Source organism: Dipodomys merriami, unplaced genomic scaffold (genome assembly GCF_024711535.1).
Source record: "Dipodomys merriami isolate MVZ:Mamm:240054 unplaced genomic scaffold, mDipMer1.0.p SCAF_19, whole genome shotgun sequence".
In the NCBI taxonomy this organism is placed as follows: domain Eukaryota; kingdom Metazoa; phylum Chordata; class Mammalia; order Rodentia; family Heteromyidae; genus Dipodomys; species Dipodomys merriami.
This window is the reverse complement of record NW_027203270.1, coordinates 22,289,752-22,860,451: the sequence shown is the minus strand read 5'-3', so window position 1 is coordinate 22,860,451 and position 570,700 is coordinate 22,289,752. Positions and strand designations below refer to the sequence as shown.

General features: G+C 40.5%; 8 protein-coding genes, 1 non-coding gene and 2 pseudogenes across 19 annotated transcripts; 3 read left to right on the top strand and 8 right to left on the bottom strand.

The window, feature by feature from the left end:
- Positions 1-10,266: 10,266 nt before the first annotated feature.
- On the bottom strand, positions 10,267-17,366 carry Taco1 (translational activator of cytochrome c oxidase I). Its single transcript, XM_070027732.1, has 5 exons — positions 16,897-17,366; positions 15,537-15,643; positions 14,208-14,335; positions 13,149-13,326; positions 10,267-12,532 (listed from the first exon to the last, which is right to left on the bottom strand). The coding sequence occupies exons 1-5, from the start codon at positions 17,165-17,167 to the stop codon at positions 12,332-12,334; spliced, it is 885 nt and encodes a 294-aa protein (XP_069883833.1). The 5' UTR covers positions 17,168-17,366; the 3' UTR covers positions 10,267-12,331.
- A 3,877-nt stretch (positions 17,367-21,243) lies between these two features.
- Dcaf7 (DDB1 and CUL4 associated factor 7) lies at positions 21,244-50,164 on the bottom strand. The gene is made up of 7 exons (XM_070027731.1): positions 49,773-50,164; positions 36,406-36,564; positions 35,473-35,584; positions 34,982-35,100; positions 30,146-30,355; positions 27,793-27,910; positions 21,244-25,874 (listed from the first exon to the last, which is right to left on the bottom strand). Exons 1-7 carry the CDS (start codon positions 49,908-49,910, stop codon positions 25,702-25,704), a joined length of 1,029 nt encoding a protein of 342 aa, XP_069883832.1. The 5' UTR covers positions 49,911-50,164; the 3' UTR covers positions 21,244-25,701.
- A 3,391-nt stretch (positions 50,165-53,555) lies between these two features.
- Positions 53,556-75,729, bottom strand: Kcnh6 (potassium voltage-gated channel subfamily H member 6). Its single transcript, XM_070026791.1, has 13 exons — positions 75,626-75,729; positions 74,801-75,031; positions 69,569-69,730; positions 69,257-69,462; positions 65,515-65,940; positions 63,933-64,332; positions 62,581-62,780; positions 62,194-62,446; positions 57,874-58,067; positions 56,285-56,369; positions 55,606-55,762; positions 54,660-54,846; positions 53,556-54,297 (listed from the first exon to the last, which is right to left on the bottom strand). The coding sequence occupies exons 1-13, from the start codon at positions 75,699-75,701 to the stop codon at positions 54,013-54,015; spliced, it is 2,862 nt and encodes a 953-aa protein (XP_069882892.1). The 5' UTR covers positions 75,702-75,729; the 3' UTR covers positions 53,556-54,012.
- Positions 75,730-76,510: 781 nt separating this feature from the next.
- On the bottom strand, positions 76,511-89,537 carry LOC138830531 (angiotensin-converting enzyme-like protein Ace3). Its single transcript, XM_070026909.1, has 15 exons — positions 89,381-89,537; positions 89,151-89,287; positions 88,593-88,751; positions 88,321-88,408; positions 88,040-88,183; positions 87,150-87,341; positions 86,961-87,058; positions 86,702-86,874; positions 86,140-86,363; positions 85,841-85,985; positions 84,787-84,885; positions 84,269-84,391; positions 79,554-79,738; positions 78,788-79,143; positions 76,511-77,095 (listed from the first exon to the last, which is right to left on the bottom strand). The coding sequence occupies exons 1-14, from the start codon at positions 89,535-89,537 to the stop codon at positions 78,803-78,805; spliced, it is 2,265 nt and encodes a 754-aa protein (XP_069883010.1). The 3' UTR covers positions 76,511-77,095; positions 78,788-78,802.
- Positions 89,538-96,926: 7,389 nt separating this feature from the next.
- On the bottom strand, positions 96,927-119,517 carry Ace (angiotensin I converting enzyme). Of its 2 annotated transcripts, XM_070027728.1 has the most exons (25): positions 119,186-119,517; positions 118,396-118,563; positions 117,373-117,466; positions 116,709-116,852; positions 116,279-116,470; positions 115,802-115,899; positions 115,287-115,459; positions 114,577-114,800; positions 114,142-114,286; positions 113,773-113,871; positions 113,389-113,511; positions 112,859-113,070; positions 112,046-112,182; positions 110,769-110,927; positions 110,435-110,522; positions 107,693-107,836; positions 107,339-107,530; positions 104,856-104,953; positions 104,489-104,661; positions 102,063-102,286; positions 101,651-101,795; positions 101,247-101,345; positions 98,868-98,990; positions 98,314-98,501; positions 96,927-98,128 (listed from the first exon to the last, which is right to left on the bottom strand). In XM_070027728.1, exons 1-25 carry the CDS (start codon positions 119,435-119,437, stop codon positions 97,899-97,901), a joined length of 3,924 nt encoding a protein of 1,307 aa, XP_069883829.1. In that variant the 5' UTR covers positions 119,438-119,517; the 3' UTR covers positions 96,927-97,898. The 2 variants fall into 2 exon arrangements, with proteins under 2 accessions (XP_069883829.1, XP_069883830.1); XM_070027729.1 differs by lacking the exons at positions 112,859-113,070; positions 113,389-113,511; positions 113,773-113,871; ... (7 more) ...; positions 118,396-118,563; positions 119,186-119,517 and adding an exon at positions 112,334-112,745.
- A 20,064-nt stretch (positions 119,518-139,581) lies between these two features.
- Cyb561 (cytochrome b561) lies at positions 139,582-151,965 on the top strand. 3 transcript variants are annotated; one of them, XM_070027725.1, is made up of 7 exons: positions 139,582-139,669; positions 141,602-141,672; positions 147,620-147,837; positions 148,918-149,016; positions 149,319-149,422; positions 149,802-149,959; positions 150,196-151,965. In XM_070027725.1, exons 3-7 carry the CDS (start codon positions 147,633-147,635, stop codon positions 150,386-150,388), a joined length of 759 nt encoding a protein of 252 aa, XP_069883826.1. In that variant the 5' UTR covers positions 139,582-139,669; positions 141,602-141,672; positions 147,620-147,632; the 3' UTR covers positions 150,389-151,965. The 3 variants fall into 3 exon arrangements, with proteins under 3 accessions (XP_069883826.1, XP_069883827.1, XP_069883828.1); XM_070027726.1 differs by lacking the exon at positions 139,582-139,669 and adding an exon at positions 140,237-140,310; XM_070027727.1 differs by lacking the exons at positions 139,582-139,669; positions 141,602-141,672 and adding an exon at positions 145,243-145,426.
- Positions 151,966-157,548: 5,583 nt separating this feature from the next.
- Positions 157,549-439,942, bottom strand: Tanc2 (tetratricopeptide repeat, ankyrin repeat and coiled-coil containing 2). 8 transcript variants are annotated; one of them, XM_070027717.1, is made up of 28 exons: positions 439,859-439,942; positions 401,636-401,725; positions 368,582-368,653; positions 351,931-352,113; positions 322,284-322,394; positions 306,162-306,310; positions 300,684-300,870; positions 286,772-287,035; positions 274,742-274,867; positions 253,401-253,682; positions 249,038-249,171; positions 239,527-239,758; positions 232,948-233,114; positions 227,884-228,491; positions 209,308-209,416; positions 198,186-198,308; positions 196,986-197,222; positions 190,141-190,326; positions 188,180-188,273; positions 181,647-181,780; positions 177,951-178,074; positions 171,850-172,025; positions 171,397-171,529; positions 170,817-170,846; positions 169,907-169,998; positions 167,081-167,227; positions 163,953-164,053; positions 157,549-162,273 (listed from the first exon to the last, which is right to left on the bottom strand). In XM_070027717.1, the coding sequence occupies exons 2-28, from the start codon at positions 401,700-401,702 to the stop codon at positions 160,311-160,313; spliced, it is 6,231 nt and encodes a 2,076-aa protein (XP_069883818.1). In that variant the 5' UTR covers positions 401,703-401,725; positions 439,859-439,942; the 3' UTR covers positions 157,549-160,310. The 8 variants fall into 8 exon arrangements, with proteins under 8 accessions (XP_069883818.1, XP_069883821.1, XP_069883819.1 ...); XM_070027720.1 differs by having other exon boundaries at positions 352,042-352,113; XM_070027718.1 differs by lacking the exon at positions 170,817-170,846.
- On the bottom strand, positions 179,632-181,610 carry LOC138830496 (low molecular weight phosphotyrosine protein phosphatase pseudogene; annotated as a pseudogene).
- On the top strand, positions 205,409-205,912 carry LOC138830416 (calmodulin-1-like). Its single transcript, XM_070026790.1, has one exon. It carries the CDS (start codon positions 205,409-205,411, stop codon positions 205,856-205,858), a length of 450 nt encoding a protein of 149 aa, XP_069882891.1. The 3' UTR covers positions 205,859-205,912.
- On the top strand, positions 334,838-335,025 carry LOC138831247 (small nucleolar RNA SNORA73 family; annotated as a pseudogene).
- Positions 376,309-376,414, bottom strand: LOC138831239 (U6 spliceosomal RNA). The gene has a single exon (XR_011373185.1). It is a non-coding gene; the product is annotated as a U6 spliceosomal RNA (small nuclear RNA).
- Positions 439,943-570,700: the final 130,758 nt, after the last annotated feature.

The window sequence follows — 570,700 nt, the reverse complement described above, 5'->3', positions numbered from 1 at the left end:
AAGGCGGTTTCGGAGGGCTGTCTGATGTCTGCCAATCATCGATACAGCGCCCGGTTCCTCAATCTGCTAGCCAATCACAGAGGACTCTGAGCATCCGCCTGTGCGCATCCCTCGCTGGCGCTCTCAGCCTCTCTCCCCGGGAGGTGTCAGTTCCTCCAATCATAGCTCCTACTTGAGGCTCCGCCCACATTCCCACCTCCTGTCAGTCACGGTAGGCTCCCGGCGCGCGGGCTGGCGCAGTTCTTCGCGGGCTACTCTGGAGCTGGGGTTAAGTGGAGGCGGCTGTGGAGGCTCTCGGCCCTTGAAGCCCTCTGGTTTCTCGGCGGCCCCTGCATTCTGGGCGGTTCCGGAAGCTGGTGTCTAGTTCCTCTCGGTGCCCAGGGCTGGGCGCGTAATGAGCGGGGACGCTTGCCGGGTGGAGGGCGTCCTCGCCCCAACTCCCCTTTCCCTGGGTCTCGAGATCTCCGCCCCAGACAGCGGCTGGGGTAGTTCAGGAATTGTGGGACCCCATGTTTTGTGAGTTATGCCAGCGGATTTTCGAAAATACCTCTCAGCCAGTCGCTGATGGCTCACGCCTGTAATCCTAGCTATTCAGGAGACGGGAGATCTGAGGATCCCGGTTCGAAGCCAGCCTGGGCAGAAATATCTGTGCGATTTATCTCCAATTAACCACCAAAAAGCTGGAAGTGAAGCTGTGACTCAAGTGGTAGAGTGCTTGAGTACAAAAGCTCAGGGTCAGTGCCCAGGCCCTGAGTTCAAGCCCCAGCACTGTCACCAAAAAAAAAAAAAAGCAACACTAGCTTTATATTTTTGTTTTTCTTAAGTGGAAAGTGTAGAAAAACATAAATTTAGAAGAAAAACCCCACCACCCTAGAGATTATCTGTGTCCTACCTAGATATGCAACATTTGACAGAAATAGCTTCATATTGTTTCCTGGTGTGCTTACATTTTATTCTATTTTCCATGCCACTAAAGATTGTTCCAAGACAATTGTACTGGCCACATGAGGTTTCAAAATGGTAAATATATTTGCCCCAACCCCATATTGTTCAACATTCAATACACCCACATCCAATTCCAAGTACACTACATTAATATGGGCTCCCCTGGTCACCAGTTCAGTGAAATATGTCACTCCAGCTAGTCTTCAAATGCCAGTTTATTGGTGGCTTCATCTTCAGTATCAAATGCCTTAACATGTATCTGTGGCTTGTCCTGTATTTCCATATCTACCCCTTAATCAGCCCCTTTGAACCGTTTTCCTCCTACCAGTGTTCATGTCTCATATTCCCACCTGATTAAGTCCCTACCTTTATTGGAGTTCCTGAACTGTAATAGTCTCTTCTAGGTAGCGGAAATAAAGGGGAGTGGAGTACTCACTAATCCTTTGTGACATTTCAGGCATATTATCTCATTTAATCCTTCCAAAATGATATTAGTGGAATTACTCCAATAATAAAAGCATTGAATATAATAATAATATAATAAAATTTTTGTTTTGTTTGAGTCAGCATCTTGCTAGGTAGACCAGACTGGCCTCAAACTCCCAATACACTTTGTCTCAGCCTCCTATGTACTAGGATTACAGACCTGTACCACCATGCAAAGACTTATTATTGGCACTCAGATGATGAAAGTGAAACCCAGAGGTTAACTTCCATTTCCAAAGGTAGAGGAGACAGGTGTGCCTAATTTCCAAAGACTGTTTTCTTGCACTAGGCCATTATCCATTACCTATTCCTGCCCAGAGAATCATTTAATTAATTTAACTAATTTTAATTTAGTTAATATAATAATTTACTTTTTGTTGTGCTGAAGATGGCATACATGGTTTCATCCATGCTGAGCAAGCACTCTACAACTGAGATATTACGCCCCCCCATATTTAATCTAAATTACTTAATTAAAGTTAAGTTCTGGCTGGGTACAGAGGTGCAGGCCTTTAATCCTTGCACTTGGGAGGCTGAAAAGGAAGGAAGACTGAGAGTTCCAAACAAGCCTGGGTTTGCTGAGTTTATGGTCAGTCTGGGCAAGACTCTGTCTCAGAAAAATAAAACAACAAAATTGAAGGCCACATGCCATTTTAGGCGTTTGGTGTTTTTTTGTGTTTTTTTTTTTCACCCCTTAAGAATTAATTTTGGGGGGCTGGGAAGGTGGCTCAGTGGTAGAGCGCTTGCCTTGCATGCATGAAGCCCTGGGTTTGATTCCTTAGCACCACGTAAGCAAAAAGTAAAAAGCCGGAAGTGGCGAGTGTGGCTCAAGTGGTAGAGCGCTAGCCTTGAGCTGAAGAGCTGAGGGACAGCTCCCAGGCCCAGAGTTCAGGCCCCACGACCGGACCCCCCCCCCCCAAAAAAGACTTAATTTTGGGGCTGGGAATGTGGCTTAGTGGTAGCATGATTGCCTAGCATTCATGAAGCTCTGGGTTTGATTCCTCTTTACCACATAAGAGAGAGAGAGAGAGAAAAAGCTAGAAATGGAGGAGTGGCTCAAGTGGTAGAATGCTAGCTAGCCTTGAGTAAAAGAAGCTCAGGGCCAGTGCCCAGGCCTTGAGTTCAAGCCCCAGAACTGGCACAAAAAAAAATAATAATAATTTTGCTGGTAGAAAGAGAAGGGGTAACATTGTCCAAAAATAAATATACCCATTACCTGACTTATGAAACAGTAATCCTTCAGTCAATTACTTTTATAACAATAAAAATATTTAATAAAAAACAGGACTTACAGCAATTGTTATTAAAATTATTTACATTCTAGTACAGTATTTCAATTTATTTATTTCATGTCATGTTAAATTACAAGTGTGATATTTGATAATAGTATTTTTCTTTCACCAAAAAAACCCTCTACCTATTATTCTTTTACTTCATTTTTTTTTTGGGGGGGTGGGTCGTGGGGCTTGAACTCTGGGCCTGGGTGCTGTCCCTCAGCTCTTCAGCTCAAGGCGAGCGCTCTACCACTTGAGCTACAGCGCCACATCCGGTTTTCTGGTGGTTTATTGGAGATATGAGTCTCACAGTCTCTCCTGCCCGGGCTGGCTTTGAACCGCGATCCTCAGATCTCAGCCTCCTGAGTAGCTAGGATTACAGGCGTGAGCCACCAGCGCCCAGCTTACTTCATATTTTTTATTAGCATGAGCTAGTTGCATAAAGGAGGTTATTTATGGCATGTCTATATATTATAATGTACCTTGATCAGACTCACCCACTCTTATCACTCACTGCCTTCCCTATCTCCCTTCCCAAACCAATCTCAACAACCTTCATCGTTCACATTTTCACACATGTACATCAATTATTTTGATGTTGGGCACCAGTGGCTCACGCCTATAATCTTAGCTACTCAGGAGGCTGAGATCTAAGGATCACAGTTCAAAGCCAGCCTGAGCAGAAAAGTATGTGAGATTCTCCTCATCTCCAATAAACTACACAGAAAAGGCCAGAAATGGTGCCGTGGCACACCACTTGGTAGAGCACTAGCCTTGATAGAGGCTAAGGAACAGAGCCTAGACCCTAAGTTCAAACCCTAAGACTGGCAAAAAAATACAAATTAAATAAAATAAGTATTTTAACCATATTCACTGTGTATTGACAATTTCTCCCTTTCCTTTTACTCTCTTCTCCTAGTCTAACCACATCCTGGACAGAACATTTTACATTTTTGCTATTCACTTTCTGTATCTAAAGATACATCTCTCAGATTCCCTCTTTTGTAACCAAATAGGAGAGGAATTGACTCTTTTTGGGGAAATATATTAAATGTCTGTTGGTCTAGTTTGAAGATTACAGCTCCAATCCATTATCATTACAGCTAGATATCTGTATGTATGGAAATTTCACAATAAACCCCTCATGTTGTACAATTAATATGCAGTAATAAATAATCATTCAAAAAATTTAAGTAATTTTGTCTCACTGAAGACAATTACCCCATTATGAATGGGTATAATAAACCAATACTAGGGGTCACCATCTGCCAACTTGAGACCTAGATCTCACTCTTATTTTTATTGGCCATAAGATCAATGTTTAAAGTTACACATTTATGTCAATAAAAATTGAGTATGCACTCTATGGCCTGTGTCTGAGGGTATGATTAATAGCTTAGAATTTCTACCACCTACCTCCAATAGGACATGTCTATCTAAACCTTTTTAAAAAAAATTTGTTTTAGGGTGCTGGAATTACAGATATGCACTACAACACCTGCTTTATACAAGAACTCCTAATTCTTCTCCCCTCCCCCCAAACCCTGCTCTCCATTTTCCCAAATACAAATGTTCACAGAAGGCTTTCTCGACTCTTTCTCTTAACAAGTATATAGCCAAACATTCAACCATGTTCTAAAACGATATCAGAATGCATTCAGTGTCACCACAACCATCCTGATCCTTAGATTACCCCTTTTTTTTTTCTTATTACTGGATTGTCTTAAGTTTCATGTCTGGTTTCCCCATTTCCTCTGGGCAACCCAATAGGTGATTCTCCAACAATGAACAGAGTCATATCATTTTCCTGCTGTGAACCTTCCTATCATACTCAGAGTTAAATCCCACCTACAAGGCCCAACAGGAGCTGGCTCCAGCCTTCTCTTCTACCTGCCCCTCTATCATTGTCCTCCAGCCACACTGGCTCTGCTTACCATTCTTTGAATTTACCAATCTTCTTTTTTTAAATTGTTATTGTAAAGGTGATGTACAGAGGGATTATGCTTATATAACCTACCAAGCCTTTTACTTTTTGCACTGCCATTTGTTCTGCTTGGAACATTCTTCTCTAAGATATTCCCACTTCTGAACTTCATTCAAGTCTCTACTGCAAAGTCACTTTATTTATTTTTTGCCAGTCCTGGGGCTTAACTCTGGGCCTGGGTCCTGCCCTTGAGCTCCTTTTGCTCATGGCTAACACTCTACCACTTGAGCCACAATGCTTTTTCTGTGATTAATTGGAGTTAAAGAGTCTCAGAGACTTTCCTGCCTGGAATGGCTTCAAACCCTGTTCCTCAGATATTAGCTTGCTGAGTAGTTAGGATTTCAGGTGTGAGCTACCAGCACTTGGCTCAATTGTCAATTCTTTTTTGTGTGTGGGGGGGTCATGGGGCTTGAACTCTGGGCCTGAGCGCTGTCCCTCAGCAATTCAGCTCAAGGCGAGTGCTCTACCACTTGAGCTACAGCATTACTTCCAGTTTTCTGGTGGCTTTTTGGAGATAAGAGTTTCACAGACTTTCCTGCCCTGGCTGGCTTTGAACCGTGATCCTCAGATCTCAGCCTCTTGAGTAGCTAGGATTAGAGGTGTGAGCCACTGGTGCCAGCCAAATGTCAATTCTTTTTTTTTTTTGGGGGGGGGTCCAGTTGTGGGGCCTGAACTCTGGGCCTGGGCACTGGCCCTCAGCTCTTCAGCTCAAGGCTAGTGCTCTACCACTTGAGCCACAGCGCCACTTCTGGCTTTTTTCTTTTTGCTTATGTGGTGCTGAGGAATGGAACCCAGGGCCTCATACATTCAAGGCAAGCACTCTACCACTGAGCCACCTTCCCAGCCCCTCAAATGTCAATTCTTAAGAGTAGTTACTCATAGTCACCCCATCCAAAATAGCTTGGCTCCTCTCATTTTATACTCCCATATTTTGCCATGTTTGTCTTTCTAGTGCCTAAAATTATAAATCCATTTGCTTGCCTCCAAGCACTCTCATAAGCTGTACCAGAGCAAGGACTTTTTCTGCTCACTGTTCTACCATCAGAACTTGGAATGGTAACTTGTACATAAATAACTACTTCACAACTATTTCTTTAACCAAAGAGCCTTCTCATTTCTACCTTTCTTTCATCTGCTTTCTTCGTGGGCTTTATTTCCATTGTCTGTTCCTCAACTAGTCTCATCAAACATTTTTTTTTTTGGCAGGGGTGGGGGTGCGTGGGGAGGGGTGGGGGGATGGGAGTGTGGGGGTGGGGGTTAGGGTGGGAGTTTGGGTGTCAGTCATGGGGCTTGAACTCTGGGCCTGGTGCTGTCCCTCAGCTCTTCAGCTCAGGGCTAGCACTCTACCACTTGAGCCACACAGCACCACTTCCAGTTTTCTGAGTGGTTTGTTAGAAATAAAGAGTCTCACGGACTTTCCTGCCCAAGCTGGCTTTGATACATGATCCTCAGATCTAGCCTCCTGAGCAGCTAGGATTACAGGCATGAGCCACCATGCCCCGGCTTCATCAAACATTCTTACACTGCTAAATGGACTTGGTTGACAAAAGGAAAAAAAGCCCCAATAAACCTATCACCTGATTTGATGAAAGTTTTTTTAATTCAGAGATAAAGTAGAACTTATTTTGATTACCAGTTCAGTCAGTTAGCTTGTTGTATAAAGAAAATGTAGCTGTGGGCCTGTGGCTCATGCCTGTAATCCTAGCTACTCAGGAGGCTGAGATCTGATCTTGGTTCAAAGCCAGCCTGGGCAGAAAAGTATGTGAGACTCTTATCTCCAATTAACCACCAGAAAACTGGAAGTGGCACTGTGGCTCAAGTGGTAGAACACTCACCTTGAGCTAAAGAACTGAGGGACAGCTCCCAGGCCCAGAATTCAAGCCCCACAACTGACAAAAAAAAAGAAAAAGAAAATGTACACCTCACAGAAGATTTTTATAGACAGGATTGGAGTTTTCTTCTAAATAAAAACATCCTTTTCATTTTGAAAGTCTACTCCTATAAATTTATAATAAAGCATACTTTGCAAGTGACACAAGTAAAGAAAACTCATGGCAGCATCTTTTGTGGTAGACACCAAATATTCATTGATTTGGAGTCTGGTGAAATAAATTGTGGCACATTAATACAATAAAGTATTATGTAGCTCCTAACAAGAATAAAGAGATTTCTTCACATTAGTACCAACAGGTATCTAAGACACCTTGTGAAGTAGGGAAAAAGGGAGGGGAAATGCCAGGTTATAAAATATATGGGGTGGTCACACTTTGGTTTTAGAAAATAATCATTCATATTTGGTAGACAAAAGACCAACATTTTACCAGGCACTATGTTACATGCTTAACATACATTAAATAGCTCTGTGAAGCAGGTGCTCCTAGACCCCCATTTTACATGTGAAGAATCAAGTACAGAGGTTTTCTTGTCCAGAATTTGTTCCTAGAAGACTGGTGCTAAAGAGTGGAGTGATATGGGTTGGTAATGGTGGTTACACCTTCGGAGGTACATTAGATAGTTTTTACAAATATTTCTGTAAGGTTTGACTTAAAAGAAAAACTCAATAAATTTAGCCCTTTTTTTGCATAAACAAAAAAGTAACAATTGTTCTCTTAGTGTGGCTGGGCATAGAATAAAGTCAGGACTAGTATAGTGTTTTGTTTTTTTTTTTTTGGGGTCCGGTCGTGGGCTTAATTAACTCTGGGCCTGGGCGCTGTCCCTCAGCTCTTCAGCTCAAGGCTAGCGCTCTACCACTTGAGCCACAGCACCACTTCCGGCTTTTTTCTTTTTGCTTATGTGGTGCTGAGGAATCGAACCCAGGGCCTCATGCATGCAAGGCAAGCACTCTACCACTGAGCCACCTTCCCAGCCCCTAGTATAGTGTTTATTATAGCATTCACTTTTGCCAGACCCACTGGATTTTTTTTTTTTAATTTTATTTTATTTTGTCAGTCGTGGGGCTTGAACTCTGGGCCTGGGCGCTGTCCCTCAGCTCTTCAGCTCAAGGCGAGCACTCTACCACTTGAGCTACAGCGCCACTTCCGGTTTTCTGGTGGTTTATTGGAGATAGGAGTCTCACGGTCTCTCCTGCCCGGGCTGGCTTTGAACCGCAATCCTCAGATCTCAGCCTCCTGAGTAGCTAGGATTACAGGCGTGAGCCACCGGCGCCCGGCCCCCCTGATTTTTTTTTTTCCCAGCTCAAGGCTGGTGCTCTACCACTTGAAACATACCTCCATTTTTGCTGGTTAATTGGAGATGAGCATCTCACCAGCTTTTCTTCCTAGGCTGGCTTCAAACTAATCCTCAGATCTCAGCCTCCAGAGTAGCTAGCATAATAGGCAAGAGCTACCAGCGCCCAATTCATTTTTACTCATAGGAGTCTCCAGAAGAGCCCATGGAAGATTCAAATAAAACTCTGGGAGTTGGGGCCTCTTAAAGTTTTAGGCTTCAACTTTCAGAGGGCAAAACAAAGTAACTCAATCATATGGTTGAAGTTCCACAGTTGATTGGAGGCAGAGCCTTCAAGCTTCAGGCTCTTCTTTGATTCATTCCAGACCTCTGGCAGAAGGGAGGTAGCTACACACATGAGCACTTCTTTTGTGTGTATGTGTTTCCGTGTGCTGGTACTAGGGCTTGAACCCAGAGCTTCATGTTCACTTGGCTTTCTTGGTAAGGGCTAGTAATACCACTTGAGCTACACCTCCAGTCTAGCATTTTGTTAGCTAATTGGAGATGTAGACTTGCTAACTTTTCTTCCTGGGATAGCTATAAACTGTGATCCTCCAGGTCTCAGCCCCTAACTAGCTAGGATTATAGGCATGAGCCACCAGTACCTGACTTGAGTACTTAATAAGAGTCAAGTCTGTGAATAGCCTGTCCACTTCGATCACATCAAGAGTCTTGAAAGTAAGTCTAAGATAGCTTGAAGACCTTGAGTGACTGTGCTATTAAGATGATATCCAAAGGTAAGGCAATGCAAGCCAAACACCATTTCTCTGACTTTAAGACATACCAAACTCCCAGACTGCCAATACTGTCTCTTAATTGGACAGTAATAGTTAAAAAGAAAATTTCCCTTGATAAAAATCAATACATAATATAGAATTAAACTTCAGTAATAACATCACTACCCTGAGATAATTAGTCTTTCTTTCAAACTTCCCATACATAACATGTTCTAGAATATGGGGCTAGGCAGGTGGCTCAGTGGTAGAGTGCTTGCCTAGCATGCATGAAGCCCTGGGTTCAATTCCTTAGTACCACATAAACAGAAAAAGCCAAAAGTGGTGCTGTGGCTCAAGTGGTAGAGTCCTAGTCTTGAGCAAAAGAAGGAAGCTCAGGGACAGTGCCCAGGCCCTGAGTTCAAGCCCCATAACTGGGGGAAAAAAATTGAACTGTATTGTGTTTCTTTTTTTTTTCCTTTTGAGGCTGGTTCAAACCCAGGACCTCATGCATGCTAATCATGTGGTCTGTGATTTGGTTTTGTGTGTGTGCCTACGCTGAGAACTGAATTTAGGACTGAACACCAGCCTTGAGCTTTTTTGCTCACTTCCACCTTTTTGGTGGTTAATTGGAGAGAGAGTCTCACAAACTTGCCTGTCTAGGTTAGCTTTAAGCTGCAAGTCTCAGATTTCAGTCTCCTAAATAGCTGGGATTATAGGTATCAATCATTTGAGTATCTTTTTAAATTTTAACTTTTTTTTTTCTTTGTTATGTGGGTAATATGGTTTGAACTCAGGGCCTGGGTGCTGTCCTTGAGTTTTTGTGCTCAAGGCTAGGTCTCTACCACTTGAGCCACAGCTCCACTTCCAATTTTCTGGTAGTTAATTGGAGATAAGAGTCTGAGGGCTGGGAAAGTGGCTCAATGGTAGAGTGCTTGGCTTGCATGCATGAGGCCCTGGGTTCGATTCCTCAGCACCACATAAACAGAAAAAAGCTGGAAGTGGAGCTATGGCTCAAGTGATAGAGTGTTAGCCTTGAGCTGAAGAGCTGAGGGACAGCGCCTAGGCCCAGAGTTCTGACAAAAAAAAAAAAGTGTCTGATAAGAGTCTCACAGACTTTCCTGCCCAGGCTGGCTTTGAACCAGGTCCCTCAGATCTCACCTTCCTGAATAGCTGGGATTACAGGCATGAGCCACCAGTACCTGGCTAAATTTTAGTATTATATTGTATTTTCTGAAGAAATATTTTTTGAAAAATAATTCCTAACACCTCATCATATAGATATGACAATCACATGGATGTGGTCACCTTTATTTAATTAGTTCAAGGTCTCTACCAGATCTATCAGAAAAAGATCAAGGAAGGGTTCATTTTTGCCATTCTGTTAACTGAAGGACATTTCAGAGCACCACAAGGGGTCAGTGCAGAGCCGTCTTTACAGGAGCTATTATTGTGCAATAGTGCAAGCAGGCCTTGATGTAAGAAAACCGCCTACGCAACAATCCTTATCAGGGAATTCTACTAGCTTAGAAGGGGCCTATTCACATGTGTAGCCAAGTTCCCTTTCAGAGCAGACTCCCTCAGTACAGATTTCTCAGAGTAAGAAATAAATGATGCGATTTCTCCAACGTAATTCATATTCAACAGTCCCCATACACAGAGCGTGTGTGTGTGTGTGTGTGTGTGTGTGTGTGTGTGTGTGTGTGTGTGTGTGTGTGTGTGTGTGTGTGTGTGTGTGTGTGTGTGTGTGTGTGTGTGTGTGTGTGTGTGTGTGTGTGTGTGTGTGTGTGTGTGTGTGCGCGCGTGCCGATCCCTGAGCTTTTTTTATTTTTTGCTCTAGGTTAGCAGTCTACCATTTGCGCCACACCTCCATTTCCAGCTTTTTTTTGGGGGGGGGGGGGGGGCGGTCCGGTCGTGGAGCCTGAACTCTGGGCCTGGGCGCTGTCCCTCAGCTCTTCAGCTTAAGGCTAGCACTCTACCACTTGAGCCACAGCGCCACTTCCGGCTTTTTTCTTATGTGGTGCTGAGGAATGGAACCCAGGGCCTTGAGCATGCCTGAGCCACCTTCCCAGCCCCTCCAGCTTTTTGGTGGCTAATTGGATATACAAGTTTCACAAACTTTCCTGCCTGAGCTGGCTTTGAATCAAGATTCATATCTCAGGCTCCTGAGTAGCTAGGATTACAGGTATGAGCCTCCAGTTCCATTATTTTATAAACAAGGTATATCAGTGGAAGATACAGTGTTAGGTTTTTCTCAACTGGTTGGTATGAGATCATTTAAGTATAAAATACATGGTTCATTTCATATGTTTGCTGATAAAAAAATTACATATTTTATGAAATTATAAATTACAGAGCAGCATACAACATTATCTCATTTTCATGATGTGTCATTCAGATTTTAGATAGCACTTCATACAAAATTAATAAATCCCAGGTAGATTATGATTATGATATGAAATATGAAGGCATACACTTTGCCATCATCTTGGTTCATTTTACTAATCCACTTTAATCATTTCCCCCAGCTCTTCCCACTGAAGTCATTGTAGAATTACTCATCTGAGTTTCCTAGACGCTTTTTTCATTCTTATTTACCTGAAGCAATATAGAAAACTTAATCTTGAGCTCAGAACTGACTTAACCAATTTATGAGTAGGTGGATGACAGGGATACAAACGTCACTCCAGGCCCAAGGTCTTTGACAAGTGATTGAGGTTCCTGGACTTTCTTAGGAGCAGAAAGTACGAAGGGGTAGGCTTCTGACTCAACCCTACTTCTTCCTCTGTCCTCATTTTCTCTCTAGTTCCCAGAGCCCCATCATTTGGCAGAAGTGATAAAAAGGGGCTAGAGATGGGTCTTGTGAGGACCTCCGCTTTCAAACCTAGCTGACAGGTCCCGTCTAATCAATCCCAGGTCACAGAAGGGCTCAGGCAAAGCATGGGCCATCATTGGTACCTGATTTCCTATAGAGCTACGGCCTTAAGCTCTCTGGTGAAAAATGGCACAGAGGCCACACAAAGAGAATAAAGCTAATTCACTGCAACTTCCCTCTGCAGTCCTCTGTCTTAGAGCAGGATCTAATTGAGGGCACCAGATGAACAGCCTTGTGCTTTAGGTAACTATGGTTCATGATATGTTCTAGATGTCTGAGAAAACTACATGACTGAATGACAAGGTTAAGGCCATAAATGAACATTAGACAACAGAGTAGTCTGGACAGGGCCACATTTCTATGGCCAACCAAAAAGAAATAAGTCAACTACAATCTTGGAACTGGAGTAGAGATCTAAGCATGTGGAACTAAACTGAAAATTAATCCAGCGGTACTAACAGCTGGACCCAACTTGAGGGGAACTCAAAAGCCATACAACAGCAATGAAACAGCCAAGATCAATTTAAAAACACTTCCTGTACACAGATGGGGCAGTTCCCCACAGGGGTGAACTACTTGAGATGAGAGTCATATAGCTGGCTGGTCCCAGTCTGCATTCTAGAGGGCTCTGAGAGTCCAGCAGAACTGACTAAGCAGCCCTATAGTGGTTTGGTAGTTCCTTGGCCTTAAGGCCACAAGCCATCAACACAGGCCTCCAAATTGGTAGGCCTCTCACCTGCATCTGTCTCAGAGATCACTGCAGAAGCCTGGGCTCCAGGGTGCACTGCCACTTGCATAGGAAGAAGCCTGGGGATCTGCATGGCCCCAATTACTCAATGTTGTCATATACTTGAATCACATCCTCATGTTTTCCAAGAGCTTGGATAAGGCGAGCAGCCTGCTCTAGGTCAGGATCAGCCAGCTGCACCTTTGAGTGTGCAATGAACTCCAGTGAACAGGACACAGAACACAAGCCAAGGGAGTCAAGCTTCTTCCTCACTTGGTGCAATGAAGAGGTATCACAAATAAACTGGGGATAAAGCAAAGTTAGAAGGTAAGGGGCCAGGAGGTAATAAGACAAAGCCATATAACTTTGCTAAGTCCTGACTAGAACTCTTGCACTATAATGTATCACTAAGTTTAAGCTCAGTTTTCTTTTCTTTCTATTCTTTTCTATTCCTTTCTTTTTCCTTCCTTCCTTCCTTCTTCTTTCTTCCTTCCTCTCTGTCTGTCTCTGTCTGTCTTTGTCCCTGTCCCCCCAACCCCTACTTCTCTAACTTGTAATGGTACTGGGGTTTGAACTCAGGACCTCACACTCTCACTCTGCTTTTTTGGTCACAGCTGGTACTCTACTGATTGAGCCATGACTCTAGTTCCAGTTTTTTTGCTGGTTAACTGGAGATGAGAGTCTCTCAGACTTGTCTGCCCAGGTTGGTTTCAAACATCAATCCTCAGATCTCAGCTTCCTGAGTAGCTAAGATTTCAGGTGAAGCTCCTAGTTTTCAATATTCTGGATCCTTCTCACTATGCTCTTTGCCTCACCAGTATTCTGAGGGGCTGGAAAGAAGAAAGCAAGAGAGGCATACTTTAAAGTACCTATAAGGGGCCTCTTGGAAGCCCACCACGCACAAAGTCTGTGTACCCACTTGAAAAAGGTTATTTTCTTCTTCATCTTCAGCCTCCTTGACATCCTCAGCTCCTGCTTCGATTGCCAGCTCCAGAGCTCTCTCTAAGTTTACAACTTTCTTCTCTTTGTCCTCCACTCCAACCATGACCACTCCCTTTCGGTCAAAGAAGTGACGTGCTCCTTCAGCCATCATTCCCCTGACAGGAAAAGAAATGCGCTGGCGTATGTGAATGCCTTCGAATGCTCAGCCTCCACAAAGCACAGAGTTCTAACTTGATCTCTTCCCCACTCTGCCTATGGAGAGTACACTGACATACAGAGAACAGCTCACAGCTCTCTCTCTCTCTCTCTCTCTCTCTCTCTCTTGCTCTCTCTCTTTCTCTTTCCTCCTCCTCCTCCTCCTCTTCTTCTTCTCCTTCTTCTTGTTTTTGTGCCAGTACTGGGGCTTCAACTCAGGACCTTGCACTGAGCTTCTTCTCTCAAGGCTGGCACCTTGCTACTTAAGCCATATCTCCATTTCTAGCTTTTTGCTTGTTAATTGGAGATAACAGTTTCATGGATTTCACTGCTCAGGCTGGCTTTGAATTTTGATCCTCAGATTTCAGCCTCCTGAGTAGCTAGGATTACAGGTGTGAGCCAACAGCACCTAACAGGAGCAGCCTTCTTAAAAGAGAAACATGCAGCTCAAGCTGGGGAAAGAAGCTGTCCAAAAACATTACCATCTTCTATTTTCTGCCCTTATTAAAGGATGTAAAGACTTGCCTCATCATTTTGCATCCTTGTGGCACATTTTAAAACCTGGGTTTTCTACAAAATTAGATGTGATCATGTGATAAAAGAGCCCATCTATGCCCATTAAATACATATTTGGAACCCTACCTAGCACAGAACACATTGAGGGGAAATATATTATCTGATTGGAGGATCGTGCTTGGAGAAAGTGTGCTTCGAACCTGAAATACCACCATGGATCACTAGTACTTGCTTTGTATGGGACTGGAACTTAAAGGTTCTGCACCTCTGTCACCATCCCCCTCCACCCCCCCATACCTTGCCCCAACCCCAGACACACACCTACCCATTCTTGTTCAGGATATGTCTTATGTCCGATTGGCACCTGGAGCTACTGTTTGACAATGCCTCAATGAGCAGAGAAGAGCCACCAGGGCCTCGACACCCGAACAGCAAATAAATGCCCTTTGTTTTCTGCAACAAACAACATGAACACATCTTTGTTTTCCAATGGCTTCTCACAGGCCAACCCCAAACCACCAGCACCAAAAAGTTGACCCCATGAGATGGGCTCTTAAGGCAAGCTTGGGCTTTCAAGTCTTTATTTACCCATCCTCTGAGAGGAGGCCAATGGGAACAACTTTTGAGGTAACCATTTTGGAAGGGACTCTGTTTCCCTGACCCATGAACAATTAGCTATCTCTAGCTCTGCTCCCCTTCCCCAGCCAAATCTCATGTTTGCTTGAGTTCAAAATTAGCCTGGCCTACATAGTGTTTGAGGCCAGCTGGGTTAAATAGTTAAGACTCTAACACACACACACACACACACACACACACACACACACACACACACACACACACACACACACACACACACACACACACACACACACACACACACACACACACACACACACACACACACACACACACACAAAAGCAAGCAAACAAATTTGATCCTTGCTGGGCATGGTGGCACACAACTGTAAGCCCAACACTCAGGAGACTAAGGCAGAAAGATAGCATGTTTGTGGTCAGGCTAGGCTATAAAGAAAGACCTATCTCAAAACAACAACAAAAACAAAACAAACAAAAAAGATTATTAACCTTTTCAGATTCTCTTATTTCTCCTAGAGGAAAAGGTATCCCCTCCCTGGAGCTCAACAACCTCGTTCTTCCCACCAGCGCTGTAACCTCCAACCCTGCTTCCTACCGGCTCTTAGACACAAGCATCTGAAAAACCTAACATCAGGCTTTTCCTCACACTGTGCCTGTTCTTTCTAGGCCATCTCCTGGTATATGGTTCTACATATTATCCTACCTACCCTCTTCCCAATTGTGCTCCTCTAACCAATGGCCAAGAACAAAGAACCCCCAGGAGTCTCTGGGTTGAAGGTTTCAACCACATTTCTGTTCGTCTGTCAGTTTAGAGTGTATAAGGAGTATATGGTGAGTTTAGAGTGTATAGCACTGGTGGCTCATGCCTGTTGGCTACTCAGGAGGCTGAGATCTGAGAATCACAGTTCAAAGCTAGCCTGAGCAGGAAAGTCCGTGAGACTCTTATCTCCAATTAACCACCAGAAAACCAGAAGTGGAGCTGTGGCATGGTAGCCTTTCAAGCTTGGACCCCATGGGTACTATGAGCAATAACAAGAGTATCAAACTGAAGACACACCTCCATTTTCAGTGCTGCCTCAATCGTTGACTTAGGCATTTGCTTGCTGCGACACACCTCTAAGACGTTGGCCAGGTGGCTGTTGAGCTCAGGGTTAGGGCCTCCATCTGAGACAAAGAGAAAATAGTAAGCAAAGATGTCTCATTATAGGGTGAGAAAAACTAAGAACTTCCAGTACCCAAAATCACACATATAAAGCAAATGATCCTTCATTTTGTTTATTGATTGATTGAATTCAGGGCCTCATGCTTCCTAGGCAGATGTTCTATCATTTGAGCCACACCTACAGCTTCTTTTGCATTAAAAAAAATAACCTTTATTTAACATGTGCATTACAGAAAACATAGTGGGTTTTTTTTAGGGTCTAGCTTTATATTCAGGCAATGATCCTCTTACTTGTGCTTTTCCATATTTCAGGGATGACAGGCATGCAGCAGCACTGCATTCAACCATTGTGCTTTCCCTATAGCTGAGATAACCAAGCCATTGGTTGAAATGGAAGAGTCTCTCGAACTGCTTTTTGCCTGGGCTGCCCTAGAACAACAATCTCCGAATCTCCACCTCCTAAATAACTAAAATGCCAGGAGCTGGTGGCTCATGCCTATAATCCTAGCTACTAGGAAGACTGAGATCTGAGAATCTCACTTCAAAGCCAGCTCAGGCATAAAAGTTCTTAAGACTTAATCTCCAATTAACCACCAAAAGGTTGGAAATGGAGGTAGCTTAAGTGGTAAGCACTAACTTTTGGTGGAAAAAACTAAGCAAGAATGCAAGTTCCTGAGTCTAAGCCCCAGTATTAGCATACACATACACACACAAAGTAGAATTACAGGCTTGAGTTACAACACTCAGCTTATGTTACTCTTTATTAGAACACTTTATCTAGTGGTGAGTGTGTGTCTGTTCTGGGGTTTGAACTCAGGACCTGGGTGCTATCCCTTAGCTCTTTTGCTCAAGACAAACACTCTGACACTTGAGTCACAGCTCCACTTCTGTTTTTTTGTTGGTTAATTGGAGATAAGAGTCTCACAGACTTTCTTGACAGGGGTTGGATTTAAAAACTTGATTATCAGACTGAGTAGCTAGGATTACAGGCGTGGGCCACTGGCACTTGGCTAGGTGCTTTGACAAAAAACTTGATTCTCAGACTGAGTAGCTAGGATTACAGGCGTGGGCCACCGGCACTTGGCTAGGTGCTTTGACAGTGTATGAGGAAGCAATGATGGAATTTGAAGAAGGACAAAAAAAATCACGAACCAGGACTGAAAGAGAACGTCAAACGCAGCTCAAAGAGGTCACCGAGGCCTTAGACAAAGAGTGGACATCTGCAGTCAGCATCAAATGACCATCAGGCTCTCACCTTTAACAGCCAGGCGGATACTGAGACAGAGTTTAGAGAAGATTCGGCTCCTTTCCATGTCCTTGGGACCCTTGATGTGCCGGACTTTGGACCATTTATTGTGGCCGGCGAGGACAGCCATGGAGACGTGCAGCGTCCTGCTTGGGGCTGGGCCGAAGCATCGGGGCTCAGGCGAGGAAGTGCCCGGGGGAACCGCGCGGACCCCCGGACCTGGCACCCAGAAGAGTCGGGTGGCTGCTCTGCTCAGGCTGGCGGCAGCCCAAGATGCCATCGGCCCGACCCTAGGCTGCAAGCTGCAAAAACCAACCAACCAACCAACCAGGGGTGCCCAGGGTCAGCTTATCTTGTCTGCTGCCAGAACAAACTGGATCTGAAGCGGAGCCACTTGTTTTAAGAAATCCAAAGGCTCCAGCCCATGGCGGGGAGTACCCTAGCCATAAATGACCCTGTGCTGTCCTCGCCGCAGCCGGGTGCGGGGACCCATGATGGTGTAGCACACTTCCTTTCCCAGGTCCGTCCCTCAAACCTGTCCCTCCGGCTCGCAAAGTCCGTTCCGCAGCCGCAAGGTTCTCCGTGCTGCCTTGCCTTTGGGAAATACCCTTAAGGTTGTTTTGAGACTGGATTTTGTTCCCAAAACGATCTAGTAGTGGTTCATGTGAATTGTGAAACTAGTTTTGCTTCCCAATTCCTTCCTCGCTCATAGCAAGCTCAGGATGTTGGCCCTGATGCCTCCTCCCTCATGGTTTATCATGCGCTTTCCCTAGGCAACACTAGGCCCATATAAGAAGGCTGTGAGATCCCCCAAATCCCACAGGTTATAAAAGGTCACCTGAGACAATAGCCCGCACTTCTCACTTCCAGTTACCTGGTGAAAAGGGGTCTTGCCCGTCCCCTTACTGGCAATAAGCCTTTTGAAAACTTATTAGACTTTACCATAGAACCACGCAGACATCCAGGTACAGAGAACAAAGAAAGGTTTATTGCCAGGAAAGGGGGCCTACAAGACTCCTTCTCACAAGTGAGAAGTGAGAAGCGCCGGCTATTGTCTGAGGTGACCTAAATAACCTAGGAGGCTTAGGAGGAGCTAGAAGTGGCTAGGAGGCGGAGACCCCGGTGTGGACATATGGGCCAGGGGCTTCATCATGGCGGACTAGGATTTATGGCTGTTATCCAAATAGTAGATAAAGGGTCCTGCAGCTGCCCAGACCTGAAGGTCACTCTAAGGGGCCCTTGTTGCCTTATTTGATGGTAGCTACCCCAGAAAAGTGCCATCCCAAGGTAAAGTGTTTGTGGGGGAGGAGGGGGGAAGAGGCGAGTATTCACTGTTTTTACTAAGTGGGACTACTGTTGCCTAGGAAGAAAGGATTCCTAGCTATGGAGAAGGGAAGGAGTGTGCTAAGCAATGAGGAAGGGATATCATTTTGCTAACACCTTTCCTTTGTTCTTCCCCATACTGGCAATTACTTTCCTTTGTTCTTCCTACCTGGAAGTCAGTGTATAGGTGTTTTTTGTCTTGTTTTGCTCACTTAGTTTCTCTGATCAAGTCTTTTTCTATCTAAAAACAAGGACGCTACTACCTACCTGCTATAACTAACAAAGGTTGAAAACACAGCCTTTGGACTTTAATGTAATAACTTTTTTCTGCCTAGTTGTGGGGCTTGAACTCAGGGCCTGGGTGCTGTCTCTGAGCTTTTTTGCACAAGGCTAGTGCGCTATCTGGCTTTTTTGGTGATTATAGTTGGAAATGAGAATTTCATGGACTTTCCTGCCCAGGCTGGCTTTCAAACCAGGATCCTCAGATCTCAGCCTCCTGAGCAGCTAGGATTACAGATGTAAGCTATCAGCACCTGGCCTAGTAGTATTACTTTTTGTAATTTAAAAAGTTCATTGTTAGATGTTACTTTTTTTTTTTTTTTTTTTTTTTTGTAGTGGGGCCTGAACTCTGGGCCTGGGTGCTGTCCCTCAGCTCTTCAGCTCAAAGCTAGAGCTCTACCACTTGAGCCACAGCACCCCTTCCGGCTTTTTCTGCTTATATGATGCTGAGGAATTGAACCCAGGGCTTCATGCATGCAAGGCAAGCACTCTACCACTGAGCCACCTTCCCGGCCCCTAGATGTTACATTTGAAGCAAAAAGCAAATGAATGGAACTTATTATCACAAGTTGCCCTAGTCCAATCACCCATCTTTCCAGGCACAAACCTGTAACCAATAAAGTCAGACTTGTTGAGTTAATGTCACAGAGACCATGCCCCAGGGGAATAATGAGGTGTCTCATCAAACAAATGGAAAGATGGCTCTTGTAGAATGATGGGAAAGGATGGAGATACAATGAAATTTAAATGAAACAGGCTCAAAAGAACACAGAGCTATATGGAAAGCATCAACATCAGTCCTGTACCACAAAGAAGACCCAGAAGATTCTTGGGAAGTACAGATTAAGGTAAATATGAAATGTGTTCAGGAGCCCATTTGGAAATGCTGTACCTGGTGGCTAACACAGGACTCATGTTAGTGACAGCTCCTCCAAGCAAGGCTCTAAGTCTTCATTCTTATGGATGAAATTTCAAACAACGAATTGTGATAGTATATGAAGTTAGAGAATAAAGTTTCTCACTAAGTAAAAAATACAGTAGCTGGAAAAAGAAAAGGTAGTGTATGCTTGGGAGAAAAACTTTTCTGTTCACTTAATAGCTATCTCTACTCTCTTCTTTCCTCTTCCTTTTTCTCCTTACTTCCCTCTCCTTGCACATGCGAGGCAGTGGTTCTGTTACTAAGCCACTTCAGCTTATCTATGTGTTTATGATGAATGGTAGGACAGAATTTTACTTCCTCAATCTGAGTCAGTATTTACTGTCTCAGGCTGGGAATCTGGCTTAGTGGTAGAGTGCTTGCCTAGTATGCATGAAGCCCTGGGTTCGATTCCTATGAACCACAGAAGCAGAAAAAGCCAGAAATGGTGCTGTGGCTCAAATGGTAAAGTTCTAGCCTTGAGCAAAAGAAGTTCAGGGACAGTGTCCAGACCGTGAGGTTTGAACCCCAAGACGTGCGTGCACGCGCATGCGCACACACAATTACTGTCTCAAGATAAATTTACAGGTAGCTGAACCATCTCTAGAAATCTAGTTGCCTGGGCTGGGAAGGTGGCTCAGTAGTAGAGCGCTTACCTTGCATGCCTGAGGCCCTGGGTTCGATTCCTCAGCACCACATAAGCAAAAAGAAAAAAGCCGGAAGTGGCGCTATGGTTCAAGTGGTAGAGCACTAGCCTTGAGCTGAAGAGCTGAGGGACAGCGCCCAGGCCCAGAGTTCTGGCCCCACAAACAAACAAACAAAAATCTAGTTGCCTGAATCATCAAAATCACTTAACAGTGAGCTTGGAGGCAAATGACGGTAAAAGGTACCATTCTATTAAGACTCAAAATGTGCTGTCCAGTACTAGAAATTGGAAAATTAATCACTTTACTCTCTCTTCCACGGTATATAGGAAGACTACATTTTTTTATTTTCATTGAACTTATGTTGGAACTATGTGATGTTTGACAGTTATCAGCAAAAGTAAGCCATTTCTGGGCCTATCCTGAAAAACAAAGTGATCTATCTGGAGGCAATGTTTTCTAGATGAGGTAGCTACAAGGTGGAGGGTTGGTTGATCACAAAAATACATGTAAATAAAAAGACAAACTTTTAGCCGGGCACCAGTGGATGCTTGTAATCCTAGCTACTCAGGAGGCTGAGATTTGAGGATCACAGTTCAAAGCCAGCCCGGACAAGAAAGCCCATGAGACTCTTATCTCCAATAAACCACTAGAAAAACCCAAAGTGGCACTGTTGCTCAAGTGGTAGAGTGCTCACCTTGAGCTGAAGAGCTGAAGGACAGCACCCAGGCCCAGAGTTCAAGTCCCACAACTGGCAAAAATAAAAATAATTCTTTTAAAAAGATATTCTCTATATAGGACCATGCTCTTTTTTTTGTCTACAGATTTGCATATGAATCCTTTCTCTGACTTAAATGGCATTCTATATTCCTAGAAGACTTCTACTCAGCTTTCAAAACCCAGTAGACATCTATCTGTAATTTTCATGACCTTCCTTGAATCCCATCTCCGCGGTGTGCTTGAACACAGTTCTGTTACTGCAGAACACTCCCAAGCATTTATGTGGTGTGTACAGTGCAGGTAACTACATAGTAGGTACTTCATATTTGTGCTGACTGAAAAATGAATGTGATCAAACAGAAGTGATGAGTTGGGCTGTCGCATGGGCTGTGGCACAGTCTAAACCCCTTGCCAGTCTCTGAAACATGATCCCAGAGGCAAATTGGAAAGAAATGAATTCATCACAAGAGGAAATTCAATCTATACATGTTCAAGTTTTATTACAAAGTATAATGGGCAGAAAATACGGTACTTCTTATACAGGAGGCTGAAACAGAATAAAAGGGTGATCATTAGATTTAATATACTAAGGAAAGAAGAAGCAAAGTCACAGAAAGAACGCTCCACTTTCAGTGCCCTTGAAATAGCTTTCAGTGGAGAGTCCTCAGCATGGTTTCACAGCACAGTGTTAAAAGTTTTATTACAAGCCCTGTGTACAATCAATCTTGTGAAAATGGTATTTATAAAAGAAAAATGGTTACAGTACAGTTCTGTAAGGGGCAGTTTCCTCTCCACCTGACCAGAGGGTGCCACAAAACCTATAGGATAGAGTCAAAGTTTAAATATATAACAAGAAAGTAAGTTCAGACATACTAGGCTAAAGGGTACAGAAATGGATTGGTTAGAGCTTAACATTTTAGAGAATGAGAAATCTCCATTTCCTACAGAGAAGTTTATACAGTCATGCTACAAATTCTCACTCAAGAAAGGGAGGTGAGGGAAAGTCACAACAGAGGGATCATAAAATACACAGGAATCAACACAAGTGATTCATACTCGACTAAAGTGATTCAAAGCTTTAGCTCAACGATTTTTATAACACATTGTATGCCACAACAACCCAAGGTAAGACCATGCTTTTAAATAGTAGCTATCACAAGTTCATCTTCCCTGGGTTGTCCCAAAGGTAGGCACCCAGCCATTTTCCAGCTGTCACACATACTGTCAACATTTTTCTTCTGGATTCAAACTTCCTTTAGCTTTTTGTTTCTGGTTTGACATTCAAGTTTAAGCCTCTTTGGGAAGGCACCTTCATGTTTCCATATTTAAAAAATGACATCCAGAAAGTAACTGGGCCCTGGCCCATCCCCTATGACCATACATTTGACTTTGACCATTAGCAGCAATAACAATGTGGGAGGAGGAGAGGGAGCAGGAGGGGAGATGAACAAGGCTCTGCAACACAAGACATTCTCAGCAGCTGCCCAGCCAGGGCAGAGATGACCTGCAGAAAACCTGGCCTAGAGCTCATAGTGACTTTTCTCAGTTCAGCTTTCTTCCCAGAAAACCCAATCTAAGTACCAAGGATGACCCTCGTTCCTTGTCCTGGAGTGCATACAGTAAAGGGTAAAGTGTGCTTGGAGGTGTCTACTTCAACAGTTCCCTGCCCCAAGCCAGCAGTCAAAGGAGCTTCTATATGCTCAAAATGAAGACAGTGGAGGAGTGGTTCTGGACTGCCCTCACATGGCTGGTACATGTTGGGGGCTTCCACAAGTCCTTATAACCTAGAAATTTGGGGCCTAGGCTATAGAGGGAGAAAGTTCTACAGAAAAAAAGGTAAAGGAAAGAGACAAAGGAGGGGAACAAGGTCTGCATGATTGTCTGCCACCATTAAACACACCTTCAATCAAGAAGAACCGTGGTTGGGAAGTCACAGGACAACCAACACAACAGAATTTTATCACATTATCACATATGGCTGTCTTGCTGGGGCAAAGAGCTCCTTCTGCTGGGCTCTCATTGTATCCATTATTCAGTGCCAACCACAGATGCCTGATTAGTGGTCCAGGAAGGTGGACACAGGCTGAGGACACAGTGTTACTCCACAGCCATGTAACAGTCCCAATGTTTTCTTCCCTAAGACCCTCAATGCATCTCCTCTTTTGATCCAAGGAAACAACAATGACTCTCCCACAACTTTAAATCTCCTCCTATATATTTAGCCATAAGTAAAACCTGGTGGGATTCTGAATTTTTTTCTCTTCCTAAATCTAAGTCAGTTCTCCAGTAGTTGATCTGGCTTATTAAGAGTTCTCACCCACTTATCAGATCTTGTCTATCTTTAATTCCTAACCTTGTGGGCTAGTTCCTCCCTGGAAAGAGAGGGCTCCAACACCGTGAGTGGGGTCCTCAAGTCTGTCAACGCCTCAAATTCAATCACCTGCTTAACCTTCTGCTGGTAGAGACCCAAGACAGCACAGGCAATAGGTCTGTAGCTCAGCATACTGACAGCAAGTCAAAGCACCAGCAAAGCTGTCCTAGAGCCACAGGTTCTTTCATGTGGCCCTGTGGGCAGCAACAGGAGGGGAGCAGAAGACCAGGAGACCCTGGATAGTCTCACTAGCTGTCTAGAGAAATGGATCAACCTTAGGAGAAATCTTAAAATGCCAGTGTGCCAGCAACTGCAGAAATATGTGCCTAGGGAGCAGGAGAATCTTACTTGAGTCCAGTGGGGTACAGAGGAGGAGGAGTATATTGCAGGGCCTAAGGAAGGATGTCTACGAGCCCACAAGACAAGGCAAAGAGCGACAAAGGGGTTGGTTTCCAAAGTAAGTAATTACCTCATCTATATCTATTCTATAATCATTGATTGAAAAATTATTATTTGAGTTCTAGCTGAGACCATGTTAAAGTCCACTAGGAACTCAGTGATGGCAGGACCTCACCAGCAGGATTAACCCTGCTAGTCTTCTGACTTGTACTGCAGACCCTCTTCCCAGGAGGAACTGAGGACCTCCAAGGCAGCAAATACCAGTCATACTTGCTATTCTTGACAAGAGAATATTCACTAGCATAGTTAAAGTAGAGGACAGGTGAAACCAAGAACTGCACAGTGTTTCCAGATGATGTACTGGAAACTGGGTGGGAAATGCAATTAAGTCAACCTCAAGGAAGACAGCCAGCCAGAGTCCAAATCAGAACGATGAAGTAAGAAGATCAAAGAGGAAATATCTGACTAAAAAAAGCCTTTCCTTTGAGACAAATGCTTGTGTAAGCTATAATTTTTGGCATAGAACTACATCACTACAGAAAGGGAAGATTCAAGCAGAAAGTTTAAGGGCGTAGAAGGAAGTGAACCTTATTTCTTGAGGAGGTGAGAGCCTAAGTGGACAAAACCCATCAGCCTTCAGGGCCCGCTGCTCTCCTCATTTCCGATGAGCAACTTGAAGGGTCTGAAAAGCTTTTAGGCACTTGGCAAAACATGATGAGCCAGACAAACTCTCCCCACAACATGTTCCAAACTCTGTCAGCCCCAGGAATGCATAAACTCAGAATCACACATAAGCCCCTCTGTGGAACCCATTCATCTAACGGAAACAGATACCAGCAGCCTGTAAGTAAACACAGTCAACTGCAGCTTTCAAGTCCAATACTGCTCAGAAACCCAAAAACTAAACTAGGGTGGGGGCAAGTTTCACAGGTGTGGGTAGAGGCTTGGCTGGCTGATCCCAAGGCCTATGATTCTTTTGTAGATATTTAAGTGGTCTGAGATCATCTCAGCGAATTAGTTCAGCCCTTACAAGAACTGCTTCTCTCTTATTCATAGCCAGAAGCACAGGCTGTACCTCTGACTTCTTCACTCAACACTCAATCCCATCAGGCACAGGAAACTCAATTAACAGAAGTATAGAAGCTCAGCTCAGCTAAGAGATCGTTCTTGCCTATCATTCAAATCCTGAAATGGAGTAGCCTGTAGCTTATAACGAGAAGATAAAAACACTCTGATACAAGGTACTAGAAACATGCTGTAAGTTCTGCTTTTCTGAAATGATTCTCCTCCAGCCCAAGCCCAAGTCAGCAGCCTGTTCTAGCTCTACCACATGCCTGACAGGTATCAGTGTGGCTGGACAGAACTCCAGGATGTAACAGAAGGCTTCCTGTGAGTGTCCTAGAGCCCAGAATGACCTTGAGAAGAACCAGGTTGGTGGCTCAATGGACTGCAGAGCACCAGGGAAGTTCAGGACTCCCAGTCAGGTATATGTCACTCAGGTAGTGACTTGGGAAAGTAAACTGCTCTTGGGGTCAAGGGCCCATATCTGCTCTAGGCACTAAGGGAAGAGAAGAAGGTGCAAAGAAGGAGGACTAGAAAACAAAGAAAAGAAACCAGAAAAAATTCTTTTCATTTAAAAAAAAAATAGCCTGATAAAAAACAGACAAATGTTGAGATTTGTTAAAGACACTGATACCAGAGGAAAGACAACTTCAAATTATTATTTGTTCCCACTTAAGTGCTAACATGGACGTGGACAGGGACAATACATGAATGGCTGCCTTGGGCAGCAGAGAGATAAAGAGACATTGGGGCAGATGGCTAGAAACAGAGGCAGTGCTTGTACTGCTCATGAACACAACGGCTGACAAACAAATATATAGAAATGTTTAATTACAGAAGCAAGGGAGAAAAGGAAAGGAGAGAAAAATCTTAAAAAACTCAGTCCTGGGCTGAGAGGTGCCACATAGCACTGAATCCAGCATAGACATCGAGTGCTAACTGGCCAGGAACTCCTAAAGCAGCTTCTGGAAACAGTGGGTGCAAAGCAATGACAGACATACTGGCCACTGGAAACATGTTCTTCTTACTTGGGGGAGAGGGGGGAAGGCAGAGGTGGAAAGCACACACGCCCCTGCCTGGTGGGTTAGATACCACCAACACTACACTCGGAGTATCTCCAAGCAGTTGTTGTAGCAGATGGCGATCCAGTCGGGCTGAGTCGATGCCCACTGCACGTTGTTTATCTCTCCTTCAGCTGTGTAGGCCAGGATAGGGTCCTCAATGGCCCGGGGCATTTGCTGGATGTCCCAGATAAGAGCCTGATGGTCATCCGCTAGGGACAAAGAAAGCCAACAAGGAAGGTTATAACTCAATAGGGATAGCAGCACCTAAATTTGGAGAATGAGTCACAGTTTGCAAAGCATTTGCTCACCAAAACTCCATGAGGGAGATTTTTATGTTTATGTGGTACTGAGGAATCAAACCCAAGACCTCATGCATGCTAGGCAAGCACTCTACCAGTAAGCCACCTTCCCAGCCACGAGGGAGATTTTTTAGTAAGTTTTTTAAAGACAAGGTCTTGTTATGAGGGCCAGGTTGGTCTCAACACAATACTCTTTCCTCAACCTGCAAAGAGCCAGGATTATAGGCATCGAATACCACATCCAGCTAAGGCTTCATTTCACAGATGAGGAAACAGAGATCAGAAATGTTGTAGTACTTGCTCCAAGCCATATAGCTATGCAGCCAGTGAATAGTAAGGTCACCTATGGCCAGGTGCTGGTGCCTGTAATCCTAGCTGGTCAGGTAGCTAAGATCTGAGGATCCTAGATAAAGCCAGCCAGGGCAGGAAAATCCATGGGACTCTTTATCTTCAATTAACCAAAAGCTGAATATAGAGCTGTGGGTCAAGTGGTAGAGCACTAGCTTTGAGTAAAAAAGCTTAAGGACAGCACCCAAGCCCCATGTTCAAGCTCCAGGACTGGCACACAATAAATAAAGGTTGCCTAGGAGGTGGGGGTAGAGGTGAAAATGATACAGCAAGGAGAAAACATAGCTTCCCTTACTACTCTTTATCATACCTCTGTATTACTTTCTTTTTATATACTATTTCTAGATTAAAGCACTATGATGACCAACATGTTAAAGGATAGTCTTTTTGGTCTGAAAAATGATGAAATGAGAACTACAAGTCATATACTACTGACCTATAAGGCTACGTGTCCTTCAATAAACACAGAGCTCCCTGCAGATTTGTTATAGTGAAGCCTGAAAGACCCTGGAAAATGTCAGTCTTGGCAATCCTAAAGATTTCTGTCATCTCCCAAGAGGGATGCCTCTTCCCAGATCTGGGTTCCTTCTGTAAATCTAGATGCCTGGGAAGATAGTATGAGGCGCAGGCCTGTATCTAATACAAATTGTCATTAGTACAGAAAGAATGCTCTGATATAAACTGAGGGTAAAAGATCATCTGGAAATGTGGACTGCTTTAAGGTCACAAGTGTGGAGAGGCTCTTGATTGAGTTGAAAGATTAAAAATTGACCATTACCATTACTAACTTGCTAACTGCTGATTCTGCTTCTGTAAACTTGCTTACGCTGGCACTGACCCTTCCCTTCCCAAAAATGAGTTAAGAAGTTTCAGGGACCAGATGCCGGCCCCAGGACAAGGTCAGTGGTAGTAGATAAAGAACAGACAGTACGTGTTCCTCAGTTCCCATTTAGAAATTCCCCAGACAGGGCCTTGAGATAACGACCACCTGGCAAGACCACAAGCTAAGCCAAATGTCAACCAATCATAGGCCTGTAACCATGTAAACCCCCCCTTAAACCAACCATGGGCCAGTCATTTTACAAAGAGTGTTACAAAATTTCCCGCGTGGCAAAGTGATTGTTGGTGTATATGGTGACCTTTAAATGGACCAATCATGGGATGCTTTGTGTTATGCGTTAATCTTGTGGTTTTTGCCTTTAAAAAGGGCTTGAAACCGCTGCTCGGGGCTCCCTGTCTGCTCGGGACAGAGAGTCCGTTTGTGCAAACGTCAAATAAACTCCTCTTGCTTATTGCATCTCCCGGCCTGGAGTCTGAGTTTTCTGGGGTGCCCTCCTGTTGACGAAAGTATCCTAGGGGACTAGGGTCTTTCAGAGTAACTTGGTATGAAACTGTTCTTTAAAGTAGTAAAGATCACATATCTCAGGAGCCAGGACAGCATTTCATCACTACGCCATTACTCACTCTTCACAATGGTTACCTGCAGTACAGATGTGGCAGGATGAATGTGGAGCCCATGCAATGCCATTGACACAAGCTCGGTGGTTGTTTAACCTGGCCACAGGTGTGCAGGGAACTCTGACATCCAGAATCACCACCTGAAGAAATACAAGTGAAAGACTCAGGCATTTCAGGGTATGATAGAATTAATAAACAAAAAGTATTACACACAAAAATACTTTTAAAGTCTAACTTTTTCACTTATGGATTAAAAAAATCCACAGCAGTTTATTGTCTCTGTCTTAAGCAGCAGCTTTTAGGTAAGAATTTCTGCTGGGTGTCCAGGGCCCATGTCTAGAATCCTACTCAGGAGGCTGAGATATGAGGATCTCAGCTGAGAGTCGGCTGGGGCAGGAAAATCTGTAAGACTCTTTTTTGTTGTTGTTGTTGGTCGTGGGGCTTGAACTCTGGGCCTGCGTGCTGTCCCTGGGTTCTTCAGCTCAAGGCGAGCATTCTACCGCTTGAGCCACAGTGCCACTACCAGTTTTCAAGTGGTTTATTAGAGATTAGTTTATTAGAGATTCCTGCCTGAGCTGGCCTTGTACCAAAATCCTCAGATCTCAGACTCCTGAGTAGCTAGGATTACAGGATGAGCCACCAGCACCTGGCTTCGGCTTCCTAAGACTCTTATCTACAATTAACCTCCAGAAAATAGGAAGTGGTAATGTGGCTTAAAGTGATAGAGTGCTAACCTTGAGTGAAAAAGCTCAAGGACAGTGCCCAGGCCTTGAGTTCAAGTCCCACAACTGACAAAAAAAAAAAAAAAAAGAAAAAAGAAAAGAAAATTCTTTAAGATTCTCTGTGTCTTAGCTAAGCAGAATGAGAGCCTTACCAAAGCAGAAATTGGAATAGCTGAGGAATTTAGAATATCTGAGTTGCTAATTTCACCAAAGCAAGCTTAATCAATGTACCTTCTCTACCCACAATTCCCCCTTTATTAATTAAAACTCTAGAGAGACTGTTATTTCTACATCTATTTGCTAAAGGGTGATAAATCTATACAGAAAACATAATTGGAAAGAATTGTTTTTTTACTCAGCCCATAAGCATGAATTATTTGGTTTACTTTTTTACCTTCCCTCCTTCCCTCAATCCCTCCTACATTGCAGATCAATTCCATGGGCTGAACTATATCCTAGCCCCTGCCACTAGTTTTTTTTTTTGGTCCAGTCATGGGGCCTGAACTCTGGGCCTGGGCGCTGTCCCTCAGCTCTTCAGCTCAAGGCTAGCACTCTACCACTTGAGCCAACAGCGCCACTTCCAGCTTTTTATTTTTTGCTTATGTGGTGCTGAGGAATCGAACCCAGGGCCTCATGCATGCAAGGCAAGCACTCTACCACTGAGCCACCTTCCCAGCCCCTATCTTTTTTTTTTTTAAGTGGTACTAATATTTGAACTTAAGGCTTTGTACTTATTAGGTAAGGACTCAACACGAGCCATACTCCAGCCATTTTTTTTTTTTTTTTTTGCTTTAGTTGTTTTTCAAATAGGGTTTCCCTTTTTTGTTTGGACCATCCTGGACAAAAGTCCTCCTATTTAGGCCTCCTATACAGATGGGATAAGAGTGTGTGGCTTATTGGTTAAGATGGGGTCCCACTAACTTTATGCCCAGACTGGCCTTGATCCACAATCCTCCTAATTCTCCACTTCTCAAGTACCTGGATTTACAGGTATGAGTCATTGTGTCCATTTAGTCTATTCTTTAGATACTGCTTATCTTGGCTTCAACTCCAAAGTTCTTTTTTTTAAGGTCCAAGATGGGGACAGAACTCAATTACCTGATGCTTTTGCTCACTGCTAACACTCTACTTGTGTTGGAGTTCTTTTTTTTTTTTTTTTCCTTCAGTCCTGGTGCTTTAACTCAAGAGCCAAGGCACTATCCCTGAGCTTCTTTTGTTCAAGGCAGCAATCTACCACTTGAGCCACAGTGCCACTTCTGGATTTTTCTGTGTATGTGGTACTGAGGAACTGAACCCAGGGCTTCATGCATGCTAGGCAAGCACTCTACCACTAAGCTATATTCCCAGCCCTGTTGGAGTGCTTAACACACAGCCTTACAATCTTGGCACTACTGACATTTTAGTTAGGATAATACTTCACTGGAAGCAAGCCATCCTATACACTGTAGCATTAATAGCACCTTCCCTGGTCTCTCTCTACCCACAAGGTACCAGGGGCACCAACTGCCTCCCCCTGAATTGTGACAGCAGAAATGTCTCCAGACACTTCCAAAGATCCTCTAGGTACAAAACTGTTACCAACAGAGAGCCCATTCTTCTATGGAGTGTGAAGTTAGATGGCAGAGTCTATGTAAGCCTGAGTGGGCTGCTCACCTCCATTCCATCCATGGCCATAGTGGCCAGGTAGTTAGGATCCTGCTTGTTCCAGCAGAGTCGAAGCAGTGGGTGATGCTGTGGGTCTTCATAAATGATAGTGCTGTGTTCCAGGTGTCGGAGGTCAAACATCCGCACTGAGCCGTCAGCACCCACAGAGGCAAACATGTCCCTGCCACCTCCAGCTCGGCTAAATGCAATATCATAGACCTGTAAGTGAATAAAATGCTTCAGTGAGATTCAGATCTGGCAACTCCTTTCCCTATAGCCATTTCCAGTTCATTTGAACCCAGCTCATGACACTGAAGCAAGTAAGAAAAGCCCAAATGGTAACTAAATACTGGAATTCCAGAACTTTAACACCAATGGCTTCCCAAAAAGTGAAGATCAAGCCAGGCACTGGTGGCTCACACCTGTAATCCTAGCTACTCAGGAGGCTCAGATCTGAGGACCATGGTTCAAAGCCAGCACGGGCAGGAAAGTCCATGAGACTCTTATCTCCAAAAAACCACCAGAAAACCAGAAGTGGTGCTGTGGCTCAAGTAGTAGAGTGCTAGCCTTGAGCCAAAGAGCTCAGCAGCTAGGCCCAAAGTTCAAGCCCCCCCCCCAAAAAAAACAAGTGAAGATAATTATTACAGACACCTGGCTTCTTGCCATGTTTTGCCTAACAAGTCTTCTTCCTCCAACTTCTATAACAGAACAAAAGGCATATGCTCTGTTGACCAGACAGTACAGATAAGTCTGAACAAGGATTCCACACACACACATAGCTTCAGAGCTGCCAGAGCCAGTGACTGCCTGTTGTTGTATTCCAACTCCAAGACTGAGACACTTATTTTCTGCCCTTTGATGGTTTTCACTTTATGTAATCAGGCAGGTCCATGACTACATTATGCTTGAGATCACCAATTAAGGAATGAAATCAGCTCCTGTATGGCCATTAATAATAGCCAAGCTGGTTCTGCTATAAAACCTGGACCTTAGACATTTATAAGAAAAAGGGAAGCCGGGCGCTGGTGGCTCACGCCTGTAATCCTAGCTACACAGGAGGCTGAGATCTGAGGATCGCGGTTCAAAGCCAGCCCGGGCAGGAGAGACCGTGAGACTCCTATCTCCAATAAACCACCAGAAAACCGGAAGTGGCGCTGTAGCTCAAGTGGTAGAGCGCTCGCCTTGAGCTGAAGAGCTGAGGGACAGCGCCCAGGCCCAGAGTTCAAGCCCCACGACCGACAAAAAAAAAAAAAAAAAAAAGAAAAAGGGAATATGATTCAGTTTTGAATTACAAGAGGTTAAGGTGTTTCTCCATATTCACAAACAGGTTTATTTAGAGCCCTCTCTTGTCCTAGAGTACACTCTGTTTGTAAGTGAATCAGGTAAAAACTTCAGGTAAAAACAGGGACTAGGGGAAACAGACAAAGCCAGATATGTTGAGTGAGACACAGACAAATGTGGGAGAAAAAAGCCAAACAAAACCTCCCTTGTATAGTCAAGGATAATAATGACAGCTGACTTGGGGAGACAACAGTTTATCACTAGATGATAGAGCTCCTGAAGGACACAGCCAAATGAGCATCTATTTATATTCAACTTTCTAAATTCATTTTTCTTTTTTTTTTTTTTTTGGTCAGTCATGGGCCTGAACTCTGGACCTGGACACTGTCTCTCAGCTCTTCAGCTCAAGGCTAACACTCTACCACTTGAGCCACAGCACCACTTCTGGCTCTTTTGTGCTTACGTGGTACTAAGGAATGGAACCCAGGGCCTCATGCATCCAAGGCAAGCACTCTACCACTGAGCCACCTTCCCAGCCCCTCATTTTTGTCTTGTTGACCATGAAGCAATTTATGCTCTCACTCAACTTTCATGCTTAGTTACAGCTCTACCACTTAATCTATACTTCAGCTCTGCTTTTCACTAGTTTTTTTTTTTTGGTCAAGGTGATATACATAAGGTAATAAGTACATCTCTTCATTTCTTGTCAAACTTATCTCCTCCCTCATTTTTCTCCTTTCCTTTCCACCCTCAATTCCCCCACCCACCTCCACCCCCACTCCTGCCAAGTTGTACAGCTCATTTCCAACATATTGTCTTGTGAGTTTGCTAGTTTTGTTTTGTTTTGTTTTTTGGTCAGTAGTGCGGCTTGAACTCGGGGCCTGGGCACTGTCCCTCAGCTCTTCAGCTCAAGGCAAGTGCTCTACCACTTGGGCCACAGCGCCACTTCTGGTTTTCTGGTAAGTAATTGGGGAGAAGAGTCTTGAGGGGACTGGGAAGGTGGCTCAGTGGTAGAGCGCTTGCCTTGCATGCCTGAGGCCCTGGGTTCGATTCCTCAGCACCACATAAGCAAAAAGGAAAAAAGCCGGAAGTGGCGCTGTGGCTCAAGTGGTAGAGTGCTAGCCTTGAGCTGAAGAGCTGAGGGACAGCGCCCAGGCCCAGAGTTCAGGCCCCACAACCAGACCCTCCAAAAAAAAGAGTCTTGCGGATTTTCCTGCCAGAGCTGGCTTTGAACCATGATCCATCCTCAGATCTCAGCCTCCCCAGCAGCTAGGATTACAGGCATGAGCCACCAGCGGAGTGGCTAGATGTTTTGAAGATGGAATCTCTTAAGACTTTTCTGCCTGGGCTACTCTAGGACTTTAATCCTCCAGAGCTTAGCCTCCTGAGTGGCTAGGATTACAGGTGTGAGCCACTGGTACCTGGCTTCTAAGATTATTATGTATTTTTTATTAAGCTTACTGTCATTATATAGGAGATAATTTCATTGCTACATCTTCACACGTTTATACTGTATTCCAATCAATCTCACCTCAATATTCTTGCCTTCCAAATCAAGACACGTGTGTGCGCGCACGCGCACACACCCTTTTTAGTACTGAGGCTTGAACTCAAGGGGTCTGGGCACTGTCTCTGAGCTTTGCTCAAAGCTAGTATTCTACCACTTGAGCCACAGTCTACTTCTGGCCTTTTGGTGATTAGCTGGAGAAAAATCTCACAGACTTTCCTGCCCTGGCTGGCTTTAAACTGTGATCATTAGATCTCAACTTCCTGAGTAGGTAGGATTATAGGCATATACTACCAGTTCCTAGCTTGGTCAGCTTCTCTGCTCAAGGCTGGTGTTCCTCCACACCTCTACTTAGCTTACTGGTTAATTGGAGATAGAGTTCTCATGGATTTTTATGTCCAGGCTAGCTTCAAACCATGCTCTTCACATGAGTAGTTAGGATTACAGGTATGAGCTGCCAGGACCTGGCTTGAAATCACTTTTTTTTTTTTTTGGGTCCGGTCATGGGGCCTGAACTCTGGGCCTGAGCACTGTTCCTCAACTCTTCAGCTCAAGGCTAGCACTTGAGCCACAGTGCCACTTCCGGCTTTTTAAAAAAAATTTTTTCTGAAAAAAAAATTTTTTTTCTGCTTATGTGGTGCTGAGGAATTGAACCCAGGGCCTCATGCATGCAAGGCAAGTGCTTCTACCACTGAGCCACCTTCCCAGCCCACTATTTTTTAATACTATCGGTATGTTTATAGAAGACTTCATTACTAAAAATCATCAAACTTCTGGCACAAAAAGAAATGTGATAGACTGTAGAATAAGTAATTTATTTCAGTCAAGAAATGCATTAGTTGCCACATGTCAGGATATCAAAAATATTGCAGTTCCAGGCTAGCTTGGGCAGAAAAGTCCATGAAAATCCATCTCAGTGGAAGCTGTACATGGTGATGCACACCAGTCATCCCAGCTCCAAAGCAAGCCTAAAACAAGCAGATAGTGGTCCAAGCACACGCCCTGGCAGGAAGACTCTTTCTCAAAAACAAACAAACAAAAAACCCAACAGAGGAAAACAGGGCACCATTGGCCCATGCCTATAATCCTAGCTACTTAGGAAGCTGAGATCTGAGGATCTTAGTTCAAAGCCAACCTAGGCAGCGAAGTCCTTGACATTCTTATCTCTAATTAAGCACCAAAAGGCTGGAAATGGAGCTGTGGCTCAAGTGGTAGAGCACCAGCCTTGAGCAAAAAAGCTTAAGGACAGCACTCAGGCCCTGAGTTCAAGCTCCAGGATGGACACTCTCTCTCTCTCTCTCTCTCTCTCTCTCTCTCTCTCTCTCTCTCTCTCTCTCTCTCTCTCTCTTCTCTTATTGTAAACTGCATGCTGGTGACTCAATCATGCCCGTAATCACAGCTAACTCAGGAGATTGAGATATGAGGATTATGGTTCAAAGCCAGCCAGGCAGGAAAGTCCATGAGACTCTTATCTCCAATTAACCACCAAAAAGCCAGAAGTGGAGTGGTAACTCAAGTGGCAGAAAACTAACCTTGAGTGAGAAAGTTCAGGTACAGTGCCCAGGCCCTGAGTTCAAGCCCCAGGCAACAGGTATGCGGGCCAGTGGCTCATGCTTGAAACTAGCTACTCAGGAGGCTGAGATCTAGGGATTGAGGATCCAAGACAGCCAGGCAGAAAAGTCCTCAAGATTCAATCTCCAAAAATAACCAGAAAAGGCCAGGATGGAGACATGACTCAAGTGTTAGAATGTCAAGGAAGCAACAAAAACTAGGCACTGAATTCCAACTCTGGGATTATCAAAAGATAAATAGAGAAAGGCAGGACTGGAGGCATGGCTCAGCAGTAGAGTACCTATCTATCAAGTATGAGGCCCTGAGTTCAAAAACCAGGGGGGAGCACTGACAGTGTTATTTTCTGCTGTCTGACACATTATTATTATTTTAAACTTACACACATTATATTCTATGCAACCTGCAAAACAATAACAGAACATCCTAATCTCTCACTCAACAGGCAAAGAAAACACTTGTGGAAAGAAAAGGAAAAGCATCTTTACCTCCTTATCATGAGCGATGAGCTGGGTCTTCACATGGCCAGATACAAGATTCACTCGCCCCAACACCTGCCCTGTCTCCAGCCCCCAGATGGTGCAAGTTGTGTCAATGCTTGAGGTACCTACAAAAATCAACGCAAGACAGCAGCTGATAGGAGCAAAGTTCTCATGAAGACTTCCTTCCTATGCCTACATCTCTCTTTGCCAAGGGCACAACAGGCCACAAATATTTCCTGAGTGCAGGGAAGGAAGATCAAATATTACGGTCCATACCTCAGGACCCTAGTTTTTAATGGGAGAGATAAGATATCTACGCACACATGAAAACACTATATGTGGAATTAACAACCACATTCCATATTTAGCCTATTTCCTACTTGGCCTGTTCTAGGATGGTATGTCTACCTTAGATGCCTGGATAAAAACAGGCCCAATCATATGAAAAAATTTATTTGCTTCTTCAAACAGGAATATACACTCCTTAATCCCCTTACCTAAAAGATAAGGGTCCACTTCATTCCAGTCAAAGGAGGTCAGGGGGGCACAGAAATCTGAGTTCTTGTTATTATTTAGCAAACATTCCAGCCTGGTTTCTGTTTCACCAACCTAAAGGAACAATAATTTTTTTTTAAATTCAGCCAGTCTTAGTCTTATCCTCACAAAAAGTCTTAAATGCCCCTGATTACTATGATTATTATCATAGTAATCTAAGACATGTGTGAGCTAGTCTTGGGACCTGAACTCAGGAAGTGTCCTTGAGTGTTCAAGGCTAGCATTCTACCACTTGAATCACACCTCCATTTCTGGGTTTTGACTGGTTAATTGGAGATAAGAGTCTCATAGACTTTCCTACCTAGGCTGGCCTCAAAGCTTGATCCTCAGAGCTCAGACTCCTGATTATGATAGGTATGAGCCACTGGCATATATTCTTATCACAAAGACTTATAAAACCCAGCCCAACTTCCCAGGTGAGATTTCTTTCAAATTTTTGTCCTTATTCCAGCTTTGCTTTCTAAGTTTCCATTTTCTGCATCTTTCTACTGGGGAGGTCTTCTCACCTTATTATCCATAGAAAGTCAGCAGCTTTCTACTAGGCCTATACCCCAACCCCTGCCTACAGTTGAGAGAGGGGATCCCAAGATCCATTTACAATGACCTGACTTCTTAAAATAAGAGGTCTCAAGTGTTTAAAGCTCCACCAAGAGCTGTTTGTGTCATGGTTTCCAGGGCTATCTCCTCCTAGCAGCAAGACTTCATGACATCTTGGCTAGAAAATCTGCTGAACCAAACAAAATCAGACCACATAGCTTCACTTGTTTCTCTCCTGCTGCCACTGGTTGCTGCTAATCATCTGCTCTATGTAAGTACACTAACAGCTGACCCCGAGAAAGCCCAGTTCTCTAGCTGCTAATGAAGCACCTGCTTACCCTCCACACACGAAGATAATCACCACTTGTCGCCAGTAGGTCTGGATAGACACCTTTTGTGTCAGGGATCCACATAAGCTTTGTGGTGGGGTATGGATGATCAAAAGTGTTTCGGCAAATAAACTCCGAACTCTCCTCATCTAATCCAACAAGTTGAACCTGCAACATAGCAAAGTTGAGTCACATAAGCATTTGATTTTCTTTTTTTCTATTTTGCCGGTCCTGGGGCTTGAATTTTGTGTTTGGAAGCTATCCCTGGGCTCCTTTTATTCAAGGCTAGCACTCTACCACTTGAGCCACAATGCCACTTACCGCTTTTCCCGTTATTAATTGGAGATAAGAGTCCCCTAAGGATCTGGGAAGGTGGTTCAGTGGTAGAGTGCTTGCTTTGCATGCATGAGGCCCTGGGTTTGATTCCTCAGCACCACATAAGCAGAAAAAGCCTGAAGTGGCACTGTAGCTCAAGTGGTAGAGCGCTAGCCTTGAGTTGAAGAGCTGAGGGACAGCGCCCAGGTGCAGAGTTCAGGCCCATGACAAAAAAAAAAAAAAAAAAGGTGTCCTGAGCCAGGTGCTGGTGACTCACACCTGTAATCCTAGCTACTCAGGAAGCTGAGATCTGATGACTGCAGTTCAAAGTCAGCCTGGGCAGGAAAGTCCACGAGACTCTTATCTCCAAATAAGCACCAGAAAACCGGAAGTGGTATTGTGGCTCAAGTGGTAGAGCACTTGCCTTGAGCTCAAGAGATGAGGAACAGTGCCCAGGACCAAAAAGAAATTCCAAAACAAGTCTCTTCGACTTTCCTGCCTGGGCTGGCTTCAAACTGCAATCCTCATTTCTCAGCCTCTTGAGTAGCTAGGATTATAGGTGTGAGCCACCAACACCTGGCCAAGCATCTAATTGCTTAAGTAGCAAAAAAAAATAGACGATTCCAGTCAGTGATGGAAGTAGAAGTCCTGATGCCATTTTACACTTAACTAGAGTCAAAACTATTCAGTTTTCCTGGTCTAGTAATCTTTCAGTACTTACTGATATTATTTGATAGATGAGAAGTATGAGAAGAGTCATGTTTTTTCACTCAATTCATGTCTTAAAAGATTGGACCTGCCAGGTGCTGCTAGCTCACGCCTGTAGTCCTAGCTACTCAAGAGCCTGAAATCTGAGGATCACGGTTCAAAGCCAGCTCAGGCAGGAAAGTCTGTGAGACTCTTACCTCCAATTACCAGAAGCTGCAAGTGGTGCTGTGGCTCAAAGTGGTAAAGCACTAGCCTTGAGCAAAAGAGCTCAGGGACAGCACCCAGACCATGAGTTCAAGTCCCATTGACAAAAAAAAAAAAAAAAAAAGACTGGACCTGTTGGACCTGTGTCTTACTTCTAGTATAGTATAATCTACAGTAATGGCTCTAAATTTGGCCTTTCTTCCTTCCTTTCTCTCTCTCTTTCTCTCTTTCTTTCCTTTCTTTCTTTCTTTCTTTCTTTCTTTCTTTCTTTCTTTCTTTCTTTCTTTTCTTTTTCTTTCTTTCTTTTCTTTTTCTTTCTTTCTGTCATCATGGGGCTTGAACTCAGAGCCTGGGTGCTGTCCCTAGGCTGTTTTTTGCTCAAGATTAATGATCTACCACTGTGAGCTACAGTTCTACTTCCAGTTTTTTAGTGGTTAATTGGAGACAAAAGTTTTATGACTTTCCTGCTAGAGCTGACTTCAAACCTCGATTGTCAGATCTCAGTTTCCTGAGTAGCTAGAATTACAGATGTGAGCCACCAGCAGCCCACTTGCCTCTACTTCCTATAGGCCCTTGCACTACATGTTAAGAGATTGTCTTTTTTGTTTTTGTTGATTTTTGGTGGTTAAAGTCCCAAGAATGGGGGTCTCTGTACTAAAAGGTATGTATGTCTTAGTTTGTTTCTGTGGTGCTGGGATTTGAACCTAGCCACAAGCATGCTATGCTATATATACCTCCAGACCTAAATTTTATTGATTCTAACATAGTTCATATATATAAAAAGAACTAAGAAGAGGCCAAAAAAATGGGACATCTTTGGGAAAAACTTTCTAGCCCTAAGCCCTAGTTTGAGTACTTCATGTCTATGAGATGATCCATTCTCTTCTTAACATCTTCTTGAGATCTTTTTTGTCGGTCGTGGGGCTTGAACTCTGGGCTTGGGCACTGTCCCTCAGCTCTTCAGCTCAAGGCAAGCGCTCTACCACTTGAGCTACAGCGCCACTTCCGGTTTTCTGGTGGTTTATTGGAGATAGGAGTCTCACAGTCTCTCTTGCCTGGGCTGGCTTTGAACCGCGATCCTCAGATCTCAGCCTCCTGAGTAGCTAGGATTACAGGCGTGAGCCACCAGCGCCCGGCCTTCTTGAGATCTTTAAGCCAGGCAGCAGTGGCTCACTTCTGTAATTCTAGCTGCTCAGGAATCTGAGATCTCAGGATTGTGGTTCAAAGACAACCTGGGCAGGACAATCCATGGGATTCTTTTTTTTGGGTCCAGTCATGGGCCTGAAATCTGGGCTTGGGCGCTGTCCCTCAGCTCTTCAGCTCAAGGCTGGCGCTCTACCACTTGAGCCACAGCACCACTTCTGGCTTTTTTTTTCTGCTTATGTGGTGCTGAGGAATCGAACCCAGGGCCTCATGCATGCAAGGCAGGCACTCTACCACCGAGCCACCTTCCCAGCCCTCCATGGGATTCTTATCTTCAAATGACCACCAAAAAGCTCTGGCTCAAGTGGTAGAACATTAACCTTGAGCAAAAAAGCTCAAGGATAGTGCCAAACCCTGAATTCAAGTCCTAGTACAAAAGAGAGAGGAGAGAGAAGGGGGGAGGGAGAGAGAGAGAGAATCTTGAAAAAAGGTCCCAATGCCCACGCAACATCCTAGCAGTAAAATAAAAATTTCTCGTAATCACTTTTGTTAAAGCTCCCAGGGGTATCTAAATGTGGCTATGGTTCAGATAAATATTATGCTAGACTTGATGCATCAGTTAACCAGATTCATTTCTAAGAATGTAGAACTGGGACCCAAATATTATTGGGTCTCAGTTCTTAAGTCTGGAAGGGAAAAAGGAGGTAAGGCTTCAGATCCACTAGGCATGGAGATGCAGGGCAAGCTGGTACACATAGAGAGAGAGTGAGATGAATGAAGGGAAGGATGTGCAGGATATGAGGCAGAACATAACTTGCAGTGTGGAAATGTGAAGGAACAGTTCTCCACTGCCTGATTCCAGTCTCCCAGGAGGCTTGAAGGTCATCCCCTCCTTCACACAGCCAACTCCTATGAATTTCTCCCTTCCCTTAAACAACCTGAGAAGGACATTTCTATTGCTTGTTTCCAAAGAAACTGAATTATCAGACACATAAAATTGGGGGGCGGGCGGGAGGGAAGGTCTCTGCTAAATCAGAGTAAAGCCAACTAGCTTTCAGTGATTTCAATGTAAAATTCAAAGCACCAAAACAAACACTGTAACAACTTACTAAGACCACATAGTAGCCTAAAGAAATTGCAAAGTATCCTGGAATTCCTAAAAGTATGCATAATTCTATTCTGTATCATTTTTTTTTTTTTTGGTTGAACTCTGCTCTGGGCCTGGGCGCTGTCCCTCAGCTCTTGAGCTCAAGGCAAGCGCCACTTCCCATTTTCTGAGTGGTTTATTGAAGATAAGCGTCTCATGGGCTTAACTGCCCAGGCTGGCTTAGAACCATGATCCTCAGATTGTTAGGATTACAGGTGTGAGCTACTGGGCCCAGCTCTCTATATCATTTTTCTACATCCAAAACAAGCAAAAGACTTCAGGAGGTGACTTCAGGACACATGGCATATGAGAAGGATGCCAGATAAAAACTCATGTATTTAAAAAAATAAATGTTTCTTACGCAGGAGATCACCAGACTCTGTATACTTCTAACCTGAAATTAATTTCTTCCCAAAGTTGGTTTGTATTTTTTTCAACATCTCAACCTTATGTTACTTAGGTGAGACAGATGTTCTATGTGAACTTGTGTTGTACCACCCACTAAACATGCCAGCCTTTTGGGTCCCAACTGCCAACCAAATATTGAAAGGAGTAACAATTGCAGACTGTAGCTCAATCTTTAGTTCAGATACTCTAGACACTTACGTTTCATGATTAAAAAGAACGTAAGTTTTCTGGATACTCATGTAAAATGGAATAAAATGACATAGTAAAGCCTACCATTAATTCCACCCTCTATTCTACTTACTGACTCTGAAAGATTCTACTTGATGATAAAGTTCTACCCTAACAAACTAATTCTTGTAGGTGCATGCCTCTGTGTGTGTGTGTGTGTGTGTGTGTGTGTGTGTGTGTGTGTGTGTGTGTGTGTGTGTGTGTGTGTATTTGGGTATGATGGATTTAAAAAATAATTTATTATTAGTATAAAGGTGATATAGAGAGGGATTACAATTATACAAGTCAGGTAATGAGTACATTTCCTTTTATACAGTGTCTTCTGTTTTTCTCACTCACTCCCAGTCCCTCCCTCCCATCTCCACCCACGGACACTTTCATCTGTAAGCTCTACTGCTGCACTTTTTCACCCTGGTATGGAGGATTAAAAAAAAACAAAACAAAAAGTTTCAGTCCATAAAATTTATTCCGCAACTTGCTTTTAACCATGTTATCTTAGAACACTTTTTCCTATGTCTACCAATATCTGTTCCTTATTCTTCTGTAGATGATTGATTATATAACTACTCATAGTTATTTTGGTTATTTCCCATCGCTCTACTACCAAATAGCAGTACAGTGAATATCCTTATTCATTTATCCTGGTACATATGTGCCAAAGATTTTATTGGATAGATTCCTAGAAGTGTAATTGTTGTAACACATTTTGTAAAAGGTTGCTATTCATATTATAAAGAATATGAGCCTGCCAATTTATTTCCCCATACTTTTGAAACACTAAAAATAATCTGTTGTTTACATTTTTGCGAATCTGTTAAATATAGGCATTTTACCATCATTTTACTATTGGGGCTGAACATTTTACTACTGTTTTTGAGTGACAGTAACTGCTAATATCTGAGTGCAGATGATGGGAACAACTACAAGCACTAGAAAAGCTTTCAGTGTGTCCAGTCATGTCATTTAGTGTTTTCAACACCAGCTTGAGGTAGGTACTACTCTCCTCCCACTTTCAGAAGATCATGCAGAAAAAGAAAAGGTAATATCTAATTTAGAATATCTGCTCAGATTTCTACTGGATTGTGTATCTTTTTCTCACTCAATTGTAGAAACTCATAGATGGCTACTATGCCTTTAATTTGTCACATTTCCTTTGGGAAATTAGCCCATAAAACTGAGAATTAGCTGGGCACCAGTGGCTCACCCCTGTAATCCTAGCTAGTTAGGAGGCTGAGATCTGAGGATAGTTGTTTAAAGCTAGCCTGGGCAGGAAAGTCCTTGAGACTCTTATCTCCACTTAACCTTCAGAAAACCAGAAGTGGTGCTGTGGCTCAAGTGGTAGAGCACAGGGACAGTCCCGGGTTGAGTTTAAGCCCTATGACCAACACACACACACACACACACACACACACACACGCACACGCACACGCACCTGAGAATTAGTGCCTATTTGGTAGTAGATCTCTGATTACATTTTCAATTTTTCCTACCATTTAAAAATGACTAAGGGGAAGTGGCGCTGTAGCTCAAGTGGTAGAGCGCTAGTCTTGAGCTGAAGAGCTGAGGGACAACGCCCAGGCCCAGAGTTCAAGCCCCACGACCGACAAAAAAAAAAAAATGACTAAGGTTCCTTGGGGCTGGGAAGGTGGCTCAGTGGTAGAGCGCTTGCCTTGTATGCCTGAGGCCCTGGGTTCAATTCCTCAGCACCACATAAGCAAAAAAGAAAAAAGCCGGAAGTGGCGCTGTGGCTTAAGTGGTAGAGCACTAGTCTTGAGCTGAAGAGCTGAGGGACAGCGCCCAGGCCCAGAGTTCAGGCCCCACAACTGGACCCCCCCCCAAAAAAAAAAAAAAGACTAAGGTTCCTACCTAAGAAAAGTTTGGTTGGCCTTTGCTTTTCCTTAATATTGTTCCACCTAGATTTCCAACTGTTCTATTAGTATCTCATTCTTCTCCCAACCCCACTCTGTATTTCCACCAAGGATATGTTCTGTTTCCTCCATCGGGGGGACACACTGAGGGTGAGGAGTCCTGCTCTTCAACCCCCATGTTTCACTAACTCCACTCATGGGGAAGATCTGCTCAAGTGCTGGCCAAAGCCTGAGTGGAGCTTGTGGGCAAAGCCTCATTAGTGGGCCTGCCCACTCTCCCATAGACATGTCCAGAAACTTCCTTACATTTACTGTGCTCTTATGTGGACCAGCAAATCAGTCTTCTCAGATTGTATGTGCTAACCCTCCACTCCAGTCTCTCTGAACCTACCACTGGGTGGGGAAGGTCTGGTTGGATATGTTTTTGAATTAAAGGTAAAAATATATAATAAAAAGTCTCAATTAGGCTTCAAGACCAAGGTGCATTTTTCCCAACTTAGTTTAGTAGGAAGCAGTACCATATTATAGATGCTTGATTAGTTACTGATAGAGTGATGCTAGGTTCTCCTTTGACTATTATTTTAAAATTTTTATTACCATCAATTAGTTGTGTAATGTCTATTATTTTCCTTGATTAAAGCTCCCAATGGAAAAGGGAATTCAGCAGGCACCGAATCTGTGCTGAGCCCCTTATCATTATATTCTTTATCATTTTCTTGCTTACACAGTCATATTAGAAGAGTGCTCCAAAACTCTTTTATAAACATGTGTAAAGTTTCCCCTTAATTTTTAGAAAAATGGTATATTATAGCCAAATCTATTGATCTTATGAATTTAAGAAAATAATGGGCATCCCTCAGAGGTCAGTAGAGAGCCAGCTTAGTATACCTTGCCTCTATTACTCATCACTTCTCCAGGGATATAAACTGTTGTCCTGTTCCACACTCCCCCATAGTATGAGATTAAAACTAGGATTTGTGTCTTTTGAGTAATACTTTTGTTTCTAAGGTATTTTGCAGATAGGAGTAGCCATTGTGCTTGGGAGAGTCTTGAGCAATCCTCCCAGGGCCTCCTACACAGCTGGGGCCACAAAGCTGAGATTATAACCTTACACCACCAATTCTAGCTATTTGGTAACTTTTTGCTTAGGTTGGCCTTAAATCTTGATCACACTTTTGAAGTATCTAGGATTACAGACACTGGGACATCACTCCTGACTATATTTCATTTTACTCATTCTTTTTTGTGTGCTGTTCCTGGACCTTGTACTTAGGGATGGATACTGTCCTTGAGCTTTTGTGTTCAAGGCTAGAGCTCTACCACTTGAGCCACAGCACCACTCTGGCTCTTTCAGTGGTTAATTGGAGATAAGAATCTTATGGATTTTCCTAACCGGGCTGGCTTCATACAGTAATCCTGAACTCTCAGGTTCCTGAGTAGCTAGAATTATTGGCAGGAGCTCACTGGCACCTGCCTTAGTTTTTTGTTGTTGTTGTTGTTTTATTTTGTTTTGGCAGTCATGGAGCTTGAACTCTAGGCCTGTGTGCTGTCCCTGAGCTCTTCAGCTCAAGGCTAGCACCCTACCACTTGAGCCACAGCACCACTTCCGGTTTTCTGGTAGTTAATAGGAGATAAGAGTCTCATGGACTTTCCTGCCAGGGCTGGCTCTGAATAGCAATCCACAGATCTCAGCCATCTCAGCCACCTCAGTAGTTAGGATTACAGCCCCAGCTCAGTTTTTGTTTCTTAACATCAGTATACAATGTTCTTAAAACTATGGAGACACATGTGACCAACAGCACATCTAGGCTTCAGTTTCTGTATCTTCCCATATATTTTGCTTGTAATTATTTCCCAGTCAGCTGATTTCTTCTTAACTTTCAATTGGGTTGTTTTACTTATTTTTTATTTTATTCAGTACCAGGGCCCTGAATACTCAGGGCATTCATGCTCTTGGCTCTGTTTTCTTGCTCAAGACTGATGCTATACACCCTAAGCCACATCTCCAGTCTAGTATTTTAATTAATTGGAGATGGAGTCTTTAGAACCATTCTTACCTGGGGTTGGCTTTGAACTTCAATCCTCCAGGTTTCAATAAAGTAGCTAGAATTACAAGCATGAGTCACTGGTACCCAGCTGGGTTATCTTTTAAACCTGTATTTTCTATTGGACACAAGTTCTATTTACTTACCAAGACAAATTATTAAATTTATGTGTTTTAAAATGAGATCTTGCTGTGTTGCAGACTGATGGAGATCCTCCTTGTCTTGCATTTTTTAGCATTACTTCTCTTCCACATGAACCTTTACAGATGCTTAAGTACACTGCCAACCACTTGTAATACAATCTATAATAATTGTAAAGTTGTGAACATTATTCCATTGCCTTCTTTCATCAAATCTGGCTAATTTCTTTTTCCCTCTTAAGGGGACTTGATCCTTTTGCCTACATGTTCAAAGTACTCTTTCTACATCAAGATGTAGAAACTTTTCTTTTTTTTTTTCTTTTTTGCTAATCCTAGAGCTTGAACTCAGGGCTTGGGCACTGTAGCACCACTGGTTTTTTGGGTTTTGTTTTTGTTTTTGTTTTTTTGTCTTTTGGTTTCGGTCATGGGGCCTGAACTCTGGACCTGGGCGCTGTCCCTCAGTTCTTCAGCTCAAGGCTAGCGATCTACCACTTGAGCCACAGCGCCACTTCCGGCTTCTTTTTTTGCTTATGTGGTGCTGAGGAATGGAACCCAGGGCCTCATGCATGCAATGCAAGCGCTCTACCACTGAGCCACCTTCCCAGCCCCCTTTTTCTGTTTTTATGTGGTACTGAGGAATTGAACCCAGGGCTTCACGCATGTGAGGCAAGCACTCTAGCACTATGCCACATTCCTAGCCCCAAGATGTAGAACATTTTCTAGGAAATGTTTCAGAGCCAATGGTTTTGTAGCAATTTTTCTTGGGATACATTATAAATTTCATCACTTCAAACTTTTACTTCTAAATTCTTTCCTTTTTTCCCTTTTTCTTTTTTTTGGGGGGGGGGGTGTCTGGTCGTGGGGCCTGAACTCTGGGCCTGGGCGCTGTCCCTCAGCTCTTCAGCTCAAGGCTAGTGCTCTACCACTTGAGCCACAGAGACACTTCCGGCTTTTTTCTTTTTTGCTTATGTGGTGCTGAGGAATTGAACCCAGGGCCTCAGGCATGCAAGGCCAGCGCTCTACCACTGAGCCACCTTCCCAGCCTCTACTTCTAAATTCTTTATATATTTGAGTTTTTTGGGGAAGGGGTCCGGTCGTGGGGCCTGAACTGTGGGCCTGGTCACTGTCCCTCTGCTCTTCATTCAGCTCAAGGCTAGACCACTTGAGCCATAGCACCACTTCTGGCTTTTTTTTTTCCTGCTTATGTGGTGCTGAGGAATCAAACCCAGGGCCTCATGCATGCAAGGCAAGTGCTCTACCACTGAGCCACCTTCCCAGCCCCTATATATTTGAGTTTTGAGTTTCATTTCGTTGGTTCTCTTTTTCAGGGACACCAACTATGCCTGAGTAGGATTTCCTTTTCTGTATTTATTACATTCTTTCTAATTATTCATTTCTATTTCTTTCTTGTTTGTCCTCCCCCTCTATTCCTATCACCCTTTTTGGTGTTTTTAACATTTTGAACTCATCTTTATTCTGTCTTAATATATCTTTAATTCTGTGCTAATTTTAGTCTTCTATATTTTCCTGGGCTCTACCAATTCTATTTTCTCATCATTATGCCTTATTGTACCCAATCTCCTGAATGCATGCTTGGAATACTTATTTCCCCAGTATCTTTGGATTCACTGTGGCATAACTGGCTGTTATTTTCCAGCTGTGTTTTGTAAAACTGCTTTTCTAGTGTGCATATTCCACTTGCTACTTGTTTCCACTTTCTCCCTCCTGTTTTATAGTATCTTTTTTTTTTTTTTTTAATTGCTACAGTACTGGTCCTGCTGAATGAGGGAGGCTCCTTCTAGATATCTGTTCCTGTGGGAAAGAGGTTCCTGTGGGAAGAGGCTAGGGCCTTTGTCCATTTTTCAAGTTAAAAAACACACGAAGCCTTTGCATCTCCTCTGCCAAAAGGTAAGGTACCACGAATGATGCTCACAATCTCTATCCACCTAATCTTCTAGAAGAGGTGGTACATTTTTTTCGGAGGTTGTGGGGCTTGAACTCTGGGCCTGGGCGCTTGTCCCTCAGCTCTTCAGCTCAAGGCGAGCGCTCTACCACTTGAGCTACAGCACCACTTCCAATCTATGTTTTCTTATACAGCTAAGTTCTCTTCTTACATGAAGTGTCAATCACAGTTTGAGTAAGCTTCTGTTCCCACTTGTGCATCCTCTTCTTACTGTCCCAAAGGATTGTTTTGTCCATCAAACTCCTATTTTGGAGAATTGTAGTTCTTTTGAGTTTGCAGTCAGAAGCCACAGCTTCATGCTAAAGTAACTATACTGCCATTGTTCATTACATAGTATGGGAGTATAAGGGAAAATTAAATCTAACTTTTGTCATTGTTAACGTTTTGGCCTTTTTCCTCCACAGTAGTCCCTGTTCTTCTAAGCCTCTCCTATCTCCTATCTCTGCCCTTCTACAACCATTAGTCCACAACACTTTCCCAACACTTTTTTTTTTTTTTTAAAGCAAAAGCCTTAAAAGAGGAAAGGCTATGAAACAGACCTTTTTTTTTTTTTGCCAGTCATGGTGCCTGAACCCTGGGCCTGGGCACTGTCCCTCAGCTCTTCAGCTCAAGGCTAGTGCTCTACCACTTGAGCCACAGCACCACTTCCAGCTTTTTCTGCTTATGTGGTGCTGAGGAATCGAACCCAGGGCCTCATGCATGCAGGGCAAGCACTCTACCACTGAGCCATTTTCCCAGCCCCAACAGGACCATTTTTACATGTATTATTCATTCACTGATTTTCTTTTCTTTGTCTTTCTGAGGTCCAGGATGGCTTCAAAATTGTGATTTTCCTGATTAAAGCTTCCTCTCCTGCATGCCTATAAGCATGTACCATTAATTTTCTTAGAACTGGAAAATTACATTCCTATTTTTACCAACCTTGAGCTGAAACTTAGCATTTCCTTAATTACAAATGAAGGCAACTACACACATCAGTATGAGTATCTATAACTTTTTCATCAAGAAAATCTTTTTCTTCTACATCACATAGGTGTTAAACATCTTGAAATGCTGTTTATTCCCATCACTACTTCAAAACTAACATAATGAAATTGGATGGTGTTAATGAGTCAAAGCTACATTTTCATGGAATGCATACAAAGAAGGTTCTTAACTCCAACTTACAGATAATTAGAGGCACAAAACTACTTTTAAGATCGATGTCCTGGCAAACCAAACTTAGTTAGTTTAACACTGATTATTCCACTGATTACACCAACAGCCTGTGGGTGTTTCTTCTCTCTTAGAACTGGGACTACTGCCAACCTAGTGGCCATGAAAGAACTTAAAAACATCCATTTATCTGGAAAGATTCCAACTCCTCTACATTTTACTTTTTTCCCCCTTCACATGTATCTCTAAATGATAGTTCTCCAGGGTCTTAATCTTACTAACACAGTGTCCACCACAGCAGGACCTTGAACTCTATTTCTAGTTTGGCTATGGGAGAAACAAGCACCAGCGAAAAGAAATAAAGTTATGTCTTACTTAAAGAAGGGTGGATCAGCTGGCATGGGATTTGTCTGTAAACTGTTTGTATATGTGAAATGTCTGGGCAATGAAAGTTCATCCTCTTCATCCATCTCTCAAAGGGACACAAAGAAGTCAGAAGCAGATATGTTCCTGAAACATTACTAATTTAAAATGTTCAAGTATTTTTTGTTTTTGTTTTTGGTCTTTTTCCTGCCAGTCCGGGGCTTGAACTCAGGGCCTGGGCACTGTCCCTGAGCTTTTTTTTGCTCAAGGTTAGCGCTCTATCACTTGAACCACAGCGCCACTTCTGGCCTTTTCAGTGTACGTGGTACTGAGGAGTGGAACCCAGGGCCTCATGCATGCGAAGCGAGCACTCTACCACTGAGCCACCTTCCCAGCCCCTCGTTTTTTTTTTGTTTTTTTTTTTAATTGGAACTTCGTATGTAAAACAGAACCCCTTTCCTATAGCAAACTGTGAGTCAGATACAGGTTAACTGGCCCATCCAACATCCCACAGTTAGGTTAGTCAAAGACCAAAACCAGAGCCCACCCTAGATCCACCTGTTTTGTTTTTTAATCTCAGGACCGCACTTGTCACCATCTACAGATTTCTTCTTAAATCTGATGCTCAGATAGCAAGCAGGAGTACTGTTTTTTTTTTTTTTTGGGGGGGGTCCGGTCATGGGGCCTGAACCTTGTCCCTCAGCTCTTCAGCTCAAGGCTAGTGCTCTACCACTTGAGCCACAGTGCCACTTCTGGCTTTTTTCATTTGTTTATGTGGTGCTGAGGAATCGAACCCAGGGCCTCAGGCATGCAAGGCAAGCGCTCTACCACTGAGCCACCTTCCTAGCCCCCAAGGAGTACTGGTTTTAAAAGCCAAAGCTTTTAATTGCTCTGATCACAATCACTCACAACTTTTCCTCTAAAAGGACAAAAGGAAGATGCTAAGAGAGAAATGAAAGAAAATTCTTCCCAACAACTTTCAAAACTACATTTAATCCACACTACCAGCTAAAAGGCTTTCCCCTTTCTACCAGTGCTTAGATGACTCTCAAGTTGATAATATACCCAGCAAGATTTGCTCCTCAAAGTTGCAAATCCACATGAAAGCAACCAGGAAAAGACTAGGCCCAAAGTCATCTTTCTCTATTTAGAAACAATGGCAGGATCGTGCCATAGACCAAGATCTCCACGAACAAATTGCTTTGGAGAGGATGGACGTCAGAGAGCAACAGCAATGACCAATCCTGGTAGCAGGGCTTAGTATCTACCGCCTTACGTGGGGGTGGGGAGTGGTGGGGAGGAGTGGACAACGAAACCCGTACAATAAACAGCACTAACCTCTTAATGACCAAGAGTGCACGATCACCAACCCTCTCACCAATCGTAGAGAACCTGAATTCTCCTTCACAGCACCCATCCCCACCCCAAAGCACTGCGACAAGACTTGGAGAAGGGAGGGAAGGGGAACAGGCAAGATAGACGGCCTAAGCTTTGGGACCCGTTACCACTACGAAATACCTGTCTGCCTCAGGCAAATCACAACTCCGTGCCTCGGTTTCCCCACAACACAGAAACGCTGTCAGGACTAAAGGAGGCAGCGAATGGAGCCACATAGAGAGACGGAGGGTTCCGGATGTTCCCCGGGACTCGCTCCCGGCCAGCTCCGTTCGGAGCCCCCGTCCGGCCCACCTTGTTGTTGTACTCCTCCACGAAGCTGCCCAGCGCCAGGCGAAAGCGTTTGTCGGGCCGCACGCTCCAGTTCATGGCGTAGACGGTCCAGGGCGCTTCATACTTGTAAATCTCCTTCCGTTTGCCGTGCAGAGACATGGTGGCAGCTGGGCCGCAGAGCTGGCGAGAGCTGCAGCAGGCTGGGCGCGAATCAGGCGGGGAGCCGGGCCTAAGACCAAGGAGTCCGCAGGGAGGAGGAGTCGGGGGGCGGGCAAGAACGGCCTAGCCCACAAGTGGAGCCTCAGCAACAAACGACGTCCTCGGAGCCCGACCCCCAGTTTCAAACCAGCTTGGGCACCGACAACAACCACCTTCCGTTTGGAATGCCGCCCCGCCCTCCTGGAACGGAAGCCACGAGACCCCTGCAGCAACGCCGGCCGTTGGCTGCTTGATACGTCCTTTGGAAATTATTCCTTTCCCTCATTGGTTAATGAGGCCATAGCAACCCAAATCTCTTCATTATTGGTCTACATGTTTGTCATTCCACCTATTCGTCCCGCCTAACTCTTGGAGGCAGGTGCTTTCGAAGTCTGAAAGGTCATTGGCTAGCTAAGATGTCAATCAGACATAACGGCGCAGTGCGGGTGAATGGGGGCGTGGGTGGCTGAGTGACGAGCGTGGCGGGCAGCTAGCCGCCAAGTTCTAGGCCAAGTCTCTCTTCTGAGTCAAGTGTCTTGGGTGACCTGTACTTTCATCCTTTGGCTACTGCTATTTTTGATCGGCCTCTCCAAGCTGCTGAGTAGAATTAAAAATATATATTCTACCTTGATAGCGAGTCCCAACCTAGCCCAGGCTGTAGCCCAGCAAGACTGTCTCAAAATAACAAAAAAGCCAAAACAACAGCAGCAAGATCTGCCTTGTTGGAGGATTTATTGCCGCCCTAAGCCCAGCGGCCCGGAAAATCCCTCCTCCCACATCCATCCTCAAGGCCACTTGTCACCAGGATTAGCTGCTCTGCCAGGCCCTCAAAGAAAAACAGGCCCCAGAAGGCGCCCATGTTCTCCTGGCTGGGATAGATGGATTTGGCCTCCCAGTACTGTCCTGCAGATTCTAGAAAATGCTCCACAGTTCTAGGGTTGATAGCTTGTAGATAGCAACAAGAGCAGCTTTGGCTTTTGGTCAATTCTTATCCTGTTTCTCCCTGCCACGGGGAATCTCTAAACAAATGTGAAGCCAACTGAATGTCTCTGTGCTGGAAGTTTGAAGATGGAGAAAAGTCTTGAGTTTAGGTAACATCGTTATAAATTTGATGCTGATTCTTTGCTTTCAATAAAATAGAGGGTTTACATTAAATTATTAAATGATATTTTTGAATAAAAATGTTAATGATATGATTTTAACAAAAATGTTTCCTCTGCACTGGTTTTTAAAAATGGAAAGAAAATAGGTTCAAAACTTACTATCTTAGTACAATAAAAATAATATTTATCCACAGACATAACAATTAATTTGGGGGGAAATCCTTTTTAATTTTAGCAAGGATTTAATGTAGCAGGGTTAAAGAGAAATAGAAAGGGAAGGAAAAAGAGAAACATTTTACTCCTCATATAGGAAGTAAAACTGTAAATCTTATCTCCTTTTTTTTTTTTTTGGTCGGTATGGGGCTTGAACTCTGGGCTTAGGCACTGTCCCTGCGCTCTTCAGCTCAAGGCGAATGCTCTACCACTTGAGCCACAGCACCACTTTTGGTTTTCTGGTGGTTTATTGGAGTTAAGAGTCTCATGGACTTTCCTGCCTGGGCTGGCTTTTTTTTTTTTTTTTTTTTTTTGCCGGTCGTGGGGCCTAAACTCTAGGTTTGGGCAATGTCCCTCAGCTCTTCAGCTCAAGGCTAGCGCTCTACCACTGGAGCCACAGCGCCACTTCCGGCTTTTTCTGTTTATGTGGTGCTGAGGAATCGAACCCAGGGCCTCATGCTTGCAAGGCATGCACTCTACCGCTGAACTACCTTCCCAGCCCCCCTGGGCTGGCTTTGAACCACTATCCTCAGATCTCAGCCTTAGTAGCTAGGATTGCAGGTGTGAGCCACGGGTGCCCTGCTCATCTCCTTTTAAGAGAGGTCTTTCCAAGAAAATTTTAGCTTTATAAGTGTGTGTGTGTGTGTGTGTGTGTGTGTGTGTTTTGCCAATCCTGGGGCTTAAATTTAGAGCTGGTCACTGTCCCTGATCCTCTCTGTGCTCAAGGCTAGCACTCTACCACTTGAGCCACTTCTGGCTTCTGTTTATGTGGTACTGAGAATCGAACCCAGGGCTTCATGCATGCTAGGCAAGCACTCTACCCCTAAGCCACATTCTTAACCCTTTCATGTTTTTAAAATGGATGAAAGTACCTTTCAAATTACTATGTTATTTGGATAGAAATAAATCAGTATGAGGGTTATGTACGTGTTGAATCTGTGTCAATATTATAACATATTGAAAACATATAACATATAACAAACTTTGCAACTTTTTTTTTTTTGGTCCGGTCGTGGGGCCTGAACTCTGGGCCTGGGCACTGTCCCTCAGCTCTTCAGCTCAAGGCTAGTGCTCTACCGCTTGAGCCATAGCGCCACTTCCGGCTTTTTTCTTTTTGCTTATGTGGTGCTGAGGAATCGAACCCAGGGCCTCAGGCATGCAAGGCAAGCGTTCTACCACTGAGCCACCTTCCCAGCCCCTCTTTGCAACTTTTTTTAAGCTTGATAAGTAGGTAGTCTTCCATTTGTGCCATACTACCCTCTTTTTTGGTTTATTTCTCCTGTTTTTGTTCTGATCTACCTCAGACTGCAATCCTCCTATTTACGGCATCTTGCATGGCTGGCATGGCAGACACACATCTCCATGCTTGGCTTATTGATTGAGAGAGGATCTCACTAACTTCCTCCAATCTCCATCCTTCTCCCAAGTAGCTGGAACTTGACAACTATTTAAAGTTATGAAGGAAATATTTAAAATGTCACCTTAAAAATGTGAGAGGGATAGATGCATGTTTCCAAAAAATTATTTTAGGAAATTTTGGAGCAAAAAAATAAAAAGAAGATCTGTGACAGGGTACTTTTGGGCAAACAGCCTTTTCTAGTCGACTGATTAACTGTGTACATGTTTTCTAGTTACACAGTCTAGGTTGAACTTATGTTCTTTTCCCATTGTGTGCGTGTGTGTGTGTGTGTGTGTGTGTGTGTGTGTGTTTTAATTGAAGTATAATTTTCACATGGAAGTCCACATTTTCACAAACTGAACACACACATACCCAAGATAACAGAACACCAGAATCCCTACAAGACCCTTCATGCTCTGGAAAGTTTTTTTTTTTTGGTCAGTCGTGGGGCTTGAACTCTGGGCTTGGGCGCTGTCCCTCAGCTTTTCAGTTCAAGGCAAGCACTCTACCGCTTGAGCTACAGCACCACTTGGAAAGTTCTTTTTCTGATACTGATCCCCCATCTCTAACAAGTGGATAATAATGCTGAACCCCTTGGAATCACTGCAAAGCAGTCAGGATGGTGCCTCACAGGATCCTGTGTAATTGTCAACTTTTGTCACAATTCCTTGTGGCCACCAAGCCATCATCTCTGCTTTCCTTTACCCTAGCCTGCCTAGTATCCCAAGGGAGCTCCCAACAGGCTGTGTATGGTAAAGGGGACAGCCATACCCAGCTTTTAGCAAGAGGTGCTTGTAGACGGCTACAGCATACTCATGGATCCAACAACCATCAGAAAAGTCTCACAGCCAGCCCAATGTGAAATATCCAGACTTTATTAGCTGTGTCACTGCCCTCAAGATACCCAGAAATTGTCATGGAACTACCAGGGGTGGAGGGGCTAAGGACTGAAGCTGCGTCCTCCCTTGTCCACCATGGACACCTACCATCAAGTTGTGTTGGTGGAGAAAGATCTAGCCAACCCTGGGACTTCACATTGGGTATTGAGGCAGTGGCTGGTTCAGAGCTAGGAGTCCCCTGCCCTGAACAACTCTCATAAGGAAGACAGAAAGCCTCTTCTTTCTTCATTCGCCTCTCCATCCTCAGCTCTCTGACTCTTAGCCAGGCTTGTTGTCTACAAGGAACCCAGAAAAGGCTGGGCAAGGTCCTGTGCTTCTTCACCTGAGCTATTCTGGGTCACCTGGCTCTGTAATTACTCTAGGAAAAATGTGTTTTGGAAACCCATTTTGGGAGCTGCCTCTCTCAAGATCATTACTTCTAATAGCTTTTATCTTGGGGTCCAGTAGCCCTAACTCCTAGTTAAGCCCGGATCTGAGCCATGTCTCTGGAACTCCAACTGTTTGGGAACAGAGCCAAGATGTTCAGGGAGGGAAGGAAAGCGGGGACCATAGATGAATCCTTGTACTTCTGGGGTACACAGGGGTGGGGCCAGGGGTGACAAAATCTCCTCAGGCAGCTCCTGATCTGAGGATGAGGTCAGAGTTTTGTCCTTTGCCACAGCCAGATGAGGTGTACCAGGGGAGGAATTTCTGTGCTTCAGCCTCCATTTGTCCAAATCACCATAGCTTCCGGTCTGGGAGAGGTAAGAAGAAGGAGGCACCATTGTGTGAAGAGTCCCCAGGCCAGGTTAGGAGTTAAACTACCCCAACCACAGGGAGGAAACAGCGAAGAGCTCTGCTTACTCTTCCCACACCTCAAGGCCTGTTGCCCTTCATCCAGCTGTGAGATCTGTCATGCAAATCAGAGCACTGCCGCTAGGCTACCCTAATATCCTGACTCAGACCATAAAGGAGAACAGCAGAAGCAAAATAGCCACAGAGGCTCTGAGCCTGATGCCACATTGAGACGAAATTACAGCAGTGGGGATGGGAGCTGGGAGAAGGGAATGAAGCAGCTGCTCCTAGGGAAGGCCCTGAGCACCCTCTCACCTCTCACCTGTACAAGAGGCAGATGGTCTGAAGGCCACCCAGGCCCTGGACTCTGAGTTGCAGAAGCTTTAGGAAACAAGACCATGTCACTGGAGGCAGGGGCTCTCAGGACATAGCTGGTATGGCCCTTTGACATGGGCTGCTGAAGCAGCTGCAGGATGCGGCTGAGATCTGAGGACATGCGGGACTCCAGCCTGCCAGACAGAAGCCCCCCAGTCCCCCGCCATGGTCAGCATTAGGGTTCTAAAAGCAGCTCAGGTTTTGAGGGCAGCTCTCAACTTGGTAACCTGTCCAAATTCCCCCCTTAGCACATTCCTAACTCTGATGACAGTGACCAGGCTAACTAACTGTGCCCATTTCATGAAATAGCAAACCGAAGCTCAGAGCTGTTAAGTAGCTTGCCCATGTCCTAGCTGTCCTAGGACTGTCCTGCTCACCACCCCTCACTCTGCCTCCACAGTCCGGGCACACCCCCTTTCCAAAGCTCCATGAATTTTGTTTCTACATATGGATGTGTCTCTTCCCCAAGAAGCTTCCTTGGTCCTAGCTACTCAGGAGGTTAAGATTTGAGAATCACAAATTGAAGCTAGCTCAGGCAGGAAAGTCTGTGAAACTCTTCTTTCCAATTAACCACAAGAAGCTGAAGTGAAGCTGTAGCTTAAGTGGTAGAGCGCTAGCCTTGAGCACAAAAGCTCAGGGACAGTGCCCAGAGTTCAAGGATTGCGGGGGAGGGAGACTTCCTTGGCACCTTTTAGACCTTTCTGGGGGAAGCCATCCAAGGAATTACCTTTATTGACATACATAAGGGAAACACATGCTAAATGGTCCTTCCCCTCAAATACCCATTCAGCACCCAGGGGTGCCCCTGAACTATCAAGAGGGGCACCCACATCAAGCCTGCTGCTAGGTTGATCCTTTGCAGCTTGCTCCAAGGGGACAGGGGAGTTACCCACCTGTTCATCTGGGCCTGGAGCTGCTCTATCCTGGAGCCTAGTTCCCGAGGCCAGCAGTCTGGGTCCCGCTGCAAGTTTGGAGGGCTTGGGGGTATTTGTTGCAGCAATTCAGGCCAGAGGCCAGATGCATCTGAAATACTCAAGGAAGGAGCTGCACCTGCAGAGGGAAGGGTACACCTCTGCTCCATCTAGCTAGGTCTACAGCCTGTGTTCTCTCTCCCTTCCTGCCTTAGGAACACAATGTGAAGAAATGGCTTTCCTTATCTGGGTCCCCTGGAGCAAAAGTTCCTGCCCCTGTGATGGTCTGGCTTTTCAGGAATCAGAAAAATGGTAGCCCTGTTTCAGAATTTGGGGCTGTATCTTTCAAGGGAAGTTTTGGGGGCTAGAAAGTTCTAAGCATGGATTTATTGCCCAGAGATCTGAAACCTGAGGGGTCTCCAGGTGCCTTGCTTTGGAACCTCATGGGTCTGGCCAGTTCCCACCCCTAGGAGTAGTACCTGAGAACCAGCAAATCATCTCTTTGTGGCTCAGAGGACACAGATCATTAGGTCACAGAAGGGGGACAATAGACTGGATTCTCCCTGGCCACGGAAGGGCTGGAAAGGTCTCTCGGAATGGGAGGCAACATGGAGAGAACTCAGAGGGACAGGAGTTCTGGGCAGGGGCTAGTTGTGCTCACCTGATTGGGTGTCATTGAGGAAGAAGCCTTGATGGTCTTGATTCCCTGGGACCTGTCGGGGTGATGACTGGAGACCCCCATCTGCCTTGTGGGGAACAAGATCAGTAACAAGGACCAAAGCTGGGACAGGGCCTCTTTGTTCCTCCTTGTCCCCACTCCTGCCCTGTGGCCCTTGTGGCAACAAGTAATAATAGGTAGCTGGCCACACCAATGAAATTCTGGACAGCTTCCTACAGGTTGTCCCCTAAGAGGGGGTCTGGCAATGGAAGAGGTTTAGAAACAAAAGTCTTGCACTGTGTGACTGTGTGGAGACTTCTACCAAGGTATTCGGAGAGGTGCTGTGAGCAGTAAGATTTGTGGGTAAAATGACAGAAGAGCTGCTCTTCCAGCACCTTCTTTTGCAAATGTTTTAGTGCTGGGCCAGAGGGAAGTCTCCTCTGGGGATACTGGGTCTGAAATCTCCAATCCACTCCTATGATGCTCTCAGCTGTATCCTTGGCTGTTTTCCCTTCCCCCTGGTCCCCACAGGGCACCATGAGATTTGAAGGGCACCTTAGGTTACAGTTAACCCAGGCCATGGAAACCACATCCTTCCTGCCCTGATGTCCAACCACTGAGCTCTTGGGCCATCTGATAGCTCCCAGTAGCTAAGCCAACAAAGCAGAGTGCTTATTGGATGTCTTCTGTGAAGTTGGGTGGGGAAGGAAGAGCAGAAGAGGGGACAATGTGGAAAGGGTCATCACAGCAAGGAAATCTACTCTCCAGAAACTGGTCACTAGTCTGGGCCACCAGAATCCTCCTTCTGAGGCTGAAGAGAAGAGGCAACAGGGAAAGGCAGGGCCAAGGCTCAGTGCCTGGCCTTAGCCACTCTACTCCTGATAGGCAATCTTCTTCCTTCTCTCCATTAGCTGACTGTAGACTCTTACAATCCCTCTGGACATCCTTGGAGCCCCTGCCCAAGCTAGAGCTACTCAGAAATTGGGTCTCTCTTGTATACTCTTGTGAGTCCTTTGTATATTTAAGTGAGTGGCTTTTTATTTCTCCTGAGGTGCTATGATTCTCTCCACTGAGTGATAAGCTTGAGAGGAGAGTGCATTTTGTCTCTTCTTCACCCTCCAATGCCAGACTCCAGGAGTCTTTATTATGCAGACATCTTCCTTTTCAGTTTGGTGCAAAGTGATAAGAAAGTTTAAGCTTTGGAATTGGATGGGTTTGAACTCATATTTTGGCTCTGACATTTACTAGCTGTATGACTTTGGCCAAAATTTATTTGTCCACTGTAACCCTCAGTTTCCTCATCTTATACATAGAGATAGTAATACTATATGCAAGGACAAAACTAAAGAAGATAATGTAAAAATGCTTGGTAGGCAGCACATAGTGACTGCTCAATAAATGGCAGCCATTGTTGTAGCAGTGTTATGTTGGCCATGGTAGGCACAGAAATCCTGACAAAGGATGTGGGATAGGTAGTAGTCAAATGAGTCCTTAGGCTAAGCAGGCCAAGCCCTTAGCTGGCTGTCTGGGTATCATCCATCACTAGCTGTCTAGAGCCTTCCCCCCACCTCAGTCCATAGGCCCAGACTCACGTCCCGCAGGTTGAAGGTGACCTCTAGCTTACTCCAGAAGCTGTCTGCAAAGGCAGGATACATGTCCAATACCTCCAGCAGGTCTGTCCGCTGGATCTTGTGTAGGTCACAGTAGGTCAGGGCTCTCACATCAGCACTGGACTTGCCTGGCCGGGCGTGGAGGCTAACGGGTTCTCCAAAGATGTCATTCTTACCTGCCAATCAGAGAAGAGGCGGTCCTACCAAGCTCCCTTATAGGGAGCCATTGCCTTTCCCCTATATCACTGATCCTGCTGGGTCAGGGGTTAGGTTTAGGGTCTGGAGACAGAGCTGGATGTTTTGGCTGTCCAGGGGAGGACAACAAGGAGGTGTATTTCCCCTGTCCATTGAGCTCCACAGGCATCTCCACAGAGCCACTTCTGTCCTGAATATGTGGGTTCTCTTGCTGCCTCCACATTTCTTAGAGCTCCATCCCCCTGAATCTCCCTCTTCTGTCAATGCTCTCACTCCTGCCCAGGAAGCAGTGGGCAGTGAGGAATACTACAGGCACTTGCTCAATCTCGTCCTGCTTTTCTTGACCTGCTGGTGATATGGAGGAGGGTATAAGGAACCAAGGCCAGGCCCCACATTTCTGTTTTCCTGCTCCCTATTAAAGCCCCTAGAAGTCACTGCCTATGTTTAGCCCCAGCACCTTCATCTCTAAAATGGGTGCAACCATGTCTCCTTGCTTGCCCTATTGGGCCATAGATTGATGCTCAAGAAAGTACATGAGTCACCAGGTGCTGGTGGCTCATGCTTGTAATCCTAACTACTCAGGAGGCTGAGATCTGAGAATCACAGTTCAAAGCCAGCCCAAGCAGGAAAGTCTATGAGACTCTTATCTCCAATTAACCACCAGAAAACTGGAAGTGGTGCTGTGGCTCAAGTGGTAGAGTGCTTGCCTTGAGCTGAATTGCTCAGGAACAGCACCCAAGCCCAGAGTTCAAGCCCCACAACCACCACCACCACCAACAAAAGTGCACGAGGCATTGGGTTCAACCCCCAGTGTGGCAAAAGAAAAGGGAGGAAATAAAGAGGAAAGTACTCTGAAAAGCCAGAGATGTTAGAACCAGATAATACAAGGTACTGGGAGGGATGGAGGCCATCAAGTGGACATGGGGTGAACATTCAGGGTAGCTGGCAAGGGTGTTGAGCCTCCTTGGTGCCAGGTACCACACCGGTCACATGAACATACAAACATGAACAAGAGGCTGTCTCTTCTACAAGGAGCCCCTCAATTGAGCCTGTCCCACAAGACAGGCACATAAGTGGCCAAGAAATTTATAGAATGATCCATGAGGCCTCAGAACAAGGGAAGCCCATGGAGGAGGGAGGGGCTCCTTCTACCAGTGGAGGTTAGCATAGAGAGGTGTTTACAGAGGAAGTGAACTTCTGAGAGAACCAAAGAGAACTGGGCCCCCAGAAGAAAGATGATCAGGGCAGAAGAACCAGCATGTGGTCAGAACTACATAGTCCAGTGTAGAGCAGGGAGGGCAGCTCAGGAGTGAGGTAGACTCCCAGAAAGTCTGACCCACCCAACCTGACAACATCACGCATAGTGCTAATAGTTTAGCACACAACATAAGGATGGATGGAGACCAAAAGAAGAGGATCTTAGGGCACCTGCAGAGGATGGGACTGAAGGTTAGAGAGAGGACTGGCCAGAGCCATACATGAAATGCTAAAGCTTGAAATCTGGGCATTGTGATAATGTGCTAGTCTTCAAGAAGGTGGATGAAAGGTTAAGATCTAAATGTCTATTTCCACCCAGGCCATAATGAAAAGATTTCATGTCTCTAACTGAAAGTTAAATTAGACTAGCTTCTTAATTATTAATAATGATTATCCCTTCCATGTTGGTGGCATTAGTAAGACAGGCTAGGAGTAAGGGAAGGCCTCAGAGAGAAATCCACAAGATCTTTGAGCTTAGCTTGGAGAAATGACTGGAGTCTCTCAGACAGGTGCAGGGAGGGCACTGGAAACAGACTGGTAGTATGTTCAAGGCAAGGAGAAGGTGGGACATAGTGGATTTAGAAATTGAGTAGTTGTATGGCTGGAGCACAAAGCTCCTGGGAGAGGGTTCCAGGACTCAGGGTAGCTGTATTAGCTAGAATGGACATGCCATACACAAGTGTTTACATTTGTCCCACTGCCTATAAGGAGCATCAAAAGATTTTGAGCAGGACAGGAGTGTATGCAGCTAGGTAATGTGTATCTCAGGTAACTGGTAAGAAGTATTACAATGGGCCGGGCGCTGGTGGCTCACGCCTGTAATCCTAGCTACTCAGGAGGCTGAGATCTGAGGATCGCAGTTCAAAGCCAGCCCGGGCAAGAAAGACCATGAGACTCCTATCTCCAATAAACCACCAGAAAACCGGAAGTGGCGCTGTAGCTCAAGTGGTAGAGCGCTCGCCTTGAGCTGAAGAGCTGAGGGACAGCGCCCAGGCCCAGAGTTCAAGCCCCACGACCGACAAAAAAAAAAAAAAAAAGAAGTATTACAATGGGGTAGAAGAGATAAAAGGCCTTGGGAAAAATACTCCTGACACCTGCCCAGGAAGAAAGAATGAGGATCAGATCCAGGGAAGGGTAAAGAGACTGATATGAGAGAAGTGTTAACAAGGACTTAAAGTGATCTTGGCTCCCTGGATGGTGGGTAGAAGACAGGAAGGGAGGAAAGTCTCCTGGTTGATTTTAGGCCAGGTGATGGGTAAATGGTTCACAGTTTTTAAGGGCAAGCAATGGTTTCAAGTTGGGAGAGGTTGAGTTTAGTCTGCTTCTGTAATATTAAGGTGGATATCAGACAAGGAAAGAATGGAATGCTTTTCTTTTCTTTTCTTTTTCTTTTTCTTTTGTTTGTCGGTCGTGGGGCTTGAACTCTGGGCTTGAGCGCTGTCCCTGAATGGTTCACAGTTTTTAAGGGCAAGCAATGGTTTCAAGTTGGGAGAGGTTGAGTTTAGTCTGCTTCTGTAATATTAAGGTGGATATCAGACAAGGAAAGAATGGAATGCTTTTCTTTTCTTTTCTTTTTCTTTTTGTTTGTCGGTCGTGGGGCTTGAACTCTGGGCTTGAGCGCTGTCCCTGAGCTCTTCAGCTCAAGGTGAGCGCTCTATCACTTGAGCCATAATGCCACTTCCCATTTTCTGGTGGTTTATTGGAGATAAGAGTCTCAGGGACTTTTCTGCCCAGGCTGCTTTGAACCACGATCCTCAGATCTCAGCCTCTTGAGTAGCTAGGATTACAGGCTTGAGCCACGGATACCGGACTGCTTTTCTTTTTTATTCTGTTCCTTTCTCTTTCCTTCCTTTCCCTTCACTCCTTTTTTTCTCTTTTCTTCTCTTTTTTATCCCTTTATTTTTATTTTTATTGTAGTACTGAAGTTTGAACTCAGGATGTTCCTCTTGAGCCATGCCCATAGCCTTGGAATGAGATTTCAGACTAAGGAGTGATTAAAGCTGGAACAGGAATCTATCCTGTGGCACAGGTGGAAACTGAGGACCTGGGAACAAGGAGCTGGTGGGTGACTGGCACTAGGTGACCACCAACTGAGAGTAGGCTGGAGGGGTTGGAGGAGAACTAGGTCATTAGATGGGAGACTGGAGGTCAAGGCAAAGCCACAGGAAAAGAAGAATGAGGGAAAATGTGGGTAGGGGAGGGATGGGTTAGCTTGTTGAAAGGAGTGACAGTGACCAACATATATTGTGTTCAAAAACTGCTCTGTTTAGTAGCAACTCCTTTGCACAACTACTTCTAGATAATAGTACAAAATAAAACATTAAAAAAATAAAGTCACAGGGAGATGAGGCTGGAGGAGAGGATCCTGTGATACTCGGGTAGAGTGACTCGCCCAAGGTCACACCACAGGTAACTGGCAGAGGATGTTCAAGATGAAAAGTGTGTCCTCTGTGCAGTTCTTATAGCCTTCCCTCAAAGCATCCAGCTGTGCCTGCAGCTGCACAGGATGAGGCTCTCTAACCAAGGTAGACCTTTGGCTTGTTACCCTGAATTCTCCAAGGGCAGAAGAAGGTAGGAAGACATATGCTTGGGTTCCTGAGTCTGATCCTGGAAATCCATTTTTGACCACTAACTAGCATGACTTCAACTTCCCTATCAGGAAACAAGATCATGTTAAGGATTCGGTGAGCTGGGTATAAAGCTCTCCAAAACACATACTCCTCTATCTCAGCACATGGCTGGTCAATAACAGGTGCCACCATCCTCACTAGGAAGAAGATGGCCTTGGAAAGGCATCTCTAGCCTTAAATCCCCCAGAACCAAGCCTGGTCCATCCCAACCCCTACCTACCTAGAATGGCCACGACCACGTCGTCTCGCAGGATCTCGATGGAGCCACGGGAGATAAAATAGAGGGTGGAAAGCACATCGCCCAGGTGCACCAGTGTGTCCCCGGGCGGAGCATGCGCGGTCTTGAACTTGACCGCAAGTGCACGCAAACAACCCTTGCTGGCGCCGCGGAAGGCTGGACAGTGCTGCAGCAGCGCACGGTGCAGGTGCAGGCAGATGTCGGCCTGAAGACACTCGGGGAAGCCCTTCAGCACCTGTGGAGAGCGGGAGACACCATGAATCTAGCCAGATGTGACCTAGGCAGGGGCTGGGGATGCCCAATACCTGCAGGACATCATTGCTCCCTCCTGGATTGCCTACCTCACCCCTGTACGCAATCTGGGCTCACCGCATTCATGTCGATGCCATTAGTGTAAGACCAGGCGTGCTGGAAATATTCTTCGAGGCGCTGGCGAAGCGGGTTAGGGATCTGGTGGAAGCGGATGAATTCCTTGACGCGCAGCATCTGCGTGTGGTAGCGAGCGGTGCCAGAGTACAGGCGCTGGATGATGGCGGACACATTGCCGAAGATGCTGGCATACATGAGGGCTGGGGGCGGGGCATGCGGGCTGTGAGCAGCCACACTACTCCTCCAGGCCCCCCCTTTTCCTTAGCAGCCCCCTGGGAAGGGTCCCCTCTGTCCAGGGCAAATCAGAAAGGCCCAGCTCAATGCCTCTCTGCCCCATCTATGCCTTCTGGCATCTGCCCAGGCCTAGACTCCAAACTCCTTCTAGGAAAGAACTAGGACATTTTAGTTTTTAAGTTCAGATTTATTATTGCTTTCAAGGTGTAAAAATATAATGCAAGGGAAAACTTTTGGTTTCTTGTTTTCACCCAATTTTTCTTTTTCTTTTTTTTTTTTTTTTAGTTTTGTTTTTGTTTTTCTGGGCTTTCACATCTTTAAATACTCTGAACATGACAACTTCTATGTAAAATTCCACACAGTCTCTGAGCTTCTTAAGCCTGGTGTCAATGGGGAGCAGGCAGCTCTCTGCAGGGGCTGAGAGCAACACAGCCTGGGAGTCAGCAGCTGGGATTGGAGACTTCCTAACTGTGAGTCCCTTGGCAAGGTAGCACCTTTGGTTCCTGCTCTGGAAACTGGGCTCCTACCAGAATGAACTGTAGGCTTTTGTAAAATGCTGAAGCTTCAAGCCTGTGCTAAGAGCCTAGGTTTAATTCTCTGCTTGTCACCATTTCAAAATTCTTCTTGGTGTGTGTGCGTGCGTGCGTGCGTGCGTGCGTGCGTGTGTGTTTGTGTGTGTGTGTGTGTGTGTGTCCTGGGGCCTAAACTCAGAGCCTGGGTGCGATCCCTGAGCTTTTTTGGTCAAGGCTAGTGCTCTAACATTTGAGTCACAGCTCCACTTCTGGCTTTTTGGTGATTAATTAGAGATAGTAGTCTGAAGGATTTTACTGCTGGCCTTGAACCATGATCTTCAGGTCTCAGCCCCCTGAGTAGCTGGATTACAGGTGTAAACCATAGCACCTGACAAAATTCTTAAATTTTTTTTTATCAAGAACTTTATATTTCCAATTTGTTTTGGGCCCTGCCAATGATAGTCCTGGTGCTTGACCTAGAGTAAGGACTATAAGGACTATAACGGGTATACACATATACTCTGCATGCACCGTTATATGTCTATGTCCAAATTAAAACCAGAATTCCATGGCTAAGACCCATAGCACACATGAGGTTGCACTCACAGCCAATGAGCATGACGCAGATGGAGAAGACCTTTTCAGAGTTGGTGTTGGGTGACACATTGCCAAAGCCCACACTGGTAAGACTGCTGAAGGTGAAGTAGAGGGCGGTGACATACTTGTCCTGTACCGAGGGGCCTGAGGCTGGGTCACTGCCATTATAATGCTTGCCAAGTTGTGCTCCCAGACTATCCAGCCAGCCAATCTTGGGCTCCAGGTAGGGCCTCTCCACATTGCCAATGGCATACCAGATGCAGGCCAGCCAGTGAGCGATAAGTGCAAAGGTGCACATAAGCAGGAAGAGCACAGCTGCCCCGTACTCAGAGTAGCGGTCCAGCTTCCGGGCCACCCGTACCAGCCGCAGCAGCCTCGCTGTCTTCAGTAACCCAATCAATGTGGTGGTCTGAGAGAACAAGGAAAGATCCATAGGGCTAAGGGTCAGCTCTCTAGGGGTATACTAAGGTCCACCCATATTTGTTCACTTCCAGATGGAATCACAGAATCATTCCACAGACATTTATAGGAAGTGCCAGGCACTTGGCTATGGAACATAGTGGGAGCCTAAAGCACAGAGCTGTGTTCTGGTTGTTAAAAGGCAAGCAAAGGGCTGGGAATATGGCTTAGTGGTAGAGTGCTTGCCTGGAATGCATGAAACCCTGGGTATGATTCATCAGTACCATATAAACAGAAAAAGCTGGAAGTGGCACTGTGGCTCAAGTGGTAGAGTGCTAGCCTTGAGCTAAAGAGCTGCGGGACAGCACCCAGGCCCAGAGTTCAAGCCCCAAGACAAAAGAAAGAAAGAAAGAAGGCAAGCAAGCAAGCAAGCAAGAAAGAAAGAAGAAAAAGAAAAGGCAAGTAAGAGGAAAGAAGAGGTTAGTTAAATGTGTGGGAAGTCAAGGGAGGTGACACTTCCTAGAGGAGGTGACACTTGAGTAAATTTTTGAGGATGAGGGTAAGTCTTTGGGCAGAGAAGAGGGGAAAGGGCACTTTCCTGGCACAGAGCAGCATGGGCAGAGGCACAGAGAGGTGCCAAGTGTCAGGATGGTGCAGCACTGAGAAATGCTTAGCCTGGGGCATGGCTCAAGTGGTGAAACTCCATCTGGCTGCTCTGATTGCTGAAGGACACTGCCGGAGGGCACAGAGGTTGGAACATTCATTGTAACAGTGGCAGCAGGTATTGAGAGGACTTCCTCCTTCTAACCCCAGGGTGAGTGGTTTAGAAGGCATGAGGGTACAGCTTGTAGGAAGCAGGGACTATAGGAATGCCCATCTCAGAGAGGGTAGGATTCTGAGGTAGAGAAGGACCTGCTAGCAGGCTACTCTTCTCACTGGGGCTTGCTCAGAGAGATGGGCGGGGGGGGGGGGGGGGCCTGGAGACACAGCCTTAGCTAGTTTCTTTCCAAGGCTGGAAGATGAAAGACATCTGAGCTTCCTCACCCCCACTTCTTCTTTTTTTAACCTCTACCTGCTTCAGAAGAGGTACCCAGTGCCAAGATCTCTCTGTACCAGGGCTATAAGACAGGGAGACCTTGGGGCTGGGACACAGGGACAGCTTGTACCGCAGGCATGAATGGGATTTGCTTACCTCATCAGAGCCAGTGCGGAAGATAAGCAGGTCAAAGGGGATGGCAGCCACCATGTCAATAAGGAACCAGCCCTTAAAGTAGTGGACGGCGATGCGGCGAGGGTGGCTGACCACCTCATCGTTGGTGTTGACATAGGTGGTGCGGAAGTTGATGACAATGTCTACGACAAACATGATGTCCACGATGAGATCTACCACAGTGAGTGGACTGCAGGTGTAGCCACATGCACCGCGCTGTGACTCATCCTGATCACTGAGTAGGAAGGCAGCTGAGTAGGGGGTGAAGACAGCTGTGTAGATGACCAGTAGAAGGATGAGCCAGTCCCACACGGCCTTGAAGGGGCTATAGTGCAAGATGGTCCCACGGTGGATACGTGGTGCCTGTAGTTTATACTCTGGCAGCACATCTGCACCCAGAGACAGGACCTAGGATGGGGATCATGGGCAATCAATGGTGATGGATACTGCTGGTGAGTCAGGTCTGGGAAGGGGGAGGCCTAGGAAGGGAGCCATGGGAGAGGATAGTGACAAAGGATGTAAAGGGCAGAAGGGACAATGGAAAGGCATATGAGGAGATAAGTTCCTAGAGAGACAAATATGTTGGAAGAAAATCAGACAGTGGTTATACATAGAAGGCAGCTCTGTCCCATAGTGACCCCAAGTCTGAAGTTTACCAGCTCCCTCAGAAACAGATCATCCAGGGGTGGGTAGGGCTGGGCCCAGGGTCACCTGTGGAGCATGAAGAGCTTGGATGGAGGAAGTGAGTTTGCTCAGCCATTCCTCTCTGGTGGACTTGAGAGGCTCCCACAGTTTGGAGTTCTTGATAGGAGCAGGTCAAACGCAGGATAGATTTTTTCATGCTGAGGGCCTAGAGCCCTAGACAAGAGAAGGGCCACCTCTCAGAGCGTCCCAGGGCAAGAGCCAAATTTGGGGTATGAGTAACCAACTGGGCCCTTGATAGGTCTTACCACCAGCCCCCCCCCGCCCCAACTGTGTTATACAAGAATTTTTACTTTTGACAGTGCACTGGTGGCTCATAATCCTACCTACTCAAGAGGCTGAGATTGAAGGATCGTGGTTCAAAGTCAGCCCAGGCAGTAAAATCCTTGAGTCTTAGCTCCAATTAACCACCAAAAAGCCAGGAGTGGAGCTATGGTTCAAGTGCCAGTAGAGTGCCAGCTTTGAATGAAAAAGCTAAGGGATAGTGCCTAGGCCCTGAGTTCAAACCTTGGTACTGGCACATACACCTTATTACTTTGGGCAGAGCCCTTCCCTTTTGCCCTAGAACCCAGCCCGATAACTGCCCAGATGTCTAACATGAGAAATCAAAGAGCTGGGGCATCAAGACAGACATAGTTTTAAAGCTAGACCTCCTTGGTTGACTCCCAAGTACAACATTTGCTATTTGTGCCCTCAGGCAGTTTTGTAACCTCCAGTGCCTCACTCCTCCCATCTGCAATATGGGATAACAAAGGACAAAAAACTTGCATGGGATTGCTGTGATTAAATAAGATGCATCTATTTGCTTCTAGACAGGACATGCTGTTTCACACAGTCATTCCTTCTCATCCTCTTGTTCCCTTCATCCTACTTCAGACCCTCCAGCAAGGATGGAGCCTGAGAGACTGACAATCTCTTGATGCCTTGTCCCCAACAGATGACATTGGTTTAAGCAAATCTGTAAAGTTAGGGTTTGACTTTGCAGATCAGATCAGTTATCAGATGAGGTCATAGCAGGGAAGGAGGGAGGGAGGGAAGGAAGGAAGGAAGGAAGGAAGGAAGGAAGGAAGGAAGGAAGGAGGAAAGAAGGGAAGGAGGGAAGAAGGGAAGGAAGGAAGAGAGGGAGAGAGGAAGGGAGGGAGGTAGGGAGGGAGGGAGAGAGATCACCAGAGGAGTCCTGATCTGACACCTAAAACCCCACGTGGGAGACATCTTCCTGCTCAACTTTCAGGCCTCATTCATACTTCATTTCTCCAGGAAGCTCCCTCTCATCTCCAGGATAACAGGTTTTCATCTTGCCTCTGCATAGCAACCCTGACCAAGTGGCTATTCTCCAGTAGGCAGTTAACTCTGAGTCTGCAATCCCTCACCCTGCACAGTCATGTGGGCATCCAAGTTGGGGTTGTTGAACAAGCCCTGGCAGCTTGGTCACTATGCAAAGTGGCAACTTCCACTGCCACCCCCAGGGCATCTGAATCTCTCCCATTCTGCCAGGCTATTCCCTAATTCTGTCTGTGTGGGAGTGTGTGTGTGTGGGGGGGATGTCAGGAAAGGGGGAAGGACTAAGTCTGTTGAGAGAAGAATGTGAAACTCTTCAGGACCCCAGAATGGGAGCCCTCTCCTCACCACACTGAATTCCTTAGTCAGCCACTGCCTCTGAGACAAGATGGCGGTCCTTCTGTGGCAAAGCTTGCCCTACCCAAGGTCACCTGGAGTTCCAGGGTGAGACAGATGATAACCCTCTAGGCCCATCAAGTTCTGTTGAGGTCACATGACTTCTCTGTTATAACAGTCCACCCACACACAAACCTCAGGCACCTCTCTCTACTTAGAGTGGATACAGGCTGGCCAAGAGAGGTTAGGGGGTGAGCATGAAAAGGATCAGGCACCGTGGCATTATCCACACTTATCTATCTTCCAATCTGTAGTTCCCCTATCATGGCACTGCCACCAGCAGCACCAATATTAGAATCCCCTATGTGAACCTGCATTAGGTCACTGGGCCAGGCTGCCTGACTTCAGAGGGCCCAGCCCTGCAGCCTGGACTCCTTTCTTCCCTAAGGTCCTTATGCTCAGTGAGGAACTGAAATGGTCTCCCCTGTACTCAGTTCCAACACTGACTGTGCTTCACATAAAAAGAGGCAGGAGGAAGGGACAGCCCTGGAGAGGCTTCCCATCCCCTTGCTCAGCCTTGCCCTTGGTTCCTCTCCATGACCTGGAGCTTTGTCTCCCTCTTAGACTAGCACTACTTTATGCTGAATGGGTCTTCAGAAAACAGTCAAACTCTTCTGTCCTGAGGCCCAGCAAAGATACAAGGGGAAAATGGGGGAGGGCTTGCCTAAGATCACAAGGTTGAGTCTGTGCCAGGACTCTGATCGCTAGAGTCTCAAGCAGAACACTGCATTTTCCTCTGGACTAATTGGGCCATCTAGTCCCATGAAAAGGTACAGCTGAGACAGAGGACTCAGCCAAGGAGGGGCTGCAGGGGTGAGGTACTCAAGGATGAGTTCCCAGGAAGATGCTTATTAATGCCAACCTTGCCATACCTGTGCTGGGCATGGGGGAGAATCCTATGTCCATCTCAAAGACAAAGGGCAGGAGCAAGGCTGGAGTTTCTCATCTTCTCTCCTGCATCTCCTCCTCTCTGTCTGGTCCTTATCCAGTCTGTACCACTCCTGCCCTGTAATTGGCAGAGCCTTGGGCAGGCCTCCATGATGGCATGCCTGCCTACCTCCCAGCCTACCTCTTAGCATTTCCAGGTCTAGTAGGTGGCATTATTCACAGGCTCTGCTGACCCCAGCCTCGCCTGGCTCCAGGAGCTGAGTCTCAGGGTAAGCCTTCAGATCTAAAGAATTAGACTCCAGCAGGAAGGAGGCCTAAGGCTCAGACCAGACACTAGGGGGCTGGAGCTAACCTTATCTCTCTACTAGCCAAGGCCTTAAGAGTTGCTGAGGACCAGCATCTGGGAGGGGACCCTGGATGCCTAGCACAACCCCATCCCCCCTGCCCTTCAGGCCCTCACCTGGGTGACCTTCTCAGTGACGTTCTGTGTCCGTTCCACCACCTTGTGTGGAGCGATGATCTCAATCTCTGTAGTGGAACCTGAGCGATGTTTCTCCAAGTTGAACTCTACGAAGTTGAGCGTGAACTGTGGGATCTGGCTGACTGTCTTGTATTTTCCCCTTCCAGTGCCAGGTGCCTGTCCACCTGACCTGCCATGAGAGCCCTCTGAAACCAAGGTGCCAGGGTCAGAGCAGCCAGAGCCAGGGCAATGACTGTTCCACTGAATATCCTCAAGTTGCCCCTGCCACCACCCACAGCCTGTCTTGCTCACCGGAGCCCAGGAAGCTGTGGGACAGCAGGCGCTGGGTTAGGCTACGGCTGCTGCTTTTGGCCAGGAGCTGGGCCAGGTCCTCAAAGTTGAGAATGAACATAATAACAGCCCCATCCTCATTCTTCACAGGCACCACATCCACCAGGCAGCGGAAGCTGGAGGCTGAAATCACAGTTAGCAGGGTGGTCACTGAAGTGGTCCCCTCCTGTAGAAGGGTCCCCCTTCTTGGCTAGGAAGCAACTGCATGAAGGTGAAGTCAAGGGCATCCACTCCTGGACAGTGACCAGAGCTATTGGGCAGAGGGTGGATGAGGCTGCCAGCAGGTGCCCCACCCACAGGGCAGAGGTGGAGAGAGGAGCTAAGCTGCTCATTAGGAAATAATGTAGCATCAGGTCCAAGTCCACACTGGGCTCTCAGCTCAGAGCTTAGCTTCGAGGTTTGCTTCTGCTGTAATTAAAGCTGAGCAGATGGGGTAGATTAAGCGGGGGAGGTCAGGTGGAGCATTCCACCCCTGTGTCACTCTGGCTAGCCATGGGCTCAGCTCCCACATTGCCATTCCATAAAGATGCCTACTTCCCTGTTGCTGGAAGGAACTTGTTGGGAGTGTACTAAGTGCTGGGCATGGAGCCAGTTGGCACATTAGGCTTCAGGAGGTCCTTGGAGAACAGACCTCCCCTCCCCCATTCTACAGATGAGAACTGAAGATTCTGAGAAACTCTCACCTGACAGGGGCTTGGGAAAAAGGGAAGGGCCTTGTCTGGGAGGCAGGCATTGGGGTGAGGTCCCAAGATAGAGTCTGGGATGAGAAAGCAGGCAGAATAATGTCCTGGGGGGCCAAAAAGGAAGGAAAAGACCTAGTGGAAGCAACACAGGCCTTTAGTGCCACCCTCTCTGTCCTCCTGGATGGAGATCCAGCTATTGGTCCCTCTGTACCTTTGGCCACTGTCTTGGTCCTCTCCTTGCTCCAGAGTCTCACCACCAGGCCCCACTGGTAGATGGAACGATTCCAGCTCAAATGCTGTACCCCATCAGGGCTCAGTTTGTGGGCAGACACCACTTGTGTGTTGAATATCCCTCAACTCAAACTAGTGGCCAGGTGTCAAGTCAGGTCCATGGGGCAGGATCCTCAGGAATAGTGGCCTTAGGGACCATGCAAATCAGAAGGAGCTGCACTCCCAGAGGGCATGTCTCACCTGTCCCAGGTGTTGTTGACTGAGTAAAGAAAGCATGGGTGTGTAAAAGTGAGGGGATGGAGGTCAGCTGGCAGGAGTATGACAACATTAGGAACCACTAGAATCATGCTTCTCCAGACTTTCTGCTGGTCATTTCCCCTGCCCTTCCTCATGGAATCAGAGCTCGGGTGCAGCTGTGCCTCCCCCGTCCTCCCTCTCACTTTTCTCTGGGGAGCAGGAATATCCCAGATCAGATTCCTGGACTCCCAGGCACCAGGCAGCCATCTGCCAGCTGCTGTCTGGGCCCAGGGGAGACATCTACACCGAGAGGCTGCTTGCCTAGCCTGGGCCACTTCCAGGCTCACAGTGCTACATAGTGACGCTTGTCAGCCTGGGGTAAGGCTGGGCTCCAGCCCCTATGGCTGCCAAAGCTTGGTTTCAAGTGCCTGCACTGAACCATTGATGATATTGTTGGAGAGCTGAGACTAGGAATGGACCAAAGGTCAGCCCATCATAGCAGTAAGGGCTGAGAAGTATGTGTGTATGGGGGGTGGTGCTCATGCATGGCACCCCATGCCCAATCCCATGTTAGCTACCAGACAGGAGGCTATGAGAACTTGGAAGGGTCAAGAGCATCCCTATACACCAGGCTGGCTGTCCTAAGCCATGGATAACATGGCTTTGAGCCCATAGTAAGTAACTGTCTGGCTGAGCAGAAGTTGATGAGTATATTACCCTAGGTTGTGTCTAGGAATGACAGTGTTTCAGTGGCTTTGCCCTGTCCCTGGAGGAAAAGACAGCTTCTGCCTGTTTCTCCTCTATAGGGGCTCCTCCAAGCACCTACCTCTCTGATTAAGAGTAGCAGCATTGTCTGATCCCTGGGGAATGTTCTCTTTCCTGCATGGCTCACATCCAGTCTCCACTCAGTCTCTCCCTTTCATGGCTTTACACATGCTAAGCAAGTACTCAGCCAATTGAGCCACCCCCAAATCTTTATACACACCTCACTTAGCACGGAGCCTTCAGGGAGGAGTAGTACTACAAGTCGCCCCCCAGCTGGCCCTCCTGTCTTTCATAGGTGAACACTTGTGGGGACAGACAGTGGTACCTGACCTCATCTTTGCCCTGTTCTCCTCACCCAATGCTGGGGCTAGAGGCCACTTGTAGTCTATACTGAGGGGTAGGGGACTCTGGTTTGGGCTCATGGAAATAGAGGATCTGACAAAGCTAGGCAGGGCTGAGCATTCTGGCAATGCCCAGTGGGGCAGTGGGTGCTCTCCCTACCTCCCTCTAGACACTCATCAGTTCTAGTCCTGGGACAGAGTCCTTTCCTTCTCTTTTAGGCTCTTGCTTTTCCTAGCAAACACAGGGCTTTAGCTTCTCACAGGTGTCTGAGATCAGTCTCATGGGGGTAATTCTTACTAAGAACTCTGACCTTCAGTATCACCTTATGTAGCTATATAATATGGATATATATGATTATATATATATATATATATATATATATATATATATTAACACAGACCCTCCATTTTGAGTTGGAGCATTTTCACGGATTACCCTTTTAGAGGAAAAGAGGATTATATATTAATCGGATTACAAATTTTTGATGTGTGTTCAGGACCCCTTTCCATCTCCCTGGAGTCAGGGAATGGGGTAAAGTAGAAGCTATTGACCTGAGAAGGGAAGAAATCACCAGAACTGCATGAAGTATGTGGATAGACTTTTTAAAAAGGATAATGTGGTTAATGTGGACCATAAGATGAACAAAAGTCATCAGATCCTTTCTTACCATATCCTTCCCTTTGGGTACTACATGCCAGGAAGCCCCTTTTTTTCCTGAGTTTGAAGCTAATTTCAGGATGGTACAGGTGGTCAAACATTTGGGAAACAGGACAAGGAAGGACTAAAGGTGGGATGGGGGACATTGGAACTCAGGAATCCTTAAACATGTGAATAGCTTTTCATTTTTGCCCGTGTCTAGCCTCCAAGACTAGACTTGCAGTGTACCTTTTAATGACCAGAGGACCTTGGCAGGGTTCTGATAACCCGAATGCTGATCTCAGGGACCAAGGTCTGGATTTAAACTCTGTTTCTTTCCTAAACACTAGTAGGATGCTGAGGGGACCTGGCCCAATCTCTCCAGGAATCTAGGATCAGACCTTCCTTGCTGGGGCTCAGGAGAGCTCCAGGGTCAGAGAGAAGAGCAGAAAGGAAATGCTTTCCCCTCCATTTCCTGCTGTCCCACTCCTGTTCCCCTGAGACCCTTCTCACTCCCCTGACTGTCACCTCCTCCTTGCAATGATACAAAGAGGTGAAGTCACAGCTTTTAAAAATATTCTGACTTCCTTAACCCTGTGAGTACTGCCAAACTAAGACAGATTCTTCCCAGTCCTTTGATTGCTGCCTCTGCTTGTAACACTTCTTACCTGCTATTCCTGGGGGGTGGGCAGGGGAAGTGGGCAGCCAACGGGATAGTCAGGACCTGACCCTGGAAGCCCCTATACACACACACACAAACACATACCACATGCACTTATGTCTCACACACATATACACAGGTCCTTGGAATTTGGTATTTCAGTATCCTTCTGTCTCAACTCAAAGTTACCTGCCCTTTTTCTGTACTTTTGATAGCCATTATGCTGTTTTTGCAGGGGCCTTCTCTTTTCTGGGGATTTCGTCCCCCCAAAGTCTTACTTCTAGGCACAGAGAGATGTGTGGTCCTTTTCTTTCTTTCTTTCTTTCTTTCTTTCTTTCTTTCTTTCTTTCTTTCTTTCTTTCTTTCTTTCTTTCTTTCTTTCCTTTCTTTCTTTCTTTCTTTTTTGGTTGGTCGTGGGGCTTGAACTCTGGGCTTGGGCGCTGTCCCTGTGCTCTTCAGGTCAAGGCAAGCACTCTATCACTTGAGCCACAGTGCCACTTCTTGTTTTCTAGTGGTTTTTATTGGCGATAAGAGCCTCATGGACTTTCTTGCCTGGGCTGGCTTTGAACCTCGATCCTCAGATCTCAGCCTCCTGAGTAGCTAGGATTATGGCATGAGCCACTGGCACCCAGTGTGTGGTCCTATTCTTTAGGGGTAACTTAGAACACACATCTCCAAAAGAAGAGCTCTAGACTTGGGTTTCAGCCCTCAGTTCAAGCAGGGTTCTAGCAGAGAGATTCTGGAAAGTACCTTCAGCATTCATGAAACTAAGGGATTTATCTAAGCTAGTGTTTCCTAAATTTGGCAGGAAATCAGAAATGCTGGAGAGATTTTTTCCAAATACGCCTGATTGGGCTTGTTTCATACCTTCTGAGTCAGAATTTCCCTCTCTAGGGAAGGTGTTTTTGTTTGTTGTTTTTCTTTTTAAATGTGCCCCTGATGCAGAATCAGATTGGGGGCCATTGACTCTGGTGATTTTCAAGGATCTTCAGATTCTGATGCTAGTTCTCCTTCCTTAGATCTGTTGGAGACTTTATGATCCTAGAGGTACAGTACCACAGAGATCTTAAGGGCTGGCATGCTCTTGGCTCTCAGCCTGTGACCTATGCTTACGTTCTGCTTGCCATACATATAGGTGGCAGTAAGAACCATCTGGATGAACCTCTGGTCCCAGAAAACTCCAGAGCTCAATCTTCCCAAAGAACTAGAACTAGTTACCCCTCTTCCCCAGCTAGCAGTCTCTGAGCATTGCCTGATCACAGAGGCCTTGAGGGAGTGACTCCTCCCCTAATCCTCAGAGCAGACGGAGATGAGGGAACGTTAATTTCCGTCTCAGCTGCCTGACAGCTGGGGCTGACAGTGACAGAGTGGATAGCCAGGAGACCAGGGACACAGAAGAAGGATAGTGAAACAGGAGATTCTGCCTCAGGATAGGACCAGTTGTTGGCTCAGCCTGGCTCCCAAACCCTCACAAGGCAAGAACATCCAATCCTCATTGCTTTCCCCTTACTTATGAGGAAACAGGCCAAGAGAGGGGATGGAATTTGTCCAGGCCCTTTGATCCCTACCTCAGCTACCTCCCCAAGGCCACCCTGGCAAAGCCTGCCCTGTAGAACCCCAGGTCTGACTGTGTCTCACCATCTTTGCGGTAGTAGAGGATATCCACCTTACACTCCTCAGCTCCCAGGAGGGCTTGGGCCAGGCGGGATACAGCACTGCTTGGGGTATTGGGGCCTGTGAGGAAGTCGCAGGTGCAAGGCCTCTGCATCACCTCCACTCGGGAGTAGCCAAAGAGTTCGCAGAAGCCGTCATTGCAGTAAATGATGGCGCAGTTCTCCATCTGAGCATTGGCGATCAGGAACTTACGACCTGGGTGGGAAGCAAGAAGTAGAAGATCCTGGCAGCCAGGAATGGGTAGCTGAGAGAGAAAGATGATAGGAACTAATGACAGCAGGGAGGGGGATTTAGATGCAGGAGCAAGGGACCAGAATGAGGGAGGAGGAGGTCAGCTTGGGGGAAGGTGAGGGAAAGTGAGTGGAATTGTGAGAAGTGGGAGAGTCAGGTGTGGGGGTTATTGGAAAAGCAGGGCAGGAAGAGCCGCTGAAGTGGGAATAAGGTCTAAGTCCTCCAGGAAACAGTGAAGAGGGTCAGAACAAAGGACCTCGCCAGGTAAAATCCAGGAAGCTTCTGGAGTCAGAGGGGAATGGTTAGGAAGCGAAAGCTTGGGTTTGGGGCACCAAGAAAACCGTTCTCTGTAGAGGGGTAGGACCCTCATTTCCCGGAGAGAAGAAAGCTTAGAGTAGAAAGTTAGGTGCTCCGGATGTTAGAGAAAAAAAGGGCTTTTGCTTCCAGAATCAGCACCCACCTCCCTTTGCCCCATGAAAAGTTAGTCCTAGGCCCTTGGCCCTCCTACCACCGAACCCGGACTCCAGATCACCCCCTCCCCTACACCCACACACTCACTCTGGCCCTCGAACTTGCGGATGATGGTGTCCAGGTAAGTATTTTGGGGCGCAACGTGGCCCCTGCGAACAGGCATCTTTTGGTGGAGCCCCGTGCCCCTGGCTCTCTGCGTCTGGGTCTGTCCAGGATTCTCGGATGCTTCTGGCTTTGGGGTGGGCGCCGCCCCCGAGGAGGGCCGCGGGCTCCGAGCCCCGCCCGCCCGTCTGCCCGCCTCTGTTCTACCCGGCCGGTGGCTCCCCTCCTCCCCTCCCCGCCCACAGCTCCAGCCGCCTCCTCCCCCTCCGCTCCAGCCCGGGAGCTGTCCGCGCTGCGGTGCTGAAAGAAGAGGCGGGGCGGGGTCCTGGTGCAGGAACCAATGTGGGAGTGGAGGGGCACTGAATTTTAGCAGGCAGCGGGAGGGGGGATCCGAGGTCTAGAATGGAGCTGGGCTTCTTGAGGAGCTTTGGCTTATGTCTTAATAGTGGCCTTAGAACCTTCCTTGGAATCCCTCCTGATACTGAAGGGGAGTTTATCATCCCAGGCGGAAGGAGTTATGAGTGTTTACTGAAGATTTTCCCCAGGGTTTTACTTCTGTGCCTGGCTCTAGCCAGGCTACAGCGCTAGCCCTTTGGACAAGAACCCTCCAGCAGAGCCGTAGGGCTCCTGTGAATTCCAGGTGGTAAGCAAGTCCAGGCTGGTACTGGGAGAATGAGGTAGGGTAGCTAATTGTGTGTACAAGAAATACACAATAAGGCATCTCCTTCAGAAGCATCAGAGCTTTTAGCATACAGGCACAACTTGAAAGAACACATGTAATACCATCTATTAGGCAAGTGACCACTGGTAAGTGTCTGCGTTCTGACTGCAAATGAGCACACTAAAAGAGGCAGGTGAGGGTGGGGTGAGGTTTATTGAAAGAAGGCTTTTGGAGAAGAAGGAGAAGGGGACCACTGTTCACTAGGCATCTTGGTAAGCTTGGAGTTTTGCAGATGGTCCCAAGACCTGGAGCCAGGCCTCAGGGCAAGCTTTCAAAATGGAGCATGAACTTTCGGCAAAGGCCAAGGATGACGTCATTGTAGAGAGGCTACACTGAGTGATCGGAGAAGTGGAAAAATGTAGAAAAAGACCCTCCGATGCCATTTTGAACATCTAGATTTAATGGATGGTCAACCAAGTTCTTAAGAAGTTAGGCGTTTGGAAGAAACTTTGAAAACACTTGAAGGAAATATTCAATATTCTGGCAAAAAATAAAATTTACAATGGTGGGGGAGGGGGAAAGGAGATGGCCAAGGAGGCTCAGTGAGGCTTTTGCTGGAGTCCAGGTGAGAGGCTTGGAGTCCTGGGCTGGATGTGCCTTTGCCATGTGGAGCCACAATGTCTGGTGGGGGGCCTCATTGCCCACTGTGGCTGGGAGATGAGAAGGCTGCAAGTGTGACCTCCTGGAGGGGCAGGGATATCCTGGCTGCCCCCTTGTCTAGAAGGGCAGGCTGGCTGTGGAGGAAAGATAGAATGATTTTTCTCACATGCTCGGTGCATGAAGGGCTGAGTTCTGATCAAGGACTTGGGCATTGAGTCATTCATTCATTTCACTTGCTCATTTCAAACATTATCCAAGTCTTCAGAGCCTGTACTGACTAGAGATCGTACACAAGGCCATAATTTGTGGTATGTGTTCAAGCCCTTACAGAGCTTAGAGTTCATAATGGATATCACAACATTGAAAAATAGAAGTGACAGAGACTCAAACTATAGAGTCTGGGAATGAAGTAGGAAGTGCTTGGGCTCAGCCAGATATAAGACATTTGGTAGAAATTGGGGTAGACTAAGGAAGTAGACCTCTGTCCCTTGAGCCCTTACTTCTGGGCTCAGATTTTTTTTTTTTTTTTTGGTCATGGAGCTTGAACTCTAGGCCTGGGCACTCTCCTTCAGCTCTTCAGGCTCTACCACTTGAGCTGCAATGCCACTTCCAGTTTTCTGGTGGTTTATTGGAGATAAGAGTCTCACAGACTTTCCTGCCTGGGCTGGCTTTGAACTGTGATTCTTAGATCTCAGCCTCTGGCACCTGGCTTGGGCTCAGATTCTTAATCTAGGGAATGCTGGCTTTGGCCACTTTACTAACCAACTTAACTGGTACTTCATGATTTCTAGCTTCCCCTGAGTTTCTATTCTTTGACAGGTACAGACTCCCCAGAAACCTCTGGAATCTCCATCCAGACTTGGTGAGTCTGAAAATATTAGCTGTAGCATCTGTGGCCAGAAGGCTGGCAAAAAAAAGGGGTTACAAAGGTTAGGGACAGAAAACCTTCTTTCTTCCCTAGGCTTAGTCTTAGATCACTAATATCCTAAATATTCCCTCACTTTCCTCTCTGTGTTCCCCTCCTCCACAGAGTTTGGAAAGGCACTGTTTGCCCTGTCCTCACTCCCCAGGGCAACAAGCCAGGCAGCAGGTGTGTGTGTTGAACAAGGCCATCTCTAGAAGCTGAGTGGCTGGAGATGAGCTTTGTTTAAATATTAAAGAAGTCAATCATTAATCATGCCTGGCTCAGGGCCCAGCTACCCACTGTCTCCATTCAGAAGGGCCTGGGCTAGGGTAGGGAGAGTTATGGGCAGTTTTTGAGGTTACTTGCATTTCAGGTGGCCAACAAAGAGCTTTTGGGGATTGAATTGTGAAGCTTTACACAGGGCAGACCAGAATATCAGTAGAGAAAGTCGGGGTAGAATGAGATACTAGCTTGTATACAGAGCACAATGCTCATGAACTGGACGCCAGTTCTACTTGAGGATATTTTATAAGGAGTCTGAAGCGGGGTCTTTTTTTCTAACCGGACCAGAAGCTCCTTGGTTCCTGTAGCCAAACCACATAGCTAGATTCTTGGATACACCAAAGCTATGTGGAGAATTAGTTGTGGGCATGGCTTGTATTGGTTTGAAGGGACATAAGTCATTATAACCACGGTTGCTAAGCCTCTACTGGGACAGGGGACTGGCCTGGAACCCAGATCATCCTAAGAATTACATAGAGTTGGCCATTTGTGATTCTCACAAGTTCTCACACAAGTTTGCAAACATACAGTCAATATGTACCCAGATCTGCAGCACCTGAGCCCAGTCATAGCTGGGCCCTATTCCTAAAGACAATCTACTCTCTGTCGCTGTTACTCTCCTCCACCTTCTCCAGCTCACCAGTCTCAATAGTGACTAGTCCATTTCCCATAGAAGGTTGCTGTTTTGCTGTGTGATGATCCAAACGATCAGGCAGATGGAGCATATCAGCAGGATGAAGCAGAGGCCTAGTAGGATCCACTGTCCTCGGGCAACCATGCTGGGCTCCATGGGTCTACCCAGGAAGTAAGCCTGGTTGGCAGGTGCCTTGGAATCCTGGTTTGGTGACTCTTTTTCCAGGAAGTACAGCCTGGCAGCCAGCCCCAGGACTATCAGGAACAAGAGGCAGCTCAGAACCAACAGCAACCACTGCCCGAAGTTGGCTCTGTCAGGCTTCAGCCTTGTAGCCAAGAAATCCACTTTGTTTATGTTTCTTCCTGTGGAAAACAGGAGAGCTTTACAGGGCAGCCAGGCCTGGGGATGAGGGCGGGGATGTATTCTGAGGTCTCCTGTGGCTCTCAGAAAGAATTTGACTGGCATTACCTTAAAATGAGGAGAAAGTAGAGGAGAGTAGGTGAAAGATAGCCAGGTGCTTGCCCTCTACTGAGATGCAGCTTGGCAAGTCTAGCCGGACCGTACAAGAAAGTGAGCAGGGGCTGGGCATGGACTGTGGTACTGGCTGAAGCTGTACCAGGCTTTGGTACAGACATGCAGTTGCTATGCTGTGCTGTCTTAGGTCAGGCCGGAAGTTAGGGCTAGACTGGGGCAGGGGCTGATTCAGGGCAAGGCAGGCAAGAGTGGGACCTGAGGCTACATCAGAGGTGGGATTAGGGACACATTATCCAACCTTCAAAAGAACAGGTGAAGTCTGGCCAGCCCAAGACCTCCCCCTGCTGCACGTTCTCATTCACTAGCCAGTTCAGCAGTGGCTTGAAATAGGTCATGAGGGCCTTCGAAGACACCTTAGACTTCCCGGTCAGCTTTTTTAGAACCTCTGGCCAAGGCCTGCTGGAACCCAGTTTCAAGACATTCCTGAGGGAGTAGAGGCAGTTGTAAGGTTGTGTAGGGGCCAGGGCAGGAGCAGCTGCTGGACCCCTTACTATACCTAACCTTGGCCCTAGGGCTTGGCCAGCCAGGATCTTCCCACAGAGCTCAATATACTGGATATAATCACCATCTTTAAAATTTTTCTTTTATTTTGGTGCAGATACAGGGGCTTGAACTTAGTCTGGGTACTGTCCCTTACCTTTTTTTTTTCTCTCAGAGCTAGACCTCTACCACTTGAGCCACAACTCCACTTTAGGCTTTTTGTTGGTTAATTGGAGAGAGGAGTTTCATGGGCTTTCCTGGCCCTGATGGCTTGGAATCATGATCCTCAGGTCTCAGCCTCCTAAATACCTAGGATTACAGGGTATGAGCCACTGGGCAGTCAGCCCAATCACTACCTTTGAAATAACAAGTCTCACTTCACTTTGACTCTCAGCTTTGTCTTTTAGAAGTTGTGGTACCTGGGCAAATAACCTGTTTGAGCCTCAGTTTCCATCTCCATAAAATGCAGATATCAGTGCGTTCCACATAGAGTGGCTATAACACTAACTGTGGCTGATGATTATCAGCACTACTGGAATTATTATTCACTTAGGCTCAAATAAATACCTCATCTGAACTACTGTGTCCTCTATGCTCAGTGCTTGTAGGTAGGTAGGTAGGTAGGTAGAGGAAGTCATTTGGCCTGTCCTGGCCTCCCAAGGGAGTATTTGGAAAGATTCAAGGGTATAGGAGGAACTCTGTGTACCACCTGTAGTACTGCATAAATGTCAGCTGTCTCCAGTCACCCCTAGTGCTCAGTGGCAATAGCCTACTGTACTCATACTGAGGATACAAGGTGAGCCAAAGCTAGATCCCCAGGCTCCACCCTGCCAGCCTCCCTACCACGCAGCAGTGTGCAGGTATTGATTTCTCTCAATCAGTCATTTCCTTGATCTGACCAGGAGAGAATTGATGCCTATAAGTATAGAGTTCACTACGGGGCTGGTGGGGAGAGGGGGTGGGAGGAGGGAAGGGAGGGGTAGGGCGGGGGAGGAGGTGGTCTGGACTAACAGGGCCTAAGTTCTAAAGCTGGCAATGCTACTTATGGACTTATAACCTCAGGTACATCAGTCTGTTTCTTTGTTGGTAAAAACCTGACTTCTTGGTGAGTATCTGTTCATCAAGGGTGAGGGTTAGATCATATAATGACCACTTTGTATCTTGTCAAGATCTATACACATCTCTTGATAAACAACTGGAGCCAGGTATCATGGTATACACTGGTAATCCCAGCTACTTAGAAGCATGAGGTAGAAGGATTGAAAAATATGAGACCAGGGCTGGGAAGGTGGCTCAGTGGTAGAGCGCTTGCCTTGCATGCCTGAGGCCCTGGGTTCGATTCCTCAGCACCACATAATCAAAAAGAAAAAAGCCGGAAGTGGCGCTGTGGCTCAAGTGGTAGAGCACTAGCCTTAAGCTGAAGAGCTGAGGGACAGCGCCCAGGCCCAGAGTTCAGGCCCCACGACCGGACCCCCCCCCAAAAAAAAAAAAAAAGAAAAAGAAAAAGAAAAATATGAGGCCAGTCTGGCTACCTAGTGAGTTTGAGACTAGCCTGGGTTATATAGTGATACCTACCTTAAAACAAAAACAAAAGAAATAAACTGGCAATGAATGAGGTAGGAGAAATGAAAGGTCAGCAGATCCTTGGTAGAAACTACTGGACAAGAATTTCTCGGAGAAATTAAGGCAAAGAATCATCAAAATTGAAAGAAAAGGGCCATGGCATGTCTTCAGTAGTAGAGCTCTTGCCTGGCATGCTTGAGGCCCTGGCTCAATCCCCAGTACTGCACCAAAATAAATATTATTACTACTATTATTTGTGCTTGTTCAGGGCCTGGGTGCTGTCTCTGAGCTCTTTTGCTCAGAGCTAGTGCTTGCTCTTCCACTTGAGCCACAGCTACTTCTGGCTTTTTGGAGATAAGCACCTCATAGACTTTCTGGTCTGGACTGGCTTCAAACCTCAATCCTCAGAGCTAGGATTATAGATGTAAGCTACCAGCTCCTGCCCCCTAAAATATTAGTTTTGAACATAGCAAAACCAAAACTTGAGGTACAAGATCCAATGCTGGTTCCTGAGTAACAACAGTAAGAAACCTTGCTATGTAACTCAGGAACTGAAGATGCTTCTGCTTTGGCTTCTCAAATACTGGGATTACAGGTATGTGCCACCACACCTGGCTGGACAGTTTTAACTACTGAATCTCTATCTCCTAGAAATGGTACTACAGCTGATACTCAGCTGCTGATACACAGGAGGCCAAGATCTGAGGATCTTGGATTGAAGTCAATGTGAGAGATTTTCAATTAAACAGCAAAAAGCCAAAAGTAGAGGTATGGCTCAAGTGGTAGAGCACCAGCCTTGAAAAACCCAAGTGAGAACACAAGGCCCTGAGTTTTAAAGCCCCCCAAAATTAAAAAAAATTAAATATACTTTAAAAAATTGCTGGGCCCTGGTAGCTCAAATGTATAATCTGAGCTACTCAAAAGGCCGAGATGTAAGGATTGCAATTTGAGGCCGGCTTAGACAGAAAAATTTGTGAGGTTCCTATCTCCAGTTAACCATCAAAGAGCTGCAAGTGGAGTGGTAGAGTGGTAGAATGTTGGCCTTGAGCAAAAAAAGGTAAGGGAAATCACTCAGGCCGTAAATTTAAGCCCCAGTACCTGCACACAAAAACAAACAAATAAATAAAATTAAAATTAAGTTGGTGTGAAGAAAACAAGAAGTCTATTGCTTATATGTCTGACTCTGATCTGGGGCTACAGTTCTCTTTTTGGTATGGTGTTCCACTGCCTCACTTCCACCTTGTCTGCTGGACCTCATAACCCTCTTTGCATATGCACTAAAGTCCTTCCCTACAGTTGCAGCTCCTGTCCAAGTAACATATAATTTATTTCATGGTTCACTGCCCCCTGCTGGACCCAAAGAAGCTGGTCAGCACTGGTACAAGTAAACAGTTGTTGAATGGCAGTCAGCTGAAACATGAAGAGAGTAGAGAGTGCCTTTGTGTTCAATACATTAAAAAATAGCCCAAAGCTAAGCAGTCAGTTATCTCATATGCAGAAGCTAGACCTAAAATACCTGGGGATGTGATCAATTATATGGGACTTTAGGTATTCACACATAGTGAGACCAAAAGAAGGTTACTCTTACGGGAAGAGCACAAAGGTGCAATGCCTATGTGTCTCTGATCATATCAAATAATATTGATCAAAATAAAAAAAAAAACTAGACAGGATAAAAGATAGTCATTTCAAGAGCTAAGCCCCAGGGGACCTAACTTCATCTTGCCTGGTGATTGTTGACAAACTGCATAAAAGGATCATATACACTTATTAAGTATATAAGGGAAGTAAATGTGGTGAAGGCCTATAAGCCCAGCATTCAGGAGCTTCAGGCTATATAGAAACTATCTAGAAAAAATAAAATAAACTGCAAGCCAGACACTAGTGGCTCATATCTGTAGTCCCAGCTACTCAGGAGACTGCTATATGAGGACAGAGAAAAGTTATTTGCCATTAATCAGCAAAAAAGCTGGGCAGGAGGTATAGGCTTAAGTGGTAGAGTGCCAGCTATAAACAAAAATGCTAAAAAATAAAAAAGAGCACTAGGCTCTGAGTTTAAGCCTTGGCGCCAACCAGCACAAAAATAGATGCAAAGGCCAGGTGCTGGTGGCCTATACCTATAATTTTAGCTCTGCAGGAGGCTGAGATCTGAGTATCATAGTTTGAAGTCAGCCCAGGCAGGAAAGTCCATGAGACTCTTATCTCTAATAAACTACCATACATACCCAAAAATGCTAGAAGTGGAGATGTGGCTCAAATGGAAGAGCACTAGCCTTGAGCATAAGAGCCAGGTGCTGGTGGCTCATACCTGAAATCCTTACTCAGGAAGCTGAGACCTAAGGATCACAGTTCAAAGCCAACCTGGGGAAAGAAAGTCCATGAGACTCTTTTCTCCAATTAACCACCAGAAAACCAGAAGTGGAGCTGTGGCTCAAATTGGCAGAGCACTGGCCTTGAGCAAAAGAGCTTAGGGACAGCACCCAGGCCCTGAGTTCAAGCCTCAGAACCAGCACCAAAATAAAAATAAACAAACAAGCAAATAAATGCAAAGGATAGTAAATTATGTGACACTGCTATTCTTCTGTGATACAGAAATAAAACTCAAGGTAACTTTGATCAATTAGGAGAATGGACATACTGAAGTTAGTAGAAGTCAAGGGGTGGGGAGAAAATAACTGAAAGGATTCTACATCTCAATCATTGATCCAGTAGGTGTAGGTCTGACCTTACCCAGCTCTATATCCTTCCACTGATAGACACAATGGTGTGAAAGAAAATGTGCTTTGAATTCAAAAGTTCTAGGTCCTGAGTATGACTTTGCTCCTTGCTTCATCAATAACACTCAATCACATAATCTCTCTAGCCTTCAGTTTCATCATTTGTGACAACATGACAAATGAGGACACTTACTCCAGGATATCCCCAGCTATCTTGGAGTTATAGATGTTACAGTGGTGCAGTGGGCCCGAATGGCCTGAAGCCTTGCACAGTGCTTCATGGAACTGGAACTGGAGCAACAGGCTGAGGAAGTACCTGGGTAGAGGAATGTGAGAGCAGGCTGGGCGGTAGGGACTGGGAGTGGGAAGTTTGGGGCCAGGTAGCTCCCACATGCAGTGGCCACAGGAGCCCATGTGAGCAGCCACCATTTGTGTGGTTTTTTGGGCAAGCTTCCACCTTAAACTGGCTGGCTCTAGAATCTTCCTCTTTCTGAAACAACAGCAACCCAGGGGCAGTAGAGATGTTATAAAATTTTTCCACCAGCTCTGCCCACTGCACAGGCTATGATGGTAAAGCTCAAAGGATTCTAAGACATGCCTTTCTGAAGGTTCTGTAACCCATGGGAAGAGGTGGGCAGGGGTACAGGAAGTCCCCACATTTCCCAAGTTTAACTCCCAGAGCTGGCTCTTCTGATAGGGCCAGACCTTTACCGTATGTAGGGCACATTGGCAGAAACATGGAACTTGGCACCAGGGTCAAAGTCCTCCTCTGACCGAGGAATGGGGGGGCACAGGCCCTGGTACTTCAACCTAGTGGGAGAGAGATAGGGGCTTGACTGTGGACCCTGGTGATCAGCATTCTGTTCTTGGAGAAGCTCAATTACAATCATGGCAGGAAATTCCTAGCCACCTGGGGAAGCAGGTGTAGGCCCTCCCAGGGATCATTCTTCACAGATGACAGTGAAGCCTAGAGAAGTTAAGAGCCCTGCTCAGTGCTGGTGCCAGGTTCATAATAAAGTTTCATGGTTGGCTCCTGCTGGCTCTATATACTACATTATGGACATTTTTTTTCTTTTTCTTTTACTCAGTCTTAGGGCTTGAACTCAGGGCCTGGGTGCTGTCCCTGAGCTCTATTGTTCAAGGCTGGTTCTCTACCACTTTGAGCCACAGCTCTACTTCTAGTCTTCTGGAGATAAGAGTCTCAAAGACTTTTTTGCTCAGCTGACTTTGAACCACAATCCTCAGATCTCAGCCTCCTGAGTAGTTAGAGTTAGAGGCATGAGCCACCAGTGTCTGGCTCTCAGGTGCTTTTTTGTTTTTTTTTTTTTGGTCGGTCGTGGAGCTTGAACTCTGGGCCTGGGCGCTGTCCCTCAGCTCTTCAGCTCAAGGCAAGCGCTCTACCACTTGAGCTACAGCGCCACTTCCGGTTTTCTGGTGGTTTATTGGAGATAGGAGTCTCATGGTCTCTCCTGCCGGGGCTGGCTTTGAACCACGATCCTCAGATCTCAGCCTCCTGAGTAGCTAGGATTACAGGCGTGAGCCACCAGCGCCCGGCTGCTTTTTTGTTTTGTGCTTGTTTTCAGAATGTGGCTATAGTCTTGGTTTGAATAAAATTTGTATTGTTTTAAGTGATGGCAAATAGCCGACAGTGCTCAGAGCATCCCCAGGCCTCTAGGTCACCAACATTACAACCCTGCTGACACAAGTCCCGCCCCCAGCAGGGATGGGGTTGAGGAGAAGAATCCAAGCCAGCTTCCTTCCCCACCTGAGGTTCCACCACTCTTGGTTGTAGGCGTCCTTCTGGATGGTGCCATCAAAAACTCTCCAGCGAAACAGGTCAATCAGGTAGCTGAAGGGGATGAAGGCAATCTTCTCCAGAGCAATACCCATCATGAAGTTGATCTCCTCCTCTGGGGATGGAGTCAGAGCAATCAGAAGATGGCTTCTGGATTTTCCCTTCCTTCAGCCTTCCATAAGGAGCTCTGGTTGCCCCCCGTCCCCCAGGTCCTAGCTTCAGCTCCAGGCTTGGGCTGCCCTTCTGGTGTCCCCTTAATCCTTCATCACCTGGATCCTGGTGCTGGTGACTGAGAAGGCCTCTGTTGAGTAGGTACTTGTGGGAGGAGGCTGAAAGGGAGATCACCAACCCAACGGCCTCTTGAAAGGCTGGGTTGGCGCCTGCACGGAAGAGTATAGAGCGGTTCTGGTACTGCAAGAAGTACTGGATATGGCCCATCTGGTGGAAGATGGAGAGCAGGTCTTCTATGGTCACCTCAGTGCACTTCTTTATCCTAAGGTTAAAGGGCAGGGGTCAAGGAGCATGGGGATGCCCTGTAGGGGAAAGAGTGGTTTCTCTATTCAGGCTCCTTTAAGGAATTGGGGTGGATGGGCTGGAGACCAGAAAGGCCTTAGCTACTGTCCTTTCCCACATGTAGGCCCCCTAATCAAACAGTGACCATGCCCACTGCTTCCACTCCCACCTTCCCTTTTATTCTCTTGGCTCTCATTCCCCTGGCCTTGCTCTCTCACTGCCCACTCTTTGCCTACATGGCCTACAGTCAGGCAGACAGCGAGGAACTAGAGGGGCCCCAGTGTGGTGCTAGCTGTAGACCATGCTGGCAGTGGGCACCTGAAATCATTGTCCTTGAAGAAGTTCCAGGCAGAGGCGTGGCACTCCACCTCCCGCCCATCTGTTGGTTTCTCCAGCATTGAGTTTTTCCAGAACTCATTTGGGATGGAGATCAGCCCCAAGGAGGTAAAGAACGTGTCAGCCTCTTGAAACATCTTATCAGGCTTCCAGTGCTGTGATGAAGAAAGAGGTGGGTGCATGGGCACTGTGTGCCCAGGGATACTGAGTGGGTGGGGGCACCCCAAAGTGGAACACTGACCTGGCCTTTCATGATCTTTGTGATATCTTCTGGAGGCTTCTTGGGGTAGGGGAGGACCAGGTCTAGGATCTTGACCCAGGACTGAGCCCACATGTTCCCTGGAAGGGGAACGGGAAGGCTATAGGAGAAGGCGAGAACAGCTTCTTTTCTGACTGAGACTCCATCTCTGTTGCCAGCCTGGGCACTTACCAAGAAGGTGGGCAGGGATGGGCCCCCGCAAGTCGATGATATCAGGCCCATAGTGGCGGTAGAGGGAGCGGCGCACATAGGCATGCAGGTTCAGGTAGAGAGGCTTCAGCTCCTCAAAGAGGTCCTCTAGGTCATCCTCCAGGGTTTCAGACTCATACACGGCGCGCCACATATCCCCCATGTCATCATAGCCTGGGACAGGAGAGGGGCCTCAAAAGGTGCTCACCCTGCAACCTTTCAGCCACAACCCAGGTACCTTCTTAGTGAAATTCCTCAATCTCCCTGGTCTTTGAGGAAGGGATGGTAGCAAAATAAGACAGGTGGCAAAATGGGACAGCTACCTCCTAAGGCTGGAGATTCCAGGCTGGAGCAGATTAATTAGTGCCAGCCCCCATCTAGGCCTACAAGACTCTGTCTTCTCTCACTCTGACCCAAACTCTGTCTCATCCATAAGCCCTACAGCCACCATAGGTTTCTTTTGGGTCCTTCAAAATCCCAGCTTCTTCCTGTTTCAGAGCTTCTCCACAGAGATGTTCTGTCACTTGGTTTCTGCTTGCTTGGCCCTTGCTCATCTTGGCATGGGTGTCAATGAGAGAGGCCTTCCCAGACCACATACCCAAAATGGCTTGCTCCACATTTCCTCCTTCAGTGGCTGCTGTGACATCATCCCCATTGGCATTAGAGATTATTATAGACATCACTGTAGGTAAGCAAATCCTTCTACTTCCATCTCCTCAGAAACTTCCCCAGAAGACAGCACACAGCAGCTATTCTGTCAGTACATAGCCTAGCTCATGCTTTCCGGGGAACTACCTCTGCCCGAGTTCTCTGCAAACTTAACTTTGCCCCTTTCCTTGGGCATTGCCAAGGAACATGTCCAGGCTACTCACCATTGAGACTTGCAGCCTTGTTGCTGAGATAAACGTAGCGCCCAAAGATAGGGCGGAGCTGGCGACCCACAGCATCGTGCCAGCCCTGCCAGGCCCACAGCAGCTCCTTCTCATCCCTAGAGGTCGCCATGATTTCTTCTAGGTCTGTGCCCAGAACAGAAGCCACATGGGACCCCCATGCCTACCTGCCTTTGCCCTCACCCACCCTGGGTTTCCCCCAGTGAGTGGAAAGGTTGGGAGGCCCATGAAGGGGGACAGGACTGGGGGCTGGGGGGACTCACCAGACTCTAGAGTCACGCAGGGCCCCTCACTCATGCACACCTGGCCCATACTGTATGCCGTCTCCATGTAGGCCAGAAGCTTGTTGTACTGGGGGAGTAGGTGTCACCCAGGGCAGGCCCGTGCCCTTGGCCCACCCCCAGTACTAGCCCCGCCCAGCCAGGTGGACCTGAAGGAAGTCTCCCCCGCCTCCCCTACAGGAAATTCTAGTTCTGCCCCACCAACCTCCCTCTGCCCCACACACTCTGGCTCCCCCGCCAGGCCTGTCCATCACCTCAAGGAGCTCGTCCTTGGGCAAGGCCGCCTTGCCTATGTTCTGCAGCTTACTCAACATGCGCTTCACGACCGGGTCTTGGAAGTGGTGAATGTTAAATAGGCGGGCCCGAGTGCCAAAGTATAACATGAACTGGGACCTCTCCATCTCCTTGTTCAGCTGCAAAGAGGGTCACTGTATTTGTTTTAGCAAGTTGGGGAAGTAGGTAAAGGCCCCACATTGAACTCTATAGGGCCATGCTGCTTCAAAACCAAAACCAACACCCCCCCCCCAAGCCCACTTTAAGGGTCAAGTATCAGTGAAGATTTGCTAGAGGAAGCCTGAGTCTGTGAAAACCAGAAGAGAAGATTTACAAAGAAAAAGAAGCAAGAGATTCTTGTGCAAAGAAAAGCTTGAGGCATCATAATGCTGGAGCTTGCTGCTCTCTTTGATTTGTGCCTTGGGGGCTTTACTCCTTTCTGTAGCTCTGGATGGGAGGAAGGAGGTGCAATCCCCAGCCTTCAAGCCTCTTAAGAAGAGCAAGGGGAGGAGGGATGGAAGGGGGAAGTGGTAACACACCATCTCCTCCCGATTCGGCTTGGTGATGTTGGTGACATAGTTCCAACTGGCTTCCATGAACTGGTTGAACACAACCTGGGCTGTTTGCTCATAAAACTGCAGGAACAGCTTTGCCTCAGTCTCACTGTAGAACTGATCTGCAGAGAAAGGGATCATATGGTCCTAGGGGGTGACCTGCCCCTGTCCCATCCCCTTAGTTGGTCCTATGGCCTTTGGGATCCCTGCCATACCAAATTTTCTATCATCCGCAGTCCTGATCCATGATAAGAGCTGCCCATAACAGAGGAGCACAAGTAGGAAAGGTCCAGGGCGAGTCCATCTTGTTCCCATGACCAAGAGAACAGCAGAGCTGGGGAAGGCTATGGGCCAATCACGAGCCAGCTCCATATTGTGACATCAGGGGCCAAAGGATTGGCCATGGAATATTAGAACTAGAAAGTAACCACCCACCTTCTGGTATAAATGTCCCCATTTTACAGGTGAGGTTTACATGGTTTACATGGCTGGTTTACATGGCTAGCTAATGGCAGAGCTAAGAAGAGAACCCAGAGCTTTGGAATTTTAGGGCGGAATTTGTTCTATTCTACTTTGTTCCTTCTCCCTAGAGTTGGAACCACCCTTGGATGAGTGGGTAGGTGGAAAGAAGGATGGATAAATGAATAAATGGATGAATGGGTAGGTAGGTGGGGAGAGAGATCGAGGGATGGATGCATAGATGGACAGACAGATGATGGATAGATAAATGTATGCATACACAGAACTGACATTTCTAGTCTTCAGACTCAGGAAACCCAGTCGTCTCCCCATGATTTTCTGCCTTGATCTCTTATGTTCAGATTTTTTTGCCTGCCCCCCCTCTCTGCCACTCTTGGGGCTTGAACTGAGGGCCTGGGCACTCTTCCTGAGCTGCTTTTTTGCTCAAGGCTAGCAAGCTACCACAGTGCCACTTCCAGCCTTTTCTGTTTCTGTGGTACTGAGGAATCAAACCCAGGATTTTATGCATGTAGGCAAACACTCTACCACTAAGCCATAGTCTCAGCCCCCTTTTTCTCTCTTGTGGGTCATGTGACCATCCCAGTGTTATGAACTGCCCATAGTTTCAGGTCTCTCCTTCCTTTCTCCTCCCTCACACCTGCTGCTTCAGGGTGTGTACAGTTAGGGCAAGCACAAAAGGTTGAGGGCTGGGTTGGGTGTGGAGAGGTATGGATGGGCATTCAGGCCATCCTGAGCGTGGTTTTAACACCAATCATAAGACTCAGCTCCATGTTTGGTGACTTCCCAGAACTCTGACACATATCTTCTGGGGAGCCCGGCCCCCATCTGCCATGGCCAGAGAGAGATAAACCAAATAACCCCCAAAACATGATCCTTGTAATGCTAGGCTTTCACACACAGAGCAAAGGAGGATATTCTTAGGAGAGGAAAGCAAAGGCACCATATCTATGTGCATCTGATTATATAATATTCATTGAAATGAACTCCAGGAACTGGAAGCAAGAATTTCTTCCTCATTGCTGTTTTTGTTTTCATCTTGCTTATTATCTGTCTTTGGGAGGGTAATGGAGAGCACAGAAATGGAAGGACAAAGGATGAACAAATGTAATAGTGGTACTCACTAGACACTATGTTGAAAATGAACTATACAACTTGTGGTGATGCGGGGGGGCGGGGAACTGGGAGAGAGTAAGGGAAGGGGTGGCATTGTCCAAAAATAAATATACTTGTTATCTGACTTACATCACCATAACCCTTTTCTATCTTTATAATAGCATCTTTATAATAACAATTTAAAAATTAATAAAAACATGATCCATGCAGTCAAATTAATTAATTACTATTGAGAATTGAATCCAGGGCCTCATGCTTACTAAGCAAACACTCCATAATTTGAAGTATGCTTCCAGCCATCAAAAATATATTTTAAAATTTAAGGGAGAAAAAAAGTCACTGATTCTGGTTGGTCTGATTGGCTGAGATCTCCTTGAAATCCTCCTCTTGCTTTCAACATATAGACATGTTTTATAAAATACAGGATTTTGAATGCCAGGCACAGTGCCTACTGTGCCTCTAATGCTAGGGAGATTGTGAGTTCAAGATCAGTCTAGTCAACATAGTGAAGGGGGAAAAAGCGTAGGACATTTTTGTATATATGTGCTGGTCCTGGGGCTTGAACTCAGGGTCTAAGTGCTGTCCCTGAGCTTTTTTTTATTCAAGGCTAGCACTCTAACATTTGAGCTACAGCTCCATTTCCAGCATTTTGATGGCTAATTGGAGATGAGAGTCCTACAAACTTTCCTGGTGAGACTGATTTCAAATTGTGATCCTCAGATCTCAGCTTCCTAAGTAGTTAGGATTATAGGAATGAGTCACCAGTGCCTGGCCAAAATCTCTCTAGGTACTTCAAGCTAGCCTTCAGCTTGTTATGCAGCCCAGGCTGGCCTAGTCATCCTGCCTTGGCTTCTGGAGTACAGGGAATACAGATGTATGCCCACTGTCCCTGTGAAATATAGGATTTTGAAAATACAAAAAGCATGTGGGTGCTACAGGCTCACACCTGTAATCCTAGCTACTCAGGAGGCTGCAATCTGAGGATTGTGATTTGAAGCCAACCTGGGCAGGAAAGTCCTTGAGACTCTTATCTCTAATAAACTACCAGAAGCGGTGCTGTGGCTCAAGTCCTCAGGACTGGGGAAAAAAAGGAGAGAGAAAGAGAGAGAGAGAGAGAGAGAGAGAGAGAGAGAGAGAGAGAGAGAGAGAGAGAGAGAGAGAGAGAGAGAGAGAGAGGCAGAGGCAGAGCTGAGGTATAAAAGGAACTTTTCAGATGCTAGAGATGAACAGGCGGTGAGTGGAAGCACTGAGTGAGGCTGAAGCTTGGTGGCTTCCATCACACAAGCTGTTACAATGCCTGCAACCACAGAGCTGCAGCCTTGGTACCTGTGTGGAGCAGCTGGTCACTTCCTATAAGTGGAAGTAATGCCTCCATCACGCTGGGAGCCAGGAGATGCTTTGTTTTCCCCTGTGGAAATTTGTTTGTTTATTTATTTATTTTTGGGTCCGGTCCTGGGCCTGAACTCTGGGCCTGGGCACTGTCCCTCAGCTCTTCAGCTCAAGGCTAGCGCTCTACCACTTGAGCCACAGTGCCACTTCCGGCTTTTTTCTTTTTGCTTATGTGGTGCTGAGGAATTGAACCCAGGGCCTCAGGCATGCAAGGCAAGCACTCTACCACTGAGCCACCTTCCCAGCCCTCCCCTGTGGAAATTTGAAAGAAAAAAAAAGCAGATGTGTTGAGAACCCTGCAAGAGTCTGTTACAACTGAGGATGGTTCATTAAGTCAAGCTTATTAAGTAGGAAAAAAGATAGTGTCAGGAGAGATAATGGCCATAACCAATTCCCTACTAAGCACTTTGTAGGTGTTAGGTAGCATTAGGTGTCATTCAGCAACAGAATCTTGATAAATCCATCAAGTAGGTACTTCAATCAGATAAAGAGAGACTGAATTTTCTTACAGACAGCTACCAAATACTGAAGGTGGGATTTAAATCCACATGATCTGGCCCTTGAGCCACAGCGCCACTTCCAGCTTTTTTGGTCGTTTATTGTAGTCTCACAGACTTTCCTGCCTAGGCTGACTTCAAACCTGATCCTTAGATCTCAACCTACTGAGTAGCGAGGATTATAGGCCTGAGCTACCAGCACTTGGTTCAAATTAGACATATTGATGGGAACAGACAACACTGAGGAAAGACAGGTCTCATCAATAGAAAGGGACTTTATGTGAAACACAAAAATTAACTGGCTACTGGCTCACGCCTGTAATCCTAGCTACTTTGGAGGCTGAGATCTGATGACTTTGATTCAAAGCTGGTTCAATCAGGACAGTCCATGAGTTATCTCCAATTGACCAGCAAAAAACAGAAGTAAAGCTGGTGATAGAGCACCAGCTTTGAGTAAAAAGGCTAAGGGACAGTGCCTAGGCCCTGAGGTCAAGTCCCAGGACTTGCACAAAAGGTAGAAGTGGGGGTTGGGAGGTGTAGAATAAAAGGCTGAAGGAAAAAGCAAAATTTATTTTTAAAAATTTTAGAAGAATCCAGGCACTGGCCAGGCGCTGGTGGCTCACTGTAATCCTAGCTACTCAGGAGGCTGAGATCTGAGAATCGCTGTTCAAAGCCAGCCCGGGCAGGAAAGACCATGAGACTCCTATCTCCAATAAACCACCAGAAAACCGGAAGTGGCGCTGTAGCTCAAGTGGTAGAATGCTAGCCTTGAGCTGAAGAGCTGAGGGACAACGCCCAGGCCCAGAGTTCAAGCCCCACGACCGACAAAAAAAAAGAATCCAGGCACTGGTGGCATCCCAGTTACTCAGGAAGCAGAGATCTGAGCAGGAAAGTCCATGAGACTCTCATCTCCAATTAAGCACCAAAACGCTGGAAGTGGAGCTGTGGCTCAAGTGGTAGAGTGCTAGCCTTAAGAGAAAAAACTAAGGGATAATTCCCAGATGCTGAGTTCAAGACCCAGTATCAGCACACACACACACACACACACACACACACACACACACACACACACACACACACACACACACACACACACACACACGAGTTAAAATGGAACTGAAGCATTAGTATTTGAAAGGCCCTGGGTTCAATCCTTAATACTAGAAAGAAATTATATATCAAAAATACAACTCTATTTTAAATGTAAATCTATTTTAAAACCAGGGTGTATCTCAGTGCAAAGCACTTGCCTACCAAGTTCAATGCTCTGGGTTCAGTCAGTCTTCAATACCAAAAATGACAAAAACAAAAAAGCAGTTTAAAAAAAAGGTTATGATGCAACTGATATATTTTACTATAATCAAACAAACAAAATACCCTATAGAAACAGGTTCAATGGGTCATGCCTATATTCCCAGGTACCTGAGCTGAGGGGCTGAGGTAAGTGAGATCACAAGTCTCAGGCCATCCTGGAAACTGAATGAGATCTTGTCACAAAATAAAATAAAATAGGGCTGGGAATGTTACTCAGTGGTAGAGTGCTTGCCTAGCATGTATGAAACCCTGGGTTCGATTCCTCAGTACCACAGAAACAGAAAAAGCCAGAAGTGTGCTGTGGCTCAAATGATGGAGTGCTAGCCTTGAGCAAAAGGAGCTGAGGGATAGTGTCCAGGCCCTGAGTTCAAGCCCCAGGACTAGAAAAACAAACAAACAAATAAATAAAATAAAATAAATTGAAACATATCTTTGAAATGACAGGATCAGAATCTGTGAAGAGACAGACTTCCATGAAAACACAGCAGATTTGAAAGAAACATGCTTTACATGGAAAACATGGCTAATTTTGAAAATTGAAAAAAAGAATGCACAAACCTATCAAAATAAAAATTCTTAGAAAGAAAGGAAAATTTGAAGAATCAAAACTTCAGTGGACAAGGGTTAAGCCATAGGCCGAAAAGCAGAAGACACAGCTGGGGGAAAAAAGTCTTGGTAAGAAACATGAGCAAGAATTAGGGGGCAGAGGAGAAAACAGCTCCAAGCAGAGTCTGACTTAGCTGTGGGGCTCTGGGAAGAAATCAGTCCACAGGAAGTTCAGTGAGAAACTTACTGCTTGAGAAAAGTCCTCTGTTGGTTTGGGGAGGACACAGACTCCAGTTTTTCGTCCAGTGTAGCCACCCAATTGCTCTGTCCCTACTCTCCTCCCTTCCCCCATCCTCCACTCCCTCTCTCTCTAGAGAAGGGTTGATCTTGGCCTGACTTTGCATCTCTTCAGTCTTTGACTTGGGGAATGTAGCATATGGAACATCTTGACAAGGGTGACAAGAATGCACTCATGGTGATCTACCACTTGAGCCATACCTCCACTTCTGGTCTTTTGCTACAGATAAGGGTCTCAAACTTTTCTGCCCCAGCTGGGGCTTTGAATCATGATCCTCAGATCTCACCTTCCTGAATAAGGATTACAGGTATGAGCTATCAGCACCTGGCTTATAATACGCACTTCATAGATGTAAAAACCACGGCCTCAGGAAATGGAAGTAAACAATGTATGGTTACAAACCCAGTAAGTGTTGAGGTAGAATTGGCCTCCAGTTAGTTAAAGGCTGCTTTATTCATGTGAAATCCAGGGCTAGTGGGAGTGGGGAGCTGGAGGAAGAATAGGAGGTTGGGAAGGGATAGAGAAACAGAGATCTAGCATCTATAACACCTTTGCCTAGCATAGGGTCACTGAAAAGCTGCCTTGAGGGTGAAGCATCAGGAAGAGCTCCAACTTCAGGGGCAGCAGAGAAACAGTGCTGGAGGTCCTCTTCCATTACTATGTCTTCCCGTAACCATCTCCAGATGGCCCTGGCCTCTCCCAACTCACCAAAGAAAGCATAAACAGGCATTTGAATAATTGTATTTCAAAACGTTGAATGGAGAACTGGTAGCTCACATAAGAGGCTGAAACCAAGGCAAATTATCTCCAATTAGCTTCCAAAAGCCGGAAGTGGAGGTATGGCCCAAGTAGCAGAGCATCTGTTGTGATTGAAAAAGCCAAGAAAGATCAGAAACCTGAGTCTGACCCTTGGTGCAAAAGGAAAAAAAAGAAAAATGAAAAAGCAACACCCCCTTCCCACAAAAACCCAAGAAACAAACACACACACAAAACCCAGAAAACAAATTGAGGTCTCAGGCTGTGGCTCAAGTGGTAGTGCACCTTTCTGAAAAATGTGAGAGCCTGAAATCAAACTCTAATACTGCCAACAAAAAAGTTGAGTGGAGCCAGGCACCTATCAGTGGCTCATTCGTGTAATCCTCGCTATTCAGGAGACTGAGATCTGAAGATCAAGGTTCAAAGCCAGCCTGGGCAGAAGAGTTTGTGAGACTATTACCAATTAACCAGCAAAAAGCTAGAAATTGAGTTGTGGCTCAGTAGAACCTCAGCCTTGAGCAGAAAAAGTTAAGGGACAGCACCCAAGCCTGAAGTTCAAGCTCTGGTATTGGCTCGCATGCGTGTGCATGTGCGCGCGCGCGCGCACACACACACACACACACACACACACACACAGTTGACTGGATATAGCTGGTCAGTCTAATCACCAAGCTCCTTCTAAAGTAGCTCTGACTATGAATGTAGAAAGTTGGTGCCCACAAGCTGCCCAAAAATTCTGACAGGCAGCATGAACCTCTATGGCTCATAATAATAGGAAAGGGGGTTCCATGTGACAATGACCTTTGTCTGGTAGACAAACAGCTCGCAAAACACTGGCTGGGAAGGGGCGTGGACAACTAAAACAGTCTGTGGATGTGGACGGCTGGGATAGATTCAGAGTATGTGTTTATGTGTTCCATTGTCCTACTGAATTGTAAACTTCCAGCGCCTTGTAAATGCAAGATTCCTTAACACCACATCCTGTACCATGGGAAAAGCCTGTGTAAAACACTCACACACATACCACACTCACACTGTGCTTGGAGATTGGGGAGCCATAACTGTGGACTTGAGGATATTAGAATTGGAGGTTGAAACTTGCTGGAATTAAGATATTAACACTGACCAGAAGAAGCTAGGCCAAAAAAAAAAAGTCCAGAAAAATGACCAGTTTCCTTTTAGCCAAGTTCTAGGTTTGCTGAATAAATATCTGAAAAAGGTATAGTTATGTTACCTGAGAAAAAAAATACCAGTGTAAAAACAGTATGATCCCATTTAAAATATGTGCATAGGGGAGGGAGGGAGAGAGAGAGAGAATAAAAAAGGTCGGGGAAGATAATATGTCAAAATATCCACAGTGCTCATCTCGATGTTGCTATAAACTGCTTTTATTTATAGTATTTTAAATTTTCTACATAAACACAGAGAGAAAAGTTATAAAAATGTCCCTCAAAATGACATTCTCTGAAATCTAAGCAGGCCTTCCCAGGGACAGCTCCTAGTGAGAATGTGTGTGCTGGGAAGAGCAAGCAGGCAGCCTCTGGCAGTTAACCCTGTATCATCCCTGTCCAGGGAACTCCCTTCCAGGGCCTTCTCTCCTAGGTAATATCTGAATAGCTCTGTCTGAAAACTAAGGCTGTCCATTCACACAAGTGGACACAGAGCTGGTATAGGCAGGAGCTCAAGGTGCCTCATTGAGTCAGGCCCTTCCAGGGTACTTGCCCTGCAGACGAAGCCAGGGGCAGCTAGGGGCTTCCTGGGGAACCTGACCATGCATGGGCAGAAAGTTGCATCAACATGTGAGAATCCTATGATCCCAGAATCCTCCTGAGGATTCTGAGAGGGCAGGAACTACCCACCACAGCAGGACACGGTGAGCAGGTGGGCACCTGAGCTGGTGGGCAGGCAGGTGGGAAGCCAGAGTTGGGAGATTCACCAAGGCTTTTCTTGAAAGGGAATGGAGGAAGCAATGAGGAAAGGGCACCACTGAACTGCCAGGAGAAAGAGAGAGAGCAAGAGAGCACGCTGTCCCTCTTCCTGGCTTCCAACTGTGAGGGACACAGACTCAGATGGGGAGGCAGGACTTTTAATTGCATTCACAGAGAGACTAGGGGAGAAGCCCTATGTTTGATGGCTGGGTGCCTGAAGAATGGAGGCTGGGACTTGGGTGATTCTGGTGGTCTGAGGAGCAGAGGGGAGGGAGGCAGAATGAGAGGAAGAGGAGGGGGAAGAAGGAAAGGAGGAGGGAGGGAGATGGAGCTGCCTTCTCCTTGGGCATCCTGTTCCCGTTCTGGTTTCTCATGGGACAGCCCTTGGCAAGCCCCAGCCATCTTGGTCATCTCAAGAGTGTCTCAGCTCCACCTCAGAGCCAAACTGGGGCCCATGGTGGGGCTGGTGGAAGGTGTGACTGCGGATGCTGCAGACCCTCTGGGCCAGGCCCAAGGTGACTACCAGCAGGGCGACCCCCAAGAAGAGCAGCACCCATTGACCCACTCGGGCCTGCTGTGGCTCCAGATTCATGCCCAGGAAGTTGACGAGGCCGGAGTCTGGGAAGGAGTCTTCCGAGCGAGCTGGGCGGGGAAGCAAGGAGACAGGGCAGTGGGCAGGGCGATGGGCTGCCTAGGGCCATGTGTTCTGGCATCCCTGACCTTGCTGTGAAGTCAGACTGGAGCCTGCCTGGACTGGGGAGAGGGCTCAGCCCTGGGTGAGCTGTGGGGGCTGGGCCTAGGGCTGGAGGTGGGGTGGGTGGTGGTACCGGAGTTTGGTGTCCAGTTGTACTGCGGCCAACCCAGTTTCTCCCCATGTCGCCCGTTCTCAGTGATGAGCCATTCCATCAATGGCTTGAAGTAGTTCAACATGGCTGAGGCTGACATGTTAGGCTGGCCTGTGATCAGTTTCATGGCCTCTGGCCATGGCTTACTGAAGCCCAGCTTCATGGTGTCCCTGGGGAAGGCGCCAGAGAGAGAAAAACTGAGTCAGAAAGAACCTGATCTCCCTAGCTCAACCATGGTATCCTTTCTTTATACCCCTCTCCCACCCTCAACTTCTCTTCAGGATTGAGAGGGCCTGAGGTGGGGATGGGGCAAAGATAGGGAAGGAAGGACTGGGTCTTGTGGGGGGAGGGGATGGCGCTCACATTTTCTATGTAAGTACAACAGAAGCTTCAGCTGGGAGTGGGGCGTGGGTGGGATGGTTCCCACTCAAGAGCCCAAATGGCAGGTGTTTCCAGAAAAAAAGAGGGGAGGGGTTTCCTCAAGAGCTTCAGGCTAGAGGATGGAAACAATCACAGGAGGGCTGGAGGACACTCACGCCAACAGCTTCCCTGCCTCCTTGGACTGGTAGATGTCACACTTATGCAGGGGGCCTTTGTGGCCAGCCGCCTGGCACAGGGCTTCGTGGAACTGGAACTGAATGATGAAGCTGATAAAGTACCTGGAGTGGGATGAAGGCATGACATAGGGTGGGTGGAGGGGCATGTGTCGTGGAGACCCAGCCCCTTCTGTCTGTGACACACAGGGGACACTCAGCAGAGCAAGATGCATTCAGGATGTCAAGGTGAGTCCATTCTGGCCTTTGGAGCTGTCCAAATCTCTTTCCAGCAATGCCTGTATAGATAGATGCCACCCAACCATGAATCTGCCTTTGCCTCTGGGGCTGAAGGAGAAGCCCGCAGGAGCAGGTTTGGAGTAGAGCCCTGCAAAGGCATGGTAAGCTGTTTTGAGGCCGTGAGGTCTCTGTGTTTGGGACGTATGCAAGTAGGGGCTAGCAGCTGCCACACGGTTCATGTGGATCTGGCAAGACTGCGTGGATAGGGAGAAAAGCCCACACAGTTTTAGCCCGAGCAGCAGAAAATCTCTGGTAGAAATCTGTTGGTCAAAGCCAGAGCAACCTTGCCAAGTCTGGAGAGGATTTAAATGTCCCAACCAACAGCACAGGCTTCTCCCTTTGAACGCTGGGCATAAGCCATGTGCCACTTGTTCCCCTGGCATTTCCCCAAAGCTCTTTGCTCAGGCTGCTGGCCAGGATTCAGGATATCTCTTTCTAGGGCAGTCGAGTCTCCTTTGCTCACCCCTGACTAGTTAATTGTCCATGTTCAACTGGGCTGTTAAGTGTCACATGGCTGACTTCAGGGCGATAGTGAGTGCTGTCCTGGAACCCTAGAAACAGTTCCAGTAGGTAGCTGGAAACCCCCTAAGAGTCATTCCTGAGGCAATATCTGGGCCAAGCCTGTCTGATGTGCCTTGGTCCTCAGCCTCCTGCTCCTCATTCTGACCTCTGAGCAGGTGATGCACTCTTCCCTTCCCTTGGGGTTCGTGGGGGTAGGAGAGCAGGCTTTACTCATCCTCCATGCATAGCATTGTTTCAGGTGCCAGGATGGAAAGTGAGGCAATAAGACTGGCCTCAATGGGCTTTTAGAGACCATCAGAAGCACAGATCAGCCAGGTGCTGGTGGCTCACACCTGTAAATCCTAGCTACTCAAGAGGCTGAGATCTGAGGGTTGAGGTTTGAAGCTAGCCTAGTCAGAAGAGTCTGTGAGAAGACTCTTATTTCAATGAACTCCTGAAGTGGAGGTGTGGCTCAAATAGTAGAGTGCCAGGCTTGAGTGAAAAAGCTAAGAGCACTTGAGGCCCAGTACTAGCACAAAAATAAAACCAAGGATTAGAGGTTCTCCTTGATTCTTGGGTAGCCTGCACTCCCTGTGGCCCAGAGACACCTGGCACTCCTCCCTGAGGTCTCCCCAGCCCATGATCATCTAGGAGGACTCTGGGTCCTCGCCTTCAGCAAGTGTCGGCCTGGAGATCAGGGAAGGAGAGGGGCTACACCGGGCACTTCCACTCTGTGAGCATATGATTTACAGGCTAGTGCAGGAGAGTATTTAACAATGGTAGACCAGGGCCACCTGACCCTCAGCCTTCTAGGGACATAGGAGCCCTCATGGCCACTCTGTGAAATGAGATCAAGGAGAGGAAACAGATGCTCACAGAGGTGGAGGACATTGCTGAAGGAAACTGTCATGGACCTGAGCTTTGACTCCAAGTCTTCCCCTAGTAACCCTGCTTTCCAGCTGAGCTCGGTCTCCAGTTCCAGGTTTTAGGCTATAGAAGGATCTTTGAGGTGCAACTCAAAGTATATCACACCCAATTTTGTTAAATTGTAGCAAAGAAACCACATACTTGTTTTAAAAACAAAACCACCAGAGGGTGAAGGGTGAATGTGGTCAAAATATTTTTCTGTTTTGTGTGAAAATGGAATGATAAAGCTTGCAGAGACTGGTCTTGGAAGGGAGTGTGGAGAGGAAGGAAAATGATCATGATGCATTATATACATAGACACATTAACACAAACATCCCTGTATAACTGGTACGAATGACAACAACAACAACAATATGAACAACTGGTAGCATTCAGTTACCATTCAGACATGTACCATAGCTAATGTTAACTACTCAGAGCGAGGTTCTGGAAACGTAGGTTAAGTTTCTATTTTTCAACAGTTTAGATGACACAGGCTGTCACCCAAAAAATATTTAAAGGAACCATCTTCAGGTTTAGCAGCAGGCATTGGGCCCAGGCACCATGTGTCATGTCCCCATTTCCACAGCTTTGGGATGGGGCAGCAGATTGCAGTTTAAACATTAAGACTTGGGCAGTACCCTCCTCCCCATGCACCTCCCTTTCCCCATTACCTGATATAAGGCACACTTGAAGGAACATGGAACTTGGCCCCTGGGTCAAAGTCATCTTGAGTTCTGGGCACTGGGGGGCAGAGACCCTGGTACTTCAGCCTGTCAAGGGAAGACATATTGGAGGGAGCATTTAGGGAGAACTAAGCTGGAGAAGGTTGGAAATTTTACTGGAAGGATGGTACTTGCATTTAGGATTACACTGAGCATCCTGTAATCCTGTAAACAGATCCCTTGAGATCCCTCCAATCACTTACACACACACACACACACACACACACACACACACACACACACACACACACACACACACACACACAGTGGCCCATCTGCAGCCATGAAAGCACACACAAACATCCTTTAGATGACATCTCTAACCCACAACCTTAGGTGGAATGTTCTAGAACCTGAGGCTCCACCACTCCTGGTTGTAGTTTTCCTTGGTGATGGTTCCATCAAAGACCCTCCAGCGCCACTGGTCGATGAGGTAGCTGAATGGGATAAAGGCGATCTTGTCCAGGGCCATCTTCATCAGAAAGTTGATGTCATACTCTGTTAAGGGAAGAGAGCTCAGCCTCCTGCCAGGGCTTAGAATCTCAGTCCCAATGGGCAAAGGGGAGCAGGGTGCTGTACCTCTTTAGACTCTGAAACCTGTCCCTTGGAATGGTCTGTGTGTTCCAACCTCTCAGGCTTACCCTATTGGGGTCCTCTTCTCCCACCATTGCTCTGTCCCAGACCTCCCTGCAAAGGGGCCACCTCCCAATTCCCTGCCCCTTCCGGGGCCCTCAGTCCACCAAGATCTCCTTGTCCCTCTCGCACCGTAGCCACCGCCCTCATGCTCCAGCAGGTTGATGCTGTGTAGGTGCTTGGGAGTAGACACAGAGAGGGCCAGCACATCCCCAATGGCCTCATGAAAGCCAGGGTTGGCGCCCTCCCGGAAGGCCACAGGCAAGTCCTTGTACTGCATGAAATACTGGATGTGACCCATTTCGTGGTGGGCCACCACCAGCTCTTCCATGTTGACAGTGGTGCACTGCTTGATCCTGGGGACACGGGGATGGGGAGAGAGGGTGTCAGAAGAGGGACACTGCTGTGTGCAGGGAATATACATGAGAAGGAAAGTAAAAGGGAGAGATCAAGTGAGCCTGAGAAAGAGGAAATCGGGACACGAGAAGTCCCTAGTCATTCCAGCCATTCTTCAGCCTCAACTGTCCGTTGCTTTCTCATTTTCTCTAGAGATAGTTCCTCAGGGAAATGATGTCTGGCTATTCTCCATCTGATGCAGTCCAACCCTAGTGAGTGTATATGAAGAATTCTTAGGCCTAAGATTGACTGACAGCTGCAGAATTGTCCAAATCAGGTTTCACCCTCGTTTTCTTCCAATTGCAGGAAGTTCTCCTTGGATGTAACCAAGCACCTGCCTTGTAGTTCAAGTCCAGCATGAGGTTGGGTCTGACTAGTTCCTCCTCTGACATGCTTTTACCCTCTTTGATTCTGCCTACTTTATAACCTGACAACTACAGTCTCCCCCCCACCCTTTTTTTAGGTCGGTCGTGGGGCCTGAACTCTGGGTCTGGGTGCTGTCCCTGAGCTCATCAGCTCAAGTCTAGCACTCTACCTCTTGAGCCACAGTGCCAGTTCTGGCCTTTTCTGCTTATGTGGTACTAAGGAATCAAACCCAGGGTCTCATGCATGCAAGGCAAACACTCTACTACTGAGCCACCTTCCCAGACCCAGACTCCATGTTTTTGAAGGGCTCAAAGCCAGGCAGCCCAGTGAACTGTGTCTGGTTTTTGTTTGTGTTTTAGGCTTCTCAAGAAGTGATTATCTGAGCTACTTCCCCACTAGATGTAGCATCTTTTGTCCCTTCTTTTGGATCTAGGTTGTCCATGAGTCTAGCTTTAAAACATAGACAATAGAATATGACAAGCTGGGCACTGGTGGTTCACACCTTATAATCCTAACTACACAGGAGGCTGAGATCTGAGGACTGTGGTTCAAAGCCAGCCCAGGCAAGAAAGTGCATAAGACTCTTATCTCTAATAATTAGTGAAAAGTAGCTCAAGTGGTAGAATGCTAGCCTTGAGTAGACAAGCTGGCCCTGATTTCAAGTCCCAGCACTAACAAAAAATAAAATATAATAATGTAACGTGACTCTCAAAGGCTTTGCCTTTAGCAGCTTCTTTGGCTCTGAGGGTTGCCAGCTGTCAGGTAATGAATCTGTCTGCCTGAGAATGACACACTGTGAGGGATCACAAGGCAGCTCTTAGCTGGTCATCCAGTCAGCACCCTGTGTGTGAGCAGAGAGGTCAACTTGAACATCCCACCCTAGACAAGGGACATGGAGGAACACCAAGGATTCTCAGTCAATAGCAAAATAGGGAAGGAAGAACAGCCAAGCTTTGGGAAGATGGCCCCAGAACAGTTACTTCAGCTACTAAAACTACCCCAGCTGGGGCTGGAGATGTAGCTCAATGGTACTTTCCTACCATATATGAGACTCTATGCACGTGTGCGTGCACGTGCATGTGCGCGCACACACACACACACACGCACACGCACACACACACCAACTAAGGTCCCCATTATGGTGGAGTAAGGAATAAGCCATTTCCACTGTGCATTGATTGCCTAAATTCCAGGCCCACATAATCATAGTCATAATCCAATGGCTGTTTTTGTTTTGCTTTTGAGACAGGGTCTCATTATATAGCCCAGGCTAACTACAGATTTCCAAGTGCTGGGATTATAGGCATGTACCACTACACCTGACCATATGGTTTTTTTGGTACTACTAATTTCTTAAATAGTTTATTATGAATGTGGCATGGGTAACTAAACTCTATTCTGATGAAGGCAGCTTTGATCTGCCAGTGATGGGAATGGGTTCCTGTGAAGTTCCAACAACCTCATGTGCAACCCAGTACAGTGCCCAGGGAAAGAGCTAGGTACATTTGGGGGAGGCTAGGAGTCTGTACAATGTCACTCCTAGGACCAGGTTCTTGAGCATTCTCCAACTGACTGCACTGACAGGCTGGCCAGCACTTGAGGAGACCTTCATTTGTGTTTCTCTGTTAGAATCTTAAGGCTGGAACTAACCTTTTTGCCTCTGGATCCCAAACTTGGTTCTAAACTGCCCTGATCATTCTTGATCTTAGCATTGAGAATGGGGACAGAACCTTGACTTTGCTGATCTCCTTGCCCTTGAGCTGAGGATAAGACCCTCTCATTCCACACAGACAGACCTGAAATCCTTGCCATTGTAGAAGTCCCAGGCTGAGGCATGGCACACCACCTCCCGCCCATCAGTCGGTTTCTCCAGCATCGACTTGTTCCAGAACTCAGGGGGTACAGGCAGCAGCCCCAGGGAGGTGAAGAAATTGTCGGCTTCCTTAAACATCCTTCTGGGTGTCCAGCCCTACAAGCAAGAGAGAGTTCTGCCCAAACTGGGGGCTCTGAAGACAGGCTGTGTGGCAGGATGGCAGTAGGGACTGGGAGAGTGCCAGGATGGAGGGCCTGGCTCAATCAGAGGGACTCTCCCATCCCAGCAAGGACTTCCCATTGGAAGTTCCAGGGTGACCCACGGAGGAAGAGGAGCTTAGCCATACAGACCTGCTTTACCATGGCCTCTGTGGCATCAATCTTAGGAGCTGAAGGGAAGGGCACCACCAAGTCATAGATGTTGGACCAAGTCTGACTCCACATGTTCCCTGGAGGCAGGTGAGAAAGAGGTGGAAGAGAGGAGACAGGTGTGTTGTGTGTGTGTGTGTGTGTGTGTGTGTGTGTGTGTGTGTGAGCACCAGTACTGGAGTTTGAACTCAGGGCCTGCGGGCTATCTCTTAGCATTTTTGCTCAAGACTGATGCTGTTCCATTTGAGCCACAGCTCTACTTCCAGCTATTTGGTGGTTAACTGGAGATAAGGGTCTCATAAACTTTCCTGCTGTGGCTGGCTTCAATCTGTGATCCTCTGATCTCTGCCTCTTGTATAGGTAGAATTACAGGCCTGAGCCACTGGCACCTGATTCAGATGTGGCCTTTTTAGGTTTAATGCTCTCGTGCAGGACAAGGAGCCAGATCCCAGGACTGCCAATCATAGTGGTATCTCTTGAGCTCTTACTGTTTGAAAACTGTGCTAGACACTTTTTTTGGGGGGGAGGGGTCCGTTCGTGGGGCCTGAACTCTAGGCCTGGGCGCTCTCCCTCAGCTCTTCAGCTCAAGGCTAGCGCTCTACCACTTGAGCCACAGCGCCACTCCGGCTTTTTTCTTTTTGCTTATGTGATGCTGAGGAATCGAACCCAGGGCCTCAGGCATGAAAGGCAAGCACTCTACCACTGAGCCACCTTCCCAGCCCCTGCTAGACACTTTTAAGTCAAGGTCTTGCTACGTGGACCGCACAATCCTCTTGCTTCAGCCTCCCATGTACTAAGATTACAGGTATGTGCCACCATGCTTGGATGTGCTGCACCTTTAGCTTACAAGGTCATTACTATGTTGGTTACAGGTAAGGATCTTGCTGGTCATCAGGAATCAAAAGTGGAGGAATCTTTCATCTGAGAACATTTTGCATCATCTGTGTCCTTCTCCACATGGCCACCACTTCCTGATTACCCTGCCAAGCACACTGTGTCGGGTTATAACCCCATTTGTACCCACTACATAGCAGAGGAAATTGGCTGAGGAGTTAGCAACCCTGCGCAGTTCCTGTGCATAGTTCCTGCACAGTGAGTCTGGATTTAAAGGCTGGTAGGCTCTTGTCCATGCACCCTGCTCAGTTCCCTCCCTACCCCCTGAGATTGGCTTATGTACAGCAGCTGTTGGCAACTCTGGCAAGAACTAATTGTCTCCTTTGGGAGAGGTGAATGCCTAGGAAGCTGTGTTAATAAAAGAGCCCAATTCTCCAAGACTGGAGAAAGAACAGGAAGTGAACTGAAACAAACCTAAATCTAAAATAGGTGGGAGATTCCAAAATAGATGCATAGTTAGGAACCTTTCATAGCCAAGGCAGAGTGCTTGAGTGGACACAGATGAGGTCTGTGACAGTCAGAGCAACTGCAGGGTGACAAGTATCTCTTGAGTGACTGCAGTGCCTGCCTGGTGGCTCCTCCTCTGCTGGTTGCCAGGAGCTGAATTCTAAGGCCCGGTTCTGCCCTGCTCTCAGGCTACCCTGGGCATGCTGACCCCTCTCCTGGGTAGGGTCTATGTTTCTTAACTGCTAAGCTGATGATGTCCACTCAGATGTTCCTTTTTGAACCCAGTTTGTCTCACATGCCAGGCAAGTACTGGCATATATTCCCAGCCCCTCAGGAGCCATCTGGTCTCTCTAGAGAGAGATCAAGGAGGGCTGGTGGGTGAGACCTAAGAGCCATAGCTGGACAACATTGTGGAATTTCCCTTGTAACTTCTAAGTGGTGTGTGGCCCTGTCTGGCCTCTCTGCTCATAATAACATGGCCCTCAGGAAACTGTTTGCCCACCAGGGGCAAAAACTGGCAGCATCAATTTTTCTCTAGCTCCTACCATCCTAATGTGTTTTTTGCACATCCAGCGAAAATTGAGGGTCGAAACCCTAGGAAACTAAGGGTCTGGAGAGTAAGGTATATTCTTCTTTGGTTGAGTTCCATCGGCCCAGACTCTGTCCTCTTCCCTATCACCGTTTTCCATTTCACCTTTCAAGATGCTGCTCATGTGGAACCTTTTCAACCCCTACTCCTCTGCTTCTGGAGCTCACTGTCTTGAGGAATGATGGGTAATGTGTTCCTCCCCCTAACAAGATCGTGAACTTTTTTCCCCCATCCATCTGTGGCAACTTGCACAACATAGCTCTGTAGCAAATATTGTCCATACAGGGAGGTGGATTGTGGCACACTAATAGAACCCCTGCCTGGCATGGCCAAGGTCCAACACCGCCAAAAGAAACATATCAAATGAGAGCAGGGTGCTTCTCCCGGCACCCTATTCCACTAGCCTTGGCCACATTCCCTTCAGTGCTTGAATTCTACCACTATCCCAGCCTGCTCTCTTGCCCTTTGGAAAGCCCTGCCTAGACCCTCGCTACTGCCCACCTTTCCCCTCCTCAAGCCACATGCATGCCCTTACCCAGCAGGTGGGCAGGAATGGGGCCCTCGAGGCTGATGCTCTGGGCCCCGTAATGCCGGTGCAGGGCGCGGCGCACGTAGGCATGCAGGTTCAGGTAGAGCGGCTGCAGCTCCTGGAAGAGCTTCTCCAGGTCTTGTTCCAGGGATGGTGTCTCATACATAGATCTCCAGGAGTCCCCTGCATCAGTGTAGCCTGCACAGGGGACACAGTCAGGCTCTCCCAATACTGCCTCTTTCTCCTCCTGGTAGTTCCATGCTATTTCCAGGGACCTACTTTTCCCCAGGATTGAGGAGCCTGATGGTGGCAGGGACAAAGGGACCAGAAAGCCAATGGTAACTGACAGGGGAAACTCACCATTGAGTCGAGCAGCCTTGTTGGCAAGTTCCACATATTTGGGGAAAAAAGGGAGGATTGTTTTCCCCACCTGGTCTCTCCAGCTTTTCCAGACCCATAGCAGTTGTTCGTAGTTTCGAGATGTGGCCATAATATTTGTTAGATCTGGGAAGGAGTGGTTAAATGGTTTAATACCCAGCTCCCCTCCCATCTGCTTATAAAGGGACCTTGACCATTTCAGAACTAGAATAAAACTGGTATAATCGCTGGGTGTCTGTGGCTCATGCCTGCAATCCTAGCTACTCAGAAGGCTGAGATCTGAAGAATGTGGTTCAAAGCCAGCCCACAGAAGAAAGTTAATGAAATTCTGATCTCCAATTAACCTCCAGAAAGCCAGAAGTAGAGCTGTGGCTCATATGGTAGAGCAGCAGCCTTGAGCAAAATAGCTAAGGGACAGTGCCCAGGCCCTGAGTTCAAGCCCCAATTACTCCCTCCCCCCAAAACACATACAAACTAGCACAATGACAAGAAAGTGGCAATCTAGGCAACAAGTCTAGTGACAAGAGAGACATGGAGAGCCAATTATGCCAATTATCTGTCAGGAGCTCCCAGAGTACCGTGCTTAGAACAACACACCACATATTCACCATCTCAGACATTTGCAGTGTGTCAGCAACCCACATGCAAGGGATGTAATTTGTTGCTCCTTCCCTATAAGCAGCTTGTTGACATGCTCAGGTACCTCAGCCGGGAAGGAGCTGGTTCTAGAGCACCAGGTCCCAGAGCAGCTTCTCCTCATTCATCCCCACTCTTACTTGGCTCTCAAATTACCTTGGGCAGGTCTGCTTCTCCATTTGTCAAAAGGAGATGGTACCAGCTCTCCCAGGGGAGTTAAAAAAATTCCTGAGCAGGGACTGTATTGTTCTTATCCTCAGGACCCAGGAAACTCTTCACAGATTCTCATGCCTGTCATCCTAGCTACTCAGGAGGCTGAGATCTGAGGATCACGGTTCAAAACCAGCCTGGGCAGGAAAGTCCGTGACATTCTTATCTCCCATAAACTACCAGAAAACTGGAAGTGGGTGCTGTGGTTCAAGTGGTAGGGTGCTCGCCTTCAGCTGAAGAGCTGAGGGAAAGCGCCCAAGCCCAGAGTTCAAGTCCCACAACCGACAAAAAAAAGAATGAAAGAAAGAAAGAAAAAGAATAGCTATGAACATAGTAGAAATGCAAAGAATTGTCTGAGCACCACCAGAGAGCTAGAAACCATATATGTATATATATATACATATATATATATATATATATATATATATGTATATATATATATTGTGCCTGCCAATACTGGGGCTTCCTCTCAAGGACTTTTCTGTCTGAGTTGGCTTCCAATCATGATTCTTAGATCTCAGCCTCCTGAATATCTAGGGTTATAGGCATGACCCATCAGCACCTACCAACCCAGGATTTATGCCCTCTCACAGTTGCTAAGTGTTGTAACCTCCTCAGTTACAACATGGAGCTGATGTTTCCCTTCTCAGTCTGTGGTACATGACAACTTAGGTATTCAGCTCAAAGCTCCTGGCCTGACCTGTGCCTGAGACAGAATAGGCCATAGCCATTCACTGTTCCTCAAACCCACACTGTTGGATTTGTGCTTAGTCTCCCTGCTTTGGAACATGCCAGTGATATCCATTTTTCAAAAAAGTAAACTCAATTAATTTTGCTTGAAAAGGGTATATTTTGAGAAGTCCCTGTCAATCTTCCAGTGATGTGAGTCTTCTTATTTTAGGGGGTGGGGGGATTCTTATTTTTGTGATGTCAGCTATCTGATAGCTCAGCCTCCATCAAGGAGCTGTCTGATGGGGGGGGCTGGAGTGTCACACCCCTTTCACGTTCTTCTCCAGAAACATTTGTACCTAGATGTGCGCCCAGGCACGTACAGAAACACATGTGCATCTAGATGTGTGCCCAGGCACGTACATACCCCTGTCTCTCCACTTTGTGTGCAAACCCACATCCACCACCTGTAGGCCAAACCCTGCCCCGGAAAATCTTTTTCTTAACCCTGTTTATTTTCCATTTCCCCATCTATTTGTCATTCTTCTAAAGTGGGAGCCAGGCTGGGGGCCAAGAAAAAAAAATTTCTGGGTGGAGATTCCTTATGAAGAATGTTTATATTCCCCAGGCCTGGAAGGGGGTAGGTTAAGAGTATCTCTGTGGTACCTGGGGGTCCAGACTGATCCCTTTCAAAGGAGACAGGCAAAGGAAAGAGGGAGCTATGAGCTGGCTCATGCCTATCCAGCAGGAAGTGAAGGTGAAAGGAAGGGTGATGTTGGAAAGATACCAGCTAGGCCAACTTCTACTCTGGTGCTTCCCAGGGTCCTGTCTGGCCTCAGTTTCCTTTTCAGCCATGTGCTGAGGGTGGGGGAGGGACCCCAAAAAGGCAGAGAGAGTTGAGATGATATGAGTAGAATCACAAAGAGAAGAAGGAGGTGTTGGGGTTCCATGGTTCTATCTGTTGGAAGATGAACTTCAGACCCTGCTGCTCTGTGTGATAGAAAGGGAGAGCCGGGGGAGTCCTATGCCTGCCTAGCGACAGCATATTGAAGCAAAGGCTGAAGTAGGGGTTGATTCTGAGTGGGGGGTACAAAGAGCTCTACTGGTAGAAAGCCAGAAGGGGCATCCATTTCCCCTGACCTGGCAACAATCCCACCCATGCCAACCCAGACCCCACCTCTCTCTCCTCCCCCACCAGGGTCTTCTCACCAGGCTCCAGCTGTAGACAAGTGCCATTTATGTGGCACACAGAAGCCACGCTGTAAGTGGTCTCCATGTCCAGCAGGATCTGGTTGTACTGCAGGGAGACAAACAGGCACAATGAGAGAGGAGAAGGTTCTTTGGCCCCAGGGACTATGGTTGGGGCTTTGGAGAACATGTTCCCAAAGATACTATCTTCTCAGAAATTCTGGGGACATCTATGGACATGGTCCCTGCCACCACTAGACAGATCAAGGAAGAAGCAAGCAGGGGACCAGACCCCCAAAAGCTGGGCTCGCTCCCCTCCAATGGCTTTGATTTCCTGCTTCCCCAACGAACACACCTCCTCCAGCTCCTTAACAGGCAGGGCTGCCCGGTCCAGGTCTTGAACTTTCTTTATGATCCGCTTGTTGGTAGCATTCTGGAAATGGCTCACATCAAACCGCTTGGCCCAGGTGCCGTACTTCAGGGTGTGGTTGGCCACTTGCATGTTACTCTGCATCTGAGGGCACAGGGGTTGGTGTCATGGGATCTTTGGAGCAGCCTCCTGGCAGGAGATGCCAAGGGGGTTGGAGATGAGGATGGTGTGGGGGGGGATAAGGGGGCGAAGTTTGATTAAGCTACTGCTTTTGCCTATACAGATCTACAAACTGGGCCATCTGATGAAGTCCTGGGTACAGTATATGCCCCTGGAGAGATGCCTGCACTCCAGATAGATATTCTGACATAGTAAGAAAGAGATGTCTTAAAAGACTATCAGGTTGGATGGACATCCGTATCTCATGCTTGTAATCCTTGCTACTTAGGAGGCGGAGATCTGAATATCATGGTTCAAAGCCAGCCCAGGCAGGAAAGTCTGTGAGACTCTTATCTCCAATTAGTTAGCAAAAAGCTGTGGCTCAAAAAGCTGTGGCACCAGCCTTAAGCTGAAAAGCTAAGGGCCAGTGTCCAGGCCCTGGATTCAAGCCCCAGTATGGACACACACACACACACACACACACACACACACACACACACACACACACACACACACACACACACACACACACACACACACACACACACACACACACACACACACACACACACACACACACACACACACACACACACACACACACCATCAGGATGAAGGCAGCTTTTTATCTCGGTAGTCTCCCTGAGGCTTGGGGTCCCATCTGTAAAGTGGGAAGAATATAAATTGTGTGCTAGTGGCTTATGCCTATGATCCTAGTTACTCAGGAGGCTGAGATCTGGAGATTAAGGTTCAAAGCCAGCCTGGGTGGGAAAGTCCATGACACTTATCTACAATTTACCACCAAAACACTGGAAGTGGTAGAACACTGTCTTCGAGCAAAAGAGCTTAGGGACAACATCCAGGTCCTGAGTTCAAGTCCCAGGACTGGCACACAAAAAAATGTAAAAAAATCAGCTTGGTTAATAATAACTTATGTATAGAGAACTACAGTGTGATAGTAGAGACTGGATTTTAGTGAAAGAAATTGTCTTCTATACTCCCTATGGATTTCTCACAAATTCCAGTGATACGTGTGCCCCTGAATATCTGTGTGTCTGTGCGAGCGTCATGCTGTGGGGGCAGCGGCAGGGGATGGCTCCTACCAGGATCTTGCTATTCTCTGTGGTGATGTTAGTATTGTAGTTCCAGTTGGCCTCGGCATATTTGTTCCACACCACCTGGGATGTCCGGTCATACTCCTGCACGAACTTGTTAGCCTCAGCTTCATCGGTTACTAAGTCTGTGGGACACAGCAGAAGGAAAGAGACAAGTCTCCCCTTCTCCTCTCCAGGGTGCAACCTCATCAGAATCCCCACCTGCCATTCCCTTCACTCCCCACACCCTCTTGTCACCCTGCCCCTGCCCTGGGGTAGCGGGGGTGGGGGTCCCACTTGGGCTCTGCCTGCTTGTTGCCCGGTGAATTGTTGTCTGGATTCTGGTTGTTTCCCAGCCGGATGTCCTCTGGTTGTTTGTCACCTGGTGTGTGGTTACATGGCTGGAGACTAGTAGTGAGTGCCCACAGCAGAGCAGCAGGAAGAGGAGGCTGGGCAGCCCGGGGGCAGCCCAACCTTGGCCCATGGCCACAGGAGGAGCAGAGTCCTGAAGCCTCCTCCCCTGGCCAATAAGAGTGGAGCCTTCAATGTGACCTCATAGAGCAGTATACCAGGCCAGCCTGCCCCCTGGGGACCCTCAGGCCTGGGCACACATTCTCTAGGATGACAGGGGAAAGATGCCCCTGTCTACTTCAGGACTCCGCTCAGGGGGCTCCTGGCACTCAGAGGTGATCCAGCATTCTATGGGTGGCAAGGGGCCAGGACACAGCTGGGAGGAAGTCCACCAGGAACCAGGGACATGGGCCCGGAGCCCAGAGTTGAGGACTCGCCTCAGTCCCAGGTCACCCTCACTCAGGGATTTACCGATGCCCTCTGGGTAGTTGTTGGGCAATGGTGGACGCCACTGATACTCTGGCCAGCCCAGGACCTCATTGTTCTTCTGGTTCTGCTCCTGCAGCCATTGGCTAAGTGGCTGGAAGTAGTTTAGCAGCGCCTGGGCATCCAGGGCATCTGAACCCACCAGGTCCTTCAGTATCTCCTGCCAGGGCCTGGAGCAGCCTGCCTGCAGCACCTCCCTGTCAGGCAAAATAAGTACTCAGGGCACAAGGGCCACAATGTTGCCCTTGCCTGTATCTGCCCTCCCTCACCCACCCCCCTCCCCGTCCCGGCTACAAGGGCAGTGGCATGAAGACCCTATGGCCTAAGATCTTTGGGAGGGAGTGGCCTCACCCCATGGCATCTGATACTCATCTCAATAAATGTTTGATGAGAAAGAGACAAGTTCAGTTGTACAGTGTCCCAATCCAACTAGCCAGTTGTACCCTTTACCTGTCTCTCCCTCTCACTATTCTGCCTACCTACCCTCTCACCTGCCATCCCTCCCCTCCACACACCTGAGCTTGGCTCCTGCCTGGTTGGACTGGTAGATGTCACACTGGTGCAGTGGGCCCTGGTGGCCTGCCTCCTTGCACAAGGCTTGGTGGAACTGGAACTGCAGGACAAAGCTCACAAAGTACCTGCAGGCATAGGGTGGGCATTAGAGGGAATGTGGAGGGGAGGGTAGCAGAAGCAGGGGTCCCTTGCCCTGGCACCATCCAGCACCCTGCATGAATTGCTGCAGTGGCTGAATGGGGGCTATGGACAGAAACACGTGCAGCTCAGGAGAGAGGAAAATGTTAATTCTGAGCCCTTGAGGGACTGGCTTTGTGGGCAGGGAGGCTAGGATCCTAAGAGGAGGGGACTAACAGAAATGGAGAGGGGCTGGGGCATGTCAGTACCTGATATATGGTGTCACATTTGGGATATGAAACTTAGCTCCGGCATCAAAGTGGGTTTCGTTACGAACAACTGGAGGACAGATCCCCTGATACTTGGTTCTGGAAGAAGATGGTTAAGCTGCCTTGAAGGCTCAGGGGCTGCCCACAGGCTGCCTGAGCTTTACGGAAAAGATATTCGCCCAACCCATCCCTTCCTCATCCTGAGAAGTTGGGAAGGTTTCAGGGGGAGGGAGTTTCAGGTGGGAAAGGAGGAAGGGGAGTAGGGAAGAGAGAAGGGAATGAGGGCTGAGAGAGGGAGGCTGGAGGTTCCTGGCTGCCCAGGAGTGGAGAAGGCACTGAGGTGAGGTCCTTCCTGATGCTTCTACTCACCGGAGATACCACCAGTCAAAGTTGTAGCGGGAGGTGGGGGTCTGCCCACTGAAAACCCTCCAGCGCCACTGGTCTATCAAGTAGCCAAAGGGCAGGAAGGCAACTTTCTCTAGAGCCATCTTTAGCAAGAAGTTGATGTCACTTTCTGTCAGGAGATGAGACCAGAAGAGTAGGTCAGTAGGAGAAGAGAGGCTAGCCAGGGCAAGGTGGTAAGGGAGGCTGGATGGCCTTAGAAAAGATGAGTCTAGAGACCCAGAATCCTGCCACCTGGAGAGTACTGAGCTCTATGTGGTTGTTTCTGGGTCTGGGAGACAGAAATGATAGGCAGAGCTGAGTGGGCACCACTGGCTCTTATCTCCAATTAAAAAAAAAAAAAGCAGAAGGGTGGAGGGGATTTACATGGAATTAACTGATTCCTTCTCAGTTTTCTCATACCTGTGTCATTAGTGATGTGGTCCAGGAGACCGATTTTGTGCAGATGTACGGGAGTGGAGACCGAGAGGGCCAGCACGTCTCCAATGGCCTCATGGAAGCCAGGGTTGGCACCTCTGCGCAGGGAAACAGGCAGGTCCTTGTACTGGAGGAAGTATTGCACGTGGCCCATCTCGTGGTGCACAGTGGATAGCTGGTCCATTGTGACTCGTGTGCACTGCTTGATCCTGGGGCATGAAGAAGGTGATGGTAAAGGATAAGACATGGCCGGGGTCATGGCAGGGAAGGCTGGCACAAGAGTCAGGACCAAGAAGGGTACTCCATGGGGTGGGAAGAAGTGGCTTGAGACTGGAAAACCCTTGACCCTGACCTGGTTCATTACCACCCAGACCCTTTTCCTCCATTCTGAAGCATATAGCAAAATCAACCGGGATGGCACATGCTTCTAATACCATTACTCAGGAGGCTGAAGCAGGAGGATCATAAGTTCAAGGCTAGCTTGAGCTGCTTAGTGAGATACTATTCAAGCAAAAATAAAAAGCAAGGCACAGATCTGACTGCTGGTCAGAGTTGCCAGGGAAGGGGCTTAGTGGGCTTGTATACCTGAGGGCCATGGATTAGACCAGCCCCAGGCAGTGTAGGAGCAGTGGAGGTGAGTCTGTGCCCCGGATGTCCCCTTCTTAGAGCTCTACCATGCCCTCTCATGTCTAGACCTGAAGTCCTTCCTGTTGTAGAAGTCCCAGGCAGAGGCATGGCACACCACTTCCCGCCCATCACTGGGTTTCTCTAGCATCGACTCGGCCCAGAACTCAGGAGGCATGGGTAAGAGACCCAGGGAGGTGAAGAACTCCTCCGCCACTCGGAACATGTGGGTAGCGTTCCAGCCCTGAGGGAGAGGAAGATGAAAGGTCAGGGGTTAGCTGCCTGCAGATGCTGGGGTTGCTGTGGGGAGAAGGGCGGGTCCTCTATACCCTTCATCCAGGGCAGCACCCTGCCTGTGAAGGCATCTCTGCTTACTTGCCAACCAACCTTCTCAGACGCAGGGCCCTATTGACCACAGACAGCATATGGGTAAAAGTAGACTGTTGCTGGCTCTCTGTCACTGGGATCCAGAGCCCAGTTCATGGTTGGCTAGTACAGGAAAGGGAGGATCCTCACCTGCTCCTTCTGGTCTACCATCTCTGACTCCCTCTCATTACTCCACCTGGAGCCTGCCTCCAGTACTTACCTTCTGCACCATAGTACTAGTGACATCTAGGTTGGGCTTGTCTGGAAAGGGCACCACCATATCATAGATATTTTCCCAGCTCTGGGCCCACATGTCTCCTAGATGGAGGAGGGAGAGATGGAACAGCCTGGTTACTGTCGTTCTGAGCATTGATGCCTGCATCCTGGGAGCTCAGAGCAGCTCCACTGGCTTGAGGCCCAGCATCTTGCATATCTGCCTTGTACACATTCCCACCCCTCTCCCCCCCCACACTCTGTATGATCTGCCCTCCCAGGCTGCTGCAAGTATAAGCCCAGGCCATACTGCTGTCCATGCCAGGGTCCTACCTCCCACTTCTAGGGTGGTGACCCAGGGCTGGCTTCCTTGGGCACAAACTAAGACTAGAATGTTTCTTCCCCTGGACCCGAAGCCAAAGCCTCTGGTTTGGATCTTGGCTCTGCCCTGTACCAGCTCTCTAACCACAGTGCCACTTCTTACCCAGAAGATGAGCCGGGATGGGTCCCTGGAGATTGATGTATCTGTCACCGTAGCGGCGGTGCAGTGCCCGGCGGACATAGGCATGAAGGTTCAGGTATAGAGGCTCTAATTGGTGGTAGAGGTGCTCCAGGTCCTTCTCAAAGGTAAGTGAGTCATACGAGGACCGCCAGTAGGCTCCTGTGTCTGTGAAGCCTAGCAGAGTGGAGAAGGTACAGCTCAGGCCTGAGACTCAGGGCCCCTGTCTTCCAGCTTTAGCTTTGCCATTCTCCCAGCTGGAGAGCCTGTATCTGCCAGCTTGCTACCAGCTGAGAAACCAGGGGCTAGCTCTGCAGTCATGGTACCAGCCAGTCTGTCTGCCTCGGGAGTGGGGGCTCAGTGGGGGTAAATTAGCTCAGAATGCCTGGTAAGGTGGAAAGGCAGGCAGGCTCACCATCTTGTCTGTAGGCCTCGTTGCTGAGGGCAGTGAAGTCCTTATATAGGGGTTTCAGCGGGATGCCTACAGTGTCATGCCAGCCTTCCCATGCGAACAGTAGCATGGCGTAGCTTCTTGAGGTAGCCAGGATGTTGGTGAGCTCTGAGACATAGGTGAACAGGGTCAGTTAGAGACCTGTGTGTCTCCCATGACAACTTTCACCAGAGTGGCACACTGGTCCTTGGTTCAGGATCACCATATTCCCCCCCAAGGCCAAGGGCAGTCTACAGGCTTGGTGGGTGGGATGAAACTAAGAACTATACAAAGCAGCACACGGACGGAAACCTGTCTGTCCCTGGGAAAGTAACATAATCCAGGACCTGCCCACTCTCTCCCCCTCCCCCAATGGGGTCCAAGGCCTATGGCAGACTCTTAGCGGAAGTGACTCATGAAAGGGGAGGCCGGAAGGCCAGGAAGTAGGCTTAATGGTGAAAGCTCATTTGGAGGGGTGGGACTGGAGGTTCCCAAAGTGTTTGTTATGAAAAACAGCGGTGTGACACATTCAGGCCCAATGGGAGGTCAGCACTTGTGGCTTTGGTGATAAATATGCCACCTGCCTGGGTGCAGCAGGGTGATGGGGAGCTCCAGAAAACCCCAGTGACAGGAAGTGATAGGGCCGTACCTGGGTCCAGGGACCAGCAGGTGGCAGTCTTGTTGGGGAAGCAGACCTTGCTGGTGGAGTAGATCCTGCTCATGTTGCTTAGCAGGGAGTTGTACTGGGAATCAGAGAAGTGAATACATTAGTGATGAACAATCCTCACACCCTCTCTTCACTTCCTTTTTTCTTTCTTTTTTCCTTCCTTCCTTCCTTTCTTTCCATCTGTTGTCTGTCTTTCCTTCTTTATTTCTTTCTTTCATTGGTTATGGGGCTTGAATCAGGGTCTGGTTACTGTCCTGGAGCTCCTTTGCTCAAGGCTAGTGCTTTACCACTTTAAGACGCAGCTCCACTTCTGGTTTTTGAGTGGTTAATTGGAAGTAAGAGTCTCATGGGGACTTTTTCTGCTAGCTTTGAACCAGGATCCTCAGATCTCATCCTCCTGAGTAGCTAGGATTACAGGCATGAGCCACCCTTTCCAGGTGGCCTGGAAAGGGGATGTGGCTTGGACAGAGACACTCAGTGGCACAAGTACAAGGTTACCCCTTCCAATGGAGGCAAACCCATGCAGGTAGAACAAGTGTCCTGAGAGCCTGAGAACTGGATGAAGTGCTAGCTCAGTACTACCTCGCCATGAGATGAATTCCCTTCATCCTCTGGCTCTGGTGCTTTCTTCGTCCTTACTTCGTCTAGTGAAGTACATAAAACCAAGCTGGCCTAGGGAGCAATTTATTTTTTACTTGGCTGCCTCTGTATATGCCAGGGTTGAAATCCAGGGCCTCACACATGCTAAGCAAGTAATCTATCACTGAGCTATACTCCAGCCCTTGAATTTAGCTTTCCACTCCACAATACTTCAAAATAAAGAACTTGCTACTCATCCCAGTGAAAACGGATGCTTCTAGCAGCCCTCTAACCATTCCATCACCCCTCTCTACAGGCAGAGCCCATGCCGATCTCTGGTGCCCTCCCTGCCAAACTGTTCCCCCAACCACCACAATAGGGTACTTGAGGCAGGCCCCTCAGTTCCTCCTCCACCTGCAGACCCACCTGCTGCCGCTTTACCAGGGGCAGGTTGGCAGGCCCCAGGGTGCGTACAGCTTTGATGATCCTTTGCAGCTTTGGGTCAGTGAAGTTCTGCCACATGGACTCATAGAGCTCCTTGGCTTTCTGGCCCCAGGCTTCTTCAAACTCCTGGCTGAGCAGGGCTGCTTCCTCCTGCAGGCACACCAGGAGGGCAGGAAGGGGGAGCCAGCTCAGGTAGAGGCCATGTAGAAGCTATGGTGCTGGGAGAAGGAGGATGGCTAAGGGCCTTCAAATCTGTGGCCCTGCTGAGATCCCAGGCCCAGATCTTGCCTGAGCAGTGGCTCCCAGGTGGGAAATTCGGAAGATCTGCCTGCCTCTGAGAGCCATGGAGCAGAAGAGAGGCAGGAGGAGGGGATGGAGGGAGACTAGACCGTGACGGGTACAGAGTCCAGACAGAGATGGGTGGACAAGCTTCCCAATGACCGGGGCTCCGGGGCAGAGTGGGGGCTTGCCGCTGCCCCAGCCTCCATGTCTGGAGGAGGGGGGGTGCCCGGTCACGGAGGGGGCAGTCTCATCCAGTCCATCTCGGTGTTGGCACGGATCACATGCCCGGCGGTGCTAGAGCATGGAGCCTGTGTGATGGGTGGGACCGATAGGACGAAGGCGGCCATAGGGCTGGGGCTAAGGGCTAGGAAGGGCTGCCCTCTCCCTCTCCCCGCTCCCCGTCCCCCTCCGGGGCACCTTGCTGCTCGTGCCCGCGCCCGTGATTGGTCCCCACGGCCCCGCCCCGCCCCCGCCGGGCCCGGGCGCCCACCTGGCGCCGAGCATTCTCGGCGGTGATGTTGGTGTCGTGCGCCCAGCTGGCGGCCATGCTCTGGAACAGCACCTGCTCGGCGCTCGAGTTGTAGCTCTCGGCGAAGAGCTGCGCCCCGGCCTCGTCCGCAGAAAAGTTTCCGGGCTGCAGCCCGGAGTCCAGCGCCGCCCGGGTCGGCGGCAGCAGCTGTAGCAGCAGCGGCAGCAGCGTCGCCAGCAGACGCGGCCCCCGCGGGCGCCCGGCGGCCCCCATGGCGCGGCACCGGCGTTCCGATCGCTCGCTCGCTCCGATCGTTTGCTCCGCTCGCTCGGGGATGGCCCTTCTCCCGCGCCAAGACCGCCCTGCGGATTATAAAACCCAGCACCGCCGCCCCCCGACACACCCCCACCTCCCCGCCCGCCCGCCGCGCTTCCTCCCCGCTCCAAAGTCCCCCACGGCGCGGCCCGGCGGGGCGAACGCGCGGGGCGGGGACGAGGTACCAGGCGGGCGCTGGGGTGCTGGGCTGGGGCGCCGGCGGGGAGGGGCCGGGCGCAGCCGAGGGTGGCGGACAGGGGGTCCCCCACCTCCAATCGCTTTGGTGGGTCGCCGAGGCTCGGCCTCCCGTGCCCTCTGCCAGCCTCGCCCCGGGGCGCCTGGTGACCCGAGTGTGTCTCGTTTAACCTTCCCAGGCCTTTCCGGGCTCCTGGTGTCCAGGGGGAGGGGCGGTCGTCTGGTGCCGCCGCGAAGGGGTTAACCGTGCCAGGGCTCTTCTTCGCCAGGCCGTGGGGTCGGGGTCACCTGCACGGATCCGAGGACCTTAAGTGTCCTGGAAGGCGACTCGGGTAGAGGCTGCAGCTGCCAGCAGCCCTGTCAAGCTGGGGCTTGGAGAGGAGAGGAGGAATGCAGGGGCTGGGGGGGGGGGGCGTGGAGGTGCCGGAGCGCTCGGACACCTGCCCCCCACACGCTTGGGGTTCGAGAGCTGGGCGGGAGGGATCTCGCAGGCTGTGAGCTGCAAAACGCCTGGCTTTGTGATGGAGATTCCAAACTCAGATTGAGCGGCTGGCTGCAAGTCACCTGAGGTCTTCACACTCCCTAGTCTTTTCCCATCTCAAAGTGACAAGCGCACAGGGGTGGAGGTGGTTGTGGAGGTGAATTCCTCAGCCCCAGGGCCTGTCCCTAGAAGGGGCGGGGGGGGGGAGGAGCTCCGCCCCCCAGCTCGCTGTGTAGCAGGTGTGTGCGGGCTGCGTGGCCCCGCGTGGAGAGATGGCGCTGAGCTGCCTAAGACAAGGGACCTGAAGAGAGGGCACCAGAGGAGAGGGAGAGGGAGAGAGAAGATGTTCTCCCTAAGGAGGTGGAGGTGAGAGTTGTCATTCCTGGTGGGGATAGGGCAAAAGGACATTTGAGGATCCAACCTGACTCTGCTTTATCCTAGTCTCTCCTACTCTCAGGTGGACTTACCTCTATCCCACCCCACCCCACCCCGTCCCACCTCATACTGCTTGGCTCAGAGAGCCAGTGGACAGGAGCTTTGGGGGCTCTTCCGGGCTGGCTAAGTGGGTATGGATGCTCCTGATCAGAGGGCCAGGGACTGAGTGAAGGCAACACCTGTGGTGGCCTGGGTTCTGAGGGTCACCTGGTGTGAGATCTCTTGGGGTCCCAGTAGTGTGAGCTTCCAGGCTTAGAGGGCCATGGGTCACATGTGTCCGGACATGAAAGCTTCTGATACCTGAGAGGGAGCTGGCTTGGGAGGAGGATTTAAGAGTGGTTCCCTGTAGGTGGGTAGGCTTAGCCTAAATTGGGAAGCTCTTCTGCATGATCAGCAAAGAAACTGTGTTGAAAGCAAGAGAGGAGAGCCTGTAAGGCTGGGTGGAGGCAGGTTTAGCTGGAGGCCAGCCTCATCTCTTAAAAGCTCCTAATTACCTCATACAAGAGGAAAGAGGAGCTGGCAGTACATTCTGCTGGCCCACTGTCATTGTGCTGGCCTTGCTATGTGGCATAGTCCATAGTCTCTGGGTTAGGGACTCTGTTCAACTTGCTAGGAAAGTAAGTTCTAGGAACTAATTAGTTTATGTTCTGCCTTACTGAAGAACCATAAAACCAAAGGTGCTGCAAGGCAGTCTCATTCTGCTTGCAGAGCAAAGTGTTATCAGCTGGAGACTTGTCCTTTGCCTCCTCCAGGGGTCTCCTTTGATCAGGCTGTTGAATCCTGAAGTGTTCCCACTGGGCCGCGGGTCCCAGGCTGCCTTCTACTCCACGGGTTTTCTCAGTGCTTATAGCACAATGTCTGCCACACAGGTGACCTCACTGAAAGAAGCGAGGGTGTGGGAGGAGGGATGACAACACTCATATTTACACTCCTTGTAGTAGGTTCGCAGCATCCTGCAAGAATTACATATAAAAAGCCAAACTTCACTAATTTGTATATGTGCTGCCAAAGTGAGCCCTAAACCTCACTAATGTGTATTGTAACTGGATTGCAACAGACATGGCAACCTTCATCTCAATGAAAAAAAATCGTTTCTCCCTATTTTTAGAATCTTACTCACTAGATAAAGGGAAATAATAAGAATATATTATATATACATTATGTTTGTATAGCACTTTAGACTTTCCTCATATCTCCTAATGTGAATGGTATAATTTACTATTTATAATAAACTGAAAAGGTAGGAAAGAAATATAGTTCTCGGCTCAGTCAGCTATCTCCTGATCTGCCATAATGATTACAGAGGTTTTGAATCCTTCCGGAAGAGCCCAGCGCAGATAGCCATAAAGAGAAAACACTGACTGCTTGGGAGGTCTCTCCTTTCCAGCTCTCTTTTAAGAACTCAAGAATTATTATTATTATTATAATTTTTGTCAGTTGTGGGTCTTGAACTCTGGGCCTGGGTGCTGGCCCTCAGCTCTTCAGCTCAAGGCTAGTGCTCTATCACTTGAGCCACATCGCCACTTCTGGTTTTCTGGTGGTTTATTGGAGATAAGAGTCTCTCAGACTTTACTGCCCAGCCTGGCTTTGAACCATGATCCTCAGCTCTCAGTCTCCTGAGTAGCTAGGATTACAAGTGTGAGCTACCGGCACCCAGCTTAAGAATCATTTATTTATTTATTTATTTATTTTTGTCAGTCATGGGGCTTGAACTCTAGACTTGGGTGCTATCCCTCAGCTCTTCAGCTCAAGGCCAGTGCTCTACTGCTTGCCGGGCACTGCTGGCTCACGCCTGTAATCCTAGCTATTCAGGAGGCTGAGATCTGAGGATCATGGTTCAAAGCCAGCCCGGGCAGGAAAGTCCATGAGACTCTTATCTCCAATAAACCACTAGAAAAACTGGAAGAATTTTTTTTTAAATATGACCTTAAAAATATGACCAAGCCGTGGCTCATGCATATAATCTGAGCTACTCAAGAGGCTGAGATCTGAAGATGGAGCTTCAAAGCAAACTGGGAAGATACATCTGAGAGACTCTTATCTCTAATTAACTAGTAAAAAAGGCAGAGGTGGAGGTGTGGCTCAAGTGGTAGAGTACCAGTCTTGAGCAAAAAAGCAAAGCAAGAGCACAAGGCCCTGAGTTCAAGCCCCAGTAGAAGCCAAAAATGTTATAGACAGACAGATAGACAGATATATATATAAATATATATATAGATATAGATATAGATAGATAGATAGATAGATAGATAGGATGAGTAGGGCTAGGTGTGGTAATGCACACCTGTAATCTTAGCTACTTGGGAAGTGAAGATGGGAGGCTCTTGAGATTTAAGCCCAGTCAAAAAAAGTCAGTGATACCCTATATAAAAAAAGCTGGGCCTACAGCTTAATAACAAGAATATATATGTATATTATATACATATACATATATACACATATATTATATATGTACATATATATATATTATATATGTACACACACACACACACACACATATATATAGAACTCTGGGCCTGGGTGCTGGCCCTCAGCTCTTCAGCTCAAGGCTAGCGCTATACCACTTGAGCCACAGTACCCACTTCCAGTTTTTCTGATAGTTTATTGGAGAGATAAGGATCTCACTGATGTTGCTGACTGGGCTGGCTTTGAATCATGATACTCAGATCTCAGCCTCCTGAGTAGCTAGGATAATAGGCGTAAGCCACTGGCGCCCGGCAATAAAAATCTTTTTTTTTAAAAAAGCAAACAAAGAATTTAAATAGACCTTACCCAAAGAAAAATATAAATAGCCAACAAGCACCTAGAAGGATGCCCAGCTTCATTAGTCACCAGGAAATACAAATCAAACCACAATGAGGTACCACTCCATAGTTCATACCTATAACCCCAGCTGCTCAGGAGGCTGAGGCAACAGGATCAAAAGCTGAAGTCCAGCCTGGGCAACTTGGAGATATCCTGTCTCAAACAAAGAAAACAAAACCAAACCACAGACAATAGCAAATGTTGGCAAAAGCCGGAAGAATTGGGATCCTTATACACTGCTGATGAGATTATAAAATGATATACCCACTTTGGAAAAGACTCACAGTTCAGAAGATTACCACGTGGCCCTATAATTCTACTCTTAGGTGTGTGTGTGTGTGTGTGTGTGTGTGTGTATGTGTGTGTGTTGAGACCAAGAGAACTGAAAACAAGTCCAGAAACAAGTCCAGAAATGTTCATGGCACATATTACTCATAATAACCCCACATTGGAAACAATGCCAATGTTTATCTTTAAGCCTAACCTAGCCCAGCTGCTTTTTCCTAGGATCCCAGATTTTTAAGGAGTCTTTGAAAGTATGCTCATGAGAGTCTGGTAACTATTTTGTTTATTAGCATAGAGTGTACAAATTGGCTTCCTTATGATATTCTCATACATACATGCAATACACTATGAGTAATTCACTCCCTCTATTAAATATCCCTCTCCCCCAACTATCTCAATGTCTTGAAAAGATCATGTGATCTGACAATCTGGCCAGTGTCACAGTCTATGCTTCTTGTGCACACAGGGCCAGCTCATTCCGACACTCAGCGCTCGGTGCAGTCACTCACACACGCCAAGCAAGCTCTCTACCACTGAGTTGAGCTTTGCCATTTCTTTTATATTTTATTTTTAAAATTTTATTGTAAAGGTGTGGAACAGGGGGGTTACAGTCACATAACTAAGGTAATGAGTACATTTCTTTTTGAACAGTGTTACCCCTCCCTCATTTTCTCCCACTTTCCTCTCCCTACTCTTCCCCGCCCCCCATCCTCCAAGTTGTAAAGTTTATTTCCAACATAGTGTCTAGTGAGTATCATTGTTGCATTAGTTCATCCTTTGTCCTTCTGTTTCTAGGATTCCCTTTCCCTTTCAAATAAACATATACAAGACAAAGGGTACAGAAAACTAAAACAAAAAAATTAGAAATAGCTGCAAACAGAACATAATAAGAACCTCTTGTTTCTAATTCTTGGAGTTCATTTTGATACACTTCATTATATATGGTCCTATGCACTTAGTGATTGAGCTATTGTGATCTCCTGCTAAGAATATCATAGACACATTCTACTTGGAACCCATGCAACCTACATTTCTTTGATCCTGGCTTGCTTTGCTTAATATAATTTTTTTCCAGGACTTTTCATTTCCTTACAAATGGGGTGATGTCATTCTTTCTGGTGGAAGCACAGAACTCCATTGTGTATATATGCCACATTTTCTTAATCCATTCATCTACTGAGGGACATCTGGGTTGGTTCTATATCTTAGCTATGCTAAGTAATACTGCAATGAACATGACATTTCTTTAATTGGGTTATCTGTTTTGATGCTTTTGAAATGAATCCTTTATGTGTTTTTGGATATGAATCATTTGGATGAATAAATTGCACGTATTTTCTCCCATTCTGAAGGTTTTATCTTGTTCTTGTTTCCTCTGTTGTGTAGACACTTCTTTGATTTGTTAGTTTGTTTGCTTTTGTCAATAATAGGATTTCAACCCAGGGCCTCCTGTTTGCTCAGCTCAGTTACCTTGATGGCACTCTACCACTTGGGACATTCTGCAGGTTAGTTTTTACTGGTTAATTGGAGATAGATTCTCATTGACTTTCCCATCCAGCCTGCCCTCAAATCACAGACCTCCAGATCTCAATATTGTGAGCCACCAGTGTCAGACCAGAAGCTTCTTAATTTGATATAATCTCATTTGTCTAAACTTTACTTTTTTGATCATATTTTATTTTGTGCTTGAATTCAAGGCCTGGGTATTGTCCCTGAGCTTTTTTGCTCAAAGCTAATGCTCTACTTCTTGAGCCACAGCTCCCCTTCTGGCTTTTTGATGGTTAATTGGAGATAAGAGCGTCACAGACTTTCCTGCCAAGGCTGGCTTTGAGCTATAGTCCTCAGATCTCAGCCTCCTGAGTATCTAGGATTACAAGCACGAGTGCCTGGCATACTTTTTTTTCTTTTTTAAATATTAACCCTTATGACAAGACTCAGCAGGGTCTGAAACTTGCTATGTAGTCTAGACTGATCTCAAGCTTATGATCTTCCCTCAGCCTTGTGGGATTACAGTCTGATTCTTACCCAGAGCGTATTGTCACTTTCTGTTGCCTGTGGTTTTAGGGTCTTTTCTAAAAATAAAAATAAAAAAACAGGGGCTGGGAAGGTGGCTCAGTGGTAGAGTGCTTGCCTTGCATGCCTGAGGCCCTGGGTTCGATTCCTCAGCACCACATAAGCAAAAAGAAAAAAGCCGGAAGTGGTGCTGTGGCTCAAGTGGTAGAGCGCTAGCCTTGAGCTGAAGAGCTGAGGGACAGTGCCCAGGCCCAGAGTCCAGGCCCCACGACCGGAACCAAAAAAAAAAAACAAACAACAGCAAAACACCCCAAAACCAAAAGCAAACCCTTGCCCATACACTGAAGGTGCATGACTGTAATCCTAGCTACATAGGAGACTGAGATCTGAGAATCAGGGTTCAAAGCCAGCCTGGACAGGAAAGTCCATGAGACTCTTAACTCCAATTTAAAAAAAAAGCAGAAGACACCCCCCCAAAAAAAGCCAGAAGTGGAGGTGTAGCTCAAATGGTAGAGGGCCAACCTTGAGCACAAAAGCACAGATACAGCACTTAGGCCCTGAGTTCAAAGTTCCAGGATCAACACCAAAAACAAAACAAAACAAAACAAAACAGAAAAAACAAAAATCACTTTGCCTGCACCAATGTCTTAATTATTTTCTCATGTTTTCTTCTAGTAGTTTCATAATTTCCAGTCTTACATGTAGGTGTTTGATCCATTTGGGATTGGTTTTTGTACATACTGAGAAAATAGGATCCAGTTTCATCCTCTGGCAGGTGGATATCTAGTTTTTCCACTCCATTCACCACGGAGATGGTCCCTTCTCCATTGGTGTCCTAGGGGCCTCTGTGTGAGAGCAGATAGGGGTATGGGCATACAGGAGTTAGTGTCTGAGCTCTCTATTGCTTCACTTCATTGCTTTTAGCAATTCATTTTTATTGTAGCTTATGAAAGCATTACTCTCCCAACAGGTTGAAAGTCAAACAAAAACAAAACTGGGTCTTCAGCACAGTTCAAGAAGTATTGCTCCAGGGAATGTAGTAGAAGTTACATTGCACATGTTCAAAGGTATGCAAAAGTTCCCAGGCATCTAAATATTATTTTGCTTTCTAAAACATTTGCACTGATTAGAAAGCTGGGGGTGGAGCTCATGGGTACAGACTCATGAGTAGAATGTGCAAGGCCCTAGGTCTGATCCTTTGCACCAAAAATAAAAAGTTCCTTTGCAGAGGTGTGTGTGTGTGTGTGTGTGTGTGTGTGTGTGTGTGTGTGTGTGTGTGTGTGTGTGTAGTTGTGTGCACACATGCCAGTACTGGGCTTGAACTCAGGGTCTGGGTGCTGCTGCCCCTTACCTTTTTCACTCAAGGCTAGCATTCTACCACTTGAGCCACAGCTTCACTTTTGGCTTTTTGCTGGTTAATTGGAAATAAGAGTCTCACTGACTTTTCCTGCCCAGGCTGGCTTTGAACTGTGATCCTCAGATTTCAGCCTCCTGAGTGGCCAGGATTACTGATGTAAACCACTGGTGCCTGGCTAGAAATTTTCTTTTTGTCTTCTCCCTTGTTCTTTGCACCCCTTTCTAGACTTTTTGCTAAAGGGGAGCTCTCTTTTTTAGGGAGACTGCTGGGGATGGGGAACAGAATCTCCCCCATGTAGCTCAGGTTGGTTTCAAACTTTTGCTCTTCCATGCTCAGCTTCCCGGGATTTCCAGATGAGAACCACCACACTGACTCAATCTTTAGACTCACTACACAAAGAGCATCAGATGACTTTTGTAATACTCAGCCCCTTTAGTCTTCAGTTCTATAGTACCTAGCATTTATTGTGTCATTAATTAACACAAATCATGTGGCTTAACTTGAAGAAAAGTAATGTGTCTATCTGTAAAGAAGGTGCAAGAAATAGCCGCAGGAGGTGGAGGTCCACGCCCTGCCTCATCTGGGAGACAGGCCTCAGATGATGGAGACTTTCCTGCTCTTTATTTACCCTGTTTCCATATAAAAAGCCTTCTGCATCCCCGAACTCCAGGGGAGGAGCTTTGTGGCAAGAATCTCTCTTTCTTCTGCTTGACCTGGGTTTTTTTGGGTGGGTGATGGGGTCTCACTATGTAGCCTAAGGCTGGTCTCTCAAACTTCCAATCCTTCTGCCTCAGTGCTGGGATTACAGACCTGTACCACCATGCTGGTGTCTGCCTGCCTGTCTTCCCCACTTTCTCCCTCCCTCCCTCCCTCCCTTCCTCCCTCCCTCCCTCCCTCCCTCCCTCCCTCCCTCCCTCCTTCCTTCCTTCCCTTCCTTCCTTCCTTCCTTCCTTCCTTCCTTCCTTCCTTCCTTCCTTCCTTCCTTCCTTCCTTCCTTCCTTCCTTCTACATCTTATTATATAGCCCAAGCTCTCAAGCCTTCACTTCATCCTCCTGAGTGTTGGGATTAGAGGAATGTGGCACCATACCTATCCAAAATTTTGTTAGACACTTCTTTCATGTCTCATTTAAGTTCTTTCCTCCAGCTTTAAGTCAAGCATAAACTTTGTAAGTAAGTTATTGTTTTAAAAATTGCTGGCATACCTGAGCAGTAGAGGATGAGTTGACATTTAATGGGAAGAGTTTCTGCTTTTACAAGAAGAAAGACTTTGTACCACTGCAGTACAGCTTCAAAGTGGTGATGATGGGAAATGTTATATTGTATGTATTTTACTACAGTTGAAAAAAAGTTTAAAAATGTTAGTAGTTGTTGTTGGTGGTGATTATTTTTGCTTTTGGATTTTTTGGGTCTTCTTTGGGGAGGGGGAATAGAAGGGGCTCCAAAGAGGAGGGAGGAAAGGTGAACAAGTGCAATAATGATATTCAGTAGATATTATGTAGAAAATGAACTGTGGAACTTGGGGGAAGGAACAGAATAGGGGAAACTGGGGGAAAGTGAAGGAAAGAGTGACATTGTCCAAAAAACAAATGCACTCATTAACTGACTTATGAAATGGTAACCCCTTGGTACAATACCTTAATAATAACAATAACATTATATTTCTTAAAATGTTACCTGGTATTATAGCTGTCATCCTAGTTTCTTAGGAGGTTGAGACCTGAGGACCAAGGTTTGAATCCAGCCCAGGAAGAAAAGTCCAAGAGGCTCTTATCTACAATTAGCCAGCAAAAAGCCAGAAATGGAACTGTGGCCCAAGTAGTGGATGACTGGCCTTTAGCAAAAAAGCTAAGGGACAGCACCATGTCCTGAGTTCAAGACCCTGGACCCCCATATGCATGCATGCATGCACACGCACATGCACACACATTAATATGTCCACAATAATGCCTCAGGGTAAGCAGCACTGTGAACCCCAGTGGGCATCTGCTTTCTGAGGTGTCAGGCCTCTATCTCCCAGGAGGCAAGGGGAGGAAGGGGAGATGTGTTTCTTGTTTCCAGGCCCAGGATACTACGGCTGTGGACAGCACTGATCCATCCCCACTTCACAGGCCAGGAATATCTGAGTAATCTTTGACTCATATTTATCCTTTCCTCTGTTACCTAATGTGGCCTGGTCTTCATTAAAAAATGCCTCCTTTCCTGTCTTTCCTTCACTCCTTCCTCTGCACGCTTCCACTAGACCCAGGAGAATAGGCCCTGTGCTTATGGCCACAGCCCCAGTGGCCAGCAGGAGCTCCTGACCTCATCTCCACAAAATAGGATGTTTAAGCAGAGCTGGGGCAAGGCGAGATGAGCCCTGAAGTCTGCTAGGCCAGTTGCTGGCGATGTCAACGGAGGAAATAGAAAAGGCTAAGCACAAGGACAGCAGGGAGTGACAGCCAGGCTGGGCAGGTAGGCTGAACTGCCAGGTGGAATTGAGTATGGGCTCCAGGCATTTCACAAGGCTGACCCCCAAGGGCAGAGGCCCACTGCCTGCAAGCAGTGCTGGATGCAGAGTGACGAGGAGAAGGAGGGGAGAGTGGAGGGTGTCCGGTATGCTCTTCCCATGCTAGAACAGGCGGGGTGGTGGGCTGAGAATGGAAGGCCGGGGAGGAAGATTGAGTTTGGGAGGTGCCAGTTCTTTGCTATCAAGAGGGGTGACAGTCACCTCCATCTTCTTTTTTTTTTATTTTCTTTTTGGGGTCTGGTCGTGGGGCCTGAACTCTGGGCCTGGGCGCTGTCCCTCAGCTCTTCAGCTTAAGGTAGCGCTCTACCACTTGAGCCACAGCGCCACTTCCAGCTTTTTTTTCTTTTTGCTTATGTGGTGCTGAGGAATCGAACCCAGGGCCTCATGCATGCAAGGCAAGCACTCTACCACTGAGCCACTTTCCCAGCCCACCTCCATCTTCTTATTGTGTTTTGGGGTGGTCTCCCTCCTGAAGCCACAAAGATTCTATCTGTTCCCTTGTCGCTCATGATGCTGCTGAGTCAGAGAACTTCCGGGAGGCCTTGATTACCCTCCCCCCGCCCCCCAGGACCTAAATGGATTTGAGATCCATAGTTCAAGCCCAGAAGGCATCTACCAGGCCCTTCAAAGCCAAGTTCAGCATTTGCTCTGGCTGTGGCTCTGTCCATTTCAGCAGCATGGGCTGCCCCTCCATCAATATGAGGCTTGTAATGGTGTGAGCTGAGGCTAATATCAAATTCATGATCTTCCTTCTTCTTCCAGCCTCAAGTGTCCAAGTGCTGGGATTATAGGCAGGTGTCACCATACCCAGCCAATTATCATACTCTTTAGAGTCAGGATGCTCTGGTTATTTCAAATCTTTTGGCCTGGGCATTGTCCCTGAGCTTTTTGTGCTCAAGGCTAGCACTTTACCACTCTTGAGTCACAGCTCCACTTCAGGTTTTTTGGTGGTTTCTTGGAAATAAGTGTCTCACAGCTTTCTTGCCTGGGCTGGCTTTGAACCTCAATCTTTAGATCTCAGCCATCTGAGTAGTTAGATTTACAGGTGTGAGCCACCAGCATCTGATTCAAATCTTTTCTCTTTTCTTTTCTTTCTTCCTTTTTTTCCAATACTCAAGTTTGAACTCAGGGCCTCAAGCTTGCTGGGCAGGTCCTCTACCACTTGAGCCACTACACCAGTTATGTTCATCTCAAATCTTAACCCATTTCCCCTGGGTTTGTTTCTAGGGAGGTTGAAATTCCATCCGCTGATGTCCTTATGTGACCATGGACACAACCATGCCTTCCTGGCCTGCTCTGCGTGGCTCCTCCTCCTGACTTACGTATATGGCTCCTCCCACTTGTCCGCTGCACACCTCTTAAATCCATCCTCTGCTTCAGGCCCAGTGGGGCACTGCCCCACTTAATAAGATCCTCCTCTAGCCTCCCAGTCCCTTTCTACATGGTTGTAGGAATGCTCATTCTACATTCCAACCTGATCCCAGAATCCCCAAAACTCTTCCATGGTTAGTCATCCCTCACCTGGGGGATGAAAATGGAATCTCCTGGACACCAGGTGCAGCGTCCTTCTGGGGAGACCCCTGCCTTCTTCATGTCCCCAGGCATGCTCCCCCACCAGCACCTGGTACTCAGCACACATTCTGCAGGCAGGGCTGCCATCCGTCTACACCTGTCTGCATGGAGCAGATACTGAGGTATGAGGTGTCCTCACATTGGCCATTCCAGAGCTTGTTCCTGCCCCGGCTGCCCATGTGCAGAGCAGGCTTGCTAAGAGCAGGAATGGACGCTGCCTCCTCGCTGCTGGTGTGTGTGGTGAGTGGAGGCATCCAGGCCTCTGCTGGCTTCAGCTGTCCAGGCGTGGGCCACTCATCTGGGCTCCTCAGGTGCTGCCCAATGGCCTAGGCCTTAGTGCTGACAGCTTTCTTCCCTGGTGGGAACCCCAGATGTCTGACAGGGACCTCCCCAACCTCATTGGGGCATTACTCCAGCACCTGTGTGGATCTGACTCTGACTTTGTTCCCGGGGAGGGGATGGGAAATGGAGAGCCTGGCTCACAGGTTGAAGAGCTGAGATTACAAGCTGCCTTCCCAGCAGTACAGGGAACCTTTACACACACGATGCAGGCACGCACACACAGAGACAGAACAAAACCACGGTGACAGCTCAAACAGAAACAGAGGACTCACACAGAAGGGAGCCAGGGGCAGCCACCATGAGGGTGATGGACGGAGCCTGGAGCTAGGGGTCAGAAACACCTCCTGGAGTCTGGGGACCTGGAGCAGAGAAACAGATTTCTCTTTGGGGTGCCCCCCCGGGTCTCCATCTCTTCCTGGATGCCAGCCTTCTCAGGGGCTCACCATAGCTAAAGTCCTTGAGTTGCCTTGTGAGGGACTGAAGATGACATTTTGTTTTCCTTCCCTTAGAGTTGTTTTCTTTGTTCCAAGAACATCTCTTGAGAGGAGCTTTTGTGCGCATGTCAGGCAAAAAGTCCCATGCCCTAGGGCTGGGGACAAGAGGTTTCTGTGGTTAGACAGAGGTCAGGGCATTCCATTTCCCGGAGAATGAGTGGATGAGTGGACGCCAGAGGTGTGGGGACGAGGCATCTGGATGACACCTGTTCTTTCTTGGTGATCTTCCTGTGGTCAGCTGGCAGGAGGGCCCTGAGAGTGGTGGCAGACACCCCCAGTAAGGAGTCTGGGTAGGGCTGATGGTGTATATAAACACATCCAGGGTCATATGCATATATACACAAACGTGTTCACGAATGGATACCAGGAAATTGGGACTTGTGGTATGTTTGTGGGTGGCTGAGGTCAAGGGGAGAGGGGCAGATGAATGGCGAGAGGAAAGGCTGGTAAATGTAGTCATAGTATTTAATGCCCCGATGTGAAAATGGAACCGGGTGACTTGAGGATGGGTGGAGTGGGGAGAGATGGGGGAGAAAGAGAGAAGGGGTGACCTGGATCAAGACGCACTGTCCTCATAAATGGACATGTTCAATTGAGACCCCTTTGTACACCTACTCAAAGGTAAGGAAACTAAATGGATAAAAGAAACATCCAGGTAGAAGGAGGAGGGCAGGCAAAGTATGTCCCCATGCTGGGAAGTGGGGCTCACAGGGTTGGGATGCCTCATGGTTTACAGAGCCTGCTGGCATCCACCTTTGTAAATGGGGGGTGGGTGGGAGGGGGTGGGGGGTGTGGAGGGCCGGACTGGGGTCATGGAGGAGGGGGCGCTGTGGATGGGGCTCTCACCCACTGTCAGGTCAGCAAATCCTCCAGGCCAAGCAGGGTCACCATGAACCTCTGGTAAGAGAGATCACCACACCCTCACTACACCCATGGGATGAGCAGCTGGGCTTGGACCCAGGGCCACGCATCCAGAGCCCCAGCAGTCAAGACGAGAACTTGGAGCCGCCCCACACTTGGACAAAGTGCAGGAGTCCCAGCCCTGTGGTTTATGGCTGGCTGTGGAGGCCACCAGCAGCATTATCAACCATCCTCCCCCTCCCGTGCATCAGCTGACACCACGCAAGCCTATGTCACCCTGCACCGCCCCCCCCCCGCCCTGTGTCAGGCCAAGGCTGCCCTGAGTGAAAGAGGTTCTCTTACTCCCATCGAGGGGGCTTCAGTGTTGTTGACTGGCTGAGCAAAGCTCAGGGAGCAAAGTGGAGAGGTGGAGACTTGACTGGGACACAAACCTCCCATGCTTTCCTCCCTTGAGGGCAAGCAGCCCCAGGGGAGCATGGGGCTGGGGTTCCAGGGCCTGCTGTTCCTCTATACCCCTGCCCACACCGTGGCTGCATGAGGGGAGCCCGGCTATGCCCTGCTGACCATGGCCAACTGCAGATCTTCTAGTGGGTGGTGCATGTGGCCAGACAACTCCCACGGGGAGTGTGTGGAGATGTCTCAGAGGCTCATGCCTGTGACCTCTGCCCTCTAGTGAAAGTTTGTTTCTGTCTCCCAGCTCTGCACACTCAGCAAATTCTCTGTTGGGGGCAGAGGAGTGGCAGCACGTAGGGCAGAATCAAGAGGGTCAGGTACATTCCTGCCTCAGGGCCTTTGCTCCTACTGCTCTCCACTGGCATTGTCTTCTGTACAGCTTCCTGTAGCCTATACTCCTATTTTTCTCCCTTTAGAGAGTTCCTTAGCACCCCTGGGTAACTGCGCTCCTCTCCTGGGTATTTTCTTCTACATTACCATTTTTCACTTGCTATATTGAAGCACAGTGTGCTTTGTGCAATTAGGTTTCTGTTTGTGTGGATGCATAGATACCTGTATACAAACGCATAGATGTAATTGGTTATTAATTTATCTTTTTTTTTTTTTTTTGCAGAACCGGGATTTGAACTCAAGGCTTTGTACTTGCTTAACAGCTACTCTATCACTTGAGCCACATCCCTAGCCCCTGTTGATTTACTTTTTTTTGTTGATCATGGGGCTTGAACTCAGGGCCTGGGCCCTGTCTCTGATGAGCTCTTTTTGCTTAAGGCTAGCACTCTACCATTTGGAGCCACAATGCCACTTCTGGTTTTCTGGTGGTTAACTGGAGGTAAGAGTCTCATGGGCTTTCTTACCTGGGCTGGCTTTGAACCATGATCCTCAGATCTCAGCCTCCTGAGTAGCTAGCGTTACAGGCATGAGCCACCAGCACCCAGCTTAGTTTACCTTTTCTCAGTATTTTCCCACTTTATGCAAATTATAGAAAAACATACTCTGATCAAAAGCAGTGGCTCCCACCTGTAATCACAGCCACTCTGGAGGTGGAGATCAGGGGGATGGTGGTCCAAGGTCAGCTGAGGCAAAAAGTGAAATCCCATCTCAACAAATGAGCCAGATGTGGTGGTGTGTATCTGTCATCCCAGTTCTGAAGGAAGGCATGGGTAGGACTCTTACCAAGGCCTGAGGCCTCCCTTGAGCAAAAAATACAAGACTAAATCTGAAAATAACTGGAGTAAAAGGGGTTAAGGGCATGGTTCATTTGATAGAGATAAGATGCCTAGCAAACTTGGAGGCACTGAGTTCAAACCCCCACAATAAAAGAAAAAAAAGGCAGATCCCTTGTCTGTTGCCTCTATTACTGTCTGTCTGAGGCCTGGAAGAAAGGCTGACACATGGAAGGGGCCTCATAAGCCCTTGTAAAAAGAAAGGCAGGAAAGGGAGGTGCATAGTGAACATGGCTCTCTCCTGACACGCTCTCCAGAGGGCTGCACACAATCAATCTAGGTTGGGGAAGCCCACTCTTTCCCACCTCTGGCCTAAGGCTTTGGCACAGTACATGGCTACCTGTCTTATGTACCCCGTGTCCATCTAGAGCTCTGGAGAGGGGAGAGCAAGCTATTCTCACTTCTCCACTGTGGCTCTGTGGGGTCACTAATTACTGTTGCTTATCTAGGTCTTGTTTTCTCAGACAGGACCAGCCATGGGGTCAATTAGGGACATGATGACAACCTTTAAGTCTTTGATGGCCCTTAGACCAAATCCCCTTGAATTCTAGGAGACCCAGGTGACTCATGACACTGCCTGGTTGGTACTCCTGCGCAGTGACTGCTGTTCCCATGGATACATTGCCATTTTCCCTGGTCCACTGTGGCTCTCCTGGTCACCCCCCACTGTCCCTGGAGCTGAAAGATAGGTTTTTCTTCCTGAGTGACTCACAGTTCTATTTTAAACTAACCAAGGCTGCCATGTAGTTGCAGGTTCCTCTGGGAGGGGACCTGGGGAGAGGGCCCATGTTTCAGCACTGACACAGCTTTACTTCAGGCATGAGTGTACCCACAGCTGGTGGCCTGTGTCCCCTGTGTGTTTCTCAGGGTCTAAGGGATTCTCATGCAAATCAAAACTGGGAGCCCTGAGATTGTACAGGTCAGGCCAGCACTCACCCGGCCTTCCGTGGTGTGGGTCTCCTTTCAGCCAAGAGTGATGCTCTGGGCACTGGTGGCTCACACCTGTAATCCTAGCAACTCAGGAGGCTGAGATCTGAGAATTGCAGTTGGAAGCCAGCCAGGCAAGGAAATCTGTAAGATTATTTCCAATGAACCAAATAAAAAAAAAAAAAGCATCACATGTGGAGAGTGGTAGAGTGGTAGAATGTTGGTCTTGAGAGAAAAAGCTAAGGGACAGTGCCCAGGCCCTGCGTTCAAGCTACACACGTGTGTGTATGTGTGTGTGTGATCTGCTGATCTTGTCTCAATGTAAGTTTGTGTTATACATTCAGTAGGCCTCACCCTCACATCTGGGTGAGGGGCCTGGGCCCTTCTATGCGCTGTCCTCAGAACAGCTCTCAGAAGGGCAGACATATCCGCGATCCCCCAGTTCTTGGATATGACTTCGCTGGCTCCAAGGCCTAGGAGCAGCGCCGTGCCCTCCTTCCAGTGTCCCCATTAGTGCGACAGAAAGTACCCATGAGGTGCCTGGGCCTCAACCTCACAGTGCCTGGTGGGCCCCCTAAAGCCCCCAAGGCTGCAGTCTGGACCCGAAGCTTGCTGAGTGAGACTTTTCAGGGAAGAAGGGGAAAGAGTGGGGAGCTGGCTGACTCAGCTGGTTTCAGCTGGCTGGGGGTGGGAAGGAGAACAGGGTCGGGTTGTCACAGAGTCCAGGACATCTAGTGACAGCGGAGGAGTAAATCTTCAGGAGATTACATGTGACTAGGGGATGTGGTCATGTTTAAAGAATTGTTTTTAATCCAGTTTTACTTTCCTTCCTCCACTTTCTCAATCTGGCAGCTGCAAGGGAACACTACTCAGCCAGGAGGAGGCTGATCTCTGGGTCTGAGATCTCCAGGTCCCTGATTACAAAATCCACGGGGCTCAGTGGTACTTTTTGGTCCTTGTGAAACCGAAGTCTTAAACTCCAGGCCCAAACTCCAGGAGTGCCACAAGCCAGGTCAGACACTTGCTCTATAAATAAAAGAGACCACAAGAGATGGTGAAGGGAAGAGAAAGGAGATTTATTACGTGCACAGACGTGTCATCGGAGCTAAGGTATCTTTAGCTTCCTGGTACAGACATGAGCTAGCTACTTAAATAGGAACTAGGCAGAGGAAGAAAGGTCTCTGCATGAAGGACCTGGTCGAGCATGATGGCAGACCTGGCTTAAAGTCATTAGAGAGGACCAACATCATTCTAGGTCAGGATAAGCAGGTTGTCCTTGCCTGGTGGATCATCCATCCTGACCAGGCTCTATGATTCCTTAGCGATTCCAGTCTTTTCCCAAGGTGATTGCACAGGGACTGCAGGGAGAGTGGCTGAGAGCAAAGACACATACAAAATGGAGACAGTGGGCTGGGAATGTGGCTCAGGGGTAGAGTGCCTGCCCAGCATGCATGAAGCTCCAGGTTTGATTCCTCAGTACTACATACACAGAAAAAAGCCTGAAGTGGCACTGTGGCTCAAGTGATAGAGCACTAGCCTTGAGCCAAAGAAGCTCTGAGACAGTGCCCAGGCCCTGAGCTCAAACCCATGACAGGCAAAAACAAACAAAATGGAAACAGAGATTCCACCCTTTTCTCCTGCTTTTAGTGTGCCCAACAAGAGCAGCTTTTGAACTCCTCTTATATTTCCAAGTTTTCCGTCAGAAGCTGGGCGTGCTCCACGTGGTCCCCCAGAGCTGTCTCTAGCACACAAAGCCCCAGGGGCTCCTACATCTCAAAACCCTACCCCACCTCAAACCTCTCCTCCTGGTGGGCAGGGAAAGCCTTATGAAATGATGAGGTTTGAGTTGGGACTTGGAAGAGTGAGCTCAGTGACGGTGTAGGAAGGAATATTCCACGGTGAAGTTAGTGTAAACTTGACCATCTGAGAAAGAACAAGGCCAGCAGACCTGTGAAGGTTCTCACAAAGTTGTTTAGCACTGCATACCTGGGCCTCACTTTTGGGTTTCCCAAAAAGAGACATTAAGGGAGCTCTTCCCCAACCCTCCCACAAGCTGTAGGTATGCACGCTGCTGCTCAGGTTTCAGAGGCATGAGTTTATGCAGTGGGGAGGAAGGAAGGTGGTCTGGGTGGGGGTATGTTATCCTGGGCTGGGGCTCTGGCAGCTGGGCAAAGTGCTTTGCAATGTGTTTTTTGTTTTCCTTTTTTTTTTTTTGTCAGTGATGGGGCCTGAACTCTGGCCTGGGCGCTGTCCCTCAGCTCTTCAGCTCAGGGCTCTACCTCTTGAGCCACAGCACCACTTCTGGTTTTCTAGTGGTTTATTGGAGATCAGAGTCTCACTACTTTTCTGCCTGGGCTGGCTTTGAACCATGATCCTCAGATCTCAGCCTCCTGAGTAGCTAGGATTACAGGTGTGAGCCACCAGCGCCCAGCTCTGGGCTGGTTTTGAAATGCAGATCTCAGCCACCTGAGTAGCTCAGATTACAAGCATGAGCCACTAACATTTTGTTCCTTAACATGAATTTGAATAGATCTATGGAGCCCCTAGAATGAGGTCCCCCAAGGCTGGTGAAGAGGTCTCCCCACTCAGAACATTGTGCATACTCTCTCTCTCTCTCTCTCTGGTGTTTCCCTTTCCTGGGAGAAAACTGCTTCAGCCAGCCTTGGGGGAGGGAAGGGGGAGCACTCCACAGCAGGATTCTCCTGTAGCTGCTCTCTCCTCTAGCTCCTGAACATGCTGGAATTCTAGCATTGTAACCAGGAGCTTGTTCTGCCAAGTCTGTACCTCCCCCTCCCCCCAACTTCCAGATACACTGAGCAAACAATGAGAAATGGCCCAGCGCCACCTTCAATTCACAAGGCATTTGTGGCCTGGAGATTGCCTGATTGTACACTAAGAAAGCCGATTCTTACTTTAAAATGTCTAGTAATTTCCTTTAGAAGAAAAGTTAGCCTATCCTGTTCTTAGGTGGTTTAAGCGTGAGTGTGTGTGTGTGTGTGTGTGTGTGTGTGTGTAGTAGCTCTGTCTGAGGGTGTGCCCAGCTAGCACACTGGACACCCTGTGCATCCAGCTATGCACCTGACAGCAAGTTCTTCCTTTGTAGGTAGGGGTACCAGGTTCCCAGGGCACTCCAGGAGATTCTGGAGTCTGCTTGTGGGAAGTGCCCAGTCTGAGGGCTCCAAGAGCATCTGTTGGGGGGAGGGCAGGTAGGAGAGGCCAGTTCTTTAGCTGAGGTCAGTCTGTGGCTGCTTGAGAGGAAGCCCCATTTCCCTCTTACTCTTCTTGGACCCTTGTCGAGTCTTGCCCGGCATCCAACAGGAAAAGAACCCTTTGTTCCCTACTTGTAGGAAGTCTAAGCTGCACTCCTTATCTACCATAGCCTTTCCTGGAGAAGGGGCCTGGATCAGGCTGCTCAGGGGGCCTGGCTCCAGCCGTGGCCTTGGCAACCTCCTCACTTTAAGTGCTTGGGGCAGAGGAGGTGGCAGATCTTGGCAACAGGTCTAGACCTTCATGAGAGCCTGCGTGCATCCTCAAGACTGGGCGACCCTTGAGTGTAAATAAGATGGAGGGGGGCTCCCTGGCTCGGAAGAATGGGAGGCAAAAATCGGTTAACAATGGAAACTGGCGGTTTAGCCTCAGCCTTCCAGGAAAGTGCATCACCCCTAGAGACTGGGGAGGAGGGCGAACCCCTCCCCCCTCGGCTGACCTCGAGTGGGCCTGGGCCGAGCCTGACACCTAGCGGTCTCAGGAGCTGAGGGCTGAGCAGGAGTGGGGAGGCTGGGGGGGCATCCCTTCTGACCCCCCACCCCCCCACCCGCCAGGCCGCGGATCCCACGCATCCCCGAACGTGGGGGTCCCGGAAGGCAGGCCTCGAGCCGGATTCCGAAGGTTCCCCGAGTTCGGATCCACGGGCTGGGGTCACCACGAGGCGTCCCCAAGGCTCCGCGCGGCGGCCCAGGGTCTGGCAGAGCCCGGTGAGGCGCCGTGGGGGGGAGGCCCAGAGCTCGAGGGCTGTCCCGGGCAGCCGCAAACCGGGCCCGAGAGCGGGCGGCGCGGCGCGGGCACTTCCGGGCCCCCGGTGACCCGCGCACCGCGTGGTGCTCCCCACGGCCAACCCGCCGCCGTCGCCGCCCGGTCGCCATGGCGACGCCGTCGCGCCGAGGCCCGCGGAACCGGCCGAGCGGGCCGGGCGCGGCGCGGGGACGCTCGCGGGCCGGCTGGTGGCGCCGCGCGGCGGGACGAGGTAGGAGCTGCGGGAGACGGGGAGAGCGGGCCCGTAAACCCGGGAGAAGCGGGCGCGGGCGGGCGCTCCGGTGTGCGGGGGCCCGGCGGGGTGGCGGCCAGGTAAACCCCGGCTGCGGGGAGTGGGGACAGGGCGCGCGCGCACCGGCTTCCGCTCCCGGGCGGGCCGGGCTGTCCTCCGCGGACTCCCGGGCGGTGCTGCCTTCTCCATCCCCGGGGGGCGGGGAGGGGGTTCCCCGTCCCCGCGGGTCCCGCGTGGCCGGCCCCTCCCCGGAGCCCGCAGCCTGCTCCCTCCCTCAGCGCCTCCGCCCCAGACCCAGGCCTAGCGCACGCCCCTACCCTACGCTCCCCTGCTTGCTAAAGTGGGAATGCCAACTTGCTGGTGACCCCAGGTTCCAATCTAGGCCCCGTGGTTCATGTTTTCGAGCCAGGCGGGGTGGAAGTGGACCGACCAGCCTTTGCCACCACGGTTCTTTGACTCCTGAAACCCGGGCCCCCACCTCGGTCCCCTCGGCTGGGTCTTGCGTTGAAATGTCCAGCGGCTAGATGGGTCCCCTCTTCGCCTCTCAGCACCCCAGCGTCTGCGTCATCCTGCCCAGGCCTTGGGGGACGGGGGAACCCCCTGAGCTCTGGGTACTGCAGGTGCGGAACTGTGTGAAGATCGGGCCCTGCTGCTGCTCTGGACGCCAGGCTTGGCGGCCGGGCCGCCTCCCCTCTCGGCCTGCCCTTTCCCTGCGTTCTGTGGCACCGTCCCCAAGACTGTGCGCACTCTCCTTCTCTTTAGTGACCCTTTGCCAAGACTGGTTCTTTGAAGGTTTTCTTTTCCGAAGATCCACTAGAGGGTCTTTGAGGGATTTCTAAGATTCATAAAGTGAAGTCTCATCCTAGGTCCTTCCATTCTGTTCCTTTACAAAGCAAATGTAAAACCAAACCAAAACAAAGCCTTGCCACCCCCTCCGTGGACTTCGATTTCTCTCCACGCGCCCCTCCTCCCCTTAGATGGAGGCAGGAAAATTAGGCGGTCCCCAGCCCCACCCCTTTGTGGGAGGAGCTCCTGAATGCGGATGTGGAACGCTCTCGGGTCCCTGCCCCGCCACCTTCTCCTGGCAGGCTCAGCTCTGGCTTCTCCTAACTTGGGGTGGTTCCCTTGGCACTGGAGAACGGTCTAATGGCAGACGAACCACCTCCAAACCCCAGCTGCAGTGGGAAAACCGCACTCTGTTGTCTAATCAGTTCATAAATGTTTTGTGACTATGAAATGTCATACATTAAAAGCAGATTATTCTGCTTGTTTCCTTGCTCTGGGGTGCTTGTTGTGTGGGGGACTGAGGGTGGGCAGAAGGGGTGTGTGGATTCATTAGAGGGCTTAGAACTGTCAGCTGCCAGGTGGCTCTTGCTGGCCCCAAAACTCTTGCGTCAACGAATTGCTGCTGCTGTGTAATGCCGCAGATGCCATTGGGCCAGATTTAGTTTTCATTAGGCTGCTAATTGGCTGATGCCTACCGTGTGGCAGGCACTGGACCAGGCCTGCGTGCAGAGTCTCCCACTTAGTCTCTCTCCAGTCTAGTGAGGTAGGTTTCAGTGTCCCATTGAGCGGAGGCAACCTCAGAGAGGGGCCTTGTCTTGCTTGCGGGCACATTGTCCTAAACAGTGGAGCCCGCTTTGAAATCACAACCTGACCCGTTGTGTAAGGCTGCATTTTACCAGGCTGCATTGTGCCTTTCACAGGCTCTAGGTACATCAGCCTTTATGGAGTCCTTCCTTTACAAATAATATAATTAAAGGATACTTTACAGCTCGATTTGTACAAAGATAAATTATCTAATTATCTGGATAACTTATCCAGACTGTATTAACAACTAAAACATTTTCTTTGACTCTAAAAGTTTATCCTCAGATTTTAACCGACATGAAAATCTTTTCATTTTAACAGCTGGAAGAAGTGGCTGAGCCCCTCCCCCTCTATCCCCAATGCTGACTGGAACAGCCTGCTTTCTACCTGAGGTACCTTGGGTGGGGGTGGTAAGAGATTGTCCTGCCCCACAGTTCAGCCCTCAGTTTCCCTTTTCTCATCATGTTCTGGGACAGCTGGGATATTTCCATCCTTCAAAGAAAGATCCAGATCCTACTCCCGTCACAGTCTTTTTCTAACTCAGTTAAGACCCTCTGCAATAAGCCTGACTAAAACAGGCTTCCCAATGGCCAGCCTTCCCTTCTCTGCCCTCTGCTGCCCGGGGCTGTGCAACGTGTCCAGTGTCTGGTGCTCAATAATGAGATTAGACCTGGTTGCCTTTTAATAAAACACAGCGGGCATGGGGAGGGAGCTCACTGCTTAGTGCAGGTTAGGCCCTCGGGGCAGCTATGTCTCTGGTGATTATATTAAGTGGGCGTCTGACTGCAGGCAATGTGTACATGCTGGGGTCTGTATGTTTGATTGTCATAGCGGAAAGTTCCAGAAGCTGTCAGATACCTGTCAAACCCCTCCCCTCCCAAATCTTGTTCTGAGAGAGGATGGCAAGTAGCAGTGGACAGGGAACTGTGGGAGCCTCCTGGGATTGCAAGACTGGTCTGAGCCGGGCGTGGTGGTGCATTTGAGAGGCTGAGGGGAGAGAATTTCAAGTTCAAGGCCAGCCTGGCTATAGTTTGACACACTGTCTTAAAAAACAGCAATAGCAACAACAACAACAACAAAAAACATGTTACAACCTGCTGTGACTGGGGACAATGGACACCATGATGGAACTGAGGTTTAGGGTACCGGGGGCCTGAAGTTTTCCGTCAGCTTCAGGTGCCCTGGGCCCGCTTTACAAGGTATCTATTGAATAGGATACAAGGGCATACATGCAGAAAGTAAGGTTACAATATCCTTGAAGTCACAAGAATCAATAATGTGATACAATCTTAATCTATCCACCAATCTTAATCTAAACACCAATTGTGGTATAATCTTACTCAAGTGATAAATAACCTCTTTATCTTAAGAAGCAGGTGTAAGCAGTAAATGACTTATAATTTGCATAGACTTTTGTCTGTCCCCAAGCTCCCAGAAAGTTTGGTGTGGAATTAGCCTACACCTGGGATAGAAATCTGAATTCTCATCAAGCCAAGACTATTGACCTTTTCAGGAAACTGAAAACCTTTCTGGTCTCACAGCTCAGCCTTTGGGGACAGAAAAAGAAAGGAAGAAAAGAGGAAGAGGAGGAGGAGGAGGAAGAGGAGATTGCCAGAGCCCACAGTTGTGCTCTGAGAACAGAGGCAAAGAACAGCTTACCATGTGGGAGCACCCTGTTAGGAAGGGGTGATTCAGTCAGGACTGGGAAAGAAAGGACTGTGACTCAGGCACTGGCTCACTGGGAAGCAAATCTTATCTGGTTTCAATGCTTGAAAATATGCCCTGGAGTCAGGTGCCAGTGGCTCACGCCTGTAATCTTAGCTACTCAGGAGGCTGAGAGCTGAGGATCATGGTTCAAAGCCAGACCAGGGAGGAAAGTCCGTGAGACACTTATCTCCAATAAATCACCAGAAAACTAGAAGTGGTGCTGTGGCTCAAGTGGTAGAGCGTTAGCCTTGAGCTAAAGAACTGAGGGACAGTGCCCAAGCCCAGAGTTCAAGCCCCATGGACTGACCAAAACACAAAAAGAAAAAAGAAAGAAAGAAAATATGCCATGGTCAGGCCAGGCTCTGCCCAGAGCTGTCCATCTGTGCAGTCCCTCCTTGGCTACAGTGAGTTGTCCATTATGTTGAACTGAACCAAATTGCAAGAAGAGATCCTTGCCACTCAAGGACTTCCCATTCATCTATTTGTTTTGAGACAGGATTTTACTATGTGGTGCTGGCTAGCCTTCAATTTGAGATCCTCCTACTTCAGCCTCCTCAGGCTGGGTTACAAGTGTGGACTATCATGCCCAGCACTATTTTGTCTTTTTTTTGGGGGGAGGTAAGTCTGGACTTCTCACACTTGGAAATGTTAACTGTGGCCCTAGGCCCACCTAAGGCAGATGATCTTGCTTGGTGCGGGTGAGTTTGCTGCCACTCCTCTTGCCAAGATCTGGTAGCATCTTCATACCAGAAGACTCCAGTAGTTCCAAAGGCCCTCCCTTGTGTCTGTCTTCCTCCCAGGCTGCTCACTTGATTTCTTGGGCTCTGTGGCCTGGGAGAGCTGCCCTGGTGGTATCAAATGACAGTCTCTCAGCTCACTTGCCCTTCTGAACTTCTCTCCCACCCACCCACTGCTACCCATTGTTTCCTAGGATTGCAGCAAGGCAGCACCCATACTTGGTACCATGGCAGTATTGGGGGTGGGTGGGAATGGAGCAGGAGGCTGGAGGGAGATGGGGAAGAGTATTGGACTCTGGGGCAAAGTAACCTCCTCAGTAAGAGCTGCTGGGACCTGGTGTGACAGCATCACCAGCTGGAGACCAGACTACAGGGCAACCTTCATGAAAGGAGACAGACCTCTCTCAGGTGTAGTGGGAAGGGCCAGATGATTACAAAGAATACACACGCTGTAACTTGTGCCCAGGTGGAAGGCAGGGACTGTGTCTTCGCTATATGATACCTAGTAGGAACACCTAGCTCCTACACAGAGTAGGAGTTCAAAAAGCAGTTGAAGATCACTGGTGGCTCACATCTATAATCCTAGCTACTCAGGAGGCTGGGAGCTGAGGATCTCAGTTGGAAGCCAGCTCCAGCAGGCAAGCCCATGAGAATCCCATCTCCAACGAACCACCAAAAAGCTGTAAGTGGAGCTGTGGCTCAAGTGGTAGAGTGCTATCCTTAAGCAAAAAAGCTCAGGGACAGCACTCAGGTCCTGAGTTCAAACCCCAGGACTAGCACAAGAAAACAAAACAAAACAGGGTCTGGGAATGTGGCTTAGTGGTAGAGTGCTTGCTTAGCATGAAACCCTGGGTTTGATTCCTGAGTGCCATATACACAGAAAAAGCCAGAAGTGGTGCTGTGGCTCAAGTGGTAGAGTGCTAGCCTTGAGCAAAAGAAGCTCAGGGGCAGTGCTCAAGCCCTGAGTTCAAACCCCAGAACTGGCAAAAAAAAAAAAAAAAAAAAGAAAAAGAAAAGAAAAAGAAAGAAAGAAAGAAAAAAGAAAGAGAAAGAAAAAGAAAACAAAACATCACTGTTGAGTGGCACAGATATTTGCTGGTTGAAACTTGGGATGTGGGCTATACTCTTTCCTGTTAGGCTTACGGTATCCCCATGTGAAGAGCTTGTGGCTCCCTGGCTGTTGGGTCCCCCCTCTCCTCTCCTCCCCTTCCCCCCCACCCCCAGCCCAGCTTGCTCCATGTCATCATTGGTGGGCAGGTGCAAGTAGCACTTGGCAGCGGATGTCCCAGGAACTCAGGACTGAATGTTCAGTGTTAGGGCACCCTGGGAGGAGAGCCTCGCTTGGGTTTCTGTCTGCCTCATGGAGAGATTAATTGGCACAGCAGAGCAGGGTATGGCTCCCCCATACCCCTGGATCTGCACTTTGTATTTGACTTGTGTTAAGAAGTTGTGGCAGGCCAGCCTGCCTCAGGCAATGTTCCTTCTGTTCTTCTCGATAGGGCTAATCAGATTCCCGCACTCTGAGCTCTCTGGAGATGAATCTAATAAGGGAGGGTGACCTGGGGAGGATGCAGGGGCGCTGAGAAGAACCGCATTCTCCTTTTTGTATTCCCTGAGAGAGTCAGGGAGAGGCATTACAGTCCCCTAGAACAGCCAGTCCCCTCCCAGTCTCCAAGACGTGGACAAGACAGAACCCAAGAGGGTAAGGAGGTGTGGAGAGTGTGGGGGACAGAAGGAGGGGCTGGGGACAAAGTGGTGAGCAGGATGGCCACCCTGGGCCTGGAGTGTGCCAGCACAGAGTGTGCCGGCAGCAGAGAGCAGGTTGCTGGGTGGGAGGGATGGAGCCTGGCAGGCCAAAGGTTGTGTTGTTGGTGCTTAGACCCCAGAGCCTCCTCTCCCCTCCTGCAGGTGACATTTTAGTGGCAGGAAAGGGATGACAGGGCTGTCAGACAGAGGGTGGGGGTGGTGGCCCGTGGCTATTGCTGGTGGAGGGAGGTGGTTGATGGGAGAGGACTTTGACCTTGGATGCGTTTTAAGGTCTGTGGGTGTCCAGGTGGAGGGGGAAGCATGGTAGGCCACAGAAATGGGGCTGGATTTGGAGGAAGGGCAGAAGTGGAGGACATTTTGCAGTCATGCAGAGCCACAGGTAGCAAGTGACAAGAGTTCTACAAATAGGGGTTCATTGTTGGCCAGGGCTTTGGAAATAGCATTTCTGTGGGAGTGTGGCTCCAGGCTGTGTTTCTGGAAGATGGTTTGAGAGAACCCGCAAAACACTGAGAAAGAACCTGACCCTTCCACGGACAAGTGTACAAAGATGGCCGCTTGGTGTGGTGACCTAGTGAGAACCTGGGAACGGCTCTTGGCCATGGCGTGGTGAAGAGACCAGTCAGCAGTGGTACAGGCCATGTGTGCAGTTAGTGGACCAAGGAGGAAGATGCAGGTTCTCTCTCTCTCTCCCTCTCCCTCTCCTCTCCCCTCTCTCCCTCCTTTCTGCATCTCTGTTTCTCTCTCTCTCTCTCCCTTCTCCATCTCTGTTTCTCTCTCACTCCGTTTCTCTGTTTCTCTCTGTCTCTCTGTCTCTTTGTCTCTCTCTCTCTTTCCCTCCCTCCCTCCCTCCCTCCTCCTTCCCATGCTGGTCCTAGGGCTTGAACTCAGGGTCTGGGCATTATCCTTGAGCTTATTTTGCTTAATGTGACTGCTCTACCACTTGAGCCACAGCTCCACTTCTGGCTTTTTGGTGGTTAAACAGAGTTAAGAGTCTCACAGACTTTCTTGCTCAGGCTGGCTTTGAACCATGTTCCCTAGATCTCAGTCTCCAGAGTAGCTAGGATTATAGGTGTGAGCCACTGATGCCTGACCTCCTTTCTTTTGAATTGGTGGAGGTGCTAATAGTTGTCAGCGGGGGCAGAGAATTGGGGTGTGTAGGTGGAACTCCGGTGTCAGGAGGAGACTGCATGCTTCGCATGAGCCTTGCAGGGCCATTGTGGAAGGCCAGCGCTGTCTCTGTTTGCCCCTTCACTTGCTGCTGGCACCCTGCTGCAGGGGCAGGTGGCCCGCAGCTGTGATGGCAGTGGGCTAGGTTCTTCCTCAGGATTCTGACAGGTTCCCTTGCCATTTTCCAGAAACACAGCCACACTCCCACAGTGGGTGCGAATGTTGTTTCCAAAGCAAACCCCTTAGTACAGAGTGGGATTCTGTCCTGAGCAGCAAGGCCAGGCCTGCCCCGGGGCCTCGCTTGGGGAAATCTAAGTCAGGCAGCTCCCCCCCCTCACCCCCCACATGTCAGTGGATGGATGACAAGCCAGGAATTTTATGTGAGGCTTGGCCCCCACCTCAGCTCCATGGGCCCTAGGTCTGGGCAGACAGGAAGGGAAGGAGGTCTGGGGCTCCCCTGCCCCCTAGTGGTTGGACGCACTTTCTCTACAGGACAGTCAGCTATGGGTGCCAGGGCTGGCCCTGGGAGGGATGGGGGTAATGGTGGGGGGACTCCTCTTTATCAAGACTTGGAGTTGAGAAGTCAGGGAGGGGTCAGGCGGCCATTGATCGCCTCAGCTGTACTTTTCCATCCATCTGGGGACAGTACCTTGAAGGAATTCGCCCATGTCTCATCATTTACCTCTCAGCCTAACCAAAGAAAACCCAAGGCCTCTTGAAACAGTACAGCTCACGCATGGTGCCCATGTTCACATCCGAATTTAGGGTGTTTCCCCTTGCCCCCCCTCCTTGCACATGGAACACGATTGAGATTCTGTCTGAGTGGGTAGACAGGCTGGGCCTCCGGCTGAGCTGGGTCTAGGGGGTGGGTGTGCAGTCAGCACAGGGGCAGAGGAGGTGGAAGAGGAGATGTGTAGAGATGGATGAATTTTCTGCCCTCTGGGCTTTGTCTTTCCTGCAGACGCAGCCTCAGCATGGACGGCAGTGCCAGCCCCATGCCCACCCCCAGGGCACTACCATACTATGTGGCCTTCTCTCAGCTGTTGGGCCTGACTGTGGTGGCTGTGACTGGGGCCTGGCTGGGTCTGTACCGAGGGGGCATTGCCTGGGAAAACGTGCTGCAGTTTAACGTGCACCCCCTCTGCATGGTCATTGGCATGATCTTCCTGCAGGGTGATGGTGAGTCTCCATGGGGCCAGCTCCTGAGAGCTGCCTCAGCTGTGGTGGTCCTGGGGAGGGGAGGTAGATGTCACTTTGAGTTCTCTTCCAGTTTGACAAATCAAAGATTCTAAAAAAGAAAGAAGGAAGCTGGGATAGAACTTGGGGAGAGAGTTTAAACCTTGGCCCTGAGGTTAATGGGTAGCATCTGCCCTGCAATTGGCTAGCACTTTCCCTTACTGCTTTTGCAAGGGGCATCTGTGTGTGTGCATGCACGCACAGACACAGACAGACAGACACACTCCTCTTCTAGAGCAGACAGCCAGGGCTTGACTGTGAGGTAGGCTGCCTCCAGGGTGGCTAAGAAGTGGGAGAAGCAGCAGGAGTGTGTGCATATGTAGATTGTTGCACTTGGACTTGGCTGAGCTAGAGCTCCTTTCCCTGGGATGGGAGCCAGGCATGTTTAGTTTGCACCCTGCTGGCAAGCTAGGGACCCAGGGATCTGGATCTCTTCCTAGAGGCAGTCCTGGTGGCAGCCACTAAGAGCAGCAGATCCTAGGAGGCATCCCTAAGGGCCCTGGCCCTGCCCACCAAGCAGTGGGGATTAGGTGGGGATGGCAGGTCCAGTTTGGGAACTTGGAGCCTGCTTTGCCAAAGGCAGTGACCCTTCAGCTTCAGCACTGGACTCTCTAAGAAGCAACATCACTAAAAGGTGTTGTCACTGCATGACTAGCACAAGATGCCCCAATGAATAAATTCACTGGACACCTGGCAAGAAGTGGAGGGGTGGAGGGAGGGTGTTGCTGGGCCTGTGGGTGAAGACTGAGGGCAGAGCCCCACCTTTGCGGCCTCTTGTAGTGGCAGAGCCTGTGGAAAAGCTTCTATCCTGGTCTCTGAATGTGCATGATGTGAATGATGGGGTAGTGCAAAGGCCTGGAGCTGCCGGAGGCTCCAGCGAGCCCTCTGTTATCCTGTTCTCATCCAAAGATGGTTGCCGTCCTTTGCATTTAACTCTGATCCATGTCTGCTGGCATGAGCCTCCTGGCTGCTTGGCCAGCACCTGCCTACTGCAACTTATGCTCTCTCTCTCCTTCCTGTAAGCCCTGCTGGTTTACCGCGTCTTCAGAAAAGAGGCCAAACGCACAACCAAGGTGCTGCACGGGCTGCTGCATGTCTGTGCATTCGTCATTGCCCTGGTGGGTAAGTTCCTGGCATAGCCTTCCCTTGTCCCACCTGCTGCTTGGGCTCGGGCACAGCCTCTGATCACACACTGTACCTTTTCCGGAGCTGTACACTCCCTACTCGCTCCCCCACAGGCGTCCCAGGCCAGGACACTGGCTCCCCACCCCCCTCCCCCACAGGCATCCCAGGCCCGGACACTGGGTGCTGGCAGGAAGGGCTGGACCAGAGCCCAGAAGTTGTGGCCAGGCGGCTTCCCTCGGGTCATCCCACCCTTTTCCACATCCAACTCTATCCTCACGAGGCCCCTGTTTCTGGTCCAGGCTTGGTAGCTGTGTTCGACTATCACAAGAAGAAGGGCTACGCGGACCTGTACAGCCTGCACAGCTGGTGTGGGCTGCTTGTCTTTGTTCTTTACTTTGTACAGGTGAGATCTTCCAGTGCCCCAGGTCCATGGCCACAAGGGATGCAGGAGGTAGAGGAGGGGAGTGGAGGAGTGGCCCATTTTCCAGGATGCATGCCCAAAGATGAGAGTTGGTTAGTCCAGTTGGAGCTGCCTTTAGAGGCTGAAATGGAAGCAAAACTAGGATTTTACAGTTCAGGGTGCCCTGGGCCCTTTCTCCCTTCCTGCCCACCTAGCCTGTGTTTAGTCTGACTCCCTCTCACACAGGGTGATGAATTGCCATAGGTCTAAAGCCTCAAGGCAAAAGCTTCTTAAGAAGGGATACTCAGGTGGGAGAGGCGAGGCAGGGTCCCTGGCAGGGTCTGGGGCAGGCCAGTGGCCAGCACCTCTCCTTTTCTTCTAGTGGCTTGTGGGCTTCAGCTTCTTCCTGTTCCCTGGAGCTTCATTTTCTCTCCGGAGCCGCTACCGCCCTCAGCACATCTTCTTCGGAGCCACCATCTTCCTCCTATCTGTGGGCACAGCCCTGCTTGGCCTAAAGGAGGCGCTGCTGTTTAAACTGGGGTGAGTATCCTCGGGCAGCAAGTGCAGGCCTGCAGCCTCTGCTGCACAGGATGTTTATGTACGGAGCCAGCTTTCTGTGACGTAGGCAGCAATGGCTTTTTTTTTGTCTGGGAAGGGATGCAGGGGCTGGTCTTGGTTTTGGCAAACCCAGTGTGTCTTTAACACTGGGGATCAGAATGACACTTGTCCTAATGAGAATCCCTGGGGTGGCTTCTCCCTTCTCCCTTTCCCTGCAGGTCCAAGTACAGCACATTTGAGCCTGAGGGGGTCCTGGCCAATGTGCTGGGCCTGCTGCTGGTCTCCTTCGCTGTGGTTGTGGTCTACATCTTGGCTCAAGCCGACTGGAAGCGGCCTCTCCAGGCTGAAGAGCAAGCTCTTTCCATGGACTTCAAGACCCTGACTGAGGGAGACAGCCCCAGCTCTCAATGAGGGCTGGTCCTCCTCGGGGGCTTGGCAGGGGTGGCTTTTCCATTCTGTGGGGTTCCCATAGGTGTCTTTTTGTTCACCCTTACCGAGGCTGTCTTCATGTCCCTGGGCAGAGGATGGGCAGCCTGGGTAGGGAATAGGGTTTATTTTGGCTAGATTCTAGGTTAGGGTTTGTCCTCTGTTCTCCCTCCTCCCTTTTAGCTATAGCGGTATCACATGACTCCTGTGAAGGCCTGCAGGAGACCTGTGCCCCTGTGCTGCTCCTTCAAATACAGAAGGCTTTGGGGGTCAGATGGTGGCAGATCCTTAGAGATGCTGGAGAGTGGCTCTGCCCTTTCTCAGGCTGCAGATGCCTGTGGTGAGGCCAGGGAAACTCCAGGGCTGAGATGGGAAGGCTGGGAAGAGCAACGGCTGCTGCTTTGTATAGTAGAGTTGTTGTCAGTGGAGCCAGTGATGATATGTCTCAAGTATGTTAGCATTCAGAGAAAAGCTCCCCAAGAGAAGGGAGGGAGTGGCCCAGGGAAGTGCTGTGATATGTCTCAGCCTAGCTGCCATCTTGAATCTCCTATTCCTTAACCCATGAGCCGAGGGATGGCTTTGTGTGAGTGGGAGGGAATAGATGCACTTGCCCTGGCCCATGAGGCTGGCCTGCTTGGAGGCAGCAGCCTCACAGCCGCCTGTCCCAGGATTCCTTTCTGCAGGGCCTGGGCTTAGCCCTGGTTTCCACTCAGGCCATCTCAGGCAGGGTCCAGGAGGCCAAGGGCACAGATACTTTCTAGGTTTTTAAGAAATGAGCAACCTCATGTTGCTCCACGAGGGGCTTCTGAGCTGGAGGCTGAGCCCCTCCCTTACCTGGGCCCATTGTGCAGGATGTTAGGATCAAGACAGAATAAGATGAGGCCCATGGTGTCTGCACATCACTCCAATCCCTAATGTACTGTTAGCTGAGTCACTGTTTGGCTTTAGTCTAGAAATAACATGATTAGAGCATCAATCTTGTGCTTTCCTGAGTTTGGTGAATATTTCCTTTGTTTTCTGGACTTTGAGGACAATTTTCTTTGACTGCTGACAACTTGGGACAGATATAGTTTGCCTAAGGAATACAATTTCTAAAACAGACTCCTATTGTTTTGAAAGTTGCCTTTTACCTTAAAGCTGCCTTTGAGAAACAGATTGGCCATCTGTCTCTCAGATTTGTAATGATGAGCCTCCTCCCCCAGTCTCTTCCATCTCTTCTCCACTCCCAGGATGATGCTTTGCTCCCAGGATCAACTGTGTACCTGGCAAGAATGGGGGTCTTATCAATCCTGTGATCACTGGCATACACACTCAAATATTTACACATGGGAAACTTGCCCTTAGACAAACTACCAAAGTACAATCATGCATCTCCCTTGCCAGGTTCTACAGAGAACAGGAACCCTGCATTTGTAATGAGACTGTAAACTGGTCTGTTTGCCAAAGTGTATGCTGGATGACTAAGGACCAAAGATGACCCCAACAGATGTGTGTGGTTTCAATGTTTGCTTGAGCCAGTCTCCTGATGTGCAACAGATGAATCAATAAATGTCTACAGCAGACTGCTTGCCAGCTTCATTGACTACAGCAACGGAAGGACTCGGAGCTCCAGCAGTTCTCCTAGGGTTGAGTCAGTTCTCCTAGGGTTGAGAGAAATTGTTCTCAGACTAGGGCTGGAAGGTCATGTGACTATCAGTGGTGGTTCCCTCCCCCCCCCCCCCCCTCCCCGCCTGCCCAGCACAGGACTGAAATGGGCCTATAGTGGTTGTGTTGTCCCAGTGGCTCATCCTCATATCAGACAATTTTCCTAAAGAATTGCTAGGATGGTGGCACTGCCTGTGCCTGGTAAGGGCTTAAAGCCTGCAGTATCCCCAAAGTACAGTATTCTTTCATTTTCTTTCCTTTTTTTGGTGCCAGCATCACTTAAGCCATACTTCTACTTCTGACTTTTCACTGGCTAAATGGAGATGAGAGACACAGGGATTTTTCTGCCTGGCCTGGTTTCAAATCATGATCATCAGATCTCAGCTCTTGAGTAGCTAGGATTACAGGCATGAGCTACCAGTGCTTTTGCCAGACCCCTATCTTAAAATAACAGGTCTGGGAATGTAGCTCAGTGCGAATTAGCTTGTCTAGCATAGTACAAGACGTTGATTTTGATCCCCAGCATGGCAACAACTCCCAAACCTCCCAAATGACCCAACAACAAAACAAAAACACATCCCTGAGGAGCTCACTATTTAAGGGGCCCTTATGGCAGATCCTAAGTTGTTTCCTTTGTCCAACCTTATCCTTTGTAAGCTGGTTTCTAAGGAGCTGGTAGAAAAGCCAGACCCTAGAGGTCTTTCTTTGAACCTTTCTTTGAACCAAGGCTTCCTTGTGGACCTTCATTTGCTTCCAAGTATTTAAAGTATATGGCTTGGCACATGTCACACAATGCTCAGGCACTGAGCTAGCCAGTGTGAAGGCAGAGGGAAGGATTAAAGACGATGGCACTATAGTTTATGTCGATCCTTTCCTGGACGGTTGCAGGAAGTCTTCACACCGACCCACACAGAGAAGTAGCCAGCTACAGTTGACAAAAAGGCCTCTGTTAGAAGAGGAAGCAAGCAGGAACTTCTGAAAGCTCTCTTGAGTTCTGCTTGCTTCTACTATGGGTGGTCTTGTATTCAGTTCGGGGAAAATTCTTGTTTCACCTTTAGCCTTTCTTCCAATGCCCCAGCAATCCTTTAAAAGCTGAGGTTTTGCTACCACTTATTCTCTTTCGATTTTTTTCTCTAGTACCTGGGTTTGAACTCAGCCTCACAATTGCTAGGCTGGAGCCCTAATATATGAGTTATGGCTCCAACCCTCCTTTTTTTTTGCTGGTTATTTTGGAGATGGAGTGTAGTGACTTTTCTGGCCTTGAGCCATGACCCTCTAGATCTCAGCTTCCTGAGTAGCTAGGATTACAGGTGTGAGCCACCAGTGCACAGCCCTCCTTTTGAATAGCTTTCAGACTAAGCAGGTGGTTCCTTTGAGTCTCCTCTGCTCTTCAAAGGCTATTATGGCATCCGGGTTGGGATGACTGGGCTTGCCCAGGCGATTTTCTGCTTCTGTAGGCTTTGGTCACTTGGGAAAGTGGATATGGTTACCCAGGAAAATGTCATTTAGCACAATCTGATGTCTAGAGGAAGCTGTCTCCTTCTTTGCTTGTATCTGAAGTAGACAAAGAGGTTTCAGTTAGGCAGGAAAGGCTTCATGTCTCACTGTCGGCCATTCTTTTTTTCTTTCTTTATATTCACAACTCAGCTAGCTAGCTTGCTTTCTATATGGCAAGAATTGGAAGTCTGGCCAGATTTCAGGAGGCTTGAAGCCACTGGAAGGTGTGAGCCTCTAGCTCTGTCCAGTTTTAGCTTTGGGATGTTCAGTGTGGGCTACCCCACTGCATCCTCAGACTCTCAACTGGACAGCCTGGATGGCAGCTCCCTGCAACCATGGGACTTGGGAAAGTGGTTATGCAAAATGAAGCAAGAGCACTCAGGCCTGGTGGCTTGCACCTATAGGCCCAGCTTACAAGGATGGGGGAGATGGCTTGAGTGCAGCAGCTCAGGGCCAGCCTAGGCAAGAATGAGACACCTGAATTTTTAAACAGTGTGCAGTAGGTTCCATGGAAAAGCCTTTTTTTTTTTTTTTTTGCCAGACCTGGGGCTTGAATTCAGGGCCCAGGCACTGTCCCTGTGGTTATGTGCCCAAGGCTAGTGCTCTGCCGTTTGAGCCACAGCTCTACTTCCAGCTTTTTGGTGGTTAATTGGAGGTAACAATCATGGATCTTCTTGCTCAGGTTGGTTTGGAATTGTGACTCGCAGATCTCAACTTCCTGATTAGCCAGGACTACAGGTATGAGCTACTGGCACCTGGCTAGAAAAGCCTTTTTATTTTTTGAAACTGGGCATGCACAGAGGCTTTGCCAAAGCCTAGAGCTGTCCCTGTGCCCACAGCTTGCTCCCGTGAGTGCCCATCACTGAGATGCTCAATGGCTTGGCTTGGTGAAGAGATGCAGGAAGGGGATGATGCTGAATCTGTAACAGTAGGCTAGGCCCAAACCATCAGAAATTTGGCCAAGGTCTTCCTCAGGGGTGGCGTCCTCACCTCAGTGAGGGAAACCTCAGAAGTTAGCTCCCTAGGCAGAGTGGAAGGAGAAAAGCAGCACAGCACCAGGTTTTTCCAAGTGTTAACCATTTATAAATAAGTACATTTGCTTTCGTACATACAGTTCATTGTACAGATGACGCTCTGTATACATGGGGCAGGAAAATGCATTCATTTGAACTTTTCACATCTATCTCACACAGCTCACATGTACAGACAAGAAAACTGCTCAAGCAAGTACAGCAAAGGAAAATGTCTTCCTTATGCACGGGGCTAGAGGCCTCCGCTGGGTGTGGGGCATCCCCACTGCACGAGTTCACGACTGTGTGGTGTTCAATATATCAGGATAGAGAACAAACATGCATTGGATAATATACTGTACAGAGAAAGTCTTTTACATCTGAGTTATAGAAAACCTAAAGGAAAACTAAGTGCATTAAAGCTTTTTCCAGCAAGTGTCTTGAAAGGACAGCAAAGAGGAAGAATCAAAATCATATTAGTACAAATCACTCTTTAATTGTAGACTGTACATGTCTGTACTAATTAAAATCATCTTAGATTTGGAGGAGACAGAACAGAGACACAGATGCTGCACTAGATGGAAAGGAGGCCATGCCTGAGAATGGCACCTGCCCTGAGCCTGACAAGGAACTGGCCCCACTCAGCAGGAATCAGCCAAAGGTAAAAAACAACAAAAAATCAGGACAGGAAGTGTAACTTACAGGAGTTCCAAAATAACCGTGAAGGAAGCAGAGATCTAGAGCCAGCATCTCTAACTTAAAAAAATTTTTTTTTTCTTTTTCTCCAGCAAATTGGTACACAGTAAGGCAGGTACATTCAAGTACTGAATTTTCCAGAATTAACTCTCTGTCTGGTCCTGGGGACTAAAGGATATGAGTTGAGTCCTAGCCAGATTTTCTGGTTAGTGATTAGTGAAAGACAAATTCAGCCATCAAGTGCTACAAAAACAAGCAGCTAGGTCACTTTCTTTCCACAGAGTAGGTCTGTCTGAAAACAACATCCCCCCCGCCCCCCCCCCCAAACCATGCTGGCCTGCATATCCATGCTTCCAGCTGCAACCTGACTGCTCAGCCAAGTGTAGGGATCACAGAGTCAGTGGGAAGAAATGATAGGGTAAGGAGACATGAAAGTAACACTTGATTTTTGGTGTCCAATTATACGTTCATTTGGTACTGACTTTCAAAGCTCTGACTGTGACCATCGTGTGGCCACAAGCATCTCAGGGTGGTTCAGCTGCTGTGAGGCATTGGACACCGAAATGAAGGTCACCAACACTTCAGCCCTTGAGTGGTCTGTATTACAAAAGGAGTTGATGAAGACCCAGTGATTATTCAAGTAGCTCTGCACAGTGGCTCACCAGCCCCATTGTGCTTGTGTCCAGGCCCCCAGCCAGCCACCTTTCCTTGGGAGCAGCCAGAGCCAAGTTCAAGGCATTGCATGGTGAAGGTTTCCATGACGCGTCTTTGTAGGTAGCTCTTACCCCTAAGCCCTTTGTTCATTGTTAGTCATGGTAGATGGTCGGTCTGGAGTTCCTAGAGGAAAAGGAGAAGCCACACCTTCCAGCAAGCGCGCGCAGGGAGGCAGAGCCCTGGGTGTGGCGCTTCGAAGGTCGGCTTCTTGAGAAGTGGGCAGCCCAAGGATAGGCAGGCAGGGTGAGTGAGTGAGGCTGCTGAACACTGGGAGCCTCAACAGATGGGCACGGGGGTGGCACATCCTGCTTCCTGGGGGAGCCTGTTCCATTTTGTGGCAAAGATTCAGTGAACTGGTTTTATCCAAGGCATTTCTGCAGTAAAAAAATAACTATCTTTGAAACAAACCACTCGACTATGACTTTTAGAGTTATAAATAAAAGTTGGATGCTGAGAAGAACTGAAAGGAGGGATGCTCATGGGGGAAGAAAAGGGTCCTCCACACACCCACCCATCCACCAGAGCAAGGGAGTTCTACTCAACCTTCTCCCAGCCTTTACCTGGCTGAAGGTTCTAAGCAGGTAGCATTCAGAGTCTGTCTTGCTACAACTGGCAGGGTTGATTGAAGACTCCCTCAGGCCTTAGTCCCCTTCTTCCTGAACCTCACAGTCTATAGGCCTGCCTGCTGCCCTGGATGCAGCCCCTCCAGAGGGGGCATAGCCATTCTTCGCTACCAGACAAGCACGTTGCAGAGCCACAGTGACACCTAGCGGTAAGTACGGTGAAGCACAAGTGACGTCCACATATCCCACTTACAAGACTAAAGTCTAAGGAAAAATACTTATGGATATTAAATTAGATACTGGTTTTAACTTTTTTCTATTGGGTACATCTCTGGAATATAAAAATACCAATATTTAGAGGGGGGTTCATAAACTACTATACAATATAAGGATGGAGAACACCTTTGTCTAAGCTGTTCTGTTCACAATAATTTAGGAAAAGTGTTTAAGAATAATCCAGGCTTAACTAAAATCAGCCAACTGGTATATCTGGACGACCTGGAACACTGTACATGATTCTAATTAGTGGAATTTTCCTGAGCCATCAAGTTTAAGTTAAACACATCTAAAAAGGGGTACATGGGAGAGGAACAAGAAGGGTTTGTGCTCTATTAACTTGGGACTTTAATAGCGCACATCTACAACCCGGACAGATACAACAGCAGATACAAAATGGTCTCCATTTTGTCCGTGCCAAATTCTCATGTTATATAGGCTTTCCCTTTACTTTGTAAATAAACATTAATTTTTAATTGTTGTGTGCCTTACTGATCCAGTAAATAAAGTAACCATGTCTCAGGAGTCCCTAAGAAAATTGCTGGAAAAGCACTTTAAAATCACTGCAAATATTTTTTAAGTTTTAAAAATTCTTAGTCTTTTTGATGCTTATATACAAGTTATTTCTTGTGCTATAAGTGTACCCACTGCTTGATTTCTTTCTTTTCCTTGTTTTTTTTTTCCCTCAAAAATACACTAAGACAAGAGCGATTCTGCTAATTTCTAATGAAGACACTACTCACACTTAAATATCCAGTATTTATCAGTTACAAATTCAAACAGTAAAGTGCACCCATTTTTAGACATGATGTGATGGAAACCCACTAGTGCAAGAATTCTGAGAAACGGAACACACATTTTGGTGAGAAACCTGTAAGCTGAAGTTTATCACCAGTTTCCATTTCCGGATGATGTGAGTTGGGTGAGCAGAACTTGCCAGTTTCATTTGAAAAATTTTCCTCCCACCCAAAGCCAGACATTGATTTGGCAGATGCCTGTTGCTAGGGAAGGGGCGTCTCTAAAATACAGTACTAAGATCGTCCTATGGCAGTGAAGTAGCAAAACAGGGCACAGGCAGTCGGCTCCCAAAAGAAGACTCTGGTCTCCTGCCCCAGGAAGCTCCTGCTGGCGTTTTCTAGTCAAGAACACTGGTATCCAGTCATGATATTCACTCTCTTATGATGGCTAAAAAAGAATCACATTTGACTGCTGATATTTTAGGTGTTTTGCGCAGTGAGGTGGAGATAATAAATCTCATTTTTTTTTCCTGGAAAACCCAAAGAGAGACCCTGTGGAGGAGTGATATCAGTGGCGTCATTGTAAGACCAAATGACCTTCCCAAACTACTTGGAGAAGTAAGTGGTGTGCATGACGCTCTAGACAGGTAGGGACCCTTTTCTAGTAGACAGAAGTTCTTTAGAATATAGCAGTGCCCCACTGGGAGATGGTTTGAAAGGGATAAGATACTGAGAGACCAACAGGGCTGAGGCCTTGGGCAGAAGGGGAGCTGAGAAGCCTCAAGTGGGTTCGAAGCTCTACAGGTTAATACTACAGCTAAATCTATCATCTTGCTGATGTGGGAGGTGAAAAGACATGATACAGATAGATGGATGGATAAATGGGTGGATGGGTAGGTAGGTTGAGGCCACTGATGCTCACAATGGTGTTGGAGTAGGAGGCAATCCTTATACATCAGAGTGCAAAGTGTCTGGTTCAGATGAGTCCTGCTCTGCTTTAGGCTTGGGGGCGCTGAGGGGCGGGGTCCATCTATTTGATAGAATCTAAATTAGTAAAGAAACATTTCTGGTCTCAGCTTTGTTCCTTTCAGAGAACGTGGAAAGGAGTAGTCAAAAGCTGGATTTTACTCAGGGAACTGCTCTTTCTGTAGCCCTTTATTTACAAGAGCAGAATGATTCCTAAAAACAGAAGACAAATAATGTTCCTTTGTTTAGTTTTAGCTGTTTGTTGGCTTGAGATGCTTAGTTTTAAGAGCTTATGGCCAGTTAGTGCCAGGAACATGCTAAGGCTTTGGTTTCTGCATTTTTGCTATCCATCTCTTAGTGGCCTCAGCCTCTCAAATGTTAGATTAACAAACAACTGTAAGACCCAGATGTATAGACAGTGATGGGAGAAGAGACCTATTGTCTGTCTTGTACCCCTACCCCCGGCTACAAAACAGAGCTGAAAGGGGTTTGTCGTTGCTCCTGAACACTTTGTTGTTTCTCATATTCAAGTATCACCCCAGTGCTCCTACAACAAGACACAATTTCTTTGATAGTAGACAATGAAACTCTAGGTCTACATATGGAATTAGGTAACAACTGGCATGGAAGGGAATGGCCCTAGATGGAAACGCTGGGGAATGTCTTACGGTCCCGAGAGCATCCAGTTAGCTTCCTGAAGAACAACTTTCTTCACAGCTGGGTTTGGAAAAAAAAAAAAAAAAAAAGGGCCAGCAGAACAGAGCTGGATTCCAGTGAAGATGCAGCTAACAGGGTTACTGCATCAGCGGCCATTGGAACAGTTTGTTTTGAAGAATCTGGTACTCAATGATGTTTCCTGATCTAAAAAGGAGACTTATTCCAGTTTCTGTAGCCTTTCAACTGAGATACAGAAAACTCCTATCTTTTTTTCCCTTCTGTCTTTCTATGTATCGATTCCCTTCTCTACCCCTAGAAAATCAGTAGTTTTTAGGGGTTAATTGTTAAAAACATGCAGAAAAATTCTTAGTGAATTATTTAAAAATACCCAGAGTTCTCACTGACTTTACTTGGCTGACCAACATTTTTAAAGGGCTGGTTGTTTTCTAAATGGTCTTAAAATGCCTCTTGGAAAATCAATGGAGTGACATTTCAAATAGCTATACTGGGGTTTTCTTTCCATTTAACAGACTTAGTTCTTCTTTTTCTTCTCTCTCTCCTAGATCCTTTTGCCCCATAGGAAGGCCAGCAGCAGTGCAAAGCAACCTTCTGGACCTGATGACTGCGGGGAGCTTGCGGTGAGCGGGAGGAGGCCATGACACAGGAATGCACTGGGGTTGGCTATCTGGTAACACTGGATAAGAATGCAAAGGCAAAGGGGCATCACACTCTTTCTAAAGTTCCTAGAAGAAAACGAACAAGAACATCTTACTTTTTAGAAAAAGAAAAAGACATTTATACAACAAGAACATCAGTGAAAGCGATTGTCTCCTGGAAAAAGCTGACCAGTGTGTCTGATCTCCCTGGGTTAAAGCACACGGCACAAAAATCTCCTCGTTGGCATTGGAAGAGAGGGAGGGAGAGAGCATGTGGCTAGGGCACAGACAAGAGAAACTGAAGTCCTGGCTCACTGAGGCCAGCTTCCCAGTCGGCTGCATGCAAAGGATTTCAGCATGTGGGCTGCCACCTCTGAACACCACACAGAAACTACATGAGAAATTAAGCCAGAGAACTACCTCAAATGTGGAAACCAAGCCTGAAAATGTGTGCAGTGAAAACATACGGGTCTCACTCCAACAAATGTCTTTTAAACATTAGACTCCACAAATGGTCTCTTTGGTTTGATAGGCGATGTCTGCCCTTGTCGCGAGTCCCGGGACAATTGCCTGTACAGGTTGTCCTGGTATGCCTGAGCCACAGGTAGGGTCCGAGCAACCTTCACATCAGGATAGGAGGAGGCCTGGCTGACTCTCTCCAAGAGGTCTCCACGGGACCCATTAGCCAGCATCCCATGTGGGCTGTAATAATCGTCCTCCAGCAAATGGCCATTTTGTGCATTGTTGGTTTTGTTATAAAAGGCAATGTTACTGATGGATGACGGTGGACTGAAGGACTCGGGTTGAGGCAGGTTGCCTGGAGACGTGGGACTGAGAACGGTATCGACTGATGACACTGCCCAGGTCCGATTCTGCTGGTGAAGGTGGGGGTATTGTTGAGTCCGGGCTGTTTTATCTATGATCCCCATGAATGGTGTGGTCCTGGATCGGGTGGGCTCACTGGGGTAACCTCCCTGAGTGGGAGACACGGGTGACAACTCGTCACATGACCTATCATATGCCGGTTTCAGTGGGATCTCCATTTGTTGAATTGAGGAAGAAGGCCGGAAAGTAGGAGTTAGGTTGGAGGTGGAGGAGATGCTATTGCTAGATGGAGAAAAGCGAAGGCCCACACTCTGGGAGTGCAGTAATGGCCTGGGGGTTGGTGGGTGGGGCTTGATTTCACTAGGGTTGACACTTATAGGTCTTCTGATTAAATGAGACACGTCAGGGGAACCTAGTTGGCTGGAGGAGCGTTCCAGATCTAGTTTTGAGTGACAGACTGGGTAATAGGATGCAGACTGGCTTCTCCCAATCTGTGGTGTCTGGCTGTATCGCATGCCACCTCGATATGCAGAGGAAGGTCGCTGTGGAAGGTCTTCTTTGGTCAACCCTCCATGTTGACAGATGGCACCCGCACTCAGGCTGGCTTGGACATGCTGCACAGGTCTCCCATCCCCTACGATTCCCCCTATTGACCCTTGATAAACCAACCGGCTCTGACTTACTCCCATATCTCCTTGTGAAGACTGGTATTTACTGGCCATGGAATGGGCTACTTGGCCATAAGCCCCTGTAGGGATGACAGTGCTTGAATGAACTGCTGAGCTGGGCTGGTTACTTCTCACAATCTGAGCCTTGGCGGGCTGCAGCCTGAGCCCTTGCTGGGGAACTGCTACAGGAAGCTGAGGCATCTGGTATGGCCGCTGGGCCATTTTGGATAATGGAGATTTTGGTCTGCCAGGAAGCTGACTAACATTTGTTTCTTGCTGATAGCGCACGGGTGAACCCGACTGGGATCTATAGACACTCATGCTCTCAGCTGGAGGGCTAGCCCGATACTGAGGGCCTCTCCGGAGAGGGGAAGGGGGAGGGCTTGGGTATTCTTTGCTCTGCCCTCCCACAGGAGGGGGGCTGAAACGGTAAGATCCACCCTGATGAGCTGGGGAAGTATGTGGTGGACTAGGCCTGTAGTGAGAGTTCTGGTGAGTTGGAGAAAGAGCAGGCGAGGTGGACTGATATCCCTGCCTAGTAGGGGAACCTACAGAACTATTGGACCGGAAGTCAAAAACCTGATGAGAGCCAAGAGGTGAACTAGAGATGTAGGCTGAATCCCGATGAGCTGGAGAGGAGGGTGGGCTCTGGATTATTGGCAGCCCCTGGCTGGGTCGAGCCTCTGTCTGGAGGCCAATGGAAACATTCTCAGCATCCTGTTCCAGATACTCTTCCTCAAATATGTCTTGGACAGAGTATATATCTTCATGTTGTGGTTCAGGCTCTGTTTCTTCAGGTAAGTCCTGCTGAGGCTGCTGTGATGGTGGTGGTGGCTGCTGTTGCTGCTGCTGCATCTGTCTACACTCCTCCTCCACTCTTATCAGGAGTCTCTGGATTTCACGGTTGTTTGGACACAGCTTGATGGCCTCGTTCAGATCCTCTAAAGCTGCTGCAAACTGTCTGCTTGACAAAATGCAAACACATAAACTGGAGTTATTCTGAATCAAAAGAAATCACCAAGAGCTAAAACTATGGCCACTATTTCAGAGGACTGTGGTGGCATCTGTGGGAGTCTGGGGAGGTTAGGTTCTGTTTGATTTGTAAGAAATCAAACAGCAGACTGTCATTCCAGAGCCCAGAATGATTTCCTAGCCCTTTTAGCTTCCATCTTCCTTCTGGCCTCTTTGGGTTTTGTGGAGAAAAGTCCCCATTGTGTCAGTCCAGCCAGGCCCTTCGGGAAGATTCTCTGAGTGCCCAAATGTATACCAGCAGCATGAGGGTTATATGGGGTTGTCATTTACAGTGTCACTGTCAAGTAGCATTAGTAGGAATAATGTTTAATAGGAACAATAATTAGTGTAATATTAAAATCTTGCTGATCCAGCAGACATTTTCAAAATATATTCTCAGCATTTTGGCTATAAATGGTAGGCCTGTTCTGTCCTAGAGAAGAACCTCGTCCTTCCTCTGCCTTTTCTACCTTGTAGCACTGTTGTATCTTATGACATGAGGTCAAACTCAGGCAAGTATTTAAGCTTGCTGACTAGGTGACTCAGGGCCGAGCTGAGATTCTAATTTGCAAATAAGGAGATGAACTGTCAAGGCAGATTCCCATCCTCTCTGCTACTACTGCCTGGAAAAGGGACAACTGGACTGTGGTAAGGAAAATTTCACAAGAAAACTCAGTAGTCAAGTTTCTATAAAAATTTTGCTACTTTAGCTAATTAAAACTAATATATCACTTCCATGGTCATCGCTAACCTTATTTTCATGTTTAATTTTTATGTTATATCCCCTCTAGTCACAGCAGTGAACCCAAAGCAGGCAGGCCTTTTCCCATTTAGAATCTGGGAGAAGGTGGGGTGCTGGGCAGTTTAAGTCAATGACAGTGACAAGTTACCCAAAGAACAATGACAGAAGATTCTAGGTCTTTCTAGAGGCTTTCATGCCCAGTAGCCAAACTATATTAGATGGGCATATGGATGGTGCCTGGCATTTCTCTTGGGTCCCTCAATACTGGCAGCAGGAGTGTGTGTGTGTGTGTGTGTGTGTGTGTGTGTGTGTGCGCGCGCGTGTGCGTGCGTGTGTGTGTGTGTGTGTGTGTGTGTGTGTGTGTGTGTGTGTGTGTGTGTGTGTGTGTGTGTACAGGTGAGGAAGGTTGATGCCACCAGACTTGAGCAGAATCCCATATGGAGAGCTAAATGATCCAGGGAGTAGTCAAATGCCTGTAAGAAAAGAGAGGAGGCTGCGACACTCAGTGACCCATCCTGTTCTTTCCTTTAAAAGGGCTGGTGGGATGTTTCGCTTAAGCAACCTTCTTCTGATATCTGCTTTGAGGTTGAAAAGTGAGACATGGCAGGGTCTTCTTGAAACAAAATGTCACTCTCCATTTTGTCTTTCTACCCAAATAAAGAGCTCTTGTTTCCATAGCTCAGAAGATTTTGATTTTGAGCTAAATACTGTTCTGCTATTGGAGGCACCCCCAAAGCCTGGCTCTAAGTCTTCAAGTACAGACCCATTTGCCCCAAAGTGACCTACATTGCCTTGGCCAAATTTTTAGAGAAGAGACCTCTTGCTTTTCACTCTCTCTCTCTCTCTCTCTCTCTCTCTCTCTCTCTCTCTCTCTCTCTCTCTCTCACCTGCTGCTGCGTTTTGCCCTTGCTCTTGCATAGTAAGCTTCATAAGATTTCGGTTTCAGCTCCAGGGCCTTAGTAGCAAATTCCTCCGCCATTCCAAAATCCTGTCATTACAATAGGTGTGCAAATGAGTCATTGAAGAGATATGAAAAATAGACAACTTGGAAACAAGACAAATTATATTTACATTTTTGACATTTATGGATAAAACACCTGGGATTCTGGACATGCCTGACATGGCTTTAACCATGTGATCTACAGACTGAAAATTTCCTGTGCCTTTGCCCTGTGTGGTCTTGAAACCATTTAATGGACTTCATCTGTCCAGAGAATTAAAAACCTAATTTGGCTTCTGTTTTTTTGGCCATAATTACTTTTAGCCTAGAAGCCAAATGTCTAGTGTTGCTAGTCAATCTCCTGAAATTGGCATCCTGTACTCTTTCTAGCACATGTATGTATAAAGCAAACACAGACACATCTTGTATCGAACACCCTGTTTTATACCCCTTTCCCCCCGTTGCACCCTCTAGACCTTGGCTTTTCAAGAATCTAGGAGGAAGGGGTCTGAGGAAAGGTAGACCTCACTGACTATGGAGACTAGATGCACAGGGATGTCACACAGCCTTGGGCTCAATTCTCTGGTCCACTTCATAACTCCTCAGAGTGTGCTGGGTATTTTGATATCCATAACTACTTTAGCCGTAGGATTAAGCATAACAAAATGTTAAGTGTCATTTATAGTTCCTGGCACATCACAAGTACTTGATACACTATTCTGAATAGCCTTTCCTGGACCTGTTTCTCCTCTTGTCTAGTTTCTTACGTAGTAAACATTTGAAATAAAAAAAAGGATCTTGGCTCTGACTGGGATCTATGCTGTCATTGGAGATCCTTGGAAGAACATGGTCTCATCTTCCTCTAAGAACCCTCAGAACAGGTATCAGAGGAGACAATGCTAAGTGAATAGAGTTTTTTTTCCCCCAGAGCTGAATGAACTCAGGACCTTGCACTTGCTAAGCAAGTGCCAAGTGCTCTTCTACTAAGTTAAATCCCAAACTCCAAGTCCTTTTTTTTTTTAAATTAACATTCCTTTAAAAAATAAGCTAAAGGAGGGGCTGAGAAGGTGGCTCAGTGGTAGAGTGCTTGCCTTGCATGCCTGAGGCCCTGGGTTCAATTCCTCAGCACCACATAAGCAAAAAGAAAAAGCTGGAAGTGGCGCTGTGGCTCAAGTGGTAGAGCACTAGCCTTGAGCTGAAGAGCTGAGGGACAGCGCCCAGGCTCAGAGTTCAGTCCCCACGACTTGACCCCCCCCCCCCAAAAAAAAATAAGCTAAAGGAGAAGCTGAAAAACAGTTTGAGACTGTAGCCTCTGGTTACATTCAGAATCCCTAAGGCAGAAAGCAAGGCATCTCGGGAGAGCAAAGGTTCTGAAGCACAGGTTAAAAAAAATTAAGGGAAGTTTTCTACTGAAAACAGACTTCAGGAACTCAGCAGTATGGGTCCATGGACAGTAATTATTAGCTTTCTGAATAACAGGAAATTGGAGAGAAAATATGTAAGTTGTATGAGCCATCTTCTATCCCTTTTGCCTAGTTTGTTCATTTTTTTCTCTTATGATACTAATTATTTTGAAGAGTATGAGAGTACTTTTATTTCCTCCCCTCCCCTTGTGCTAGGAATTGAACTCAGAGCCTTGAACATGCTGGGTAAGCACTGTATCACTGGGCTACACCCTCTGCCAAAGAAGACTTTATATTTATTTTTTCTTTTTGTGCTGGTCCTGGGCCTTGAACTCAGGGTCTCTCTTTTGTTCAAGGCTTGTGCTCTACCAATTGAGCCACAGTTCCACTTCCATCTTTTTTGTGTGATTAATTAGAGATAAGAGTCTCATAAATCTTTCTGCCTGGGCTGGCTTTGAAATACGATCCTCAGATCTCAGCTTCCTGAGTAGCTAGGATTACAGGTGTGAGCTATCAGCACCTAGAAAAGAGGACTTTTAAAAAGCCAAGTATCTGCTAGGGGGAAAAGTCAGAGGAGTCTGAAGATACTTCTGAGTTCTGCTTCATTCTCAATCTTCTGGGCTATAGGAAGCCCATGGGGCTGCTTCTCTGGTTTCAGAGAAACGTGATGCAAAAAAACCTCACTGCCTTACCAAGACATCTTCTCCCCTGCCATTTCCCTCAAAAGGAACATCTTCCATGCCCCCAGTCCTCTGCAAGCCCTAACTGTGTCCTCGGAGACAGCCAAGTCCACCTTAGGGCTCTTATTACTGTCAAGTTTAGGACCTGGATAGATTATATTAGGACATATACACAAATGATCTTTATGGATTTGATAGCAGATCCCTTGCCACTGAGGCTGAAATCTTGCTTCTGTTCAGCTGAGTTCTTTACAGTGTTCCTGTTTGGCTTGGATGATTTTTATCTCATTAATTGTTACAGCTCAGGCTGGTGGATGACAGTAATTCCATACTTGATCAAAGTAATTCCCAATATCTAAGAAAGGTTTCTTGGTACAGGAGTAACTGTACGATAAAGGAGCTGTGGCTTAGAGCTTCTGAGGTATCTTTACAAGGCAGGCAAGAAGGACCAAGGACTAGGGAGACAAAAGAGGGCCAGGAAGAGTTCTAAAATTCCCTCCAGAGCAAGAGACACTGCATGCTGGAATATAAAGATAAGGCAGTGAGAAGTTCAAGAATAGCCTCTGAAACTAAAATTTGAAGACCATGGTTCTGTGTTCTTTTCTAGTTCTTCCATAAATGATTAGGACATATACTATAAGGGAGGGGAATGACTAAAATCTCTATCTAATTACATTTGGACTGCTAGTGATTTCTGCCTTCACATTTTCCTAAAGACCAGACAATTGACTTCGGGCAATAGGTTGATGATTTTCCAATCTCTTTCAGTGGGGATTATAAAAATTCAGAATGCTACAAAGTATTCAACTTTTCTACAGCTTGACAGATTGTACCTACACTTGTCTTTGAAATTGCAAATGTCAGTGTTCTGTGAAGGACAACCAAGTTCCAAATGGGACAGAAAGGATTTCAGGGGCCTGGTACAAGCTACTGAGTGGCATGAACTTTCAACTTCTGTGGCTGCAGAAAGGAAGTGAATGAAAGGGACTTACATTCATTTTCCTGCGACATCGAGAGAGGTTGAGAAGGAGAGACACCTTTAGTTCCCGGAAGGTTTTCAAGTCCTCACCAAACCCTTCTCTAGGAAACTTCTTCAGAGCATACTGGTAGCGCTGAGCAGCTTCCTTTACTTTACCTTTCTAATGGGGAGTACAAGATGGAAAAGTATACAGTTGGTCTGCTAAGCAGCTGAATAGATTTGGCCACTACTCTTTTCCTGCTCTCAGAGTTGTTGCTAAAGCTAAATCTTTCCCCCTCCTTGATGGTAAGAATAGAAGGGAATAGTCTTTTCTATTGGAAACTTACCTTGTAGGAAAATAAAGGCTGAAGAGAATACTCAAGACACAAACCAGAGAAGCAAATAATTACCAATGGAAGGCCTACTTACAGCCTCCCAACAGGATTCCAAAGAGTGAATCTAGCCCATTTCAAAGTTTATTTATTCATAAACGACCCCCTTTTTCTCCCCCACAACTTTCTGGTTTGAAGCACTGCCTTATTTCTAGCTTATCACCTTTGCTTTCTTATGAAGGGTATGGAAACTAAAATGGGCAGTGGTGGCTTCCCTAAGCTTATGGCAGGAAATAACATCAACTTATGGTCCTTTTTGTGGAAAAGGCATGTGGTAGGTAGCACTACAGAAGTAAAGCTTGGAATCTGTAATTTCACCTGACTTTTTGGAGGCATTTTCCAAGATTTAGGAAATTTATGACCACCTGTAGTTATACAAGCTTTAAACTTTTTTTTTTTTATATTTTTGTATTTGAAAATCTGTAAACTGAGTCCTGAAAAAAAAACACAACAAAACAAAAGCCAGGCACTACCATCCCCTCTTTTTCTTTTTTTTTGGGTCCGGTCATGGGGCCTGAACTCTGGGCTTGGGTGCTGTCCCTCAGCTCTTCAGCTCAAGGCTAGCGCTCTACCACTTGAGCCACAGCACCACTTCCGGCTTTTTTCTTTTTGTTTATGTGGTGCTGAGGAATTGAACCCAGGGCCTCAGGCATGCAAGGCAAGCACTCTACCACTGAGTCACCTTCCCACCCCTTACCATCCCCTCTTATCCACCAGTTTATTCCTTCTGTATAGCTGTGACTTCCCCAGGTACCCAAATCTTTTATCTTTCCTATAACATTTTTTACTAAGAGAGATCAGGAGTCTTCCAAGGTAGAATTCTGGGCAAGAACAGTAATAGTTTTGCCTATGTTCCTTAGGAATAGGACTTCTTATCTTGGAATACCAGAAGTTATGTTATGACTAGTTCATTACATATATAAGTAATGCCATTCTGAGGTCTATAAATATGATACCTAGAATCAGGAAGACTTTTAAGGCTTATAAAATCATGGTTGGGCAGGGTTTAAGCTTCCAGAAAGCTCTAGATTATCACGAATCTCACTCAAAGGGTACTCAGGAAGCAGAGTTCTGCTCCCAGAGAGCTTACACTTCTAACAGAAAGGAAAAATGACATACTTCAGAATCGTTTTCCCATCTTTTAGGTCTAGAAATGTCTTAGGGATGCCCACTGCTAAATCTGGGTCAGAGTTGCATTCACTTTCAGGAGAAGATGATCTAGCTAACCTGATGATTTTTGGAACTTCTCATGGGCCATGTGTATGTACTGAGGTACGGAGATTATAGCTTGAACTTTTGGTACAAAAAGATTATGTGTATGTGTATATGTATATGCATGTGTGTGTGTGTGTGTGTTAATGCGTGCATGTGTGTGTTAGTACTAGAGCTTGAACTCAGTGCCTATTGCTCTTTTGTTGCTCAAGGCTGGTGCTCTAGCATTTGCATCACAACTCTAGTTCTGGCTTTTTTGGTGGAGATACAGGTCTCACAAACTTTCCTGTTTAAGCTAGCTTTGAACTTAGATCCTCAGATCTCAGCTTTTAGAGTATCTAGGATTATAGATGTGAGCCCTCAGTGCCTGGCTTCTAATACCTTCCTTTATTGTCAGTCAGTGAGTGACTTCAAACACATTTTATGAGTCCTATTTTTCTTGGTTTCCTTATCTTATTTGAGGATGCTGATTATTAAAACTATTATTAAACTTTTAAATTTGTGTACATATTGAATATGAAATCTAAGATCAATAGACAAATAGCTGTACTACATAAATTTTCTTGAACTTTCCACTTAGCAAATTCTGTGTAAGATTCTACATTACTACCTGTTAGTGACCATGGAAAACTAGGTTGATCAGCTGAAGTCAGGTACAAGCTACTCTTACTCTCTTGACAAGGCAAAATGTCAGGATCCCCACCTTAGGAACCATTACTAAGAAATGGCATTCCCTGCTCCCCGCTTTTTAAAAAAGATAATGTCTTCCTATGTAGTGCAGGCTAGCCTCCAACTTGTACTCTTCCTTTCTCATACTTCCTAGTGCTGGAGATTATAGCCATGTGCCATTATACTTGGATATGAAAAACATAATAATAATAATAATAATAATAATAATAATAGTCAAGATGTAGACGATTCTGCATATAGAAAATAGACAATGCTGGGGGTCTGGTGGCTCATGCCTGTAATCCTAGCTACTCAGGAGGCTGAAATCTAAGGAACACAGTTTGAAGCCAGCCTGGGCAGGAAAGCCCATGAGACTTTTTTTCTCCCATTAACCACCAGAAAACCAGAAGTGGTGCTGTGGTTCAAAGTGGTAGAGGATTAGCCTTGAGTGAAAATGATCAGGGACAGTGCTCAGCCCTTGAGTACAAGCCCCATGACCAAACAAAACAAAAAAACCCAACTCCCCCCCAAAACAAAACCCCAATAACAACAAAAAATAACCAGGAAACTGGTCCTCCTCCCCTCACCTTATAAAACATGTCCCCCTCTTCCATCAGCTTGCTCAACAGGATTATCATGATGTCTGGTTTGGAGGTGGCCATCGCCCATGTGGCTGGACCTGTAGTGTACAGGATGCATGATGGGTAAAAAACTCATACAATGTAAGGGTGGTAGGAAGCTAGGTGAAAAAAACATCCTGGGGGATTTTCTGCTGAGAGAACAACTTGCTCCAGAATAATTACCTCATTTTTTAGACCTGGGAGTATTTTAGTGACTCCCACTGCAAAGAAACTGTGTTGGCTTTATTTGTAATTCACCTTAAAATAAGAATGTCTGAACTGTCTGAACTTGTGCCATGGGAGGGCAGCAAAGCCTATTTACTGCATACGGGCACACAATGGCTTAGTATGGAATTATTTTAAATCAGGAAAATTGGGGAAATAATTTAAAGGTCACCCCAAGATTAAAAAAATTAAAAAGATTATTTAGTTTTGTTGTGACACTCAAAACTCCCAAATATTCAGACTCTTAAAAAATTTAAATATGTCCTTTTGCAGAAGGGAAACCATTAAAAACTCTAAAGATTCCCTTAATTTGTAAGTACCAAATAGGATTCCCTTTAAACCATGAACATAGTTCAAATGTCAGATAGACATGAAACAAAGCAACATTACTGAGACTACTCACAAAAAGAAAGAAAAGGTTAAACTGATTAGTTTACAGATGCCTGAATTGTTTACCACTAAGCTTTTCAGGGTTAGTTATTAAAAGCTCAAGTTATTCTCTACAACAGTCATTTAAAAAGTCTTCTTTTAAGGTGAAGTAAATTAAAAGATTAGAGGTGTAGGGAACTCATGCAGGCTAAAATCAAAGAGGAGAAGGCAAAGCTGACCAAGCCATCAGACCACGCCTGATGCTGACAGCGGTGAAATATACCTCGTGGGCGACTCGGTAACGTCTGACAACCTTCAAAGAAAGGAGAAAACAAAAAGTTGTAGGAGAGGAAAAAAAAATGGATGATGGTGAAAAAAAAAAAAGAAGGAAAGAGCAGCAGTGAGAGGCAGGCAGCAAAAAAGCCAGCATATCAGCCAACCCTTGTCTACAGGTCTGTGGGGCAGGGGAGGAGCTGGGGCAGCAGCAGCAGGGGCTTGAGAGTCTGAAGCACATACAGAGCAAGGGAAAGCAAAGGCTCATGGCACTGCAGGGTTTCAAGATGCTTGCAGGGTGGGGCTGATACAGAGGCAGCACAAAAGATGTGCTTAAGCTTAGTGTAACCTCCTGGTTAAGGCTGTTACAGGGGCATGGCAGAGAACCATATGACTGAACACAGGGGACTACAGCCATAGCTCATGGTTGCTCTCTCTGGGCTAGTAGTCTTTCTGTTCACTGGGACAGTAACTGGGCCAGGGTAGAGGGGAAACTTTATACACTCATATCAAATACCCAGGGCAGCCAGACCACTGGACCAGTCTGGCCCCTGGGCACAGATGGCCAATACCATCTTTCTTTCTCTTACCTATTTTGGCTCCTTTCTTCAGGAGAGTGACCACAACAGAAGTGTTCCGGCACCCCACTGCCCTATCCAAAGGGCGCATCCCACTGTAGTCAACATGCTCAATCATGGCCCCATGATCCACCAGGAACTGGACCTAGGATATGGACCATGAAGGACAGTTAACACAGGTACAGTGGCTCAACACTGCCTCACTGAGGGATGTGGCTACTGCTAGTTTTCCAGTTGCTGGTCTGAAAGTGGCTGTAGCTATGTATTTCAGATGACAGGTATAGTTTTGGTTTTCAACAGTATTTTGCAAACTCTTGCCCTCTAGCAAGTACAGATATAGATCTGTCAGTAATTATCAAAATATTACTTTGATCTAAATCATTTTTGATCTAAGACAAGATCTTTGATCTAAGTGGAGAATGTCTCCTATTCCTACTTTACTGAGGTTTGTTTAAAGGTACTCACCACCTCAGCATCACCATAGAAGGCTGCCAGGTCCAGTGGGGTGCGGCCATTTTTGTCAGCATGATCTGTGGCAGCTCCATTATCTACCAGAGAACGAACTACTGACAGATGACCCTTCAAGCAAGCCCAGCTTAGGGCTGTCAATCCTTCTTTGTCCATTAGAGCAATGGAGGCCCCTAAAAGAGCAAGAACATATAAAAATTTATAGCAGGAGAGAAAGATTGTATTTAAGGTACATGCTCTGTTAAAAGAATACCTTTCATGTTACCACGTTAAGGGTGACCTTAGCTGGGCATAGTGGTATTCTTTTATAATCCTAGAATGTGGGAGGTTGTAGCAGGAAGATTGTTAATTTGAGATAAAACCTTGTCTTAAACAAATAAAAAACAAGCTGGCTGGATGCCAGTGGCTCACACCTGTAATCCTTGCTACTAAAGAGGCTAAGATTTGAGGGTTGTGTTTTGAAGCTAGCCAGGGCAGGAAAGTCCATGAGACTCTTATCTCCAATAAAATACTCAGAAAAATCTGGAAGTGGTGCTTTGGCTCAAGTGGTATAACACTAGTCTTAAGCAAAAGAAGCTCAGAGACAGTGCCCAGGTCCAGAGTTCAAGGCTCAGGACTTGTGAGAAAAGAAAACCAAAACAAAATTAGAACAAAAAAAATCCCTAAAACAAAATAACACCAACAAAATCACAAAGGGCTAGGGCTACACTGAGTGGTACAGTGGTTGCCTAGCATGTTTAAGGTCCCAGTTCAATCACCAGCAATGTCAAAAAAAGAAAAAGAAAAAGAAAAACTGACTCTGTTATATCACTTATATTTCAATAAAACTATTGAAAAATTGATCTTACAAGCTGCAAATAGAATGGAGTCCAGTTAGTTGTCTTACTATATAATCAACATCTTCCACAGTCTATTCCTAAAATTAATCTCTATCCTTAAGTTATATTATTCTCTACTTTGGTGAAATGGATGTTTTCAGTGCTTCTATAATCTCCCTCCTGTAAATGTTTCTGCATTCTCACTTCTGGTTATATTGTCCCTGTAGGTGGAATGCTTTCTTCCCTCTTCTGACTTTACTTTCTTCTACCCACAATCACAGATTCTCCTGCCTCCTAGAAGCTTTTCCCAGTTCACCATCACTTCATTTTAAATGCTCTTAACTATTTCTCTTATCTGTGTTTATATATCACACTTGCATGTAATAAATTCTCAATGAATGTTTTCTGAACTGAGTGGAAGTCTTCCATTTATAATAGTGTAAACTCCTTGAGAGATTCTCACAAAATAGGTGCCCAGAACATATATAGTACCAATGATAGTGCCAGGCTACTTTTTCCTTTGGTAAAGTGGGGGTAAATGTGCTCATAAGTGGATACTGAGCACAGGTCACGATGGAAATTCTGTTTTCTCTAAAACAATCCAGTGCATAGAAATGTAAGTACAATGGGGGTACCAGAGGGCTAGGGGATGGAGGAATTGTGGTTAGGGGCACAAGCTTTGTTATATAGGAGGAATAAATTCAAGGGATTTATCGTACATGATGGTTACTAGAATAACCATGTTGTATACCTGAAAAATACTCATTTAAGCATTTCCACCATAAAAAATATGGTAGGAAGTGGCGCTGTAGCTCAAGTGGTAGAGTGCTCACCTTGAGCTGAAGAGCTGAGGGACAGCGCTCAGGCCCAGAGTTCAAGCCCCATGACCAACAACAACAACAAAAAATTGTATAGTGAAACAGCTTGCTTTAATTATTCTACTTGTGCACATAAAGCAAAACATCATGCTTATATATACCTGCAGAATATATAATTTTTTTCTTTTTTCTGTGCTGGTACTGGGGCCTGATGCCAATGCCTGGGTATTGCCCATCAACTTTTTCACTCAAGGCTGGCATTCTCCCACTTAAACCATAAGTCTCCTTCTGGTTTTTGCTGATTAATTGGAGATAACAGTTTCACAAGCTTTCTAGCTCCAAATCATAATTCTCAGATATTAGCTTCTTGAGTAGCTAAGGATTACAGGCGTGAGCCTCCAGTGCCTAGCTAGAATGTGTACCTTTTATTTATTTATTTATTTTTTGGTCAGTCATAGGGCTTGAACTCTGAGCCTGAGTGATGTCCCTCAGCTGTTCAGCCCAAGATTAGCACTCTACCACTTGAGCCATAGTGCCACTTATGGTTTTCTTTCTTTTTTTTTTTTTTTGTCCAGTCGTGGGGCCTGAACTCTGGGCCTGGATGCTGTCCCTCAGCTCTTCAGCTCAAGGCTGGCGCTCTACCACTTGAGCCACAGTGCCACTTCCGGCTTTTTTCTTTTTTGCTTATGTGGTGCTGAGGAATTGAACCCAGGGCCTCATGCATGCAAAGCAAGCGCTCTACCACTGAACAACCTTCCCAGCCCCACTTATGGTTTTCTGATGGTTTATTGGAGATAAGAGTTTCACGGCTTTTCTTGCTTTTCTTGCCCGGGCTGGTTTTGAACTGTGATTCTCAGATCTCAGCTTCCTGAGTAGCTAGGATTACAGGCATGAGCCACCAGTGTCTGGCCAGAATGTGTACCTTTAAACACCTTAAATATATGCAATTTTTAAATTTGTGAATTAAAATAAATAAAAAGAAATTCAGAGTTTACTTAGCTCTCTTCATAAACTTGTCCCACTTGCTTAGTCCCTTTTATACTCTGCATTTGCTTTCCAGCAGCATTTAGTTTCAACTGTAAGGATCAAACATACTGGACATACAATATACATTTGGTTCTTAGATATAGGTGGTAAGCATTTGGAAAGCAAGGAGCCTATAATTTCCTTGACAGTACTGAATAATAGCACTTAAAATAATTCTCACAAATGATATCTCATAGTTACTAAGTTAGAGATCAACTGGGGATACCTTCCAGGCTGCCTCTTCAGCTGGACAGGATTTTGATGACAGTTCAAGCTGAAGATCTGTCACATCCAGGCTTGGGATCTACTCAGCAGTTTTCTGGCCTCTCACTTTTGTGTCCCTAGAGGTCAGCAGACTCTGTGGCTTCCTATATCAGGATAAAATTTTGGGAAGCACCATACCTCTGACCTGAGGAAAGCCTTTTAGGTACTATTTTTCTTGTTTTTTTTTTTTAGGTACTATTTTTCTATAACACTGTAGTTTGCAGTTAGGACACTGACTCTACCATGGAATTAATGTGAATATAGGAGAGAATTTTAGGAGTTCTCAGATGAAGAATCTATAAATCCCCTGAACTCCAGTTTGCTTTAGTTTACTTTTTAGATAGGGTCTTGCTTTTTCTTGGGGCCTGACTGAGATCAGGATTCTCCTATTTTCCCCCTCCCATGTAACAGGGATTTACATGCATATGTTGCTACACTTGATCCCAAATTATTTTAACCTGGTTAAAATAATATTTTTCTAGCTTTATTTCCCAATACTCACAATGTACTTGACTAGACAACTTACTTATTTTCCAAACTTCTTCACTGCCATTCCTCTTTGACACTTTAGCTATATTACTTCTGTTTAAATACAGAATACTTGCTTATTCAGATTTCAAAGTCTTTACTATTCTAACTCAACTAACTTTATTGGGACACTTAGGATTAGGCTTTTAGGTATTCCTTTTTTTTTTGGGGGGGGGTCCGGTCATGGGGCCTGAACTCTGGGCCTGGGCGCTGTCCCTCAGCTCTTCAGCTCAAGGCTAGTGCTCTACCACTTGAGCCACACCGCCACTTCCGGCTTTTTTCTTTTTGCTTATGTGGTGCTGAGGAATCGAACCCAGGGCCTCAGGCATGCAAGGCAAGCGCTCTACCACTGAGCCACCTTCCCAGCCCCTAGGTATTCATTTTTATTTTCTCTTACCCCTCCCTCTCTCTTTGGCCAGTTCTGGGTCTTGAACTCAGGGCTTGGGCACTGCCCCTGAGCTTCTTTTGCTCAAGGCTATCATTCTACCCCTCGAGCCACAGGGCCACTTCTGGCTTTTTCTGTGTATGTGGTACTGAGGAATGAACCCAGGGCTTCATGTATTCGAGGCAAGCACTCTACCACGAAGCCACATTTTCAGCACATTTTATCTCTTCTTTGTCAAATTATAGACACTTTGAGGTTCTAAGTCATAGTTCATTAATTTAAATGGTCAAAATAACTTGTAGTTTCTACCATAGTGTTTTACCAATAATGTAGATTAAGTAAATGGTTACAGAATTTATTTGCCTAGTAAAACCCTCTTATTTAATGGGGAAATAAAAAAAAAAAACAGTCCAAAGAGCAGAATCTCTTCAGTGGTCAGGGAGAACAAGCCACTGAAGTCTGTCTGTTGAGCTTCCACTGGCATACACATGGCAGACTCTGTAGCTTTATATCTAATGGTTATCAGAGGCAAAAGAGGTCTTGGCTTTTCTAGTGGACACAGTTTTTTCTGGAATATTTACTCCTACTATATACTCCTTTGCAAGCCCCTCTCCCCCTGCCCTGCTCTATTCCTCAAGTCTCTTCTCTTTCCCAGCAGTAATGAACATAGATTTGTATGGAAATTTATACTGGATAGTTAAGAGTCACCTTGTGTACTAGAAGAGAAACTCTCTGATTCTAAACTAGAAGAGAAACTCTCTGATTCTAATTCAGCTTCAAGTCTGAGGTACTAGTAACAAATCTTCCTTGAAGGACAGCTGAAGATCTAGTAAGTTTCTAAGCTGCAGTTTTTTGTTTTTTTTTTGCTAGTCCTGGGGTTTGAACTCAGGGCCTGGGCCCTGTCCCTGAGTTTCTTTTGCTCAAGGCTAGCACACTACCACTTGAGCCACAGCACCATTTCCAGCTTTTTATGTTTATGTGGTACTGAAGAATCAAACCCAGGGCTTCATGCATGCGAGGCAAGCACTTTACCACTAAGCCACATACATTCCTAGCCCCTTAAGCTGTAGTTTGAAGTCTTAGAAAAAAACCTAATCTTCTTAATTCAACTATCTTCAACTGTTCAGTCTGCACGATTCTTCAGGAGGTTGACTTCCTTGAGGGAAGGTGGCTGGCTTGTGGATGTAGATATAGATATTTAAGTCCAAGTTACTAACAATGGAAGCTCACTGGGATGCAATTATGACTTCAGTCACATCATAACTTCCTGCTTCATGCAAATGACCAGGCTCCACTAGATGGCACTGTGGAGTCGGCAGTGATGAGCTTTATTCTACTATGTAGATTTACCATCACCAGCCAATACTGTTTTACCACAGGTGATTGCGGTCAAAGTAATCAACAGGACCCTGAAATGCCTTGCCAGTGCTAGATAGCTACTGGAAAAAGCCCCATTAAGCTCATAAAGAACCACCTCCCTTAACTTATTTCCCCTTTTCTTGGAATTTAAGGATGTTGGCGAGTCACAAAAAGAATTTATTAAAATAGACTGACTGATGAAAATATACTGATTCTTCAAATAGGATCCTACAGTTAGCAGGTATCTTAAACTTCTTCCTTGGATTCAAGAAAAATATTAATTGTTCTGGCTTACAAAAGAACTGATAAGGTCACAATACAGCCTCTGGAAGGTGCTTATTGAGTATACATGTACAAATAAGCTGATCAGAAAATAGTGATTTGAATCAAAGTGCACAAAACATTTTACTTTGATTAAAATCCCTTAGGTCATGATGAAATTTTAAAGTTAGGAAATTTAAAAATAGGGATTTTTAGAGTTAGAAGGAGTCAAGAGGATTATCTTGTATGTAAGAGGAAAGGAGACAGTCTTTCACTTTCTAAGGAAGTAGATTAATAATCTCCCTTTTTATTATTAATTTTTGGTCCTAGTCCTGGTCCTGGGGCTTGACCTTTTTGCTCTCGAGACTTTACTCTACCACTTGAGCCACACAGCTCTACTTCTGGCTTTTTATTAGTTAATTAGAAATGAGTCTCAAGAGACTTTTCTGCTCAGGCTGGTTTTGTACTGTGATTCCCAGATCTCAGCTTCCTGAGTAGCTAGGATTACAGGCATGAGCTACTGATGCCCAGCTAGTAATTTCTATTCTTAATATCTCCTGCAATCTATTGTTGGTAATCAGGAGTTCAGTAAGTTATTGTGGAAATTGACTACCCAGCTTCAGGAATCCCAGGACTGACCTTGTGCCAGTAGAAAATCCACGGTTCCTAGATGGCCTTCAGAAGCAGCCATCATCAGGGGGGTACGACCCTGCTTGTCTGCCATGTTGACATCAGCTCCATGAGTAAGTAGAAGATCAACAATCTGAAAGTGTAGAGAAATAGGGACCAATTATTCCAAGAAGATCTATGGAGAAGACATATACATATGATCTCCTATAGAGTATAAAATACTGCTGTGTAGGTTATTTCTACAAATAGCTTTTTTATACTGCCTATATACAGTAGAGCTGTAATAACATGCAATTTAATTTTTAACTCTCTTGGATATAGTCAAATAAGAAGGATTCTTCTCTGAACTTCTTTATTGAGCCACTAAGTAAAAAAAAAAAAAGCTAAGGCAAGATGTAGTCTAGCCAAATACTAGTGGCTCCTAGATGTTTAGGTGGCTAAAATTTGAGGATTGTGGTTTGAGGCCAGTCTGGACAGAAAAGTCTGTAAGTCTCATCTCCAATTAGCCAGTAAGAAGCTGGAAGCGGAGGTATGTCTCAAATGGTAGAATGACAGCCTTCAGTGAAAAAGGCACGCAAACACACACACACACACACAATGTACTTTAAACAATACCATAATGGAAGCTCCAACACAAGGACAAAAGGTACTACCTATGTCATTAATATTTTATTTTTTAAAATCTTATATAACTCCGCAGTTTATTTTGAAAACAATCTTTTCTGAAATATCCTTATGATTTGAGGTGAGCTAATTGATGGTACACCAAAGTTACCAGTTTGCCTGAAATGCTGATGAAAGAGTAATTACTAACATATCCTTACAGCACACCAATGTAATGGGACTCTGCAATTTTTTAAAACTTTTTAAAACTTTTCCCATTTGGTCATTTTTTTGGTCATTTGATGAGTTGCATGTGTATGGAAAATATACTCTCTACTGACTGAAGGTAACCTGCATACTAGTGTACTTCCAATCCAGAATTCAGTTCTTACAGGCAAAAGTGGCTCAAATGGGAGCAAATAATCTTACTCCCATGAAATGAACTAGACACAAAGCAACAAGCAGTAAGAATTCTAAAGATTTATTTTGCCAATCTTCCTTATTTTGTGTTGTTATTTTGAGGCAAGTTATAGCCCAGGTTGGCTTGTACTTACGATCCTTGCCTCAGTTTCCCTAGTGCTTTATTTACAGGCACCACTATGCCTTGCTTCTGTCGTAAACATGTAAGTGTATACTATGAGTAAACTGAGTTAGAACATTTCTTGGGTAGGCAGAGAGCTGCTATCAGTAGACTATCAGTAGAGACTCTCCAAGAGCCCAGGTCAGCATAGTACATGAGGAGCGGCAGCACTGAGCAGTGCTAGGCAGGCAACACGCCAGGTAGACCACACTGTCCAGGTCTTCCGGAGGTCAGGTCATTATTATTTCACTGGATTGCATTTTGTCCTTTCATATTTACTTGTTCCACTGTTTTGTAATCAGGGAAAATCAACTAGTCAACTAACTTCCTCAAACTAAAACCTTTTATTCTTGGGTAAATAAAACTAATTGTCAACTACAATTATTTTTAGGATAAGGAAGAGTAAGTCAGCTGAAGAAACAACAAGGGCTGGGGCTAAGGAATGCCACTACACTTAGGCCTAGGACTAGTGGGTGAGTTGCTGGCTTGGTTGTGGGCAGTACTAGCCTAGTGGGCCTTCTCTAGGAAGGCCCTGCAGCACCACAGACGCTGCTGGTACACCAGCTCGAAGTAGGAGTCATTTCCATAATAGGGATCATCAATAATGAACTGTTTTTGTGGATCATAGCTCCTCCCAAGTAGTTTGATTTTAGCTTTGCAGTTTTTAACTTGATTAACTTTTCTATTCAAATCTCTCAGATTGCTTTCATCCATACACAGTATGTAATCGAATGTAGCAGTCTTCTTTGGCAACCTGTCGGGCAGTGTGACTCATGGGGTTGCCATGCTTCCTCATACAGCTCTACCCTTGATAGGGGGGTTTCCCACTTCATACGTGGATGTGGCCACACTGTCTATTCTCCAGTTATCTGAAACATTTTGGTCAGCTAAAAGTTTTCTGAAAACTGCTTCTGCAATGGGTGACTGGCAAATGTTACCCAGATATACGAATAGCACAGACTTGGGATTGCGTTTGGCTATCTTCCTAGGTGGTCACTGGCTCATTAATATTTTATTAATCTCCAGGGATGGCAAGCCAGCCTACAGCAGTAAATACTCCTGACAAAAATAAAGAACTTTTTGTTGTTGTTGTTGCTGTTGGGGCTTTAACTCTGGGCCTTGTCCCTGAGCTCTTCAGTTCACAGTGAGTGCTCTACCATGAATTACAGTGCCACTTCTGGTTTTCTGGTGGTTAACTGGAGCTAAGCATCTCATAGACTTTCCTGTTTGGGCTGGCTTTGAACTGTGATCCTCAGATCTCAGCCTCCTGAGTAGCTAGGATTATAGGCATGAGCCACTGGTACCTGGCTAAAGCACCTTTGATAGTTCTTTAGTACTGTTTGGCTTCTAAGAGCTTTTTTTTTTCTTCTCTTCTCAAATACTAAAGAGTATCATCAGTATGCTATTTCCTCCACCCAAAGTGTATAAATGAAATATGATCAGAATTCAAACATATAGAAAAATTAAATAACTAGAATTTGCATGTATGATATTTTAGCAAGTCTGAGACATCTGAGAGGTTAGAGATCTCTTGTAAAATGAACCTTTCAATGAACTGTGGACAATAGACTGGGAAATGTGAGGAGGTCAGCCTACCACAAGGACAAAAGTGTTTAGCCAATATAGATCACAATAATTTTTTTTCTATATTGTTCTTGGGACTTGAACTAAGGGCCTGTTCACTGTCCCTGAGTGTTTTCTTTTCTTCTTCCTCAAGTCCAGTGATATACAACATAAGCCACAGTTCCATTTCTGGCTTTCTGGTGGTTAATTGGAGATAAGAGTCTCATGGACTTTCTTGCCCAGGTTGGCTTTGAACTGTGATTCTCAAGTCTCAGCTAGGATTACAGATATAAGCCACTGGCACCAGGCCACAATAATGGTTCTGTATGTTAACTTAAAAAAAGTTATTTTCTCAGTTAATTAGAACATTTGACAACAGAAGCCTAAATACTCAAACTAATGACTTGTGGGTAGTCCAAAATCAGACTTTTTTTTTCCCCTCCAGTACTCTGGTTTAAACTTTAGGCCTTATACTTGCTAAGCAAGTGCTCTATGTCTTGAGCCATTTTTCCAGCCCTTTATAATTTAGTTTTCCAGATAGGGTCTCATGCTTTTCCCAGGGCTGGCCTCAGACTTTGTTCCTCCCACCTCTACCTACCTCCTGAGTAGCAGAGACCATAGATGTGAACAACTACACTTAGACTATGTTTTGAGATGAGGGTCTTGCTAACTTATTTGCTAGGCTGTTCTTGAATTATGACCCTTCTATCTCTTTCTCCCAAGTAGCTGGGATAATAGACATGTACCACCATGGCCAGCTATGATTTTTTTTTTTTTTAAGTTTTGAGACAGGGTCTCATTAAGTAGCCAGAGTGGCCTGTAATTTATAATCCTTTGTGCTTCATCTTCCTGAGTGCTGAGATTATTGTCATGTATCATCACACTTATTTTCTTGGTATCAAAAGTTCCCACCTGGAATTCATTCCTTCTTATGGGATGGAAGTAGCTACCATGATTACCTGCCAGTGGCCCTGGCGAACAGTGCTGAATAGGGGCACTGCCCCTCGGCGGTTTGGCTGAGCCACTGCTGCCCCTTGCTCCAAGAGTAGACGGCACACCTCCAACTTGCCTCTTCCGGCTGCAGCGGTCAGAGCTAAGGGCAGAGAACAAAGATAGAGGATAGCTGATTTTTTTCCTCTCTAGTCTACAGTGTTAAACATGGCAATGTATTTCCAAATGGTTTACTTAAGGTAAACATAGCAAGTTACTGTGTTTGATTAATGTAACTGCTACTTTATTTTAGCTGCCTTTTCCAGGAATTAAATTTTTTTTTTTTGGTCGTCGTGGGGCTTGAACTCTGGGCCTGGGTGCTGTCCCTCAGCTCTTCAGCTCAAGGCGGGCGCTCTACCATTTGAGCTACAGCGCCACTTCTGGTTTTCTGGTGGTTTATTGGAGATAGGAGTCTCACGGTCTCTTCCTGCCCGGGCTGGCTTTGAACCACGATCCTCAGATCTCAGCCTCCTGAGTAGCTAGGATTACAGGCGTGAGCCACCAGCGCCCGGCTCAGGAATTAAATTTTTAAAGAAAAATAATGAATTAAGAATAACTACAAGGGGTAACAATATCTGTGAATAATCATAACAAATCTAATGAAAAATTAAACTCACTTGGTATAATTTTTCCTACCTTTCACTTGGTTCCTTAGCTTAGCTACAAACTGTCCATTAGTCTATGTCTGAGTGCAATCTAGACAGAAGGAACTTTGCACAAAGTCTTTTTTAGAGTTAACTGCGCACCACCCGTGATCAAGCTCTTCTCCAGAGCCTTGGGCACTCAAATCTAAAGAACCAATGTCAGAAGTTGCAGTCTAAGGACCTTGGGTCAATTTTTATTCTTTCCTCCTGTTAATTGAGATCAAAGTTTCAAATACATTTGCAAGGATTTATATATGTAGATTAGAACTGTTCAAAGTAATTTTTTTGAGACAGGGTCTTCCTATGTAGCCTAGGCTGGCCTTGAACTCATGATGATCCATTTTCCTCAGTTTTCTGCCTCAGTCTTCCTAATGCTGGGGTTACAGTGTGCACCACTATGTGTGACTTAGTTTTTTTTTTTTTTTTTTTTTTTTTTTTTTCGGTGCTCCTACCTGGTTTTGAACACAGGGTCCTGTTTTGCTAGACTTTCTGGTTAATGTCTGGGGCTCTAGCAAATAAGCCACACCTCCAGTCTGGCTTTTAGCTGGTTAATTGGAGATGGAGTCTCACTAACTTTTCTGCCCAAGTTGGTTTGATCCTTCAGGTCTTAGCTTCCTGAGTATTTAGGATAAAAGTGCAAACCACTGGTGCCCAGCTTCGATAAAGGTCTTAATAATGAGAAAGATATGTGACAAAGGCTATTTTCTTTTGAATATAAAACAATGGAGTCACAGACAAAGATTTAGTGAGTATATATGGTACAGAAGAAGAAACTTTAGCATTCTTCTTCTTTTTTGTCATTGTCCATTATTTATAATTTTTGGAATAGTGGAAATTCTTGGAGTGCCAATTTCATTCTCAGTGTGCCATATTAACAGCAGAAAGAAGATCTTGGAGATACCAATTCCATCTTTTAATACACATTTGTTTCACTTAACCAAGAGATTTAAAACACATTAAGTTTATTATTATTATTATTATTAATACTGTCCCCATATGTAGCTACATTTGGCCTCAAAATCATAAGTTTATTGCCTCCCAGTTCTTGGGAGGTGGAAAACTATTAAAATAGACAGCAAAAGTCATACTTCATTTTAAAAAAAAAGGACAGATATATTTCCCCCTCAATTTGACTTGGAAAACTGATGTGGTAGACAATAGCTCCCTCTTTACTATGGCCACCTATTCTAAATCAGAAAATCAGAAAAGTCACAGGCAGGCACAGGTTATTTCAATTTGTTAGAACCTAATCAGAGAAGCCACTGATACCCAAATCAAGTGATTATATTTTGTCTAATTTACAACTTTTTATTTTTTGGTTTGACTTTAACCACAACTGAGGCATAGACAAAATTAAAACCACCTATAATTTCCAAACCTTCAAGTAATCTTTCTCTTCCCAATTTTAGAACATGTATACATACATATATATATATATACACATATAGATACATATACATATATATATACACACATACCCTTAAACTAGATATATTGTTGTCTATGTATACTTAAAAGATGTGCACAAGCTACAATTATTTACTTGATAACGTTTCCCCCCCCCCATTTTTATATCCAAGTGATCTTAGTTTTTCAAGTTTGTATTTTTAATTATTTTTTTAAAAAAACTTCATTCTGTGTAGATATCAGAATACAAGAGTAGTTTGAGAACATGCCTGGGATAGATGTGCCTTAGATAGCATAAGAATCATCTTGTTAGATAAGAAATGTACTCATTATCTTGCCCATGTAATTGTAACCCCTCTGTACAGTTTTTTCACAATAAAAAATTATATACAAGAAATACAAAATCATCTGAAAAAAAAAGAATCATCTTGTTAGTGTGTAAAATAAACCACTTGGAACATTTCCAACTCCAATATTCTGATTCCATTTAAAGTAGCTTCCTATGTGTGGGGGCCAAATATATTCTTTTCATGAAAGGACCTACAGTATTCTAGAGAAAATAGTCTTGAAACTTACACTATCTCCTCAAATAATTACATTACTCTGGTTGGGCTATTTCTCTCTATTGAATAACATTTTTTTTATGAGACAGAATGTTCCATTTGGCCTTTTTCTTTGTTGTATCATCTCTGTTGCTAAGGTTATGATGTCATTTGAAAGCAACTCCAGCTGACAACTAGACATGGTCATTAACACAGCTGGCCAATTTCATCTCAAAACAATGCAACTATGTCAAAAGAAGTCTGGACTTTGTGAAACCCAAGAGCAAAGGAGTTTCTTTGGTTGGATTTTATGAGTCTTATCAAAAACTGTTAGGACTCTTTGAAAGAAAGGAGATTAAGTAAAGCCAGGTCTGTAAAACTACAACTGATTCTTAGAGCAAACATAGCAGTTAAGAATAAAATCTCTTCCTAAGAGACCAGTAACAGATTTTGTTCCCTAGCTTGTCAGCATCTGATGAGATTAGCTGACACAAATGATCTGTTTTTCAAAGGGTAACATTTAAGAAGTTTGAAGAGGCAGACAGGATGCAGCTCTGAGTTGGAGAAATAGCCAGTCTGTTTGGATGGGATGTTGACACTAAGTAGAATGCTGTAAAGGAAATGATTCTTTTATCTATTTTCAATCTTGAAACAGAACAGCATGTAAGATCAATGGGAAGAAGGTGGTTGGGAAGACAGAAACTGATTGCTGATATCTGAAACACTATTATTGAAACATTTAATAAACTATTTTTCAGACAGTCTCTATGCTTAACAAACTCATGGTTAAGTAGGAAAACATAGATATATTACCATATAGTGTAAGTACAAAAGAGGATGTTCCTTCTGTTGGTGTGATAAGGGCAGATTCCCTTAAATCTAGTTTATTTGTGAACTCTGGGTTCTTTTTGGATCATTATTCTTAGCCTGTGAAGTTGCTAGCAACCATGGGTGTGTGTGTGTGTGTGTGTGTGTGTGTGTGTGTGTGTGTCTGCGCAGGTGTGCATGTGTGTGCTTGAATTTGGAGCTTGGGCATTGTCCATGAGCTTTTTGCTTGAGTTAGTTCTTTATCATTTGAACCACAGCTCCACTTCTGGCATTTTGGTGGTTAATTGGAGGTAAAAGTCTCATATACTTTTCTGCCCACAGCTTCAAGCTGTGATCCTTAGATCTCAGCCTCCTGAGCAGCTAGGATTACAGGCATGAGGCACTGGTATCCTGCTGTGTCAATTCTTAATGCTGGTGTGCCCATTAGAGAAGTGATAGGAAAATGTAACCTGTCATTTAATGCTATTTTTGGGGGGAGGGGTTGTAGAGCTTGAACTCAGGGCCTGGATGCTGTCCCTGAGCTTTTTTGTTCAGGCCAGCACTCTACCACTTTGATTCATAGCACCACTTCCAGTTTTCTGGTGGGTAATTGGAGATAAAGGTCTCACAGACTTCTCTGCCTAGGCTGGCACTGAACTGTAATCCTCAGATCTCAGTTTCCTGAGTAGCTAGGATTATAAGTATGAGCCACTGGCACCTGGTTCTTATTGCTTTTCTTTTGTTGTTTCATATGAAGTCTGTGAAGATCTGTGGGATGGAAGGGGTTGGCCAGATTGTGAAGGCCATATATGAGGAGCCACATTTGAAAGGATTAAAGAGGTAAAAGGAAGACAACCAGGATATTCTAATGATCTGTTCTTAGAGAATCTGATATATAAAAATTATATCTCAATACTGTATTATATGATGAAATATTACATTGATTCTAAGATTCACTGCCCTTCTCATCTTAAAATCTCAGTTGATATGATAGTATTATATCAGTGAAACTGACAATAGCTTTCCATCTTCATAATGACATAAAATAATGGTTCTTATAGTTTCTTGTATTTTATATAGCAAATTATATAGATTATTGAAAACATTGTGATCATCATATTTTCCTTAGGGAACAATTTGTATCTTAGGTCAGGATTGCAGAGATCAGAGTCTGATCAACTAAAAAATATGTACGATTTTGCCATCGAGGAAACATCGTAATTCAATGAGTTGTTATGCATTTTAAATTATTATGTGCTGTAAGTTAGAAGGGTAGATGCATTTGTAGAGGTAAAGAAGCAACCCAAAGTCCAACTCAATTAGTGAGATGCAGAGTCATTTTCACATAGCAAAGACAACACTCTTTCCCAGAACCAAATAACTTTTCAGAGTTTCAGAAGTTGTCTTACAAATAAATTCCATTCTAACTCTTTTAAATATCATCTTATGTTTACAATACTAAAATTATTGTGTATAAGTATCAAGTTAGCACATTTCTGCTCCATTATCATCAATGGGCCATAACTTCTTTTCTTACTCTAATGGTTACATGCCCGTGCCCTTGGCAACAAGGGAGTCCATTGAGAAGTATACCAACACTGTATTAGGGAAGGTTTTGTGAAAGAGGTAAATCAACATGTCTTTTTTACAGCTCTAGGTCTGGTATGGACACTCCAGAACTATGGATGTCCTGGCTAGTCTCTTCTCAGCCTGTCCTCTGGCTTCCCTCAGTTTAGGGTTCCAGAGACAGCAGCTGTTTTCAGCTGCACACTTTCCTTTAATCTGTCATGGGCTCTTAAGCTGCAGCTGCCTGGCATCTGCTTCCTTTGGCTCTTAAAGAGAGAGGGATTGTTTGAGAAGCAAATTCCTGAGATTTGGAACATTCCATGCGATGATATTGAAGAAGTCATGAAACTTACATGAAATCTTGTCATGGGAAGAAACAATTCCATAAATCACTAAACATTTTAAATGAGTTCAAAAGTCTTCTCTAATTTATATATATTTTTTGTGCCAGTTCTGGGTTTGAGCTCAGGGCCTGGGCATTGTCCCTGAGCAACTTTTGCCCAAGGCTCCCACTCTACCACTTGAGTCAGAGCTCCACTTCCAGCTTTTTGGTACTTAATTGGAGAAAAGAGCTTGCAGACTTTCTTGCTGGGACTGACTTTGAGCCACAATCCTCAGATCAGCCCCCTGAGTAGCTAGAATCAATAGGCATGAGCTACCAACGCACAGTTATTATTTTTAATAACACTCTTACCAAAATGTGCTCCCCCTTTTTTTTGTTGGTCGTGGGACTTGAACTCTTCAGCTCAAGGCTAGCACCCTACCACTTGAGCAGCAGCACCATTTCCAGCTTATGTGGTACTGAGAAATTGAACCCAGGGCCTCATATGCGAGGCAAGAACTCTACCACTGAGCCAACTTCCCAGCCCAGTGTGCTCCCTTGGTCATCTCAATATTGGTCTATTTCTTTTGGGAAATACGACAACACACATCTCTGGTTACTCTATCATTTTCTTTGCCCTGGTGTCATAGAAACACATAAAAAGGTTATTAATGTTTCTCCAGATGCTTATGTTTAGACTTGGAGGAGGGACAATAGTAATTTCCTGCAAAGGCCACAGGAAGAGGCTTCTGTTTGTACAGTACTTAATAACACAGAAATTACTTTACTACAGATCAAGAGAAATTACATGAGATCAAGCCTTATAGAGTGGGTGTCTTCAGTGTGCATCTAGGTAACAATGTACCTCAACACATAATGCTTAACTATTTCAGGTTTCACTCTATCATGAAAACATCTGGTTAAGCCAGAGATATGCACAAAAACGTAATCCCTGCTTTGGTCTAGCACATTGTAAAGGAAACTTCCAGGCTTTTAAAGGAATTTGGAAACAAAAAGAAAATTTTTGTTGAAAAGTACTAGTGGTTTTCAAAGGGAAAGAGGACTGAAAGAGGGCAATTGTTTGACTTGGTCTTCAACACAGAAGTTATAAGAGAAGAGCACCAAAGAGAGGCTAGAGAAAAAATAAGGATATGAGATAGAGAGTCCATACAAACACAATACATTCCAGATGAGAGGAAAGACCATGAGAGTACCTGTCTCTCCCCAGAGACTGTCAAAGCTGTTGATCTGTGCTCGCTCTACCTCCTCTTCATCTTTTTCTGGAAGATCAAGTAGGTAGGACACAATCTGAAACAAGAATTTATGTCAGCTCAAAATTCAGGTGTGGAAAACTATGCTACTGACCCTAGCCTGAGGTTTAGAAGATACTTCAATTCAATTCAAGTATCACTAAATCTCTTATACACTTAAGAATCAGAACTGAATATCCTAGCAAGAAATCTCTAAACAGGTCTGAAAAGCATGTCTTACCAGGTACAGTGTTTGTGTGTTTCTCTTGAATACAATTACATAGCATGTAATTTAAAAAATTGCATGTTCTTCCTATTTGCATTAAATAAGAAATTCCTTAATTCTAATAAGACTACAGAGAATAAATATGGAGAAAACAGGGTTTGTATTTCTTTAGAGGAGAGCAATTATCTCCTCCTTCCTTCATAGAACTGTAAGTTCTCTTTGTGTCTAGTAAAGGGAGAATGGCTACCAACAGTTCTGTTTCCAGGAATTTGACTGTTCTGAGAGTTAAAAAATCTTCCACAGATAGTAAAAGTTTCAGTTTTACTTAATGTTCCCTTGGTTACACATCATGTCAGTTGATACCATGGCTGTTTCACTGGAATCCTATGCAGTCGTGTGGAGCTAGTCTGTAAGGGCCAGGAGAGCTGATTGTTTAAAATTTTCAAGAGTTTTGTTAAGATGTGTTAAACACAGCTAACAATTTATTAAAACAAATAAATTATAACAAGTAAATTATATTAAAAACAAAGGGTAAACAATACTTAACTCTAAGCTGGGGGTGGCTCAGTGGTATAGCACTTGCTTAGCATATATAAGGCTCTGGGTTTGATTCTTAGCACCATAAAAAATTAATAAGCAAGGCGAAACAGAACAAAAAACTGAAGTCTTACAACCTGCTAGTTATTTAACTATATCTTACTATTGTCTATGCTATTGAGATTATATTTATTGTATCTGTATGGTATAAATATTACAAAATGGTGTGCCACTGTACATCTGTTCCCACCTTTGTTTTCAGTAATATCACACTTGAATCCTGAAAACAGGATATGGTGGGAATATTTACACTTTGCAAATTGCCAAACATTACAGATCAAAATTTGATCTAAAGCTAGCCATAGGGTAGTAATTATAAAGTTCAGTTATAGGTAAATGAAAGTTCACTATTATTCTACCCACTCTGGTACAATGACAAATTTTAGCATTGGAAAGACTCTTAGAACTCAAAGCATGGGGGATATGAAACAAAAGGAAACAAAGCAAAAATAGAAGTACATGACCTGAAAAAAAAAGATTTGGTTTAGAGCTTAAGTTGAAAGAGGTTTGGGATTAATGAATAAAATATGTATAAAGATAAGTGGTATACAACAGTAGATCACATATTTAATGGCAGTAAAATATATAGGAATACTTAGCAAATTGGGAAGCAACTCCATTTGACAAATCATGGCTAAACTGCAAGCATAGGTTAGCTACAGATACAAATTTGGCAAATCAACAAAAGCATTCATTATTATTTGAAAAGAGTATGCAACATGTTCAGTAAAATTTACAATAAACTTTTGAACATACACACATACAAATGTGTGCATACAAACCTGCAATTTATCCTTCTCTCTTGCCTCAGAGAACATTTCATAGCATACCAGTAATTCTATGTAATTACTACAGATTATCACTGTTAAAGGGGGTTGGCAATATGGGGAAATAGATCATTTCCAGTATCCTTTCCAACTCTCTTATTTTATGCCCACAATTGCAGGTAGTTGGGTATTTGAATAATCAAGTGATTCACAGAGCTTTATCTCCTTCTTCAGAGTAGAGGCCAAAAATTCATACGAGTTTAGCCTCTTTTTTAATTTCCGAGGTCCTTTAATACATAGCTGGGAAAAAAAACCTCCTATCACCTTCTTCTTACCTCAGTGTAACCCATGCTGGCTGCAGCAATGAGGGCCTGCTGGATGGCATGGCTCTTCTTAAACACTCCTTGCTGCTGGCCAGCCATTGTCCAGTCACACTGAATCAGAAACTTGACAACCTCCAGATGACCTCGGAGTGCTGCATGAACCAAAGCACACTGCCCATTCTTATCTAAATGATCCACCTAAAAAGAAAGAATAGACAATAATATGTGTGAATGAAGATTTGTGGCTATACATGGAATCCAGTTACTCCCGTCTAGGCACTAAGATCCATCCTTTCACAATTGCTGAACCTATCTGATCAAATATAAAAGAAATTCTCTACTCAGGTCAGACCATTACCATACTCCAACTCTTGCTGTTCCTTTGGTGGAGAACTTCTTTTCCCCATAAAAGGTGGTGAAACTTTTTTTTTCATGTTAAAAAATAATATTCTCAACTCAAGATTTGTTTTCCTGAGTTACCTTCTCCTTTGTCTTCAAATAGTTTCTTTTCAGATCAAGATTTGAGAGACTTGTAGCTTTGTTAGCACAAAAAACTGACTTTGAAATCAAGAAAAAGACAAAAAATGTTTTGGAGTTCTAGTTTTTTGTGTGTTCTAAGGAAGCAAAGTGAATTACTCATGAATCACTCATCTGATTATTAAGCTTTGGCAAAGGCCACTCCTCTCTTCTATCAGAAGGGTAGATTCTCAGTGATCTGGCCCAAATGGCTACAGCACTTGGAGCTTAATGCTACACTAAGCTCCAAAAGCAGTTTTCTAATTTTTGCATTAGAGACAAACGTAGGCTAAAAAAAAAAAGACTGATTAACATCAATCCCCTAGAATGTCTTTAGATCCAGGTTTCTTTTCTAGTAAGAATGTAGTTATCTGTCTATGGTAGTTTATAACTTTTCTTTCTTTCTTTTTTTTTTTTTGGGTCCAGTTGTGGGGCCTGAACTCTGGGCCTGGGCACTGTCGCTCAGCTCTTCAGCTCAAGGCTAGCACTCTACCACTTGAGCCACAGCGCCACTTCCACCTTTTTTTTTTCTTTTTGCTTATGTGGTGCTGAGGAATCGAACCCAGGGCCTCATGCATGCAAGGCAAGCACTGTACCACTGAGCCACCTTCCCAGCCCTATGGTAGTTAATAACTTGACACCCAAGTTCTGTTTCTGGTTCTTTCACTGATTGGTTCCATGCAAAAATTGAAATGACATATGTTTATTGCCTAATATGAGCAAGGCACCATATAAATGAAAAGATAAAACTAGTGGCTAATGCTTATAATTCTAGTTACTAAGGAAGCTGAGATCTGAGGATCATGGGTCTGAGATCTGAGGGTCATCCAGGCAGAAAAGTCCAAAAGACTCATCTCTAATTAAACAGAAAAATGTCAGACTAGCTTAAATGGTAGGATGCCAGATGGAGCAAGAAAGACAAGAGTTTAAGGTTTTGAGTTCAAGCTCTAGTACTAGTGAATAACATAGTAATATAATGATTCTGCAAGAATTTTCAAACATGGCAGGAGGAAATGTGGTAAAAGCCTAACAAAGGAGAACGTAAAAAATGAAATAAGTAGAAGTACAATAAGATTTAAGGAAGGAAAAATTAATTCCTGACTAGAATAAGGGACAAATTCAGAAGAAAAGTTCTATCTCAACTTCCAAGACAGGAAATTCTTACCCATGGATTTTCAAAAGATGCCTGAAGGAAGAAATCTAAACTGTAAGGTTGACAATGTAGGGCTGGTTCAGTGGTAGAGTGCTTGCCTTGCATGCATGAGGCCCTGGGTTTGATTCCTCGGTATCACATAAGCAGAAAAAGCCGGAAGTGGCACTGTGGCTCAAGTGGTAGAGCATTAGCCAAGAGCTGAGAAACAGCCCTCAGGCCCAGAGTTCAGGCCCCATGACCGATTAAAAAAAAAAGTTGACAGTGTAGACATGCCAGGTTAAGTGATCTGAATTTAATCAGTAAGTAGTAATGAGGCATTGAGAGTTATTATGCTCAGAACTATATTTTCAAAAACTAATGGGGAAGAATGAAAGAAACCATGACTCCTTAGAGAAATGACTAACTTCAGAGCTGTGACAGTAGTAATATGAGATGTCTGAAACATCTTGTATAAGAAATAAGGAAGTACTCAAATAGCAGGGGGCTGGGCGCTGGTGGCTCATACCTTGAGCTGAAGAGCTCAGAGACAGTGCCCAGGCCCAGAGGTCAATCCTCATGACCGAGAAAAAAAAAATAATAGGGGTGTTGAAAGGACCAGCAACCAACCTGAACCAACTATCAAATCTGGGTCAATCTGAAGGACAAAAAATAATAGTTGTAATGGATTACATACTGTAGAATAAAATATCCATGACTCATAGTGATATAAATAAGCAACTGAATAAGTAAACATAGGAAGCAAGGCAGAATTCTTCTTAGCAGTAGAATTCCTAACAATAAATATTGAAGGAAGCCAGTGGCTCACACCTGTAATCTAGCTACTCAGGAGGCTAACATCTGAGGATCATGGTTTGAAGCCAGGCAGGGCAGGAAAGTCCATGAAACTCTTATCTCCAATTAACCACCAGAAAACTGGAAGTGGTGCTGTGGCTCAAAGTGGGAGAGTGCTAGCCTTGAGCGAAAAAACTCAAGGAGACTGCCCAGGCCATGAGTTCAAGCCCCACAACTGACAAAAAAACAGAACAAAACAAAACATTAAAGGAATAATGAGTATGATTCCTCTGTGATAAACATCTTAACAGAAGTTATTGCAACAAGAATCAATGATGAATCTCAAAGCTAGTAGATCAAAGTATAATGAGAAACAAGATATCTGTCTGTCTAGTCTCAAATTATTTGCCTTAAAGGTATTTTCCTTGATTATGAAGGGAAAAACAGTAACTTCAGAGTTGAAAGCTGGAATACACTACCCTTTCACCAAATAATTAAAGTTGTCATCTATAATAGGACATGTTGACATTATGTTCCTCAAGTGCTGAATTTCAGTAAAGGCATAGTATTGCTGCTATGGCATTCTTTCCAAAAATATTTAAAATCTAACGAGAAAATACCAAACCCAATTTAAAAACTTTTTTTCTTTTGGTGGTACTGGGGCTTGAACTCAGGGCAGGCACAAGGCAGGTAGTCTACAACTAGAGCCACTCCTCCAGCCTCAAATTGAAAAAATAGTCTACAAAATAACTGGCTACTATTCTTCAAAACTGTTAAATAATACAAGTGAAAAAACCCCACAAATTGAGGAACTACTGTAATGTAATACAATAAATGCCATATAGAATCCTCAACTGGCTTTTGTAATTGAAAAAAGGCATTTGTGGGACAAATGGGAAAATTTCAATAAGGCCAGTAGATACCATTATCTGGTTTTGATATTATGAATATGGTTACTTAAACTGTTAACATTAGAGGACACTGAATGGACATATATAAGAACTTCCTGAGCTATTTTTGCAATGGTTTTACAGGCCTACAAATTATTTCAAAATAAAAGACTTAAAGAAATCAAGAGGATGGTATGTTCAAACACCTCAATGTCAGACCTGAACCTTTGAAACTACTATAAGACTGAGTTCAGAAACACTAGAACTTACTAGCATAGGCAAGAACATTCTGAAGAGAGTCCCAGGGGTACAGAAAATAGGAGAGAGACTTGACAAATGGGATTATATCAAACTAAAAAGTTTCTGCACAGAAAAGAACATAGTTACTAAACTAAAAAGATAGCCAACAGACTGGGAAAAGGTATACATCCAACAAGGGTCTAATATCCAAAATATACAAGGAGCTCAAGAAACTAACCTCCACCAAATTAATAACCCCATCAATAAATGAACAAAGGAATTAAACAGAGGCTTCTCAGAAGTAAGAAAGAAGAATTCTATGCTTCTATCAGAAAGAATGACATTGCCCCATTAGTAAAGAAATGGAAAGACTTGAAAAAAATTATATCAAGCGAAGCAAGCCAGACCCAAAGAAACATAAGCTGTATGCGTTCTGTCAGTTGTAATAACTAGAATATGTCTAGAATATTCTTAGCAGAGGATCACAACATTTCAATAACTTTGTGCATATGGCTATATAAAATGATCCTTATAGAAATGAACTCCAAGAAATGGAAACAAGAGGTTTTTTTGGTTAGCGAACTGTTCGTAGTTATTTCTTTTTCCTTTCTTTCTCCCCCTGTGCCCTTTGGTTTATTCCCTGTTGTCACTGCTATTGATTTCTGTACCCTTTGTCTTGTTTATAAGTTTATCTTATTTGAGGAAAGGAAGGGGAATCACAGAAACAGTGGGGTAAAGGGTGAACCAATGCAATAGACACTATGTTGGAGATGAACTTTACAGCTTGGAGGGGAGGGGAGTTGAGGGGGATGTGAGAAAACAAGGGAGGGATAGCACTGCTAAAAAAGAAATGTACTCATTACCTTACTTATGTAACTGAAACCCCTCTGTACATCACCTTTGCAATAATAATAACAAAATATGGCCAATAAGCACATGAGAAAATGCTCAATATCCCTGGCCACAAAGGAAATGTAAATCTAAACAACACTGAGATTCCATCTCACTTCTTAGAATTCTAATAATAACAAATGCTGGTGGGGATGTGAGGGATAAAGGAACTCTATTACATTGTTATTGGGAATGTAAACTAGTACAACTACTCTGGAAGGTGCTTTGGGGATTCCCCAAAAAGTAAATCTGGACCTACCATATGGTCCAGTCATACCATTCTTGGACATCTACCCAGAATATTGTAAGTCAGGATTTGATGAAGACAGTGTAAAACCATGGTCATTGTTGCACTATTCACGATAGTGAATCTGGAAACAGCCCAGATGCCTTACAACAAATGAGTTGATCAAGAAAATATACACAATGGACTTTTACTCATCCATTAGAAAAATATTATGCCATTTGCAGAGAAATGGATGTATCTAGAACAAATCACGTTAAGTGAGGTAAGCCAGTCTCAGAGAAACAAACAGCACATGTTTTCTCTCATATGTAGAAGCTAACCTAAAATACAATTAGGCATGATAATATATATAGGGCTCAATGCATTTACACACAAACAAACTAACTAAAGGAGGTTATACTTAGGGGTAGAATCTAAAGGTGTAACTCCTCTGAACAACTAATGTACTATTTATCACAATGAATACCAGGAAGTAAAATATGTTCTAGTGGGTGGGCAAAAGGGGGAGCACAGGAATGGAGAAGGAAGGGTGAGCTAATGTAGTCATTACATTCAGTGTACATTATGTAAAAAAAAATGACCTACATAACTTGAGGGGTAGGGATGGGATGGGAAATGGGGGAAAATGATGACATTGAACAAGAAGCACTGGACTTATAACCTGACTTATGGAATTGAAACCCCCTAGTACAACTCCTTAACAATAATAAAAAAAGAGAATGGAATGTAATAGATAAGGCTAGAATCTGAAAAGGGAGCTTGTCATATGAGGAGATAGAACAATTTAGGAGGATGGTAGCAGTTGCAATGGACATGAAAGAATGGCTGTTCAAACTTTTTTCAAGATAAAATTGAAAAGAGTTGGCTACTAGATGAATTTGAAGAGACAACAGAAGGGAAGGTATCACATCTTTTTTAGTTTTGGAGAAACATTTTTAAAGCTAGGAAAAAGAGGTAGTTCCAGGGTAAAGATGACAGCTGTGTTAGAAAGTTAAATGTGAAGTATCAGTGAGGTATCCTGGCACAACAGCACAACTGTCAAGTAGGCAGTTAAAAACATGAGCTAGAGCTCCAAACTGTTTCAGGAATTAGTAATAAGTAGTTAAGGCTCACTTAAATATAGGTATAATAGAATCCAGCCTGTGATTTTAATGCTGAGACCATGAGGCTGGTGATTTTCCTCATACTCAGCATTACAATAGTTCTATTGGGAAAAGAATGAGAGAAAAGCAACTAGAGAATCAGGAGAACTAGGATATTAAAAGTGCAATGTTACTGTTACTATAGAGAGGCTTAGAAGAGGGGCTTAGAAGAGTAAGAATGGAAAGAATGGCTTTGGTGTTTGGCAGTAGTGACCTTTGAGAAAGTAGGTCAGTTATCTGCTGGAAGGTTAGAGTGTTTGTTTCTTTTGGTGCTACCACAGTTTGAACTCAGGGCCTCACAACACTTGCTATTAAGGCACTCTACTATTTGAATCATATCCTCCAGCTATTTTTTGCTGTTTAGTTGTATTTTTCAGGTAGTGTCCTGTGTTTTTGCTCAGCGTGGTGATGGTAGTATCATACCACAATTCTCCTATCTACAGCCTCTGAAGTAGCTAGGATCATTAGCATGTACCATCATGCCTGGCTTATTGAAATGGAATCTTGCTAAGTTTTTACCTGGGTTGTCACTGATCCACAAGATAGTACTAGAGGTTAAATTCAGGGCCTTGAGCTTGCCAGGTAAGTACTCTACTCCTTGAATCATGCCCCCAGCCCTTTCTGCTTTCATTGTTTAAAAAATTATCTTTCAGCATCTTTTTTTTTCTGCATTAAGGTCTGGGCTGGCTTAGACAGTGATCTAGTTTATGCTTTCCTTGTATAAGAATGAAATTGACATGTCACCATACTCAGTTTTTTATTGGTTGAGATGGGGGTTTCCTCGAGTTTCTGCCCAGGTTGGCTTCAAAGCTTGATCTGTCTATTCTACACCTCTGGAGTAACTATGATTATAGGCATGAGCCACTGTACCTGGCACTTGTATGAGATTTAAGTGAGTCTCTCTTTGAGCTAATGAATGATATACCCAGACTTCTGAAATAGCACAGATACTAAGAAAGACTCTCCATAGGAAGAAAAGGAAAGTAGTAGTGGTGGGCAGCCATTACCTTGGCCCGTTTCTTGCACAGCAGCATCACAATACTCAGGAACCCTGCCGCTGCAGCATATCCCAGAGGAGTCAGGCCACTTTCAGAAGAAGCATCCACATTGGCCCCAAACTCCAAAAGCAGGGCCACCATTTCTGTATAACCAAGATGAGACTGGACACACAGGATTGGGGCATTATTTAAAACCTCTGTCCGGTAATTAATATTAGCACCTCCCAAAATCAACAGTCGGCTGACCTAGAAATAAGCAAATAGAAATAACAATCAAACATCAGTCATATCCTTTATTAAATTGTCTGCGATCTACATTTCATAGCTATGTTACTTTACATTATTCATTTGTTCTTTTTTTAATCCTTATTTTTAAAAAAGAATGTAGCCAGGAGCTGGTGGCTCATGCCTGTACTCCTAGCTACTCAAGAACTGAGATCTGAGGATCTTGGTTTGAAACCAGCCCAGGCAGGAAAGTCCATGAAAATCTTATCTTCAATTAAATCTGGAAGTTGTGCTGTGGTTCAAGTGGTAGAGTACTAGCCTTGAGCAAAAGGAGGTCAAGGACAGTACCCAGGCCCAGAGTTCAAGCCTCAGGACTGGCAAAAAAATAAAAAAATAAAAAAAATAGTAAAATGTCTCCTATAAACTGCTCATGATCTAGAGTGAATGCTATGTGTACCATAGTATTAAACACTAGCTTTATTCTCCAGTGAACTCTTAGTTGAAAAAGCTCCTCTCCCGGGGGTTGGGAAGGTGGCTCAGTGGTAGAGTGCTTGTCTTGCATGCCTGAGGCCCTGGGTTCGATTCCTCAGCACCACATAAGCAAAAAGAAAAAAGCCGGAAGTGGTGCTGTGGCTCAAGTGGTAGAGTGCTAGACTTGAGCTGAAGAGCTGAGGGACAGCGCCCAGGCCCAGAGTTCAGATGCTCCCCCCCCCCAAAAAAAAAGCTCCTCTCCCAAAAGACTACAAGCTTCTAGAGCCAGCAGCATCTACATCATATGTCAGAGTCAGCTTATAGAAAGAAGGAGGACAGTAGGTCACTCTTTAATTTACTGAATAAAATGTATCAATTTAAAATACATTGTCAATAAAAGGCTAATAGGAGATAGCCTAAGGTAAATTAGAGGTTAACTAAATAGTCACTTGATGTCCTTCTAATTTTATTCTTTCACAGATAATTCTTTATTTGTAATTCCTTTGTATTTACCTTTATATTTGGAGTGTAGAGATTTCGTAAAGATGCCAATGCCATAGAAAGACCTTCTGTGCTATAGGAGATCCAGAGACCTTGGAGAATGGAAGATGATACACCAACTTTTTTACTCAAACCCTGAAAAAGGAGTGCAAAACAATTAAATTTTTAGCTTAGATAAAAAATATCATCAGTAGTAAGTTGATGGCATCTATATTTTTGATATCAATGCGTTAGAGCATATCTTCCTATCTTCTTGCCAGCAAAGCCCATCCACTGATGGGGACAAATACTAATAATTTAGGACAAGGTAACTTAAATTGTCTCTAACATTTTTCAGATCTTCACATCTTAATGAATCCATCTAACATCTTTCTTTTCTGCTATACTGCTTTTCTGTACCTTTTAGTCTCCTTGAATACGTTCTTTAAATTCAAGTAAATATACACTGTAGCAGAGGTAATGTGGTGTGACTGTTGATCATTATTTCATTTTTTCCTAAGCATTTGGAAAAATTACATTTCTTAGTTTCCTTTATTTAAATGGGTAATATGAATTCTGGTTGATAAAATTTGGATACAAGTAATACATTGCCCTCCCAAAGCTCTTATGTATTTCCATAGTCTGTTCCTCCTTCCTTTCTTTCATTCATTTCTTCCTCCTTCCCTCTTCTCTATGTTCTCTTTGTCTTTTTAAGACAGGGTCCTTTCTTTTAAACATTATTTTAAATAGATGTATGGGGGCATTCAACTTAACATGTCCATTTATAATGCACCTTGATTAGAGTTCCCCTTCTAGCAATTCTCCCTCTCTCCATCTATTCATTTTCCTACTGGGTGCATTGTTTTCTAGTTCCACTTTCTGTATGTACATTGAATCTTGTGATTGTATTCATATGCCACTCACCTTTCCATTCAGTCCCACCTTCCATTAGCCTCCTTGTCTCCAACCCCTAGTTAAGACATGTTACCACTTCTTCCTGATACTCATTTTGTTAACCTGTTTATTGTTCAGTAAGGAAATACCCTCATTCTTGAATATACTTTAGTTAGTTTGATTGTTTCTGTATATATATGATCCTGTTTTATGATTCATGTTTTAGGTCAAAGTTCTACTTATGAAAGAAAACATGTACCTTTCTATGTAGCCTAGGGTGGGCTCAAACTTGAGATGCCCTTCTGATTTTATTAGAAGATTAAGGTGTATGCAACACACCTGACTCTGTGCATTTTGTTTTTCTTGATTGTAGGTCAGATGCAGAAGTACTAATGGATTCTGAGGTCCAAGATGATTTCAGAACACTATATAGAAGTTACTTTCCTAGTAATCTGCAGCAGATTGCAGTAAAAGCAGGAAATAAATCTTCATTATGTTAAGCCATTGAGACTCTGCAGGTTTGTTATAGCAGCTAGAATTCTTCACCCTGCTTAATAGCCCTAAAACAATCATATCTAATCATCCTTAGGAATAAAAACAAAATAAACCTCCTTAGGAATAAAAACAAAATAAACCTGATTTTCCATCAGTAACCAAACTTCTCCTAGTAGAACTGGCACAGGTCTCACTGCTAGTGGTTAAAAAGCCCTTTCACATGAACTTTTTCAAAGGAAATTAGAATAATTTGCCATTTAAATTGCCTGATGGCCAGTAGACACTCTTCAATAATCATTTTAATCTTCTGCCAAAATCTGAGTTGAGAGAGTTAAAACAGGAAATCTTGAGGGTAGGAAGTATTAACAGCAAAGTTTGAGACTTAAGTAGATCTGGGAAGGTATAGCTGCTTGCTTTGTTCCTGGGAATGAAGAATATTTTTGCCTGCAATACACCTATGTATATCCAAATCAGCAAGGTATATTTGTCATATTAGACAAAGGGCACTCACATAGAAGAAATACTTATTTATGAGTTGTCTAATAAAACTCAAGTCATGTCCTTTCTACAAATGGCCTAAGATCCCTAAGTAAATTAAGAAAAGATTTCCTAAAGAGGGAATTCTCACACTAGGGAGAAGGCTAAAAGACAACTGCTATTATGGAAAGGCCAAATATATGAACATTATGAAAAGGTTTTCCAGACAGGTATATTTTTTTCCCCTAGAAAGTATTTGGATGCAACCAAGAATTAAACTTTCAGATTAAAAAAATTCTTTTCAGGAAGGCATGGTAATGAAAAACTGAGGTAGGAGGATCAAGAGTGTAAAGTCAGTCTAGGCTCAGTAGGAAGAACCTGTCTCATAAACCCAAAAACCAACAAACTAAAAATTTTATTTCTAAGAAAATTTCAAGGTAGGCCCTTTTCCTATCCCTGATTTCTACACTTGAACATCAGCTCTAGTATTGAGGGAAAGGTGGTTCAAACACATCTAATTCTAAAAATCATTTCCTAAGTTGGCATTAAAAAAAGGCTTCAAATTTAAGTTTTTGAAATTATACAACCTCAGTTTGTTATAAAAATAAACATTATAGTATTAAATATAAAAGTAAATTGGGCACTGAGGGCTGAGGCTTGCTGGAATATTGTAGTCTGAAGCCAGACAGAAAAGTCTATGAAACTTGTCTCTAAAAGCAGGGCTGAAATTGGATGCTGGCGGCTAATATGTGTAACCAATCTGGATCCTCAGGAGGCAGAGATGTGAGGATCAAGGTTTGAAGCTTGTTCAGATTCTTAACTCCAGTTAACCACCAAAAAGTAGGGGTGCAACTCAAATGATAAGTGTTTGCCTAGCAAACACAAGGCCCTGAGTTCAAGCCCTAGTACTACAACAAACTAAAAAAATAAAACATATTTTAATATCACGAATGCACTTAAAATTAAGGAGTTAATGATAAAATTATTCAAATTATTCAAATTTATTTGACAATCTCAAGAAAGTAAAAAAGAAATGTTTGGTTTGAAATGGGATCCATGTAAGGTTCATATATTACTGGATGAAAAACATCTAAAAATTTAAAGGAACAATTCATTTTGTGTTCATTTTTGTACAAAATGTTGTGGATATATTCTATACCAACATGCAGGCTTTTCACATCCAAGGGAGAGAGCTGCCTATTAAATGGATATATCATGGTAAGTCAGCACCCTAGAAATGGATATTTAGGTAGTTCTGCCCCTATGCAACTATTATTATTACATTTCAATGATCACCCTCCTACATATACCATTATGCACTAGTGAGAATATATCTGTATGATATGCCTTTGAAGGCCTTTCAATATACTTTTTCTGCCTTTGACACAGTTTAAGACAGACATGGCTTTTTCAAAGTAATCATCTGTGTATAAACATCCCCAACGTGAAACCCAAAGCTTGACAAAATGAGAAAGAATAAGCTAATTACTACTCATCCTCTTGTTTTATCCTGTATTAATTACAAATGATGGACAGGAGGGTGAGCCCAAACAGCTGGGCCAAATCTTGACTGAACAGGCAGGCCACTGGGTTCCTAGAAACACATGTCACTGGGAGGCTAAAACAATCTAGTTGCAACCCCTCACAACATCAAGGAAATCATTGCTTTTTCATCATCCTCCAGTATTTTTAAAAGGCTACCATTGTCCTCCTGTCTTGAAGAAGTTGAAAGTTGAACTCACTAGAATACCCAGTTAGGCATTAAGATCTGGGTGAAAAACAACACTTTCTGACTGTTATTATTACTTCAGAATCTCTTTTAATTAGTGCTAATAACAGAGATGTTGATTGCAAAGTCTCTCATTTGCTAATCAGTTAATATGCAAACACATTAAAAGCAAACCTATCACTAAGTCATTATGATTGTTTATTTTGACATATTAGATAAAATATTTATGATTCTTTTTTGAAGGGATTCTAAATGATACTCAGTTAAGAGTTGGGCCAGGCACTGGTGGCTCACACCTGTAATCCTAGCTACTCAGGAGGCTAAGATCTGAGGATCATGGTTCAAAGACAGCTCAGGCAGGAGTTTGTGAGACTCTTATTTCCAATTAACCACCAGAAAACTGGAAGTGGCACTGTGGTTCAAGTGGTAGAGTGCTCACCTTGAGCTGAAGAGCTGAGCAACAGAGCCCAGGCCCATGACCGACACACACACACCCAAAAGGAGTGGGGATGTAGATAAACTAGGTTCTAAAGCTCATTTTGATCCTAGAAGACCAGATAATCTAGCTCTGATTCTCACTTTGGGTCTCTATCTCTTAATTTAGAATATGTGTGGGTCTCACCAAATCCTTCCGAGGAACAATATACTATATTGTCCAATTTAAAAAAATAACACAAAGAAATAGCTGTAATTTTTGTTTTTTTGCTAGCACTGGGGCTTGAACTCTGGGCCTAGGCCCTGTCTCTGGGATACTTTTATGTAAGGCTAGCACTCTACCACTTGAGACACAGCTCCACTTCCCTCTTTTTCTGTGATTAATAGGAGATAAAAATCTCAAGGACTTTTCCGCCCAGTCTGCCTTTGAACCATGAGCCTCAGGTCTCAGCCTCTTGAATAGTTAGGATTACAGGTATGAGTCATCAGTGCCCAGTGGAAATATCCATAATAGAGAAAACTTTCTTTTTTTCAATTGTTGCTATAGCGGTGATATACAGAGAGGTTATTGTTTCATAAAGAGAAAACTTTTACAAGTGGAAAACATGCTTATAGGTATGATGGTGGAAAAAGGGAATTTATTCAGGATCTCCTATGTATAAAGTTCTGTACTCAGGCATTTTCATATGTTAGCTCCTTTAATTTAATCTAATCTCCACTACAGCCTTATAAGATAGAATTTATAACTACTATTTATTTTCTTGAGACAGGATCTCATTCAGTAGCAAAGGCTGCCCTCTAATTTGAGATGCTCCTTCCTCAGCCTTCCTAGTGTTAAGATTATAGGCATCTATTTTTATATTAGGAGAAACAACCAAGAAGGTTAAGTAATTCTCTCAAAGTCATATAACTACTGGATATGAAATTAGATGCCAGGCTTTATTATTTGTTATTTGTTTTTATTTTTATTTTTAGCCTCCAAAGTTCATGGTCTTTTGATTATACCAAGATTTTTAAAAGGTAGACACTATCTGATTCAAGATTTCCCTTCTGAATTCTCAACTGGAAAAGTGGCAGTTAGAATACACAAAAAGCTGATTGCTTACTTACCCTTTTACTTCTAGCTCCAAACCATTCTCCATTCTTGGCCCTCTTCTCCAAAACAGTTTTACCCTGGACAATCTCATCTACTCCTATGACTTTACTTTTATGATTTTAACTAAGCATTATGCTTATTTTGCAATTGTGAAATTTAAAATAAAAGTGTCTATTCAAGAGGATGTTGAATATTATGCAGGATTCATTAAATATTTTCACTTAATCCACAGAATTATTAATAACATCATCTTATAGAACGATAATGCTAGATCAGTGCTTATTAAAGTTAGATGGCAGTTATCCTTTGGCTCAAAGTCTGTGGTATCAGAAGGAGTTCAGAACATGGTACATTTATTTTTTTTTGAAAGATGTAACAGCTCATCCTTCTTGCTTAGGGAATATGGGTTTAGATTTTGTTTTTTTGTGTGTAAGTTGACTGTGTTTTCCATGTGATTCTCAGAACAGTTTTAGTTCATTTATGTATTTTTAAATTAAAAATTTTAAATTAAAAATGAATTTTTAATCAGAAAGGCTAAGATACTTAGTGAAAAGCTGTCATAGTTTTTGCTCAAGAGGACTTGGATGGAATGCTACTTTTGCTAATGCAAGATCTAAGCATTTTCACAAACATGCATACTAGGGACAACTAGGAGAAGATATACAAAAAATTTAAAGCATTCATTTTGAAGGTATGGGAAGGCTAAAAATTAGAGAATTACTGGTTCAGGATTTAAGACAGAATGGAGCCTAAGGGCAGCATTTAAGGAGTAAATGGTCAGAATACTGTAAAAATCCCCCTATGACTAGACTCAAACTAGTAAAAACACCCTGCAATATAAACTAGATTAAACTACCCTATTTCTGGCCATAATCCAAAAACATCTTGTTCCTTTTCCTGGATTATAAAAAGACTAAATGGTAATTAGAGGATTATAAAAATTTTAAATGCTCAATAACATGGGTCATTAGGGAAATGCAAATCAAAAATCACATCGATATCCCACTTCACATTTACTAAAATGGCTAAAAACAAAAGACAGATCATGTCTAACAAGTACTTGTGAAGACATGAAGAAAATGAAATCCTTTTTTTTTTTTTTTTAAAGCATGTTCTCTATCACTGACTATAACCCAGTATGAAGAAATCAGAACCCTCATACCACTGGTAGAACTGTAAAATGGTTTGGAGACTAGCAATTCCCAAAGACTTAAATATAGCTACTATATGAACTAGCAGTTTCATTTTTTTTGTGTGTGTGTGTCCGGTCATGGGGCCTGAACTCTGAGCCTGGGCACTGTTCCTCAGCTCTTCAGCTCAAGTCTAGCACTCTACCACTTGAGCCACAGTGCCACTTCTGGCTTTTTCTGTTTATGTGGTACTGAGGAATCGAACTCAGGGCTTCATGCATGCTAGTCAAGCACTCTACCACTAAAGCATTCCCAGCCCTCATAATTTTTTTTAAAAAGAGATGATTTGAATGATGTTATCTTGCTGTGTTGCTTTGCTTTGTCTGTACTTCTGGATTCAAAGGATCCTCCTGCTTCAGCTTCCTGAGTACTGACACTCTAGTGCTGGGCTTCCAGGCACATTCTACTCCATCAAGCACAACTATTAATTATAGACAAGTATACACAAAAGAACTGAAGTCTGCCTCCACAAACTTGTTGGTGGAGAAACACTGTCCACCACACCTACCATTATCAGTGTACTATATGCCACTGAGTTGTGAACACACTACCACTTTAAATAGCTAATTTAATTTTTACAAAGGAAAAATCAATGTGCTGATGTTCATAGCAGATTATTCACAACAATCCAAAGTAGAAACAACTCAAAGGTCTAACTATGAATTGGTAAACAAAATATGGTACACCCACATAATGGAATGTTATTTGGCAATTTAAAGGAATACATTATTGATAGATACTATTGTATTAATAAACTCTTAAAACATTACGCTATGTCAAAAAAGCCAGGCACAGGAGACTGCATATTATGATTCTAGTTTTCTGAAATATCCAGAGAGTCAAATAAGGAGAAACAGAAAATGGAGGGATGGAGTCCGAGAGGAATGAGCAAGCAGAGTGGTTGTGTGGTCACATCTTGGGGACTGGTAGCTTTTGCAGCATGGCTGACCAACTGACTGAAGAGCAGAAGGCAGAATTCAAAGAAGCTTTTTCACTATTTGACAAGAATGGTGATGGAACTATAATAACAAAGGAACTGAGAACTGAAATGAGGTCTCTTGAGCAGAATCCCACAGAAGCAGTATTACAGGACATGATTAATGAAGTAGAAGCTGATGTTAATGGCACAAGTGACTTCCCTGAATTTTTGACAATGATGGCAAGAAAACTGAAAGACACTGGCAGTGAAGAAGAAATTAGAGACGCATTCTGTGTGTTTGATAAGGATAGCAATGGTTATATTAGTGCAGCAGAGCTTTGCCATGTGATGACAAACCTGGGGGAGAAGTTAACAGATGAAGAAGTTGATGAAATGATCAGGGAAGCAGATATTGATGGTGATGGTCAAGTAAACTATGAAGAGTTTGTACAAATGATGACAGCAAAGTGAAGATATTGTACAGAATGTGTTAAATTTCTTGTACAAAATTGTTTATTTGTCTTTTCTTTGTAACTTATCTGTAAAAGGTCTCTCCTACTGTCAAAAAATGCATGTATAGTAATTAGGATTTCATTCCTCCATGTTATCTTCCCTTCCCTTACTGTCATTGTCCTGAAACCTTATTTTAGAAAACTGATCAAGTAATATGTTATATGTGGCTTACTTTGGATATATTTAAGCCCTTCTGCACATCTAAACTTAGATGGAGTTGGTCAAATGAGGGAACATATGGGTTATGCCTTTTTTAAGTAGTTTTCTTTTAGGAACTGTCAGCATGTTGTTGTTGAAGTGTGGAGTTGTAACTCTGTGTGGACTATGGAGAGATAACAATATGTACTTAAAAGTTGCACTATTGCAAAATGGGTATATTATCCAGGTACTTGTACACTATTTTTTTGTACTGCTGGTCTTATACCAAAAACATTTTCTTTTATTGTTACTTGCTTTTTAAACTTTGTTTTAGCCACTTAAAGAAAATCTGCTTATGGCACAATTTGACTCAATCCATTCCAAGTTGTATATTTGTTTTCCAATAAAAATTACAATTTACTGAAAAAAAGAGAAAATGGTGGGATGACTACACAAATGGGCATATGGAGCTGTGTACAAGTGGCTTACAACTGTAATCTTTGCTACTTGGGAAGCAGAGATCTGAAGAATTATGGTTTGAGTCCCACCCAGGAAAAAATGTTTGTGAGACCTCATCTTAACAATATCTAGGTGTGGTAGAGTCTGCCTTGTATCCCAGCTATGGGGAAGCTGATTGAAAGTATTGTGGTTCCAGACAAGTCAAGCCTCCCTCTCCCCAAACCCCTGCCGCCTGTGCCCCCTAAAAAAGAAGAGAGGAAAAAAGAAAAAGAGTTCATGAGACCCCATCTCAACAGAAAAAGTTATGGCATGTGCCTGTCACCCCAGGTGCTCTATGAAGTTTAAATTGGAGGAATGTTGTCTGAGCTGGCTAGCGCATAAAACAAATCATATCTCAAAAATAACCAGAGCAAAAAGGGCTGGAGGTGTGGTTCAAGCAGTATAGTATGTGCCTAACAAGCATAAATCTGAGTTTAAGTCCCAAAACTACAACCATGACAAAATAAAATGGAGGAAATGTAACTGATACTGGTGATAGTGGCACAACTGTAAATAGACTAAAGATAATTGATTGGCACATCTAAAACAGACAGTTTTTTTTTTTGTTGGTTGTGGGGCTTGAACTCAGGGCCTGGGCACTGTCCCTCAGCTCTTTAGCTCAAGACTAGTGTTCTACTGTTTGAGCCAGAGTGCTTCTTCTGGTTTTCTGGTGGTTAACTGGAGATAAGAGTCTCATGGACTTTCCTGCCTGTGTTGTCTTTGAACCATGATCCTCAGATCTCAGCCTCCTAAGTAGCTAGGATTACAGGTGTAAGCCACCAGTGCCCAGCTAAAACTGATGGACTTTTTTTTATTGTGAAAATACTGTACAGAGGGGTTACAATTACATGGGCAAGATAATGAGTACATTTCTTATCAAGCATTGTAGCCTGAAACTGATGGACTTTTTGTGGTAAAGTTAAACTTCAATAAAACTGTAAATATAAAAACAAAAAGAATTAAAAGAACTCCACAGCAAGCAAACTATTTATTAATGACACATAAGTAATTTTCATAAACAAAGATAAAGTAACTTAAAATTGGAAAGAAATGTAAGTTAGACTGTATGGCACTAACGATTAGATCTAAGTTTAATTGATTTAAACTATAACATCTGTCTTTGCCTTTTCATCACCCTTGGCTGATGGAGACTAAGAATTCCAGTCCAGGAGAACCTAAGTCCTATCAACAAAGGGCACTCTGCATTTATAGGACCCTGTTATTGTAGTACTAGGAAAAGGACAGTCCAAGGCTTTATTCTTCAGCTTGCAGTCATGTCATCACCATATGCTGTACACCAGATATTTATGGCCTACATCACACATGGAGCCAGTCTTATCTCAGGCAACCATGTTGTCTGCATCAATATAAGAAAAAAATGTGGTAATTGGTGCATATGGCTTAAATGTAGGTGTTCATGTACTGAATAAAGTCACACTTGGCCAGACAAAGCTTTGTTATTTGTATTAGTGTAGTGTTTTTTTTTTAAATGGGAAATGAAGGCTGGCATCAACTTCATCTTTGCATCTGATCTTGGGCAGATGGTGATGCTAAAAGATTAATATATAAGTTAGTTTCCCTTCTTTTTTTTTTTTTTTTTTGGTAGGTCGTGGGTCTTGAACTCTGGGTCTAGGAACTGTCCCTCAGCTCTTCAGCTCAAGGCTAGTGCTGCTCTACCACTTGAGCCACAGTGTCACTTCCAGTTTTCTGGTGGTTAATTGGAGATAAGAGTCTCATGGGCTTTCTTGCCCAGGCTGGCTTTGAACTGTGATCCTCAGATCTCAGCCTCCTGGGTAGCTAGGATTACAGGTGTGAGCCACTGGCCCCCAGCTAGTTAGTTTCCCTTCTAACTGAAGGATAATGAGTTTAGAGTTTATGATAACAGTAGACATTTTTCAGTCAGTTTGAAATTAGAATGAGCTACTTTGTGTTTTAGTGCTATTCTGCTCCCACAAAGTAAGGTCATTGAATTAGATCATTTTTGGTCCAGTAATTTGTTAGAAAGTGCAGAATAACTATATGCTCTCCTCTGGTGCTCTAGTTCTTCCTTACAAATGTTGAGAGAAGATGTAAATGCCATACAGTTCTTAGTAGTTTTGAAATGGCTAGGGGGAAACTGGGATTGTAATTGAGAGAGATTGGGGAGACAGCTTCAAAAAAGGTTCCTGTTAGCTTCAAATAAATAGTCTAAAATCATAGCACCCGAGGAATCTGTGTGTTGTGGTACATGCTTGTACTCACAAAGCATCTTTGAAGGTGAGGTAGAAAAGACAATGAACTCAAGGCGAGGATAATCAACATAGAAAACTGTCTCCAAAAAAAGCAATCATATGAAAATTAAGAGACTATGCTCATTAATCTTTTAAGACACTGTGAAGGAAGACATGCAAACCGTTACAACATGATTGTCCTCAGGAGATGACAGTTCATGTATGGAGCACGCATGTGCCTTATATAAATAATATTGCATAAACATTTCCTAGAAAGACTAGGGATCTATTAAACCCAGGGAAGGCTAATGCAAATACCATGCTAACTTATTTAATCTTTTTCCAAAGGAGGCATTTAACCTTTCTGTAGGACAAGGTAAGTTCTTTTCTAAAGGTTAAGGGATGAACAGGCCATATACTTTAAGAGATGAACAAATTGCCACAAAATAATTTCAGAAAGCAGGAACCACACTGAAATAACAGGAATTTCATTTTATACACATAGTGTTAAGTAAAGTCTGCTAGGGATGCAAAGAGGAAGGCTCCCATTCCCCTAATTACCTTAAAGATGTGAGCTTTGAGGATATGATGTCCCAGTTCAATAGTCTGTTGTCGATTTAGTTTTCCCTCTTGGCGGGAAAACCAGAAGGCAAGTAATGTGTGACCACTCCTGAAAAGAAAGAGTTTCAATTTAGAAATTTTAATGCCACAATTCTGCTTTGGGTGAGGTACTGTACAGGTCCAGCCAGATCTCCAACAAAATTATATATCATTCAATCAGTATCTAGGGAAAGGTTCTTGCTACTGGGCAAATAATGGGTATTGAAAAGTTCCTATCTTTTATCAGTCCTTCATCTGAGTCACATATATATTATTTCTAGTTGGCTTATAACCATCCCCACATAGATGACATTTAATGATTTCCATTTCCTATCTCTGTCAGCAATTCTTGTTTCACCAATACTTAAATGTCAGTGCTTCTCAGGCTCTCTGCATTGGTCTCTCCTATTCTGTCCTTTCACTGGATTAAGCCATTCCTTCTGAGCCTGTATCAGCATCTAGTCTTTTTATTTATTTTTTCTCTATCTAGACCTCTATTCCAAGCCTTAGAATAGTATCTATCAGTCTGCTAGATTTTTCCATTTGGAAGTCCCATAGTACCAACATGTCCAGATTGGATTGATACTTTCTTCCCCAAATGAAGTCTCTGATCACCCTCTATGGACCACCTACCTTCCTCCAGCTGAGCACAGTGGAGCACACTATTTTTTCTTTTTTAATTTAATTTTTTATTGTGAAAATACTGTACAGAAGGGTTACAATTACATGAGCAAGGTAATAGTACATTTCTTATCAAGCATTGTTGCCTCCTCCTTTGTTTCCCCTTAACATCCCATCCCATCCCCCCTCCACCCCTCAAGCACTATTTTTGATGCCACTAGTATAGATTGCATATGCTTCAAGTATAGTATTTATCATACTGTCATATGCTTCTCCTCTACTAGTCTCAGTTTCCTGATGATATCTATTCTCCCATATCTCCTTGCCAACAGAGAAAGTTCTTTATTTCTGTCTCTGAATATTGTCTTATCTGTCCATGATGGATGAAACTACTTCTTTTCCCTTTAAACCATAGAGTCAGCTGGACTGTGGACAAAACCAAAAGGAGGGCCAGCCTAACAGAAGAACTACAGAAAAATAGAGCTTGAGCTTTGACCGCATAGCATTTAATTTTGGATTTTTACCCTAATTTTGGATTTCTCATGATATGAACTAATACATTTCTATATGTTTAAAACATTTGAGGGGCTGGGAAGGTGGCTCAGTGGTAGAGCACTTGCCTTGCATGCTCGAGGCCCTGGGTTCGATTCCTCAGCACCACATAAGAAAAAAGCCAGAGGGCTGGGAAGGTGGCTCAGTGGTAGAGAGCTTGCCTTGCAATGCATGTGGCCCTGGGTTCGATTCCTCAGCACCACATAAGCAAAAAGAAAAAAGCCAGAAGTGGTGCTGTGGCTCAAGTGGTAGAGTGCTAGCCTTGAGCTGAAGAGCTGAGGGACAGTGCCCAGGCCCAGAGTTCAGGCCCCACGACCGGACCCCAAAAAAACAAACAAACAAAAAAAAACCAAACATTTGAGGGCTGGGAATGTGGCTTAGTGGTAGAGTGTCTAGCATGCATGAAGCCCTGGGTTTGATTCCTCAGTACCACATAAACACAGAAGTGGCACTGTGGCTGAAGTGGTAGAGAGCTAACCTTGAGCAAAGGAAACTCAGGACAGTGCCCAAACCCTGAGTTCAAGCCCCATGACTGGCAAAACAACAACAATAACAACAACAACATTTGAATTGGTTTTTTCCAGCTTAAAGCATCCTAATGATGTTTCTTTAAGTAATGTATTTCTTTAAGTGTTAATGGTATGTGCTTTTAAGTGTTAATGTATGTTTGTATGGAAATATATGTTTAGGGCATGTGTTTCAATTTATGAAAGAAGTCTGTATTATTTATATTCTCCATGATGCATAACAGTCCAATGTATGTAAAATGCTCAATAAATTATTTTAGAAGAAAATCTTGGGCATTAAAGAAAGGACATTAGATTATCATTGTGATGTGTCATCTTACCACTTATGCTCTAACTTTCAGAAACTGTGGACATTTAGAACTGTTTATTGACCACTAGTTTAGGGTCAGCATACTTCTTCATGTCATTAGTCACTCAAATATTCTATTCCTTTTGCTTGGAGTTCTTTTAGAAGATGGAAACAAAACAATCATCTCAGTTTCAAGTCAAATGAACATAGAAGTAGCAAGTGAATTTTGCTGATGATGCTTCCCAAAGAAGGCTTGTTTTTTTTCTTATATTGAATATTGGTTTCTTAACTAGGTTTAATATAGAGATATATACTGCAGTCTGGGAAACATTCAACTCTTTTTTTTGGGGGGGGGGTCTGGTCGTGGGGCCTGAACTCTAGGCCTGGTCGCTGTCCCTCAGCTCTTCAGCTCAAGACTAGCGCTCTACGACTTGAGCCACAGCGCCACTTCCGGCTTTTTTTCTTTTTGCTTATGTGGTGCTGAGGAATGGAACCCAGGGCCTCATGCATGCAAGGCAAGCGCTCTACCACTGAGCCACCTTCCCAGCCCCCACTCTTTTTTTTTTTTTTTTTTTTTTTTAAATTAAAGCTTCAATAAAGAACCTGAATTGGGGATAGGACAGCTCTCAATACATAGGAATCAACTCAGGAAATTTCATTTCAATAAGATTTTGGAAGGAAATTCTAAACTTTGGTTTCAAAGAATTTCTGAATTGTAATGGATACTAGGTTACTCTGTTACAACTGGATAAGATTAATCATGATGGAAAGGAAGTTATTTAGCTGGGAGAGTGTCCAGACAAGTGGGGCTGTATGCAGTCATCATTACCATTGAAAGGATTAAGCCAAGGATTGTTTTATACTCTCAACGTCTTGGAGCTGCCACTGAACTGTTATGTATCTCATGGAACCTCAGTTTTGTTGGTAGACTGTTTTAATACAGCATAGGAATATTAAGATGATACCTAGAAGCATTTATAAAGTATCTTCTTCTCAAGGCCTCAAAATTCTACCTAGTTATTAACAGTACAATTATTACAGTCTTCTGAGTATAAAAATTATTTTAAGTGACTACTTATGGCTGTACAATTATAACTAGAGTTCCTTAATATAGGACTATGCTTTATTATGTATGCTTTGGTTAATGAATTTATGCCTATTAGGATGATTATGGTAAAAATAGCTTGTTCTTGACATAAGTTTTTATTTACACACAAAGTAACTGCTCTTTTGTTCTAACTTTACTATCAAAACGAAGGAATTCTAAGATGTTTACATTTCTCCAGTATGTATCTTTACCTAGAGATGACAATGCTATTTTTGCTGTCACTGATGAGACATGGGAGAAAGAACAAGCAATACAGGTCCTGGTAATGCTCACCTGTAATCTCAGCACTAGGGAGCTGAGGGCAGCCTGGGTTATATAGCAAGACTCAAGTCTATGTGTGTGTGTGTATGTGTGTGTGTGCATACCAGTATTGGGTTTGGACTCAAGGCCTTACACTCTCACTTAGTTTTTCTACTCAAGACTAGAGATCCTTAGGTCTCAGCTGTTATCTTAGCTCTGTGGAAAAGGTAAATTAGGCTGACCTAGACAAAAACTGAGAGCCTATTTGAAAAATAACAAAAGCCAATGCTGGGTTATGGCTCAATTGGTATGGTGCTTGCTGAGTAAGGACAATGCCTTTAGTTTAAATACCAGAATTGCCCTGGGTTTGGAGCAAGGACAATGAAAAAATTTGGTTCTAATCAGCTCATTGTACTCAAAGCTTGTGGTATTCAAGAAACAATAGCAATTTACATTGTATGCTACCATTTCCATTTGTACCTTAGTTTTTTGATAAAAATGGTACCAGTTGCTAAAGTCTAAATATATTATAATATACTTGTGTATACTTGTTTCTAGTTCTGTGATCATTTGCTTACCCTAAACATAATCTTTTTTTGAATCCTAGCTTACCATTCTTTTTTGTTGTGGAGTTCAATGTGAACGGCTTTTTAGTTTTAAAGACCACTGAGAGTTCCTTTACAGTTTCCTATTGTACAAACAGGGCTAATGTACAAATGCAGCTCTAAGAAGAAAAATGTACACAAATGAAAAGAGAGTAGAAAGATGAAATTCTTTCTACTTCTCCTCAAAGATTTGAGCCATAAAGCCAGTATGTTTTTGTTGCTGATGATTAGTTTCTTTTTCTTTTTGTTTTTTTTAATATAATTTTATTGTTATTATTAAAGTGTTGTACAGAAGGGTTACCATTTTGTAAGTAATGAGGAAAATAAACATTTTCCTTTTGGACAATGTCACCCCTTTCTTCACTTTCCCCTTCCTGGCCCTGCCCCCATGTTACATAGTTCATTTTCCACAGAACATATTCTGAATAGCACAACTGCATTTGTTTACACTTCTTCCTTCCCTTCCTGCCCTCCAAAAAGAAAAAAACCCCAAAGCAAAAACAAGTGCCACCACTACCAAAAACCCATGATTCTATGATTCTATTTTTTGGAATTTGTTTTGATAGACACTATATATATATACATACATATATATATATATATATATATATATATATATATATTTTTTTTTTTTTTGCCAGTCCTGGGGTTTGATCTCAGGGCCTGAGCACTGTCCCTGATCTTTTTTGCTCAACGCTAACACTCTACCACTTGAGCTACAGTGTCACTTCTGACCTTTTCTGTGTATATGGTACTGAGGAATTGAACCCAGGGCTTCATGTATGTAGGCAAGCACTCTACCACTAAGCCACATTCACAGCCCTGATAAACAGTATTTTAAATATTCAGAGGAGTTATACCTTAGGGTTCTTCCCTGAAGGGTTTCTCCTTTAGTCTGTGTTATTATGTCTAGTACTATTTTAGATCTAGCTTCTACATATGAGAGAAAACATGCTCTGTTTGTCAATCTGAGCTTGGCTCACCTCACTTAACATGATTTGTTTTAGGTCCATTCATTTCTGTGCAAATGACATAATCTTATTCTTTTTAATCGATGAGCAAAATTCAATTTTGTATATGTACCACATTTTATTGATCTACTTATCTATTGCTGGGTTGTTTCCATAACTTGCCTAGCCTACCATCCTTTAACAGCATTTTTTCTTAATTAAAACCCTTATCTTTAAGTAACTTCAAAGGGCTTTCAATTAAGCATGTCAGTTTGTAAGTATAATGCAACTTGCACAGTGTCACCTCTTTTACAGTTCTTGTCTTCTCTCCCAACCCTACTCATCCTCTCAATTTACTTGACTCAATTTTCACATCTGTACACTGAGGATTATGACTACATTCACCTACCCTTCCTCTTTCCATTCTTAAAGAGGACTCTTCTCTCTTCTATGCCCCTCAGCTCTTTGTTCATACTTTTATCACTTTATTTTAAATTATAGCTAGTTATAAATGTGTCAATTAAAGCCATTGATCTGAAAGTCCTGGTGGACAGATCTATCTTACTTATATTTGCATCCCCTGTAGTGCTTAACACTTAGCTTTGAATATGTTATTTGATAAGTATTTGCTGCATGTTGAAATACAAATCTTCATTCACTTAGAGAAGAAACAGTAAATAAGACACAATCTGTGGAGCTGTGAGCAGAGTTTCTCCAATGTTTTATGTTGTAGGCTTAGAAGTAGTACTACTTATTAAATTCTTTTATTTACTTAATTCATTTTAAATAAAGTATTTTTGGTGTGAATATACTGTAAAAACCACCAGGCACTCTACTAATCATTAGAAAGACAATGGTAAGATAGAAAGGTTCTTGTTCTTTTCAAATTCACTTATATTCTAGAGGAAAAGTGAACAATAAGCAAGTATTTACACAATAAGTTAAAGATAAACTGATGTGTGCTAGAAAGGATGTAAACAGGTTGCTAATAGTTACGATGAGAATCAGGAGGGAATTACTTAGATAAGATGATAAGCAGAAGTCTCCCTTAGAAGATGGCATTTAAGCTGGGATGTGAAGGAATGAAAGATTCTGCTACATAATTAGCCAAGGACAGTGAGTTATGGTGAAGGGAATTATGTACAAAGGCTTAGAGGTAAGGAAGCAAAATTCTAAGAAGTGTCAGATAATTTTAAGAGAGAGATGAATGCTCTCAATTTAGAGAAGTTAGGCAGAGGCTATTTCTATAAATATAGGCCTTTGATTTTATTCTGATCATATGGGCCACTGAAGGATTTTCAAAAGAGGTTACATGGTCTAAACTATGTTTTTGTTTTTTCTTTGTCAGTTGTGGGGCTTGAACTCGTGGCACTGTTCCTGAGCTTTTTCACTAAAGGCTATTGCTCTACCACTTTGAATCACAGACCCACTTCCAGTTTTCTGGTGGTTAACTGGAGATAAGTGGCTCACATTTTCCGGCCTGGGCTGGCTTTGAACTCTGATCCTCAGATCTCAACCTCCTGAGTAGCTAGGAGAGCAGGTGTGAGCCACCAGTGCTCCGCTGAACTGTTTTAAAATAACTACTCTAAATATTGGTGGAGAATGGTTTGGAGAAGGGAAAGAAGATAGATAAATAAGGAAGCTAAAGTAATCTATGTGAGATCTCAGAATGAGGTCAGTAGAGATGAAAATACATGGAATACTTATAAGTAAAATTTAGGTGGCAGAAATAACTAGATATGCAGATAGCTTTAGTAAGTGAAGTCTCACAGCTGTGGGTTCTTAAGATTAAATGGATAGAAGTCTATTAGTGTTGATTTTACTAAATGTGGAGATCCATCCGCTTTTGAAAGTCTCTAGAGATGGCTGAGTGAATCACTGTACTCACAAAGAAAATATGCTGTCAAATTCCACTAAGCTGAAAATAATCCCCTCTGATTGCTCTGTCATTAATCTTGACTTGACAAATGAAGAAAACTTGTGGGATTCTTTTGATTCAACCAGTATTTCTGAGACTCATTAGCAGGACAAATTAGCCTCTATTTCTTATGCTACTTTCAGTATCAAAAATTTCCCTTGTTGAATCTAAAAAAATACAAAAATACAAATAATTGTATGTATATTCTCACATCATAATGGAATAAAATAAAAAATTAACAGCAATGTTCATGACAAAAACTATATTAACATGGAAATTAAACAATATACATTTCAGTGATCAGTAGTCAGAAGAAATCAGGAAGGAAACATAAAATTGCCTAGAATTAAATGAAAATAAAAACATAATTTACCTTTGGGATACAGCAAAAGCAGTTCTTAAAGGGAAGTTTATAGCTAGAGTGCCTATATTAAAGCACCAGCAATACCTCAAATAATCTAAACAATGCACTTCAAAGTAAGAGGAACAAAACAAGCCAAATCCAACTGAGACAGAAAGAAAGTAAAAATCAGGGTGGAAACTAATAAAATGGAGAGTATCAAACACTAGGTTCTTTGAAGAAATAAGCAAGATTGACAAGACAAACTAATTGAAAGAAAAGAGCCAAATAAATAAGAGATGAAAAATAAGATATTACAGCAAATATCACTGAAATCCAGACATTTCAAAAACTATTACCCAAGAAATTGGAAAATCTAAATGGATACATTTCTGGACATATGTGACCTACTAAAATATAAAAAGCAATGAGACTGAAGTGGTAAAAAAAATGCCTAGGATTATAGGTGTGAGCCACCAGCATCTGGTCCATAGCATTTCTTTGTAACAGTAACAAACATGTTGATAAAGAAATCAGGAAAATAACAGCCTCAAAAATATGCAGGAATAAACAGCCAAGGAGGTGAAACTATAAAACAATGAAGAAAGAAATGGAAGAAGACACTAGAAGATGGAAAGACTTCCCATGTTCATGGATTGGAAGGATTAATCTTGTGAAAATGCCTATATTACCAAAAATGATCTATAGATTTAATGCAATACTCATCAAAATTCCAAAAATATTCTGAGACATTTAAAAAATATAAAATTCACATGGAAGTACAGAATATTCCAGGTAGCCAAAGCAATTTTAGGCAAAAAGAGCAATTCTGGAGGTGTCATGAGTCACACTTAAAAAAAAAAATTTGGTTGTGGGGCTTGTACTTGGGGCCTGGGAGCAGTCCCTGAGCAATTCTGCTCAAGGTTAGTGCTCTACCACTTTGAGTCATCGCACCACTTCCAGTTTTCTGGTGTTTACCTGGATTCTGTGGACTTTCCTGCCCAGACTGGATTTGAACCGTGGTCAGATCTCAGCTCCTGAGTTGCAAGGATTACAAGTGTGAGGCACGAGTGCCTGGCTTCACACTTTTTATATGTAAAGCCATACTAACAAAAACAGCATGATACGGACAGAAAATCAGATGTATAGATCAATGGAGTAGAATAAGGGACCCAGAAATAAACTCATGCATCTAAAGTCACCCAATTCTTGACAAAGGTGCCAAAAATGTTGGAGAAAAGACTCCAACAAATGGTGCTAGGAAACTGGACATCAACATGCCAAAGACTGAAACTAGATTCCTATCTCTCACAAAAATCAATTCAAAATATATTAAAAACCTTAATGTATGATTTGAAACACTGAAACTACTACATGAGAATACAGGGAAAATTCTTCAAGATAAGAGGCAGAGACAATGACTTTCCCAATAGGACTCCAACAGACTGAGAAATAGTAACAAGAATTAACAAACAGGACTACATCAAATTAGAAAGCTTCTGCACAGCAAAGGAAACTATTACTAGTGAATAGACAGCCTACATAACAGGAGAAAATTTTTTGCCAGTTATTCATCTGACAAGATATTAATATCTAGAATATACTATGAGTTAAAAATTAAATACCAAAAGAATAATTTAATAAATAGGCAAATGATTTGAGCAGAAAGTTCTAAAAAGTAGTAAAATGGCTAATAAATAAATAAAAATGTTCAACGTCTTTAGTCATCAGAGAAATGCAAACAAAACACTAAGTCTTTTTTTGTTCTGGGGCTTGAACTCAGGGCCAAGGAACTGTCCCTGAGCTTCTTTTGCTCAAGGCTGGTGCTCTACCACTTGGGCCAAAGCTCCACTTCTGGATTTTTTGGTAAGTTTAGGGACAATAAGTCTCACAGACTTTCCTGTCTGATCTGCCTTTGAACTGTGATCCTCAGATCTCAGCCTCCTGAGTAGCTAGGATTACAAGCGTGAGCTACCTGTAGCCAGGCTACACTGAGACTATCTCATTCTAATCTAAAAGCAATTATCAAGAAAATAAACAACAATGCTGGAGAGGAGGCAAGGAGAAAGGAATCCTTATACTCTATTGGTGGGACTGTAAATTAGTTCACCCACTATGGAAATCAGTATGGAAGTTTCTAAAACATATATATATATATATATATATATATATATGTATATATATATATATACACACATATACATACATATATATACCATATGATCCAGCTATACCATTTCATCAAAGGAGTCAATATACAATAAGTCAATATATAGTAAGTCAATATACAATACAGATATCTGCATATTCACATTTAGGTAACAGGAGGAATGAATGTAATGAAGTTCATGTACAAATTTGTCAAACACTAGTATCTATCAAAAGAATTAAAAAAACAGGATTTAAAATTAGCTTTGTAATAAAATGGTTAAACGTTATAGAAAAAAACTCTGTTGTTTATATAGACCACATAACTTGGCTACTGTGAATGGTGCTACAAGAAACTAGGACTGCAGGAGAACTGCAAGCCTGGGTTCTAGCAAGATTCCGTCTCAAAATTCCCTTATTAGCTGTTCACCTTTTCTCCATTATAAATTTTACATGAAATTATTTTAAACCAGTATTTGCTATGGTGAACACAACATCTTTGAAGAGATAGATATTGATATTTCAATATATTGATATATAACAGTATTATTCCCTACAGGAAAATCAAATAATATAGAATACAAGTTCTTTCAGTGTTAGCTGACTCTTCTATAACTGTCTCATGGATGAATCAATACTAAGAATTTATGCTTGTTAAGCATAAAATGGCATATTCCCCAAAGTAGGCTATATGTAAGTACGTATATACATATGACTCTCTTAAATTTCTCATCAGTTTTCAAGACAGAATAATTTTCATTCTCAGCTTCAACTGGGATGGGGAAATTTTCTGATTACTAGCTTTTGTATAAACTTTCTTTTGGATCTGGAAAAAGAAAACCAAAATACGTTGTAGTTTAATTATCAGGAGATTATATTTTAAAAAGAATATTAAAGCAGGGAGTGTTTCACTAGACAGTTTAGAACAGTTTGCCTTTTTGACTACTGGTTGTATATCTCATGATTTATGAGGTGTGAATAAACTTGAAAATTGAAGGACATTCATGCACTGGTACTGGAGTTAACTAGGTTTCTATATAATTTATCACTTGCACCATGTTACAAAACCATGACCTTGGATCACAAAAGAATTAATGTATATTTGAGTTTCATATTTCATTTTGATAATACGGGTTAGGAATTGGATTAGGTATGGCAAAATTTTTTTTGGCTTTAAACCAGATAATTTCCCAATATTACAGATTGATGAACACTCTCCCTGATATCCAAACCATGACATCAGAAGACTGATTTCCTCTTAGGAACGGAACTCAAATGGTATAATTCCTTAGAAAGGCTAACTCACAGTCCAACAAAATAAACACCAGGGAACTAGTATACTCACAATGGGGAGGGTGGGATGAAGAGGAGTGATGAATAAAGAAAGAAAGGGGGAGATTGCAATCATAGAATACAATGGATATCCTATAAAATTAAGAAAAACTGAGGGAAGGAGTGAGGTTAGAAGGGATGGGAAAGAATAATAAAAGGGATTACACTGGGCTGGGAAGTTGCCTCAGTGGTAGAGCGCTTGCCTTGCTTGCCTGAGGCCCTGGGTTCGATTCCTCAGTACCACATAAGCAAAAAGAAAAAAAAACCGGAAGTGGCGATGTGGCTCAAGTGGTAGAGCACTAGCCTTGAGCTGAAGAGCTGAGGGACAGCACTCAGGCCCAGAGTTCAGGCCCCACGACCAGACACCCCCCCACCCCAAAAAAAAGGGATTACACTGATCTAGATGCATTGTCTTCATCAACTGCTTTGTTGAATGGCAACTCTTTTGTATAACTAATTAAAGATAATAATAAAAAATAAAAGAAAGTGAAAACAGCAAGGAGCCAGTATTTTCAGGGAGGTAAGGTCACTTAAAAGTATTAGTGAGAGATGTTGGTTTTACCTCCCTCTTTCCTTTGCATTTTAAATTCTTTTCAAACCTCTTAAGGGTTGATTCAGTTTCAAGATTTTTTTCATTTTCTTCATTTCTTTTTTGAATTCTCTTCTAATTCTTTTAGAAAATAGAATCAGTCCTTTAAGGGTTTGCTGTAGGAGCTTACAACAGCTGTTAAAAATAAAAACCCTGAGTTTGTATGTTAGTGAGGATAGGGTTAAATGTTCTGCCTGGAGGCAAATTTTGGATTGAGAAAATAACACAACACAGACAGGTACAGGTTATTCAAGCCTGTAATCGAAAGTACTCAGGAAGCTGAGATATGAAGATTGCAGTTCGAAGCCAGCCCAGTCACGTAAGTCTGTGAAACTTAAAAAAAAAATATTGTCAAGGTGATGTACAGGGGGGTTAGAGAGGGGTTACAGCTATATAAGTAAGGTAGTGATTTCATTTCTTGTCTAACTTGTTACCCCTTCCCTCATTTTTCTCTCTTTTTCCCTCCTTGCTGTGAGATTCTTATCTCCAATTAACTACCAAAAATATGGAAGTAGAGTGGTAGCTCAAGTGGCAGAATGCTAACCTAAAAGCTCAGGGACAGCATCTGGGGCCCTGAGTTCAAACCCTGGGACTGACCACACACATACGTGTATGTACGTACACACACACACACACACACACACACACACACACACACACACACACACACACACACACACACACACGCACGCACACACACACACACACACACACACACAGAAAAATCCACTACAAACTGGCTATTTTGTGGTCATTTCAGACCCACATATTCTATAAGAAGTCAGCTGCCATTAGAAAGAATATCTTGTCATTTGCAGGGAAATGGTTGGACCTAGAACAAATCATGTTAAGTGAGGTAAGCCAAGCTCAGAGACAAATGTTTTCTCTCATATGTGGAAGCTAGATCTAAAATACATGATAAGCTGGGTGTTTGTGGCTCACACCTGTAATCCTAGCTACTCAGGAGGCTGAGATCTGAGTACTGAACTTTGAAGCCAGCCCAGGCAGGAAAGTCTGTGATACTCTTTTTTTTTTTTTTGGTTGGTCATGGGACTTGAACTCTGGGCCTGGGCGCTGTCCCTGAGGTCTTCAGCTCAAAGCAAGCCCTCTACCACTTGAGCCACAGCACCACTTCCTGTGATACTCTTATCTCCAAATAACCACCTCAAAACTGGAAATTGGACTCTGGCTCAAAGTAGTAGAGCACTAGCTTTGAGCAAAAAAAATCTCAGGGACAGTGTGTAGGCTCTAAGTTCAAGCCCCATGATTAACCAAGTAAAATAAAATAGCATACATGATATATAAATTATACAGGACGGTAGACATTCACACATAGTGAGACCAAAGGATATTCTTAGGGGAGGAACACAAAGGTGCAATGCCTATGTGCCTTCTTTGATCATATAAAATAATATTTATCAAAATTAACTTCAAGAAATGGAAGTAAAAGCTTTTTTGTTGTTTGTTTTGGGGAGGACAAGGAGGGACAGAAATGGGGGGACAAAGGGCAAACAAATGCAGCAGTGGTAATTAGTAGACATTATGTTGAAAATGGACTATAACTTGTGGGCAGGGATGAGAGGGAAAAACTGGGAGAGTGAAGGAAAGTGTGATATTGTCCAAAAAGAAATGTACTCATTACTTGACCTATGAAATGGTAACCCCACAGTTGATCACCTGTATAATAATAATAATAATAAATATTTGATTAAAAAAGCCAGTTGAACAGACCTCCAGCATACTTGATTTTTACTTTTTTCCATCTTGGACAACTACTTCTTTTCTAAAACCTTCCTTTCTGGAATGGATTCTGGAGCACCAGGTCTCCAATGTATGATTCACTAAGTGAATGTATAATTCATGGCCAAATAAATTAGAAAAAAAATCCTCCAAACCATTAATGATAAACCATCAATTCTGGTCATAAAGAATCAAACTAAACATGCAACTATTTCCACAGGTATAGGATGGATTTGTGTAGCCTTTCCCTCTACTCACGCAGCATAATTTTTGCTACTTTTAGATTGAGGAAATCAGGTCAGGCTGAATTAGGGCTTCCATATCACAATGCCATAGTTCAAACAGGTTGTAACTCAATACTGGTTACATAGAAACTGCAACAAACTTCCTGTGTTTTATCTACGTATTTAGCAATAAAGCAGTTGACTCTTCTAATTTCTACATCAAAACCTTACACCCCCCCCCCCAAATGTTAATCTGCTAATTGTTCCTAGGTAAGAGAAGGCTTGATACCATGAATGTTAATATGAAGAAAAGCAATAGAAAAAAGTAAAAATTTTATTTAGGGTTGGTTGGTCTAACACTATATAGAAATAATATGCAGTAATTAGACAGCACCACAAGGCTGGTGGCCCCAACTGTCTATCAGCTTCAAATTTCTACTATAGAAGTCACTAATGGGTTTGATAACAAAGGCTGGTGGCCATTTCTTTAAAACACCTTACATAAAATGCACAAATTATGTTTACATAAATTGCACAAATGGATTTTCCATCTCCTTACCATTAGCATAATAGCAGGGATTAGTTTATTAGATTAGTAAGTTAAATTGATATCTCAATGCCTAAGGGAATAAAATAGGACAAATTAAGTTCAGGGTCTATTCATGGTCTGACAGAGCTATGGCAGTGATAAATTGAGGGGACTAGAAAGGAGAATTAAGGTGGTGAGGTCTAAGACTGTGTGAGTGCTTTAAGCCACATACTTTTATCTAGAATATAAATCCAAACTCTTTTGATATAGTAAAGTTTTGATGATACAAACAACTGTTTGTGATATTTTAATTTTTATTTACCAAGTCAGGAAATTGTATAATTGGTAACTCATTTCTTGCTGTCACAATTATGTTTTTTTTAGATGATTTTGCTCTGTTTTCTGTCTCCTAGGAACTCTGTTATTTCAAAGAAAAGTTAGCTTCAGATGCAGCACTGACCTCTGGGGCTCTACTACTTTGTTTTTTAAGCACTATCCTCAGATTGCTCACTATTTTCAGCTCAGGCAGAAGTCATCTCTTGGGTGGCCTATTCCTGAGGAAGATCTACTACTTTTTTTTTTTTTTTTGGTCCAGTTGTGGGGCCTGAACTCTGGGCCTGGGCACTGTCCCTCAGCTCTTCAGCTCAAGGCTAGCACTCTACCACTGAGCCACAGGGCCACTTCCGGCTTTTTTCTTTTTGCTTATGTGGTGCTGAGGAATCGAACCCAGGGCCTCATGCATGCAAGGCAAGCGCTCTACCACTGAGCCACCTTCCCAGCCCCAACTACTTTTTTTTAATATTAGAAGAGTATTCTTGTTTGCATCTAATTTCCTAATAAGATTAACAGTGTTGGGGCAAACAAGTGAGTTAAGTGAGCCAAGAAAATGAACTACAAGAGATAAGGATGTGTTGCTTCTGAGAATGCTCCTTAAATGCATATATACAAGGTAGGTACTGGCTTACTTGGTGTGATTTTAGAGACACTGAGTCGGTCTACCCTAGTATATTGGAATATATTCGATGCTCTGAAGAAAAGTTGGAGAAAAAACAGAGGACAAAAAAAATAAAAGGGCAATGATGTGCAAAAAGTAGAGGATGAGGGCCGGGCGCTGGTGGCTCACGCCTGTAATCCTAGCTACTCAGGAGGCTGAGATCTGAGGATCGCGGTTCAAAGCCAGCCCGGGCAGGAGAGACCGTGAGACTCCTATCTCCAATAAAACCACCAGGAAACCGGAAGTGGCGCTGTAGCTCAAGTGGTAGAGCGCTCGCCTTGAGCTGAAGAGCTAAGGGACAACGCCCAGGCCCAGAGTTCAAGCCCCACGACCGACAAAAAAAAAAAAAAAAAAAAAAAGTAGAGGATGAATGCTACAACGACAGACCTGCCTGAAATGAAAAACAGTGCAGATATTTAGATATTTCTTTGAAAGGTGAGGCTGGTCTCCACCAACAGTATTATATTCTGAATGAATTTACATTTCATTCACCCATAGGGCTCAAACTCTGAGATTAATATTCTAGTAACAAAAGATTGGTACTGGCCAATGCCACGGAAGAGGAATTCCAACTAAAATGAAATCTAAGGAAGCTTTTTTGATAACTCCAGGTCCAGATTATACATTTTACTTTTTGTTGTTAAGTCAAATATGTAGCTGTGCTGTTCAATCACCAGGGAACAGACTATTTGAAATTGTTTACTTTTCTTTTGTCAGTGCTCCAAACCTGTTGCTGCAGTGTTCTTAGTTAATAAGCAATGTTGAGGATGCAAGTCTATACAGTCATGTATGTCCATACAAATCTATGTTTTCAGCTGGGCACTGGTGGCTCACGCCTGTAATCCTAGCTACTTAGGAGGCTGATATCTGAGGATCATGGTTCAAAGCCAGCCCAGGCAGGAAAGACTGTGAGACTCCTATCTCCAATAAACCACCAGAAAACTGGAAGTGGCGCTGTAGCTCAAGTGGTAGAGCGCTCGCCTTGAGCTGAAGAGCTGAGGGATAGCGCCCAGGCCAGAGTTCAAGCCCCATGGGCCCCCCCCCCCCCCCAAAAAAATCTATGTTTTCCTTTGTGTGCTCCCAAGGATTTCATCTTTTGTAAGGATATTACTGCTAATTCAGTGGTAGTGTGGTTACTTTCTATTGGACTTCAGCTTTCTTTCAATCCACTGACATGGGCAACAATGCAGAGCAAGTCAGCTAGCAAGGGTTTATCTGGGAATTGATTTCAACATGTTTATTAGGTAGTTCTAAATTAATCCTTTTCTTAGGCATGTAGTTGCCAACTCTATGCATTAAGCATTAGAAGTGGTATTAGTGAGATATACAGTAATTCTCCCTTATCTAAAGTTTTGTTTTCCACGGTTTTAATTACGTAGGGTTAATTATTTTGCCTTGGACTTGAATTATTCTTTTGTCCAGTGAATCTATGTTGTATATACTACCCACGCTTAATCACTTGGTAGCCCTCTCATTTATCAGATTGATGGTTGTGGTATTGCAGTGCTTGGCTGAGTAACATTTATTTTAGTCAACAAAGAACAGTAATGTTGACAGTCTAGATACCCCAAAGAGAAGCTTTAAGGTGTTCCTTAAAAACATAAAAAGTACAACAGATATTTTGAAAGGTAATGGTTATATAACTTTAATTATAGTATATTGTTATGCTTGTTTTTACTTTTGTTTTTTCATTTTTCAACGCTACCTAATTTCCAAATTAAAATTTATCACAGTCATGAATAAGAAAAAATGATGGCAAGTAGAGGGTTTGATCCTATTTATAGTTTTGGAAAGCCACTAGAGGTCTTAGAATGCACAAAATGTGAGTGTGTGTGTGTATGTGTGTGCGCGCCTTATAATAAAATTGTTTTGAGAATGCCATAAAATTCATCTAAAACTGAGTTTTTCTTTTTAATCTTGTGCCTCAAAATGTTAATAGCTGAAGAATGTTGCTGCCTCTCTCTCTAGTCAGTCACAGGATTTTGTTAAAGATACATTTTTAACTAAGGCAGGTAAGGAGAAAACATTGAAGAGTATATACCCTGAATACTTCCTTTTTACGCTGTACTGTTCTAGGTATTATACTCTAGGAAGAAAGCCTCATTATTACTTTTATGTAGATAAGACACATTCTTTTTCTAAAAGTCACAATTTCAAGAAGATTCAGGATTTATATCCTCATAATTCAGCACAACATTTTCTCTTCTTTCCACTGCAGCATGTTTCTTTATTAAGTTTCTCTGAGAGGAAATAATGCAAAAATCTACTGTCTGGATTAATTACTATCAGAATCTGGAGCTACTTTTCTTTCTTTCCTTTGTTTTTTTGTGGGCTATGGGGCTTGAACTCAGGGCCTGGGAGCTGTTTCTGAGCTCTTTTGCTCAAGGCTAGCACTCTACCACTTGAGCCACAGCTCCACTTCTGGTTTTGAGGTAGTCAGTTGGAGATAAGAGTCTCCTGGACAGCCGGGCGCTGGTGGCTCACACCTGTAATCCTAGCTACTCAGGAGGCTGAGATCTGAGGATCGCGGTTCAAAGCCAGCCCGGGCAGGAGAGACTGTGAGACTCCTATCTCCAATAAACCACCAGAAAACCGGAAGTGGCGCTGTAGCTCAAGTGGTAGAGCGCTCGCCTTGAGCTGAAGAGCTGAGGGACAACGCCCAGGCCCAGAGTTCAAGCCCCACGACCGACAAAAAAAAAAAAAAAAAAAAAAAAGAGTCTCCTGGCCTTTCCTGTCAGGGAAGGGCTGGCTTTGAACCACAATCCGCAGATCTCAGCCTCCTGAGTAATGACTCAGGAGCGACTTTTTTTAATGAGTAAGAATGAAGTAGCTGGTTGGCATGCCCCCAAACTTTGTCATCTCTCATAAAGCCTGGTAAAGAATATTGTCATAGAAGTAATAAAACCTCAGCATCATCAGAGTTTTAGTCTTGATGAATCAGTGTGAGGTATAGACAAATATAGCCTATTCTTCTTTCTGAGCCAGAATAAATTCTGTATTTCCCAGCTCTATTGGTGCCTTCCTTGTTTCCTAGAAATAGTAATAGACTTACTTTTGAAAACATATACTGTATTAAAAGAATGAAAAAAAAATGTAAAGGAATAGAAAGCATCACCTACTAGGATGATGGAATTTATGTTCCACCCAATAGAATGGGATGTTTTTTCATATCTAATCTGGTTTGTTGAGTTGAGAAAGATTCTCAAATGGGTCAAGCTCACCAGGAAAGAGGTATGGTACAAATGAATGTTATCTGTCATAGATATAAGATGGAGAGGCAGTAGTGTGTGCCATATGTTTGTCATCTTTATTTTAGTTTTTCCTCCCTTTCTTTTCTATTAAATTTGTGAGTTTGGTCAAATGATTCAGTAATCAAAGGTATTTATATCCAAATGAGGATAATGGCACATTATCTAAAAACACCAGCTTATCTCTGAGTTTAAAGTTCTATCTTTCAAATGGATATAATAATTTATAAAATAATTCTTCTCTAAGTCAGAGGTAAACAATATGCTAATACTTCTTTGCATATCTGAAAAATACTGTTGAAATCTGTTAAGTGGCTAATTAGAGCCGATGGTCTTTGGTAGAGCCAGTGAAAATTTAGTGTAGGGCTGTACTCTAAATGTTTATGCAGATGTTGAGTCTTTCTACTGTGAGAAAACACAGTACTAAAACCTCATCACAGCCTTGATGGAAAAGAAACAGAGATGATGTCTCCTCTTAGGGAAGTGTTCAATGAAGAATATTTCTCACTACTTCTAATACCCATGCTCCATGCAAGAATTAAAAAATAGGCTCAAAACTGCTTATCACAGATGTATATCTTACCTGGGATCACAGAGAAATTTGGTTTTCTCTCCTTCTTCTCTCCAGATAAGCCATTCTCGAAAAGAAGGATGAACAAACATACGAGTCATGTCTCTGCGCTTGATTAGGAACATAGATAGGTTCTCCATTCTCTGTTGAAAATCTTCCCATTCTAGTGTGCCCTCAATGCTACCAGCATTGATGGCCTGAAAGATATGCTCATCAGTCAGTGGGTGGAGAGAGGCCACCGCCACATTCAGGAGAGGCATCACCCGGTCAAAGGAAGACTGGGTTGGGAACTTCATATTGCATTGGAGTAAATAAACCTCTGAGAGTGAAACAGGAACTACTTTGTAGCTAGAACTCTTTAATACTAGATAACCTTTCTCTATGAGGTCAAATGTGAGTTTCAGGTATAGATAGGACCCTTGACTGAGAGTCTTGAGATGAGAACTGAGTTTGCCAAATGTAGTATTGTCCATTTTGCCATTAAGTGAAATGTTATTCTGGATCTCTGAGCTGCTGTGTATCCGGTGCAAGATGTAAGCCTGCAGGTCCTGGTCTATGGCTTCATTCTCTTCTAGTCGATCCAAAAATATCCTATGGAAAGGCAGCAACTTGGTAATTTCCTAAAACAGATGAAGAGAGAGAGAAAGACAGAAAGACCTTCAGTTTCCCCTAACTCTTGTGATAAACTATTAGGTCCACAAATTTACTCTAAACTTTTGAGTGGCCAAAGAAAAGAGGATCTAGTATTCGTATCCATAGGTTAAAACAAATTAGTTGCATAGAAAGAACACTCATTTTCCTGATATTGAGATTTTTTTAAAGGTTAATTTTTAGGGGTCTCTGAATGGGTACTTTAGGAGTGATTTTATGGTTAGTATTCTAAACAACCCTCCGAAAACAAATAGAAAATGAAGTGCTACAAAAATCAATGGTCATAATTTTTCTCAGTGCAAGTCATAGCATGATGCCAAAGTACAATTCAGTAAGAGAAACGTATAAAGATTCAAAGAATGCCATGTAAAACATGGATTTTAATTTTTTTTTTTTTTTTTGTCGGTCGTGGGGCTTGAACTCTGGGCCTGGGCGCTGTCCCTCAGCTCTTCAGCTCAAGGCGAGCGCTCTACCACTTGAGCTACAGCGCCACTTCCGGTTTTCTGGTGGTTTATTGGAGATAGGAGTCTCACGGTCTCTCCTGCCCGGGCTGGATTTGAACCGCGATCCTCAGATCTCAGCCTCCTGAGTAGCTAGGATTACAGGCGTGAGCCACCAGCGCCCGGCGGATTTTAATTTTTAAAAAATGAAACAAAATGTGCCTTTCTAACCCTTCTACTAAAATGACTGATTACATTTATCAGGCCTTCTGGAATTGCCTGAGCTAAAAGCTTGGTACTTTCATCACCTGCTTGGAAATTATATTGGGGGAGGGAAATAAGGTGACTCTTACGCACTAAGATTCCATTTCTTTCAAATCTACTCAAAGACTTTGCTCCTGTTAGTACTCCTTCTCTCTTCTGTATCATTTCTTCTTTTTAGCAGATCACATACACACTACCATATTAATTGCAGCTACTACGCTAATTCTGTTCTCTTTATTAAAATTACAGAAAGTTTTCTCTCTCTACTATTGTCCCCTCCTATTTTCCTTCCTTCCTTCCTTCCTTCCTTCTTTCCTTCCTTCTTTCCTTCCTTCCTTCCTTCCTTCCTTCCTTCCTTCCTTCCTTCCTTCCTTCCTTCCTTCCTTCCTTCCTTCCGTTCTTCCGTCCTCCCTCCCTCTCTTCCTTTCTCTCTCTGCTGGTTCTGGGGGCTGTCTCTGAGTTTTGTTTTTCTTTTTTTTTGCTCAAGGCTAACACTCTATCACTTGAGTGACAGCTCTATGTATGGATTATTTTGGTAGTTAACTGGCAATAAGAATCTCATGGACTTTCCTGCTCAGGCTGGCTTTGAACTGCTATCTTCAGATCTTAGCTTCCTGAGTAGCTAAGATTACAGGCATGAGCCATCAGTATCTCTGACTCTTCCTGCTTTCTAATCAGACTTTAGTACTACCACTTCACTAAAATGGTTCTTCTCAAGAGTATTAATAATTCTAACTTTGCCAAATCTAATAAGCACTTTCAGTTTTCATTTTCTTCAACCTTTTATTAATGTGACACAGCTGACTATACCTTTCTGCAAGTTTGTATTAAGTCACTTCAAAAGTTTGCTTCCATTGCATGTTCCTCTCAGCAGACTGCCTGCCTCTTCTGGATTCTCTCATTTCCTAGCCCACTGAGGGCTCAACTTTCCAGCTTTTGGCTTCTGTAGGCACTCTTTTTTTTTTTTTTTTTGGGTCCAGTCGTGGGCCTGAACTCTGGGCCTGGGCACTGTCCCTCAGCTCTTCAGCTCAAGGCTAGCGCTCTACCATTTGAGCCACAGCGCCACTTCCGGCTTTTTTCTTTTTGCTTATGTGGTGCTGAGGAATCGAACCCAGGGCCTCATGCATGCAAGGCAAGCGCTCTACCACTGAGCCACCTTCCCAGCCCTGTAGGCACTCTTTATATGCTGAAATGGTTTATTTAGGCTCAGGATCTAAATACCTATCCATATGTAGGTGATACCTAACTTTATGGTGCCAGGTTATTTTCCCTGAATTCCCACCTTATATCTGTCGATTCAACTGTTTTACCTGGATGTTTCACAGATAATATGAACTAGTGGATTCTGTTCCAGATCACAAAACCTTTCACGTGTCAAGAAATGGCATTACTAGTGACCCTACCACCAAATCATCAGTGATACCTGTGATCTTTTCCTCGAGACAGCAGTTGCTTATGTGCTCATCAAAATCCCAGGATTTATTCTTGACTCTCTTTCTCTTATTATGCCCATATTTAGTCCACCATCAGTCTTTCTTTTTTAAAAAATGTTTTGTTTTCTGAGACAAGTTCTCAATATGTAGCCCAGGTTGGCCTCAAACTTATGATTCTCTTGCCTTAGCTTCCTCAGTGCTGAGATTACAGGTATGTATCACCACACTTGCCTCATCAAGTCCTTTTGACTGTTCTTCACAATATATTCCAAATATGAATACCAGTTCACAATGGTGTACATCATTATCACTCTAGACTAAGACACCATCACCTTTCACATGTATATCTGCTTTTAATATTGATTTTCTATATTTTATTATACAGAGAGCCAGCAGAGATCTTCAGAATACTTAATACTAATTTCAGTATATAATTAATGTTTTATTTAATTTTTTTGCTCTTTACTAGAATATAAACTTAATGAAGGCTGGGACTGTGTGTCCTGTTCACTGTTGAATTTCCAGCCTCTAGAACTGTGTCTGACATACTCAAATGTCTGTGGAAATAATGAAAAATATGACTTTGTAAAGCAAATAAAATTTGAAAATTCTTGATTGAAGTAAATGAAGTAACTGAAAAGTTACTGCAAGTTTCTATCCATGAAGACACTGAAATTTGGACTTTATAGATGAATATGCACAGAGCTTTTTCTGTTCTTTGGCAAAGATAAAAAATTAAGTTATCTGCCTTACTCAGACATATTGAAAATTTCTTCTGCAAATATACATGATATTGTATGAAAATATATGAGGAAAATAGTGCTCGAGTATACATTTGGTAAAAAAAATGGTCAGAGATTGTAGCTGGTAGTGTAGCATATGCCTATAATCCCAGCACTTGAAAGCTGAGGCCAGCCTGGTCTACATAATGAGACCCTCTGTCAAAAGAAAGAAAATCGATTGTATTCACAGAGGTTTCTTCATTTTATCCTTTATCTTGGATAATTAAGATGCTGGCCAATATTGATAGGTTACAGAGTTTTTATAGGATGCATTTATGTTGATCTGTATTCTTTAATTCAAATTACTTTAAGATTAATAATATCTGTAAGGGAATGGTAGAGTTAGAAATAGAGTTTTTGGTCACAGAAGGTAATAAATCCAATTGGTCAACACATAGGGATAACACTAAAGCTTAGGAGAAGGAAAACAAAGTGACTTTCTGCAAGACTTTCCCATATATTAGCAATTATCACAAGTGGGTTGCATCAAACTAAAAAAGAGATTGAGAGCACTGCTGTAAACCACATGTGACCATATCAAGAATGGGAGATACCAATGCAGTTAAAATGAGAATGACAGGAAAGGGAATTGTTTATCTTTATCCCATATATATATATATATATATATATATATATATATATATATATATATATATATATATATATATATATTATGTGGTGCTGAGGAATCGAACCCAGGGCCTCAGGCATGCAAGGCAAGCGCTCTACCACTGAGCCACCTCCCCAGCCTTATCCCATATATTTTTATAGGTGCAGTCCTATATTCCTGATCCTACTTCTGGGCCATTAAGTGATCAGTGAGCAAGCCGGGGAAATAATTAAAAAGACAAAACAAACCAAGACCTTAATTTCCTAGTTGCAATAAATGTAATCTAAAGACTTATTTCTGTCATTATTATTTGAAGAGGGCATATTCAAAAGCAAGTCTACCTTCACTGTACAGAAAAATTGTCCAGGTAAAAGCAGAAGGAAGAGCCAGAAAAGTCTCTCACCCATAGTCTTAAGTGGATTTTTCCACAACATTAAATTACTTAAGAAAACGTAAAGTGAAAGTCAAAATTGCTTAGAATTTTCTTTGCACAACTGTCTTCAGATCTAGAAAGCAGAATTTCTTTTCATATTCTTTTTTTTTTCCCTTTTAAAGGCAGGGGTTTTCTATGTAGTTCAGACTGGCTTTGAACTCAAAATTCTCTTGTTTTTGTTTCCCAAGTGCTAAGATCACAGCACATACCATCTAGCCTTTTCATGCTATTTTGAGGAACATTTTACCAAACTTTATCTAGAACAATAGGAATAGGAATTTGAGAAACATATATACAAAGACTTTTCTAGATCAGATCTCTTAGACTTTTAGGGGCTTATTCCTGTTAATGCTCTAGGATAGAGTAAAGGTTCAGTCATTGTTACAGACACTGTTAGAATGTTTTCAGTTTATGTCTTTTCTAAGGCAAATAACTTACAGCTCAAAGGCAAACGAACACATACCTGTAAACTTGTCCTAACTGTTACAATTAGTTTGAGCCAAGAAGGAAATTTTCCTATCATTTTACTCAGAAATGACACAATTGTATCCCCATAATCCGGTTTGTGAAATTCTGCTTCATTTAATCCATCAATTAAAATGATGAAATCTTCATCTGGGATTTTTCTCTCTGTGACAGAAAGAAACAAATTACTTTATGATTACCAAGTAGACAGTGGGTTCTTACCAGGTCTTTGATCATGTATATATCTTGAAAAGCATTTAAAAAGGTTTCTCATTAGGCCTTGAATACTCAGAGTACACAGCTTATTATTAAGACATGAACAATTCATAATAATTCATTTACTGACTTAGTTTGCTTTTTTCCCCACTAAAGAGGGAAGCTTTTGTCATATACATGAGTACATATATCATCATTTTTAGAATCCCCATTTTATCCACGGTGAGAGAGAACTAGTGTTGTGAGAACTGGCACACAGAAACTCATTTTTTCAGTTGGCTCAAGTGGTAGAGTACCAGCCTGCCAAGCCCAATGCCCCGAGTTCAAGCCAAGTACTGCAAAAAAAAAAAAAAACCAAACAAATAAAAAACAACCCCCCCCAACCCAAACTCAAAGCCTACAACAAAACAAAACCCCAAACCAAAAGAAATTCATTTTTTCCTGAAACATTGAAATCTAAATAAAATGCATTTCTTTTCTTTATTAGATAGCAACAAAGGGAATAGTATCTATTTTGGGGGAATGTCTCAGAAATAGTTGGAACTTGTAGTCAAAAGTAGTATATAGTACTAGATGTGAATATATACTGGGAATCTTCCAAGAGGAGGAGTCATTGGAAGACACATATCAGCTGTTTGTATCCAGTTCCCTCCTGGACTCTATAGATCCTCAATTGAATAATGTTTAGTTTATCTTGAGGCTGGCTGAAGAAGGAAGCTAAGTGGATTTTAGTCTTCCACTCTTAGCAAATGCTTATCAGTTCTTGAACAACCTTCAACAATTTAGACTAAAAATCCCCAGACTGAATGAACATTTTTAATATAAATGAATTATACAAATAAGTATTTAGTAGGACTTAAAAGGTTTGGAAGAGAGGAAGCATAAGGAAGGTAAGAAGTTCTTGTATGTTTGACAAAGAAAATGGTTTCACTGAGAAGGAAATGAAGTTGGGTTCAAAATAAGGAGGTTTGAGAACTTCTGTATAACATTAGTTCTTTTTACCTTTAAAAGTCAAAAGCAATCAAATTTATTCATGTCATTTTGGTTTTACAGTTCAACAGACAGCACAAATATTTTGTAATGGTTAATAAACTTTTATATTTTCCCTTCTTAAAACATAAGCTTTGTATGAAGGAATTAACTTTAACATCTCAAATTATGAAGAGTTTTTACTATTATTTTCATGTGGCAAGGTCTTAAGAAAAGAAGTCAACTATGGCTTCCAGTTCAATCTTTTTATAATGATCACTAAAATGGGACTAACTGGAATTTACCCCCCAAAACTAGGGGCTATCATGTTCTTGGATTTGAGGGCTCTCATGCATAATTATCTTTAATTTCTTTTTCTAATTTTTTTTGTCAGTCGTGGGGTTTGAACTCTGGGCCTGGGCGCTGTCCCTCAGCCCTTCAGCTCAAGGCTACCACTTGAGCCACAGCACCACTTCTGGTTTTCTGAGTGGTTTATTAGACATAGTAGTCTCTTGGGTTTTTCTGCCCTGGCTGGCAGAACCAGGATCCTCAGATCTCAGCCTCCTGAATAGCTAGGATTACAGGCGTGAGACACCGGTACCTGGCTATTGTCTTTAATTTCTATAGAGAAATTTTCTAATTGCTAAGTTTCAGTCCCTATCCCACCCAATGATGTGCTAGAGTCGAGTACTAGTTCAAGAAACTCATTGTGATTATATTATTATTATTAATTATTATTATTATTATTATTGATGTTGTTGTTGGTTGTGGGGCTTGAACTCTGTCCCTGAGTTCTTTCATTTAAGGTTAGTGCCCTTCCACTTTGTGCCACAGCTCCACTTCTGGTTTTTGAGTGGTTAATTGGAGATAAGAGTCTCCTGGCTGGCTGGCTTTGAACTGTGATCCTCCAATCTCAGCCTCCTGAGTAGCTAGGATTTCAGGTGTGAGCCACTGGTACCTGGCCCTGCCGCACTTTTAAGAGTTAGTTTGTAAATAACTGGTAACTTGAAACTGGCTAGGTTGGGAATATTTTCACATTAGAAGCTGGTAAAGGTTAACATCAGCCTTCATCCTCCATCTACTAAAAGTTCATAGCACACCACTGTCTTCACCCTTCAAATGTATCTCTTTTAAGTTCACCTGGTTCCTTCTTAAGAAAGCTATCACAAACCATGAGTAAATGTATCAATCCTTTTTTATTTTTGAAAGTAGTTATTAGTCCCCTTAGTAAAGACAATGACATTCTTTTAAATCTTGCCTTTTTCCCCCTTTTTCTTTTGATTCTTCTCCTTTGAAGGAATTACTTACAAGTCGCCTATGAATGAGATGTCAACAAATATTTCATCTGTTAAGAAGTGAAAATGGCATACATACCTAAGAATACTATTATTTTTGTAGGATTCAGAATAATAAAGACTTTCCTAATGGTACCAATATAAAACAATGAAAACACTTACTGCAAATTTCATTTGGTTAAATAAGGTTTCTCTATTTAAGAGAAGAAATCTTAATAAGGTTTAGAATTTGCCATTCAAATACAATAATAAAATCCTAAATTCTTATACATATATAATAATGTGTTAAGTTCTACAACTGAGATTCAGAAAATAAGGTAGCATTGAAGCTGATCCTTGAAAGCTGGGTAGAATTATGAAAGACACAGATCTGAGGATGGGGAGGACTGGGAATATGGCTTCGTGGTAGAGTGCTTGTCTAGCATGCATGAAACCCTGGGTTTGATTCCTCAGTACAACATACACAGAAAAAATCCTAAAGTGGCCTTGTGGCTCAAGTGGTAGAGTGCTAGCCTTGAGCAAAAGAACTCAGGGACAGTGCCCAGGTCCTGAGTTCAAGCCCCAGGACTGGCAAAAAAAAAAAAAAAAAAAAGATGGGGAAACAGTGAGTTAATATATAGAGGCAGGAAAATGTAGGGAATGTTTAAGGACTATTGAATATTTAGGTTTACATATAAATGCAGGATCATAAGGATAAAATGAGTAATAAAGTTGTAAAGCAGATTGGTTTAAGCACTTTGATTAAGGATCTGAGTTAACTTAGTAGATAACAGAGAATCACTGATTTCAAAATTAGGAAGTTAAGTGATTAGAACAATACTTTAATACAGCTTTATCTGGAACCAATACATAAAATCTGGAAGACTGGAGAGACTGAATCAGAACTTTCCTACAAGGTATACCATGAATAAGTTAGAAGTAGACTTCAAAATTAATCTCTTAGTCTAGTTAAAGCTATTTGAGAGACTAGAGTGAGAGGATCACATGATCCTAGGAGTTTGAGATCAGCCCGGGCAATATAGTAAGACCAAGTTAAAAAAAAGTCCAGCCGGGCGCTGGTGGCTCAGGCCTGTAATCCTAGCTACTCTGGAGGCTGAGATCTGAGGATCTCGGTTCAAAGCCAGCCCGGGCAGGAGAGACCGTGAGACTCCTATCTCCAATAAACCACCAGAAAACCGGAAGTGGCGCTGTAGCTCAAGTGGTAGAGTGCTCGCCTTGAGCTGAAGAGCTGAGGGACAGCGCCCAGGCCCAGAGTTCAAGCCCCACGACCGACAAAAAAAAAAAAAAAAAAGTCCAATCCTTGACCCATTGCAACAATGAGATGTACAAAATGCTATGTCAAAAACAAACTTTACAATTTAGGGGGAGGTGTAATTGTGGAGATGGGAGGGAAGGAATGGTAGGGGAAAAACAAAGGAGGAGGCAACAATGTTTGATAAGAAATGTACTCATTAACTTGCTCATGTAATTGTAACCCCTCTGTACAGTATTTTCACAATAAAAAACTTATTAAAAAAATCCAACCCTTTGGCACTCCAGCCAGGAGAAATTATAAACTTTTATCCCAGTAACCTATACAAATTTATATATTTTTTAAGTTATATAATTTAAATTTGTATATATAATTCTATATAAGAGATAATATAATACATAATATAGCATATTATATATTATATAATTTTGAATTTATATAATTTAAAGTTTATATAATTTTTAATGTGTGTTATGATGTGAAAGAAGAATTAAACCAAAGAACCAGGGAAGACCAGGAAGGAGTAGTATGTTATGAGAAGCTGAACAGTTCTTGGGGTAATAATGGTATAAACAAATTTGAGACAAATATATGTGAAAAGTATTAGTAAGCAGATTAACAGGATTTAAGAGATTGAGAGAATGTGTGCTTAAAAATATTTGTGGAGAAATCCCAAAGTTTGGAAAATTCTAGTGTATGGAAGAGGTAATCGGTAGTAAAAGTCAAGACAGAGTCATTACAGTTGAGAAGAAAGAAAAATATAATGAATAAATAATCAGTATCAAAGTTGAAATAAATGAATATGATAGCCAGGAGATTAGAAAATATAAACACTTAATTTCCTTTTTTTGGTGGTGGTACTGGAGTTTGAACTCAGAGCTTTGTGTTTGTCAGGAAGCTACACAACCACTTCAACCATACCTCTAGCCCTAACACTGATTTTGTTTTGTTTTGAATGAACAATATTGTTTTGGAATTCTGTGATTACTCAGATCCTTATTTTTGGCTTCTAGGATAGAAACAATGTTAAGAGCATAGGGAAACCAGGAGCCAGTGGCTCATGCCTGTAATCCTAGCTACTCAGGAGGCTGAGATCTGAGGATTGCAGTTTGAAGCCAGCCCTGGCAGGAAAGTCTAGGAGACTTCTTATCTTCAATTAACTACCAGAAAATTGGAAGTGGAGCTGTTGCTCAAAGTGGTAGAGCACTAGCCTTAAGTGAAAGAACTCAGGGACAATGCCCAGACCCTGAGTTCAAGCCCCATGACAATAAATAAATAAATAAATAAAGAGCATAGGGAAAATAGATTTATGAAGGAATTGGCTGGACTTAGGCCACAACTAACACTAGAGCTGAAGAGGAAAGAGGAGGAAAAGGCTTGAACATGAGTGGGAAACATATTCCAATTCTTTAGCTTTTAAAAAATAGATTTCCTAATACAATTTATGTAGCATAAAATATACTTAGGTTGTTTTTTTTTGGGTTTTTTTTTGGTCAGTTGTGGAGCTTGAACTCAGGGCCTGGGCACTGTCGCTGAGCTTCTTTGTTAGCCCCCTGCCACTTGAACCAAAGCACCACTTCCAGTTGTTGAGTGGTTAACTGGAGACAAAGAGTCTCACAAGTACTTTTATACTGGGGCTGGCTTCGAACGCTGATACCCAGATCTCAGCCTCCTGAGTAGCTAAGATTACAGGTGTGAGCCACTGGTACCCAGCTGCCTTACGCCTTTTAAGTTGCCTTGAAGAGAAATAATTAAGTGATTTCTACCATCAATATAGTGCTTTCCAATCACAAGTGGCTTACATCAACTGATGGGGTAATACAAAAATACTACACAAAAACTAGGGAGTTTCTAACTACAGAAACTGCAACACCTGGGGCTGGGAAGGTGGCTCAGTGGTAGAGCGCTTGCCTTGCATGCATGAGGCCCTGGGTTCGATTCCTCAGCACCATATAAGCAAAAAGAAAAAAAAGCGGGAAGTGGTGCTGTGGCTCAAGCTCAAGCTCAAGGCACTAGCCTTGAGCTGAAGAGCTGAGGGACAGCGCCCAGGCCCAGAGTTCAGGCCCCACGACCGGACCCAAAAAACAAAAACAAACAAACAAAACTGCAACACCTGATTGGAGCTACAATATACTTGAACTCCACAGAGAAGACTGGAGGCTCTTTTATCTTTAGTATAAGAAAAAGGAGCCAGGTGTGAGGAGTCAGGCTGACAACCCAAATTCCAACTGTGTGGGAGATGAAAATGGGAGGATCTCAGTTTGCGGCCAACCTGGGCAAAAGACCTCATCTAAACTTACAAGCTAGGTATGATGGACTACATTTGTAATCCTAGCTACTAACGAATATATGTAGGAGGATAGGACACTGAGGCTTTGTCCTGGACAAAAAACCCTGAGACCCAGTCTAAAAACAACTTAAATAATAAAAAGGACTCAGAATATGGCCCAAGTGGAAGAGCACTTGCCTAGCAAACGCAGAAAGAAGAAAAAAAGATAAGGAATTACCCTTGGATATCAAAATGAGAATTTTCATAAAGGAGGAAGGAGCAGCTGGTGAAGAAATCTGTTTGTTTTCAAGTTAAAAATGTATTTTGGAATAGGGTCTTGCTATGCTGCCTAGGCTGGCCTCAAACTCTGGACTCAAGCAATCCTTCTGTCCAGTTTCTAGGTGTTGAGATTTTAAGTACACATCACTACACTTCTTACAAGTAAAATCATTTATCTGTTAACAGTATCTGTGAACTGACATCAGCTTTTAGTTCTGGCTATGTGAAAAAAATTATTTCTAAAGCACAATCCAGGTGACTGGGGCTCTTTTCATTTTCTTTGGAGCTCATCTGTACCTTTGTGGAGATTCTCCAGGGGCTCCAGGACTCCTCTTCGGAAGGAGGCCATGGGGTCTTGAACACAGGACCGAAGGCTCAGCATGCTCTGCAGATGAGGCTCCCGTAGAAGTTGCTCCCGATAAGCAGTCAGTTGAGGTGAGCGGCAGAGCAAAGCAGCAACATTGTGGACAAATTCTGGGACTAGGCAGGTGTAGGCATTATCTGCTTGGCAATAATGATAGGCAACCACCTAAAAAAGAAAGATAAGGCAGGCTTATCAGCATACGCAATAGATGTGGTCATTTTGCAATAATTTTCTAACAATATCTTTTGCTTCTCCATTTCCTCAACCATTTCAAGTAAAATTAAAGCTGCTAATACAACTATCTGATTTATGTAAGATCAGAAGTTAGATACAATATTTGTTTATATATATGTTATATACATATTCTCCTTCTGAACTACAATAGGAAGCAATATTGAAAGTGAAGATGTACATTATTGTACAATGTGAAAATGCTAAAATTTATTCAGCACAGAGTACTACTATACATGAAAGTCTTATCTTGTAACAAAGTAATAGGAATAAAATAATTGGAGAAAGAGCATGTTAGTCTCAACAAATACATGTTTCATTTCCACTGGTGTTTTTAAATCACAGCTGTGTTATAAATGAAGCCTTATAAAGACATAGTAAGTTAAAAAAATGATCATATATTTTCTGAGACCCTTCACAAAGAGCAAGTACCAGAATTAGATGAAAGAAAGAAAAGCTTAAAGAATTTAAATTCATTAATCTTAATAACATTTAGGGTTTGGACTGTCTGGCAAGAACCTAGAGTTTTAGGCAATGATTTCATCTTTGAAAATACACAAAGTTCATTCCTTATCTCCTGTCTTCTAGTTTTCTCTTTGCCTTGAATATCTCTATCTCAAATACACAATATACATATATGAGCACCTATAAACATGTTTGTTTAGGCTAGCCCTAGACAAAAAAACATGACACCCTATCTGAAAAATAACTTATGTAATATTTATTTAATTTAATATTTTTAATTTTTTTCTGAGACAGGTTCTTGCTGTAGTCAATGCTATCCTGGACCTTACTTCTAATTCAGCCTCCTGAATTGCTGAGCTTATAGTCATGAATCAATATGCTCAGCTATACTACTTTTCTGGTTCATTACTACTCAGAAAAGTGATGAGAATATATAGAAAATATGACATTAGCAGGAGAGATTCAGCACCAGTATTAGTTGATATCACCATTATCATCATCACATCATCTCTATACTCCTCCCCCTTCTCACTCATCACCAACATGGAAGTTTACTTTTTTTTTTAGCTACTAGCTTTGTACCTATAGGAAACAGACCTGTCCCAGTGTTAGCCATGGGTTTATTAATGAGACTGTTTTTTTTGTAAGGTCTTAGACAACAGTCTCCTGTTCAAGAGTCCTGCTTTGAAAATACCCCGCTAATATGGTCATCCTACCTTTTTAACATATGCTAGAAATGCCATTTTTTTAAAAACACCTAAACATCTCCATTCTTTTCTTTGACTAGATCAATCATTGCTTCATTATTTACCTTAAAGATGATATAAGAAACCCAAAGAGAAACCTTACCAGTAATTGATCTGTACTTTCACTGAACACTGAGGATCATTAGTTTTGTCCATATATATATATATATATATATATATGTTTCCACTTGATTAAAAGTATATAGTATGTATATAACTTTTGACCTTTTCTGCTTGTCCTAAACTTATACTAAAAGGCCCAAAAGCTATGTATATATGACCATATAAGATGAACACCACGATAGGGATACAAATGTTTTTTTCCTTTATGCTATTGTTTTTAATGTATTTATAATGTACTTTGTGATTTTTTTTGTTTCTTTGGTATGTTCCTCCCCCACAGTATAACCCCTGTTTTCACTGTACTTGATTTTGGTGCCCTGCATCTTGTATATACATTTTTCTAATTTGGAGAGGGGAAGGGAAAAAACAAAATGTTTAAATAGGGATACAGGTTGACCCATTACAACAATGAGATGTACAAGACACTATGTTAAAAACGAACTTTACAACTTGGGCAGGGGTGGGGGATTCTGGAGGGTTGAGTAGTTGGGAAGGTGGAGAAGGAAGGGATGGTAGGGGAAAACAAAGGAGGCATCAATGCTCAACAGGAAATGTACTCATTACCTTACTCATGTAACTGTAATCCCTCTGTACAGTATTTTTACAATAAAAATGTAATAAAATAGTATATAGTAAACCTCTGAATCAATATGAAATTTCATTGTATTTTACTTCAATTGATTTCACAGGTTAAGGCCAAGAATAGTTTAGAAAATCTGCTGTAATCTGCCCTTTATGTACAGTAATGGCACATCATTTTAAAGATAAAAATTCTGAAATTTTACAAAAAGGATGCTTTTACTGAATTCATTAAAAGTCATATGTGTACTTGGCTGAGTGAGGTTTCATTTAACAAAGGTCAACATTCAAAATGAGCTTTCTGTGACTGCTTCTCCTTAAAGTATTTATCCAAACATAAAGTCTTAATTACTTCACAGAATTCGGGTAGAAAAACCACTCATCTTCCTTAGATTTGCAATGTGGCACCCAAATTGGTTACTAAGTAGACATTTCAAAATAGCTATGTAGAATATGTATGTACATAAAATTTTCAAACACATATTATAATTCCCCAGGTTTGTCTTGATGCAATCTACCATGATTCCCCTGTGTAAAAATAGGAAACAAACCTAGAAGTATATGTATTTTTTTCAGTATCCTTTTGTACCAGTGCTGCATGCCTAACTGATAAGGCATTCCTTATATTTTGAGGAAGTTACACTCACTACTGTCACAACTTCTTGGCAATGGTCCAGAATTAGTATATTTCCATAAATTAGCAAGTAAAACCTTTTTCCTTGCTGTATTCTTACTCCTTAAATATTCTTCCTCCCTGAATGCATTTCATTTTTAACTACCTTTTCCTTAATTAATTTTGATGGTTGTGGGGCCTGAACTTTGGGCCTGGGCTCTGTCCCTCAGCTCTTCAGCTCAAGGCTAGTGCTCTACCACTTGAGCCACAGCACCACTTTCAGCTTTTTCTGCTCATGTGGTGCTGAGGAATTGAACCCAGGGCATCATGCATACAAGGCAAGCACTCTAACACTGAGCCACCTTCCCAGCCTTCCTCACATTATTTTTATCATGTTTACCTTATGTTAGACCTCTACAATATTACTGAAACAATTCGATAGAAAATATAACTGCCGGGGAGGCTGGGAAGGGATGTGAAGGGTAAACAAAGGAGGAGGCTGCAATGCTTGATAAGAAATGTACTCATTATCTTGCCCATGTAATTGTAACCCCTCTGTACAGTATGTTCACAATAAAAAAAAAGAAAAAAAGAAAATATAACTGCCATAGTTGTGCTAATTCTTTGGAAGAAGAGAGTAAGCAAATCTTAAGTTTTTCCTGTGAGAGAATAAATAGTATTCAAAACTGAAAGAAGACGGAAGGTTAGAAAAACTTGTGTATAAAATCTTTTGATTTAATACTATATTTGAGAAATGACAAAATTTGTCATAAATCCTATCAGCAAAGCCTCCAGGTTTGGGTTAAACTGCCACACAGACCATTTTGTACTTTAAATGAATATCTGCGACAGGCTTAAACTGATTTCACATTGAAAGGGGAAAGTTTTAAATATCTGGAATTGATTTGGACAGAAAAATCTAGCTTACATAATGACTGGCCTGTAGCATTTAAAATCAAAGTTGCAATTGTCTTTCCTTCCAGTCTGCACTTACACTCTTAGGTCATGTCTCCTTTTCTATCACTCTCTACTGCCTGACTGATTTCCTATAAAACATACCCTTTCAACGCTTGGTTGATCTTTGGTTTTAGTTTGTAGGAACCTGGAGGCTTATCCCTTCCTCTTGTCACTTAGTTCTGACTCTAATCTTCACTCTGGAACTAGAAGCTGAGAATAGCTCCCAGGCTTATGATCTGTCTGAGTAATTTTCCAGTTTGGAAACCTATTCCTTCTTCTTTTCCAATAGGACTTTTATTTATCTTTTAACTTTTAGCTAATTTTAGACTTATGGAAATGTTGCAAAAGTAGTAGAGTAAGCCAGGCATTGGTGATTCATGACCGTAATCCTAGCCACTCAGGAGGCTGAGATCTGAGGACTGAGGATTGAAGCCAACCTGGGCAGGAAAGTCCATGAGACTCTTTTCACCAATAAGCTATTCAAAACAGCCAGAAGTAGAAAAAAAGAGCTCAAGAAGAGCACCCATGGCCTGAGTTCAAGCTCTATGACAGGCACAAAAAAACAAAAAACAAAAAAGGAAAAAGTAGTTCAGAGTTTCCATTTATTCCTTACCCAGTTACTAATTATTAGCATTTTATATAACCACAGCATAATTATCAAAACGAGTAAATTAAGATTGGCACAATAATAATACCTAAACACATTTTCCTAACTTTAGTTTTTCGTGTGTGTGTGTTTTTTTTTGGGGGGGGGGTGGAGGTCTGGTCCTGGGGCCTGAACTCTGGGCCTGGGTGCTGTCCCTCAGCTCTTCAGCTCAGGGCTAGCACTCTGCCACTTGAGCCACAGCGCCACTTCCGGCTTTTTTCTTTTTGCTTATGTGGTGCTGAGGAGTTGAACCCAGGGCCTCATGCATGCAAGGCAAGCGCTCTACCACTGAGCCACCTTCCCAGCCCCTAACTTTCGTTTTTCTATAATGTTTTTTCCTGCCCAGAATTCTATCCAGAACCTCGTATGACATTAATTTCTTCTTAGTCTCCTCTTCTCTGTAAAAGATCTTTGGTAGTTAGTTTTCAGAATTCAGATATTTTCAAATATTGATCAGTTAGTTTAAGGTTTGTCTAGTATTTTCTGATGATCTGTGATTTTTTTTTTTTGGTAAGACCACCACAAAAATTGTATTAAGTACTTTTAGTGGAATATAGTAGTATATCATGGGGTTATTGATGTTGGCATATCCTATTATGATTGAGGCAGACCTTGTTTACTTGGTTCAAGTTAAGGATTTGTTATGTTTTCATTACTGTGAAGTTGCTATCATTCTTTTTGTATTTAAAAAGGTACCAGTGGCTCATACCTACACTTTAAGCTATTTAGTAGGCTGAAATCAGAAGGACCATGGTTTGAGGCTTGCTTGGGCAAAAGTTGTGAGGCTCCTTCTCAACCAATAGTTAGAGGAGTAATGGTACACATCTGTCATCCTAGTTATGTATGAGGCTGAGTTTCTCTTCTATGATATATATATATATATATATATATATATATAATACAATTGTCCTTCCTCTCTCACTTCTTCTCTCCTTCCTTTTCTCCTCCTCCTCTTTCTCTCTCCTCTCTCTCCTCTTTCTTCTCCCCTCCCTCTCTTGCAGACTATATTACTCTCTTACCAACAAAACAAACAAAAATTAAAACCACTGGTTTGAAAAGCTCATTTAAAAGTTAGTGTCCTCTTGCTGTTTTGTTAGAGGTGAACGAAGCAAGATTGCTGTGTTATGATTTTGCTTCGACTTCTATAGCACAACTTAGATAACTGAACTACAAAATGTGGTATAATTCCTCTTTCTCTCCCTCCCTCCCTCTCCATAAATGCTAAGGGCAAAATTAAACACGTCCTACCTTCAGGTGCAAATAGTTTTATATTTTGCTTATAATGGAAATAATTATAAAATTAAACTGTATTTCTAAACAATCAATAATTTCCTACATTTAGAATATTTTAAAACTTCTGAATAATGACACAGACATACATTTTAACCAAAGGATGTTTTTGTGCAATATTTAATATAAAAAAGAAAAAAAATCTAATCTCTATGTACAAAAGATTAACATAGTTTGCTTAAGAGATTACATCATCACCACTCCTTAAGTGGGACAAAGGGTCACATATAATATTTAATAACATTAACATTCTAATAATTATATAATTGTAACAATATAACTATTAAGTTACTATTCAATATAATTAAATGTAAGTATTAATGTTAATACTTATAATACTCAGTGTTTTTCAAATACAGAAAATAAGTATCTTGGGATTCTCTTGATGAGAGAAGGACTAAGATGTAGGGACTTAACTGATTGTCTTAGCACTTATTACCATCTGATACATTATATATTAACTTGTTTATTGATCTCCTACCATGAGAACATAGGCTACATAACACAGAGATTCCTATTTTATCTCCAGCTCTGGATTATCAGTGCTTTAATACATTCTAAGTAAATAACTGAAAGTGATGCTGGATAATTAACAACGTAGTTGGAAGAAATATGTGCTTCTGACTCTTACTAGACTAGATATCTCTGAAGAAAGTAGAACTTGACAATATTACAAATGATTTGTAACACAAGATAAGCAAAGAAATTAGAAACAACAGATACTGAGGAAGATTAAGGAGAGGAAGAATGATGAAAACTGAGTTTCTATGAAGTTTATAAAAGACAAGTTAGATCCTCAGATCTCCATCTCCCAGTCTGCCTAGCCAACTGGCCACTTCCCAACACCCACTGGAAAAGGAATTATATTTACTAGAAAAACCAAATAAGAAAAACTATATTTGAGGATTTAATTTTGAAATAAAAAATTAATTAGGGACAGCAAACACAGGAAGGCAGGGAACCAGTATAAGGTTGAAAACATGGGTCTTCAATAAAAGTCAGCAAAATGAATGTTGAAATCCAGGTCTTTCCTGCCCAATTCCAAAATGCTGGCATCTAGCCTATATATTCTCTAAGCAAGAGAGTAGAGAATCTTTGTTAGAGGATGTGAACAGTACTTATGGACATTGACTTCTGGGTATTTTAAATAATGGAAGGGTCATCTTACTGAATTAAACATACATAAGCTTTGTATCTGTTTTTCAAGGTCTAGCCATTAAGGGAATGCAAATATATGCTTAAAACAAGAACAAGATGCTACAAAAAGGGGAAAACTTCAGAAGAAGAGCTATTGGAAATTAAAGTAATGATAATCAACACAAAATACTTTGTAAAATGGTAAGATAATGTTTAAGCAATCTATCAAAGCTAGGTAAAAAAATAAATCCTCAAACTAAGAGTAAAATTATAGGAAATGAGGGAGAAAAATTAAGAAAACTATAGCGCACAAGTACAGGAAATCTAACATTTGATTAAATAGAAGTTGCAGAAACAGAGAAAGGAAACCATTAATAAATAATACAACAGCATTTTATAGAACTGAAGAATATATCCAGGATTTGTTTTGTACTAACATAATAAATGAAACAAAAGTAATGGTGATTAACAGATCCTAAAAACTTCTATAGAGAAAAGGGTATATATAAAGAGTTTTTAGTAAGAACAGTATGACAATTTTTTTTTCAGTATGACAATTTTTAATAACAACATTAGAAGCTCAAGACAATGAAGCAATGCCTTCAGAATTCTGAGGGAAGACAACTTTTAGCCTAGAATGATAAATTACGTAAACCGTATAATATGAATATAGCATTGAGATACATTTAGAAATCTTCGGCCTCATAAAAACATATGTATCTTTCTTAGAAAGTTACTAGAAGATGTGTTCTACCAATGGGATAAAATGACAGAATCAGGAACAAAGATGACATGGGGTATGAATTTTCACTATAAGCAAATGATAAGCCTTAAGAGTATCCAGAAAAACAAATCATTTAAATAGGGATACAGGTGGACCCATTGCAACAATGAGATGTATGAGTTGTTATGTGGAAAACGAACTTAACAACTTTGGTGTGGGGTGGGGAGGGGGGTGGTGGGGAGGATTAGGTGGGGGGGGGCAGGGGGAGGATGAGAAGGGATGGGAAGGGGAAACAAAGGAGGAGGCTACAATGCTTGATAAGAAGTGTACTCATGGGGCTGGGAAGGTGGCCCAGTGGTAGAGTGCTTGCCTTGCATGCATGAGGCCCTGGGTTCGATTCCTCAGCACCGCATAAGCAAAAAGCCGGAAGTGGCACTGTGGCTCAAGTGGTAGAGCGCTAGCCTTGGGCTGAAGAGCTGAGGGACAGCGCCCAGGCCCAGAGTTCAGGCCCCACAACCGGACCCCCCCCCAAAAAAAAGAAGTGTACTCATTATCTTGCCCATGTAATTGTAACCCCTCTGTACAGTATTTTCACAATAAAAAAAAGAAAATAAACTTTAAATAAAGAGAAGAATAATGAGCCAATATTTTGGACTATGATGTAGATTTTTTCCCTTTGAAACTGATTCTTTAATATACATTTTTTACAAAAAAAAGAGTATCCAGAGCACAAGTTAAGCATCACAGAAGGTTCTAGAGTGGAAATCTCTAGGGGGAAAAATGTAAATGAAAAGTGGCACCAATGAAAAGCATTTTATAAAACTATACAAATGGTTAGAAATGACTTAAGTCAAAAGCTTGAAGGAAAATGAGTGAATTTTTAAATGAGATATTTCATAAATCTGAGGAAAAACAAAATGTTCAAAAAGGAAATATTTTCCCTTGTTCCAGAGGGAGTGAAACATAATTGCATGGCAGCTAATAGGGATTAAATAAAGGCTCCTGATATATATGTATCGAGGTAATGGTAGAGGAAAATTAAAAAGATTAACTGTTATCAACTATATTAATCAGAGATAATGTATAAATGGATGAGAAAAGTTACAACAACATATTAATATTATTTAGAAAAATGGACATAAAAATCAGAGAAGCTACTCTGAGAAAAGGGTATCTGTTCTGTGGAAAAAGATGAATGTGCATGTTAGTTTGAGAAAAATATAAATTTCAAACTCAATCAAACATAAAAATATCATGAAAAGCTAGAAATGACAATTAAAACTTTTTTGGAGACAGCCTTGTTACATATTCTAGTCTTTCAGCTTTTGATCCTCATACTTCAGTCCCTTGAGTGTTGGTATTACAGGTATATACCAACATGCCTGGCTTAAAAAAAAAACAACTATTGATTATTTGTATTGTGATCTTTGATGAATCATGTAGTTCTTTTTTTTTTTTTTTTTGCTAGGTTATAGGCCTTGAACCCAGGGCCTGGGTGCTATCTGTAATCTCTTTTGTTCAAGGCTAGAGCTCTACCACTTTGAGCCACAGCTCCACTACTGATTTTTAGTTAATTGGAGGTAAGAGTTTCATGAGAATTTTTCTGCCCAGGCTGGCTTTGAACTGTGGTCTTCAGATCTCAGCCTTGTGAGTAGCAAGGATTACAGGCATGAGCCACTGGTACCCTGCAACCATATAGTTCTTTGAGTCTCAATTTCTTTACCTGTTCATGGGAGTATTTTATTTCTAAGTATTTCCAATTCTAACATTCTTATTCCATCATAGTAACAGCAGAAGAGAAAAAGAGAGAAATTTTTCTTTATGCTGTCATGGATACATGCTTTTTGTTCATTTTGTCCAAGGGTCGGTCTTGGTGTTTGACTTGGTGTTAAAATGGAACTAGCATGTCCCCAATTTGGAAATCCTATTGTACCTGTGAGGCTAGTCTTCGCATTGCCTCTTCTTGCCGCCTGCGCATTTCTGGAGTACCTGGGCAGCTTCCACTGGTGATAGATGAGTGGGCTGAAGGTGGCTGTGTCAGTGGCAGCTCTCTGTTGGCATCCACGTCTGGATTAAAAAGAAAATATGTTTGCATCAGATAATCGTAATTCTGAACTAAAAAAGAGTAGATTTCATTTGTATGATGTAGCAACTCCAATTCTAGTTCTATACTCAAGGGAATATATATTTTATGCCCACATAAAATCTTGAACAACAATGTTCAAAGAAGCATAATTTATAATAGCAGAAAATGACAACAACTCAAAAGTCTATCAACTAATGACTGATAAATGTGACATCTCTGTACAATGAACTACTACTTCACAATAAAAAGAAATGAGATATCTATCTCTATATGTAACTTAGATGACCCATGAACATATTACCTATTGTTAAACAAAGTCACAAAGATCCACATAGTATATGATGCTATATATAAGATAGGGAAATTCATAGAAACAGAAAAATAAATTAAGGCCTTCCTCAGACAGAAGCTACAAGGTTAGAGAGAAAATGGAGATCTATGTTAGGAGGCATGGATTTCTTTTAGTGGCATGAAAGTGTTTTAAAATTACATTATAGTGATTGTTATATAATCTTGTGAATATACTAAAAATCCTAATTGAGCACTTTGTTATTTCAGTTTAGCTTATATATTTTTTGAGATAGGATCTTATTATATTGTCTGGGTAGACATTGAATTCTCAATTCTGTTCTACCTCCTGAGTGCTGAGATTACAAAATATATACCATCATACTGAATCTGAACTGAGTACTTAAAATGGGTGAATTGTAAGGGGTGTAAATTACAGTTCCATAAGATTTTTTTAGAAACTTAAATTCAGTTGTTCTCTTATACATTTCTACTACTAGAAATTATAGGCTGCATTCATGAATAAGATCATACTTTAAAAAAGATCTGAGATTGTTATTTGGTGGCCAATGGCTATTGAAAAGGAGGAATAGGGGAAGACAGTCCATATTTAACTTTGTACCAGTAAGAGTTGCTATATAACTGATGAAGTAGATTCTTTGGTCACTGAATAGAGTTCTGAATAGCTGCAGAGGGTGAATACAATAGAAAAAGTCTAAATGAATTTGTGACATTTGTGTTGAAGTAAAGTTTAGTGATTGTTACTGTATTACTTTTGCTATTCACTCCCTTCCTGACTCCATTTCCTTTTATCTACAATTTTATTTTGTGGGTAACTACTGTCCACATACTCTGCCTTCTATGTCTTCCCTTTTGAGATTGCCCTCCTTTTTGTTGGGATATCTTGTTTGGTATTCGGAGAACAATAGAGATAAAAGTTAATAGGAAGTAGTCAGTAAGCACAGCAAAGTGGCAACTCTTTTGAAAAGAGCAGAGCTGGGATTACTTAACTTGGCAGCTGTTCAGGGACTTGGTAGCACTTAAGAATGGTCAGATCTAGTAACTACACTAGGACTTTTAGCGATAGGAAATCATAGACTTGTATTAAGCAGAGCCTCCCTAACCATTGCATGGAGTATACCTGTAGTGAATGCAATTATGTTTGAATTATGCAATAAGTCTATTCTCACAAAATGTTTTTGTTCTTTGTGTGTCTTGGTGAGAGGGGGTGCTGTGGCAAAAAAAAAAATGATGGGGGAGTCAGAGATAGGAGAGCAGGCAGAAAATAGGATGACAGGATAGTGTCTGTCTTGACAGCTTTTCTGTACTTTCCAAGGGAAATGACAAGGAGGGGGCAGACTGAGAGGCTGGCTGTAGAGGAATGAAGCATGCAGGCTAAATTGCTCACATCTTTTGCAGCAGCACTGCTAAGTGAAGAGGAGGCGAAAGAAAGAACAATAGATGATGTAGAGAGAGAAGTCAAAAGAACTTTCCATGTATTATTATTACTACAATGACATCACTGGTATCATTGATGAAGGATTAAGAAATCCAGCGAAGTTCCAAATAAACCTACCCAGTTTAATGTAACTTATTCATTAACTTAAAAAAGTGTGCTGTTTCAAATAACATTTTCAGTATCAGCTCTTATAGTAGCAGATTTAAGCTGAAAAACAGCTTGCATTCTATCAGTCACTTATTCTTGACTCTTCTTTAAGAACTATTAAGATAGTAGTGGCAGACTAGTTTGAACATAGATTACAACAAAGATTATTTTGTATAAGGCAATACTGGTTCGATGTAATTCTTATAGATACACATTATCTTTTTTGATTTCTTTTCAAGTTTTAAAAGATAGTTAACTATGAAGTCAAATTTATAAACTCAACAATGAAATGAGGACTATCCTACTGTTTCCAGAGTTACTCAGTAGAGAGAAGGCAATGGATATTTAAAAACAACTTAATGAACTACTTTTAAAGAATCTTTACTTGGGTACAGCACAGTCTTTTTTTTCTGTAACTTTTTCTTGTCTAGGTTTATGAGGATAGGGGTGTCATTAGGTACTTTTGCTTTCTAAGAAAACAGCTCTCACCCTTGAGATTTATTTTCTGTCATGCATGATTCTACCATTGTTAATAGCAATACTGATATATGAAGGATCAGACAGCATATTAACTATCTGGGCTTTCCTTCCTGTACACTCAAATGACTCATCTCTTAGGGTGATAGACATTTAAGTACCCAAAGAAAAATACTGAAGTATGATTGGAAATTTTTTATGTCCAACCTTTTAGACATGTTCTTAGAATCAAAATTTTAGTAAGAAGTGATTTATTTTATTTTTGAGGTATTAAGGAATGAACTCAAGGCTTTGTTCATGATAAGCAAGCTCTCTACCATTGAGATACAACATCTATAGCCCTAGAAGCAATTTTAAGGACAGACTAGTCATATTTCTTAATTTTTCAGATAAGAAAATTGAAATATAAAAAAATTATAGGAAATTTCTTAAGACTGTAAAGTACTATATATTCATTTTGAGTGCTGGGGCACATGTACTGAGTTCTTGATTATGTCAATCTAGTTTAGAAGTATTTTATTTACTAGATATACTATTCCTCCTAAGAATTAACTCATACTATTTTTTTTTTACCATATCCTGGCTATGAGAGTATTTTGATTCAACTAGTTTTATTCTTAGACATGAACTTTTCTTCTATATGTGAGGCATTCCTAAGTTTATCAGACATAATTTGCCTACTTGATAGAAAGCTATTAATTTCAATAGGAACAAGATGTTTGGAGAGTATTCAGTTAAGTTGCTGTTAAGTTTCTAGACCCTGTGACTACTATAATCTCACATAATAATTTTAAGTGTGTGATAGGCCAGATTACTAATTTGGACTATTAGAGCAAAATTTTCCTTTTTTGTTCTATGATTACGAACAAAAACCAGGTAGACTGGTTTCCTAGATATAATGAATATAATAAGAACATTTATACATTTTCATTTATTGTCTTTACTTGACTGAATTTCACCAACAAGAAGAGACAGCATAGAAAGATGGATGAAAGCCTGGTTTCTCAAGTTAGATTGCTCAGTTTTGCCATTTTGGCTGTAAAACCTGGAAGTGCATACTTACTAGCCTCTTTAAGCCTCAGATTACTTACATTTTAAATGAAGGCAAAACAAAGCACCTCACAGCACTTAAAAACTGACATATAGTAGGCATGTATGAGTATTTTGCTTTTTTTTTTTTTGGGGGGGGTCCGGTTGTGGGGCCTGAACTCTGGGCCTGGGTGCTGTCCCTCAGCTCTTCAGCTCAAGGCTAGTGCTCTACCACTTGAGCCACAGCACCACTTCTGGCTTTTTTCTTTTTGCTTATGTGGTGCTGAGGAATCAAACCCAGGGCCTCAGGCATGCAAGGCAAGCACTCTACCTCTGAGCCACCTTCCCAGCCCCATGTATGAGTATTTTGAAAAGAAATAATCAAGATCCTGGTGATGATCATTACGTGATCAAAGAAGCCTCAACATACATGAGAACTCTTGTACCTTTTCACAAAGTAGCAGGAGAATACTTCAGGGACACAATAAAGTTCACATACAAACTACAACACTGACATCAACAGCAAAGAAATGAAGGCTGCAAACAGATTGTATTAGTATGTAATGGGAAGAAATGGCATAGGCTGAACAAAATTTGGCAAGGATAGATATAAATGGCTCTACAGGTAATTGCTGAAGTCACTATCCAAAGAGCAGACTAGTCATACAACTCTTAGGAACCACAAATCTGTTCCAGGTGGAAGACTTTCTTCAGTTTCACTTAAGGTAACTTTGATATATGGATTAGAAATACTCAGATTACATTCTTTCCTGCCAAAGAAGCAGGAAGTTCTTTAAAAGGAATACTTACGTTTGGGAGAGGCATGTGGGCTGTCTGAGGCAATCTGTCTCATCCGTGTACCATGGCAGCTGAGTGCCACCAGTCTGGAAATGATGGCAGTTTTGCCAAACCCAATGTTTCCCACAATCACCACTCCCTGGTTTACACTGTCATTTGAACTTTGAAGCTGAGCATCTATTTCGTGGAAAACCCAATCCCGGCCGACAAACACAGACTCTGTAGTGATGCTGGGCACTTCAAAGAGCAGAGGCTTCAGGGAAATATCTGGAGGCCTATAAGGTGCAAAGCGAACTGAAAGGAAAAAATAAGACACAGGAAGTTAGATGAAACTTTCAACAAGTGGAAGGTAGGGGAGAGAGAGTAAGAGAAAACAGTTTAGAAGACTATGAGGGTTCCAGAGTGAGGGGTCTATAACCCTCTTTCTATATCTTTTAATGGTGGATTATGGCAAGATACAAGAGTAGAGTTTTTGAGCATGAGGCTAGGCTACTATGGGGTTTAAGACAGATCTCTTTACCAAACAGTAAGGACAGATTTCAGTATTGAACAACCAATATAGTTGTACCTGTACCTTGCTGTTGGAAGCAATGTACAGTAAACAAACATAAAAACATCAATAAAAACAGTAATTCTTTTTCCTTTAAGTTTATCATGTTGTTATGGTTTTTAATCCAATAATTATATTATTTGGGAAAGCCAGTCCCTAAAAGCTCTGATAGGTTAGGAAGTCTTTATTTTTTTTTTTTTTTGGTCGTGGGGCCTGAACTCTGGGCCTGGGTGCTGTCCCTGAGCTCTTCAGCTCAAGGCTGAGTACTCTACCACATGAGCCATAGCACCACTTCCAGCTTTTTCTGCTTATGTGGTGCTGAGGAATTGAACTCAGGGCCTCATGCATGCGAGGCAAGCACTCTACCACTGAGCCACCTTCTCAGCCCCAGGTTAGGAAGTCTTAAATATATTAAGTAGTTAAAGAAATATAAGCCAAGCTTTTGCTAATGTCATAGTATCTGGACTGATAGCATTCATGCCGATTTTAAAATAGGGTGCTTTTTATGGGGTTTATAGCTACATCTTGGGGATAGATTCCTGTGACTTTTCTCAAGAGATTTTCCCCTTCTTCTGTGCTTCTATAATTATGGGATGTGCTAGAGGCCAATCAGGAGCTATAATTTCAACTGCGTAACAGATGTGAGCTAATTTCAAAGATCAAACTTCTAATTATATTGATGGTAAAAGGAAATCTTGCCTGACTATCTTTATTTGAGTTGCGTATCTAGTAACTGTTCTAAGATAGATGATTTTTTCTTTCTGGAACAAGCCATCTCATTTCTGTATTACCAAACAGCATAATTCCTTGACACATGACATAGGTACTCAATAAATGCTTAAGAGTTAGAGAAAAGGAATCATACCCTCACCCTATTTTATATTTTGGAAAAAGAAAGGCCAGGAGTGGGAAAAAGGTGGAACAAAAGAATGAAAATTTTAAAAAGGGGAAATGAGATCTACTTATACTACTTGCATTATTCTTGAACATACTTAAACCATTATTTATATCATAAAATGGGATTACAAAGAGGTAGCCTACTTGAGAAAACATAGATACACACATATATACTCCTATTTATAAGTGCCTTGAAGTCATTAGAATGATAACTTCACATTTGAAAAAGCAGTACCAATAATTAAAAGTGTAAGACTAAATTCTGACAACAGAAACAGACAGTTCCTATATTAATTTTAAAATGCCTTCAACTTCTCACTAAAGTGTGTGTGTGTGTGTGTGTGTGTGTGTGTGTGTGTGTGTGTGTGTGTGTGTGTGTGTGTGTGTGTGTGTGTGTGTGTGTGTGTGTGTGTGTGTGTGTGTGTGTGTGTGTGTGTGTGTGTGTGTGTGTGTGTGTGTGTGTGTGTGGTGCAGCACTTTGGAGACACCACTACATGATCTCTTACAATTTTTTGATTTATATCTGTTTAGAGAACTGAGTCTGAAAATCCTTAAGTGGGGGGATTTGTGTAGAGAACCTTTGTGTTGCATATGCAAGTTTTGGGTTCAGAGCTTAGCACAGCAAAAAAACAAAAACCAACAAAAATAATAAGTATAGAGATTTAATGGAAATATTAGGCTCTAATATCCTTTATATTTATTTTTAATTAAATTATTATTTAGTTGGTTGTAAGGCTTGAACTTGGGTCCTGGGTGCTGGCCCCGAGCTCCTTTTGCTTAAGGTTGGTGCTCTACTTACTTGGAGCCACAGTGCCACTTCTGGTTTTCTAGTAATTTATTAGAGATAAGAGTCTCACAGACTTTCTGCCTGGGCTGGCTTTGAGCCATGATCCTCAGATCTCAGACTCTGAGTAGCTAGGATTACTGGCTTGGGGCATCATCACCCAGATAACATCATATGCTTTAATAATCCAAAACAAGTACTATTGTATTTCATTTTCCTCAGAAATACATCAAATAACTTGAAAATAATAATTCTTTTTTTTTGGGGTCCAGTCATGGGGCCTGAACTCTAGGCCTGGGTGCTGTCCCTCAGCTCTTCAGCTCAAGGCTAGTGCTCTACCACTTGAGCCCCAGCGCCACTTCCAGCTTATTTTTTCTGCTTATGTGGTGCTGAGGAATCGAACCCAGGGCCTCTTGCATGCAAGGCAAGCACTCTACCACTGGGCCACCTTCCCAGCCCCCAAAATAATAATTCTTAGCATTGCATTAAAAACCCAGATATTTCATAAAATATAGAAAGCAAATATTTACAAATATTTATCTTAGAAATAACCAAAGAAATACAATCTGAAGAAAATTAAATACACCATTAAAAAAGTGTTTTTTGTTGGTTGTGGGGGTTGAACTCAGGGCCCCGTATTGTCCCTGAACTTTTTCACTCGAGGCTAGTGCTATACCACTTGAGCCAGAGTTCCACTTTTGGCTTTTTCTGAGTACTTTATTAGAGAAAAGAGTCTCATGGACTTTCCTGCCCAGGCTGACTTTGAACCGCGATCCTCAGATCTTAGCCTCCTGAGTAGCTGGGATTATAGGCAGGAGCCACTGGCACTTACCTTTTTTTTTTTTTTCCCCTCTGTAACATTCAAATCATCTTTTGGAAAATTTTTTTTTCAGTTGTTACTGGGAACATAATTATCCAACTTTTGGAGAAGTAAGTTGTGGGATAGTAATAATTTAACAAATAACACTTTGACCTTAAACTCCTATTTCTGGGAATTCATTCTAAGGAAATGATTTCACATACACACACACACACACACACACACATATTCTTTGAACATATATCCTGTTAACAAGAATGATTTAGTACCCTATAGTAAGTATATGTACAAAAGACTATGCACTGAAATATAACTTTTTTTTTTGGGTCCGGTCATGGGGCCTGAACTCTGGGCCTGGACACTGTCCCTCAGCTCTTCAGCTCAAGGCTAGTGCTCTACCACTTGAGCCACAGTGCCACTTCCGGCTTTTTTCTTTTTGCTTATGTGGTGCTGGGAATCGAACCCAGGGCCTCAGGCATGCAAGGCAAGTGCTCTACCACTGAGCCACCTTCCCAGCCCGAAATATAACTATTTTTACAAAATCATAGAAATAGGTGATATAAAATTAGTAAAATAGTAGAGTAGAAAACCATACTATATATGTACATATGTATTATGATTACAACAAAACATGTGCTTTGGAAGGAAATGGGCAACAATCAAGTTCATGATGAGATGACATGATCAATGATAGCTTTAATAATTTTCTAAAAATAATTTTTCAGGTCCATGTGTAATATTTCATATCTTTAATTCTAGCTACTAGAGAAAAAAAATAAATGTTTTGGTTCTGCCTATCTGAGGGCAGCCAGGAAAAAAGATAGCTTTGAAACTCCTTTATATAACTACTTAAAGATAAATTTTAAAAAAAGGAAAAAAAAAACTTAGTAAGACCAGAACAAACAAAGCACAGGCTGGACAACCTTGTAATCCCAACTATGTGAGGGGCTGAGGTAAAGGGAATCATAGTTTGAAGCTGGCCTCGGGCAAAAGCATAAGTCCCTACCTTAAAAATAACTAAAGCAACTAGGCACTAGTGGGCTCACACCTGTAATACTAGCTACTCAGAAGGCTGAGATATAAGGATCATGGTTTGAAGCCAGCCTGAGCAGGAATGTCTGTGAGATTCTTATGTCCAGTTAACCACCAAAACATCGGAGGTAGAGCTGTAGCTTAAGTGGTAGAGTGCTAGCCTTGAACAAAAAAGCTCAGAGACAGACCCTGAGTTCAAACCCTAGGACCAACAAAACTTCCAAAGCAAAATAAATAAATAAATAAATAAAAATAAAATTCTAAAGCTAATCAGATTTAGGGTTGTGGCTTAAGGGCTAGAGTGCTTACCACTAGGCCTTGAGTTCAAATCCCAGTATTTCTATAAATGTAGTTTTTATTATTTATTTAGCCAATCCTGGGGCTTGAACTCAGGGCCTGAGCACTGTCCCTGAGTCTCTGTGCTCTAGGATAGCACTCTACCACTTGAGCCACAGTGCCACTTCAGGCTTTTTTCTGTTTATGTGGTATTGAGGAATCGAACCCAGGGCTTCATGCATGCTAGGCAAGCACTCTACCACTAAGCCACATTCCCAGCTTAAATGTAGTTTTTAATATGAATATTTTACCCATAGACAAAAGAAACAAATAATGAAAATCATTAATTCTTCTGTCATAAAATAACTACTACCAAGTTCAACAATGAATTAACCAGTTAACTGAAACAAACAAGTATATATGTATGGTCAGTATTTGTTTACTACAATAATTTATATAGCTGGGTGCTGATGTAATCCTAGCTAATCAGGAGGCTGAAATCTAAGGACTATGGAACAAAGCCAGCTCAGGTAGGAAAGTCCATGAGACTTACCTATAAGTAACCACTAGAAAATCAAAAGTGGAGCTGTGGCTCAAAGTGGTAGAGAAACAGCCTACAGCAAAAGAGCTCAGGGACAGTGCCCAGGCCCTGAGTTCAAGTTCCATGACTGACAAAAATTAAAATTAAAAAGTGTATATAGACTTCTTACAAATGAAAAAAACCACATATTTAACTTTAAAATTTTAATTATTTTAGTTTCAGGATAAATATCCCTAACCAACAAATCTGAAATTCAAAATGATCAAAAATTTGAAGCACTTTTGATCCTTAACATTTTTGATAAGGGATATTCAACTCTAATGTACTACAGAATGATTAATAACAAAGTCAGTTCTGTCAAGACACTCTGAATATTAGGCTGCATAGCTGGTTTATAGCTCCTTTAGTAGGCAATGATACCCATTTAAAGTGGATCTAACTCCAGTGAAATGGGTAAGATTCACTGGATTGTGGCCCATCAGGCTATTCTACTGCCACACACTACCCCTTTACACTGGCAGACCACGTCAGCTGTACCTACTATGTTAGACTGTGCAGACCATGGTCAACTTGTCAATGTTAGTATCCACAAGGCCTGTTGTGTACCCACTGAACTGAGTGCAGTCTCCATGCTGGACCTTGATGAGTATGATAAAGTGGTGATGAAAAATTAAGAGATGGTAGTATAAGGATATATACTACTGAGATTTGGAAGTCCTTGAAGATAGACAGTAAGACAGTTTTACATGCGCGCGCGTGCGCACACACACCCACACACACAGACGTATACATACCAATTCTCTAACTCACATACTATACAGACTGCTTCCTTATAGCTGGACTTTGTCTTTGGGGAAAAAAACCTAGACATTTACTCTGACCTTATTTATGACTTATATATAAATACTTTTAACTATATTAATCACATATTTTGATAAAATATGCTTATAACTGCATGAAAGTAGATCTAACACAAGTGCAGGTTCAGTGGAAAAGGAAGATGAAGATACTTTGAAGACTATTCATTGCAGAAGTCTTGGAAAATATAATGGAAGCCATGAAACAGAAAGATGCCAATGAACATTTGAAAGAGTGGAAGGATATATAGAACCTATCAAAGGATTAGTAGGACATGGGAAAAAAATCAAAGATTTTTCCCATTTCAAGTCTAAGGTAATATGGAACTAAGGAGAACCAACATCTCTATATATCAAGAGCAGACTTACTATTAGATGCAAATTAGTTTTCCAACTTACCTTCTGTTTTTATATATATAGGTCTTTACCTCTAAATAAAAATTAGAGACAAACCCTTAGCATATAGGAGGAAAGACAAAACTGTGGATACATCAGGGTGTACAGAAATTTAAATTTTATCTGTGGTAAATTACTCTCTACAGAGTTAATCTCTACAGAAAAATAAAAGAACCATACCAATATTGTTCTGTGATTATGTGATAGTTTTACATTCTTTCATGGCCTCAACTTTCAGTTTGAATGCTACAGAAAATAAAAAACCAGTAAGTCCTCTACTTGTTGACTTTATGTTATACAGACCATAGAGAAGAGGAATATGGAGGATATAGGGACTAGGTAGGTAGGCTAGCTGGTAATACTCTTTTTAAAAATTTTATTGCCAGTCCTGGGGCTTGAACTTAGGGCCTAAGAACTGTCCCTAAGCTTCTTTTGCTTTAGACTAGCACTCTACCACTTGACCCACAGAGCCACTTCTGGCTTTTTCTGTTTATGTGGTACTGAGGAATTGAACACAGAGCTTCATGCATGCTAGGCAAGAACTCTACTGATAAACCATATTCCCAGCCCAGCTGATTCTATTCTTGTATTACATGAAAGACACAAATTATTATGAGTTGATGTATTTACTCACGTAGGAAAGGGCAGTGGGTCAATTTAAGAGCTCACAAGATATGCACTAACAAAACAGAGTAAAAGGGACCTTTCTCACAAATTATCACTGGACTGGAATGACAATACTGACTTGTATCGGTTTGTCCTTCCTACACAAAATTCTCCAGTGGCTCTATACACATTTAGAATAAAATCAAAAGTCCCTCCCAAGTCCTCAGAACTCTGAATGCTTTGAATCTGGTTACCACTTTAGGCATCTCACATTACTTCCCCCTTCCCCCTAACCCAATCTATAATGGTCTTTGTTTCTTGAGCACTTTCTTTTCCAGGTGGAAAAGACTACTAGTGATGCTTTTTTGTTGACTGTTCATATGCAGGCTCCTTTTCATTCTTTTGGTTTAACTTAAATGTTTCTTTATGAAATAGATTAACATTGGTAAACTTAAAAGTTTGTTCTACACTTTCATCATTTTTTTAAAATGAGAGCTTGTTTTCCTCAGAGACAATCGGCTTTTTTCTATCAGAGAATTTACCAAAAACATTCCTTCCTTTTTAAAAATCATTTTATTTTCTTATTTTCTCAACATAAATTGAAATCCAATATATTATTTTTTCTTGTTTATACTTTTCTTCTTAAATTAGAATGCAACAAGAAGGCAGGAGCCTACAATCTGGGGTACATAGTAAAACTTTGATGAATACTTTTTGAGTGAATGAGTACTGAAGAAGGGTATCAAGAAAATTTTATTAAAAGAAACTTTATATACTAGGGGAGAGAAAAGTGAAGTGTTTTGTCATTGTGTCAAAGCCCACATATTTTAAGAATATAATTAAAGTGCAAGTTCCTGTTATTTAAGTCAGCCTTGTTCTAGCAATCCCAGCCAGTCTCCAAGTTTTGTTGGATTTTTTTTCTTTGAAAAATCTCTTACATCAGTCACCTCTGTTCTTCAAATTATTCTTCAAGCTTTTTCTTTTACTCCTCTGGTTTCCTATGTGGCTTCCATGACTTTGGTTCCTGCCTTGATCATGCCATGATACATATTCTACAAGCTCAATCTCTTATTACTATGATTGTGGCCCAATTTTCCACCATATTGAATCTAGGATCTTCCTTAAATTCTCAAGGCTTTTTGTAATATAACTCAGCTCTATCTCTACTTCTCACAGCTCACCTTGGACTATCATATGAGGGAGACACAGCAATCTCCTTATTGTGTCTTGATAAAATGTGATCTATTCCATTCCTGTGCCTTAATTCAAGATGTATCCCTTATTCAAAATGACCATTTTCTTCTATTCAAATCCTGTTCAGATAGGATCATCTTCTTGATATCGTCCTTAATTTAGTCCTTATTTATTTTCCTCTTCCCAAAGTATATCATGTAGTTTAATGATTAATTACATGCTGGTTAAATGCTAGTTTATAAACTGTTCACTTTACTGAGCTTTTTGTGGGGGAGTGATACTAGAGTTTGAACTCAAGGCCTTGTGTTAGATTGGCTTGCTTACTCATGGTTGGAGCTTAAACTACTTGAGCCATGCCTTCAGCCATTCTTTTTGTTTCTTTTGGAGATGGAGTTCAAGGGCTGACCTCAAACTGTACTCCTCTGAATCTCAGACTACTGAATAGCTAGGATTACAGCTGTGAGTCCCTGGCATACAAGCTAAGCTTGCTAACTAGCTAGGTAGCCTATTTATTTATTTATTTATTTATTTGACAGTGGTGGTGGTGCTGGGAACTGTATGCATGCGAGGCAAGTGCTTCTCTACTGAGCTGTGGCTCTAGTCCTTATCAACACTTTAAATCTTATTTTTCCAATCAGATTGCAAACTCTTGATTTCAAGAGCAATGTCTAGCAGAATTTTAAGCACAAACTAGGGATGAAATGAAAGGGAAATGATAGCATTTGTACCTTCTATAACACTTGGCCTAGTAGGTTATGACAAATATTATTCACAAAATTATTTATATTGCTTTTTTCCTACTCAGGTACAATTGATACAACACAAAATTAATCATTTTAAAAGTGTGCAACTCAACAGTATCTAGTATAATCACAGTGTTTTGTAACTATCACATCTATTTAACTCCAAAACATTTTAGTTACTCCACAAGAAAATCCATCACTTCAAAATGAACATTCCCTATTCTTTACTTTGAATCTTCAACCAACAATCTAGTTTTTATTTTTATAAATTAATCTATTTGGATATCTTACATACTCTGCATGACATTTTGTGTCTGGCTTCTCTCACCTGGCTTAATTTGAGGTTCACCTGTGCTGTAGTTTATATTAGCACTTTTTAAAAAAAAGGCTAAATAACATATATTACTGATATATACTACAATGTACATCCAATCATTCACTGATGGATATTTAGGTTGTTTCTACTTTTTGGATTCTGTAAATATTCTGCTATAAGCAGTACTATCCTTCAGTTCTTCCACTTTAGGAATCGAACTATTGGATCACATAACAATTCTATCCTGTGGCTGTGTTAGTTTACAGTGGCTACACTAGTTTACATTTTTACCATGCAAAATACACAAATTTCTATTTTTCAACATCCTTGCCAGATGTGAAATGGTATCTCAGTGTATTGAATATCTTTTCATGTGCTAGTTGATCATTTGTATAGCTTCTTTTGAGAAATGCCTATTCAAGTTTTTTTTTCTTCATTTAAAAATTTATCTTGTTGTTATTGAATTATAAGAAGTTTTTTGTTTGCCAGTCCTATGGCTTGAACTCAGGACCTGGGCACTGCTTTGTGCTTTCATGTTCAAGTGCTTTACCACTTTTTTGGGGGGGTCCGGTCGTGGGACTTGAACTCTGGTCCTGGACACTGTCCCTCAGCTGTTCAGCTCAAGGCTAGCACTCTACCACTTGAGCCACAGCACCACTTCCGGTTTTCTGGTAGTTTATTGGAGATGAGAGTCTCAAGGTCTTTCCTGCCCAGGCTGCCCAGTGTATGGGTTTTTGTCTGGACTCTGTGTCCTAGTACACTGTGTGTGTGTGTGTGTGTGTGTGTGTGTGTGTGTGTGTGTGTGTGTGTGTGTGTGTGTGTGTGTGTGTGTGTGTGTGTGTGTGTGTGTGTGTCTGTGTGTGTGTGTGTGTGTGTGTGTGTCTGTGTCTGTGTGTCTGTGTCTGTGTGTCTGTGTCTGTGTGTCTGTGTCTGTGTGTCTGTGTGTTCCTATGCTAGCACCATACTGGTTGTTGTTTTTGCAATGTTGGCGAATATTTTTTTAGCTCTTCAGGCTAAGATTACATTTTGTTTCAAAGGAGGCTTTCATGAATAACTGATACCAATTTATTATAGGTATTGAACTTAAAGGCTTTAGTCTTAAGAGAGAAAAAAAAATTGTGCCAGTACTAGGGCCTGAACTCAAAGCCAAGGTGATTTCTTTTCTGCTCAAGTCTTGTACTCTACCACTTCAATCATTCCTCCACTTCTGGCACTTTGCTGGTTAATTGGAGGTAAGAGTTTCTTGGATTTGTCTGCACCATCTGGGTTTAAACTGTAGTCCTCAGATATCAGACTGCTGAGTAGCTAGGATTATAGGTGTGAGCCACTAGCACCTGGTGAGAAAAATTCTTATTCAGATAAATAATTGTGCCTGATGTGAAGTTCATGACTAATCCCAGCATGAGGGAAGTAAAATAGGAGGTTTAAAGTTCAAGTTCAAAGCAAGACCTACTCTGAAAACTCCAATGGGAAGGAAGATAGCATAATCTCATACTGACATAATTCTTCATCATATTTTAGCCTCCTGAGAAAACTCTGACATTTAAAAGTTATTTTAATTTTTTTTCTAAAAATGTAATCTAGTCACAAAAGTATCAGGAGAAGAACACAGACAAAATTAGACTAGTACCATCTGGCGAAACAACTGTGCATACCAGAAACAGTTCCTGTACACCTCAGAACCTATGACTTTTGTTAGATTAATATGATAAAGGAAGTCATATGTTTATGCACCAAGTTATAAATTTAGGACTGTTTGTCTGTATTGTGAGGCATGGAAGTAATGAAAATTCTATGTAGGGTTTGTATTCCTAAACAAATGTTTCTTTATTTTGGATATTAGCTAGTTTTCAAGAGATTTTCTAGGGCAGAGGCGCCAAAATAAGCCACTGAGAAATTATTAATACAACTACAGTGGACCTAAGGAAAAAAAGATGACCTAATTGGTACCATCAGGTATGTAGCTTTCGTACCCCTGCCATCAAGAAGACAGCAGTCCTAAGGCCACAAAAGAGGAGGAAGACCATGTAACCCAACCCTTCTCAAACCAATAATCTACCATTTACTAAAATGATGTGTATACAAAGGAATATTTAGACATATAAATGACAGTAAAATGTTAATGGTAAGCTTAAGGTGATTGGGATATGTTTATTATAAGATTATCTCAACTCTTTTTATGTATCTGGAAATTCCCTAACAAAATATTGGGAGTAGGTGATGAGGGCATTCCAACAGGGCATGCAAATAAGACAAGCTTTTAAAATCAGTTTCTTCAAGGGATATAGGAACTACTCTAACTTCAGAGTAGTCATCTTTTCTACGTAGTTATGTTTACAGCAACAAATGAATTTTCTAGGAAATTTATTCTCTGTGAGCTCATCACAAATTATAATTATCCACTCGGGTTTACCTTTTTAAAAGACAAAGAGTAAAGTTCTTACTAAAACCCAAAAAACAAAATGCACTTAGTTAAAAGACCTACCTGCTGATATGTGAATATAAACATCTACAAGAGGGCAGAGGGGAAGGAGAAGATGGAATAAGAAAGCTCTAAATGAATTTTGACTAATGCATATTTATTCATAGAAAATAACCATGAATCATTTTTTTAAAAGGAAATCAGTCACAGGACTGGCAGAAGAAAGGGTGTAACACAGCCAAGGTCTAGTGCAAATAAAAGCACAGTTGTATTTGCTGGCATTCTTTCACACTGACTACAAAGTTTAGCCTGAAAGCATCTCTAGTCCTCAGAGCAAAGATAATTTCAGGCTCATTCTTAGGGTTCATGTCCCATGTTATTGTCTACACAAAACAGGAAAAATGCATGTGCTTCAGACAAAACCTGATATGTGAAAAAAGGGTTTTTGTTGTTGTTGTTGTTGTAGTTTTTACAGCTCATTCCTATTCCCCATCCCCTCTCTGGTGGTAGGGTCTCAACTACATAGCCCAGGCTGACTCAAACTTGCAATTCTCTATTGGTATAACCCCTGTTTTCACTGTATTTGATTCCGGTACCTTGCATCTTGTATATACCTTTTTCTAATTTGGGGAGAGGAAGGAAATAACAAAATGCTGAAACAAGGATACAATTTTAGCAATGAGATCTACAAGACACTATGTTAAAAATGAACTCTACAACTTTGGGCGGGGGGAGGGAGGAGTTGGCAAGGTGGGGAAGGAAGGGATGACTGGGGGAAAATGAAGGAGGGAATAACAATGCACAAGATGAAATGTACTCATTACCTTACTCATGTAACTGTAACCCTTCTATACAGTATCTTTACAATAAAACAAACAAACAAACAGAAAAAACAAACTTGCAATCATCCTGCCTTAGCCTCCTGACTGGCTGGGATTATAGTGATGTACCACCATGCCTGGTTTATTTGCTCTTAAGAAGTATTTAATCAAGGAAAAGGCCTCTTGTCTACTGAGTTTTTCTAAAAGGGCCCATTCTTCGGTTGCTTATTTTTGATGCTCAGGAACAGGAGTAATGGAGGCAGCTATTACTATCCTAAGAAAAGACTTCTGGAAGAAGGTAAAACAAGTTGAACTAGGTCTTACAAAACAACATAAAAAATGTCTGGCAAATTTTCACTGAATCTCAATTTCAAAAAATGATTAGACTAATAGCTTTTACAACTATCTAACAGATGATGGTTTCCAAGCATATTTCTATTCCAGATCTCATTTCTACACTCTGTACAGCATCTATAACAATTCACAAAATTCATCAGGTGTTGTTGTCTCATGCCTTTAATCTTAGCTACTACTCAAGAGGCTGAGATCTGAGGATTGTGATTTGAAGCCAGCCTGAGCAGGAAACTCTGAGTAGGAAACTCCATGAGACTCTTATCTCCATAACCTACTCAGAAAAGCCAGAAGTAGTGCTGTGGCTCAAGTGGTAGAGTGCTAGACTTGAGCAAAAGAATCTCAGGGACAGAACCCAGGGCCAGACTTCAAGTCCCAGGATTACAAAAGACTACCACCACCACCACCACCAAAAACAACAAACCCCCAAAACCAAAAAGCAAAAATAATTCACAAGAGCCATATACCTGGATAGTCAACAAAAGCTGCAAACTTAATATACTTAACCAATGTTATTTCACTCACTTTAACCTGGTATTCCTTTTCATTTGCTTTACACAGTAAAGTATCATCCTCTGTCTGATCTTTCAAGAAAGAAGACTTAATCCAAGGATTTACCTAGGATTTCATCTTCCTTATTTATTACAATTAATTTCTTACTCCACTATCAATTACCTTTTTTGAGTGTGTGTGTGTGAGACTCAGACATTGTTTGGTAGCCTAGTTTGGCCTCAAACGCATGCTGTTTCAGCCTCCTGAGTGCCGTGGCAGGGCTGTGCATCACATACCCAGTATATCAATTATTTTTGAAGACTATGTCTCAGATAACATCCTTTAAAAATTTTTCCATTCTACTGTTATTTATACGGGGCTGTAACCTTAGAGGAGTTTCTCTATCATTCTAAGGCTTAATGTTATTTGTAAAGTAAGATTAAATCTAGAAATTTATGGTTAAATTTCACATCAAAATTAGTAAATACTCAGTGAATTATAAGATATATAATTTAGGTTTTCAACATCTTTTACTTTTTTTTGAGCCAGTAACTCATAGCTTTAAGCTTTCTAGCCAGGTATACTACTTAAGGTAAACCTATTTAGGTTCACCTTAGGTTTGTCTTGTTGTTGTTGTTTTGTTTTTTGTTTTTCGTTTTTTAGGTAGGTTCTTGTATTTGCCCAGTGCAGGGCTCAGAGTGTGATCTTCCTACACATGGCCTTTCATATAACTGGGATGATAATAAGCATAAGCTACCATGCTCAGCTTATTGCTTGAGCTAGGACTTCACAATTTCTTTGTAGGACTGGCTTTGAACTATGGTTTTCCCTATACCTGGATCCTAAGTAGCTAGGAATATAGGTATTGAGGTTGGTCAATATCTTTTTTTTTTTTTTTTTTGCTGGTCATGGAGCTTGAACTCTGGGCCTGGGCACTGTTCTGAGCTCTTCAGCTCAAGGCTAGCACTTTACCACTTGAGCCATAGCACCCACTTCCAGCTTTTTCTGTGTATGTGGTACTGAGGAATCGAACCCAGGGCCTCATGCATGCAAGGCAAGCACTCTACCACTGAGCCACCTTCCCAGCCCCTGGTCAATATCTTTTATTTAATTAGGCTTTTAAAAAATAGCCCATTGCTTCTCACAGCCCTTCTGTATTTAGCTACCATATTTGTGTGTGTGTGTGTGTGTGTGTGTGTGTGTATGTGTGTGTGTGTGTGTGTGTGTGTGTGCGTATGACACAATCAGGTAAATCCCTAAATTTATGTCCTCATACTTTATTAACTCACCCTATCTCAATCACTCAACCTAGAAACTTACTTATAATTCTTGTCGTAAGGTATTTATACTTAATAACATTTAATAAATGAATTCATAAATAAAAAAAGTGAATATGGATTCTCCATTCTCATCTTCAGGAAATATGTTACAGACTTGGTTCTGGTAGGATAGGAAAGCTAGAGGACAAACAGCTACAGAATGTACAGAATAACACTCTGATCTTTGAAAATTATAGCTCCAAACTGACAACAAAAGGAAACGAATCATTTGTCATCTTTCAGGGACACAATTCTGCTTACAGGCTAATGTTATAAACAAGAAGCCATTAAATAAGATAGAGAAAGAAAAAATTCCATTATTTTCAAGCTCTGTGCATATTATGGATAAGGACTGGAGTTTGGCCAAGGTAGTACTGACAATCAATGAATAGTGTTTTGTATGAGAAGATGGGGAAGAGAGAAAATGTACGTTTGAGTCAGTATCCAGAGGGAACAGTGAGATTTTTATTTTAGATTATTTTTTCTTTATTTTAGAAAGGTTACTGAGATGACTGGATCCACATCTATTTCGTAGCTAATGTCTTAAATTTGTTGTTTTTGCAAATATGTAATATGCATATATGAAAATGAAACCCATTTTTTGACAAATAAAAATTTTAAAAAGATAAAAAAGGAGTTAAAGATGGGCACTGGTGGTTCATGCCTGTAATCCTAGCTACTTAGGAGGCTGAGATCTGGGGATTGTGGTTTAAAGCTAACCCAGGCAGGAAAAGTCCATGAGACTCATCTCCAAGGAACCACCAGAAGAAAACCAGTAATGGCTCTGTGGCTCAAAGTGGTAGAAATCTAGCCTTGAGCAAAAAAGTTTAGGGACAGCATCCAGGCACTGCACTCAAGTCCCAGGACTGACCAAAAAAAAAAAAAAAAGGAGTTAACATAATCAACCTACCATACAATTGGGTAAAATTGTCTAACACAAAACTTATTTTATAATAAATGTAATATATAGGAGAAAGTATTTGTAGATCACATATATAATAGAGGTTTATATCCAGATTATGACTCTAAGGCATAAAGCACAAATAAGAGGAAAATCTAAGTGCCACTAACAAAATGAGCAGAGGGTTAGAATTGGCTTACACTAATGAATCATGGTTATGCCCCTCTGATCAGATCCTTTCAGGATCCACTGTGCTTTAAAAAAGAGTAACAATTTCTCATCTCCTAAATTCCAAATATTTGGATATGTGTAATTAGCTAATGTATTGGTATTGCTATAACATCTATTACTTTTTCTATATTATGTATGCCATAAGGAATGCAATGGTTGAGAGTACAGTCTCTGGAATCTGTCAGATATGAACTGAATCCTAGCACTGTTAATTATTTGATACATAACCTTAAGAAAGTTATTTAACATCTCTTAAGTTTCAGTTTCCCTATTACTACTATTTATAATGAAGAGTTATGAGGATCAAACAAAAATGTAATTCAAGCTCTAATTACTATGCCTACAAAGAACTCCAAAAAAGGTAAGCTAACATTTTTATGCCTGTTTAAAAGTGTCCAATTATTCAATTTTTTAGTGTTTTAAGAAGTACATTTATTTTTCTAATGTAGGTAATAAGGGACATTTTGCTCTGGGAAAAAAAAAATACTTTGGACCTTTAAGTAATTTACATATTAAATGTCAGTTTTTTGATGCTGGTCTTAGAGAAAAACATTTATTGGAAAAAATGTAGAGTCACTTCTAAGTAAAAATTTTAGGAACAGAGTAAAGAGAACAGTCAAAGAGGCAAGGAAAATTCAATTTGTCAAAAGGTTGCTACTTTTTTACATGTATCTCAAAATGTAGAGAAAATATAAAAATAGTAAAGTTTAAAAATTACAGCCGGGCGCTGGTAGCTCATGCCTGTAATCCTAGCTACTCAGGAGGCTGAGATCTGAGGATTGAAGTTCAAAGCCAGCCCGGGCAGGAAAGACTGTGAGACTCCTACCTCCAATAAACCACCAGAAAACCAGAAGTGGCACTGTAGCTCAAGTGGTAGAATGCTTGCCTTGAGCTGAAGAGCTGGGGCACAGTGCTCAGGCCCAGAGTTCAAGCCCCATAACTGACAAAAAAATAAAAATAAAATAAAATAAAATAAAAATAACAAAACATTTGATAAAATAATTACATAACTATGTCAATACAGTTTTGAGTTTTACATTATTAAATTGTTAGCTTTCAAAGTGAGGTACATTCATTTTGGATATTACAATAACTTGAGCTATTACAATAACTTGAAATTGAAGATTAACTATAAATGAACTCAATAAATAGTGATGGCTCTATGAATGAAGTTCTTTAGTTACATAATTTTGTTAATATCTAAGGAAATTACTCCACAAAAATTTTATATAAAATGTTTTGACCATTTCACTGAATTTAAAATATTTTGCCAAGCATTATCTTTATGGTTATCTTAATATATTTAGTCTCTGTGGAAGAAACTATTGATAAGAAGATTAACAGGAGAGGCTGGGAAGGTGGCTCAGTGGTAGAGCAAGTGCCTTGCATGCATGAGGCCCTGGATTCAATTCTTTAGCACCATATAAGCAGAAAAAAAAAGCCAGAAATGGAGCTGTGGCTCGAGTGGTAGAGCGCTAGCCTTGAGCTGAAGAGCTGAGGGACAGCACCCAGGCCCAGAGTTCAGGCCCCATGACTGGACCATAAAAAAAAAACAAGAAGATTAACAGGAAAGTTGAATCTTTAAATCTCATTTAGATTAAAACATGGGAATGGCCATATATGAAAAAAAAATGCTCAACTTCACTATCATCAGAGAAATGCAAACCCAAACCAAAATGAGAATCATCTTACCACTAGCTAAAATCCTATTATCACGAAGATAAAAAAGTAACAATTGCTGGCAAGGATGTGGAGAAAGGGTAAATCTCATGCTTTATTGCTGAGAATGTGCACTAGTACAGCCATTATGGAAAATAGTATGGAGGTGTCTCAAAAAACAAAACTAGAAATAGAAATGCCATATTATCCAGCAATCCCACTACAATATATGAATCTAAATGAAATGAGATCTTAATGTTAAATATCTGCACTGGTATGTTTATTATAGGGCTATTCATACTAGCCAAGATACAGAATCAACCTAGGTATCCATCAAATCAACAGACAAATGGACTAAAGTTTTCTATCTATCTATCTATCTATCTATCTATCTATCTATCTATCTATCTATCTATCTATCTATCTATCTATCTATCTATCTATCTATCTATCTATCTATCTGTCTGTCTGTATGTGCATATTTATTTTCATTGTTCCACCCCTAAATGGAAACTTAAAATGGTTGTCTCTGATCAAATAGTCCTGCTCTCCATAAGTATATTATACTAAATACTGAACTTAAAAATATTTTCGGTAATTTTTATAAAGTTAGATCTTTTAGAATTTCTCTGATGTTGTATCCCAGACTTTCCTTAAATAGTGTATTGTTTAATGCAAGAGGTCAATAGATTATGTAGTTTATAGATTCTTCTCTTTCTCAAAGTTTATTACTCTTGTAAGTTTTATGGGAAATTTGTGTATGTGTGTGTATGTGTGTGTGTGTACGCGCGCGCATATAACATGCACACACACTATTAGTAGGGCTTGAACTCAGGGCCTTGTACTCTTCCTTAGCTTTTGCACTAAAGGCTTGTGCTATATCACTTGAGCCACACCTCTACTTCCTTATGGGAGAAATTCCTGTGTATTACCTACTGTTTTGTGTTTTCAAACTGTAAAGTAAGATTGGTTATTGAAAAACTTTTCTACTGTTTTGTGTTTTCCAACTGTAAAGTACGATTGGTTATAGAAAAGCCAACCTGTGTTTATGCAGAGCTCGTTAACAAATAGTGATCGTTTAAAACAATCACAATCAGACTACTCAAAAGAAAATATAGAATAGTTTTCAGCAGACCCTCAAAGACATTTAGTGTAGGTAATACATGATCAATTTTTTCATGCACTTTTCAGAAGAAGCTGGTTGTGGGTGAAGGGAATATGTCACACAATTAAAATCATACAATCTACCCATCTAATATTTATATAGGAAGTTTCAGCTCTGCATTTTAAACACATATGAAGAACGAAATTTAATCTTACTTCTAAAAATGAAATATGAATAATGAGATAAATACTGTTAGAAATATTCCCTTGTAGATGTGAGAGCCAGCCAGGCAATAATGAAGATGACTAAGCATCCTCTGGGATGTGTGACTCAGTGGCTAATGCAACAACATTTAGCTTCATGACATGCATCTTAGTCAGCTTCATAATAGATTTGTTTCAGAAAAGTAAGGGATTTACAAATGGTGGGAACCATTGATTTTAGCTGATTAAAAATTAAACTCATTGCTTTGACAAAGCCAAGTTAACTGTAGCAGGGAAATTTCACATAAATTCTGCCAATGAATCAGACTATCTTTTATATACACCCTCAATCCTATTTCTAATAAGTCAACAATTAATAAAACACAAAGCCTCTGAATGTCATTATGCAATGAGATTTGTAACCATCATATAATGGAGAATGAAGTTTTAATTAGCAATGTGTAATCTCTTCTAGCAGAACAGTGTGATTATAATTTAGCAACAGGCAGGTTAGGTTCTTATCATTAACAGTTCATTGTTAATTTACCATAAGTAGCCACTACTTAAAGTCATCATGCTAGCATTTGCTATGTGTATTTTAACTCCTACTGGTTTTCTTCATATGTGCTGTTGTAAGACATATTGCATTTAATTATACAAACCAACTACTTCTTTGTTCCTTACAAAGACAGCAAACATAGTTTGCCTTTTCTATAGAATGAGATACATTGCTAAGATGGTCACAAGGAGTAAAAAGTTTCAGGAACATAATTTCTAGCATAACTCAACATTACCATGATGTAATAAAATTAAAAGTAGAACTTTCAAATAATTCTAAGAACTTGAGTTTGATAAAGTTAAATTAATTCAACTTAGTATCCATCAAAGATATTATTGCTATACTTTGGGATAGAAAAGGAACTTAGGATATAGTTAGAGAGCTACATATACTTTTCCATAGTATGCAACCTTTCTGTAACTAATTTATCATTAAAGTTCAAGCTCTGGAATAGCTGACAGCTAGTAATCTGCTAACCTTTTTCAAAGAGATTCTGGACAGTACACTTATGTGACTGCCTTTGCATTGTTGGTGTGAGTTTCTGGAAACATCAATTTTGACAGTACAGTTATTCAAGACAGCTGTTTTGGAGAAGCTTTTTTTTTTTTAAAGGACTTTTACTAATGAAGCAAATGTTAATTAGTTCCATCCCACTTGAAGATCCAAATTCTACCTCAGATACTAGCTCAATTTCTGTTTCAGTAGTCAAAGACTCCTACTATTAAAGACAAACAGTTCAAGTCTATGAAAATAATTGTTAAATGTACTATCTTTATACTCTGAAACTATGCTCACAAATAGCTTTTAACAATCTTAAAATACACTTTTTTGAATTTCTGTAAATGATAATCCTTGAGGCATAACATTTATTTTAATGGCAATGGCACCTTCTAAACTAGTGGCTTTAAAAGTATTGTCTGGGAGTCTTCTTTTTTTTTTTTTTTTGTCAGTCATGAGGCCTGAACTCTGGGCCTGGGTGCTGTCCCTCAGTTCTTCATCTCAAGGAGAGTGCTCTACCACTTGAGCTACAGTACCACTTCCAGCTTTTGGTGGTTAATTGGAAATAAGAGTCTCACGGACTTTCCTGCCTAGGCTGGCTTTGAACTGTGATCCTCTGATCTCAGTCTACAGAGTAGCTAGGATTACAGGTGTGAGCCACCAGCGCCCGGCTGCCAAATTATTTTTATAGTATTAAGAGGTTATTTCCTTTTCCCACTGTCATTTTCTCACTATGGAATTTTCTATATCGTACAAGATGTTAAAATGTAATGTTCTAACAATGAGTATATATGGATGTTCTTTTTCTGTTCTTTCTTTTGGTTGGTCGTGGGCTTGAACTCGGGGCCTGGGCAATGTCCTTGAGCTCTTCACCTCAAGGCGAGCACTCTAACACTTGAGCCACAGCGCCACTTCCATTTTTCTGGTGGTTAATTGGAGATAAGAGTCTCATGGACCTTCTTGCCAAGGCTGCCTTTGAACAGTGATCTTCAGATCTCAGCCTCCTGAGTAGCTAGGATTACAGTTGTGAGCCATTGGTGCCTGGCCAGAATATGGATGTTCTAACAATCTCTATTAATTAGCAAATCAATTCGTAGATTTAACAATTAAAAACCTAGCATTTGATATATGTTTTAATTTCTAATGTATCAATTTAAGACACATTTTTTAGGGTCCTCAATAATTTTTTAAATAGTGTACAGGACTTCAATTCCCAACACCACACAAAACAAAAATAGCTCAAGAATTTTAAAGCTGAGTATAATTGATTCCAGCACTAACAAGGCTGAAGACAGTAGGATTATAACTTCAAGGTCAGTTTGGGATATATAGTAAGACCTTGTATAAAATTTAAAAAAGATACTGAAATTCCAAGATAATGAAAATTCTTCAAGTTATTAGAAATAGCTATTAGAATAAAAATGAATGAAGTTGCTACTTAATATCTGTACAAAGTCACCTGCAATATAGCTAGCAGAAGTTGGTCAAAAGCACTTCTGAAATCTAGAATCTTAAAAAAAAGATAATTTTGTCCATTACCACAAGCACTTTACATTTGTTTTATTTAAGAATTTCAAGGAATTATTTCCAATTAGTGGTAATTACGATGTTTCTATAATGAGTACAATCTATTTGTGGAGTTAAGTAGTTACACTCTAAAATCATCTCACTTCTGAAAGGGAGGTCTGAATAAGTCTAAAAATAGAAAAAGGGGAAGTTTTTGGCATTTGCCCATCTCCTTTAGTTTACAGGCAACCTACAGCCCTTCTCTCAATCTAACCTCTTAAATCCTGCTGTGTGCGTACACCACCCATACTCTGTCTTGGCATTCGAAGAGAAGTCCTTAGAGGTGTGTGTCTCTGTTCATCCAAGTAAGCAAGATCCTCTAGGTGGGCAGAGCTGGTGGCTGACAAGACAGAAAAATTTATAGTTAGAAAATGTAAATTTAGAAAAGTTATTTGACATATTCTCTATCTCTCAAACTTTAGAATCAAGGCTTACTCCAGTACAAAATACATGTGTAAAATATATAAATTTTTTTGTGTCTTTGGAAAATCAAGGAAGCACTGTTCAGAAAAACTTATATAGTTCACTTGTTACTTTATCACAGATACTTGCTAAGAGGTTCTATAACCTTAAACAGAGGAATAGTCATCTGTTGGATAGGAAATTCCTATTCAACCAGGCAAATATAAACAAGCAAACTAAACAAATATAAAAATCTATCATAAAAATGAGAGATAATGGTAAAAAGTGTAAGCATTATGCCCACCTTCGGTCCTTAGCTACACCCAGACCTGAGCTTCTTCCTGCCCTGGAGTTCCTGTCATACAGCTGGCCCCTCCCTCTCATGGCCCACACCCACCTGAACTCCCATTTACCTCACTTCCTATCCCCCAGACCCTGCTGCTACCTAGGTAGTGGAGGCTGCCATGAACTCTCTCTCCGGGGGAAATATGGCTCCTCTAATAAACTTGTAATACTCTTTCTCCTGTGCCTGCCTGCCTCTGCGAGGTCCCCTGAGATGGATGTGATGGATCCTTTCAAAAAATATTTGAGATTTGAAATGGAAAACAATCCAGTAGTTTAGAACGCCATTTTGCTCCTCAATGCCTAAATCATAAAAACTGCAATCAAAGGAAAAGTTTTTTTTAATGTTACCAAAAGAAACAGGAAGCGAGTTTCTACTGAAAGTTAACAGTGAAATGAGATTTTTTTTTCTATATGAATGTTTCAAATTATAAGAACTACTAAAAAATCAGTTTTACTGTATGAACATATAGTTGCCAACTTATCACCAATGGCTGGCTTAAACAGGTCAGAAATTATGAATGCTGTGCCTCCAATATTTTGCCACCAATTCACAAAAAGTATTTCTGTATCTGAGAAATTTTATTATACACTGAGATTTATAGATAATCTCATGTTATTTTGCCTTGAAAACTTTATAATTTCTTTATGCTGCCACATATACAATCTTACCTAATAGCTGATTATAAAAGAGAGCCTATTAAAGACAAGAACTTCATGTTTACATAGACAAAAAAATAAATTATAAAAGAGCTCTTTCATAAAAGCTTATAAAAGCAAAAGAGGAGAAACACCATATAATTCTCTCAGCATGAGGAAAAAAGCATGATGACAGTAAGTAAAGTTACATTCCCAACCTACAAATAAGTTGTTTACAGTGATTCATCTTGGGTAATGACAACTTATTCATTCATTTGTACACTCAAAATAATAACAAACTTGGTAGTAAAAATCAGTACTGTATCATAACGATACCTTTACCATGGCTTTTAATCATCAGGCTATTGGAAGAAAGAAAGATGATAGAGCAAACATACTATGCAATAATTATAGTAGATAACACTCAACAGAATCATTCTTTTAGAACTAGTAGAGCAGAGTGGACCTTAGAGATATTTCCATCTGATACCTGTCTTTGGCTCAACTCTATTCTCTTTTTCAAAGTGGCCAGATCATGTCCAGTGGCAGGAACACAAGAATTCCTGAGATATACTTTTATCTTTGCCATTTTTTTCTACTAGTAATATGGTTCTCTGTACTTCCCTATACCTCCTACTCAATCTTTTTCTCTTGATAGTCTAGATGCTTCTCTTTATACCAACAAGAAAGGAATAACGTTTTAAAAAGTTATTAATATTGTGAAATGAAATGAGGGGGCTTGGATATTTATTTGTGAAAAACTCATATTTTAGAACATACTTTTCTTGTTTTTTTAATTTTAAAAGGAAAAAGAACATCAGAAAATAGAAGAATAAAGAAATTTATGAACTTCTTTCCTGGAGAAAGTCTTAGACAATCCCCATTTCCATATAAAAAATCCTAATGTGTCATTTCCAGCCTTTCCAATATTAGTTCAATATACTCTTCCTTTTCTTTCTGTATATGCTAAGTACAAATTTTCTTCTTAATTTCACTAAGCTGCTATAAAACATACAGCCAATATATAAATCCTTTTTATTACAATATCCTGATTTCTTAAGTCATAGAGCCCAATACAGAGGCATTTTACAGCTGCTCTTAAAATGGTCATTAATTATGTGATCCATGCCCCCAACAGATCTTGCATGCATACACCAATTTTTTTTTCCAGTGCTTTTTCGTATGTGTATGCTGGTCCCATGGTGTGAACTCAGGACCTGAGCATTTTTGTTCTAGGCTAGTGCTCTACCACTTGAACCACAGTTCCACTTCCAGTTTTGTTTTGTGTGTGTGTGTTTTTTTTTTTTGGTGGTTAATTAGAGATAAAGAGTCTCATGGACTTTCCTGCTATGGCTGGCTTCAAACCTTGATCCTCAGATCTTAGCTGCCTGAGTGGAAAACAGGTGTGAGCCTAGCCAGTATTGTTTTGAAGGAGGGGAAGAGAGAGGGAGAAAGAGAGAGAGAGAGAGAGAGAGAGAGAGAGAGAGAGAGAGAGAGAGAGAGAGAGAGAGAGAGAGAGAGAGAGAGAGAGAGAGAGAGAGAGAGAGAGAGAGAGAGAAGGAATGAATACTGGGGCTTAAACTCAAGGCCTTGAGCTCTCAGTTTTTTACTCAACACTGGCAACTCTATCACTTGAGCTACATAAAGATGGTAATGATGACGACAGTGATAACAATTCCTGATGTAGCCTTAGGAATAGTTATTAATCTAAAAGAAGAAACCCTACTTGTAGGCTCAGTGAGATGTCAGTTAAGAATTAATTTTAAACAGAAGTCTTAAAAAAAAACCTTCCTCTGCTACCAAGGGAACAAAACTGCACAAAGTTCAGAGACTGTAGTGCTATACTTTCCAGATATAAACATGTATATATCATGACACTTGGGATAAGGTAAATATATTTGGGGACAAGTAATACTATCTTTGCTCTTCCTGAACCTCTCCAAAGCCAACAAACCACATAAATTTTAGTAAGGAGCTCACCCTCAATTTACATACCACAGAATACTGGGGAATCTATTTTTATAGCATCTCCTCAAAACTATTCAATTAAACAATTTTAATGTTACAATACAGATTTGAAAGCTATGTCCTTATAACTTAAGATACAATAATAGGTTAGGTGTCAGTGACTCAGTACTACAATCCTAGCTACTCAGGAGGCTGTGATATGAAATATCTTGATTTAAAGGGCCATCCTGGACGGAAAAGATTGTCTTCAAAGTAATCAGCAAGTAGCAGGGCTGAAGGCATGGCTCAAGTAGTAGAGTGCCAGCATAGCAAGGGGTGAAGCCCTAAGTTCAAACCTCAGTACCATAACTACATACAATGGTCGCAGCACAGTTGTTCTTTACAAAGGCAGAGTGAAATGAACTCTGGTGGCTCAGACATTTTACTTGGTAATTCAGGTACTATAATGATGGTGGAAAGCTAGTAAAGATCTCTGCATCTGTTTCTCAGTAATCTGTGGTGGTGGCATGCTGAGTGAGATACAGGCACCTTTTCCTATGGGCATGATCTTTGTAATTTTTTGCAGCTCCCCTCACTAGGCCTGCATCCCATTCTGTAGTTACTGTGATCAGAGTTGGAATATACTTCCTTTTCTTTCCCTTTAGGGATTAGCTCTTTAACTTGCTTTGACCAGTGGAATATTCACAGCTACTACACCAAAGAAGGGTTTAGAATGTGCTGATGTAATTAGGCTTGCCTTTTTGCTCTGTCATCCCTATGAGAGAGTATGCTGAGCTGGCTCCTAGGTTTGAAGAGGATGATAAAAATGAGGTAGAACTGGGGCTGGGAAGGTGGCTCAGTGGTAGAGAGCTTGCCTTGCATGTCTGAGGCCCTGGGTTCGATTCCTCAGCACCACATAAGCAAAAAGAAAAAAGCTGGAAGTGGTGCTGTGGCTCAAGTGGTAGAGTGCTAGCCTTGAGCTGAAGAGCTGAGGGACAGCGCCCAGGCCCAGAGTTCAGGCCCCACAACAGGACCCCCCCCCCAAAAATGAGGTAGAACTAAAGTCAATCTCCATCTTGGAGCCAAGCCTAATCAAACACTACACAGACCAATCAACCTCTAACTAATATAGAATGTGTAAGTAAAAGCAAATGATTTATCTTTAACTGGTGTATTTTTGAACTAGTGTGTTACACCATATTGTTATTACAGTAGCTGTATATGGGCTTCTATATAGTTAGATTTTATGTACATTACAGTATGTCTTGCATAAGTATTTAAAATGCTTACTAATTTGCTCAATGGGGACCAAAGAATGTTTGGCAGGTAACTCTGACAAGTATGGTTTTAAGAAGGTAGCTGATTTTCTTTTGTATTTTTGTCTTTTAAGTCTTTTTGCTCTGTCATCCCTATGAGAGAGTATGATGAGCTGGCTCCTAGGTTTGAAGAGGATGATAAAAGTGAGGTAGAACTGAAGTCAATCTCCATCTTGGAGCCATCTTGTCTTTTGTATTGTAGCTGATTTTTCTTTTGCATTCTTAAAGGTAGAGGAGAACTAAGTGCTGGTAGTGCATGGGTATAAGCCTAGCTACTCAGGAGGCTGAGATCTGGAGGATCAAGGTTCAAAATCAGTCTGAGCAGAAAAGCCTGGGAGACTGTATTTCCAATTAATCAGTAAAATGTCATACTGGAGTTGTGGCAGTACCAGTACACACATTCACACACACAGAGGAAATTTTTTTCCTGCTTTGTAATCTTAGAAATGATACTAGCCTTATTTGATCAAAAGAGTACAATCAGCTAATATCAAGAAGGAATACAACAAATATAGTCATGTGTTACTGACAAGGTTACACTGAGAAATAAATTATTAGGTGATTTTGTGGTTATGTGATCATAGAATATACTTACATAATATAATATAGCTATGATATAAGTAGGCAATATTATGGTCCATTATTGACTGAAATGTCATGTGGCACATGACTATAGCTCAGCTTTGATTTACAGAGAACTTAAAAGTGTCATTCAATAAAATATAGTGATTGGCACATTTTATGATGCTTTAATTTAAAAGCTTTAAAAGACATTTTAAAAATAAACTGCTTGAATTATTTTTTATAAGGCAATCTCAAATGTCTAGTGAGTCTACTGATACTTGGATCAATTAACATAAAGACTACTGGAATGTGGATAGACCAGGTGCCTTAGACTTGTAAACCAGCCACTTGGGAGATAGAAGGATCATGGTTTGAGGTTACCCTGGTCAAAAAGTTAGTGAGATGTTATCTCACTAAAAAAGCAACCTGCTCCTTCCTTCCTTCCCTTCCTTCCTTCCTTCCTTCCTTCCTTCCTTCCTTCCTTCCTTCCTTCCTTCCTTCCTTCCTTCTTTTTCTTTCTTTCTTTTTTTTCTTTTTGTCAGTTGTAGGGCTTGAACTCTGGGCCTGGGAGCTGTCCCTCAGCTATTCAGCTCAAGGCTAGCACTCTACCACTTGAGCCACAGTACCACTTCCGGTTTTGTTTTTGTTTGCTGCTTATGTGGTGCTGAAGAATCAAACCCAGGGCCTCATGCATGCAAGACAAGCACTCTCCCAGCCCCCTCATCTCTAACAGCTACAAAATAAGTAATTTAAATACCTAAGAATAATAATTTATCCAAGAGGCCAAAGAAGTTTATAATGACAACTACAAAAATTGATAAAGTGAACACAAAAATAAAGGACTCAAAAATAGGAATACATCATGTATTCATGGATTGGAGGATTCAATATTGTTAAAGTGTCTATATTACCTAAAACTTCTTGACTCAATGCAATCCCTATCAAAATTCTCCTCAGAAGGCATATACTACCTAACTCCAAAATATACTACACAAAGCTGTATAACAAAACATAGTATTACATAAAAACAGACAAATAAATAAAAGGAACAGACTGTGAACCTAGGAGGAGAGACACACATTTAAAAACTGACAAAGTGCTAAGAATACACACTGGTATTGGCTATGTATGTATGTATGTATGTATGTATGTATGTATGTATGTATGTATGTATGTATGAATGTATGTATGTATATATGTAGCTATCTATCTATCTATCTATCTATCTATCTATCTATCTATCTATCTATCTATCTATATCTATCTATCTATCTATCTATCTATCTATCTATCTATCTATCTATCTATCTATCTATCTATCTATCTTTTGTTTTATTCAGCTTAGCTCAGATATCTATCTTCTCTTGCTAATTGTAATAGCTTCTCAAGAAAAAGAGGCAATGTCTGATTGATTTTTAATCCATCACTGCAGAATAAAAATCAGTGTCGTACAAATAGTGCTCAGCATAAAAATGGATTCTTAGACTTATTTTATTTAGTTCTATTACTTACTGCTTTGCTTTCTTACTGCTTAAGAAACATCAATGTAGTAATCAGAGTATCATTCAGATACTCTGATTCTTTTACCTTTTCCCACAGCATATAACACTATCATTTTATATAAATTATTTATTATGCTTATTTTATTTTCTCAACCTATGTAATATAAGCCCCATAATGCCATGTGGGAATTCTTGCTCTGCTAATTGATAATAGGTAAGTGCTTTGAACAGTGCTTGGCATACAGTACATAATATAACTTTTTTTTTTTGTCAGTCATGGGGCTTGAACTCAAGGCCTGGGCGCGGTCCCTAAGCTCTTTTGCTAAGGCTAGCGCTCTACCACTTTGAGCCACAGCACCACTTCTGCACACTAACTTCTTGAGCTAATGATTGAATACATACACAATGAATTTCAGCCATATTTAAACAATCACAAATTCATTTTTGTCTTATGAGAAAATGTGAAGGAGTTGGCTGTAGTGATAATGCCTGGAGCATCACCTCTTCTACAAAAAGGGCAATGACAACTCTACAGAAACACATATATTCCCATGTCATAATGCCATACATTGTGCAATTGTAGGTTGATTTAATGTTGTACTATTTATGGGCCTAGCATGATTCTGCTGTACCAGAATTCTATTACACAAATTTTGTATTTTATGAACATCTACCAGGTATCAGAGATAATTAGGTAAATCCAAATGAACTGAGGAAACAGAAAAACAAATCTGTAATTAAAATGTTTATGTAATAGGAAATGCTTAAAGGGAGATTAATAAAATCAGTCACTAAAAAGCTTTTTTATTTTTTTTTAGAGGAGAAAAAGGGAAAAGAAAAGCATTTTTTGGTTTTTTGTTTTGAGATTGGAACAGCTAAGGACCACTCACAGAGTATGGAACTGATATACATTTAAAAATATAGTTTAAATATATTACAAGTGGGCAGAAAACAAACTGATACACATTTAAGAAGTTAGTTTAAATCTATCACAAGTGCAATCTAGTGGACAACATTTAGTATAAAGCATTTCAGAAACAAGTTTATATGAAGTTTGGTGCCAGTTTTCACTATTCCTTCTTTTGTCAATTATCACAAATGCAAGCAAATTACAGTAGCACATTGTCATTGGGGCTGTTCTGAGCAGTGAGTGTGGAATGACACTTTTGTTTGCTATGTTAAGACAAAAAGCCACTCTGCTCTACTTATACCTCTGGCTATTTAGAAGCCAACATTTTGACTGCTTAATAGCTCATTTTTGATTTTTTGTAAGAGCTGTACTATGGGTGCCTATTAGATTCATTAAAAATCTTCCAGAATCTCACTCTGAATTTATCCGATTCCTCAGATCCTTTTCTTAAAAAAAGTGCATAGCTCCAAGTATTAACAAGTAGATGGTGAGAGATTATATTTTAAACTGACTTTTGTTGTTTCCCAAACAGACACCTTATTCTCACACAAAGAACTGATGACAGCTGTTACAAACATTTCCTGCTTCCCACATCCCTAAATTCATTGCCAATATTACTTTAAAGCATCAAGGATAACTACAAAACAGCCTACTCTGATTAATTTCTGTCGTGCAACTGCAAGTCCACAATGGTCTTCTATTTCCTTTTAGCATACAGGCTTAGAAGAAAACATATATTAGCATTTACAGTGTGAAAACAAGAGAAACTCATAGCTTAAAGCTTTTAATATTTTAGAATTTAAGGGTGTATGAAATCTAAATTTATATTCAGAAAATGATACTTCAGGAAAACCATAATCTTTAATGTAGTAGACTGGCATCCTCAGTCACCTTATTACTGGATTTGGAAATAATACTATACTCCAATGTGAAATATGGAGCGTTTAATTGGTGCAATAAAGCCTAAAGAGTTAACTTGTTTTAATCTTTGTTTTTAAAAGTATATTGATGGGTATATTTGATCAATATATTTATACTTATAGTTAATAAAATACACATTATTTTAAGATTTTTTTGAGTATAATGTTACAAATGAGGAAAAAATTGGGAACAAAATTTAAATATTTCTCTATAAACATTTGAATATATGCTGACTCCACTGTTCTTGAAAGTAACAAAAGCCAGAAGGTCCAAGGGTGGGGAGTCTGGTTAGAGCAGTGGTAAAGCAACAACTTAGCATGTGTGATGATAAGAGGCCCTGAGGTTCAACCCTCAGCCTGAAAAGGGGAGGAAATAACATAACCTCAAACCCTGAGTCCTTTCCATTCTTTTCTTTTGGCTGGTGGTGAGGCTTAGGCACTGTCCCTGAGCTTTTATGCTCAAGGCTAGTGCTCTACCACTTTGAGCCACAATTCTACTTCTGATTTTCTGGAGGTTAACTGTAGATAAGAGTCTCATGGACTTTACTGCCTGGGCTGCGATCTTCAGATCTTAGCCTCCTGAGTAGCTAGGATGACAGGCATGAGCCACCACCACCCAGTTCCATTTTTTAAAAAAAAAATCAAGTGTCTTGGCCTTATTGATAATAGAGTTATTATTCCTTAGGGTTCAATTCAGAAGCAGCCTAACGGATTTTAAGATATTCCTAGACATGTTCCCATATGTGCCTAGTGGTCCTATAATGATGTCAAAACACTCAGATTTCCTAAAGACAGGAGAACTCTGTATTATAACACAGCAAAGCTCTCTTAACAATTATTTCCCAAGGTTTTAAAAGGTTTTTAAATAGTATTTTAACTTTTTTTTTTTTTAATTCAGGACTTCAAGCTTTGTGCTTATTAGCTTGGCTGGCGCTATACTACTTGAGCCATGGTTCCAACCATTTTTTGGAGCTGGTACTGGGGCTTGAACTCAGGACATAGGAGCTGTCTCAACTTTTTTGCTCAAGATTAGTGCTCTATCATTTGGGTTACACTCCACTTCTGGCTTTTTGGTGGCTACTTAAAGATAAGAGTCGGACACACTTTCCTCCCAAAGCTGGTTTCCAACTGTAATCCTCAGATCTCAGCCTTCTGAGTAGCTAGGATTACAGGTATAAACCACTGGCACTCAGCATGGCACATTATTACTTAAGCCAGCCTTCTACCTTCAGTTTTTGTTGGTTAATTGGAGATGAGTACCTTAATATATAAATTACGTTTTGTATTTTCCTATAGACACATGCATTATAAATGTATATGAAGAATCTAAAGAAATATTCATCTTTGGAATGAAATAAAAGGTTAATGAGTAATTTATACTATTACTCACTCTCACAAGGTTTTGCTATGTAACCCAGGTTGGTATCAAACTTAGAATTCTTCTGCTTCAGCCTTCTAAGTGATTCTTATCCTTTTATGTTTTTGTTTCAATTTGAATTTGTATCTGATTTTCTATATATCTGATTTTATATGCATATGAATCTTTAATTTCTCAAAAATGTAAACGGGGAGCATTGGTAAGGAGATTAAAGCTCATTTGTTTACTTTTTCTTCTTTGTGTCTCTGTATTTAGAAAAAAACTGGTACATGTCATTATTTTAAGGTAGAAAAGAGGAAAATCCCTCAATCTGCTCTCTCCATTCATATTAATATAACTTCCAGCCAGACAATCTATTACCTGCAATTCTGCAAAACAAAAGAGGTTGTTTCACTTTCTTATAATTCTAGGCTTTCCTTCTCGAAACTGTTCTACATAAGTGGACATATATAATTATTTACTGCATATTTTCAAACTGCAAATTTGATAATACTGCTCCTGCTTAAGCTCCTTTAAGTATTATCTTCTATAAACAAGATACTTATTGTCAGAGTATATAAGATTCTTGAACATCATTTTCTGTCATTCCTTCCACGTACTCCTGGTTGTAGTAGATATCTGACTACAGAGCTCAATTCCTTATTCAATGCCTTTCTGAAATAACAGAGCCAAAATTTTCTTAGAAACCATTGTAGCTTAGTTAGGAAGTAAACTGGAAGTATTACTAAGGTGAGTAGACATATTTGTCTATTTACATATAACTAAGGATTTGTATGTTTCCCTTCTGAAAAGTTTCAATTTACCTGGCATTTTATAAGTTATAGCATCCTAAAATTTAAAAATGACATGTCGTATTGGATATAGCTGTAGTAACTTATCACTGTGCAAAAGTAAATAAAGAATGGGGGGGGAAGAATGGGTCTTTTGTAGTTACTGGTCTTCTAAATTAGCCACTCCCCCACAATCACACCTGATAGTAGATGCTGATAATTTCCCAGGTAAGAATAATAATGAGTTAAATAGGTAGGAAAGAGAAATAAACACGGCAAGAAGCATCACACTATCATCTGCCTAATAATTATAAAAAGGAAATAAGGGCTCTTGACTCTAATAAATATTTTATTACACTGCACCAGTAAGATAAATCTATGGAGGCATTCATTGGGAAACTTAAAACGATAAACATAGCTTTTATTTTGTAATCTGGACAAAGCCCAAATGATGACATATTTTGAAAATGTCATAATGTTTATCACTGCAAAAACTTCTGGTCTGAATTATTTAATAGGAACTTAGCTGAATTAATAATATTCTTGCCATCACTTTTGAATAGCCGATAAGAAGTAATGACTTCATATATCAATCACTTAGTATTCTGTATCATTTCTTTATTATTGAGTTTCCCAATGTTTGAGTAATTCTTTAGAAACCTAGGAGCTTGTTTTCTTCTAGAATAAGATAGCCTAAGTCTTATAAAACACTGTAACATGAGGAAGAGGAATTCTTGCCTGCCTCCCATGCCCTCAAACTATGGGTGATGCTTTCTGATAAAAATACAAATTGTACAGAAATATGCTTCAACTTGTAATCCTTTTTAAAAATGAAAGGTCTTTTTTATTTTTATGTTTTTGGTCATGGGACTTGAACTCAGGGCCTAGGTGCTGTCACTGAGCCCTTTCACTCAAGGATAGCGCTCTACCACTTTAAGCTACAGCTCCACTTCTGAAAGGGCTTTTTATTTATTTATTTATTTTTAAATCTAAACCTCAGTCTACATTTCTTTTCTTTTCTTTTGTTTTGGTTGGTATTGAAGTTGGTATTACGCTTTCTACACAGATGCTCTATCATGTGAGCCACACCTCCAAGCCTTAAAATTCTTTTTTTTAAAACTTCTAATATTTATTTTTTAAATTTTATTTTATTTTCAAGATGATGTACAGAGGGGTTAGAGTTACATATGTAAGGTAGTAACTATATTTCTTGTCAAACATTGTTACCCTCTCCCTCGTTTTTCTCCCACAGGCCCTAAAATTCTTTCAAACATTTCTAATGTAAGGAAAAAGTTTGATGATAGGCTCTATAGGTTTTCTTTTTGATTTTATGTGTGCTTTATATATTATGGGTGCAAAACTAGGAAGTCAATCACTTGAGGAAGATAAATTTCCACCCCCAGTCTCAAGAAAATCCATCCATATGATTATGGAAGCACAGAAGAACAACTTAAAAAACAAACAGAAAATTAAATACTGTTAAAGCAGGATTTATTTTATTTCAATATATATTTACTCCAATAAAATAGTTATTATTGTTAAAAAAAATCTTACCTGCTACTGAATTTGGCCGTGGCATGAGATACAAAGGAATAGATTGTACAGACTGAGATAAAACTGTTTCCAAATTTCTCTCTGGGATCTTGTTCAGACTATATGTGGAGGCAGTCATGTTTTCATCTACTCGATATAGACAAGAGTCCATGCTAGATTTTTGAGACTGCCAAGGTTTTAGGTTTCCTCCAGATCCTAATTCTTTATTGCTTTCTCCAACATATTTTGTGCGTTCAACATTTTCAGAATAGCTTGTCAGTGTAGCTGAAAGGGAAAAAGATCAGAGTTTTAAAGAAATCAAAACAATTTGTTTGTAACTATCATAATTCATGATTAGATGAGAATATTAGTAACATTTTTTAGGTCTTTTTAAAATGATTACTTTTTTAAAAATATCCTAAATAGTTTCACAAAGAGGTGGTAATTCAACATGTTCAGTTACATGTACAATCCATCCTGGTTAGTATCACCTTCTCCCTCTCATGTTTTCCAATCTTACCCATCTCCTTAAGTGACCTGGCTTCATTTTCACATAAGCAGCATTATATTTTTAGTCACTGATGACCAGTTTCACCTCCAGAAACTTAAATAACTGAAACTAAAAGCATCGCAAATATATTTAAGAAGTCTACCTAAATGGACTAAGCAAATTTATGTGTTAGTGCTAAGGGACCTACAGAAAGAGTATATCCATGTTGCTATTGTTTCTAATGTATTTATAAAGTACCATTTTGATTTTTTGTTGCTTTGTATTTCCCTCCATCATGGTATAACTCCTGTTTTCACTGTATTTGATGTTGGTATAATTTGGGGAGGGAAAGGGAAAAAACAAATTGTTTAAATAGGGATACAGGTTGACCCATTGCAACAATGAGATGCACAAGACGCTATGTTGGAAAACGAACTTTACAATTTAGGTGGGGTTGGGGGGGTTGTGGGGTGGAGTGTAGTTGAGGAGGTGGGAGAGAAGGGACGGTAGGGGAAAAACAAAGGAGGAGGCAACAATGCTTGATAAGAAATGTTCTCATTACCTTGCTCATGTAACTGCAACCCCTCTGTACAGTATTTTCACAATAAAAAACTTATCAAAAAGAGTATATCCATGTTAAATGTTTCAGAATTCATCAAAAATGTATTTATATAATTTAGGTTATTGGAGACTCTCAGAGAACACTCACATCAAATCTCTATATTATTTTCATCCTTTTCTTTCATCCATTTAAGTTCATCACTTGGTCTCTTATGTGTAACAAAGAATTAGAATAAAATTAAAACTAAGTAGAGGTTAATAATATAGAAAGAACTTGCCCAAATAAATAAGCAATACATGTCCTTCTTGTATAGCCTTTCTCATAGCTCTAATCCTTTATACATCATTTCTAAGTAGCTGCTGAAGAATAATGTCTTTAATTAAAGAACTGAATTGTCTGACAGAATTTTATCCAGTCTTACCAAAACTGTACATGAATAGGAACATTTTCATCAACTCCAGAAAAGAAAGCATTAAAATATTAAAATATAGATTATAAAATTTCCAGCAATAATTCTAAAAGAATAATTCTCCATGGAAATGTTTTTATAGGTAGTTCATTTTCTCTTCCTACATTCAAATGTACCTATTGCAAAAGAAAAGATTTACACTCATGAGACCATTTCCACAATACTTTTTAGTGAGGTTTTTTTTTCTCTGTAACTTTAAATAGAATTCTTGATTTTGTACTAAAAGGAAAGATAGATTACAAAAAAAACCTAAAATTTTCTGTAAGAGAGTAAACCTGTGTTGTTATAAAAATCAAATGGCTATAGAAGAAGAAAGTTAATTAAGAAAGGTGGAAACATGAGAGGAAGAGAAATTATATATAAACACACACACATATTCAATTCTCAGAATTAAGAGAGAGAAGATGCAATGTATTTTTGGGTCCTACTTGAGAAAGAAAATGAGAAATATCATGCGATATCTTTGAAAACACAAAGATTATAGAAGCTAAGTTCCCACATTTACTATACTGTATTTCCTGATTAGCAATTAGTTGTAAAATCCTCAAGAAACGGACAACTTAGGTTCATTGTGAGAAGACAGCTAAGGAAATGAGAACAGATAAAATGACATTCTGCATTTTGGCTAGTCTTATAACCAAAGACAAATCAAGGCAAGTAGAAACAAAGGATAATGCATATGGTGCCAATTTTGTAAAGGAAAAAAATCAGTTTGAAACTCATAAAATCTCTCAAAAGAATAGTGTGAGCAAATTAGAGACTAAAAAGTAACTGAGAGTCCAATAGCCTGTGGTGGTTTTTTTTTTTGATAACTACTAAACTACTAAACACCCAGAAACAGCTCAGATATGTGCTAAGCAATGTTCCTTTTTTCTGCTATATAATAAGCTTTCATAATATTAACAATCATAGGAAGTTTGTACTTAACACTTTATAACATTTATTGTCTGTGCTAAGGACTGAAGCAGGACTTCATGCATACTAAGCACATGTTCAACCACTGAGCTATATTTCATGTCCCATTTTATTATTTTAAATTGTGTAAGTATCCATTATCTCTTTTGCTCATCAGTATAATAACTCTAAGCAGGGAGTGTTTTTACTATCCTTATTACATACCTGGGGAAACATATGCTTGACAAGATTTGGCATCCTGTTCACCTTGATAGCAAGAAGCATTTGGGTTAGCTAACAATTTGGGGTCTTAATCTAATGTTGTCACTTAACTCTTTTGTAGATATGCCTTGCCCTCTTCACTGTACATTCTGAGAAGGTAAAATATGTAGCTTCAAGGGTTTTTCAGATTTAAATAATAAAAGAATCCTTTATCATCAGCTCTGTAATACCTTCATGATAAAGAGAGGTTAAACAAGTGATAGCACAAAGTCTAAAACTCTGTTACCATCTGCAAAAATTACAAAGAACTACTGAGCAGTAAAGCACCCTCAGGTGCTACAGTAGTTTTGGAGAATGCTCCAACCAACAAAATGTTCAAAGGTAAGAAGTAAATTAGCTCATTCTTCATTGCAATGTTTTCTAGCACTTACATTAAAAATATTTCTACTAAACAAAGGAGGAGGCTGCAATGCTTGGTAAGAAATGTATGCATTATCCTGCCCATGTAATTGTAGCCCCTCTGTACAGTATGTTCTCAAATAAAATAAAATACAATTAAAAAAATATTTCTACTAAAGATATAAATGCATTTGTTACCTGGGTAATTATTTAAGCAAATAAACTGCCTAACTTCTGCAAAAGAAAAAAATGTCTTAGAGGATGTAATTTAGAGATATATATTAAGCTTTGAAGAGTGGATCCAGAACTGGTGAAATGTTTGTCACTACTCTACCAGGTACTGGACATGGTAAAGACTCTGTGTTTGTTTGTGTGTGTGTGTGTATGTATGTATGTATGTATGTATGTATGTATGTATGTATGTATGTATGTGTGTGTGTGTGTGTGTGTGTGTGTGTGTGTGTGAAAGGGGGGGAGAGAGGGAGGGAAAGATGGGAGAGAGAAGAGAGGGGGAGAGAGAGAGAGAGAGAGAGAGAGAGAGAGAGAGAGAGAGAGAGAGAGAGAGAGAGAGCGCACAGTAGTGGGGGAGGAAATCAGTAGAAATGTCCAATCAGGTGTTCTATTTCAGGGTACCGCTAAATAATTAAATAGATGCTGAACAATCAGATTTTGAGAAGGCTGTAGTTTCAACAGTACTCAAAGACTTCAATAAAAGTCCTTGTAATACATTTCCCAACTCCTCGTCATTCCAAATAACAATCTCATATTCACCTAAATTTAGACATCTGTTTTGACTAATTTAGAACATTTGATCAGGTAAATTAGGGAAAATAATATTTTATACAGAGAAGAAATGCATGCAAAGGCAGAGATACAAAAGACAGCACTTCTTTGAAAGAACCTAAGCTCAATAAGGCTAAGAAGTAGAATTTGGTGATATAGTTGGGACCAGAAGCATGCTGACAAAAGTTTAACACTGCCTTTTTCAAAACAAAGGCAAAAGCAACAACAGTAAATTCTGATTTATCTGTAGTGTTTGCTGAACCCCTGGTATAAATGTAAACTTGGTGAGAACTAAACTCAGAGAACTAAGAAACTTCAAGTAGATTTTTCTGGTAATATTTGACTGTAGCATACTACTTGGTAAAGACATACAGAATAGACATAGACCAGGTTAGACTGTGACTTGTAGACCGTATTAGTAATTTTACTTTATCCTGTTTATCCTAAGGGCAACTGAGGAACATGATTAAAAGATTTGAGGGTCATAATCAAATTTCCAGCTTACAAATTACCTTAAAACCAGGTGCCAGTGGCTCTTGCCTGTAATTTTAGCTACTGAGGAAGCTGAGATTTGAGGATCATGGTTTGAAGCCACGGTAGACAGGAAAGTCAGGAGACTCTTACCTCCAAGTAATCCCAAAGCCAGAAGTGGATCTGTGGTTCAAGTGGTTGACAATGTTTTGAGCAAAAAAGCTCAGGGTCAGTGTCCTGGCCCCTTGTTCAAGGCACTAGGATGGGAACACACACACACACACACACATACACACACACACACACACACACATTCTCTCTCTCTCTCTCTCTCTCACTGTGGTTTAATTGAGGAGAATAAGAAAAGTATTGTTTTAACTCCTCCCCTTTTTAAAAAATATCACAGACCTCTATGACACTGCGGATGCCTAATGAAACTTTAAAAAATTATTAGCTTTATTAGTGTGTGTTAATTGTACAGATGAGTTTCATTGTGCTATTTCCATACATAAACAATGCAAATTTGATTATATTCCATTACTTTATCTCCCCTCACTTCCCCCCTTCTTTGTACAATTCTTAAAAGTTTCATTATTCTGTTTTCATACGTGTAGATAATATACTTTGATTATATTCACCCATCCCATCTCACTGATTCCCCTCAAACAGTTCCTTTTTTACTTCCCTATCATTTTGTTTTTAGATTTAGATTTCACTTATGTCAGAAAACGTGGGAGGATTGGGTGGGGGTGCAGGGGAGGATGGGAAGGGGAAACAAAGGAGGAGGCTACAATGCTTGATAAGAAATGTACTCATTATCTTGCCCATGTAATTGTAACCCCTCTGTACAGTATTTTCACAATTAAGAAAACATGTGATGCCTATCTTACTGATTCTGGCTTATTTCACTTGTAATGACTCCAGCTGGTTTTTTAAAAAAAATTTTAGTGTGTGTGTGTGTGTGCAGCTGTGTGTGTGTGTGTGTGTGTGTGTGTGTCTGTGTGTGTGCATGTGGGTTCTAGTCCTGGGCTTAATCTGGGGTCTCATGTTCTTAGTTGGCTTTTTGACTCAAGGCTAGTGTACTACCACTTGAGTCACACCTCCACTTCCAGTTTTGTTTTGTTTTTTAACTAGTTAATTGGAGACAACAGTCATTCAGATTTGTCTACTAGGGCTGATGAGTCAGATTTCAACCTTCTGAGTTGCTAGGGTTAGAGATGAATGCCACTGGTAGCAGGCTGTCATGATCTCCAGTTCTATCCATGCTTCCTGAAAATGATAGTTTGTTCTTTTATTCTTGTGCTCATATAATTCTTTATCCATTTATCAGTTGAAAGGCATCTAGGTTTATTTCAGATCTTGGCTTCTGTTAATAGTGCTGTAACAATCATGGGAAAAGTCTCTATTGTATACGCTCAGGGGTGATACAGAAAGATGATAAGGTAGTTCTCTTTTTAGCTTTTTTTTTTTCCTGACTGGGAGAATTGAACTCAGGCCTGGGTACTGTCCCTGAGCCTCTTTGTGTTCAAGGCAGGTGCTCCACCATCTGAGCCACAGTACCACTTCTTGATTTTGAGAGTGGTTAATTGGAGAAAAGGGTCTCTTATCTCCGATTAACCATCTGAAAACTGAAGTGGTGCTATGGCTCAAAGTGGTAGAGCCCTATCTTTGAGCAAAAGGAGCTCAGGGACAGCAACCAAACCCTAAATTCAAGACCCATGACCAAGCAAAAAAAGCCATTCAAGTGGTTATGCAGTAGTGCTTAATTGTGATCTTAATGTGTGCTCCCTTAATGATAAATGATAGCAAGTATTTTTTTTCATGGGTTTATTCACTGTCCAATTATATAAAATGTCTACTCAAATCTTTTGAACATTTTAAAATTAGTCTGTTTTCTGCAAAACTAGAACACCCTGATTTCTTATTCTACCTTTATCGATGATGATTAAAATTTTATGCCAGATAAAAGTCTTAGGTCATTCTCCTGGGAGCATTATTTTTAAAACTATGAAAGCAATTGCAATAATTAGGACCAGAGATTTTTAAGTCATATGTTATCTGAGCTTCACTTTTAGCCTTGTCTTTAACATCTCATGACCTGGGAACAATTATTTTTGAGTTTGTTTTATAAATAGAAGAATAAATATGATCTTTATTATAGTAAACAACATGGAGTTATTTTACAGCTAAACTGGGCTAATTCTGTGCTCATCTCTAGGGATGGCTGAAAGTCTGATGTTGATTTTTGACTAGGATAGATTTATAATTTGATGCTCAAAGTTTAAAACAACCCTAGGAACATACAGGATTAGTTGTTTATTGACAAGTTATACCTAAATGACTTAAGACAGTCTGGCTTGGCTATATGGCCAGAGAGACATCAAAGTCCTCAGTGGGAACTTTTTGGGAAAGTTTCTTTGCACAAGTCTGAAGACAGAGCACATAACTCTATGATTAAGAAAGGATCCTGGAGAGCTGCACCTGGAAGTGTCTTAAGGTCTCTGTGCTTGCCTGCACTTTCTCTAGCTCTATTGTATCTTTACTGAAAGGGATTTCTTGGTGTGTTTTTGATTGAATGTTATATATCCTTTCAATTATCTGATCTTGTGAAAACCTGAGATTACCTTCTTATAGGATTACTATAAGGATTAATAGTGGTACATGAGCCATCATCTGTGCTCAATGTTTCCTTTTTATGATAGTATTAAGGTCAATTATACAGGAAAAATGCCCTGTTTGGTCTCCTTAATTTTTTTGTGTGTGTTACTGGGTTTTGAACTCAGGGTCTCTGGCACCTGCTAGGCAAATGCTCTGAACCTCTTGAGCATATACCTCAAGCCTTTCTTAATAATTTTAATGAATAAAGTGTCCAGACTACTTTAATAAACATGCAAGACAATATAAATATAACCTTATGGCTGCCAGAAATTTACTTAGTGCTATGTAGGTGGGAAAGGTGATATAGTCAATAGTACAATAATTAGGTAACCAATACTTCACATTTCTGAAAACAAGTGGGAAAAGCATGAAAAAAATGAATTTAAATGCTCTAGTGTTCAGTTAATGACTAGAGGGGCATTTAGATCAAACAACACATAAGTATCTGCTAGAATTTACATTACTAAGAAAACAAAGAGTCTCAATTATGTTTTCCTGGCATTTCAAGAAGTAAAATGCCAGGAAAACATAATCACTGAACAATGGACATGGTTATAGATATTTAATCTGCATAGGTGCTAAGTTATATAAGGATATATAAGATCGAATTTCTCAATGAAATCAAAATGAAAGGTCCTAACATTTTATTAAAAGGAAAAAATACAAGACTATATTCTTCTAGAAGAGAATATAATTTTAAGAGAAACAAAAGTCAGAAACAAAAACTGAGTCACCTTCCAGTTAATAACTTTGCTATATATATATATACACACACATATATATACATATATATATATATATATATATATATATCAACACCAAAATGACCATAGTTAAAACTAAAAATAAAAAAGGAGTACTGAGTTTAGAAAGAATTTTGTAATTCTAACTACTTGGGAGGTAGAGGTAGGAAGATTACAGTTTGAGGCCAGCTTGGGCAAAAAAAAAAAAAATACAAGATGCTATCTCAAACACAAATTAGGTAGGTTCTGGTAGCCCATACCTGTAAACCTAGCTATATAGAGAATAAGGATGAGGAAGACTGGAGTTCTAGTATAGCATGAGTGGAAAAGTTGGAGAGATTCTATCTCAATGGAAGAAAGTGGGCCCACGAATGAAATGAAAAATAAGAGGATTGCAGTTCAGGTGCGTGCCAAGGCATGAGACAAGACTTTACCTCAAAAATAACCAGCACACACAAAAAACAGGTTGGTGATGTGGCCCAGTGGTAGAATATCTGCTTAGCAAGTATGAAGCTCTAAGTTCAAACCTCAGTAACACCAAAAACAAATAGAAAAACAAAAGAAAAATAAAATAACTCACAGGCATTTGGTGATTCCTATCTGTAAACTCTCCACTTGGGAGAAAGAGGTGAAGAGGATCAAAGTTTCAGGCAGCCCAAGCAAAAATGTTTGAGAAACTTCATCTCAAAGAAAGAAAGTAGGTGTGGTGGCTCACACCTGACATTCTAGTTGTAACTGGAAGTAGCATAAAACAGTAGACTAGTCCAAGTATGAGCCCAGGAGAAAAAAGTAAGACCCTATTTCAAAATAATCAGAACAGGGGCTGGGAAGGTGGCTCAGTGGTAGAACGCTTGCCTTGCATGCCTGAGGCCCTGGGTTCGATTCCTCAGCACCACATAAGCAAAAAGAAAAAAGCCGGAAGTGGCGCTGTGGCTCAAGTGGTAGAGCGCTAGCCTTGAGCTGAAGAGCTGAGGGACAGCGCCCAGGCCCAGAGTTCAGGCCCCACGACCAGACAAAAAAAAAAAAGTTAAAAAAAAATAATCAGTACAACAAAGGTCTGGCTCAATGGCAGAGGGTCGCCTAGTAAATATGAGGCCCTGAGTTTAAACCTCTGTACTGCCAAGAAAACCAAACCAAAGTGAAAACAAACAACTTCCTCTCTCCTCCCCCAAAGAATCACACACACACACACACACACACACACACACACACACACACACACACACACACACACACACACACACACACACACACACACACACACACACACACACACACACACACACAGTCACTGCTTATCCCTTTTTCTTGAAATATTTTCCCCCTATTTTTCTCTTCCATATAAATTTAGTGATAATTTATCCTAGTTTTGTGATATGTCACTGGAAATTTGATAGGATTTCTCTGTATCTAAACACCATTTTCAGCATGTTGTCATTTTAACAATATTAATTCTGCCAATCCATGAACATGGGAGGTCTTTCATCTTCTAGTTACTTCAAGTTTCTTCTTCATTGTTAATTTTCATAAGTGTTTCACTGCCTTGCACTATTAGGAGTATTATGATTATGAATATTATGATTGTTTCCCTGATTTCTTTCTCAGCATGTCATGACTGGTATATAGGAAGCCAACTTACCAAGTGTCAAACCAACTTGATACGGTATCAAGGCAACACTAGATTGTCAAAGAATGGGAATGGAAGGGTTTCTTTCCCTTTCTATTTTATAGGGTTGTTTGAGCAACATGTTTTTCTTCCTTGAAGACGTGGTAGAACTGAGCAATAAACCCACTTGGTCCTAGTTTAAATTTTTTTTAATTTATTGATATTCTATCCTCTGGATTTTGGTGCATTCTGGTCTAATATTTTCCTTTTCACCTCTAATTTTATCAGCTTGAATTTTCTTTCTCTTTCTTTTGGCTAGTTTTGCTAAGGGCTTGTCAGTCTTGTTTATCTTATCAAATCAACACTGTTTCACTAATACTTTGTGCTGCTCTTGTGAGTTTTATTTAATTAATTTCACCTCTGATCTCTAGTTTTCCTTTCATTCTACTAATTTTATGTGTGGCTTGCTCTTGTTTTTCCAAGACATTGAGATTCATTATTAGGCTATTTAGTTGAGATCACTGACTTTTTTTTTTTTTTTTTTTTAAGACAGGGTTTTGCTACATAGCTCAGGCTGGCCTCAAATGTTATATAGCCAAGGCTGGACTTGACCTAACTGTCCTTCCTGCTTCACTCTTCTAAGAACTGTGATCATAGTTATGTGTCTAGCCACCCTCATACATACTTTATAACCTTCCTTTAGAACTGTCTTTTCCATATTCCAAATATTCTCATAAAATGATGTTTTCATTTAAATTTTATTCTAGGTATTTTTAAGACTTCCTACTCTCAATTTTGTTAAGGATACAATGATCATTCAAAAATACACTGTTTAATCTTTGTGAGTTTGTACAGATCCTATAGCTTCTCTTGATATTGATGTCTAGTTTTATTCCTTCATGATCTATTAGATATAGGCAATGACTTCAACTGTTTCTATTTGGCAGGATCTGCTTATGGCCTAAAATGTGTTCTAATTTGGAGAAAGTTCCATGGGCTACTGAGAACAGTGTCTATTCTGGACCTGTTTAATGGAATGCTCTGTAGAGATCTGTTAAGTCTTATTATCTGTAGTGCAAGTTATTCTGAAATTTCTTTTTTTTTGGGGGGGGGGTCCGGTCATTGAGCCTGAACTCTGGGCCTGGGTGCTGTCCCTCAGCTCTTCAGCTCAAGGCTAGCCCGCTCTACCACTTGAGCCACAGTGCCACTTCCGGCTTTTTTCATTTTGCTTATGTGGTGCTAAGGAATCGAACCCAGGGCCTCAGGCATGCAAGGCAAGCGCTCTACCACTGAGCCATCTTCCCAGCCCTATTCTGAAATTTCTTTTTTTTTAAAATTTAATTTAATTTTATTTGTGAACATATTGTACAGAGGAGTTACAATTATGTGGGCAGGATAATGCGTACATTTCTTACCAAGCATTGCAGCCTCCTCCTTTGTTTACCCTTCACATCCCTTCCCAGCCTCCCCCCTCCCCCCCAATCCCAATCCTTCTCCTTCCCCCCCTTCCCCCCCCCGCCCTATTCTGAAATTTCTTTGTCCACTCTTAGTCAATTAGACTGCAGTATTGAGGTCATTCACTCTTACTTTGTGTGGACTTATTTGTCCCTTTACAAAATTTGGTAAAATTATAAATATATAATTATAATTAGTATATCTTTTCAATTGATTCTTATCCCTCTAATTTTGGAATGAAGTTAGTTTTATCAGATATGAGTCTAGTTGTTCTTGCTTGTTTTTGGATTCTGGATGCTTGGAGTATCACTTTCCATCCTTTAATGCTCTCAGTCTATCATACCTCTGAGATGACTTTCTTTCAGACAACAGTTGGGTCTTGCTTTGTAAGCCATCCAGCCAACTATATCTTTTAGTTAAGATATTTAGCATTATTTACATTTAGCATTATTGTTGTACTAATTCCTCATTTTTTTATCTTACTTGCCTCAAGAACTTTATCATTTATGTGTATGATGATGATGATGATGATGATGTTGGTGCTGGTACTGGCACTTTAACTCACTGGCACTTTAACTGAGCTCTTTAACTCAAGCCTAGCGCTCTACCACTTGAGTCACAGCTCCATTTCTGGCTTTTTGTGATTAATTGGAGATAAGAATCTCACAGACTTTTCCTGCCTGGATTGGCTTTGAATTGCAATCTCAAACCTCAGCCTCCAGAGTAGCTAGGAGTAATAACAGGTGTGAGCCTCTGGCATTCAGCTAAAATATATATTTTTAGTATCTTTAAGTAGTTATATAAAGGGGTTGCCATTCAACAAAGAAGTTTATGAATACAATGTCAATGTCATCATTTTCAACATTCTCCCCCATTCTTCCCACCCCACCTCAATTTTCTTCATTTTGTAGGCTACACATTGAATTTTAAGACTGCATTTTTTCCCCACTTCCTCTCTTCATTCATCTATCCTTTCCCTTGACTGTACTGCCTCCTTTTGAGTACCAGTTTCCTGGTATTTATTCTGTTGGATTATGAGTTAGCCTTTCTAAGGAATTACATTGGAATTCTTCCCTGAATCTACCAGATTTCAGTACACTTATGTACACCTGCATACCACCCTGAGTATTTATTTATATACTTACAAATCAACTGTGGCTTCCACATATGAGAGGAAATATGCATCCTTTGTCTCTCTGGGCCTGACTTCACTTAACATGATTTTTTCCGGTACTTATATTTCTTTTCAAATAATGAAGTATCATTCTTTCCAACAGATGAGTAAAATTCCATTATGTCTATCTATCATGTCATCAGGCCAAATTTCTACAGTAGACTTCAGGCTTGTAAAAACTATAGCCCTGCAGCTAGAACTGCCAGTTCTTTGTCACAAGGATTGGTCTGATTTACTTTGTGGATGCTGCTTTGGGTTTACCTCAATCCCCTTTTCCCTCCCACCACTGGTGGGGTTGGAGTTGTGGATGGTTTACTATTTTAGTATCCATCATCTTTCTATTTCCTGTTCTTTCTTAGCTGTTCAGATCTATTTTTCTTGATTCACAATGCTTTTTCTCTCTCTCTTTGAAGTATACTGTTTCCTTGGTTGCCCCGACTCTTCTCATTTATGAAGAAAACTTCCAATTTGGCTTCTCACACCAGTACCTCTCACCTACTCATATTATCTCCATTCCTGATACTGTGAACAGGAATTAAAGCAGATAGTGTCAAGAAATAATCACAGTTCCTTGATACGTGATAGCCATGGTTCTTAACATCTGATACTTAGTCAAAAAATTGCAAGAAATGTTACAGTTCACATCTGACTCTTATAAAGTATTTACCTCTAGTCAAGTAAAGATACATAATTTCTAATCAACTGTGCCTTTATCATAGTGTTTTTGTATCTGCTACAAACTGCTAATAATTGAGTTGAAGATAATTTAGATATATTCCTACAATCATGTAGATGAGTAGGAATTTCTTTTTAAAGAATATATTACAAAGTTCACAAGAAAAAAAGACATATATCTCTGCTTAGATTCAAGTTTCAAGTTCTTCATGCCCAAGCCTGTCATAAGAATACACTGTTGAAGGTTCTTGAATCATAAGCAAAGAAACAACATTGTTGTAGAGGGCAAAGATAGGCTACCTTGTTTATAGTAAAAACAAGGAATTAATAGATGCTTTGAACAAACAGACCCCAGAACAATTCAAGTTGAGGCTAATTAGCATTAAAAAATGCAGTACTGGGGATTGAACCCAGGACCACAAGATTTCTAGGCAAGCTTTCTACCATTTAATCTTAATGTCTTCTGTGTTCACAGAGCTCTCTACTATACGAGTAAAGAATAAACTTTTACTAGACAGTGTTGGTAGAGAGATGACATATGGGTATTGACAGAAATAACCAACCCTACAGAATTATCCCCTTCTAATTCCTGATAAGTCTGCAGAGGGACTGTTTTCATTTTATTGACCTTTATTTCTCTCTCCAGCATCATTAAAAAGACAAAGACAAGCCATATTTATATATTTATTCATACATATGTAAAAGATTTTTGAAAGTAAATGTGTGTAATTAATTACTTTTTAGCAATACTGGAGTCTGAACTCAAGGCCTTGAGCTTGCTAGGCGGTGCTCTACCCATTAGAACCATGTTTTCAGCCCTTTGACTTGTTATTTTTTTATTTTTATTTTTGGGTCCAGTCGTGGGGCCTGAACTCTGGGCCTGGGCACTGTCCCTCAGCTCTTCAGCTCAAGGCTAGCGCTCTACTACTTGAGCCACAGTGCCACTTCCGGCTTTTTTCTTTTTGCTTATGTGGTGCTGGGGAATTGAACCCAGGGCCTCAGGCATGCAAGGCAAGCGCTCTACCACTGATCCACCTTCCCAGCCCCTTCAGTTATTTTTTTAATAAATTCTCACATTTTTGCCTGGGCTGACTTATACCAATATTCTCCTATTTCTAATTCCTCCACAGCTAAGATGACAGGGCAATGCACCCAGATTATTAGTTGAGACAGGGTGTGGGTAATTTTTGCTTGAGCTGTCTCTAAACCAGAATCTTCCCAGTTTCTGTCTCCTGATTAGCTGAGATTACTGAGTGATGTATCTGGTCATGTATAATTATTTTTAAAAAGACAAAAAAGAATACAAAATGGTTAATATAAAAGCCAACTTACCAATGATTCCACTGTCTCTGCTTTCAAGGGTGGAAGTTGGACTGGTAACAGCCCCATAACTACAGTCCTTGGCAGTTGCATTTGTACTGACTGGTGGGAGGGTAGAACAGGGGCTACTTGCTGGTGGAGAGGCAGTGCTGCTAGTCAGGGTGGAGCAGGGACTTATTCTCTGGGTAATTGCTGAAGTCTGAAAGATTAAACAACAAAAAGTAGGATAAATACATTAGGTATCATAGCAAAATAATATCTTTATGAATAAACAATCTACACATACAATTTTTTTTTTTTACCACTATTAGGCTTTGTTTTTGTTTTCCAAGATAAGAGAGTCTACAATTAAGGTAAAAGTTGATAAAAGTAACATCAGTAGATACTTGTGGCCAGTTTTTCTGCTTAGGTAACAACTGTTCCAAGTACTTTTGCTAACAGAAAATAGGAATTTCTTATTCAACACGTTTCTAGTTCAACTCAAAAGTCCCCAGAAGGCATAGAACTTTCCTTTGTTAATAATTTAGATTACAGAATAGACATTTACTAGATAGAAAAAAGAAATAATAGCTCATAGCCAAGAATAAAAAATAAAAATTTTGATACATAGACAGCTGTCTAGAGACAATAAATAAATGCAGAGAGAAATTATTTATTCTCAAAGTAAATGTTAACTCTCAATGTTAGCTTAATACAAAATGAAATTTCTTTGTAGAAAGTAACTACACACTAAGATTGACCTATATCATGAGTGATTCCTTCACTGCAAACTATCTTCTTTGTAGGTTTTTAATGCAAAAGATAAAACTACGATAAGATTTATAAGGTCCATCCTAACGTCTTAGAAACTGTTGAGAGAAGAAAATAAATTTGGAACTTGAATATCACTTTCAAAATTTGGTCTTTTGTTGCCAAAAAATTATATATACCAGTTTGCTGTCCTAGATTCAGTCATCACAGTACTATTTGCAGGATATTACGACTATAAGATTTTTCCTAAATATAGCAGTCATCTATTAATATGCTCTTTAGATCAGAAGTCACCAAATGAACATAGCCTCTTAGTTCTTAATAATTTCCTAAGAATAGAAATTCTAGTGTTCAATTTAACCACCTTCTGTTGAGAGTATTAAACAACTACTATTTTGATTTATTGTTAATATTTTACATCTACAGAAAGCTTAAAACAAATTTCTACATTTTGATTTATTGTTAATATTTTACATCTACAGAAAGCTTAAAACAAATTTCTACTTAAAACATATTTCTACTATTTCTAGTACTTATTAATCTGGTATTAAAGGCATAATAAATAGCATTTTCTTCTAAGAAATGTGAAAATGAAACATCAAAAATATGAAAGCAATGAAATAGCCACATAATTCATATAGTCATACATACATTTATATGCTAACTTTATTACATGTTACTTTATACTTTTTAAGATATTTTACAGCTTGTGGAGCATTTTAACATTAAAAATTTAACTTGACCCTTGAAACAATCCTGTAATGTGTTATTTCTTGTTATACTAGAATATTACGGTGTAGCTGTTAAGAACACAAAATGTAAAATAAGAATATTTGTATATTCTTTCTAACAATGTGATTACATTTTCTTATTTGAATATTGAAATATGAGTCAACACTATTATACTGAATGGTAATGAAATTTAAACAAAACAATACAAGTAATGCAATTAGTGCAGTGATTGGTATACTTGAAGCATTTAATAACGGTCAGTTCTTATTACCTATAAAAAACATCCCAAGCTCAGAGATTAAGTGACATCCCTTAGTTTAAAAATGGTAGGTGCTGTGGGTACTGGTGGCTCACACCTGTAATCCTAGCTACTCAGGAGGCTGAGATCTGAGGATAGTGTTTCAAAGCCAGCCGGGGCAGGAACTCTTATCTCCAATAAACCACTAGAAAACCAGAAGTGGCACTGTAGCTCAAGTGGTACAGCGCTCACCTTGAGTTGAAGAGCACAGGAACAGCGCCCAAGCCCAGAGCTCAAGCCCTGCGACCACCACCCCCCCGGCCTCCCCTCAACAAAAAAGGTAGGTACTAGACATGAAACTAGGATATATGTTCTCTACATGCTGGTTCAATGGCTTTTCTGTTATGCTGTGGTTTGTTAATGATTCTACTTATTTATATAAGATTATTTTACTCAGAACATCTATAAGCAAGGCATATTCCATAGAGTTGTGACTTTTTTTCAGAAATCACTATAACATGAGGAACCTCAAAAATGAGAAGCACAAGTTTTATCAGTTCAGGAAATGTTATTTTGTATAAAAAAGGAGTCTTTGGTAATACTCAGGCAATAATATATAAGATTTATATCATGTTACTTGGTCATTATTAGTCATATATTGATTAGATATGAATGTTAAAAGATAAAATATAGATGTTTTATTTACCCCAGTATTTATATAACCTTCAATATGTCACTTTCATTTTTTTATCCATAAAGTATAGCATATTGACATGTATACAATGTAAATTGGTTTTTTAAAAAAATTGATCAGGACTGCCAATGGGAAGATTCTTTTCCTGTAAGAGATACCAAGAAAAATCCCACAACTAAATCTGTAATATGTTATCCACTGATAATAAGAACTCTGAAGAAAATAAAGCAAAGGGACATCAGGATGAGTAAGTGGTATTAAATAGAGTCATTAAGGAAGATCTCTCTGAGACAGAAATATTAAGTAGAATGCTGAGTGAAGTGAGGTAGAGAATTATGCATGAAGCGCATACCAGTAAGAATAAACATGTTTTATGTTCAAGGAGTAATAGGATGCCAGAATGGGTGGAGAGCAGTTGACTGGTGAATGTGAAAGGGGAGAAAATAATGAAGGAAAGCTATCAAGGGAGGAGATCAGATAGTGCCTTTCTTGGTTGTAGTAGACTTTAAATTTTATTAATGTGATGGGAATTCAATGGTAGATTAAAAGCAGAGAAGTGATAGAATCACATTTGTTAAGGATCACTCTGGCAACTGTGTGAATATAATGTATGAGGATAAAAGTAGAAGTAGAGAATGATTAGGAAGACACTTTTTAAAAATTATCTTTAAGTAGTGGTATAAAGGAGTTGACATTCAATGAAGCAGTTTATGAATATGATTCATCTTGGTCAATGTTACCCCTTTGAGCATGCTTAGCCCTTTCTCCCAATCCTCCTTCCCTAATTTTTCCTAATTTTGTAAGATGCATTGAGTTTTTTTTTTTTAACTGCAGTTGAGGTCTATTTACTGAGTACCTATTAATGGTTGACATTGTCTAGGTTCAGAGGATTTAGCACTGAAGTGAACAAAAATCCCAGCTGTTCTAGTTTAACATGCTTATCAAAATTGCAGTTGCTGAGGGAAAAGATGACTGACTTAGACTCAGTTGAAGCAGGAAAAGTAGTAATGAGGAATCAGACAGTATATATTTTGAAGACAAAATCCACAATTTTCTAGAAGAGTAAAGGTGGGATATGAGAGAAACTAAGAATGGCTCCAATACTTCTTTTCTAAGCAAGTAAGTGATACCATTTGCTTAACTGAGAAGTTGCAGAATGAGCAGGCACTGATGGGGAAATGAAAAAAATGCTTTTAATATTTTAAGTTAAAATATTAAATTTTATATATTTTAAATATGTAGTTTGAAAGTACTAAATAGGCAGTTTCACACAAACACCTTTAGATTTGTGAGAAAAGGCAGTGCAAAAGGCAAAGAAAAGGGGGAAATGGTGGGACTAGAGATAATTCAGGAATTAAGATAGCATTTATAGAACTAAGGATTGAGCAGAATCAGTAAGTATATGAATTTTTTTTTGGGGGGGGTCAAGCCACTTTATTGACGCTCGGAGGCAGGGAGGGGTTGAAAATGCAACGCAGAGTGCACACTGGCGTCCTCGACAGGGAGGGCCCTTCCCGGATCCCTAGTCTCGAAAGCTAAGTATCTGAATTTTAAGTATATAAATTTTATAAAAACTTCCCAAGTGCACTCAGCAAAACCAATGACCTAAGAATAAAAATAAGAGATCTAAAGGCAGGTATGTGCACTGAAATTATCCTTGTGTAGAATTTATTATGACATAACTAATATATGACATAGAATTTTCACAAATGTTTATGTATTGTGCAGTTTGAAATTAATTTTGTCATTTTTCTGAATGAAATGCTTACAAGACATTTATGTTAATAATTAAGATTACATAAATGAATCAGATTCTTACAATTTCTTTGCTATCCTTAAAAGATAGAAAACAGCTCAAAAAAGAAAACTATTAAATGGAATTTTAATCACTGATGTTTTAAAACTTTTTAGACCATTCACTTTTTCATGTTTTCTACTTTTCTAACATGTATTTAAAATTTTTTAGGTAAATCTTTATATTCTATACATTTGGTTGCATTTATTTTTCTTTATTGTACTTTAAAATATTGGATAATTTCTGTGATTTCATGATGTTTAGGAGTATATTAGTTACTATTAAATATATGAGAATTATTTTTTTTCTGGTGGTACTGGGGTTTGAACTCATGGCCTTTGTGCTTGGTAGGCAGGCATTCTACTGCCTAGCCATAATCCATCTATTTTAGGCTTCTCATACTAGCTAGAATGAAAGGTGTGGACCACTGTGCTCAGATCTCAGTTGAGAAGGGCTACTGTAAACTTTTTTTGGTCTGGGCTGGCCTTCTCAATCTCAGCTTCCCAAGTAGATAGTATTTTTAAGTATGAGGCATTAGTGTCTAGTTACATTTGGCCATTTTTTTTTCTTTTGCAGTATTTGAGGTTTGAATTCAGGACTTCATACTCAGCTATCACTTGACCCATGCCTCTAGCTCTGCTATTTGCTGGTTATTTTGAAAAAGTATTATGGACTTTTCTGCCCAGACTGGCCTCAAGCTGTGAACCTCTGTATGTCAACTTCCTAAGTCATTAGTGTTCCATTATTTGAGGATCTTAAAAGTTTTCTTTTAACTTTAAATTTCTAAGTAACCATTTTATAATTCTACTGTGATCAAAGTAATTGGTATATTTTAAAATTTGTGAAGAATTTCTGCTCCACATTTTACCAGTTTAGTCAATAATCTATGTGTACGTGAAAACAGTAAAATACTCATATGTCAATTTTGTTGGCTGGCTGGTTTGCTTACTTGCTTGCATATTTATCTATCTATTTATTTATTTATTTATTCTTTTTGGATTTGAAATCAAACAATATATAAAAAGACAGTAATAAACTGAAGAAATATAGTGACTATGGAAAATGAAGTTATACTTCAAGCCTCAAATTGCATTAAACACTTGGGACTGTTCCTTTCAGAATGAATACACACACACACACACACACACACACACACACACACACACACACACACACACACACACACACACACACACACACACATACACACACAATTTTTCTTCTAGTATAAGAAGCTGATTCACATTGCATTTCACAAAGCTGACAGCAAGCAACTTTTACCTGATTTTCATCCTGCACCTCCATCCCGTACTGGTCACCTGGCTGAACCTCTGTGACTTTCTCACCAAGGAGGAAACCCAGACGCGTCATGAGTGTGTTTGCAGCCTCATCTACAGATGGAGGGGGGCCAAGTTCCTGCTCAGCATCATCTATAACAAGAAGGCATGGAAAACCATGAATCTTTCATACTACAGTGCTCTGGTCTTTGCCTAGGTTTATACTGTTTGCTCATTTCTTCAGTTTTCACATTGTGAACCCAAAATTCTAAATTACAGTACGTGTGCAGATAGTCCCACTTTTAAAGACTATAATTTGATGTAGAGTATACTGAGATTATCTTCAATTTATGTATTGAGGACACTTGAACTTGGGAGGATGTTTTTGTTTCTTATTAATCAGAAAAAAGCTATTTCTTTGGTAATTGCTTTCCTAACATAGTCCTAGTCTTGACATCTAGTTCCTAGTCATAATCACTTCACTCAGGTTCTTTTACCATGTTTTTTTTTTCTTTTTAACAGTTTGCATAGTCAATTTGTATTTTGAAATAATTTCAAGCTTACTAAAAATGTTTCAATAACAGTACAAAGAATACTTTTTCTTAGCCATTTCAAAGTTACAGATGCCCATGCCCTCAGATGGTATGCATTTCTATAAACAAGATATTCTTTTATAAAACCCACACTATCAGCAAAGAAATGAGTAAAGTAACATTTCATCTATCTATCAGCTCTTCCACAGACCTCACTTAAGTTTGAATGTTTGCTCAGTAATGTCTTTTTACAGAAAAAGAATGCAATTCAGGCTTATGCAATTCACTTAGTAATTAATTCTCTTCATCTTTTTAATCTGTAATGATTCTTTAGTCTTAAGACTTTCATGACCTTGACACTTTCGAGAATTATAAGCTTGCACACCACTCTTTAGAATTTACTTCTTGATTTGATCCAGGTGATATATACATATTATATACATATATATACACACATATGTATATATACACATATATACATGTATACATGTAATTTTTTAGCAGAAATATCACAAAAGCACTACTGTGTTAACTTGGATTTTATGGTGTCTGTAAGATTTTTTTTCAGTTAAAAAATCATCATACTTTATCCCTTTGTAATTACTAATATCAAAGGTGGTATGAAATTTATGTAAATGTTTCATTCCTCAACATACCTGTGGTAAAATATATATAACAAAATTTTCCCTTTAGCCATTTTAAGTTAGGATTCAGTTAATACATTCACAATGTTGTATGACCTTTGCCTCCATTCATTTTCTATCAGCCCCAACAAGAACATTATACCTATTAAAAATAACTTTTACATTTCTTCCTTTTATTAACTCCTAACGATTGCTATTCTACTTTCTGCCTCTGTATAAGTACCCATTCTAGGGACCTCCTGTAAATGGAATCATACAATATTTGCCATTTTGTGTAATTCTTATCTCACTGAGCAAAATGGTTTCAAGGTTCATCATATTATATATATACATATACATATATATACATACACACACAGACTTGACCCATTATTTTTAACTTGGCACATTATTATTAATGCTTCTTGAGTTAATTACTATAATAATTTTCTTAAATTCCATCTTTAATATTAACTGTCTATACAAAAGAACAAGTAATCCAACCTGGTGCTCATGCCTATCATTTTAGTCATTCAACAGGATTAGATCTAAATTATTGAGATTTGAAACTAGCTGGGGTAGAAAAGTGCATGAGACTCCAACTCCAAAATAACCAGAAAAAGTTGGAATGGAGGTTTGGCTTAAGTGGTAAAATAAGAAAGCAAGCTAAGTGAGGATGAAGTCCTGAGTTCAAACCCAAGTACCACCAAAACAAACAAAAAAGAATAAGTAATTCATTTAATAAATTGGCAAATGAGAACCAGAGTTCTCAGCAGTACAAATGACCAATAAACATGAAGAAATATTTGGTATACTTAGTTAAAGGAAATGTAAATGAAAATGCTGAGATTCCATCTCACACCAGTCAGAATGGCAATCATCAAGAAAAAGAACAAATAAATCTGAAGAAGTGTGGAGAGAAAGAAATCTTCATACACTGTTGGTGGAAATGCAAATTAGTACAGACACTATGGAAATGCAAATTACTCCAGACACTATGGAAATTCTTCGAGAAACTAAACAGAAGCACCATAAAATCCTCCTAATATACTATTGGGCATCTATTCAAAGAATGTAAATCAGCAAGAGAAATACTTGCACACTCATGTTTATAGCAGTGCTACTCAAAACAGCTAAGATATGGACCAGCCTATGTACCTTCCAAATAGATTTCTGGCTAAAGAAAATGTAGTACATATATACCATAGAGTATTATTTAGCCATAAAGAATAATAAAATTATGTTGTTTGTAGGAAAATGGATAGAACTGAAGGCCACCACATGTTAAGTGAGATAAGCCAAGCTCAGAATTACAAATGTAGAATCTAGGCCAAAAAAATCAGTATGACATGATTGTAAAAGACCCAAGGGTTAGAGGCATGGCTCAATTGGTAGAGTGTCAGCCAATGAGTGAAAGTGTCCTATCAAGAGTTCAAATCCCAGTCTTGAACAAAAAAAGGAGGACCATTTGGGGGAGGAAGTTGTGGATTGGGGGAAAGAGAATAAATGGGAAGGATGAACATTATAGAAGTACATTATATATACGAAAATAACATAATGAAATCCATCAGGAACTCTTAAAAAGAATAGGACTAAGGAGGGGAACTAAGAAAGTAAAATAGAGGGGCTGAATTTAATCAAAGCACATTTTATGTATGTCAATGGAATCTTTTTGCACCAAGAATTTATGCTAATGAAAAAGCAATTAAAAAGAATGTTACAAAACTCTTTTTTAATGGAGTTAAATAATGCCACATCGTTTTATAATAACTACAAAAGATTCTTATTATTTTAGGATACTCAGTATCACACTTTTAAACAATTCCAAATTCCCAGAAAATAAGATTTTTATATTATTCAGTATAACATTTATCTTTTACTGAAGCCATGGGTCAGATGAAGGGTATATGAATATGTATATTAACTTAGTGATCCATCTGTGGAAAATCTATATGGAATTCCCATTGACTTTATGTCAGAGGCTTTATTTTTCCTTTCAAGAGGCAACATAAGTACATTTCTTTGACATGTGGTGTAAAATAGTACATGTATTTTTATATTATAACTGTTTAGATTTATGTAGAATTTTTCCTAAGAATGGTTGAAAGCTTCTTATTCACTGGTCAAATACCAAGATAAAACTGTTTTCTTTAATTTAATGAATAACCCTCCTCCTGCTATGCATTGAGTTTATCTTCTCTAAAATTTTCTCATCACAGCCGGGTGCTGGTGGCTCACGCCTGTAATCCTAGCTACTCAGGAGGCTGAGATCTGAGGATCACAGTTCAAAGCCAGCCCAGGCAGGAAAGTCCATGAGACTCTTATCTACAATAAACCACTAGAAAACTGGAAGTGGTGTTGTAGCTCAAGGGGTAGAGCACGCGCCTTGAGCTGAAGAGTGCAGGGACAGTGCCGAAGCCGAGTTCCAGCCCCACGACCGACCATAAAAAAAAATTCTCATCACAAATTTCATACCTTTACTAAAATATTCCAGAACTTCATTTCACTTTCTCCTAAAGAGTTATTCTGTCTGTCCTTTTTTATATTTGGTTTAATAGTTCTAATAAAGCACTCATTGAATAAAAAAGATTAGTAAAATAATTGGTATGAGGATTTAAGAGGCATTTTGATGGTTCTGAGCAAATATACCAAACAGAAGAGAGACAGAGAAAAATGGCCATCAATAGTGGGCAAGGAATAAAATTTGACAGCAATAAGAAAATATGCCTTTAACGCATTTGTAAGATTATCTCTTTGTTGCTTTGTATGTCCCTCCCCCACAGTATAACCCCTGCTTTCACTATATTTGATGTCAGTATAACTTGTGGAAGAGATGGGGAAAAACAAGTCGTTTAAGGATACAGGTGGACCTGTTGCAACAATGAGAAGTACAAGTTGTCATGTCGAAAACGAGCTTTACAACATTGGTGCGGTGGTGGTGGGAGGAGGGGAGGATTGGGTGGGGAGGGAGGCTGGGAAGGGATGTGAAGGGTAAACAAAGGAGGAGGCTGCAATGCTTGATAAGAAATGTACGCATTATCCTGCCCATGTAATTGTAACCCCTCTGTACAGTATGTTCACAAAAAAATAAATTAAATAAAATTAAAAAAATATGCCTACTAGGCTAGACACAAACAATAAGTAGTTTCATACTTTTAATTCTCAGCATGCTCTTCACCTTTTCACATTTGGGTGGTTACATTTTCCTTTATGATACATTCATTATAAATTACCTATTTCTCATTGATATAAATATGGCATCTCTTTGTGCTATACTTAATCATTATAGAAACCTAGGTGTTTTCTCTGACAGGACTAATTGCCAAAGCAAATCTGGTTACATTTCCATTTCTTAGTTCTTAAATGTTTCCTTTTCTAATAACACTGAAGAGTGGGTGAGTACTAAAAGCAGGTGCTTTAATTTGTTCCAGTAAGAGCTGAAAAGGTTTGGCAGGTATTCCACATCCTTCCAAAACTCAGTTCTGGGTGGTGAGAAGGTGGTGAGAATCACTGCCTACAAGTTATGGAGAATCAAAACGGAGCAGCTTGTTTGGAGGCACTACCCTACATTTCTTAGTTCCCAGGTATACCTGAAGGTGAGGGGGAAGAAATGTGTGAAACAAATGGTAAATTACTAACAATTGTTGAAACTAGAAGATAAATTGATTATGTGGGAGTACTCTGAGTATGTTTAAAGTTTCCCAAAATAAATTTTTTGGGGGACAAGGACTTTATTTGAACCAGGGGATGTTATGAACAGACTTGAAATGTGACTGTATGACTGGATTTGTATTCTTGTGTGTGTGTGTGTGTGTGTGTGTGTGTGTGTGTGAGAGAGAGAGAGAGAGAGAGAGAGAGAGAGAGAGAGAGAGAGAGAAACAGAGAGAGAAACAGAGAGAGATTGAGAGAGAGAGAGAGAGAGATGTTATTAGTTTTAATTTTGAGATTTTTACTTGCTAAGCCGGTGCTCTATGGCCTGAACCATGCCTCCAGCCCTTTGGCTCTACTTGTTTTTGAGATAGGGTCTCACTTTTTACCCAGGCTGGTCTGGACTGCAATTGTTCTCCTTATACTTCCTGTTGTAGCTGAGATGATAGGTACACAATACTATGCCCAGTCTTTTCTTTTGGGTTGGGGCCTGTCACCACTATTTTCATCAACTCTGCCACTGATGTCTGATCAGGACTTGTGTTCTTTTGCTCTAGTGATTGATGAACAGAAGTTTTTCTCTGGATAATGACCTTTCAGCCAGGGCCTCACATGGATACATTAACTCTTGAACACTACATGTGTCTAATCAAAAAGAGCCATTAATTACAAACCTCTGAGGAAAAAAAAAACCTGCTCCTTTTCAATGTTGTAGATTTTGAAGTGGTTTTTATGAACTGGTATTATTGGAAGTTACTTTTAGTTAATTTGACTCAAATATAATCATAAATTAACTAGCAGACTACTATGAAATCCTGTTAGCTTTTCTTACATTTTCTGTTCCATTATCTTGTCAATTTCCTACCCACTCACTTCTGTCTAGATGCCATCCTATTCTAGATGTCATCCTATCTCTGTTCTCATCTAATGTTCTCTTTTCAGGGATACAATTTATATTTAATAAATTATATATGCAAAAGTATAAAATTTAGTGAATTTGCCAGATATCCACTTACCTGAAAAACTGTCACAACCAAAATACTGTACATTTCCGTTACCTTTGGAAGTTTTCTTATGTCCTTTCTCAGTAAATCCTCTTAATTACTAGCCACTGACAATGTTACTTAGTTTACATTTTCCATATTTTTTATAGCAAAATTAAACTATATGTAGTCTTTTTTGTTTGGCTTCATTTATTCTACCTATAGTTTTGGAAATCCACCCATGTTGTTTCAATAGTTCTCTTTTCCTCTTGTCTTCTCTTCTTCCTTTTCTTTCTTCTTTTTGTGTCAGTCCTGGGATTTGAATTCACAACCTGGACACTTTTTTTACTCAAGACTAGGATTCTACCACTTGGGATATGGCTCCATTTCTGGCTTTTTGGTGGTTAATTGGAGACATGAGTCTCATGGGCTTTCTTAGCTGGGCTGGCTTTGAAGCTTAATCCTCAGTTCTCAGATCTCATTCTTCCTGAGTAGCTAGGATTATAGGAGTGGGCCATTGGTGACGGGCAGTTTGTTCTCTTTAAAGCTGAATAATATTTCATTATATGCTATACCACATTTTAAAGTTTATTCCTGTGCTGATGAGCATTAGATATTTCCCATTGTTGGCTACTAATAAAGATTATAAGATTTTCACATAGAAGTCTTTTCTAATTTTTTACTTTTTCTTTTTTAATATATATTTTTATTGTAAACATACTTTGCAGAGGGGTTACAGTTACATAAGCAAAGTAACGAGTCCATTTCCTATTGAGCATTGTTACCCCCTCCTTTGTTTTTCCCCTTCCATCCCTTTCCTCCCTGCCTCCCCAACTACTCCCTCCCCACTCCAAAGTTGTAAAGTTCACTTTCAGCATATTGTCTTGTAAATCTTGTTGTTACAATGGGGGCATCCTGTATCCTTATTTTCACATAGAAGTCTTTAAGTACAATTCAATTTTTCTTTGGCAAATACCAGAACTGTGTAAAGGATTGATTACATAGCATCAAATTTCAATGTTATAAGAAGTTGCCAGTTTCAAAAGTGACTGTTCAGTTAGATTCTCACAAGCGGTCTGACAATTCTAATACTTCCAGTATAAAACTCATTAGTACTTGTACTGAATTGTGAGCCTTTTCCTTCTTTTTAAAAAAATTATTTATCGGGGCTGGGAAGATGGCTCAGTGGTAGAGTGCTTGCCTTGCATGCCTGAGGCCCTGGGTTCGATTCCTTAGCACCACATAAGCAAGAAGAAAAAAGCCAGAAGTGGCACTGTGGCTCAAGTGGTAGAGTGCTAGCCTTGAGCTGAAGAGCTGAGGGATAGCACCCGGGCCCAGAGTTCAAGCCCCATGACCAGACCCCAAAAAAAACAAAAAAACAAAAAAAAATTATTTATCTTTTTTATTGCCAAGGTGATATATATAGGTGTTACAGTTATATAAGTAAGAAGTTTTTTTTAATCATACTGATGAATATATAGCAGCATCTCATTCTGGTTTTAATGTACATGTCTTGAATGACTAATGATGTTGAGTATCTTTTTTATGTGTTTATTGGCCATTCTTTCATCTTTTATAAATGTCTAATGAAATCTTTTGTACATTAAAAATTAGGTTGTCCTCTTAGTTAGTTATAAAAGTCCTTTACTTTTGGTTACAAACATGTTTGTATTTTCTTATTCTATGGATTTGTTTTCCATTTTCTACAGTTTATTTTGAAAACCAAGGTCCAATTTTTTACCATTAAAAAAAAAAAAACCAACCTCATATCCAAGATATCTCAGCCCATACCAGGGATGCAAAGATTCACTTCTAAGTCTTACATGCAGGTCTACACTTAAGTGGAGTTTTATGCATGGTATGTAGTAAGAGTTAATGTGCATCCCCCCCACCCCTAAATTTTCCTGACACCTTTTTTGACAAATAACATAAGTCCTTTAAGTTTTTTTCTAGTGAAAACTGCCTTGGTGAGTCTAAGTCATTTGAATTTCTATTTAATCTTCAGAACTAGCTTGTATATGTCTACAGATTTTTTTGGGAGGGAGGGATTGTATTGCATCAACTTAGGGAAAACTGCTATGCTAACAATATTCAATCTTATAACCTACCAATATGATACATCTGCTTGGATCTTCATCGTTTTAGCAGTTTTACTTTAATTTTTAGTATACAAGTCTTGCTCAAATTTTGTTAAATTTATCCTTAAACATTTTGGGATTTTGGATCCTACTTTAAATTAAATTGTTCACTTATGTAACTCAAATAAAACTTCTGCTTTATACTTACTATGTTCAGGACATAAAAGGAAACAAATACAATGTAACAGATGATATGAAACAGGACAAAAAGACTCCCTGATGTAGCAAAACAAAAGAAGTATGCTGAATTATTTAAGATAAAGATAACCTTGATAATGTTTCTAGAAACTTGAAAAACGATAGAGAGAAAATGAAACCATCTGTTTTCTTGAGATAGGGTCTTTCTCAATTTTTTTCTTTTTCGAGACAGGGTCTTCTTACATAGCTTAGGCTAGTTTGCAACTCACTATGAAGCCTAGTCTGGTCTTGAACTTTTGGTCCTCCTGCCTCAGACTCTTGAGTAATAATAGAACTATAGGAGTACACTACCACATCCAACTCCAAACCAATTTTTCTTTTGGCTGAAATTTCTGACTACAAGTGTTAGAGAAAAAGAGCGTTCAAGAAGATTAATATAAAGCCTTTTTTTTTGCATATAGTAGTTTTTGCTTCTATTATAGTACAAACAATGCTGACAAAAATCCAAATGAAACAAAATATACTAAAATATGAAAATGTGCAAAATAACTATCATAAGGTCTTTTCCATTTCTGAATTTAAATACATTTTTTTTGTCACCTTAAACACCACTCTAAGGGGCTGGGAATGTGGCTTAGTGGCAGAGTGCTTGTCTGACATGCATGAAGCCCTGGGTTCGATTCCTCAGTACCACATAAACAGAAAAAGCTAGAAATGGTGTTGTGGCTCAAGTGGTAGAGTGCTAGCCTTGAGCAAAAGAAGCTCAGGGGCAGTGCCCAGGCCCTGAGTTCAACCCCTAGGACTGGCAATAAATAAATAAATACCACTGAAATACCATTGAAATACCTTTGAAAGACACTGTCATTTTAAAGAGCCTTAAAAGGACCATATAGCCAGGTGCTGGTGGCTCATGCCTGTAATCCTAGCTACTCAGGAGTCTGAGATCTGAGGATCATGGTTCAAAGCCAGCCTGGGCAGGAAGGTCCCTGAGACTCTTATCTCCAATAAACCACTAGAAAACAGGAAGCGACACTGTGGCTCAAGGGGTAGAGCACTAGCCTTGAGCTGAAGATGCAAGGACAGCGCCCAAGCCCAGAGTTCAAGCCCTATGGCCCACAAAAAAAAAAAAAAGAACCATATAAAATGATTAATCTCAATTCCTTCTGTGGATATAGGCCTATTTTCCTTGGACTAGTTTGTACTTTTTTCCTTAACCTTGCTTATGTATTTATAAATACCATAAAATTGTTGATGTTACCTGCCTGCCATCAATATCCAAGTTCATTTCTACACTAAAATTTTGTACTAAATTTAGAACATAAGCACTTAAAAAGATAAAATAAAAACAAAAATACTTTAGTGGTATCTGAAAAAATATTTTAATATTGGACAATGGGATTGCATGAAACTACAGAGCTTTTTAATGGTAAAGGACATAGCAAGCAAGATCAATAGAAAGCCCATGGATTGGGAGAAGATCTTCACTAACCATACAATGGACAAGGGTCTCATATTTAAAATATACTTAGAAATCAAAAAATTAAATCCCCCAACAACAAATCTTCAAAGAAACAACCACCAATTAATAAGTGGGCTAAAGTGTTAAAGAAAAACTTCTCAGAAGAAATAAGAATGGCGATTAGAAACATGAAGAAATGCTCAACTTATCTAGCCATAAAAGAAATGCAAATCAAAACAACATTGAGATTCCACCTCACCCTAGTAGAATGGCTATAATCAAGAAATCTAATAACAACAGATGCTGGAGGGGATGTGGCCAAAAGGGAACCCTACTGCACTGTTGTGGGAATGTAAACTTGTTCAACCACTTTGGAAAGCAGTATGGAGGTTCCTCAAACGACTTCACATAGAGCTCCCTTATGACCCAGCAATCCCACTTTTGGGCATTTACCCAAACAATCACAAACAAGGCTATACTAAAGCTACCAGCACAACTATGTTTATTGCAGCATTATTCACCATACCTAAGCAATGGAATCAACCCAGAAGCCCCTCAGTAGATGAATGGATCAAGAAAATGTGTTTTATATATATTTACACACACACACACACACACACACACACACAATGGAATTCTATGCCTCCATCAGAAAGAAGGACATCGCCCCATTTGTTAAGAAATGGAAAGGCTTGGAAAAAATTATATTAAGTGAAGTAAGCCAGGACCAAAGAAACATAAGTCCCATGGATTCCCTTATCTGCAATAACTAGTAAATGTCTAGGACAAGCAGAAGAGGTCAAAAGCTATGCATATATGACCATATAAGCTGATGCTAAGAGAGATGAACCCCACGATAGGGACACAAGAGATTTTATCTTTCTTGCTGTTCTTGTTAATGTACTTAAAATGTACTGCGTGATTTATTTTTTATTTATTTGTATTTTTTATTTTTTGGGTCCAGTAGTGGGGCCTGAACTCTGGGCCTGGGCGCTGTCCTTCAGCTCTTCCGCTCAAAGCTAGCGGCTCTACCACTTGAGCCACAGCACCACTTCTGGCTTTTTTCATTTTGCTTATGTGGTGCTGAGGAATCGAACCCAGGGCCTCACGCATGCAAGGCAAGTGCTCTACCACTGAGCCACCTTCCCAGCCCCTGCGTGATTTTTTTGTTTGTTTGTTTCTTTGTATGTTCTTCCCCCATGGAATAACCCCTGTTGTCACTGTATTTGATTCCGGTGTCCTGCATCTTATATATACATTTTTCTAACTTGGGGAGGCGAAGGGAAATAACAAAATGCTGAAATAAGTATACAGGATGATCCATTGTAACAACAAGATATACAAGACACTATGTTGAAAACAAACTTTACAACTTTCGGGGGGTGGGGGAGAGAAGTTGGGGAGGTGGGGAGGAAAGAGATGGTAGGGGAAAAATAAAGGAGGGTGTAACAATGCTCGATAGGAAATGGATTCATTACCTTGCTGTAACTGTAACCCCCCTGTACAATATCTTTACAATAAAAATATGTATTAAATATTTCAATATGAGTTTGTAGAAATTTTAGAAAATGCAGAAAATATAACGGTGATGATGCTAAATATTAATAGTAGAAACATTTGAAACTGGTTACCAGCTAAGTATGTATAACCAATTATTTCTCTTTTTTTGCCAAGCATGTGGCATCTACATTATCTGCTTAATCATAGTAGCAATCATATGCAATAGGAAAATAAGACTCATTTTTTATCATAATTTTACAAAGAAGTTTGTTGTTCTAAGACAAGAGTCTCATTATATATTCTAGGCTACCCTTGAATTTACTATGCAGCCCAGACTGGTCTCACATTTGGGATCCTCTTACCTCAGGTTTATAGGTAGGATTATAGGTATGCACCACACCCAACTCAGACAAATAATTTTTTCTGTTAAGATATACAGTGCTACAGTACACTGCTAGTAGGTAAGGGAGTCAGAAATTAAACTGATAGTGATTGGCAGTTTAGCTGAGTATTGCAGCATTTTTCTTGTTAGCAAGCACAAGGCTCTGGGTTAAAATGCAGGCACATACAAAAAGAAAAGATTTTAAAAAAAGATAAAGACATTAAGCCTAGGTCTAATTCCAAAATCTTAGCTTTTACTCACTAATATATATGGTCCAAAAAAAAAATTAAAACCACATGCAATGCCACCAACTAGATATAAGTTCTGCTAACATTAGTGATATCTTACCAATCCTCCTTTCATTTTCCAAAAACACAATCATCTTTTCCTCCTAGCAATCAATGTTACTTTTGGTGTTTTCTCCTAGATATTTTTTCTATGAATGTATATTCATGTATCTATTCAAATACAACTTACAAAATTATAGAAATGTTATGTTAAATATGTTGTCATGACAGAAAATTAAGGTCAAAAGACTAGTAAGGAAAAAACCATAATTAAACTATAATAAGACATATCTAACTAAAGATAATCCTACAATTTTAAATATTGTTTCTCATTATTTAGAAGTACTTTACATACTTAGGAAAGGAGTCCAATGGTGTAACTCCTCTGAACGATTAACAAACTATTTAACACAATGAATACTAGGAAGCTAATATATGTTTTTTTGAGGGAGGGGCAAGAGAGGAAGGGGTTCATGAATAGACGGAAGAAGAATAAGCAAATTCAACATTCATTATGTAATGTGAGGGTGGAGATGGTATAGGGAAAGATTGGGCAGAATGATGGAAGGGGTGACATTGATCAAGACACACTGTACTCATAATCTGACATGTTAAACTGAAACCCCTTTGTAGGACTACTTAAAGATAATTAAAAAAATTAGAAACAAAGATACACTAAGTGACATGCTCAAAACAAAGTTTTACCACATGTAGAATACTTATAGAGAATAGAACCAACCTATCTCTTATGATAGATTGTTCTATTAAATAATGAAAAAGGGTAACCAACTGATACCAGTGACTTGTATTTCATCTCCATTATTACCAAGATACATTGCTTAATAAATATCCCCCTACATATTCTGCACACAAAAATCTGATTTGAATAACAGTAACTTTTAGATAGGTTAGACCATTAACCTAAGTAAAATGCAGTAATCTATTTACTGCACAAATATTCTGGATCAACAGCTATATGCCAAAATAGTTTTCTTTTGTAGAACAAAATGATTTAATGATTTGATCTGGTTTTTGAATTCACAACTTCCTTTTACATATATACAGTGAATACAGAGATGCCAAGTACAGAAGAAAAAGGTAAGAAAAAATATGTGTCCATGTCTCAGACACAAAAGTTCAATTCTTCTAACCAAAAATATAGGTACCAAAAGGCTTACATTTATGTAATACAGAAATAATGCTTCCAGTTACTCACTAGAAGTCAACCTTAGTAGACTGAACCTCACAGGGTTCCATCATTGTTTACTGTACCATTTGTAAGCAGTCTACAGCAACCCTTTTATAAAATTAGTCCTTGATAGGTCCTTGCTATGATTACAAACTCAAATTTGTAATTCTAACTATTCAGACAGTTGAGATCTGAGGATCAAGATTGGAAGTCAGCCCAGGCAGGAAAGTCTGTGAGACTCTTAACTGGGATTAAGCTGGAAGTGAGTTTTGGCTTAAGAGATAGAAGGACTAGCCTTGACCAAAAATACTTAGGGTCAGCACCCATGCCCTGAGTTCAAGCCCCAGGAAAAGCGCACGCATGTACACGCGCGTGTGCGCGTGCGCGCACGCACACACACACACACACACACACACACACACACACACACACACACCACTGGTCCTCAAAGTATGGAGCCTCTACCAGCAGCTTCAGCATCATCTGGAATTTGTCAGGAAATGGAACATCTTTGACCCATTTCAATACTACTGACAAGAGATTCTGGGAGGAGGCCCAGTAATATGCATTTGGACAAGTCCTCCTGGTAATTTGAGAACCACTTTTACCTTTACAGTTGTTTCTTGTAATATACAGTGTCTAAACTTGAAGGTAATCAGATAGACAAGATGATATCAGAAAACTACCTCTCTGCACTATCATGTATGAATATATAATAAATTTGTCCATTATTCTGTTAGTATGTCTTATATAAATTTTAAAAAGCATAGATTGAAATTTGTTTTATAGGAGTTGAACTTTTTTTTTATAACTGTGAAGTGTCTATTAAATAAACCAACAGTAGACAGGATAATAGGAAAAACGGTAGCCAAACTTATTACATGCTTGGTGGGCATCAGAGGAAAAAAGAGCAAATACCCAAATACCAGTAAGAGCTAGATGTTTATATACCTTCTTTACAGAGGATGGCAGAAGAGGAGTAGGCAATTTAGAGGAGAGCAAATGATTTTTGGAAAAGATGAACAGGCCCTCAGAAGAATAAGTGATAGTCTGTGAAAAAAAAATCTGTCTGGGTACAGCATCAACCTTCTGTCTCTTTTCCTGTGACACAATTATCTTCCCTTGTTGATGAGATTATAGTGAGTGAGAACACATGACAACTGAATTCCGTTTTTGGAGAATCTACAATTTAGGCTGATAATGGAACTTCAGAGAAAGCTCCTCCCTGAACTCACTTCAGGAGAGAAAGACAGAGAAGATTGAGGGGTAGGTAGGTAGAAAGGTTTTACTTCTGAGGCTGCTTCTAAAACCTTCCTATTTACTTGATTCAAAATATAGCATGCTAAAGCACCATACTTTAAGATATCCTTTTCTAACTTCCAACTGTTTATTTTATGAGCTTATTCATTTGCTTATTGTGAAATTTTGATACTATAAGTTTCAACCCTCAGGTTATCACTATCTTAGAAGAAACTTATTTTAAGAGGGATTAAAGCTGTATTATAAAAGAGCAAACCAGCATGAAGTTTCTGTTTTAAATTTGTTTCAGATAAGGAAAGAAAAGGCATGGCAATTAACATTTTGGCACAGTGTTTTAGTTTCTTCCTAGCTTTTAAATATCTTAGCAAAGAATTCATGTTTGTAGAAATATGCATAAATAATCATATTGATAAGACTGTCTTTAGTGTTTCAGTTCAGACATTCAAAAGCAGCACTACTTTGTTTCTTGACAATAACAATAGCTACATTAGATTAAGGATGTTACATAAGCACTAAAAATGTGATATAATCAGGCTTCACGTATAGTCATTCTGACTTGCAAATCTGAAAAGAGGCTCTTGGTGTATAGTTCATTGAGAGAGTGCTTACTGTATGTGGAAGGGGGTGGAAAGGGAAGGAGAAAAAAGAAGGAAAAAGGACAGAGAGGGAGAGAAAGAGGGAGAGAAGAGGGTGGAAGAACATCAACCTCACAGGAAATTAGCACATTGATTTTACTTCATAACATTAAAATTTGCATGAAAAAATATAAAGCTCAATATCTCATTATGTGAGAAGTATAGCTATACCTCAAAACATGAAAAAGATTCTGTATGTTAAAGTATTACATAAAAAGTTTTTGTTCTTTTTAGAAACAGAAAAGCTAGTCCCTAATACAAAACCAGTACTGATTTAGAAAAGAATTGTCATCTATAACAGTGGCTGAAGTCTAAGGCTTAAAACCCTGAGAGTGAAATCCCAAGGTTTTTTGATATTAAGAATTGATTGATAAAATTAAATGTCTTTCATTTTACTAGTTTGGTCCAAGTTTTTGCCCATTGTTTTATTTGTTTTGCTATTTTAACAAGTCCTATCTGGCTTCAGAGATATCTTATCCTGGTATTACTAGGCTATTGGTATCTTCTTAAAACTAGAAATCATTTTATTCTACTGACCCCAAATGTTGCAAATGTATATTGGCTGCATTAACAGTGTTTAACAGTTTCAAGAGCAGGAATAAATAAAAGACCTGAAACCAAGTCTTTTAAGGTTGCTCGTTCACTAATGTTCTGATCTATATATTCAACCAGAGCTGTGAACATTTCTAACAGAGCTCTATAGACTCATTTGAGAAACAGTGTAAAAGATGTTGCCAGGCAACTCATTTAAGTCTGAAAGAATCTAAGCACTGATAATGAGTCTGTCTTTGGCTCCCACACAAGAAGGGTTTTAGTGAAGTCCTACATGTGTTTACAGGCCATTCATGAGAAAAGGTATTTCTAAAACTAAATGTCCAAAAGCAGTCCATCTCAAGAATCTATTTCTTTCCCAATTTAAGTTTAATGTATCTAATGTATCATAAGTATTTTTGCAGCTATAAAAAGTTCCATTACAAATTAGGTATAATAGGTCATATGCAAAGGCTCCAGTATTGAATAAATATTCTTATTTGTATCTTCCATATTTCTGTTTGCATGTAGCTACAACAAAATTTCTTTAATTATTTCAAATCATAGAAATAATCCAACAATATCTGCCAAGATTATTTTAATTCTCTTGAAAATTATCTTTGAAATTGTTTTTAATGCTTATATTATCAATGAAAAACAGGACATTCAGTAAAAAAAATTGTTCTTTAAGGACAGTATGTGATCATTTGCAAGGACAAATATGTTTTTATATGTAGTCTATATGAAAATCATTGCTCTGCTGGATGGGCCTGATCCAATCCTCCCTCTTTCAAAGCAGACACTTTGCATGCATGCTTACCAGGGCAGTATGCATCCACGTCCAGTTTCTGAGCTGAAGTGAGAGTTGGGGAGCCAAGCTCGGATTCTGGAATTCGTGGGCTCTCAACAAACTTTGCCTTCCTCAGAGGGGCTAAGGGAAGAGAGAGGAAAAGAGAGAGGGAGAGAGAGGAGAGAGAGAGAAGAGAAGAGAAGAGAAGAGAAGAGAAGAGAAGAGAAGAGAAGAGAGAAGACAAGACAGAGGAGAAAGGAAAATAGAAGAGAGAAAAAAAGGAAAAAGTAATGGGAAAAGAAAAGGGAAAAAGAGAAACATAGAGGGGTCATAAATAAGGGGAACAGCAGGCAACAGATGGAAGCACTTAAATGAACGACACACTCTGTCAGACTCAGATCAGGTTACCCTATTTTTTTGTGCCAGAAAAAAAAGTAACTGCATTCTTCATAAAAGAGATGGATTTTGCTAAAAAAAAAAAAAAAAAAAAAAAAAAAAAAAAAAAATCACCAAAAATGGGAAAAGCTTAAATCTAATATTCAAAACTATGAGCACAAATTTTAATTGTCTCAAACCTTTGGTTATTTTTCCTCTCTTTGTAAAAAAAAAAAAAAAAAGCCTTTATCTTGGCTTTCTGTTCCATTTTAAAAAAACTAAAAAAGTATAGTATTAAGTGTAAAGGTTTTGTTTATACTAAATTTAATCAAAAAGTCTTCTTTATCTACAAATTATTTAAATACTCAATTCTGATACATACAAAAGGGGGATTAAATATAAGCCATTAGACTCAAATCTATGTAGTTTAACAAATACATCAATCACCTTACTGCTCTGCTCATCCATTAATGTAAGAAATCAAAACTGCTAGCAGACTAAAATACTGATTAGGCTATGCCAATTTGACACTAATGCTAAAGATATGTAATTTACTTACAATTTAATCGTAAAATCCATGTAAAAGTAATATTCCATGTCACAGACTTCACTCATTATTATAAACAACACAATTCACATATTGAGTTTTATTTAGTGAAAATGCCCATAATTTTTTTCTTGAGGCAGGATCTCACTGTGTAACCTAGACTGGTCTTTAACTTGAAATCCTTCCCTGTCTCAGCCTTTTTTTTTGGGGGGGGGGGCGGTCCGGTTGTGGGGCCTGAACTCTGGGCCTGGGTGCTGTCCCTCAGCTCTTCAGTTCAAGGCTAGCGGCTCTACCACTTGAGCCACAGTGCCACTTCCGGCTTTTTTCTTTTTGCTTATGTGGTGCTGAGGAATCGAACCCAGGGCCTCATGCATGCAAGGCATGCGCTCTACCACTGAGCCACCTTCCCTGCCCTGTCTCAGCCTTTTGAGTGCTGAGATGATAGCTGTCACTACCAGACCCAGCAGCACATATAATTTTTATTTCATGATTTTTGGAGAGATAACCTAAGGAAAAAATATCTTCAAATAATCAGTTAAATATTAAAGTTAAAAACATAGTGATTTCCTTGATGCTTTCAAACAGCCTATAAACTTTAACATACTGTGGCGATAAAGTATCAGTTCAATCTGAGTGTTTAAGGTCATAGAACGTTTTGCCAAAAGTTTCTATATACTCTTCAAAATCCTCATCCATTACTGACCCATATGTATCCTAAAAGATGCTATAGAACCTATTATACTATTTTGTTATTAAAATGGCCAGAATTCTTGTTTACTTCATTGAGGGATAAAAATGATAAAGTGTTAAAAGAATTTAGAAAACAGGTCTTGAATTGTCAATACTGAAAACCTATAGTGAAATCTCTATTTAAACCTTAAGTTATAAATATATACTTTAAATATAGATTAAAAAGAAAATAACATAAAACCTGTTGTCACCACAGCAACAAAAAAAATCTACAGCCAAGATTATAATTCTCCTCCTCCTCAATGAGCTATGGAGTAGAAGAAATTACATGTGCTAGGAGTGTAATACTTAAGTTCCTTTTAAAACTTAAAGAGATTTATATGCAGGCTACCAACAGCCAATATCCAAACCTCTCACTATATTCTCACCAACTGATTTAAAACTAATAAAACAATGTTTTATTTACTTAGTATTGACTTGTAAAGGAGAAATGGTGATAATTTTTTTCTTAAACTTCTTTAATACATTAGAATTCTAGAATTTTATTTAAGAATTGTCATTATACCAGAAAAACTATTATTCCTGCTGAGTTCTGGCAAAGGTAACACTGGTCTCTGATCAAAGGACTTTGTATATTTAAATTTTTAAGTATTTTTTATAATAAAATTTTGGGGTAATAGGAACCATCATCTTAGGACAGAGCTAAGAAATTGTGGATGGTAGAGATGAGGAGTAAATAAAAATTATGAGATGGAATCAACAGGAGAGATAAAAGTTCTAGAGATTATATTATGATGTCAGTACATACTATATTATTAACCATAACTTGTATAGATTATGACAAAGAAAAAAATTAAACCTCTTAAAATACATAGTTCCTTATAAACAGAATTATCTTAGATCTAGGAAACTCAAGGCCATGTTGAATTCTTTGTTCTCCCTTCTCAGGGAATTCTACTGGAGTTTATCTTTGTATAAATATCTAAATATTTAATTTGTTCATCTATCTACCATAACCTCTACCTCATCCATGGGGTACTGTGTATGTCTAATAATAAAAGTTAAATTATTTCATAAGGTAGATAATAATGGTACTCTGATCCAAGTTATACATAATTAGTGCTATTTTTAAGCCAATGAAATACAGGAGATAGATCATAGAAACAACAAGCTGTCCTATAGCCATAATACTGCCTAGTACAGAATACGGAAGAATGAAATAGAAGATGGAACACATTATTTTTCTTGAAAATCTAGAATTTTAATAAACTTCCCTATTAAAAATGGTATGGAGGATGATTCTGTTGAATGAGAGAATTATATATCAAAATGATTTAACTGATAGTTAAAAGAAAAAGTGACCAATATGCACCAAAACTTTAAACCCTAAACCAAGTATTTTATTAGGAGATAACAGCAAATTACTGCTCTAAGAAGTATTAAGAGCCAACACTAGGAATATGATTTTTAGGCTGTAAGAGACTTGAGTTTGAGAATCTACCAAAGATTGAGAGGAAGAATGCATATGGTTTTAGAGGGCAAGCACATTGATTTGAAAAAAATCTAGGTCTTGGTTCTAGCATTTATTACTAGTAAGATACTATGTAAATTTTGTTTAGCCTGACCAAGCCTCATTTCCTCACAATCACTGAATTGTTATAAAGCTTAACTAATCTATGTAAAATATTTAACCCATGGCTTAGACTTGAAGATATAGTTCAACTATAAGTTTAATAAGACATGAAATAATGAGAGCTATGGCTACAGAAAATAAAGCAAGCAAGTGGTTTGAAGACATAGCATATAGCAACAATCACAGTGTATTTTAAGAAGCTAGAAGTTGTTTTAAGAACTTTTTTGGGGGGCTGGGAAGTTGGCTCAGTGGTAGAGCGCTTGCCTTGCATGCCTGAGGCCCTGGGTTCAATTCCTCAGCACCACATAAGCAAAGAGAAAAAAGCCAGAAGTGGCACTGTGGCTCAAGTGGTAGAGTGCTAGCCTTGAGCTGAAGAGGTGAGGGACAGCACTCAGGCCCAGAATTCAGGCCCCACGACTGGACCCCCCCCCCAAAAAAAAGAACTTTTTTGGGCATACATTTCCTCATCAGTTATTCTGGATTAATAATAATACCATATCTAGGCATAAAGATTACATTAACTTATAAAAAGCTGTAAGCACACAATATTAAATGTATGTCTGTTGTTATCAACACCACAAATTGGACATGATTTAAAAAGTCTGACTTTTTTGTGTTTGTGTTTTGGGACTTTGGGGAACACAAAAATGTCTCAAATAATTGAGGGGGATGGGAAGAATAATGATATCACCAATTTTTAAATGAAAAGGTTATGATATAGGAGCATATATACATATATTCTTAGAAAATACTCAAATTAAAATGGCTTAGATTAGATAATGTTGGCTTAGAAAGTTAAAACAGTACAGTTTAAGCTCAGTATGATGGTCCACAGCTGTAGGTCCAATGAGCAGAAGGCTGAGGCAGGAAGTTCAAGCCTGGTCAATATATCAAGACTCTGTCTCAGAATAAAACTAAAGCCTTAGTGGCTCATGCCTGTAAGCCTTGCTACTTGGGAGGCTGAGATTCGGAGGATCATGGCTTGAAGCTAACTAGGTATACACATGAGACCCTTTCTTGACCAAAAGCTGAATGTTGTGGTATGAACTTGTTATTCTAGCTAGATGGGAGACACAAAGATCAAGTGGTTTCAGTTTCAGGCCAGCCTGGGAAAAAGTCTGAGAGACTTCTTCCTTTTTTATTTTTGGTTGATCGTGGGGCTTGAACTCTGGGCCTAGGTGTTGTCCTTCAACTCTTCAGCTCAAGGCTAGTGTGCTCTACCATTTGAGCCACAGTGCCACTTCAAATTTTCTCCATTTATGTGGTGCTGAGGAATCTAACTCAGGGCCTCATGCATGCAAGGCAAGCACTCTATCACTAAGCCACCTTCCCAGCCCCCAGAGAGACTTCTTATCAATGGAAATCATTGAGTGTAGTGGTACACATCTGTTACTCCTCTGAAAAACAGAAAGACTGCAGCCATGCATGTGGCTGGGGAGAAAGCAAGACCTTGTTTCAGAAACAACCAGTACAAAAAAAGGCTAAAGGCATAACTCAGCAGTAGGTCTTGAATTCAAGTTGCAGTACAAAAGAAAAGAAAATTAAATGAACAGTCACTGGTTCTCTAAATAATGGTTCCCAGAACAGCCTCATAATTCACAAACTTTATAGGCTACGATAATGACAATTTGCCTTGTGAAGGCTAAAATGTGTTTGTGATTTTAACTAAGTATCACTATTCCACAATACTGTGAAATATGTGAAATTTATGTAATCATCTAAATCTCAATTTAAAAAAAAAGTGAGAGAAGGGATGGATTAGGAGCGATGGGTCACAATGTTGTCAGACACCTTGTATTCATATACTGTTTTGTAGAATGGGAACTTCTTCGTACAACTACTTAAAGGTATTAATAATAAAAATGTGAGAAAAAAAAGAACAGCTTCATAATAGCATTTGGGGATTTTCTAGAAATGAAAAAGATTGCCTAAAACCTTGGTATTATTTTGCTGGGAAAGAATAGTGAAAAGGCAAGTAGGTTATTCTTTTTTTTTTTTTTCTTTTTTTTTTTTTGGGTCCGGTCATGGACCTGAACTCTGGGCCTGAGCACTGTCCCTCAGCTCTTCAGCTCAAGGCTAGCACTCTACCACTTGAGCCATAGTGCCACTTCTGGCTTTTTTTTTTTTTTCTGGTTATATGGTGCTAAGGAATCCAACTCAGGGCCTTATGCATGCAAGGCAAGCGCTCTACCACTGAGCCACCTTCCCAGCCCCAAGGTTATTAATTCTTAAGAAAAACAAGTTATGCAAAACTGATTTGCCTTCTTGGGTGAAAAGTAAATAATGAAAATAGGGAACAATATAAAGGAATAAGACTAGCATTCTGCCAGAGAATGCTACGATTTAAAGGTAGAAACAAGGATTCTTATTCTGATTTTTCTTGAAGCCACTGACACATACAATACTGTATGCCTTAGGCTTATTCTTATTTGTATGATAGTAAGAGGGGTGATCTACAAGTCTGTAGAATGTGGACAATGATTTAGTTTACAGGTCTTTCTATTCTTGAGATTTTTGTCTCTTTTTATTAAAACTAAATAAAGTACATTGCTTGATACATAGTACTTTTTAAAAAATGTTTTTTTTATTGTGAAAATACCGTACACAGGGGTTACAATTACATGAACAAGGTAATGAGTACATTTCTTATCAAGCACTGTTGCCTCTTCCTTTGTTTCCCCTTACCATACCAGCTCTCCCATCCCCATCCCCCACCCACCTCCCCCAAAGTTGTAAAGTTTGTTTTTCGACATCTCATTGTTTTGTACATCTCATTGTTGCCATGGGTCCACCTGTATCCTTATTTAAACAATTTTTTTTCCTTTCCCCTCCACAAATTATACCAATATCAAATACAGTGAAAACAGGGGTTATACCATGGGAGAGGGACATACAAAGCAAAAAAGAAATCATCTTATAAATATGTTAGAAACAATATTAAGAAAGAAAAATCATTTGAGTCCTTATCTTGGGATTCATTTTGCCTAACATCAACTTATCTGACCATTTCTGCTTGTCTCAGACATATAGTAGTTATTGCAAATAAGGGAAACCATGGGATCTATGTTTCTTTGGACCTGGCTTACTTCACTTAATATAATTTTTTCCAAGTCTTTCCATTTCCTAACAAATGGGGTAATGTCATTCTTTCTGATGGAAGCATAGAATTCTATTGTGTATATATACCACATTTTCTTGATCCATTCATCTACTGAGGTTCCATATCTTAGCTATGGTAAATAATGCTGCAATAAACATAGTTGTGCTGGTAGCTTAAGTACTTTCTTTAAAATTTGAAAAAAAACCCCACAATTCTAGTAGGAGGAGGCAGGTAATAGCAATTTACTGTAGCATGGCACAGTAAGGAGGAATGGAAGGTAAAATATAACTCTCAATTAAAAATTCATGTTTTTCTTATGAGTTTGCTAACTTTACTAGTGTAACACACTAGATGAATTGAAAAGATAATTACATAAAATTATGGAACAACACACTCTAGGGAAGAGAACAACAACAATAACTGTAACAATAATAATATGAGTACATACATGCAGGTATACATACAGAAAATATACACATGTATAGTACATAATATACAATGACAGTAAATTTGAAGATAAATAAGAATAAATTATCTAATCAGAAAAATTCAGAGAAAATAGATTAGAAAGAAAGAACCAAAGAAACAACTCAAGGCCTGAGAAACTATACAAAAATTAGAAATATGTGGAGTCCTAGAAGAACAGAAAATAGAACAGCAAGTTTTTAATAAAAGCTAATATCTATAAAATATGGCAAAAGACATAAATTTATACAATCAAGAGGCTCAGTAACATGTGGTAATAATTAGTAGAATGACTTCAATTGAACTGATTACTAATACTAAAGAGTGAAGGTGTATGAGTAAAGGGAAAGAAAGAAAAATGATATATTCCTTATAAAGATCAACAATTTAAATAACAACTTATCAGAAATATAGATCCCCAAAGACAACGTAATAATACATACAAAGTTCAGAAAACACCCTTCCTTGAAAATAGAAGCATGCCAGGTACAATACCTCAAGCTAGTAATCCAAGCTACTTGGGAAGTGGAGATCAGGGGATCAGGGTCAAGGCCAGCCAAGGCCAAAGAAAGTTTGAAAGATTCAATCTAGACCAAGGTTTGGGTGCAGTTGCATGCATCTGTCATCCAAAGCTACAGGACAAACACAATAGTTAGGTGTGGTGACACACACCAGTTATCACAGTGATGTTGGGAAGTACAAATGGGATCTCAATCTAGGTAAGCCTTTGCATATAGCAAGACCCTGTATTGAAAATAACCAATACAAAAGGGACTGGCAATGTGGTGTAAAAGGTAGAACACTTGCCTGGTGAGCTCAAGACCATGAATTCAAACCCAAGTCTACCCACTGTAAAAGAAAAGAACAGAGGCAAGGTATGATATTTTCACATAACAGAAAACTTAGAGCATATATCAACCAAAGAATCAAGCTATGAAATGTAAAAGCTATTCTTTGATGTGAAGAGAAGACTATCACTGGAAAAAATGGGTCTTTATAAAATAATGAAAAACATCAGAAAAGATCAATACTGAATACAAATAAAAGATTTCAACTTTTAATTTGCTTCTAACACACAACTGTCATAAACATTCTCATGAGGTTATAATGCAACACATAACAGCTATCCCAAAAGGCAGGTGTAGGGAACTTTTATTTGTTAAGGACCATTTAAAAATTTACAACAATTTACAGGCCATACAAAATTATCAATACAGGCAAATGGCCATCGGCACAGCCAATGAGAAGCCTACTTATTTGTCCCAAATGATTTCTTTGGCCTTATACAGCCTATGAGCTGGATATTCTCCACCCCTTAAGAAGTCTAAAAAAGTACAAATAGATCTATACAGCAGAATTCTACATTTTACATCAAATGAAGTGCTAAACATTTACAGATATATAAAGACTCATAAAAATTAAATTCCCACTTATTCTTTCTTGAGAAGTTGCCTCAGGATATAGAAAAGCAAAAGAGTAAACGCACTAGAAAGACAACTACTTGAATTACAAACAGCAATTAACCAGGAAAGCAATGAAATTAAGATATAGGAACACAGCAAAACTCTGCATAGTCACCAGTGTGCACTAGGAAAGGGGTTTGGAGGACTCAGGTTTCCAATGGAAAAAACAAGACGATTTGATATTTTATATAGAAATGGTTTAAGATATTGGCAATATTTAAAAAGAAAGACATGAAAGATAATTATGAACTCTTAAGAAAAACCAATGATAATATAGAAAAGATATAACCACAAATATTAATTGTTCATGGAAGTAGTAATATACAATCACAATAGTGTAAACACTATGTTGACTTTTACCTTCTAAAATCAATCTAGAGATACAGCACAAATAACAATCATGATTAAAATACAGAATTTAAACATTATTAACCTTCACACTATAAAATTAAAGATAACTAAGTCTTAGAAGTAGGTAGTGGAAAGAGTAGGGCAAGAGTGTTATTATCGTCTCACAAAGTTTCAATAATGAAGACCTTGAAATTTTCTTAATAGAGACCCAGAAACACAACAAATTAGAGATTGGACAAATGGGATTGCATGAAACTGCAGAGCTTCTGCACGGCAAAGGACATAGCTAGCAAGATCAATTGAAAGGCCACGGATTGGGAGAAAATCTTCTCTAGCTATACAATGGACAAGGGTCTCATATACTTAGAACTCAAAAAATTAAATCCCCCAACAACAAATCCTCAAAGAAACAACTGCCTGATAAATAAGTGGGCTAAAGACTTAAAGAAAACTTCTCTGAAGAGGAAACAAGAATGGCCAATAGACACATGAAGAAATGCTCAACCTCTCTAACCATAAAAGAAATGCAAATCAAAACAACACTGAGATTCTACCTCACCCCAGTTAGAATACCTATAATGAAGAAATCTAATAACAACAGATGTTGGAGGAAATGTAAACTTACTTGTTCAACCACTTTGGAAAGCAGTATGGAGGTTCCTCAAAAGACTCCACAGAGAGCTCCCCTATGACCCAGCAATCCCACTTTTGGGCATTTACCCAAACAATCACAAACAAGGCTATACTAAAGCTACCAGCACAACTATGTTTATCGCAGCATTATTTATCATAGCTAAGATATAGAACCAACCTAGATGCCCCTCAGTAGATGAATGAATCAAGAAAATGTGATATATTTACACACACACACACACACACACACACACACACACACACACACACACACACACACACACACACACACAGGAATTCTATGCCTCCATCAGAAAGATGACATTGCCCCATTTGCTAGGAAATGGAAAGACTTGGAAAAAATTATATTAAGTGAAGTAAGCCAGGCCCAAAGAAACATAGGTCCCATGGTTTCCCTTATTTGCAATAACCAGTATATGTCTAGGACAAGCAGAAAAGGTCAAAAGATATGTACATATGACCATATAAGATAATGTTAAGCAAAATGAACCCCAAGACAGGGACACAAGTGTTTTTTTTCTTTCTTGCTATTGTTTATTAACATACTTATAATGTACTATGTGATTTTTTTTTTGTTTCTTTGGTATGTTCCTCCCCCATAGTATAACCCCTGTTTTCACTGTGTTTGATTCTGGAGCCCTGCATCTTGTATATACACTTTACTAATTTGGGGAGGGGAAGGGAAAAAACAAAATGCTTAAATAGAGATACAGGATGACCCATTGTAACAATGAGATGTACAAGACACTATGTTAAAAACAACTTTTACAACTTGGGGGGCAGGGAGAGAGGAGTTGGGGAGATAGTGAGGGAAGGGATGGTAGGGGAAAAACAAAGGAGGAGGTAACAATGCTTGATAGGAAATGTATTCATTACCTTACTCAAATAACTGTAACCCTCTGTACGCTATTTTTACAATTAAAAAATATTTTTAAAAAAAGGAATAACACCTTGTTCTTGAAGGAATAAACTGAGCCAGGTATGGTGGCACATCCCTATAATCCAAGCACTTGGGAGTCTGAAGCAGGATGATCTGGAGTTAGAGGCCAGACTGTGCTATATAGCAAATTATAGGCCACTCTGGGTTACACAAAACCCAAATCAACAAACACACCAAAAAGACCAACATCATCAACAACAAAAAAGGTGAAATATAAATTATTTTTGTCTATTCCAATAAGACAACAAAAAGTGACATAAGAGTGTAAAAGTAGTGCAAATAAGCATAATGCTTCATTAGATATACATAAAGCTGATCAATTATGAAAATTCAGTGGAAGCTATTTGGAGATAACAATGATAATCATCAGAAGAAATAAACAGTTTAACATAATTGTCCTTCATAAAAGCAGATTGGAAATGGGAAGAGTTAAAAATGGATAACTGTTTTTTTCATTTTGATAATACTGAATCCTTTACACACACACACACACAAATACACACACACACACAAATGTGAGGGCATGTACACAGAACTGTCACAGACATCTGAATGTATTATTAATAGTTGGAGGTTCATGGGAGAATTGAGTCCTTGAGAAGCATATGGATAATTTTAATTAATGCAAATGTATTAGATGAACTAGAAGGAAGGGTGTACAAAGAGATCTCAACATGCTTCTCAAGTAGTTGTACTTTTCACTATTTACATGGTGAGATGGAGTTCTTGCTTCCTATCCCTGCACATTTTATCCCTTACCTGTTCTGCTACAGTAAATTGGCCCTGCCAGGTTATTTTTCTAAAGTTCCAAATGACAAGGAATAGCCCTTCAATCCTCTATTTCTCCTCTTGAATGTAATAAAATACTGAAGCTTAAGTTGTACATATCCATGATTCTTAAATTTTAATTTTCTTTTTACATATTGCAAAATAATTGTTTCTCTTAACTTTGTCATTTATTTTATTGTTTGTACACTTCTCTCACTAGCAAATTTCTTTCCTTCCTTCCTTTCCTCCCTCTTTTAATCCCTTTCTCTTTCTATAAGAGGGATATATTTATATTTTGTAATATTTTAGTCACTGAAGCTATATAATTGTGTAACACTGAACTGCTGTAAAATATAAAAATAATAGAATGAAATAATTTCAAACATATAAACCTTGACAAATGTTTTTCCAAATCCCAAGGCATAATCAAAGGAAAATTATATAAATAAAATTAAAGCCAAACTACTGTATGTATAATTATGTTATAAATAAGGTAGAAGAGAAGAGGTAGCTCAATGTCATACTATATGGACAGATGAAATATTATTCAAATAAACATGTTAAATATGTAACCCTGCTCATTAAAATCTGCTCATTAAAGCAATGATTTATCTCTGAAAAATGAGTGAAAACTACTAGACATTTAGTACAATGACAAGAACACTACAGATAGTATCAACCTAATGGTGAGACCAAGAAAAACGTCAGTAAATTTTATTTTCATTGTTGGCAATCTAAATCTCACTTTTTTGGTAAGTAAGAGGAAGTCATGACTGCAGTGTATCCCAGCCTCAGGCTTGGGAAAGCTGTACCTCATGTCTCAGAGCAATTTTTTAGTAATAAGTTTTAAAAACAGGTCAGTGTTTCATTTCTAGGCATTCCAATATTGTTAGTAAAATCCTAAGGATGGAGAAGGGAGAAGGAGCATGACTCACTTGTTGTACCTACTTGTAGCTTCAGCTTAAAAGTGTTTACTAGCAAAAGCCCAATCCATAAATGCCATGGTGAGTCATATTTTTGCAAGTTTTCACTTTAATAAAACCTTAATGTGGAAATGCACTTAATATCATAATAGGTTTATCTGTTACAGCTTGCTTAGCTGAAGGAATTGAAACTAAGAATATTACTGAAGCCCTGGTTATCTCAGTATATTTTATTATTTATCCAACAAGTGCTAATGGAACATCTACTGTGAAGATCTATCATGTGCAAAGCATGAGCTACAGACTAAAGGCATAGAAATGAAGAGGATAAATAAAAAGCCGTCCTATACCGAATATATAACTTTACAATTCTAAGCTTATTATATCATAATGATGTGATGATGTATTTATTTGTGCTTTTTTTGGTACAGAGTTCTTTCATATTAAAGGAAGAGGAAATCAGAGTTCTAACTACTCTCTGATAACTTAAAAAAAATAACCTAACAAATAAAAATGAAAATGGCTTTCTTTTTTAAAAAACAAAAAGTGGAAAATCAGGGACAGGAGGAGGGAAATGGGAAAGTGAAGGGAAAAAAATGAACCTCTGTGCAACAACTTAATAACAAAAATAAAGTTAATTTTTTAAAAAGTAGAAAGTACAAACAGAAGAATAGAAAAAAAAGCACAACCCTGGGCTCTGTCCTCGTGGCCTAGGGGAGCATAGGGCTCTGCCCAATGATGTACAGTCCCTTTGCACAATGTTGCATATAAAGCTGGGCTTTGTGTCTGCGCCTGCATATTCCTACAGCTTCCCAGAGTCCTGTGGACAGTGACTGGGGAGATAAACCATGCAGGAAACAGTATTAAAAAAAAAAAAAAAAAGGACAGGAAGGTAAACTGCAATCTCGTGACATCATCAGTAGTAGTAAGCACTAAGTCCTAGAGTCTGTTGTAAGCATTTTACTTGAAAAAATTCACTCAATCCTTACAAGCTCCATGGGTGTTGTTATACACTTTTTCACAGTTCAGGAAAATAAAGCCCAGAAAGGTTATCTATAACTTGCCCAATGTCACAAACCTATCAAGTGGCAGAATCTGCACAACCACATCATATCGCAGGAGTTAACATCAACAATCATCTGTTTCAGGGATTGCTTCAGTTATCTTAATAAGAAAATGAAAATTTATTGGGGTGATGATGTTAAATGGAGAAAGACAGTTATCTTCAAAAGTCTTAAAGAATATTAGGTATAACTTTATATACCACAGATACCAAAAAAGCAATTAAATCTCTGAAAATGTTTCCTGCTTCTATATCCACTCCTACTAGTTTTATGTAATAGCGTCTCATAGCGCCTCTCTCTCTCTCAGAGAGTCTCTCTCTCTCTCTCTCTCTCTCTCTCTCTCTCTCTCTCTCTCTCTCTCTCTCTCTCTCTCTCTCTCTCTCAAACAAACAATATAAATATCTACAAATGCAAATCACCACAGCTAAGGGTCTAGACTACAGCTCAGGAAAATAAAAAAACAAGTTATTTTTTAGTACATTCCCAGTCCTTTTTAAATTTGTACTCTTGACCTCTGCAAATTATGAAAACAATGCTTAGTCTCTAAATCTCTTCTAAACCTCAGCTTTTGTAAAAGTATAAATCTTGGTTTCCCAGGATTTTTCATACTGGTTCTTATTCATCTTACCCCCCTTTTAACATCCTTCTTCTTTGTGAATTTTTAAAGTAATCTTTTCTAAGGTTTACTTTTTGATCACTGTGAATAAGAACTGAAGGTAGAGAAGACCCAAGTTTTAATCTTTATCTCTTATACCTTAATTGCTTAATGGCCAAATTGTTTTACCTTCACTAAGATTAGAACCTTTTTATTTGCTTAATTCTCAATCTTAAGAGATATTTACCTACTCCTTAAGTTTTCTCTCTGTGCTCAACAGATTTGTAGCTATAGCCATTATTTATTTTTTAAATGCTAAAACCACATTACCACTCTGGTTCACAGCTATTAGCTTGAATTAAATAGGCCTCCTCTTCTTAAAATCAGCCTCCCTCCTAATCTCTCTAGTCTTACTATTGAGGTCATCAATTTAAATTCTTTAAAAATTTTGTTATTAAGTAGTTGTACCTTTTTTTGGGGGGGGGTCTGGTCCTGGGGGCCTGAACTCTGGGCCTGGGTGCTGTCCCTCAGCTCTTCAGCTCAAGGCTAGAGCTCTACCACTTGAGCCACAGCACCACTTCCAGCTTTTTTCTTTTTGCTTATGTGGTGCGAGGAATTGAACCGAGGGCCTCAGGCATGCAAGGCAAGCACTCTATCTCTGAGCCACCTTCCCAGCCCCTAGTTCTACCTTTTTAAAGAAGTTAAAATTCCATTAGACAGGTTATGAGTACAATGCATCTCAATTCTTATTCTTAAAAATCTGTGGAACTTTCATATTCCTGGATTTTCAAAATCTTTTTTCCTTGCATTTTTCCACTGCTAGCATGTTAATTTATCATTGTTCCAGAGGCCTATTCAATTTTGTGCCCGTTTTCTCTTCCACAGTATCCTTTCATTTTGCTCCAAACTGATGTATTGTCTTAATTCTAAGAGTATACTCAAATCGGTATCCTTTTACTTTCAAATCCACATAATAAATATAATCTCTTCTCCCACTTAAGAAAACACCTAATGTTAAGATTTTAAAGTGCTTTGTATGTGTATATGTGTGTGTGTGTATGCGTGTGTCTATGGTGTGCTGGCACTGGGGCTTGAACTCAAGAGACTGTGTACTTTCCCTTGACTTTTTCACTCAAGACTAGCGCTTTACCACTGGAACCACACCTCTTACTTCTGGCTTTTTACTGAATAATAGGAGATAGTGTCTCACAGACTTTTCTGCCTGGGTGGACTTTGAACTACAATCCTCAGATCTCAGCCTCCTGAGTAGCTAAGATTACAGGCCACCCACGCCAATTTAAACTGCAATTCATCTGGAGAATTTGATTAAACTGTAACTTTTCCATGATCTTCCAGAGTGCCAAGATAATTGCTGGCTTCTTTGTTCTCAATAATTATCCAGTCTTCTTTTAAATAACGTAACTTTCTCTTATAAGTAAAGTATGCTCCCTCGAACACTTACTTGTTCCACATGATTTTATAGGGATTATGTAAGAAAAAAAGGTCAGTTGTCAAATAAGCTTTGAGATGCAAAATTACAGTTAAATTAGGTAGGTGCCTTTATTAAAGTACTATATAGAGCTTTAAAATGATGAACTTAGTTTCTCTATCGTCATTCCTCTGTTTTTGACATGAGAGATTCCTTTACTCCACCATAGTCTGATTCAAATCCAAATCATTACTTCTGAACTCTATGAGCCTTCTAGCTTGAGCCAGATTCATTTTTTAATCCTTATCTCTTGAGTCTTAATCTTTCTCTAGAAACATACACATTTCTTTTATTTCAGGATTTCTACTTTTAAAATGATACTTGGACCAGGTTATCTAAAATCAAGACCTAGCAATTCTTAACTGGGGAATAAATATAAGTAGGTAGGAGTATGCTGGTATATGCAAATTTATAGCATAAAATGTGGGGAACTTTCCTGCAGGTTTAACTTAAATATTTCTTGAAAACCATTTTTATGATAAATTAATAATAAATGTAGACTATTTAAAAAATGAGAAATATGAGACTTTTCAGGGTTGCTTTTCTATTGAACATCCCAGGCTCTTTGGTAAGAGTTCACATTTCTCTGTACTAAAGGCACTTCCCCAAGTAAGTCCAAGAAGCACTAATATAGGCCAATGGAGGGAAAGAAAGGATATAAAAAGGAAGTATCACTAAGAGAAAACTTCCACTGCCAAGTACTATCCTGGATGCTTTATGTATATGCTGCTTCTTAATGTCTAAAATGATACTACCAAAGTTATTATTTATTTAAATTTACAGAAGAAAATTTTAGAAATCTATCCTAAAAACTACCATGGTGAAAATATTTCATTATATAATGCTGAAAGAATAACACACATATCATTAAAATATTATAATTGACTCCCAGGGGAAAAATGAATATAACTAGAAATTATTCTTTTTAAATTAATTTATAATCAGTTTAATTTTTTAGCTTTAGTATTTTCTGCTAAAATTTTATTGATAGCATTAACAAATTCCTGGATATTCAGAAGTATTATTCAGATGATATACTAAAGTTTTAATCAATAAAAATGTAAAACATAAGCCTTTTTTATACGTAAAAATTTTTACATTATTTGTCTGAAAAAGTGCTTGCCCCAAAATTAATGCCTACTATTAATTATGATTTTACTGTCATTTATATGTTGCCTGAATAATGCTGAGCAGTTTTAAGATTTCACAAACAATCCCAAAGATGTCACACTATTTTGAACTGAGGTTTATTTTTTCATATAATACTGCAGTTTGAATCTCTGCATAACTGAAATAAGCTAGAATCGTAATTAAAATAAACTAGATGTTTCTTTTTTAAATTTTAATACTTTATTTGATTCACTGAACAATATGCAACTTGAACAATTCATAAGTGAAAAATTGAGATATTTGGCATTCTCATTATACACATTCTACAATTGTGTGTTATTATTCTGCATTATACTTCAGCACATTCTTGTATATTTTTCTACTACAGAAATCCTCCATTTATCCTGATATCACTATTACTTTAAGACAACCTTAAAGTAAGATATACAGATTTATTAAACCACCTAAGAGGAATTCTTATAAAAGGACAAACTGCAACATCTCTTAAAATAGAAAGTACCATAGATGAATTTTAAATTAGCCAATTTATAAATAAATACACACATACGTACAACTTTTCAGGAATATACACTTTGGCAAAGGCCCCCAAAATGAAATTACTTGAATATGATTAAACTGATTACTTGAATATGAATAAATCTTTTTAAAAATACAAATTTTATTAACAAGTACTTAATCAGTATCTGTTACTATTAATAAAGTTAGGATTTAAGAAATAATGAAATAAAAATCTTTTGTTTTATATATATACATTTGTATGACAAGCTAACTATAAAAGAACATTAAATGATAACATACGCTTATTAAATATATGTAAATTAAAAATACATATTTTAACTTTCTCAGCAATAGTTATATTAAAATTCAAACACTTTATTTGTTTTATCTTACAAAGAAAAGTAAAATCTTTTTGCTAATGACATGACTATATCAGTGACTTATATTTTCATTATGCTTTAATATACTAATTCTCCCTATTTAAAGATTTCCTAAGTATTGGACATGGGTGAAAGTCTCAAAATGAAAGGAGGACTGGAAATTAAGGGGCATACTGACAAAAAAAACCCACCAAAATCTTTTGCCCCTCTGTGCATGTTTATCTCTAAAGTGTATACCTTCTGAATGAACATATATTTAAGAAAAGTAACCCTGAAAGAATCAGCCTAGATGAAAACATTTTTCCTTTTTGAAGGTGGCTTAAGATCAGTCTATATATTCTAATTCTGAAAAATCAAGACCTTACATTTAAGACATTTCTAGGTTAGATGAATAACTAAAAGGAGAAAATAGTTAAGAGTCAGAAAGAAGAAAAGCCTATGAGAAAATGCAACCTGAAAATTCAAGTTGATAATTACCAAATGGTCTGGAAAATACAAGCAAAAATGGTAAATTTCTAATTTAACCAGACTCTATATGGAAAACTGACAAAAATCAATATAATTAGCAAATAATATCAAGTTTTAAAAAATATCCTTACATTTTTAAAGGCTGCAAGATCATTCACTTATTTCTAACAATAAAGGAAAATTTTGATATGGTAAGGAAGCATGCTTACAAAATTCTAACTTTCCATACTGTATATTTTAAAGGTATTTTGTTTAATAAGGGTATTGTAACACATTATAGAGGTTTACTCTAGAATCATTTTAGAAGAAAAATGTTGACCTTCACATTTACATTTAAAAACTGAGTTTCAAATTTCTTTATTTGCTATTAATGTACTCTCGTTTAAAAACCTCACAATACACAAAACTAAAACAATATATAATTTTAGATTAAATATACCTAATAACAACTTGTTACTTGCTTCTCTGAAAATCGTTGAATGCTTCCTATAAAGCTCAAAGTAGGCCTTATTGCTTAGAAATCCATGCAATACACAAATAGTCAACTCATCATACTCACGGGCTTTAATTTTTCTTCCTTGTAACAATACTATGTAGTTGTTTCCCCTTTTCATGTTTACTCACAAGTCATGTTATCAGTTCTTACACATCAATAATGATCCACAATCTAATCTTCTTCAGTCAGTTCTTCACACTGTCCAGAACTTATCGTGCTTTACAGGTGACACTTCTTATAGCATATGCTGATTATGGTCCCAATGCACAAGAGAGGCTCCCAAAGGGGTTTAGAGCTCTTAACAACATCACCTGCTTCTTTTTGTATCCACAGAAGCACTGAGGCATGTTTTGAACACCTAATGATTTCAAGAAAGATTATACTGACGAATTCTTTTCATTATATTGCTTGATATGAAGTTGTTTTTCAAAATACTGCAGCAAATATAACTTATAATTCCACTAAGGAAAAAAATATATATATTTTTTTCCTGTGGCGCAGTTTAGTTTACCCTTAGGTTAGAGCAAATTGCTAGAAGACTGATTCTTAGGTTTCTAATGGTGCAGCATTAACCACAGTGAATGATTCACCGATGTTCTTCTTAACATTCAAGAGTAACACGGAAGACTAGGAGTGCAGCCTAGGTCCAGAGCTGATGAATGGTGCAGTGCTGCTGCTGTCATAGCAACCAAGGGAGGGGGAGCAGCACCATATAAGGAACTGTGACATGGATTCTGGGAACAGTTTATATTAAAATGCTGTAAGCATTTCATGCCTTAAAGCTATAAACTCCTCTTACTGATTCTTTATCAGGCTTACGATTCTGAATTTGAACTGAACTATGTGACTATAAACAGAAAAATACAGTGACTAAGTACAAGCCAAAAAACACAAAGGTCATGTAAAAGATCAATAATACTTTAGCAAGCTAATACAAGTCTGCAACATCTTTATAATTTATGAAGTTTAACTGTTCGAATTAGACAGTGATATTTTGCTGCAATGTAAGGAATTGTCTAGAATATTATATAGCAGAAAAATATTTTAAATACTTAAGAGTTATTAAAATGTAACACATTTCATTTAGATATGCATCAGATATACCAAAACTGAAGCATTGGAGGTATGGCTCAAGAAAATCAGTGTGAGGCACCAAGTTCAAGTCCTAGTAGCAGGGGGAGGGGGAACACCATGGGCAGTTAAGCAATGACACCAATTTAAAAGACAGGCATACTACCTCCTACATTTCTTCTAGATTCAGAAAATTTCAAAAGACATAAACTTCACTAAAAATGCTTCTTGCACTCATTCATGCCTATAATCCTAGCTACTTGGGAGGCTGACAATGGTTTGGGGCCAGCCCAAGAAACAAATTTGAGATTCCAGCTTAACCAATAACTAAGTAAGGAGATACCTCAATAACTAGGTAAGGAGCCACCTCATCCCAGGAGGCTGAGATGGGGAAAATCATTGGTCTAGGTCAGCTTACAGGAAAAAAAAAAAAAAAAAAAAAGAAAAGAAGAAAAGAAAGAAAGAAAGGAAAAGAGAAAGAAAGAAAGAAAAATGTTGTAAGACCTAATCTTAGTTATGGCAGGAAGAGAAACAGGAGGATGGTAGCCCAGGCCAGTCCTGGGGAAAGAGGAAGATCCTATCTTAAAAATAACCAGTGCAAAAAAATTCTAGGAGGTAGGGTGGCTCAGCAGAACATTTGCCTAGCAGTTCAATAAATACCCTGAGTTCAAATCCCTAGTACCACTTTAAAAAAAAGCACAACTAATTAGTAAAGAAGCAGGCTATATTACAAAAGAGAAGGCTTACCATCACTGAAAGAGTTCACAAAAGGCTACCGTGCTTTCCACTTAAGACTATAAAGATTAAGTGAAGTAAGCCAGACCCAAAGAAACATAGTCCCATGGTTTCCCTTATTTGCAATAATTAGTATATGTCTAGGATAATCTTATCAGATGAGAATAGCTCAATAACTATGTATATAAGACCATATAAGCTGATCCTAAGTGAAATGAACTCCAAGAATTAGGCACAAGAGGTTTTTCTTTGTTTTTGTTTCTAATGTACTATGTGATTTTTTTGTTTCTTTTGTATGTTCTTCCCCCTTATGGTTTATCCCCTGTTGTCACTGCATTTTATTTTGGTACCTTGGTATTGTATATATGTTTATTTGAGTTAGGGAAGAGAAGGGGAACAACAGAATAGTGAGACAAAGGACAAAGGGGGAAAACGAATTCAACAGAGACACAAGACAATATGTTGGAAATGATCTGTACCACTTGGGAGAGGGTTGGGAGGGAAACAACTTGGACAAGAAACGCACTTATTACCTTACTTATGTAACTGTAACCCCTCTATACATCAACTTGACAATAAAAAAGACTATAAATATTAAATTTGCTTATGTAAAGGACCTAATGCTCTCTGGAACACAATAATAGCTCAACAAACATTGTCTATAAGTTGCTATATCTACCATTATTATTATTGATAAGTTTAGTTAAAATGTACCTGTAAACTCATCTGGACATGATAAAATGTTTTGATTTCTATGGTTATTAGAAGCTAGTCAACATTTTATGGTCTCATGTCAATCTTCCATTCATTCAGTGGTTTTGGATGCTTGGCTAAAAAGATATATACTGTACTCTCAACTCCACCTTCATTTCTTACTTTCTATGTTCCATTAATAAGAATAATGTGTCATTCTCAGGGAAATGGATGGATCTAGAAAAAATTAAGTGAAGTAAGTCATGCTCACAGAGACAATGTGTTTTCTCTCATACATGGAAGCTAAATTTAAAAGGCAATTTTGCATGATAACATATGCAGGGCTCTATGCATATACAAACAGACTATAGGACAGGATACTTAGAGGAGGAGTCCAAAGGTGCTAATTCCTCTGAACAACTAATTTATTGTTTATCAAAATGAATACCAAGAAATGGAAACATGTTCTGCTGGGGAGGGTATAGGAAAGGGAACATAAATGGAGGGAAGAAGGGTAAACAAATACAATCATTATATTTAATAAACATTATAAAACCATGAACTATATAACTTGAGGTTAGGGATGGGAAGGGGAAATGGGGGAGAATGATAGATGGGGTAAAACGGAACATGAAGCATTGTACTCATAATCTGACTTACGGCATTGTAACCTTTTTATACAACTTCTTAATAATTAAGAAATTAAGATTAGAAATAGAATTACTTCTATTATGTTGTCAGATTTATTTTCACTGAAATGTTCACTGTATATTTTACTACTAAGTATAAGTTTTATAAGCAGTTCACAGTGTCAAAGAATATACAGTACTTATTTTCTCAGTAAGGTTCTATACTTAGCTGAATTAAATTTACTAACTGTATTATTAAAATTCACCATATCCTATGTCACTGAACTGTCAATTTTGTAAGATATGAAATCTGCCTTAAATATGAATTTGTCAACTTCACCTTCCATTTTAACAATTTGACATAGATTTTCTTTTTTAAAAATATTTTTCAGCATGCTAAGCACTCTGAAATCCTGAATTCTTGGGAGATGGATATAGGGGGACCAACATTCAAAGTCAGTCTGAGCAAAAGTTAGGGAGATTCCCATATCATACACATGGTATACACATGTAATTCCAGCTACATGGTAAGCAGAGTTAAGATAATCACTAAGACCAGCTCCAGGCAAAAAAAAAAAGCAAGACTATCTGAAAAATAACTAAAGCAAAAAAGGGTAGAGTATGACTCAAGTGGCAGAGCACTTGCCTAGCAAGCTGTAGTGCCTGAGTTTTAAGCCCCATGCTGCATGCCTTATATATGTGTGTATATAAATATACACATATTTATGTGCATATATATGTATATATATATATATTTATATGAATAATAACATTCCCTAGCAGCAATTGAATAGAGGTGCAAAGACAGGCCTACTATATTTTAATGTAATACACATAGCAATACTATAGCTGCTATAAATTCTACAATACTATAAATAATACTTCTACTCTGTATTAGTGGAAATATTATTTAAATACAAAAAACCCACAAAATTATTTTTGTATCAAATGCTTAAATTCCCATAAAACCTAAAAAGAGATTGAATTATATCACAAAATCCAGAGTCCATAAACATTACAGATGAATTTATTTGCTAATTTCTGCTGCTATTTAAGTACTTAAAATATACAGAGTGGCAAAAACTCTCTCCTGGGGCAAACTTTGGTCAAGGGCTCTCTAAGCCTGTCTCTGCCTAGTAGCACAACTGTAGCAAGAATCTTGGTAACTAAGTCTAGGAAGAATTTCTATGCACCTAGTAGCTGATCACTCTGCCAATTCCTGTTAAGTCTGATACTCTCTCATAATAAATTTCTACCTATGATAACTGAAATTATATATATTGAATTAAGTAGTAACGCTTTAACATTCTCTACTTTTAGTCTGGAAGACAATGGAAATAACCTCTTCAAGGCCAGAAATGATAGCAAGATCCCTTTTTGCCATAATTCAGTGGTAACTGAATTAACTTTGGAGTTTACAACAGCTTGATCTTTAACTCATAGGCAGAGAACCTCAATCAACAATAGTGAGAAAGTAAATTAGAATCTTGTATAAACATAATAGTTTAACTAGTGATATTATTACAAGGATTGAGAAGTACATAGGGCTGGGAAGATGGCACAGGGGTAGAGTGCTTGCCTTGCATGCATGAGGCCTTGGGTTCGATTCCTCACTACCACATAAGCAGAAAAACCCAGAAGTGGCGCTGTGGCTCATGTGGTAGAGTGCTAGCCTTAAGCTGAAGAGCTGAGGGACGGAACCCAGGCCCAGAGTTCAGGCTCCACGACCAACAACAACAACAACGTATATAAATTTACTCACTTAACCTTACAAAAATATGTAGTGCCTACAGTTACTATTGGTGGAGTTTAGAACTACCATACATCTACTACAATTTTTAATCTAATGACATTTTCTATGTCTTGAATTCCAAATTTTTTGCAAAAATATGTACTCACAGGCTGTAGTATGAATACATTTAAGTATCTCAGACTATAGACTAATGCTACATGTAGGTCCTTTATAGTTTCAAATTTGCATTTTAATAATTTTCTCAGGGTACCTATAAAATTCTCCATTTTATACAAGGGGAAAAAAGTAGCATTTATGTTTACTATATGCTATGTTCAAGTAATTTTATTTAATCAGACCAATCCTGTATCTTTTACTAACAAAATTCCCAATACAGCTTGACTTCAAATGTTTCTAAAAAAATTGCAAGGTAATATTATTTTAGCATAACTTACATAGCTATATAAGTAATATTACATATACATACATACAAACATATGCATTTCAAGTTGTTCAACTTTATTTGTAAAATAGCCTGCCTAACTTCTAGGTCTCCTAGTTTCCCTTTATTGTTTAGCTATTTGGCTGCATCTTCTCTTACGTGGCACAAAAAAAATTGTAATTATTATACCAAATACCATTAAGGTATAATTAATTAATGATATAATGACTTATACCATTTAGTATAACTTCTCTAAATTTCAGAATTCTCAATGGCAAAATAAGCTACTTCATTACTGTATTATATTCAGCACATTTTCCTTTTGATAAGACATTACTTCCCTGTAACAGTTTACTTGTCAGTAAAATGGAGACACGTGAAAAATATATTTCTTCTAAGCATATGCCACAGAGGGCATTCAAATGAAAACTGATATATTTTTCCTACTACTCGTTAAAAAGTTTAATTTTGCTGGGCGCTGGTGGCTCACGCCTGTAATCCTAGCTACACAGGAGGCTGAGATCTGAGGATCGCGGTTCAAAGCCAGCCCGGGCAGGAAAGACCTCGAGACTCCTATCTCCAATAAACCACCAGAAAACCGGAAGTGGCGCTGTAGCTCAAGTGATAGAGCGCAACGCTCGCCTTGAGCTGAAGAGCTCGAGGGACAGTGCCCAGGCCCAGAGTTCAAGCCCCACGACCGACCAAAAAAAAAAAAAGTTTAATTTTAAATTTTTTGTTGTTGCTTTTCTGAGACAAAGTCTTGTTATTTCCTGGCCACAAACTTTTCCTCTCTTCCAAAGTGCTGGGATTATAAGTGTGCACCACCATTCCTTAAAAACATAAAAAACTGTTACCAAACATGAACAAATTTTAACAATGATAATCAGCACCTAATATTTACCAAATATAGTTTTAAGCAAGTATTAAAAATGTGGTGACACAGTGAATGCCTGTGGTTCACACCTATAATCCTAATTACTCAGGAAGCTGAAATCTGAGGATGGAGGTTGACAACCATCTGTGAGACTCTTATCTCCAATTGATCAGTAAAAAATAGAGTGCTAGCTTTGAGCAAAAAAACAAACAGCAACAAAAACATGCTCAATGATAATACCCAGGCCAAGTTCAAGCCCCTGGACGAACATTAAAAAAATTGTGATCATTAGCCAAGTGCCAGTGGCTCAAGCCTGTAATCCTAGCTACTCAGGAGGCTGAGATCTGAGGATCACAGTTCAAAGCCAGCCCAGGCAGGAAAGTCCATGAGACTCTTATCTCCAATAAACCACTAGAAAACCGGAAGTGGTGCTGTGGCTTAAGCAGTAGAGCACTTGCCTTGAGCTGAAGAGCTGAGGGATGCACGCACCCAGGCCCAGAGTTCAAGCCCCAAGACTGACAAAAAAAAATTGTGGTCACTGTAATAATAATAATACAATCCATCTAAGGTCATAAAGTTGTTGCCCCATTTTGTAGATAAAGAAATAGAATCACACAGTGGTAAAGTCACTAACTCAGAGCTGAGATTTAAAAAAAAAAAAACAACTCACAGTGACCACAGGGTCCGTGTCCCTTTCATCCAGTTTTGCTACATTAACTTACTTTTGTACTGAACATAATGGAGTACATTTTAAAACTAGTTACAGACTTCAAATTATGTGTGTCTTTTCTTAGCAGGCCTTTCCCTGTACTCAGTCACTGGCTCCCTCCAGAGCTGTCAGAGTACTTGAAAATAGATTTATTTCTTCAAATGAATCTTCATATGTATCTATATTGATACATATGTATCAATACATATACATACATAAGTATGAAAGTATTAAAGTTACATAAGAACAATGATAAGAAAAGGTTACTCCTTTTCATATCTTTAAGATGAGACTCCTTGTAATATCTTTAAGTGCCTACCTTGCTGGAAGATGAGAAGGAAAAGATGTGCAAGGTTAATGAACACTGGACATTGTAGTCCTTCATACTCTGTTCTCTCCTCAATGGATAACAAAAGTCAATTAAAAGGTAAATCAGATTATATTATTTCCTATTCTTCCTCTGCTTAAAAATCCTACAATCAAAGTCGTCTCTTCATCATGACCCTACAAATTCTAGCTTCAGCTTACCTCTTCACTCATCTTTTATATATTTTTATTGTAAGAATACTCTACAGAGGGGTTATAGTTACATGAGTAAGGTAATGATTACATTTCCTATTGAGCATTGTTAACCTCCTCCTTTTTTTTTCCTCCTACCATCCCTTCCTTCCCCACTTCCTCAACTCCTCCTCCCTCCCGCCCCCAAAGGACATAGCTAGCAAGATCAATAGAAAGCCCATGGATTGGGAGAAAATCTCCACTAGCCATACAACGGATAAGGGTCTCATATCTAAAATATACTTAGAACTCAAAAAATTAAATCCCCCAACAACAAATCCTCAAAGAAACAACTGCCTGATAAATAAGTGGGGTAAAGACTTAAAGAAAAACTTCTCTGAAGAGGAAAAAAGAACGGCCAATAGACACATGAAGAAATGCTCAACCTCCCTAGCCATAAAAGAAATGCAAATCAAAACAACATTGAGATTCTACCTGACCCCAGTAGATTGGCTATAATCAAGAAATTGGTGCTGGGAAGGTGGCTCAGTGGTAGAGTACTTGCCTTGCATGCATGAGGCCCTTAGTTCGATTCCTCAGCACCACATAAGCAGAAAAGGCCAAAGTGGGGCTGAGGCTCAAGTGGTAGAGTGCTAGTCTATAGCTGAAGAGCTGAGGGACAGCACCCAGGCCCAGAGTTCAGGCCCCACGACTGACAAAAAAAAAAAAGAAATATAATAACAACAGATGTTGGAGGGGATGTGACCAAAAGGGAACCCTATTGCATTGTTGGTGGGAGTGTAAACTTGTCAACCACTTTGGAAAGCAGAATGGAAGTTCCTCAAAAGACTCCACAGAGAGCTCCCCTATGACCCAGCAATCCCACTTTTGGACATTTACCCAAACAATCACAAACAAGGCTATACTAAAGCTACCAGCACAGCTATGTTTATCACAGCACTATTTATCATAGCTAAGATACAGAACCAACCCAGATGGCCCTCAGTAGATGAATGGATCAAGAAAATATGGTATATATAATGGAATTCTATGCCTCCATCAGAAAGAATGACATCGCTCCATTTGTTAGGAAATGGAAAGACTTGGAAAAAATTATATTAAGTGAAGTAAGCCAGGCCCAAAGAAATATAGGTCCCATGGTTTCCTTATTTGCAATAATTAGTATATGTCTAGGATAAGCAGAAGAGGTCAAAAGCTATGAATATATGACTATATAAAATGATACTAAGCGAAATGAACCCCAAGATAGGGACACAAATGGTTTTATCTTTCTTGCTATTATTCCTAATGTATTTATAATGTACCAGGTGATTTTTTTTGTTTCTTTTATATGTTATTCCCCCATATTATAAGCCTGCTTTCACTGTATCTGATTCCGGTGTTCTGCATCTTTTACATACATTTTTCCGATTTGGGGAGGGAAAAGGAATAACAGAATGCTGAAATAAGGATACAGGATGACCCATTGTAACAATGAGATATACAAGACACTATGTTGAAAACAAACCACTCATTTTTAAATACCATCCCCCTGGATTTACTTTGCTGAAGCCATACCTGACCACTTTGCATTCCTTTAATACACTAAGCTCATTTGGGCTTTTGGATTTTTGTTGGAACTATTCTTCTGCCCAGAAGGCTCAGAGACCACATCTGCCATGGTTACCTCCTTTTCATTCAAACCTCAGCTCAAATATGTCCTCTAACTCTCCTTAATCATTTTATGTAAAGAAACTTTATTTCTAGCCCAGTTTCTCATATCCAACTCCCTATTTTATATACCTTAATAGAGCTTACCATGATTTAAGGTTAAAATGTTTACCTATTGACCTTTATTACCACTCTCCCAAATAAAATTTTAAAAACCTTTGAAGCAGAAACCTTAATAATCATTTTCACTAATCTATTATGTCTAGAAAAGTGCCAAGGACAAAGCAAACCAAAGTAAAGTTTTGTTGAATAAATAAAAGGCATTGAAGAAAATCAGGCACTGGTAGTTCATACCTATAATCCTAGCCACATCTGAGGCTGAGATCTGAGGATCACAGTTTGAAGCCAGCCTGGGCAGGAAAGTCTGTGAGACTCTGATTGCTAATAAACTACCAAAAAGACAGAAAGTAGAGCTGTGGCTCAAGCTGTACAGCTCTTGCCTTGAGCAAAAGAAGCTCAAGAACAGAGCCCAGGTCCTGAGTTCAAGCCTCAGGATAGGCATGCGCGCGCACACACACACACACACACACACACACACACACACACACACACACACACACACACACACACACACACACACACACACACACACACACACACACACACACACACACACACACTACTGAAGAATAATGGAAGCAAACTACTACAGTGGCCATGTAAACATTTTTATGACATTTTCTTTAAGTAAATGGATTTCAGTCATTTAGGAATCATAAAATACATTTTTAATTTTAAATTCTTAGGTCTTTGGCAATCTTTAATAAGTAATAAAACCATTTGAGATGTTACACATGCTCTAAACACTGTAAAATGTAATTTTAATAGTTCATATCATTATCAACTATACCCTTTCTTAAGGTTTTACTACATCACCTTTATGATCCTAAGCACATTCTTGTCTTTGTTATTAAATGGATTTTCCTTTTAATCTTTTTATTTTTTGTTCCAGTCCTGGGGATTGAACTCAGGTCCTAGATGTTTCCCCTACACTTCTGTGCTCAAAGCTAACGCTTTACTATTTGAGCCACATCTCCACTTGCAGCTTTTTGGTGGTTAACTGGAGAAAAAAAGTCTCATGGACTTTTCTTCCTGGGCTAGTTTCAAACTACAACACTCAGATCTCAGCCTTCTAAGTAGTTAGGTTGTATATTTAAGTGTTTAAATTGCAACAGGTAAATTGGCAAGTGGTACCTTTGAAACCTCAGGCAAACCAGCTCACTTCTACATGAAAACTGAACTTTTCTTGCAACTACTTCTAATGCATATGATAAAATAAGATACATAACATGACATTAGGCTTTGTGGTTTGTGTATTGTATTTTTAGTAATCAATAATTTTAATTGCAAAATAGGAGGATATCCAAGCAATGAAATTTATTTACACACAGATTATACAAAACGTGTTATATTGTTAAGACCTTATAAGGAAAGCAGTATTTTAGCCTATTATGTTAATAGGTTGTTTCACTGAATTTTACCTAATAACCAGAGTCAATACTCTACTTCAATACAATAAACAGCAACAAGAGGCAACATGTTTGGTGGAACTACAGAATAAAGAAATACTATTATTTTAATAAAAACTATCAAAAGTTAATCCTTCATTCTAATTAGAAAAAGTCTAAAAATTCCATTTCCCTCTTCTTTTTCTTTTGAATTGTCTTAAAAATGTCAATGTTAAACCAATATACCCTTAATTTCATATTATCATGCACTCATAAACATCAATACAAGTCAAATAACCTCCACCAATAATATACTGCATGAAAATGCCACAATAGAACTGCTATATATAAGTGTATAAAGTATCTTTCAAAAGGATATACTAATAATGTTAGAATCTAATGAAATTGTTAGAATCTAATGAAATTGCTAGAATCTAATGAAATAAGCCAGGCTTAAATATTTTCATATGCAATTATTCTTCATTTATAACTAAAAATTTCTTCCCTGAAATGTTTAAGGACACAGTTCATTTAATTAATACCTGATCTGAATGAGCCATATAAAACATGGAAAGGACATTCAGAGTCAGTACAAAACACTATTTATGATTTATAGTAAATTCCCTAGAAGTTACAATTGGGCCCTATGGAGAGGAAAATATCTAAGTCAACTTTTAAAAATAGAGATGAAATGTATAAATCATTTCAAACAAAAATATAATGGATATATCTTTGCTTAATGACCAAGCTCTGAAGTCATAAAATTATAAAATCTCCATCTGTTAATCTGACATGACCAAGCTGATGAATGAAATCATGACAACAGTGTATCCTGGCAAAACTAGAAAATTCCTGAAAACCTAGAAAAATATGTCTACAACAGATGGGTCAAGTAGAAAATAAATACATCAATCTGTGGAAATAAATGCTGTTATAATTCTCTCAATTAAAATCAGTAGGAGCTCCGCTTTCCAAGAGTCTGTGATATTAGGAAGGCCAAAGAGAAAACATCTAGTGAAGTATATAACATCTAAAATGACCTATATGTCTCCTGTTAAATATACTAAATTCAGGTAAAGTCTTACCAGTTAACTTCTTCACAGGTTGGAGCCGAACACTGATAGACTGATGTGTGAGTAAGGGGGAGGATGGAAGAGAGCGAGACATGCCCTCCATAATCCGAATGTGCTGCATACCTTCACTCACTGGAAGTGGAGGAACAGCATAGTCTGGCTCAAAAGCACAATCGCTTTCTGTGGAGATGCCACCTGTGGACAGAAAAGAATGGTACAGAAAAAAAAGGTTGGTAAGAAAGAATATCTCCTTTACTAAAATATGCCTGTAAGGATGACTCATATATATATATATATATATATATATATATATATATATATATACATACACACATACACACACACACACACACACACACACACACACACACACACACACACACACACACACACACACACACACACACACACACTGATTTCCACTGCAAAAAAAAACCAAATCAGACATTTTCAACAAATATATTCATTTGTAAACTTACTGGGTACTCAACTGTTGGTACTGCTAATGGTAATCAGATATGAGTAAAAAACAGGGTTCCTCCTTATAAGAGCAGGCTATCTCATGAGAAATACAGTAATACAGGAAAATAGGAAATAAGTATAGAACAACACAGTAAATTAAAATTAGAATAATTATTTTAATGTTTCCTGACAGAATACTTGTTTAATATTGTGCTACTGCTAGTAGGATCAATGAAATTCTATTTCTTTTGTCTCCTCCCTCAAAAAATTACATAAAAAGGGGCTGGGAAGGTGGCTCAGTGGTAGAGTGCTTGCCTTGCATGCTCAAGGCCCTGGGTTCGATTCCTCAGCACCACATAAGCAAAAAGAAAAATGCCGGAAGTGGCGCTGTGGCTCAAGTGGTAGAGCACTAGCCTTGAGCTGAAGAGCTGAGGGACAGCGCCCAGGCCCAGAGTTCAGGCCCCACGACCGGACCCAGAAAAAAAAAATTAAAAATTACATAAAAAGTGAGTAACACTGACATTATATGATGCTCTTTGAATCTGCTCATATGCATGTGTATGTGTGCATGTATGTGTGAGACAGAGAGTAAGCATGTGTATGTGTGTGTGTGTGTGTGTGTGTGTGTGTGTGTATGCGTATGTGTGTACTAGGGCTTGAACTCTTGGCCTTGAACTCTTTCCCTGTCTTTCTTCTCTCAACAACAGCTTTTTGTTGGTTAATTGGAGATAATGATCTTTCAGATTATCTGTCTCAGCTAGCTTCAAACCTTAACCCTCAGAATTCAGCCTCCTAAGTGGCTATATATAGGTGTGAACTACTGATATGCAGCTTTTAGTAATGTAGCATGTTTTTGAAAGAGTAAATTGTAAGTTGTTGGCTTCCATTCTTAGTAATGGCAGATTATGTACTTCAGACCAACTTTTCCCTAAGAAAAGCTAGAACTGCCTATATTCTTTAAAATCTTTCTAAGGTAGCAGAAAATTAACAGTGCAAGCAAGAATAACAAATAAAAGACCTAAGTCTGGCATTTGGGGTGACTTTTTATTTAGTGGCACTGTAGAGGTTAACAAGCTATCAACAGCTTACACAATTGCAAGAACAAAGTGTTAGTCTAGCTACTCAGGAGGCTGAGATATAAGGATCACAGTTCGAAGCCAGCCTGGGCAGGAAAGCCTGTGAGACTTTTATCCCCAATTAATTCACACAAAAAAAGCCAGAAGTGGTAGAGAGCTAGCCTTGAGCACTAAAGCTCAGGGACAGTGCCCAGATCCTGAGTTCAAGCCCCAGGACCATATCCCTCTCTCTTACCCTCCCTCCCTCTCTCTCCCACTCTCTCTTTCTCTCTCTTTGTCAATATCTCTCTCTATTCCCTCTTTCTCTTTCTCTCAATCTCTCTCTCAACCACACACACACACACACACACACACACACACACACACACACACACACACACACACACACACACACACACACACACACACACGAGTCTAGAACTCACCAAGGTATGAAGGGAAGAAACTGGCAGAACTCCAATACTTTTACTGAAAGTCCAAAGAAGTAACTGAACTAAACCAAGACTGGTCCTTACAAGTAGTAAAGCTTAGCTCAAATAGCTTAGCTCCCACAAAATTTAATCAAGAAAGTACTGCTAAGACCACCCATAACAAACATAAATCTTCTTAGAGAAAGATAGCATCATCATAGATTTCAAACTATTTAAAGAATTTATCATACATAACAAACTTTCTTTAACAATAGCATAGATAATTTGAACAAGTGAATCAGAAAAGATGTATAAACCAGAAATAGTCTGATAAAAAATACAAAACTGACAGGAACAACAATGCATAAAACAAAGTGAAAAAAAACTTTAAATGTCTGCTGGGAAAAATGAAGAATTCATTCTTTATTCTTGGATTTTAGGAACTTCATCTGAATATCTCTTAATTTTTTTACTTTTCTGGGCCCTTTTATTACCGTATTGACCAATTTTCTTCCAAACACTTATGTTTTTTCTCTCTCTCTCTCCTTTCCTTCCTCCTCCCTTCCCTCTGCCCCACTCTCCTTTCCTCTCTAGAACTCTGATCAGAAATATATTATTTCTCTAAGACCTATTTTTCAACTGTTTCTCTCAATATGGATTCAAAGTTATTAGGTTTACATGAATAGACTTCAGACAATTTCATACAGAATTCTAGTTCTTTGTAGATTATTTAAGAAGCATACTATTAGTACAATTGCCTAACTGAGGGATCCTTTAAAGTAATATATCTGAAAATATATTTGGTTTAGTGAAGTACCACTTTTCATTTGAAATGTCCCACAGTTAAAAATTAGCAGGTAATTTTAGAATACAGTAATACTCCTTAAGGAATCATACAGCAATTAGTCCAGTTTGGCTGTCCTAGTTCACTTTTTTGCTTAGAAACATTTTCTTCCATCTTCTCTGTCCTACAAATCATGTTTGAACTCATTGATGCTACAAGAGAAAAATGTATCTTCAAGTAAAGAAATGATAAGTATCCACAGAATATGATTATACACTAGTTGATAGCTTCTCTTAGAAACTAGTATATAGTTATAGAATGTAGTATTTAGTCTCTTAGAAACTACCAGCCTCACAACTTCAGTAGATTATAACAAATTTACTTCAAGTACATAAGTCTGCAAATTGTGGATGGGCTCAAGACGCTACTGACTAGATTTTTGGTCAGATTCAGAATGATACCAATGTATGTTTAACATTGGGCCCAGCTACAGAAAGGACAAAGTAAGTATATGGAACATGCTCTTCTCTAGTGGATCAAAAGTGCATAGAAGGCTCAAGTCAAATCAGAATGACCTATGTAAGACCTCTACTCACTTACATTCCACTGGCACAAGGAAGCCATACAGGCAGCCAAGAAATGACATTTATGGGGCAGGTATTATTAATTGGCCCACATTAGTATGTTACTACAATACTGCATGGCAAAAGGAATGGATATGTAATTATACAACATAAGGAAACTGAAAAATTGTGAATCCAATTTACCAAAGTATTGTAAGGTAACATTCATTAGTATTCTGTATTACTCAATGCGTACATGTTTTTGGTTGTTGTTGTTGTTGGTCTTGGGGTCTGAACTCTGGGCCTGGGCACTGTCCCTCAGTTCTTCAGCTCAAGGCTAAGGCTCTACTACTTGAGCCACAGTGCCACTTTTAGCTTTTTCTGCTTATGTGGTGCTGAGGAATCGAACCCAGGGCCTCATGCATAGAAGGCAAGCATCCTACGACTGAGCCACCTTCCTAGCCCCATCAATCCTTATTTTCTAGTGCTCAACTTCTTGCCAATTTTTTGCATGAACAAAATTAAATACCGAGATACAAATTAAAATACTGCTAACTTGACAGAAAAAAAATCCACATATTGGCCACCTGAATTAGATATTTAAAAGTTGAGTCAAGACCACCTAGAGTTAACATTTTAAAATATTAGGAGTAATAGCTATTCAATTAAAACTTCAGCCATCACTAAGAAAAGTCTTACACTTAACATATATGATTATTAGATATTAAAATTTAAGCTAAATCAAACACTGGTAGCTCATGCTTGTAACCCTAGGTAACTCAGGAGGCTGAGACTTAGAGTATAGCAGTTTGAAGCCAGCCTGGGCAGAAAAGTCTGAGACTCCATCTCCAACCAGCAAGCAAAAAACCTAGTTGGAAGCATGGTTCAAGAGATAGAGTACTAGCCATAAGCAAGTAAAGCTCAAGTCAGGCCCTTAAATTTAATCTTCAGTTCTGGCAAAAATAAAATAAAATTCAAGTTAATAAGGAAAATTTTTAACCAAATGCAATGTCTATTCTAGAGAATTACTTCCTAAATTTTTAAATAACCACAAGTAAAACTTAAAAAAAATAAAACAAGCCGCGCACCAGTGGCTCACACCTGTAATCCTAGCTACTCAGGAGGCTGAGATGAGAGGATTGCAGTTCGAAGCCAGCCTGAGCAGGAAAATCCGTGAGACTCTTAACTCCAATAAACCACTAGAAAACCGGAAGTGATGCTGTAGTAGTTCAAGTGGTAGAGCTCTCGCCTTGAACTGAAGAGCTGAGGGACAGCACCTAGGCCCAGAGTTCAAGCCCCATGACCAAATTGAAAAAAAAAAAGGAAAATAAAAAATCTCCAGTATGATATATTCATGGATGATTTGTGAATTTTTCAGCTTAAAACTAATACATCAATAAAAGAACCCGAGAACTAATATATATAACAAAAGGCAGGGGCTGGGAAGGTGGCTCAGTGGTAGAGCGCTTGCCTTGCATGCATGAGGCCCTGGGTTTGATTCCTCAGCACCACATAAGCAAAAAGAAAAAGCCGGAAGTGGTGCTGTGGCTCAAGTGGTAGAGCGCTAGCCTTGAGCTGAAGAGCTGAGGGACAGCACCCAGGCCCAGAGTTCAGGCCCAACAACCAGACCCAAAAAACAACAACAACAAAAAAGGGCATTTAAAGACAAAAAAGGGCATTTAAAGATTTTAGAGAAATAAAGAGGTGTACAACTTATTCAAAATGTTCTTTTTTTTTGGGTCCGGTTGTGGGGCCTGAACTCTGGGCCTGGGCGCTGTCCCTCAGCTCTTCAGCTCAAGGCTAGCACTCTACCACTTGAGCCACAGCGCCACTTCCGGCTTTTTTCTTTTTGCTTATGTGGTGCTGAGGAATCGAACCCAGGGCCTTGAGCATGCAAGGCAAGCGCTCTACCACTGAGCCACCTTCCCAGCCCTCAAAATGTTCTTTTAAATTAGAGCTTATCTTACCCTTTGACTGTAACTTTCTCCCAAGCCCATAAATGTGGCAGAAAGAATCATAGAATGACAATAGTACAGAATCACATAGTCATTGAATATTATTGCCAATGTGAAAAATTTAAGATTATCTGCTCCCCCCAAAAATCCAATCATAAAGAATAACTCAGTCAATTTCACAGGTTACAAAGGTAGCACGCAAGAATCCAGTGTCTCTCTATATATCAGCAATGGACACTTGAAAAAGAAAAAAAATTAAGCCAGCATTATTAAAATAGTACCACTGAAAACACAAGGGGGCTAGAGGCATGTTTCAAGTGGTAGAACACCTGTCTAGTAAGCATTAGGCCCTAATCAAATCCCAGTACTGAAAAAAAAAAGAGTAAGTAAAATATTTTGTCAGGCTCCAGTGGCTCATGCATATAAGCTTAGCTACTCTGAAGGCTGAGATTGGGAGTATGATGGTTCAAGGACAGCCCACAGAGAAATGTTAATGAGATTCCATCTCAATAGAAAAACTGGCTGTGGTGATGCTTGCCTGTCATCCCAGCTCTTGGGTGGGGGGGGGGGGAACCGCAAGATCATAGTCCAGGTGCATGTTGGGTAGGAAGTGAAATCCTATATCAAAAATAACCAGTACAAAAAAGCTGGAGACATGGCTCAGCATTAAAGCACCTGCCTAGCAAGTATGAGGCCTCAAGTTCAAACCTCATTAATATCAAAGAAAAGAAAAACAAATATGAAACAGAAATGTAAAAAAGATGGCAGAAGAGACACCTAGAATTTTCTTTCATATCTATGAGTCTGAAACAAAATATTAAGTGTATGGATGGTGGAAGAAGGGGAAGAAGAATGGAAAAGTACAGAAGTTCAACAATGAACAGTAGGCAGAAACCAGGTGAAACCCAGAAACACTGAACTGTAGATCTGTGAAAGAAACAAGATATTGGGCACTTAAGCAACATAGTAGAAAGGAGGAGAATCCTCTTAGCAGAATACCTAAGTCAATGAAGAAAAGAAAATCTTGGTGAACTTCACAGGCTCAAAAAATATAAGACTGGTGATTAAAATTGGTGATCTTCCTCTGTGCTTTCTATCTTTCTCACTGGTGCTGTAATAGGAAGAAGCATCTTAATAGAGATCTTATATCAAACCTTTTACCAAGCAGGGAAGCAAAAGCCTCTGCATTTCTCTATCTCCAAGACCCAAGCCTTCCTACAATAATTAGTGTGGGCTCAGGAAATTGATTGTGACATGGACATAGACCCAGCAAAACAGGTTTATGTTTCTGGAAGTGCAGGCAATGCTGTGGAGGAAAGCAAAGAGGGTGCTTACATTTGGGAACTATAGCCAACTTCTGGAAAGAAGAGAAAGAATATCTATGTGTAAATGCAACAGGGGGCTCTAACAGCATGTCTGTACCTCACCCCAAATAGTGGTTTGCTTTGATTTGACTTCTTCCTATACTCTCAGTGCCCCAGAGACATTTGATAGGAACACAGCCCCTACCCAAGCATTTCCAACTCCCAGTAGCAGAGCCTCTGGTAGGGACATACAACTGGACAAATCCACACTATCAGCTGGTAGGAGCACCCTACAGGTAGCTCCTACACTTACTGTGGTACTGGGCCTGAAGACACCAAACACAGGCAGGAACTGAATCCAACAGTGGTTATAGTGGTTATAAGAATTAGCCCCAGTATAGTACAAAAGGCAGGGAGGAGTTCAGACTACAAACAGTTCTTTTCTGATCTAACCTGTTTGAACCACAGAGAGGGGAAACAAAAATCACTACTCACACATACAACAGGTAAACTACAAAAAGAGAAGCCTGGGGAAAAGAAAAGTATCTTCATATACTTAACCCTCTTTCCTATTTTGCTTCTTTTTAAAATCTTTTCTACATTGCCTACTTTTTATTACTTCATTACTATACTCCAAACTTCAATTGTGTTTTTAATATTTTTATTGTAAAGATACTGTATAGAGGGGGTACAGTTACATGAGTAAGGGCATGAGTATATTTCTTATCAAACATTGTTACCCACTCCTTTGTTTTTCCCCTACTATCCATTCCTTCCCCACCTCCCCACTTTCTCCCTTTCCCGCCAAAGTTGTAAAGTTCATTTTCAACATAGTTTCTTGTACATCTCACTGTTTCAATGGGTCAACCAGTATCCTTATTTCAGCATTTTGTTATTTCCCTTTTCCTTTCAATTGTTTTTAAATTCCTATTTTGTCCTATAAATATCTGTCATGATTTGATTAGGAAATGCCCCCTTCCCCTAGATAGGTAAGTAAAAACCTGGATCCCCAACTGGTGATATTATTTTGGGAGGTTCTAGAAATTTTAGAAGGCTGGACCTAGCTGGAGGAAGTAGGTTACTAGGTATAGGTCCTTAGGAGTATATAATCTGTGGTCCTTTCCTCCCCTTCCTTCCTTCCCTCCCTCCCTCTACAATTTCTGTCTGCCTTGAGGTGAACAGCTTTCCTCTGCCACACAAGAACCTAGCACAAGAAGCCTGGTAACATGAAGCCAAGTACGAAGGGACTGAAGCCTCTAAAACTATGAGCCAAAATAAATCCTCTCATTTTAAGTTGTTTCTCTCACGTATTGAGTCTCAACTATGAACAAGAAACTAATACAGTATCTTAGCTTTTTTTTTTTTTTTGCTATCCTTATTGGGTGTGTAGTTTTAAATTACTCTTTACTGCATTTAAAAATCTTATTTTTCAGATGTTAAGTTTACTATGGTTTGCTTTCTCTCACCCTCAAAGCCACTCTGAGTGGTAGTGGTGATTGAGACCTCAAGAGTTGGCTACTTAGTAAAAAGAGTTCCATATAAAACTGGAAGAGATACCCTATCTATTTCAACAGATGTATAACATAACAAAGTAACATGAGAAAATGAAAAGACAATGTCACTGCTCGAAAAATTTGTGCCTGTTCAATAACTGATGCTGAAGGTAGTGAAATGGCTGAAGTGGCATAGAAGGAGTTGAGATTCAAAGTAAATTTGGAGAACACCTATTCATAATATAGCAGAAAACTTCCCAAGTCCATGGGACAATACAGATATCCAAGATGAAGAGGCATTTAGAACTGTAAAGACATGATGATAAAAGAACTTTCCCATGCTAGGTGCTGATGGCTCACGCCTGTAATCCTAGCTAGGGAGGAGGCTGAGATCTGAGGATAGCAGTTCAAAGCCAGCCTGGGCAGGAAAGTCTGTGAGACTCTTATAAGCTCCAATAAACCACCAGAAAACTAGAATCTGAAATTCATATGGAAGCATAAAAGACCTTGAATAGCCAAAGTAATCATGAGCAAAAACAGCAATGTTGGAGATAATGCAGTATCTGATTTCAAACTATACAACAGAGCCATAGTTAACAAAAAAAAATCTGATACTGAACAAAAAGCAAATATATAAATCAACAGAAGACTCAGAAATAAACCCATGCAGCTAGAGCCATCTGCTTCTTGACAAAGGTGCCAAAAACATACTTTGTAGATAAAAGGTGGCGCTGTAAAAACTAGATATCCATACTGTAGTGGAACTGCATCCATATCTCTCACCTGTATTTTAAAATTCAACTCAAAGTGGATTAAAAAATAATCTAATGTAAGACCTAAAACTTTGAAATTACTAAGGAAAACATAGAAAAAAACACTTTAATATTTACACATAAACTAGGCATGAAGACTCATATCTGTAAGCTTAGCCATTCAGGAGGTTGTGATCAGAAAGATCACAGTTTGAGCTCAACTGAGGCTAAAAGTCCTCAAGAACCCATCTCACCCAATAAAAACCTGGGTATAGCATAACACATGTCTATCATCTCAGCTAGGCATAAAGTATAAATAAAGAGAATCACAGTCCAAGTTAGTCTGTGCAAAAACCAAACACTAATCCAAAAATTAACAAAAGCAAAAAGGGTTGAAAGCATGGCTAACATGGCATAGGCAATGATTTTCTGCAAAGAACTCCAAAAGCTTAGGCTATAATAGCAAGAGTTTACAAATAGTAAACTTTTGCTTCTGTAAAGCAAAAGAAAAAAGAATAAAGAGATGGTCTACCAAATGGGAGAAAATCTTTGCCAGCTAACAATTCCACTTAAGATTAACACTACAGAGAACATATATATATATATATATATATATATATATATATATGTTTTTTTATTTTTTTATTTTTTGAGACTTTGTGAACTTTAATACAAGTATGTCTATGATATTTAGACTTATTAACAAAGTGTGACTGGTGACTTAACATGTAGAAATCAGAAGACATATAGAAGTCAAAACACATCAGTTAGAGTTCGATGTATTTATTTTATTTAGGTTTTTTTTTTTTTGTCCGTCGTGGGGCTTGAACTCTGGGCTTGGGTGCTGTCCCTGCACTCTTCAGCTCAAAGCGAACATTCTACCACTTGAGCCACAGCGTCACTTCTGGCTTTCTAGTGGTTTATTGGAGATAAGAGTCTCATGGACTTTCCTGCCTGGGCTGGCTTTGAACCATGATCCTCAGATCTCAGCCTCCTGAGTAGCTAGTATTACAGGCGTGAGCCACCCGCACCCAGCTAGAACATATATTTTTTAAAAAATAAAAAATAAACTAGCCACTACAAGGTCAAATAATTCAATCAATCAATAAACAAATGAAATTGTAGGGCTAGGAAGATGGCTCAGTGGTAGAACGCTTGCCTTGTATGCATGAGGCCCTGGGTTCAATTCCTCAGCACCACATAAGCAGAAAAAAAAAAAAGCTAGAAGTGGCACTATGGCTCAAGTGGTAGTGCGCTAGCCTTGAGCTGAAGAGCTGAGGGACAGTGTCCAGGCCCAGAGTTCAGGCCCCATGACCGGACCCAAAAAAAACAAAAAGAAAAAAGAAATGAAATTGTAGATGGCCTTTGGCAGCATGGCAATTTTCACAATATTAATTCTACCAATCAATTTATTTATCTATCTATTCATTTATCTTCTTGGTTAGGTTTATTTCTAGGTATTTTATATTTTTGAGGCTATTGTGAATGGAATTGTTCTCTATTTGCTCATTGTTGTATACAAAAAAAGTACTGATTTTTGTGTGATTTTTCTTTTTTTGTGCTGGTTCTCGGGCTTAAACTCAATGCCCAAGTGCTGTCCCAGAGCTTTTTTACTCAAGACTAATCTCTACACTTAAGCCATAGCTCCACTATCAAGGTTTTTGTTTTATTTTGTTGATAGTTAATTGGAGATAATAGTCTCACTGACTTTCTTTTCTGAGGTGGCTTCAAACTACAATCCTCAGAGCTCAGCCTCCAGGGCAGATAGGATTACAGGCATGAACCACTGGTGCTGGATGAGTGTTCATTTTATATCCTGCTACTTTGCTGAAGGTGTATATCAGCTCTAGAAGTTTGGGAGTGGAGTCGATATTCTTGTAGAATAGGAAGGAAATTCATAAATTCAATGCTAGAGACAAAATGACCTGTTCTGGGGACTTGGTTAGTCTTTACCCAGCTGCTTTATCTTTGCCCAACCCTAACCCTAACCCTAACCCTAACCCTAAACCCTAACCCTAACCAGGTTTCCATTTATCAACAATAATCTTTGTGTTTAACCTACCAATAATCCTTATATACATGGGGAAATGGCTAGATTGAAACCTCCAATACATGGTATCATTCATTGTATGATCGATGAATTATCTCTATGTTTCTTTCTAGCCCATGGTGATTTCCCCTATCTAATACATCAACTATTCATTTGAAATAAATTTTGATGCATTATATATACACTACATCCAGGTTTATAGAGTGATTATTCAAGTTGTCTTAGTCTGCCCCCTTGTGGGTGTATATCTATCTATCTATCTATCTATCTATCTATCTATCTATCTATCTATCTATCTATCTATCTGTGTGTGTGTATATATATGTGTATATATACACACACATGCATATATACACATATATACGTATATATAATATACATAACAATATATACAATAACAATAAAGGTAAAGGTGATATACAGAGGGGTTACAGTTATATAAGCCAGGTAATGAGTAATGAGTACATTTCTTTCTGAGCAATTTCACCCCTTCCCTTGCTCTCTCCATTTTTCCCTCCTGCCCCTCACCAAGTTGTATTCAGTATAGCGTCTAGTAAGTATCATTGCTGCATTTGTTCACCCTTTGTCCCACCCTTTCTGTGATCACCCATTACCCTCCTAAGAAGAGATAAAAATTACAAACAAGACAAAAGGCAAAGAAAACAAAAATAGCAACAAAGAAAAAACTCTTTTGTTTCCATTTCTTGGCTTTCATTTCGACAAATATTTTATATGATCATATAAACATAACTATTGAGACTTTGCGATCCTCTCCTAAGAATATCCTCCTTTGGTCTCACTGTGTGAATATCTACAGACCTGTGTAATTTACCATATCCCAATATATTTTTTTGTTTTTTACCACCCAGTGCATTTACTTGTAGATAGGCACATTCCAGTTACCACAAATGAGGGAAAACATGCAGCCTGCTTCCCTATGATCCAGCAATTCTACTCCTAGGCACTTATCCAATAGACCACAAACAAGGTCACACTAAGCTAACAGCACAATTATGTTCGCTGACAGCATTTTTTTAAACCATAGCCAAGATATAGAATCAATGCAGACACTCCCTAGTGGGCTAATGAATTGAGAAAATGTAGTACATATACACAATGGAATCCTATTCCTCCATCAGAAAGAATGATATTGTACTATTCATAAGGAAATAGAAAAACTTGGAAAAAATCATATTAAGCAAAGTAAGCCAGACCTAAAGAAATATAGTATGCATAGTTTCATCTGTCTTTAATTAGATACAGAACATTAAATCCAATCTGTTCATCAAATCAAATAAAACAAAGTATTAACCCTATAATAACTTTATCACCAACTTTACTCATCCTTTGATACAAACTGTCCTTGACCCTTAATATTATAAACTTTGAAGGTGGCTCAGTGGTAGAGTACTTGCTTTGCATGCATGAGGCCCTGGGTTCGAGTCTTCAGCACCACATAAGCAGAAATAGACAAAAGTGGCACAGTGGCTCAAGTGGTAGAGTGCTACCCTTGAGCTGAAGAGTGGAGGGACAGTACCTAGGCCCAGAGTTCAAGTCCCATGACAGACAAAAAAAAAGATTATAAACTGTTTGGAAGTTTTTAATGATTATCTTTTACTAAAAAATTAGATATTTAAGATCAAATATTTCTATGTGCTCAACATAATTTTTCCAGTCTTTAGAATTGTTTTTATTGCTTTTCATTCATAAACACAGATAAGCCAAGAGTGGCTTCTAAAAGCTTCTAGTGTTAGTTAGGCAAATTAATAATGCTAACTAGGGTATTTAATAACTTCTGACACAAAAGTTCTGGAAATGTATATTTTAAGGGATTAAAATGATTCTACATAAATTATTATGAATTATACTGCAAATTCAAATATTTATAAACTAGGAAATGATGACTGGGTTATATTATAGAACATTATACAGATTTTAATAAAGGAAGTTTTGGCATTTTTTTTGAGGAGGGGTCATGTTATACTGTTGATTGAGCAAGACCAGTCCTACGTTAAAAAAAAAATTACTAAACACTGTACAAGATGCTATGCTGAAAATCGAACTTTACAACTTTGGCGTGGGGGGTGGGGAAGTGTAGTTGTGGAGATGGGAGGGCAGGGATGGTAAGGAAAAAACAAAGGAAGAAGCAACAATGCTTGATAAGAAATGTACTCATTACCTTGTTCATGTAACTGTAAGCCCTCTGTACCGTATTTTCACAATTAAAAACATATTAATAATAATAATAATAAATTACTAAACATATACATGTATCTCCTAGCAAGTGCCAGTAGGAGCTCAGACAAATGTTTAAGGAATACAGACTGAATGAAGATAATATTTGTTACTTTAAGGTAGTGAAAGTGGAATTATTTGGCAAATATAAATTTTTAATTAATAAAATTATTATAACTCATTGAAAGTAAAAGTATGACTAACATAAACACATTCTAATGTATCCCCTAATAGCCAAAGATAGTTAGTTCTGGGCAGAATAAATTTCAAGTTTTAGTTTATGAAAACACTAGAAATTTTCAATTTTAATTTTATGAAAACAGACTGTTGTAATTTTCAACTACTGAGTTGAAAATCAGTAAAAACTGATTTTTAAAAGGAATATAAGATTAGAAATAGACATTTCAAAGTTCAAATCTTCTGAATATTATTATCTAACAAACTAAATTGTTCTTTAAAATATTAGAAGTGAAAGATTCTAAATAAATACTATCAACAGTGTTGATATAAATTTTTGGTACAGATTAAGTTAAATATTTTCCTATGGAAAAATAATACAACCTGATAGTGTTATGCTAAAAATTCAATGAGGATTATAGAAAATACCTATTTTAAAACATGGCACAATTATACTATTTTCTTTATTTCTAAGGCAATTTATATTGAATTCTAAATTCTTTTTTTTTTTTTTGTCAGTCATGGGGCTTGAACTCTGAGCCTGAGTGCTGTCCTTGAGCTCTTCAGCTTAGGGTTTGCACTCTACCACTTGAGCTACAGTGCCACTTTCAGTTTTCTGGTGGTTTACTGAAGAGGTCTCATGACCTTTCCTATGCTGGCTTTGTATGTGATCCTCAGATCTCAGCCTCCTGAGTAGCTAGGATTACAGGCATGAGCCACTGGCACCAGGCCTAAATTATTTTTTTAATTTAAATAATAAATTACAAAAACAACAAAACAGTTCTAGCTTGTTAATGACGTTGTTGTATTACATACATATTTTAGACTAAACTTAAAAATGATAAATTGAATATTGAAGTAATTTTTATCACTTTATATAATTTCCATGTTTTCTTTGAAAAAATATCTTAGTAATATTATAGAACAAAGAAGGAGCTTGTTTCAGTATAAGCATTAGTATACTCACACAGAAAATGTCAAAAACTAATGTCCACCTAATAGTATATTTACAATAGTAAATCTAAATTGGGTTTCAGCCATATCAAACTAGCTCATTTACCTGTTTAATATCAAGAACTAAATAAGCTCAGTTTACACATACAAAATCTTTAATATCTTCTTTTTGTCTTGTTTGTTCATTTATCTGTCTTTGAGAGGGTAAGAAGGACACAAAAATGGAGGAACAAAAATGAATAAATGTAGCAGTGGTACTCACTAGACACTATGTTGAAAATGAACAATACAACTTATGGATGGGGGATGGGAGGGAAAAACTGGGAGAGAGAGAAAAGGAAAGGGGAGACATTGTCCAATAAGAAATATACTCAGTACCTAATTATGTAACTGTAACCCATCTGTACATCACCTTTAAAATAACAATAAAAATTTAAATAAATAAGTAAAATTAAAACCTAAAGCAAAGTTGGAGAAAAAAGAGGGAGCAGGATTATGTAGTAAATGAACCTGGAGCTTCTTTTTTATACCCGAGTTTTATGACTGCATTCCCCTTCTCATTACTCCCTCCCCCTTCTGGCTTCATTTGTCTACACCTCCTCTCCCTGATCCCATCCTATTCTAGTACCCATTTTCTGCTGTTTATTTTGTAGAACTGTGAGCCTTTCTAAGGAATTACACTGCTTGAGTTCTCTCTCCTCCCCCCAATCTACCTTATTTTTGAACCTGGAGTGTTTACAGGATTAAAACACTACACATTTATATATCTAAACTTTTTTTTTTTTTTTTTTTACAGGGCTGAGGACCAAACCCAGGGCCTTCCGCACACCGGGCGGGTGCCCTTCCGCTGGGCTAAACCCCCAGCCCCTTATCTAAACATTTTTGTGATGGTACTGAATGAAGTTTGAGCTTCAGGTGTCACACTTGTCACACTTACAGTAGTTTATTTTAATCGACCTTCTCTGAAAGTTAAATTCAGTATATAGTTTAAGCATTTCTCAGATATCAGTTTATTCTGTTTTCATTCTCTTGGAAATCATTCATTTAATGTTTATTTAGTTAGTATAATTCAGATGTTTGCTCTTGGCACTGCAAATACAGCAATAATTGAAACAGACAAAGGGTTTTGCTATCCCAGGACAATATTCTATTCAAAATACTGTTTTTTAAGTATGATGAAGAAAACAGAATATAGAAGTAAAGAATGGAGTGGGGAAACAGGCTGTCATCCTATCTAAATAGGAAACATAAAATAGGAGGGTTGGAGTCCAGGCCACCTTGGACCGGAAAAAAAAGTAAAAACTTATCTTAAAAATAACCAGAGCAGGGCTGGGAAGGTGGCTCAGTGGTAGAGCGCTTGCCTTGCATGCTCGAGGGTCCTGGGTTCGATTCCTCAGCACCACATAAGGAAAACAAAAAAAGCCAGAAATGGCACTGTGGCTCAAGTGGTAGAGCACTAGCCTTGAGCTGAAGAGCTGAGCGACAGTGCCCAGGCCCAGAGTTCAGGCCCCACGACCGGGCACCCCCACCAAAAAAAAACAAAAAACAAAAAAACAGAGCAGCTGGGTGCAGGTGGCTCACATCTGCAATCCTAGCTACTCAGGAGGCTGTGACCTGAGGATCACCGTTCAAAGCCAGCCAGGGCAGGAAAATCTGTGGGAGTCTTACCTCCAATAAACCACCAGAAACAGAAGTGGCACTGTGGCTCAAGTGGTAGAGTGCTTGCCTTGAGCTTAAGACCTGAGGGACAACACCCAGGCCCAGAGTTCAAGCCCCATGGCAAAAATAAAATAAATACATAAATAAATAAATAAATAACCAGCAGCCAGGTGAGGGTGGCTCATACCTGCAAATCCTAGCAACTTAGGAGGCTGGCATCTGAGGACCACAGTTTAAAGCCAGCCCTAGAATAAAAGTATGTGAGACTCTTATCTCCAATAATCCACTCAGAAAAAGTCAGAAGTGGTGCTGTGGCTCCAGCAGAAGAATGCTAGCCTTAAGCACAAAGAGTCTTAGGGACAGCGCCCACTCCCTGAGTTCAAGCCCCAGGATCGGCAAAAAAAATTTTTTTAAAAAGATCAAAAAGGACTAGAGTTATGAATAAGTAGTAGAGCACCTAGCTAGCATTTTTGAAGTCCTGAGATCAAATCCCAGCACCAACAAGGACAAAAAAAAGCCAGTGTATGAAATATACTTTTAGTTACATATAATATATCATTATGCTCCAAAACCTTAGTATCATTATAATGATAGTAATACTATTTCAATGACATGAAAAACTTTTAATACCTGAATAAGTGATGTTACAGAATTTAGACTGCATTAATTGTACTAAATGAGGAACTAGAATACACAAAGTAGACCTGCCACCCCCGCCCCCCCCCAAAAAAAATCCACTCCTTAAATTAAGTACTAGGAAGAAATCTCTGAAATTGTGAAAAAACATACCTTGCCCAGAGCGGCTTTGGCGAGAATCTACACTTGACTGTCTTCGATCTGATGGTTCCTCGCTTCCTCCATCTGCATAAAATTGAAATGAAAATAAATAGATACTGAAGTTGATTCAATGTCTTTTCATCAAGCATTAGCTATATCTTAAAACTACTATGGCTATCATTTGATTTTATTTCGTATAGTCTGCATTATTAAATTATTTGAGGATTTCCCCTAATAAAACAATGATTCTTTTTAACAGAGTTTTATTTTATTTATTTATTTTTTTGGGTCTGGTCTTGGGGACTGAACTCTGGGCCTGGGCACTGTCCCTCAGCTCTTTAGCTCAAGGCTAGCACTCTACCACTTGAGTTACAGTGCCACTTCCGGCTCTTTTTTTCTTTTTTTTGCTTATGTGGTGCTGAGGAATCGAACCCAGGGCCTCAGGCATGCAAGGCAAGCACTCTACCACTGAGCCACCTTCTCAGCCCCTTTAACAGAGTTTTAAAATAAACTTATTTCTTAAAAAAAAAACTTAACATGTATATTATAGGAAATACACACACAAGAGGCAAAGAACAAAATCATCCACAGTCAAAAGCAGTCCAGCTGGATGTGTCCTTTTAGATCCTACATGTACAACAATGATCCATTTGAGGTAATGAATGGTATGTGTCATTCTTGTACAGATAAATTATACTCTAATCCACTTCAAATGTAAGGAATGAATGTTATCAATTCCAAAATTCTCTCAAAGAATTTCAGCTTAGAAGCCCTGATTTAGAGCCATGTCTAAATGAATGACTGACAGTGTTCCTCTAAATTATATCAAATAATCCATAGGGATAAATGTTTTGCTACAATAATATTTTATAAGATCTTTAAAAAAATCAATAAACCTATAAGTGACATAAATAAACAGGTCTTCTTAAATTATATGTAAACAAACCCAGTTCATTATATAATATATATAGGTATTATATAATATATATTAGGTAAACAAATTTGTTTACCTAATTCCCTCAGTTTTATTACATAGATAAAAATGACTTATCATAAATAAAGTAGGAAAAATAAGACCAAATCAATATACTGAAGATGTCAAAAAGTGTATCTAAGACTAAAATACTTATGGATATAAAGCCAGGCATGATAGTGCATACCTGTAATTCTAGAATTTAAGAGACTGATGCAGAAGGATGGAGAATTTGAGTCCTTTCTGGGGCTATGCAGCAAGTACCAGACCTTCTGGGCTAAACAGCTATTTTTGTTTTGTTTTGTTTTCTTTTTTGGTACTGGGGATCGAACCCAGGACGTTGCACTTGCTAGGCAAGTGCTTTGCCACTGAGCTACTTCCCAGCCCAAACAGCTATTTTTTAATAGACTTAATGATGTAAAAGCTTTAAAACAGTAGTCTAAATGTCAATAAACTTCTTTTCACTTCAGTCAAGTTTAAGATGTATTAAAGATTGGAAATTTTCCTTTATTTGTTCTTTTATCTTATGTAACTTAATAGGAACAAGTAGTAGCTGAAAGATGGTTTAAGAAGAATTATTCTTGCCTTGTTATTTTTTGCAATACCCTCTTAAACACATGGCCTTTTGTGTGTGTGTGTGTGTGTGTGTGTGTGTGTGTGTGTGTGTGTGTGTGTGTGCGTGTGCACGTGCACGCACACGCATATACACTAGCAATGAGGCTTGAACTTCTGGCTTAGGTGCTGCCCCTTTACTCTTTTGCTCATAGTTGGTGTTCTACCATTGAAGTCACAGCCCCACTTCTACCTTTTTGTGGTTAATTGGAGATAAGAGTCTCATGGACTCTTCTTGCCTGGGATAGCTTTGGCCCAAGATTCTCACATCTCAGCCTCCAGAGTAGCTAGAATCACAGGGGTAAACCACTGGCAAATGGCAATACATAGCCTATTTTAAAATTAATTGATATAAGGTTTAAAATTAGTTGATATGAATTTTCTTCTTAAGTACATTTATATGTAAGGCTTAGTAATAATTAATATATTTATTTATACTTACATATTTTTATATTGTATACATTTATCAAATATTCCTTATTTTGCAGAGGGTTTAGCTACCAGTTATTCTAGCCAACTGATCTCAAAAATAGAATGACAATACAAATAGAAAATAGACTGGTAGAAAATGTTACTATATTGAGTCCAGTATGATCTTAGCAAGTTAAGAAAATACTCCACTAATTTAGTCAGATTTGTAAAATAATTTAGCAAACTAAAAAAAGACTCAAAGTGATAGTCATATTTTAAGATTTAGAATATTTTAAAAATATGTCAGTTTAAGTGATATTTTGATATTACTCAAACTTACATTTGAATAAAAATATATTTAGAAGCTGGGCACCAGTGGCTCAGTCCTATAATCCTGTCTACCCAGTAGGCAGAGATCTAAGGACTGTGGTTTTGAGCCAGCTCAGGCAGAAAGTCCATGAGACTCATCTCCAATTCTAACCTCCCCACAAATAGCAGAAGTGGAGTTGTGGCTCAAATGTTAGAATGCCTGTCTTAAACAAAAAGGCTCAGAGAGAGTGCTCAGACCCTGAGTTCAAGCCCCAGAACTGATGCCAATAATAATAATAACAATAACAATAATAATAAACATGTTGATAAAATGTTACCTGAAATATAAAAGAAAGAACTTTCCTTAAATGTAATTGGGGAATAAGTCAAGGCAAAATTGCACTTATGCATTAACATATCAAAATGATGGCTCTGGGCTGGGAAGTTGGCTCAGTGGTAGAGCGCTTGCCTTGCATGCCTGAGGCCCTGGGTTCGATTCCTCAGCACCACATAAGCAAAAAGAAAAAAGCCAGAAGTGGTGCTGTGGCTCAAGTGGTAGAGCGCTAACCTTGAGCTGAAGAGCTGAGAACAGCGCCCAGGCCAGAGTTCAGGCCCCACGACCGGACCCCCCCCCCCAAAAAAAATGATGGATCTGCATGTTAAAATACAATTTTTAATTCCTCATTTCTTTTTAAGGGAAAATGTGTATCTAATAATCCCTTAACTACAAATTCCGAGTCAATTTGATCGACTTAATTGGGGCGGGGGGGGGGGGGGGGCAGAGGCAGCTACCGGGGCTTGAACTTAAGGACTTGTACTGTTTCTTGGCTTTTGTGTTCAATGCTGGCACTCCAAACCACTTATGCCATACCTCCACTTCTGTCTTATTCTGGTTAATTGGAAATAAGAGTCTCTCAGACTTAGTCAAGGGATGATTCAACTAGTAGAGTACGAGCCAGGAGGGCTTGAAGCCCTGAATTCAAGCTTCAGAACCTACACCAACTCTCTCTCTCTCTCTCTCTCTCTCTCTCTCTCTCTCTCTCTCTCTCTCTCTCTCTCTCTCAATATAAAAATAGAGTAAGAGCAATCAAATTTCTCCCCAAGATAGTTACACTAATTTTAATTTTCATAAAAAGGAAATGTTCCTATTTCTTCACACTTTCACCAATACTATTTAAGCCTTTTCAAATAAATTGGTATCTGTTTTTGTTTCATTCACTTTCCTCATTCATACGGAGGCTGACTTTGAACTTTGATCCTTTGATCTCAGCCTCTTCAGTAGCTACAATTACAAGCATGAGCACCAGAACCTGGCAATTTTTAAGTTTTCCAACCTTCTACAAATTCTTCAATTCTTATGAACTAATATCCAGAGTGTCCACGAATCTTAAATATTCTCTTCTTTCCAATGTTTATTTAAGAACAAAGAGAAGGGCTGGGAAGGTGGCTCAGTGGTAGAGCGCTTGCCTTGCATGCTCGAGGCCCTGGGTTCGATTCCTCAGCACCACATAAGCAAAAAGAAAAAAGCCGGAAGTGGTGCTATGGCTCAAGTGGTAGAGCGCTAGCCTTGAGCTGAAGAGCTGAGGGACAGCGCCCAAGCCCAGAGTTCGGGCCCCACGACCAGACCCCCCCCCAAAAAAAAAAGAACAAAGAGAAAAGTTACAATACCCAATGTAGATATATGAAAATGGAGATAGGAAACTTGGGAGACATGGATAGAGAGGTGATACATTCCATAGAATGATAGTAAGGGTGACTGGTCAAGATGCAATTATGTATATAAATAAGTGGACTTGTTAAATTGAAACCCCTAATACAACTATTTGGAGATAATAATTTTAATTTTTTCTCTCTTTTTTTTGGGGGGGAGGTCCGGTGGTAGGGCCTGAACTCTGGACCTGGGTGCTGTCCTTCAGCTCTTCAGCTCAAGGCTAGTGCTCTACCACTTGAGCCACAGTGCCACTTCCGGCTTTTTTCTTTTTTTTGCTTATGTGGTGCTGAGGAATCGAACCCAGGACCTCAGGCATGCAAGGCAAGCGCTCTACCACTGAGCCATCTTCCCAGCCCCTGGAGATAATAATTTTAAAACAGGAAAAAAGGACAGAGAGAAAGATAACCAACAATTATTGATGGTTACTATCTGCTAGAAATTTTATATAGTTTATCAAAGGTTTCTGAAATAAAGACATGGCACAGATGAGAACACTGAAACCCATAGTGGCTAAGTGGAATTAAATAATAAAAACAATAAAAGATGAAGCTGGATTTTAAACCAGATTCAATGCATCTCTTTAAAAATATCCAAACTTACTAAGTATTTGTTGAGTTTAATATATTAATATGGCCCCCCTTTCATTTTCTTCCAAAAAATGTGTTGAAAGAGTTACAATTCAGTAACTATAGTAGTTCTTCTGTATACAAGAGGATTTTGACTAAAAAGTAGGTTATGAAGATTTTGTCTTAAAATTTAAATCCATTCCTTCCTATTTTGTTTCCAATATGAAATAAAAAGATCTTTCTCTCTGAAGAAAAATACTTCCCCCAAGATACATGGGTACTTTCACTCTACTACAAAAGTTACTGAGAGGGCTGGGAAGGTGGCTCAGTGGTAGAGTGCTTGCCTTGCATGCATGAGGCCCTGCGTTCAATTCCTCAGCACCACATAAGCAGAAAAAGCCGGAAGTGGTGTTATGGCTCAAGTAGTAGAGTGCTAGCCTTGAGCTGAAGAGCTGAGGGGCAGCACCCAGGCCCAGAATTCAGGCCCCATAACCACACATAGACACACACACAGACACACAGACACACACACACACAGACACACACACACACAGACACACACACACACACACACACACACACACACACACACACACATTACTGAGAACTTCTTTAAGCAAAGAACTAGACAGAATCCAAAAAAACTGAAAAGCTTCATGGTGAACTTTGAAACACACTGCCAACATTGTAACCCTCCTCTCTAGATCTATATTATTGTTCCTTACTATGGTCACCATTATGCAAAACTCTATATATGAGGAAGAGAATTTAGGATTTGATATTTTTATACAAAGGTTCTCCAACTCTCCGTGATATCTGTCACTAAAAACAGGTATTCATGCTCTATAAGAAATTCAATAAAGGCTGGGAAGTTGGCTCAGTGGTAGAGCGCTTGTCTTGCATGCCTGAGGCCCTGGGTTCGATTTCTCTTCACCACATAAACAAAAAGAAAAAAGCCATAAGTGGTACTGTGGCTCAAGTGGTAGAGCGCTAGCCTTGACTGAAGAGCTGAGGGACAGTGCCCAGGCCCAGAGTTCAGGCCCCACGACCAGACCACCCCCCCCCAAAAAATCAACAAAATGCTTCTCTAGCAAAAAGAAGGAGGAGGAGGAGGAGGAGGAGGAGGAGGAGAAGGAGGAGGGAGGAGGGAGGAGGGAGGAGGGAGGAGGGAGGAGGGAGGAGGGAGGAGCTAGTTCCCTGTAAATGTTTACAATATGAAAACTATACATTTCATTTTTTTAGTTAAAAAAAATCAATGTTCATTACAGTGACATGAATTACTCCTGCCAAATCAACCACTTGCAATGGAAACATTTTTAACTCATTTATGGTCTGGAACAAGGTTAACCACCATATGCTGTCCTAGAAATTACATTGGAAACAATGAGTAACAAGCCTGATCTACTTGTTTAATGCTCAAAAAAATCTTTAAGCATGTTTGCCTAGAATAATTTGTATTCTAAAGATAGCCCTTGAAATAGGGTAGAGGTATACTGGGGATAGAAACTACAATGATGCTAGGTACTGGTGACTCACACCTGTAATGCTAGTTACTTGAAAGGCTAAGAGGCTGAGAACTGCAGCTCAAGGCCAGTTTGAGCATACAGACAAGACCCCATCTCAACCAATAGCTAAATGACGTGATGCACACCGGTTATTCTAGCTACAATGGAAAGCACAAATAGCAAGATCTCAGTCCAGGAGTGAATCTAGGCAAAAAAGAAGATCCAATTTCAAAAAAAAAAGGGCTAGTATAGTTCAGTGGTCCAGTATGAGGCCCTTAGTTCAAACCCAAGAATTAGGGGGTAGAAGACAAGGAGAGAACAGGACGGGGGGGGGGGGGGGAGAAGAGAGACAAGGAAAGAGAACGACAGAGAGAGCATTGTCCTAGACCCTTGCTACAAAGGCAGGAAGATTAGTTAGAAGGGCAATTAACACAAGCTCTAAAAAGCAATGTCTTGAATAACCCGAATGTAAGAGCAATAACAATTCATTTTTCAATGAAGTCTCTGCAAACAACACTTACTTTATTCTAGAAACTACTGAAAATTCAACAGTGGTATAGGCACCAAGAAGAACTCCTTTCTTGGCTCTTTGTGGCTAATCTTTGGAATAGATACAAAAATTCTACCAAACCACCCTGAAGAAATGGCAAGACCTCACTACATAATTACATGTCATACATGTAACACAATCTTCTTTGTGGTCAAGAAAGCAATTGGAAGGTGACTGAAAGTGTGCAATGTATTGTGAGACAGTAAAGCTTTATGATTCAAAGAAATAAAAACTGCAGTCTTAGATTCATTAGCTCCATATACAATAAAGCTTATTGTACAAACTCCTTAGAAAACATGTTCAAACTCTAGAAGTGGAATTGTTAATTATACAATGTAAGCTGGGCACCAGTAGCCTAATCCTAGATACTCAGGAGACTGAGACCTGATGATTGTGGTTTGAAGGCAGCCCAGGTAGAGAAAGTCTGAAAGACTTTACCAGCAATAGAAAAGCTGAAGCAGAGGCATGATTCAAGTAGTAGAGCACCAGCTAGGAGAGCTTGAAGCCCTGAGTTCAAGCTTCAATACCAACAGACACACACACACACACACACACACACACACACACACACACACACACACACAATATATATATATATATATATATATATATATATAAATAGAATAAGAGCAACCAAATTTCTCCCGAAAATAGTTTCATTAATTTTTATTTTTATAAAAAGCAAATGTTCCCATTTCTTCACACTTTCACAAATACTATTTAAGCCTTTTCAACTAAATTAGTATCTGTTTTTTGTTTCATTCACTTTCCTCATTAATAGTAAGGCTGGGTTCATGTTTACTGGCCATTTGACATTTATACATTCCTGTTTACATCCTCTACTTATTTTTGCCACAACCTTCTGATCTGCACTTTTGATGAGCACTTTGCAATTACTAGGATTGTTTTTTTAATAGGGATTATATTTTATTTTATTAGTTTGCTTTCTACTTTTTTTCCTTTGTCTTTAGTATTCAGCAGATTAAGTGATTGCACATTTCTTTGTATTTCTCCTCTGTGATAGTCATTGACCTTCTTTTACCAAATTTGACAAGTTTTCAGTTTTATTTCTTTACTCATTTTCTGGTTAGTCTCTAAAAAAATTAATATGGAAGGCTTTGCAGATTTGCATGTCATCCTTGCACAGGAATCAGGCTAACTTCTCTGCATCATTCCAATTTTAGTGTATGTGCTGTTAAGGTGAGCACCACATTTCCTTAAATACCGTTTCCACACCAATGTTTCTATTCTTCTTCTAGAATTCCAATGAGCTATTAAACATATTAAACATTTTGTTATTGTCCTACAGAATCCCTGAGGTTCTACTTTCCTCTTATTTTTGCCTTAGTTTAGATCTGGATAATTTCTATTATCTGTTTGCAAGATCACTGATTCCTCTGTCAACTCCATTCTGTTAGTGACCTAATCAAGTATGATTTTTATTTGGTTATTACATTTATTAGTTCTGAAATTCTCATTAGGCTCTTCTTTGTATATCCTATTTCTTCATTAAGATGTTTTATTTTTCCATGCATTTTAAAATTATTTACATGATTACTTAATGAGGTATTTTTATAATAGCTTTATTAAAATTTTTGTCTGAGTAATTTCAATGAGTAATATTGGTGCTGGCATCTATTAATGTGTCTTTCCCTTATAAACTGATGTTTGTTTTCTTGGTACTTTATATATCAGTTGCACATGCAATTTACATGTCAATATTTTGTGTGTAATTTTAGATTATATCCTAGATACTCAGGAGACAGATCCAGAAGACTACTGTAGCCCAAAGTCAGCTTAAGCAGCAAAAGTCTGTGAGACTCCACCTCCAAAAAACAGCCAGCCAAATGCCAGGCTGGAAGTGTGGCTCAAGTGGCAAGAATGCAAGCTGAGCAACTGTGAGATCCTAAGTTACCCTTACGCTAGCAAAAAACATAAAAAATAAAGTCAGGAAATAAATTACTCTTAAGACAATGAAACTATAAGAGATCCTCAAGAAGGCAGTATAGATGGAGACACAGAGACTTAAAAGAGATCAGAGGACTAGCCTTGGGGCTGAGTCCAACATACAGAAGGCTGTAAGCATAAGGAAGAATTAACAGAGATGAAATGAACAAGTGCCACTTCAGAATAAGAGCAAAACCAGAAAAATACAGAAGTCACATAAAGAAAGGGAGAAAATCAAATGTCAAATGTCAACAGGTTAGGTAAAATGAAGATTGAGAATTAACCAATTAAGTTTAGCCAATCTGATTTAGCACGGCTTCTTTCTGTGGAGTGGTGGGGGTGAAACTGATAGGATTAAGCTTAAGACAGTCAATTAGAAAAAGCTTCTGGAAAAGGTCTTGTATTTTCTTAGACATGAAAAGAGACTAAAAAGGCTCCTAGATATGCTGTCTTGTTGTAAAAGAAATAAACCACAGAGTATAAGCTAACATAATGAAAAACAGTGTGGAGATATGGAAGACAACAAGATTCTTGAAGAAAACTACCCTACAACATGGCCCACAAAGCATAAAGTGTAAAATACTGACAGAGGAAAGGCTTTTGAATCCCTTAGACTAAGCAGTTTAATTCAAATTTTCAATTACTTGAGCCATAAAAATTCTAAGTAATACTGGCAGCATCAAAATACTTGAATATATTAAATGGGAACTATAAAGCTTCTATCAACTTACTCCTGTTGTTTCTTCTACCTAAAATGTAATTCTCTCCATAATAAAATTGTACTCAATATATGTTGAAGGTGCTTGGTAGAGCTATATCTCAAGTGGTAGAACACTAGCTTTGAGCACAAAGAGGCTCAGGGACACGACTCAGTCCGCGTCCCCCCCCACCCCCCCCACCCCACCCCCACCAAAAGGTGCTTAGAGTCTAGTACAGCTTGACTGATTGGACTCTATCTTTGAACTATTATTATTTGATTAGAAAAACTGAATTCTCTGGCCCCATTTCTTCATCTGTGAAGCTGACCCATTTTGTTGTGATAATAAAGTAATATACATAAAACAATGCAAATACAAATAGCACAAAGTATATATTAAGTGGAATCTTCATATTCACAAAAATATTCTTAAATAACATTTCCTCTTTTCTATACATAATTTCAGATTACCTATACCAGGAATAATTATTTCTTCTTTCATGATTCTATTATACATATCTATATTATAGCATTGCTACACTGATTATCAGTTATTTATATGATTATAAGATGCACTGCACTGACAGACGTTTGAGATGTGCCTTTGGAAGCCATTTTCATCTTTTTTTTTATCTTGCACGCAGTGGGTATTCTTCTTTTAAAAATCTGCTGAATTAATCTTTTCAAGGGCCAGCTCTAAAGTAATTACATTCATGTAATAAAAGCTAGTGGTTTTGATGTGGTCTGGAATACAGCTTAAAGAATCTAGCTTTCTTATACAAACGATAATAAGAAAACATGATTTCTGCCTTATGTGGATGCTAGAACTAAAAGAAAAACAAGTATGTAAACACACAGGATCCTAGATATGTGTGCAAATGTATGTAGAAAGGGGGAGAGGACATGTTTATAATTGTAGGACTGTTTAAGGGAATTGGAGAGGGTAATGAATAGCACCAAAATACACTACATCTGTAAAGGAAGATACCAAAACCCAACTCAGTTGGGTGAGTTTACTCTCACTTTTCCCAAATGTGAGAGTAAATGCAGGAATCAATCTGATTCAAATATTGTATATGGGCACATGAAATACCATGGTGAAACAACTTTGAAGAGTTAGCATACACACACAAAAGCATGACAGGAATGTAGAACAGGTCCTATGTAAGGTGAGATACTAGTGAGAGGGAGAGGGTGAACAAAAAGTAAATATGACATTGTTGAAATTGGTATGGGAGGGAGGAAGAGAAATGAAGAACTGTAATAAGAGAGGGTGAGTCTGATCAATATACATTGTGTGCAAATATGCACATGCAAAAATGAAGCCTCCTTGTACAACAAATTATATTAATAAAAGTGTAGGGAGTCCAGCGTTGGTGAACTGGAAGTTGCGCTGTGGCTCAAGTGGTAGAGTGCTCTCCTTGAGCTGAAGAGCTGAAGGATAGCACTCAGATCCAGAGTTCAAGCCCCAAGATTGACCAAAAAGAAAAAAGTGTAGGGAACAGTCAACAAATTAACCATGCATAGGCAGCATGATCCTAAGCACTATGGACTTATCCTCCACACCACTAACAATATTTTTTGTTCTTCACTAGGATTTTCTTTGTTAAGCCCAGACCTTAAAACTTCCTTAGTTCTTAAGAAAATATCTATGGCCAGGCTCCAAGGACTAATATCCACAATCCTAGCTACTCAGGAGACAGAGATTCGGAGAACAGAACATCAAGACCAGCCCAAGCAAAATGACAGCCTAGAACTGAGGATGTCAACACACTCCCTCCCAACTCCACTATAGCCAAAAAGAAAAAAAAGGGAAAATATCTAGTATCTTTTACTATAAAGAGAAAAGAGAGCATGTATACTGTATACAATATACATAATGTCATCTGTATCATTGCTAATTCTTTTTAAATATATACCTAAAATATTTTCATAAATTGCCAGAGTATAAAAGAAGTGAAGATCACAGGTTCTTATAGACCTTAAACTGTTTTTAATTTTAAAAATTTAAACCACTTTCTCATAATGAGTTGTTAATTTGTATTTGCCTAAGGCTTCCCAAATATTCCATCAATAGTCTTCTGATCTGTAACTCAAGAAAAATTCTACTAACCAGAGAATATTTTGATTTTCATGATGTAGCTATACATCAATAATGATAACTAACAACATAATAATAAAGTAACTTGCTAACTGTAAATACAACAATCACTAGTAATAATATCAATATTTTAAAAGTTGACTAGGTGCACAATGGATATGAAAAAATGACAAGCCCAATACTGAATGAAACTGGAAGTGTGAACTTTGTTAAAAATAAAAGGTGCTTGTAAGTATGTATGTGTACATACTTGCACATTTTAAATAAAATTTTATTTTATTTTAGAGTAGTTGTATATTTACAATACAAGAGGAATCTCCCAAACTCCACACTCAGTATCCTATCCTATATCTTATTGTAATTAGTTGTTACAACTAATGAATCAATCTAAATACATTATTATTACCTAAGGTCTACATATTATTGAGAGTTCCTTAGTTTTTTAATATTTTTATTATAAAATTACTGTACAGAGGGGTTACAGTTATATGAGTAAGGTAATGAGTACATTTCCTATCGAGCATTATTACTTCCTCCTTTGTTTTTCCCCTACCATCCCTACTCTCCCACCTTCACAAATACACTCCCCCTCCCTCTGCAGGTTGTAAAGTTCATTTTCAACATAGTGTTTTACATATATCATTGTTACAATGGGTCACCTGTATCCCTATTTAATAAGCATTTTGTTATTTCCATTCCCCTCCCCAAATTATGAAAATGTATATATAAGATACAGGGACTGGAATCAAATACAGTGACAACAGGGGTTATACCGTGGGAGAGTTCGTTTTTAACCTAATGCCTTTTTGAATTCCTAGGATACCATATTATAGTCACCATGTCCTCTAAGGCTCTTAAATATAAGTTGTTTAGACTTTTTTATGGTGACCTTGATAGTTTTATGGAACACTAATCAGGTATTTTGCAGATTGCCCTCAACTAGGACTTTTCTGGTATTCTCATGATGACAATGAAGATTATAGGTTACTGGAAGAGAGAACACAGAGGCAAACTGCTATTCTCATCACATCACATTAAAGTACATGTACTGACAAGCATGAAACTAAGTGAGTATGCATATGTGTCTGTACACACATACATTTCTTTTCTTCTCCTTTCTTTTCTTTTCTTTGGTGCCAGTCCTGGGGCTTGAACTCGGGGCCTGGTTGCTGTCTTTGAGCTTCTTTTGCTCAAGGCTAATGCTCTATCACTTGAGCCACAGCTCTACTTCTGGCTTTTTTGATAGTATACTGGAAATAAGAGTCTCACAGATTTTCCTGCCCCAGCTGCCTTCAAATGGTGATCCTCAGATCTCAGCCTCTGAAGAATGTAGGATTGCAGGTATGAGCCACTAACACCTGACTTACACAAATACCTTTCATGAAGTGAAAAGGGAAAGTGAAGCTTTAGCTTTTCAGGCTGCAGCAACATTCATGAAAATAGATATCTACTTGGCCCTTACTATGTGTCAGAGAAAATGCTAAGTATTTTATAAATTTATATCGTTCAATTTTCAATAAAGCCTTATGAGATAAATATTTATTCTCTTAATTATAGCAGAGATGTGTTGTTGTTGTCATTAGAGGACAGGGTCTGAACACAGGACCTGGGCACTATCCCTTAGCTTTTTCACTCAAGGCTGGAGTTCTACCACTTGAACCACATCTCCACTTTGGTTTGTGCTGGTTAATTGGAGATAAGTGTCTTACAACACAATCCCACATGGTAGGGCCCAAATAGGATAAAAGGGGGGAAAAAAGGAGAGGTCACACTAGCACAGGTATTCTTGACTCCAGTGATTTTCTTGCAAAAAAAGGGGGGGCGGGCAGGGGGCCAAGGGTATAGGCACTGAGTTACAGCACTACTTCTGGTGCCTGTGATCCTAGCTACTTAGGAGATCTGAGGATCATGGCTCAAAGCCAGTCTAGGAAGGAAACTCCATGAGACTCTTCTTTCCAATAAACCACCAGAGAACCAGAAGTAGTGCTGTAACTCAAGTGGTAGAGCGCTTGCCTTGAGCTGAAGAGCTGAGGGATAACTCCCAGGCCCAAGCGCCATGACCAACAAAAAAAGAAGAAGAAAAAAGAGAGAGAGAGAGAGGAAGGGGGAATAAACAAATTCCTTTATTTTGGGGGGGGGGGAGGTCCGGTCATGGGGCCTGAACTCTGGGTCTGGGCACTGTCCCTCAGCTCTTCAGCTCAAGGCTAGTGCTCTACCACTTGAGTCACAGCGCCACTTCCGGGTTTTTTCTTTTTGCTTATGTGGTGCTGAGGAATCAAACCCAGGGCCTCAGGCATGCAAGGCAAGCGCTCTACCACTGAGCCAACTTCCCAGCGGAATAAACAAATTCAAATGCATTTTAAAAATCAGAATGAAAACAGAAATCTTACAAGTATATTAGAGAAATATTTTTATAGATTTCAAATAAGGAAAGATTTTTGAAATATCACACATGGTTAAAAAAATGATAAAACTGAATAAACCCAAATTTGAACCTTTAAAAGAATTCTGGGTTTTAAGTCCCAAACGAAAATTTTAAGACAGTGAATAGAAACTGAGAAACTATCTCTGAAATAAATATCATAGACCAAGGACTAATCTAGACCACAGGTTTATAAACTACAGAAGAGGTAAATATTTTAGGTCTTACAGACTAAATGATCATTATCACAACTACTCAACGAATTCTGCCATTGTAATTAAAAAATAAGCAAATATAATATGTGCATAAATGAGTATGCCTATATTCCAATATAACTATTTATGAGCACTGAAATTTGAATTTCATGAAATCTACAAATTATAATGAAAATGACATTTTAATCTCTTTCATTTTTTTCTGAATCATTTAAAATAAATGGAAAAAAATATTCTTAGTTCATAGATTGTACAAAAACAGGTGGTAGGCTAAATTTGTCCCATAAGCTTCCTAAATTATGTCAAGAAGAAATATATATATATATATATATAATTTCTATGAATCAATATCCAAAGCATAAAGTTTATGAGGTTATTATTAAACAAGGAAATTATAAATTCCAATAAATACATGAAAATATGTTCAGTCTCACTAGAAATGAGGAAAATAAATCAGTATGATACCACTTTTCACTTATCAAATAAGGAAAAAAAGAGCTCTGACAATCTGAAAATTCGAAAAGATATGCCAAGACAGGAACTCTCAAATACTCCTAAGAACAAAACCTGGTTCAATGACAATAATGAGAAATTATCTAGAAGTGAAAATACAAATAACCTATATCTTGCCAACTTCACTTCTGAGCATAGACCCCAGAAATTCTCCAGTGTGCAAAATTATCTGTAATTACATAAACATCACTAACACCAACAATAAAAATTGGCAAAAACAAAATTTCTATTAAGAGGAAAATGGATGAAAGAAATGAGTTCATAAAATTAAATAGTGCAGCCAGTTATCAATGGCTAATGCATGAAATACTGACTACTCAGTATTTCCAGTGGGAAAGTTTGTATGACTCTTATCTCCAAATAACCATCAAAAAATCAAAAGTAGAGCTGTAGCTCAAGTGCTAGAGCACTAGACTTGAACAGAAAAGCTCAGGGATAGTGCCTTGAGTTCAAGCCCCAGGACGGTACACATACAAAATTAAACATTATCAAAAAAGAAACTATCTAGCCTGCATATACCAATAGGGAAAAAGTTGCTGAATAACACAGAACATTATGCCACTCAGTAAATTTTGAGACACAATACTACACCAAAAGGTGTTATTAGATATGGTAGCCATATTGGAAAGTAAACAAAGCTTGACTAATGTTCCACATATACTTCCTATGTATACTTGTTATGAGCTGTTAAACAGCTTTTAGAACTGTGCATATACATTAGTTGATGGTGATAATTTTCTTTTTTTTTGGGGGGGGGGAGGGTCCGGTCGTGGGCCTGGGCGCTGTCCCTCAGCTCTTCAGTTCAAGGCTAGCGCTCTACCACTTGAGCCACAGTGCCACTTCCGGCTTTTTTCTTTTTGCTTATGTGGTGCTGAGGAATTGAACCCAGGGCCTCAGGCATGCAAGGCAAGCGCTCTACCACTGAGCCACCTTCCCAGCCCCAATGGTGATAATTTTCTATTATAGCCAAAAGATTGAAAAAACATTTCAGGATAAAAATTGCAGTTAAAACTTTTTTGTTTTTTGGCTAGGCACTGGTGGCTCAGGACAGTAATCCTAGCAATTCCAAAGGTTGAGATTTGAGAATTGTGGTGCAAAGCCAACCTGGGTAGGAAAGTCTGTGATGGCCTCTTAATCTCCAATTAACCACCAGAAAACCAGAAGTAGTGCTGTGGCTCAAAGTGATAGAACCCTAGCCTTGAACAAAAGAGCTAAGGGACAGTGCCCAGGCCCTGAGTTCAAGCCTAATGACTACAACAAAAGTAAAAATAAAAATAAAAACAAGAAAACACCACTTTTTTTTGGATGAAACTCAGGGTCTGGTACTTGTAGGCAGGTGTTCTTACAACCCCCAAGCCCAGAGCCATTTTGAAAAGTATAGCAACTCCATTGGCTCTGTTCTCCAGTTTTTACAAGAATATACATCAATGCATGCCTCTGAGGACTAAGGACAGAGGTAAATATTAACACCTCTTAATCTTCAGTTACAAGAGGATGAAATGAAGAAAAAGTGCAGAAACTGGTACGAAGACTGGGTCTAGTCTATGACTTTGGTCAAGTCACTTAACATCTTTCAGACTTATTGTCACTTATTAAATGGTAAATTAACAAAATTTATTCCATGAGATTATAAAAAGTATAATTATGTATGTTTTAAAAGATGTGTTTTTGTGTTTGATATTACCAATTACTGAGAAGCCACTCAATACTGGGGACTTGTAAAGTATGCTAGAGAAGTAATGAAAACAAATGTTTTTCCCTCTTAAAGTACATACCCAGTCTACTATCAGAGACAGACATTTAAATAATGTGCAGTTTCAACTTGTTGAGCTATTTCTAATTTCACCAAGTTTGTTAATGATTTTAATGTCATTTAATCTTTGGACAATCAAACATTGGCTTACTTAGTTTATCAAACTCAAACTTTCCTAAAATATAAATATATGGGTGCTGTCACTTTAATGTAGATTAATAAAATATTCATAAAACAGAGCCTTCAAAAAGTTAACTCTCAATAATCCCTCTCCTTTAATTTCCTTTAACCTTAACTACATTATCAGTCTGAAGAATTCGTAAGTAATACCTTCAGAAACTAGGTTTTAGAATGACACAAAGTCAATGTCAGCTAAACAAGAGCTTATCACTTAGTCAAAAATGAATTACTCTTTTTATTATTTTTTGTATTTATTTAGTATTAGTATTTGTAAAACCTCTTGTTTTTATGCAGCAACAGAGTACTTACTCTTTTTTTTTTTTTTTTTTTTTTTTTTTGGGTCCAGTCATGGGGCCTGAACTCTGGGCCTGGGCACTGTCCCTCAGCTCTTCAGCTCAAAGCTAGCACTCTACCACTTGAGCCACAGCGCCACTTCCGGGTTTTTTCTTTTTGCTTATGTGGTGCTGAGGAATCAAACCCAGGGCCTAGGGCATGCAATCAAGTGCTCTACCACTGAGCCAACTTCCCAGCCCTACTTACTCATTTTTTAAATAAACCAATATTCATTTGTTGTTAGAAACACCACATACAAGTCATTCCTTCATCAGTTTACTTTGCACCACTCTCCTTCAACAAATGATATAATTACATCCACCTCTCTTTCACAAATTTAAAGTACTAATCCTTGCCAGCCATTTTGTTTTCAACCTGTAACACAGCCAGCTGCCTTCAGCCTGACTCTATTAGCATATCAGATAATTTGGAAAATAATCATAGAAACAGAACCTACAAGATACCAGACTATACTCATAAATATTTCTCTTTAAATATGCTTTACATTTTGATGTTTCTCCATTTCCTTTCAACGTAATTTATTCCCTCAACTTAAATACTCATCCTGCTCACAGTAATTTTCCTTACCGCAGATCATATAAATGAAGTTGACTTATTACTTTTTAAACATTAGGATCTTCAGATTTTAATAGAATACACTAAAAGTATGTTTTCAATATTTTCTGTAAAATAGAAGCATAGAAGGGTTGTTTATTTGTCACTGTGATTTAAAGCTAGAGTCTAGCAGATCATCTAGCCCAGAATAGTAAATATATAAAAGCTAACATACATGATTCTCACATATCAAGGGTATTTCAAATAGCCAGCAGACAACAAACAATTCCCCACCTGTTATCGACTTACAACATCACACTGTTTGAACGTCAATAACAACATGCCCTTACCAAGCATCACTGAAGTCTTAGATGACAAATTATCTAATGAAATTTTAATATGATGGGGAAGGGTGAAGCCAAAGTGTTACTATTAGTGTCCTGTTCTTCAGAACTCTTTTCTATCATATCTTCCCTATCCCTCAACAAGTTCCACTCATTTGTATTTAATACATGTTCTGAAGTTATGCTACTCATTAGCTTCTTCCTGCTATTACTCAAAACTCATTTTTAGAGACACTCTTCAATTTCATTGAGTAATATTATTTACAAGGTTTATTAGCATGATATGTAACGTTCTATTAAAGTATCAATAAATAAAGCAAAGGAGGAAAGACTGCCTGAAAGAAAATAAATGTTCAAAGACACATAATAAGGAAGTGTCTTAGCAACCTCATTCTCTTCCAATCTCCTCCTTGCCAAGGTATTTTTTGTTTTACTGTGATGCTAGCTAACCACCCAAGCTGCTGTGAAAGCCTCTGGTTAGAAAGGATTTCAAGGCTGCTGTATCTTGTGAAGAACCAATCAGATTTCTTTGTTTCATCTGCAACATTCCATCAGGGGTTATATAACATTTTAGATACATGAGACATTCTAATAATATAGTATATTTCAATCTATATTTAGATATTTATTGTTATTAAATGTAGCACATAAAAATCCTATCATTACTCTGTGTTGCTCAATAAAATCAAAGAACTGTAGTATAATTTTTTTTCCTTTGAAGAGAGGATAGAGTGAATTTGCTCTGTCTAAAAGCAGGTGTTTTTGAAAATACACAATACAAGCATCCTGCAGACTACTAAGATTAATTCTGATTCCTTATTATTTCTGTCTACAGTAAAGTGGTGGGTGAGGTAATCCAACACAGTGCTAGATAGCCCTATAGTTGTTAATTCTGATCACATACAAAATTGCTTTGGTATGAAATAAGATATCATAGATTTTTTATAGACCATGCTGAATCCTTTGCATTTTTTAAAGCAAAGAAAATATGTATCTTAAATGTTTTGACAAATTTTCTTAGATAAGAAAATCTGAATTCTGAATGTTATATCCATTATGCCAACTAAAATAAAATACCAGAAGCATTGTTATCTATATAATCATAAGATATCTTTCTTTTTCTCTTTCACAGAGAAAATGATTCATAACTTAAATACTGTTGTTCTGTGCTATTAATACAGTAACTCAGATGTTCAAAATATATTAAGTTGGAACCTACAAATATAGTATATTTTTTCTTTTACAACTCAAAATCATCCCACAGATGATGGCTACAAATCAGCACAGGATTAAAATAGTACCTCAAAGCATATAAAAAAAACTCAATCTGTTGGGTGTGGCTTAAGAAAACATATCTTGTCTCCACTGGACAGCTCCTCAGTAACATGTAGTCACAGAAACCCAAAATACAGGAGTACAGAAGGAAGTGCTTCCGGGAGGGGATGGGAACTAAACCTCCATGTTTTTTCTGTTTGATGTTCAATTGTTTCTATACAGTACTTCTAAAATAACAGTACTTTTTGAATCAGTGCTGAGCATTGTCAAACAAGAGAAATTTTACTTGTCCTACTTCCTTTATTTTATACTGTCTACAACATGGCTGTTCTTATAAATGTTTTGCTTTCATAAAAGAGATAATCATTTAAATCATGACTATGTGTAATGCGAACTCACTGCATTACAGTCATCAATAAAATATGAAGTGTCAACTCCAGTGTTCATTCTACTGATTTTTCCATATCTCAGCAGAGAATGCTTTCTGTTATTACAAAATGAACAATGTAAGGAAAGAAACATTGGCAGGAACTGCGACAAATATTCAACAGAGAAATTTAAATGCTTACTTTAAAAATCTAATATTAATTAGAAAAAACCTTTATGAACAATATCTCTATCAATATATATACACACTACATACATTTAGTAGAAATAAGTCTGTTTATAAGCTACCATACATGCATTTACTGTTACAATGCAATATTCCTGAACCCCTATATAGACAGGGCATGCAGATTTCAAAACATTTTCATTCTTTAATAGCCATAATCAAATAATAAAACAGCTAAGGATGTATGACATACTGAACCAAACTATGCTTAAGCCTTTAGTCTCATTAAAACAATTTTCTCTCATTCAGTGTAGCAAACCCACCTCTGAATCATATTGACGGCTATTTTATTCCCAAGCCCTGAACGTGCTGCACCATTTTGTTTGTCTTCTGGACAGTGAAGAAATCGGCAGAACAGCAGTGAAGGAGTGTACTGGAGTCAGCAGAGTCAGTGCCAGCCTCCTACTGCAGTCTGTATATCGAACGCACTCAAACCCACAGGTGCCTACGTAAAATCCTCCAGCTGCAGCCTGCAACTTAATGTTTCCTTCAGCAGTAAATGTGCATGCTACTTTCACTTTGCTTTAACCCAATAAATGGACAGAATGCACCACAGTCACCTTTAAATTTTTATTTTTGCACAAAATAGTTAAGTCATTATCTATATTGAACATCCAAAAATGAATAACTTTTAAATCATGAAGATCAGAGAGATAATCACCAAAAGAGAATAGATTTCTAATATTTCTTAATTTCCAAACTGATACACTGTTTCAGGGAAAATTATTAAAAGCTAACACATATGTCTCCCATCTTAAGAGCTAGCTTATAAAAGCAATTTTTCACATATCATAAGTATATAATATGCAAACATATAAACAGGATTGCTCCTATCCATACCTTTTCATAAACATAATTTATTAGAAATGTATCCTTTTAAAGATGAAGTGAATCTAACTAAACCAATAAATGGCAAATGAATCAAGAAAGGGACTCAAATCATTTGCTATAAACTTCAAAGGCATACAGTTTTATGCTACCAGGATTATAAAAATTTAAAACTATAGGAAAGCTTAAAACCAAATACAGCTTACCCTTACCCCTTTAAACAAATAAAGAAGCAAAAGAGATTAAAATTCAAGCTACTTTCCCAAGGTCATATAGCTATTCAATAGCAGAACCTGCTCTTCTAAATACAGCTTTTAATAAATCACTAGTAAGTACTGAAACTCACCCATGTGTAAACAGTAATCCAAATATTCCTGACTACTAAACAAATTAAACTGTGGCAAAAAAGAAAAACATCTTTATGAAAAACCAGTGTCCAAATCCAAATGGTTCCATAGCAGAATTCAATCATTTACAGAAATAGCATCAATTCTACAAAAATTCTTCAGATGATAAAAGAGGGAACAAACTCAATTCATTTTATGAGAATTATTCAGAAAACAGATAAAAATATTAAAAATAGACCAATATTCATTATGACTATAGAAACAAAAACTGAACAAAATATTAGCAAGTAAACACCAGAAATGCATTTTTAAGTAGAACACACAATGAATTTAGGGTTTATCCTCCAAATGCTAGGCTAGTTCAGGATTTTTAAATCAATAGATTTCATAATGGGTTGAAGAACAATCACACAACCATATAATGGTGCAGAAAGGCTTTATCAAAATTTAATATATGAAAGAAAACAAAAACAAAAAAATCTAAGAATAGAGGAAAATTTATATAACTTTTTAAAGAACATCTACTAAACAAACAAGTAAACTTACGGTTAATATGATATTTAATGATAGAAGACTAAATGTTTCCCTCAACTGAAATCAAAGACAAGGCAAGAATACCAATTCTTAACATTCACACTAGAAATACTAGCTAGGGCCATAGATGAGAAAAAGAATAAAGGGCATGCATACTAGAAAGAAAGAAGTAAAATTCTTCCTATTCTCAGAAGACACTGTACACTAGAAAAATTTCAAGAAATCTAGTTTTTTTTTTAAAAAGCAGAAGGATCAATTTTGGTACCCTGGGTATTGTACATTTATCTGAACTAGGGACGGGAAGGGAAACAACAAAAGGGTGAGACAAAGGCAAAGGGGGAACCAATGCAACAGCAAGACTCACAAGACAGTATGTTGGAAATGATCTGTACAATTTGGTGGTGGGAGGGGACTGAGAGAGAAGGAAAAACAGGGAGAAAAATGAGGGAGGGGGTAACAAGTTAGACAAGAAATGTACTCACTACCTTACTTATGTAAGTGTAACCCCTCTGTATACCACCTTGACAATAAAATTAAATATTTTGAAAAGCAGAAGTACACACACACACACACACACACACACACACACACACACACACACACACACACACACACACACACACACACACACACACAAACACATAAACACACAAAACCTTCGAAGTAGAATAAGTGAATTTAGTGAGACAGGACAAAATCTGGAGACAAAAATAAATTATTCTTATATACCTATACATATATATGTTTTACATATGAGCAATGAACAACTAGAAAAATGGTATATTTTGAATATGCAATATCTCTATTTTGAATGCTTGGTCCCCAGCAGGTGGCACTATATTGAAAGGTTGTAAAAACTTTGGGAAGTGGGATCTGACTACAGGAAGAGTCAGTGGGGCAGGTCATTTAGGATATCTTATCCATGGACCTTTCCTGCTTTGCTCTCTGCTTCCTGTACACCATAATGTGAGTTGCTCTGACATGTCCTTTCTGCCATGATGAACCCTCTGAAACCACGAGCCAAAATAAATCTTCCTGCTAAGCTGTTCTCTCAGCTACTTTGTCACAGAACAAGAAAAGTAGGAAGAAAAATTTAATACAATATCAGAGAAGTGGGAGGAGGGGGGAAAGGGAAAAAGGTATAAGATGATGGGTGGGTAAGGAAAATGAGGAAGTGGAAGACATGGTGATAGATGATGATGATGATGATGATACTTAATTTTAAGTCTAATAAAATATATACTAAATTTGTATGCTTAAAATTACAAAATGCCAATGAAAGACATTCAATAAGACCTAAGTAAATAGAAAGACACATCATACTCAGGGACTAGAAAGACCACAAGGCAAATTTTATTTCTACCTTAACCGATCTATTGATTTAATCTAATTCCAATAAAATTCTCAAAAGTATTTAAAGATATAGACGAACTGATTCTAAAACTTATAATAGAAGGGCAAATGACTTACAATAGCTAAACAATTTTGAAAAAGAAGCAAGCTGTAAGTATCACACTATCCTATGTTAAGACTTAAAGCTATAGTAATCAACATAGTACAGTATCAATGAAAGAACAGAAACAAATAAGTCAACAAAACACAAAACAGACAGGGCTTAATTGATTTTAACAATGGTCCAAAAGTGACACAAAATAAAAAGGATCATATTTTCACTGTGGTGTAAGAAATAGTTGTATATACATATACAAAAATAAATTAATTAACCATAATCTTATATTTAAATAACTCAAATTGCTTCAGAGATCTAAATTTAAAGCTATAAAAATTTGGAAAAGAGCATAAGAGAAATATTCACATACTGAATTTAGGCAGATTGGAAGTGTGTGTGTGTGTGTGTGTGTGTGTGTGTTACTTTGTTTTGGTTTGGATTAAGATGTGTGTGTGTGTGTGTGTGTGTGTGTGTGTTACTTTGTTTTGGTTTGGATTAAGATGTGTGTGTGTGTGTGTGTGTGTGTGTGTGTGTGTGTGTTACTTTGTTTTGGTTTGGATTAAGATTTTCAGGTGCCAGAGATTGAACCCAGGGCCCTACACACTCTACCACTGAGCTATATCTTCAGCCCTAAAAGAATGAACCATTTAAAAAGTGATAAATTGGGCTGGGAAGTTGGCTCAGTGGTAGAGTGCTTGCCTCACATGCATGAGGCTCTGGGTTCGATTCCTTAGCACCACATAACCAGAAAAACAGCCAGAAGTAGCGCTGTGATTCAAGTGGTAGGGTGCTAGCCTTGAGCTGAAGAGCTGAGGGACTGCGCCTATGCCCAGAGTTCAGCCCCCACGACTGACAAAAAAAAAAGAAAGTGATAAATTTACTAAACACTCTTAACAGCATAAGCAAAACACATATACAATGGGCCTGTATCTAGCATATACAATAAACTCTCAAAATTTAATAGTAAATTTGTATGCTGTTTTTATTTTGCTTTGTCCTACAAATAGAAGGTGCAATATGCTGCCTTTAAAAATTGATATTTACATACAAAACTAACTATAATTTCTATAAGGCTAATCATGTAATCATGGCAGTGTAACATTAGTGAAAAAGTAGAAACATATGGATAATATAGAAAGCAAAAATTGTAAAGTAATACCAGAGGAGAGGAGGAAGAAAAAGAGAAGAGGGTGTGCTTAAATCCAAGGACCTAATTTAAAAATGGGCAGAAGATCTGAAAGAATACAGGTAAATAAGCACATGAAAAGATGTTTATTAGCCAGTAGAAAAAGCAAATTAAAGTCACAATGAGATACCACCACACATTTAACAGGATGGCTAAAAAAAGCCCTGTTTTTAACTGATAATATCAAATGCTACAATGGATAAGAAAGAATGGGAACTCTTAAATATTGCTGGTGTCAATGGAAATGATATAACTACTCTAGAAAAGTTGCTTCTTATAAATGTAAACATATACCTATTATATTACTCAATTATCCCATTTCTAGACACTGACCCCAGGGACACAAAAAGTTATGCTCACATAAAAATGTGTCTGAATGTTTATGTGGTACTATTCATAATCACCAAGCAAAGGAAATAACCCAAATATTTCCCAATTAATAAATGAATAAACACCACATATCCAATGGTGAGCCATTTTAACCAATTATTAAGTCCAACAATGTGGTCAAGGGAACCTCCAATTCATAACTAATAGGTCAGAAGTACTGGGAGGCGGGGGAGGTCCAGACTTGATATTCATGTCTGAAGTGGAAAGCAGTCTTGTGGGATTAGCACTTAATTTATGGAGTCTGCACTAAATGTAGGTAGTATCAGACTGAATTATCCAATATTCAGTTGGTATCCAAATGTAAGGGTATATTTGGTGTCAGAAATCTGAGTTTTTCTTTTAGTAACTTGACCTAGAGCACTGCTATATCCCTAATAGTCCTTATCGTATATAAGAAATAGCAAGCACTGGGTAAATATTTTTGTAGAGTGAATGCAGACCATCTCCTTTCCTTCATTTTACCCATACCAAGTCAGGCTTTGTTCTCATCATCCCCGCTGTCACCCTCTTAGTTCAGACTGTCATCATCTCTTACCTGAGTGCTACTGCAATAGCTCTAGAAGGTGACAGACATTAGTCTGCCTACCTACCATCACAAGTTTCCCTTTCTGAGAACTGGTCTATACCAACACTCACACCACCTACCAATTTCCTTCCTTCCTCCATCATAACTGATTTTCAATGGATCAAGTACAGAAGAAGAATTCAAGGGAAGATGTTCATGAACCTTACCCAAACCCTAATCCAAAGTTCAATAGCTTGACAAAAGGTGGATACCAGCCGGGCACTGGTAGCTCGTGCCTATGATCCTAGCAACTCAGGAAACTGAGATCTGAAGACTGCAATGCAAAGCCAACCTGGCCAATAATCCACCAAAAAGCCAGAAGTGTAGAGTGCTAGCCTTGAGAAAAAAAAAATGCAGAGACAATGCCCAGGTTCTGAGTGCCAGCCTCAGGAAGAGCATGCATTCATGCATGCATGCACACACACACACACACACACACACACACACACACACACACACACACACACACACACACACACACACACACACACACACACACACACACACACACACACACACACGGATACCAGATTTAAGTTAGGCCAGAGTTAACATCCATAAGCGTATGTAACTGAGTTCATAAGCTCCTCTGGGTTCCTTACACACACACACACACACACACACACACACACACACACACACACACACACACACACACACACACACACACACACACACACACACACACACACGGATGCCAGATTTAAGTTAGGCCAGAGTTAACATCCATAAGCATATGTAACTGAGTTCATAAGCTCCTCTGGGTTCCTTAACTGTAAGATATTTTTAAAAATCACATGTTGGTGCTTATGTCATACTATCTAAATGGATAGCATGGAAAACTAATGTGCAAGGTCAGAAAAAATGAAATAAAACATGCAGAAAGAGGCTAATAAAAGAAATGGCAGACAATCAGAGTGCCAAACTAGTTATATATAGATTTATCAAGCTCTCTCACAATTTATGTCATTTATACTTGCCTGAAACTTCTATGCATTACTATCATGTGTTAACTACTCTGAAGACACAATGATAGTCATTACTTCCTCCAAGAATTGTTGTATTCTTTCCAGTATGAGATGGAACACTTCTTCTACATTCCAGAAGTACCTTGTGTAGAACTTTATCATAATACTCTCACACTATATTTTAATAGTATTAGTTTACTGGTGGCATATAATATAATCTGTTAGAGATGATGCCTTTTATTTCAAAGTAAACTCTGTTCTCAGTACTTTGTCTGATCCATAGATCATGTAATCGAGGATGCAAAAATGATAACAGAAAGGAAGAAGAGAGGAAAGAAGTATCTAGATAGTATCTTAGTCTTGGAGTATAAAATGATTGAAAGATTAACAAAAATAAGTTTAAGAAGGAGCATGGTGGTATCCCCCTAAGTTAGGAGGACAGGTGAGAGGCCAGAGGATGACCTTACCTGAAAAATAAGCTGCAGAAAAAAAGGACTAGAAGTATGGCTCAAGTAGTGGAGCACTTGTCTAGCAAGTACAGCACTATAAATTTACACTCCAGTACTGATTTTAAAAAACAACTTAAAGAAATACTTTTAAATGACTTTGATTTACTAGAATTCTGGTCATTAGTTTTCAAGAGAACAAAGTAGAATGATAAACACAATATTCTGGGTAAGGAAATGATTTCACTGGCTGAATAACACTAGAAGTGACAGATAAGGTATAAATTTTTTAATAAACAAACTATAGCCAAGCATTATGTGGAAGTATTTCTTTTCTTTTCCTTCAATATGATCTTTCTCCTGTTGAACATTCCCAAGCCAAGTCTTCTAATATCTGAAAAACCTGGCCTTTTTAATGGTACCAAATGAACCAAAAAGATTCATGTTCCTTAAAAAAAAATCACCAAAAGAAAAATTAAGTAGGGCAAGTCTCCCACCCATTTCTATTCCAGACTACTGAGAAATTCTCCCGGTCAAACACAAATCAATGGTCTATCTTCTGAAATGATTGGGTGGTTGGTTTTCCAGGCAGGACCAAGCATACCAAAATCCTATGGTTTTGAGGCTCACTCCTTAAATTTGCAGGTCAGAAATCAAGTATTTTAAGATCATCTAAGTGAAAAGACTAAGAAAGATTGATTTACACTACAACTTTACATACCTATAATCTTCCTACTAAAGTATTAATATTGGCTCGGTGCCAGTGGCTCATGCCCATAATTCTAGCTATTCAGGAGGTTGAGATCTTAGGATCAAGGTTTGAATCCAGCATGAGCAGAAAAATCTGTAAGACTTTTATTTCCAATCAGCCACCAAAAAGCCAGAAGCAAAGCTGTGGCTCAACTGGTAGAACATTAGCTTTGGGCAAAAACAGTGCCCATACCCAGATTTCAGCCCCAGGACAGGCAAACACACATATAAAAACAAAATTAATATTAATATCATTATTAAACCCCTTTGTACAATCAGTGCTATAATTTATGCTAATTTTTGGTTCCAATACTAAGGCTTGAACTAAAGGTCTCTTGTTCTTGCTTAATTAGTTTTTTTGCAAAAAAGCTGGAGCTCTATCATTTGAGCCACACCTCGACTTTCAGCTTTTTATGGTTGAATTGGACTTAAGAGTCTCTTGGATTTGTCTTCCCTGGCCAACTTACAACTTTGATTTTCAGATCTAAGCTTTGTGAGTAGTGAGAATTACAGGCATGAGTCAAAGTGCCAGCTAACAAACTTAAAGAGGCCTCATCTTTCTTATATTTAAGCAAATGTTAATTTATTCTTCTAATTTTTGATTTAGGTAAAAATGTCAAACTCTAACACTGTCTATCTACTCGCAGCTTTCATGCTAACACAACCCTGACTTCATTTTAGGTACTTGCTTTTAGGGAAGCTAATTCTCTTCCTAGGGTAAGAAGAGACACCTGATCAGCAAATGAGTATTAATAACATTTGCACTTAAATTAATAAGTTGAAGAAAGTTTACAGTTTGGCCAAGGGGATAAGAATCGGAGAGAATGTCTTTCAGTTCTTTTCTTTAATCTTAAAATTGTAACAAGGAAAATAACAGTTGTTCTACTAGTCTTGGAACAATACAATTTGCGATATAAAACTTGAAGGTAGTACAGTCTTTGTGCAGCTTCCTAAGAACAATCTAAGAATAATAATCAATGTTCTGAAAATAGAAATACAAAGAGGGAAAGAAACTGGGTTTTTGATGCTACTGCTAAGCTTCAGAATTAGTCTGTGATATTTCTACTTCTTTTAGCTTGGGCTCATGATTTAACTGAAAGTACAAGAGCACTGTGGCATCCTTGTCTTCATTTTTGTCTCTGTTCTTGTTCTAAGCCATTCACTTTGGAATCCAGGAAAGATAGTACTAATTAATAACAAATGCCTTCATAAGGATGGAGGAAACTGTCCTCAACAGCAAAATTCCTCAGGAAAGACTATAAGACAGGCAACAATGACTTGTTTATCCTGACCAAAACTGCTCGTCTCAAGTTATAACAGAGAAAACAACGCTAAGACCAGTCCATAATGATCAACTAGGCCATATTTTGACCAGAATTGTTTAATAATTATGCAAACTAATAGGTAGCAGCTAGCCACAAATGATGGGGATATGCACAGAAAACCTAAAATGGAAAATACTACAAAGTCTCCAGTCCTTACAGAGAAAAACATTAGGTAACTGAGAGACATATGTGGTGACCATGGGAAGAACAGATCACAAGTTCTTTGAGACAGAATACTGTAATTAAACTTTTCAACTTAAAAGTGACATGGCTCACCTAGTTCATGGGATGTAACAAGATGGTTTTTTTTTTTTTTAGGTACCCGACACATCTAAGGATTAATGACAGATTCATTTTAGACTAAGGTAAATCAATGAATAGTTCCTAAAACAGTGTTTGATGTACCTATGCAGGCCAGTAAACCCATCAAATATAATTCAGCAAACCCCCAACCCTGGGACACTGACTGTCTCATGTGCTGGTCCTGGGGAGGGACTTAGCTCTCCAAGTCCTTTATAGTTCAATAAAAACTTATGCCAGGGTAAAAATAATTATCAGTATTATTATTATATAAATAAAAAATCTGGCTGTGTCCTTTTTTTTTTTTTTTACATAACCAAGTGGTGGGCTAGATTGGTCCTACGGCAATGGTATTACAACCTCTGGTATAGAAGGAAAAGGAACTAAAATTTTGTTAGATCTCACTATTCATTCCACAAGACTTGATAAACCAGTGGGAGATTGCAAGCTTGTATGTGAAGTTGAGTAAAATCTCCATAGTCAGATGGTGTTTGGATACTGAAGTCTTGCTAAAGGAAGAGGCCTGACATTACATATAGAAGATCTCCCTCTACACACTATCCAACCCCATCATTCATCAATTCCCAAATCATCAGCTCTTCATCATGGCTACCTCATACAGAAAATGCTTTTCCTGAGGAAGTCAAGCTAAACAGGATACATTGTATCAAGTGTGGAAATGTCACAATGAAACCCTCTCCTTGTACAACTAATGCATGCTAATAAATAATGCTTTGTCTTTAGGGATAAAAATACTATTTCAGCCTCCATAGTTCTTTTAAAAACAATATCTGATATTTAAAAACTGAGACACAGATATATGTGACACATAAGTTAAATGTAATCTATAATCAAATAGTAAAGTAAGACAGGACATGTACAAATAACAGAAATAAAGGATTTAGCAGAAAACATGAAGTATTAAACTATCATTATTACTTATTATGAATAAGAGATAAGAATTAAGATACAAAAATGAGAAAAGCAAATTTTAACAAAGAATTGGATTTTGTTTTTAAAACAAAATGGATATTCTAGAATTAAAACCCACTATTCAAAATTAAAAATTCATTGACTGGACTTAGAAGCTGACTAGAAACAGCAGAACTAAATGTCAATAAACTTGAAGACAAACCAATATACATTATCAAAAGAAAAAATCATAAGAAGAGAGAGCAATAACAAAGGGTAACATCAGGTAATCTAACATACAGACTAAAGCCTCCCAAAAAGGTTAAAAAAAAAGGACTAACACAAAACAAAACACAGCTGAAGAAGAGAGTAACACAGACTCAAAAGCACACCAAACCCCAAATAAGATAACAGAAAAAAATCAAATAAGAATATCATAGTCAAATGATAAAGGCAGGCCTTTAATAGTCCAGGAAAGAACAATAAGAATTAGGTAGCATCTCTTCAGAAACAATAAAGTACAAGGACAATAGAAAAGCATTTTATAAATGCTCAGAGTAAAGTAACTGCCAATCTAGTTTTATACCTGAGAAAAATAACCTTCAAAAATAAAGGCATGAATAATGAAAGGGATATTGACCAAGATGCACTGTACTCATAAACTGACATGCTGAATAGTAATCCCTTCATACAAATACTTAAAGAAAATAACAATTTAATTTCCTTTAATGAAGGCAAATAAAGACATTTTGACAAAACAAAAACAAATTGCCATAAAATGACTTCTCACTTAAAAAAATTCTAAAGGTTTCTTCAGACATAAAGCAAAGTAATTCCACCAAGATAAAAAAAAAATGAGAGATACTAGAAGAAATGTAATTCAGTGAAAAATAAGTAGATAAATCTAGTAGTTGACTACATAAATGAAAATGCCTCATGGAGAGCTGGCTTGGTACTCTACAGCATTCAAGATGCAGAGAAACTAATATTGTGAGTCCAAGAACAGAATTGGCTTGTACTACATAATGATATCCTGTCTGAAACTTTAAAAACATAAAAAAAAGAAAGGAAGAAAAAAAGAGAAGAAATGTGGGATTTAAAATAAGTAACAAGAACCTAAAGATAAGAATCAAACCTTTGATAAAAATCAAAGAAGACTAAAGTACCAATTACATAATATCAAATTTTAACAAATTAAAGACTGATATTTTCATCTTTAGGTAACCACTTAAAAACTACAAGAGTATTATTTACAATTAATGAAATAAAATAAACAGAACACAAAAATGGTTTATATTTAAAACCAAATATGTCCCTGAATAAATGCCAATCAATCCATCATTAATGCCTTCCTTGAGGGAAAAAAATTGAATAAAAATTAAAGAAAAATCCCACTCTTACTAACTGTGTAATTATATGTCACAATAATAATAATGTGACATAGCCAGAAAATACATTTGATCTCTGTTCTATTTCCTGCCACACAGCTCTAAAACTTTGGAATTCCCAAAGTGAGAAGTTTTTATTTTTTTTCTGATATGCTAACAAGATGACTGGAAGGAGACTATTGGGCAGCCTTAAAATGAGGCCTCGTTGTTGGGGGGGGGGACAGGGAGGAGGAGACAATATGAGTAGAGTTACAACTTTTAACTTTAGGCTTTGACCTCTAGACAGAGGGATTAGTTGAATCAATCATCTGTATAGAATGAATACTACAAAAATAAAATAAAATAAAATAAATGCTGAAGGTTGGAGGGTTTCTTGGCTGAGAAACACTCAGAGGTTTTGAAAGAACAGCACAGTAAAAAAGGACATGGAAGCTCGGTGGTTCTCCATACTTTTCTCTACCCATGTCTTTCAGCAGGCTGTTCTTGAGTTGTATTCTTTTCTAATAAACCAGTAATCTTCTAAGTAACTTGGTTTCCTGAGTTCTGTGAGCCATTGTAGAAAATAATTAAGCTCATAGAAGGGTCATGGGAACCTCTAATTTGCAGCCAAATCAGGATGAAGTTGTTGGTAACCTGGGGACCCATTTGCAACTGACATCTAAAGTATAGGACAGAGCCTGTCAGCTTACTCCAGGTCTATGGAGAAGTAGAGTTAGAAATGAATTGAACTGAATTATAAAACATCCAGTCAGTATCTGCCAGAAAACTGAATAGTTATGTGTGTGTGGGGGGGGTGTAGAATGCATATCTGGACATCAGAGTATTGATAGTAGATGGGAAAGAAATTCTCCTTTTAATTCTTTTTTTTTTGGGGGGGGGGTCCGGTCGTGGGGCCTGAACTCTAGGCCTGGGGGCTGTCCCTCAGCTCTTCAGCTCAAGGCTAGCGCTCTACTGCTTGAGCCACAGCGCCACTTCCGGCTTTTTTCTTTTTGCTTATGTGGTGCTGAGGAATCGAACCCAGGGCCTCAGGCATGCAAGGCAAGCGCTCTACCACTGAGCCACCTTCCCAGCCCTCTCCTTTAGTTCTTATAGAGAATCTTTTTCTTCATAGTAAGAATAATCAGAAAATCATAAACTGCTTAAAAGTTTTAAGTACACTTTTAAATACCTAAATGTCAAAAGGAAGTCACAATGGAAAAATTTTAAACATTTTAAAATAGATGATAATGGGATAATATTAATGTAAATTTAAAAACTGAAAAAATTTGCCGGGCGCTGGTGGCTCACGCCTGTAATCCTAGCTACTCAGGAGGCTGAGATCTGAGGATCGCGGTTCAAAGCCAGCCCGGGCAGGAGAGACCATGAGACTCCTATCTCCAATAAACCACCAGAAAACCGGAAGTGGCGCTATAGCTCAAGTGGTAGAGCGCTCGCCTTGAGCTGAAGAGCTGAGGGACAGCGCCCAAGCCCAGAGTTCAAGCCCCACGACCGACAAAAAAAAAAAAAAAAAAAAAAAAAAAAAAAAAAAAAAAAAACTGAAAAAATTTAGGAAGTCAAAAAACTTCTAAAGAATCCAGTAAGTCTACCACCCCTTAACACCAAAATTTTCTACTTCATTTCTCTTCAATATTCTTTTCCAAAAGTTTTGTTTCATTTATCTTAAAAGATTTATTTGCCCTCTTGTTCTTTAAAAACAAAAACTTTGTATATTCTAATTTAATATTTTTATTAATATAGAACATGAATTTTACTTTTGATATAAATAAAAGATTCTATTTTTAAAGTTTTCTTCCCCACAGAATCTAGAACTGCAATAGTTTTCCATATTAATAAAAAATTAATTTAGGTCTAGACAGATGTACAAAAACATTATTCTTGTATCTATAAGTATTTTTCCTTCACAATATTTTCCTTTACTTGTAGTAAGTGTTTAAGTATGGCTACTATTTTAATAGAGTAGAAATATTAAACTTTTTTCTCTAAGCTTAAAATACCATTTAAATAATAAACACGCTATATCATTAATTCAGATCTCTAAAACAGTCTATATTTCTAAAATATTTCACAGAATAAATGTCAGATAGTCACTTACCACTTGACCTGTTTTTACGACTTGATTTACCACCAGTAAGAAGCATCTTGAGACTATTCCGAAACATGGTTGTGCTCTTCTAGTATAAAACTATAAAGGAAAATATAGAAAAATGTTTAGGAAGACTTGATTTTCTATTCAAAGTACTTCTAGTGATTTAATTCATACAAATAACTCTGTTTAAATATATAGTAAAAAAATATGACAATATGGTCAACAAATACTATTAAAAGTGGAACAAAGGGTGAACAAATGCAGCAGTGATACTCACTAGAAAGTATGTTGAAAATGAACTGTACAACTTAGAATGGGAGGGTTAGGAGGGAAAAACTGGGAGAAAACAAGGGAAGAGGTGACACTGCTCAAAAATAAATGTACTTATTACCTGACTATGTAACCGTAACCCCTTAGTATATCACCTTTACAATAACAACAAATATAATAAAGAAATATTTAAATAGTACCACAGAAGTAATAATATAGCTAGGTGTAGTAGCATACATTTATAGCCCCAGCTACTTGGGAGACTGAGGCAGGAAGATTGCTTGAGCCTAGAAGACCCAATATATGACTGACTGAATGAATGAATGAATGAATACAAGACAAAGAATACTATGGTAGTAACCTATGAAATAAAAGTAGCACTAAAGATACACACAAATTGTACAAGTCTTTTTGTCGAAAATGAACTTTACAACTTTGGTGGGGGGGGGGGAGGATTGGATGGGAGGACAGGGGAAGGATGGGAAAGGATGGGAAGGGGAAACAAAGGAGGAGGCTACATACTTGATAAGAAATGTACTCATTATCTTGCCCATGTAATTGTAACCCCTCTGTACAGTATTTTCACAATAAAAAAAGAAAAAAAGATACAAATATAAAACATAAATTAGAGAGTTACTAATATAGTCTTTCAATTGACTCTCCAATTCTGGGACAATTTTCCCACATATCTCCCTTTCTCCCTTTTTCCCTCTTTCCCTCTCCCTCCCTCTATCTCTCCTTCTCTCCTCCTCCTTCCTTGACTCTCTCTTCCTGCATCCTCTCTCCGCCCTTTTCTTTCTCACACAGCTTTTCCTTCTCTCTACTGAACAACCATAAAAATAAATAATGCCCATTTCTACATTCTTAGTTATCTACATGGCTCAATTTTTATGCCTATATCCTTGTTCTTCTTCATAGCAAAATTTCCCCAAAATATTATAGTACAGTGTGTCCAGTAGCAAGCATATCCAAAGAAATGAGCAAACATAAAGTGAGCAAACATAAGGTCAACAGATAATATCCAAATCAAAGAACAGAGTAATAAGCATTGAAAAATATGAAGAGCATTGATAGTACATGGAACCCACTTAAAAGCTTTAGCATACACATATTTGAGAAAATTAGAGAGAGTGAGAAAATTTGAAGTGATCAGAACCAAGATAGGCTTTTGTTTGTTTGTTTGTTAATCACAGCTGGTATTCTACCCACTTCAGCCACCCTTCCTGACTAGCTTTTTTCTGGTTAATTGGAAGTAAGAGTCTCACAGATATCTGGCAAACAAAGACCAACTAAAAGAATACCAACATAGTGGTATCAGCTAATTAATGCCTTAATGAGCATTATGAAAAATAGAGAGGTTGCAGGTGGAGCTCCCCAAGGGAGTTGACTAGGCAAAGCCCTGGGGTCAACATTGTAATTCTAAATTTGAATGCTCAAACTAGCAAAGTTACATCAAAGTAAAAAAGATTAAATAGCTGGGCACTGGTAGCTCAAGCCTGTAATCCTACTCAAGAGGCTGAGATCTTAGGATCAAGGTTCGAAGCCAACCAGGGCAGGATTTGTGAGACTCTAATCTGCAATTAGCCACCAAAAAGCTGGAAGTAGAGTTCTGGCTCAAGTAGTAGAGTGCTAGCCTTGAGCAAAAAGCTCAGGGACAGTGGCCAGGCCTGAGTTCAAGCCCTAGAACCAGAACACACACACACACACACACACACACACACACACGTGCTCGCGTGCACGCACATGCACACACATATCCATGCACGTACACACAATGTGCAAGCTTAAATATATAAAGTCAAAAGATGAAAATACTAAAAGGTTACAGACAAACCAATAACCATACAAAAGACTAACATGTTTGTCAAAAGGTGCAAGGTCAACTAGGAAAAAATTACTAAGATATAGAGTATTTGAACATAATTAACCAACCATATTACAGGCACATGCACACACACACACATACACACACACACACACACAATACTCTTAAATAATAGCAAAGTGCATAAAAATATACTTAAAACACATATGTAAATATAAAGCAAATCTGAACACATTTCAAAGAACTGATACCTTTCCCAACTATAGTGCAACCAAGCTAGAACTGTTTTTTTTTTAATCTAGAAAATCTCCTATGGATTGACAATTAGTTACATACTTCTTAAAAAGCGTAAGTTGAAAAGCAAATGAATCACAATGGAACTATTTAAATATTTCCTATATATGGCTTGTGAAAACAGAACAGAACTAAAACAATTATTGTAAAGAAATTTATACTTTAAATGCATGAATTAGAAGTAAAGGATGATACTAGTATATAAGCCTCCATCTCAAAAGTTTAAAAGCAAGTAGAAAATAAAAGGACCCAAGGAAATAAAACAGTAAAGAGCAGAAAAATAGAATACAAATGAAAATCATAAAAGTAAACTACTAAACTCTCAGCATATAGCTCAAGGGGAAAAAAAAATCATTCAGCACTAGTAGTTGACATCTGTAATGTTAGCTACTTAGGAGGCTGAAATCTCATGACCACAGTTGGAAGCCTTAAGTCTTATCTAATTAACTAGCAAAATGTTGAAACTGGAGACATGGCCTAAGTGGTAGAACACCATCATGAGTGAAAAGGCCCAGCGAGAATGCAAGGCCTTGAGTTCAAACTCCAGTTGTGACACACACAGGAGGGAAGAGAGGAGAAAGGAAAGAGGGGAGAAGGGAAAAAGGAGAGGGGAGAGGAGGAGAGACAGAGAGAGACAGAAAGACAGAGACAGACAGACAGAGAGACAGAGAGTAGAGACAGAGAGGGAGAAAGAGGGAGAATGAGAGAAAGAGAGAGCGAGAGAGAAAGAGCAAGAGAGAGAAAGAGCAAGAGAGAGAAGAGGAAGCAGCAACAACAAAAATGCTATTAAAAAAAAAAACAATAGGCCAGGTGCTGGTGGCTCACACCTGTAATCCTAGCTACTGAGGAGGCTGAGACTTGAGGATCACAGTTCAAAGCCAGCCCAGGCAGGAAAGTCTGTGAGACTTTTATCTCCAATAAACCACTAGAAAACCGGAAGTGGCACTGTGGCTCAAGCTGTAGAGTGCTCACCTTGAGCTGAAGAGCTGAGGGATAATGCCCAGGCCCAGAGTTCAAAGCCCCACAACCAACAACAATAACAAAAAAAAAAGTTGGGTGCCAGTGGCGCATTCTTGTAATTCTAGCTATTCAGATGGCTGAGATAGAAGGATCAAGATTCTAAGCTAGTCCTAGCAGACAAACCCAAGAGACTCTTATTTCTAATTAACCACCAAAAAGCTGGAAGTGGATCTCTGGCTCAAGTGGTAGAGTGCTAGCTTTGAGCAAAAAAACTCTAGGGACAGTACTCAGGCCCCAAGTTCAAGCCAAGGATTGGCACCAGAAAACAAATAAACCTCAAGACTGACCATGACTGAGATAGGACTGAGAACAACTAAATATCTAATATATTATTTGGAGAATAAAAAATGGTACAATTATGTTCTAGAGAAAAGTCCAGCAGTTTATTAAAAGCTAAACAATGTTTATGTAACATAAGACTCCATTCCTATATTTTTAATCCAAGGAAAATTAAAACAGGTAATAATAAAAAGACTAGTACAATTATTTATCAGTTTTGTTCAGTATATAATAGCCAGTAAGTACCCTAGGTACCCATCAACAGAAGAATGAATAATCTGTGGGATATTCATGCTCAAGTAGTAGAAAAAACTTAGAAATAAAAAGATATGAGTTATCATGTCAACAACATCAATAAATTTCAAAAAAATATGCTGACTAAAGAAATACTCCTTAAATAAAAGTGTATGCATTGAGTTATTCCATTTATACCAAGTTCAAGAATAAAGTAATTTAGGGAAATCGGAAGCATAGCTCAGCTTGCCTAGCATGCACAAAGGTCTGAGTATAAAACTCAGTACCAAGGGGGGAGGGGTATGGGAGGAGGAGGAGGACAAAGAGGAGGAGTAGGAAAAGGAAAAAATAATTTATAGTAGAAGTATTAGAATAATAATGGTCACTTAGGGATGGATAAAAAGATTCATTAAGGGAGGACACTCAGAAACTTCCTAGGATGGTGATAATATTTTCTATAGATAAAATTTAAGATACACAAGTTACATATTTGTCAATTTTTACTAAATGTTTTCATCAGATTCTACATGATATTTCATGTAAAGTTAACCTTAAAAGAACAAAGTGGACAATATTGAACTCCATTTAATGATGATATTAATGCTTAAATATTTAGGGAAAGCATCCCACCGAATTAAAGTTATTTTAAAATGCATCCAAAAATAATGTAGAAGGATGGAGGCACAAGAAAAAAGATATGTGATAAAATTAATTCAGGCAAAATGTTGACAGTATAAATTATTGGTTATATATGTATTAATAAAATTATTAAATATTTAAATAACTGAGCTACTGCTCTCCACTTCCAAGTATTGGCCTTAATAAACTGGAATCACCTTGCCCAAGAAGTTTCATGTCTTACTACCTCAATCACAGAGAGGCTCTCGGCTAGTTACTTATTAGTTTAGAGATATAAAAGGCCAGTTTCCTTAATTCAAGAAGGGAACAACTTTGTGGTATATTTTATGCACCAAATCCATTCTTCTTTATGTTTTATTTTCCTTCAAAAACTCATCTCTAAAAATATACACTTGTTCATGTCAGTTCCCTCACTAACTATAAACTGGAAGAGGGCATGGGATGGTGTTAATTCACTGTTACATATCTGTAATTGGAGGATAAGTACTGTTACATAGGAGGTACTAAAAAGTCTATCGATAGCAGGGTGCTGGTGGCTCATGCCTGCAATCCTAGCTACTCAGGAGGCTGAGATCTGAAGATCGTGGTTCAAAGCCAGCCTGGGCAGGAAAGTCCATGAGACTCTTATCTCCAATAAACACTCAGAAAACCGGAAGTGGCACTGTGGCTCAAGTGGTAGAGTGTTAACCTTGAGCTGAAGAGCTGAGGGACAGTGCCCAGGCCCAGAGTTCAAGCCCCAGGACCAAACAAATAAATAAATAAAGTATATCTATATATTTTAATTAATTATATTTCATTTGTTTATGTCATTTTCTACATTAAACCCTTGTAGAGAAACCTTGTCTTAGTTATCTTTTTATTCTTAATGACTAAAACATGCTGAGCTCTCAATATTTCTTAAATAAACAAATAATAAATAATTGGGCATTGAGCAGAGATTTCATTCATTAGAATATTAACCTAGTAAGGCTAGTTGTGTGGCTCAGTGGTAGAATAGAGGGCAAAGCCCTGGGTTCAACCTCAGCACAGCAGAAGATGAAAAAGAATTTTAACATAATAAAATGATAACATATATACATACATATACACATACATACATATATTTACATATTTGGGCAGTTTGGGTATTTGAACTCAAGACTTCGTGCTTGCTGGGCACCATACCCCCAAGCCTAACCTAATAAAATTAAAGGGCAAGTAAATTTGTTTACATGATCTACAAGTAAATGGACAAGAAAAGGTTTTAAATTAAAAGAATGGACAATATAACTGATTATGAAGTAGGAATGTATTTTTTAGGGAAAGGCATGAAAAAACTAAGGGACAGAACCTAACCTTGAGTTCAAGCCTCAGTACTAGAAATAACAACAACAAAAAGCAATGCACCCAATGATGAAAAGTATGGAGTCCCTGACTTACCACTTACAAGTTACATGATATTGGGCAAGCTACTTAAATTCTCTATATCTTATAGATATTGTTAAGGTTTGGATCTGAAATGTCCTAAAAAGGCTTAAGGGTGATGACACTATTAGAAGGCAGCAGAAACTTTGGGAAATGTGGCTTAGTTGGAGGAAGTTAGGTCAAAATGGCTGTGCCCTTAAAAAGGACATTGAGACCTCAGTTCCTTCCTCTTTTTGCTTCCACTACGATGCCGTACCTTGCCACAGGCCCAAAGCAATGGGGCCAAGCAACCAGACTGAAATCACTGAAGCCATGAGCCAAAATAAAATGTTCCTCCTTTTAAGTTATTTATATCAGATACTTGATCAAGGATGGAAATAACTGCCACACATGGAAAGCTAACAGCCATGAAATTAAATATGTAACATTTAGAGACTAGCATGGTATTTGACATCTACCAAAAGAAACTTAAATTCTGGTTTTTTTAGGAGGCTTATGTCTTCCAAGACAATTAACCAATACCAAAAACACAGACTTTTATCGCCATGGTAATTGTTTATTTAAAAAAAATGTAAGGAAGCCAGGTTCCAGTAGCTCATGCCTGTAATACTCACTACTCAGAAAGCTGAGATCTGAGGATTGTGATTCAAAGCTAGCTTAGGCAGGAAAGTCTATGAGATTCTTATATCCAATTAATCAGCAGAAAGATGGCCAAGAAGAGCTGTGGCTCAAGGGCTAGGAAAGTGGCTCAGTGGTAGAGCGCTTGCCTTGCATGCATGATGCCCTGTGTTCAATTTCTCAGCACCACATAAGCAAAAAGAAAAAAAGCCAGAAGTGGCTCTGTGGCTCAAGTGGTAGAGTGCTAGCCTTGAGCAGAAGAGCTGAGGGACAGCGCCCAGGCCCAGAGTTCAGGCCCCACAACCAGACACACCCCCCCCCCAACCCATGGCTCTTGTAGAACACTACCTTTGGGCAAAAAAAGCTAAGGGACAACGCCCAGGCCCTGTCCTAGGGCTTGGACAAACCCACATACAGGCACTAAAAAAAAAAAATTGTGGAATTTTTTCCAAAGGAATCCTTACAAACACATGTTAATTTCTTTTTTTTAAAACCCATACATGCCCTTACCAATGTTAAATTGAATATCACAAAGCAACAATAACCTCTAAATTCCATAACTATTAGTGACAGCGCATAATCAAAAGGCTCCATCTCTAACCCATTGAGGCTGAACATTCCATCCATAAACCACTACAAGTAGAGACCATTTGAGTTCCGTAGATATATCTATCAAAGCTCTGACATCTTAAAACTTGAGACTGCACACAAATGAGGATGGATTATATTGGTATACAATGCTAAGATATGCAATGTCACACAGCATTGAATGGGAGAAAGTAAATACAACTTTCAATAAGAGCCTCAAAGGTAAAGTTCTTTATTCAGAATAATAAACAATTATCTATTAGTGAAATTTTTATATAAAGTCCTACAAACTATTTCAGAAGGACTCCCAAATAATACAGAGGAATACTTTCCAGCTTATAATGTACAACCAAATCAGAACTGTTGGAGGAAAGGGAAGATATCCTCACCATCAACCCTGATACCATTAGATTAGTCAACAGTACTCTCAAATGGAGGCAAAAAACCATTTCATTCTCTGTCCATGTTTAGCAACATATATCACAAATCTCCCAAGTGAGAGGGACACAATGATCACCCAGAAAAGACACATGATGCCTTAGGACAGAATCCTTTAGTTCATTCTCAAATAAAAGTGAAATACTTTCCACTAGCATACATGAATGTGATGAGTTCCTTTACTATAGGCTTTAATGTAGAAGGACAAAAATACAGAATGATATACTGCAAAGTGATGGAGAAATGGTACTGAGGAATTATAGTGGAAAGGAAAAGGAGGAAATGTATCTTAGTCTAGTAGAACTAAGTGTTAGAATGGTAATGCTTCCTTTAGACCAGGAAATTCAATCCAAATTCTGATATGTCATAAATTGAGGATGTCTACAAAAAACTTTCTGGGTAGCATGACAATGCTTCAAAGTGACAGTAGGATATATGGATATACCCTACTAACTTACTCTACTGACTTAAGAGGGAAGTAAAGTCCTCCCTTTCTCAAAGTAACAGGTTTCAAATAAGAAGAGTATGGCAGGATTGTGTCTTCTTACCCATAGTTGTCCACTAACTGCTTCAAGCTCTTTAGTTTACTCAAAAACTTTGAGTCTTTGGTTTACTCAAAATACTTTAATTGATTTTGTGTATTAAAATATGCTTAGGAATATGGACAAACAGAGGGAGGGGAAGGGAGGAGAGGGAAGGGAGAAAGAAAGGGAGAAATGGAGGAAGAGAAGGAGGAAGTAAAAGAGGAAGGGAGAGAAGGGAAGGAAGGAAGGAAGGAAGGAAGGAAAGAGGGGAGTAGAGGGGGAGAGGAGGAGAGGAGAGGAGAGGAGAAGAAAGGAGAAGAGGAAAGAAGGGAAGGAGGGAGGAAGACATCAAAGAAGAAGAGAGGGAGGGCCAGGTGTGATGGCTCATACTTATAATCCCAGTTACTTGGGAGACAGAGATGAGGAGGATCACATTTGAGGCCAGCCCAAGCTAAAAGTTAACAAGAATTCGTATCAATCAGTAAGCTAGACGGGTGGCATAGGCCTATCATCCTGGCTAGGGAAGAGGCATAGGGGGATCACAGTACAAGCCAGCCCAGGCAAAAACACAATGCCTTCTTTGAAAAATAATTAAAACAAAGATGGCTGAGTGATGGCTCAGATGGTAGAGTACTTGCTTAGCAAGTATAAATTCAAACCACAATACTACCCCCTACACACACAAAAAAAAATGGCAGGAGGCAAAAGACAATTAAGAACCAACAGAGGGTCTATTAATGTGAATAGTTAATTTTGGCACATGAAATACTATAACTATGGAATATGATATTTAAAAAAAATATGGTACATCTATTTATTTTTAAAAAGCTCTCAAGTTTTATTGTTCAGTGAAAAAAGTTGATTATATCCACTATATAATTTTATTACAATTTTTAAAAATACGTGTTTAAGAAGATATATCTATTTAGAACTGAGGAATAGACTTGTGATAGAATACAAAAACAAACTGCAGAATTTCTTTTTCTTTTTCTTTTTTTTGTCAGTCATGGGGCTTGAACTCTGGGCCTGCGCACTGTCCCTCAGCAATTCAGCTCAAGGCTAGCACTCTACCACTTGAGCTACAATGCCACTTCCAGTTTTCTGGTGGTTTATTAGAGATAAGATTTCAGACTTTCCTGTTCAGGATGGCTTTGAACTGCGATGCTCATATCTCAGCCTCCTGAGTAGCTAAGATTACAGGCATGAGCCACCAGCTCCCAGCCAAACTGCACAATTTCTACAGGAGATGAAAGTAGAACTGAAAAGGAGATATGAGTAAACGTATTAAATATAAATTTTACTTCTGTAATTTAAAAACTCTCAAGTATTTATAATAAATTTTTATTTAAATGATTCAGTGTGACACATACTACACCATATCTACCCAAATATTTTCATCATGTCTAAAGTATTATTCGGTATAGATTTATTAAGTCAGTATGAATTTTCTGTGAATTGCAACAAAGCAGATAAAAATCTCAGAAAATGAAGAGTGAAAGAACTCTCTTAAATCCTTGGCTTTCAAGTTGACTACCTTATCAGTCTACAGTGTCCCAGTATACCCAGTAGCACATAGTCAAATGTCCAAATTCATCTTTGAAAAAGCTTTATTTTTTGGATTATTTCCATTCACTCATTTCCTAATGAAATATTTTAATGTTACACTAAAACCTTTTGTCTCCAGTTGTTACAAGTCAAATGAAAAGAGGCACATTTCCACAACAGTCACCATTACATCCTGCATCATGTGCTTCCCTTTGGTTTATCTAAGTCATATAAGGAACAGGTCCAGCATGCCTCTGAAGTTGTAATTAAACTGCTGTTAGAGAAGTCCAGGCACTATGCGTTAACAGAAATAACATCAAAAACAACCAAACACATAAAAACAAGAAAAAAATTATTTTAGAATCATATATTAGCTAAAATTCCTTAAAGACTATATTCCTGGGATTAGCAATGCTTCTCTAGGGTATGTTACATCACAGATAATATCATTGCCTCAATTCTTTTTCTATCATTAACCTAAAATAAATGAAATGTCTTCCGATCTTCTATTTATTTGGTGCTTATTAAAATCAAACTAAGTATAAGTCCTTGCACAGATACTACAGGGTTATTTTTTTAAGGTTAATAAGCAGCTCCTGGCAAAAGTGCCAAAAGTAGTATCTAGTTTGGTGATGAAAGTTAAGAAGAAATGAACTCAAGCACAATTCACAACAGAAAATGCTAAAAATCATAAGAGAAATTCTAAGAGTAATGAGAGTTTAACCAAAGGGTGAGATTATTTAGAGGTTTTAGAAACAAATGTTAAGTGCCTACTATATGCTTTTGTATAAGGAAAACAATTCCTAACACAATTCCTGAACTAAAGGGATGTTTACACAAAAACATCTGGCTCCTTTTCACCATCTTGCAGTATCCTTGCTTCCTTCTAAGCTGATGCTCAGCTTCTGGGCTGTGCTAAATAACTGAAGCCAGTGCTGGTTTTGTCTTCTAAAAGAAGTTGCAAAGCTGTAGTGAATTTGTAAATTAAGGGTATCTAAATTATACTCAGTGAAAATCTTATTAATTATGCCTGAATTCTATAGCCCTAACTGCGCACAATTAAAAAAATGTTCCCAAGAGTAGTAGAAGGGGTAGGATTAATTGAAACATATTGTAAACATGTGTAGAAATATAACAGTGAAATCCCCCTCTATATAACTAATGCAACCTAATTTTTAAAAAATCTCCCAGATATTTGAACCCTCTCTTATAAGAAAAACTATTATCTTCACTAAGCAAAAATATCTTTAGTGAATCAAAGATTGTAGCAAGTAGACACTTGCTTCTAAATGCCGATAAACAAGTTTAAAACCAGCATTACATTTAAAGTATTCCATTTACTATTTGTACAAATATTTAAATCATACTCCTAAGTGGAAAAATAAGGAAATTATATAATGAAATTGAGGAGTATGGGGCTTTGGACATGAACTATATCCCTATCTTCACTTTTATGATGACTTATATGACTGTACAAACACTTAGACTTTCTGTTTCTCCTTTGCCATAAGAATACTACTTGCCAAGTGCCAATGGCTCACATCTGTAATCCTAGCTACATAGGAGGCTGAGATCTGAGGATTGCAGTTGGAGCCAGCCTGGGCAGAAAAGTCCATGAGACTCTTCCCTCCAATTAACCACTAGACACTGGAAATGGAGTTGTGGCTCAAAGAAGTAGAATATTATTCAGGGACAGCATCTAAGCCCTGATTTCAAGTCCCATGACTGCCAAAAAAAAAAAAAAATACCACCTAAATTCAAGAGCTGTTTTCAAGCAACAGAAATGTGTAATTGCCTTCTACCTACAAACTTTTAGTTATCTAGTCAAAATTCCCACTATCATCTTTATTAACTGAATGTTAATTCTGGATAAGGCAGTATTGTGCCTAACATAATCAAATTTTCAGGGTCCTTTACATCTTATGATCAATATGTACAAAATCGTAACAAATGATATGAAAGCATAAAGGAAACTATTTTTTGCTGATAAAGAACAAAATGGGTAGAGAGTAAATAATCATCTTGCAGTCACATGAAAAAACTTTCAAGGACAGCAGGAAAGAAATATAGGAAGAGGGGCTAGGAAGGTGGCTCAGTGGTAGAGTGCTTGCCTTGCATGCATGAGGCCCTGGGTTCGATTCCTCAGCACCACATAAGCAGAAAAAGCCAGAAGTGGAGCTGTGGCTCAAGTGGTAGAGCACTAGCCTTGAGCTGAAGAGCTGAGGGACAGCGCCCAGGCCCGGAGTTCAGGCACCATGACTGGCAAAAAAAAAAAAAAAGAAAAGAAATATAGGAAGAGCCTTGTTTCAGATGCCACTGTAGAACTTCCATAAAATTGGACTGCCTGTATTCCAGATTTCCAAATATCTGAAGAGGGGGAAACAACCTTCCTATTCGATTAAGCCAGTATACTTGGGTTTCTGTGAAATTCAACTGAACACAATACTAACTGAGCATGTAAAAAGATCTAGGAAAAGGATCCAACAACCAGATCAGTAAAGGCAATTATTCCCACAAACTTCTCGTTTAACAGCAGTGTTAAATTATTCATTAGTGAAGTAGTGCTAAATTATTTATCAGTAAAGTAACAAAACTGAGATGTCAACTAACAAACATAAAACCCAGTTATAAAGAAATGAGTATTAAATTCACTAAGATAAAAATCGTATGTGATGATCAAAGAATGAACAGCTTTAATCATGGAAGGTATCCTTGATAAGGCAGAAAGGAGCAAAAATATAATTAGGTGAACATTCTATTATTAAAGCTTACATTCACTAATTTACTAATATTTGCCATTCACTAATATTTACAGCATCCTTGATACCACAATATGCAAGCTACTAATGCCAAATATTACAGAATAAACTATATAAACTTAAGACATCTGTAAGAAATTAGATGGAAAAATAAAGTACAAATGGGGAAGGAGGTAAATACAAGTAGAACTAGATTCTATTTCCAATGAAGTAAAATTTTAAATGAAGAGTTAATAACAGATCAGATCATGAATAAGAAAATGCTGACCTTAAAATAAATGACAAAGTGACAGTCAAAAGAATACTACATGATAATTTTCTGGATCCTACTATAAAGGAGTTCAGAGTATTATATGAAATAATTAGAAAAAATAACAAAATAATCAGAGAAAAAGACAGAAAATGTTAAGGACAGATCAAAACAATAGGAAAATAAAGTCAGATGATCGGTGGGTTTGAGAGAGACAGAGAATGGTGAAAAGGATGGCACTGATCCAGATACACTGTACACATAAACTGACATGTTGAATTGAAATCTCTTTGTACAACTATTAAAAGATAATTTTTAAAAAAGAAAACTAGGGATAAAGTTTTAAGGGCAGAATTTCAGTGAACCCACTTTGTTTCTTTCCTTCCTACCTTTCCTCCATCCCTCTCTCCCTTCCTTTCCTTCCTTTTTTGCTGGTCCTGAGGCTTGAGTTCTGGTGCTCAAGATTTTGTGCTCAAGGCTAGTGCTCTACCACTGATCAACAGCTCGACTTTGTCTTGTGGCTGTTCACTAGAGATAAGTCTCATACACTTTCTTGCCTGGGCTGACTTTGAACTGCAATCTTCAAATCTCAGCCTCCTGACCAGATAGGTTTACAAACGTGAGCCACCAGCAACCTGGTTCCTCTTACTTATTTAATCCTACTTACCTACATTTTCCCAACTCTCATTCTTCTACCTGAGACTTTATCATTTAAAAGAATTTCCCTCTACAAACTATTTCAGTCCTACTCTTTAATATTCCTCTCCTTGTGAATCTTCCAAGAACAATTAAAATCCTATTTTCTCTACAATTTCTCCAGTAATCTTCATGTCCATTCAAGCATTAAGAACTACTGTCTAGATTTTCTTCTGGCAAAATGTTCAGTTCATAGAAGTCTATCAAAGGGATAAAATAAAGAATCACTAAAAATTGCTCTGAGTGACAGTTCAGGAAATTAACCTCAAAAGTATATTTTAAACAGGCATTTTAAAATGTAGACTACCTTAAGTCTACAGTAGAAAGGCCCCTAAAGTCAAATACAAATTCTAAAATCCTGAACAACAAAAAATCACTTACACATATAAAAAATGACAAACTCCCTAAATAAAAGGACACCATGCTTTAAATTAAATATCATTTGGCCAGCATAGTGGTACAATATTAATCCCAGCCACTCAGAAAGCAGAGATTGAGGGGATTATTAGCAAGGTTCCATCTCAACCCACAAGGCAGGCAGGCATGATGGTGCACACTTGTAATGCAAGCTATGCAGGAAGTACAGGTATAAGGACTGTAGCCCAAGCAAAAAATGAGACCATGAGACCTACCTAAAAAATAACTACAGCAAAAAGGGTGGAGGCATCCGTCAAGTGGTAATGCTTCATCCATGATATGCTGCCCCATTTCAGGACCAACTGATCATAGTATTGTATCTCTAAAATGGAATCACAATAAGCCTTTCTCTTTTTAAATTGATTCTTCCAGCATTTTGTTAGACAGTAAGTTTACTTAAAAAAACAGAAAATGAAGATATTAAAGCTGACTGAAGACTAGCAACATGGTTCAAATGGCATCATGTTCAAGGTCCTGAGTTCAATGGTCAGTAATGCAAAAAAGAAAAAAAGTACTAAATGAGATCCAGAGAGCAAGTATGGACTCTTTAGGAGACAAGGACCAAGGACTAAGAATTAACTATTGTATTTAGCAGCATAGAGGGCACTACAGTTCTTTATAAGTGTATTTTCACTTGAATGAGAGAAAAATTCTGAGATTCAAATGATTCAAAAGAGAATTCAAAAGATATTCCAACATCAAAGTATATACACAAAAGAATATTAATTACAGATTGCAGCATATGGCTGTATATAATAATAATAAAGAGCTCTACAAAATAGTAAAAATGATGTTATTAAATGAAAAATGAACAAGAGCATTAGATGTTACTTTTTTATATGAGTTAAGAACAAAAAACAAAATCTGCATGCATATGCTTTTTTTTTTATCGTGGGGCTTGAACTCTGGGTCTGGGTGCTGTCCCTCAGCTCTTCAGCTCAAGGCTAGCACTCTACCACTTGAACCACATTGCCACTTCTGGCCTTTTCTGTTTATGTGGTGCTTAGGAATCAAACCCAGGGCCTTATGCATGCAAGGCAAGCACTCTACTACCTAGCCACCTTCCCAGTCCCATGCATATGCTTTCTTAAAAAACGAATTAACACAAGATGCATAAACTAAAACCATTATTAAACAGTCTGTAAAACAAAGACAAATCTTTATTTCATATTTCTAGAAGCTCAGCTATTAAACAGGAAGAGATCTCTAAAATTTGTCAAGGCAGACACCAAGCACAGCTGATGATTAAAAAAAGTCATAACCACCCTCAAAACATCTGAAGCCAATGGTGGCCTAAAATAAAACTAGAGGCAGAACAAAGCCTCAAAGCAAATCACACTCTAGTTACCTTAGGCATTACCATTCTTTCATGCAAAATTGCTATCATACAACCAAAACTTAAGGAGACTCAAAGAAAGGCCTGGGTTTTTTTTTTCATGATCTAAACTAATAATCAATTTCTTGATTTTTCACCTCCAAATATGTTCTTTTTTATTTACTATGAAAATAGATCTAGGCCCTTTAGAGTTTCATTTCATCAAGTTATAGAGTATAGATTTAAAGAAATATTCTGCTATCATGGCACCACAATGTCATTCAATGAGGCACAACATGTCCTTTCCAATAAGTCTGGTTGTCAGCCATGACTGAGGGAGCAGTCCTTTTGGGCATTCTCTCTCAGTATAGAGTAGAGGGGCTCTCATTATATCTACTATTCTTATATCCTCTTCCCTTCTTCCTAGCTACTCTAATTCTCTGTTATAGTTAACCATTCTTTATATTAAATGTTCCCTATTCAAATTATTATAGCTTCTCATTCATGGCTGGACTCAAACTGATACAGAAACCAAACCAAAAAACACTTAATGTGTAATTCTTGTCCATAAAATAAGAAGAATAGGGACTGTGCCTCCTGGGTTCTTACTATGATTACCTGATTCTCTGCTTAGGGGCTGTAACCTAGCAAATGAGCAGAATAGCTCAATAGCTATGTACATATGACCATAGAAGATGATGCTAAGTGAAATGAACTCCAAGATATGGACACAAGAGGTTTTTCTTTGTTTTTAATGTACAACATGATTTCTTGCTTCTTTTGTATTTTCCCCCTATGCCTTATCCCCTGTGTCACCCTATTTGATTTTGGTATCCTGGGTATTGTATATACATTTATCTGAATTAGAGAAGGGAAGAGGAACAACAAAATGGTGAGACAAATGACAAAGGGGGAACCAATGCAACAGCGATACTCTCAAGACAATATGTTAGAAATGATCTGTACAACTTGAGGCAGGGTTAGGAAGACGAAAGTGGGGGAAAAATGAGGGAGGGTAGCAAGTTTGACAAGAAATGCACTCACCACCTTACTTATGTAACTGTAACCCCTCTGTATATCACCTTGGCAATAAAAAAATAAAATTTAAAAAGATATTACTAAAAACAACAACAACAACAACAACAGTGCCAAGCAAGACAATTTCAGAGAAGCTCTCCTCTTCAGGTAGGTTGGGTAGCAGAGTAGAAGTCACCCTGGTTTCAAGGTTGACTTAGAACCACCAAGGCTGGTAACTAATTTCATGAGCCTCAGCAAAACCCGCAACTAGTCTGTTTCAGTTTTTGTGCTTTATAAATAAAGACTGTGACTTAAGGTGTTTAAAAAAATAGGCAAAACTATAAAAGTTATTTTTAAAAGATTGGTTTTTGGTTGGCAAACAAAGCAGAAACTGGATAAAGAGAGGTATATGGAAACTTTTTTAGATGATAAATATGTTCCATAGCTTGTTTGGGGGACAGAGATTGTATATACAACTGTCAAAGTTCATTAAACTGAACATTAATATATTTATATTTTATTCCATGTAAATGCAACCCAGGGCTCCATGGAAAAATGTCAGATTATTCAACTGGGGTAGGAATGCAGAAGAATGAACCTGGAGCACCACATGGCTCTAGAAATCAAAGAAATGCTCAGAATAATGATCAGTCTTAGAGCAATAAGGCAAGAGAAAAAATAGAAGGAATATACATAGAAAAAGTCAAATTATCACTACAAGATCCTATACTTAGCAGATGCTTAAAATGGCCAGCAGCAGTGGCACATACCTATCTATCCATTAGGTTGAGGTCTAGAGGGTTAAGATTTGGAGCATGCTAGCGTAGGAAAGTTCATGAAAATTTATCTCCAGCAAAAAACTGGGCTAGAGGTGTGACTCAAGTAGTAAAGCACTAGTCACAAAAGCAAGCTGAGCAAATGTAAGATCCTGAGTTCAAATTCTAGTATGTGCCCTCTCCCCAAAAAAGTAAAAGAACATAAAATCACCATACAGGAAATCAGCAGCTGGGCTGGGAATGTGCCTTAGTGGTAGAGTGCTTGCCTAGCATGCATGAATTCCTGAGTTCCATTCCTCAGTACTACATAAACAGAAAAAGCCAGAAGTGGCACTGTGGCTCAAGTGGTAGAGTGCTAGCCTTGAGCAAAAGAAGCTTAGGGACTGTGCCCAGGCCCTGAGTTCAAGTCCCAGGACTGGCAAAAAAAAAAAAAATCGGTAGCTTTTCTACACAGGAATAAAGAAAAGTCTGAGAAAGAAAGGAGAAAAACAACCCCATTCATAAAAGTCTCAAAAAAATCCCTAGGAATAAACAAAATCTCTACTATGAGAATGATAAAATACTGAAAAAATTGAAAAAGATATTTGAAGATAGAAATACTTCCCAGGTTTGTGGATCAGAAGAATATTGTGAAAATAGCTATACTACCAAAAGCAATCTACAGATTCAATTCCCACCAAAATCCCAAATGTTATCCTTCACAGAAATGAAAAAGTCAGTAACAAAACTCATATGTTACCATAAAAAAATAGTCAAAGCAATTCTAAGCAAAAATAAGTACTGCTGGGGGGTACAAAAAAATCTCATTTCAAACTATATTACAAACTATATTATAAAGCTATTGTAACAAAAATAGCATGGCACCTAAACAGACACGTAGGCCAATGGAAGACCTAAATCTATTTTTTCACAAAAGGTACCTATAAGAAAAGACAGCCTCTTTAACAAATAGTGTTAGAAAATTGGTGGTACACATATACAAGACTTGAAACTAGATTCCTGTTTCTCATTCTATACAAAACTGAACACAAAATGGCTCAAAGACCTGAAACTTTGAAACTATAAGGATAAACATACTAAGCTAAAATATAGGCACAATGACTTTCTCAATAAAACACCAATTATCTCTCTTTAAGTCTTTAACCCACATATTAATGGGACAGTATATTTTAGATATGAGGTCCTTGTCTGTTGTATGGCTAGTAAAGATCTCCCAATCCATGGGCTTTCTATTGATCTTGCTGGCAATGTCTTTTGCCATGCAGAAGCTCTGCAGTTTCATGCAATCCCATTTGTCCAACTTTTCTTTAATTTGTTGTGTTCCTGGGTCTTTATTAAGAAAATTTTGGCCTGTGCCAAGGAGCCCTAGAATTTCTCCTATTCCTTCTTGTAATGTTTTCAGGGTGTCTGCTTTTACTTTGAGGTCTGTGATCCATTTGGAGTTGATTCTGGTGCAGGGTGATATATAAGGATTTAACTTTAGTTTTCTGCAGGTGTTTAACCAATTTTGCCAGCACCATTTACTGAAGAGGCTGTCTTTCTTCCATCCTATTTTTTGTGTTCTTTTTAATGTACTATGTGATATTTTTTGTTTCTTTTCTATGTTCTTCCCCTTATGGTATATCCCCAATTGTTGCTGTATTTGATTTTGGTACCCTGGTATTGTATATATGTTTATCTGAATTAGGGAAAAGAAGAAAAACAGCAGAATGGTGAGACAAAGGACAAGGGGGGAACAAATGCAACAGTGACATTCACAAGACAATATGTTGGAAATGATCTGTACAACTTTCAGGGGGAGGGCATTGAGGGAGGGACAGTAGGAGAAAAATGAGGGAAGAGGTAACAAGTTTGACAAGAAATGTACCTATTACCTTACTTATGTAACTGTAACTCCTCTATACATCACCTTGACAAAAAAATCCACACCAATTGCTTCAAATTAGGAACCTTCTGTATAGCAAGGGAAACTTACAGAATGGGAGAGAATACTTGCAATATATTAATACATATACCACTCATGGACATATATACAATGGAATTTGAGTCAATATATAATAGGAATACCTGTATCCCTATAGCAGCACTATTTATGGAAGCATTATTGAAAATAGCCAGGCTGGGAAATCAGTCAAAGTGCTCATCAACTGATAAACAGATAAAGAAAATTTTATACACACAGATACACACACATACACACACACACACACACACACACACACACACACACACACACACACACACATACATAATAGAATATTACTCAACCATAAAGAAGAATAAAATTATGTTATTTGGAGGAAAATGGATAGAAGATCACAATGTCAAGTGAAATATGCCAGACTCAGAAAACTAAATATTGCCTGTTTTCTCTCATATACAAACTTTAGACCTTTTAAAAAGAAAAAAAGATATGAATGACAAGATAACACCCAATTCCTTCAATATTATACCCTTAAATCTATTCCTGCACCTCAACCATTTGTTATGCCATAGGACAGTTGGCCTGTATTCAAAAGACCAAGAGTAGAAGCTTTTTTTTACTAAACATGTGTAAAGAGTTGGTAATTGATGCTGAAATTTGTTAAATAACCCTTCCAAAATTATACATGTGAAATATTTTTAATAATAAACTGATCTGTATTCATTTTATTGATGTAAAAAAAGACATAAATGGAGCTGTGAAGGTGGCTCAGTGGTAAAGTGCTTGCCTTGCATGCATGAGGACCTGAGTTGGATTCCTCAGCACCACATAGTAGAAAAAGCCGAAAGTAGCGCTATGGCTCAAGTGGTAGAGCACTAACCTTGAGCTGAACAGCGGAGGGACAGTGCTCAGGCCCAGAGTTCAGGCCCCACAACCGACAAAAAAAAAAAAAGAAAAAAAGAAAAAGAAAAAAAGAAATGAATGTAAAAAGGGAACTGTTTGGGAGGGAAAGGAGGGTGAAAAGAAAGGATTATGGAAGGATGAATATGATTCAAATACCTTAAAAAGAGATAGAGAGGATAAGAAAGAGTAACAGAGTTGATAAATTTGATGCAAATACATTAAATACATATATGGAAATATCACAATTAAATGAGCAGGGCATATAATATGAAGTCAGCCAGAAGCTGCTCCCACTCTTCAAGGGCTAATTACAGCATCAGAATAATTACAGAAATAGATCCTAGGCCAATGAATAAAACCCACTTATTGAGTTCATACTGTTGATTAAGAAAAGTAGACAGGGAAGTTTAGCTGACTGACTATTCCTTATGGTAGAAGATTAACTAATAAATGCAAGCAAATAGGCTGAGTTAAAAAGTCATCGCTTTATCTCCATCCTAGTAACAATTCCAAAAACAAATATTAATATGCAGGTATGTGAAAATTGGGGTATGAAATGTTCAGGAGAGATATATATAATTTCATAATAGCTTTCAACTAATTATTTATATGTTACAAAGAGAAAGTAATAACTTCACAAATGAAGAAACCTAATAGATACCAAGTAATAACATTATCAGTCAAACTAGAATCTTGTGCATGGTAATAGTATGCACTAAGGACACAACATATCCCTTATATGTATTCCTGATATATAAAAAAAGAAGAACCTGAGAAAAAGACAAAGTAGTCTACAAAATAGCTAGCTAACGATACTCTTCAAAAGTGCCAGTGCCAAATATAGAAATGTCCTTGAAAATTGTTCCAGCTAAAAGAAGCCTGAATCCCTAATACAATGAATAATACTGGAATGACTCCTGGATTGGCGGAAAATAATGTGAGGACATATTTGCTTGGAGTGTGGCTGGAGTACCAAGGCACCTATCACTCACTCATGAGGCCCGAGGTTTAATCCCCAGTAGTGGGAGGAAGAGGAAAGAGAGGCAGGAATATAGCCTCATGGTGAAAGAGACAAAATACAAATGTAATCTGAAGAATCTACTTCAAAATGGAACACAAAAATTGGGTAGTAGTTAGAAAAGTAAGGCCAAGAGAACTTTTTCTTTTTCTTTTTCTTTCTTTTTTGGTCTTAAACTCACCTGTGTGGCCTCAAAATCACAATTCTCCTATCTCAACCTCCCAGACTATTGAAATTTCAAGCACCCAGCAGCAAACCCAGCTAAAACTTTTTAACATGTGAGAAATGACTTACTTGAATGATGATGAGATTTAATTAATTAGAAATAAAAAATGAAAAAAGGAAAGTATTGATGAAGCTATATTCTTAATAAAGTAGGTACAGTCTAGTGCACAAATGAAAAGGTTCTAAAGAAAGAAGTATGCCTGGTTCTTAGTAACTCACAATATATGACTGTAAATACTAGACAGGGAAATCCCCTTCAAAGATTTTAGTCAAGTAGAAATAAAAATCACTAGTTAAGATAAAGAATGGGAAATGTGAAAGTATTAGAAGTATAAGATGAGAGGAGAAAGTGTGAAGTAACAATTCTCCCACTCTTAGCTTAAAGATAGATAACATGAAAATTGTGGTATGAAATGTTCATGAGAGATATAAGTAATTTCACAATAGCTTTCAACTAATTACTTATATGTTACAAAGAGAAAATAGTAACTTCACAAATGAAGAAACCTGATAGATACCAAGTAATCAAAATTAACATTATCAGTCAAACTAGAATCTTGTGCATGGTATTAGTATGCACTAAGGACACAACATATCCCTTGGCAGGACACAACATATTACCTGGCAGGATTATGGCTCCACTTGAGGTTTGTGATAATGAATTTAAAGTGAAAACAATCAGCAAGTTGTGTCACTAACCACATTCAACTGCATAGATGCACAAGCACAGGAAGAGTGGAAATGTGGATTTAAACAGAAATGTGGTTGTGGCTCAGCAAGGACAATCAACAATCAGAATAATCAAGAATCAAGAAAGGGTATAGCTGAGTGGTAGAGGGCTTACCTCATATGTACAAAGCCCTAGGTCAAGCCATACCACCACACACACACATATATAAAAAATATATATACACACACATATGATCAAGAATATGTGCAGTGATAATTACAATTGATTTAAGCTAACAAGTAGAGAAGAGAGCGAAGATATAAAGGGACAAATTGGTGCTATACCATTGGGTATAGTATGTCATAGTGGGATTGAATGATTACTGAAGTCAGGATACTAGAAAGATCAGAAAGTGGATGCATGAAACTGAAATTATGGAGATTCTGCAGTTATTAGTTAAGATCTAGGTTATGATTATGAAAAAGGTAAATTGGAAGATTACTGAAAGAAATAATTCAAAGAACTAGAAGAATAAATGTTAAAAAAAATCTACGTGAATGAAATTAACAAGAATTAAGATCACAAATAATATTGATGAAAAAGGAAAAAAATCAATGAAAGGGAAAGGGAGATTCTGCATTAAAAAAACAACAGAAAAGAATGTGGCTGACCTTTGTCTTCCAGTTCTTGGGAAATAGTCTATAGAGTTTCCGGTGTGACAGGAATATCCTTTTTATTCATAGTAGGAATTATAGTGGGTTCCCTAGATAGTTTGAGCCTCTGAGTGGGAGTTGGCTATGCCAGAACCAACCATGTAAGTAGAGGATTAGGGTTTTCAACTATGTAATATCAGCTTGGTTAGAGTAAGTATTTGAGCTAAAGATTAAATTGAACAGTTACTAATAATTCAGTCATTTATGCTTACATAATAAAGTTCCAATAAAAACTCTAGATACTAAAATTGTGAACTTCTGGTTGTCAATATTGTATTCTGTGTATTATTAGACATCAGGGTGATCTGTACTGACTCCCATGGATAAAACTATCAAAAGGTGGCTATCTCTATGGGAAGTTGAGGATCACAATTCAAGACCAACTAGGGCAGAAAAGTTGGCAAGTTCCTGTCAACCTAAGCTATGTGAAAGGTTGAGATTGGAAGGATCATAGTTCCAAGCCAGCAGAGCAGAAAAGTCCAAAAGGCTCCATCTAAACTAAAAGGTACTGGGCATGACTGAACATACCTGTCATTCCAACTAGGGATAGGAAGCCTAAACACACAGGTTATGATCCAGGCTCACACCCTATCTTAAGAATATCCAGCACAAAAAATAGGTTAGAGGTTCAGTTCAGTGGTAAAGAACCTATCTATGTAGCCAATTAGCAAAACAAGAGTGATTCTGGGCACCTCTCTACAATTGCAGTTGGGAGTGTTTTGATTGAGAATAATCTTATGGGGAGCTGAGCCTTTAACTTGTGGTGTTTGGTCTTAGCTTTGAAGATCATTATAGGGAATGATCCAAGAAACACAGTCAATAACAGTTATAATAACGTTTGCAAATAACACAATCTGATGATATGATATTTAAAACTAGGGAATTTTAAAGAAGCAAGGAATGATCTGAATGCTGCAAATAAAGAGGACACATATTCTACCTCTAAGCCAAGTGGTCAGAATTACATGGAAAATAAAAACAGGGGGAGAAGTTGACATCACTTGAGAGGGCAACAGGGGGAGCATTCCAAGTTTTATAGGTTATGAAGATGAGGAGTTATCAGTGAAAGAAATTCACTAAAATGGACCAACCATACAATGACAGAGAACCATGACAAAATAGTGATATACTAAAAACCAGACTTTATTTGGAACAGAGTAATCATGGTATCAAATACTGCTGATAGGTCAAGTTAAACAGACTAAGAAATAACTACTGGGTTCAACAATGTGAAAAGCCACAGATGGCCATAACAAGTAATTTCAGTGAAATCATGGAGAAAGAAGCCATTTGGGAATTGTTCAAAAATAGAATAGAGCCGGGTGCCAGTGGCTCATGTCTGTAATCCTAGCTACTCAGGAGGCTGAGATCTGAAGATTGTGATTCAAACCCAGCCCTGGCAGGAATGTCTGTGGACTCTTACTCCAATTAAACACCAGAAAACCGAAAGTGGCACTTTGGCTCAAGTGGTAGAGTGTTAGCCTTTAGCTGAAGAGCTCAGGGAGAGTGTCCAAGCCCAAAGTTCAAGCCCCACAATCAACCAAAAAAAAAAAAAAATAGAATAGAGATCTGACTTTTCTGAAAAGTATTTAACTTTGCATAAGAACAATTCACACTGTGGCATATTTGCCCGGAGCTATTCTTACACACATACACACACTGCCCGCTGCCCCCAACATCAAGCCCCCAAAATACAGATCAACCGGGGTAGAACAGGTCTTGAAAACCAGCAGTTTAATTTCCACAGTCATAAAAGACTTGGTTTGTTGTATTTAGTTATAGCAACTCCACTATTTTGAAGTTATAGTTGTAGCTGGAGAAATAAATGGTCGAATGGACCATCTGAGGATTTAACAGGAAGGTCTAGGGCATAAAACAGTAATAAGATGTTAATAATCCCTCCATATACCCCAGGTAGTATTTTTTGACAAAGGTGAAAAGACAATTCAATGAAAGGAGGAAGATAATCTTTTCAACAAACAGTGTTGGGACAAATGAATATCCATATATGCAGAAAAAGCCTTAGATTTTTTATCTCATACCAAAAAGTAACTGTAAATGGATAATAAAGCCAGCAATTCCTCTCCTAGGTATCTATTCAACAGAAATAAGAACATCTGTCCATATCAAGACTTATACATAAATTTCCATAGCTCCATGCATAAATGTCAAAGAGTAAAAAGAATTCAAATGTCCATTTTGTGAACAGATAAGATGTAGTATTTTCATATGCTGTGGAAATCAGGAATAAAATAATAGAATTTATCACAATCTTCCAATAGATAGGCAATAGATATTTTTGGGGGGGGTCCGGTCATGGGGCTTGAACGCTGGGCCTGGGTGCTGTCCCTCAGCTCTTCAGCTCAAGGCTAGCGCTCTACCACTTGAGCCACAGCACCACTTCCGGCTTTTTTCTTGCTTATGTGGTGCTGGGGAATCGAACCCAGGGCCTCATGCATGCAAGGCAAGTGCTCTACCACTGAGCCACTTTCCCAGCCCCAGGCAATAGATATTTAAGCATCAAAAATGCAAAGTAAGATGGCCCAAATTCACAGGGATAATTAGGATACTACTATTTAAATAAAACTTAGGACCAAAAAAAAGAAAACATCTTGATAAATGACCAACAGAGATTAACCTAAAAAACATGCTAAAGAAACCAATAGCAAATGACTACATTTATCTTGTAAAATAAAACAAATTACACACCATATGATTGCATTTGTATAAATGCCAAATGTAAATTTATAGAAACAAGAAGCAGATCAGTGGTTACTTAGTGCTAGGGGAATGGAGACTGACTGCCAATGGACTGAAGAGAATTTTTTTAGGTGATGAAAGTGCTCTAAACTTGGATTGAAATGGTAGGTATACAACACTAATTCACTTATGGTCACTAAGTGTACATTTATAATGAGCAAATTTCACAAGTAAATTATACCTCAATAAAGCTGTAAAACAGAAAGGGGGAAGAACTGGACAAGTGAACATAGGTAACTTTTTGTAGACTCTCATACAAGTGAGAGAAAAGATACAGGATAGTAGCTAGAAAGAAAGGGTTTCTTTTAAATGAAAGAAGCTACAATGCTTTTTTGCTGTTGACAGTGATCTAGAAAAGGAAAAAAGAACAATTTTAATTATAGAACCAATGTCCTTAAGAAGGTGAAAGAGGCCCAGGTGCCTGGGGTTTACACCTATAGTCCTACCTATTCAGGAGGCTGGGATCTGAGCCAACCTGGAGAGGCAAATCCAAGAAAAATTGATCTACAAAAAAAAATACCAAAAATCAGAATTGGAGATGTGGCTCAAATGGAAGAGTGCCTGCTGTGAAAGGGGGGAAAGGAGCTTAGCAAGAGTATAAGCCACTGAGTTCAAGCCTCAGTACTGAAGGAAGAGGAAGGAAGATGAGAAGGAACAGCTTTAATTAACAACTGAAAAAAACAGCTTTTGAAAGAAGGAGAAAAAGACAGATAATTTATAGTAATGATGTAAAAAGGCAGGTGATAAGGAAATTATTTGTATATTTTTGAAAAATAGAAAGCAAGTTCACTAGCTAAGAGGAAGGGGGAAAAAAGGAAATTTTGAAAATATGAGAACATAGGAAAAATATAATCATCTAAAAGAATGGGAGTAGAAAGAACCAGATAGCTGGGCAGTGCTAAACAATACATTTAAAGTCATTGGGTACTAGCCAAAACTTAAAGTCACTATATTATAGATGTTATGTTCCAGCTATATTTGCCAATAAGCATAAAACAAGAAAGACTGGTATTACCCAGTGTTATGTTTTGTCAAGTAGGAACATCTATGGGAGAGGGGTGAAAGGGATTGAAAGTAGAATCAGGAAAGCAACTGTAATGAAAGGCTGATGTAATACAGCTAGAAAAAGAAGTGGGAAAAAAAAAAAGGAAGTGGGCATGTAAGGATATTATTGAACAGAAAGGGGAGTAAGGAAAAGGTCCCAATGAAGTCACAGAATTAAAGTTACTGGGTACTATAACTGAGGCAGAAAAGTGAAAGGTGATAGTTGAAGAGTTAAATGTCAGAAACTAATTACCAAAAAAAGCTGCAGTTATTAGTAAAAAGTTCTTAGGCAGTGATTCCCAATCAATGCTGGCTACACAGTAAAGTCACCTTGAAAACTGATGAATATCCTTGGTTACATCCCAGACAAATAATATATAAATGTATAGTGTGTGTGTGTGTGTGTGTGTGTGTGTGTGTGTGTGTGTGTGTGTGTGTGTGTGTGTGTGTGTGTGTGTGTGTGTGTGTGTGTGTGTGTGTGTGTGTGTGTGTGTGTGTGTGTGTGTGTGTGTGTGTGTGTTAAGTGCTAGGCATCAATGATTTTGGAAACTCCTCAGACAATACAATGCACTGAGGGTTTAAAAACATCTGCATAGGATATGCCATAGAAATGAATGGTTAAGGAAGAATACAAGATCACTGGAGGAAAGAAAGTCAAGAGGTCAGAGTATTAGATGCACTCTCTGTTTACACACTGACATCACCAATAATTCAACCGGAGAACTAGGAAAGTGATAATGAGCCTAGAATTCTAGATACATCAACAAGAAGCAAAGAGAAGACACCACTGAAGAACTCTTCCAGAGAGGAGCCTTTAGTAGGAAAGCTAGATTTTCACTTAGCTGCAGGGGTTGAGAACATTTGGTATCAGTCCTCAAAATGATTTAGCACATGAAAGGACAGATACATAAGCTTCTTGTAGGCTGCCTATGGCGGCTGTCTGCTGGTATTGGTATTGTGTATAGCCCTCTAATGATGTTATAAATATCCAAGTGGCCCTTGGCAGAAGAAAAGGTTCATCACCCCTGATAGAACATGTAGATAAAGGTATTGTTTGGAAAAGAGGTTAAAAATAGTTTTGCAGATGATTGACAATGAGTTCTGGAAGGCACAGACTGATGGTTTCATGGTCACAGAGGGGGTGAAAATTGGGTCATGCAAGAAAGATGAAGAAAAAGACAAGGCCAAGAAATGGCAGAAATGTGTTTGTTTGTTTTTTAACAAAGGGGAAAAATAAACAGAAAAAGTGCTGTAAAATTTAAAAAAGCTTTCCTGAGCCTAGCCACATTCTAAAAGATTGTTTAAATTAATGTCAAATAAAAGTGTCATGAAAGTTAATCTCATACAAAGTCATTACTTTTAAGAAGAGAGAGAATAAGGAGAATATCATCTCTAAAGATGATGAAAGCATGTCAGAATGGCATGTCCACATAACAGATCAAAACTCTAACAAGCTATTTCAAAAGGAGCTAAAATGTTTTGAGAAAAATAGCATAAGAGATGAAAGAACAAAAATAAGAATTGTAAAATCTCAAAAAAATGATGACCTAGCTCAGGAAACGATAAAAAATAAAAGGAAAAAAAATCTTCTAGAAAATTAAGACAAAAATGAAAAAAAAAAAAAACCCAGAAAATCCCTTAAGAAAAATAGAAGGTGAAAAAGAGGAAATCTTAAAAAGGAAGCTAGGCATGGCAGTGCACACTTGTAATCTCAGCAGTCAGGAGGCTGAAGCAGGACAACAGTGAGTTCCAGGCCAGCTTGGGCAATTTATTGAGACATATTTCAAACAACAAAGCAAGGACTGAAGGTGTTGCTCAGCAATATGGTACCTGCCTAGCAAATGTGAAGCCATGAGTTCAAACTCCAGTACCAAACAAAACAAACAAAAAAATAAATAAACAGGTAGAAAGTATTAAGTCAGGCAGGGTGGCTCATACCTCTAATCCTAGCTATTCAGAAGGCTGAGTGAGGTCTAAAGGATTGTAATCAGCCAGGTCAGAAAAGTGGAAAAAATACATCAAGTAAATCTTTCCTAAATAAGAAAAAATTACTGCATTTTAGAAAAGCACTTTGAATAATTGACAACAGCTCAGAATAAGAAAAAGAATATACTCTAATTACTAAACTTTATAGTAATAGTAATAGTAGTAGTAGTAGTAGTAGTAGTAGTAGTCATGGGGCTTGAACTCAGGGTTGGGGCACTGTCTCTGAGCTCTTTCACTTAAGACTAGTGCCCTTTGACCCACTGTACCACTTCTGGTTTTCTGGTGGTTAATTGGAGGTAAGAGTCTCATGGACTTTTCTGCCCCAGCTGGCTTCAAGTTGAGACCTTCAGATCTCAGTCTCCGGAGTAGCTAGGATTATAGGTGTGAGCCAACAGCACCCAGCTTATTAAATTATTTTTAACAAAGGAAAAACTGAGGTCCCAGAGGAGGAGACAGAAATCTGTACAGTCAGGAATAAGTGTCCAAGAAATATGAGCTGAGTTGCAAATACTGGGTTCCTCATGATATAAAAGAGAAAAAGTACACAAGATTAGGCTTGATAATTTTGGAGCACGTAAGTAAAAGAGAACTGCAAGTGTAGAAGATAAAGAAATACATATAAAAAGAAATACATCTTTATTCAAGTAAGGATTCTTATCAACTACAAAGTTACTATTTTTTTAATATTTTAATTGTTATTATAAAGGTGATGTAAAGAGGTTACAGTTAAATAAGTCAGGTAAAGAGTATATTTGTTTTTGGACAATGTCACCCCTTCTCTTGCTCTCTCCTAGTTTTTCCCTCCCATTCCTACTCACAAGTTACATAGTTCATTTTCAACATAGTGTCCAATGAATACCATTGCTGTATTCATTCACCCATTGCCCCTCTATTTCTGTGTCTCCCCCTTATAACTCCCAGCGACACATAAATGAACAAACAGAACAAAAACAGCAAAAAAAGAAAAAGAAAAAGAAGAAAAAACTCTTATTTTCACTTCCTGGAATTCATTTCAATAAATATTATTTTATATGATCTTTTACCTAAAGGATACTCTTAGGATACGAACACAAAGGCACAAAATGCCTATGTGCATCTGATCTTACTATGTAATACTTATCACTATTATTACTGTTCTAAAATTTTACCATTTTTTCTGATATTTGATAAAACACGGGCTCTTTTTTTCCCCAGTATTCACTATTCTCAGTATTTTTTCCCCAGTATTCACTATTGCATGTGGTAGAAGAGATATGAAAAAATCCTAGAACAATGTCATCATGTATGACCAGACCTGAAAATGTCATTGAAATGACTTCAAAATGTCAGATGCTATGAAACACATTATTTGGTCAAGAAGAACAAGAAAAGGCATCAAAAAGATTTAAGCCAACATTTCCGAGGCAATGAGTACTTGCATAGAGATTAACAAAATGCTCATTAAGCCAAATGCAGCCAAATACAGTATCTTAAAAGATGCTAGCCCACCCATCCCACTCTAGAAATATGCTAACATCCAAACTGGCAATAAAAAGGCTAGTAATGTGAGCAAAGTTTAGGCAAAGGATCCACAAAATGCTCCCAAGATTCTATATTAGACTTTTGTCTATTTTTAAGACCAAAGAATTATGCAAAATTGCTATTCACATGGGCAGGCACCTCTCTATGCCTTTTTTATAAACACAAATATAAAACTAATTAAGTTTCACCTAAAGAAAGATGATCACATAGTTTTTGGTTTGGGTAGGTTTGTTTTTGTTTTGTTTTGCTGGTCCTAGGGCTTGAACTCAGGCCCTGGGAGCTGTCACTGAGTTTTTTTGCTCAAGATAGTCTTCTTAGTACCTTGTGCCTAGTTTTAGTGTATTTTCTGTTTTGATGGCTGAAATTTAGATAAAACACAAAAGCTAATTAGTCTTTGGAAGCTTGATAGTAGGTATTTGTTTTACTCTAGAAAGTTTATTTCTATTCATATCCTGTTGAGTCCTGTAGGGTTCCCTAGGATTGTGAAGTAGGGTAAATGAAGGTAATTACCTTTAGTAGATTTGTATAACCAAAACTTATTAAAGCACATAAACAAATAACTAACCAAATACATTCAAACTCTGTTTAAAACCTTAGCACTTCCTTTTTTTAGAGTTTTAAAGAGGAAAAGAGACTTATTTTAGAAACTTTTATTTTGCCATTACTGACATTATTTAAGGAGAAATATTAAATTTCAATTTTAACTGAAAAATAACAGTAATAAAGAAATGAGCCAGGTGCTGGTGGCTCAAGTCTATAATCTTAGTTACTCAGGACCAGCACAAAAATAAACAAATACAGAAGTAATAAATATAAAATATCTAGGGTAAAAACAACTGGAAACATGACTCAGTAGAAGAACACTGAGCAAGTGTGAAGCCCTGCATTCAAACCCCAATGCCGCCCCACAAAAAAGAGAAGAAAAAAAAGAAAGAAAAGAAATAATACCTAATGTCAGAAACTTTCTTCAGAATCAGATATAAAAAGAGTCTCATCAGAAGATACAATAGGGACCAACTGGTCAGATAAATTAGTACTAAGAAAAAACAGCCAAATTGTTCTAGGTTAATAGAAACTCATTATTCCCTGCAAAGTCCAAATAAGGTGAGCTCCAACCTATTGACATTAATGGGTGTATACTATGTAATAGACCAAAGATGGGCAAACCTTTTCTATAAAGAGATAGATAGTAAATATTTAGGCTTTTCAAGCCATATGGTCTCTATGGCAACTACTCTGCTGTTGTACCCCAAACAGCCATAACCCTTACGTAAACAAAGGAACATGGCTATGTTCCAATATAAAGTCTTTATGGACACTGGAATTTAAATCCTAACTAATTTTCACATGTCAAGTATTTTTTTATACTTTTTCAATTACTTTTAAAATTTAAAAACTATTCTTCAATTCTAGGCAATACAAAAGCAGATGATAGGCTGGGATTTGGTCTGTAGGCTACAATTAGCCAACACCCATAATATAGAAATAAATAATTTGGCCAAAATTCACATAAAGAGACTTCTAATTCTGTCATTTCAGGAAACATAAGAAAGGAATAAAATATTATTTATCTTTAGGATCTATTTTAATCATATTCCACATTGCTCTGAAATTTTTTAAGGTATATGTTTATATATACATGTATATGTCTTTCTCTAAATTTACTTCCTGATGCCTACAACTTCCTTATTCCACAATAAGAGATGAGGCTTCAAAGGCATGACTAATTGTCAATAATGTTTAATTTGAATATTTACAAGTATAAAGGGAAACTGAGAGTAGCAAACCCAAGCTGGGCTAAGGGGTAGGCAAAACCTTTTTTCCCCACTCTAAAGATAAGGGTTTAGGCTAAAACCTTAAGGAAAAGCAAAGGAAGAACTCGCCCAAGAACAAAGGAGTCAAGCACTCCATGGAAACAAAGCTTCATATAGAAAAATATGAAAATTTAAGAGGATATTGCATTCTGAAGGAACCATAAGTAACTCAAATTACCTGAGAAATAGCTTTAAAGAAGAAAATGGTACATAATGAATCAAAAGAGGATACAGGAAAGATCATGAAGGACCTTATATGGTTTGCTAAGGAGTTTCCATTTTATCAATTCAATGATGAAAAGCCACTGGAAGATTCTTAAGAAAAATAACACAGAATACATTTTGAAAAACAGCTTTGGCAGCCACATGTAGGTATCTTCAAGGAAATATACATAAATCTGACATGAATGGTAAAGATGTTACAGCAATAGTCTTATGCCTGTAGGAGGCTGAGATCGGTGACCTGAGGATTATAGCTCAAAGCCAGTTTGGCAGAAAAGTCCATGAGACTCCTATCTCCAATTAACCAGCAAAAAGCCACAAGTTGAACTGTTATTCCAGTAATAAGAGTGCCAGCTTTGAGCAGAAAAAGCTAAGGGAGAACACCCTGCCCCTGAGTTCCAGCCCCAGTACCAGCACCAAAAACAAAAAAAGCAATAAGATAATTTACTATCATGCAATCACTGTTTAGAGGACTGGCAACAGACTCTCAAGTTCTGATTTTTTTTTAAGGCATTTATTTGAGAGGTGGTATTATGCACCAAATAAAGGCAGAAATAGATTCTACAGGGAAGAAAAAGATAAAGGAAAGCATAATTAAGATTAATACCAACTCATTTCCTTTGCCTATTAAATTTAGCCATGTCTACCTTCAACCATCCAAGGGCAAATAGAAACTCAACATAACAAAATATTCCTGGCTCATACCCCTAATCCTGGCTACACAGACTGAGATCTGTGAATTGAAGTTTGAAGCCAGACTGGGCAAGAAAGTCTGTGAGACTTTCATCTCCAATTAACCACCAAAAAAACCAAAAGTGGAGCTGTGGCTCAAGTGGTAGAATGCTAGCCATGAGCAAAAAAGTTCAAGGACAGTACCCAGGTCCAGAGTTCAAGCCCCAGGACTGGTACCAAAAACAAAAAAAAAGTTCTAAACCTATCAGGACATCAAAGTCCATGAGACTGCATCTCAATGGAAGAAGCTAGACATGTTAGCACTGGCCTATCATCCCAGCAATAGTGGGAAACAAAAAAATAGAACTGCAGTCCAGACATGTGCCTAGAAAGTCAGATTTTATCTCAAAAATAGCTAGGGCACAAAAGAGCTGGAAGCATGGCTCAGAGGCAGGGCATCTGTCTAGCAAATGCAAGGCCCTGAGTTTAAACTCCAGTACCACTAAAAATAAAACGAAATAAGCAACTTTTCTGACAATTATAACGTCCAAGATTAAAAAATATATAGTGAAATGGGTTGGGGGGGTAATAAATTAATGGTACAGCTGTACCATAAAAATTAAACTGATCTAGTAAAAAAATCTATTTCCATAACTAGCTAATGATTTTATAATTACTTAGAGCTTTGTGGAATAAGACAGTTACACACTAGAATTTTTGTTTCACTTATTACATCCTAAGCCTACTTTCTTTTTTTTGGGGGGGGGTCCAGTCATGGGGCCTGAACTCTGGGCCTGGGCACTGTCCCTCAGCGCTTCAGCTCAAGGCTAGCGCTCTACCACTTGAGCCACAGTGCCACTTCCGGCTTTTTTCTTATGTGGTGCTGAGGAATCGAACCCAGGGCCTCAGGTATGCAAGGTAAGCGCTCTACCACTGAGCCACCTTCCCAGCCCCGCTCAAGTTTTTTTTTTTTTTTTTTTTTAGGGTCCAGTTGTGGGGCCTGAACTCTGGGCCTGGGCGCTGTCCCTCAGCTCTTCAGCTCAAGGCTAGCGCCTAAGCCTACTTTCATCTTCTAAATTTCAGGACAGAAATATCTTGTTCTTCACTTAATATTACCTTGAATTTTAAAAATTCATTCTCTAAAAAAGCTGGGCACCAGTAACTCACATCTGGATCCTGAGTCCTTTGGAGGTTTATATTGGTCAACATTAGGATCATGGTTTCAGACCAAGTCAGAAAAAGAAGTCTGAGAGACTCCATCTCCAGGTAAGCTGGGCATGATGGCACACAATTGTCAACCCAGCTACTACCAGGGAGCCTAAAATAGGCAGGTGCTTGTCCAGTCAGGAAGTGAGATCCTATCTCAAAAACAACCAGTTGAAAAAGGGTTGGAGACATAGCTCAGTGGGAGAGCACTTGCTAGCAAGCTCAATGCCCTGAGTTCAAACCCCATACTGTCAAAAAAAAAATGCCAGTGGCTCATGCCTATAACCCTAGCTACTCAGGCCGAGATCTTAGAATCAGTAGTTCAAAGCCAGCCAGCAGATAAATACTTTTATCTCCAATTAACAAGTAAAAGGTCAGAAGTAGAGGTGTAGCTCAAGTGATAGAGCACCAGCCCTGAACAAAATATGCCAAGCGAGAGAACAAGGTCTAAAGTTCAAGCCTAAGTACCAGCATACAAAAAAAAGCAAAGAAATGAAGAAACAAAGAAAGAAAAAGAACTGACCACTAATTAAATACCTACAGACTGTAAGCCTTTAAAGCTTTCCTTCTAACATTTCTTTCCACAATTTTTCCCAAGGGATATATACTATATTTACATATCTCCTTGATAACTTTTTATTAACTATCAAACAATCTTCATCTTATGTAGTTATCAGAAAAGGCTATTCTGATAAACAAAGTAAGAGCTTTCATGGCATTATAACAAAGTGTAAATGATTCTATATAGTTATTTATATAATTTTTCCCTTCAATAACAATAGTTGAGATAACAGACATATTAGCAAATATGAAAATGCTAAATATCAATTCACTCAGAGAAAAAAAGAAATTATACAAATAATAAAGCTAGCTTTAGGATTTATTTCCTTGACCCAAAAAGTAAACAGCCATCTGCAACAACCTGTTCTAGGTCCTTGAAAGGAAATCTGAGTAGTCAGTAAAGATATTCCAGCTAATATCAGGTGATTCTGGCTAAATTCAATCCAATGTAATTTCAACTACTGTGTCCAGTGTGTCTTGAACTGAATTTTTATTCTATTGAAAAGGGAAGAAATATGATATAGAAAATTTTGTTGCATTTCTTTTATGCACACCACTATGTATCTAATAAATACCTACTACTCAAATATTCCCCTTTGGAACTACTGGATTAGTACACTCCTTTCTAGATCCACAGCCCTTTCCAAAATCATTCATACAGAGCCACTTAGAAAATTCTAAAAGAGCAATAGCACTTATAGGGATCAGAGGAAAAAGAAGTATCAGCATGGGATAGACAAGTGATAGAAGAAGGGATTCATAAATGTTTAACAATGTTGATAATTTTTTATGAAAGAGACAGCTCAAGTTAGGTTTTACAAATTAAGTATTCTAAAATGAATTACCAACCAGTCTCAAACACAAGAGCATGGCCTGAGTCCATATTTAACTTATTGACTACACTAAATTATATGAACACATATCCTGAGTAAGTTTTAGCCGTATCAGTCATATCAGTAGATTATATTGAATCCTATATTAACAACTGTATGTTAAGAGCATTTTGTTACATGAGATGTGTTATTTGCACCATAATTGAGAAAATTTTCTGTTGAAAAGAATAACAGCAGTAGTTTGGCTTGAAAAAGAAAATAATCATCAGAATTGCTGGAGGTAGTGTTCCATTTCTTAAAACAGGAAGATACGTGTGAGTTACACTGTTATTCTTTATAATTTGTTCATTTTATAAACACTTCAAGTATGTTTAAATGTTAAGAAAAATCTGAGCAAACATTTGCTCATGGAAGTTAAATATACTTAAAGCTTCAATCTGTTTTTGCTATTTTAAAATAAAATAGAAATCATTAAAACATCAGTAAACAAGGAAAATAATAATTTCTCCTTAATTTTCATTAAGGAAATTAGCAATAAAATTTTACTGAAAAGAAACTGTGTGTATAATGTATCAATCTATATTCAATATACCTAAAAGTAAAGTTCTCTTCCAAACCAAACTCCATCACAAATATTTCTTTGGCCACATAAAAAGTATTCCTTCCTCAACTTACAAAACCAAAAATGAATTAGAAAACAAGTTTCTAAAGAAAAGTGTTTCACTCTAAGTAACTATAATTTTTGCATATGTGTACACTTAACATTTATGTGAGTTCTACTAGATTTATTCACATTTACAGTGTTTCCTTTATCATAGGTATGTACATTTTATTTATGCCTTGGGGATACTAATTTGAGTGAAAGGGCAATATAGTATTCTGAAACACCTCTTCTCCTTCTTAGGCATAGATTCTTTGGGCAAGTTACTGAATCTGTGTTCCAGTATCTCATGGATAAAATAAAAAATAACAGTATATAGTTCATAGGGTTTTAAAACTGATTAGAACAAATGTAAAAGAGGACTAGCATAGAGTAGGTGCTTTGTAAATGTTGGGCTATTATTACCAGTAGTATTAATTCCCCATCTCTCCAAACATACTAAAACCATTCTTAGCGATCTGAATTATTGACTAAATCATATTACTAGTTAAAATAGACATCAAATCTAAATTACAATGAGTCTGAAGCCCTGCAACTTTGAAGAGAACTGATTAATAAATTTATATTACCACTCCAAAGATAAAGAACAATCCAAAAGTACTAGCTCCCAAAAACACAACTATCAATTTCTTCCCTTACACAAGGGGGCAGTGATAACAAGAAAAGAATGGGGCTCTGTAACACCTCTTCCTACAGACAGTAGGGGGTGGCAGTACATATGGCTTGCAGTCAGAACAAAACAGGAAGACCCAACAGAACTGCTCTTTATTCTTCCCTGGCCCTGTCCTCTCTTCTTTAGCCTCAACAGAGCCTCAAGAAAAGGAAAATATCGCCGGAAAAGACAAAAACCCAAAATTAATCATCAAGGAAAATCAAATTTTATCTTTGAAGAAAATGATCCCTCAGTGGCTGAATTTGGAACCAGGGGGAAGCCAATCAGTATGAATTTCCAGATTACATGGCAAATTACAACATCTACACAAGTATCAATTTTTGCGTAAGAATTGTAACATAATACGACAAACTCTCATCATGAACACATTCTAATGAACACATCCAGTTAGTTCTGCTTTTGTTTCACAGTAAGAGACAGTCATTGTATATATATATATATGGTATATCACATAGCTCATCTAGCTGTCTTTTGTTACTTCTGAAATTTCAGCAATGTTCTGACAATCCTCTCAAAACACAGATGCTCCTAAAAGGAAATCACAATGTTTTTGCAGCATGTGGGCAATTTCACATATATGTATATATGTACATATTTATATACATCTAGAAAGAGACAAGAGAAAAAAATGGGAGAAGAGGGAAAGAAGGAAGAGATATTTAAGGCTCTATTTTTGTGGTCACATTCCTAAGATGATCTACCTGAGAAATGCTAAAGAAACAGTCCCCTGACAGTGTCCATGTTGCTTTTTATGCCAATTTTCTGCATTCCATTTTTCTCTTATTTTACCATTCCAACACCCAGAACATAGAAGAATATTTCACTACTGCCCTCCTCCGTAATTAACCATCCTGATGGCTTTGGCTCCTACCCTCAAAATGCCTGAAAATTTACCCCTTTTGTTCACCATATTGTTTTGTTTCCTTCATTCATTTTCACCTGTGTAAAAAAAAAAATCAAGAAAGGGGCACATATGAAAAAATGTTTCCCCTTGCCTAATAATCTTGAACTCACAATTATGGTCAAGATACTTGGATTGTTTGGGGGTTTTGCTTGTTGTGTTTTGTTTCTTTTCCTGTAAAGGAGCAGAGAGTGAAAGACACCCCATGTACACCAAATCCTCTTCCCAATGTTAATTATCATTGTTTATGTTTTATGAAAAACATGTTCCACATTCCACACCTGGAACAGAAGACAGGGCAGGATTCTGTCAGTGCTCTCTGCGCGCTGAAGGCAAAACCTGGAATTATTTTAGTCCTATTTTTTTCTTTCCTCTCTCACAACCAGATACAAATTGCTTTTTTGCTTTCACGTGAATACTTTCCCTATGTCAAAAAAATAGCCTAAAAAATAGCCTATAAGCTCCCCCTCTATTTCCTGTGGCAAAATAATCTAGCAATGGGCCCTATTAATATTTTATTACACCACACCTCCTTCCCAAGAGGAATTATTAGTATCACTAATAACTCTTCCACCAGGAATTTCTACACCACCCGGGCGAGCCGATCCTGTGCCTTTACCTGGCACATTTCACAACTACTTGCATGCTGCATTCGAGGGGACACGTTTTGCAAAACTCGTTCTGCACCACATTCCCTGACACGTTGAGCCAATCTGCCTGGCACCTTCCTGCTATGGATCCCTGTCACCCGCACACACTCCAGGTACCAATGCCATGACACCTTCGGTGACAGCCAAGTGGCCGAACCCCCCCCCCCACCCAACCCCATCGGTTGCAAGCGCCACATGCGGAGGCAGCCTGGTTCCCCACGCCCCCGACACCGGAGGCACTTCGCTGCCGGGGTTCGCAGTCTCCGCACGCGCCCCCGCCCCTCTCCGGGAGCTGAGGCGTCCGTGGCGAACGTCCCTGTCACTAGAGCGACCTTCCCTAACCCGGCTCCCTCGGCCCCCTTACCTGCCGCTCGGAGGGGTCTGGCGCACCTCGGGGTCCAGCCCGCGTCCCCGTGGTCTCCGGGTGAGGACCTCGCCGTTCGCCCGTGCCGCCCGCGCCTCCCCAGAGCCCCTCGCTGCCCTCCGATGCCCCCCCCACCGGAGGGTCTGCGCCCCGGTTCGGCGCGACGGGGCCTCGCGGCGGGCGGGCGGGCGCAAGCCGCGGTGGTCCTCCTGTCAGCGGCGGCGCGGGGGCACTCTCGCCCCTTAGCGCGGCGGCGGCGGCGGCGGCGGCGGCGGCAGCAACAGCGGCAGCGGCGGCGGCGGCGGCGGTGGGCGCCTCGCTCCGCCTCGCGCGCGGCACAGCCCGGAGGTGAGCGTGAGGGGGATGGGAACGGGGGCGGGGCCGCCCGGAGGGGAGGCGCGGAGGGCGGCGGCGGCGGCGGCGACCACGGGAGGGCAGCGCTGGCGGCCCCACGGCCCGGCGCTCCGAGCGTTCGCAGCTCGCCCGCGCCGGGCGAGCGGCTCGCGTGAGGCGGCGGTGCCAAGCGGGCCCCGCCGGAGCAGCGCGCGCCCAGCCACCCGCGCCCGGCCGGCCGCTCTCTAGCGCCGCCGCCGCCGCCGCCGCCGCCGCCGCCGCCGCCGCCGCCCTCCGCGCCGGGGGCGTCGCACCCTCAGAGGCCGCCCGCAGCCCCGCCCCCTCCGGGCCGGGCTAGGGAGGAGCGCGAGCGCGGAGGGAGAGCGCGTGCGTGGGGGCGCGTGCGTGGTGGTGCTGCGCGCGCGTGGTGGTGCTGCACGGGTGCGCGCGCCCCTGCCCCCTGCCCCTCCACACTTTGGGGGTGGGGAGCCGCTGGGAAGCGGGCGTGGGGATGAGTTCCTCCTCCGCAGGCAGCGAAGCGGGCCCTGACGCCGGAGGGTATCTAAGCACGTCTTCTCAGCTCTGGGGAGCTTGGACTGGTGGGGTCGAGGGCTTTTGCTGGGTAGGCGGGATGGCAGCTCAATAGCTAACAAGGCCCTACGTAGCTAAGCCCCGCCTCCGGGGATGACGTCACTCTCGAGGTGGCGGCTGCTGTCACGTGTTCCCCCTCAGGGCCTGTCCTCCTGCGTTGATGGCCAGGGCAATCCTCTAGACTTACCCCCCACACTGGTCACCTCAGGCACATGCCATTCCTGGAGTCATCCAAGCCAACAAGTGTCATTCTTCCCCTGATTCTCAAATGTCATGTGTAAAGTGTCTTAAAATGCCACGGTTAGCAGTGACAGGAATTAAAATGGGAGGAGGGAGGTATAATGAACAGGGAGAGAGATGAAAACTCTTATCTAAAATAATTTCCAGAATTCATCAGCTGTAGATGATGATGTAATGTTGTGATGCTGCTCCTGTCACTTCCAGGATACATAAGTAACATGGTTTTAACAGCTAGACAGCGAAGAAAAGTACCACACTAAAGCCTTGAAGAAGGATACTGTGTCGTATCTTCCCTTCCATCCTCCAACTAGATCTTCTTCACTTTTATTCTTTATTTCCTTGCAATCATGAAACAACCATTGAAGTTTGCAAGATATTTAGTACGGAATTTTTCCTTGCTTTGAGATAATGCAAAGCAATCACTCTTGCATGTTCTGCCTGGCTAGTTTTCTCTGACATAAACTGAGATGACCTTTTGCAGTCATCTACTTCCTAATGAAAAGCCATGATTGGAAATAGATGCACAAATTATATCAATCAAGAAAGCTGTGTCTGTGGAGCTTCCAAGGTAGAGAGGTTGCTTGGTGTAATAACAGCCCATCTGAATCTACCCCATTCTGCAGCAGTTCCTTCTGGTGTTTCTTTGATTTAAAAAAAATAGTATTTTACAACAACATGTCCAACAACTAAATTCTACAGTAATGCTTAAAAAGTCAGATCTAAAACTGTAGCTTTCTTTGTCTACAGCTGACACAGTGGGAGAATGATGGATAGATACGTGGAATCTTTTGGTTATAATTCCAAGAAGTTAGATTAATCTAATTAAAATCTATAGCAATAGAGGGTAGGTAGTGGTTATTTAAGGGATTATTGATTCAGAAGAGGCCTTCTAGAAATATTAGGAATCTTATCCTAATTAATAGTTACAAGGGAATAGATAGATAGAGAGATAGATGGGAGATTAGACCTATAGAAAATAATCTGTGTACCATATCTCAGTTTTAACACAAAAAGAAACATTCTATTTCAGCACAATTTTATACACAATGAAACATCACAATATCATTGTCATTGGAGTTAGAAACCTTGGGTTTTATTAATCCACCCAACATTTAACTAGCCATGTGACTCTGAATGAGTCTGAACCTTCTTTTCTTCATCTGGCTAATCCAGGTGATGATACATCTCAGGACAGTCATGACAATTAAATGAAATGGTGACAAGTAAACTGTTGGCAAATATTAAGCAGATCACACAGTATAAATAAAGTACTCAAGAAAGAGTACCTATTATTATGTTATTCTTTTTTATGGGAGGGGGGGTGTCCAGTCATGGGGCCTGAACTCTGGGGCTGGGCACTGTCCCTCAGCTCTTCAGCTCAAGGCTAGCGCTCTACCACTTGAGCCACAGTGCTGTTAGGTTTTTAAAAAGAGGTAGCCAAGTAAGAACTGCACCACGCACGTTGTATTCAGGTAAGGGGTAGATTTATTTAGTAGACCTGCTGGGACCAGGCAAGGATGGCACTTCAAGTGGCTGGGAAAGGCCTGGGAAAGAGAGAGAGCTGGGAAAGAGAGAGGAAAGAGAGAGAAAAGAGCTAGAAAAGAGCAGAGAAGGACTGGGAAGGTGGCTCAGTGGTAGAGCGCTTGCCTTGCATGCCTGAGGCCCTGGGTTCGATTCCTCAGCACCACATAAGCAAAAGAAAAAAGCCAGAAGTGGTGCTGTGGCTCAAGTGGTAGAGCACTAGCCTTGAGTTGAAGAGCTGAGGGACAGCACCCAGCCCAGAGGTCAGGCCCCACAACTGAACCCAAAAGAAAAAAAAAAGGAAAGAAAAGAAAAGAGCAGAGAGAGAGCGCGTCTGGGCCTGGGCTAGGTATGGGCGGAGAAGGTGTGGCCACATCAAATTCAGATGTGACCTCAGCGAATGCAGATGTGACTTCTTCCAGGTATCCCAGTTGCCTAGGTAACACAGGTACTGGGTGGAGACTTTGCTGGGAGGAGGATGGAGTCTGCTCGACATCCAGGAGAGGACCTTACAAGTGCCACTTCCGGCTTTTTTTTCTTTTTGCTTATGTGGTGCTGAGGAATCGAATCCAGGGCCTCATGCATGCAAGGCAAGTGCTCTACCACTGAGCCACCTTCCCAGACCCTATTATGTTATTCTTACACTTGAATTTACCTTTTTTGGTTCTCTTTTGGTCCTTTAAATTTATTTCTTTAAGGTACTTTGTATCTAAGCCTTTCCCTGTGAGTTTAACCAAGGCTAATAACATTTTTTTTCCCTTGGAGAACTAACAAAAGGCAGTCAGAGGTGTAATATGTTGCTTTTCAAACCAGGTCAGATGGTAGCACCTCGAAATTATGGTGCTCATTGTAAAACACCATGGAACATTGATATACTTAATTCTATTGCATGGACTTGACATAATTTTACATTTAGCTGTATTATGATTATGAGGATATCTATATATTTTTAAATAATGTATTTTAAGAAATAATATGTGTGTACTTTATAAATTTGTTCACAACTTTTTCACAAGGCAGAAAATTTTAAAAATAATTCACAAAATAAAACCCTTTAAGCCCATTTTCCTGGAAAGTAGAAAGATACCATAGCTGTTCAAACTTTAGTAGTAGACTTCTTTATTGGATTTTCACATGGTAAGCCCTGATTGCTGTGTTCCACATGGTTTCTTGCTTTGATAAGCCGCTCTGGGTCACTATCCTCATATTTCCAAAGATCATTAACCATTTCTTTTCTTCTTTCTTTTCCTCTTCCTTCTTCCTTTCTTTCTTTCTTCCTTTTTTACTTTCTTTCTTGTTCTGGAGTTTTAATTCAAGGCCTCATGCTATCTAGGAAGCAGTTCTACCACTGAACCACAACTCTAGTGCTATTATTCAGAATTACTCTTTTGAAATAAGGGCTTACATCCTGCCTAGGTATACACTTGGACCACAATCCATCTTTTTTAAGCAATTTTGTCATTTAGCCATTGGTGGCATTACAGGCACATGCTACTGTGTCCAACTTTCCTTTATTGAGATGAACTCTCCTGAACTTAACTACCCAGGCTGGCCTGGACCCATGATCCTCCAGATCTTAGCCTCCCATGTAGTTTAGGATGAGAGATAGGTGTAACTATATTCATCTTTGGGTTTAAGAAAGGGTCTTGTGAACCCTGGCTTCAAACCACAATCCTCCCTATCTCAGCCTCTCAAGTAATTAGGACTAGAAGTGTGAGTCACTGGCACCTAGATCTCATTCCTCATTTCTTTTAACTGATCCTTTTCATATCCTGTCTTCACACTGGGTACTGTTTCACTCTTTGATCATCCAACATACTTCTACTCAGCCACATAGTTCTATCCTCAAGCCTTGCACTTTACAACTATAGTCTAACTTTATAGAGGAAACAGTATGTCCCCGACAGAGATGGGTTCCAGTAGGAACAGAGTAACACTGAAGAGAAAAGCTACCTCTGTCCTCACCCCCCCAACTTGATTTTCTTCTGTCATTAATACCTGAATTCTGAGAGTGGGAATTGTTTTACCTATTAAAAATCCATTCCAGTGAACATATTTGACTTTGTAACATTAACTTTGAAATAAGATATGTTTCACATAAAAGGACCCTGTAATTACATGTCTATAAAGTACTCCAAACTTACCCTAATCCTCCCAATTTTTCAGTGCTGTGATTGGGGGACGGGGCAGTCCTAGAGTTTCAACTCAGGACTTTGCACTTGCCAGATTAATGCTCTGCCACTTGAGGCTTCGACTCCACGTTTTGCTGGTTATTCTGGGGATGGAATCTAGCAAACTTTTCTACCTCAGCTGGCCTTGAACTATAAGCCTTTGGACCTTAGTTTCCTGAGTACCTAGGATTACAGACATAGCCTTTCATGCCCTCCAGATGGTCTTTCCAGATATGCCAACTTTGTTCAAACACTTATCTTTGCACACCGTCCCTAGGCACTTCTAAATCAATCCTACATATTCTCTCTCACTCTCTCTCTCTCTTTCTCTTTCAATCATCATAACATCCTATATCCTATAAGTATGATTACCTAATTCTTTAGATGAGGGGCTCTGAAGTTAAGTAACTGATTCAAGTTCACACTAAATGATGGGTAGAGCCCACAGTCTAAACCCAGATATAAACTTCACACTCTATCTTTTATCCACAGGAGAATGCTATATAAAATACAAAAAGAACACAGGTTGTGAGCCACCTTATTTTGATAGTATTAAGTTGATGTAAATTAGATTTTCTCATGAACGATGCTTTTTCTTTTCCTTCTGGCAGTATTAGAGTTTGAACTCAGGACCTTGTGTTTGCTACATAAACACTCCACAGCTTGATCCATACCCTAACTCTTTTGCTTTTTTATTTTTCAAATAGCGTTGAGTTTTACTTGAAATGACCTAGGCTGTGGTCCTCCTATTTATGCTTACCACATAGCTGAGATGATAGGCGTGTGCCACGTCACACATCTTTTTGTTAATTGCAAAGGGAGCCTCACTAACCTTGTGCCCAGGCTGGCCTTCAAATTTGATCCTCCCAGAAAGTAGAGACCTTCTGCATATCTAGGGTTATAGGCATGAGCTACCTTGCCCAGATCTCATTTACTATTTTTGATATCTCATTTCCTTTTGATCTCTGATTGATAATTCCTAATCCAATTGCTTGAACATTTTCCCCATCGACCTCCTCCTCAGCCTTTTGATGAATATTTAATAATTTCTAGACTAACAGTTAAAAACAATTCCACACAGAGGAGCTACTAGTTAAAGGAAATTTTAAGTAAATCCCTTCTTTCCAGAGTGAAAAAAAAAACGTATAATATGACTAAGCAAACCATCATATATTTCCCACTGACGTTTATAAATGTTGGAAAAAATATTTGTGCCTACTGTATAGCTGTGACATATGCCATAGGACATTTATAATTGCTTTGAGGTAAGTCTTACCTGATAGCCCCTCATAATCTGTTTGACAAACAAAATGCTCAAAATATTTAAATATTAAATACAGTATATGATATTGTCAACGTGAATAAAACAGTAAGTTCTGTCATATTTCACTAGGAGAGATAGACAAAGATGGCATAGGACTGCTTTTTAAAAGAAAGCAGAATCAGGAAAGTCTATAGTTGGAAAGGTAGGGAAGGGAGGGTCCCTAGGACTCAAAGGTTAAGAGAAGGAATAAGAGGAGAAAGTATTAGAATAATCTCCTATATCAACAGATGGACTTCTTTTGGAGATGAATTGGAGTGTGTGTGTGTGTGTGTGTGTGTGTGTGTGTGTGTGTGTGTGTGTGTGTGTGTGTGTACCCACACACTGGGGCTTGAACTCAAGGCTTGGTCACTGTCCATTATCTTTCACTCAGGGCTGACCCTCTACCACTTGAGTGACAGCTCCATGTCAGGCTTTTTGCCTATTAGTTGGGAGATAAGAATTTCACAGACTTTCCTGCCTGGGCTGGCATTAAACTGCTATCTTTAGACTTCAGCCTCCTGAGTAGCTACAGTTGCAGGCATGAGCAGTGTCTGGTTTGAATTGCTTTTTTAATGATGACACAGATTTGTGTGAATTCCAAAATTGACATGTTGCAAGTCCAGAGAATGTACCATAAACAAAAAGTATGGCTGAATCAAAGTATTTGCTAATTGGTAAGAGGATGGGAAGGTGGAAGGACAGGACCCGACTGTAAATGGTCTTTATGCTCAGGAAAGGATACACATAGAATCTTTGAGCATAAGAATGGCAGGAAGACAGGGTTTTAAACATTCATCTTACAGGGTGGGTTTGAACAGGAAGGGACAAAGTGGTAAGAGTATGATTAAGAAGATATTGCTGTTTAATGAGCTAAACAGGATGATAGCTGTCAGTCAACAACTGCAACAGTAGAAAAAAAAAGCAAGAGTTCTAACAATCACTGCATGGGAAAAATAAATAGATTTTCTGAACATCTGAACACAGAGGTTAAAGAATGATGAGAAATCCAAATATAATGAGATGACAAATCTGTTGTCCAGAAGACTTGGGGAACAGTGGCAGAAGCTGGAAAATCAGAAAGGTTTGTTTGGAAGAGAGGAGCAATATATATTTTTGACATATTTTTGAGCTTGTATAGTAGTTCTTTACTGTTTGGGGGGTTATACATCCTTTCCTTTGAGAATCTGATGGAACCAATCCCTCTTGAGAAGAAATAAAATGCATGTATACATACTCTACAATTCTAATATATACATATGGATTTGATTGTCAGAGGCTTCTTGACCTAAGCTGAGTCAATCAGAACCTCTACTGGCATCTCTGACATTTAACTCTAAAGGAGCATATCATTCTCTTCATAAGGAGTCAGACCTGTGTAAACTGCTAATAGATATATTTCCTACCATATGAGCTGAGAAACAAAGGATGCCCAGTTGTAGAATATGAAGAGAATCTGACAGAAGAGAAAAAAATCTAGAGCGGTTAAATGCCTGGGCAGGTGGCTCTCACCTGAGCTATTCACAAGGATCAAAGTTCAAAGCCTTCCCAGACAGACAAATCTAAGAGATTTTGTTTTTGTCTTTTTTTAAAACTGAAATTCCTTCATGTATAGGTTTGTTGGAGCCAAATTTCTTCTACCTATAGAAGAGTTCTAATTAATATACAGGTTGAAAATATTCCTTGAAACCCATCCAAGGGTTCCATATAAGAAATCCTGCTTGAAAATGATGGAAAGTCATCCAAATAGAAACAGCAACTAACCAATGGAGTTTAGGTAAGAAAGAAAAGAAGATGAATACCCAAGTAGAGGAAATATGGCATAAGAGTCAAGAGCAAGGACTCTGGACTGGCTGCCCTCTAACCCTTCTTCAATGAAAAGTGTAATGTCAAACAACTTATTTCACATTTCTCCATCCCAGCATACTAGATCCCCATGAATGGGGATTTTAAAACTATGCTCACTAAATTTTATGTTCTATGTATTTTACCACAATTTTAAAAATTGATTAAAGAAAAAATACCTCAATGTTATTAGACTGATGTTAAGATTAAATTAGTACATGTAGCTCATAGCCAAGTCTGTGGGTTATTACCATTGAAAGTAGCAAGCTCATGCTTAGGCATTTTGTATATGATATAGTATTTAATCTAATCCTCATAAAAACTTTGTAAGATTGGAATTAATATTCCTATTTTATTAGATGAAAACACAGGCTTGAAGCAAATCATCCCAGGTCCTATGCCTGTAATCCCAGCTACTCAGGAGGCATAGATTAGGAGAATCACAGTTTGAGACCAGTCCAGACAAAAAGTTAGTAAGACTCTATCCTAGTCAATAAGTTAGGCATGGTGGTTGATGGCTGTAGGTAGGCTCATTGGGATCACAGTTTGAGGGTGGTCCCTGACAGACTTGGTGATTCTCTACTTGAAAAACAAAGAGAAAAAAGGTTGAACTCAAGTAGAAGAGTGATATCCTAGTAAACAGGAGTCCCTGAGTTCAAACCCTCTCACTGTAAAAAAAAATTAAATCAAATAAAAAGTATCCCCCCCACCCCAAAAAAGGGAAATTATATATCCCTACAACATAGAAAAGGAGAATCAAAGAGTAAAACACTAAGGAAAACAGTAATAGAATCAACCCCTCATTGCTTTGAGGGAATGGAATTGTCCTAGACTTTGAACTTGGCCTCCAAGAGTCCTGCAGTGGATACATTCCTAGCACAGAGATGGAAACATCTGGCTAACATAACTTGGTGTCTGTCATAGTTTGTTTCTGTTGCTAATCACATAATACCATGGGTTAGATGTTATAAAGAAAAGAGGTTTATTTTGGTTCACAGTTCTGTCTAAAGTCAAGAGGCTAATATAGTAATAGCCTTGTTGCTTGAAGCATCTCAAGAAAGCCCAGGACAAGGGACTTACATGTAACCTAGCCAAACTGATATTTATAGCAGATCCACTCTCTAGATAACCTATTAACCTATTAATCAAATTAATGCATTAATTCATTCATAAGGTGACAGAGCCCTACTCACTTAAAGGTCCCATTTAAGTCTTATTTCTTAATATCTCTTAATGAGGATTAAATGTCAACATAAGTTGCTAAGGGAACAAAAATAATTTCAAACCATAGAAAATGTCATTAAATATTTAGATCATATAACCTACTGAGTTTGTGCTTACTGGTTTAAACTCACAAAACTTTAATCTCTATGATAACATGTTCCTGGCTATACTGCTCACATTCAAAAATGTTCCTGGTACATATTTATAATATATCCTGAATAAATACTTGCCAATTTGAATTTTTTAATTACTCACTTGAAATTCTCAAGTAGATTTGAAAAACAGAGACAGAAAACTGTTCATACCTCCACAGCATTTTAATCCATGTGGCACTTATTCCCCTTACAAAATCCAATGTACAATTAATTGACCTTCTGAAAATAAAAAAATAATTTCAGTTACCCCCAATAACCATTCTTGAGTCCAGTCAACTCTGTAGGGCAGGCTGGACTTTTCTAGATCTGTGAAAACCAAGGACAAAACTTTACACATTAAAAAAAGAGAGAGAGAGAGAAAAAAAAAAAAACCTCCCTTAGCCCCTAGTTTACTGACATGCCCTTGACAGCTTGAAACTGTGAAAACAAATTAATTTGTCAGTAAAAATCAGACATCAGACATCCTATCTTATGTGCTACATCCACTATTGAGTGTAGAACATGTTTATATGGGAGGAAAGGGACATTAGAAAAGCAAACTGAGAAGCAATGGGCAAGAAACACGTGTGTGATTTACATTACTTTCGCTTGCTTCTACGCAGTTTGAAGGTACTTTTTTTTTCTTTTTTTATTGTGAAAATACTGTACAGAGGTGTTACAATTACTTGGGCAAGATAATGAGTACATTCTTTATCAAGCATTGTAGCCTCCTCCTTTGTTTCCCCTTCCCATCCCTTCCCATTCTCCCCGGCCCCAATTTGAAGGTACTTAGTATTGATAATGTTCATTGCATAAAAAGACATTTGGGCTGAAAAAAAGAATGAATAAAACTCCATTTTTAAATTTCCTACCCATTATTGTTCAGTTTCTGTGGTTGATTGGTTGTTGGTTGGTTGGTTGAGACAGAATCTCATTATATAGTCTGAGGATGGCCTCAAACTCTTGATCTTCCTCTTTCAGCCTTCTAAGTGCTGGGACTATAGGTATGTACCACCACAACTAGCCACAGTAAATTTCTTACTAAATACATTCCTGGTCACATATACCTAAGTTGATTTTGCAGAAATTAAACACATAGCATGTAAGAGCAAGAATTTTCTTTCTATCCAATTCCAACTTACAACTGACCTTTATAATAAAAATCTTTCATAGTATATTTCCTGTATGTATTATATGTTCTAATTTGTCTACATTCTAATCTATTTGGCTGAGCTAAATAACAGTTGCTTTGTATATAGCTAGAGGCACCATCTTTAGCTGGTGCATGAAGTTAGGAAAACTATGGTTTTTATTACTTGCACCAGCATTTTAATTTTTCCATTTTCTATCCATATTTATGTGTGAGAAAATATAATAAAGTATCAAAAATTGCATAAAATACAAAAATAGTAATATTATTTAAAATAAACTTTTTAAATTTTTAAAACTTTATTGTAAAGGTGATGAACAAGGGGGTTACAGTACATAAGTAAGGTAATGAGTACCTCCTCCCTCATTTTCTACAATATACTGCTCCTTCCCCTCTACCAAGTTGTAAAGTTCATTCCAAACATAGTGTCTAGTGGGTATCATTGTTGCATTAGTTCATCTTTTGTCCTGCTGTTCTGTGATTCCATTCCCCTCCATAGATCCAATAAGCTTATGTATAAGACAAAGGGTAAAGAAAACTAAAACAGAAAGAAAAAATAGAAAATTGCATACTGGACGTAACAAGAACCTCTTGTTTCCAATTTAAAATAAATTATTTTTAAAATATACATTCTCTCCATGTAACCAGCCTGGTCTGGAACTTGCTTTGTAGCCTAGACTTTCCTCAAAGTCATGATCCTCTTGTCTCAACTCCAGAGTACTGGGATTACAGATAGATGTATACCACCACACCCAGCTTCAGAAATAAACTCTTCAGTAGTGGGTTGTGTCACTAGGAAGACCTTAAAATGTTCATTCATCAGCAGATGATATTCATATGATATACATGAGAAAGCAATTTAATGTATCAAAACGGCTGAGGAATGGCATTCTATAATCTAGAAATTTTAGTTAATCTAAAGTTGAAACCACAAACATGACAATCACTTGTTTTACCATCATAGCTGACACACTGCCCTCAAGGACAATACTAAAGAAATTGCAACCCTGTCATCTTATGAGTATTATATCCAGATATAAAGATGATGATATTGACTTACTACTTATGAAACAAACTTGGAACTGATTCTCCAATAAGTTGTATGGATTTTAGTGAACATAACGTATCTTTTCACTCAGAACCCACAAGTAGTTACAAAGCAGTTAGTAAATATTAGGGGACAATCAGAAGCAAGAGGAGAGAATGGCCTCAGAGGCATGGCTTAGCACCACAGCCTTTATCAATTAGGACTAAGCAGAATACAGTAGAGTTATGTCAGTTTGTTTTCTGTCTTGTGATGGAATATACTTAATTTCTTTTTAATCAAATGAGGCTTTGACCAAAAATAGATTTCTTTTAAATAAAATAATTATAGCTTGGGCTTGGAAGGTGGCTCAGTGGTAGAGTGCTTGTCTTGCATGCATGAGGCCCTGGGTTCGATTCCTCAGCACCATATAAGCAGACAAAAAAAGCCGGACATGGTACTGTGGCTCAAGTGGTAGAGTGCTAGCCTTGAGCTGAAATGCTGAGGGACAGCGCCCAGCCCCAGAGTTCAGGCCCCACAACCGGACCCAAAAATAAATAAATAAATAAAAGAATTATAGCTTATTTAGAGAGAGTTTAATTATTAAAAATAATGTGTAAAAGATATGACAAGAAGGAAACAGATACAAAGTGAAACTTTTCCCATTCATCTGAAATCCAAAGATCAGTTTCTTTAGGTTTAGTCAACCCAGCCTGACACACAATGTGAAAGAAACAAAGAGAATAAAGAACTGAGATTCAGTGAAGGAAAGGGAAAGGGGCGTTTTAATATGTTACCAGCCTAATCATTGTAATGAAACTTTATTTACATGGAACTTTGCTTTGTGACAATCTCAATCGGAATTATTGCAGAGAAGCAAGGAAATGAAGGAAGCAGAAAGAGATCTCTGCAAAAATGAAATAGTCCATATCCTAAACATCTGTTAGCCACTTCTGAACATTCATCCAGCTCTTGCTATTAATTTTTACTGGATTTGATTTTATAGGATTAGTCAATCTGATTTTGAAACTCATGGAGAAGTAGAAGCAGTACATGAGAAGAAGGAGGAGAAGCTACCACAGCAGACATGCAGGTAACATAAGAAGAGAAAGCTTGATGTCTGTCAGCAGGGTGAAATTGGTAAAAATAAAGAAAAAAAACATAAACATTAATCTAACCATCAGAAAGCCTTGGGGAAGAAAAAGAAATTTAAACCAATGCCTATATTAGCCATATGCAATTAAGAAGATCAAGTTTTATTCAATAGGATAATGAGTTAGATAATGTGGAATATTATATAGATAGTTCTCTAAGCCACATAATAAAAATTCGAAAGTATGGAAGATTTTAGATCATGTTGGGAAATACAAAGAAGTCACATACCTATGACAATAATGTAAGGTCTGCCCTGGGCTGGCTTTGAACCACAATCTCTGCCATAAAACTCCTTTATTATTACCAATTAAAGCAACAAGGAGATCAAATAGAAAGAAGTAGAGCTTACCTGCTCCTTATCAAGAATTGACCATCAAATATTCTGCAATGACAAAACTTGGTAGAGGTGATGAGAGTTTTAGCACAGATGTGATTTCTGGTAACATTAACGATGTCTAAGTTAACCAAAGTTCACAAGAGATCTTCCTGGCCTACACTTGTTTCACTAGCATAACAACATAGCCAGCCTTTTCCAGATCAGGCTGGGTAAGATTTACAAATCTAATACTATAGAAAGAATGTCACACAAGAGTCTTAGATTTGCAAATCCAAAGCAATCTTTCACCAGAAATCAGCTGTATGTGATGGAGTCAAGCAGGAGTCCAATCTACTTTTACCATGGTGGAGGTAGTGATGAGGGTGTAGGTAGGGGTGAGGCCATCTTCCAGTTTGGAAGAGCTGGACTGGATCTGTACTACATGTAGACTGGTTGGCACTGAACTACGAATCCAAACAGAACTAACTTCAGGAATCTCAAACCATTTAAGCCAATAACTTGCTTACAATGCCAGATAACAAGTTTACACAGACACAGACATATACACATAGGTATGCATGCACACACACACACACATACACACACTGTGTACATTAAATTTTATAGCACATAAAATTGAATAATGGCCATAGACTCTTGGAATTCCAGCAGTAAGATGACATTATTTTGCCCAATATTTTAGAACCATGTGGTCAGTGCTAGAATAGACAACACCAAACAAAAAAGGCAAAACTCAAAACCCCAAATGTTTGACAACATCTTTGCTAACAAAACACATTAGATGGTCGGGCCTCAGTTTCCAGGGCCTGTGAAAAGAGGCAGCAACTTGTTAGCAAGGCACATTAGAATGAATGGGTGGAGGAGGAATAAGCTTAGTGGAAGGTTGAGGGTCAGATGAGGCCAAACCCCTAACCCACCATGTGGCCAAGATAGTGAACTGAAGATAGCAAATTTCTGAACAAGTTATGAGGGTAAGAAAATTTGGTGGGGCTTTATTGAATAAGCAAGCAAGCAGACAAGCAGACAAAAAAGCAGAGTGTGGGTGCCCTTAAGGAAAGACAGAAAGAGAGAGAGAGAGGGAGAGGGAGAGAGAGAGAAAAAAAGAGAGAAACAGAAAGAGAGAGATAGAGAGAGACAGAGACAGAGAGAGATTGAACTATAAGACAAAGAAAGTTGCCTTTCTAGAGGAGATGGCAGGGAGGCAGAGGTGAAGGGCTTAGCGAGACAGAGGACAGGCAAAGAAAACCTGAACATGTGGAAACTCTGACATTTTTCAAACCTAGAGTGGCTAGCCTTGAGAGGGAACCTAGAGGGGGGGGGGAGGGGGTCCCTAGGACCCAGCCTGCTTCTCACTCTTCAGGGCACAGCCAGAAGGTTGAAGAAGAGAGAAAGAGGGAGAGAGAAAGGGAGACATAGGGAAAGTTGAACATGATTGGCAGAGAGAGCACCAAGAGAGCCTGAAAGTAAACAGACTTTCTGACCATTTACCATAGCAGTGGCAAAACTGTCTAAATCTGAAAATGGCATAAAAAATTAGGTGCTCTGGCTTTCCAGGAAGTGCAGGAGATATTTCAAAGGGGTTTCCCCGCTCGGGCTTGACTCACATCACCCCATTAATAGCAAGTGAGAGAGTCAGTCTGGTGAGTGAAGGAGAGCTAACCAGGCAGAAGCAGCATCCTGACTTCCCCCAGAGCCCTCTAGAGAGAAATGGCCAAGTCCCCCAAAACAAGCATTCTTGGCTCCAGAGGTGACCAGCCTTTTGGCTAAAGGCCATAGGAACTCTCTGATGTGTTTCCACATCTGGACAGAGACTGAACAACAGAGAACCAGTAGAGAGTAGTTTCACTCACCAGAGTAGGGAAGTGATGTGGACATGGATATAAAGGTCAGCAGTGGTACTGGTGAAAAGTCTCACATGGTGTCTCGAGGCAGTTTGGTTCATAGAAAAGAGGTGGTCAGGAAATTCTAACAAATGAAGGCCATGAAGTAATTTCATGAGGCCTTAAGTTGAAAGTTTTAAGGAGATAATGGCCTTTTATGGTCATTTTTGCATGGTTTCTAGTTCCAAGCAGATTCTCATTCTGTCAGTTGTATGACAATGATATTTGTTCATTCCCTACTTATTATTTTCTAATCATGTCTAAGGAGTGACTAAGTGACAGGAAGAATGTCTAAAAGAGTAAACAAACATGCTTTTTTAAATGACAGAGTGGCTGCAATTCGTCTGTGGCCAAACCCTAGCAACAACATGTGACTATCTGAAAAATAAAGCAAAAGGGCCTGAAGATGTGGCTGAAGTGGCAGAGTGCTTAACTAGCAAGGTTGAGGGCCTGAACTCAATCCCTGATACTATAATTTTAAAAAGTTAAATAACTGCAGTGGTTTGAATAGGTATATATGTGTATATTTATGCTTATAAATACATAGTAAGAATACAGTAAACTATCAGCAAATGTCAACTCTAGAGAAGCCAAATGATACTATACTTTATCAGTTTTCCATAGTAGTTATGCTATACCTAAAGGAAAAGAGCCTAAGTACAAAAAAAAAAGCCAAAAACATGTACAGTACATTTTTTTTCTGTTTCCCTCAAGTTGATTACAGTACTTGATGCTGGGAATTATCTTTAGTTAACCAGAAAATTCTTAGTCCAAATACCACATTTAAGGACTTGGCCTTCCAATGAATGGACTGTGCTCAGGTACAGTTTGTCACGAACTTAAAAGAGGATTGGGCAGCTTACTGAGCCACGCCCTACTTCCTGGGCCCCAGTCCAGAAGTGAATTCCCTTGCAGCTTTCCAAAAGGAGGTCAAACAAGTCCTCAGGGACTCTCAACAGAAAGAAGTTGCCAAAGGCTAAATTTGGCAGCAAAGTCAGAGCCTGGACTGGGATAAACTGTGCCAGCACTTTTCAGTTCTGCTTTCAAGGCCTTGATTAGAATAGGAAGGACTAGAGAGCTATTTCCAAGAGCAGTTTAGCTGCCCACGCCAGAATTCTGGGGAGAACCTCAAAATGTAAAATTCTCCTTTACCTCTCTCACTTTATTTTTTTTTTAACTTTCCTGTTTGAAACATATTTAAGGTCAAACATGAGAGCTTACACCTAATCCAGCTACTTGGGCAGCAGAGATAGGGAGGATTATGGTTCAAAGCCAGCCCAGGCCCACCTCCCTCCCCTCAAAAAGTTGTCAAAACCCTAGCTAAACAACAACCAACAGCAATGGTGATGCACACCCATCAACTCAGTTATGTGGTAGGGAGTCTGGGCAAAAAAATATGAGACTTCATCTGAAAAGTTAACTGGAAATAAAAAAGGGTTGGAGGTGTGGCTCAAGTAGTAGAGTAACTTCCTAGCAAGCATGGAGTTCAAACTCCAGTCCAGGAAAACAAAGACAAAACAAAATGATATTTAAATTTGTGTTCCTTTCCTTTGCTCAAGTAGTGTATCCTAAAGACAATTCCTGCCTGCCTGATCAGATTCTAGTTTAACTTTGCTCGAGTCTTAAGAAAAAAAAAGATGGAATATTTTTCTTTATTCTCCCTCCTGTTACCCTAACTTTTTAGGAGGTTATACCTACCTTTTGGCATAACTGGTCAGGTTTGTGTTTAAGTTAGATTTTTTTTGCCCCTTTTGGTCTTCTTTCCTCATAAAATGTTTTATTGGATTGTAATTTATCCTAAAATCCATCATTTAAAGTAAAGAATTGTCAGGCATCAGTGGCTCAAGCCTGTAATCCTAGCTACTTAGGAGGCTAAAATCTGAGGATCACAGTTCAAAGCCAGCCTGGGCAGGAAAGTCTGTGAGATTCTTATCTACTAACCACTAGAAAAATGGTAGTGTGTTTCAAAGTGATATAGCAAAAGGAGTTCAAAAACAGTGCCCAGGTTCTAAGTTCACGCCCCACAACCAACAAAAAAGTATAAAATTCAGTGGTCTTTAGCATATTCAGAGTTGTAAAAACAACCACCACAATACATTTGAGAACATTCTTCATCACCCCCAAAAGAAGCCCTTTTCCCATTAGCAGTTACTCTCCATTTCGCCTTAAACCTTAAGCCTCTGCAACCAGATATCTACAGGTTTGCCTAGTCTGAACATTTAATAGAAATAAAACGATTCAAGATGTGATCTTTTGTGTATGGTTTCTTTCACTTAGCTTATTGTTTTGTTTTGTTTTTTTGGGGGGGTGTTTGATCCCATGTTGCAACATGAATCAGTGGTATTCTTAATGACAGGGTAATATTCAATAGAAGAACTATATGTCTCAAAAAATATATATCCCAGTTCATTCTTGTATCAGTTGATGGATATTTGAGTTGTTTCTATTTAGGAGTTATTTATGCATGAAGCTGCTGTTAACATTTGAGTGCAAGGTTTTATGTGGACATACATTTCCAATTTTCTTGGTTGTATACTTCAAATCAGCAGGTCATATGGGATTAAGGTTTTGAGGAATGGCCAAATTACTTTCCAAAACATCTATACCATTTTACATTCCCATCATCAATGTATGCTAGTTGCGGCTTCTCTCTTCACCAACACTGGTGGTGTCTGAGCTTTTGATCCCAGTGTCCTATTTTAGAATGTAAAGTGATAGGTTCTGATTTCGATTGACATTTCCTTAACGACTAACTGCATTGAAATTGGACATTTGTATATTTGATTCTTTTGATGTTATAGTAAGTGAAATTTTCCTTAATTTCATTTTCAAGCCGTTCATGGCTAGTGTATAGAAATGTATCTTGAGTTTGTATCTTCCTGCCTTACGGAACTTGTTAGCTTCATAGTTATTTTTGTGGTTTTAGAGTCTGGTCAACTTGAATAAGTGTGGAAAAGATTGCTCAGTTAGGACTGGCCCTGAGCTGCCCCTGACCAAGCAGGTCCTTTCTCCCCTCTTAATTACTGACTTTGCATTTTCTCCAGGAGTGAAGACTTTAGCACATTCCTTTTGCCTGCCCCTAATTGGCCATCTTCTAATCTATGGCAGGTGTTTCTCTGGCTACTAAAACTATGTAACTGAAGTTCTAACCACAAACATATAAGCTAGTAATAGTGACTTTTCCATGGGACAGTGATGACAATGGGTTCCTTATCAGCCACATCTTCATAAATCTGATTTTATGCATCTGTTCATTTATTTCAAGTTCTCTTAAGAAATGTAGATTTTATGCTGGGCATGGTGATGCACCCTCTGTAATCTCAGTACTTGGGAAGCTGAGGCAGCAGGATCAAGAATTTGAGGCCAAAAAAAAAATTTGAGGCCAGTCTAGGTTAAATCACAAGATCTTGTCTCAATCAATCAAAAATCAATCAATCAATCAAGGTTTTAATGTTAGTGTCACTATGCTATTGTTTTTGTCATTGTTGTCAACAGGTGCTGTCTTGGCATATATAAACAACACAAATTCATTTTTTATAGTCCTGAAGGCTTAGAAGTCCAATATGAAGGTGCTAGCAAATTCCACAACTAGTAAGAGACAGCACCTTCTCCCAGTTTCCACATAGGGGAAGTGTAAGAGTCCCTCTGGGACTGTTGCTGCTGCTGTTGTTTTTGTTAGTAAAAATATGTACAAGCAATGGATTTCATTGTATGTTGTTTTATATATGTGTGTGTGTGTGTGCGTGTGTGTGTGTGTGTGTGTGCGTGCGTGTGTGTGTGTGTGTGTGTGTGTGTGTGTATTTTGATCATATTCACTCTTGGCCCATGTCCTACTCTGGCTCCTTTCCTCTTCCCACATAGTCTACCTTCTGCTTTTTTGTTTTTTACCCCCTCTCTTTTTCTTTTTAACATGTAAATTTCTCATGATAGAAAATATGTGACATTTGTCTTTCTGGGTCTGGCTTATTTTGCTTAACATGACTATCTTCTCTGGGATCTTTTTTAAAATAAAGGCATTAATCCCATTCATAGAGGCTCTTCCTTCACAAATTAATCACCTCTGAAAGGCCCTAAGTACTAATACCAGGCCCCTGTGGAGAAGTATTTTAACATTTGAATAGGATGGATGTTCTCTTTGAGATGACCCAGGTGAAATTCTATTTTTAAAAAAATTGCTATTGCTTTCTCAGAAAAGAGTGGCACACAAATATTCAGGCCATATTTCATACTGGATAGGAAGTGAGCTAGTGATAGTCTAAGAACATAGTACGACATTGTCATATCCTAAGCCAAAAATTACTTTTGTTATAATTCCTACTACAAAATAATATCTTCAATCACTTACCATCTAACTGAAGTATGATACATCCAGCAAAAATAAAGGAATGCATTATATGAAATAATCTCCATACGCTTATTTTGTAAAAAAGCAAATTACAGAAGTCTCTACCAGATTATTTCCTTATTGCTATTACAACAAACTAGCACAAATTTAGTGGCTTAAAGCAGCACAGATTTATGATCTCATAATTCTACAGATCATAACCCCGTGTGGGTCTCACCAAGCTGAAATCAAGGTATCAGCAGGACTGTTTCTTTCTGGAGACATCCTTGCTTATTTGAATGCTGGCATGACTCAGTTCCATTTGGTTGTAGGTTTAAAATCTCTCTTTCAGGTCCTTTCAGCCTCTCTTTGATCCTTGTCTATATTTTCCTATTTGATGCAAACAAGCATCAGATTTTCTCACTGACATCTTTCTGACACTTCTGTCTACACAGGTGGGAGAGCTTCTCTACCTTTAAGGATCAGTGTGAATATATTTGCCTACCTGGATAATCTATGCAAGGAAAGGATGAGAATGGAGAATGCTAGTGGGTCACAGCATCCTTTTGTAGATATTGAAGCATTATAGAATTATATTGTGGTAATGGTTGGACAACATGGATATACTAAAAACTACTGAAGATCTAAATAATATACTGCAATACTAAAATGATAGCTTTTAGGTGAATTATGTTTCCATTTTTAAGCATAAAATCATTTTTAAAAGTATAAGCTGAGCCAGGTGATAGTGGCTCATGCCTGAAGTTCTAGCTTCCCAGGAAGCTGAGATCTGAGGATTACAGTTTGAAGCCAGCCCAGGCAGAAAAGGCTCTGTGAGACTTTATCTCCAATTAACCACCAAAAAGCCAGAAGTGGACTCAAGTGGACTCAAGTGGGCTCAAGAACTGTGACTCAAGTGGTAGAGCACTAGCCTTGAGCACAAAAGTTTAGGGATAGCACCCAGGTCCTGAATTTAAGTCCCAGGACATTGCCCCCCCCCACACACACTCTGCTGCCACCACACAAACACACAAAGTATAAGCTGATCCACTTATGTTCAAACCTGATGCTACCATTTTATTTTCAGTTTTTGTTGGGACTCCTAGATATTGAGATGCAAAGATGAAAAAATTTTGTCTTTACCTTTCAATAGTCCAGTGTCTAAAAGGGAGGTCATCATATGAGCACTTCATTTTAATTGAATTTGATCAAGACTAAGCTAGAGGCATAGTCTGGGCTTCATTGTGGAGGCTATAGAACTGCTGAAGGCTTCTCAACTGGGGATTGACAAAATCAGTTTATATTTTAGTCAAATCATCCTGGTGGCTATGCACAGACTGATGTGTAAGGCCATATAGTATCAGAGATCAGTTACAGCTGTAACGGTTTGGGTGAGAATATTAGAAGCAAATAAAAAGCAGTGATGGTAAGAATGAAGAGAATTTCAGATTCAATAAATATTGGTGTGATGAAGAATGAGGGCAAGGGAAAAGTGTGCAATGATTCATAGTTTACTGATTTGGATCATTGGGTATAGATAATGTTATCATTAATTGGGAGAAGAAATATCGCAAGAAGTTTGTAGGCTGAAATAGTGAGCTCACTTTTGAACAACACTTAGATAGAAGGCAACTAGAAAAATGAGGCAGAGCATGTGATCAGCAAGCAATTCAACTTTGATCTAGCCACTTAACCTCTCTGTACTATAGTTTCTTGTTTTGTAAAATGGTAGCATTGTAATGTGGACTCTGTGTGTGTATATGTGTGTGTATGTGTGTGTATGTGTGTGTGTGTGTGTGTGTGTGTGTGTGTGTGTGTGTGTGTGTATTTTGATTAGGGGTATTCACCCAATTGGCTTTGGGAAAATGGCAGACTATATTAACTATTTACTAAACATGCTCCTAGCTCTTTGCAGAGAAGGAATAATTTAACTTGATCTAAGTCCACAAAAATACAGATTTACCAGAAAGATCAGATATAGGGTGATAATTTACTGCCCCAAAAGACTCTGTGAAAAATTCTTTTAATTAGGCACTCTTTCTAGTGAGTATAAACCAATTTACTGTAGAGGGATGACATAAATTTAGAAAATAATGAAGGCTAACTTTGATGTGCATTAAACTTTTTACAAATATTATCTTTTTTTATCCTCACATTAATCCTACCATGGTAGATAATATTCACATCATCATTTTATAAATAAACAGATTTAGAAAGGTTAAATAATATAACCAAGACAATTAATTAAGGCTCTGAGGTTAGAACTCAAACTCAGTTATCTCTTATTCTAAAATACAGATTCATAACAAAGAACTTTATTTCATATAAAGCTTTATTCTCTTATTATAAATATAAAGCCATATTTATATGGATAGTTAGATCAAGATAAATGATCAAAATAAAAATCAATTTGTGATTTATTTGAAAATTATTGACCCTTTGTTATTGTTATTATTTCCTATTCCTAACTAGCATTTCCAGTTCATTTACAAATTCATTCTCTGATCTTGTATGAGATTCCATCATTTCCCTGTCTATGTCTCCTTTCTCTCATCACATCGTTTTAGTCAGTTTTCAGATTGGACATATTCAATAAACAAGGAAGGCATTGGCTGGAAATAGCAATGGTGGTATCTCTCAAAAAGTCTTTTCTCAGCCTCATTCCTGACCTGATTTCTGAAGCCAGGATTACTGAATTTATCATTGCTCAGCCCCATGGTGCAACAGAAAATTTTATGTAAGACAAAGAGAGACTGAAGCAAATGTACAATGAGATGGACTGATGGTGCCAGAGGAATCTATTGAGTGGGATGGTGAAGTGAAGAGTCATTTATTTGTTCTTTATAAAAGTATGGCTGTGTTTTTTCCAAAAAGTGTAGTGGAAGCCAGTTGAGTAGGGGCATCTCTACATAAGAGAATGGACTCACAAATGTACTGAATATATTTGAATGAGGGCCTTTCAGATCTTCTCAGACCCATGCAGATTGCATAAGCAAGAAATATGTCCTACCCTTAGTTATTTATTTGAATTGGGATCAAAAGTTTGGGGCAGAACTATGCCAAAAGAACAGAACTTTAAATTGATTTCGCATGCAGATATTTCTTTTTGAATTGTTGGACTGAATTTATTTTTTCATGGTGGGAAGGCACCTCCAATAATCAAGTTGCATTGTATTCAGGATCTAATTTCCCAAATGTCAGCATGCAATACATTTCAAAAGTAATTCACTTTGCAATGTGTTTTTCCCATTACACTCATATGGCAGAAATTATTGCAAATAGTAGCCTAGGAAGCTGAGATCATCATTATATCAACTAAAGAGTCTGACTGGGTCATTGACAGTAAAGGTTATTTCTACTGAAAAGAGAAAGAGAATTCCACATTATTTCAAAATTAAATGTATTTGTTATCTTCTACTAAATGTCTCTAGCTACACACAATACCTTGATTCCTGTTTATAGTTACTTGAATATGACTTACCATTAGTTCTGTGTTTTGTGTGTACTTCTCCCTGGTTAGAAAAACCTGTGCCCCTTCTTTTTTCACATACTTGAAGATTGTACACCTTCAAAATCAGATCTTACTTGTTCTCAGATGCTTTCCCTAATCTGAACATGGTAGAGTGTGACTATTATAATCACAGCAATTGAGAGACTGAGGCAGGATAATTGCAAGTTTATGTCTAGCCTGTGCTACATAACAAGACCCTGTTTTAAAAAAAGAAATAAGGGAGGGGGGACCAAGATGGCGACGGGGCAGTAGGGAAATGCCACAGCTCTCTCCAACCAAAAAGAGAGTTCGAGTTCCTACGCTTAATCTCCCCAAGAGACCTACAACAACAAAAAGACGAACACTCAGAGAAAAACCAGAGGCGGAGAATAACAAAAAAAGAAAGAGAGAAAAAGAAGAATTTCAAAACAGAGAAAAGCGAAGACCCCTCCCCCAACCTTTACTGGCCGCGCGGCAGTGCGCCAAGCCGCCGGCCAGCCGGGCCCGGCGGGGGCTGGGGGAGCCCCAGAGACACAGCAGAGACACAGGGGGCCGCTTTCAGAACATCAGGTACTGGTTTGCAGAACAGCAGATCGCCAGGAACAGAGAAACCTACCAGCCGGGAGTCTCCACGAGGATCCCACCCCCACCCCTCACTCTCCACCCGAGCAGAGAGGCTCCATCCCGCCAAAGCCGCTCGGCATCAGCAGAGTGACAAAAGGACCTGCCAGCAGACCACCCGGCCCGCCTGATCGCGATTGCAACGATCCAGCACTCTCCACCCGAGCAGAGAGGTTCCATCCCGCCAAACCCACTCGGCGCCAGCAGTGCGACAAAGGGTCCTGTCTGCAAACCACCCGCCCGCCCTATCACGATCGCAACGACCCGGCGGGGTCACTCGGGCCCCAGAGGTACCGAGAAGAAGCTGCCTGAGCGTGGACACTCTTGACCCGACAGCTTCGACAGAGGCAGAGACAGAAAAGAATCACACAGAGCCACCACCGCCCAACCCAGCCCGGATTGCAACAACAACTGACGACCTACACCACACAGAAACAACCAGCTCCAGGGTGAGTACCCCACAGGGGAAGTGTATCCCTCAAGGGAGACCAGAGCTGGAGGGAATCCCCAGACCCTGACCTAGACTCCCTACCCCAGCACCCGGACCACAGGACCCACTAAAACTGGGAACTGTTTGAGAGCTCCACCAGCCCGTGGAGCACACTCAGCTGGCCAGGCTAGAGCAAGAGCACCCCTGGAAGGGAGCTTAAATGCCCAAGCCAGGAACAGCGCCCCTGGGTCAAGACTACCAACAGTAGAAGAAATTCGAACTGTGTCCCCCAGGCTGTATAACCTAGGTGGTATACACATCAGCACAGGCCTAACGAGTGTGCTCCAGGCTGCATAACCTAGGTGGTATACACATCAGCACAGGCCTAACAAGCGCGCTCCAGGCTGGGGCCGGAACCAGGCCCGGGGATCCGGCGCCTGAACAACACAACCAACTCCTCCCAATTGAAGTAAAAAGCTGAGCATACGCCTCAACAGAGGGGAGAAAACCAGGAAACAACACTCCCCCGGGAAGCACGCCTGTGACAACAAAAGACCTGGAGGCCCAGGACAAGAGAAGCCCAAACCCCACCAAAACTCCACCCATATACCCTAGACTGAGAATTGGGCAACACAGGCTGCCAGCACCTGATAGTAAGCAGGAGCTCAGACTGTTAAGGCGGCTCAGCAATAGAGTGATAGTCTTGGATGTATGAGGCCCTGGATCTGATTCCTCAGCATCACAAAAGCGAAAAGGGAAAAGGGTCAGAAGTGGTGCTGTGGCTCAAATGGTAGGGTGCCAGCCTTGAGCTGAAAAGCTGAGGGACATCACCCAAACCTAGAGTTCAAGCCCACAACCAGCCCAAAACAAATAAACAAAAACACATCAGGAGCTCATAGCAGACTCCAGCATTTGGGAGAGTGCATCCAGAGCATCTGTTCTTCACAAGAGCACCCGTAGGAGCAAACACAAGCAGTCTAGGCTGCTCAACCCTTCCAAAGGCGGGAACTGCCAGCAATCTACAGCAGAGAGCTGAGAATCCTAAGTCAGAATAGCAGCTGGAAATAGGCTCCCAACAGAACCCAGATCAGGCACAGACTCTCTCTACCAATACAGAATCAGCAACCAAGCAAAGACAGACACACCAAAACAAAATTGAAGAGCAGTCTCCTGAACCTCCATGCGAAAATCACAGAGAAAAATCACAAGGTTTACTACCACCCAGGACAGCAAGCCCACCTCAAAAGCCAGCAGCCACACAGGGGAGAGCCCCAGTGGGAGCAAAGCAGGAATGGAAGACAAAGGCTACTTCCAAGGGTTGCTGGAGGCAATGACTCAAGAAATAAAGCGAGAAATTGATCAGAAATTGAAAGAGCACAAGGATGAACTATCCAAAGAGATACAGGGTATCAAACAAGAGATGCATGCAAAAATAGAAGCTGCACAAACCTCAGTAAGAAGTGAGATAAATGCCAAATTAGAGGTAATGCATACCTCATTGAGAGGTGAGATCAGTACTCTGAGAACCAACATTGAATCCATAAAGGGATCCATTTCCTCCATGCAAACCACAATAGAAGCCACTGTCAACAGAGTGAATGAAATGGAAGGTAGGGTGTCAGATACAGAAGACAGAATACACCAACTGGACCAAAAAGTGACAGATATGGAAAAAACACTCAAATTAAACCAAAGGGATATTCAAGAGCAAGCAGATAATGCTAAAAAATTTAACCTTCACATAATTGGAGTGGACGAAGGTGAGGAATTCCAGAGCAAGGGAATGCAACACCTATTTAACAAGATAATCAATGAAAATTTTCCCCACCTCAAAAACGACCATCTTAACTACATCACAAAAGCTTATCGAACACCCAACAAGCAAGACCCCAGGAGAAACACTTCTAGACACATTATAGTAAAAATGATAGATCTGAATAATAAGGAAACAATCCTGCATGCAGCAAAAATGAAGAAGGAGCTATACTACAATGGGAAAAAAATAAGAATTACTGCAGATCTCTCCACACAAACAATGAATGCAAGAAAAGCCTGGGAAAGCACCATACGAGCCCTGAGAGCCAATAACTGCCAACCCAGACTGATCTACCCGGCAAAGCTAGCATTCACATTTGATGGAGAACTGAAAACTTTTAATAGCAAAGAAAAACTAAATGAATACATAAACATTAAGCCAGCATTACAAAGAATTCTAAGAGGGGGGACACAACCTGAAGAAAGCAGCCAGGAACTGGGGCCTGCCCCAAACAGGCGTTACTCAAAGTCTAACTGAGCAAGCACAGGAGGAAAGGAAAAAAGAAAAACTTAGGAAAACAGAATGGCAGGGACAACAATGCATCTCTCTATACTTTCTCTTAATATAAATGGGCTGAATTCGCCAATTAAAAGAAAACGAACTGAGGACTGGATAAGAAAACAAGACCCATCCATCTGTTGCCTTCAGGAGACCCACCTCTCAGCCAAACATACAACTCAGAGTGAAGGGGTGGAAAAGGATCTACCAATCAAACGCCCCCAGTAAGAAAGCAGGTGTAGCTATCCTGATATCTGACAAAATAAACTTTTCATTAAAATCAGTACAGAAAGACAAGGACGGACACTACATATTAATAAAGGGAACAATCCAAGAGGAGGATATAACCATCATCAACTTATATGCCCCAAATATTGGTGCACCCAGATATGTCAAACAAATGCTCTCAAACTTACAGAATAAAATAGATCCCAATACGATAATACTAGGAGACTTTAACACACCACTCTCACCAAAGGACAGGTCTACCAACCAGAGGATTGGCAAAGAAGCTACCGAATTAAGAGAGGCCATACTTCAAGCGGAATTAACTGACATCTACCGAGTATTTTACCCTAAAACAACACAGTACACATTCTTCTCAGCAGCTCACGGAACTTTCTCCAAAATAGACCATATCATAGTTCATGCAAGGAACTTAAGCAAATACAAAGGGATCGACATAATCCCCTGTATCCTATCTGACCACAGTGGAATCAAGCTAGCTCTTAATAACAAAGCATACCGCAGAAATTTCTCCAATACATGGAAATTGAACAGCACACTCCTTAACAATGCCTGGATAACAGAAGAGATCAGAGAAGAAATAAAGCATTTCCTACAATTCAATGAAAATGAAAACACCTCACAAAGAAACTTGTGGGACACAGCAAAAGCAGTCCTGAGGGGCAAATTTATTGCCCTCAGTGCCCACATCAAGAGAATGGAGACAGACCAAGTAAATAATCTCATGTTGCAATTAAAACAGCTAGAAAAACAGGAAAAAATGGGACCTAAAGCTACTAGAAGAAGCCAGATAACCAAATTAAAAGCAGAGATTAACCAATTAGAAAATCAGAAAACCATAACCAAAATAAACCAAACAAAAAGCTGGTTCTTTGAAAAAATAAACAAAATTGATGGCCCATTGGCTAGATTAATTAAAAAAAGAAGAGAGGAAACCCATATTAATAGGATTAGGGATGCCACGGGAAACATCACCACACGTACCCAAGATATCCAAACAATTCTAACAGACTACTTTCAAAAGCTATACTCTCTAAAGGAAGAAAATCGGGCAGAAATGGATGCATTTTTAGAGAAATACAAGTTGCCCAAACTGAGCAAAGAAGAAGTTAACCAATTAAATAAGCCAATATCCTATAATGAGATACAGGAAGCTATCAAAAGTCTTCCAACAAAAAAAAGCCCAGGACCAGATGGATTCACAGCAGAATTCTATAAGACCTTTAAACAAGAACTAATACCCATACTCCTCAAGCTCTTCAGAGAAACAGAGAAGGAAGGAGCTATCCCAAACTCATTCTACGAAGCCAATATCACACTCATCCCCAAACCAGGCAAAGACCCAACCAAAAAGGAGAATTACAGGCCAATCTCCTTGATGAACACAGATGCAAAGATCCTTAACAAGATTCTAGCTAACAGAATCCAGAAACACATAAAAAAAATAATTCATTATGACCAGGTAGGCTTCATCCCAGAGACACAGGGATGGTTTAACATACGTAAGTCAATAAATGTAATCCAACATATCAACAGAGCCAAGGTCAAGAATCACATGATTGTTGCTACAGATGCAGAAAAGGCCTTTGACAAAATTCAACATTCATTCATGCTAAAAGCTCTGGAGAAAATAGGAATAGAAGGAACATTTCTAAAAACAATAAAAGCCATTTATGACAGACCAATAGCCAGTATTATACTTAATGGGGAAAAGCTGCAACCAATTCTCCTAAAATCAGGAACAAGGCAAGGATGCCCACTGTCTCCACTCCTCTTCAATATAGTCCTAGAACCCTTAGCCAGGGCAATAAGGCAAGAAAAAGACATTAAAGGGATCCGCATAGGGAAAGAAGAAGTTAAACTATCCCTTTTTGCAGATGACATGATACTATACCTCCACGATCCCAAAAACTCCATCCCCAAACTCTTAGAAATCATAAATCACTTCGGCAAAATAGCAGGATACAAAATAAACCCACAAAAATCAGTTGCCTTCCTATACACTGATAATGTACAGGAAGAGAGGGAAATAAAGGGAGCAACCCCATTCACAATAACCTCCCGAAAAATAAAATATTTAGGAATTAACCTAACCAAAGATGTAAAAGAACTATTTAATGAGAACTATAAAAAGTTAAAGAAAGAAATTGCAGAAGACACTAGGAAATGGAAAGACCTCCCAATGCTCTTGGATAGGCCGACTTAATATAGTAAAGATGGTAATACTTCCAAAACTAATATACAAATTCAACGCAATTCCTATTAAAATCCCAATGACGTACATCACTGAAATACAGAAAACAGTCCAAAAATTCATATGGAACAACAAAAGACCTAGAATAGCCAAAACAATTCTAGGGGATAAAGACAATATGGGAGGGCTATCCATGCCGAACTTCAAACTCTACTACAGAGCTATAATAACAAAGACAGCATGGTACTGGCACAAAAACAGACCCGAAGACCAATGGAACAGAATAGAAGATCCAGAAATAAACCCACAGGCCTACAGCCAGCTGATATTCGACAAAGGAGCCAAAGACATACAATGGAAGAAACACAGCCTCTTCAACCGCTGGTGCTGGGAAAACTGGGCAGCCACATGCAGAAAACTAAAAGTGGACCCCAGCCTATCACCATGCACCAACATCAACTCAAAATGGATTAAAGACCTTAACATTAAACCTGAATCTCTGAAACTACTGCAGGACAGAGTAGGAGAGACACTTGAACTAATAGGCACAGGAAGGAACTTCCTGAACAGAGTCCCAGGGTCACAACAAATTGGAGAGAGACTCGACAAATGGGACTACCTTAAAATAAAAAGCTTCTGCACAGATAAAGCTATCGCAACCAAGCTAGAAAGACAACCAACTAATTGGGAAAAAATATTTACCAGCAATATATCAGACAAGGGGTTAACATCCTGTATATACAGGGAACTCAAGAAACTAATCCCTCCCAAACCCAACAAACCAATTACTAAATGGGCAAGGGAACTAAAGAGGGACTTCTCAAATGAAGAAATAAAAATGGCAAAGAAACACATGAGGAAATGTTCATCCCTGGTGGTGAAGGAAATGCAAATAAAGACAACCCTGAGATACCACCTTACCCCAGTCAGAATGTCCCACATCCACAAATCAGCCAACGACAAATGCTGGAGGGGATGTGGAGAACGAGGAACGCTATTACACTGCTGGTGGGAATGTACACTCATACAACCACTTTGGAAAGCAGTCTGGAGGGTCCTTAGAAAGCTAAAGATTGACCTCCCTTACGACCCAGTCATACCACTTCTAGGCATCTACCCTGAACAACAGGAACCAATATACAAGGACACGTGCACCTCCATGTTTATTGCAGCACTGTTCGCAATAGCTAGGATATGGAAACAACCTAGATGCCCCACCACAGATGAATGGATCCAAAAATTGTGGTATCTATACACAATGGAATATTATGCAGCCATTAGAAATGACAAAATAATGGCATTTGCAGGGAAATGGATGGAGCTAGAAGGAATCATGTTGAGCGAGGTAAGCCAAGAACGAAGAGACAAACAGTACATGGTCTCCCTGATAAGTGGATGATGAATCCAAAATGTTAGGTGATATGACAAAACTAACAGGACTTAAGAAACAAAGAACTCCCACTCATCTGGTTGAACCACTACTAAATATCCCCATGCTGCTGATCACATATATGGTATATAACATATGAGCACCGTTATATATTACAGACTGTGATAGACAATTTGCTCCAGGAAAGTTAGAATTAACTTGTGACTTTAAATGAGCATCATTATTCCACAATACTGTGAATTTCCGGAAATTAAGTAATCACTTAATCACAATCAAAAAAAAAAAAAAAAAAAAAGAACCTTGGGGAAGGGAGGGAGGGAGGGGATGGTAGGGGGAAAACAATGGAGGGGGTAACAATGTTCAAGAGGAAGTGGAAGTGTACTCATTACCTCACTCATGTAACTGTAACCCTCTGTATAGTATCTTTACAATAAAAAAAAAAAAAAAAAAAGAAATAAGGGCTGGGAATGTGGCGTAGTGGTAGAGTGCTTGCCTAGCATGCATGTAGTCCTGGGTTCTATTCCTCAGTACCACATACACAGAAAAAGCCAGACATGGTTTCATGGCTCAAGTGGTAGAGTGCTAGCCTTGAGCAAAAGAAGCTCAGGGACTCAGGGACAGTACTCAAGCGCTGAGTTCAAGCCCCAGGACTGGCAGAGAGGGAGAGGAAGAGAGAGAGAGGAGAGAGCTGCCTTCTCTAATAACCGCATCCCAAGTATGATTTTTTTAGAGTCTTCTTCTATTGTAGCTATAGCCTATACTGTGCTATATTCTCTTGTTATTTCTAAAAAGTTTCTTTGGATTTCGTCTCAGGTTCCTGTGTGTATGTGTATGATAGGCTCCAATTAGATTTTTACATTCTCTGGAGCTCAATGGCTGTGCCTTCTATTTTTTAGCATCCAAGAATAGTACAGTGCCTCACATCAGAATGACATAAATGCCATACCTATGGATAAACTTTGACCAGCCCTATGCATTTGATGGTGATACCAAGAAAGATTTTATTAAACAAGCATCAAATGAATTTCAAAAGGTTAAAGATGATATGTGAACATCCAATCTGTCCCTGGTGGATCTGTCAACTCAGAACCTATTAAAGCTTTTCTTGTCTATATTTATAGTAGCTGTCTTCATCAAATCTCAGGATAACAATTTATTACCTAATGGTTGGAAGATTCTGTCCTAAGAAACAGTAAGGTCAGCCATTCATTACCAATTCATTCTTCAGCAAATTTAATTTCTCTGTGGTGTGTGTGTGTGTGTGTGTGTGTGTGTGTGTGTGTGTGTGTGTGTGTGTGTGTGTGTGTGTGCTGCTACTGGGGCTTGACTCAACACAGCTTTTTCTCTCACTTGGCTCTGGCTGGTGTTCTACCACTTGAACCACACCTCTACTTCCAGCTTTTTGCTAGTTAATTGGAGAAAAGAGTCTAATGGTCTTCTCTGTCTGGCATGACTTCAAACTTCGATCCTCAGATCTTCACCTCCAGAGTAGCTAGGATCACAAGTCTGAGATACCAGTACCTGAAATTTTAATTATTTGATAAATAATTTGTTGAACATACACTACATGGATAACTTATAGGAGATACTAAAAAGATATCAGATATATATTTTGAGAAATGAAGATACACAAAGTGAAATAAAAACAAAAAAAGAGAATAAAAATTTATTTCAGTGAGCCAGTGAGCCAGACCACATCTGAGACGGATAGGAGAAAATACATAAATGAAGTCGTGACCAGTGGGCTATTCCTGAAGGGATTATGATGTCAATTTGTCCTCAAATGATGTTGAAAGGACAGACCAAGGTAGAGAATTAAGAATGTACATGCTGTGCTGAGTTAATATTCAGTCCAGTTGTATGGATGAATACATGAAGAGTCCTTTAAATACTATATCAATATTGTTGTTTCTAACAACCAATTTTAATTTGGATGTTTCTTTTCTGGTACTCATTCCTTCCTGAATTTCTTGTCTGTTTTCTAGCTGCTATTCTTTTTACTTGCATCTGAAGAATTTATTTATTTATTTATTTATTTATTTATTTATTTATTTATTTAGGGTCCGGTCATGGGGCCTGAACTCTGGGCCTGGGCGCTGTCCTTCAGCTCTTCAGCTCAAGGCTAGCACTCTACCACTTGAGCCACAGCTCCACTTCCGGCTTTTTTCGTTTTGCTTATCTGGTGCTGAGGAATCAAACCCAGGGCCTCATGCATGCCAGGCAAGCGCTCTACCACTGAGCCACCTTCCCAGCCCCAAGAATTTATTTTTTTTAATACGTTTTTTATTGTAAAAATAGTGTACAGAGGGGTTATAGTTACATGAGTAATCAGTACATGTCCTATCGAGCATTGTTACCTCCTCCTTTGTTTTTCCCCTACCATTCCTTCCCTTTCCATGAAGAATTTATTAATTGCATCTTTTAATGTGTATTGGCTGACAATACTCTTTGTGGAAATGTTTCTCATTTACCTTTATTTTTGAGGGTATACATTTCCCCTCTATTTGCACTTTTATTTTTGCTGCATATTGTTTCACACAATTTAAAGATGCTCCATTATCTTCTGATTTCCATCAATTCTGTTGAAAAAGTTAGCTGTCAATCTTTACTGTTGCTTATCTGAGGATAATATGCCTTTCTTTAAAAATTCTGGCTAATTTAAATTTTTTAAAATATTTTCATCTCATTTTCAGTGGTTTGACTGGAAGTAGTTTTCTTTGAATTTATTCCATGTCAGATTTCATAGAGCTACTTGACTTTGTGACTTAATGATTTCTGTCAGCTTCAGTAAATTCTTGAACAGTGTCTATTCAAATATGGCTCCTCTTAACACATTCCTTGTCTCCACTCCTTCTAAGAACCCCCAACAATCATACAAGATTTTCATTAAATCGCCTGTGTCTCTTACACTGTTTACTCTATTATCTACTTTTTCACTGTTTCAATTTAGACATTTTCTGCTGACTTATGTTCCAGTTCATTAATATCTTCTTCAGGGCTTCAGTTGATATATTTTTCCTCCCTAGAATTCATGATTAATTTTTAATTGTCTCGATTCTCTGGTGAAATTCTCCATCTTTCCATCTATTTTTTAGACATGTTAGCCATAGGTACTCAAAAACTCTGTAGCTAACAACAATATATAGCATCAAAGCCAAAAGAAGACAGACTTTCAACAAAGACATGATGATTCTTCTTGCTACAGGTAAAGAATAATAACTATCCTAACAAGGGAACTTGAGAATTTTTTTTTAATCAGTCATGGGGCTTGAACTCTGGGCCTGGGAGCTGTCCCCGAGCTCTTCTGTTCAAAGTGAGTGCTCTACTGCTTGAGCCATGACACCCCTTCTGGTTTTCTGGTGGTTAATTGGAGATAAGAGCCTAACAGTTTTTTCCTGCCCAGGCTGGCTTTGAACCACGATCCTCAGATCTCAGCCTCCTGAGTAGCTAGGATTACATGCATTGGCGCCCGACAAAAATTACATTTTTAAAGCAAAGCATATTCTTATTATATTCAAACAGAGATTGTTCAAATTATTTGTTATGACTTTCAAATTTTTAGCAGTAGTGTCTGTAGGTGGCCTCAACATTTGCTGAATAAACAATATATGATTTTTTAAGTGAAGCAAAAAATTTGAAGTGTTAGTCATTTGTAGCTTTATTTTCATGATCTCTTTAGTCTCTTAAATTTTCAGTCACTTCCTGACATTACTGAGTTTCCCCCTCCTGCAGTGACATAGACTTCAGGTACATCATCTTTATCTAGGTACAGCTAACTTGTCTTTAAAAGCTCATTTACCTGAGTTCTTCTTCTTTGATAGGTCCTGAACTCCAAACCTTCTCTTCTCATGATCAAATCACTGATATTCCTGGCTCAGTTTTTAAAAAATTTATAGTAAAGATGATGTGGGTTACAGTTATGTAAGTAAGTAATACAATTCTTGTTGAACATTGTTACCCTCTCCCTCATTTTCTTTTTTGTTTTTTAATTGTGAAAATACTGTACAGAGGGGTTACAATTACATGGGCAAGATAATGAGTACATTTCTTAGCAAGCATTGTAGTCTCCTCCTTTGTTTCCCCTTCCCATCCCATCCTCCCCTCGCCCTCCTATCCAGCCCTCCTCCCTCCGCCCCCACCAAAATTGTAAAGTTCGTTTTCGACATAACAACTTGTAAGTCTCATTGTTGCAATGGGTCCCCTGTATCCCTATTTAAACAATTTGTTTTTTCCCTTCCCCTCAACAAATTATAACATCAAATACAGTGAAAGCAGGGGTTATACCGTGGGGGAGGGACATACAAAGCAACAAAGAAGTAATCTTATAAATGTGTTAGAAACAATAACATGAAAGAAAAAAACCATTTGAATACATATTTTAGGGTTCATTTCACTAACATCAACTTATCTGACCTTTTCTGCTTGACTCAGACATATACTAGCTATTGCAAATAAGGGAAACCATGGGACCTATGTTTCTTTGGGCCTGGCTTACTTCACTTAATATAATTTTTTCCAAGTCTTTTTATTTCCTAACAAATGGGGCAATGTCATTCTTTCTGATGGAGGCATAGAATTCCATTGTGTATATATACCACATTTTCTTGATCCATTCATCTACTGAGGGGCATCTGGGTTGGTTCCATATCTTAGCTATGGTAAATAAGGCTGAAATAAACATAGTCGTGCTGGTAGCTTTAGTGTGGTCTTGTTTGTGAACATTTGGGTAAATGCCTGAAAGTGGGATTGCTGGGTCATAGCTCTCCCTCATTTTCTTTTGCTTTTCCTCCCTCCCAACACCCCTCCCTGCCAAGTTGTTTAGTTTCTGGCTCAGTTTGTTTGCCTCTTTGTAGCTACTTTTCTATTTTCTTGGTGTCTATCCATACACATGTGCATTTATCAAATGCCTAAAGGCATGTGCCATTATAAAGTCAGGTTCACTCTTCTGCCCCCTCTTCTTGACAATTCTATGATCCTGAACTTCTGGCTGTCTTGATTGCTTTCTAATGTCTTAAAAAAAGCCTGGTAGTTTTGTGTTCTAATTGGGTTTTTATAGCTCTTCCCAACAAAAGCGTCATAACCATAGTTTCACTGGAAATGAAACTATGAATTTGGAATAGTAAAAACTTAGTTCCCTTAATTTTAAAAATCCATTTTTATATGTTGATAAGCTACTTCTAAAATTTGGATAGAAAGATAAAGAAACTAGAAAGTTGAAATAGTCCAGTTTTGAAAAAAATTGGACTCTATTTATACTGCCTGTTCTGAATATCTAATATAAAGCTACAATATTCAACATAGTATTGTACAAGTGAAAGGATAGACAAGTAGATCTATTGAACAAAATTAAAAGTCCAGAAATAGACCTATAAACGTGTTCAACTGACTTTTGACGAATGTACAAAAATAATCCAATGGAGAAAGGGATAAAGAACTCTAAAGACTTAACAGTAAGAGAAAGCAAAACTTGCTTCAAAAATAGGCAAACAGACAGGCACCAGTGGTTCACACCTATAAACCTAGTTCCTCAGGAGGCTGAGATCTGAGGATGGCAGTTCAAAGCCAATCTGGGCAGGAAAGTCCATGACACTCATCTTCAATAAACTACCAAAAATGGAAAAGGGAAAAGAAAGAAAAAAGCCAGAAAGTAGAGCAGTGGCTCAAGTGGTAGAACTCTGTCCTTGAACAAAAAAGCTCGGGTACAGCACCCTGGCCCTGAGTTCAAGCCTCAAGACTGGTACACACATAAAAATAGGCAAATATTGGAATAGACACTTTACCAAAGAAGGTATCCAGAGAACAAATGATCATCCTTCCCAAGGTGTGAAAATTAAAACTATAGTAGCATACCATACATATCTATTAGAATAGCCTTAAAAATGATGATAGCTGAGTGCTGGTGGTTCATGTTTGTAATCCTAGCTACTCAGCAGGCTAAGATTGGAGAAGCATCGTTCCAAAGCCAACCCAGGAAGGAAAGTCTATGAGACAGAAAAGTGGAAATAGAAATGTGGCTCAAGTGATAGAGCATCAGCCTTGAGTGAAAAAGCCATGCAGGAATGCAAGGCTTTGAGTTCAAGCCCCAGTTCTGGCACATTACACATATGCACACACACACACACACACACACACACACACACACACACACACACACACACACACACACACACACACACACACACACACACACACACACACACAATGATGATACCATGTGTTAGAGAAGAAGGAAAGCAGAACTCTCACACACAGTCTGTTAGAATGTAAAATGGGCTGACCACTTTGGAATATAAACTAACAGTTTCTTACAAAGTAACACATATGAGCCAGCAATTCTTTTTTTTTTTTTTTTGGTCGGTCATGGGGCTTGAACTCTGGGCTTGGGTGCTATCCCTCAGCTTTTCAGCTCAAGGCGAGCGCTCTACCACTTGAGCCACAGCGCCACTTCCGGTTTTCTAGTGGTTTATTGGAGATAAGAGTCTAAGAGACTTTCCTTGCAGGATTGGCTTTGAACCATGATCCTCAGATCTCAGCCTCCTCAGTGGCTAGGATTACAGGCGTGAGCCACCGGTGCCCAGCTATGAGCCAGCAATTCTATTCCTAGGTATTTATTCAAGAAAAATGAAATCTTAATTTCACACAGAAAATACCTGTACAGAAATATTATGGAAGTTTTCATAATTGAAAACAGAACCTTCAGAAACAACTTAAATGTCCTTCTGGTAAATGGACAAACAACTATTGTGAATCTACACAAAAAAATACTATGCAATAAAAAGGAACATGTAGATGACTCTCAAAGCATGACGCTAAGTTGAAGAAATCAAGCTTAAAAGGCTACATACTGTGTGGTTTCAATTTGTGTGATAGTCCAGAAAAGCAAAAATACAGAAACAGAAAATGGCATAGTGAGTGCGTGCTGGGATTTTGAGTAGAGTAGAGAAGTTGACTAAAAAGGAACATAAAGAAATATTTTGGGAGATGGAATTGCTCTGTCTTGGTTGTAATAGGAGAATAGTACTATATTTTTAGAAATTCAGAATTGTACATCAAAAGAATATTTTTGCTCATAAATTGTGAAAATGGGAATAAAATAATGAAAGCTGAATCTTTTTAAGAACTTTCTAGTGTGAAACAAAGCAAATACATACAGAATTATACAAAATATATAATCAAATGGATATAAGGCAAATATCCTTAAAACACTATTCAGATAAAAATATGGAACTTCTAGGGTGGAAGTGAAGGAGATGAAGGTAGAGTAGTATGTGCTTAGCATGTACAGTCCTCAGAGAAAAATAAAGAAAAATGAGAAATGAAACTCTATGCTTTTTTTTTTTTTTAAAGTACAAGACCAAGACTCAAAACTTGGTACCTGACACTTTCTCTCCTTGGCTAGCACACTACCAACTGAACCACACCTCTAATCCTGAGAAATGAAACTCTAACTCCCCTTCTATTTGTCCAACTGGAATCACGGGTCCCTCCCTTCTACCTTAAGTAACGATTATCCTAGCAATAACAACTTTCTTGTACATTGATGATTTTATCATTCTGATGTTCATCCCTGGACATTATAATTGTGTCTTTTTTCCCCCAAAAAGTTCTAGAGAGGGAATCAGGGAAAAACATACAACAGTGGGACCCATCAGCTGCACTGGACATTGATCAAAACAAACTAAGCAACTCAATGGCAGTGATGGGAGGGAAGGAATGAGTGGGAAAGAGGGAACAGCTGACGCTATGCAAAAGGAAAGAAATGTACATATCACCCAATGTGGAAGAAATAACTGTATTGTCAAAGCTCATAGAACTCATAAATGTTATAGACCATGATAGACAATTTGCCCCATGAAAGTTACAATGTGTTTGTGACTTTAATTAAGCATCACTATCCCACAATACTGTGAAATTTGTGAAGTTATGTAATTGCTTAATCACAATAAAGAATTTGCAAAAAAATATTCACAATAGGGCTGGGAAGGTGGCTCAGTGGTAGAGCCCTTGCCTTGCATGCATGAGGCCCTGGGTTCGATTCCTCAGCACCACATAAGCAAAAAGAAAAAAGCCGGAAGTGGCGCTGTGGCTCAGGTGGTAGAGAGCTAGCCTTGAGCTGAAGAGCTGAGGGACAGCACCCAGGCCCAGAGTTCAGGCCCCAGGACTGGACCAAAAATAAAAAAGGACAATAAAAAAAAAGAAATGTACCGATTACCCTACTTATGAACTGAACCTCCCAGTACATCACCTTAACAATAAAAATAAAAATGAAAAAAAATTGTTCTAGAGCTGGCCCTGGTGGCACATGACTACAATTCTAATACTTAAGAAGTTGAATTTGTGGAGGGAAAGGGAAAAAACAAATCGTTTAAATAGGGATACAGGTGGACCCATTGCAACGAGATGTACAAATCATTATGTCAGAAAACGAACTTTACAACTTTGGGGGAGGAGATGGGAATGGATGGGAAGGGGAAATAAAGGAGGAGGCAACAATGCTGGATAAGAAATGTACTCATTATCTTGCCCACAATAAAAAAAAAAAGAAGTTGAAACAGATGGTTCTTGAGCTCAAGGTCAGTCTAAACCTCAGAACACGTTGTCTAAAAAATAATTGATCAATCTATCTATGTATGTATCTATCTATGTATCTATCTATCTGTGTTGCAATCCCATTTTAATTTATTTAAAAGTTTTCTATTTTTCTATTTAAAATTTCTCTATTTGGGACTGGGGATGTGGCTCAGTGGTAGAGAGCTTGCCTTGCATGCCTGAGGCTCTGGGTTCAATTCCTCAGCACCACATAAGCAAAAAGAAAAAAAGCCGGAAGTGGTGCTGTGGCTCAAGTGGTAGAGCGCTAGCCTTGAGCTGAATTGCTGAAGGACAGCGCCTAGGCCCAGAGTTCAGACCCCACGACCGGACCCCCCCCCCCAAATTTTTTTCTCTATTTTTCTATTCCTTACTATTTATTAGGCTCAGTTTACTGACTGCACATCTGAGGTTTAGTTTGTTTCTCTGTTCTCTATATTTCCTAAAATTTGACTGCTGGATCCAAAGATTGGTTCTCTCCCTTTCCAAAATATTTGCCAAAACTATAGGTGTTACATGATTTTTGGTATCTCTCATACTGGTATTATGAAGGGATTGGTATCTGACAAGAATAACACAAAGCTTATAATGTATGTCTGATTATTTATCTTTTCATATTAGCAGCTGTTTAGCATTTATATCTTTCAATTCATTGAGATTACAAAATGCTGACATTCTGCGTTCTTTTCATTTTTTTAGTTGCAAAACTGTTATAAAGAGACACTTCTCATTATCTCTATTATTTGGTTACCTACTGACACCTTTCACATAAGGAAGGCGGGGTATATGTGAGATTTTTGTTTCCTCTGTATTTACCAGACTTCAAGATAATTAATTAAGCCAGGCATAGTGGCTCATGTTTGCAATCTGTTGTCTATAGGTAGAAACAGGAGGCTTGAGGTTCAAGGTCATTCCTGGCAAAGTTAGTGTGAGACTCTATATATAAAAAATAAAAAACCAAAACCAAATTTAGGGGTATGGCTCAAATGGTAGAGTGCTTGTGGTCCTGAGTTCAACACCTATGACAAGGGTGGGGGTGGGGAGGGTATTTGTTCCTTTTTCATTTTCTGAAGGGTAAGCATTTGCTTTTCTTGGAAATCTCATTCTGAACTTAAGAGTTCAAACATATTTGATAGTTTCTAACTTATTGGAATTATAATTATTTATAATTAATCAATGTTTAGCCAGTGGTCCCCTCTACTTCTGATAAAATTCTGATAGTCTTTGGTAATTTCCTTACTACCCATCTAGTTGTACAACACATTCATTTTATACATTTCTTACCCAGAACCTCAAATCACCATTGTCCCTCATGACATGCTGAATTCCTTTAGGGAGAAATGTCAGGTTGGGGTCCAATTGTGCCTTCTAGAGATGATCACTGCTGCCAGATTGGGTATACACCTTCAATGTTTGGTCATTATTTTCAGTGGACAAAATTGGCACTATTTTCAATGTACAGGAAGAGAAAATGCAATATTTAAAGGTAAAATACCTCAAGACTTCATATTGATAGTTCCAATTCAAATCTATTTTCAGTATTTTGGATCTTATTTGTCACCCTTTGGTTTTTGTCATTTTAAATAATTGTCTCTGAATTGAAAAGCTTTTAAAAATTCTTTTCTTCTTTTTGTAATTTTTCCTCTTTAAGCACAACTGTTGAATTTATTTTGCTCTTTTTTCTTTCTGGCTTCTTCATTTCTTAAATTATTTTGGCTTTATTTCTAATTATTTCCCAAGTCCTGTCTCTTCATTTCTAAGTTCTGAATTCTTATTTCTATTATTTTGTATTGCATATTGTTTTCTTAATATCTTTTTATCTCACTTAAAATAATAGGTTACCATTCTGATCTGTTTTGTAGATTTTTTTTTCTGGGTTGATCTCCTTGCCTGTGGGAATATTATTCAGCTCTTTGTTCCTCTTTTTAAAAATAAATAAAACCACGTGACCTTGATATTTTTCTCCTTTTTCTTTTATGTGAATTTAGTTTTCCTAAACTTTTGTTATAAAATGGCATTCAGGAAACTCAGTTCTCCATAGACCTCTCTCTGTTAATTTCAGATAATATTAAAAATAAGACAGCTTGCTTCAGGATATTTTACCATTTCAGTATGGAATTTTTCTTTTCTTTGTTTTTTTGCCTACATTCTATTAATTCTTTCTTTCACTCCAAACAATTTCTTTTGCTACAGAGAGACCCTGGCAATTTGGGTTTTTGTTTTGTTTTGTTTTGTTTTGTAAAGATACTGTACAAAGGGGTTACAGTTATATGAGTAAGGTAATGAGTACATTTCCCCTTGAGCATTGTTACCCCTCCTTTGGTTTTCCCCAGCCATCCCTTCCCTCCCCACCTCCCCACCTCCCCACCTCCCCAACTCTTCCCCCTCCTCCTCTCCTCCCACTCCCTCTCCCCACTCCAGTTGTAAGGATGTTTGTTTTTTTTAACATATTGTCTTGTACATCTCATTGTTACAATGGGTCAGCCTGTATCCTTGTTTTAACATTTTGTTATTTCCCTTCCCCTCCCCACATTAGAAAAATGTATATATAAGATGCAGGGTACCAGCATCAAATACAGTGAAAACAGGGGTTATACCATGGGGGAAGAACATATGAAAGAAACAAAAGAAATCACATAGTACATTATAAGTACATTAAAAACAACAGCAACAAAGATAAAACCTTTTATGTCTCTGTCTTGGTTTTGAAGGTTCATGAGAGCTAAGCTGCTGTAGGTTCTTCAGATATTTTCTTTTTTCTTTTTCTTTTTCTGTTTTTTGTTTTTTGTTTTTTGGTCAGTCCTAGGGCCTGAACGCTGGGCCTGGGCGCTGTCCCTCAGCTTTCCAGCCCAAGGCTAGCACTCTTCCACTTGAGCCACAGCGCCTCTTCTGTCTTTTTCTGCTTATGTGGTGCTGAGGAATCAAACACAGGGCCTCATGCATGCAAAGCAAGCACTGTACCCACCTTCTTAGCCTCTCTTCAGATTTTTTCTAATGGGCTCAAAATTGGTTTTAGCAAAACTCCTTACCTACTTCAATTGCTGTTCTCACATTGGTCTGCCCTCTTTCTAATAAGTATCTACTAATTCTTTGAAGGTCTTCCTGTTCTCAGGTTCCATCAGATGCATCTCTTTATCCTTTCTCCTTGGCAAACACTGATACCATGTAGGTCTTTTGGCTGTTGGTAGTTTCTCCCTGCCCACTAGTATTTTAACATTTGTAGGAATACCTTGCTACCTTGCTATGGCTTGGGCGAATCCTCTGGAACCTATTAGTTGGAAACTTAACCTGCCAAGCAACATTGTTAATGGCATTTGGAGGTGGGGCCTTGGAAGGTCATGAGAGTGGGATCTTATGAGGTCATACGTGGGTTTATAAGAAAAGGAAGAGAGAGACCTGAGCTAGCACACTTTGTCTGTCTCAGGATATGATGCAATCCACCATCTTAGGATGCAGCCAGAAGGTCTTCACCAGATGCCAGTGCTATGCTTTTGGACTTCCCAGCTTCCAGAGCCCTAGGCTAAATAAACCTCTGTTCTTTATAAAGCACCCAGCCTGTGGTATTCAGTCACAGCCACAGTATACAGACTAAAACACAGTTGTGTTGTTTATGGATTTTTGGTTTTACTATGCCATTGTTCTCTCTGTTCTTGTGTAAGGATTGAAAAAGAATGAAAACTATGCTGCTGCTGTCATTTTCCAAGAATCCTCTCCCAAGTTAATTCAATTACAAGTGTATTTCATATTACAGTCCCTTTGGGAGGCTGCTCGTAATTTATGGGTGTTGACATCTTGCTTCTATTTGGGCCTGGGAAGATTGAGGGCTTTAAATCTTAGCCATTTATGATGCCACAATTAATGACCAAATTTAGGGAAACTAAAATATGAACATAGTAAATTACTTACTCACATGAATTTTTTAAAAAGAACATTTTAGATTTAATTACAGCAAAAATATTTCTGAGGATTTGGGGATTATTTTTAACAATAAATAAAAGAAGCCAATTGTGTCAGTATTCTCAGAATTAATACAATGCAGTTCTCTTTTATAGAGTACATGTGCATAAATTACTTGTGTACAAATTTCATAGGATATAATATATTTACTATATTGCTATACATTTTACTGCTCATGTAGTCTGGAAATTGTAAAAATTTTCATGAAGGAGAGGGAGAAGGAGAGAGAGAGAGGGAGGGAGGAAGAGAGAGACAAGTCTTCAGTAGTGTAGCAGGCAGTCAGTTTATAGCTAATGAGCTCCAACAGTAACAGCAAAGACCTTTTGAACTTGCAAAAAAAAAAAAAAGTCTCAAGTGGTCATCTTGTTCAGACCATGGTCCTAAGAATCTTTTTTAAAACTCAATGTGTTTGAGTACAGACAATTGTGAGCAACTAACAATATCCATAGGAAAAGCGTTTCTGTAGTTTTTCAATCAGATGATAAAGTGTTGTATCAGAAAGCAGGGTAGACAAAAACAGTACTTAAGCACTATGTATGTGTGTGTGTGTATGCATATATATATATATATATATATATATATATATATATATATATATATATATATCAGAACTACGGTAGCTAGGAAACAGCAGCACAGATAGTGCATGGAACAGGGATAGTTGAGGATCCAGGGGCAGCTCTAGGGCCATGTTATGATGCTAAGCAAGTTGCATTGCACATGGTTGCCATAGCTACAGAACTGCACAAGTTATAGACACACAGGCCCTATGGATCCACCCACCCTGCTGCCACTGCCTTCCACACCTGCCCCTGTGAGTTTTCTACAGCTCTAGTGTAGGGAGAAAAAGGCCATATGGCTTAAATCAAAATATTTTTTTCACTACTAAAAATCAGAATACTAGAGATTCTGAGCAGAAGGCAAAAAAAAAATAAGAAATGCTTGTGTCCCAAGAGTCAAAGGCTTCAGAACATTGATTCAAGGAGGAAAGGCCAATGGACCTTGGTTGTTCACCTCCATATCAACTCTCCTGTGGTCTATTTTACTCTCTCCTTGCTGCATGGATCCTGTCTCTGCTTCTCTTAGCCCTATCTCCTACCAGAGAGAGTTGGAACATTATTCAAAGAAATGCATGTGACTTTAAGAAAGGGGATTAGATATTTTGGAACTCTTGTTTACTTGCAGTAGGATAAAAGAAATGTTTTTAGATGTCACTGTCAGATTTAAGGCAGAGCCAGAGTAAGCTGAAGAAAAAAAATAATGGTAGTTTTTGGGAATAGAGAGTAGAGGGTAGAAAAATAATCTTGGATTTAGATAAGAAAGACCTTAAGTACCACACTGAATTTGGAGGTTGGGAAGGAAGCAATATTAAGTATAAGTTGGAGAGATACCCAGAGGGAGCACCTAATTTTCCCTGGTGTACTCTTTCAAGTAAAGTAACTTGCACAGAATCACACTAGGAAACTTACTTCTTCACATTCATGGATATCATGCTGTGTATAAAATAGATACTGCTGGTTCTATTTGGGGGATTTCAGAGGGAAAAAAATCTCCAGAACCTTTAAGCAGAAGTTCTTTGCTTGTGTATGTCATGTAAGCCAACACTGTGCCAAGTATCCAAGATGGTGTGGCTTAAAGGAAAGATGGCTTTGCCATCCACATTCATGTCCTAGGACTGTCATGACAAAGGATCACAATTGATAGGGATTGGCCTAAAGTTCTGGAGACTGCAAGTCCAAAAAAATCATAATCCTGCTATGCTAGTTAGTGACACCATCTTTGCTTTACACAGGCTTCCTGTGTCTTGCCTTGGTGTTTCTTGGCTTCTAAATGGCTTCCAATCCTCCCTTGCCACTTGGCTCTTTCACTGTCTCTTCAGCTGGTGTTCTTTTCAGACAGACAACATTCATATTAGATTAAGGGGGCCTACCCTAATTTAGTATGACCTCATCTTAACTAATTACATCTGTAGCTACCCTATTTCCAAATAATGTTATATGCAGAGATACTAGAGGGTTAAGACTTCAACATATCTTTTTGGAGGAAGACACAATTCAACTTATAACACCAATTCCTGTCTAACATCAAATCCCAGCTCAAGCACTTGTCAGCTGTGTGATCTTAGATGAATCTTGTCTCTCTAAGCTGAGGTTTTCTCATGTATGAAATGAAGTGTGATCAAGGGGTCATAACACTTCTCTCTCAGGGTTGTGGCCACATGGATAAGTAGAAAAGGGGAAAATATAGGAACACACTTAGTGGAGAGTGGCAGAGTGGTCTTTGTAAAAGCCAAAAGAAAAATTTCTGACCCATTGAGTAAATACTAAAATTATGAGGGGCAGGGATTGTGCTTTGTGGTCAAAGGTAGATAAACAAGCTTTGCACATGACCTGCTGTGGACCCATTAAGAACTAAAAACATTGGATATTCTTTGATTGAGGCAGGTATATATTTGATACTTTGCATTGTCATATAGGCTGCCATATACTCATCACAAAGCCCTCAGCTTTGGATGAGGTATCCTTTCACAGTGCCTACTAACATTCTTCTTTTTGAACTCAAGGCTACTTTTTTGGTAGGCAGGCACTTTCCCCCATTAGCAACACCTGTAGCCCTCTTTGCTCTGTTTATTTCTTAGATAGGTTCTTGCTTCTTCTCCAGACCTAACTAGATCATAAGCTTCATATTTATGCTTTCTGCCATAGCAGGGATAACAAGGACACATTGTCATGGCCAGTATTTACTGTTGATATGGGATATTGCAAAGTTCTATTGACTACACTGGCCTGGAACCATGATCATCCTGAGCTCTGCCTCCTGTGTAGCTGAAATGACAGGTATGAGCCACTATGCCTGACTGGGTTAAGATGGGGTCTGAAGATCTTTTTGCCTGGGCTGGCCTAAAACCATGATCCTACCACTCTCTGCCTGTTGTGTAGCTGGGATGATGGTATAGGTCACTGGCATCTAGCCCATTTCATGTTATTCTTACAAGATTTATCAGTGCTCACTATAGACACAGATTCATTTGTTCATTTATTCATTCATTCAACAAATACATACTGAGTAATTGAGAAAATAGAGTAAAATAAGGAATTTACTCTTGGGGAGCTTTCACAAGAAGTAAAGAAAGATAAGAAAGTAAAGTAGGGTAAGGGCATACATAGCATATTAGAGATCCAGGATCAGGGAAGCCCTGAGTAGCTGGGATTATAGGCCCAGAAGTATTGCTTTAAAAAAATACAACTTCATTATTACATTATTACATATTTTTGTATTTATTTTTATTTGTCTTGCTAAAGATTTGATATTCTCTTTTTTTTTTTTTGTCGGTAGTGGGCCTGCACTCTGGGCCTGGGCGCTGTCCCTTAGCTCTTCAGCTCAAGGCTAGTGCTCTACCACTTAAACTACAGCACCACTTCCAGCTTTTTCTGCTTATGTGGTGCTGAGGAATCAAACCCAGGACCTCATGCATACAAGGCAAGCACTCTACCACTGAGCTACCATCCCAGCCCTGGATATTCTCTATTAACAAAATGGTTCATATCTGATTTTCACTCTGGGCAACTTTTATTCATTAGCTCTTTGAATGATATCTCTTTCTCAGCTTGCTAGTTTTCTTTGAACTGGTCAAATGGGATATGTTATACTACAGAACGAACAATTCCAATATCTCTTCAGCTTAACACAACAGGTTAAGATTTATTCTTTATACTTCCTCCATTAGGGTTGGCTGGTAGTCCCTTCTCTGTATTGTGTGTATTCTGAGACTAAGTTATCATGATGTGGAATGTTGCTGGTTGCCTTAGCAGAAGTGAAACAAGCTAAAGAGCATGATGAACTATGAGTTGATCTTAAATCATCTTCCTGGAAGAGACACATATCATTTATATTCACATGTCTTAGCTACAGTAAATCACGTGACCACACTGGACTTCCAGTTGGTATGAGGAAGTAGAATTATCCCAATGTCTCAGAGGAAAACAGAAAAACAGCTCTTATTATGGAACTCTATAGGTGCATCTTGTTTCTTTCATTCTATTCCTTCTTTTCTCTTTAAACTGTATATTCTAGATAACCCATGAATTTTCTAACTAGATGGGATGAGATAACTATTCAATATATCCACTGAGTTTTCATTTTCAAAAACTACATTTTTCATTTCTAGAATTTTTTTAATCCATCTGCTCTTCTTTTCTCTGGCTCTTGGTTACCCAATGGATTTTAAATGTATATATAAAGTCTCTTTCATATTGAGTTGTTATTTCTAGTCATGGAAGTATTAAATTCTTGTGAACTACTGCTTTGTTGACTTTTTTCCACTCTGAATCATGTTTCTTTTTTTGTTGACTCTTAAGATGATGTATTTTCTTGTCTGGGTTTATACATCTTTACTATGAGCTCATCTTTATCCAGTAAAGATACGTCCACGTGCTCTAGGTAATAAAGTGTCCTTCAAGGCAGTTTTTACTCCGTGGAAGCCCTATAGTTGTCACAGGATCTGAACAAATTCTCACGTTCAAGCCTCAGCTATGATCAGAACCATGCAGAGGTATGAATTCAGGCCCAGCACTCCATAACTCCATAGGAGGCTGGCTTTAGGTTCTGTTTTATCAGAGGCAGATCTTTTCTTGCATACATTGCCTTAGGTAAATATCCACATAAGTCAACCCTTTCAGAGCTTGGTGAAAGGAATTTTTATAGGTCCAGTTTTACAAATGGAATAGGCCTTGGTGATTTGGAATTGATGCAGACCCTGTGATTTGGTAGATGAGCCCCCCACCCCCACCCCATGTCCTCACCATGAGTCCTGAAACCTATATTCTGCTCCTCATATTGCTACCAGAACATCAGTTCCCATCTGTTAAGGCCTATTTCAGATTCCAGCAGCCCAGCTGTCACTCACTTTGTTCCCTTCCACCATCCTGATTCTCAGACCTTCCTTTATCTTTAGGACCTAAAGAAACTTCTTACTCAATTTCTGATCAATTATTTAAGGAGGGAAAAGAAACTCAATGGGTTATATTTTTTAAGCAACATTTCCATGTGTTTATGGAGCTCTTTGAAACCACTTTAGTTCTCCATATTGACTAGACTTTTCTTTTTTTTTTTTTTTTTGGTCTGGTCGTGGGGCCTGAACTGTAGGCCTAGGCGCTGTCCCTCAGCTCTTCAGCTCAAGGCTAGCACTCTACCACTTGAGCCACAGAGCCACTTCCGGCTTTTTTCTTTTTTCTTATGTGGGGCTAAGGACTCGAACCCAGGGCCTCGAGCATGCAAGGCAAGTGCTCTACCACTGAGCCACCTTCCCAGCCCCTTGACTAGACTTTTCTATACCTTTTTTTTTTTTTTTTTTGGTCAGTCATGGGTCTTGAACTCTGGGCCTTGGTTCCGTCCCTCAGCCCTTCAGCTCAGGGCTAGTGCTCTACCACTTGAGCCACAGCACCACTTCCAGTTTTCTGGTGGTTTATTGGAGATAAGATTCTCACAGACTTTGCTGCCCAGGCTGCCTTTGAGCTGTGATCCTCAGATCTCAGCCTCCTATGTAGCTAGGATTACAGGAGTGAGCCAATGGCACCTGGCCTTTTCTATACCTTTTAACATGTCAACTTAACATTAGTAAATTTGGTAGTAGGTTAAGAAGGTTCGAGAAGGGTTTTTTTTTGTTTTTGTTTTAAAGAACAGAAACGTGAACATATGTATGTTCAAGGAAAGAAACTATGAGCAAGGGGGAAATGGCAGATACACAAATGAGGAAATGGAATTGCACAGAGACAGGGATGGTATTCATAGTAGAGAAAAGATACTAACATTTGAACCAGGTGTAGTGGTGCACATTTGTAATCCTAGCTACTCAAGAGGCATAGACAGAAGGGTCTTGTGTTCAACCCAGGCCAAGTTATCCAGACCATATCTCAGAATGGTTAGAAGTATAATTCACGAGGTAGGTCACTTGCCTTGTAAGCTAGGCACTATAACAGAAATGGAAGAAAGAAAAGAAGAGAAGGAAGAGGAAGAAAAGGAGGAGGACCACTACCACCACCAACAAACGGCTACTACTACTTGGAATTTGGAGTGTGGGTAGATGGATCTGCCCACAGATGGTTTAGCTCCTCTTTGGAAAAAGGAAAAGCAGGAAAGAAAAGAAAGATCCAGGTTGATATAAATGGCTGGAAGAATCAAGCCTGATACCTCTGTTTTTTTCTGAGGTAGGATGAGAGATGACATACAGAGATGGATGTGAAGGATATTAAAGCTTTAGAGCACCAGCTGTAAGAGATAGGAGACTAAAACAAATATAAGCACATAAAAGAAACTTCCAACTAGGCAAGCAAGCCTAGCTGAGGTTGATCATTTTTAATGACCCAACACAATGGCTGGATGATATTTCTTTTCTGTAGTACTAAATTGCCCACACATGGAAGCAGAGAAATACATGGCTGCGCTGGCCTGAGGGTTAGAGTCTGTACAGCAACTGCTGATTAAGGACAAACTGGTAAGGAAACATAAGAAGAACATGTTTGAAATGATGAAATAGGAAAATGAAGCTGACCCTGAACTAAACTCAGCCTTGAACAATGACAAAGGATGGAACAGAGGGGCAGTGGTTAATGATACAGCCCTGTATCACAGTTAAGCCTCCAGAAATGGAGGTATGACTCAGGATATTATGTTATTTTTGTAACAAGGTTTTCTACCTACCTCTTAGGTAACAATTACCCTGTCATTGTGAGAACAACTACCCTATGTTTCTACATTTTTCTAATTGATCCTATCTCCTTATATGTCTAGTTTAAGCTCCCATATAGTACATAGTTGGTGTAGCCCATATCTACCTCTACTAGGCAGAGGTAGCCTTTCTATAGGCCTTTGACCTTTGGAGTAGGTGTCCAGCCTCACTCAGCTGAGGTCTGGGGATAGGATCACATGCGAGACAGGTACAAAATGCACCAAGAACCTCCTAGAACCATTCAAGACTTCACTCAATAGTTTCCAAAAGGAACAAAAAGACAAGCAACAGGGCTGGGAATGTGGCTTAGTGGTAGAGCTAGCCTTGAGCAAAAGCAGCTCAGGGACAGTACTCAGGCCCTGAGTTCAAGCCCCAGGACTCGCAAAAAGAAAAGACAAGCAACACTTTTTGCGTACACATTTGAATATATTTGTCCTCCTGGACTTCATAATAGATCTCTACCCATTCTTTGGTTTTCTACCCTTTGCAACTTGTGTAGTTGAATATAGCCTAAGATTCCCTATGATAGGTGCCTAATTCTGGAAATTGCATGTACTTTATTTGCTTGGAATTTACTTCACATAAACACAAACAATATATTCTTTATTTTTTAATATGTGGCTTCCATTATGAAGAAGAAACAAATTGTTTCCTTTTTCCTTTTGTTGTTCTTTTTCTTTCTTTCTTTTTTCTTTTCTGACACTGAGTCTTGAACTCAGGGCCTGGGTGCTGTCTCTTAGCTTTCTTGCTCAAGGCTAGCACTCTACAACTTGAACCATAGCTCTACTTTTGACTTTTGGGTAGTTAATTGGAGTCACACAGACTTTCCTACCTGTGCTGACTTTGAACCATAATCCTCAGATCTCAGCTTCCTGAGAAACTAGGATTAAGGCATAAGCCAGCTCCATAAATTATTTGCTACACATAATTTTGTGCCCATCTATATTAATAGTAGTAATATAGAATCTTTCGAAGTATGGTAAAAATGAGTGGTGTCAGTTTCTAGTTGGCCATATCTTCCAATTTCTACTATTTGGGGCAAAGCTCAGCAAACATTCTGTTAAGAAGCCAGAGAGTCAATGTTTTAGGTTTTATAGATCATATTCCAACTACTATCTGTCACATGTACTCAACTATCTCTCTGCCACACCAACACTGCCATTGGCAATACATAAATGAATGAGCATGGCCATGCTCCAATAAGACTTTACAAAAATAGGCAGCAGGCTAGATTTGGCCAGAAGGTCCTGGTTTACCAACTCCTGATCTAGAGGGTAATTATTTATGGCTTCTGCTACTTGGCAGGATAAATGAGATCCAAGCCTTACAATGATAGTATTTTTTTCTAGCAGATGGCATGGAAGTTTACTGTTCTAGTGACTTTTTGTGTAAATTAAGTTATACAATGATAAATAATTGAAGGTCACCAGATCACACAAGTCTGGAACCATGCAGTGCCCAGCCTGTGTAGCCATATGTAGCAGCCCTGTATAGATTTAAAGTAATTTTTCTTTACGGTTTCCAAGTTGAGACCTGATTAAGGCAAAAGAATACATCCTATGTTCATTCAGTTATGCATGCAACAAGGTTTGGTCCTACTTCTGACTGGTTTGGACACTGCAACAACTGCCCAGAACACACATATAAACCAAACAAGGTCTTTGTCCTTAAGAAGTTTACAGCACAGAAAGGTATACTCATTTCAGCTGCTGAAACCAACTTCCAGAAACTGGGTGACAAACAGAAGTTGATTGTCTCAAAGCTCTGAAAGCTAAAAGTCTAGAATCAAGGTATGTCAGGGCCATGCTCCCTCTGGCACCTATACTTGATTCTTTCTTAGCTTCTGGTATCTGTGTTTCTGTCTCTTCTAAGGATATTGGCCTTAGGTGGCCTCCCCTCCTCCAGTATGACTTCATCGGAACTGATTACATCTACAAAGACTATTTTTAAGAAGGTCACATTTTGAAGTACTAAGAATTGGGACTCCAACCTATCTTTTAGTTGAGACACAATTCAGTCCATACTATCACATAAGAATAAATGTGATCAGTTGTAGTGGGTATGACAGAAATCTGTGTGATTTTTGGGAGGAGGGCAGGAGCAAAAGAGATGAACTGTACTTGCAAAGGATCAGAAAAGGTTATCTATAGATGAGGTCATATGTGAAATGATTCTGGGGAAATGATGTAGAGCATATTCCAGGCACAAAACAGGCTTATAAATTGGGCTTGGGGATAGAAGTACATACCCACAGGTACAACAGCAGAGACAGTGGTGCGATACACCTATTTCATCACATCCTCTACCACCAGACAGGGTATAGGAAACCTGTAAACAAACATCTCAGCTATTTAACTTACAGTTATTTGAGATCACTGGGAGCTCACTGGGGCAAGAGGGACGATGGATTCTGAGTTCAAATCCCAGTGCCATGAAAAAGAGATGAGCAGATGAATTGAAACACAGTAAGCTGGGTGTAGGTAATTAATCCAAGCTACATTTTCATGTTAAACACTCTATTATTTTTAATTTAGTTAGCCTGTAATCTGCTGGTAAAAACTGCAACATTGGTTAAAGATAACCTTTATTGGTGCTTCACATAAAGTGGAGAAAAAGTCAACTGTGTATTATTTATTTATTTTTATTTTTATTTTTTGTTGGTCATGAAGCTTGAACTCTGGGCCTAACCACTGTACCTCAGCTCCTCAGCTCAAGGCTAGCACTCTACTACTTGAGGCACAGCGTCACTCCTGGTTTTCTGGTGGTTTATTGGAGATAAGAGTTTCATGGTTTTTCTTGCCTGGGCTGGCTTTGAACCTCGATCCTCAGATCTCAGCCTTCTGAGTAGATAGGATTACAGGCATGAGCTACCAGTGCCTGGCTTCAACTGTGTATTTCAAAGAGCAGACAGGCTGGTTTGAGAGAGCCCTGATGGAAATTAAGAGGGAGCAACCCCTCCCACACCTGCCTGGCATATCATCAAGTTACTAGAGGCCAGAGGTGCTGCTACTCTCCAGATTTTGTGATTAAATGTATTATATCTCATTGTCCTCAATTTATACATAAAAGTATGGACCGCTGGACAGTTACATGAAGGCCCTACTCACACAGCTAGTGATTTTTAATAAAATGGTAATCTTTTAAAAAAAAAAAACAAAATCATGAACTAGGATCTTACCTATCCAATAAACTTTCTACAAATAGGGATATAATAATAAAAATTATTTTAAAATTTTGTCCCTGAGTTCTACTATGTGCTTTCAGGGGTCAACAGAATCTTCTTACAGGGACCAAAAGTGACCATTAAGAACAAGATGATTGGGCTGGGAAGGTAGCTCAGTGGTAGAGTGCTTGCCTTGCATGCATGAGGCCCTGGGTTCAATTCCTCAGCACCACATAAGCAAAAAGAAAAAAGCCAGAAGTGGCACTGTGGCTCAAGTGGTAGAGCACTAGCCTTGAGCTGCAGAGCTGAGGGCAGCGCCCAGGCCCAGAGTTCAGGCCCCATGACTGGACCCAAAGAAAACAACAAAACAAAACAACAACAGAAAAAGAACAAGATGATTGCCAGGCACTGGTGGCTCATGCCTGTAATCCTAGCTTATACTAAGGAGACTGAGATCTGAGGATAGAATTAGAAGCTAGGTGGGCAGAACAGGCAATGAGACTCTTATCTCTAACTAGGGAAATGCCAGAAGTGAAGTGGTAAAACTAGCTTTGAAAGAAAAATCCAATTAGAGCACAAGGCCCTGAGTTCAAGCCCTATACCAATCCCCCCACCACAGCAACTACTTTATAACATAGTACTGCTCTGTGATTTTGCTCATGTATGCCTTGTGTTAGAGATTAATGAATCCCTGGCAAATGAGGAAAGAGTAGTTAGCCACAGTTTGTGAAAGATACACAGCGACTTTATTAATGTAGGTGACATAATAATTCAACTAACAAAAAGTTGAGAGAGATGGGTTGACAAGCTACCAAAAAGATCCAAAACCAAATGGAACTTCCCTGTGGCAACTGGTACCATGTTTACAGTTCAGTTATTTCATTCAGCAAAATAACATCATCCATCTCATTAAATGAACATTGTCAACTTAAAGGCCATGTGCGTCAGAATGTTGTTTAAATTTACTCTGAAAAATGTCTTTGATTAATAGGAGCTATAAATATTAAGAGTTTGTACCTGGCCTTATTATTTTGTATTTTAAGATAACATTACATTAGCCAGACATGGGTGGTTCACACCTGTAATCCTAGGTACTGGGAGACTGAGGATGGAGGCTTAAAGTCAGCCTAGTCAAGAAAATATGTGAGACTCTTATCTCCAAATAACTACCCAAGGCCAGAAGTGTAAATATGGCTCAAGGAACAGTGCCCAGCCCCAGTAATGGCATGCACGTGTATGCGCGCACACACACACACACACACACACACACACACACACACACACGTACACACGTACACTACACTAAATGTAACTTAAACTAATGTAGAGATCAGTGAAGAATTTTTATTTACCATTAGAAGGGGTCATAAAAGATCTGAGTGTGGTGACCTATTATCTTAGTTTTCAGGAGGCAAAAGCAGGAAGATTTTGAGTTTGAGGCCAGCCAGAACTACATAGTATGACTTATCCTAACCCCCTAAAAAAGAAGTGATCATTAAGAAACACTGTGTAGTAGCCCTTAAGATGAAGGGGCCTAGACATAATATCTGCAATACAGTTACAAGCCTACCCAGCTCGCAAAGTTGCCAGTGTCCTACCAAATGTGAATTATGGCACCATTTGTGCCATAATTCCATCCACCAACTACAGCAGCTGGCAACGCTTCACACTGACAAAGCACTTTACTCAATAATTTTCTAATCACTCCCCTGTTTTAGAATTCAATTAGTAAAATTTGATTTACACTCTTCATAAAATACAATTTTCTACCACCCCTTTCATAGCTCTTAATACTTAGAACTTTTTTTTTCTTTATAGGGAGCAAGGAGACCACAAAACAAGATATCCTTTTTCATTTCTGGCACAGTTTTCCTCTGTTTTAATCAGACTCGCGATTCTCAAGCATCTCACTGATGAGAAATAGAACTCAAGAGCATCATTTTCATATTACCACTTCACAATGTTTTACTGGAGAATTTCCTATCTGCTCACTTAATCTTCGGCCTCCAGCTTTCCTCTGTGAAATCAACCAATGGATTTCACATACAGTGAAGCAAATACTGTTTTCCTTACTATAAAAAAGAACTGGAGACTGAAGTTGGGAGTTGTTAGCTCAATGGTGTAGGACTTGCCCAGCAAGTCCTGGTTTGATCCCCGACAATGCAAAAGACACAGAGATCAATTTTGGCTGGGTTGTCTCTTTTCAGCGCACCCCAGAGCTACTGTTAACTCACACTGGTCTTTCCACTGTGATTGCAATAGTCAGAGGAACCTATTCTGGCTACTTCTACACAACTGGGAAAGTAAACTGTTATTTTTAGTGGTGTTGTTTATTACATTGAGACCCCTTACTTGTGCTGGTGCATATCAGATGCATCCCCAGGACCTTGACTGAATTTCTTACTGCTTAACTTATTTCCGAAAAGGACTTGGTAAAAAATTCTCACTATTTCCTGCAAAGTGAGACTTATGTAAGTGGTAAATAAGCTACCAAAACTCTATGAACCAGAAGGATACTCTAAAGTGCTAAAAAAGAGAGAGAGAGAGAGAGAAAAAAAAAACCTGCTTAGCACCTTTTAAAATACCCTGAAGATATGCTAACTAACACTGGCAAGAGATTTAAATATCTTCCTCCCTGGGAGAAGGTGTGCCTGGCTGTTGAGATAAGTAGAGCAATTTTTTACTCAAATTTTGCAAATGTAGTTAATTATAACTGCTGAAGGTCAATTATGTTCAATTAATAATAGTACTCACCATTTATTTAGCTTTTACTCTTGGTCAGTCACTATGCTATTTAGATGTATTACTTTATTTTTCCTATAAACATTTAGTGAAGGTAGATAGTATTAGCTCATTTTATAGATTTAAAAAAAAATGATAAGGCTTAGAAATTAGCCTGAAGTTCTATAGCTTCTAAATGTCACAGGACTTGAATTCAAACCTTTCCAAACTCCTAAAGCCACACTCTTAGACTCACAAGCAATAATACAGTGTACTAAGGATCATAAGAATATATATGTATATATATATACGTATATACATACACATATATATTTTATAAACATACATTTATAAACATATATATTATATAAATCAGTTTACCAAAAGGAAACTGTAACCTCAAGGAGAAGAAAAAAATGGCAGGTACTGATTTCATAGTTATATGTTATGTTGTAAAGCCTATTCAAGAAAATTGATCTAATATGAATTTGTAATGTTTATTATAGACTTGTATAAAGATTTTATTTGCTTTGTGAATAAAAAGGGTTTGCTAGGCAAATATAATAATACCTATATAAGTTGTACTTTGTAAAGAAAAGAGGAAATGGAATGAAAGGGAAAAGTAATGGACTGAATAGTGTCTCTCTAAATCATTATGTTGAAGCCCTAATTCCCAAGGTGATAGAATTTGGAAGTAGAGATTTTTTTTTAATTTTTAATTTTTTTTATGTGTGTGGATTCTGGGGCTTGAACTCAGGGCCTGGGCACTGTCCCTGAAATTCTTTTGCTTAAAGCTAACAAGCTACCACTTGAGCCACAGCACCACTTCTAGCTTTTCCTAAGTAGTTTATTAAAGAGTCTCACAAACTTTAATGCCAGGGCTAGCTTCAAAACATGATCCTCATCTTTCAGTCTCCTGAGTAGCTAGGATTGCAGGCGTGAGCCACCAGCACCCATCTGGAAGTAGGGATTTGGAGTCATCATTTGGTTTGGTGAAATCCTGAGGGGTAGGGCTATCGTGATGAGATTAGTGCCCTTTGTAACAAGGGGCATTAGGGGCTGTGAGTTTAGCTTGTAATAGACCCTGTGCTTGGCATGCATGAGGGGATGAGGTCCTGGGCTTAATGACAGCACCATTTTTCTTTTCAAAGAAGAGACATCAAGCCAGTTGCAGGTAGCTCATGCCTATAACCCTAGCTACTCAGGATCTGAGGATCACAATTCAAAGCCAGCCTAGGCAGGAAAGTCTTATGAGACTTCTATCTCCAATTAACCACCATAAAGCCAGAAGTGGAGCTGCGGCTCAAGTAGTGGAGCACTAACTAGCCTTGAGTAGAAAAAGTTAAGGGATGGTACACAGGCCCTAAGTTCAAGCCCCAGGATTAGGGGGGTGGAGAGGGGGAGAGGGAGAGGAAGTGGGAACAGAGATTCTGTTTTTCTCCAGGCCATATAAGAACATAGAATGAAGGTGGCTGTTTGCAAGCTGAGAGCCCTCATCAGAATCCCACTATGCTGGTGTCCTAATCTCAGACTCCCCAGACTACAGAACTTTGAAAATATGTTTCTGTTGTTCAAACCACTTAGTCTATGATACTTTGTTATGGCAACTCAAGCTGATTAATACATCTATTACTTTAGAAGCGCTGATTTGCATGCAAAAATAATAATTTTGCAGTTACTGTGTGTGTATGTGTATGTGTGTATATGTGTGTGTGTATTAAGCAAATTTGACAGGACCTCTCCTTGATGATGCTTTTAGATACCCTTTAACTTAGAAGTGATATTCTTTGTTGTTCTTAATGTACTATATGATTTCTTTTTTCCTTTTGTGGTTCCCCCCCCCTGCATGGTTTATTGCCTGTTGTCACTGAATTTGATTTTGGTACCCTGGGTATTGTATATATGTTTATCTGAACCAGGGAGGGGAAGAAGAACAAAAAAATGGAGAGACAAAGGACAAAGGGGGAACAAATGCAACAGTGATACTCACAAGACAATATGTTGGAAATGATCTGTACAACTTGTGGGGAGGATGTTGGGGAGGAGAGTGGGAGAAAAATGAGGGAGGGGGTAACATGTTCAAAAAGAAATGTACTCATTACCTTACTTATGTAACTGTAACCCCTTTGTACATCACCTTGACAATAAAATTAAAATTTAAATAAAAACTGCCTCTAAAACTGTTATGTAATGCAGCTTTTTGGAATGGTTTTGATAGAGTTGTATTCAAATAGAATTTGTGATGTTTTACTCTATTGATCAAAACCTCTGAAGAAGTTATTATCAATTATGGGATTAAATGCTATACACAAGCACATTCTAAGAGCAAGACTTTGTGTTTTATTCTGAAAACATTAACATGAAATGGACCTATATTGATCATTATTGAAACTCAGTGTTGAGTGTATATGGGGTTTCTGTGTACTCATCTCTGCTTTTGTGGGCATTCAAAAATATTGGTAATATGAAGTTTTAAGTAAATGCATACAAAGTGGTGCTGTAGCTCAAGTGGTAGAGCGCTCGCCTTGAGCTGAAGAGCTGAGGGACAGCGCCCAGGCCCAGAGTTCAAGCCCCACGACCGACAAAAAAAAAAAAAGTAAATGCATACATACATATGAGCTATGTATGAGACAATGGGTGGACAAATTCAGTTTGCAATGTAAATGTAGTTCTTAATTCTGTCTTGGCACTTAATATTTTTTGGGGGGGGGTCCGGTCGTGGGGCCTGAACTCTGGGCCTGGGCACTGTCCCTCAGCTCTTCAGCTCAAGGCTAGCGCTCTACCACTTGAGCCACAGCGCCACTTCTGGCTTTTTGCTTATGTGGTGCTGAGGAATCGAACCCAGGGCCTCGAGCATGCAAGGTAAGCGCTCTACCACTGAGCCACCTTCCCAGCCCCTTGGCACTTAATATTTTTGTTTGAGACAAGGCCTAGGATTCATTCTCTTTTTGCCTGAGCCTCCTAAGTGCTAGAATTACAGGAATGAGTTAGCACACCCAAAGAAAGATCCATTGCCTCTTTAAAAAAGTGGAATGAATGGGAAAATGAATTTAACAAACATCCAGAAGATGCACAAATAGCTAATAAATACACAAATAAATATTCAACATTCTTAGCCATAAAAGAAATGCAAATGAAAGCAACACTGAAATTCTATCTTACGAGTCAAAATGGCAGTCATCAAGAAAACAAACAAGTGAAGAAGGAAAGGAAGAATCTATACACTGTTGGTTGAGATGTAAATTAGTGCAGCCATTATGGAAATCAGTATAGAGTCTTCTCAAAAAACTAAAAAATTCAGGCTGGAAGCATGCTCAAGTGGTAGAGCACCTGCCTAGAAAATAGGAGGCCCTTGCCGGGCACCAGTGGTTCATGCCTGTAATCCTAGCTATGCAGGAGGCTGAGATCTGAGGACCACAGTTCAAAGCCAGCTGGGCAAGAAAAATTCATGAGACTCTTATCTCCAATAAACCACTCAGAAAATCGGAAGTGGTGCCGTGGCTCAAGTGGTAGAACACTAGCCTTGAGCTGAAGAGCTGAGGGACAGCGCCCAGGCCCAGAGTTTAAGCCCTGCAACTGACACAAAGAAAGAAAGAAAGAGAGAAAGAAAGAGAGAGAAAGAGAGACAGAAAGAGAGAGAGAAAGAAGAGAGAAAGACAGAAAAAGAGGGAGAGAGGGAGAGAAAGAAAGAGAGAGGGAGGGAGGGAGGGAGGGAGAGAGGGAGGAAGGAAGGAAGGAAAGAAGGAAAGAAGGAAGGAAGGAAGGAAGGAAGGAAGGAAGGAAGGAAGGAAGGAAAAGAAAGAAAGAAAGAAAGAAAGAAAGAAAGAAAGAAAGAAAGAAAGAAAGAAAGAAAGAAAGAAAATAGGAGGCCCTAAGTTCAAGTCTCAGAAATGCCAAAAATAAAAAATTAAAATTAGACTTACCTTTAATCCTGTTATACCATTCTTGGGCATATGTCTGAAGGATTTTAAGTTAAATTACAGATACTTGCACACCCAAATTTATTGCAGCACTATTCATAATAAATTCATAATAACCAAGCTATAGAATCAGCTTCAGTGCCCACAACCAATGAATAGATAAAGACAATGTAGAGTATTACACAGTGGAGTATTACTCATCCATAAAGAAGAATAAAATTATGTTGTTTGTAGAAAAATGGATAATACTGGAGATCATGTTGAAGGTGATAAATCCAAGCTCAAAAGGCCAAACATCTCATTGTTTCCACACATATGTGGAATCTAGATCTAAAATGATAATTACAATAATAATGGAACAGGAACATAGATTGGGGGATTAATATGAAGGGGAAGAGGAAGGAAAGGATACTGGGGGTGAACATAATTGAAACACATCACAGGCATAGCTACATGAAGATAGGATAAGAAAATTTCCATAAAATACTGTTTGAAAAAAGTAAAGAAGTGAAGGGAGATAACATAGTATAATAGAGGGGGTGAACTTGATCAAAATACACTATACTGACACATGGAAGTATCACAATTAATGTATTCTAATAAAATAGAGAGAAATTCTGAAAAAAATTAATAAAAAATGGAAAAGAACAGTCAACCTCCTGCTCTCCTCCCCCCTTCCCAGCCTTTTATTTTTTTCAGTGAAAACTGTGCCAGCTGATTTGAATGGGAGAGAATGTTTTACACCATATTTTCACAGCTGTCTTACCAGTTTCCTGATCTGAATTAGGGTGGAGCACAGGATTGAAGAATGTCAGGCTGAGGGGAAGGGAGGGTGTGCTTGAGACTCTGTTCTCACTTGAAGATAAAGGCTATCTTCCCAGGCTAACCTCTAGAAGTAAAGACATGTCCCCACAGAGAAAGAAAACTCAGGCCTTAAAGATGTCTTCATAGAGTTCACAGAGTAGTGCAACTTAACAGTCTGTAGGGAACTCTGCCAGCTTTGTGTGGAAAAATGATTTGGTATTCAATTATTTTCACTTGCGTCCTTTCCCAAACTATGTATACTTTGACTCATCCCACCATCCCTCCTCGATTCTTGCTTTGTTCAGGTAGAAGTAGGACAGGAGCTATCAGGTAATTTCCAGTCTTTGTGCCATGCTGAAGTCACATCATGGCTATGTTCTTTTGGCTGTAGTATGGACATGAGAATTTCCCTAATTTTAAATGGAATTGTCTCTCTTGCTGTTTGGCTCCTAATGGAATAATTATTTAGGTTCTTGATCTCTATACACAATTTGGATATCCCTGCCAGTGAGATATGAATTGAGCTGATTTTTTTTGGTTTGGTTTGGTTTTGTACAGCTTTCATTTTACTCATAACCTAGTTTTAAACTAGAGATGTGGGTGGTGTGCTTCCTGGCCCTTCTTGAGGCATTACACAATTAGAGTTACATAGAGTGGATAGAAAAGGGCCTATAACCCACTTAAAAAAATGTTGGTATAGTTTGGGGAGGGGAAGGGAAAAAACAAATTGTTTAAATAGGGATACAGATTGACCCATAGCAACAATGAGATGTACAAGACGCTATGTTGAAAAATGAACTTTACAATTTAGGTGGGCGGGGGGGGGGCATGGGTGGGGGGGAGGAGGGGAGTTGGGGGGGGTATAGCTGAGGAGGTGGGAGGGAAGGGATGGTAGGGGAAAAACAAAGGAGGAGGCAACAATGCTGCATAAGAAATGTACTCATTACCTTGCTCATGTAACTGTGACCCCTCTGTACAGTATTTTCACAATAAAAAAACTTAATTAAAAAATGTTTCATAATATAGAATCTGAAACCCCAGAAGATCCTTCATGACATGAACTTGTTGACACTGTTCCTTGATAAAAGAAGAATTCTCAAAATGAATACTCACTGCTCTTGTATTTCATAGGGCAGAAGAGAATGAAGGGGCAAAGAAGGAACCAAAGCATTGAGGAATGCTTTGCCTTTGGCACTTGCCAACCAGTACTGGTTCAAAGGTTTGGACCTTGAACCCAGAAAAAGATCCCCATAATGGGAGGCCTGTAGCTGGTATAATTGTTAAGATTTATCACAACAGATTCTCACCAAAAATCTTTTGTGGAAGTGAGAGCATACATTAAACTCTCTTTCCATTTGCCTCTCCAGAATTTTTTTAAAAGTAGATTTCTTGTCTATGCTTTCATCAATATGAATCATAGTTTGAGAAGTTTGAAAGATATGTGGCAATGAGGTTATATAGTTGGGAAAGGTTACAGAGAATGTGTAAGCTATCACATTTCCAGATTTCAAGATGCTTCTCTTTCACTGATTTATTAACTAAATTATTTTGTGCCTACTTGTGCTAGGTACCAGTATAGATAGTGGACATATGTCAAAACCCAAGAAAGCCAAGGTTTCTACAGAGCTGCCCAGGGGCAGGGAGGTGGGGGGGGGGAGGGGGAGAGGAGGGGAGAGACTCACAAAAAAAAATCAATATCAAGTAGTAATAAGTGCTCATCTGAGAGTAAGGCAGGATTGAGACCCAAATTTTTGGAAGAAGAAATCTACAAGCCATCAAGATGATTCATAATCCTCAGTTAGAATGGAAACTCTGAGCTTAATATATTGAAGAGCAGAAAGATCCAACTATGGGCTGGGGTTTGAGGAGAAGGCAAGGGGGAGATTTGTTAAGGGAGAAGACCAGACTGTGTAGAGACTCAAAGGCTAGAGTTTTTTATGCTAAATTTGATGAGGTGATGTGGAAGACTTTTAAGTAGAGAGATTTTATTCTTGTAACTTAAAGTCTTACTTTGGCTGCCATGTGGAAGGTAGGTTATATAAAGTAGCTGTAATGCAATTCCAGTAAAAGAGAAGATTTGGACTTTTCTGGAGATAAGGTGGAACAGCATTTATGAGTATAGTTCACTGAAAGCTCTAGCTCCTTCCACACCCCCTATATTCATTCTCTCTCTCTCTCTCTCTCTCTCTCTCTCTCTCTCTCTCTCTCTCTCTCTCACACACACACACACACACACACACACACACACACACACACACATACACACTTTTTTCCCCAAGGCAGTCTTGCCCTGTAGCCCAGGTTGGTTTTGAACTCAAGATCCTCCTGCCTCAGATTCCTGGGTGCTGGGAATTACAATTACATACATGTACTACCACATCTGACTCCACCTCTTTCTCTCCTTTCTTTCTTTTCTTCTAGCACTAGGATTTGAACTCAGGGCCTTGTACTTGCTAGGTAGATGCTCTCTCACCGGAGCCACACTTACACCCTCTACCCTGTTCTTAAATGCTACAGTTTTCAAGTTATCACACTGACCTCCTATCTCTACTCACCCAGCATTTTACTTCCAAGTCTTTGCTGATTAAGACTCAGGTCTTTTTCTAGGGCTAAGGGTGTAAGTTCAATGCTAGAGAATACTTACCTAGTATGCATAAGGCTCTAGGTTGGATCCCTCAGCAGTAAAAAAAAAAAAAAAAAAGAACAATAACCATAAAATCAATTTCCAGCTAAGAACTTTCTTCAGACTGACTTACAGGTAACAACATGTGGCTTTCTCAAAGAAATCACAAAGCCAGTATGACAAAGCCATATACACTACCTCCACCTATTCCTTCCTTCCCATCCACTCAATGTAAGGATGGTCGAAGGGTGGCTTGACCAGGCACAGGAATGGTGAGCTTATAACCGAATTTGCATCCTGGAGGAAGCAGAGCTGGGACAAGACCAGTCCTGGAGGTTCATAGATAGGGTTACTAGTACTTTTCAACCTTGTTGTGTATTGGAATTTTTATGTGATGCTTTAAGTAAAAGTAAATTTAAAAACAAAAAAATAAGCAACACAAACAAGCAAAAGCACTTAGACCCCCACCTGGAATCAATAAATAAATCACAAAACCCTGGTGTTATGGTCTTAACTAGGTTTCCTCAAATTCTATAATTAAGAGATAAGCCCTTTATAAGAGCGGTGATTAGCCAGACATGGTGTTGTGTGCCTGCAATCCCAAGAAGATCAAGAGTTCAAGGCCAACCAGGGTTGCATTAAGGACTCTGTCTCAAAAAAATTTCCTTAAAATAAATAAAAAATAGATAATGAAGGTTTAAAGGAGGTCCTGAAAGTTCCTAATCCAACAGGACTGTATTCTTGGAATAAGAAGAGACAGCAGGTTCATCCACACCACCCTCCCCCTCCCCATGCCCATGTGAGCAAATAAAACATGATGTGGGGACACAGAGAAGATGGGCATCCTCCCAGCAAGGAGAGAGGCCTCCCCAAAAGTCAACTCTGACACCCCTTGATCTTAGACCCCTAACATCCAGAATATTAGGAATTGAAATTTTGGGTGTTTCAGCCAAGTAGTCTATAGTATTTTGGCATAGCAGCTCACAGGCTAATATACTTAGGATATAGCCTCAAAAACAGGGATTTTTATTATTTTAAAATAAACTCTCTGAGCAATTCTGATGCATAGCTAGTTTGGAGAAATTGAGATACCCAGAAAATTGGAAATGCCTGTAATAAAACAAACACAGGAAAGCCAAAATGAGGAACAGCAGCCCAGATGAGAAGAAGCTAAGGCTTTGGCATCCCTTGGTACCTTATCAGCTGAGGCTTTCACTGGCTTGCCAGACTAATTAGGGTGCTTCAAATAGCGTGGCTGTTCTCTTAGCAGATATCAATTTCTAGTAATTGTATTCTCAAAATATTTTTCAGATCTGCTTCTTCTTCTTCATCAACATTGTTCTTGACTTTCTATACTCTAATGTAGGGATTTTTGGCCCATTCACTAAATTTGGCTGTCACCTTCTTTAAAAATAATGTATTATTGGAACATTGTCATACCTATTTATTTGTGTGCTATCTATGGCTACTTTTATACTACAAGAGCAGTGTTGAGAATGTACTACACAAACCAGATTCCTTACAAAGCCTACACTTGTACTAACTGACCATTTGCTGAAAAGAGTTGATAATCTCTGAATTAATACATGGCCATACTTTAATAGTGATTAAGCCTAAGGGTAGTTATTCATGTGCTAGTGCCTATCTAAAAGAAAATCCTTCAGAGTTCCCAAGCCAGCATTTATTGAGTACCTATTATGTATCAGACTCTATGGTAAGAAGTAGAGATATAACAATGAGTATACTGTCCTTATACTTAAGCAAAAGGGACCCTTACTGTGGGACTCTTACTTTATAAGGTGTTGCATATCACAAATACACAAAAATAAATTTATTAAAGAGTACATGGTGCTTCTATCTTTTGGGTCTCAGGCTCAACATTGGCACAGCATATATACTCAGTAAGTATAAACAACCGTTCTTGTGACTACCATTATCTAAGCCCTAGGAAGATACTTCCTTATATCCCTTGCAGTATGCCCTCAAAACTAAAGATGGAAGCTGAACACCAGGACTTGTGTTTATAACCCTAATCACTCAGGAGGCTGAGATCCAGAAGACTGCAGTTCGAGGCCAGTCTGAGCAGAAACATCTATGAGACTGTCTCCAAAATAATTATCAAAAAGCAGTGATGGGGACATGGCTCAAGTGATAGAATGCCAATAGAACAAGCAAGCCAAGCAAGTGTGAGGCCTTGGGTTGAAACCTTAGTATTTCAAAAGAAGAAAGGAAGGAAGGAAGGAGTGAGAGAACGAAGGAAGGAAGGAAGGAAGGAAGGAAGGAAGGAAGGAAGGAAGGAAGGAAGGAAGGAAGGAAGGAAGGAAGGAAAGATCCTAAAGATAATCAGGTCAGAATAGCACAGACATTTGTTGAGGGAACCACTACTGAAGCAGCCAGTTAATAGGTAAATTTATTCCTTGCAAATGGTGCTTTGCAAACGTGGATTTTGTTTTTTTTACCTTTGCCCAGCACAGTACATTCTAAAGGAAAGTCACATTTAAATGATTAAGATATTAACTGTTAGAGTCAGCTATTCTGGGGGTGAGTGGGGGAGGAACAAGAGAAACCTTGGTCATAAGACCTCATAATCAGTAACCTTTCTTTAACTTTACAGAACCCAGGACATCTGGTAACTTTGGGATAGCATGAGAATGTGCATCAAAGAAATGGGTCACTGTAGGATGAATGATTATTCTAGCACTAGCTTGTATCTGAAAATATACTCCTTTAAAGTTCCTGTGTAAGCTCTTCCCCTGCAGTTGTTAGCTCGGATGGCCTTTAGGGTGATAGCCACCATCTTCCCATCAGTTAGTTCATTATAATCAGGTTCCTTCTCTACCACCATCTTGTGGTTGGACCAATCAGCTTCTGCTGTGTTTGTGGTGAGCAGACCATGCCTTTTGCATGTAACACTGACATCAAAGGAACATGCTTCTTTGGCATGTAAGCAGGATTTGAGCAATGAAAGGGTAAAACAACAGGAAATTAAATGTGTAGTCGAGATGAGCAGAATTACAAGAAATGTACTCATTACCTTACTCATGTAACTGTAACCCCTCAGTACAGCATCTTTACAATAAAATAAAACTTAAAAAATAAGCAGAATTACTCAATAGCTACGTAAATATGATCATATAAGATGATGCTAAGTGAAATGAACTCCAAGACATGGACACAAGAGATTCTTCTTTGTTGTTGTTGTTCTCAATATACTACATGATTTCTTTTTTTCTTTTGTGTTTTCCCCCCTATGGTTCAGCCCTCATTGTCACTGCATTTGATTTTGGTACCCTGGGTGTTATATATATGTTTATCAGAACTAGGGAAGGGGAACAACAAAAGGGTGAGACAAAGGACGAAGGGGGAACCTATGTAACAGCGATACTCACAAGACTGTGTTGGAAATGATCTGTACAACTTGGCGGGGAGAAATGAGGGAAGGGGTAACTAGTTAGATAAGAAATGTAATCACTACCTTACTTATGTGACTGTAATCCCTCTGTACATCACTTTGACAACAAAATTAATATATATAAACAAAAAAATCTAAAGATGTTCAAAAATTAGGCTCAACTAAAATAGAACAAACATTTTAAAATTTACTTTTAGCATTATTAATGTATAACTATAATTCCTATTGCAACCATATAAAGGCTCATAGCTAGAAAGATATCAAATATAATAGTTTAATTTTAATGAAAAAATCAACCTGGATATTTTCCTTTCCGAATTTGTCTTAGGTATTTGAACCTCATATTTATTCTACTTAGGAAATGTCCCCAAATGTACTCTAGTATTCATTCCCAGATATCTTTTTATCTAGTTTACTTTGTCTTTTATAGAAAAACAAAGAGGAAATAGGGTGGCATTTTCATATATCTTTGTACTAAAGTTCATATAATGGAAGCAAATGGAAAAAAAAATCTTATGGGATGACACATAGCCAAGCTGTGCCCGTATGTTTCCTGGAATTCTTCATGGGCCTATTTGACCATTCCCCGTCCTAAATGAGCCTTCCTTTAGAAAATTCAACTTCCCCAGAATACCTAGTTGTCATGATTTGAAAGTCACCAGAATTGAAATGAAGATAGCTTTCACTGACTTCTACCATACCTATAATATGAAATCCTACACCATACTGTACATGAAGCCTTTGCCCAGCACAGTTTTCTGCATAACATGAATTCCAGATAACCTCTGCAATGGTCTTCTTCAGTCTCTTCCTAGGCATTCTCTTCTTTTCTTTGGTTTCTTCTTTGTCTGATTAAAATTTGTTTGCAATGTTTCTGAGCTAAAATTTTCCAATTAAATAAAAAAAAAACTTTTACAGTGTGGAAAAAAATTAGTCAACTCCTTCCTTTTAGCAAGAATGCTATTGCCTAGTGCTGGTGGTTCATGCTTATAATCCTGGTTATTAAGGTGGTTGAGTTCTAAGGATCTTAGTTTGAAGCCAGGTCTTGGGGCAGGAAAGTCCATGAGACTATCTCAAATTAACCAACAAAAAGCTAGAAGTGGAGCTGTAGCTCAAGTGGTAGAGTACTAGTCGAGCAAATAAGCTCAGGGACAGCACCTAGACCAATCACACACACACACACACACACACCACAAATTCTACAGATGGTTGCAGAAGATATATGATTTTTCATCAGGTCTGAAGTTCAATCTTCTGGAAGCTCTGCCTTCAGATTTGTAGTTCTGAGAACATATATATATGTAGTAGTAGTCATTGCACTGTAGAATTGGAATCCTTGTGTGTGTGTGTGCGCGCACGCACACGCGTGCATGTGTGTCTGTGTGTCTGTATGTGTGTGTGTGTGTGTCTGTGTGTGTATGCCAGTCTTGGGGCTTAAAATCAGTGCCTGAGCATTGTCCCTGAGCTTTTGTACTCAAGGCTAGCACTACCATTGAAAAGCCACTTCTGGATTTTTTTGGTTGTTAGTTAGATGTAAGAATCTCACAAACTTTCCTGCCTGGGCTGGCTTTAAACTACAATCCTCAGATCTCAACCTCCTGAGCTAGGATTATAGACATGAGCCATTGACACCCAGTTTGGAATCTTTTTAAATAGCTTTGAATAATTTTGATTTAAAATTTCACTCATACTTTTACTTTCCCTTTAAAATTTTAATATATAGTTTTGAACAATTTAGGAGAAAATAATATCTAAAATAATATCTATGTTTTGCTTCCTTATTTTTCTTTAATTTGCTATTTTGCTAAAAAAATATGTTCAAGTTTTGTGTACTTTTAACGCAATAAATAAATACTTTAGATTATTGCCAACAATTGAACACAATGGTGTGAAATCTAGATAACACAATTTGTGCTTTTGCCAAAAAGAAGACAAGAAAAATAACTTCTACAAAACAAGTATGTAGACTTCTGTAACTATAGCCCCTTTGTACATCACCTTTACAATAAAAAGTAATGTACTCATTGCCTTATTCATGTAACTGTAAGCCCTATGTACAACATCTTCAGAATAAAATTTTAAAAAAGAAAAAAGAAAAAAATTAAAAACAAGTATGTAATAGTTCTTAAGTTATGTGTCCTTTACATGATTCATCCAAGCGGTATTAGTCTGTCAGCAGACTGCCCAGAAATTCATAATAACTAAATTATCTTTAATAGTTTGCCAACTTTTTTGCTTTGTTTTCATTTTTTGTGAGACGAAGTCTCGCTATGTAGCCTAGGCTGGACTTGTACTCCCAATCCTCCAGCCTCAGCCTGCTGAGTGCTGAGATTACAGGCATGCACTACTATGCCTAGCTTTTGCCAACTCTTAATTGCAGGAAAACATATCTTTGCATATCTTTTTTATTCTTTAATACATACAAAGGAAATACTTGTCAGAGTAAGAGTGTGAAGGTATTTATTTAACTCCTGGCTTAATTTGTGACATTTAAAAATCTTAAACATATGGCACATGAGCTTCATTTATACTCTTGCCCCAAGACCCACTAAATGGAAAAGCAAGGCAGCAAATCTATGCTCTTAAGAAGTTTGTATCTAGTAAAGATACAGACAAGTACACAGGCCTTTGCAATCACTGTTGTAATTCCACAATGGAGTGCTATGGGGATATAAACCTGGTTAGAGTGCAGATAGAGAGGGCTTCCTAGAGGAAGTGGATGTGTTCCTCAGATGGGCACCAGGCCCCCAGATTGTAGTTTGTGGTTTCCTTGATGTTTGGGGGGGACCCGAGTTGGGAGAACACTCGATTCAGAGGCTAACTGTTAACACCTATGTACAGAAAAGCAGACTGGAGTGGGAATGCAGCCACTGGAGACTTGAAGTTGCAGGAGTCCTGAACCAGAGCAGTAAATCCCAGACTAGAAAGATCTTCACAACTATCCAGTGAATGGTAATAAAAAGGAATGGGGTGGGGGCGGAGAGGAGGGGAAGGACCAAGCTGAGTCCCAGATTCCTGGCTGAAACAGATCTAAGGTGATGCTGGGGATAGGTGGTGGGGTCTGTTGGCTAGCGTGCTCAGTCAGTGCCTGTCACGCACACTTGGTTGTGCATACGCAGACACTTCATCAGCAATGCACCTGCCAGGTCTGGGAGAATACAATCTATAAATCTTGAAAAAGGCAGAGGGAAGCCGAACACACAGTGCTAAATACCTTTGTGATGACAAACCTAGGGAATAATTGCTATTGACAGATTTCCTCTAGCCTATGAGGACCACAAACTTTAGATACTCTGGTCTTTTTTTTTTTTTAATTCACAACTGATATAACAACAGCATAGCATCCAGGATCTGCCTGTAACAATAGCCAACTTGGTTGGGAAAGACAGCTTCATCGACAGTAAATCTGGTCAGCCAGATGGATTGGCATTTCAGATGCCACGTGTCCTGATATGCAAGATTGGCTGTTGGCTTGGGGTAGAGGTGGTGATGCTCCTCTAGCTCCTCAATCACCATTACCCCTGGAATGTTATCCTGTGTAAAATGAGGTAGCACTGGGGTGCAGTGGTAAGAGAGCAGGCTGACACCAAACCTCACCAGGCTGGGTGAACAGTAAGCCTTGCCCATCTATCAAGCCAGAACAAGGGCAGCATGGCATCATAGAAACAATTTAGAGATTCTCTGGACATGAATTTATGGGCCTGTGGCACTTGCCATCAATCAGAAGTACACTGTGTAAACTACCTGTCTTAGAACAAATGTTGCTGGGTCTATTGGAGAAGCAATGACCCCAATGACACAGCAGGAAACAGGTGCTATGTGGAGTCTCTCAGGGCTGTGACTGGAGTGGCTGAACCATTGCTTCACTTGGATTATGGTTTCTTTGATTGCCTCCTGCCCCCTTGCAATCCTTACCCACCTGTGACCTTTCTAAGATGTAAATTGGATCATGTCACTCTAGAAGCCTTAACCAGTTTTTCCATTGCATTTAGGAGAAACTCCAAACCCCCTCAGGGTGGCAGGCAAATCTGACCAGCCTGGTCCAGTTCTTCCTCTCTGCCTGTTTCCCCTGCTCCATCACAGTGGCTTTCGCAGTGCTTCCAGCCTATCAAGCACGTTCCCACTTTAGAGTCTCAATTTCTCTCTTATCATACAAAGATCTTTGTTCCTGCCACCCCTAATGTGTCAGCTCCTTCCTACAATTTTGGTACCCACTAAAGCATGACCTCCTAGGGGAATGGTTTCTGATTCTCTGGGCTGGGCATAGCACCACGTTCCTTTATTTTTTCAGTTATAAAACAATTTATGATTTTACAATTATTTAGGTGTTTCATTATATTCATCTCCCATCACTATACTGCAAGCTTTTAGAGCAGGGCACTAATTAATTTGTCCAGGGCTGTTCTCTCAGATACTAGCATTGTGCCTGACATATATAAATTCAATATCTATTTGTTGAGAAATTCAATAAGTAAATGAACAGAAAGTCACTTAATCCATCAGCTTGATGGACCCATTCATAAATCTATAGTATGTACCTGTATGTGTCCAAATATATAATCTCGAGTCCAGTTACTTAGTACTTAAAATAATTTATTATCATCTCATCTTTGTGGTTTTGATCCTTCAGTGTACCCAGATGAGTAGGCTTCTTGGTTTTTCTCATAATTTTGGCCAAATGGTAGCTGAGGCTGAAATCATCTGAAGGGAGAGTTGATGCTTCTATCCACAAGGATCAAATCTAGGCTGCCAGCTAGAATATCTGCACATGTTCTTGCCAATGTTCTTAGGGCTGTTCACAGCTTGGTGACTAGTTTCTACTTGGAGTGTCCCAAGAGCAAAATGTTGATTCTAGAAGGCTGAGGCAGAGGCTTCAAGACTTACTATGACCTAGCTCCAGAAATCATACAGTATCCTTTAGCCATTTTCTGTTCCTAGGCAGCCTGGATTAAATTTCACAAGCCTATGACCACGAATTCTAGCACACTAGAGCCATCTTTGAAGTCTGGCTATCATAATCCCTTCAGTTTTGACTTTGTAGATATTCCTAGTTGACATTCTTTTGTTTATTTCTCTTAGATTTGTGTCCAGATCCTCTGTTCTGTGTATCCTTTATTACAATAACACTTATTGATAAAGGTGGAGCACCCTGTCCAACAGTCTTCAGAGGGCTGCAATGAGTCATTTAGGACCTGGTGACTCCAGGAAGGTGGTTTGTGCTTGGCAGGTACTAGGGCTGTTGGGGAGGAGCCCTGATGAAATAGGGGCCAGCTCTGCTGGTCAGCATCCAGGAGCCTTGGTGCTCACTGTTCATTACTGAGAGCAGGACGCTGACCCTGGCCAACATTCACAGTGCTGAAATCACTGGCTAGGAGAGCCAAGCCCAAGGAGAATTGAATTTGGGAGAGTTTCAAGAGGAGATGATGCCAGCCCTGTCTCATTTCGCCTTGTAGCTAGTGGTTTCCATCCAAATGTGAAACACTCTCTCTCCACCTCTCTTGCACTCATCCTGCCTCCCCCAACCAACCCCCCCCCCATTTCCAAATGTCCTTCCAGCTGCTATTTTCGATTTCAGCCTCAAGGCAAATGTTTCACTGTAGCAGAATTACTGTAAAATTCCTTCCTGTGCTCCCACAGATAATGGAGCTATGGCTCCACAGAACCTAGGACTACTCCCTAGAGAACCCCCCAAATGTAATGCTTCAGAAATGGCCCAAAGGCAATCCCAAAAGATGGATCTGGAGAAACGGAACTACCATAAAAGGCTTCCATCGAAGCATTGGGTCAAATATTATTATTGTTTTTAACAGAACTGGCTGGATCTAGGTATGTTTGCTTTCTTTCTTTCTTTCTTTCTTTCTTTCTTTCTTTCTTTCTTTCTTTCTTTCTTTCTTTCTTTCTTTCTTTTTCTTTCTCTCTCTCTTTCCTTCCTTCCTTGCTTGCTTGCTTCCTTCCTTTCTTTCTTTTTCTCTCTCTCTCTGCTGTATATCAAGTCAGTTTCAAAGTATCAAAAACAATGAGACACAGAAAATAGTATTTATAAAGTTTGTTGATAGGCCAGTAAACATGTAAACCTGAAGTATAAAAAGAACTTCAGTGGGCAATGTGGAAACAAAGAAAATCTTACTAAAAAACAACTTGAAAAAGTACAGAAGAAGCAGTATCTTTGAAAAACAATGAGTCACAAATCTTTCTTTTTTTATCCTCCTCTGATGGACAGAGAATACAAAAAATGACTAGCAAGAATATGGATGAGAGGTCTTCCCTTTACACTGTCATTTTAGTATGTCTGGGGAAAGCCTGACAATGTCTCAGTTAAGTTTAAGGAGTACAACTTAGCCTGGTGGTGTAGCTTAGTGGTAAGCATTTACCTAGCACATTCAAATTTCTGGATTTGATCATGTGTTAAGTTTAAGTTTAAAGAATCTTAATTAAATGCTCCTGGAAATGTGTTTTGTGAAGCAGTTCTTGAGTTTCAATTGGTTGATTTTTGTTTTTATTCCTATTAAAATATACTTTTGATGTAAATTCATTAGTTTAGCCCTTACAGAAGTTCAGATGGCTGCTTTTATGGAATCCATTTTAAATGATAAAATGGTTGTTTATTGCATGAGAGAGAGAGAGGCCAAATGTTTCTTGCAGAATTCTGTCAGGGTTGGATGAGTAGAAAAGTAAAGACTTATGAAGGCAAATGAATAGGTATTAGGTAGATTTGATCTCAAATTCTTCATCCCTCTTTCTTTCCATTTCTCTCTACATTCAACATTGCGGATCATCCCCAAAGTGGAAGAGCATTTTTCCCTATACTTTGTCTCAGAGTTTGACAATCTGATTTATTTGGGCCAAAGAAGCATGCACATATGTGATATAAGTAGAGGCCTTAGGATGTGTGCTCTTCCAAACACCTCTACCATTTCAAAGGGAAGAGATTGCTCCAATTAGTTTGTCAGTTCCAGGAGAGAAGACTTAAAGGAGCAGAGATGAGTTGCTAAACTCAGCTTATCTTAGATGATAACAGATGTATGAGGGAATCTGGCCTAGATCGGCCAAATCCTAACCAATCTCTAAGAGAGATATGACCTGTAATAAGGAACTATTATCACAATGATGGATTGCTATTGTCATATAATAATTGCTAACCAACAGAAGTATTATAGAATCACATTGGCTTCCTTAGATAGTTCTATAGCCTCAGAATAGCTTCAGTATCATGAAGATTAATGACCAAGTGAGTCTATAGATATTGGTGGATATTTGTATCATAGATCCACCATTCCTATCCTGAATCCCAGAAAGCCCTCCCATCCTGAGATGTTATCTAAAAGCTCTCATCTTGGTTGGAACTCTTTACCAGTTGAATCTAAGGAAAGTTCAAGTGCAAATAGTTTAAGATGTGTAAATATGGGAGTGGGTGACACAGGAAGGGAAAGTAGATGATAAAGAATGTAATCTGACCTTCTACTACTGACAACTGGAGTCTAAGTCTACAGAACAGGTCTTAGAGCCAATGTGGAAAACTCCTGAACAGAAGCCATTCAAGAGTGGGGAGCCGGAGTATTTCTTCTTTCCTGCCAATATAGACTGCACAGAGGAGTAATAACCAAGCACTTCCAGTCTGCCACACCAGCCATGGCCAGAGCACCTTCAGGGAAGAAAATGGAGGTACAGGCCATCGGAAGTCTTAAGAGTTCTGCAGGTAGTGAGGCAGAGATGGTCTGAGTACTGAAAACATCTATTCTGTTCCATTCTGTGTTCCCTTAGCTTGGGAAGCTTGGAGTCCTAGCAGGTTGATGCCAGAAGGTCAAGTGTATGCAGATCAGATCTTTGGACCAGTGGAACCGTACATGTTCTTACCAGAGTAGCCTGCTCCATCAGGCCAATTTCCTTGAATGCATGTGCCCATTTTCCATTGGCTTCTCAAATCATTTCTTATAACCTCATATCACTTTTTAGGAAGTCTGCCCTGCGGGCATAAAGAAGGAGGACAACGCCCATGATTGGTTCTTTCTTGCAGCTGCCCAGGTCTGACAATTCAGACTCCTCGGGATCTTAAAGCAAGGGATCCTCTCCATGGAATCAGAAATAATACTCTGCAATTACTTACAACACCCACCAACAGAGTCAGGCATCCCTCAGGATGGGCCAGTTATTCCATGTGATCAGCGGACAGTCACATCCTACTGTATGTTGTGCCTGCAGCTTTGGAAACCTATGTGTATTAAAATCCTAAGATCAGTGCTCCTCCTACTTGTGCTCAAAGTTCCATTATCAACAAAAGGCAAACCACTGTACCCAAATCCAGTAGTAGAATCTCCTTGGATATAAAAATGTTTTAAGTTGCTTAGCATTGAGTACTATCAAGATTGTATTTTTTTAAATCTATCCTTCTCTTGCATGAAAGCACGGGTCTCCATTGTATCACTGTAGTGGGGCTGTCATTCATAATGGCTTTGAATGTCTAGTCTAGGGGCTAGGAGTGGGTGGGGGAGGGATAGTGGGAGAAAAATGAAGGAATGGGTAACAATGTTTGACAAGAAATGTACTCATTACCTTACTTATTAACCCCTCTGTACAGCATCTTTACAACAATATAAAATATAATAAAAAAAAAAAGGCTAGGCTGCTGATACAGGCTAGAGCAATCATGGAACCCCACTAGCATGCCTGAAACAGGACTCACTAACATATATTTTTTAAAGTTAGTATATACATATATATGTATATATATATTTATTTATATGTGATAAAAAAGAAGCTATTTTTCTTCTGTGGATGCCTAGGCAAGGAAAGCAAGAACCTGGAGTTTGCCAGCAGTAACTTGAAGAAAGCCTGTACATTATGAGGCCAAGAAGAGCACAATGATGCCAAGAAAGCTAACGTCCTAAGCTGAGTACTGGCAGCGTATGCCTAGAATCCTAGATACTAAGGAAGCTGAGATCTCATGATGGTGGTTCAAAGTCAGCCCAGGTAGAAAAGTCTGCAGCAATATTCATAAAACACTATGTTGGAGATGAACTTTACAACTTGGTGGAGGAGGGAAGTCAGGGGTGAAGGAAAGTGGGAGAAAAAGAGGGAGGGGTAACAATGTTCAACAAGAAATGTACTCATTATCTTACTTATGTAACTATAATCCCTTTATACATCACCCTTACAATAATTTTTTTTAAAAACCTGAAATTACATGTTCAAAAAAAAAAAAAGAAGAAGAAGTCTGTGAGAGACTGGAAGTGGAACTGTGACTCAAGTGGCAAAGCATACCAGTTGTGAGCAAAAAAAAGCTAAGGGACAGAGCCTGGGCCTTGAGTTCAAGCCTCAGTACTGGTACAAAAGCAAGGAAGGAGGATCACAGCTCAAAGCCAGCCGGGGCAGGAAAGTCCATGAGACTCTTATCTCCAATAAACCACCAAAAAACCAGAAGTGGTACTGTGGCTCAGGTGGTAGAGCACTAGCCTTGAGCTTAAGAGCTCAGGACAGTGTCCGTACCCAGAATTCAAGCCCCATAACCAACAAAAAAAAAAAAAAGAAGAAGGAAGGAAGGGAGGAGGGAGGAGAGAGAGAGGGGAAAAAGAGAAGGAAGAATAAAAGGAAAGAAAGAAAGAAAAGAAAGCTAGAGACCTAAACACCTCATTGGAGCACTTGTATCTAATCATACCTGAAGCTTCATCAGTTTCCCAGTAAGATGAGCACCTCAAAAACAAAAAGAGAAAGAGAGAGAGAGAGGAGGTATTATTTGTATTAGCTCATTTGCAGATGACTCATAAATTGTTCAGCAAATAGACATTCTAGAAAAAAAATCTTGTTTACCTTGCATTTGTATTGCCTTGTATTTCTCTAGTGCATGAGTCTAGGCTCATATGGAATTGGGTTTAGAATTCTGTCTTTGTTATGTATTTCAGCAATAATTTCTTGTACCTTTGACTATGCAAATCAGCATTGCTCTGAGTATTTTTGTTCTCAACCTCTTTGGCCTCTCCCCTTCCTACCTGTTCTCCACACTGTAACCTCTAGCACTTAAAGGTTGGCTCTTAGGCCCTTGGACCCTCTTGCTGCTATCCACTTACCATACCTGTGCACTTAGACATCCCCTTTCCCTGCCCCTCATTTCCTCCAGAATGAGGACAAGCTAACTTTGAAACATAGAGCCCATGTGATTTAAGGGCACTGAAGAGAGAGACTTGGAGGGCAGATTTCCTGGATCAGAGCAGATGGAAATATATCAAGGTGACCTTGTCATCACCAGAGTACACTGGGAAAATCCCATAATGTAAAAGCAGTGAGTTTAGTTTTCAGGACCAGAAGACAAAAGCAGGATAACAATCCCAATACAACAATCACAAAACATTCCTCGTTTATTGAGACACAGATGTCTGCACATCACTGTCCTTATGTGCTACAGGAATGCACAGGAAAAATAGAACTTTGTGAATGATCCTAAGGTAAGACACAATAGAACATGTCCCAGAACAGAACAAAGCATGTGAGATGAGGAATAAACAGATGTGTAGAAAGACGGGCCCAGGGAGAGGTGAGTTAGCCTGAGCCTCCAGCAGGAAGTTGATTCTTGAGCCAGGCCCTGAAGGAAGCAATTGACAAATGTAAACTCTCCAGCTGGCCACAGGGGAAAGAGGCTGGGCCTTTGCAGGAGTTGTGTAACTCCAATGTGCTCTGACCTGTTTGTCTGCAAAGACTCAAGCCAGCTCTGAAGCTCGTTAGCCCCGTATCTGTAAGTCTGCACAAAACCACTGTTTTGATGGAAAGAATGTAGTATGTTTGAAATTGGGCACACCCTGTAGATGATGTCACGTCTGCAGATCAAAGTCAGCCTAATGTCACCTGCAAGAGAAGACTTAGAAAATACAGATGGTCTTAAGCTTTTATTTCACCTTGCTGTGTCCCAGGTTCATTTTTAGGTGAAAAATTTTCATCTTGATTACCATTCTTGGCAAACGAACATCATTTTAAAAGCCTGATTCCTTGCTGTGAAATACAGAACAAACATCTGAAAATACAGTTTCTTATTGATAGGTTAATTGTGCTCATTGAAACAGAAATCCTCTTTTAAAAACAACAACAAATTCCAAATCGCCTGTTTGCCTTAGGAGCAGAAAGCAAGCTGAATATGGACAGAATAAAGGAGTTTACAGATTTTTCTTTTCAGAAGAAGATAGCAGCTAAAACTCAGTCATTAGTTGTAATGAAAACACATTTTTAAGTTCCTTGCTTATTCTGGCAAGATAAAAACAAGTTCTAATGAAACCACTTCTGTCACAACCAGAAGCTTTGGCCTTATCTCGTTGTTACAAGCAATCCAAGAAATACTATTTAAGCCTAATTTTGTTGTCCTTTTGAAGAGATGTTTGAAACCAAATTTAAAAAAAAAAAAAAGGAACCCAGACAATAAGCTGAATTAGAAGGACCTTCTTGGCAGTCAGTGTCAAATTACGTTGCCCCTTGTCTGTGGATAAAACAGAGAATTGAGCTCTTCCGCACTGCCAACCCCTTTCTTGACAAGTACTACAAAACTGAACAATAAATGAAACTGACAGTCTACTTCACCAGATTGGAAACACATCTGAACTTGCACAGAAAGACAGCTGGACTTGAGTTCATTTCCCTGGAGGCTGGGCTACAGCAATACCTAATGAAAACAGCGATGGGCACATATTTATTTCTAAGGCATTTGTAGCCTGAGCTCTGGGTCCAGTGGTAGCACAGAAACCGAGATCAATTTTCACATCTTTTCACTAAATGGATGGGATGTGAAATTACTCCTATTGACAATAAGCATTCTCAAGGGCTCTAGTAATTGCGTGGCCCAGCACAGCAGAAAAGAGGCGCTAACAAAAGCACGTAGACAATTGGTTACCATCAATTTCCTCTGGTGCTCACAGATGTGAGTGCAACTGCACTTAAAAGAAGAAAAAAATAGGATCTTGGATAAGCCTATGCCTTCTCCATTAGTAGCAAATCCAAGGATCCAGGATGTAGCCAGCAGGTGATTTCTTCCCCAGCAAACCCTGGAAAGTTTGTGACACCAAATCTAATCACAGGCAGGATTTACGAACTGACAAAGCTAGGAACTAACCTTTTTGCCTGGTTGTTTCTGCATATCAGTACCCCTCCCCCATCTCATACTGCTCCTCCCATCTTTTATTCTGCCCCATTTGTGTGATGAGTGCCAAATGACCTCTTTGACAGTGGACCACAGTGGACAGCTCCATTTTCATTTCCATCTTTAAAGGTTTGACCTATGTGGGTTGCTGGGATTGGAGACAGCTTCTGGCTCCGCCTTCTTGTTGGTTTTTGTCTCAAATGCACTGGCCTACATAACAAAGACTAAAGATAAAAGCAAGCCCACTGTTGGGATGAGTTAGGGCCCAGGCAGAGAGCCGGATGGGTGTGCTGAGAGAGTGAAAAGTAATCTCTAAATTATCTCTAGTTTACAGATGTTAGACTATCTTGCAGCTACAAAAGCTGATCCAGCTGGCACCAGTGGCTCATGCCTATAATCCTAGCTACTCAAGAGGCTGAAATCTGAAGATCGTAGTTCTTAAGCCAGCTTGGGCAGAAATAACTCAGATTCATGCCTCCAATTAACCACTAAAAAGCCAGAAGTGGAGCTGTAACTCAAATGATGGAGCACTAGCCTTGAGCAGAAACAGCTAGGGGACAGTGCATAGGCCTGAGTTCAAGCTCCAGGAATAGCATGCAGGCGCGCGTGCATGCACACACACACACACACACATACACACAGACACAGACACAGACACACACACACACACAAACACACACACACAGCTGATCCAGTACAAAGGAAATAGGCTTCTGGGGAAGGTACCCATCAGGTCAACTTTGTTACACAAATGATGTATTTCTGCTAAAGAGTCCATTGAATTCAACCAAAAACAAAAAAAGTCCAAGGAAAAGCACTTTCATGCTTTTTTTTTTTTTTTTTTTTGGTCGGTCATGGGGCTTGAACTCTGGGCCTGGGCGCTGTCCCTCAGCTCTTCAGCTCAAGGTGAGCGCTCTACCACTTGAGCTACAGTGCCACTTCCGGTTTTCTAGTGGTTTATTGGAGATAGGAGTCTCACGGTCTTTCCTGCCCGGGCTGGCTTTGAACCGCGATTCTCAGATCTCAGCCTCCTGAGTAGCTAGAGTAGCTAGGATTACAGGCGTGAGCCACCAGTGCCCGGCTACTTTCATGCTTTATAACTTAAGTAGGAAGTTGCTATTCTGATAGTTTGACAGTGAAGGTCTAGATAACAGGAAAAGAATTCTTAGAAAGTACAAAAAAAATTTGAACACAGTTACTAGAGCAGGTCCACCTTTTAGCAACAGGTTCAAATTTGGTTCTAGGCTGTTGATCAGACAACAAAGGGCACATTTCTTTCATGTGTTTGCCTGTCCAAAGTTAAAAAAGTAAATAAAATGTTCCTGTCCATGTTTGCTATCAAAAAATTTCCTTTTTGTAGTCCCAGAAAACCACACAGGAAAAGGGAACCAACACCTACCAAGTATTAGACATGCATTAGGTGCTTAATTTAATCATGAAGTGAGCTAATACTTAACAATAAAAATGGGTTCAAGAAGGGTTGAGATTCATTGCTGGATTTTGGCTACTTAATAGGTTAATAGCAATTAAGAAATTAGGGGAAAATCTCTAATTTCTGGAAGGTATTATGAAAAAATTAGGTTGTTTTGTTTTGTTTTTATTTTTTTGGTTTATTGTTGAAATGGGTCTTAGAAATGTCACAATAAAATCCCCTTCATACAACTAGTATACGCTAATTTAAAAAGTAAGTTATTTCTCATCAAAGTGAGGTGTTATAAAATGATCAAATTGGGTGCGGTAGCTCACACCTCTAATCCCTGTATGTAGGAGGCAGAAATATGGAGGATTGGAGTTCAAGGCCACTCCAACCAAAAAGTCCATGAGCTTCCACTTTGTGTCTGTCATTCTAGCTATGGAAACGTCTATAGGAGGAATGTAGTCTAGGAAGCCATGTTAAAAATGGGAGCATCTACCCCCAAAATAACAAAAACAAAAAGGGTGATATTTATGGATTAAAAGGGTTGAGCATCTGCCTAGCAAGAGCAAGACCCTGAGTTCAAATCCCAGTACAAAAAAAAAAGGATCCTTCTTGACTTCTACCATGATGCCACCCACCATACTGTTAAGAAACCAACCGAACACAGCCTCAGAAAGCTATCCTCCTACCTTCAACCTCTGAAGTAGCTCACAGAAATACACCACCGCACTTGGCTTTCTGATAGAGATGGCATCTTGCTAACTTTTTGCCCAGGTTGGCCTTGAACCACAATCTTCTCAATCTCTACCTCTCTAAGTAGCTAGGAGTACACAATGAGATATCATCTCCAACCTATTCGTCACCATTTCTGTCTATCTTTCTATTTATGCTCTCTGCTAGATATATACTGATATGAAAATAATGTTTATCCTCAAAATGTTTGGCAGTGTTTGTTTTTTACATCTTCTTTTGTGAAGAACTGTGAATGGTTTAGGATTCCCTTTTCCCTTTGCAACCTAAGTTATGCTGCTATATATATAGTTTCTATGAAACTATAGCAGCAGTGATAAAACTCCTGGATCAGAGACGAAGGACTTCATTACTCGTGGCACCTCATATTGCATAAGATTCCCAGTTGCATCAGCTCCTCTTGCCCCAAACTCTCACAGGATTAACACAGTGGAGTCCAGGCAAGTGCTATACAGTAGATTTGCATCAAAACTAGAGAAGCCAATTTTTTTTAAAATAATGAGCTGCAACATATCTGCCCAACTTTTGCCCAGAGGGAGAAATTATATTATTATACTCAACAGAAAACAAACCTTGCCTTTTGCTCCAGAAGGTGATTCCATCTCTATCTTCTAAAACTCTTTCCTATGCAAACATTTACGAAACTGCTTAGGCCCACAAGATAGGCAGAAACTTGGAAGACCCTCAGAGAATTCTCTTTCAGTAACTTTTGCAACACTTTTTCATTTTGGTAAGTTTGTGTTTGGATAGAATTTCAAACTTACAGAAAAATTGCAATACTACGAGAAACTTTTTTATATCCTTGAGTTGTCAATTATACTTTGTTTTATTTACCTTTTTTCTGTGGAGATAGATAGACAGATAGATAGGTAGATAGATAGGTAGATAGATAGATAGATAGATAGATAGATAGATAGATAGATAGATAGATAGATAGATAGATAGATAGATAGATAGATAGATAGATAGATAGATAGATAGAGTTACATACAGATATTGCTGGACATATATAGATATATGTATGAGAGATTATTTATAGATATATGTATGAGAGATATTATTTATTATCTGAGCAATTTGAGAATTTGAGTAGTCTATGAACAACTTGGACACAATACAGCTTTTTGCCTCTAATTTAGATTTCCTAAGAACCAGAACATGCAGACAGCCTCAGTAACTTTAAACAGAATCACAGATGTAGCACCATTAATAGTAATATAATACTACTATCTAATCCATAATCCATTGCCAAATGTCATCAGTTGTTCCAATAGTCTTCTTTATGGTTATTTTATTCCTAACCCAGGATCTAATCTAGTATCACACATTGCATTAATTGTCATGTGTCTTTACCTTCCATCTGAAATATCCCTGTCATGATTTTAAGCTTTAGAGCCCATTACTTTCTATAGTAAGTCCTTCAGATTGCATTTGTCCAATATGTCTGTGAGGGTAGATTCAAGTTCAGGGAGACCACTGAAGTGATGCTGAGCCCTTGTCATTACATCATGTGAGACACATGGTACAGACTTGTCCCAGTATTGGTGACATTGAAGTTGATCACTTGATTAAGATGGTGTCTTCCTGGCTTTTCCACTGAAAAGTTACTTTCCCTGTAAAATATCTTCCTTTTTGTAATTAACGAGTACTTCTTAGTACTTATTAACGTTACGCTATGTCCATTAAAAAATTAGTACTGAGCTGGGAAGTTGGCTCAGTGGTAGAGTGCTTGCCTTGCATGCATGAGGCCCTGGGTTCAATTCCTCAGCACCACATAAGCAGAAAAAAAAAAAGCTGGAAGTGGCGCTGTGGCTCAAGTGGTAGAGCGCTAGCCTTGAGCTGAAGAGCTGAGGGACAACGCCCAGGCCCAGAGTTCAGGCCCCATGACCGGACCAAAAAAAAAAAAAATTAGTACTTACTGAAATCATGCTGTTTCCATAGGAAAAAAAAGTCCAGTAGTTTCAATATCCATTGATGATTGCCTGTCTCCTTTCTTTTCTGTTTTCATTAGTTGATCTGTTACTATTTACAGAAGAGCTTCCTCTTCATCCCAATTTATGTTTTCATTTATATTAATATGGATTTATGGGTTCCCATTTTACTAGATAGGTTATAATCTGTCACTGTTTTTTTTTTATTATCAGGCTCAGATTGTCTTATATGTGTTTAAGGAGAGCTCCTTCAAACATTCCCCAATGTAAAAAGATTGCATTGTCAGTTCATTTTTTTAGTTTCCTTATTCCAGTCCTGAATTCAGTCTTTTCACAAGTTGTTCCTTTCAGTCAAAAATAATATTTGGAAACCAAAATATTAGCTCTAAATGCATTCATGGCTACTGGTGTGTTATTGTTTCCAGGCTCTCCCAGCAAGCAGCATACACACACACACACACACACACACACACACACACACACACACACACACACAATCAGATTGATATCTTTATTCAAATTCCCAATTAATACTGAAGGATCCTCTCTCTCTCTCTCTCTCTCTCTCTCTCTCTCTCTCTCTCTCTCTCTCTCTCTCTCTCTCTCTCCTCTCCCCTCTCTCCTCTCTCCTCTCTCCTCTCTCTCTTCTCCCTCTCCCTCTCTCTCTTTCTCCCCTCCCCATGCCCAGGCTGTCTAAGGCTGTGATCCTCCTCTTTACACTTCATGGGTAGCTGAGATGATAGGTATGGATCTATCATCAGCTATATTTTATCAACTGAGCCTTTCAAGCTGGTCTTGAACTGTGTTCTTCCTGATCTCTGCTTCCTAACTAAGTAGCTAGGATTGTAGAGAAGGGACCATTTTCCTCATGTTAACTTTACTCTCTACCCTGAGTACTCACTTGACCTATTCTCCAGAAGAAAAGTTTACTCATTTGAACTAATATCCAGAAAAAGAAAGTTTCAGAATCACTGGGCTATACCATTGGGAGAAACAAATTTACAAGAGTTTAAAATTATTTTTTATTTTATAAGATAAATTTTACATATATGAAATCCACAAATTCATTTTGTTTGTTTCTGGTGGTGGTACAATGGTTTGAACTCAGGGCTTCTTGCTTACTAGGAAGGTACTCTACGGCTATGCCATACTGCTCTGCCCTTTTTAACACTGATTATTTTGAGATGAGAGTCTCACTTTCTGTCTAGGTGTGTGCCTGGACTGAAATCCTGTTTTAGGCTTCCTGAGATGACACCCAGCTCCTTTTTATTGAGATGGAATCTCATGGGCTTTTATGCCTATTCTGACCTAGAACCTAGTCCTTCCATTCTCCACCTCCCATATAGCTGGGTGACAGGTGTACACAGTCTCACCCAGATATTGAAAAGGTCACACACATGCACACACACACACACACACACACACACACACACACACACACACACACACACATATGTGAACTGGCCTCAATCTGTAACTTTACCTCCTAAGTAGCTAGTCAATGCACAACTCTTAACTACATAATTCAATTAATTTTAATGAATGTATACATCTGTAAGATTTTGACTGTGTCTAGCATCTTGAAAAGTCCTGTTGTTTCTTTCTTAATTTCATTGTACCCTTTCAGGCTACTACTTTTCTAATTTTGTACCACAGATTTTTTTATATATATGTGGAATGATGAAGTGTGTGGCCTTTTGAATCTAGCTGATTGTGCTCGGAGTAATATCTGAACAATGCACCCATGGTTTATTTATTTCAAAAGTTGGCTCTATTTTATTGCTTAGTATCTTCTGTTGTATGAATATACTAAATATTTATAAAGCCAATCTTTTCTGGATGGACATTTGGACTGGTTCCAGTTTGAGGACATTAAGAACGCAGCTTCTGTGAATATCCTTATAAAAGGCTATTTATGTCTTTTTCTCTTGCATAAGTACCTAGCAGTAGAATTGGAAACTAAGGTCATAAGATCGGTATAAGTTCAAATTTATGAGAAATTGCCAAACTGTTTTCCAAACTACTTTACAACTTTTATCAGTAATGTATGAGAGTTCCAGTTGCTCCATATGCCTGCCAAGATTTTGTGTCATCCATGTGTATAATGCTAGCCATCTTAGGCAGTGGAGAGAGGTAACTCAGTATGGTTTTAATTTGTGTCTCACTGTTTGTGTACAAATTTTGGGGTAGACATATGCTTTTATTTCCCTTGAGTATTACCCCGGAATGGAATTGCTGGATCCTAGGGTGAGCCTGTGTTCAATTGTTTGAGGAACTTCAGGATTGTTATACAAAGTGGCTGCACCAGCTCACATTCCCACCTGCAGCTTATGAGGGTTCCAATTTCTAGACATCATTGCCCACATTGGTTATTTAACATTTCTCTCTCTGTTTTTATTAGAACCATCACTATGTACATTACAGAATCTCTTTAAGAGATGTTTCTTTTTGTATGTTATTTTTATTTTGAGACAGAGTCTGTACTTCGAGGTGCTTGATCAACTACTCCTCTAGGGACTGCCAGAAGGATTGTGTGCACATGTGTTGGTGTGCATGTGTGGACATGCATGCCACTGTGGTATATTTGTGCAAATGTGAATTTGGGGTGGATGTGTGCTTCTGTGCGTATAACTTTTGTGTGCATGGGTACATGTGTGTATTTGTATGTACATGTGTGTTCCCATGAAACTTACCACATTAGTGAAATGGAGGAGAAGAGTTTAGGCATATGTAGAGATATAAACCTACCTAGGATTGGGAAGAAACACCCCATTTTAGGAGCCATATAAGCCTGAGTTAAACCTGGCTCCACCACTAACCAACTTTAACTCCTCTGAGCTTTGATTTTGTCATCTAGAATGTGGAGGTAACAACACTCATATAATAGTGTACCTGGGAGAATTAAATGCCATGAAAAAATGGCAGCTCCTTGTGGTTAGGAACAAGGTTTGGCTCAATAAGACAACCAGGGTCATCTGACTTCTATCTCCTTCCCTCCTCTCTTAGGGGATAGGTATGATCTCAAAGAGGGAGAGTTTTGTATTCAAGAGGAGTACAGACTACAAATAGGAAGCCTGACTTTGATACATAAAAACCAATGACCTCTTGTGGGTGGGGACTGGAGGGGGAAACTGGGAGAGTGTGAAGGGGTGACATTGTCCAAAAAGAAGTGTACTCTTTACCTGACTTGTGTAACTGCAAGTCCTCAGTATATCACCTTTATAATAACAATAATTTTTTTAAAATGTACTCATTACCTGACTTAGGAAACAATAACCTCTCTGTACATCACCTTAATAATAGCAATACAATTATTTTTTAAGAAAACCCAATGACTTCAAGCAAGGTATTTAATGTCCCTGAAATTAAAGAATGTTTAGGTCTTATCACAGCAACTGGAAGGTAGGATATATTCAGTACAAACTATTTTACTGAAACATAAATATACATACATATACATATATACATACATATACATATATAGCTATATATACATATATATAGATATCTATATAGATATCTATAGATATATAGATATGAATGATCTCACAAGCGATCAGAACCTGGGGAAAACTGGCATATCCAAGAAGTCATGTTGGCTCCTGGGCAGTTTTTTTCCTAGCATAATAATGTTTTGAACAACCAGGGGCAACCATATCTTTAATCAGAGTAGCCTAAGCACTGGGTGAAGTCCTTTATAAAGCTGCAAGGAGTCACTGATTTAGTGACTTTAAGAATTAGGTGTTTCTGGGCACTGGTGGCTCACACCTGTAATTCTAGCTGCTCAGGAGGCTGAGATCTGAGAATTGCAGATTCAGAACTAGCCCAGGCAGGAAAGGCCAGGAGACTATTATTTCCAATTAATCACCAGAAAACTGGAAGTGGCGCTGTGGCTCAAAGTGATAGAGCACTAGCCTTGCAAAATAGCTCAGGGACAGCACCCAGGCCCTAAGTTCAAGCCCCATGACTGAAAAAAAAAAAAAAAAAAAGAACCATGTGTTGTCTTCTCATCAAGCTTTCTGGGGAAACTGAGTGCAGTTGAAGAAGCTATGAAGACATTTCCTTGTGTACTTCAAGGGCAGAATAATTAAGAAACTTTAATTGTATTTATTTATTTTGTGCTCATCCTGGGGCTTGAATTCAGGGCCTGGATGCTGTCCCTTAGCTTTTGTGCTCAAGGCTACTGCTCTACCCACTTGCGCCACAGCTCTGCTTCTGGCTTTTTGGTGGTTAATTAGAGATAAGAGTCTCATATACTTTGCTGCCTGTACTGGCTAAGAACCATAATCCTCACATCTCAGCCTCCTGAGTAGCTAGAATTACAGGTGTGAACCACTGGTGCACATGCCTGCAATCCTAGCTTCTTTTTAAGCTGACTGTTTAGTTTTGGTGAAACTGGTTCCCACTAGAAGTTAATGGCCTCAAGACCTATCCCTTTCAGAGATATGGCAGGAACCCTAAAGTTAAAGGTTGAGATATGTTGTGTAAATGTTTGTGAAAGTTGAGGTTTAAGAGAAGTAATATTTTATTGGTATTGATGTTTTGGTAACTACTCTGGTTATAAGATTGCATAATTTTTGCATGGTCTATTCCAACTTCAGTTTTCCTTATTAACTCTGGCTTTTTTGGACTATATAAATGGTCTTAGAGCAGAGATTTCAGCACATATTTTCTTCCCTTTTAATATTTCTTACATACTCAGCATAAAGAATATCTATGTAATCATTAATCAATATAAAAATATAAAATAGCTGAGTGCTGGTGACTCACAGCTATAATCCTGGGCACTCAGAAGGCTGAGATCTAATTATCATAGTTCAAAGCCAACTGGAGAAGAAAAGTCTGTGAGTCTCTTATCTCCAATTAACTAGCAAAAGCCAGAAGTGGAGGTGTGATTCAAGTAGTAGAGTGCCAGCCCTGAGTGAAAAAGTCAAGCAAGAACGTGAGGCCCAGAGTTTGTCCTGCTATTGACAAAGTAAGTAAACAAGCAAATATTTCTTAAAATCAGTATAAAAATGTAATACATATGTAAGAGAATAGTAATGAAAATGATAGCAATCACTTATTGCATTCTTCTTGGTGCTTAACTCATATCATCCTAGCAACAACTCTCTAACTGAGGGCTGCTATTATATATCTCTACGAATGTTGAAACAGATCTATAAGTAACTTGAGGAAATTGAGATTGAGCAACACATCCAAGGGCACACAGCACAAGGAAAAGCACAAACCAGTGTTTTTCCTATGCATTTCAGTTCACACATCACAATGCTTTGTTTGGTCTGTTTCTTCCTATCAAGGGGATTATAATTATATTGTTTCTTTAACACACAGGCTCAGCCCTATTGAATAGCCTAAGCAAAGGAAGCTGTGAGTAACTCATAGCTATTTACATTTCACAAGTCTCATGTTTCATTCCAAGAAATCAGCCTCATCAATTATTTGCATTTGGTAACATGTTAATTGTACAGATAATTAGCCTTGAGATTAGACATGAACATGAAAGCATAATGAATTGTTTTTGCTAATTGCTCTTTTTCTGTTATGGACAGACAGCAGTTTGTACTATTAACAGTTCCTCTATTCTGTTAGCAAGATTCTTTTAACTTTCATTTTGTGGAAAAGTCCAAATTCAGAATGACAAATAGATTTCCTTTCATGTCAGCCCTAACCCATTGGGCTTTGAGCGTTGGGAGTGCTGTGCTGAGCATTCTGGGGCCATCTTTGATGATGCTTTCTGCCACTGGCGTGGGATGAGCAGGTGAGTTAGATATTCACCACCTCTGGCCTGAGGATTGAAAAGAAGACTAACTCAACCTCAGGGGTCAGAGATTTTGCTCCCCCTGACAATCTATAAATATGCTAGGTTCTAGTACAATGCTCTAATAAGAAAGGTACAAATGACCCAAAAAATTCAAATGTAGAAAGCTCTCTAAAATTAAGAGACAGTGGGACAAGAAGGTTTAAAAGACAGGTTTTGTTTTTGTTTTTATAGTAATGAGAGGTTGAGGTAGGGCAGGAAATAAATCAAATGTACCTTTTGAGGTAGGCCCCAGTGGACAGATAGAAAGGAGGGACTCAATAGGCAGAGGTGAGAATAATTCAGGTTTTAAAAAATGTTTTACCCCACTTTGGGGCAGACGATGAATCATCTCCTGCAACAAGAAAGAAGGAAATGTCTAACAGTACAAGGGAAGAATTTAATGTGGCGGGATGTGGGAAAATAAAGGAAGGAAAGAAAGGTTGGGAAACAAGGGCAGGTCCAGGTTGTGAAGGGCCTGGGAACACCAGATTAGGAATGTTCCAGAACAATGTTTCTCAAGGGGTATCCACATAATGGTCACAGTTATTAGGTATCAAAAGGATCCTCTTGGATCCTGTTATTGACCACATCTGAAAAACACTGAATTTAAAAAATTAAATGGATTTGTTCTGCAGTTTGGGATCTTTTTGTGTGTGTCTTTTTTTTTTTTTTTTTTTTTTTGGTCAGTTGTGGGGTTTGAACTCTGGTTCTGGGCTCTGTCCCGCAGCTCTTCAGTTCAAGGCAAGCGCTCTACCATTTGAACCACAGAACCACTTCAGTTTTCTAGTGGTTAATTGGAGACAAGAGTCTCACAGACTTTCCTGCCCAGGCTGGCTTTGAACTGTGATCCTCAGATCTCAGCCTCCTGAGTAGCGAGGATTACAGGCCTGAGCCACTGGCACCTGGCATTTGGGATCTTTCAAACATTATTGTTTGACTTGAGAGTTGGTGGCTCATGCCTATAAGCCTAGCTACTCGGAAGGCTAAGATCTGAGGATCACAGTTCAAAGCCAGCCCACACAGAAGAGTTCGTGAGACTCTTATCTGCAATTAACCACCAAAAAGCTGGAGGTGAAGCTGGCTCAAGTAGTAAGTACTAGACTTGATCACAAAACCCCAGTACTGATACCAAAACAAACAAACTATACTGCTGGGGAGAGATGAATGGAGAAGAACCATGAAAGGGGTGACATTGATCAAGATGCATTATACTCATAAAGTGACATGTTATAATTACTTAAAGACAATGAAAAATTTTAAAAAGCAACAGTAACAACAACAACAACAACAACATTGTTGTATGCTGTGAATCTCCAGGAAGGACATGTCATTTGCAAATATCCCAAGCTTAGCAATTCCGGAAATGTTTTCCTTGGAGTGTATTGTGACACTAGCATTGCACCAAAGCTTTGAAAGCAACAAATCATATAGACATGCAACCGTGGGCTGCACATTCACCACGACCTGATATTAGCCAAATGATTGATCTAGGAACCTGTACTATGTCTGCAGAAATAGGAAGAAAATTATTGCTCTTAAAAAAGCAACAAACTCTCTTTCTTCTCTGTTCTCCCTTTTTTTATCATTATAAAACTCTATCCTCAAGGACTGACCCTTTCAGAAGGCTCCTTGTTCAACTCTTACTCCCTGACCTCACTACTTTTCACACTGATAAAACCTTCCCTTCCTTCAGAGCTCTAGATAGACTACCTGATGACCCTTGACCCCTCCCCAGCTTGCCTGGACCCCTTTGCCACTGCCCTGACCTGCACATACTTCAAGTGTACGTCTGTGTGATGAGAGTGATATGGCTTTGGCTCCTGCTATTTGCTCAGAGACAAAGGCACCTGCTTACCCTCTCCTGAAAGGCTTGCCTCATGTGTGTCTGGCAAACATCCTTCTGCCATCTTTCTTGGTTCTGGTGGCTTCCAGGTGAGATTCCATATCTGCTTGGAAAGGATGAACAAGCTGCTTCTATATTTAACATAATTTAATTCTCTCCTGTGGAGGGGGAGAAATCTTAGCAATGACACGCTTAGAGCTGCAGTTTTCAAGGAGCTTTTTAGACAATTGGACAAGACTGAGAGGACTCCTAGCCATCTAGAAAACACAGTTAGTGCTGGTGGCTCACACCTGTAATCCTAGCGACTCAGGAGGCCGAGGTCTGAGGACTGCATTTCAAAGCCAGCCTGGGCAGGAAAGTCCGTAAGACTTTTTATCTCCAATTCACCACCAGAAAACTGGAAGTGGCACTGTGGCTCAAAGTGGTAGAGCACTAGTCTTGAGCTGAAGAGCTGAGGGACAGTGCCCAGACCCAGAGTTTAAGCCCCATGGGAAAAAAAAAAAAGGAAAAGGAAAGGAAGGAAGGAAGGAAGGAAGGAAGGAAGGAAGGAAGGAAGGAAGGAAGGAAGGAAGGAAAGAAGGAAGGAAGAATAGATAAATCTCAAAGCTTTTAGAGGGCTGATTTTGTTCAACAAGAAGATGAGCTACTGTTGCCAACCCTTGTGACCCAGGAAGGGACATATTGAGGAGAGTACAGCACTTTTTGTCTCCCAAAGGCTAACAACTTGTGGGAGCTTCTAGGAAAGAATGGGGGGGAGGATGGGGAAAGAATAATGAAGAAAACATTGCTGTACCTTGACTTTCAACAGAGACTGAAAGGTGCAGTTCTGACTGGGGAATTCCAAGAAAGAAATAATGGAATTCCAAACCATTTAAAGTGATCTAGAAGCTTGGGTGCAGGGAGGGAAGATGCTGGGGAGGAAGACTTCTGAATGAAGTCAGGTTAGAGACTGGGGCTGACAAGGTATATATTACAGTCTGGGAAATGATGATAGGTGCAGATAGTGTGAAAATAGACCACAATCCAGTGTATTAGAACTAAGAGGTAGTCTGAGATTTTTCTCAAGGTTTCAAGCAAGTAAACATAGTTACTAAATATATGGGCTAGAGATATATACTTTGATGTACAGCATGGCTAGGGGATATACTCAATCTCCAGTACCGAACCCTTCCTCCACAAAAAATGAAACAAATGGAACTTATAGTGCCCCTCCCCCAAGAGGTAACACAGGATGAAAATAGAAATAATTTCAAAAATTGCTTACATAATGTTGTGACGGCTGGCACTATCACATTATCCTGAGGGAAATGTGATTGCTATGGATGAGATAATGGGAGAACCAATTATGTATTCCTAACACATAGCCCTCAGCCTACTTGTCAGTGTCACTGGAGATTTGGGATTGGGTCACATGTGACAATCCTATTTTATCTTTTTTTTTTTTTTGGTTGGTCGTGGGGCTTGAACTCTGGGCTTGGGTGCTGTCCCTTAGTTCTTCAGCTCAAAACAAGTGTTCTACCGTTTGAGCCACAGCACCATTTCTGGTTTTCTGGTAGTTTATTAGAGATAGGAGTCTCAAAGACTTTCTTGCCTGAGCTGGCTTTGAACCTTGATCCTCAGATCTCAGTCTCTTGAGTAGCTAGGATTACACCAGCGCCGGCTTTTTTTTTTTAATCTTTTTTTTTTTATGGTAATATTAGCTAGGAACTGGTGACTTAAGCCTATACTCCTAATTACTCAGTAGGTGTAAGAAGTATAGTACCAGTTGTGAATGGAAAAATACAAGTGAGAACTCAAGGCTCTGAATTCATGCCCTAGAACCAGCACACATACACACATTAAAGGATTGCGTGTATGAATGTATAGAGTGTTATATTATCACACACCTATGTTACGTTAGATACCAGCTTAGGTATTTTATTTTTATGTACATTATCTTTAGTCCTTAGAGAAACACTATAAAATAAAATTATTCTCTCCACTTTGTAGGTGAGAAGGGAAGGCTCAGAAGAACCATTTGCTCAAAGTCACTCATAGCTAGAAGAAAATGGGTTGCTGGGACTGTGTGAGTTTGGATTATTTGAGACACAGTTTCACTATGTATCCCAGGCTGACCTCTAGCTCATGATCCTCCTACCTCTACCTCCCTCAGGCATACTCTTGATCCATGTGATGCTGTCTCTTTTTTGCCCACTTTTTAAGAGTTTTCTGTCCCTGGTGCCAAAAATTTAGACTAACAGCCCAAATTCCCTACATAGTGTTTTAGTCATTTTATCATTGCTGAATAAAATGACCTCAGTCATTTTGAGACTGTGTATTTGTTCCTATTCCTCAAAAGTCCAAGAGACTTAGCAGGAGTGGGGATGACTGGGGTCTGAGGCTGAAGGAACTAACAGGGGAGTGGAAGGAACTAACATCAAGGACCTAATAGGAGTCAGACGTGTCACATATGCTGTCATGAAATTCTCATAATCATCTATTTAATTCTCAAAGTAGAGAAGACTGAGACTCAGAGAGGCAATATAAGCGTCTTAAGAGCCCATAACATGAATGCAATAGACAAGAATATGAAGTCAGATCTGTCCAATGTCAAGGCTGCCTAGTTAGGAGAGGTTACCATCCAACTCTGTGCTTCTTTCTTACAGAAAAGCACCTTATGAGTGGCCATTGCCACAAACTCTAGAGCCCTTTCAATACTTTTGCTGAATCAGCTGGTGACAGGAATGTTAAGCTTCTTTGCTATACGGAAATTTTGAATGAAGCTATGTCTGTTGAATGGTCTGATTTGTTCTTCTGTTCACCTTGTTGATATTCTTCCTAGTCAGCTAGAGTGCTGGTTTTCAACAAGACAGATGGTTATTTTGATTCCTCTTACTCAGGATTTCTCAACCTTGGCATACTGACATTGTAGGTAGGATACCATCTTTACAGGGTGAGGAGAACAATCTTGGTGTCTACCCTGCTGGAAATCAGTAACAACTCTCCATATCCTCCTCTACCTACAGATGACAATCCAAAACGTCTTCAGACATTGCCAGATGTCATTCTTGGGGGGGGGGGGGAGGGAGGCAAAATTGCTTCTGGTTGAAAAACATAGCTGTCACTCCAAGCAGGCTTTAAGGTCTCTTGGTCTTTCTATCTAAAACTCAACAAGCCAATTAGCCATCCCCACCCCCTCCTCCCTTCTGGAATGTAAGGCAAGGAGTCTTGGTCAAGTAACACCTGTGGGTGTCCTCTGGCTTTTCTGGTTTAAGGCAGAGAATGTATGACAGATTACAGGTCCAGGACATACTTGATGCCCCCATGAGAGGTTAAAAATGTAGAGTTTTCAATGTGCAGATGGCTCAAACTGCTTAATTACTATGCAAAAGCACGCTAGCATTTCCCTCCCTTCTTCCCTCCTTCCCTGCCTGCAGCAGCCCTCCAGGAGCAGTGGAGGCAAGAACAACAGGGAGCAGTTGCCCTTTCCCGCATCCTTATCACAAGCTAATTATTTTATTCTAAAGAGACAAAGTAGAGAGAATGTAACATATGATTCTGACGACAAACACTTAAAAAAAACTGTTCGCTTTTCCTAGTGACTAGAGGATAGGAGCTGGTTGCTAAGCAACTGGGAAACTGCAGACTCTTGTACTGGCCATGCTGGTTTCGGAAATGAGCCATAAAAGGAATTCCCCAGTGAGAAGGGATCCCATACCATTGCCTCGTTGCCATGGACACCATACATAAGTGATGGATCCTGGGTTACAGGCCCTGCTTAAGAAAAAAAAAGGTTGTCTTGACTTAAAGCTTGAACAGTATGAGAAAGGTATGGAAACACCTACTACCCTCATGTCCACCCCCTCCCCCCTACAGGACGGCCATGCACCTTTCTCACGTGCTCTCTCAGAAAGAGGTCTGAATCTAAGTGGCTGAGACATTCCATTCAATTTCAGCTCTGCTTTTATTTAATATGTTCCAGTCTTAGCAGCAGTTGGAAGGGAGTCTGAAATCTGGAAAGCAAAAATTTAAGCAAGAAAAAAATGCCTCTGTGGCAGACAGGTTGTCTGTCTGTCGTCTGTCTGTCTGCATTCACCCGTGTTTGGAGGAAACCACACAATGCCAAGATCAGGCACAAGGGCAACTCTGTATGTTCGCACGTTCTATTGGAATTTTGCAAAACAAGAGCGATTAGCAGAGCAAAAAAAGACAATAGCCGTGACTCCAAAATGAAATTGGCATGTCATGTAGAGCAAAGCAACAATAGGCCACTGCAATTTTGTCAGAAATTAGAAACAGACTTCAGATAATAGGAAGGGGGAAAATGTGAGGCAAATAAAAAGATGAAGAGCTTAAAATTCAAAGAGGTTCAGGTTGCACTAGGCTTTCCTATGGGAAACAGAACAGCTACGCCTTGCAATATTCACAACCTTTTGACACGGGACATTTGACAGAGTTAGACACTAACTCCCAAAGTGTCACAAAGATACTGAGCCCCAAAGAGTGGAAGGGATTCTCTTGAAGGCAAGAAGACAAATATTTCTGAATAGTGGTCCTTATAGGACATAAATGCATTATTCTCAAACATCAGTGACTTTAAATGTCAAACACTGATTATCTTGCTGGTTTTGTGGGTCAGGAATCAAGGAACTTTTTTTTATGAGACTACAATGTAGATGTCAAAAGGCCCACAGCAACCCCAGGCTCCAGAGAAAGAGCCTTGGCTTCTAAGCTTGGTTGTTGGTCATTTGTCAGATCTTTGCTGGCTTTGGCTGAAGCCTAGAATTTTTTTTTTTTTTGGTTGTTACTCTCTGGTTAGGTAGTTTACAATGAACATGCCAGTGGTTACTGTCATACTCAAAGAGCATCCATGATAGAAGCCACTGTCCTTTTAAATCTAAGCTCAAAGGTGATCTACCATCTTTTTTTTTTTTTTTTGCCAAATTTTATGTGTTAGAATGGAGTTTTAAGAGCGGGATTACTCTGAGGGGAAGTGGATTCCATGAAGACATGAATACCAGCAGATGATACTATTCATTGGTGGCCACCCCATATGACCAAGTAAGATTCTAGGACAAAAACCACAAGTAGGAGAGATTTAGAAATGGCAATAGAATTCCTAATCAGACATGGAAAATGGGAGAAGGGAGACTACTGGGGCCTAGCAAGGGGCAGGTGTGGGAAGCCAACGGAAGAGGTAGAAAAGAAAGATAAATATAAGGAAAAGAAAATAGTAACAAAGAAGGGACAGAGCAGAATGGGAATAGGGAAATGACTCGGGGATAGAAGTGGAGAAATAGGATAGGAAGGGGAATGAGAAATGAATAGAAAGTATAAAAAGGAATCCAAATCAAGGAGAAAGAACTAGAAATAGGAGAAATAGAAACGAGTGGAAAGAAAGCTAGAGGCTGTAGGCAAAGAATTTATAGACAATGCAAGAGAACAGAGGGAGAAATTTGTCAGTGACATGAGAAACTGGGAATGTGTTGACATGAAAACTAACAAAGAGATAGAGAAAATAAGCTATTTTAGGGCTAGTGCAGAAGGTACCAACTGGAAAAAACAACAGTGATGATAAGAATAATGATTTATTGTATGCTAAGAATTTCACTTGTTACCTGATTTAGTCTTAATTGTCAGCCAACACTGTGTATGGTGTTATTTATAGTGTTTTGGAGATGAAGAAATTGAATTTTAGAAGGATTAAAGTACCTGTTCAAGTCTGTATATCCAGGAAGTAGCTGCAGGCATAAAGTAGCAGGGCAGGAAATCTTTTTGACAGGGAACCAGCCCAAATTCATAGTTATCTTTTCCAAAGCTGAAGGGTCTATGAGGTGAAGAGTTTATGTGTTTAGTCTAATGGTACATGAATATCAGCCCCTTTTTCCTCTATCATCGCTGGTGATCCAAGACCCAATCTAGATTTTTGAAGGTAATGGCCATAGGCACACCAGAACATGAGGTCCAAAGTTTATCAAATAGATTCACATACTAAAGTAAAAGGTCTTCTGTTATATCAGATACTTATAGCTACATATCTGTATTGCTAAAACCATAAGGATGCTGTGCCCTGGTCTTCAAATCTCCCATAATGCCTTGCTTTGGCATAAGCAGATATTCAAAAAACTTGGTAGAATCCAAAATTTACTTCTGCTGAATTGAATGAGAAATTCTGCTGCAGTGAAATGGGGGAAAGACTGGCTCTGTTCCAAGGCCCAGCTCTTCACTAGCTGTTGAACTCTGGGTAAATTATTAGTCACACTAGAATGAAGTGTTCTTATCAGTAAAATAGACTGGCTATATGATAGTTATTTTTTTTCTTTTTAGCTCAGAAGTTTCTCAAATTTCATGTCAAGAATAAGAAACAGGCCAAGCACCAGTGGCTCACACATGTAGTCTTACCTACTCAATAAGCTAAGATCGAAGGATCAAAGTTTGAAGCCAGCCCAGGTGGAAAAATCTGTGAGACTCTTATCTTCAATTAACCAGCAAAAATCAAGAAGTAGACTGTGGCTTAAGTGGGAAAGCACCAGTGCTGCGTGAAAAAAACCCCACTACTAGAGCTAGTACCTAGGAATAAAAAGACAATGTTACATACTTCTGTTTGGTCCTCTATGGGCAAGCTACAGATGGCTTACCTACTGCACCATGGTCCACAAGTACCCAGGGATAAGCTAACATTTACAAAAGTATCTAAAGCAAAAGTCTACACAGATCATAGCTTTGTGGTATGCTTATGCTGGACACCTAGAGAATAATGGATGTGCATGGTTCTATTACCATCATCTACTGAAAGTGTAGTAGATGGGGGCAATTAGGAAAAACTTGGTATTAATCTATTTGTTGTGGCCATGGGTTCTATTTCCTTTCCTTTCTTTTCCTTTCCTTTCCTTTCCTTTCCTTTCCTTTCCTTTCCTTTCCTTTCCTTTCCTTTCCTTCCTTCCTTCTTTCCTTCCTTCCTATCTTCCTTCCTTTTTTGTGAACTCAGGGCCTCATCTATTACTTGGCTTTTCCCCTCAGAGCTTGTGCTGTACTACCTGAGCCATATCTCTACTTCCAGCTTTTTGGTGATTGATTGGAGATAAACTTTTCTCAGCCAGGCTGGTTTCAAATCCCACTCCTCAAATTTCAGTGTTCTGAGTAGTTAGGATTACAGGTACAAGCCACAAGCACCCAACTTATTTTCTATTATTTCTACATAAATATTTTCTTTATTATTACTATTTCTTTGATTACAATTAAATTATTTAATTGTAATCAAATCATTTAATTATGACCTAATTATAATCTAATTAAATTATTTCATTATAATCAAATCATTTAATTATGACCTAATTACAATCTAATTAAATTATTTAATTATAATCAAAGAAACAATAAATGGTTAATAATAGATGAAAACAATTGTATGATTATTATTATTTCTTTATTATTAGTATTTTGAAGGAAAATGCTTGACTTTGCTAATGATAAATCTCTAATAAAAGGTTTTGGTGACTCTTGGCAGCAGAGGAACATCTACGCCCTTACCTGTGTTCTAAGAAGCTAAGGGGACAGGTATTGTTGGGGTCTGGCCCACAGTCTCTCAATGTGCTGAAATTTACATGTGACTTCCAACTGCCAGCAATTGTAAATCTCTGCCTACACCTTCTTTTATCTGAGCATCTTCTTGAATTTGTTTTTTGGTTTTGGGGTTTTTTTTGTCAGTCGTGGGGCTTGAACTCTGGGCCTGGGCGCTGCCCCTCAGCTCTTCAGCTCAAGGGGAGCACTCTACCAGTTGAGCCACAGTGCCACTTCTGGTTTTCTGAGTGGTTTATTGGAGATAAGAGTCTCATGGACTTTCTTGCCCAGGCTGGCTTTGAACCATGATCCTCAGATCTCAGCCTCCTGAGTAGCTAGGATTACAGGCGTGAGCCACTGGTGCCTTGCTCTTCTTGAATTTTTATAGCCTCTGCCAACTCAGAGGGTAGAAGGTCTGGGAAATTAACACCCACCTCAACTCCAGAAGCAGTTTTCAACCAATGCCTGAGAGAGTTGATAGATGAATTCTCAGCTACCTGGCTTTTCAGAGGTTTAACTCCACTTCAGCCCTGCCTCCCAGAGCTCTCCAGCAGAACTTTGCCATAACCTACTGGGTGACATATCTCCTACTTACTGACATCCTTCTCTTCCCTCTGTCTCTCCTCCATACCCTTACTGGTGTTTCCTGACATTATCTTTCTAACAAACTACTGCATTTAAACCCTTATCTCAAGGTTTACTTCTGGAGGAACTCGAATTTCTACTAGAGCTATAGAAAGGAACAGAGAAAAAAATGGTTGCTATTTAAAAGAAGGATTTCTGTAAGTAGTATGTTCCCTGATGCGTTTCAGAGTTTATTTACAGCTCATTACCTTCTTTTAGAGAAATGCTATGGGATAGATTAGGCAAGAAATGCTGCCAACTGAAGACCCACCAGAGATGAAGACAAAACATCATTGCAATACTCAGGGAGTTATTACCTTGATTTGCAAGAATTCGATTGGCTCATCCTGTCCCTCTGTAATGAGCAATGCCACACACCTGTAGTGATAAACAATTGCAGCATCCTTTGCGATTTAAGACCATGTAGCTGCCTGGACATAACACACCAACAAGGTTCAAAAGATTTCAGAGACAATGATGTTGGTAGCCTGGCAAAGCCCACATTGGGTCATCTGGTTTACCTCCAGTAGCATCTGGTCCTAAAGTTATCCTAGCCAGAGGAAATGTAGGAAGGGGAACAGAGACATCATAACTTGAAGAGCAACTGAAGAGGTAGCAGCTTCCAGCATGTGGGTTCAATTTTCCTCAAAAGGCTCATAATATAACTGTCAAAATGGCACTACGAACCCAAATTATAAGATAATTATGTTCAGTCTCCAAATTCCACTCAATAAAGGTTATTTGCTCTCAAGCCCTAGCAACCATCTCATAGATGGGAGGAAAAATACGATACAAAAACAAAATGTAAACTCACAAAGCAGTAATAAAACCAGCACACAACTATTCATTTCAAGTCTATTTTGAAAAGCCTTTGATAATACCAGTAATTCCCTGTAAAGCTTCTATTCTCTTGCCACAGTTCCCTTTTAGAGATAGAAAAAGGGCTTGCTATTCTTCTAGCTATTCATTTTAGGGAGATAAAGTCCACTTTAGTTCTCCATTTTAAATTTGTCATTCTTTTTTTAAATAAATAAATAAATAAGTGGAAGGGAAAAAAAGAAATCCCTGATCACTTATATCCTGCTAAGCCTACAATATAGGTAGGGGCTTAGTGGCAATATCAATGTGAATCCTCCTTGTCTGACACAACAAAATTCATTTAATGGTCTTAACAAGGTGCTTAAATGTAGCCCAAGAGTCTTGTCCGTAAGATGCTGAAACATTTCACTAACAAGTAGAAAAGTCTACCAACAGTGTATCCATTTTCAAATATCTTAATGCTTCATAGCAAGGGTAAGGACTAGTTAGCTCATTTATGTACTGGGTGGGCCTTGCCTGTGGACACTACTGGTAGGCCTACTTACAACAGAGGTAAGGAAGAAAGGGCTTAAGACACCTTTAGTTATAAGAACAGAAATCAACCTAGATGAGCTCAGGTAAGAGGGGAATGGTTGTTAAAAATATGGTGGTCTTCAAGGGAAAGTCGAATGACCTGTTTCCAAAACAGTGGGAACTGGCAACCATTGCTGTGAGGAAGGTATGTTGGCAGAGCTGTTAGGAAGAAATCAGCATATGTGATTAGTCTCTCAGATATAGAGAAGAATAGAAGAAAATAACAACCAAAGAAAAGAGGAAGAGATGCCCAAACCAAGTGACGAAATGTCACTCACAAAGGTACCCTCCAGCCTTCAGCAACTGACTAGTACTGGAGATCAGCAATCTGCGATGCAGAACCAGTCTTTGTGACACTAAGAGATAATAAACACAAATATATCTGATACACCTGAATTACTCATTTTAATCCACATGGATTGATGGACAACTTTTCTTTTTGGTCAGTCATGGGGCTTAAACTTGGGGCCTGAGCACTGTCCCTGAACTCTTTTGCTCAACACTAGTGCTCTACCACTTTGAGCCACAGCACCACTTCCAGTTTTCTCGTTAATTGGAGATAAGAGTCTGATGGCTTTCCTGACTGGGGTTGACTTCGAACCACTATCCTCAGATATGAGTCTCCTGAGTAGCTAGGATTACAGGTATGAGCCACTTATGCCCAGCTGATGACTTTTACTTATTTATTGTCTTGTTTATTTTGAGGGGGTTACTGGGGATTGAACCCAAGGTGTTATACTTGGAAGGTAAATGCTTTGCCACTGAGCCAAATTCCAGCCAGAAAATATGTACATGATGTGGAAAAAGTCAGTGTGCTATATATATATTTTTTTCTGGTACTAGGGCTTGTACCTCGGGTCTTGCACCTTCTTTCAGCTCTTTTTTTTTTCTCATAGCTGGTGCTTTAACACTTGAGTCTGGCTTTTTGCTGGTTAACTGGAGATAAAGTCTCATGAACTTTTCTGCCCAGACTGGCTTGGAGCCATAATCCTCAAATCTCTGCCTCCTGAGTAGCTAGGATTATAGGAGTAAGCTTTAGAAACATGGTTTACATGTATGATAGAAATAATTCATAATTAAGAGTATATTGGGACTCGATATTTATTACTATAACTGATGTGGACTTCAGCTTATGTCACTAGATTTATTTTCCATAGACATATAGCCATTCTTTGACCCCAGGAATTTGCCCTAAACTTTCATAAATCACTTACAGAATTCAATTTTAATTTTTTTTCTAGTACTGGGGCTTGAACTCAGAGCCTCGGTGCTATCCTTTAGTTTTTTCACTCAAGGCTCATGTTCTACCACTTGAGCCACTTCCCGCTTTTTGTGGTTGTTTGGGTAGTTAATCGGAAATAAGATTCTCAAAAACTTTTCTGCTTAAGCTGGCTGTGAACCTTAATCCTCAGATCTCAGCCACCTCAGTAGCTAGATCATAGCCACTGCTTCAATTTTCATCAGAAATATTCCTTGAATACCTATGAGGTTAAAAGCACTGCTAAGCACATATATGGATAGAGTCAAATAAGACACATCCTTATGATGGTAGAGTTTGTAATTTGAAAGGTGAATGAGGGAATTAGATACCATTAGACACTATGCCAGTGACACAATAAAAATTGTTACCTCTATCCCAGAACCTCTGTGACTGGAACCTTAGGCCACTCTTTCTCCTTCTTCTCCAGTCACTTTCCCCCTAAATCCTGCCCATCCCTCCTGTAAGCATTATGCTTTCCTTTGGTCCTCAGCTCCTACCAGCCACACAGCTGGCCCTTCCCTCTCTCTACCCAGACCCACCTGAGCGCCCCCCTACCTCACTTCCTGCCCTCAGACTCCACTGCTACCTGGATAAGGACAGGTGTCATGTGCTCCCTCTTGGGGGAAATATGGCTCCTCTAATAAACCTTATAATAATCTTTCTCCTGTGCCTGCCTGCCTCTGCATGGTCCCCTGGGATGGATGTGAGGGATCCTTCACCTCCACCCTACCTAGTCCATAACCACATAGTTTGTTGGGTCTGTCCATAGCATGTGCTCTCTTTGGAACATCACCAGTCTGTTCATTCCACATGATGGAAGTTATGACTAGAGGCTAAGTGGTGACTCTGAGTCTACTAGCCCAGTGGAAACCACTGGAAGTCATGAGCACTGGAAATGGCCAGATCTGCTGCACACTTGAACCCATTGTTTTACTCAGGCACTTGCTCTCACTGTGTGCTCTCTCTCTCTCTCTCTCTCTCTCTCTCTCTCTCTCTCTCTCTCTCTCTCTCTCTCTCTCTCTCTCTCTCTCTCAATTTCTCTCTCTTTTTAGGTTTAAAAAATGTTTATTTTGGGGGCTGGGAAGGTGGCTCAGTGGTAGAGCGCTTGCCTTGCATGCCTGAGGCCCTGGGTTTGATTCCTCAGCACCACATAAGCAAAAAGAAAAAAGCCGGAAGTGGCGCTGTGGCTCAACTGGTAGAGCACTAGCCTTGAGCTGAAGCTGAGGGACAGCGCCCAGGCCCAGAGTTCAGGCCCCACGACTGGACCCCAAAAAAATGTTTATTTTTTCAAAAAAAACCAGCAATAGCCAATTAGCAACCTATTCATTCTTCAACTCCAATTTGTTTTCTTTAAATTTAGAAGTGACTTACTGATTTACTATTTAAAACAACCCCCCACCTTTCCCTTTTAAATGTTTCACTGCTCTCTTATTTGTGACTTTATTCATATTTCACTCTGGAGAGAGAGACAGAGACAGAGACAGAGTCAGAAAGACAGACAGACAGACAGAGGGAGACAGAGAGAGGGAGAGAGAGAATATGTATCACAGGAGAAAATAACTCTGATGGATTAGCTAACTCCAAGTCCCTTCTTTGCCTTCCCATTCACAGCTGCCTCTCAGAATCCAGAGGAAGACTGTTATATACCACCCAGGTATCCAGGTGTTGACAGGACAGATCCCATGTCTCTAGCACTTTTTCTACCAGTCCTATCCTAGGAGAGAGGCTGAGCACAGAGAAAGAATCTGGCCTGGTGACTATGAAGATGGACTTTACAGAAGGAGCATCATCCTGGAAATCTGTCCCTGGTTTAGTTGCTCCTGCCTCCATTCCCTGCCCTGATTTCCTTGGAAGTGAGGACCAAATGTCCAGGATGTCCAATCAGCCTGCTGCCATCCTCAGCACATGCCCAATACCCTTTGGTCCTCAACACACATCTATGGTCTGCAACTCAAAGGCCATAGGGGTGTGGGGGTGCAGGGAAGGGTGTAGTTATAACTTATGGTACTTTCCAACTGCAGACTCTGGCCAAAAGCATCTGATACTTTCTTTTCTTTCTTGCTGTATTTTTTTTTTCTCTTAGAGTCTTGCTGTATAGATCAGGCTGTCCTTGAAGTCTTGAATCTCCTGCCTCAGCCTCCCAAGTAGCATTCACCACCATATTTGGTTAAAGTAACTGATTCTTATCAGTGACTTAGGGACAGGTTTTGCTAGAGTGCTCTCCAGACTTGAAAAACAAGTTTCTGTATTCCTTTGCTCCATATACTGAGCCTTCATCCTATTCTGGGGGTTGGGGGGGAGGGATGAAAGACTCACCTCCACCCTGACAATAGAGATCACAATGTGTTTTCAGTGTGGAGGCTGGGCACTAGACTGGGGCCGACCAACTGCAAGATTCCTGAGACTTGGGGTTTTAGTGGTAATCCCAGGAGTGTCCCAAGCAACTTAAGCCAAGTTGAGTTTGTTCACTGACCTCTTAGGCCAGCTTTCCAGTACGAATAAGATCTATAACTTAACAAACTCTCCCAAGAGGATTAAAAACAGAGATGGATCAGCCACTTGGGTGGCTCACACCTATAATCCTAGGTACTCAGGAGGCTGATATCTGAGGATCATGGTTTGATGCCAGTCTGGACATTAAGTCCATGAGACTTTTATCTTCAATTAACCACCAAAGAGCTAGAAGTGGAGGCATGGATCAAGTGGTAGAGTGTCAGCCTTGAGAAAAGAGAAGCTGAAGGATAGTGCCCAGCCTCTGAGTTCAAACCCCAATACTGGTACAAACCAACAACCACAAAAATCTAGATGGATCTGGAACAATCGCAGCCTGTAGCTCTCCTTTGCCTTATTCAGAACTCTTGCTGTGTTTGGACTCTCACAAGTGTGTGAGATAATCTTTGCTACTCGAGACTTAGTAGGAGCAAAAACCACAGAGCTTTCATCATATTTGGACTGTGGTCTAAGCCTTATCAAAATGGGATGCTGATAGTTATTTATGGATTGAAACGTATATGACTAGTAGAATTGGGACAGCTACCTAGGACTCCCACACTTTCCAGCATCTATTCTTCCCTTCCAGGTCATAGGGGTGGGAGGAGGGAGGGGATCTATGCTCACTGAACACAAAGTAAGGCAAAGAGACACAGCATCTAGCTGGTGCTTTGGCCCTTAACTGTGTTGTCAAATTCTACTGTGGCCTGGGTCCCTGAGATTGAATCAGAACTGGGCTTGAATCCCAAACCTCAGGGCAAAAAGAGGAAAAGCCAAGCCAAAAGAAAGCCAGTGGAGATGGGAATATCCACCCTGAATGGACGGGGCAAAAGGGCAGGATACCACTGTTCTCCTTATCAAGTCATCAGGAGTAACAATTGGGTCTGACTGCTTAAAACACACAGACCTCACCCCTGTCTCTCAACTTCCTGCAAGCACTGTACCCCATCTCTTCCCTCCCCCCCCAAAAAGGATTACAGTTGGATCTTCAGAGTATGCTGTACTTTTCTAAATTCTTAAGGCACTCTGGGATCTCTGAGTGTATGTGATGTAGTCCAATAATAGGTGATCCAGTTTTTACCAATCTATTGAGCTTTTCTTCTTCTTTTTCCCTTTTTAAAAAATTTGTTTGTGTTCCTGCTTGGAAGGTACTACTGGCCTGAACTCAAGACTTATGGTCAAGAAGCCTGACCTTTCATCTTTTAAAAGGTCACTGTGATGGAAGGCAACACATTTAATTTCTGTTTCTTCACCTGTAAAATGGATTGGACTAACCTTTAGGGATTAAGGTTTCTTCTTGCTTTATGATCCCTCTCCTCATGGATCTTTCCTTCTCTCTCTCTCTCTCTCTCTCTCTCTCTCTCTCTCTCTCTCTCTCTCTCTCTCTCTCTCTCTCTCTCTCTCTCTCTCTTTCTCTCTCTCTCTCTCTTCTCTCTCACCTCGCATGCATGCATGCACACATGTGCGCATGCACACACACACACACACACACACACACACACACACACACACACACACACACACTCCTTTTCATTTCAGTTCTGGACATTCATGTTCTGTGCCATGTCAAGCCACATTAGAGTCTGAGGTGAAGGAGAAATCAATAATACTTGCCTTTTCTTTCTTTCAAATACTGGCATTTTTTTGTTCATCATAGATTTTTTGCATTAATCTGGATTTAAAAAACTCTGAAATATTAATATAGATAAATTAAATTTTTGGTATCCCCTCAAACTGTGTGCCAAAGGCACATGCCTCACTCTTCCTAGCTCAAGCCCTGTCAACCTTATTATGCCTGGAAGTGATTTAGAGGATGAAAGCAAGAGAGGTTGCCACAGGGAGGCAAATTAAAGAAATTAAATGCTACTTGCTTTTCAAAATTAACTGGAACCCAAAATAATGACCATTTTATTAACAACTTTCCACCTATATGTTCTAGCTGTTTCTATGTGTTTGTTTGGTTTCCCGCAAACTAAAACCTGTTCGAGTATGGGACCCCTTATGTTCCATATTCAGATCTCATCCTCCATCTACCAAGTGCCCAGCACAGAGCTAAGCACTAAACTATGACTATGGAATAGCAGAACACACACTGAATTCTAGATGTCATACCAGCACTTCTCTTGACCTTCCAAAAGGCAACCATCTATCATTTAAAAAAAAATAAGCTAGGCACTGATGGCTTGCATCTATAATCCTAGCTAATCAGAATGCTGAGATCTGAAGATCTCAGTTCAAAGCCAGCCCAAGTAGAAAAGTCCGAGAGGCTCTTATCTCCAGTTAACCACCAAAAAGCCAGAAGTGGAGCACTAACCTTGAGGGAAAAAGTCAAGTGATGGCATGAGGCCCGAGTTCAAGATCCAGCACTGACACACCCATAAAAAATGTTTTTGGACTTCAGATAATGAAAACGTAAGCAACTGAGAAAGCAGAAAAGAAAAAGCAGTTGTTCTGCATAGTGTTACCAGAAAATCAGAAAAGCATTGCTTTTTCCCCCTCTAAGATTCAAGAGGAGCAGGAGGAGGTGAGATTTAGACAGATAAGCCTCAGGAGGACCTACAGGGGTTCAGAGCCTCCTCATCCTGGGGAAGGTCACCTGCTGGACTCTTTGACTTCGGGTGACCCAGAGCCTTGCAGCTGGACCAGGGAGACAACACCTTCATACTGGGCTCCAGGTGGGGAGCACAATATCGAATGCCATATACAGAAAATCTGCATTTGAGGACAGTACAGGGAAACTGTATTGTTTTCAATTAGATACGTTAATAAAGACTAATGGCTATAAAGTGGATTTGTGCTGCAGAATGGTGAGCCTTTATCAAGTTACTAAGCAAGAATTAGTGTTCAGAAGTTATAGCAAAGGAAGGCACTGGACAGAATTTTCTTTTTGGTTGGCTTCTAATTGGCTGTTCCCCTTAAGCCAATCACATACCTTCTCTATCCTTCTTTTTCTTGATCTGTAAAAGAGGGTTCTGGACCGGATGGCCATTATTCCTTCCATCTCTGACATTATACTCTATAGAACTGCTCTGTGAAAGTTATCCGAAGGGCTAGGGGAGCATTTATTTGTAAAACATTCCTTCCTGCTGCTACGTTTATGTCCTGTTGATCTTTTTCTTTTTCTTTTTTTAATAGAGAGTGTCGAATTCTTAATTAGTAGACTTCAATACAAGACAAATTCATATCTTGGCTGTACATTTGGGAAGAAGGAAAGTTTAGCTTTCAAAGGTGAGAAAGAGAGCTCATTCAGGATTCTAACTGAACCAAGTCCTACCTGTCCCCTCCCCTCACCTGCCACACACACACACACACACACACACACACATACACACACACACACACCCCAAAATAGCAGAGAATATCCTCAAAATCTGAGACTCTGCACAAGCAAAGAACAAACACTGTGTTGGTTTTTTTGTTTTTTTTTTTTTAAGATTTTCATTCCATGTGCAATACCTTTGCACTTCCTTTATGGATTTCTCCATCTTTTTTGGCTCTACAATGAGCTATTTTAAGCCTCAGGTTTGCCTCTATGCAGCAATAGTGTTCAGATAAGCAATTTAATTGTCATCATACTTTTTTCTTAGTCTTCCAAGACCTTTTGTTATGGGGAAATAATTTTAGGCATACCCAGCATAAATCCATTAAGTACATTCCTTTTTCACTAATGAACTATTGTAGGTGGTTAAAAATTAATTTTATTCCACCCATGATACTTATCTGTGCATTTTTTATAGTTGAGAAGTTAAGGTTGCAAAATTACTAGACTCAAATGAGAATCTTCTCTTAAAAAAAAAAAAGAAAACAAACACATCTTTTGTTTTATATATGCCAAACTGGATTAGAAAAGAAGTCTACAAAAATAGTTTCTCAGGCTAGATATCCTTAGGAAGTTGAAGGTCCCTGTATAAATGAATTAGAGGAGAATATTTCTGAGTGGGTATATTCACACTCATCTCTGAAAGCAAGTTAGATATCAACATGCTTGCTATAAGCATACTACTGTTGAAAATACAGCTCTGTGAAATAGCAGATGTCCTAGGCTTGATCCCCAGTACCCATTAAAAAAAATCAGACCAGGCACCAGTAGCTCATGCCTGTAAACATAGCTACTCAGGAAGCTAAAATCTGAGGACCAAGGTTTAAAGCTAGCGCTGGTAGATAAATTGAGAGACTAATCTTCAGCTAATCACCCCAAACCTGGAAGTGGAGGAGTTGTAACTCAAGTGATAGTGTATCAATCTTGAGCAAAAAAAGTCAAACAAGAGTGTGAGGCCTTGAGTTCAAGCCCCTGTACCAGCATGCATGCATGTCTATAGACACACACACACAGAGGAAGGTCCCAGATTGAATCACTGCTCAGCCAGTGTTGCTCACTCCATCCATAGCTCAGATTATAATCCTAAAAGCTCTCTGCCTCTTTACATACCTCTATGGGAGATCATAAGTAAGAAGGCTAGAAGTGTGGACTGCATGAGATGTATCTTTTTTTGGGGGGGGGGGTCCGGTCATGGGGCCTGAACTCTGGGCCTGGGCGCTGTCCCTCAGCTCTTCAGCTCAAGGCTAGCGCTCTACCACTTGAGCCACAGCGCCACTTCCGGCTTTTTTCTTTTTGCTTATGTGGTGCTGAGGAATCGAACCCAGGGCCTCAGGCATGCAAGGCAAGCGCTCTACCACTGAGCCACCTTCCCAGCCCATGAGATGTATCTTTTCCCAAGCATGCAAAAGGACTTCAAGGATGTCCTGTATTCACAGAAGTCCAGGTAACACACTTTGACATTTGAAGGACAGCTCATGATAATAGTGACAGCTCAGATCTGTTAACTCTGCTTGGAAAGTGCTTTGAAGAAGAAACTGGAAATCATCTCCATCCCATAGGTGATAGTGGGAAGATATGCCCTTAAGGAAAAAAAAAAAAAGGGAAAGACACAACTTAGATGAAAGAATTCTCTATAGGGAGACAAGCCAAGGAAGATCAGAGTCCTGTCCCTGAAGATGAACATTTCCACAAATACTAAGGACCTTGGAGTATATAGAATTGGGATGTACTAATAAATGCTTCCTTATTGTCATCAGTCACTTTCAGAGCCAAGTCTTATTTATTTAAGTCAGTGACTTAAGTACATGTTGGATTTTCTTCAGTCACATTTGATTCTAATATCTGTCACTAAATGTGTGCAAACTATGTTCTCTGAATTGGATGCTTTAACCTTCTGCTCTCCTTTTTTGCCTTTATCTCTTATTTTTAACTCTTTTTTTCATTTCTCTTCTTTCTTTCTGAGCCCCAAATAGTAACTAGATTGGAGGACATGATCTGGTCTATAAGAAGCTGAATATAAAAATCCCAAAACTCATGTTCTGTGGCCCCAAAGAAATTTCTCAGTAGAGTTTCATGGAGTTCACACAGTTCCTAAGTTTAGGGCTTTAACAACCCAATTCAGAAAATCTGTGACAATTTTGAAGACAGAAAACATGAATAAAAGGGAGATGACAAAGCAGTTATCTGTTTCAGAGTCCATAAAAGTGATGTCATTGTATTTCTACACACACACACACACACACACACACACACACACATGCATACACAAACTTAATCCCTTTATTTTCCTATTAAATGGCAGTGAGCCACAAAAGACAACAGAAAATTATAAGCAGTCTGCCTAAAAACCAAAAAAAAGCCCTTCTCTCCTCAAATGACAGTAAGTTGGATAAATGCTATTTTTAGATGAAATGTATCTAATGTCCAGATGTGATCCTACCACATGAAGAGAAAAACAAATCCATCTAAAGCCCTGAATTGTACTTGAAGACATTTTTTGTAAAAAATAAATTTTCTGGCAATAATGATTTATAATGGAAAGACTTAGCCATGCAATCCTGACCATCAGACTTCACTGGTTCCCTTGGGAACGGCATCTGCACACATGGTTCCAACATGGAGAGGATCCCAAAGTTTACATTCCTGATTTAATTGTTGCAAACTCTCTGAGCTTGCAGCTTTTCAGTAATACACTTCCACAGGAGGCGAGGAGAAAGCAGAAGGAGTAAGGTATCAGGATTTTTTTGCTAAGCTAGAGTGTTCTCTGATGGACTCACCTTGAGGCATCATCTGCTTGTCTAATTAATACTGCTTCTGCTCGGACATTCATAGAAGCCTTCCTCCTCACTCCCTCAACAAATATTGATCAAGCACCTACCATTTTTCCAGTTCTTTTTTTAGTCCTGAGCATCCAGTGATGAGCAGAACAAACACAACCCCCTGGCCTCATGCTTCTTTTTCTTTTTTTTTGTAGTCCAGTTTACAAATTACAAAGGAAAAAAAAAACATGCTGGTACTTTAGTTACATAAATAGTGTCATATTTGGTCACGGTTTTCATCACTGTGCCCAACTTTGACTTAATGACCATTTGGAAAAGTCAATCCAATAATTACAGAAGATAATCAAATGAATGGGATACAGGCTCTAAAAGGAGACTTAGAAATTATTGGCAGATAACATCATCACTGGAAAAAAGTCATGGCCTCTCCAAATGAGAGGCATTTATGCTCCTATGAGGACATCCCACCCAGTAACAGCAGCCAGGAGTCACAGAGGAAGCAGAGCAGAGAGGAAGTGACAGGGAACTAGATGGAACAGTTCCAATCCAATACCTGGCAGATGCTAAAAGGTAGAAGAGGGACTAGTATTCTTAGGGGAAGGACCTAAGAAGAGCCCACCTGAGGGGCACTTCACAAGAGATGGGTCCAGATGGTTGGAGAATCTTAGCCACGTTGCATAAGAGAATCTAGCTGTCTGGGTCTCTAGAAGAGGATGAAGAAGCCCCAGGACAACCTTGTACTCAGTACTGAAAGTCAGTAAATAAGATGGAGATGGAAGAGGAACCAATGACTTTAACATTATTTCATGATCATTTCTTAAATATCCAATAGCCATCTGAAAGTGCATGGATGTGGTCTCTTCATTCTTGACAAATTATATACACTGTTTGGCATCTTAATTTTTTTCAGCATTAGAGAAGGATTTACACATAGCCCTACAAAATTCTTCTAGTCTAAATCCCATAAATAACCAGTCTGGAAAGATATTAGTCACAATCTCAGTGTGTTTTCCTCCCCTGCCTTTCCCCGTCCCCTCATCCCCCACTACAGTCCTGAGGCTTGACCTCTGAGCCTGAGCGCTGAGCGCTGTCCCAGAGCTTTCTTTTTTGCTCAAGGCAAGTGCTCTACCACTTGACCACAGCTTCACTTCTGGCTTTTTTCTTTTCTGTGATTATTGGAGATAAGAGTCTTATGGACTTTCCTGCCCAGTCTGGCTTCAAACTGCAATCCTCAGATCTCAGCCTCCTGAGTAGCTAGGATTATGGGCATGAGCTACTGGGCCCAGCTTCACCTTGTTTTATAGGCATGAAACAGAGCTACCCAAACTGATGGAATATTGGGCCTTCAACCTTTGGTTTACCCACATTCTACACTATAACCCAACTAAGTAAGGGAGCCGGAGTTCTTCTTTCCTCAGCTCAAGAGCCCCGCCATGAGATAACCTTTTAAGCCTAGTAAGTGCTACTTAGCACTATGTGTAATGCTGCACCCCTAAGGGATTCTTGTGTAGTTGTCCTGATCTCTAGCCCAATACCCTGCTTTAGACCAGTGGGATTTGAATCTGGGATTGCACAGAATTCTGTGGTTACCTCAGAGCTCATAAGATGGCCTAATGGATTGGACCCAGAATTCTCTCCCTAGGTGCTTATCCAACTGCTTTCTATTTTTAATTCAGTTTTCTATACCAGTTTCCATGTACAATTTTATTTCATAAGGAAAAAAAAGTCGGGGGAAGTTCTACTGTATTTTCAAATTTTGAATTCACTATTCTCCATCAAGTCATTTTAACATACATGAAATGAACAAAGCTAGATGATGGGGTGAACAAATTCCTTCCATAGCTTATTAAGCACAGACAAGAAAGAAGAAAAACTGAGTAACTGAAAAGAGTGAGGGAGAAATTTGGAGAAGGACAGTCCATGTTACAGTAGTGATTTGGGGGGGGGCTATCTTTTTTTTTTCTCTCTGCTGGTCCTGGGGCTTGAACTCAGGGTCTTGGCCCTAGCCCTTTCAGCTTCTATGTGCTGAAGATTAGCACTCTTCCAATTGAGCCACAATGCCACTTCTGGCTCTTTCTTAGTAATTTATTAGAGAAAAAAGTCTCATGGACTTTCCTGCCTGGGCTGGCTTTGAACCTCAATCCTCAGAACTCAGCCTTCTGAGTGGCTAGGATTGCAGATATGAGCCATTGGCACCCAGCTCGGGGGTCTTTTAGCCTACAGCATGCAAACATACATGCTCAGCTACTACTCTGCCATCAACTCAAAGACCTAGGGAATCCACAGCCCACAAAGGCCCAGGTTGGATGCTTTCATGGGAAGGCAGCCATCAGTCCATAGAAGCTACTTCAGTTAACCCCCATGTGTGTCTTAAGCTATCTAGCATGAAGTTCTTGTTAGGTGCTGGTGGCTCATGCTTGTGATCTTAGCATATGTAGGAGTTTGAGATCTGACAATCTCAGTTCAAAGCCAGCCTCAGCATAAAAACCCAAGAGACTCTTATTCCAATTATTCAGCAAAAAGCCTAAAGTGGAAGTGTGGTTCAAATAGTACCTTGAGCAAAAAAGCCAAGCAAGAGCATGAAGCCCTGAGTTCAAGCCCCAGTACACACACACACACACACACACACACACACACACACACACACACACACACACGTCTGAATTCTTAATTTTTCATTAATGTTTCTCTATTTTATTTCATTCCCCTCATAAAGATGCTGCTCTGAAGTATAATGAATATGGAATATGGGCTTTCCGATATTCACACAAGATTCTCATTAATGTGACTAACAGCTTCTATTGGATACTCTCCAATCCATATCTTCAACTCTGTAATCAGAATAAATAATGTAATTGTCAGTTATAGATAAACTCTACCACTTGCCAAATGGTTTCAATTGTTATCATATTAATAGTTACTCCAGAAAGCACAAATATACTTAGGGTTTTGCTGGAGAAATCCAACATCATTTGCTTAGTTTTCTGTCCATAACCCTGAGCAAAGGTCTCTGGGTGTCATTCTTAAGTCCTCGATATCTCTTTATGTTTTGATTGTTGACACTAAAACTTTTAATCAGCCTTCTATTTAGAGTCGTAAGACCAAGTAATCCACCATGTTTCATAACTCTGTCATGCCTGAGCATTACTCAAAATAATCATCGCCTTCTAAGCCATCAATCCTCTCTTGTACTAACAGAGTGGAGTTGGAATTCCAGCACAGAGCTTTCCTTCTGAGTTCTGGCCTCTCATATGTGGCCCCTTGCTATCTTACCACTTGTATGTTCCTTACCACCAAAACTCTCAATGCCAGACTCTTTTGCAAATCTATACTGCTCCCTGTGTGCCCGCACATACCACACACTCACAATTGCTAAAGACAAAGACCTGTGTGTTTTCCCTTTCTTTTTGACTATCACATATAATAGGTAACCTTTTTTTTTTAGTACTGGATTTTTTCACCCTCCCTGGGCCTTAATCCACACTCTTAAGCCACACTCCCAGCCTTTTAGGCTTTAGTTACTTTTAAAAAATTATTGTTATTATACAGGTGATGTACAGAGGAGTTACAGTTATATAAGTCAGGTAGAGAGCACATTTCTTTTTGGACAATGTAACCCCTTCCTTTGCTTTCACCCAGTTTTTCCCTCCCATTCCCATACACAATTTTAGTTCATTTTCAATATAGTTCCCAGTGGGTTTTAGTTCCTTTTTTTTTTTTTTTTTTGTCGGTCATAGGGCTTGAACTCTGGGCCTGGGTGCTGTCCCTCAGCTCTTCAGCTCAAGGCTAGCACTCTACCACTTGAGCTACAGCTATAGGGTTTTGCATTTATGCCTGAGCCAGCCTTGACTGTGATCCTTCTATTTATGCTTGCCATGTCGCTGGGATAACAAGATGCATGTCACCAGGGTTATGCACTGTCCCTGAGCTTCTTTTATAAGTCAGGTAGAGAGCACATTTCTTTTTGGACAATGTAACCCCTTCCTTTGCTTTCACCCAGTTTTTCCCTCCCATTCCCATACACAATTTTAGTTCATTTTCAATATAGTTCCCAGTGGGTTTTAGTTCCTTTTTTTTTTTTTTTGTCGGTCATAGGGCTTGAACTCTGGGCCTGGGTGCTGTCCCTCAGCTCTTCAGCTCAAGGCTAGCACTCTACCACTTGAGCTACAGCTATAGGGTTTTGCATTTATGCCTGAGCCAGCCTTGACTGTGATCCTTCTATTTATGCTTGCCATGTCGCTGGGATAACAAGATGCATGTCACCAGGGTTATGCACTGTCCCTGAGCTTCTTTTATAAGTCAGGTAGAGAGCACATTTCTTTTTGGACAATGTAACCCCTTCCTTTGCTTTCACCCAGTTTTTCCCTCCCATTCCCATACACAATTTTAGTTCATTTTCAATATAGTTCCCAGTGGGTTTTAGTTCCTTTTTTTTTTTTTTTGTCGGTCATAGGGCTTGAACTCTGGGCCTGGGTGCTGTCCCTCAGCTCTTCAGCTCAAGGCTAGCACTCTACCACTTGAGCTACAGCTATAGGGTTTTGCATTTATGCCTGAGCCAGCCTTGACTGTGATCCTTCTATTTATGCTTGCCATGTCGCTGGGATAACAAGATGCATGTCACCAGGGTTACGCACTGTCCCTGAGCTTCTTTTGTTCAAGGATAATACTCTACCACTTGAGCCACAGCGTTACTTCCAGTTTTTTGGTGGGTAATTGGAGATGAGCTTCTTTCCAGCCTAGTCTGGCTTTTAAGCTTGATCCTCAAATCTCAGCCTCCTGCATAGTTAGGATTATGAGTATGAGCCATTAACACCTGGTTCTAGTGGACTTTTTTGCCTGGGATAGCTTTGAACTGTGATCCTCTGGATTTTAGCCTCCTGAATAGGTAAAATTACAATTGTGAGCCTCAGGGCACCCAACTCTGGTTAAGATCTTAAAGATTATACTTCTTTCATTGCAATTCTTTCTGAATTACTACAAGAATTTTCTAAAAGACATTCTTAACTTCTCTTTTAATTCTCTGCTTTGCCCTCAATTTACTGCCACCTTCAAACCTGGCCTGATAACTAGTTCAATATAAAAATCTTCCAATAGATGCCCTTTTTTTTTTTTTTGTCTTCAAAATACAACCAAATTTCCTAGCCTGGCATTCAATGTTCTTCTTAAGCCTTCCTGAGGTCAGTCTTCATTCCCTTCAGGACAATACCCAAAGCTGGGGCCCAGTGAACCACAGGCTATTCCTCTGAGGGTGACCTTCCTGTCTTAGCTACCCTTCCTCCTTTGGTTTGCACCCCCTCATTCCTCAAGAACTTTGAGTCTAGCACGCTACACACACACCGTCATTTCTAACCCTCCTAAGAATCCTGTGGGACATGTAGAAACTCCTAAGTTTGCCCCCAAGTTCAAGATTAGCAAGCAGTAGAGACTCAGACTCCAGGGTCTGCATGGTTTTCTCCAAGCCAAGCTCCCTCACTTCAGAGCTCCACTCAGATGCTCTATTCTCTGGGTGGTGGACAGCCCTACCTGTGGCTTGGATGCTGTCAGCATTCAGCTCTGACCTTCCTCTCTCCACCTCAGGCACTCCCCACAATGCAAGTGTTTGTCTCTGCCATTGGCTGTTACCTGCTAGCATGCAGACATTGGGCCTGTTTATGATCTAAGTAATTCCTTTTCACAAATATTAAAGTTCAAATAATATTTAAAGCTATAAGCAGGCCTCACAATCCAACTTCTTAGAGGTAACTCATGTTAACTGCTACCTCTATAATCCTCCAAAAATTCTTATGACTATGGAACTATAGGTATGCATAACCCTCCCCTCCCCACAGATGGGCTGCATTTATATACACTTGTGTGCAACTTTTCTTCTTCACACTGCATCTTAGATATTTTTCTATATTAGGACATGGAAATCTACTCCATTTTTGGCAGAAATAATAAATCTCTATATACATAATTTTCAAGATTCACATCAATGAATAAAACGGTTTTAAGATAAGAAAGCCCATGTGGAAAAAAATTCTAGCTATGCCATTTGTAAGAGAAACACCTAAAATATGATAACATGATATAGAAAGATTAAAAGTCAAGAGATTTACTGAATAAAGTAAGAATACATGAGTCTCTCTCCTTCTGCATGTGTATGTATGTGTTATGTGGTTAGAGTACAAAGATAAATAAATGGATCAGAAGCCTTACCAAAGAAAGCCAATTGGTGAATAGAGAAGGAATAATAGAGGAGCAGAAAGCTGCCATTTGGAAACTGTCAGGGTATTCAACGATTCAAGCAAGAATCATTAAGTTCTAACAAACCAGAGTAAGACTGTGAGGAGTAATAGGGTATTTACAGTTGTTTCAAAATAGCTGTCCGCTCGAGAAATGATGAATATATAAACTACAAAGGAAAAGCTAATAACCTTGAGTGAAGTGTCTTGACGGCCAGTCCCTTAACCAGGTGAACTAAATTAGCGCCACAATGAACAGACCATCCATATCAGCCATGGCACACTGGGAAGAACCCAGCCCTTCTGTCATATTTCTGTCTAAAAGTAGAACCTGAAATCCAAGGAAACATCAGACCAACCTAGATCCAGGGGCATTCTGCAAAATAACCAAGCAGTTGCTTCAAAATGTCAAGTTCATGAAAGACAAAGAAAGCTCTGAGGAAGCATTTCAGATTAAAAGTGACTAAAGAGATGTGACAACAGAGGATGGCCTGTGATTTGAGACTTTCTTCTGCTATTAAGGACACTAGCGGGACAAATCCCAGTGACCTTTCAAAATTACAAATCTGATCTTGTCTCCACTTCTAGTTAAAATGCCTCAGTATTCACCCTTTGTGCAACCCAACTCCTTAGCGTGAAATACAATGCTCAGTAGTCTCATCTGTGCATACTAGATAGTATGTGTCCCTATGGAATTAAACCGTAACCTTTTTGTTTGATTGATTTTGAGACTGTACCTCCCTATTTTTCCCCAGACTGGTCTCAAACTCCTCGGTTCCAGTGATGCTCCTGTCTCAACTTCCTGAGTAAATGGAACTACAGGTGTGCACTTCTGTACCTGGTTAGGGATAAGACATTTGTTGTTATTAATGTGGCTGTCATTTTCTAGAAGGGAGTGCTATAGGAGAATCAGGCAGTATCTGTGTGCCAAAGGCTAAAAGCCATGGTGACAGCTCTCTTTACAGTGGTAGACAAGTTGAAATCTGGATCTCCAAGGGTACAGGGATATACAAGAGGACAACATTACCTGCTTACACTAATACCTACCTCTTTCCCAGCCCTCCTCATTCCTTCCAGCCACTCATCCATTTTTACAGTTTTCGTTTCAACAATGTCATATAGAACTGAATACAGTGGTAGGACTATAACCCCAGTTATTTAGGAGTTTGGAATTGCTTGATCCTAGGAATTTTTTTTTCTGTCAGTCATGGGACTTGAACTTGGGGTCTGGGTGCTGTTCCTGAGCATTTTTGCTCAAAGCTAACACTCTACCACTTTGAGCCATGGCTCCACTTCTGGTTTTCTGGTGGCTAACTGGAGAAAAGAGTCTTGTTTTGTTTTTTTTCTGGTTGTGGGTTGTCTCTTAAGCTTTTTCACTCAAGGCTAGCACTCTGCCCCTTTGAGCCACAGTTCCACTTCAGGTTTTCTGGTGGTTAAGTGGTGATAAGAGTTTCACAGACTTTCTTGCCTGGGTTGGCTTTGAACTGGGGTCCTCAGATTTCAGCCTCCTAAGTACCACCACCACCTCCTCCTCCTTCCTCCTCCTCCTCCTCCTTTTCCTTCTTCTTCCTCCTCCTCCTCCTTCTTCTTCCTTTCTTTTGTTGTTGTTGTTGGTGGTGGTGGTGGTCATGGGGCTTGGACTCTGGGCCTGGGTGCTGTCCCTGAGCCCTTCAGCTCAAGGCAAGCTCTCTACCGCTTGAACCATAGCACCTCTTCTGGTTTTCTGGTAGTTAATTGGAGATAAGAGTTAAACAGACTTTCCTGCTCTGGCTAGCTTTGAACTATGATCCTCAGATCTCAGCCTCCTGAGTAGCTAGTATTACAGGCGTGAGCAACCGGCATCTGCAGATATATATATGCAGTTGATGGATACCTAGGATTCTGTAAGTTGCCTTTTGTGAACAGTGCAATAATAAACATGAGTGTTTGGGCATCTTTGTCATGTGCTGACTTACATTCCTTTGGGTGTGTATCCAAGAATGGTACAGTGATATCATATGGCAAGTCCATTTTCAGTTTTTCAGCCAATGTGGAAAATAGGCTTTCACCTTCTTATGAAATGAAATATACTCCTGGCATGTAATTCAGCAATCACACCCCTGGTTCTAACTCCAAAGAATTGAAAACTGTGTCCACATAAATGCTTATGGCAACTTCATTCATGGAAGTGGAAGCAACCATGATGTCCTTCAAGAAAGTGAATGGGGAAACAAACCTGTGGTATATCCATAAAATGGAATAGCAGTCACTGATTAAAACAAACAAACCAACACATGAGTTACCAGGCCTGGAAAAGGATATAAAGGAACATTAAATACATATTGCTTAGTGAAATGAGCCAGTCTGAAAAGTTTACATATTGTATTACTCCAAATGTGCTATTTCTAGTAAAAGCAAAACTATGGAGACAATGTGAAGTCAGTGATTGCCAGGGGTTCAGAGAGTCTCACAAGGAGAGAGAGGATGAATAGGAGGAGCACAAGAGTGCTTAGAGAAGCTATTCTATGTGATCTGGTAACATGGCATTAAACCTTTGTCTTATCCTAGACAGCAGAAAAAAGAAACCCTTATGGTAAACTGTGGACTTTGGTTTATAATAATGTGTCAGTGTTGGTCTCTCAGTTGTAACAAATGAGTCACAATAAGGCAAAATGTTGACAATAAGGTAATGATATAGGGAGAAGTATGTGACCACTCTCCATATGAGCTGATTAATTTTCAGAAAACCCCAAACTACTCTGAAAAGTAGTTTCCCAGGTATGATGATGCATGCCTGTAATTGCAGTGTTTAGGAAGGCTGAGGCAGGAGGATAGTGAATTCAAAGACTGACTAGGTTACATAATGATAGTTCAATACGGGCTATGAAATGAGACCTCGTCTACTTCCACCTATAAGTTAGAAAAGCAAATATAAAGTCGTTAGTTCAAAATAAAAGTCTACTGACAACATTTCAGATTCTACACTGCCACTAACCTTTAAGATATTACTATTTATCAGGGTTTGGGTTGCGATGAAAGAGAAATATCCATAATTATTTGCAAAGGCTATTCAATACTCTCTTCTGCAACTACACAGCTGTGCAGAAGCAGAATTTTTCTTCCTATACTTCAACTGAAGCAACTTATTACAACAGATTGAATGAAGACGCAGAAAAGAGTATCCAACCGTCCTCTATTAAGCCATACAAAGTCTAGAAACAACCCCTCTCTTCTCATTAAACTCTTTGCTTTAGTAAGTACAGTTCTTTTTAATTGTTATTTGCATTACCAGGCAATGGTTTATCATTTTTCAGTGAACCAATAAATGAACATTTAAAAAATATCTCATTTCTAAAGCCGTGCACCAGTGGCTCACGCCTGTAATCCTATCTACCCAAAAGGCTGAGATCTGAGAATCTCGATTCAAAGCCAGCCTGGGTAGGAAAGGCTCTGAAATTCATATGTCCAATAAACTACCAGAAAACTGGAAGTGGCGCTGTGGCTCAAGTGGTAGAGCCTTGAGCTGAATAGCTGAGGGAGGGCTCAGGCCCAGAGTTCAAGCCTCATGACCAACAAAAATAATAATAATAAAATAATAAAATCTCAGTTCTAAATCCGAAGGTGTAATACTTCTGAACATTTAAAATACTATTTATCCAAACAAGTTCCAAGAAATCTGTTTTTGTTGTTAGTGATGGTCATGATGGTGGTGTTTGTTTTTGGTTTTTCTTTTGTTTCTTTTTTCTGTATTTTGCAGGGTGGAGTGGTGGAAGGCAAAGACATGGAAGGAGGAAGAGTGGACAATGCAGTCATACTATTCAGTATACACTATGGAAAATGAACTATGCAACTTGTGGGAGGATGGAAACTGGAGGAGAGAAAAGGAAGGGGTGACATTGTCCAAAAAGAAACATACTCATTACCTGACTTTTGTAATGGTAACCCCACTGTCCAATACCTTAATAAGAATAATACCAGTATATTTTTAGAATCTCAGTTCTAATTTCTTATAAATACTGAAGGATAAAATCTGTTCTCACCAAAACTCTTTGGAGGAAAAAAAAAAGGAAAAAGTGCTTGTACTGGGACTTAAACTTACAGCCTCTCATTCTCCCTTAGCTTTTCCCACTTAACACTGGTATTTTACCACCTAAACCATACCTTCACCTCCAGTGTGTTTGATGGCTAATTGGAGATAAGAATCTCACAATCTTCTACCAGGGCTGGCTTTAAACTGTGATCCTCAGATCTCAGCCTCTTGAGTACCTAGGATTAAAGGCATGAGCCACCAGCATCCAGCTGTTCAAAGATTGTTTAGACCATAAATGACTCCTGAGAACAAAAAAGTTTAAAAAGTGCCACCCTCAGTTGGGATGGCCTGGTTAAACTTCAATCTAGAAAATGATGTACTAATCATCACTCCATCTAATCGCTGCATACGAGCTGCCAATATTCAAGAAGTAATCATCAGGGCTGACGGGGTGTATGCTAAACATAGCTTTTTTTTTTTTCAAGCGTGAATTTGGAATGTGTTCAATTCTCATTCTTCTGTTATCTTCCTTAAAAAAGTGAAACATTCCAAAGAATATAATAAAACATAGAGGTAAATAAAAAAAAACAGTGAAGTTACATTTATGGTGGGAGAACATAAGGCTTACTATTACAGCTTTTAATGGCAGATAGTTTACAATAAACATTGGGCTTAGCCTGGTAGAAAATAGTTACAGACAGGAGGTAATTACTTGTCCATCTCGGAGCCTCAGAAACTCTGGAGTCCCTCCAGTTGAATAATGCAGCCCTGCCAACTGTCACTCATTTGGACTAACGCTTTTTTTGTTGTTGTTTTAATTAAATTGGGAAGAAAAAAAAAGAGAACATGAGATAAACCACTCACTGAAAGTGCTAAAATTCCATGAAAGGCTAAATCCGTACCCTATCCTTTTCCACTGTCTCTATGAGTCTTGAGTAAATCACATGGACTCCCATAAATAGAAGCATAGAGGGAACGGAATGTGGATGTATGTGCTGGAAAGGGCCTTGTGCCAGCAAATCAGAATATTATAGCCAGGGGTCCATAAACAGTACCAGGGTAGCAGCTCCATTCCTGCACAGAGAATATAAATGGACCTTTTAACAGGCTTTGCATCATCACGTACAAAATCATAAATACACCCAAACAGCGATAGAAAGAAGAAGAGCAAAATTATGCAAAAAATTGTGTTGTTAAGCTACGTGGGCAGCAGGGCTCAAAATAGCAAGCAGCTTTCCAATGACTTGAAGGTTTTAGATAAAGAAAACATAATCGCTCTAATTCTTGCTTAATCCTGTTCCCTACAGCTTTTTTTTTCTTTTCTTTTCTTTCTTTCTTTCTTTTTTTTTTTGTTAGAAACTGTTACCCACCTCTGGTTCTTTAAGGACAGTGCTGGAATCTACTTCCAGAAATATACCTGAAACAAATTCTCACTGGTACACATTCTAATTTTAGAGTTTCTACATTAAAAAATAAATAAATAAAATAACTGTGGCAAAATTGAAGGTTATATGTAGGGAGAATAACCAAGAAGCCAGCCACATTAGTATGGTCCATTCATCTCTAATATGCTTCAGAAAAAATAACATATTTATGTTTATTGTGCATGCATATTTCAGATTAAATGGTAATTTAAGCAGCGACTCAAACTGTTAACTAAAAAAAGGTTCACTTGTTATTATTAATGCCTGAGATTATTTCAAATCAAGAACCATTAGTGGCATGCTGGGTGTTTTCTTCTTGAAATTAAGAATGCATGAAAGAGTAATTCTGATTTTCATTTCTTTATCATTTTCCTAAGGAGCTACCCAGTGAAACAATGGAAACTGGGGGTTCATTTCACAGTGTATGCAAACATTTTTCCTTACTGCAGCTGTGTTTAGCAGAACTCGTGTTTATTCCATGTGATGTTAGTAAGTCTGACTTGTTATATGTTCAGTAAGACTTAAAAATAAATGAACCTCAACCACGTGAACTGTCATGAGCTTTAATTTTAATTTTATTGTGAACATACATGGCATCACATCAGTGCCATGTCCAAAAGAAATAAGAACATGGAGAGTGATGAAATGAATAAATTTATAATGGAACTGCCCCAGGCACTGGTGGCTCATATCTATAATCCTAGTGACTCAAGAGGCTGAGATCTGAGAGGATCCCTGGCCCAGGCAGGGAAGTCCATGAGACTCCATTTAACCACCAAAAAGCTAGAAGTGGAGTTGTGGCTCAAATTGATAGAGTACTAGTCGTGAGCAAAAAAGCTATGGGACAGAGCCCAGGCCCTGAATTCAAGTCCCATTACTAGTGCCCTACCCAAGCATGTGTGCGTGCATACACGTGCGTGTGCGTGCGTCTCTCTCTCTCACACACACACGTGCACACACACACACACGTGCACACACACACACACACACACACACACACACACACACACACACACACACAGAATTGCTATTTTCCTGCTTTTCCTCCTAGGGCTGACCTTCACATGCATCTACGGTTTCGGACCCATTATCTTGGAAACCGTCAACTCACTGATAATCCTGAGGAAGTCGGGCCTACTTAAGTTTGCACCCTGAAGGACTCAGCTTATGAATCAGCTTTCTTTGACCCTCACAAATGTTTTCCTAAAAATTGAAATTTGTTGCCAACATTCCCAATGATATTTCCAAAACACAGAAAGAATCCCAAACCTGAGTTTCCAACTTCTCTGAGCAACTGGAAGATCTGGCCATGCCAGGTCTGCACAGATTCCCCACCCTTACCCCCACTCATGGGGCTAGGGCAGCAGGAGCCCTCAGGCGGTGCCCATCACGAGATGCACACTGTGAACTGGCCCAGCAGCCCCTACCCAGCTCACCTTACTCAATCACGCACAGTGTCTGTTTGGCACATGGATAGTTTACATATGAGAACTCTCTTAATGAGTCACTCTGGCTTAGACTGAGTCGGTGAACAAAAGACTTATCTGACTTGAGGGTTTATTCCTTTGGGGTCCTTCCCTATTCCTTCTAATAAATCCCTATTCAGAGTGTCAACCCCAAAATTGGACCTGAAATGAGAGGCATACAAGAACCATAGTCCTGACCACAATCACTTCAGGTTATCATTGCTTGGAAAGATTTTCTAGAAATAAGAGTAAAAGCCCTTTCTGGGAGTGTATGTGTAATCTAAGTTGAGCTGCTGCGGGGGAGGGGGAAGAGGGGATGTATCCAATTCAAAATGAGAATAATCCTGGGATCATATAGGAAAATGGTGGATATTGCAGGGTTTCTCTGTGAGTGCAGCAGAGAAAGCCTTCTGGATTCCCAGCACCACTGCACTTCTCACAAGCTGTGGGGCCTCAGATGAGTCATGTACCCAGTTTGCTCTGTCTCTTCAACTATAAAAACAAAGGGTTTGTTTTTCGCCTTTGCAGCCCAAGCCATACATTAGAATCACCTGGGGGATGTTAACAAACTATGAATGGCTAGGCTCTATCCTATACCAGTTGACTGATCCTTTAATATGGGAGCCCAGGAATCAGGATATGCTGGATATTCCCTAACAGAACCTAATGCACAGAAAGGCTGGAGAGAATTAAGGGCATTCAAAGGTTCTGCCATCCTCCAATTCTGTGGTCTCAGTGGCTTGGGAGAAAGCATCAGGAGAATAACCATTTTCACTGTTAATTGCTTTTTTATGTCAGAGTGCCAGCAAGGAGCATTCATTACACACACACACACACACACACACACACACACACACACACACACACACACAAAGAGGGCATGAGAAGATGAGAAGAGCTTTTCGTTTCCATGGTGAGTCACTAACAGCATTCTGAATTAGAGGCCCAAGTTCTAAAACCTCTATGCATATAACTTATAGACATAATTATCTTTAGATTACACAGAATACCTAATGCAATAAATACATGCTATGGACATAGTCATTATACTATATTATTTAGGGAATCATTGTATGTATTCAATACACATTTTCTGGTCTCAGATGGGTTGAACTCACAATGTAGAATCTGCAGATCAAAAGGATCACCAGCTTTTTGTGTAGATAGAACACTTTTTTTTTTTTTGCACCTGGACAGCAGAACCATAGTGAGCTGGAATCGGGTGAGGGTTCTCGCCATGGGCCAACCTGGCCACCTAACACCAGGAATATGATTTCTCTACACCTACCTGTTTTCATGACTGGTTCTGTCTTCAAACATGAAACATACAAATGACAAAGAACTAAATTAGTGTCCTGAAGAGGGAAAAGTATCTAAACCCCATTCCCTGTAGAAGCATTTTGTTTTGTTTTATTATGTTTTCATCTCTGGGCTCTCAGAAGCTTCAGTCTCTCTTGTTTCTATAGCCTTGAGGGATTTGCAGCCAAAATGTCTGAAAGTAGCACTTATCAGTCCTCCACCCAGGCCTTATCAGCCAGCCACAATAGAGGGTAGGGAGGGAAAACCGGGTCAGATTGAAAGCCTGGAAAGAGTGCCAGCTCCCAGTGCAAAAAGAGTCGGCAGCTGTCCAGAATATGTGCATCAGGGGTGCCAAAAGCCTCCATCGCTGTCATGAAACTTTACCTTCTCCTTTGTTGCCTACAATGCTTGTTGCTGAAGGCTACAAGTGGGCTCAGCAGTGTCCACTCCAGGTGCACCCCCAAATTACTTATCCCAACCTAGGAATACTCTTCTGATCAATCCAGCTCAATCCTTGACTTAACAATGTGTGGCTGCCCTTAGTCACTTGTGATAAAACCAGTGAGAGCTTTCTCCAGACAGGGAAGGAAAGAAAGATGCAGGAGGGGGGAAAAAGGCTCCGTCCGAAAGGCTGGGCAACTGACAACCAACTAACGTCATCCTACTCTTAGTCTAGCCATTATCTGGCACTGCTGGGAGGTGCTTCCACCAGAAGAGAACCAAGCTAACCTGCACCATGGATGGGGTCTCAAAAGATATTTGGAGGTGCCCTGCCATTCTTCCCTTTGCTCTTCTTCATCTTCTGGTTACCCTCCACTAGGCCCTCACCTACTCTTACTCTGTTTACCTTCTTTCCTCTCAGGCCAGCCAGCACAACAATTGCATCTGAGTTCTCTGAGAAACCCAGCACTTGGCATTTAGGAGCTCAATTAAGCATTGGATGAATGAATACTGAATATACCTTCCTGGCCCATCAGCCATAATAAGGAAGTCACCCTGTTATGGTATCCTGGGCAAAAGGAAATTGCAAATCTCTACATCAAGTGAAGCTGCATTTCCAAACTCTAGACACAACATTTTGAAACAAAGATGAAGGGAAAGAGGCACAAGGCAGGTTGGGGCATGAAGCTATTTCTACCCAGAATCACATACCTACCCACTCAGATGCTGCCAGAACGCAGCCTTCTGCCCGTCCCCTTGTGTCTGCCTTACGGTTTTACCCCCAGTCCCATGAGATCTCTTAGGAAAAAGACCATTAGGATGACTTGGTTTTGCACTGGAACAAATTTAAAAAGCAAAGTATATACTTAAAAAAAAAAAACCACAAAACCTTTCCCCACCATCACATCACAGGGTTATCAAACTTCTTAACAAACTGACCCACCACAGTTTTCTGGCATTTACGATAGGTTAGCACTCAGAAAGCTCAAGGTTCCACCAACAGTTGTGTGGCCTTGAATAAGGCATACAGGGAGACTCTTTGTCCTCGGGGTTTTTTCCAGTGTATTAAAGAGAGATAATAGTATATTCAACGAGTATGAAGAAAGCTTAACATTAGTCTGCACGAAGCTCTTTGAAATTCATGAAGAGCATTGCTGTGTATCAATTCAGCACTTGTCCTCGTGTTCACTCAGAGCCAAAGTCTGAGCATTTGTAAAATCTCTCTGTGGATGGACACACACACACACACACACACACACACACACACACACACACACACACATTTAAAATAGCTTTTAAAGTTTTTATGTAAACATGTTGTAGTGATTGTGAGGCATCTGTGCAATGTATCCCCTGCAAGCCTGCCCAGATAAGAGCTGTTTGAGAAACTAAATCACGTCAATAAAGGAATAGCAATGAGTCAATGGATAAAATATTACATTAGCAGTGGCCTCCAACCCTGAGTGATGTCAACCAAATGCTCTTCCCCTCTCTATAATTTAATCACCTTTCAATTAGATTGATTTCTTTAGATCACTCAGATAAGCTACTTGTGTTAAACACACACACACACACACACACACACACACACGCACGCACACACACACAATTCCAGGTGTAGATAACGTAAAAGGCAAACTGTAATCATGTGGTGACTTTGTTCTGTTTTATTCTGCACATGCAGAATATTTTTTCCTCTGTCTGATAAGAATTTTCCAAAGTGTCTTCCTGTTAAAATATGATGTCAAAGGGTTTGGGGCATGACTCCAGTGGTAGAGCAGTAGAGCACCTAACAAACCAAAATACCACACACACACACACACACACACACACACACACACACACACGCATGCGCGCGCGTGCAATGGCAACCAAAAAAAGAAGTCCAGGGTCCTTCCTCTCAAAGCTTTAAATCAGATACTTAGTCACCATAATATTAAAGTATGAAGTATGGGCAGGGGAGAACTCTTTGTGTGACTGCTGGATATACTCACTGGCTATTTCTTTAACAGATTACATTAATGCAAATAAGCTGGCTAGAAGATGTCTTTGGGAAGGCAGCAACTTTGGGAGTTGCTAACAAGCCTGCCCACCCCACCCCCTCCACGCCTGAGCTGGGAGAGTGTGCTCCACACACGTCCAGGAATTTGTTTGAGGACTGAGCATGGTTAAGTCATGTTTTAAGAATGCTCTCTCATTATCCTGACTCAGAGGGTGCAGTGAGCCACAGAAAGACATTGTACAGAGATACCTTCTGTCTCATCTGGTTTTTAGGACCTGCGTTCCACAGTTCTGGGGAGGAGCTTCCTTTTACAGAAGTCACCTCTTCGTGTATTCTTTCCACAAAGCTAAAGGAAGACACTTTTTCCTCTCGACTGTTTTGTTTTTTAAACATGTGATCTGGGGGTTAGACAGATGAGGGTAGGAGAATAAAGACTGAGATAGGGAGTGAGGAAAACAGAGAAGGGACCAATTATAAAAGCCTAGAGAACCCAGCCAAGAAAGTTGTTTGGAAAAACAGAAATGGAAGAGCTGTGGTTTGGCAAGTAACCCTGACTCCTAATGAGAAAGGCAGAGAAAGAAGAAAGGGGAAACAGAGGTGAGGATGGGGAGGGAAAAGAAGGAACAGGAAGAGATCAACAGAGGAAGAAAAGAAGGGAGAATAGACAAAGCAAGATTCAATGCACAAAAAAAAAAATCAGGAGCAGGTGCCTCATGCCTTTGATCTTTGCTACTTGGGAGGCTGAGATCTGAGGATTATGGTTTGAGGCCAGCCCCAGCAGGAAATTCTGTGAGACTCTTATTTCTGTCTAACCATCTAAAATCTATAAGTAGAGCTGTGGCTTAAGTGGTAGAGTACCAGCCTTGAGCAAAATAAATAAATAAATAAATAAATAAATGCTTAAGGGACAGCATCCAGTTTGAGTTCAAATCCCAGTAAGCACTCAAAAAAATTAAAAGCTTCCATTTGCATCACATGGCCCTCAATAGAACCATGGTGAGGAAATACTCTGTAAGTTAAAAATCTACCCAATAGCCAGGTATCAGTGGCTCATGCCTGTAATCCTAGCTACTCAGGAGCCTGAGATCTGAGGATCACAGTTCAAAGCCAGCCTGGGCAAGAAACTCCATGAGACTCTTATCTCCAATAAACCACTCAGAAAACCAGAAGTGGCGCTGTGGCTCAAGTGGTAGAGCACTAGCCTTGAGCTAAAGAACTGATGGATAGTGCCCAAGCCTAGAGTTCAAGCCCATGACCAAAAAAAAAAAATCTACCCAATATATACCACTGGACATAGAGGATCTGTTCATATCAGTATCCTGGAACTAGAAGAAGCTTTTTAAATCATTTGATTTTGGTCAGTTTGCCTCATGCCAATGAACAAGAATGTACTTGAACAATATTTTGAAATTTCCTCAAGCATTGAGTAGGCCATAAATATGATAGGTCTAAACAATATTCTCTACATGATATGCCAGACATTTACACACACACACACACATACACAGAGAGACAGAGAGAGAGAGAGAGAAAGAGAGAGAGAGAGAGAGAGAGAGAGAGAGAGAGAGAGAGAGAGAGAGAATCATGCATTGATTGTTCTGTGACTTTCCATCGTATTCAATATAAAATCCAACCAGTTATCCATGGCACATGACTATAATTTTAGCTATTCAGGGAGCTGAGATCTGAAGATCAAGGTTCAGAGCCAGCCCAAGCAGACAAATCCTCCAGATTCTCACCTCTAATTAACCAGCAAAAAGGCAGACTTGGACATGGGATTCAAGTGATGGAGCATCAGTCATGAGCAAAGAAAGCTAATTGAAAACAGGTCCTGAGTTCTAGCCTCAGTACTGGCATACATGCACACACACACACACACACACACACACACACACACACACACACACACACACACACACACACACACACACACTACTAGACTTGCAGCCTCACCAATTCTCCCTCACATCAGTTTTCTAGCTGTGCTGGCTTTTGTTTTTTTCATTTCCTTGAGTACCCAAGCTTTACCTTCCCTCAAGACCTCTTCAATCTGGGACTACACTCCCAGACCTCATATGGGATTAGGGGTGGGGGGCAGGGACTGTCATAGCTTCCAAAGGCTGAATCTTACTCGGGGCTTGAGAATCAGTCTATAGATTCAACTCCTGGCCAAACACACATGGCTTGAGTTTATCCAAAGTCTAAACAAATCAGATACTCCTTCTGGACAGAAATCAAATTCTTTCTGTTGGTAATAATTTTTCAGAAATTAAAAAAAGCAGAATGTTTTCTGTTCTCCAACGTCTTATAATCATATCCAATCTTATATCAGATATATCAATGGCTTTAATGAAAGGCTTTGAAAAGTCTGAAGCATCCAAAATAGATAAAGAAATCAAAGCTTATTTGAACTTTTCAGAAACATTGCAGTACTGTAGGATACAAAACCTTTATGAAGTACCCCTGCCCTTTGTAAAATAGCACAGTAGACCAGCTACAATTCCAAATGAGGAAAATTCTAAGGGATCTCTGAAAGGGCATGCTTTTAAATAAATTAATTGTAGGGAGTTTGCCAATTTCTAACAGTGTCTACTTTATTCCACAAAGGAATTGGATCGCAAATATCTGATCTTTGAAAGCCCAAAAGACATTACTAAATTTCATATGGTTCATGGATGGCTGGAAGCCCCAGATTGGATGTACCCTCAGAATTAGGGATGAGGTCATAGTAGAATACCTCTCTGAATTCAGGATAAAAAAATAATACAGTAGTAATAGTAATCACAATACTATCACAATACTACTACTAACATTTTTAAAGATATAATAAGCCATTATAAATAAATTTGAGGGCAGTTGGGTGTCCTCAGATCTCAGCAAGGAGATCTAATATAAATATTTATACCTAATATAAATAATACAAGCACTGTCCCAGAAACTCTATGCTCATTTCCTAAAAATTTCACAGCAACCTGTTGGGGAGGCTTTGCTTATTCCTGTTTTCACATGAAGATCTTGAGGTTCAAAGGAGATGCATGCTGTTCAGCATCCTTGTTGGGATTTCAGTCCAGGTCTTCTCAATGACACCCTACACTGCTAATTGAATGGATGGGGGAGAGGGGGAAAATGGCCCTACAAAATTGAGCAAGAAGGCACCTAGCTGAAACATAAATGTGATAGTCTCCAAAAGCTTTGAGGGGAACAATCCAGATCAGTGATGCAAGAGGAACCGTGGATAAGAGGAAAGTTATTCCTTAAGGCCTCCTCAAGAACACCCAATTCCCTTTGATCTAATTCAATATTCACCAAACTTTCTGATCTTTAATTCAGTCTCCTGGGGAGGTCTTTCCACCAGGAGGAAGAGCCATGTGCGCATGATAAGAGCAAGCCTGCAGATTTGAGTCTCTGCAATAGATGAAAAGTTAAAATCTACTGAGTGTGGGATTATTGGGACTCAATTCCTAATATACTGGATTCTGAATGAACCAAAATGGATTTCTAATTCTGCAAAACCAAGGATGAAATCCTAGGGCTTCAATGACCTACAAAGCCTACAAAACATTCTAGCTTATCTTAGGAATATTAATATAGGATAGCTTTTAATGTGTGATACTAAGAAATTGTCACATTGATAGCCCTTTATCTGGTCAAATATGGATATAGAATGAATGCAGAATATCACAAGACCATGACATCCTTAGTAAGTCATTAGCAATTTTTTTTAAATGGCTAGGAACCAGTGGCTCACACCTATCATCCTAGCTACTCAAGTGGCTGAAATCGGAGGACTGAGATTTGAAGCCAACTGGGGCAGGAAACTCCATGAGACCTTTATCTCCAATTGGCCAACAAAATGCCAGAAGTAAATCAGTGGTTGAAAGTGGTAGCATGCTAGCCCTGAATAAAAAATCTCAGGAACAGCACCCACACCTTAAGTTCAAGCCCTACTTCCAACACCCACACCCACACCCATACACACACACACACACACACACACACACACACACACACACACACACACACACACACACACACACACACACACACAAATGAACCAGAAACTGGTAGAGTGCCTCAAGTAGTAGAATACCAGCTTAGCAAGTTTGATGACCTGAAAGGCATTAAAAATGTCATATTGTCTGGTCAAATACAGATATAGGATAAATGTAGAATCTCACAACAGCCACAACAGTAAATAGTGAATGAATGAAATGAATGAATGAAAGAATGAATGGGTTGAATTTCCTATATACCCCGAGGAACTTTAAAAAGTTAACTATCCATAACTGCTTTCTTGGGAAAACTATTCCCTTAAATTCTTTTTTTGCAAATCAATTTCCATGTTGCATGTCAGACAAAAATGAAGACAACACCAGCCATTGACCTCAACTGTTGAGAACCAACAGACGCCTTAATTCTAAGATGACAATGGGAAGTTGTACATGAGGGAGGCCATAAGGTCATAATGAATGACCTCAGAAGCAGACAGTGACAAGAGATTAGGCTCTCTCTTTCCCAGTCCCTCTGCCATTGCTCTCTCTGTAAATATTACATGGACAAAAGGAAGGTTGATTCTCTCAACTCAAGTGTATAACTGAGATAGGTCTCCAGGAAGTTTACACTGAAACTTAATATATAGTCTACTTCTGAAATTTTATACTTGACGTTGACCTATACAGAACTCTGAAGAACGTGTGTGTATGTGTGTGCATGTGTACGTGTGTGTGTGTATATGTGGTATGTGTGTGTGCTGTTAACTAGGACTTGAACTCCAGGCCTGGGTGCTGTTCCTTCAGTTTGTGCTGATGCCTTACCACTTGAGCCACAGCTCCTCTTCTGGCTTTATGGTAGTGAAGTGGAGAAAAGAGTCTTAATGATTTTTCTGCCTA

Coding starts and splice junctions, on each gene's coding strand:
- Taco1 (XM_070027732.1), bottom strand. CDS start 17,167: ATGGCATCTTGGGCTGCCGCCAGCCTGAGCAGAGCAGCCACCCGACTC. Junction 14,336..15,536: donor AGGCAGCACTGAAAATGGAG/GTGTGTCTTCAG, acceptor TGTTTGTTGCAG/AAAACAAAGGGCATTTATTT. Junction 12,533..13,148: donor AAGAAAATAACCTTTTTCAA/GTGGGTACACAG, acceptor CTTTATCCCCAG/TTTATTTGTGATACCTCTTC.
- Dcaf7 (XM_070027731.1), bottom strand. CDS start 49,910: ATGTCTCTGCACGGCAAACGGAAGGAGATTTACAAGTATGAAGCGCCC. Junction 35,101..35,472: donor AGTGGACCCTTATCTTTTAG/GTAAGGGGATTA, acceptor TGATTTTTGTAG/GTACCTCAAGCATTGACACA. Junction 30,356..34,981: donor TCATCGCTCATGATAAGGAG/GTAAAGATGCTT, acceptor ATTCACTTACAG/GTCTATGATATTGCATTTAG.
- Kcnh6 (XM_070026791.1), bottom strand. CDS start 75,701: ATGCCTGTTCGCAGGGGCCACGTTGCGCCCCAAAATACTTACCTGGAC. Junction 58,068..62,193: donor CGTGGTCGTGGCCATTCTAG/GTAGGTAGGGGT, acceptor TCTGATTGGCAG/GTAAGAATGACATCTTTGGA. Junction 55,763..56,284: donor CCTCAATGACACCCAATCAG/GTGAGCACAACT, acceptor TTCCCTCTGCAG/GTGCAGCTCCTTCCTTGAGT.
- LOC138830531 (XM_070026909.1), bottom strand. CDS start 89,537: ATGGAGCTGGCTCGTGATTGGCCCATAGCCTTCCCCAGCTCTGCTGTT. Junction 88,752..89,150: donor AGCCGAATCGGGAGGAGATG/GTGTGTTACCAC, acceptor CCCTCTTTGCAG/CTGAACAAGGAGATGGAGAG. Junction 88,409..88,592: donor CCAAGGACGAGCTCCTTGAG/GTGATGGACAGG, acceptor CTACTCCCCCAG/TACAACAAGCTTCTGGCCTA.
- Ace (XM_070027728.1), bottom strand. CDS start 119,437: ATGGGGGCCGCCGGGCGCCCGCGGGGGCCGCGTCTGCTGGCGACGCTG. Junction 115,900..116,278: donor CATCCCGGCTCATCTTCTGG/GTAAGAAGTGGC, acceptor TCCTCCATCTAG/GAGACATGTGGGCCCAGAGC. Junction 101,796..102,062: donor GCATGAGGGCGGTGGCTACG/GTGCGAGAGGGA, acceptor TTCCCTTAACAG/AGTATGACATCAACTTTCTG.
- Cyb561 (XM_070027725.1), top strand. CDS start 147,633: ATGGACGGCAGTGCCAGCCCCATGCCCACCCCCAGGGCACTACCATAC. Junction 147,838..148,917: donor GATCTTCCTGCAGGGTGATG/GTGAGTCTCCAT, acceptor CCTTCCTGTAAG/CCCTGCTGGTTTACCGCGTC. Junction 149,423..149,801: donor TTGTTCTTTACTTTGTACAG/GTGAGATCTTCC, acceptor CTTTTCTTCTAG/TGGCTTGTGGGCTTCAGCTT.
- LOC138830416 (XM_070026790.1), top strand. CDS start 205,409: ATGGCTGACCAACTGACTGAAGAGCAGAAGGCAGAATTCAAAGAAGCT.
- Tanc2 (XM_070027717.1), bottom strand. CDS start 401,702: ATGTTTCGGAATAGTCTCAAGATGCTTCTTACTGGTGGTAAATCAAGT. Junction 233,115..239,526: donor CCTGGAGAATCTCCACAAAG/GTACAGATGAGC, acceptor TTTCTGTCACAG/AGAGAAAAATCCCAGATGAA. Junction 169,999..170,816: donor GTTACCGAGTCGCCCACGAG/GTATATTTCACC, acceptor TGTACACTACAG/GTCCAGCCACATGGGCGATG.